The 556101-nt window shown below is 47.9% G+C and overlaps 1 protein-coding gene across 3 annotated transcripts; it reads right to left on the reverse strand.

Moving 5' to 3' along the window:
- Positions 1-101850: 101850 nt before the first annotated feature.
- Positions 101851-412596, reverse strand: GRM7 (glutamate metabotropic receptor 7). Of its 3 annotated transcripts, none has more exons than XM_075432727.1 (11): positions 412013-412596; positions 305785-306001; positions 248849-248990; positions 247825-247979; positions 221460-221600; positions 205667-205867; positions 199465-199604; positions 173825-174760; positions 135919-136165; positions 130377-130469; positions 101851-104164 (listed from the first exon to the last, which is right to left on the reverse strand). In XM_075432727.1, exons 1-10 carry the CDS (start codon positions 412520-412522, stop codon positions 130399-130401), a joined length of 2760 nt encoding a protein of 919 aa, XP_075288842.1. In that variant the 5' UTR covers positions 412523-412596; the 3' UTR covers positions 101851-104164; positions 130377-130398. The 3 variants fall into 3 exon arrangements, with proteins under 3 accessions (XP_075288842.1, XP_075288844.1, XP_075288843.1); XM_075432728.1 differs by lacking the exon at positions 101851-104164 and adding an exon at positions 119821-121055; XM_075432729.1 differs by lacking the exon at positions 130377-130469.
- Between the last annotated feature and the right edge of the window lie 143505 nt (positions 412597-556101).

Genomic DNA, 556101 nt, shown 5'->3' on the forward strand with positions numbered 1-556101 from the left:
CGTTCAGAGCCCTGAGTTTGGGAGGTGAACGTCTGTTTGGGAGGGGATTTGTGGGACTCGGAAAAGAAACGGACTGCTTGTAATTCAGAATCAGTACCTGAAAGCTTCAAGTTCTCTTTATTGATTGCCGTTGTTGTTCTCAGCATTCTGGCAGAGGGGGAAGGAGCAGAAATATTTACTGGCATCTAACCCGAAGGAGAACCTCCAGGCTATGAAGGGCGTTGAAGTACCTGCCTGTCATTGACCTTTAACAGGAAATAAATGCTGTGCCACTCTTTGGGGCTTTCAGAACTTCCCCGCATACATTTGTCTCGTTTTCCCCTTTCCGCACACATTGGATTGATTCTAGAAGCTGCGGGACGCCCTTGCCTGGAGTGTTTAATCATGGGGCTTTATGCACCGAAGGGCCTGAGGCTGGTGGCCAGGGGGGACCTGAGCAGCTCTGGAGCCAGGGACACAGCCGTGCCGTGGAGCTCATGCAGGAGATGTGTGCCGTGGCCCCTGTGAGCTACCTGGTGCATCGCTTGTGGCCGGTGCGGAGGCCAGGAGGGCTGTGCAGAAGGACCTGCTGCTTTCTGCTACAGAGACAAGGTTCGAGGGGACCAAACAACCCTGCCATCATTGACAGAGCAGTTTAACTGCTCTGTGCCTGGGTGCCACCTTCTGTCCCTGCCACCTACGAGTGCGAAGGGCTTGCACGGTGGGGAAGAACACCCCGGCTGCTCCCTGCCTGGGCCTGGCTGACAGGCACCTCGCCACGGAGAGGTGAGAGGCTCGGTCCTCAGCGTGGGTCTGCGTTGCCGGGGAAGGATCTGCTGGGGAAGACTTGGTGGAGAGCTGAAGGCAGACGGGAAATTTTGGAGAGACTGACGGACAGAGGCTGCTCCTGTGGGAGAGGAGGAGGCGTGGGCAGCAGCCGAAGCGTGATGGGCTCTGGAGGAGGTGACCGCAGCAGATGCCGGAGCTGGGAGGTGGGATCCCGTGGCATGGTGGTCTGGGCGATGAGAAGGGCAGGTGTGGAGAGAGGAGCAATAAACACCCAGCAGCCGAGCATCCTCCTGCACAGGGGTGGTAGGAACACAGTAAAAACTGCTCGAGCAGAATCAGGAGCTGCTTCAGGATTTGAGAATCTGAAGAAGTGGTACAAAAGCAGAGACACTTGACAAGAAATGAAGGTGAAGGCATAGCACAGGCATATAATGGTAAAATGAAAAGCCTAAGGCAAAAAATGTGCTTCATTTAGCAAATGAGATAAAAAGCAGGAGGAATTAGTGCTATAAATACATTAGACGGAAGGAGATGGGGAGGAAATGTAGGTCTCCCAGTTGACAGAGAAGTGGCTGCTTACAGAAGTGTCTAAAACGCCCCAATAACCTGGTTAATTGTGACCAGAGTTAAGGGGCCGGAACAGAGAACAAGCAGGCAAGAGCTTGTTTGGATCTGCTGGATAGGTCAGGATGCAAGATCTGAGGAAATTCTCCTTCGAATTAGGAAGAATTAATCAAAACTATCTTTGAACCAGGAGCATTCATTTTTAACAGCTTGTGCGAGCTCAGAGGAGGTCTCGGAACTGTCAAAATGCAAATACAAATCTTAAATATAAAAGGAAAAAATACAGTCATTGACTATAAAGCTTAATGAGTTTTTGGAAAGGCTCTGAAATTAATTAATGAAAAAAACCGATCCGTAACACTTGGAAGAGGTGACTAAAATCGAAACAAAACAACCATTATGGATTTGTCAAAAGCGTATCAGATTAGTCTAATTAGCTGAGCCGGCGGGAAAAGGGGAACAAAGAGCTGTGGTGTACTTTGGCTTTTGTATTTCCAGGTAAGCCAGAGAGACAGGTCGAGGTGTGAGACGCACCTCTAGCTGTTGGAGAAATTTGTTTTAAGTAGTAGCTGTCGTTACTTGCCTGCAAATCTGGGCGAGCCTTTGAAGTGAGAGTCCCAAAGGGACCTGTCCTGCTCTCAAGCCTGTTCTCTGTTTTAATTAGTGATTTGTGTGGTGGAGAACTTGTAACAGTTGCAGACGACATGGAGCAGACAGAGATCACAGGAACTCGGGGGGACACAACTGAAATAAAAAAAGGATTTGAAGAACTGAGGAGATGGTGCTGGAAACCCCGAGCTGAAGTGCGGTGAACTGAAGTCTGAAGCAGTGCGGAGAGCGGGGGGAGCGAGTGGGAAGGATGGAAAAGGACTTGGGGGTTCGGAGTGGTCGACAAATTAGGCAGGAGTAAACAGTGGGAAGCTCTTGCCAAGGAGGGAGATTGCGTCTGGAGTGCAGCAGCAGAAGGGTCCTGGGAAGCAGAAGGGACCCGGGAGCTGCCCTGCCCTGCGCTGGGCTGGCTGCGCGCTCCGGCCGGGAGCCAGCTGGCGCAGGGAGCTGTCTGCTGCTCTGCTGCGGCTGGGATGGACTTCCCAGAAGGATGCACAAGGAGAGATTTATTTCCCGCCATTGGGAGGGTTTGTGACGAAGGTTCGTTCTACAAAATGATAACTAAATCAGCTTCGGGAGGATCTGCTGCTGTGTGCGCTGTGCGGCATCGAAGCATGGGCAAGTGTCCCCAGGCAAAACCAGCAAGCTGCAAGCAAAAGCGAGGGATCAAAGTAAAGCTGGTTAGTAAAATCTCTTAATGAACTTTAACCCGCTATAACTAGTAATTCATTACAACTTTAACCTGCCTGTGACTGCAGTTTTGCTCCGTTTCAAAGCAGATCTGGTCTTCATCACTGGGAACACAGCGCACAATGACTAGCAACGAGAATCGGCGTCTTGGCAGGGCGACATGAATTCATCCCGAAAACAAAAGGGGTGTCATTGGCACCATCTGCTGCGCGTGGATCGGGAGAGAGGGGAGCAGCTGAGACCTGGAGACGTCACTATTGAAGTGCTGCTGGGAGGCGGAACGGCGGCCGAGTAAACAGAGGGGCTGCCCGGCCAGGGGCTGGCAGCGCGAGGGGACGTGAGCGGGAGCGCTCCCCGAACGCCCACCTCACGCCTTTCCTCCTGCCGCATCGCCGCGCTCAGCTGATGGCGCAGACGGCTCCGGCCTCGCTCCCTAAAGCTTCCCCAAGCCAGGCTGGTTGGAAATCTCGGTGCTGCCAGCCCAAACCTCCTGAAGGCCAGTTTATATTTACCCGTTCTTAGCCAATATTGTCTCAGGATTCTTCTCCCGTCCCAGGGCTCATCCCTGGCGTGTTTGCGAAGAACAAACATTTCCCCCCGTGCCGCCTTTGCTCGGCTGAACGAGCCAAGTCGTGCTACGCTGCTGGGTTGTCTTTCAGGCGCCGGGCTAGATTCTGTCAATCTTAGTTACATGAAATAAAACTTTACTGCACAGTTGGCTCTTTTAATGTCAACGTGACATTCCCAGGGAGAAGCAACTGATCGATGGGTCTGCTCCGAAGCCCCCAAAGTCAATGGGAATTTCATTTTTACATCATTGCATTCTGGACTGAACCCGGCCGGGCTGGTGCTGGGAGGAGCTGGGTCTGACAGTTTGCAAATGCGGCTCTCACAGACGCTGAATTCCTGGGGTGAAACCGAGCTTGGAGGGAAACAGATGAAGCTCTGGCATTTTAAAATGTAATGCCATTTTCCAGTAGTAAGTGGCAAGCCGAGTTTTGGGCACGGTGTGGAAGAAGACGTGCTGTAATAGTCATTCCCGGAGGGGCGAATAGCCAGCTGCACGGCCCCGCGGCCCTGGAGCAGCCCCTCTCCCCAGAAACTCGCGTGGAGTTGGGGCTGACGCCCGCTTCTCGCTCGAGCTTCTGCCAGCGCCAGCTGTGGTGAGAGGCGGTGGGCTGGCAACCGCTGCTCTTCCTCTGCAAGCCCCAGGAACTGCAGAAAATGGGGTGGAAGCCAGGGAGATGTTTCTCCAGCTCAGAGGGGAGGCTCTGAAGGCGAGAGGAACCCCCTGCGAGCGCTGCGTCCCCGGGATCGGCGTCTGCAGCAGCCGGGGGGCCGTCGGGGCAGCCCTGGCCGCTCGCAGCTCGTCGCCCGGTCCGGCTCGCCGCGGCGCCTGCCACAGAATCACAGAATCACAGAATAGTAGGGGTTGGAAGGGACCTCTGTGGGTCATCTAGTCCAACCCCCCCTGCCGAAGCAGGGTCACCTACAGCAGGCTGCACAGGACCTTGTCCAGGCGGGGCTTGAATATCTCCAGAGAAGGAGACTCCACAACCTCCCTGGGCAGCCTGGGCCAGGGCTCCGTCACCCTCAGAGGGAAGAAGTTCTTCCTCGGGTTCAGACGGAACTTCCTGTGCCTCAGTTTGTGCCCTCGACACGCGCTGGAGCCCGAGCGGATTTTCCCGTCGTGGCCTGCGTGACCCTCGGGAGAGCCGTCTGCCCCGCCAGCCGTGGGAGCAGGGGGGGTGAAACGGGGCGAAACTGCGAGAAATGGAATTGCAGTCAGAAGACTGATGGAAATGGTTTTTATAAAATGTTAAACCCTCGGTGCTGACATTTGCAGCAGGGAACGCTGTGCCTTGGTGCTGTGAAGCAGCGCTTTTTTTCCTAACTATTGCCTTATATTTTTACAGTGGGAGCGTGGTGACAGTTAACTGACCCAAAAATGAAGGAGGAAAAAAGTGCTCTCATGTGGAATTAAATGCTTTATTTGTTTGAAACTCCGTGTTCATTTTGTGATGAAGAGACACAGGATTTCGTTTTGTGCTGGGCACGAACCAAAAGCAGCTTCAGACGCTGAACCCTCCGCGTGCCCCCCCAGGGACCGGCGCCCAGCCCCTCGCACACGCGGACCGTGCCTTGCTGCACCCCAGCAGCGGTCCTTCGGTGCTGCAGCAGCGTTTGGGTGTGCCGGAGGGAAGGGGACACGCGTGTCACCCTCGGTGGGAGCAGCGTGCTGTGTGCCCGCCGGCCGAGCAGCCCCGGGTCCGCTCCCCGATGGACGGGGGGTCAGCGGGGGGGGACGGGCAGACTTTGCACCTCTGCAATGAAACGTGGGCTGCACGAACACTCGTGTGTTTCATTTTCAAATAATTACCTCTTACACAGACCAAACTGCCTCCGACTGAAGGCTCGCAAGACGAACGGTAACTGGAAGTCGGTGTAATTTTTTACCAGTTCACTGAACCGTTTAAAAGAGATATTGACTTTTGCATTATCATAAATTGCTATATACAGTGAAAGAGCCTGGCTGTGGGGCTGAATGATTAATGGTGAAAACTGGGACTGCCTCAGACTGAAGCTTGATATCACAGAATCACAGAATGGTAGGGGTTGGAAGGGACCTCTGTGGGTCATCTAGTCCAACCCTCCTGCCAGAGCAGGGTCACCTACAGTAGGCTGCACAGGACCTTGTCCAGGCGGGTCTTGAATATCTCCAGAGAAGGAGACTCCACAGCCTCCCTGGGCAGCCTGTTCCAGTGCTCCGTCACCCTCAGAGGGAAGAAGTTCTTCCTTCCGGTAGAATATTTATTTATATTCAGTGCTGTTGGTAGTGATATGGTTGTTCCTGTTCTTGGCTTCTTCCTGAGGAAAACCGTAGCACGAGGAGGTGCACGCCATGAGGGCTGGCTTTGTTTGGTGCTGCCACTGGGAGCAGGGCCGGCGACACGCTGGAGCTGGCTGCCTCTTCCCAGGCGAGTCCTCCTCAGCTGGAGACACGCTGGAGCTGGCTGCCTCTTCCCAGGCGAGTCCTCCTCAGCTGGAGACACGCTGGAGCTGGCTGCCTCTTCCCAGGTGAGTCCTCCTCAGCTGGAGACACGCTGGAGCTGGCTGCCTCTTCCCAGGCGAGTCCTCCTCAAAGCGCTTTAGGGCAGCCTGTGGGCTTACAGACGTTTGGTAGCCTAGGAGGTTGAGCTTCATCTCCCTTGGCGTGTGCGTCCAGAAGGTCGGCATTTCGTCTTCGGGTGGGACCTTGCTCCCCCTGTGATCGTGGCAGGAGATGGTGAATCCCCAGGTGTTCGTCCAGAGGTGCACCCGTCCTTGGGCTTGCCCTGCCCACCGCGATGCCTGCTCGTGGGCTTGGCTGCGGTGACGGGGAAGGGTCGCTCTGCGGCTCCCTGCCATGCTGGAGCGACTGGGACGAGTTTCACAAGCCACCGCTGTGATTTTCTCCGGTGATGCATTCCCGTGGGAGAGGCGAGGGTGGGAAGAGCCGAGCTGAGCCCCTGTGCTCCGGCCCCGCAGACGGGGCTGTGCCGGACCCGCGGCACCGGGGAGGTCTCTGAGCAGTGCGGGCGTCTGCTGGTAGCTCACACCCCGGGAAAGCTCTGCTCAAAAGAGCTCCCCGTGCCTGGGTTTAAGCTGTTCCCCCTGCACCCCTTCCTCTTGCTCAGGGATTTGAGAACAGGCAGAACCACGGCCGGTCCGGGGGCTGTAAAATCCAGGTTATTTTCACAGATAATTAAAACACTCGTTTACAAATAAGATTTTACCTCTTCTTTTGTGTCTTTGCTTAAACATAGATTTTTACCCCAATTCTAGACCTCTAGACCTAGACCTTGTTGTAATATTTGGCATGTATTTTAATAAACATGTGAAATATAGAGAAGGGGAAGAGGAAAGGAAGATGCCAACATGGCCTCTGTCAGTGACTGACAGTGGGAACATCACTCGTTTGTGTCTTTTGAAGCGTCTTAGGTTAAGCTAGGAAGTGCTTAGATGTATTTCTGTGGATTTCATTATTAAATGCTTTCACTTGGAAAGTGTTACTTTTAATTTGTTATTATTTTCTGTGAAACTCACTTTCTTCATATTTCCCGTATTTTGAAGGCTGACTGCTTGCTCAAGAAAAAAGCACCCCTATGTCATGGAAACAATGAATGCTCTAAACCCCCTGTATGAAGAGACTTTTGAAAACTTTAGATTTTGTTCTTGAAATGGGTGATATCATTATTTATTTTTCTTCATTCCTTTTTCACTGCTGATGGAAGTACGAAAGGAAAGAAAGGGGAGAGCGAAGAATACCCTGTGAATCAAAACTAAAATATGGGAATTAATCTATCTCTTTTCTAAAAATGAGTGAGAACCCCAGAAATAATTCTGTGAAATGAGGAGGAGAAACCCCACAGGCCTGTCCCACTCCCAGTCCCAGACCCAGTCCCAGTCCCAGTCCCAGTCCCAGTCCCAGTCCCAGTCCCAGTCCCAGCCCCTGCTCGGCTCCGTGGGGCATCCCAGCCCTGGCTCCCAGTGGAAGGCTGAACTGGGGTTCTGCGCGGGGGTCTCTGGAAGTGGGGAAGGACTGGGCAGGAGGACAAGGTCACGTCTCTGAGGGGGGGAGTGAGGAGAAGCGCCGGGCAGCTCGGTCTCTGCTCCTGCCCAGCCCCGGCCGTCAGGACTTGCCGAGGGTTGGAGATGGCTACGCACAGGAGGAAAGCGTGCAAACGTGATGGAAGTCGGGACGGCTCCGTTTCTCCTGTGGAAAGGAGAACGGAATTCCTCAGGCAGGTGGCAAGGCAATGCTGGCGAACTAGAAAACAACGGGATCAAAGTGACCTCATGAAAAGCAGCTGCTGGACAAAACGCCGGTGTCCTGAGATTTCCACACGGGAGCCGGCCCCGCTGCGGCCAGGGCTGAGCTCTGCTCCCCGCTCCCCGCTCTGGGCACCACGACCCTGCCTGCCGGGCGCTGGGATAGACTCGCCAGGGAAAGGTGGAATCCAGCAAGCACTGTGAATGTCAGCCTTGCAGCCGCAGCTGGTACCAGCAGTCGGGTGCATTGACTTCGGTGACCATTTATTCCAGAGGAATGAACCTGGCTTTAAACCTCTCTGTGCGCTGGAGAAGGTGAAAGGCGCGTGGAGGGAGGGTTGTGTGTTTTCCAGGCCCCCCAGTGAGAGCGTTTCCTGCCCTGCGGAAGGAGGTCCTGACACCGGCTGGCTGGAAATCACAGCCCGGGTTTTGCTGTGCTCTCTCCGTTTCCCCACTGCTCTGCGGCGGGTTCCAGGGGCTCCGGAGGGCAGCGGCAGCTCTGCTGCCTGCAGAGAGGTCGGATTCTGCACACCTCGGACACGCCGGGCGTGCGGCCCGTTCCTGGCGACCAGGGCGTCCGGCGGGCGCTGGTCCCGCTGTCGGAATCCGGGGCATGGGGACTAATCCTGCTTCCCAAAACTCCCCAGACGTTCCCGAGCTGCCGGTGCTGGGGCTGGCGCCGTCCTCAGGGGTGTCAGACCCTCTGCTTCCGCGGGTCTGGCAGCCGTCCGTGCGCCTTGAGTCGTTAATTACAGTAAGAGAGTAATGAGCTCATGTGGTTGCTAATAGGGGCACCGTAATATTTACCCTCTTTAGCAGCAGATATATTGCAAAGGCCTCAGCCGTGCTAATTTTTCACAGGGAGAATATTACATTATGCAGGTTCTGGAATCCGCACTGAATACATTTCAATTCATTACTTACGCACAATCCCCACCAGCCCACCAACTTGATTATTGCCATTATTGTGACGCTAATGTTTCTGTCAAATTTCGGTTTACTCAGTTTCAAAACCCAATTTAGGACTCGCAGAGATGTTTCCTTGCCTTTGATTGAAAGCGACAACTCATGTGAAAATGGCTTTTCAGAATTCTGGCGCTGTGAGGTTGTCTTGCCGCGCTTTGGAAAGGCCACCGCTACCACTGCCGGCGCCGAGAAACCCGCACACCTCTGGCAGACAGGGAAGGGCTGGTGGAGAAAACGGGAGGTGGTTCAGGTGCCCGTCAGGGTCACCCAGGCACTTCACCCTGTCACAACGCGACGGTGGTCAGCCACTCTTTAGCGCTAAATAGTGATGTTCTTCCACAAGGTTTGGTTTGATGTTACTCCAGAACATTTGCCTTCTGCTTCCATCGTTCCTTGCGTCCCCATGTTCAGGAGGTTCTCCAGTGGGGACAGCTTCGGGCCACGGGCAGGCTTGATGTGACAGGCGAAGGCCGGCTTCGCTGGTCTGCGGTCAAGCAGTGAAGAAGGCGAGAGTTGTTGCAGAGGGGGGAACCGCGAGGACGTCGGTGCTGGCGGGACGGGGACGGCGGGGTGCCCCCACAGCCATTGCTCCGGCTCCGTTTTCCCCATCCTTCGCCGGGCACAGCCGCGGCATCGGTGCGGTCCCGGGCGCGATGTGGGGACCGCCCCGGCGTCACCCCCACCGCTGCCACGACCGGCTCCAGGCAGGGCTGTGCCCGTGCCCAGGCGCTGTCTGCTGCAGCTGGAGGCTCGAGCAACGCGCTCCCTTCTCAGCAGCCCGAGGGGCTCCGGGCCCACGTGCTCTCGGGCTCTGCAGCAGCCGGGTTCTCCCATCCTCTGCTGTGTTCCCCAGACGTCTTTCCTGCCAGTTCTTTCCCAGTGTTCCCTGGCTTCTTTGTTTCTTCCTTTCAGACTTGGATTTAGTTTCCATGCAGTGGTAGATCACTGAAGCTTTCTCTGGCTGAATTCTGGCAACCTTGAAATTTGGCTGAACCTTTGCTTGACTTCGGCTTCTCGTTCCGGATCCCATCTGTAAGGTCAGTTCTTCCCAGCACAGCAAAAATTGCTTTCCTTAATAGGTTTAATTGCCCACATTTATTTTTTGTTCCGGTACTTTTTACTCAAGCTGGACTCGTTTGCAGCGTTGTGGCAGTGTCTCTCCGCGTGTAGGTTTGATGGACAGGATGACAAAGCCCAATAGGCGGTGACGTCCCCTCGGAAGCCAGGACACGTACGGTTCCCGCAGTAACTCTGTCTCGCGGGGAGCGTGTTCCCTTGCAGCAGACGCCCAGCCGATGGTTGGAGCTGTAAAGCAGACAGCGTCCAGCCCAGATCCCAGATGACCCTGGGGAATGGTCTCGCCCGTCTCCAGCGGAGCAGGGGTCAGCGGAATCCCTGCTCCTGGGGGAGCCGCTTCCTTCCCGGCTAACCCGCGCTGCCCTGGCGGAAAAGCCGAGCCCCAGGGAAGAGGTGGGGACGGGCGGGAGAGCACAGCAGGACTGAGCTGGGACGGGCGTGGAAGTTCTGCTGCAGGTGCAGCTTGAAGGTTGCCTGAAAAACAGGAATTCCTAACCTGCCCACCCCCCCAAAAAAAAAAGAAGATAACTTTGCACAGTGAAGCTTTTGATGAGATTTTAAATTATTCTCGTGGACCAGAAAACAATGCAAGCGCAGTTTTGTTGTGGTCAGTTGTCACCGCCGTCCCCAGTCACTAGTCAAACGGGATTTGTAATTAGGGATTTCTGGAGCTGTTAGCCTCCTTTGGAAGGACCGGCAGCGTTTGTCACCGGAGATCTTCGCTGCTGGCGAGAGGCACGTGCGGGAGGCACGCGTGGGAAGGCTTGCGGGACTGACTGCGGCGAGTTAGCGAGCGCTGTGCTCGGCTGGGCTTTCAGGACTACGACAAGGATGCTTCTCTTACTCCCCACCATGAGCTGCCCTGGGTTCTGACTGCCTTCAGCGTGCCGCTGCTGCGCTTTGGTGTTACTGATACAAACCTAGTGACGAGTGCAGGGTTTGTGTAGGAGAATAATCCCCGTCCCTTCCTCTGTGTTGGACTCAGCGTTGCGATGCCGCAGTGACCGGCCGTTAACCCGCCGAGGCAGAGGCTGCAGAATCACAGAATCACAGAATCACAGAATAGTAGGGGTTGGAAGGGACCTCTGTGGGTCATCTAGTCCAACCCTCCTGCCGAAGCAGGGTCACCTACAGCAGGCTGTACAGGACCTTGTCCAGGTGAGTCTTGAATATCTCCAGAGAAGGAGACTCCACAACCTCCCTGGGCAGCCTGGGCCAGTGCTCCGTCACCCTCACAGGGAAGAAGTTCTTCCTCATGTTCAGACGGAACTTCCTGTGCCTCAGTTTGTGCCCATTGCCCCTTGTCCTGTCGCTGGGCACCACTGAGAAGAGCTTGGCCCCATCCTCCTGACCCCCACCCTTCAGATATTTGTAAGCATTTATAAGGTCCCCTCTCAGCCTTCTCTTCTCCAGGCTGAACAAGCCCAGCTCCCTCAGCCTCTCCTCGTAGGGGAGATGTTCCAGTCCCCTCACCATCCTTGTAGCCCTCCGCTGGACTCTCTCCAGTAGCTCTTCATCTTTCTTGAATGGGGAGCCCAGAACTGCACACAGCACTCCAGATGAGGCCTCACCAGGGCAGTGTAGAGGGGAAGGAGAACCTCCCTCGTCCTGCTGGCCACACTCTTCTTGATGCACCCCAGGATCCCATTGGCTTTCTTGGCAGCCAGGGCAGAAGCGGAGAACCGACCCGCATCGGCAGCAACAAGCGGGTGGAGGCGGGGGGGAGAGCCAGGGGCCGGGGCAGTGCGGGTTTTATAAGGACTGTACAAATGCAGACAGCTGATAGTGGTTTCTTTGCCTGTTTTTCAGTGGCTTGCGTTCGGGAAGGGCTTTGCACGGAGTCGCTGGATTTTACTTGCACAGCGGGAGCGACGGGGAGAGCGGTTGGATGTTTGTACGTGGGGAAAGGAAAAGCCACCGAGATACCTGAATTCAGAGGTGGGAAGCGGGGCGTTAAAACTAAAGTGGTGTCTTGTTTCCTAAGGCTCGAGTTGACATTTCCAGGCGTTCAGAGTCATCTGGCAAGCTCAGCGGGCCCCGCCACGGGCTGCGTGTGACACATCGGTTCCATTCCGCGGGATGCCCGAGCTGCATTTCTGCAGGCTTTGTGTCTGCCGGTCAATTTGGCTTGTCAAAAGTCATCAATAAAAAATTCAGGCTGGTGTGAGCAAAGTTAAAATGTTTGTGCTGCCTGAGCTGACAAACATGGGGTTTCGTTACCTACGCGGCGTGCGGGGAACAGCAGGGCCTGCAGACAGCTGGGGCGGGTGATGCCCGGGGGGCCAGACTGCAGCTGGCCACTGCGCTGGGCGGGTACCGAGAAGCAGTCGGGTTTTTCAAAAAGGATGAAAAAAAGCATTTTTCATTGGGATGATCTACGAGCATTTGTACTGGCAGAGCTTTTTCCAAGCCGTTTTCGAGAACCATATGTTCTCGGCGTTTCTGCTGTCGACATCGCCCGAGGCTGGTGCTTGGGCTCCAGCTCCGCTGGCAGGCTGTGCGCCGGCACCGCACCGGCACCCGCGGGGAGGCTGAAGGTCACTTTTCGAGACGTCTCTCTGAGCGCTCTACGATTGTTACTGATAATCTCATCTTATTTTGTGATGGAGTGTCACAGGGGACGGGCAAGGAGTACTGGATAGCAACACTGCTAATCAGCTACAACACTTTTTAGTGTGCAAGTAAGTCAGGCCAGGAGTCAGAGGCTTGGCGCAGTGACCTGTGTGATTGCAATTAGCGCTTGATCTGGCCGATTGATTCAGCCGAAATTCTGGCGTCGGTGTTTGGACGCTCTTTAACTCGCAGGCAGATGCCTCCCCCAGCTGCCTGCCCTGTGCAGATGCCTCCACCTCGGAGTCGCGGGAGCGCTGGGCTGCCCGGGTGAATTCGAGGGCCCTGCCCGGCACCATCGCAGAGGGGCTGCTAAAGCTGGGGAGCTTCACGACTGGCGGCTGGAGTCGGGGTGGAGGACAGGTCTGTGAGCCAGTAAAACCTCTTTCCATCACTGGTGTTAAGTTCTGATGTCCTGGTTTGGTGGTGCACTAGTGGGATGCATTTTTAAGAATTCTCTTGCTCTTCAGGCTTGGTTTTAGGTTAGTTTCGGTGAAATGAGGACTTAAATTAGTAATTTCTTTCTGCCTTACTGATACATTTCCTTGTTTAAATTTACTTACATGTAACGAGACGTCGTATTTGCATCTGATGGATTTTCTGACTGGTTGTTTTTTCTCTGAAGTCAAACCGTTAGGTTTTTATTGTCCAAATACAGCCATAAGCAGGTCTTCACAACCTGAACTGTCTCTGGTTAGTGACACTTCTATTTACAGATTAAAATCTCACTTCAGATATAAACACATCTGCCTTGTAAAACCATCCCACTGATGCTTGCTAAGCATCATTTTCATCTTCTGTAGCTACAACCGTGTGGCACTGAATTCCTTCCAGATCCTTCCAAGGAGACAGCTGTACAACAGTAGTGAGGATGCAGTTTTGCGTGCTGTGAAATTACCACTATTTTTGCCCACCTCTCTGCAAGGTTTTCTTTTGCAGTCACTATGAATAATCTCTGAAGTCTGTGCTTTAAATAAAAGAGGTCATTCGGCTTTCCTGCCAGCATAAACAGGAGTATGATTTGCATCTCTAAATAAACAAATCTGTTGCGCATAACAACTCCTGTCAGACAAAGCCTTGCCTGCTCCTGTTCTCAGCTGGCCGTTGCGGGATCAGTTTATGATGGACTGAGAGCGCGGTGCTGGAGGCTGCTGGGGTTTGCAGTCTCCGCTGGGTTTTGCTGGAGATCTGCAGAGCTGAAAGCTGATGAGAAGTGGATTTCCGTGCTGGGCGTAGCAGCCGGCCCTGGGAGTCCCCGTGGCACCCTCCTGCCCGGGCGAAGGCCGGCGAGCCGCGGAGCGGCCGGCAGCCCAGGGCAGGGCGGCCGTGGGGTGCTCACCCCGCGGGGTCCCACCCGCACCGGGACGGCGAGGCTACGCGAGCCTGTCGTGCCGCTCCCGGTGCCGCCGGCCGCGGCATCGCTGGTGGCTCCGTCGGAAGCGATGCTGAAGCCCTGGAGCTCCGCCGGAGACAGGCGGAGGAGGCGAGTGGGAGCGATGACGGCGCGCTTCGGCACGGCACGGAGCTCCTCTGCTGCAGGGCTGGTCTTGTCCATTGCAACGTTTCTTTATTGAAAGGAATAGAAGTAAAAATAAAAATCCCTGCAAAGTCAAGGGCGCATTCAGCCGTTGCTTTCACCAGCTGAACGTTGCCTTAGGCCAGGGCAAGTCTGGTGACGAAGGCTCCGTATCTTCTGTGGAATAACCCTGGAGGAGGAAGAAGGTGTGGTACACGGCTCTTCCCCTGCGCCTTTCCAGACACTCCGGAATATTCACACCGTTTTGTTGTTTATCAGCCTTGAAACTGTGTGTTCATTTAAAGTAAACTAGGAAACTGCTGCTGCTGTGTTTTCACACCCAGATGGGAATTTTGTAGGCTTCATTGTCATGCAGTGTATGGTACTGCAAGGGAAGAAAAGGAGTATGAAGAAATTACCCAGTGAAACAGAAGAAACCCTTCTATTCCCATCAGTTTTGATGGAAGGTGGGAGGTGGTGGAAGCAACACGGTAGAAGCTAATTCAAAATATTGCTACAGATGATAACTCCCAGCATCATTTTTCTGCAGAGGTAATACATCCCCTTAAAATAAAGATTTCTAAAATCTTTGCCCAGTTTATAGGCAGACAAGACACGACTCGGAGCGGAGGTCTGACTGAGCTGAACAGGCAGGAGAAAGCCACAGCGGCTGGGAGCCTGCCTTTGCCAAGGAGCTGCAGTTGGTTGGAACTTTCGTGTTTGAAAAATATCTTTCTGCTGGGCAAAAATCTGTCAGAAGGCAAATGTTCACATTTATTCTGCAAATGTTGACTTTGGAGGACGTTGCCCAAACGGCGGGCTTGGCAGAAGGGGCTGTGGGTCGGCGCGCGCCAGGCGCCGTGTCTGGACCGACCTCCTCGGGGCAGAACTTCCGCGGAGGCAAAGACAGAAATCTGATGGTGTTCCCTGAGAAGACGTTCGGTACCTAATGGAGACCCAGCGCCTTTTCCCTGTTTCCCTGGCTGATACGTGGGATTCGGCTGCAGCTCCCGTCTCAGGGAAACAACGGATTTCTGGGCAACGGAGTCGCAAATGGACAAAGAACGTCCCTTTTTGTCTCCTGCATCCTTCCTCCAGTCTGCCCTTGCCGGGATGGCCTGGTGTAACCCATAGCTGCTCTGTCCTGGCAATCCCTTGGGAGTGCTCGGTGGAGTTAAATGTAACCAGGCTGCATGCGTGTTTTGTACTGAAGGACAGCTTTGGGGAAGTTTCCTCAGAATTTCATGTAACAGGGGAAAGAAAAAGGGGATCAGGAAGGGGTCCAGGCAGGCGGCTCGGTGGAGCCGTCCCGGGGGCGCGGGGACCCACGGCAGAGCTGGGCTGCGCTGCCTGCTCGCTGCTGCTCGCTCCTGCCCCGGCAGCCGGGAGCTGCGGAGAGGCTGGGGACGTCCCGGGGGGCTCGCGGCTCTGCTGGCCCCCAGCCCCAGCCAGGGACGAGGCCGAGGACGGACGGGAGAGAGAGGAAGATTACTGTTCTCGTTTCGTAGGTGGGATGCAGGGAGTCGGGTACAGAGCTTCAGGTCCAGTAAAGTGCAGCACTTACGCCTCTGCTTAGAATTAGTCGGCGCAGTGCTCCCACCCGGTGTGAAGCAGGTAGCAGAGACCATTCCTTGCCTGACTCCAGTCTCAGGACTCTCTTACTGGGGGCGAGAAGCAGAGCCAGCCCAGCCGACCGTGCCGCTGTGCTGAGCCGAAGCGGCCGGGTGGCGAGGGCTGCTTGGGACTGAGGGAGGAGACCCACACGGAAGGTGTGTGGGCTTGGGATCGTTTTCCGCGCCGTCATCAGCTGGAACAGGCTTCGCTTTGACATCTCGCACGTGGCCTGGCCGTGAGAGGGGAGAAGCCCTCGTCAGGAGCTCGGCGCTGGCTGTGCTGGAAGCGCTGCCCGGCGTGGCTGCAGCCTGGGGACTCGCCCTGCAGAAGCCACGGCGGCTGCTGCCAGGTCCGGCCTCAGGACGAGCAAGTCCCCAGCTTTGGGGACTGCTCGCGAGTCGTCCCGCTGCCTGCTTTCAGCACTTTGCTTGGTCGTGGTCTGAATAATTTAAGGGCTAGCAGTAATAACAATAATTTAAAGTTCAGCAATAATGATACTCCATGTGTGCTGTTGCTATTTCAATTGTAGCTACCTGAAACTTTTTTTTTTTTTTGCAAAACCCATAGGCATTTGGCTTTGTTGTGTTGATTTTTTAGTAAAAGAGTGTGTGAAAGATGTACATTGTGCGAGTCTTCTACGTAAAAAGACTATACTTGCTCTGTGAGCTATTCCTGGGGATGAATACATTTTTCTGAAGATTTGTTTTTCTGCAAGCACTTTAAGACTTCCAAGAACATTAAAGCGAGAAGAGGCCATTAAGGTTATCTGCTGGCGTTCGCTGCTCCAGCAGTAACCAGATGGGAAGAGGTTAAAACACACTGCGGACTTTAAGCTCTAGCCCAGTATGGCAAGCATGGCCCCAGCGTGGTGGCTGGGCTGGCAGGGCGGCCGCGGGCTCGCACCGGTCACCTGCTGCCACACCAGCCCAGAGGCACCGTGGCAGCGCTGGCACCGGGAAAAAAGCGTGGCTTTGTTACAAAAAACCACACACAAAGTGTGGCACTGCTAAAAATCAGCACTGCTCAGTAGTGTTTTAATCAAAAGTCGGAGCCAGGAGGAGCACAGCCTTTGAAACGGGGCAGCAGCGCGGGGTACCCGGGGAAGCCTGAGCCCCCCGTGCCCCAGGACGGTGGGGCTGGAGCTAAGGGCATGGTTGCTGTACCGACCAGCCTAGCGTGCCTCTGGCGTGCTCTGCGGCACGGCACGTGTGGCTGATCTGGCCAGGAGCCTGGCACAGAAACCCATGCCTCCTCCATCGTATTTTGTCTTTCTTCTTGCTGTTCAAAATTATGATGGCTTGTTGGTTACCTGCGGCACAGAATAGGTGTGTTTTTTAAAATTTATTTCAGATTGGATGACATAGGGGATAAATGAGTAAGTTAGGGAATAAATCAGACATTATGAGCTAGAAGTAAATGAATAATAAAGTAGAGAATAAATCAGACATGAAGACATCAGCCGTGTTCTGTCGTCTTTGTATGAAAAAATGTGGAATGAGTGTTGTTGGATTCTTTAGTTTGAGTAATAGTCCAAAGAAAAAACCCCATTTGCAAATACCAAATCCTGTTGCGCTTTGCACATAATTTGAAGATCTGAAAATGAAAGAATCCTTTGATTTTCGGAAAAGAGAGGGAAAATTACGGACAATAGCGAACCTAATTTGAGTTACAAGCTAGGCTGCGGTGAAGCTTTCCTTGGGCTTGCTGTTCTGTGAAATTCAGGTTTTACCTGTCACTGAAACCACCAGGAACATTTTCAAAGGAAAAATCCCCAAACCAAACAGCAGTTACTCATCGAATTAGTCACCAAGGGCACCGTGCTGGCCGTATTGACGTGAGTTCTCAACATATGAATAATTTGGAGATTCTTCCAGGCTGTCGTAGAGTGAATTCATCGTCATCCGCATTGTTTGTTCCGGAACTTTGTTTATCGCTGGCTCAGATTTCTCTGGATTGGATTCGCACCCACCATGAGGTGTTTGTAAAAGTACTGCCAGATCACGGACGTCTTTCCAGTCTGAGTGCTGATCGCGCAGCCAAGTGCTGATGCTTTGGCATTGGCTCTTTCACTGCTTGAAAGTTTTTGTTCTCCAGTCTGTATGGGATGACTCGGGCAGCCGGTAGTGCGCGAGGAGTACCGAGCAGCAAGCAGAGACGGAGAAGGGCTGATGGCTCTGCCGGGAGCCTGGTGCTGCGTGGGCATGGACGTGAGCGTGGACGTGAGCATGGACGTGAACATGGGCATGGACATGGGCATGGATGTGAAGATGGGCATGGATGTGGGTGTGGACATGGGCATGGAGGCATGGACATGGGCATGGGCATGAAGGTGAGCGTGGATGTGAAGATGGGCATGGATGTGGGCATGGACGTGGGCATGGACATGAGTGTGAGCATGGATGTTTCAGCCAACACCAGTGAGGAGTGAGGGCTTGGGTAGGGTTCAGGAGACATTCGTACATGTGATGTGAATGAAAATGGGGCCAGCTCTGCGGTGAGTGTCATCAGTTGGTAGCTCATGTGCTGTGGCTCCATCCGTGCCAGGTGCTCGTGGCTGCCTGCGAGGGTGTGCACAATTATCTCATCTCCAGCTCCTTTCTAGTTGACTTGAAACACTGGCCACCGTTCCACCTGTAAGGGTTGGACCTTGCCCACAGTCAGATGTCTGAAGTCTCATCCAAGCTTTGAAAAGCCTTTAGCAGCATCTAGGAAAATGGGTTTTTTTCCTCTCTTCCCAGATGCCAGAAATCACTCCTTGGGGACAGAAGTTCCTTTGTCTTGTACAAATGACTTTGTGTTGAGGAAAAGCCACACTCTGACAGAGCGGTGACGATGGTCACAGCCTCTGCCCTAACACAGCTCTGACCTTTTGCTAAATTAGTGGTTGTCAATATTTCCAAAGTTACCTGCCTGTACTTTGGGGCTCTGTGATTTGCTGCCCGTGTTGATACAGGCACTGGCAGGGCATTTCTGCTTATCTCAGCGTGGAAACACGTGATACAGTCTGAGAATTTAACCTTAAAATCCTGGAGGAAAAAATTGCTCAAAGCAAATCCTCTCCTTCAGAGGTTTCAGCTAAGTTGATATTAGCTTTAGAAATAGTAATAGCTATTTATTTACTTATTTATTTATTTATTTAGTAATAGCTGAAGATTATTTATTTATTTATTTATTTATTTATTTATTTATTTAGTAATAGCTGAAGAAATAACATGACGTTAATGATCTTAAGAGGAGATAACGTTAGGCCAAACGTGTGGGTTGCTCTCCTCCTTTTTCTGTTTTTCCCCTTAATTAGGCATGATTAAATACTGTGATTTTCTAAACAGGCTCATTATTTTTCCTCCATCCCTCCGTGTTGGTAGTGGTCCTGTCCACGCTCGCTCTTGGAAGGACGTGGAAGTGCAGACCCCTTTCCTGGAAGCGGCCGCCGTGTCGGGCCAGAGCCGGGTGCCGGCGTGGCTGCGGGTGTCAGCCCCGGGCTCTCCGTCCCTGGCGCCGAGCCTGCGCTCAGAGCCTGCTGCCTGCGCCGTGCTCTGCTGCTGCCGCAGTCCCCGGCGGGGTGAGTCGGGGCGGGCCGGTTTGGTGGCCTCTTCTCGGCTTTGCCATGCGGCTTCGGCGGGGCGAGACATGGGAGAGCCAACCTGCGAGGGAGGAGGCTGTCGTCGTGTGCAGACCCTGCCATGACCCACCACCTGCACACGATCTCTCTGGGCTTCAGCACAGAGCACTTCTTCAAAAAAGCCAAGCTTCAGGCAGCTTGGAGACGGAATGCTGTTTCAGCAGCCGTGTCGCGGCCGTCTCGGGATGGCACATCAAGCAGTGGGAGTCTGTACCTGCGATAGGTGCGGTACAACTGAGCAGCTTGTTAATGCCTGAAACTCACAGAATCACAGGCATGAGGAGGAGTGTGGGCAGCAGGGCGAGGGAGGGTCTCCTCCCCCTCTGCTCTGCCCTGGGGAGGCCCCATCTGCAGTGCTGGGTCCAGTGCTGGGCTCCCCAGTTCAAGAAAGATGAGGAGCTACTGGAGAGAGTCCAGCGGAGGGCTGCGAGGATGATGAGGGGACTGGAGCATCTCTCCTGCAAGGAGAGGCTGAGGGAGCTGGGCTTGTTCAGCCTGGAGAAGAGAAGGCTGAGAGGGGACCTCAGAAATGCCTCTAAATATCTGCAGGGTGGGTGTCAGGAGGATGGGGCCAGACTCTTTCCAGTGGTGCCCAGCGACAGGACAAGGGGCAACGGGCACAAACTGAAGCAGAGGAAGCTCCAGCTGAACCCGAGGAAGAACTTCTTCCCTCTGAGGGTGCCGGAGCCCTGGCCCAGGCTGCCCAGGGAGGCTGTGGAGTCTCCTTCTCTGGAGATATTCCAGCCCCGCCTGGCCGCGGTGCTGTGCAGCCTGCTCTGGGTGACCCTGCTTGGGCAGGGCGTTGGGCTGGGTGACCCCAGAGGTCCCTGCCAACCCCTGCCATGCTGGGATTCTGGGATTCTATGAGATTAACAACTCCGTTTGTACCCCGTATTGGGGTGTTGGGCTTCTTGCATGAGCAACCTCAAGGTCCTGGCCCATCCTCTCCAAAGACCAAGACGTACCACCAATGCCCACCAAGAGGAGTGCATGTGTACGAACCCCACCACGTTACCTACACCGTTACTCCTCTGACGATTGCCTGCGTCGCCCTGGGGCAGCCCGGGCACTGGCACATGGTAGGAGGCGCAAAGCAAACCCTTTTTGTGCCGACAGCGCATGAAGTTGGAAGGGTGGGAAGCCAGATAGGTTTGCCAGTGGGATCCGTGAAGATGGGTGCCATGCCTGTGCGCCGGGCTCTTCTGGGGTGGGCGACGTGCAGCCCAGCTCTGGCAGGGCGGCGGAGGCGGGGGGAGCGTCCTCCCCAGCTGCCCCCAGCAACAGGCTGAGCCCTCCCGGCGTGACTGCCATTTCGGCAACTGCCAAAAGGGAACTGCAGAAAGAAGCGTGCAAACCACGTCCGCCTCACGGCTGCTTCCGCATCGCTGGTCGCCAGCAGGGTGGCTGTTCGTGTGTCTGTGTGTCCGTCCGCAGCTGCTCGCCCGCAGGGGTGGGGAGCTCGCCTCCGCCCGCCCGGGCGTTCGCATCGTCGGCCCCTGCGCAGACGGGCGCCTGCAGACATCACTGTTTGCTTCGCACGGGGGGCTTCTCATACGCCTGTTCTGAGCCTTTAATAATAATAAAAACCAACTTCAGTAAGCTGAACAGTGATATTTTCAACTGTTTCGCTTACCGTTTTTGATTGCCAGCCCACAAATATCCAGATGGCCGCAGAGCTGAACTGAACCAACTGGAGCAATTAGAAGCCCCCGACACCCTGCGGACTGCTGCTCGGAATAAATAGCAGCCCTGCGAGTGGAAAGCAGGTGGCTCTCTTCCTTCTCATCATTTTTCATTTTTGTTTACCTCCATATTCTCAGGTACAGGCCAGGAGTGGCTCTGGAAGAGCTGGGACGATCAGGAAACAAAAGGAGCGTTAAGACTCGTCCTCTCCTCGCACAACCCTCGCTGGTGATTCGCATGTCGAAATAATAACGAACACAGAAACATTTAACAAGCTGACTCTGACGAGTAAGTTACCCGTGGAAACGCGCAAATGCTGGCTCGTGCCTGCTCCGAGGCGGTGCGTGCCTTGGGGTCTGGGCCCGGCACCTGGGGTTTGCCCCGCTGGGCTCCCGCCCGCGGTGTGCGTCGGACGGGAGCGTGGCCTCGCGTCTGCCGGCGCTGCCCGGGGACGTCAGCGCCTGGCCTCCGCGGCGTGACGCTCCTTCTTGTAGCAAAGTCTGTGAATATGAACAAAAGTTCTTGCAGCGGTTAACTCTGAGCAAACAGCGCTTCGGGCAAACGCGGGATGATTCAGTGGAGCCCATAAGGGCAGAAACCTGCTCGTAGTTTACGGAAATCAGTTCCCTGTCAGTTGTTTTCTTTTAAATCTGCATTCACAGATCCTGTGTTCTAAAACTGCGATGCAGATGCTGGAGGAATTAAATGAGCTGGGATTTTGTACGGTAGCACAGCAGCCAGTGGAGAAGTCTCCTGTTGGGCTAAATTAGCATAGCAAGGGCGAGGTTTTTTCCAAGTTATCATCCCTTAAATGCAGATGGCCCAGTGTATACAATCGTTTCTGGTTTTCACTAAAAGCTTTTCCTTGCTCTCCCGGGTACGGAGGGAGATAATCTCCACATTGCTGTTAATTGCAACCTTGCTGTAATGAGTATGGGTGTCATGAAATCCCAGCGTGTACCTGTCCCTGTGCATGTATTTGTGCACACGCATGTCTGCACGGGCGGCCACTGTCATCCTCTCCGTGTCGCAGGTGCCCGCATCTCCCCGCAGATCGCCAAGGAGAAGCGGTACGAATCTGCAGTTAGGTGAACGTACCCACCTTTCCCTGGCTTTGGAAATTCCTTGCCGTTTCTCGGTGCTGAAGCAGTGGGCTGTGGCACTCAGGAGCAGCAGCAGCAGTTGGTGCCGGACACAGAGCCGTTCCTTGCCGGTGGAGGTCACACGTGGGGACCCGATGCCAAGGAGCCACGGCTGGCACTGCGCAATGGCAAACGCGTGGTGGGGTCTGGAGATAAGCCGTGGAGATAAGCGAAGCCAAAAGGGGCAAAGGGACTCAAAATCAAGGCGGTTGCTTTGTGGTGCATCACGCCTCTCGCCCCTGGACACCAGAGGGAACGAGTCCCAGAGCAGCGGCCAGTCTGGCAGTGACCTGATGCTGTCGGTGCGATTTCAGGCAGCGAAGCCGAGGGGAAATGGCTCTGGGTGGGTTGCCAGTCTGCTAAAGACTAAACTGCTCCACCTCTGCTGAGGCCAGCATACCAAAAATTATCCAAATGGCACTGAAGCAGTTAAAACTGGATGGGATCTGACTAGATCCTTGAGGCAGTATCGTACGCCTGCCCGGCTGGGAAGTGCTGCGCGTTCGCACCGTGCTCCCTCAGCTCGGTTCCCGGGGGAGCAGGGGCAGGCAGATCTCGCAGCCTGGTGTCCAGCCAGGATCTGCTGTTGGCAGCGTGGTCAGAGAGTCTTAATTTATACAGCTGGTTCTGGCTGGGACTGTAGCTGTGTGTGTGCATCGTGCAGACTCGCTGTCACGGTGCCTCTGCGGGGCAGGCGCAGGGCCCCGTCCCCTCTGTTCTGCGTGGGACGTGCAGCCGCAGGGCTGCTCCTGCCGTCACGCAGCCTGCAGAAAAGCAGCACCGTGTCCAGAATCTGCAGCGGGTCACGCCAGCGTTTCCCAGGGGTGTCTTGCCCGGGAGATGGGCAGGGGTGAAGGATACCTCTGTCCGGTCCTCTCCTTCTCTTCCTTCCATTTTAGGCCAGGAAGAGTTTACCTGGGTGAATCTTCCTCGCTTAAAAATCTCGAATGCTTTCTGTATTCCTGTATATTTCCCTATACCTTGCTATTTTTCTCTGCGCAGTCACACAGCCAGGGCTGATGTGTACGTGGCGTCAGTGAGGGCTGGTGGGGAGCAGACGCGGGGTGTGAGGTCCTGCACCTCCTGGCACTGTCTGTGCCCGTCCGTCTGTCCGTCCGCCTGCCGACGTGCCGTGCCCCACCAGCACCCAGCGGCAGCAGGTTGGGAAGACACGGGCACATCTCTCTTCCCTCTGGCTGAATAAACGCAGCGCTGGTGCGGGGCTCGGGGCCCCAGCGTGTCTCTGGGGAGGGCCATCGGGGTGCCCCTCAGCCCCCCGGGCAGACCCTGCCCGCAGGCACCCGGCTCCGGCTTCGTGCCCCCCCCCCAGGGCTGTTCACTGCCGTGCTCGCGGGGGGGGCCCTCCAGAAAGTACAAGATCATTTGAAACAGAATTTCTTTCTTCTCTCGTGTGTATCAGTGCACCTTTCCAAACGCATTTTCGCTGATAACGGGACAAAACCATCCGTTTGATTTTCCTCAGGTTTCTGCAGGACCCTCTCATCCCAGAACTGCTCTTTCCTCAGCCTGGAGCAGCCCGTGCACTGGCCACGCCACGTTTTTCACACAAAGTCTTGGCAGAATCACTTTGCTTAAAAATATTTCTGTGTGTTTGCATTTATTAAAGCAAGCAAGTACTGTGAAAGCTTTGTTTAGTTAGGTTGTGAGTTATTTGCTTATTTTGTTCCGTATTTGTGCAGCTGCCGACATTACATATTCGTAGCCGAGGCTCAGAGCAGCTTGTGTCATTCAAATAAGTAATGCTGGTAAATTTAATTAAAGAAGCTAATATTTTTTTTTTTTTTTGTCGTGATCTGACGCAGTTACTCCGCCTACGCTGCAAGGGGAAGCGGGCGTCCATCCGGGGGGAGCACGGCCGCGCCGCACGCCCCGCGCTGACGAGTGGCAGGGCCTTTCATCGCCTTGGCGTGGGAGAGGCGGGTAAATACTACCCCGGTGTGCGTCCACAGAATGACTCCTTCGAGCAGTTTGCTGACAAGGTGGGAGAAATGGGCTGTGGGAGTAGGACAAATTACCGAGCAGCGTGATCTCCAGTCCCGGTTTGCGAGCTGTGGACAAGCTGCAGCCACCTTTAGCGTCTCATCGGATGCGTTTCCTTTCTGAGGGCTGTAACAGCGGGAAATGATTTGTTGGATTGATGCAGGTCAGCCTGTGTTCAGGGGAGAGAAAAGGAGAAGGTAGGGAGCCCAGCCTGTGGCCGTTGGCTTTGTTTGGTTGGATCGCAAAGTCACTGGCTCGGGGTGGATGGTCAAGACCCGCCTGGACAAGGTCCTGTGCAGCCTGCTCTGGGTGACTCTGCTTGGGCAGGGGGTTGGACTGGGTGACCCACAGAGATCCCTTCCAACCCCTACCATTCTGTGATTCTGTGATTTCCCTTGGACATGGTTTCTTTTTCAAAATTGAGTATAGTGGTTTAGCAGGAATAAAAGTAACCCAAAGTCAGGTTGAACAAATTCACAAGCAAAAAAAAACCCCACCTCAAAGGCTTAAAATATAACTACAAAAGACCTCCTGGCTTTATAGCGGGATAATTGAGAGCGTGTAATAATCCAGTGACAGCGTGACCAAAACAATACACGTTTAGAACAAAGGAGAGAGAATGAGCGAAAAGAAAGAAAAAATTATGAGATAAGAGACTTTACAATCATTGCCTGTTGTTTTTGTTGCCGTGGTTGTTTTCCTCCTAGTACCATCAAATTATGTTTATACTGGATTATCGTAAGGAAAAAGGTATCATAAAGTTTTATGATGAGAGTCTTTGAGAGGATAAGCATTTGCAGGAGGCTGCTGTTGACTGTCTGAGCAATTCATTTCGTGGTGGTTGTCTGAGAGGACCTGCTGATAGAATTGCTGCTTGTAGGAGGATGCCGGGGAAGATATTTCGGAGAGGACGGGCAAGGTGATAGCGCCAGGAGTGGCAACCTCTCGTTCTGGGTGAGAACATAATTCCTGTGCACCTTACGACTTGACCTCATCAAAGTGATGTAGCTTTAAATTACAAGGAAGATTGATCTGCCTGTGAGCTTTAGTGATCACTGGCCCAGGAGATGTGGGCACTGTCACAATGAGGCCCCACAACGCTTCTGTGAGCCGTCGTAAAAGCTGTTGTAAAAAGTAACTGGCAGTTCTCCATCAGTCATCCATGGCCAATGACAAGTTTCTTATCACAGGGCTCTATTTACTGGTCAGCTCAGGCCTCCTTTTGAATGAGCAAAGATCCCTGCAAGGTCGCAGTGGGGTAATGGAGAATTACTGCTCAACAAAGACCTACCCTCTGCTGTGCCTCACAGGTGGATATTGCTCTTTAAACCGTGCATCATCATGATCAATCATATGATAAAATTCATGACACTCAGCTTCCTGATACCCTTGAGATTATCAGCAATTGAAGATTGATTTGGCTGCCCTTGTCCTAATGGCTCTCCTCCTTCCCGTCTCGCTGCAGAGGACAGAGATGCACCTCCAAGAATGCTTCCAGTGCTGCAGCTTGGTGGGGATGTGAAATGCCGATTTTAGGGGCCGTTTCTCTGCACCACTTGGAAGAGCTGAAAATTAAAGACTTCAGAAACCACAAGAGTTTTTGTCTTGAACTTGGCTACCTGTGATTGTTCTGCCCGGGAGCAAATGGGGAGGGCAAGACGGCCGTTCTGCAGAGGGCCGCACGCCAGCAAGGATGCTCCACGGGCACAGGAGCCCCTTCCCGTGGTACGCTGAGCATTAACTGCAGCGGCTGTTTGCCTCCCGGGACCCCACCACGCTCCCAGCAGCTAGCACGTGAGACTGAGAGCATCGAATGGGACAGTCTCTGTTTCTTTGAAGAGTGGGGGTGCAGCAGGAGATGTTGACTGGCGGATACATTATCCATCCCGGGTTTTGTACTCGCTGTTTGTTCTTTGAGAGTCGGTGAGAACAAACCAGATTTTTGTCACAAAGGTGGATCCCCAAGGTAGGAACAGCCGCTTTTGAGGAGAGAGGAAGGAGTGGCCTCTTCAATAATAAATGCCATCTGAAGGCAATAGTGAGTGCTGAAAGGTTGAACAAATTTGGGAGTATTTTTGTAGGCAGCATCTGTCATCCAAAGGTGCAGTCAGACCAAATTATGTAAATCAACGTGTTTAATGGTAGTTTTCTGTGATGATCTGGAAAAGAAATGCTACATCAAGTGAACTTTGAACAGTACAACTGTTTGTCACGTTCTGGGTTTCATAATTGCAGACTAAGCACATCTATGAGAAGAAACAGGAGTGGCATGACCTGGTCATACCTTGGAGTTTCAGAGGTAGCATGTATTTTCCTTTCCTTAGCTGGAGATTTTCTGCATTTCATAAACAGCAGTTAAAAATCTCTTGTTGTTAGTTATTCTTCTTGCTCCCTTCATTCTCCATTGGGCTGGGACAATCACGCAACGAGTGTTGAGGTTAAAAAGTTATTTCCATTAGTAGCACACGGCCAACAGTTGAACCATGCACCCAACACGCAGTGCTGGGCACCGCGCACGCCCAGAGCAAGACGACAGCCCTCGAATCGGTGAGATTATGGTTAATCCTGACAAAAGAGCATAGATAAAAAGAATTGAGGTTGATTGGCACCGTATGGACTGGGCTTATCCCACCCAAATAGTGTTAGGATTCTGTAGCCGGCACGGCCGGGGAGGGTTTGAGGAGGGCGGGAGGAAGGCCGTGCGGGGTGGCTGACAGCACGGCTCTGCGCAGGGGCTCCCCTGCTCCGCTCCGTGGTTCGGCACAGCCCACGTGTTACACGCACGAGGTGTCTTCAGCAGCCCCCAAAGTGGCCAAGAGGATGGTTCAGCTTCCACTCAAGCAGGTCTTTGGGCCTGGTCCTTACCCCACAGGAGCTGCGCTGCAGTCGGTGCATCTTTACTGGTGTCACTGGCAAAAGAGCAGGGCCTCCATACTGGAAAGACAAGAGAGCAGACTGGGTCTGCTTAAATTTCAGAGAAATCGCAGAGTTTAAAAGGCGAGACCTGAAAGAGAATCTTCTAATAACCTGGTTGTCAGATTCCCCTGCGGGGCAGCGGGCAGGTAGCGGAGGCCGAGAGCAGCATCACACGTCCCACAGAGAAAGCCATCGTTTGGAGTTGTCCCATGGCTTCCAGATTTTCCGCATGAGAACCGTTTCCATGGACACAAAACTTTTTCTCCTGAGTCCTTTACAGTGATGAGCTCCCCAAAATACCACGCGTTTAACTTGCAAGAATGATGCCTGGAAAAAAAAAATAAAATTAAAAATCCCCCTACAATTGCAACGACTGTGAACTTACCGAGGAAAACAAGAGAAGCCTGCCAGGTTGCCAACACAGTTCTCTAATGTGTTGACACAGAGATCACAGGCAACGTTTCATTTCGCTCCGTACATCTGCGCTTGTTTGCCGTCTGATCCGCTCTGTAATCCAGCCCTTCCGCGTCGGGAGGACGGCTCGGTGCCCTGCCCGGCTCTCTGGCACCGGGCTGCAGCTGGCAGATTTCACCTTCGGATTTCGAAGCTAATGGACCTTTTCCGCCTGCTCTTCCCCTTCCCTCTGGCCGTGCCCGTCCTCCTGTCGCTGGCCAGGCCCCACGCTGCCCCGCGCTGACCGTGCCCCCGGAGATCTCCGCCAGCGTGGCCGTGCGAGGGGGAGCGGAGCAGAGCGGTCGCGCAGTCTCCTGCCCGTTGCCCAGGCGAGTTCGCCTTCCAGAGCCGGTTTATCAGAACTCCTTTCGCCGGTGCCCAGCTGACACACGGGGCTGGATGTGGTTGTTCCGTCTCAGGAATAATCTCATTTGGCGTGAAAACATTCTGATCTTAAGTTTTGTCTCCTGACCTATGAGTAATTTGTGTGTCACAGTGGTATTTTGTTCTTTTCCGGATTCTCTCTCATACATATCCTTTTGGTGACCTCTTTAAAATCAGCGCTCACCTACGCCACACCACATTTACTCCTTTTAATCTTCCTTCACGAGACGATATCCCCAGTCACTTAATCATCTTGTTGCTTGTCTCTGAATTTCTCCAATTTGTCGGAATGAATTGGCGATGAGGAGAGGAGGGAGGGTGTACTTCATGTGACAGTTATTTACTCCGCTGAGAAAACAGCTTTGTTTGCCTTTTCAGAGGAACAGGGCTCTACGTTGTCCTGGCGTCGGGGGCACAGCTACCGTGTGTGCTTGCAGACGTTGCACAGAAGTGCTTTCTCCTGCCGTTGCTTATTCCTTGTTCTTCTGTCGCACCCGCCCGGTGCCTGGCGGCGGGGAATATGTGAACTGTGGGCATGGATTTTAACGGTGTGGAAGGTTTGTTTCTCCACAGCTAAAGTTTGGGATCACTATTTGATATTTTGCTAAAAATTATCAGTGTATCATCACCTTTCACTGCTGGATAAGTATCTATTGGAAGCATCTGCCAAGTAAATCTCAAATTTAAAAAATATCTCGTTGACTGTCAAAATCTGAACGTAACATAAATGTGTGTCCAGAGAAGGACCCTCACTGTGTGTGCACTCAGAAAGGCGAAGAAAAATGTTTTCAATTAGAAACACAGCTTGAAGGTGTTCCAGCGTGTGGTTGCTTTCACCGGCACAAAGCTGCCTTGTCTGTGCGCAGGGGCAGCTCTGGATCAGAGCTTCCTCACCGAGCAGGGCCTCGCTTTCAGGAGTACCCTGTAAGAAAAACCGAGGGAACAAATCTGGGAGACTTCCTCCTGCTGACCTGTGCCCGGGGTTGGTTGGGTCTCCAGACCCTCTGCAGCTGGGAGTGAAACCATTTCCCACCGCCGGCACACAAACAGCTCTTGGCGTCTGGGCGTATCCACACCGTTGTCATCTGGGTGGAAAAAACCTTGAAAAATGATGAACTTCATTAATAGGATAAGGTGTTTTCTGAAGCAGTCAGTTCACTAAGGGCCAGGTTCAATTAACGCAACATACATCTGTCCAAACATTTTTGGGTTTTTTGATCGCTTCCTAAGGACATTCCACTTCATTGACCTCAGTTTGTTATTCAATCTGTGGGGGCAGAATAAATAATCTGACTGCCACAAAGAGCTGTCTCGCTTTACATTAATAAACTGGAATAACTCCAACTTTTAAAAAATGGAGGATGATGTTATTTAGAACTCTAAAGATTTGTAAATAGCCCTTGCCCAGCGTGAATGGCACAGCCTCCAACAGCCAGCAAGGAAAATGAGCGTGGAAGTCTGGGATCTGAGATCTGTCGGCAAGTAACCGAAGCTCACCTAAATATTCACCTGCCTGGAAGCAGTAGGCAGGAGGGATGTCACAGAACCATGGAATGCTTTGGGCTGGAAGGGACCTTCAGAGGCCAGCCAGCCCAACCCCCTGCAGTGAGCAGGGACATCTCCAACTGGATCAGGCTGCCCTGTCCAGCCTGGCCTTGGAGGTTTCCAGGGATGGGGCATCTCCCACCTCGCTGGGCAACCCATTCCAGGGTTTCACCACCCTCAGTGTAAAAAATGCCGTTCAGAGCTGCTTCGTGTGAGCGGTGCGGGAGGTGCCATGGAGGCGAGGGGCTCCGTGTCTCCTGCCAGCCGTGCCGCAGCCCCGACCCCGTAACCGACCCGATGGAGTTTCGGCTTCCCAGTGCGATACGGTGCGTTCAGCAACTCTTTCTCTGGTGGCGTGAACCCCAGCAGGGTGCTGTGAAGAGTCTTAGGGCTTCTTTATGGTCCTTACTCATAAATGACCTCAAATGCTTCCTCCTGGTACCCGAGCAGTGTCCCTGAGTGACCTCTGCCTAGGATGTCTCTTCCCTCCTAGGGTTCACCAGAAGCTTCCCAGCACTGGGGAGCTGCATCTTACTGGTAGATATTAGTTCAGGTTGTGGAGTGACTGTTCATATGAAGAGCTGCAGTAATAGCTCGGGTTTTTACAAAATGAAAACAGACTTTAACACTGTTTTTGTGTTAAATGTTTGATAAATGGAGTCTTATGTCTGTACCATATTTTGTGTTTGAAAGGCAATGTTTGTTTGGACTTCCTAAAGCAGGGGATTCATTTTAACGGCTCATTTCATAGCACTGAAATATTATTACTACTACGACTACTATTATTACTACTACTACTGACAATAATGTCACTTAATTGTTAAAGTGCCTCTCATCTTCCACAATATCAAACCGTTACACAAACTCCTCCACCCTGGACAGCTTCCAGAGTCCCTCCCCACCGCTGCGGTGTCTTCTGGGGTGGAGACGAGAGCTGTCCTTGCCGGAGAACATCGCGTGGGAGTTCCGCGCCGGAGGGTTGAAACCGCACCCGCAAGCGCCTGCGAGAGAGTGGTTTAGGAGATGTGGTTTCAGAGTTTTGCAGACATTTGCCGTGCTTCCCTTGGAGTTGTTTGTGTGGCAGCTGTGAGGTTTACTGCCCCGTACCCTCTTCTTGCTGTGCTGCAGGGGTACGTCTGATGGAGCTGCTCGCCGTTCTCCCGCGGCCCCTGCGCTACGCTCGGTCCCCTGCGCTCTGCTGCACGCCAGGACAGGTGACGCCGTCGGGGCAGGTCTTGGGCGCCGGTGCCACTCTGCTCGTCATTACTGGGCTGGGGAATCTGCCCTGGCTCGAGGCCTGCTTCTGGGGCTTTCTCTTCATGGCTCAGTGAAGCAGCGTCCATTCGTTTCGTGGATGCCGAGGTTGGACCTCGGCGATGTTCCAGACATCTGTGAAAATACAGCCAGTGCCTTCCTTGTCCAGAAAACCTCAGTTTTGCTGTCTGATTGGAAGGATGATGTCAGACCAGAGTATTTAGGATTTCCAGATTCCCTGCCACAAAATAGCAGTGAGCTAATCAGAGGGACAGACAGGCTAATTACAGCAGAGAGAGCGCTTCTATTTATTCCCAAGTATCTTGTTAATCAGCAATAAAGGAAAAGGAAATAGCAAGAAATTACATGGCAGTTAAGTGAGTTTTTGGTAAAATATATATTCTTAAATTAACCAAAGTGTCTTTGAATCATGAGAATGTAATTTAATTTAATCCATGAACAATATGAAACGTCAAGCCTACTTCCAATCATATTTTGAAGACTGGAAGTAATGAAATTTTTAGCGGCAAGTAGGTGGTGGTATTATTAGACACCTAGGTGCTCAGAGGTGGAATAACGTCCACCCAAATATTTTATTTTGGGGGGTATAGTCTTTTTTAAAGTCACAGTTGAAAAAGGATGGGAAGGCAGTGCTGGGCAGTTTGTAGTGAAGTGTGATGACGTAGGTCACGGTCCGACGTGTGAGCTGCAGTGAGGGTTCTTGGGGTAGGAATGGGAGCAGAACCTGTCCGGCAGAAATAAATGTACAGGGCTGCTTGTTCCTGATCTGCGTGGTTGTGCCATGAGAACATTTACACAGACTTCAGAGAAAGCAATTCCATTTCAGCCAACATCTGATCCTTCCACAGAAAGGGATCTGGGAGCAGCAAGAATATTAATACCCAGGATAGGTGGCAAGAGTGCGTCGGGCAGTGCAGTTGCTCTGCCCAGCTCTGCGCATCGCCAGGACCGGCAGTCGCATCGTCGCTGGTGTTTTATGAAGCGGTGAGTTTTGTGACGTTCAGTCCTGCTGCTCCGAACCGTCCCCGTCGCCCTGCCTGGCCCTGCTGCCCGCTGCTGGCTTCCTCCTGGGGAGGGAGGGAGCAGACGGCGCGGGCTGTTGGCACTGCAAACAGCAAACACCTCTTCTGGGATGGATCTTGTAACACCCGATGCTGCGATGACCTCCCTTGTGGGAAAACTCCCTTTTGGGATCAAGACTTCAGTCTTCAGTACGGGGCAGGAAGGAGTAGGATTTGATCTTCATTCTGAGTCTGTTTAGGGAGGTTTATGTTGATAAGCATCTATGGTTTCCTGATTGGGGAAGGAAAAACAGCACTGTTAAAAAATCAAACTTTGATCCCCTTGAGTCACATAGAGACAGGCACTAACAAGCATCTTGTGAGCTGAAAATTGAATCTTTATAGCACTTCAACTGAGCGGTCTTGGAAAATTAAGATTAGGGCTAGAAATAGGAGAAATCAATATTAAAGCTTACGTATGTATGTCTATATGTCTATATGTGTATATATTATGTATCAGCCATGGTGACCAAAACCCCTGGGTTTTTTCAAACTGCAGATAAATGTAGTTTTAACTGTAGGGGGCTGGCCTCGACCCACCACAGAGAGGGCAGGCACTGAGGGGGGGAAGCGGGGAGCCGGGGCTTGGGGCCGGTGTCAGGGCGGCCAGGCGGGCACGTCGCGGGGCTGGCACCCACCTCTGGCTTTCACTGGGCCAGGGGGGTTGTGTTTGCATCTTGTGTTCGCATCCCTCTGGCTCTTCTTCCCTTTTCTGAGGGGCAGAAGGGTGGGTTGTTTGTTAGCATCCAGGCAACAAATTATTTTTCTGCAGTTTTCTTGGATTTTTGCTGTCATCCCCACTTCCTTCGGTGTGTGTTTGTTTTACAAAATGTGGCAGATTCCACTTGACCTGCTGTGATTTCTGAAGAGCAGTGTGGCGTGTTACCTGGCTAATTATGGTCTGATGTTTATGTGGAGCTTCTTTCAAAGCTGGTACAAGGAGAAGGTGCTGTGGGTTTTCCCGCTGCAGCCAGAGCGGTGCTGTGCATTTGCCTTGACCCGTGGGTACGATGGAAGAGGGCCCACGAGGCTGTGATGCCCTCCTCTCCCCAGCCACACAGACATCTCCAGAAAATAGTTCTTCAAATATTCATGACTTCATCTTTCCCCTTTCATTTCTGACGGTGCGATGCTGTTTGGAATAACATCTTTTACGAGGGTAACCTTTAAAGTGCAGTAGAGAAAGAAGAAGAAAGAAGAATGATGCTTACAGAGGTCCTGAAAGAAAAACTAGCGCAGGCTCTTATTTATTTCTAACAGGTTGGACTTTTAAATACCCTACACATGTTTTCTAAATACGCATGCCTAAATGTCCCGATGCTGAAAAACGGGCTCGTCTGCCCCGGACGCGGAGCGAGACGTAACTCTGGCATTTCGGTGCTTGCGTCTGCAGTCCTGTGTTTGGGAAAGGGCAGGAAATCAAAGTCCCACCAACAGACACCCCAGGCAGGGCTGCTGGGGGCTCCAGAGCTGACGAGCTGCTGCCTCTCTCCCTTCTGCGATTCCTGTCCTGCTTTTGCCTGTGCAAGTATGTCTGGTAGCATGCTTTCCTCGTAACCCTTGTCCAAGTCATGAAATATTGTTTATATCGTTAATTCAGGTAGAGAGCCAAGAAATGTGCCCAACACAGTCCTGCCTTTGCAGCCCAGTAAGCAGCAGTGAAAGCTCCTTGTAATAACGGAGCCTTGCCCGTTATCGTCACCCGATGTACGACACAGGGTGATTATAACTCTCTGAATCACAGGCACGCCAGGGACTGGAGGGTTAGAAAATGTATTTAATCACTGGTCCCTTTAGGATTAATAGAGGAGGCGAGGGATAACAGTTGTAGTACATTATATCTTTCTGAGAGCAGAATCCAGGCAGATTAAGTACTGTATTCCTCAGTTATTTTTGTTCTCAGGACATATATTTGGGTCAGAAAGCTCCTTAATGCTGTAATGGAAATGCATTACATGGTAGCGAGAGCTGTAGTCCTCGCTGGTAAAATCAGAAGGCAAGTCCCCTCGCTCTGTTCCCGTTAGGTACCTGGAGTTGAATTCCATCACTGCTCAGAGCGAGTCGACGTGGGTGGGCCGTTAAACCGGAGGAACACAGGTCGGGAATTTCATGCTTCCCAGGTGTTCGGGGCTGTTCAGCTCTGTCTCCCTCCGGACAGCCTTCTCCCGTCCCCGGGAGCTCCGCCGCAGGAGCCAGCCCCTTGCAGAGCCCTCGCTGCGGGCCGGGCGCTGCACGGGGCTCCGGAGCGGTTGTTTTGCAGGGTGGTAGGGACGATTGGAAGCGCTCCGTCTTCGGGGCCTGCTCACAGTGTCGTGGGCTGCTTTTTAATGTGTGTCTGCAGCTGTCCATGCTGGCTGGAAAATTTGCTGCCGGGGGGAGGAAGGGGAAGGGGCCCGACAGCAGACGTGTCCAGCAGCAATCCTGAAAATGCTGCCTTCACAGAATCACAGAATCACAGAATAGTAGGGGTTGGAAGGGACCTCTGTGGGTCATCTAGTCCAACCCCCCTGCCGAAGCAGGGTCACCTACAGCAGGCTGCATAGGACCTTGTCCAGGCGGGTCTTGAATATCTCCAGAGTATCTTCAGCAAGGTCACGGAGAGGAGCTACTCCACGGCTTGAGACTTTTAACTACTGAGCTCTGATTTCGTTCCTACTGCATGAATTTCTTTCATGTTATGTATAAAGTAGCACAATTCTTGTACTGAAAAGCTCCAGGAGAATCACAGAAAATTGGTCGAGCACAGCTGGCCGCACAGAGCTGGAGGAAGCTCCTTCCCAAGCAGAGGAGCGGTGCCCGGCGCCCAGCCCTGCCGCAGGTCACCGTGTCCCTCGGCTCGCCAGGCACGGCCCTGCTCTCCTGCGTGCCCAGGGGATGCTGCAGTGCAGAGCAGCCGGTGTGATACGGAGAGGGGCTGAACCGTGAAACTCGGGGTCGTGGTAACACTGGTGACAACTCGCGCCCAGCAGCAGCGGAGCTGGAGATGCCCCTGTTCGTCACTGCACCGGGGCTGGGGGCTTGCAGGCAACGCCGAGAAACACCATGGGCTCTGCGCTCCAGAAACATCCGCGTCCCGCGGGAGCAGCTGCTAGCACAGCCCCGATTCATTCCCTCTGTGGAGGGGTTTGCTGCAGGCTTTCTCTGGAGTTAGGGACTCCGAAAGGAAAGACTTGCCTTCCTGCATCCCCGCCGGTGGTTGCTTCCGTTAAGGTGCGGTGGTGTTCTCCCGAGCTCTCAGCATGCCCCAGCTCTGCAGGAGGCTCAGGAGGCGGGCAGAGAGAGCAGGCACCTGGATCTTGAGGGTGTCTGAAGCAGCAAAACACGCCGATCCAGGTGTGAGCCTAAGGGGCAAATCCTGTTTTCCCTCCAGGGCCCCTATAGGGATGAGCTTGCAGGGCTTGGAAACTCTGCCAATGGCTCGCCGCAGCCCCAGGAGACATCCACTTCTGTCATCGCGACACGGTGTCAGTGTTTGCTTGCCACCGTGTTTTCTTTGCCGTGCCTGTGGGTGCTTGTGGAGGGGCCTGCCAGGGGCCGAGAGGTGTTTCAGAGCCCGTCCCTGGCGCAGGATTAGCCCTCGGCACATCAGCTGGCGCTGGTCTCGCCCCCCGAGTTAAACAAAGCGGCGTTTCTTACCCCGTAAGCAGCTGTCCCCACGCCTGGCTGGGATTCAGCCGCTCACCAGCAGCAGCCTGAATCACAGAATCACAGAATCACAGAATAGTAGGGGTTGGAAGGGACCTCTGTGGGTCATCTAGTCCAACCGCCTGCCGAAGCAGGGTCACCCACAGCAGGCTGCACAGGACCTTGTCCAGGCGGGGCTGGAATATCTCCAGAGAAGGAGACTCCACAACCTCCCTGGGCAGCCTGGGCCAGTGCTCCGTCACCCTCAGAGGGAAGAAGTTCTTCCTCAAGGAATGCCGGGTGGCGTGCGCTGCGCCCGAGTGCCAGACTTGTTGTGTTTGCAAGGCAAAGTCCCGAGCCCTGGCCCGTGGCCGCAGCCAGCAGATGCCCAGCTGCCCTGCGCCCGCCTGGAGGAGCAGCGCGCGGAGGAGACGCATGGGTTTTCTGTAAGTGGAACGGAACAGCGGGATTCAGCTCTCCTAAACCAGCTGTTTGTAAAGGCTGGTGTGGTTAACTCGCATACTCGTGATTGAGTCCTCTTTCCCCTCCCCTACAGAATCACAGAATCACAGAATAGTAGGGGTTGGAAGAGACCTCTGTGGGTCACCCAGTCCAACCCTCTGCCGAAGCAGGGTCACCTACAGCACAGGACCTTACACCTCTTCCCTGTACTCCCGGTGTCTACTGAACGTCTAAATGAAGTAATTGTCCTGATTTAGACAGCAAGAAGTTCTCAGCTGTCTGAGGCCCCGCTTGGGCATCAGGATTCCTGGGAAGGGATGAAAACTCCTGCAGCCACAGCACACAAAGCACCGAGTTGGGAAGAAGCTCTCCCCAAGAGTTTCAACGCGCTGATTAGCTTCGTGCCAGCCAGCCCTGTGCCAGGCCAAGCCTCATGTTCAGGGCTGTGATTCTGTGACCCAGCAATTTCCTGGCTGGGCGTTAGGATAAAGCACGCGGGGCTCCTCGAGCGAAGGTGCTCACGTGCGGGACTGCCGTAATCCGGGCTCTGCCAGCGGAGGGTGACCGCCGGGCAGCAGGCGGGCTGCAGCGGGACGCGCCGGGCGCTGGAGGGCTGCTGTACGGGAGAGCTGGGGGACAAATCGAACCGGAGTAATTCGCAGGAGGGAAGGGAGAGGCGTCAGGCTTTGCTCAGAGCTGAGCTCTGCCTGCAGGAGTTGAGGACGACTGCGGATGAACGGCGTGGAGGTGGCTGACGGGCAGCGTAGACAGAGCCACTGCGTGGGCTCTGCAGTGTGTCCAGGCAAACCAGTCTCCATCCGGAGCTGGAGGGCTGGGATGAGGCCGAAATGCCTGAGGTTTGGGAGATTTCCAACTGATGCTTCAGCTTTCTGGTGCTCGTGGAGGAGCAATGTGGCGTGAAGCTCTGCTTCGGGACAAAAGCAGGTAGTTTCCGTGACTCTTGGTGCGGGATAGAGCAGATTCCTTCAGGTCCTCAGGAGCTAGGAACTGGGCAGCTCCTGGATCCCCTGAGCACATGGTCCGTGTAGCTGCGCTCCCGGGGAAACGGAGGGGTGCCTGGGGCAGGCAGAGAGTAATTCTGCAACGGTGAGACCTGCAAGGGGATTTTCCTCCAGGCATGGCCTAGGTCTGACATTTCACCAGGTGACCCACAGAGGTCCCTTCCAACCCCTGCCGTGCTGGGGTTCTGTGATTCTGTAATACCTGTTCAATATTTGCTGACTCTGCGTTTGAAGCACTTAGAGGAGCATCAGGCAGCCTCACCCGTCCCACAGCAGCGTGGGGAGCCCGAGGCCAGGAGAAACAGCAAGGGGTCCAGCTGGAGCACCTCCCCTGGGCAGAAGACGTGGATGCATTTCCTGGGCCAGCACTGGCCCTGTTTGTTGTTACTGAAGCGAAAGAGCTTGGTTTGCAGCAGTTGCGTCAAGAAGGGGTTGGCGGGGGATCTGCTCCTCACCATCATCCCGGTACCAACACCACTGTGATATTTATTGATTTTTTCTGCAGTCGCAGCTGTCACCTCACGCACCCACAGCCTTTATTACTCTTCCGTGGAAAGATTTTCTGCCAGCTCTCACCGTTGTCAACTTCACGTCAGTAACAGTAATATCTGCCTGTGCCGTCCAGGGACAGGAGAGCTCTGCAGGGTCCCTTGGGAAGCTCTGCGGAGACCTTGCTGTCGCTGCGGGAGGGCACGGGCGGTGCGGTGTCGCCGGGGGGAGAGCCACGGCTGTGGGCCGTGCCTGGTTGCTCTCTCTGGATCGATTCCAGGTTTGTGTCGGATGGTGCAGGGGAGACGCTCGCTGCGGTGAGCGGGGATGAATCACAGAATCACAGAACGGCAGGGGTTGGCAGGGACCTCTGTGGGTCACCCAGCCCAACCCCCTGCCCAAGCAGGGTCACCTACAGCAGGCTGCACAGCACCGCGTCCAGGCGGGGCTGGAATATCTCCAGAGAAGGAGACTCCACAGCCTCCCTGGGCAGCCTGGGCCAGGGCTCCGTCACCCTCAGAGGGAAGAAGTTCTTCCTCGGGTTCAGCTGGAGCTTCCTCTGCTTCAGTTTGTGCCCGTTGCCCCTTGTCCTGTCGCTGGGCACCACTGGAAAGAGTCTGGCCCCATCCTCCTGACACCCACCCTGCAGATATTTATAAGCATTTATTAGGTCCCCTCTCAGCCTTCTCTTCTCCAGGCTGAACAAGCCCAGCTAAGATCCCGGGCTCCAGCCCTGCAGCTGCACCAGCAGTCTGCCCTGCGTTCAGCTCTCTCAGCTGCCCGCATTAACTCTGTTTCCAACCTAGCCCGTGCTGCGGGGGCCGTCAGGATGAAAAATATTTCCTAAAATGAACACAGAAAGGAAATTTCTGTCTCTCCGTTGCTGTAATTTGCAGGCAAAAAAAATAATCCAGGAATTGTGGATGGCTATTATTTAGGCCAAAATGATTCATCCAGCTTGCGTACTCCTTTCTGCACCACATTTGCAATCAAAAATCCGTAAATAATTAATCCAACACACATGAAAATCCACAGGACAATGAACACTTCTGCAAAGCTCCTGCCCCTGTGCTGGCAGAGTGGTGACTCCAGAGCCGGATTTCTAAGCTGGCTCGGACACGGCCCCGCTGAATGCCGGGGGCTCATCTGGCCGGCATGCTGGTGGGAGCCGTGCCGGGGCTCATCGTGTCGGTGGGAGCTGTGCCGGGGCTCATCGTGTCGGTGGGAGCCGTGCTGGGGCTCATCGTGTCGGTGGGAGCCGTGCCGGGGCTCATCGTGTCGGTGGGAGCCGTGCTGGGGCTCATTGTGTCGGTGGGAGCCGTGCTGGGGCTCATCGTGCCGGTGGGAGCCGTGCTGGGGCTCATCGTGCCGGTGGGAGCCGTGCTGGGGCTCATCGTGCCGGTGGGAGCCGTGCTGGGGCTCATCGTGTCGGTGGGAGCCGTGCTGGGGCTCATCGTGTCGGTGGGAGCCGTGCTGGGGCTCATCGTGCCGGTGGGAGCCGTGCTGGGGCTCATCGTGCCGGTGGGAGCCGTGCTGGGGCTCATCGTGTCGGTGGGAGCCGTGCTGGGGCTCATCGTGTCGGTGGGAGCTGTGCCGGGGCTCATCGTGTCGGTGGGAGCCGTGCTGGGGCTCATTGTGTCGGTGGGAGCCGTGCTGGGGCTCATCGTGTCGGTGGGAGCTGTGCCGGGGCTCATCGTGTCGGTGGGAGCCGTGCTGGGACATCTCTGGCCGGTGGGAGCCGTGCCGGGGCTCCTCGTGCCAGCGTGCCGGTGGGGCCGTGCTGGCACAGCCGGTGTGGCACACGGGGACCCCCTGCCCGCACAGCCCAGGGCTGGCACCCTCCTCTGCCCGGCGGGTGCCAGCCTTCCTCAGCAGCATCCGCAGGGCCACCCAGAAGTGGAGGCGGGAGGGATGGGGGCAGAACGTGGCTTTGCTGAAGCCACTCCAGATGAGGCAACCAGGGGGTGTTTTTAGAGCAAGAAGTTACCTGGGTTTAAGAACAGGCTGCGGCGGGGCGTGCGGCTCCGCCTCGGGAGCAGGAGGAAGCCCACGCCCGTCTCTCAGGTTGGTTCCTCTCGTGTCCCGTGTGCACAAGGATTTCTTATGATGGGATTTCAGGACAACGTCCGCTCTCCCAAGAGCAAACAGTTAAGCACCGCCGTGTAACGGCAACATGAAGTTGTTTCTGCAGCCTGTGTAGACGCGGCGACAGCCGGTATTACTCACCGGCAGCTGAGTCCCCGAGAGCACTTTGTTAAATTGCCTCTAAGACTCAGGAGCGGGGTTAATTATTTAGGTACCTTAATTTTCAATACATCTCTGTCTTTTGCCTGCATTACCAGAGATATAAAACTCTGGTTCCAGAGACAGAAACAGAAGAAACCGTGCACGGTATTTATTGAAGTGCAATCACTGCCCTGCGAAGGAGGTGTGATTTACGGTGGTTTTCGATGCCTAGAATGCAAAAATGAATATTTAAACAATATGGATAAGTTCTGCTGGATGTACAGGACCTCGGATTCTCACCAGCTGCGTTTGCCTCTGTTACTGAAGTGTGACTACGCATCCCGGCTGCTGCCATGCGTTCTGTCCCGCGCTGTCGTCGCGGCGCAGCCGGGAGGGATTGCGCCGGGGCTGGGCTGTGCCGCGGCTGGCGGGGCGGGGGGCCGAGGGGCTGCCATGCCTGGGCGGTAGCTGATGAGCGGGCACCTCCGGGTGGGCATCCCGGGCACCTCCGGGTGGGCACCCCACCCGCCGGCCGCCCCGTCCTCCAGCCGCGGCCCTCGGGCTGTCCCCGGGCAGCAGCGTCACTGCCACGCGGCGCGGTGTCATCCCGGGAGTTGGCTGGAGCAATACAACCCAGCTCACAGGCGCCGGGCCCTGCGCTAAGCGGCTGTCGTCTGGGGCTGGCGAGCGTAGGGAGCGGCGTTTTGCTATAAACATACGCTCTGGCAAAGTGACAGGAGTGATTTTCTATTTTGGTTTTGTTTAATAAATAATCCCAGCGACGGAAGAATTCGCCTGACTCCGTCTACCAGCATGAATTAAAACATTCAGTTACACCAGTGGGGAAAGTTTAAATATTTACTTATTCTTTAGAGGGTTTTAAATTAACCCTAAGGACCTCCGTAAACCTTAGTCAAGACGTTGACAAAAAGCTTGAATTCAGACCTTAATTAATCCGGGGAAAACGGAGCGGAAGCCCCGAGAGCTGTTGGATGGGGGAGAGCCCCAGGGGCCGTGCTTGCTCGTCAGCTGTGTAGAAACAGGCACACCCAGCTCTAAATAATTCAGATTTAGTGAAAACCTGTTGTGGGAATAATTAAAACCCACTGTACCTGCCACTTGACGATCCCTGAAGTGGGTGCCTCGGCTGTCGCTGTATAAATCCAGTGCCTTGTGGGCTCGTTACCATCTCACGACTGGGAGCTGAAGCCCTTCCCCGCGGTGGGACGCGTGCCGGGGACGCGCTCGTGCTGCCGCCGCGGGCAGGCGATGCTCCGGCACCGCCCGCCACGTCGTTCCCTTCCGCCGGGAAGGGGCTCGCTGCCCAGCAGAGCCGTGACCTCCACGGAGCTGGCGTTTCCCTTCCCGAAGGAAAAACAGGGATTGAAACTGGCTTAGCCCATGTATTCGTTGCTGTTCTCTCAGGAATTAGGCTGGTGCCGTCAGAGTGTAAGAAACGAACGCGGGAGAGCTTTGCTGAGCACAGCAGTGCGGGGAATCCCAGAATCCCAGCATGGTTGGGGTTGGAAGGGACCTCTGGGGTCCCCCAGCCCAGCCCCCTGCCCAAGCAGGGTCACCCAGAGCAGGGGGCACAGCACCGCGGCCAGGCGGGGCTGGAATATCTCCAGAGAAGGAGACTCCACAACCTCCCTGGGCAGCCTGGGCCAGGGCTCCAGCACCCTCAGAGGGCAGAAGTTCTTCCTCGTGTTCTCCGGACTCCCCCTCACTCACCGCCCTCGGTCCAGACAGCAGCGTTGAGGTCCCCTGGACACCCGGCAGCCTGCAAGCTCGGCCGAATCCGGCCCTGCAAGCGATGTGTTTGTGGCTCAGCCTTGCAAAGAACCCCACACCCCGCTGCCTGGCCAGGGGTCACAGCTTTCAGCTCCTGGCGCTCTAGGGAGAGTTTTGTTGCTGTCAGGTGCAAGCAGACATTTATTAATTGAGCAATTTCTCCTGACCTTGATGGAAACCATCACTAACAGTCAAATAAATAGATTAGCATCATAATTTTTCAAGGCTAGGCTTAGAAATTAATTGCATTTATCTGATTTCAGCTGTTTTGCCGTGGCAGTGCTTTAAATTTTTTTCACGTTTTCTTTCCAATTTGCACAGATGCATATATCATACTGAGGACAATGCTACACCTAATTTACTTCAGCAAATGAGACCAATTAAAAATAACTCAGTAAAAATGATTCTGAATCTTCAATTACTTGGGGAAGATGAGGAGCGGGGCATTCTGTAATTGACTTGTTCATCTTCTCATCCTCTAAAACTCCGGCCGGAACGTTAGCCAGGGTGGTCCCCTAGCTGGGTGCCATTAGGGCTGACTCCTGCGCTCTGACCAATATAAATCACATACCACTGTTTTCGTTTTCTGGTTGGATGGAGGTTATTATCTGTATCTATGGGAGAGGTGGAAGATGGGGCATTTTTTTTCATCAGAGCTGCTGTTTGCTTCCAGCTCCGCGGTGTATGGTGCATTCTGACAGCTCCTGCTGACACCGGCACACGTAGCTCCGGATGGGTTGTTATGATAAAGAAAAAACTAGTCAATATAAATGAAGCATTGTGCTTTCATGTCAGGGCTGGGAACTGCGGATGTGCTGTACATTACACCTGCTTTGCATGATTTGTAGGTCATACCGTGTTTCAAGAAGCAGCAAAAATAAAATGCCATGAAAATGATCAAAACTCCTGCCTTTTGCAGATACCTGCCTCTAAAATAAGATGCTACCACACTTGCTGTGGTCAGTTCATTCCTACCAGAGAAATCGGCAGCTCTGGTGTCACTAATTACAAGGATTTTACAGAGAAGGCGCCTCTCTAATTAAGGCCGTGTTACACATGCTGCTCATTCACAGCTAAGCTCCTGCTGATGAATAGTGCCCAGCTGGTGCTGATGATGCCAGGCACCATTCTTCTTCCTTCCCCTTTGGAGAGGCAGCCTCAGCTGGGCTGCTGGAGGGCGTCTGTGTTAAGATGGAGAATTCCTGGCCAGGCTGGCGAAGTTTCCAGAGATAAGTGATGGAGGGGAGAGCTGGGCTGCGGTCCCGCTCTGCGGCAGGTGAGCCGGGGCTTTTGGAGCGATGGGTCTCTTCTCGGCTCTGGAAATCTGCTGGCCAGGTTTGCTTTTGAGAGCTGCTGGTCCTAGAATGGGCTGTGGCCAGCTGGTTGGCACCGCTGCTTTTTTATTCCACCATTTTCCTTTTATGCTTCGCCTGCCCTCTGAGAGATGTAAATAAGTTTAATTGATGAGTGGGTCTGAAGATCTTTGAAGTCCCTGGATGAAAGGCGTTATACGTGCTGATGTTCTGCGGTTGCTTGTTTGGATGAGCATATTTACATCTTCTTTTTCTGTTAATAAATTCACGTCCCTTTGTTTGCTTCTAAGGCAGTGTTTCAAACTTTGCAGAAAAATGAAAAAAAATTTGCTTTCATTTTTAATGCGTAATAAGATCATGTGATTAGAAGTGAGCCTTCATCGTGGTACATGAGCGTTGTCAGCACAGTCTCCGAGGAGGACTCTGCTCTCTTTTCTCATAGCAGCCAGTATAATCTTAAGGCCACTGTATGTATTTGCTTCCTTTGATCAATAATTTAGGGTAATCATTTTGTTCTGTAAAATTTCCAAAGTCCATATATATTGCATAAAATGCAGAATAGCACATCCCAGATTGGATTTTAAAAAGCTTTTCATGAAAGGTTTGGGGTTTTTTCAGCTCAGGGGGGGCAAGAAGTGGGTCTAGAGATGTGAATAAATCTGTTTGTTGGGGACTTTGATTCCTGAAGATTTATTTTCTTAATACTGTTGAGTAGCGTTTAGACTGTCTCCAGCTCCTGTGAGCTTACAGAAAAGCTATTTTTCTGTTTTATTTTAGCCTCTAGCCTCCCAGCCTCAGTCGGGAGAGGAGCAGTGGGACTTGCACATGGCTCTGCTGTGAGAAACGGCAGCGCGAGCTCCGCTTCGTCGGGTGGCTTTGCCGTGCGGTACAGCGAGAGTCGTGCTGCAAACGGCCGTCGGCACGCGTTGGGCACCTCGCGTGGCGTTAGGGGCAGAGCAGAATATTTAACTTAAATGATTGTCTGGTGGCCAGGGATACGGGTGTCTGGAAAATAGCTGAGATGGCTCGAACCAGTGTTGTCTTCTGTTTGGAGCAGTGGAGATCTGCTAAAGGAGAAAGCTGGGTGGAAGGAGGAAAAATGTCTGTTAAAGGTGGGAATTTCTGTGATGAACATCAGGCAGAGGTGAACAAGGGAAGGAAGAGAACAATGTTAGAGTGTTTTTTCAGGGGAGGGGGGCTGATTGATTTGCAGCTTTGACTAAAGTCAGAGGAAATAGATGGGGAGCTGTATTCATGCTTTGAGAAGCCTCTGCAGCAAAGGCAGTCCTGGGATCCTGCTTTCTCTATGTATTAATTTATTTTTAAAAAAGAAGAAAAAAAAAAATCACTAAACAGCATTGGGAAAGTACTCACATGTGGTATTTCTGTCTCTGCAAATAATGAGGCATAGAGTTATAAAAGGTGGGGAGCAAAACCTTATTCAAGTCTAATATTTGGGAATTTCAGATTTTGCATCCAAGAATGAACAATGAAAACGGCTCAGGCAGCGTGAGTGGATGTGTTATTCCCTCGGGAAATGGAGTGCAAAATCACGTCTGTTGCTGCTGGCCGGAGAACTGAGGCTTTCTCTGCCCGAGTGTTTCTGTCCCCAGAGGGGACGGGGCACCAGGGCGTGGGTTAACCTCCGTGTGCCCGTCTGAAACGGGAGGTCGTGCCGCAGAACGTCTGCCTGTGGGTCGTTGCCGAGAAGCCGTGCCATGGGGATTCATGTGGTCACAGGATGGTAGGGGTTGGCAGGGACCTCTGGGGTCACCCAGCCCAACCCCCTGCCCAAGCAGGGTCACCCAGAGCAGGGGGCACAGCACCGCGTCCAGGCGGGGCTGGAATATCTCCAGAGAAGGAGACTCCACAGCCTCCCTGGGCAGCCTGGGCCAGGGCTCCGTCACCCTCAGAGGGAAGAAGTTCTTCTTCGGGTTCAGCTGGAGCCTCCTCTGCTCCAGTTTGTGCCTGTTGCCCCTTGTCCTGTCGCTGGGCACCACTGGAAAGAGTCTGGCCCCGTCCTCCTGACCCCCACCCTGCAGATATTTATGGGCATTTCTAAGGTCCCCTCTCAGCCTTCTCTTTTTCCAGGCTGAACAAGCCCAGCTCCCTCAGCCTCTCCTCGTAGGAGAGATGCTCCAGTCCCCTCCTCATCCTCGTAGCCCTCCACTGGACTCTCTCCAGTAGCTCCTCATCTTTCTTGAACTGGGGAGCCCAGCACTGGACACAGGACTCCAGATGTGGCCTCACCAGGGCAGAGCAGAGGGGGAGGAGAACCTCCCCCGACCTGCTGGCCACACTCCTCGTGATGCACCCCAGGATCCCGCTGGCCGCCTTAGCAGCCAGGGCACGCTGCTGGCTCATGGTCAAGCTATCATCCACCAGTCGCTTTGGGCTATGGCGCACAAGTCCGGTTTTCGTGGATGCTGCGGTCTCGGCGGCTTGGCAGGGTTTGCTGGTGGCTGGCTGGCGCATGGGGAACGACTCGTGTCGTGGTGTGATGGAGGTCTTTGGCCTCCGAGCCGTCCAGCTGCCCGCCCTGGCAGGGTGTGAGGGATGTGTCAGGGCTGGGTGGCACCGGGAACGCTGCATCGTGGCGTGCAGTACCCTGAAGGCGTGGGGAGTTTGAGAGTGGCTGCCAGCAGGGAAGACGGACCTGCTCTGGGGCCAGCAGATACCTTTTGCCGAGTGCTAAAGGCTCGTCCTTGTCTGCCTGCCCTTGCTGCTCCTTCAAATCCAAATTTCCGTTTAGTTGTAACTGCTTTTGTAGTTGTTCCGTGAGCGAAGGGCAGCGAGCAGCGGAAAGGATTTTGCTGGCAGATGATGAGCGTTGCACAAGCCTTCTGCTGCGCTGGGACGTGCAACTGGTGCTTCTTACTGGAAATCACTCTTGTTGCGAGGAATTACTGGTATCCAGGGCCTTCCCTTCTGCACTTCTCATCCCAGCCAGCGCACTGCAACTCGGGGCTCTGTAGGTGGCAAGAGCACCCTAAGAGACTCATCTGTCACCTGGACGTGAGGCAGCTGCTCGCCACCGGGCTGGGCTCCTTCGGGTAATTTGTGGGTGAGTGTGCGTCGGCCTGGATTTTGCCATCTGTATAATGCTGTTATTGAGTGTCTCAAACAAGCTAAACAAAACAATGAAAAATCGTTCCCCAAGATAATTTAATGCTGGAATATATTTATGAGGTGTTATAATTAAAACCAAAACATTTATATGACAGAAAACTTTATATTGCTTTGCTTTTTAATTAAATTGTGTTCAGACGGCCACGTGTCATCTCTGGGATATAACTGGTTGCTAACAGAGTGTTTTCAGCTCTCTGAGGAGCAGAGCTGTTTTACAACTGGAGCACTAGGAAAAAATTTCTTTACTGGCAGAGTGGTCAGGCATTGGCCCAGGCTGCCCAGGGAGGTGGTGGAGTCCCCATCCGTGGAGGGGTTCGAAACACATGTAGATGTGGCACTTTGGGACATGGTTCAGCAGGCATGGTGGTGATGGGGTGGCGGTTGGACTTGATGATCTTAGAGGTCTTTTCCAACTTTAATGAATCTATGACTCTTGCCATCAAAACGAGTGTTGCACTAGAAAACCTCTGTGCGAATTTATCCGATAATGAGCGCTTATTAGGCAGCAGGCAGGTCTGCTGAGCCTGGGGCTCGCGTGCCGTAGCTGCTGTCCTGGCGTGTGTTCCTGGGATGCTCCACGCTCCTGGGATGAGACGAATGCAACCCTTGGGAAGGAGAGGGTGAGAGCAGCGGGGAGGAGGGGCAGGGAGACAGGGCAGGCGTTTTCTGTCGCTGACGTTAGAGCTTAGTATGCGTGGGCCAAAAAGTAAGGAGTTTAACTGCGATTTTTTTCAGTGTACCACAGCGCAGAAAATCATTTGTCACTGGGGGTACCGCAGCCTACAGATGTTATGATTCCTGCCGTGTTCAGCAGTAAAGGAAAAAACTCGATGTGATTGTATATGAGGGCAGCTGAGCTTTTGCCTGGCGATGCTCCTGCCGCAGCGCGGTCCGTGCTCGCGGGGGCCGGCGAGTTCCGACAGCGCTGCTGACCCACAGAAAGCTTGAGCTTTCAGAGGCGTTTTCCCTCATCTGTGTGTTTGATTCTGGAACCGAGGAGGGAAAATAATTGGATGTATGGAGAAAAATCAGAGTCTTCAAGTGCGACGTCACCGTAACGTGCTCCGGCAGTTCGGGCAGCGGGTTCGCCGTTCCATCCCGGAGCGCCTGAGTAAGGCGCAGCAGCGCAGCGCGTGGCACCGCTCGCATCTGCCGCAGGCGGAGACGGTCTCTGGGCAGAGAGCACCTCGGAGGGGTGGCTGTGAAGGCGGTCCCCAGTCTTAGCTTCTGCAGCGTTGGGTGATAACCTTCAGTCGCTTCTAAAAGGGGAGGGGACTGGAGCATCTCCCCTACGAGGAGAGGCTGAGGGAGCTGGGCTTGTTCAGCCTGGAGAAGAGAAGGCTGAGAGGGGACCTTCGAAATGCCTCTAAATATCTGCAGGGTGGGTGTCAGGAGGACGGGGCCAAGCTCTTTCCAGTGGTGCCCAGCGACAGGACAAGGGGCAACGGGCACAAACTGAAGCAGAGGATGCTCCAGCTGAACCCGAGGAAGAACTTCTTCCCTCTGAGGGTGACGGAGCACTGGCCCAGGCTGCCCAGGGAGGCTGTGGAGTCTCCTTCTCTGGAGAAATTCCAGCCCCGCCTGGCCGCAGTGCTGTGCAGCCTGCTCTGGGTGACCCTGCTTGGGCAGGGGGTTGGGCTGGGTGACCCACAGAGGTGCCTTCCAACCCCTGCCACGCTGGGATTCTGTGAAAAGCGTCTGGTGCTTCTGGTGAACGCAGTGTTGTCTGCCTGGTGTTCGTTCCTTGTCAAGGATCGGTTGGGTGCTGGAGCTGACAGGGATATCTGGTTTGGCTGCCTGTTTGCAGGGACCGGTGTACCAAGCAGCTTGCGGGGAGGGGCTGAGGATGTTTGCGGGGAGGTGCTGGCACCCTGCTCCCGTGCCTGCCCTTGGGCACAGGAGGGGAAGGGCACGTCCCGGTCCGACGGCTCGGCCGTGCGTCCAGCCTGGCCATCGGGGCTTGCTGCTGCCGCTCCGCTGCACGGGTGCTGTTTCTGTATTTTATATAGCTATGTGTATGTATACAGACACGTATGTAGAGAGAGAGCACTATTTGGTCTCTATTGCAAATCAGACTCAAGGGATTTACATTAATTAAATTCAGATGAACATAACTAATTTTTAGTCCTGTTTTTCCGCCACTTCTCTAGTCGCTACACAGAAGCACTGAGATGACAAAAATGACTTGGCTAATAAGCTGCAGTAAGTAAGCGATGTTGTATTGATCTAAGCATTGGGAGCAAACTAAGCAACAAATACGGTCATTACATTTCTGCCAGGCCACTTCCCAATACCGCTCACTATTAAATATGAAATGTGCATCTCTGGTACTGGAGCAGCTATTAAATTATGCTCATGGATATTGATAAAAAAGGGCCCAAGGCTTGTCTGCATGCAGGCAGAAGAAGAGCACCAGTTAAGTGGTAAATGGGATGAAGAATGTGTTCTTATGGTACACTTAAAATTTATTCCATTTTAAGATATGTAGCCGTTTAAGAAAGGAGAATTGTTAAGTTCTGACCTTTCCATGCATGCGCAGGCATCCTTGGTTTTTTCTTTCTTTCCTTTCCGCTAAGAATCCCGACTGTTGGCTCTTGTTTCCGCTCAGAGTTTCCAGCAGATTGATGGCTTCCACTCGTGGAACGGGTATGAGGAGATCTCGGGGGGCTGGGGGAGCAGCCTGAGGAGCGCAGCGGTGCCAGCCAGCCGCGGGCAGAGACGACGCTGCCGAGCTGGGGCTGCGCTGCTTGTCCATGGCCACCGCGGGGGATGGAGGTGGAGGAAGAGGCCCACGGCTCTCGCCTTTGCCCTCTAGACAGGTAGCGGAATGAGATATTCATAGCTGAAATTATTCAGAACTGAGCAAGAACATCAGCCCTTGCAGGCTCCGTCTAAATGTCTGTGCTGAGGAGAGAAGCGTTGTGCAAAACGACAAGCAGGAGAGGTCCTTGCGGGTTGGAAGGACGGGTGTGAGATGTCGTATGGCTTGGGCCAAGGCTGCTGCTGCTTCTCCCCCTCTGTCCGAAAGGAGAGGTGACGCGGTCAAAAAGATTCGTTTTCACCTGGTGCAGAATAAGACGTTTCATCGCGTTGTCTGTGCAAGAATTGTGGAATTTCAGCTGAAGTTGTGAAAGAAACCTCTTAGGGTATGTGAAGAGAGGTGACACTTGAGGAAAGACTGTAGAGCGTTAGATCTTTCAGACAATGCATTCTTTCACACTTAGAACAACAGTTTGGCTGTATTCGTGCCCCTCCCTGGCCAGGCCCCGTGGTGTTTCCGTGGGCTGTGGGGTGTCCCAGGTGGTGGCACCTCCGTCCCGGTGCCGACGGTGCTTCAGCCCCTGCCTGCGTTGAGGGGTTCCTTCTGCCCTGCTCTCCTCCCAGTGCCGCTCAGCAAAAAATGACTTGGGCTTCAGGCAGATTTAGCCCAAGGCTGAGGATTATTTGGGATAATTACAGGATGATGCATTTTAAATACTGTTTAAGTACTGAGCAGCGTTCAGTAGTGACCGAAACCAATCAAAGGCAGCAGGAACCTGAAGGAGCTCAAGGTCGCCTTTAAAGTGTTTTCCAGCCTTTAATTCCGGTGGGAAGGAAGTAAGGATTTGACCCTCTGTTCTGGAGGCACATCTGAAAAGTTTTATTCAAAATGCGCTCAGCTTCAGATACGTTATTTTAGCAGCCAGTGGGATGTAGCTGTGTATGTGAAAGTCAAGGTTAATTATAGCCCATTTTCACTGTTTCTGAAGTTCCTGGGAATCTTGTGATAGACTCAAACGCCATCTACGATCAAGAAAATCGTATTTACAGGTAGAAACAAAACTCCTGTTGTTTTTCAGTCTGCAGAGGAGCTAACCTGACTTTCTTTCTCCGAGCAGGTTCCCTGAAATTGCTGTAGAAACTCAGCCAACGCACTCATGAAACTGTAATTGCAGTAATAGGCTTTAGGACATAACTTACGGTGCAGTCCCTCACGCTCAGGTGTTCTGCAGCCAGTGTTTCTGCTTTGTTTAGTACATCAGCCATGGTCATGTCGCATGATGACAGTTTGCTTGGGAGAATGTCGTGAGAGCGACAGAAGCCTTGCTAAAGCCAGCGCTTTGCTCCAAGTCTTGGCTGAAGTTTGCTTCAAGATGAAAGACGAGGTACACAAAGCCGTGGCTGACCTGATCTGGTGTTGGTGGTAGGTGTGAAAAATGAAGCTTTTGTACAAACAGCAGAGAAAAAAAAAAAATCTATATTATTTTCCATACTTCTTTTGTATCCCTCGGTGTTCGTTAAGGAGAGGTGCAAGCACGGGACGGTTCTGGTGGCAATAAGGCTCTTGTGCTGCTGCTGATCAATGAATGGGCGAGCGCAGCGTGGCGGGGCTTGGAGGCTCGCTGCTGGAGAAATAGCTGTCTGGCCGAGATACAAATCTACCGGGAAACAAGCAGAAAAATGGCACTGAGAGAAGATCGATACTGAAGCAAGAAACTTTCCAAACTCTTACCTAAGTGTTAAGGTTTGTGCAGAGACAGCAAAGCGAGGGCTGGAGCCGGAGCCTGGTAGCACCGAGGGCTCTCGGAGGGGCAGGAAAGCTTTCGCCCTGCCAAAGGCTGCCCGCAGAGACGCAGGAGCAGGACAGCAGCAGGTCTGACCGACGGGCGATGCCGGTGAGCTCTGTCCTGGGACGAAGCAGAGAGGCAGCAGCCACGGTGTCCTGCAGCCAGCGCCGGCTGAGCGTCCCTGCTCCGGCCCTGGGCGCAGGGCAGCGTCGAGCTGCTGTGCTCCGCAAAATCGGAAAGCTACAGAAGTTTTGGCTTCGCATTTTCTTTGTGGGTCTGCATTAAACAAAACTGAGGCAACACCGGGAAGCCGGCTCGAAAGCTCTATCGTGGCGATGTGTGATCAGCCTGAACTTTGGTAAATCAGGAGTCAGTGAAGACAGAGGCGTGAATTCAAAGTGAGGACAGAGTCGGAGCATCCCGACTGTCGGAAGGCGATAAGGATCAAGCATTCTGCGTTTCACTTAGCTTTCCATTTATCACTGCATCTACTTTTCTTTTAGTAGTGCATTAAAATGTTGTGTTGAAAATGCACCGTTCAGCATTACAGTAAGGTTTCTGGTGTTTCTTGTTTTGGATGCAATGAATAGTAAATTGGATGAAAATAGAGGAAGGGGGAGCACTGGTATTTATAGCATTTACATGCTAGCTTCTGTCTGGTATGAACATTGCATTTCCGTTTCCACTAACATTGGAGGAATATTCTGGGTTTTATTTTAAGCCTTTACTACCAAAGATTTTAGCGTCAAGCAGATTGAGCTGGTGCTGCCTTGAGCTTCAAGCCCGGTATTTTTCCCCCTGTGCGATACCCTGCCAATGCTGCTTCATCACAGCGATGTGTGACAGTTGTTGGGCTGCGTTTTTTTAGCAGACGAACCTTTCCACTGCCGTACCATCAGTACAGTGCACGGCAGAATCTAGCTGTTGTGTACAGCCCATCGCTGGGCAGGGCTGCCACTGCAACGCCAGTGTTTGTGTAACCACCTGGCGCCTCTGAAAAGGCAGTTTTGGTTTCTGTTGGGTTTTTTACCTCTTTATTTTCTGTTAAAGAAATGACTGGCGGCCGTGTTTCACCCAACCTTTGTTTTGCTGAAACATGGCAGCAACATGACAGAAAGACCTCTTACCTGCAGACTGTACACCTGTGAGCACTTGGGGGTCACTCTGCTCTCGCTGCGCTGCCTTGCACCCAGGCGGACGGGCTCGGCTGCCTGTGTGGCGTTAACTCTCAGGTACGGCCTCTGCATTAGCGGGGGAATCACAGAATCACAGAATAGTAGGGGTTGGAAGGGACCTCTGTGGGTCACCCAGTCCAGCCCTCCTGCTGAAGCAGGGTCACCTACAGCAGGCTGCACAGGACCTTGTCCAGGTGGGTCTTGAATATCTCCAGAGAAGGAGACTCCACAGCCTCCCTGGGCAGCCTGGGCCAGGGCTCCGTCACCCTCAGAGGGAAGAAGTTCTTCCTCGGGTTCAGCTGGAGCTTCCTCTGCTTCAGTTTGTGCCCGTTGCCCCTTGTCCTGTCACTGGGCACCACTGGAAAGAGTCTGGCCCCGTCCTCCTGACCCCCACCCTGCAGATATTTATAAGCATTTATTAGGTCCCCTCGCAGCCTTCTCTTCTCCAGGCTGAACAAGCCCAGCTCCCTCAGCCTCTCCTCGTAGGGGAGATGCTCCAGTCCCCTCACCATCCTCGTAGCCCTCCGCTGGACTCTCTCCAGTAGCTCTTCATCTTTCTTGAACTGGGGAGCCCAGAACTGGACACAGTACTCCAGATGAGGCCTCACCAGGGTAGAAAGCGCGAGCTGAGACATCAATATGATCTGAGGAACGTCGATACCTGTCGGGGAGGAGGGCTCCAAATGCTTTGGAGCTGTCTTTGGGCATTACAGTTATCCATCGCCAGAGCTTTTCAGTGACCTTCGTTGTTCCTAGCCTTCATTAAATATTAAAAGGTTAAAAGAAAGCAGGCAGCAGGTTTGAACAAGTTCCTGGTGCCTCCCTGCTCCCACGGAAATAAATGGGAGTCCTGCTGGTTTAGTGCGTGTTTCGTGGTGCACAGAACCAGCCAAAGGCTTAGCTTGGGTGCGATGACTGGGACGGCCACGAGCTGCGTGACGCCTGTGGCGAGGGTGCTCGAGGCTCTCTCCTCCGTCCCCCCGCCTCGGCCCCGCTCAGCCGCGGGCAGCGACTCTTCCACGGCTGGGAGCGGTGCCCTGGGTAGGGCCGTGCGTTTCCCACCCCGCTCCTGGAAGTCTGCATTGCCTCGGGCTGCCACGGCCAGCGCGGGGCCCAGAGACACGAGGGGCTGCCACGGACACCGGGGAGAGGCCATCAGCCGCCCTTCCCTCTGCGGAGCCCGTCTGGAGTGCAGGGCAGAGACGAAGCCGTTATTAAATAATGCCCTGTGGTGATGATAATGACAGAAGCTGTACTTGCCGTCTCTAGGTGGATCTGATCATCAGTCATCTCCAGTTATTAAGTTGCTAAGAGAGATGAGAGTAAGGGCGCATTTAGTTCTTTCCATTTATAAGCCCAATTACAAAACTGTTTCTGCCCAAGCACGGTGCGTGTCCAGCTGAAGTGAGAATGAACACTGCAGGGAGAAACAGAGGATGGCGGACACCCAGCAGCATCCTCCGGTCCAGGGGGCCGGGGGCCTCCTCGGCAGCCAGGAGGGCACCCAACCCCCCTCCTTTCTGCCCCTTCACCTGCTCCGAGGGCATTCGGTGAACGCAGCTCAATGCCCATCACCGGGCTTCTGAGTGTATTCAGGTGTCTCTTTGTCCCTCTTCCAGAGGAAAGCCAGTCCAGGTCCAGAGGACCCAAGACATCCCCTAAGGCATCCAGATGAGCACTGCAGCTCTCAGTCCTTTTTCCCTGGTTTTTGTTTGTTGGCTTTTTTAACCATGGCTTGCCATTTATTTACATTTTCTAGAAGTATGTTGTGCTTTGGCAGTAATGCTCTGAGTGGTGCAGAGAAAAGTAAGAAACGAGAGGATGAAATGAGTAACGTTTTAGTTAATCACCATTTCTGATGAAGTGCTCGAGCAGGCTGGCTGGCAGAGGCGGGTGGGTCCAGGCCGGGTCTGTGTGGGAAGGTGGGATTCGGCAGCCGCAGCAGGCGGTGAAGGTTTACGCACGGCGCGAGCCGCTGCACTAACGAGAGGGCAGCGCGCTTCCACCGCCCCGGCACCTCCGTGCTTGGCACCGCGAGCGTGGTCTGGGGGGCTGCAGCCCCATCATTCCAGCGCCGGCGCGCGATGTGGAGCGGGTGAGGTGCGGACGGATGGCTGCGGAGCAAACCCTGGAGCCCGGCATCGGGGATGGCTGCGGAGCAAACCCCGGAGCCCGGCGTCGGGGATGGCTGCGGAGCAAACCCCGGAGCCCGGCGTCGGGGATGGCTGCGGAGCAAACCCCGGAGCCCGGCGTCGGGGGCCGCGGCGTTCCCGCTCCGCGTCTCGGTGTGGAACCGCGCGAGGGTGGGCAGCGGCTCCAGCCCTGCCCTCGGCTCCCGGCACATCGCTGGGCTCTCCCCGGTGTGCGCTGGCGCTGGAGCAGTACCGGTGTGGTTCCTTGTGATATTTGCTGACTGCAAGCACCCAGCTGCTTGAATGCACTGGGAAAATCGGCCATTAACAATAGTGCTAATTATTCAGGAAAATACGTTGTGTATTTAGACGTGGCTTGTTCCACTCGCCTTTCCTGTGTGGGATTTGGGGAGAGGTGAGGCCGTTATGATTACCCATGTTATGTCTGTTCTTATTTATCTCCAGAGGTAAAACCACACCCAGATGGACTAGAAAATAATTCCCAATTTTCTTTGTCCTTGTTCTGCCCAGAACATTACTGTGGGAAAATCTGAGTTAAAGGTAGTTTGTACTTCAGCTGCACCCTTACCTTTCCTGCAGGAGCCTGTGGCCGAGATTCCCGGGGTGCGCTTCCCGCTGTGCACAGCGCCTGCGGACGGAGATGCTGGATCTTTGCTTTGGGGCTATTGTCTGAATTTCTCTGCAAGTCCCCGAGCTTGCAGGGACACCAGAGGACCAAGGCGAAGAACCAGCGCTCAGCGTAGCCTCGCAGACCGCAGCGGCAGGGGGAGAGGGAGGGCCACCGCAGCAGAGAGGGAATGCTTCTGTGAAAAGCGCTGCGAGGCCGTGCCCAGCCCCGTCTGCTCGGGCGGACGCTTGCAGGCACTGGGAGACGTGCTCCCCGCTGTTCCTGGCGGTGGATTGATGGTGCCTGCAGTGGGGAACGCTGCCTTTGCTGCGAGAGGCAGATCTGAACGCCGCCCATGCCAGTGTGGGAAGGCGAGCTGATCCGCAGGCACCAGACGTGGACTGGTCAACGTGTGCGGTGTTCGGGTTTCAGCTCCTTACATTTCACTGTCTTCCACCAATAAACACAACGGCAGCCATCACACCCCGAATTCCCCCGGGGTATGTCGTACCGGGAATTAGGATCGGCTTCTGCTTGTGTGACACCCCAGTCAGCGTAATGACTCGGCAGAGCCAAGACTGATGGGAACGGCAGCGGAGATGTGCTCGGAAAGAAACCCTCTTTTGTGTTTGGAGGGGAGCTTGGCTCGGGCTCTGCGGGCAGTGTCCTGCTCCCCGGATTTCCCTGCGTGGGTCTGCGGCGTCGCTGGGAGAAACCTGCCCGCGGGCCTGGGGAAGCTGCTGCGTGCTGCTGCCCCGGGGTCTCTGCCGCTTTGCAGATGGACCCCTGCTAGCGGGGGGGCTTACGGCTTTTTGTAAACTTCTGGAGTGTGTAGAGGTTTGTGTGAGTGGGTGAGGATTTGAAGGGGGGGGGGGAGCTGCTGAGTGTGGGCACTGGCAGAGCCCCTTCCCCTGCCCCTTCCCCACGAGCCGTGAACAGGGCGATTCCCAGCTCCCGGAGCTCTGCCCGGGGACGGACGGGGCTGGGGGGAACAGGGCTGGAACCGGTGCCCCGAGGACGTGGCTCAGCCCGGCTTTCACACGTCACTGCTGCCAGGCAGGTTCTGGGCAGCCGCAGTCCCGCGCGGTGCAGTCGGGGAAGCTCTGTCAGGGTTTCATCCAGACCCCTGCGCTGGGTCCGTGTCCTGAGGCGAGCGTAGGAGAGGTGGCTTTTAAATTCGTTCAGCTTGGCCTGAAAGAATCAGAAGTATTCAGTTACCTTTATTTCTTTTAAAACACCTTTAATTTGTCATACAAATAGTGCTTTAGCTTCAAATCAATGTATTTTTAAGAAGTGAGACTTCATCTCCCTTTCAATGTATGTTATAAATATTCATGCGCATATCAAATATCAAAACCTGCAGTTTGAGTAAAGTGATGCACTGAAGTGGTTAAAACAATTACCAGGGTAGAATTTAAGGCCGCTTCTTAATTTGCTGTCATGAATCTACCTAACTGGATCAAATAACTGCCGTTATGAAATGTTTATTTGCTTGGGTTGCAGGTAGCTGAGAGTGCCTGCAGGTCCTGGTGTCGTTGCTGTCGCGGGTACAACACGTCTGCGGGGCTGCGTGTGCGGGTGAACAGCAGGGACTGAGGACAGGTTCGTGGAAATGGCCCTCGTCAGAGGTCACAGGTGGAGAAGGAGCTAATCGCCTCCCTTCTGTCCACCACATCTCTGACTTCCCCTGCTTCTACAGAGTTACTAGCGAACTAAGCTTTTTTTTTTTGTCCATGTTTATACAAGAAATACTCCAAGTAAGAACAGTGAATGGAGTAGAACAGAAAAATACCACAGGTTTATTTGTATGCCCATAAGAAGCCGAGCAAAGCAAAGCAGTAGGCAGGGAAACATCAGGAGCGGGAGAGGCAGAGGCGCAGTAAATATCCCAAACTTCTCCGCGGTTCCGCAGCTGGTGCTGTGGTATTAGTCCCAGCCCTTCTGTATTTTCTCTCTCTCCCTCTCTCCCCCTGGTGCCGTAGGAACAAAAGCAACTGTTATTGCCTTTTTATGAGGGAGTCCAACTCTCTGCAAAGAGTAAACAGTTTTCCATCACCGGTGTTCACAGCTGATGACGTCCCGTGGCAGTAAGTGGCTGTTCTGGTAACCGGATGGGTTGCTTCCCGGCCTCCGTGCCTTCCCGTGCCGTTGCTCTCCGATATTCCGCCCGGGAGCGGTGCCGTGCCCGGCTGCGTGCCACGGCGGTGCCGGACACGGCTTGGGCACACGTGGCCCGCGGTCTGCTGGCTGGCAGCCGTGCTGGTAACCCGGTGACATCTGCCTGGCGGGGACCGACCCGCGGCTGCCCGGCTGCTGCTGGGCACTGCTTGCTGCTCCGCAGGGCATCGCTCCTCCACAGGGCATGGCTCCTCCACGGGGCATCGCTCCTCCACAGGGCATGGCTCCTCGGCAGGGCATCGCTCCTCGGCAGGGCATCGCTCCTCGGCAGGGCATCGCTCCTCCACAGGGCATCGCTCCTCCGCAGGGCATCGCTCCTCCGCGGGGCATCGCTCCTCCACAGGGCATGGCTCCTCCACGGGGCATCGCTCCTCGGCAGGGCATTGCTCCTCCGCAGGGCATCGCTCCTCCACAGGGCATCGCTCCTCCACAGGGCATCGCTCCTCCGCGGGGCATCGCTCCTCCACGGGGCATCGCTCCTCCGCGGGGCATCGCTCCTCCACAGGGCATCGCTCCTCCACGGGGCATCGCTCCTCCACGGGGCATCGCTCCTCCACAGGGCATCGCTCCTCCGCAGGGCATCGCTCCGCAGGGCAGGGCCACCTGTTAAAGATTTTATCCTCACACGAGCGGGTTACACCAGGTATCGCTTTGTTCACAACTCGGAGTTGGGCCATCACCCGAGTGAGTGGGCAAGCTGAACTCACTGGACCAGTTTATAGACATTTATTAAACCGATGACATCAAGTCTAGAATCTTCAGAAGTTTCTAAGCAACCGTTCCGTTCCTTGAAGTACATCATTTATGAAGTTCTTTCCATTCTTCTGTCTTCGTAGAATTCTCCATCGCTGGTTTCAGGCCTTGCTTGGTTCCAGGGTCGTCTCGGAGTCGTCGTCTGTCCTTCATCTTCTTTTGTGGATTCTGTTTGATCCAATCCATCCAATTGATTTCTATCCCAATTGCACACATACACATTGTATGGTTTCTTAACACAGCTGTGTTTACACAACTGAATCTACGTTCTAGTTCTATGATTTTATTCTATTCTATAATCAATCTTTATAATTAATCTCCAACACTACCGAGTCGTAGCAACGCTAACACCTCCCCGGTGTTTCAGGGCTTTGGAAGTATGGGTGATGATGAGAAATACAGATGGGGAGCCACCCGTGTGTCGCAGGAGTAGTGTCAGGAAAACAGCAGCACCTTTGCGGGTTCGTTTCTCGAGGTGCTTGCCTGCCGCGACCTTCACAGAGTGGTCGGGGCTGGCAGGGCCCTCTGTGGGTCACCCAGCCCAACCCCCTGCCCAAGCAGGGTCACCCAGAGCAGGCTGCACAGCACCGCGGCCAGGCGGGGCTGGAATATCTCCAGAGAAGGAGACTCCACAGCCTCCCTGGGCAGCCTGGGCCAGGGCTCCGTCACCCTCAGAGGGAAGAAGTTCTTCCTCGGGTTCAGCTGGAGCGTCCTCTGCTTCCGTTTGTGCCTGTTGCCACTTGTCCTGTTGCTGGGCACCACTGAAGTTGGCATTGAACATTAAAGATGTCTCACATACCGAAGATTCACAGAGCTATAAAGGGAGGAATATTAATAGAAAGTAAGGTACTTTTATCCACATCGCAGAGGAAGCCTCACTGTTCAATTTAACATTTTGGGTCGGTCTGTGAGTGGAAGGAGGGAGTGTGGAAGAAGGAACCGTGAATGAACGAGCAGGTCGCCCCGGGAGGGCTCGGCCTCGGGGCGGCGGGGGGCTGCTGCCCTCGGGCTCCCGGGTGACGGCCCCCCACCCGCTCCACGCGGGACGGAGGGAGACTGAGCAGTGGTAACAGAGGGCAGCGCCCGGCCCGGGTCCTGCGGCCTCATGAGTGGCTTTTCCCAGGGGGACGAGGTGGGAGCTCAGTGGCACTGAAGGCGCAGGGCTGGCGGGGATCTCGCCACGCGGGTCGGAGACACCACATGACAGCGTGGGAAAATTGGTCGTCAGAGAGAGTATTATTTTTTTAGTGGATTAAAGAAAAGTTTCAGCTATTTTAACAGGTTTTCAGGAGTCTTGGAGAAAAAGGAGACAAATTTTCAGGGCAAAATGCAGCATCTTTTTTCTTCTCCGCCTGCTAGTAGAAGGAAACATTAAATGAATTGCTTGTATAATTACTTATTTATTATTTATTGGTCCTACAGAATGAAAAATCTGCTGGTGGCTCAGTTCTTTCTGGAGGTTTCTCTCTTTGGCAAAAACACAACTTGCAATCACCTGGTTGAAACAACCCTTCCCATACTCAGGGGCTGCTCGCTCCTAATCAAAGCTTTTTCGGTACGTTTTATTTGTGTAGGAGGAGTCCGTACAAGGAGCTGAGAAGTTCTGTTGTACGCCCTCCAGTGTGGACGTCCAGTGCCACTTCTGAAGCCCCTTGGGGAAACCCTGTGCATGAAATCCCGGGTGTTCCTGGAGTCAATGCGTCCCTTGAACCCGGTGGAGAGGCAGCAGGGGACGTTCAGATTGCAGGCAGAAGATGGGAACATAAAACAGTCCTGTAGCTGCTGCTGTGGCACGTTTGAGGAGCTCTGCAGAAAATCAAAGAGCATACTCTGCAGATAGAGATACTGACCCCTTTCATAGAATCACAGAATGGTTTGGGCTGGAAGGGACCTTACAGATGATCCTGTTCCACCCCCCTGCCATGAGCAGGGACCCCTTCCACCAGCCCAGGCTGCTCCCAGCCCCGTCCAACCTGGCCTTGAACCCTGCCAGGGAGGGGGCAGCCACCGCTTCTCTGGGCAGCCTGGGCCAGGGCCTTACCGCCCTCATGGTGAAGAATTTCTTACTTAGATCCCATCTAGATCTCCCCTCTTTCAGTTTAAAGCCATCACCCCTTGTCTCATCACCCCCTGCCCTTGTCCCAGCCCCTCTCCAGCTCTCTCACAGCCCCTCCAGGCCCTGGCAGCTGCTCTCAGGTCTCCCCGCAGCCTTCTCCTCCCCAGGCTGAGCAGTCCCAGCTCTCCCAGCCTTTGCTCCCAGCAGAGGGGTTCCAGCCCTTGGATCATCTTTACCTCCCTTTTCCTTGGAGGATCATTCACGTCCTTCCCCGTGCCCCAGGATCTCGTCCCTTTCCCCTCTCCATTGCCATCGCCCGTCGGTGCCACCACCTTCGCTCCCCGGGGAGGTCTGCAAACAGAGGGGCATTAAACGACCCCGAGCAGCTTCCCCGCTGCCCCAGAACTAACCTGTCGTTGAGTTCCCAGCGTGGTCTGGGCCAGCTCTGGACATTTTGCAAGGGAAATGGTATTAAAACACCCATTCTTAGGGAATGCACACGCTAACACTGCGCCTCTGCGATTCTGAATCCCTTTGGCTTTCAGCCAAGCTCTCGAGATCAAGGAGGTCTTCGTTTTAAAGGGGGTCGTTTGTCCGGCGCTGCGGTATTGATTGCTGCCCCGCGGCTACGTGTGAGGAATTTCTTTGGGTTTGAGAATCGATTGCATGTAACTGGACTGCGTTTATGAATCCCCCTTCTGCCAGAGAACACGTGCCTCAATTGCTGCTTTTTTTTTTTCCCCCTTCTGTCAATTTGTACGTAAAGGTCATCGTTATTTTAAGATCTCTTGGTGTTTCAGGCATAAGACCAGGTGTTGGGCCAGGCTCGACCCGTGGATTGGCGACCCAAATGCTCGGTAGGAGTTGTGTCAGTCGTGGCACTGGCGTCTCCCTTGGTGCTGGAGATGCTCGCTGGCTGCAACAGGCGGTGGTTGTGCCTGGCTGTGTTGATAGCAGAAGTAAGTTCTCTTTGGTCTAGAAACTTTCATCTGAATGATGATGCCTGAACCCACAAAAAGGAGACAGCCTGTCCCTCAGGTTCCCTGCCCTGGTTGCACCTACCTCGGGGTGCAGAATTACCCGTGTCCGCAGGTACGGGACGAGCAGATGGCAAGGCACGTTCGGGGTGACCTGGGGACACGGGTAACTGTGCCCAGCTCACCCCGAACGTGCTTTCCCGTCGTCCCCTCCCTTACCAAAAAAACAACTGTCAAGAGCTTCGATTTTTATTTCATTTGCTGAAGTGCGCTTTGCAGGCTTTATTAGAAAACAACAAATTTTCCCTTTTTGTTCCCATATAAGCTGTCTGAGCAGCCCAGCTGGGTCTCTTTGGCAGTGATGAAAGCTCCCATTTTTCCTGTGAGACTCTTCTTTCTGTTTCAATATTGTCACCTTTGTTTTCTTGGGAGATAACTTCTGTGGGAAAACAAACCGAACCGCAGCAGCACACTGAAATGGGAGCAGGGGGACACTGGGACCTGGGAAGCAGAATGGGTTGGGTTGGAAGGGACCTTAAAGCTCATCCGGTTCCAACCCCCCTGCCATGAGCAGGGACATCTTCCACCAGCCCAGGGTGCTCAGAGCCCCATCCAACCTGGCCTTGAACCCTGCCAGGGAGGGGGCAGCCACAGCTTCTCTGGGCAGCCTGGGCCAGTGTTTCAGCCCCTCATGGGGAAGAATTTCTTCCTAATATCTCATCTAAATCTGCCCTCTTTTAGCTTAGAGCCATTCCCCCTTGTCCTATCACTGCACACCCTTGTGCAAAGCCCCTCTCCATCCTTCCTGCAGCCCCTCCAGGCACTGGCAGGCTGTCCATGTTTTGCATTGACACCCCATCACCCGAAATGAGCCTCAGCCTTTCGGTGGCTGGTGGCAACCGTCCCCAGCCCCCATGGTCAACCTCCGGGAGAAGAAAAACCCGTCGCTGAGAGGGAGACGGAGCACGGCCTCGGCTGAACTCGTCAGGGGAGCAGTCGGAGCCGTGCTGCGTGACGGCGTCCGGGACCCCCGGCCCCAGGCTCTGCCGCCGGGTTGGGCTGGGGTCAGGCGCGTCTCCCCCCGCAGCCTCCCCAGGCAGGACAGGGCTGGTCTGCGAGGGACGGCGCCGCGTCCACTCGCTCGCGAGGGGAGAGAAACCGGACAGCGTGGCGTCTGCTGAGGGCGGCCGCAGCGACGGCGTTAGAGCTGCTGTGCAGCGATTTGCAAGGAGAGGGTGATACGTGAGTACGAGTCAGAGCTCCCCACGCTGCGGAGGTATTTCTCCATGATATTGTATCTGGCGTGCTAACAGGTGATTATGTTCTCTTCCTTTGCTCCAGGAAGAAATGAAGGTTTTGGGGTTTTTTTTTAAATATATCTACTGAAACTCTCTCTTTCCCATAGAGAACTTTGAGGCAAGGACTGCAGATGCAGGCGTGAGCAGATCGAGACAGACACTTTGGAGATGTGTGAGGAAAGGAAGCGGCAGCCAGGTTTATTGTTGGGTGACTCCGGTTTTATCTCGTGTAATTCTCCTTGATGAAGTTACACCAAAATAACACGCTGCTGGCCCTGGACGCAGCGGCTGATAGGATGGGCGTCTGCACCAGCGCGCAACTCTGTGCCTGGGTGTGCGGAGGGTCCTAACATGGAGTAAAGGACTTGCTGAGGAGGTGAGCAGTCCAGGTCCCCGTGAGATGCTGGTGCCGTCCTTTCTTGCCCTGAGCTTCCTTGTCTTTTCCTTTTTTCTTTTTTTCTTTTTCTTTTTTTCTTTTTCTTTTTTCTTTTTCTTTTTCCTTTTCCTTTTTCTTTTTTTCTTTTTCTTTTTTCTTTTTCTTTTTTCTTTTTCCTTTTCCTTTTTCTTTTTTTCTTTTTTCTTTTTCTTTTTTCTTTTTCTTTTTCTTTTTTCTTTTTCTTCTTTCTTTTTCTTTTTTCTTTTCCTTTTTCCTTTTTCTTTTTCTTTTTCTTTTTCTTTTTCTTTTTTCTTTTTCTTTTTTCTTTTTCTTTTTTAATTCTTTTTCTTTTCTCTTTTTCTTTTCTCCTTTTCCTTTTCCTTTTCCTTTTCTTTTTCCCTTTTCCTTTTCCTTTTCCCTTTTCCCTTTTCCCTTTTCCCTTTTCCCTTTTCCCTTTTCCCTTTCCCTTTTTCCTTTTTCCTTTTCCTTTTCTCCTTTTTCCTTTTCCTTTTCTCCTTTTTCCTTTTCCCTTTTTCTTTTCCCCTTTCCTTTTTTTCTTATTTTTCTCTTTTTTCTTCTTTTGTTTTTCTTTTTCTCTTTTACTCTCTTTCTCTCTTTCTCTCTCTTTCTCTCTTTTTTTTTTGTCCCCGCTTAATAAACCAAGCCATGTGCCTGCTCAGCAGTACATATTTGGTCTTCCCTGTCTCAGTTCTGTAGTAGCCCACGTTGTGTCACCGCGTGGGGCAGGATGAGGGACGAGCAGCAGCCCCCATCCCCGGGCGAGTGCTCGCGGAGGCGAGTGCTTTCTGATTCTTTTGTCGTCAGCTCTGAGAAAAGCCTTTACTGTTTTAATATCCCATTAAATTCTTAAACCTCAGCAACAGCAGTGCCAGTGAACTTCAGAAGTAATGAAACTGCCATGGGAATCGTGGAGTTATTAAAAAAAAGCACAAGTAGTGAATAAATTTATCCGTCCTTCCATAAAATGCAAAGTAAGGGGTAATAAATACAGGTTCTAGTGAAGATGCTGGTGTGAGGTGCCTGGTCCGGCTCCTTCCTCCCCCTGCCCGCGTGGCTGGTGGCACCGGGGCTTGCGTGTCTTTGCTGCCTGGGTGGGCAGGGGACGGGGTGGGCAGGGGGACGGGGACCCGCGGCTGCGTGGGGAGGTCCTCGCTCACCGCGGACATGGCAGGCGTGCCCGGGCCCTGTGAACAGGTTACTTTGCCTCTCAGCCTTCAACAGCTAAAAGAAAAATAACAAGAAATTGTTAACAGTATGGAAACCATTGAAGTACTTCAGGTAATTAGAAAATGCGTTGGCGCTTTCAAATAAGTTAAATTAAATGTGTGTTAAAGAAGTACCAAAAGAAAAGCAAGTGCCAGGCATTAAAAGAGCTATGAGTAAAACATTTTTGCAACGTTACCCAGGAGTTTGGGTAACTTTACTCCGTGCATAGGTGGGAAGTGGTTTCGACCCAGCGCGATGCACCGCTCGCCGCGGGGCACCCACGGGACGCAGGGCGAGAAGAGCCCGGGGGGAATTGCAACCGGAGCCCCTGGCTTGCAAACCAGCGCTTGGAAAGCAGTGAAGTATTTCGATATTATTCTAAATATTTAAATGCGTTAAATGAAAGCGTGCGTGGGTGTTGGTTCGTTGAGCATCTTTGAAATGGAAATAATGAAACGAATGACCTCTGCTGAATAAAATAGCTTTGCAGTGCATGGTTCAGCTGCGGAGCCTGCGGAGAGCTAACGCCGAGCGAAGGAGCGAGCCCCAGGGTCAGGGCTGGACCTCGGGAGCACAGAGCCCTGGCGTTTGAGAGTGCGTTTGGTTGCTTCGAAGGTAGCTTTTGAAATAAAAAACAGAGCCCTCCTGCACCCCCTCCTCTGTCTTTAAATGCATTTTTCAGAGTTGCTGCTGGAGTTGGTGCCCCCAGCAACTCTGCTGCAGCCCGGGGCAGACGCACGGAGGTGCCCGAGGAGGGAGGGATGGAGAGAGGGGTGCCCCTGCGACCCCTCCCAACCCAAAGCAGTGCGACAGGTCCCGAGGTTTTCATAGCTTTTAGTCATTTCTTGGGCAAAATCACCACTACCGCCTGCTCCTGTAGTGCACAGCATGATCTGGATTTGTGCCTCCGTAGCTGGGGTCTGTCCCAGCATCCCCAGGCCCGGGCTCCCCACTTGCCCGACCGAGGGGGCTGCGGGGGGCACCAGGAGCTGCTCCAACGGCCTCGGCTCCGCTGTCGCTGCTGGGTTCGCCTCTGGCCGTGGAGCTCGTGTGGGTTCAAGCTTGCTTCATCTCAGCTGTCTTCCCCTAACCCAATTACATGCGATATGTAACTGGTACCATTTTCAAATTACCTCTATGTCCTCCGCAGACTTAACTAACCAGTAATGACTCATAATTTTATTGTACTTTGGGCCATAAAAGTGTGTTGTATCTTGCCATGAAATATCTTTATAAGCCTCAGCAGCTGTTTCATATCCCCGTTTTGCTGTGTTTTATTCCATTTCGGCAGCAATCCGTACAGAACGGGCACACCGAGGACGCAGCACGAACCTGTATTATCTGTCACTGGTTAATATTTCTCACCTAATAATTTGATTCCTCCTAGAATTGTAAAGCAGTAACAGAAATTAACACAAAAGCTGATTAATTAGAGGACAAGTGGCCACATGCTCCCATGCAGAGCCATGAGCAGGAGCAGTGGTACCGGCCAGCCCGGTGGCTGCCCTGGCAGCAGCAGCAGGAGGAGGAGGAAGAGGAGGAGAGGGCTGCTGGCAGCCTGCACGCAACAGGGCAGTTCAGGCAATGTGGGCCCTGGAGCCCCTGCTTTTTTCCTTAAGTGTGCCTGCAAACTATTCTTCAGCCTTCCCCTTTCCCTAACTTGCTGCAGGGTGTATCATCTCCTCTGTTCCTCATTTAAGGTGATCTTCCCAAACAGAAATTTCTAGATTTATATGTAAATGCACTGTAGATCAATTAAAAGATAAACCCAACTTTTATGTGGGAATATAGAACGAATAAGCTCAATAAAACGTAATTCTCACATCCCGACCTTTGTATACAGTGATCAGAAAGCAATTAATCGGATTATTTTTTTTATCCCCCAATAATAATTTTCCATTTTGTGGTCATTTTTTTGTCTGTAATTTCTAGCTATAAAATATTTTTATATCAGAAAAGATAAGCTCTGTGTAGAGGATCTGGTTTGATCAAAGAGACAGGCTTGCGACTCGTGCTAGGAAATACAACCCCGGGTGACCCTTGGGTGCAAAACACCGTCGTCAGCACGATGGTTTCTAGCTATTTTGTAGAAGATTCCTGCTTGGAGGGGCCGTGGTTTGGGGGGCTGGCGGCAGAGCACAGCGCTGCGGGGCCGGGGAGCGGCGGGGGGCTGCCCGGCTGCGGGGGGCTGCCCGGCTGCGGGGGGCTGCCCGGCTGCGGGGGGCTGCGGGCGCCCGGGGACCGCGGCTTCGTCCGTGCTGGGGGCTGAGCCGGTGTCGGCGCCCGGTGGGTGCCCGCGGTGGGGGTCAGAGGCGCGGAGCCGGGGGTGCTTGGCCGGAGGTGGGGTGGTCAGCGTTCGTACAGCAGCGCAGTGCTGCTGGGTGCGACCCCCCCAGATTTATGGTCTCTTACCATAAATCTGATCTTGGTTCCTCATCTTGCCGTAGTTCTGGTGTGCGCTAGGCGCTGAGCGCGGGGTTTCGTTGGCAGGTGTCAGGCTGGCAGGTTGCAGCCAGGAAAGTGCCTTTGCTTTTCGGGGGTGGTGTTGGTTGTGCTGTCCTGCGAGGAGAGGCTGAGGGAGCTGGGCTTGTTCAGCCTGGAGAAGAGAAGGCTGTGAGGGGACCTAATAAATGCTTATAAATATCTGCAGGGTGGGGGTCAGGAGGATGGGGCCAGACTCTTTGCAGTGGTGCCCAGTGACAGGACAAGGGGCACCGGGCACAAACTGAAGCAGAGGAAGCTCCAGCTGAACCCGAGGAAGAACTTCTTCCCTCTGAGGGTGACGGAGCCCTGGCCCAGGCTGCCCAGGGAGGCTGTGGAGTCTCCTTCTCTGGAGATATTCCAGACCCGCCTGGACGCGGTGCTGTGCAGCCTGCTCTGGGTGACCCTGCTTGGGCAGGGGGTTTGGCTGGGTGACCCACAGAGGGCCCTGCCAACCCCGAACATTCTGTGATTCTGTGATACTGAAATAACATTGGAAATCAGAATTTAAAAAAAAAAATCCATATCTCAGCACGGTATAATCACACAAGCTACCTTTTCTTCTGAGGAACTGTCCTACAGACAAGGTAAAGTTTTCGGTATCCTTGAACTTTACGTGTCCTACACGTTTCAGAATTTAACTCGGGTTGCACGTGCGACCTCATCTTGGCATTTTGTGAGTGCCAGAGATTTAATACCGTAGCACCAAGGGTCTCTCTGTCCGTACATCTCAGCAGCGTTGAATGAAGGGCTCCCAGGATGACTCCTGCTGGGAAGCCAACGTACTTTAAAAATAACATAGGCGTAAGCACCTGCCATGCTTGAAAATGAGATGCTGGCTCTCCAGGTAATTAGCAGACCTGACAAAAAGAGTGCCTGGGTCTGCTCCCAGGTGGCTGCGTACCCGGCTGCGGGGAGCGGGTGGGGAGGGTCAGGGCCACGGCTGGAACTTGCCTCGTCATGTAGGGAATCGATGGAGAAGAGACGGACACGGTGTAGAAATTAAAAATCATCAGCAGCGGCGAAGCAGAGGCTGGTAAGGCTGCCTTTCCCGGGAGGACAGAGAGGAAAAGAGGAACTCATTTGGCCAGTACTTAATTTAGATGTGCTTAGGGACTGCTCTCATACACGTTTAGATTTTGGTGACCGTTTGCTGGAGGATTTGTAAGAGGGTCTGGCCGAGTTGCCATGGCAACGACTGAGTTGCAGACGCTGCATCCGCTGCCCGGACGGCGCAGCCGCCTTCCCGCAGAAACAGAGATACGCTCGGATATTTTATTTTTTTTAATTTTATTTTGTAGCTTTAAGGGTTGGAAATATTTGAGAACTGTACCTCTCAGCCCAGTGTGGTGTCTGGGCTCCTCTCCACCAGTGCCAATGAGCAGTGAGCTGCCGGAGAGGGAGGAGGGCTCGCTCCGTACCCCGCACCCGAAGGGAGGAGAATAACAGCGACCTGTTAAAGGAAATGTTGAGTGTGAAAGCTGAAATAGCGTTCATTTTGTAAACCCTAATGGCAGGCATTTGGGGGGAACCAAAGGATTAGGTAGACTTTTTCTGTTGCCTCTTTAAGGTGGGGGGCGCAGGGATGCTGAGTGGTTTTTCCCATGCTCCGCAGAGGTGCCGAGATGCCCAGCCAGGTGCTGCTGCTCCGCACCCGCTGCTCAGCGGCGTTGCAGGGCTGCTCCTGGGCCTGAGCGAAGCGTGGCGTGGGCACAGCACGCGAGGCTGCAACCCGGGACGTCCCGAGAAGCCGGGTGTCCCCGGGAGGAGCCCGGCGCGGGATCCCGCAGCCGGCCTTTGCCTGCTGCGCAGTCTGGCTGTCTGGTCTGGAGCTCCCCGCTGCTGGCCGGGGTCGAGGGGAGGAATGCGGCGGCAGGGTTCTGGGTCGGTCTCGGCCCCCCAGCCCAGGAGCGCCGGTGACGGACGCAGAGCCCTGGGGCGGCGGCGTCTCTGCCAGACGCCCTCGTGTCCTTTGCAGAGCCACTGAGGCTGCTGGCAGGACTCTGGCCGATGCCGTTGGCGTTTGGGTAAGGCTCTGCATTACTGAGTCGTCACAGTTTTCCTTCCCTTCCTCTGTAAAACAGCCAAACGCACCAGGAGGGGGACGTCCAAGATGTCCAAATTCGCGTTGAGTAGTCGCTGCGGAAACAACCCCACAAGGTCCCCAAAGCTGCTGCTCTTTAGCTGTTGGCTGTGAGGGGCAGACGCGCTGTGTCTGCTGCAGCGTCCGGTTCTGCAGCCCCCTGGCACGGCTGGAGATGTTCCTCCTGGCTTCAAAGGGCTTGAATGGAGCTTTTTGATCCCCACTCTTGATTTTTATGTCAATTTTCAGGAAAGTCCACTTCAGCTATTTATTTTAATGCAGAGAAAATTGAGAAGTGTTCATTTTTAATTTCTTTTTATCTACTTCAGAAGGAATTTTTTAGTACTTTATTTTTAAAATGTGCGGTTTGTGGAAGTTGTAAATAGTTTTTTCATGGTGGTCTTTAAATATAGTTTTTTGCTTTATTTTTTCCAATCACCACATACATATCTTGTATTGGTGTGCAAAAAAAAACCCCAAAACCCTATTTCTGTGGAGTTGTTTTGGAACTTGATAGAACCACATACATCAAACAACTACATACAGATGGTGGCTCATTTGCTTTACTTTTATTCCATATCAATCAAACCCACCAAAGTGTCTTGGGTATTAGGAACACAGCATGTTCAACTGTAGAAACACATTTCCCATTATATCATGGCTATTGATCAAAACTCAGTAATCTGTATCTCAGAAGAGATGAAGAGTTCAATCTGAAGATCAGTCGGTTTCCTTAATCTCAGTTGCTCGCTGTGGCAGAGGGGTTCACTTTGAGCAAACCACGAACGCTGGTCAAAGCCTGGCAGAATCATAGAATCGTAGAACTGTTAAGGTTGGAAAAGACCTCTAAGATCATCAAGTCCAACCGTCAACCCAACACCCCCACGCCTGCTAAACCATGTCCCCAAGCGCCACATCCACACGGTTTGTGAACCCCTCCAGGGATGGGGACTCTGCGACCTCCCTGGGCAGCCTGGGCCAAGGCCTGACCAAGGGGCAAGCAGTACTGCGGCCTGGGGTGTGGAGGGAGACAAGCTGAGGAGAGCGTGTGTGCCGGAAGACTGCTGTTGCCCAGTTCCCTGGGTTGGCCACCTCGCAGAAGATACCCCTCAATGTGAGCAGTCTCCTTCAAAGGGAGCCAGGCGGGCGCTGCCGTGGGCGAGGAGCTGCGGGAGGCTTAGCACGGGCAGCTGAGCCATCCCTTGGGCTGCGCCCCGACCTTACCGGGCTCTGGACGGGCTCGCTTCTGTTGGGAACTGCAGCGACGTGTTCATCACGGACCTGCTGGCAAGGAGCGCGTCCTCTGAAGATGCTTATGAAAGCAAGTGTAGCTCCGGAGATGCTCCGGATCGCCTAAGACTTGTGCTAATGCGTATCAACATTTTTATGTCACTCTTTACTCGGGCGTTAGGGGATAGCTTAGAAACCCGAGTCACAACTTGCATCTTTATTTTAAGCGTGAAGCATCTAGAAGGGTACTTGAAGCATTGTTTCTCCTCGAATTGTCTTCAGAGGGCACTGTGTATTCAAAGCTCTGAAGGTACGAATGTGCTGTGGGATGGGTTGCTGGCCCCATCCCACCACGCGTCTTTGCCAGGCTCCCTGGGTGCTGCTGCGTGCTTTGCGGTGGATAAAGCCGTTAAAACTGAGCGTTGGAGACGTCTCTTTGTAGAAGTGAAATTCGCAGTGTTCAGGGGAAGCGCACGTTGTCGGTCTTTTGGGATCAGAAGGGTTTCGCTGGGGACCTCGTGGGCCATGGCGTAGTTTTCTGGGCAGCCATAGCAGGCGAGGGGCCGGAGGGCAGCCGCCGTTGGCCAAAGGCCTCCGTGCTGGAGCACCTACACAAGGTGTGGGTCCGCAGGCGCCGGCCGCTCCCACAGCAACGTTCTGCAGCGGCGCGGGGGCATCGCTGCGCTCCCCTCTCGGGCGGTTTGATTTAGAGCTCATTGGTATTCCCAGGGACGGCAGCAGGAAAACTTTCATTTATCATGAGCTGTGCCTCTAATGAAATATCCATTTCCCAAATCAACTGCTCAAATTTCCTGTCACTTGAATGACTTGATATAGCATTGGCAGTATTGCTTTCGAGTGCTAACAACCGCTGAGCGCTAATGCACAGAGGAAAAGCTCTGAGCCTCTAAAAGCTGAATTTTCTTGCCAAACAAAGTATACGACTGGCAGGAAGAGTTTTTCTAAAATCTATGCACTCTTAATGGTGTCACCTCTACGACTGTGCTTCTGCATTAGTACTCTCCTGCCATAATTTTTGCTTAAAGGAGCTCTAAGTATGGAAACTGCGACTGGAGTTCGTGCTGTTGATGAAAGGAGTCCTTTCCACCGTCTCTCCCGGCTTGTCCACCCCTGGGCTGCCTGTCCCTGCCCTTTCCCCTGTGCTGACGTTAATCTTCTTTTGCTCTGCTTGTTTGTCCTCTCTGGTGTCCCCTCCACCTGCTCTCTTCCGTGCTACCAAAGCCAGAGCCTTCCAAGGAGACCTATATATTAGGGGACCTAATATATACTTACAGATATCTGCAGGGTGGGTGTCAGGAGGACGGGGCCAGGCTCTTTCCAGTGGTGCCCAGCGACAGGACAAGGGGCAACGGGCACAAACTGGAGCAGAGGAAGCTCCAGCTGAAGATGAGGAAGAACTTCTTCCCTCTGAGGGTGCCGGAGCCCTGGCCCAGGCTGCCCAGGGAGGCTGTGGAGTCTCCTTCTCTGGAGATATTCCAGCCCCGCCTGGCCGCGGTGCTGTGCAGCCTGCTCTGGGTGACCCTGCTTGGGCAGGGGGCTGGGCTGGGTGACCCACAGAGGTCCCTGCCAACCCCGACCATCCTGTGATTCTGTGAAGGAGCGAGCAGCAGCATTAACCCCTCCAGCGGTCGCGGGATGTTGCGCCGACCTCGCCGAGCTGTCGTGCTGGCAGTGTTCTCACAAACCCTGTGAGATGATGCGTCATCCTGCTGGCTTCATGCTGAAATGCGATATTTTCAGAATTTTCTTTAAAATGCGGGGTGTTATGCAAACACCCCATCTATTTGGCAGTTGATGACATCTGAGCTCACCTTGGGCGGTGTTTGCAGGTTCTGCTGTCGTGGGCAGAGCTGGGCTGGCCACGCTGGTGCTGCACTGGGAACAGCGATGGGGCATCAGCTGGGGTCCGGGAAAGCCACCAGCAGCTGATATTAAAGAAGATATTTTGTAAGAGCCATATCGGTCCACGATGAGGATGCAAAGCCTAACAAAGCACGCCAGGCGAGCTACGGAAACTGAAAGTCGTGCAGGATGCTTTCGCTTTGGAGGCTTTGGAGAAAATGGGAGAGATCCTTGCAAAGGGTGCTTCTGAAATGAGGGAGGAGGAGAGGGAGAATAGAAAGCTTTACCTCTGAGAGACACCCAAGAGAAACAGGGGAGGAACTGGCATGCAACATGTTTCCTTTGCGGTTCCTTGCGGTGAAAATATTGCTAAGAATATGAAAAAATAATTAATAATTCCTTTGGTGTGGAGAAGGGCAAAAATTGAAGACATTTTTTCTGTGAGGTTGTGTTCTGTATCCTGTTTAGCCTAAAAATAAATAATTTACTAGTTGTGATTTATGTTGTTAATTTAAATTACATTTTTCTTGAGTACGAGACTGCAGTAGATCACGGTGTTTGCGGTGCCGAAGGCTGCGTTATGTCTTTTGTAGAAGACAGAGCCCCGGCCGCCGCGTTTTGCGATTCAAGTTTCAAATGACATTATTCACCTCTGCCTCTCTGCTTTTGTACCGTATTCAAGTTATGTGCTAGCAGCGCGTTCTTGTCTGCCAAGAAGATGTTTCTGTTTTTCATCCTTACGAATGGCCACATTATTTATTTGGAACACACCGAACGCCAACGAGTACTCATGCAAGCAGCAAGCGAAACCTCGCAGCAAACAATGTGACACTAATCTGTTGTTTGTGCTAAAACACAGAAAGGAAATTACTGCTTGGCTGTCACCAGGCTCATAAAGGGAAACAAGAAAAATGCCACCGAGAAAGAATAAGCTTCAAAAGAAAGTTCCATTATCGGTTTGTTCCGTGCCTTCAGCTGCGAGCGGTCCCTTCCGCGCACCCGCCCTGCAGACAAACGCAGCGCAGTGCTGGGGGTGTCGGGGGGAGAGCACCGCAAGGCTGCTCCGTTCGGGGGGGGAGGGTCTGCCGAGACTCCTGCTTGATTTTGCTACATCTCGTCACCATCTTGGGGGAGAAAATGAATATGTGTCGTCTGTTATCTTGTCATTTTTGAGCCAAACATCTTAAAATACATTTTCTGTGAAATAACCCTAGGGATTTCAAGACCAGAATAAATTATTAGAGCGATTTGAGCTTGGAGTCCCTGTACTTGCTTTAAGCATGGCAAAAGCTCTTCCTAGTGTAAGAGGCTTGCTTTCGCTCAGTAACCAAAGAACAGAGAAAAAAAAGAACCCAGAGCACGCTTGGCCTAGGTGATCCGGCCAAACCAGGTAACTGCTTAAACTTCAAGCGCCCAAGCCGATGAAGGCGTTCGGCGCAGCTCTCCGAGGGCTGGAACAGCAGATTGAGGAGGTGTGGGGCGGGCAGAGCGGGTGCCGAACGCCCGCTCACACCGCAGCACTGATCTGCTCTTTAATAGCCTGTGCTGGAAGGTGTCAACGCTTACTCTGGTTTGTGTTTGCATTAGGCTCAGCGACAGCTTCACACGAGCGTGTCTCCCTGGGAGCGCCCAGGAGAGGCAGCCGATGCCCTTGCCCTGCTGAAGGCTCCCCGGGCTGCCTTCCGCAAGGGGTGCTGGGTGCGACCCCGCGCAGCGGAGCTGCACCGGTTGTGCCACCCCACGCAGCAGCAGAGCTCCACAAGTTGTACAACCCCACGGTGCAGAGCTCCACGAGTTGTACAACCCCATGCAGCAGAGCTCCACGAGTTGTACAACCCCACGGAGCAGAGCTCCACAAGTTGTACAACCCCACGCAGCAGCAGAGCTCCACAAGTTGTACAACCCCACGGAGCATCAGAGCTCCACGAGTTGTGCAACCCCATGCAGCAGAGCTCCACGAGTTGTACAACCCCACGGAGCAGAGCTCCACGAGTTGTACAACCCCATGCAGCAGAGCATCACGGGCTGTGCAACCCCACGGAGCAGAGCTCCATGAGTTGTACAGCCCCACAGAGCAGCAGAGCTCCACGAGTTGTGCAATGCTATGCAGCAGAGCTCTACAAGTTGTACAACCCCATGGAGCAGAAGGCTCCACGAGTTGCAGAGGCCCACGCAGCAGAGCTCCACGAGTTGCACAGCCCCACAGAGCAGAGCTCCATGAGTTGTACAGCCCCACAGAGCGGAGCTCCATGAGTTGTACAACCCCACGCAGCAGAGCTCCACGAGTTGTACAGTCCCACAGAGCGGAGCTCCATGAGTTGTACAACCCCACGGAGCAGCAGAGCTCCATGAGTTGTACAGCCCCACAGAGCAGAGGTCCAGGAGTTGTACAGCCCCACAGACCGGAGCTCCATGAGTTGTACAACCCCACGGAGCAGAGCTCCACGGGCTGTGCAGCCGCCCGTCCCCAGCCTGCCCTGCCCCGGAGAAGTCCAGACCCCCCTTGATCTGGCCGAGTGCCCTTCCCAGCCCAGGGCCCCCAGCAGACAGCCAGGTCTCTGCTCTGGTAGCTCTTGTGAACAGACAAGAACAATCTGACTTCTGCAAGATCCCCACACTGCTCCTGGAGTCGGTTCACTCCAAAATGGCTCTATGGCACTCAAAGTGACCACAGATTGATGGCTTGTCCCAGTGGAGATGCCACTGTGCAGTGTGTGCAGTGGTGTAACCCAAGCCCATGACAGTAGGGTTGGTGACCTCAGCAGCCTGACCCCGCTCCCCTGCCTGGAGCTGTTGTAGGGGCAGCCCCGGGGATGCTGCCAGCAGCTCCACAGGGTCTGCTCCAGCACCGGCAGCCAGCCCGAGCCTGCCTCACGCTGCGGAGTGCTGCCGCGGGCAGGAGGGCACGGGGTGGGCATGGAAGGAGCTGGGATCCTCGTACGCTTGCTGCCCGTCTCCCCTCTGCGGTGCAAGGGCTTGCGCTGGGAGCTGCGTCACCCTGCTGATGATAAACCCCCAGTTTGAAGAGAGCTGACCCCATCGTGTCTCCTCCCGGTGAGATGGTTTCCCATCTGAAAGCACTTAATGAGATAATTTGCAGTGAGCTTTAACGAGCTTCAGTCATTTGTTGGCTGGCTCCCACCATCAGGGTGGGGACTCCCTGCAGCCACTTTCACAGGTGGAGTCTGGTCCTGAAAATTGGGTGGTTTTTAAAAGCAGTGCAGCCTGAATGGTGTCATATTCTCAGTGAAACATTCGGAGAGCAAATGTAGAGTCCTGGAGAGAAAAATGGCATTCCTGATTTTCACATAATGGAGCTGTGGTGTAAAAATGCCCTGTGCTGACTAATTCTAAAAGTAGAGCCAAAAATAAAACCCTGGAATTTTCCTCAAAGTGAATTTCAATCTCCCGCATCCACGGTAAGAAGGAAAGTTTAATTTCTGTGAGTACAAAAGGACTGCATCTTGGATTTGCTTAGATTATCGTTCTGCTGGGTTACACCAGCTGAAGGCTCTGGGTCCTGTCTCGGTGCAGGTCAGCCTGGGCAGTGAGCTGTTACAGCAGGGAATGGTAAAATCTGAAAACCCACTCTTTTCTCATGTGTTTTGTCCTCGCTGATGTGTATGTTTACTATCGTTTTAGGTAGAAATTACAGATTTAACAAATTATTTCTTTTTCTTCCAGTGGCAGCGAAGGAGCTCAGTGCTAGCCCGGAGCTGCTACCAGGAGCTCCCGCCGCGCAGCCTGGCTGGGAGATGCCTCATCCGTCCGAGCCCTGGCCCCGCGGAGCCGCGCTCACCGTTGGCGGGTACGTCACAGGCCGCAGGGTGGGCCGGCTCGCTCGGTGCACACACGCTCTGCAAGGAGTATGGATAATACAGGATGGGAGATGCGAATGGTGCCAGGTCCTGTGTGCGGGATCTGTCCGTGGCAGCGCAGCCGAAGACCGCTTCTGCGGTGCGTCGCCGAGACGAGCGATGCCCCGCGCGCTTGGGTCGGCTGGGGGGAAGTCTGACCTGCAAACACAGGTCGCTGTAGTTTTCCTGCTTGCAGTGCAGGGAATCCCACGTGAATGTAAGGAAAAGCCTTGTCCCGCGAGGGCGGCTGAGCGTGGGCGTGAGCGGCCGGGGGTCGCGGGGTCCGGGCCAGGGTATGACCCAGCGTCAGCCGGGGCGGCTGCAATCCCTGTCCGAGGAAGTTTTGAGCCAGCAGCGTGCCCTGGGTGCCAAGAAAGCCAATGGGATCCTGGGGCGCATCAAGTGTGGCCAGTAGATCGAAGGAGGTTCTCCTCCCCCTCTACACTGCCCTGGTGAGGCCCCATCTGCAGTGCTGTGTCCAGTGCTGGGCTCCCCAGTTCAAGAAAGATGAGGAGCTACTGGAGAGAGTCCAGCGGAGGGCTCCCAGGATGATGAGGGGACGGGAGCATCTCTCCTGCGAGGAGAGGCTGAGGGAGCTGGGCTTGTTCAGGCTGGAGAAGAGAAGGCTGAGAGGGGACCTTAGAAATGCCCATAAATATCTGCAGGGTGAGGGTCAGGAGGACGGGGCCAGACTCTTTCCAGTGGTGCCCAGTGACAGGACAAGGGGCAATGGGCACAAACTGGAGCAGAGGAGGCTCCAGCTGAACCCGAGGAAGAACTTCTTCCCTCTGAGGGTGCCGGAGCCCTGGCCCAGGCTGCCCAGGGAGGCTGGGGAGTCTCCTTCTCTGGAGATATTCCAGCCCCGCCTGGCCGCGGTGCTGTGCAGCCTGCTGTGGGTGACCCTGCTTGGGCAGGGGGTTGGGCTGGGTGACCCCAGAGGTCCCTGCCAGCCCCAAACATTCTGTGATTCTGTGATTTCGAGATGTTTTTCAGATGTGCCTGAGTGGGTGGTGTTTGTCTGTCTCCCCAGCTGCAAACGGACTGGATGGTCTCAGAGGTCCTTTCCAACCTTACTGATTCTGTGATGCCACAAAATGTTCTCTGAACGGCGGTTGAATGGTAGCCATAAACCGTACGTCGCCGAGGCTCGCGGTTCAAGGGTCTGACAGTAACGGGCGGCACGGAGATTTATTTGGAAAAAAATTTCCTTGTCTCTAGGAATGTTCTTGAAGTCTGAGGCAGCTGTGGTTGCTAGGACGTAAAGTGGCGTTTTTTGGTGTGTGTAGGTTACCGTCTTTTAGGAACAGAGAAACAAAATGAGGTCTGAAGGCCAATGGTGTCTGTTCTGGAGGGCATTCAGGGATGTTTGCTGTGAATGGCTGGGGCAGGGACAGGAGAGGGGCTGGAGAAGAATTAAAATTCGTTTATCCTGAAGTGTCTCGGTGCTGCTCAGTCGGTGGCTCTGTGCCTGCCGCCTCCGCAGCATCGCTCTCTGCCCTCCGACCAGTCACCCTGAGGGACCATGACCCCGCTCCTCCCCGGAGACATGTCTCACCCCTCTGCTTTGGAATGACTGTTCTGAACCAGTTAGTACATTGGAAATCTTTGTTCTGTACCTCCAGACTGATGTGGAAATTTGTCTCAAACTTGAAGGCTATCTGAAATCAATAATATCATCAACTTCACCTGCGTTTACAAAGATAATATTTCCATAATACTGCCTGATTTCAAAGGGAAGAAGAAAGGCTGTGCGATAGAAAAAGTCGTAAAAAGTATCACAGTGAAGCAGCATGAAATTTTAGAAAACTTTTCCAACACCATTAATTGAACTTTGTTGCAAGATTTAAATGAGATATCGAAAATCAAACACTGTGGCCTAGTTTTAATTGCCCGTTCTCCGACAGTGCATACTCTTAGAGATGTGGTTTCTATATCGTATCTGTGAAGGAAGATTCAGCAGCCCCCCGCAGAACTGGTGTCATCTGTTGGCTCCTTCAGAGATCGACGGAACGTTTAAAATTATTTGCCTTGTGTGTGCGCTGGTTTCCCAGCCGAGCTGCCGTGTGCTTGTCGGTGGTTAGACCTTGTTCCGTGGTGCTGCTGAAGGCGAGTCCTAATGGAAGTCTCATTAGCAGGGTCTGGAAGCGACCGCTTGTGACGGCTGCGCTACCCCCTCCCTCCCAGCAGCTTCCAGTGCCCCGAGCGGACGTGGCACTTCGGGGCTCCGACTGGTAACGGAGGATACACCTTGGAGATATATTATAGATAATATATCTGAAGCCACTGAAACTGTGCTTTTATATGGTGAAAGAGTAGCAGGAAAGTGGTAGACACAGCCATAACTTCTTTTTAACGAGAGTTAGTGGCTGGCAAGAGGCGGGAAAAGCAACTTCAGCGCCTGCGGAACGGCCTCGCCGCCTTCTCCGGGGCTGCTCGGCCCGGCGGGGTCTGCCCACGGGCGCCGTGCATGGTGCAGCAGTATTCCCACCGTCGTTCTTCTGTTTGAAATTTTCATAAACTGCTGAATATTTGATGAGAACAAAACCAGTTCTTACTGTGCTTCCTGTCCGTGTCGGTGAACGGCTTGCTCTGGGGTCTTGGGGTTTCCTTATAGGTGTGCACTGAGTGTTTATTTGAAAATGAATGCACCTGCAGGATGCACCTAATACTATTTATGAAGTGTTATAGAAGAAAATCCCAATATTTGGAACATGTGGCTCATGGTAGAGAAGCTTTAATGCAGCTTGGTAGAAGTGAATTTTTGATACAGTAACAGTCCAATAATAGCCGTAATGTCTCACTTAACGGGCAAGTAAACAACTCGGGAGAAATTAAAATAATTCACTGCATTAATACTGCAGGCTGAGCAGTAAACAGGACACATATTCATGAAAAAGAGACCAATTTAAATCCAAAGGGTGTTAATTCTGTCCTTTCGAGAAGGCACCCAGCTATCTTCTGCCGCCGGTGGCAGGGGTCCTCCGCGCCGGCACAGCAGAGTGGGCACGGTTCCCAGCAGAAGCAGGGCTGCTGATTTCTCACCCGGCGCCGGTTACGCGCCGCGGCAGCACCCGTTGCCTGCGCTGCGGCTCGGTGTCGGCACCGCAGCAGAGCGGGCTGCTGCGTGGCCCAGCTGCTGTCGAGCCCTGGAACGCAGCCCGCGGAGACTTCGCGCTCGATTTATGGGGCACGCGCGCGGGGCTGCGTGTCGGCGTGCCTAAACCTGTTCTCTCTGCATCAGTCACATCCATACGGAAATGGGGACTTCTGGCCCACACTTAAACACCCGCTTAAAAGCCCCAAGCAGATGAGAGCAGTAAATTGGGTGGCTGAGCGCTGTGTGTGTTGGAAATGGCAGCCGCGCAGATGGCAGGAGAGGCAAAACGTGTATAAATCTGACAGTTTGCAGAACTGTGTTATTTACACCTGGTGAATGCTCAGAGAGAGTGGCTGTAGTGATGTATCTCTGTTCCTAACTGCTGATCCTTTTCTTTTTCTTTTTTTTTTTTTTTAAAAATTTTTGGTGGAAGAACGCGTTTACAGAAAATTGATAACCCTGAATTGCTTCCCATTCATTGTGGAGAGCTGCAGCTTCAGTTCCACAGAGAAGGCTGAGAGGGGACCTTCTAAATGCTTATAAATATCTGCAGGGTGGGGGTCAGGAGGACGGGGCCAGACTCTTTCCAGTGGTGCCCAGCAACAGGACAAGGGGCAACGGGCACAAACTGAAGCAGAGGAAGCTCCAGCTGAACCCGAGGAAGAACTTCTTCCCTCTGAGGGTGACGGAGCCCTGGCCCAGGCTGCCCAGGGAGGCTGTGGAGTCTCCTTCTCTGGAGATATTCCAGCCCCGCCTGGACGCGGTGCTGTGCCCCCTGCTCTGGGTGACCCTGCTTGGGCAGGGGGTTGGGCTGGGGGACCCACAGAGGTCCCTGCCAACCCCTGCCATGCTGGGATTCTGTGATTCTGAGGGGGTTGCTCTGCCTGCCTCACTGGTTTTAAACCACTTCCCAGTCATTCAGGCTCCCCTCCGTGTCCGGTCTGGACGTTTCCATCAGCCAGCGGTCTCAGAGCCAAGCTGGAGGCCGGGTTGCGGAGCCGCTCTGGGAGGGATGCCTGCAAACCAGCTCTGGTGCGGTCGGCAGCGGTTTGGACACTGATTTAAAGCAAAAAGGATTGCACCAGCGTGCTTCTATTTCCCCAGAGCAGCACAGACAACAGCGCAGCGGTCAGGGTGCCCGGCCCCTTCTGCGTGGTGTCCCAGGTGGGAGACTGGGCAGATGCGGTCCCCTCCGTCTCCAGCGCTCGGGTTTGATGGGGAGGGGGCAGAAACAGCCGCGACGGCGAGCGCTGGCGATGCGTACGGAGCCCGCTCCCCTCCCGGAGCAGCTGCAAACCTTGCAGGAGCGGCGAGGTGCAATGCAGACGCACGGTCAGACCCGTTAACTGCAGTCTCTACATGGCCAAGAATATAATTTTCTTTTTGGGATGTCTTGGGGTTTTTTGAGATGTAGAATTTTGTTTGTACTGGCATTGCTGTTACGTCACGCTGTTTTTTGGTCCAGCTCTGCTGGTTTGAAGGGCAGCAGCTCGCTGGGGTGGCACTGGGGCTGCTGCTCACAGACCCCAGCGGTGGTGACTTCCATGGCCGGTGTCACTGCGGGCAGCCGGGACCAATACACAAAACCAGTTTCAGAGGTGGCATTGCCTGTAATAAAATTCATCCTGGTTTATGTTATAGAGGTGAGAGTTGTGACTCCATAGTTACAACTGAGTTGAACTTCACTTTTGAATGCATTTGTTTTTCTTCTGAGTTTAACCTTGATGCAACTGACCACGTTCAGCCCGAGGATGGATGAGTATTTCGTGTCTGTACATGGCGTTTCACCCCGGACAGTGTTCCCTCTGTATCTTATCTTCAGCCTGCTGTAATTTGTGTCTTACCATCTGCACGTGTTTTTTTGATGTACTAGAACGTGTGTGCTTATGTTTGAATTTCTTCACTTCATAGAGGCTGGAAAAGGTATTGCATAGTCATAAAGACCGGTGAAAACTCAAAACACGGTGCTTACTTGTGCCTGAAGGAATGAGAAGTCTGCTGTGCAGCAGTGCCCGGGCGCGTACGCCCGCTCTCTGCTGTGGGTGCGCGGTGTCGGTGGCGCGGCGGCACGCCTGGCTGCCGGGGCTGGAGACGCCGTGCTAACGGGGCAGGCTCTGAATCACCCCCCGGAATCTGCAGACTGCAGTTCGGGGACGGGTGTCCAGTTATGCCTACACAGGAAATAATTGTATTACCAGCAGATGCTGTAGGTAACTATGAATAATTACAATTATCCGGCCCATTGCTGTAGATCCATGGCTGTCAGAGAAGGGTCCATCTCCAGCGTGAGCTCTCCCAAAAGCTGTGTGTGATCTATCTTCCCCCCCACTGCAAGCTGCGACTCCTGTGCAGGATGAGCTCCTCTGGCATAGCCACGAGCCCCTTGTTCAGTCCGTGTCCAGTGAAATCACCGCTTAGTGTCAGTAACTGCGCTTCCCCGTTGGAAATCTTGGAGTGACCAAAGCGATCTGGTCTCGGAGAGCGGTTTCACTGGTGGCAAAACATTCTGCTGTGAAATTGCATCAGGTGTGTGAAGGATCAGGGCCTTTATCAGTGGCTGTAAGTTATCTCTCCTGCTGTACACCAAACCTGAGAAGCTACAAACAGTTCTTTTACAGACTTTTAATGGCCTCTGGGTTTTTACTACATTAAAAACATTGAAAAAAAAACCTAATGGGAGTTTTGATGTGCGCTCTGCAACTGGCAACCCCGTATTCGTAGCCTGACAGTCATACACAAAAACATGAGGCCAGCGCTGCGTGCAGAGCGGCAGCATCCTCAACAGTTTTGATGCTTAGTTAGCCTTTTCTTCTGATTAATTAAGTGGTTGTTTGAATACTAATCCCTATTCATTACTTACCAGTATTGCCATAATTTTGTCTCCTGGGTATGGAAGATTAAAATGCCCAGGAAGCAGCCTGAACCATCAAAGATGCCAGTGGGAACTGCGTTACTTTGTAGGCATAATATGATTGAAAACATTTGTCTTCCCCCGTGATTAACAATAAATCAGGCCTCTTACGAGTCTTTCTTTAGGTTTTAATTTTAAACAAGCTGTTGAAATACAGACTGTATGCAAGAAAGGATTCATAACAGACTTTGTTTGGATTGAAAACAGAAGTTTTGTACTGTCTTAGAAATTAAAAAAAATAGAGCTATATGAAATTTCAGCCTCATGTAATAACATACAGTCGCTTTCTGGATTTGTTGAAGAAGGAAAATTTACGTCTGCAATCACACTACAAATCTCAACAACTGTGCAGAGATGGAAATCATTCTGGATGTGTATGAGAAACGCCCGAGCTGACGGTGTTCGACAGGGTCAGCTCTGGGTTTTCCGATGGGAAAGTCTGGTCCCGTCACACCAGGGGTGGGACGAGTCTGTCCGAGGGGATGCGGGGTGAAGGGTGTAAAGATCCGAGAAACGTGTGTCAGCAGCGAAGCCTTATTGCCACACACTGAGGCACCGCGTGACGGTCGTGTGTCAGGAGGTGAAGGAAGCATCTTGGTATGTGGCTGGTGCGAACAGTGCACGAAAGGAAAATTGAGAATTTTGCCTTTCGCCAAGCGGGTGGGCGAGCAGAATGTCAGCCTAGCCAAAAAGCACTGACAGGCTTGTGGATTTTTGCTTGAATGGAACAGTGTTTTACCTTCTGTGGAAAAAAAAAAAAAATTTTCAGGCTGTTGGTCAAGATGTTTCTATGGTAACTGATATAATTTCATTTTAGTGATGGATTACAGAGGAAGACTCCAGGGAGGTTTGAGATGGCGGAGTTCCATCTGACAGAGCCTGGCAGGCTGTCTCTGGAGTTTCTGGGCAGTTCTGGTGGTGCTTTGTATTTGCTGGACATCGCTGGGGATGGCTGTGCACAGCGTCGGGGGAAAAATACGGGTAGAGCTGCTCTGCCCTGGCAAGGAGAGACGCCGGAGTTTGTTCACCACCGGAGTGATGGCTTCGTAGTAGTCAGCAACCGAATTCAGTCAATCCGACCCAAATGCCCCCATACTTTCCTTCCTCGCCCCCCCGAAGTCCCCAGGGTGTGTGTTGCTGCTGAACTGTTCGCTGTTCCTGTCTTCAACCGGCGTGGTGGGAGCCGCAGTGAAAAGGGGTTTGTGCAGCCCGGCTTCGCTGCCCGCCGCGGTGAGGGCAGGGCGGGCAGAGCCCGGCGCCGGGGGGTGCTCGGGTGGGGGGTCGGAGCCTGCGGTACCCCCACGCTCACCACCAGGACCGGCATGGCTTGCTTCTCTGCCAGCCGGCGTTGGGTGCACCCCCCATTACAGATTTTAAATCGAAAACCAGCTTCTCTGTGGGTGTTGTGTTGGTCCCAGCGGTCTCAGGACGGGAGAGCCATCCCAGTTCGCTGGGTAGGTGGGTGCTGAGGCTCCATGCCGGTGCGGGGCGGATGATGTCCCGGGCACCCGGGGAGCCCTCGGCCGATGGGAACAAGGCTGCGGACCCACCCTCCGGGAGACCTCAGCACCCGTCCACGTTGCTTCCTAATGGTTTGTGGCCCAGGCATCGTGGACTTGATGAGATCAGAGGTCTTCTCCAACCCGAATGATTCGGTGATTCTGTGATAAAGTGTGTGCAAGGTGATTTTTGAGTTTTGAGCCATTTTGCCGCAGCCGTGCAGCGTAGGACTGATTGCATTGGTGTTGTGAAGAATCAGCAAGAGACGGAATTTGAGATCCTGGTCTTTAAAAGTTAGCTGTTCCTACTGCCGGTGTAAGATACGGGTACAGATACAGCAGACAGAAGAAAACTAATTTTCTTTTTTTTTGAGGGGATCAATATTCCATGGTAGGGAAAGATATCTATTCCCAGCTATAGTTTTATAAACAACATTTCATTATGCCTATTATCATAACAGCCCTTCTTATCTCCTCTGTCAATATTTGGCTCTATAGGCAATGCCTTATCTTTAAAGTGAAAAATCCATCATCGTTGCAAAAGGGAAAAAATACATTAACAGCCCACCTGCTAATTCATGTTTGAGGCTTGAGGCTCAGAAGTGTTTTAAAGGACTCCTGTCGCGAGCCAGCGGGTTTCGTATTAATTGCACGTTAGAGCGGTTCCAGTGAGCTCCCACGCCTGCCGCCGGTGCGGTTTGGCAGGAGAAGCAACGTTTGCCGCGTGTCTTTGCAGACGACAAGATGTCTCGAGAGAGGGCAGATCCCGTGGCCGACACCGTCTCCCGGGACCCCTCGTGGGAACGCAGGGAAGCGGGGGGTCCGCAGGCGCTCGGGACCGCGCCGTGGGCAGCGGCAGCCGCTGGCTCTCCAGCCGAGCTGGCAGCGAGTCCCAAATTCCTCTGATTTTACCTCCGGAAGATTACAGGTGACCTTCCCTTCAGTCGGGTTCGAAATCCCCTTTGTCACTTTGTGGGCTGGCTCTAGTCCAGGCCAGGCTTGCCTTTACTCCAGAGATGCTGGGCTATCAGTGGTGAGGTCTCTTGGCCGTGATTTCGGAGGTCCCGTGGGCTCACGCAGCCTCACTGAAGTGAAAAAATGAAATATACACTTGAGAGACTCTTAATAATTAAACCAGTGTTGAAATTACAATAACATTTCTGATTGGAAGGGTGCTTCTGACGCCACACCAGTGCCAAGCGAAAGCGGCCGGGCGTGCGGTGGGGCTGGTGGCCCCCGTCGATCCTGGGGGCTTTGCTCCAGCAGGTGCCTGCGCTGCTAAACCCCGCGGTGGGCTGTGTGCTTAGCGCTGTTGAGACTAATCCGTCCTTTATCCCGACATGTCACTGGTTTTAGCTTTATGAAATCGCTATCCTTGGAAAAACATCATGTATCTGCTTAGTGAGGGGAGAAGGCTTTATTGTTCATTTTAACCATTTCTGTTGAGAGAAACACATGAGCTGTTTCAGATACAGACCATTTCCATGCTAATTCATCTTCAGCTCTATGGAAAAAATGTGGTATATTTTTATTCCATTTTGAAATTATACACACACTGACATACTGCAGACTGCGGTGGTAACTGAGCCTCCAAAATTGTGTATAATGTGTGTAACACCTGGTGTTAGAAGGGAAATAATTATAGTGTTTAAACTCTGTGGCAGGTGTTGGGAATGAAAAATGTTTCTTCCTCCTCCTCGCTGAAACGTTCAGGGGACATTCTGCGCAGGACAGAGCAAGTGCCAGCGCGCCAGCCGGTATTTGGCAGAGGAGAGCCTCAGAACCGGGTTTCTGACCGCTCGCCGCCGGGGCGGACACGAGGAGGCATTTCCATATTCAGTGCAATTCTGAAGAGATTTCAGAGTGAGTTACCTGGATGTGATTTGAGTTGCTTGAGGGCAGGGAAGGTGCTTCTGCAGACTTCAGGTATTGGGCCTGTATCCGTCCTCCTGTATCCATCTGGGGCCGCTGTGGCTGGGCTGGGGGGGTGTCCCGGGCTGGTGGCCAGCGGTGCGGGCGGTGGTGGTGCCGGCAGCTCCGGGTGGGCGGCCGGGAAGGGGCCGCTCCTCTTCCTCGCTGCGAAGCCCATGGACTTGCTGGTCGTTCCGTCTGTCCGCTCTTGGTGCGCTTGCTCTCAGCCTGTGGTAGCTGCTCCGTGGTGGAGCAGGGTGGTGGAGATGACAGCCTCCATCACCGCGGCGAGGAATGGAGAGGGTTAATGTGACATCTGCAGCGGGATGAGGAAAGGGAAGGGAAAAAATAAACTGAGATCAAGAAAATGTCTTTAAAACAATTAATACGTGTCGGTACGTAGCTCATCAAATGCAGCGCTTAGGCAAACCGTGTCATTTGAAAAAGGTTAACACCTTGGCAGAGTTAATTGCTGTTCTTCCTCTAAAATTCCAGTGTAATTTCCAATTTTTTACTTGGTTGTTTATCTTTCAGCTAAGTGGATTTTAAATAAAACAAATATTTGTGCCAGTAAAGCATCATAGCATAAATATTTAGGGAAAGTAAACAAACAAAACAGCGTAACTATTTGAGGAAGGCAAAGCAAACAAAACCAGAAACTGACACAGCTGAAGGAAACGGCTTGAAAAATCGGAGGGCGAGAAGACCATAACCAAAGATTGTCAGTTAATCACGTTATCACCAAATTGAGTGATTTTGCGTGTTAAACAGTTTTCCTTCGGATGTCGGGGTTCTCTGTCCCCGCTGTATGCCTTGGTCTGCATTTTCCTCCTTTCCCTGCACAGAGCGGACTCTGCAGCCTGTGATTTTCCCTAGGGCGTGAGAGATATTCATACATCTTTGCAAAGTAGTGGGTGCCTCTGACGTTTATGATACACGATCCATCCAATACGTGATCCGTAAGCGGGTACGTGGTATTTATTACCGTAGCAGATACGTTGTCCTCCTCCATCAGGCGCAAAAATGCGTTCCTATGCCAAGGCTCCAGGGCAGGAATGGCAGTTTACATACACGGTGCAATAAAGCTGTAGATTAAACAGGTTGGAGCAGCCCAGGTGCTGGGTATTTAGCAGTTAAAGTACAAACCAGTTTTTACTGTAGTCGGTGCTCCCGTGGGACAGTACGTACTTCAGAGAGACGCGGTGATTTGCGGATTTCAGTGCTCCTCTGCTCCCGCTTGTGGAGAGGAGGCTGCAAATGCGCAGGGCCGTGAACACGCAGACCTTCCTGTCTCAATGCTTTATTCTTACTCCATTTGCATTTTCTTCTGCTGGGCAGAATCATGAAAGCAAGCTCAAACACTTTGAAGGAGCATACTTGGGCAAAAATTACCTGCCTTTTCATCTTGCCGCGTTGCTCCCTGAGCCTTGAGAGCCTTTAAAGCCCTGGGCTTCAGGCGATTCCTTGTGGCACATCTTCCTCCCAGCACATCTTCCCCGTGTGAATGGGAGCCGAGGTTTTCCGTTGTAAATAAAAACAACCTCTGTAGAATCTGAAGTGCAGTTGGCTTTGAAGTTATAATTGTGTTAAGCAGGGTCATGCGGTGGAAACGCTCTGTCAAATTACTTTCGTGGTGGTGGGAACACGTGCCTGAGTATCTCCTTCTGCAGTTGGAGTGATTCTTAGAGAAACGTGGCAGTAATCAGTTTGGGAAATGGAAGGGATGCTGTCTTTTTTCTAAAACCACTCTAATCAGAGAAAAAACTACTGGGGAAGGTGGGTGTCACCCAAAGTCCCTCGGCAGCCTTGGCTTCCCGGCAGCGGGGTTGCGCACCGGGTGATCCCGCATCCCTGGGGCACCCGCGATCGTTACCGCTCGGGCTGGAGGAGCAGGGTTTGCACAGAGTCCTGGGATGCCCAGGCTGCTCCCGGTGAGCCCCGTCCGTGCGCTGTGCCGACCGTGGCTGGGTGCAGAGCTGTGGCTCGCCACCGGTCCATGCGTCTGCGAGCCTTGATGCTTCCCACAGCCTGTTGGTCAGCTCGTCCCCCAGCTCAGGCTGACGTGGCTGGGGCAGATGGCATTTCGTTCCCTTTAGAGAATCATAGAATCGTGGAATGGTTTGGTTTGGAAGGGAGCTTACAGATCATCCAGTTCCAGCCCCTCTGCCATGGGCAGGGACGTCTTCCACCAGCCCCGTCCAACCTGGCCTTGCATGGTCAGTGCCTCACCACCCTCAGGGTAAAGAATTTCTTCCCTAGATCTCATCTAAATTTCCCCTCTTTCAGTCCAAAGCCATCACCCCTTGTCCCATCACTCCCTGCCCTTGTCCCAGCCCCTCTCCAGCTCTCTCGCAGCCCCTCCAGGCACTGGCAGCTGCTCTAAGGTCTCCCCTTGTCCTTCTCCTCCCCAGGCTGAGCAGCCCCAGCTCTCCCAGCCTCTCCTCCCAGCAGAGGGGTTCCAGCCCTCGGGTCATTGCTGGGGCCTCCTCTGGCCCCGCTCCCACGGCTCCGGGTCTGTCCCGTGCTGGCTGTCCTTCAGTGCAGGGACTGCCCCAAGCGTGGGTGTTGACCCGTTGCGACGTTCTGAGTAGTTACACACGTTAGAGCCTCCCACACTCACTACTTTGCATTTTTGTTAACAAAACAAACCTTTGTTTTTCCAGAGTTGGTGGTTTTAATATTTATAATATTTATTTGTAATGCTTATAAGTGATGATTGTAATCAGTTCTGTTCCATGCTGGAAGTCTTTTTATTTATTAAACAAAGGTGATGTTTACTTGCTCCAAGGCTGGTGCTGATTTCTGCTCTTAGAGAAGTACACCGTATCCTGCGTTATGAGCCTGTGTAACAAACAGAGCACCGCTCCCATTCTCATTATTCACTGTTTGTTGTACTAGAAAATTAAGAGGGAGAATTCTTATTTATTTTATTAATTAGCTGTTTTACTCATGATTTGTGTCGTACAGCTTTTGGATGGCAATGAAAGTTCATTTAAAAAACAGATCGGCAGCCTCTTATAACTCCTTTCCTACTGAAGCAAAACTACTTCATAGATATTGAATGCATCAGAAAAGTTCCTGACAAAATATGTTTTTAATTTTAAAATCTTTTCTGTACTAAATAACAGAAATCCAAGCTAAAGTCCATGAATAGAATCGCTGGCTATTGAATCATTTCCAGACGTTACAGCTCATTGCTGTGAAGCTCTTTTGCACAGTTTTATTCTGTTTGGAAGTGGGAAACTGGTTTTCCTGTCCTTTCAACTCCTGCTTGGTTTCTGCACGTTGAGTGAGGGAGCTCGGGAGGAGAACGCAACTGAACCAACGGAAATTAGGCAAAGATTCTCCCTGCATCTGCAGAAAGGCTACAGCTGATTGATAATTTCACAAGCTGCTTGTAGGTGTGGGACTGGGAATTTCTCCCAGTTCAGCGGTCTACTTACCACTGAAACTCCTGGTGCAGGTGCTGCTTGCTTATTCATTTGTTTAACTGAAATAACTTCAGAAAATGTGTAAAGTTTGGCCTGATGTGTTCTGTCACATTTCAGTTTACTTTTCAGAAAGAAGGCTTGGTTACAGCTAAATACAAGATCTCAAGTTTTTGCTTTCTTAAACCCCCAGTTGGACAGACCTTTCTGTAGGTGTGGATCGCAGCCTGCTGTGAGGGAAGGGTACTCATACAGCTGTGAATTGCCCCATAAATCCCACATGCAAGGGGGTAACAATTTTGGCATCCCTAATGGATCATAAAATGAGATATAAGATAAGCATAATGTGGCCGCTGTGCTGAATCTTCTTCAGGCAAGCAGGAATTCAGCCGCTTTGCCTCCTGTCCTCCTTTCCACCCGCGACAGCAGAGTGCAAGCACTCAGTGCCCGCAGCTTCTGCTGTCGTGGTGGAGCAGTATCTGATCTGTCTCTGGCCTTAGATTCTGCGCTTTAGTTCCAAGATGACTTTTTTGGAAATTCTCCTTAGGTTTTTTTATCCTCCTGTATGTAGTATTTATCTTTTATCAGCCAGATAGAAGCAATTCATCAGCTTCAGTTACTTTATCTTTGTGAGAGACATTTTTTTGATTTTTTTTTTTTTTTTTTTAAATGGATTTACTTTATAGCTCTCCCCTGGTCATCTTGTGCCTACCGCAGCTTCTTTGATCTCTCCCGATTCCTTCTCCTGGGCAGGTGTGGAAAGGCACCGGCTGGGAAAATTGTTACCGTCGGCTTTGCAGACGGCAGATTCCCGCGCGCTGTTCTGCCGGTGCCTGCGCCCGCGTTGCAGCCAGGGGTTTGCTCGGGGGGGACGGAGAGGAGGGGGATGCCCCAGCTGGCTCACAGCTCTGGAGTTCTTGCCGATCGCACCCAGGGCTCCCTGGGAGACTTTCGGGAAAAGCAAAGCAACGTTTGTCATCTGGATGCTGCCGTGCTGCCTGAGACCAGGCTGTCGCGACACCTTCCACCCCCTTAAAACCCCCAGCACTGTCACACGTGTGCACGTGGGGAAAAAGGGTCTTTGCTGTCTGCTCCTCTGTTACAGGAGGCTGGTTTGTCCTGTGGGGCGAGGGGCAGCTTTCTCCGGGCAAAGAAGCTTTCCGGGTGCCCTCTGTGGCAGCCAGGACCCAGCCCTTGCAGAAAGCCGCAGGACAGAAGTGTTCAGATGGACATGGACCTCCCTCCCTCCCTCCTAACCCTGGTTTACAGCTTTGGCTAGCTTCCAGGCACTGATCCCTGGGTTTTTAGCTATACATCGGCTTTTAGGAATATGACCTCTCTATTCTTCTTGCTCTGTTCGTGGTAGCGTGGGTGGGAAGTTGTTTCTTTTCAGTGGTGCCCAGTGACAGGACAAGGGGCAATGGGCACAAACTGAGGCACAGGAAGTTCCGTCTGAACATGAGGAAGAACTTCTTCCCTCTGAGGGTGACGGAGCACTGGAACAGGCTGCCCAGGGAGGTTGTGGAGTCTCCTTCTCTGGAGATATTCAAGACCCGCCTGGACAAGATCCTGTGCAGCCTGCTCTGGGTGACCCTGCTTCGGCAGGGGGGTTGGACTAGATGAGGTCCCTTCCAACCCCTACTATTCTGTGATTCTGTGATTCTCCGGGCGTAGGTGCTGGCACCCACCAGAGAAGGTGGCAGCCCCTCCCATGACACGTAGCTGGGCAGGCAGAGCCCTGTGCCCTGGGACTGAGCTTTAGGTGGACCCTCGTCAAGTACTCCTGAAATTCCTGAAATAAAGCTTGTTTGCTAATTTGGTCTTCAAAGAGTGAGCTCTAGTGAGAAGGCGAAGGGCTGCCATGGAAATACGCTTGCTGTGGTCTGCTTTTCCGAAGCGTTGAGAGGAGCCCAGGACATCCAGGGTGTGAAGGGTCAGTAACACCACCTTGCACCAGAGGAAGCCTCTGGAAAAACCCCGCTGACCTGTGTGTAGAACACTCAAACGAGAACAAAGAACGTCACTGAAATGCTTGAAGAGGAAGTTCATTTTATATGAGTTATGTGGTCGTGTTAGGCGGTGTGTTGTATTACATGGATAGTTATGTTCAGAGAAGGTTTCGTGCAGGTCACAGCAAATCAGGCCTGGGGCTCATGCTGAATGATGTGACTCAAATGAAATGTGGGAAGGTTGCTGATTAAGTAATACTACCTTGCTGGAGTCTCTGGGGAAAAAAAGAGTGTGCTAACATCGAATTGAAATTAAAGGATGTCCAATACCGTAGTAAGGGGCCAAAGTAAGGGGCCACAGCCAAGCTTTGGCCACTTCCAAAGCTCAGAGTGATTTCTCCACAGTGTTCGCGTCCTTCCGTGCAGCTCGCTGTGTAACGCGTGGCGTTTAGTGCGACAGCAAACGTGCCATGCCCTGGGGCTCGCAAACACAGATCTGTCTGTGGGCACAGATCAAAGCTGAGGAAACTGTCAAGGGAGAGAAAAATCCAACTACCCGGGTAGTGGTGAAGGGGGACTTCAGTAAATGGCGGGCGTCATGAGTGCGTGCGGGTAGCTCACGGGGGCAAGGACCGATGGATCGGGGGGTAAGGCTGGTGTTCCGCCGTGTCCCAGGGACTGTGCCCGACGTCTTGTGCCCTCCTCAGTCACTTCGTAGGCATCCTTGCCCTCTAGTGTCTGCGTTCTGTATGTCACCCTCGCTTCGTCGGAGTAAACGCTCCCATCTTTGCGTGGGTGGGTGGGCAAGGACGGACAGTTCTGGGTTATTTCGTTACTCAGCGTGCTTCTCGTTTCCAGACAAGAAGATAAGGACCACACAGTGGTACAGTGATGAAAAGTAATTGAGAAAACTCTAAGAAATTCTCCTTTCTAAATTTATTCCTGAATTATGCTTTGTTTTGCTTTCTTAATCTCCCATACTTTACCTTTTGGTTTCTGTGTGTCACTACGGGCAGATATTGCTGGATCGGTGACGCCATGCACAGTTCCTCCAAGAAAGTGCACTTGGTGTTGTCGTTTTTAGAGGCAGATGGCACTGCTGATGACCTCTGAGCCCTGAAAAATGTCACAACTTGAAGCTTAAAGACTGCAGTCCTCTTCCTTACCAGCTGTGCTCTAATTGCCATTGGTCCACAGGTGGACATGGAAGACCTTGTCGTTGGCATGGTGCCTGTGAATTTAACTCCAGATGTGGTACAGATCCGTGTCCGGGGGATGGCTGGCAGCGCCCAGTGCTGTCACCTTGACACGGCGTGAACGAGAAAGGAGGAACGATACCTTTCAGGTTGCAATTAATGCTTTGAAAAGGCTGCAGAATGCTTCCAACATCCAAGCTTTGCTGCAGAGAAGAAAAGTGGGGCTTTCCAAAACCAGACCTCCATAGTCTCCATTAGACTGAACGCAGGGGTGGGCTGCGGTATGTTACTGTACTCCAGATCTGTTAAAAAACTTGGTGAATCTGAAGCTTTCGTTACCAAAGTACTGCTGATTACCATGTTTTCCTCCCCATTCCTACCCATTGCTCAGTTTTTCTGAAGTTCTGCTGCTGCTCCAGTTTCCTACCAGAAGGTCCCAAAGCGTGAGGCCGAAGGCCCTTTGCTGATCCCCCAATAACAATTCTTTCTGTACCTGTTGAGGTGATCGCAGCCTTGGAAGCCAGGGCTGAGCAGCGTGTGGCAGCCAGGGACCTCAGAATCACAGAATCACAGAATAGTAGGGGTTGGAAGGGACCTCTGTGGGTCATCCAGTCCAACCCCCCTGCCGAAGCAGGGTCACCTACAGCAGGCTGCACAGGACCTTGTCCAGGCGGGTCTTGAATATCTCCAGAGAAGGAGACTCCACAACCTCCCTGGGCAGCCTGTTCCAGGGCTCCGTCACCCTCAGAGGGAAGAAGTTCTTCCTCATGTTCAGACGGAACTTCCTGTGCCTCAGTTTGTGCCCATTGCCCCTTGTCCTGTCGCTGGGCACCACTGAAAAGAGCTTGGCCCCATCCTCCTGACCCCCACCCTGCAGATATTTAGAGGCATTTCTAAGGTCCCCTCGCAACCTTCTCTTCTCCAGGCTGAACAAGCCTAGTTCCCTCAACCTCTCCTCGTAGGGGAGATGTTCCAGTCCCCTCACCATCCTTGTAGCCCTCTGCTGGACTCTCTCCAATAGCTCTTCAACCCAGACCTGTGATGTGCTGCTTTGTTTCGGGGTAAGCTGCAGCTCTGCACGGAGGCAAACGGTGCGTGCATGGCTGCCGTATACAGAAACGACACAACAGTGGGCCTTACAAAATCCAGTGGCTTGATGAAAAGGGAGAGGGAAACTCAAGGAAAACATAATAAAAACAGGTCTTAGAGAGTTGTAATATTGCCTCCAAAATTTCCCTCCTTGTCAGCTGTATCTACTTAATTTCATCTTCTGATCTAAAGGGGTAGATATGTTTGTAGATGAGAAGGGAGTAAAAATGAGAAGACAGAGATGAGTCAGTCTAGGTGGAGAAGCTGCAAAGCTGTGTGCATAGAAAGTGGGTTTTGTTCCAGGTTAGATCTGGCTTTCTCTAAGCCAATGCTTTCATTGTTAAGGAATTTAGAGTGTTCATGAATAATAAGAACAACAAAGTAAAGGTAAAAAAAAAAAAATCCTTGCAGCTGTCCCGTGTGGGTTATTCTGTAAACAGATTGATCAACCCATTTTCCTCCAATGACATAAATCAAACAAATTTGTTTACCATTACAGAGCTTCCTGTTGGTTTTACTTCCTCATCTGTGAAAGGTCCTAAGAGAAGCAGAAGTGCTTTCCAGTGGCTTCTAACGTGAGAGGGTACCAGCCCAAGCAAGCCCTCCCGTGGACGTCTCGTCCTTTCTCCATCTGCTGAGCTGTGCTCCACGGGCGTCTGCGGCATGGCCAGCCGTGCCCAGCCGGGGGTGAAGGCAGGGGTTCCCTGGAAGGTCCGTGTGCGTTCTCAGTATCTGCATCCTCGCTCTGTGAGCTTAAGAGCCCACAGGTGCTGGCTGGTGGGTGTCATATTTCTTTTAGATTCCTTCTGTCAAGCCCTCCAGGCTTTGCAAGTGTAGCGGATGTCATTCATCCTCTGCCCAAAGTACACTTGGTGTCTGAGTTTTGTGGCTGTGGATCCGTATGAGCCGTACAGCCCACACACAGACGTTTCCCTGTCATTCAGCTTTTCCTCCTTTACCGTGTGAATATTGTAGAATTCTTTTTTTTTTTTTTGCTGCAGTTTCGAATCATATTTGCTTGATGGCACATCATCATTTGCTTAATCGGCAGACACCGTCTTCCAGCCTTCACACAAGAGATGAAACTGAGAAGTATTTTTAGGACAAGGAATGCTTCTGAAGTAGCAATTAGAATGTTGGGATCAACTCCACGGAATAAACGGATAAGCAGATGTATATGAAGGCAAATATACTTCTGAGGAAATGTATTTTGTGTTTCACATCCTTCTGTATCTCAGAGTCATTCTTTGTCTGCAATGAGATTCAACATGCGACACAAATCTCCATCATAAGAAGCGAGACGTGATAAGGACGTAGCAGGAACACCAATGGCTCTGCTCATCCTCCTGTGCCAGCATGAAGCTTTGGCCTCTATGAAATCCAAGTAATTCACTGTATTGTTCATAGCCATTTTCGGTTTCTTTTTCTTAAATGTATGTCTTTACGGTTTTCCCAGGTAAAAAATGTCTTGACCTTATGCATGGCTGAGAAGAATTGGCCCAGCTGTGGGCAATTCTGGCCACTCATGCTTGTGTGATGGGAACCCAAAAAAGAGTATGGAAGCACCAACCAGAAGAGATGAAGCGGCCAGAAAGACTCCCCTGATCCTTTGCAGTGCTCTGCTGCCTGGCTTTTAATGTCTGGTAAGCTCTACCGATTCACTAACCCCCTGCTCCAGCCACTGGGAAAGGCGTGTGTGATATAATTTGTCTGCTCAAATGCCACATGTGAAAGAGCAGATACAGGATCATACCAACTGAAAAGTTAGAGCAAGCTTCTCTTATCTTATGATTTAATATAGTACGAGACAGTCATTTTTATAAGTCAAAAAGCAATAAATTGAGATATATTCATCACAGATTAACTGCATTTCTTCCTTGAAGGGGCTCATTGAAATGTATGTGGTGTTCATTGTTGTGTGAGACGCTGTTTAAAACTTTTAACAACAAGATAAAAGCTTGTGACACGGAGGAAGAACTGCTGTCTTTGCTGGATTTAATAAGTCTTTGGCTAGGACAATAAGGCTGTGATAAAACCAGACAGAGCCTATTGCTTAAAAGTGATTTTGGCAGGGGGAAAGGGAAGACGTTCTGTCATTGTGGTTCGAGGCCATGCACATCGCTGAGCATGCTAAAACCTTCCTGGGCTCCGCAGAGAGGAGGTGGAAGCGTTCGTTGGCTTTCCCCGACGGTAATCATGGGCTCGCAGAACGGGTTGGAAAGGACCGCTGGAGCCTGCCTCGTCCCACGCGCAGAGCAGGGCTGGCTAGAGCCAGGCGCTCACGGTCTGGTCCACTTGGGGTCTGAGTGTCATCTCCAAGGACGGAGACTCCAGCCAGCACAGCCAGCTCATCCCCATCCTCCCGGGGCTCCCTCGTGTGCTGGCGCAGGTCCCCAACAAGCGCACAGGTCCAGCAGTCACGGACCCCATCAGAAGGCCAAAAACATGGACCAAAAAAAGCCTGGAGCTGTGAAAAATGAAGTAGTCACCTGGTTTTTTATTTTTCCCATGCCCAGGAAATCTGCGCATTCTTCGAAAGAGAAATTGTATATTTCTTATAAATAGACTGGGATTCTTTAGACACCATCTTACCAGTTTATCCTCTAATGCTGACAATCTAGCCACATACACCAAAAAGTTGTAACAATATTTATCCACCTAATAAACTAGCAGCTGACAGATGATGCAATTTAAAGGTGAAAGAACCTTAAGTTTTTGGAATCTAAGCATTTACGTAGAGCATTTCCTGATTAGGTAAAATGCTTAAAAAAACTTTTAAATTCCATCCAAAATCTCCCATTTGCTTTGAGACTACTCAATACAAAGAATTAAGAGTTAAGAGCAGATATTAAATTGAGATGATGAATTCTTCAGGAACATTTCAGATTTGTCCCAGTGCAGCTCTGAGATGGACCTGTGCAAGAGGACAGCTCAGTTCGCATCAGTTACATTGCTGCTTGTGTCACATCCACCAGAAATTAATTAGCCAGTGCTTAAAAGAGAGTTCTACAGTTATCAAAATAGAAGTAGTATGTATACATACTGTGTATATATGTATAAAAAATATGTATATATGTTTATGTTCATGTCTATATGTTAAGACCGAGAGCAGTATCAGGCAGGATAAAATAGCCCTGTGGCTTTGGGACACTGGAAAGCTGTTTCCTCTGGCTCCGTGCCTTGATCCCCTGGTGCCTAGGGGAGGAATCTGGAAGCTTTTCCTGTAGCTGAGTCCTCTTCAGAGCAGCATCTCTCCTCACCCACCGCTGCCCTCATCCTTTCCTCAGCAGAGAGGCTAAAGCTGCTCCGTCAGCCACCTGTACTCGTGAGCCCCGTACCCGTGGTAAAACCTTTGTAGATGTGGCTTTGATGTTGTTTTAAGCTTGCAGGCTCCGTTGCTCTGTGCAGCTAAGCAGCCAGGAGCGTCGAGCTATCCTTACTGAACCCCTTTGAGTAGCGGTAGCAGTGCTAGGAGGTCAGGACACATTGTTGGGCCTGATTTTAAGACTTTTCCCATCCTGATTAATACTTCACAAATCACACAGAATCACACACAGAATTTTCGGGGTTGGCAGGGCCCTCTGTGGGTCACCCAGCCCAACCCCCTGCTGAAGCAGGGTCACCCAGAGCAGGCTGCACAGCACCGCGTCCAGGCGGGGCTGGAATATCTCCAGAGAAGGAGACTCCACAGCCTCCCTGGGCAGCCTGGGCCAGGGCTCCATCTGTTATCAATTTTGTAGGATTTCCTATCGGTCAGAGATGTCGAGATTTACCCTTTCCAAATAGTTAAGAATTGGGGAAGAAAATCGGTGTTTGGCAGAACACACATACCTGCGTGTGAGTTGTGCAGAGGCCAGCGAGGGCCAGCCCTAACCACTGTCCGTGCAGCAAGTGCCGAGGGAATTAAAAATGGGGTAAACCTTTCTGCTGGTGAGGGCTGGAAGTGGGAACTAGGACCTGGGGAAGATCATGGGACAGAGGGGTCACACTTTGACGGATGGAGTCATAAGATTAGCTTAACTAAAGATTTTCATAGCAGCTAATGGGTTCAGAAAAATAGCTAAAGCTACTCAAATACATTTTGCACAGACCATTAGGCTGCCAAGAAAACCCATTTTCTTGCTGAATAGCATCAACAGTCCACGTGTTATCCACATTGTATAAGTACCATGAGATGACTTATGTATAAAATTAATTTCACTGCTCGAGGAGGAACTGGGACAAGAAGTCACATTTTGGTAAGTAGTTTCAGTAAGTTGTTTCTTTTCCGTATATTTGTAAATGAAAGACAACGGAGAAATACATTTTCTGCTGTACATGAAATAGTGCTTAAGAGAAGTTCGCCTCTAATAAAAGCAGCTTGGCTAGATGAAAAGTTCTAGCTGATTGGAAAGCAATTAGCCAAGACATCAGTAGAGTGCTATTTTGGAGGAGTTTTATGTTTTGCACCGAAGTGTTTGAGTGGCAAGTTCTGCTAAAGCTTAGGCGTGGTGAACAGGGGAGATTATTCCATTTGCCTTCTGTACTTTCTACTGTTCTGGTTGATTCTATTAACGGGAATTAGTTGGTGAGCTTCCTCAGGATCCTCCCATCTTAAAATTTTCATAAACAGAATAAAAGTTAGCACTGAGTCACTTACCCATGAGCAAAAGGAGTGTTTATGCTGTTCCATATGGTGTTGCAGTGCATAAATTCGTACCTCACTAAGCACTGCCCACGTGCACCCCAAAGGGCTCCTGCTTTCCTCTTGCACCAACGCATGTTCAGCGGCCTGAGTCAACGTGTGAAAAATTTGTAAAAGGAACTGTGGTGTAAAACACCTCGGTTTTTAATGCTAGACCTTTAATTTATTGTTGATTAATTTGGGGACAACATAGCATGTTTTATCTCTGCCTCCCAGAGGAGATGTGCGTTGGAGGCAGGTTTTATGTATACATATTTTATATATATACACCTATAAATACACCCTTTTTTTTTTCTCCTTTGTCCCTGCGATCAAGGAAGATTTTTACCCAAGTTTGGAGGACATCAGCAGCATCAGGCAAGATGAAGGGGGGATGTCCTTGCAGACTCTGGACCGTCCTGCAGACAGCAGAGCTGAGCCCAGCTTTCCAAACAGCCGACCAGTGGTCTCCTCGTCCAGGTTCCTCTGAACTACTTCAGCGTGGTGAACCGGGGCCTGGTGGAAGCTCTTAGCTCGACGTCGCCGTCGCACCTCTGGACCAGTGCGCGGCGGAGCAGCGCTCTTTGCCTCTCCATCTCCACGCCAGGGAGGAGCAAGGCTTTGGTGTGCAGGGCGCTGGCACGCGTCGCCTCGCTTGCCTCGTTCCCTTGCCCCAAATTCACGTGTGACACAGTCCCTCAGCAGCCTGAGATAAGTGACCCATACTTAGAAGAATTCCTGCTGACTGTAAGTAAACATTTACCTTTTTAGCTTTAAATACTGCCAAAGTGAAATCACAGTCTTTAATATTCACTATATGATTTTGCTGTCTACAAAATGAATGAAACGAGTGTACTAATCCAGGCAAAAAAAGGGGTATGGATCATTTTTAATGAATTATTTTGAAAAGGCAGTCTTTTATATCAGCAGCTTGTTGAACAAAGAGGGGGGGTGTGCATGGGAGCGTGTAATCCTTTATGTCACGCACTTAGCGGCGAAGGTATGGGCAAGAGGTTGGCAGAATTTAAGACATCCTAGCATGCAGGGAAGAACAGACCAGGCTGCTGAAGTCTTACAGCTGAAGACCATGGCTCCCAAGATAGGAAGATTACTCTCAGACAGATTTTGCACCCTTTTGTAGGCAGAGTCTTCCGTGCTGTCCCCTCTGCGCCTTGGAGGAGCCTGCTGAGGCCAGAGGACCCCTCATGTCTGCAGCACGGATGTTGGCTGGCTGTGCTGACTTCACGCTCCGTCTTTACCCATGGTACCCACTACGGAGACCCTGAAAGAGGACAGTGTTAATGCAGGTTTACAGACCAGATGTTTGTCTCCGTGGGCAGAAGGGAGCAGAACCCGCTGCCCTCCTCGGTTGCAGGGTTTGGATGTTCTCCTGCAACTGCCACTGGAGGATTTTGGGTCTGCTGTGAACTCCTTCCAGCAGGGTGTTGTCTTGACCTGCAGTTGCGATGATACTTTCCTTTCTCTTCTTTCTTTTGCAGTTGTAACAGTTCTTAACTACATGACCAGGCTCTGATGCACCTTGTAATTCACATATTTTTCTCTCCTATTTTTGTGGCGCGTGCCTGGGGCAGTGCCCTCGGCTGCTGCACGAGGTAGCCCCAGGGTCGAACCCAGGGTTGTAAAGCTGCTGTCTGATGATGTGGCGGCAGCGGAGGAGCAGTGAGACCCACGTCAAGCCAGGGGCTCTGGAAGAGCTGGTGCTGCCGTGATTGCACACGCTGAGAGCAGAGCAGGGCAGTCCTGCCGTGCTCCACCTGCAGCTCTTGGCCGGCTTCCGGAACCCAGCAAGGCTCTACAGGGAACAGTTGCTTCATCTCAAGGTGGCTTAAAGTATTACCCATGGAGTAAAGCTAAGATCTGCTCAAGATTTGGTCAAGAACAGGAGATGTAAAATATAAATGAATAAACAGAAACAGACAAGCGACCACAGAAAACCTTGGGGGTTATGGCCCGGTGCTTTAACAGTTCAGTGCCTCTGTACTGCAGAGCCTGGGTTGACCTGGCACTGATTGGTCTGCAGACTGGAAAGCTGCTGGGGAGGTGGGGTGGAAGCTGGTTTTCCCCAGCTCACACAGCTGATTTACCCATTGTATGTGAGGAAGCTGTTGGCACTTGAGTGAGGAAAAGAAACGCTTTGGTCACCACCTCTCTGTGCCTGTGTCTGGCTTCTCAGCAGCTCTGGGCAGGGACCGTGGGCAGAGCCAGCCCCCGGGCAGCATCCCGTGGCCGCGCAGGGAGCACCTCGGGGGGCTCAGCCTCCTGCCACGAGTGGGTATTTCTGTCTGGCCAGGCCCCTGAACGGCTGCTGCCTGGGGCATTCCAAGCACTGCGTTTGCATCCTCGCTGAAAATGGCTAATTTTTAATTTCATTATGTTACGTCATCATCTTTAGAGTCTAGCAAACATGATGTATGCAGGCAGTGTCGTACGTAGATTATTGTCCTTTTCAGCCCTCTGTCCACAGATGTATGAAACTCTGGTCTTTTCTACCACTTACCTCACTGCATCGCTTGTGTACGTCCAGACTGAAAAAATAATGTTTTTTTAATTACCTGCTGCTGTTGGCCAAGTTCTTTTATACCCACATTGCATGGTTCAAAACTGATTGTGGGAACAGGTACTTGCTCTCTCCTCACCCCAAGATGCAGAACTGGGCCTTTTGTCTCATGGATTGCAGGGACTGTGTGAGCCTGGGGCTGGTAAAGTGATGGGGAGGGAGACAGGGAAGGCAAAGAGAGATGTCATAGGCTGGAGACCAAGTACTCACCAACAGCAAAGCATTAATAAATGCTCCCCTCTCCCCCGCCACTCCCTGCCCGCAGCGGCATCGCCTGGTCCGGCACCCATCAGGGCGGCTGCTCTGCGTTTGAAGCCTGGTGCCTTCGGTCACCTAACACTGTCACTTGGGACTTTTTTCCATGGTCCTGATGCCCAAGAGAGCATTAAAGGCGTTGCTGTGCTGCTCACCAGCTCTTCTGCTAAGCAGTGGAAAATGCAGCCCAGCTCTTCGAAGTGAGTGCCAGCAGGAGCTGGAAGGGAAAGTGGATACTGTTCCCTGTAGGTCCATTTCTGTACAGGGTCTATTTTTGGTCTTGCACATTATATGCAGCCAAGTATACTACAGGCATCAAAAAAACTGGAGGAAAAAATAAAGTTGAGATCATTCTTCAGAGAAGAAAAGAAAGAGCACTCTTCTTGGGCAGTAAAAAATAAAAGCAGTTGCTGAAAATAAAACAGTTACTGAAAATAAATGTGTGATACAAAAACAAAGCTCGGTGGCTATACTGAGAGAGCGAACAGCAAGCGGGCATCTCGGGAAGTAAAGGCACTCCTACGCACAAGTCGTTCAGGACAGGAGTTGAGCCCACCCATTTTGCCACCTAATTCTTAACATTTTGGTGACTTGCTCAGTGACGAGGAGGTGGGCACATGGCTGGGCTGTCCCGAGCTGCTGGCAGGGCCAAACGCGCTCCTTGGCCGCCGCTGCCCGGGACGCGGGGAAGCAGCGCGTGCCCCACGCTGCGTGCGAGGGACGGGCACAGCCCCCCCATAACCCTTCTGTTCACGTCCCTCAGTAGCTATTAAATAAAGCTGTGATGACTGGCAAGCTTGCAATAAAACAGGGATTCAAAGCTGGCAGCCCCAGGTGCGGGAGGTGCAAGTTCAAACCTGGTTCTCCAGGTGAAGGTGAAGAACGGATCGAAAGAAGCCCCTGGGGCACAGCCCAGACCTTGGTGGGCTCCAGCTTTGTGACTTCGGGCACACAGCCACCCTCAGCATAGTCAAAATTTGTCTTTTTGAAGTAGTTTTGGGAAAGGCTGGGGACACTGGGGGCTGCTGATGTAAGGCTGACTCCGTGGGCGTCAGAGGCAAAGCATCCGCTGAGCTGGGTGGAAGCAACATCTCACCCCTCAGCTTTTATTAATTTGTTAGAAATAATATTAATTATGCCTATAGCACAAAAAAGCAATTATCAAAATATTTTGCTAAACATCTTCTCAGAAAGACTGTTTACCAAAAAACACTCGACTGTATCAAAGCCTTTACAAAAAGCTCTCTTAGAAATTAATAAATGTGTTTGATTAGCACTTTCATGGATGCACAGATTCTGTATATGGAAGCATTATAGTGCATTTAATTATATATAAAGGCAATTAATGTCACAAATGAAGACTAAGCTCTGACTCAGCCTAAATAAATGTCATTATCTATCATACAGCATGCCCAGAAAGCTTAACTCAGCAATGATATTTATGAACAATAAACTTGGCGTTAACATACCAAACCAATTTGGGTATAATTCAGGCTAAATAATAAATGGCAACAAAAAAAAATCATTCCCATTCTTCAAGATTTTTTTCCTAGCATAATCACACAGGCGTTTTTCACAGTGTGTTCATCATGATGAGAAGCGAACAAACTGCTTCTCTTGAGCGGGTGCTACGGGTTGCACGCCAGAGACCGGGTGTGTGTGCATGTGCAAGTAGCTGCTCTGCCTCCCTGCGCTGAGCCCACCGCCTCCTCTTCCTCCACGTGCACTCACCTCAGGGGATGTCTCTGCCCTGGGCAGCCTGAGGGCTCCGTGCCAGAGCCAGCTTGAGTTCTGCGTCTTCTGCAGCACCTGCTGCCACAAGCTGATGGTTTGTGAGGGGGGAATCCCACCAGCTTTCCTTGTCCAAACTCAGGCCTCCTCACTCATGAACTGTCCCATCATTGACAGCTGCCGTTTACATGATTTAAAACTTGTTGTCTTCTGTGCAAAGGGCCAGCGACCTTGGCTGCATAGCTATAATTAATAACACACTGACAGGGACCAAAGCCAGGACCCTAATACCAGTGTGTCGTCAAGGGGCGATAAGATGAAGATGTTATGAAAACAACGGTGACGGTAACTAAAGCTAAGTACATCCAATGTAAAATAAAGGACTCTAAATGGAGCTAAGGGCTCTTTTTTTTTGTTGTTTGAAAATGTGCAATGTGGGTGTAATAGCATGGTGTACCTTTTGGTATGAAAAAAAAATATGATGAACAGTCTACGATGCAACATCTTCACCTTGCATGAGCTGTTAAAGCAGTGCCTTGCTGGGCTCCTCAGTGACTCACGTCAGAGTTTTAATACACAGATACAGAGAGGTAGAGGTGATTAAAAATTTAACTATTCATTTATAATGTTAAATATAAAAATTAATCCATAAATATTTTACTACAACAAGCATGATGGTGTATTGATTATAAATTATATATGTCTGTAACATAAAGTGCTTATCTATATCTGGAGGTACATACGTCTACAGAAGGAGCTATTAATGTACTCTGTCATATAGTTGGGTGTAACACAATGTGTGAGGCTAGGTCTGACGTCTTTAATTCTGCACCCCGTGCACGGAGAAGTCAGTCAAGTTGCACTTTCAGTTGTCCCAGTAAGGGAGCCGTAACCATATGACCTTGCCTGCACCAGCTTCACCAGTGATCTGGTCGTAGGAGACACCGGTGAATGACACAAATCAAAGCGGTCACATTCCATGTAGTTCTTTGATATATGAAAATATTTCCAGGCTTTTCATGCCTCCTCGATTCACTTAGTTTTTCAGGCAGTGATCAAACTAGAAAGCCATTCAGGAAGGATAAATCATTTAAGACTGATTCTGTGTTAACCTAAAGCAAGTGAGTAGAGAGCTTTGATGCTGAGTCTGTGCACGTTCGGAGGAAATTCAGCCCTGGCTGCTGTCAGATGTATAAAACAGCAGCCAGCTAACCTGTACCGCGCAACGCACGCCGTGCACAGCGGCTGGGGGCTGCCATGCACGCTCTGTGTGTGTGTGTGCACCTCCACACCTATAGAAATAAAATAAGCAGGAAAATGAAAGGCTCAGGTTTTATTCTCTGTTGGATCTAACGCAACATGAGGTGGGAGAAGAAATTGAAAAACAATCCCAAGCCCACATCACTCCCTCCCAGCACCCTTTCCGTCTTCCACCGCATTCTCCCCGTCCTCAAAAAAAGTGAAAAACAAACAAACCAACAAACCATTTCTTTGTCCATTTAGAAAAAAAAAATAGGTTCTTTGAGCAAGACTCACTGCTGGATGCTCACACACTCATTTAGCTCAGTGCTGGCTCCTTCGTGTTTATGGTCGGTGTAGAGAAAAAGGACAACGTTGCAGAGCCTCTGCCTTCGTTGTTTGTTGGGCTGATAATTCGTTTCTTGCTAACAAAGCCTTCACTTGGTTGGAATTTCATCTTTTGGCTGCTATATCTATGAATATTGAAACAACGACGAGAAGGCCGTGCAAACATCTCTCCAGCCCCCATGCTCGCTCGCATAACGAGTCAATCAAGGTCTGGCAGGGAGGTCTTCATCACTATGCGCTGTGGCCCACGTTGCAGCTGTCAGATTTTCTTTTGATGCTGATTAACTTCATCAGTCTAATTGATCAAGTTGTCTGGAGAAAATGGGAGGCTAAATACTTTACAAAGTAATCGTCACATTGCACCCAAAATGCTGTTCCTGTGCCGCAGGCGGCACGCAGGTGCTGTGCTGCAACGGGAAGGAGTTTCCTCTCACCTCTTGCCTAAACTTCTCCCTCTCCCCCCAGCTCACTCATCAGACTTTGATTAGGTGTTCGTTTAATTGCGTTCTGGTGCGCTGTTGAACATAATATCCTTCAAAGTCATAAAGAAGACTCAAGAGTTGAAGACGGCTTTGGAGACCATCCAAGACAGGCAGGAGGGCTTTCTCTGCGTGACAGTAACTCGGCTTTTGGGGGGGGTTATAGATTCCCAGTCCTTAAAAAGGGTTTGTTTTTGGTTTTTTTTTTTTTTTTTTTTTTTTTTTTTTGTCCTTAGCTGCCAGCTCCGCTGAGACCGTTTCCAGCCCTGCTCTTTGTGCACAAAGCCTGAAGTACCCCTGCGTCGGGTGTCTGGATGCCCACCTCTGACAACGTCACAAAATAAACTTTAGTCACAAGGGGGGAGGGGGAGGGAACAACTGAAAAAATATATTTATTGGAGTAAATAAAAAAAAGTTAACCAAAATCCTTTATTGATACATTCTTGGATAATATCACAGGATTGAGAGAATGGAAAGGAAGGGAGGAGTTTGCGGCAAAGATTGGTTTCACTAAATTGGCACATAAGCAGCAAGATTAACGAAATTACTTATTACAAACAGTATAAAACATACATGCTTTTTTAAGTCCTTATCACACTGGTCAATCATGGTGGGGCGTCAACAAAGAAAAAAACCTCAAGACATGTAAAAGCCATATTCTTTCCTCCAAATACCATAAGAATTATTGAAATTATTGCAAAATAGTCATATACCTTAAATAAAATAACAAAATAGAACACAAATACAAATATCAAACATAAATTATTAACATGTACCATAAAATACATTACTGGCATGCATTCCAAATATCAAGACCTCGACTAAAACTCAGCAAAAATCCTTTCTGCTTCCTCTGCAGCCCATCAGAGTTGGGAAGGGGGGGGGACTAACTTCGCCAGCACAGTTTTTGGTCTTTAAATTCTTTTTTGTTTGCTTGTTTGGTTAAAAAAAAAATAATGTGTATATGGATTGCAGTGATACAATAGTAATCATACAAGTCATGTACACAGGTCTTTTAAATCCTTAGTTGCTGGGGTGTTTTTTTAGGTGTGCTGAGAGAACAGGGCCTCAATGAAACTGTGCATTCGAAAAACAAACAGTGAACTCGAAACAACATGGATGGCCATATGCAAAAAATCCTCACAAACTGTACAGAAAGTTCAAAAACTTGCAGTCTGGAAGTACATAGAAAGACAGAATTAGCCCCTTCAAGTCCTTGCAGCTGAACGCAGCCCGCCCCGGGGAGCCCGTCCTCCCGTCCCGCCGCCGGGCACGGCAGCTCCCGCGGCCGGAGCGGGTCCAAGGCCACGGCCGACGGCAGCGACGTCCGAAGCCGAGAGCGATGAAGGACGTTCCGGGGAGCAGCCATGGGAGCGCGGGGCTCCTCGCGCGCTCCCCCGCAGCGTCGCCGTGCCCTCGCCCCCCCCGAGGCTCCCAGCCCTCGGCTCGGGAGGAGCTCTGCACCAGCGCCGGATGAAAATCCTCACCCGTCCTCCGCCCCACGCGGCAAAACGGACTAGATAACCAGGTTGTTATAACTGACGTACTTCTTTTTTGCAGCAGGGCCTGAAATAAAACCGGAGAAGGGTCAGAATCCCGTCAGCCCAGAGCCCCTCGGAAAGGGCTGGCTGCTGGTCCCGGGGCCGTCCCCGCGAGCACCGTCCCTCTTCCCGAGCCGACCCCCGGCCAGCGCGGTGCCTCTCGCTCTAGCTATTACTCGGCACAAAATCACCGCTGATTGATTTTGCTATACTCTCGCAGTCTCTGTGACTTCACCTCTGAAGCACCGTAACTAGATCCGATTAAGATTTCTTTTTCTTTTAAAAAAAACAAAACAGTGATGTTCTCTCCAACTTCTTAAATATCCTGGGCTAAGCTTGGTTTTTCTCATTGATAAAGTGATTCTTATTCAAGTTTTATGACTTCTGAGAATTTTTCAGTGTGGGGATTAAGGTGCCAGCCTTCCTAATTATGACCTTTACACTAAATCTGCAAACAGAAATAAATAAAACCAGTCAGTAAGTGCTTTGTGAGCGATGCTGGACACTTCTGTCAGTAAAAACTGCAAGTATTTGCAGCTGAATACAAAATATTCTGCCACACTTCGGCAACGCTCAGAGATTAGGGACATATCAACGCATAACATGTCCTCCATCAGGCACATTAACCAATACTTCGCCAGTGATATGCAAATTCTGGCACTAGGATGTAACTACACGTACTGGGCTTAGGAGGTTTTGTATGGAACTGTGCTCCAAGCAATATGGAAAAGGCCTTTCCCCCTTATTCATTTTTCAAAGAAAAGAAAAAGTATGAAGTATGTATGCCCGTGTAGTAAAGCCAACAATCCGGTATTTGACTGAGGTATCACGAGACCGGTTTACGCTAATGGATCTTCGCAACAGGTTAAAATTACCAGGCACTGCTGCTGTTCTCAACCACTCTTATTCAGCATTTGTGGTTCGTGGAGTAACTTGGAGTCAACGACATACACCAACGCGAATCACAATCAACCGTGCACAGAAAACCTGACTGCACAAACCAGCCCGAGCGCCAGCGCAGCCCCCAGTAACACGCACGTTTGGAGGTCAGTGACGAAGGGGACAGGGCTGGTTTTCGGGGGCTGCTGAAAGCCTCCTGCTCTTTCGCTGCCCTGCCCGGGGGGGAGGTCTGCCAGCCCCCGGAGCATCCCCCCGCCTCGGAGACCCAACGCAGCGCCCGTGCGGATTTTCCCTTGGTGTGTCCGACAGCCAGAAAGCATTATTCATCAGAGACCACTATTAATTTTTCAGGTGGCTTGCTTTTCAGAAGCATTTGCTTAAATAAGGACAGGCTCTGCATCATCAGTTCAGAATATTTTGAGTCTAACACATGAGGGTGCAGTCTGATGTAAACGTTTTTCAGGGTGTTCGCTACCTTTTCTACTGACGAAGAAATGATTTTACTCCGGGGTATTCTCAAGGCTGTAATTTAAGAACCTCCTGTGTAACGCCAGCGCTTCGCAGTGATGTTCAGAAGCCCTGTTCAGCTGTTTCACCGTGTTCCACACAAGGGCCAGAGCTGTCTGTTCAATCAAGGACTGATCCTAAAAAATGCTGATCATCTTCAGTTCCCATTAACTTCTCTTGGACACGAAGGTGTTCAGCACATGGCAGGATAAAACTCATTATCCTTCAAGGCTAGACTGCAAATATTCAATAAACTGTGGTATGCTATTAAATGCTGAAGAGAGGTAAAATGCAGCTGGAAAAAAAAATATCATCACGAAACAGGTTGCAAAGTAATTACACAGTAATCACAGTATTATTTTGCGATATACTTCAGCTTGATCCATTACATGCTCCAATTTCAAACAGCAGCAGAGCTCCTATGACAGCGGAAGAGATTTTGATAGTCTCCAGTGCTGGTTCATATCATGTCAACCCCTCTCATGCTTACAGGGCTTTTACTCAAGCTTTCACAGCAAACCTGATATCTTGCTTGATGAGTTTTCTCACCAATTCAACCGCAGTAGCTTATTTCTCATTTTCAATATGACAATGAACCAGCAGCGCCAAGTGAAATCGGCCAGGAAATGCTGTTGATAGTGTGTGCTTGGTAACCTCTCTCTGCAAAGACGGGCTCCACACACCTGAGCCTGAGATGGTAACGTCATCTTTGGCACTGCTCTGCTTCACAAGAATAATGTGGTTGACAAAAGCATCATCCATAATTTAGATAAAACGATCAATAAAAGCTTCATGGTTAATTTAGGAGAGGAGGGACAATCTTCCCCGGTTCTAAAGGCTGCTAGGCCAGAGGACATCATGCCTGTTGTCACGTCGCGGGGCACTTCACAGCTCTGTTCCTGTGCCAGCTCCAGCAACCTGGAGCCCCGCTGATGTCTAACTCCCAGAGAAGCTCCACTCTTGATCTGAAGACTTCAGGAGAGAGACAGTCTGCCTCGATAACGAATCTCTGCTGAGGTTCAGCTCTTCATTATCATTGGCAATTAGCACCAGGTATGGATTTGATTTTTCTCAAAGAAATTAATTTACATGAAAATGGAGAATGCTAATGAAACATCAGTGTTACCAGAATTCACCATGCTTTAATCCAGGATACATAAGCATCCCCTGTTCTTTAAACGGAAAATAGATACAGTTCTCATACGCTGCGTTGCTGTTGGTGTTAATGGGTGACGGCTTTCCAACAGCGAAAACAGCTTGTCCTCTTGCAAATAACATATACATGTTAATTAATACACAGATAATTATGTCAACCTCAGCTGGCCATTGACTTAGACGTATTGGAGGCGAGCCAGCAGCAGTGGTACAGAGCATCTGAGGTGCGGGACTGTGCCTTCCGTACAGAGCGGTGGAGCCCAGCGGCATCCCCCTCTCCTGAGGTCAGCACGGAGGACCACGCGAACCGACCCTGGGATAAATGTGGGCTGCTGGCTATTTTTAAATACAGAATGCCGTGGAGAAAGGAAACATCCTACATATCGACTGCCCGCATCTTTGCAAACAAATGTGCTCTTGAAGCATTTGCATCGCATAACTTGTTTGGAAAAAAGGGGGCCTCTCTATTTAAAAAGAGGCTACATGGCACTATTAGTGACGAGCACCCTTCTCTGCTAATTAGTGGTGAATAGCGACAACGTTAATAGGAGAAGAATTTAGAATGAGGAATACCTGAAGAACAGAATCTCGTCTACACAGACAGGGCCACTGTACCGGACACGATCTCCAGGCTCAGTCCAGACACAGGCAAGCACATCCCGTGGACTTGTTGAGTGGAGCGCAGCACCAGATTCTTCAGCTCACATTATAGTTTTGCCTTAACTTTGCTTGAAAGGAAAACTATTTTGTCTGCGTTATGGTGGAACCTGTCCGAGGCTGTCACCCTTCAAAGAGGTTCGGCAGATCTCCTGCCGGGGTGCCCGGCGCGATGGCAGCATCACACCACGTCACTGCTAACACACGGTGCGGGACAGCAGGAAGGGCGGCGATCACATCTCCCTCCTGCTGCTGACGCTGCTGCGAGCCTGCTGGGTTTGTGAGCATCCCACCCACGCTCACTTTGAAAATAATCAGGAACTCTGAAAAACCAAGAGCACAAGAGCAACGCCTTCCAAGCAGAGCCGAGGCAGGACAGGCGTTCGGTTTCTTGGCAGCCGGACTGACGGACGCACGAAGGCAGCACCTTGGTCACCACAAACCCCAGAGACTTCACGGCACGGCATGAATTTTAAGGATGTGACTGCGTACAAGATGCTGACAACCACACGAGCGATGAGTTGTCCCCTTACTTATGTGCTGTGCCTTTTCCCGTTCTCCACGATGGGATCCCAGCCTCCTCCCCTGCAAGCCCGAACACAGCCTACAGCAGCGCAACCCAGATGAAGAGAACCCGTACATCTGCACGTGGGAAATAAACAACATTTCTTTAAAGCACAACAATTAATTAAACCCCTTTCCTTCTCAGCTGCGACCCGGCCTGCCCGACGGGCGGTGGGGGCAGTGACAGTCTACTCCCGTCCCCTCCCAGAAGTAGCAGGATTGGAAATAACGGCATCTCTGTGCCAACAACATATTAAAAACAAACACACAGAAGCAAAAATCCTCCTTGGATATAGAAGTTTCATCACTTGACTGGTTTTCATTATCTTGAGCATGGGCCACAAAGAAAGCAGCTCCCACGGCACCCAAAGCAAGGCGGATCCGTCAATACTTGCTCAGAGTGAGATTTAATCACTTTCGCTTCAATTTTATGCACATTTGTAACCTCTTCCATGCTTAAAGAGAAAAGATTTACAGTGCAAAAAATGAATTTTATTACAGCCCACAGGCATCTCAAGCTATCGAATGCATGAAACACGATCTCGGCATTCCCAGCACTGAGCAAGAACCGACGTGGTGAGGGCTGCGAGTCCGCACAGCCACACATCACCTTCTGCTCTGGTTTCCTTCGCAGTCACCGTGGCAGGTTGCGCTCACCTCCCCTTTCCACTTTCTTAATTCTTGCTTAGAAACCTGTGTCACTCATGGCAGGCTAAGTGGAGGCTGATCACTAAATCCTGCTTCCACTCCATCTAAAAGGGAACTGGCGGCACGCGGCTCCTCCTCCGGCTTTGTGCCTCAAAGACAGAGCTACCCACATGCTCTGTTGCCTTTAAATTGGGGAATATATCTATGAGAAAGAGATGAAAGCCACAGTCCTAAATGATTCTATGTGCTTGCCCAAAATGCAACAAAATGGAATGAACCTTGGAGAAAATAATATAATTGTAAATTTGGTATCTAAATGTAAATAGATTGTTATATCGCATTTTCACATCTCTCCTGTTGTGCTCCCTACCATGGTGTATTGGCAACTTTTCTAGTATATAAATGCCTACGGATGCATAAAACATATTGAATTTTATTGCATCTGTCAGTGGGTAGTTGCTTGTCTCCGAGCTGCAGCCTGAACTGCACGACTTCTATACAGATTAGCACACAGAACCTCATGTTTTAATAACAGAATGCGAATATATTAAATTACAAATATAACGTGAGTAAAGAGTGTGTTCCTCCATAATTGCTTTACAGGCTTCTCTCCTCATAAATTGTCTCATCTTTACCTGTCACATCTCCCCGTCACTCTCAGGAAAGCAGCAACAATTAGTGCCTCCGCGCCGAGGACAGCCATAAATAGCAGCGGTGTCCCAGTCGCCCAGAGGTTTGTCAGCAGATCACAAGTGACAGCAGGGAGGGAGAAGTTGCTAAAGAGATTGCTCCTGTTTCCTGACTACTAATTTATCTCCTACAGACGTGGCCTGATGGCAACCGGGTGACAAGCTCAGAGGGGACGGTTCCTGTTTCAGTGCTATTGCCCGAGCGATCGCCGCATCGCCCCAGCTCTCCAGCCCCCGACAGGACACACATCACCCATCCATACTCTGTGGGGACACACATCACCCATCCACATGCTGTAGGGACACACATCACCCATCCACACCCTGCAGGGACACCCATCACCCATCCACATGCTGTAGGGACACACATCACCCATCCACACATCACCCATCCACACCCTGCGGGACACACATCACCCATCCACACGCTGCAGGGACACACATCACCCATCCACAGGCCATAGGGACACACATCACCCATCCACACATCACCATCCACACCCTCCAGGGACACACATCACCCATCCACATGCTGTAGGGACACACATCACCCATCCACACATCACCATCCACACGCTGCAGGGACACACATCACCCATCCACAGGCCGTAGGGACACACATCACCCATCCACACATCACCCATCCACACGCTCAGGCATGGTCGTATTTGACGTGCCAGCCACAAGACACTGCTCAGCTCCTAAACGCTGTAGGGGTAGTTTCTTTCTATTTGTGTAGCCTTATCAAAGCTGAGTCAACAAAAAGACAGCAGTGAGTACAATTTAACGTCCAGGATGAAAAATGCTCGTGTTGAAGCACTGACAAATGAACAACCTGAATAAACTTCTCTGACCATCGCTGCGTCGCTTCTGACGGGCATGGCCCTCTAGATTCTCCAGGTGGGATATCTGGACTGATGGTCCTTAGGAGTTACTGAAACACCCGGCGGAGGGAGAAACGGAAATAAATAGCACATTATGCAGAATGCCATAAGGAGAGGCAAGGCCTGCTCACAAAGAGTAAATGCACTTTGGAAATTAGTAGAAAAGCAATTATTAAATAGATTTGTATAGATTTATACAGTCATCGCTCAGACTCCTTTCGCTACTCTTGTGACACCCTGTGTGCTATGGCTGGTATTACTAATATGCTGCTTGTAATCTCCATGACATGCTAGAAAATCAAAACCAGAGAGTGGGTGGTGTCAGTTATATTTTAAGTTTGTCTTTTCCTTACCTTTCTTTTCCATATGTTTCAAATTCCTTAATAAGATTTCATCCCTCTGCTGTGCTTTTGTACATCACTTTTCTTTCTTATTTTTGTCCCGTATCGAGAGTGATGTCACCATAGAATCCCGATAGGCACTACGGGCAATAACTTTATTTCCAGACGAACGCTAGACCATGGCAAGGATCTTCTCTGATGGGGGGGGTCATCCAGAGGAAACTCAGGACACCTGGAAACCCCACCCTGTCACAGTCTCTTTGTGAGAGATGCAAATCTTTATAAAAAATAACTTTTATCTAATTTGGTTGGGTATCGTACGTTGTTAGTGCTACTGATTTCATATCCCCCCTTTTGCGGTTGCCTCAGCCCTCCCACACTGCTCTGCCCCATCCATCGTTTCACCCAACCAACACTTGGGAAATGCGGGTTCGGATTTTGGAGAAGGATGCTCTGCATGTGACAACAGCAGCAAAAACACACGGAGGGAGAGAGAAAGGCCTGAGGCTGGTTAATTCTCTAGAAAAGCCAGAATCTCTCAACAGCTTAATTAGTTCGTTAAATGCCCTCAAAGAGCGCTACAAGAGGACGGCGGGCGCAGGGGGGGGATAACGGCGTTAGGGTGGTACAGCACGAGCTTGGGAACGCCTCTCCGGCAGAAAACAAACCCAGGTTTCCACTGGATTTTTGCCAGCTCCAAAATCAAGTGTGTTTTTCACGTGTGAGGATGGGTACATTTTGTGTGAATTGGTACCCGAGGCACAAGATGGTAAATTGTCACCAAGCGGGATCAAACTAAGCAGCCCCAGACATGGAACATCAAGCTGAGAAAGAAGTCAAATGGCATAAAAAGAGAACGGGGCCGCGTCGCTTAGCAACCGCCACCTTTCCGGGTGGATTATGCGAGTCCGGACACATTTGCACCGTCGACAGTCGTTGCTTGCAATGTAAAGGAGCTTTTCCGTGTCTCTGTGTGACAAGTTCAGTTAGGTGCCGCGGCGGTGAGGACCATGGGACTGTGTCAGGCGAGCACCGGCCCGAGCGTGACTAGCATCCCGGTTCGGGCAGGGATGACCTGCTGTGGCGCGGATCTGCTCCAGAGCTGGGTTTGCAAGAGGTCTGAGGCTGCTTCGTTGAGATTTCTGATTCATTCTCCTCGAACGAGCGCAGCTTGCACCATTAAGGTTATTCCTTCTGGAGAAAAGTCACAAGAAACGCTGAAGGCTTAGTCATCATCCTCTTCATCCATCACCAATTCTTTCTCCAACAGGTTTAGGTAACACCAGACCAAAACCTCCGTGCACATCGTATTGGTTCTTCCAAAACCTGAGTCTGGCCTTGCAGGGTCGTTCCTGAAGGAACCAAGTCAGGTTTGCTTATCTCTGTCCTCATCTATGGTGGAGGAGTTCAGTTTAAAAGCTCATCAGCTTTTCACAGAGACTATATTTTCTTAATTTACTTAGCTAATGAATAGACACTTTCATGGGTGGAAGTGCCAGCAATTCTCCACATTCCCCCCATGACACTGTGACCATTTTCCTGTCACAGATCCCTGCCAGGAGCTCTCGGCAAGTCTGAGACATCACCCCCGTGACTGGGGTGAGCTTGACCAGGTCTGCAGAGGCACCAGTGTGTCAGGGAAGTCACACGATCCACAATTGCCCTGTGGCCTTCACTTCAACCAAGCTCACTGCTGGAGTGGAGTGATGACCATGAATGTCCAAACTGTAGCTTTGCTCCAGTGGCCTTTGGTGGAGCCTTTGGTGGAGCGGCTTCTTGTCTGCCGCGTGTCTGTCCCGTCCTCGGAGCACTGGCCCAGGCTGCCCAGGGAGGTTGTGGAGTCTCCTTCTCTGGAGATATTCAAGACCCGCCTGGACAAGGTCCTGTGCAGCCTGCTGTAGGTGACCCTGCCTCGGCAGGAGGGTTGGACTAGATGACCCACAGAGGTCCCTGCCAACCCCTACTATTCTGTGATTCTGTGATTCTGTCCCTGTGCACACGACGGCACAGAGACGGCACATCTCCCTCGGTATGCTGGAGCTCTCATAGCAAAAGCCTTCTCCTGGGGAGGAGGGAGGCATTCACAACTGTGTTGCTTGCCTCTGAGAAAAAAAAAGATCTGTTGCCAGAAGAAAAAATAATTGTAAAAGCTGTGGCTTGCCCAGAGTACCAGCAAGGCAGACCTCACTTCCAGCAGCTCTTCCCCAGCACGGTCTTTCCTTTCCTGCTGCTCATGGCCCACTTCCTTACACCCATCTGTGATCCTTCTGTAGAGATAACATCTGCTCACACGCTGAACCGATGCTTGGCTTCGCAGCCGAGGTGACAGCGACGGACTCCAGCCCTGGGGAGAGGACGATGTTCTCCTCTCGCTCCGTCCCTGGAGGAGCTGCTCTCATTGGGCGTTTGGCCTTTTTTAAGAACTTCTTCAGTGATTGTCTCTTCTTGAGTTTTATTAAACTGAAGTGCTGTAGGTTGCGAGGCAATGACCCTTCTGTGATTCTGTGACTGCCAAAATAATAAGATGCACCATGTATTAGGAATAACTTAAAAGTCTGCCAAAGGCGATTTGAGTATTTCCTTCAGATGTTCCTTGAAAGGCGAGTTTGCTATCAAAGAATTTCCAGTGCCATTCTGACAGTTGTTTTCGCTTTGCTGGGATTCATCGGGCTGGCCGAGGCATCCAAAGGATAGCGCTGAAAGATGCTTGCAGACGGCAGCCTGAAGAATTGCCCCCCTCAGCCGTGCCTGTGCCCCCCGCCACGGAGCAGGCACGGCGTGCGGATGAGCTGGTCCTGCTGCTCAGCCCAGAACGTGTGATCTGGGAGGTTCCTGCTAGCAGGGACGAAGCAAGACAACCGTGTAGTCAGGAAGATGGAAGTCTTGCAAATATATATATATAAAGCAAACAGCTCACAAAAATAATCATGGAGTAAGGTTTCTGAAGCCAAACTCTTCAGGCTGGTTAAGGCCAGCTGATAGGTGAATATGAATAAGGCATAGTGTGGCGGGCCTTGGTCTGGTCTCCCCAGTACCCAGCGACAGGACAAGAGGCAATGGCCTCAAGCGGCGTCAGGGGAGGTTTAGATTGGATATTGGAAAAATTTCTTCACTGGAAGAGTGCTCAGGCCTTGGCCCAGGCTGCCCAGGGCAGTGAGGGAGTCCCCATCCCTGGAGGGGTTCAAAAACTGTGTGGATGTGGCACTTGGGGACATGGTTTAGCAGGCGTGGGAGTGTTTGGGTGACGGCTGGACTTGATGGTCTGAGAGGTCTTTTCCAACCTTCATGATTCTGTGATTCTATGACTAATAAAGAAGTCCTGCAGATTTTAACTGGAAAAAAAACCCCAAACTAGGTTCATTGGACAAATGCAGAACAAGTAACTTGCTTGGCTTTAGAAATTATAAAAATATATTCACGTATTCACATATTCAGAAGTTTGCTTCAGAATTTTCACAATACGACTGTCTCATTTTCTGCTTCTATGCATTCAGAAATTTTGCCACAAAATGCAACTCCATTTGCAGAACTTGATCTGCTGCAGGGGCCGTACTGACCCATGCAACGCAGAGAGAGGAAACCCAAGCTCATCGTCCCCCTGCGACCACGTGTCAGGCAGGAGCAGCTCTGCAGCATGGCAGCATCCTTAGCTGACTCTCTCAGGCTCCGGCTGGGTCAACAGCGGGACATTGTGGTCAACACGTTGATCCAGGGAAACTGCTGTACCTGACAGCACTCCAAGCATTCAGCAGAGATACCCCTGTATCGTGCTGTATGTCCTCCCAGAGACTCGTCTCTGCATGCCACCTCCAAATGGCAGGCTGTGCCTCCCCTGCCAGCTACGCCGAGCCTACAGGGACGCGCCAGAATCTGCTGGCAAGTCCACGCCAAGCACAGCTCCCGCTGCCAGCCCAGGAGAACCCGTCTGACTGCGTTCGTCTGTACGCCGAGATGGATGGGGAACACGCAGAATGACCCCACCATTACTTGGAAAGCAAAAGCAGCTTGGTGGCAGTGGCTTTTAAAGCATTGCACAGTTGTTATTCACCCGTCGCTGCCAGGAAGACCCACACGCATGGGATTTAACATGCAGAGTTTGTCTGATGGAATGGGGAGTGGTGAAGAAAATCCCAAAGCTGGCTGAGATCATCACAGCTCAGGCTGGGCCATGTGGACAAATTTTTACCTAGCGTAGACACATAACATAGTGCTTAAGGTTAGCAGTCTAATGAGCCGTCACAAAATGTCAAATGCTGCCAAAGAAAAACCAGAACTGCCTCCCCGGCACCTGCGGGCTTGTTCAGCCTGGAGAAGGCTGCGAGGGGACCTAATAAATGCTTACAAATATCTGCAGGGTGGGTGTCAGGAGGACGGGGCCAGACTCTTTTCAGTGGTGCCCAGCGACAGGACAAGGGGCAACGGGCACAAACTGAAGCAGAGGAAGCTCCAGCTGAACCCGAGGAAGAACTTCTTCCCTCTGAGGGTGCCGGAGCCCTGGCCCAGGCTGCCCAGGGAGGCTGTGGAGTCTCCTTCTCTGGAGATATTCCAGCCCCGCCTGGCCGCGGTGCTGTGCAGCCTGCTCTGGGTGACCCTGCTTGGGCAGGGGGTTGGGCTGGGTGACCCACAGAGGGTCCTTCCAACCCTGAACTTTCTGTGATTCTGTGTGCATAGACTGGTTCAGGACGGCACGGCCAGGGTCTCTGCCAGCTCCTCTCTGCCAACATGAACAGGGTGGCTGGCAGCCAGACGTCCCACCAGTCTGCCCAGTCACATCACCGAATGCCACCCGGGTGGCTCTGCTGCCCGTCTGCACAGCGCCGATAACGCCTGTAAGCTGCCACCTCGGAGGGAGAGCGTGAGGCGAACACCCGCGCCCAGAGAGCCTGGGAAGCGATTAATGCCAGGAGAGCCCACCGGAAAACAGCCGGCACAATCCCCACGTCAGTGCTGCTCTCTGTGCACGCGACAGCCTGGATTCACCTGGTTCACCTTTGCTGTGTTCAGAATGCAATTAATAACACAATCATTTACTTCAAATTACTAGAATAATTATGTTTATGCATATGAATGCAAATGCATTGGTCAGCTCAGCGCTGGGCAACTGCTGCAAGTGTATTTCTATCTAAAGAGCGCTGACACGTCTGTCACAGCCTCCAATTCCAAATTCCTCATATTCTAACCAGGGCTACATTTTACCTTTAGGGCTTTCTTCTTATTATCCCTTTTAGAAAGGGGTATTTACCCTGTCTGTCACGCAGCTCCGAAGCCAACTCTGACAGCACAGCTAGTGAAGTGAATGCTGTAACTCCGCCCGGAGCGAGCCGTGCACCCAGGGGACTGGCAAAATGTCCTGCAGAGTAGTGCCAGGCCTTCAGTAACAACGACAAATATCCAATACAATGGGTTCTTTTAACGAGGATTGCTTTGAAGTTCCCAGAAGGATTTAACAGGAAGCAAGAATAGGACCTTGCCGGTTCCCCAGGGGACACTGGGATTTGAAGCAGGTTTTTCTTTAAACAAAAGTCCATTTTAGCTGATAATGCCTTCAAGTAGTAGCTGCTATCAGAGGCGCATGGTTTTAATTCATCTGCTTTTCTTATGATGCACTTTTTGTGAGAACAGAGAATGTATCCAATAAGAAGAAGAATAAAAGCAGTTCTTGGGTTAGATAAAGGCGTAATGATAGAAACCAGTTCAGGTCAAAGTGGCAAGAGCAGGACATTCTTACACCCTAAGACAGCTGCTTCGGGTTTGAGTATGTGAAGTATGTGTTTGCTTTGTCATTCTGCAAATGTATTCGGCTGAGACCAATCTGCTGTTGAACTTTTATCTCGGCAGGGATGAAGAAACTCTAAGCCTGGGCAATGCAGGGAAAGCAATTGTATTAGACAGATGTTTGCACTCCAGTACAAAGCTAGAAAAATCTGACTTCATTTCGAGTAGAATAATACCCATTAATTTCCGTGAAGCAGGCTTTCCCACAATGAATCCAGAAAGATGGGAAGCTTATCATCCTGATCACCCTGAAACCCACAAAATCACGTAAAGATTATTCTGCAGAGTCAGTACGCACCACTGCCCGTGGCACGCACCCCTTCAGAACACGAAAAGAAGAATGAATCGCTTAGCTGAAGGCTGGGCACATTTTCATACAGCCAGACAAATAATGAACTCTAGCTCACGCACTGACTTCAAAGCCACACTTCTCTAGTGCAAGAGGAAACACACACAGCTGCCATGTGGTCGGAAATTTTGCCTAATGGCGCAGGGTAACCGCTACACTTCTCTAACGTTGCTCCATGGACAGCAAATTTAAGCTGTCTTTGTGAAGACAAGTAACGAAAAACCCTGCAGCACGCAGCACCAAACATAGGCTTTCCATTTTCCAGGCTGTGCAACGGTGAACTCCCCAGCTCAGCTCCAGCTCTGCAGGCAGGAGCGGCACTGGACGCTGCGGCTGAAACCCCACTCCCGCTCCAGTCGAGGGCAAAGCACCTGCTGGCTTCAGCGGAGCCTGTATTGCTTGCCATAAAAATTTACAGTATGGTATAAAATAACGGGGAAAGCTCTTGGTTTCTTACGACGCTTCTACGGCAGTTTTCCACTGGGGCACCGGGAGCGCTTTTGTGTTTCTTGCGGTTTTCAAGCACCCTGCGGCACGCAACCGCGCGCCCCACGGCCCCTCTCCCCGCCGGGACCGGGGACCCCACGCCATCCCGGGGCAAACCACGGCACTGAGGACCATCGCCAAAATAAAGCAGCCGCTGATGGGAGACGGTAAGGGCAAAACTGAGGGTCCGAGGAAATTCCTCCTCTGAAGAATGTGATGAGGAGCTGCACCTGTATGAATTCTTACAAGCTCCAGAAATAGGCCACGAGCGGGCTATGCCATGCGTGTTCCTCCTCTGCCATGGCAAGACATGGCATTTGCCATTGATGAATATTTACCAGTGAAAGCCATAGTGCTCTGCAAACAAACAAAAAGCGTGTCATTTATTTCTCTGCCTCTGAACTGCTGACACTGATAACTCTGTCAGCATCAATGAACTCCTTGCGTTAAGCTGGAAAGACGACCCAAGCTGCCTGCGGTGACAGACCCTGCGGTGACAGACCCTGCTTTCAGCCTCCACAGGACTGGGCTAACAGATGAGTTCTATCAGCCACGCCTTTGACTACTTTGCAAGGTGTTATTAAGGCAGATGCCTTCAGAGACAAACCCAGAGGTTGTTGTCAGTATTAATTTTCCCATCTGAGACATTAAAAGAAAATGTGATTTTGAGTCAAAGAACGGAGCCAGACACATACTGTTTACAGCCTGAAAAATCATCCTGTTTTTGCCGGAAAGATAACTGTAAGATTGAGATTTTTGAGCCAGGTAATAAGACTGCAGTAGAAAAGGATTACTTTTACCCTTCTAAATAAAAGCTAAAATCAACAAAGCGTTATGCCACTGAAGAACATCAGTCTTGAGCACGTTTGGCTGCATCTTCCTCCCATCTCCTACTTGTCTGAAGATAAAAACTTCTGGGCCAGGTGAAGTTTGAAAGTATCTGCAACACTGGGACCAAAGAACGACCAGCGGCCAGCCTGGTCAGCGCTCCCAGCGAACGGCCGGCTGCAGAGGGCCTGGAGGAAGACCTGGCGCGAGGAAGGGCCGCGCCGCTGGCCGGTGCGTTGGCGCTCGGGGCTGCGATGCCGCCGGGGACCCGGCCGGGGAGCAGAAATCACCGCTCGGAGCCGAGAGGCTCCGGTGGCACCGGGGAGAGCCGATGCCCGGCACGCGGCAGGGTCACCGCACCAACCTCCGCACCCACCGCGCGGGCAGCAGCCGGCTGGGGAAGCGCACGGGGTCTTAGGAAAGGTGTTTCCAAATCTTTACGAGATTAGGGCAGAGAAGGAACAAAACCGATTCATATCACGCCTTAATTGGAGCCGACAGGACAGAAAACATACTAATTTAAACTACATTTAAAATGTTCCTGTTTGAATGCGGTGGACTGGAAAGATAACAAATAGTAGCAAATTATTTTCGCTTGCTTGAAACAAAGCAATTAATAGTACTTTGGTTATCTTACCTGGAAAGCCAGGCTCTGCTGAGAGCTGTTAAAGCCAAGTATGAAAACAGTTTGCATGAAACATAATTAAAATTATGACCTGAGTGATCTTCTAAAACATCCCAACGGAGTCCTGAAGCCAGAGCTATACAAAAATGATTCCTTTTTACCTCTTAACGTTGTTCCTGAACTGGCTGCTAAAGGTCCTCCACCGCCCCGCGGCCCCTTCCCTGCCCTCGGCACGGCCAGGGCTCTGCAGCCGCCCTCCTGCCCCGCGCACAAGGACACTTTCCGTCCCTCCATCATTTTTCCTGGCACCCTGCACTGTGCTATTCCCTTCTCTCCAGCTACCGATGGCCAACACAGACCCCCCCCTCACACCCACACTTCTGACACTCTGCCTGACCAGGGCTCCTCCTCGGGCAGTCCCTACCCCAGCGATACCCCGATACCCCGGCACCGCTCCATGCAGATCCCCAGGTCCTGACCCAGGCAGGTGTACAGGTAAATGGGCAGTCATAAAATAATCACGCAAAAAATCCTTTTGCTGCTTACACCTACATTCAGTAAATACAGCTCTACACATCTAGCTGGTTTATCCATTCAGTGATCAAAGAATCGAAAATGTTTTTCTAATTAATAATTGTACTTAATAAAAAAAAAATCAAGAAAACTAAAATTCTGTGCAGTTGCCAAACAACAGGAACATAGGATTTTTTTCCTTTTTTTTTTTCCCCCCAACAGTATTCATTTATGGGTTTCATACTGAGTTAGAGTACAGAAGGTATTTTCTGTGTCCTCTTTTCATGAATTACAAGCAATTCCATTATTTACTCTGTTTATTTCTGGCTCTTTTTCCTACAGCCCAGCCCACGACCCTCCAGGCAGCCCCTGTATCTCCGTACAACGCCAGCCCAAAAGCCTCGCCGGGCCTGGGCTCAAACCAGCCAGCCCGTTTCAAGGGAAGGACCAAAACACAGCGTCAGAACCAGATTCTGTTTTCTCAGTTTAGAAACACGTACTGATTTCCAATAGCAAACCGAAACCGAGATGACACTTGGACAAAAAGCTTCTGCCGAATTTGGACTTTGTCTCAGTCCGTCTGCCCGTCCGCCCGCTGCCCTCCCGAGCGAAGCTCAGCTCTGCTTCGGCCGGGCAGGAGCAGGGAGCCAGGCGTCGGGCAGGAGTGGCGAGGCTACACTGAATGCACCTCCCTGTGCTAGAGAAACGGGTCGTAGCTTTACTTTAAATAGGTGTCATATTTACTCCTTCATTTGCTCTTTCCAGGAAACATAACTACGGAAAAGACTGAACCGACGCTTCGGCATCGCTGGGTGGCCGGTTCTCACCTGGTACATCCTCTCCTCTGCAGAGATGAGTTTCCCTCGAGAAGCACCAGTAGAAAGCTGTACTTTGTACAGTTTGTTACGGAGACTTTTCACATACCCAAGCACCCGGCGATGGCTCGGGGCGGTGGCCGTGTCCTCTGTGAAGCACACCGCACACCGGGACCCAGCCCATGACGGGACTGCTCCTGGCTCGCACCTGCACTGCACCAGAACCTCCTTCCTGGGGCATCTCCGTGCCTCGGGGCCAGCGTAAGCCCAGAAGAAACTGGTGCCAGACCTTTTCTCGGGTCGTTTCCTCAGGAAGGCACATTTCATCCTGCCGCCACGCACGTGGAGCCCCGTGGGGACTTCGGTCGGTTCCTCTGCTCTTCAGGCGCGCCGGTAGCCGAGGGGATGCCCCGTTGGTGGCATGGGACCTGGCTCAGCTGGGACAGGGGGGCTTTGCTTCCGAGACCGCTGCCTCTGGAGAGGGGGTCTGTAGAGCTCCAGCCCTGCGGCGCTACTGGCAACATGAGCGCCATGTAAACGGGCATCTGGGCAGTACAGGCGTGCTCGGCTGCAGGCCATCGCAGGGAGGGTGACACTGCCGTGCTGCCCCAGCGGCGATGAAGCTCGTATGAGAACGTCCAGAAGGTGGAGGTGACCGCTCAAGGGTCGTCAGAGAGCAGTACAGACAGTCTTTCACCATTAGGCTCTGCTGCACGTGTAAAAAACCATTTCAGACAGCGTTCCCCTAACGCTTCACAATTCGGCCCGCCGGCTCCAACCAGCAGAACCACACCACGTTCATCTGCAGGCCTCTGGCGTTAAAAGGACACGCACGCTTCTGCGAACACGTGTGTGCGTGTGTTGGTCTGCATGGATATCTGGGGCACGTCGTGCTGGAGAGCGGACGAGGACTCCTGCATGTGCAGAGCAGCCACAGCCTCCATCTGCCTCACGTAGGAACTCTGAGTTACTTCAGTGCGGAGCCAGACAACGGCACAGCGCTGCCCGGGTGCAGTTCCTCACCCGAAAGGAGCTCCCCAGGTTGGGCTGCTAGAGTTAGCTGGCAAAGAGTTGCAAGTAAAAAACATCTTCACAGAAAAATCAAGAATGTTCATGAAGTGCAAAGAGGCGAAATTGGCTGGCAAATTTCTTCGTGGTATAGAACTCTGTAAAACAGTGGCTAACAAAAGGACACTCTGAGCTGCATGGTTACACAGTACAATTTTGCTGCAATCAACAGTTAATTTTTTTGCAGAAAGTCTTGATTTCAAATATCCTGGAAATGTTTAACAGCTGATACTAATAAGAGTACAGATTTAATATAAGTCTTTCTATTCCACGGACAAGTGGTGTAACTATGGCAACTACATTTTTTTTTTTCTTTCTTTTTCCACTGAACAGCAAGAACAGACATCTCACTCGATGCAGTGCCAGGCTCTTCTCCCAGGTAAGACTCAGAGCTCTGAGTTACAGAGGAAGAACGAAGCCAGACATGAAAGCCCAAGGCTGGAATGCCTTTCTTTCCTATTATGTGCTTCTGTTGTGTTTCGTGGGCGTCTACATGTGTTTAGCCATTAACCTAATTCCCTTTCTTCTTTGCTGCACTATGGCTAGAAGAGAAAAACATGCCTTTGTTCCTTGCTGCCAGACCGAGTTCAAAACCAACAATCTCACCCCAAAGTCAAAATACCTATGTTCCTGAACAAAAGGATGCTCTCCTCTTTAATATATCACCTTACATCACTGAAAGAGATGCACGCTTTTCCTTTCTTTAAGCCAACAAAGAGAAAAAAACCCTGTGATGTTTTCCAGCGATGCTGGGTGTGAAAGTGGTGCCCATCTGCAGTAAGAGAGAGATGCTGAGACAGACCAGCTTCTTGTGCGCTGTTTTTTGAACTGCTGCTGCGTAGTGGCCCCAAAAAACCAAACAAACCCAGGCCCCTGCTGCACAAATGCATTCTCTGTTTGCCATCTGTGTCGACATAAAATAATATCTGCCTCATTTTACAGTATTATTTCATGTCAGTGAGAAATGAGCGCTCAGCTGTGCCTCGCGCTCGTTTTGCTCACTTGCTCACTCCTTCGGTCCATCAGCACTGTCATTTCCAAGCACCGCGCTGAAATCTTCTACGGGTTTGTTTTTCACAAGGTGACAAAACACATCGAGGCTTGGGTGAAGTCCCCAGAGACGCAGACCCGCAGGCAGACGCGGGCTCGTAGAACGCTGTGCGACCCGTGCCTGTGCCCGGCAGACGCCAACCAGCGCCTGCGACCAGGGCCAGGAGAAGGTGGCTGCGACCGCTGGGCAGTCCCTGGGGCGTGTTTGACCCTGGGACAGCCACCCTTTCTTTTCCAGTCCTGTGGGACTGCAGCTCACCTCAGCACGCTGTGATTTTGTACCACTGAGGGTTTTTTCCTATTCTTATCTATACAACCTTGGAACAGCTTCATGCTTGTAATCAGGCACCCAAAAAACTGCATGGATTCACGCCTTTATGTTGAGAACTTCATCTACCTACGATATTGCTCATGTTCAGTATTCCTGTCCCTTTTACTCCGTTATTACTATGATTAGCTTTACTAGCTCACTTACTAAATTTTCAATAGGCTTGTGAACAAATACTCTCTCAGCTAACCCACTACCACTGGCTCTGCCTACTCGTGGAAACCCCTTTGTAGCCGCTTGCCTGGGAGCTGTTCCACTAAAGACCGGACTCCAACAACTTCAAATATCATTACTCTCAGAAAAATACACAATAGAAAAGGAAAAAAAAAAAAAAGATCTTTTGTTCTGAGTCAAACTGCAGCAGCAGTCACCAGGTCTAACACAGAACTGAGATCCCAAGGGATGAAGCCAAGAGGAACAGGCTCCGCTTGCTCCCAGCCAGCCACGGACCCTCTTTCTGCAGGGAAAGAGAGCAAGGGAGCGTCCCCCCATCAGATCTGCTGGCGGGGTTTTGCTGCTGGCTGAATTTCACTGCCACATCTGTTCAACCCTGTTCCTGCAGCGGCAGCTACGAACAGACCCCCTTTAGACCCAGGGGGAAGAAAAATGAAGTCACTCACTGAATGCAGGTTTTGCACCTAACCTTATCGTCTGTACGGATGTCATCACAAACATAAGCCACTCGCTTCCAAACCAGATGTTAGCTGTCCTGAAAATAACTGATTTCGCTGTCCTTTGCTCCCAAGGGATGCGCCAGCTGCTGTGGGGCTGGTGTTGGTTTTACAGCAAAACCACTGCAGGGGAACTGAACCAGAGCTGCTTCACAGATGCTTTAACTCCGCACAGAAATTTTAATTATTTTTTTTTAAATTAAAAAAAAAGTAAAATTATGCTTTGCTTTGATGAACAGGAAAATAAAATGAGTATCTTGAGGCACGTGTTACTGGCGGCTGCTGGGCAGAGCTGGGCAGGACGAGGTGTGTAAGCGACCAAATCCCTCCCCGCTATCCCTGAGCTGAAGGTGACTGAATGACCCCAGGGAACGGCCACCGAGCATCAAATCTGAGCACAACCACTGCACTTCACAGTCAGTCAGAAACATTTTCTTTCCCAGAACACAGCATCTCAGGCATGCACTGCAGGCCTTTCCCTTCTGTCCTGTCTGCTTAGCAAGCCTCAATATTTAATGGCTCTGGGGCTTTTCGGTGGAGGTCGTATAGCGAGGTGGGGACTACGCAGGCTTATACCACGTGCACCGCCTCAGAAACAGCTCGGCAGTGTCAGCTGGTGACGGCTGCTTGTCTAACGGTTAATACAAATAATTTAATAAATTCAATTAACTGATGGTAATAACCAGAGGCAAGCTAAAATGGCTCCAAAACAATTATCTGGCAGTCCAAAAATCACCAACTGCGAGCAAGATCAAGAAAATCTGTAAAGACTCTTAATCGCAAAACCTCAGATCCAGCTTCCGTGCTGCCTCCGAGGCCAAAACGCAGTGCAAAGCTTGGCATGCGCTTCCTTCAGTCCTGGACTTACAGGTTGTTAGTTGTTCTCTCCTAAAATCCCTTTTCTAGCTACTTCCAGCCAAGCTACCCCCACCTTCCTCTTCAGCGGCCAGGCAACATTTTGTGTCGGAGTCTGCAAATCTTTCCCGGGCTTGGAGGATTCCTGATTATACGGAGTCAAGTTTTGCACCTGAGCTTCCAGATTATGGCTGCTCTCAGGGACACTTTTGTTATAACTATCATAGCAATAACAATTAAAAGAGTACACGGCCCGAAAGGTGCAAAACGCAACTGTAATGCTTCCTGTCGCTTGGGGAGGGGAGGAAAGAGATACGACTCCCAGTATTGCGATGTCCTAGCCTGGGGCGATGCCAGTGATCTCAGGGAAGTTCAGCTGAGAGTGTCCAGTCTGATTTCCTAATCCTACGACTCTTTACTAGAGCCACCTCATTAGCACAGAGAGAGTGTCCAGTCTGATTTCCTAATCCTACAACTCTTTACCTGAGCCACCTCATTAGCACGGAGAGAGTGTCCAGTCTGATTTCCTAATCCTGTGACTCTTTACTGGAGCCACCTCGTTAGCACAGCGGAGGGGGCGAGCGCCCGGAAGCGACCGCGCCAGAACAGCGTCGGCGAGTCCTGGCAGGGTGACATTTACCCTGCTCGGGGGGAAGAGAGTCATTACAAATACATGGAAGACAAGAGAGCCAGAATTGCATCGTCTTTTTCCTGATATTACATTTTATGAATTTGACAAATTCTCCCTGAGAGGATGTAAGGACTGATAAATTAGTCAAAGGGAGAACGCAGCGCTGCTACGAGTTTATTAGGCAAAAAAGCGAGAGAGGGACTGGTCCATGATGTATAACAATATATGCAAAATTTACTGCGCACTCTTCCAAATTTCCTAGGAAAAAAGACCACATAAAAAGAGAAACAATGGAACAAAAGAGGAATACTAATACTAATATAGTGATTAATACTCATTTGGGTCTCAAAGACATCTATCTAGCTACCTGGCTTTCAATATCTGAAGCACTTTTATTCATGAATAATGAGTTTTACCTAGCATAGTTCAAACAGCAAACTACAAGGTGATTGCTTAAGTGCATAAAGAATTCTAGTTTTTAAAAAAAGGAAACAGTCTGACACTTTCCTGCTTATTTACAAGTCTTGTACCATGTAAGTCACGAGAGGTGTGAGACAGTCTGCAAAGTAATTAAGACGGGAGCATGCAATCATGTGAACATATGAAAGTGCACCATCAAAAGCAGTTATCTGGAGATGTAAAAAGAAAGTAACCCAATCCGCAAATGTTCCGACAGGAGGGGACCTGGCACAGGCCCCAGGAGGCACCGTGCTGCGCCCGGAGGCTGCAAATGCCCAGCCTCGCGGGGCATCTGCGGGACTGTTACCGGCATGCTGGAGTTTTTCCAGCAAAATTTTCTGGCCATATAATAATAGTTAAAAAAAAAAATAATCTCATAAGTAGCTGGAGTCCAGCTATGCTTAACAAAGTCAAAAGGATGAAGAGTTGGCTTCCCCTGACCTACCTTTAGGGCTCATTCCAGCAACAGTTGCAAAAGATTTATTTCCGAGAGGTTTTAAATGAAACCTTTAAACAACACATACTGCTCTCAGCTATACAATTTGCTGTCAGGGCTTAAAAAATATATATCCGTTGTGAGGGATACCCTTCACAGCTTGAAATGTCACGAGAAGAGCCGAACCTCACATTGCCAAGCAGGATAACTGCAACACCCTTGTATTGCTCACAAGATGGTTGGGGAGAAAATCATTTCTGGCACCAGTCTGGCTGCCGGGCAACAGGACGCTGTCATGGATATATAAAACCCGAAGGAACACATGGATCCAAATGGATATCGAGACCCTGAGATACTGGTAAAAATTAAAGTGCAAATTGAATGTGCAAATGCAAATGGAGAGGTGAGGAATTATGTTCTCAGGACAAAAGTCCTGTTTTTCCCTTTTCGTGAAGGAGAACTCTGGAGCGAGCAGCTGCTGTGACCCCACGCCGGTCGCTGCGGGGATGGGGTGCTGCTCCGCTGCCCCGCGGGGAGGGCTCGGCTCTGTCCCGCAGCCCCGACCACGCCGGTGGCGAAGGGTCTGGGGACAGCATGGGAAAGGGAACCCCCCAAAACCAATGAACGCGTCAAAACCATCAGGCAGCACATTTACGTTTCGCTCCTCGCTCTTCAGAGCGAAATACCAAACTGTATTTTCTTCCCAGCATTTTGGTCTTCAGGCCCTTTAGGTCTCCATGTCTTCATCTCTTTAAAGGTTCTATCTATCTGTGTTAATCTTTTGGCTTAGAAAGTAAATAAGACAATACCAAACCAGCAAAATTGTACCGGTGGAAAACAGGCCTCATTATGGATACCCCTCGGTGTGCACAAAAGCACATAATTGATAGAAGTAATTTATGATACATGTTTAGTTTTTCAATAAGCCATTCTAGAATAAAAATAGATGCAGTGAAGACCTGTCAAAGTCTTTTGCTTATCAGTTTTGACTGCAAATTCTCATTTCTTAGCAGTCTCCACCGAACAGAAAATCCTTCAAGTGGGGTTAAACACAGAGCACTTTCTCAGGATGAAACTAGCCAGATTTAAAATGAAAATTACGCTTCAATCCAGAAAAGAATTATTCTATACCACATACTCTAAGGCATGATAAGCTACAGAACATGACAGAATTCAGACCCAAAGCCTTCAAAGAGTCGCTCAGTCCCCAGAGATGCCACTGCTGGATGGCGTAGGTGGCCCCAGGGGTGCCCCGGGGTGCTGGGACTGTGCGCAGGAGGAGGAGCAGCATGGAAAATCCTTGGCACTAGAGGGGAACTCGAACTATTTACCTCTTTCAACACGAGCCCAAGATCAGTCTGAGACCATGTCATGACTCACATCACAACAGCTTCATTACAGCATAATCTAAGTAATTGCATATGCATTCCAGGAGAGATACGACCAAGAACCGTAATGACTTCACACACCTTACAAATGATCTCAACGCTTTGCAATCACCATGGAAATTCCTCTGCATACAGACCAAGAAAAAACTGGCTTGTAAAGCAACCGCAAACCTTTTGGAAGCAGCACACTGTGCCCAGGCTCTGGGAGGAGAGCCCCTGCCTCGGGCTGTTGCTGAGCTACCCTCACTCCCAGTACGCTCCCAGTACGACCACAGTTGTTTAACAGGCTCAGAGGTGTCAATGGCCTGCTCTGCATAAAAGCCAACCCTCCCAGCTCTGCCCTTGAAGGCAGATACAATGATTGGCATTTTCAAATTAATTCAGTTAGTACTGGAGATCTACTCATTGCCCAAAGCAGCATGCAGGACCAGCTCAGGGGAAACCCACTGTGAATTCAAGAAGAATGCAAAGTTCAAAGATCTGCCAGCTGCAGTACAAAGTTCAGAAAACATTTCTGCTGAGCAGGTAGCTGCTCCTCTTTGTGCCCTTAACCCTCACAGCGAGCACCGCGGCACGCAGCTAAGGGGAAAGGTTAGCTGCTGTTTGAAAATCTGAGGCCAGAGCCTCAGCTAGTATCAATTGACATTTCTTCTTCAAAGCAATGGGACCACTGTGCTTTACACACGCTCAACATCTGGCCCAGATCGAGCCAAAGTTCAGCAGAAAAGACCGACAAATGATGAAAGGCTGCTGATGAGTTGCAGTGTTTCACCATCATCCCTGCTAAAACAGCATTCAGTGCTGAAGGACTACCAGTACCATCCCGTTGCCGAAAGCAACCGAAACAACAGTGCTCCGTGACAGCAATCCAACCGGGAAAGCAGGGGACACCCTCCGTTTCGTCTCTCCTTGACTGCATTTATAAATGTTGTGATAAGACTTCAGAGCACAGCAAGCTCGTGGACACCACTCAGGTCCTTCCTGGAGCTAAAAAGGACCCTGTGCCATGGTTTCCTTTGTCCTTCCGACACGGAAGCGAATCCCTGTTAAGCAGTACGTATTGTATCCACAGCAAAGTGCTGAGCACCTCCAGAGCGCTGAAGGGACCAGCTTAGAAGAACTCACTGACCTTGGCAAATCGTCAGGCTGCTGCCCTCAAAACAGTATGGTCCTCACTCATCAAGTCCAGAAGGCAGCAGGAGAGAGGAGCTGTCTTTCTGGGACTTACACGATCCCATCTGCGACGCATGAGCACCTCACAGTTGTCGCCAGTGGGAGGTAGCCCAAGGGTAAGGGACCACGGCACCACTCGCCAGCCTCGCACTGGGAGGCTCTGAAAGCCCAAGGAATGGATCCAGGTCTTTCAGATATCACAAGAACTTTAGTCACTGGACTGCCTTTTCCTCCTGACCTGTAAGCATACTGCTTGGAGATGGATCAGGAGAACAGTGCTGCAGGTATTTCTGCCGTACCGGGTGGGACTCTACAGCTCTACCACAGCATTCGGTCTACAGCTCTGCAAGAGCATTCGGTGTTTCTTTGCCTTGTCCAGGTGATGGACAATTTTTTTCCCTAACCCAGATACCATGTAGAGTGTTTCAAGCCTTGTGTTTTCATCAGTCTCAACAGTAAATAAGTCCTATGTGTCACTCATCACAGGAAGCAATTTAAAAGCACTAGAACTGCATCTCTCCGTGCATCACACAGCAGAAACTGGTACAGTCAAGTAACAGCTGAAGCACTGTGTTCATACTGACACACAAATATGTTACTAGCAAAACAAGTGTTAATTTACAACTAAGCTGATGTTTTCCCGATATCATTGCCTTGCTTTTAATACAGTATATTATTTTTTGCCGTTTTTTATTTTGTGTTCCTGGAAGAACAAATCAAAACACAGCAACCAGAGCTACAGCAATCAGCCCAGCTGGCACAGAAACACTCCTGGGTGAGAAATGGCAAACAGTACCTGCTGCAGGAGAGCACTGGTATGGGCAAGGCTGTCACAAGCCCAAACCATCCTCAGCGGCTGCATCTCTCATTGCTTGGTGTGGCCCAAATTTTAAAATCTGCTTAAAGAATCTGAATGGCTAATCACTTTTTATAGGACTTGGATGAGAAAATCATTTGTGTGCCTTTGCAGAGAGCAATTCCCTACATTATACAATAATGTTACATGGAAAAAAAAAATTTTTACAAATCTGTGCGAGCTTCTAATTCTTTAGATTTTAAATGGGTTTTAAATTTTGTTAAAAAAGTGATTTCTCCTGAGATTTTGGGTGTCTTCTATCTCTCTCCTATTCTTCTCATCTCCTTCCTTTAGCAATTTCATCTTCACCCAGTCGCCCTTTACTCTTTCCCATTTGATTTGCCATAGTACTTTGGCCCCGTCTGCTCCCCGACTACTTTGTGACAATTCCCTCGACGCCAGCCACCGTCCACCCTTCCGATCTGGCCCTCCGCTGAGGCAGGCCATCCTGATGCTCCTAAAGAGCTTCGCACCTTAAATGAGGCTTTCTGCCTGCGCTGTGCAGGTTAGAATAACGAGCAGGATTCAAATACAATAAAAAGCAATTTGAACACTTCACAAGAACTCGAGCTGAATTGAAACTGGAGCTGTGGTAATTTGCACCAGCTACAGTTATCAGTAATTTTTTTCCTGTGGCTCAGAGACTCGATTCAAGCAGCATTCCTACCTTTGCTGACACAAGTTCTCCCCTATCAGACACCAGCTAACATTCTGCAGGCTGTACGCAGCGCTTTCTTCTAGCACCGACCGCACAGCACCGCAGGAACCAGGCCAGCGCCCAGGCAAAACCTCAGAGGGGTGGGCAAAGCCGCCTGAGCACACACGTGGAATTGCAGAGGTCAGAAGTGTTTGTTAAGGGTTGTCAGTTCTTTGTCTCCAATATCAAGTGCTTTTTCATTCCCCTAATTTCACTCGAAAAGCAGTAGCTCCTGGCTGATGAGGTCACGAATACGAAATCAGCTCACAAGATCACCACGCAGGCAGTCACAACACTCTGAAAAAGCCAGCCCTCAAAAATTGTTCACTTGTGGTTATATTCAGGAGCGGTCACTGGGATCACCCATGGGGAAAAAAAGCACTTTGCAAACTTTTTTTCAGCCATTTATAATTTTAGAGTAAAGAAGATTGCTCACACATTAGCAAACATTATTTTTACGCTGCCAGGCAACCCTGCTGGTAAAGCTGCTAGAAATGACTCAGAAAACATTTTGTTAGCTGCTAGATCTGATGGCCATAATTAACTTCTGATGATTTGTTTGTTCCTTTTTTAAATTGTTATCCGATATCTACATCTCCAAAGGCGTTACTGGGATCCACCCCCACTGGTGGGCAGCAGAAGACCACCAGTCCCTCGTTTCGCTGGGGCACAGCATGGGCATCAAGATCACCCAAGACCTGGGTGTCCCCAGCCCGAAGCCAGCCCTGCGCGTGGGAGCTTTTGGGAATGGCTGCGTGAACAATTTTTAAGTGAGATACTTGCTTTAACATAGCTGCACTAATGCACATTCCTCATTTATTTATGTATATAATAATCATCATCATCATCATTTGAGAATGAAGTAGTAAGAAGCTAGATTTTTCCTTACCTTTTTGGAAAGCAGCCAAGAGCTATACAGTAGGTGGAAGAGTGTACCAAGTAACAGATTTTTGAACACTCTTTCTTACTGGTGGTATGCAGTCTACAGGAAAAGTAAATACATTGGTATGTATAATACGTCTGTTCACAATAAACTCTTCAAATTTGGCCCTGTCGTGGAGGCCATGACATTAATCCGACTGAAGAGCTCAGATTAGAGCAGCGACAGTGGAAGGCTGAGAGGCGCCACTATACGAAATGAACTCTGGGCTAGAAATAAATGAACCAGGTCACAGAAGTTCAGGTACCTCTGAACATGGGAGCAGCTGCTTGGAAAAGAGTGGCTCTGGTTGAGGTTTTTTTTTTTTTTTCTCTCCCCCGAACAAACTTTGGAACATTTTAGCTTTAATTTAAGACTCCCCAGTCCTTCCTCACCCATGCAGTCACTCTCCAGCTCCTTGGCATCACCGACAACCATGCTAGGTTTTTTCCTCGGAAGGATGGGATATGCGACGTCGTGGCAGTGGTGTTAAGGACGAACAAGGGACGAACAACAAACACACCAGGGCACAGCACGGCAGCGTTTGCACAGCGGTGTCTGGACGTCTGCCCAAGGCAGGAGATGATGTGTTCCCCACACACTACCCACAGCGTTCTGAGGGAACCCACACACTCAGTGTCCATTCCCAGCGCATGGAGAAAGGCGAGGATGGACACACGCTGCTCTCGCTGCCGCGGCGAGAGAGGAGCTGATAGCCACAGGAAAGCACTGCTTTGGTATGGAAGCATGCAGACGATGTCTGGTCTGTTTGGGGACAACGGGCCCTGACTGCACTTTGCTACTGAAAACTGAATCGACTGCCAAGTAAGGGCTACATAGTGCTAAGTAAAGGAGAAAGAGAAAAAACATCATCTTGAGTACGTTTGCACGGGTACTGAGCCCTCAAAGCACCTGCTAACTTCAAAGTCCACAAACCTATCACCCTGCTGAACACCAGACTCTTCGAAGCTTCTCAACCTTGAAGTTTTCTGCCTGGTCCAGGGTGACCCACCTTTCCCTCACCACTCCTCAACAAGTCTCAACTAAACTCCTCGGGGAACGCGGTCTCCTCTGTCTTTCCAGCAGTTGTTTGTCACCTTGATGCACTCAGTCTTTGCCACAGAGATGCTGCACGCCTCCTGCTCCATACTGCGCACCGCTGGGCTACTCTGCGCTGCTCGTCTTGGCCTCAGAGCTTTAGCAGTAGAGCAGAGAAAAGTGGGGGGAGAAAATAAAAGGGTGAACTTGACCACAGTCATTCTCACAGACTGTGAGATTTTTCCCGTGAGTCTGGAAATGGGGATGCTGGAAGACGAACGCTCCCTGGGCTGCCAGATCCCGAAAGACCCCAATCCCTGCAAGAAAGCGTCTTCCCAGAGGAGCCACTCCCAGGAAGCTGGGCAGCTTGGCTTCCTTCTCACCGCTGCTTCCAGACGGACGTGCACGAAAGCAAATGCCGTCCCAGTAAGCTCTGCTCGCCCAGCCAGTGAGAAGCACAACCTCCTCATTACCAAACAGCCGAGGTGCTGATTTCCCTGTCACTGTGTTTGGTAAAGCCACGAATTAAAACCAGTTGCTGAAGAAAAGGAGCAATTACATGGAAATCTCAATATAAGTTGAGTATGGGTTGGAGGTTCACATGCTTTTCTCGTAGTCTGACACCCTGCTCTTGCAGCAGAACCACAAGCACACGACCGAGCAGGAGCCCTCACTGCTCAACTTCAGACTCGATGAGAAGCACCTTCTCCAAAAGGGTGAAATTTGACCGGACACATGAGAGCAGAATGAACTCGTTACATGGATGGAAGCTGCTGTGCACCAAACTCTGCTCATCCGAATCTGCTGCGAAACATTTCCGATGCAAACATGCATTAGCAGGAGAATCTGCTGAATGAGTAAGGCATGCACATGCCAGATGGCAAACTGGAATGATTAAGAGCGTTTTACACAAGGAACGCAGTTTCAGATTGAAAAGCTTGGCCTTAATATATCCCATTCAGCGTGAAAGCCCTCCCAGGACACGGCTGGGGAGCTCAACTTGTGAAATTTCTTGCTTCCCAGATAAAAAGCTGCAACATAGTGAGTCCCTATTCCTCCTGACGGGTGGGATCTGGGATCACTGCGCTTCAGGTGATTTTCCTCCCACATTCATGCAGTTTCTTCTCTTACGCTCACACTAAAACCCTGGTGCTTGAGCCCAGCTCTCCTAAGGGCTCTGCACATTTTCTCCCAGCTCAGACTCCTGCAGGTCACCCGAGAGTTGGGTGCCGCGATTCCACACGATGCTCAGCCCCGCTGCTGAGGACCACGTGCTCTTAGAAGCCACTCAGGTTATTCACAGGCCTTCCAGTTTTACAGGCACATCTTCAGTTCGTGAGGCATTCTTTTCAGGTTCCTACTCAAACATGGAGGTTTTGGTCAAGGCTGTCTTTCTGTAAACCCATCCACATTTTGCTTTTGGTTTTGACTCTGGACATGGGGCATATAAGTAGGAGAAGCCACAAACGTGGGCTTAGTCACCAAATTCCCCAATGTTTGGAGGTACATGAATCCCATGCTGGTGGCTCAGTGTTCATAATTTCTTAGGAGATATGAAATATTTGTCTATTTTCAATAGAAATGGCAACTCCAGTCTCCAGTACCTGAGCAAGCCATGAACAGCAGCATCACCAGGAAATACAATAGAAAATCAAATTGGAAAACCCAACTGTACTTTTGCACTTAGGACAAAACACTTGGTAGCTAAGCCAGGTCTGCACCTAAGTTAGCTTTGCAGAATGCTGGTGAGTCTCGGACTCATCCTTTAATCCCCTTCAATTAATCTACTTGCAGGCTCACAGAGCGAGTTTCAGAGGAGCCCAGTGCAGAACTAGCAACAAGGACCTCCCATCCCTGTGCTCCTGAGCTAAATCGCTATGAAAACATCAAAACCTTATTTATTTATAGAGACCATTTTCAAAATTTCATTGAAAATGTGGAGAGTTATGCTCAGATAACACTGCTTATTTTTGAGGTCATTATTAATGTTTTCAAATTTTCCACCTAAAAGTGGAACTGTAAACATTTTTTTAAACAAAATATGTTTTTTTTAAAAAAAAGAGACTCAATTCAGGTATTCAGTGAATTACTTGTATAGAAAAACATGCTGAATGTTGCCTGGTTAGAGGGCTGATTGCCAACCTATTGAACGCTGTAAGAGAGCTCCCATTAACTGCAGTAGTAGCCTACGCTGGGACTAAATGTACCCAAATACTTCAAGTACAGCAGTAGTTTATTTCATTTGATTTTCTAACAATTTTTATTAACACACATATCTAGGGAATTAAATTGTAGTAATAGGTGCAGCTAATAATATGAACAGATGGTACTACATATATAAATAATTAAAAGATTTAAAACAAAATTTATTTTCCAAATCATAAAAAATTTAAAAGCCCAGTACTTGCAGAAAGACGTACAAATTAATACTATTGCACATTTCCTGACTGGCTAGCTTCGACAAACAAATTGATATGCTTTCGAATCCTACAGGTAAGCAAAAGAGTTCACAGAAAGCATCCTCCCTTCACGCACCCAAATTTCGAAGGTGTGAGGGTTTTCTTCCCCGCTTTAAAGCAGCGTTAACGAAAGTGGGACTGAAGCCTGGATGCTTAAGGCAGGAACTGGTAGGTCTTGGTGAGCGGGGGGATTCTGTCTCTTACTGCCTCTCCTGCCTCTTAAAAACATATTCTAGAATATGGTCCTGGATGAAAAAGAATGTATTTTGCCAGGAATATTGCGGGTTAAGTAAGCAATATTTCTTTTTAATAAATATATCCCATTCCCAGGGAAAAATCTGACTGTTCCTTGGCAGGGGGAAATATTCTCAGAAGTCTGAAAACAGCAATAAGATGCAGCACAGGAGAATGAGACCAGGAGGGGAAACCCAGCGCAGGAAACCCCCAGGCTGCAGTTCCCACAGCGGTCTACCGCCGTTTCTGCACTCAACATTTCATCACCAGAGCTTCTATATTTTTCTTGCCGTTCAAGTCTTTGAGTGGAAATTTTTAAATTTTGTTTTTTCTGGAGGAGAAACTGATGCCAACCCATCTGACCAGAACAGCAGCTGCTGGCACGCAGCTCAGCGACCCGCACTCACCTGCCCTTTCCCGATCCCTTTCCCTCCTCCTCTTCCTCCTCCTCCTGTCTCTCCCTCCATCCTCAAAGGCCGTCTCCGACCCGGCCGCCTTGGGTACCCACGCTCCCCGAACACCTCCCGGAGTCGGCACAGGGGAGGGCTGGACCTCAGCGGCGAGGAGGAGATTCAGAGACGAGAGACGGGCAGGGTTCCCTCACCGTGGCCGGCACTACCTAACGGGAACCGGACTCGGCAGCGGGCTCTGCAGCTCTCGCTCTTGCTGGGCAGTACCCTGACGTGGGAAATCATACATTTACCTCCTCTTGCAGTGAGGGCTCTGTTCAGTATAACTGGAGGAGGCATAGTATGGTCATTAATTAGTTAGAAGCATTTCCTTACTGTCTTATAATTCTGTCAGAGTTTCCAAAGACAAATTTTGTTTTTCCAGTTAGAAGACGTGTTGTATACCTGCATGGTAAGACATCAGAGAAAAATACTCCAGGGGTGCACAAAGGGAGGAGAAGCGCCGTGTCCATAATCTGCTGGCTGCTCCCACTCTGCTGTGCCAGCAGAGTTTCTGCTTCGAGGCGGGCAGCCAGGCAGCAGTTAGCAGACAAGAAGTGGCAGGGAATTCAGCAGCAAATGGACGAACGGGTCGTGGGCAGGGAAAGGGCATCTCTCCACACTCAGATCTGGTTTTCATAAACACTGCAGACATGCCTGAACCTATCCAACAGGCTACAACGCTGCGCAGCTGCCGCCTTCCTCAGCTCCTTCCAGATTCAAATGCAAATCAAATTTGATGGCCTCAGTATGTAATTTTGTGCTACAGTATACCATGCAGTGCATATTAAGGAAACTGGAAGCATCTTTTCGATCTATTTTCCTTTTAAATCTGTGACAAGATTTGCATTCACTTTTATAGGACCGGATAAAATCCTTAAGTGGGAATCTTCAAGGATGTGAGATTTTTGTAAAGAAACTTGGCAAGAAACAAAATTATAACTCAGCTTAGCAGAGTTATCAATGAGTTTGATGCTTGTCCCTCCACTCATCCTGGACACTGTACCTGCCAGGGTTAGGAAGGTTTGAGTTTGACACAGGCTGCAGGGTCTGGTACTCAAGGATGCTGCTCATCTCTGACTCACGGAGGAGGGAAAGGAGGAGGAGTTACTCACAGCTACCAAACATTTTGCAAGGAGTTGCTACCAACTGGCACAACTCAAAAAAGCAAGGAGAAAATAGAGAATTTAAAAAAAAAATATATAGATATGTGAGACATCAAAAATCTTTAACCGAGAAGACCAAATAGCAGGAAGAGCCTGAAACTCAGATATTGGTCAGCATCTCCAAACCCCGCAGGCAGCCAACGAGCAGAAGGACAGCGGTACTTACTGTTTGGGTCTACGTTCTCACACAGCTCCGTTTTGGCTTCGCCGTTGGGTCTGTCGCTGGGTTTGTGCGAGAGCCGTGACGACATGGTGGCTGCTGTGACCACAGCCTTGAAGCTGCGTTTCCGTTTCTGGACGTTTAGCTCGGGGTGGAAGATGATGATGTACACCTTCGGCATGTAAAGCATCCCCAGGGCCACTGAAGCACTTAAGTTCATGGATATTGTAAGTGTGGTAGTTTGTATGTAGAGCTAGGAGACACAACACATGAGACACTATTACAAATAAGATGCCTGGGAAGCAGGCTGTAGCACTTCAAACACTTTAACAATTTAAAAGCATGTTTTAATCAGTTTGCAACCAAAGATGCATGAGCTGAGACCTTTGCGCTGCAAACCCCCGTGAGGTCCAACACGTTACCAGCTGTCTGCGGTATCAGCAGCCCCTTCCGAAGCTCAGTGCTGGAAACTTTCAGAGTCCTTAACAGTACAATTCCTGCTGTATGCGTATGGTGCAGTTTCCTGTTGTTTACTTAAAGAGTGAAGATCAGATCTGGATTTCAATAATGCTGGTATAAATCTAAATTTAGGTCTACTGTAAGTCATAGAAGAGGAAATATAGTAACATGGGTTAGTAAATAAATCTTACTTTTTAAAAAAATTTGAAGGCGGCAAATTTTTTTTTTTTTACTATAATTCTTTACAATTCCTTGAAATAACTTTGCAGAGAATAAGTAATGATTTGTGTTCTCTTGATATGCAGCTATGCTTATTATGGAAAAATAGTACATATGCACTCAGAGAACAGGTACTGCATGAGATGAATATTCAGAGAAACCACAAGGATTTAAAAGCATACTCTGCAAATATACAGGGGTGGAAAAGCCTTTTTTTTTTCTTTTTTAAATTTTTAATTATCTTTCCAGAGGATACACTAGGATAAACTAGAACAATTCTTGCGACTTAAGAAGATGAGGCACAGTTAAAAATTAAAAGCCACAGACAGCACAGTACAGGTGTGAGGGAGCTGAAAAGGGAGGAAAGTCTCTGTGGATCCTCTTCAAAAATTAAATATACTGTAAAGCCATATGGATGGGAAAATCATTACACATTGAGGGTGATTCTTCAGAACACCATTTCCTCTTCTCCTGCTATTCAGTGCTAATCAGTCTGAGTTTCTGGTGGAAAAACTCCATGAATACATATAATGGCAGAGTAAAACGCTGACTCTGCCCAGGTATTTCCAAATTCCCATATTTAGAAAAATATGAATGTCTCCAGACTTGCTTGTTATATCTACACAACAGTTGCTACTACAGTGATTAAGACGACCACTGGAAGCACTAAAATGCCTTACAGAAGACATAAAAGAGTGCTGTGCACAGATGCGTCTCCATACCGACGCAGACAAGCAAAAACTAAAGTGCTTTCTCAGTTTCTGTTTACTCATTATCAGAAGGAAATGACACTGATGGCTTCAGAAATTTTTCCAGAGTCAGGACACTGGGACATAACCTATCTCATCTTCTGAAAAGGTGCCCTAGGCCAAGCTGCATCGTTCATGGCTGGGAGGGAGGGAGCCCAAGGGCTCACCTCATCTAAACCCCTGCCCCAGGAGAAAGCCACTTACACCAGAACTACGTCTGACCCATCCCTCTGTCTACCCATCTCCAAAAGCCATCCTCTAACGGGGGTTTCACAGCTTCCTAACCCAACTCTTGCAAAGTGCTGAGGTCTCCAAAGCATTCGGTCTGTACCTGAACGAAGCTGCTAATTGTCCTCTCCTGGTGGCACGGCGAGCAAGCAACCACCACGCCCTCTCTTACCTTCTGTGATATATTTAAATCGCTACCGTCTTTTGGAGAACTTCTGAAGATCAGTATGTTGCCCCTTGGTCTTTGACAGATAACGAGGTCATTTCTCCCAGCTTCAGCCGCTGGGAAGACCTCAGGCCCCCCGTCTGCCCCTGATCCGGACGCCGCCATGGAGCTGCTGCTTTGCTGAGACGCGGTGCCCCAAAGCGAGCGGGGTGCTCTCCCGAAGCCGCCCCGCCGGAGGATTATTCGCTGAATTTATCTCACAGCCTTGCCGTGACACACGATGTTTGTTTTTCGCAGTCAGGTCGTGTTGCTGCCTGCTGCTCCTCGCGGCAGAATTACTACCTGGCTGGTTACTCCTCACCTCACACCTTGCAGCTGAATGTTGTTACACTACAGATATATACTCTGCACCTTTATTTCTATGTACATAAGCACTATGTCTATTTATCTTATAAGAACTTTTAAAAGAGAAGACAATTTGCAATGCATTTGCTTCCTTGGAGCTGATCCTCCTTTCGGTTATGTTCATAAATCAGCTGTAACTCGAGCGGGGTCGAGTGCATTGCTTTGACATAAATAATGCAGACTTCAATATTTATTAAATAAATTTAATAGCTATTAGCAAAATATATAAAATATAACATGTAAGGGCTGAAGGTTAAACAGGAAGATACTCTCCTTATCTTCAAAGTGTTTGCAGCTTGCTACCAGCTTTGATCCTTGCTAAGAGAGGTAACTATTCTTTCTGTCTGACAGCAAGCTCCTGGCTCCGTCCTAGGAGCTGCAGACATCAGTGCAGGGTGTCACACCCAGGGAGGGCCTGGTTCCCACCTCGGCACGCAGACCACGCATCTCTGCTAACACCTGGGGAGAAAGCTCGCTCCAGCACCATCTGCGGTCCCTCTGGTTTAGCCTGCAAAGGATGCGGCTCCGCAACGCGCGCTTCGTAAGAATTATCCACCTACAAGATACGTAACTACACCTGGCAGGCACTGACTGTCTCCTGAGTAGCACTGAAAGAAAGATGAGGAGCTGCTGGAGAGAGTCCAGCGGAGGGCTACGAGGATGAGGAGGGGACTGGAGCATCTCACCTACGAGGAGAGGCTGAGGGAGCTGGGCTTGTTCAGCCTGGAGAAGAGAAGGCTGCGAGGGGACCTTAGAAATGCCTCTAAATATCTGCAGGGTGGGGGTCAGGAGGACGGGGCCAGACTCTTTCCAGTGGTGCCCAGCGACAGGACAAGGGGCAATGGGCACAAACTGAAGCAGAGGAAGCTCCAGCTGAAGATGAGGAAGAACTTCTTCCCTCTGAGGGTGACGGAGCACTGGCTTCGGCAGGAGGGTTGGACTGGGTGACCCACAGAGGTCCCTTCCAACCCCTACCATTCTGTGACTGCTGAATGAGACCTACGTTTCTACAGGGTTGGGAAAGATCTCGGTCAGCGAGGAGCTCTGTCCCGAGCACGGGAGCTGTATTGGTGCTTCAGAGCAGCGTTCTGCCCAGCAGCTGTCTCCAGCGACTTGGACTCGCAGCAAGTCTCTTCAAGTAGCCACATGGTGAAAAAGGCACAGCGATACTGTGCCACTAACTCTTGATTCACTTTCTGAGAGAACATAAAAACGTTCCTAAAGAAAGCAGGAATTTGGACCACAGGGGGGGAAAAAATAGAAAGGAAAAAAAAAGCTTATGGCACAGCATTGCCAGCATGACACCCATAATTAGTTGTTTATGTTCCACAGACAGAATTAGCATATTTATGTTTGATTACAGATTTCTCCACCCAAACCCCACTTTTTCTTCGGTGTGGAAAACAACAGCTCCCCATAGGAATTCTGATGAACTTGTCAGTTAAGCAAAACAACTTTATATCACTGCACTTACTGACACACACGTCATAGACACGCTGTGTGTGACAGCAGCTAAAAACCCTACAGAAGCAGAAGGAAAGATGCATTTTGGGTAAGAAATACCTTTAAACGCACTATGTAGCAAGAAGGCTTCAAACAGGTCCTCAACAGAAGTATGTGTTACCTTCACGGGGTATTTTCTGAATTTTGGAACAGCTGATGAGTTCCCAACGCAATACTAACGCTTCTTTTCCGAAAGAGAAGGTAAGAACACGCAAAGATCGTACGCTCCAAGAGGAGCAGGGGACCCTCCTTGCACGCTCCTTTGGAACTGAATGCAGAGCCCCTGCTGAGGCCACCTCCTCCTGCGCAGGACCCCGATGACGGCCTTCCATGGGCTCGTGGTTTTGTACGACCATCTACCTGCAAAAACCCACCGCTGGAGCCATCCGCTGTCCTCTGAGCCGCCGCTGCCGACACGGGCGCTTGGGACGGGTGGGCACAAGGCTCCTGGGACACGGCAGGAGGCTGCTCCCAACACAAGGTTCCCGGGACATGGCAGGAGGCTGCTCCCACCACAAGGCTCCTGGGACATCGCAGGAGGCTGCTCCCAGCACAAGGTTCCTGGGACATGGCAGGAGGCTGCTCCCAACACAAGGTTCCTGGGACATGGCAGGAGGCTGCTCCCAACACAAGGTTCCCGGGACACGGCAGGAGGCTGCTCCCAACACAAGGTTCCTGGGACATGGCAGGAGGCTGCTCCCAACACAAGGTTCCTGGGACATGGCAGGAGGCTGCTCCCAACACAAGGTTCCCGGGACATGGCAGGAGGTTGCTCCCAGCACAAGGCTCCCGGGACATGGCAGGAGGCTGCTCCCACCACAAGGCTCCTGGGACATGGCAGGAGGCTGCTCCCAGCACAAGGTTCCCGGGACACGGCAGGAGGCTGCTCCCAACACAAGGCTCCTGGGACACGGCAGGAGGCTGCTCCCAACACAAGGCTCCTGGGACACGGCAGGAGGCTGCTCCCAGCACAAGGCTCCTGGGACATGGCAGGAGGCTGCTCCCAGCACAAGGCTCCTGGGACACGGCAGGAGGCTGCTCCCAGCACAAGGCTCCTGGGACACGGCAGGAGGCTGCTCCCAGCACAAGGCTCCTGGGACACGGCAGGAGGCTGCTCCCAACACAAGGCTCCTGTGACATCGCAGGAGGCTGCTCCCACCACAAGGCTCCTGGGACATGGCAGGAGGCTGCTCCCACCACAAGGTTCCTGGGACATGGCAGGAGGCTGCTCCCAGCACAAGGCTCCTGGGACAAGGCAGGAGGCTGCTCCCACCACAAGGTTCCAGAGACATGGCAGGAGGCTGCTCCCAGCACAAGGCTCCTGGGACATCGCAGGAGGCTGCTCCCACCACAAGGCTCCTGGGACATCGCAGGAGGCTGCTCTCAACACAAGGCTCCCGGGACATGGCAGGAGGCTGCTCCCACCAGAAGGCTCCTGGGACATGGCAGGAGGCTGCTCCCACCACAAGGCTCCTGGGACATGGCAGGAGGCTGCTCCCAGCACAAGGTTCCTGGGACACGGCAGGAGGCTGCTCCCACCACAAGGTTCCTGGGACATGGCAGGAGGCTGCTCCCACCACAAGGCTCCTGGGACATGGCAGGAGGCTGCTCCCACCACAAGGCTCCTGGGACATGGCAGGAGGCTGCTCCCACCACAAGGCTCCTGGGACATGGCAGGAGGCTGCTCCCACCACAAGGCTCCTGGGACATGGCAGGAGGCTGCTCCCAGCACAAGGCTCCGGGGACATCGCAGGAGGCTGCTCCCAGCACAAGGCTCCGGGGACATGGCAGGAGGCTGCTCCCAGCACAAGGTTCCTGGGACATGGCAGGAGATTGCTCCCACGAGTGGAGAGCAGATTTCTGCTCCAGCGCTCCACACCTCCACAGCCAGGCGCTACGGCCAGCGACCTCCCTCCGTGGTTGTCCCTGGGCTGTGCCAGCGGGTCCTGCCCAAGCCCGGAGGTGTCTGACCCTGGGGATGGTTGGACCCAGTGTCTTCCCCTCAACGCAGGGCTCCCGCAGCTGCAAAAGCTGCGACCAGCAGAGCGCCAGCAACTTGCTTACCTAGGGGCACACAGGCATGAATTTGTATTTCCTTCTGCTATCAAGGGGTGGAAGGTTAAACGGTTACTGAGTCGACGCGGTCTTTCGCAGAGCGACGCCGGTGAAGTTTCCTACCTCGCAAACGCCGATGGGAGATAAAAGCAAAGGGAGAAAAGAGCTTTTGTAGAACAAGGCAAGCTGAGTGACACACAATGCTTCTCATGACAAACGGGAGCTTTATGAAGATAAGGGAAACTAATAGATATGCTTATTATGCAGAGCCTTAGTTTTATGTATTTTATCTCTGCTTTTGGTTTTACCAGTCAAACATAAAAATGCAGTTTACATGAAACTATTTCATTTCTTATTTCACTCCTCCTGATAAACTCTCTGAAAGCATTTTAGATGAATGCAAATGGGTGACTTAAAATACAAAGGATCAGATTTAACCGACATTGGGAGCCTAATAATTCACGCAGGCCTTTTACAGCTGGCTGGTGAAACCTGGTAGTTTCCAAACCTGGGATCAAATTAAGAAATTAAGATGCAGATTTTGCGAGAGATGCTTGAACTTGCCACGAATGATAACTGAGATGGAGCTAAGCATTCGTGGTGGAAATCAAAGCTTTCTGAAACCAATGCCGTGCTGCTCGCTGCAAGCCCGCTTACCCACGGAGGGTTTGCAGCCACCCGTGCTACGACACAAGGACAAAGTCATTCTGGAGGGTCATCCTCACACACATCTCTCTCTTTCTTCCTCTCAAGCAGACTCTGAATTCTCACAAATTTTAACTTAATGTTAAACTTAACACACTGCCGTTACAAATGCATCAGACTTTGAAGCAGTGCACTGGAGAGAACTCAGCCCTAAGGACATCATTCACATGCAAAGGCGCCTAGATTTCATCATTTATTTTACATAAAGGGTTTCCATTTGAATTTTAGATTTCTGTGTTTTCCAGATTCTTGCTTTATTCATGCAAATGACGAAAATTACCTTCAAAACCTTGAGAGAAAATTAGACTGGCCTTGACTACACACATCTAATAACCAGCAATTTTTATAGAACAAATTATATCAATGGACAATTTTGCATGAGCTAGGATTGCTCTCGGAGGGAAACCACTGCAGGATCAGGCCTGTCGGGCTTCACTAACCCAGTGGACAGGTTTCCAGCTGCTGGGCCATAACAACTGAATTTATAGCTGCAGATCTTAGAAAAGTCTCCTTAGGAGTCAGAAACACTTTTTGTAGGCTAAAGCTTTGTATTCACAGTCTAATCAGGAGCAACTGTTCCTTTTATCTAATTCAGTTTTCTAATTATGCAGTGAATTGTGTTATTTTGTAATATGTAAATAAAGCAGTAACTTGAGATATTTTTGGACTTGTGTTATCACAAACCAATTTATCTCACTTTATATGGGAATTAAAACAAATGTTCCTACATAGGAAGTAGACAGTTTACAAATCTCCCAGAAGACTCTTACAGGTCATCTGAAGATTTCGTCTCATTCTCTACATTATGTTGTGCAAATATGAGAACGAGAAGCATTTTTTAATAAAAATTAAAATTAGCTCCCACTGCGTTATATGTTTGCAAAAATATGGAAAGTAAAAGACTTGAATATAAATGTTTTCTCAGACATTTTAGTCTCATGCCTCTACGCACCAAAGTTACCACGTCATTTTAGAGGCAAACTGGAAAAGGAAAATACCTGTTTTCCAGTGAAACCTGTGCTTCTTGTACTTTGACTTTCAACAGACCTTGCCTAGGAAGAACCACTGCCTTCTGCCTCCAGCAGAGGTGCTGGCCGTTTGCCACCCAAACCGCTGCAGCACGCCACGCCACATTTCTCGCAGGGCAACACCAGCAGCTACTACAGTGGCCTGTGGCCAGGACCCGGGTCAGATGTCCCTGTCCAAACATCTCCAGTCACGAAGCATCCCTAAAACTGCGCTAATTCAAGAACGACCGAAGAGCCAGCAGCTGCCTGTGCCCTTTTCGGGGGCCTTTCGCCCCCTCCACCCACGGCTCCGTGCAGCCGGGAGCATGGTGTTAGAGATTGAGGATAAAATCTTTAACAACGGGCTGTGGCCACAGCCCTGCGTGGGCTATGGGGGGGAAAGGTCCGCCAGGGCCAACCCCTCCTTTCGACAGCACCATACCTTCAACTGGGAAAAAAAAAAAAAAAGAAACAAAACCCCAGCCATTCTCATTTCCTTAGACAGCTTGATTTATGGAAGGTTCAGGCAACAGCAGCTTTATCCAGGCAACCGTGTCTTTCCACAAGGATTGTACACTTGTGTTGTCGGAGAAATGTAAAATGCTATGTGTGAAGCAGTCCTGTCAGCTCTCTTTACCGACCTGGCTCAGTAATCCTCCTTCCATGCCTCGCTGAGGCTTCCCGGCAGCCCATGCACATCCCGGGCTCCTGCCGACACAGACACACACTCGCTTTCTTCACTTGGATGGGACCAGTTCAAGTGCAGATAATACCACGCCGCCCTGAAGCTTATCTACTGACGGCTTCCAGGACCCCTGCCTCCATCCCCAGCCTTTCCAGCATCCTAATCTGCTCAAGCTGTCATTTGGCAGTGCCCTTTGGAGAATAGAACCGTTTGAAAAAAACCCCAAACTCTTTTTCTAGATTAGAAGGTTTTAGCAGCGCTTAGGGAAAGCATTTCCCCTCTCTTTTAAGCTGACGTTACTTCGGGGGGGCTATCACAAACCCCCCCTGTGGACACCAGGCTCTAGCATTTTGGACTGAAGGGCAAACATCTGGCAAACAACGCAGCAGACAGGGATCTCCAGCGGCAGGAGGTCACTTCACAGATGAGAGGCAGCGACTACGCCACTCACCCGCTGTTCTAACCTACTGCTCCTAATGGTATTAATATAATCCACACTGCACCAGTAGCTCATCATTCTTTTATGGCATTTAAATATTTTATAGGCAAAAAATACACGCGCATGCCAGCACGCAGGCTCACGACAAACACGAACGGTTGCAACATCAAGGAGCCAAGTGCCATAATGTCAAACCAGGGTTCCCTGCGCTACTGAACTTGGTCTCCTGGTACACGGGCACTACGATACAGCCATCAACGGCACGATCACACGCGCTTGCTCCTCAAGACTCCCTTCATTCGTGGATGCTTGTCCAATACGCTCTTTCCTCCTCATTTTTTAACCTCTTAATTGCATTGCTCAATAAGTACACCCTTTGATGCCTGCTGTGAAAAAACAACGCCTGCTTTCTGTGTAGGATTCTTACAGAGCTCTGCCCCGCTGTGCCGTCGTGCTGTTCGGGCTGTGCTGCTCCCAGCGCGTGGAAGACACCCGCGTCCCTCTGCAGCGGTGAGCGGCAGCGGCGCTTCAGCAACCCGGCTCCGCCGGGCAGGTAACGGCATGCAAATCATGCTGCTCACCAAGTTGTACAAATGACAACAGATGCTACCCCAGGGACGTCTGACAAACAAATCATAGTAGTTATGCTGATTGCAGTTATTACTGTACAAAATAGCACGGCGCACAAATAGCCTTTGTGAAACGGCTATGGGGATGTCACAGAATCCGTCCTACCATCTAATTACAAATTCTGTGCTTGGTAATTACACGAAAGGTGACACTGAAGGAAATTATGGGATTTTAGTTTCAGAAAATTTCCCGCTAATGGCTGGGTGTTCTGCAGGCTGCCAGCCCTTGGGTGGGCAATCCCCCACCCCCTGCTCAGGGACCCCCCGAGCTGCTCCCAGCGCAGGGGCCAGGCTGTGCGTCCCCGGCAGGTGGGGTACACGGCAGGTGGGACACGCAGGCTGCAGGGCACGCACGCAGCCCCACGGCATTTGCTTTTTTAATTTTTTTTCCCCCAAGCTGATTTTCAAGCTAAAACCCGCATTTGTTCTGCAGCTCAACAAGGAGCTTTGTGTGCCCGACAGGAATCATTTTCCTGGCTGGCTGCAGCAGACCCGAGGTTGGATGGCTTTCATCAGTGAAAATAGTTGGTCTATTAAGTTAGCGTCCTGCGGAAATTCGCACAATATTACATCTGGTAGATCAGAAGAAAATGCAGGTTAACTTTGTGGATGTATTTCAGTGTAACGGGAAAACAAAAATAGTTCCACAGGAACAGCAAGTACCTGCAGAGTAACTCCACAGTTCCCTCAAAGGTATGAAAGTAAGGAAGATCAAAGTTTGGAAAGTAGCTCCCCAAATGACTTCTCTTTTACACCTAGTACCAGCAATCACGTCTCACTCTTTCAGAGGCCAGCAGCTATCTGCTGGCCCTCACTAAGCGAGAGCAGATGTCTGCAGAGCGCTGAATCCCAGGGACGGGAGCAGAACCGTTTACCTTGTGGTGGCAGCTCCGCAGCAGCGAGAGGGGCCAGGGAACCCGAGCCCCCGGCCAGGCACCCTGACACCGGCCTGCCGCGGCAGAAGCAGGAGGGTGGAGAGTTCGGTAAGCCCGGAGGAAAACCTTCTCACAGAGGCAGGGAGAAACATTTTGGATTTAAAGTTAATTTTTTTGTCAAGGCAGTTAAAGACAACTCTTTCTTCCAACAGGTTCATATGCCTTTGAAGGCTTTTTTTTTTCTTGGCTAATAATAAAATTACTAAATATCACAGACTGCTTTGGGCTTTTTTAAAGATGTGATCTCTGTGTTTATCCTTACTAAACAGAAAGTTAGAGTTCCAAGTAAATGGCAGAAGCTATAAGTAATAATTCTACAACTCTATGATCTAAAAGACCGACTTGCTGAGGGCAAAATCAAAGTCAAACCAGGGAGCTGCATCCTCCTGGAGATGCCACCATCGTAGCTCCAACCCCCCCTCGCCTCAGGACCCGTATGAAGTTTCTACGAACAGCATTTCCAAACAGAAGTGCCACCCACCCCGCCGTTACCTCAATTACTCTGCTGTGAAACGCCCGTGCTCCCACCCAGCGCCCCGCACGTGCGTGCCCCTTGGCCCCGTGCAGCCCACCGCCCGCCCTCCGTCCCGCGTTGCCGCGGAGGAGGGATGGCTCTGGGCCCGGCGCTCAGCGGCGAGGACGGCTGCTCCCCACGGCATGGAACCAGCAGCGTCGCTCGCCGGACGCCAGACCCGCTGCGAACAGCAAAGGAGTCCTGCAGAGTGACCATGGCTGCTTTGGAAACGGGGTTCTGCCCTGCCCAGAGAAACCACCAATGGGTAGCAAACGCTGCAGAAGGCTTTGACGTCAGATCTGATATTTCTGGCCACCTGATGAAGCCTGTGATGCTCTGGAAAGTTGCTCCAAGTCACATCATCAAGCACAGAGGTCTGGAGTCTCCTTCTCTGGAGATATTCCAGACCCTCCTGGACGCGGTGCTGTGCAGCCTGCTCTGGGTGACCCTGCTTGGGCAGGGGGTTGGGCTGGGTGACCCACAGAGGTCCCTGCCAACCCTGAACATGCTGGGATTCTGTGGGAGAAGAACATGCCCAGCGCCGTGAAGTCCCCCTCGTCACATGCATGCCAGATGGGATCGCGCTCCCTCCTTCCAGCGCGGCGAAGCCCGACAGACACCGACGCGCAGGTACCACGCTGGGCGAAGCAGCGAGAGCGTGCTAACGCCGACAAACCCCCAGACTGCTCACAAACGCCGTCACGCTCGCTGCCCCGGCGGGTTACCAGCTTGGCGATGGCAACATGACACACCAGAGTTATGCAGGTAATGCGGGCGATGAATTATGTTCCAATATGCTTCTAGCAGTGGGAGGCTTAGCATACCGACGGGAAAATTGGGGTCACATTCTGAAAGATCACCACCTGCAGAGGCCAGATGCAACGGCAGGCAGTGCAGCAGCAAACACATCTAACAGCACTAGCTTCCAGGTCCCTCCGCCTGCACCGTGAAACTCTTCCTCCTAACGTCACACTGCCAAAGCCAGCGTAAATTTTCATGTCCTACGAGCACCCGACACATCTAGCTTTTCAGCTTGCATTTCACAAGCAGAGTAAAGTTGAAGTAAATGTATGTGTTTTAAATATATTTTAGCTGTTTGAGCCAAATATTTTATACAGCTTGTTCCCTTACAATAGGAACGTCCTTATGCAAGAAATCTGCATACAGCAGAAAAAATAAATATTTATGGCTTATATCCGTAACTTGTATTGTAAGTCAAAATACCGAATGTTAAAGCACTTGCTCTGAGGGTTATCATGCAGATGCAGAGGGAGGAGGCATTTTGTCTCTCCAGCCTGTGAGAGAAACTCTAGCAGCCTATCTAGAAGGAAATTAAATTACTGAGATAATTGGACAGAGCAGCGATGGAGAAGGATGTTGCTGCTTTCAAAAGGCATCACATGGCTAAAGGAGAAATTGCAGCAGTATCAAAGACAATCCCACAAGTCAAATGGTTTATACAGGCTATATTCGGCAGAGACTCCACTTCTGCTGGAAGAAAGAGACGTCTTTACCTTCTGTGTCAGTTACAGAGACAATAAAGATGCCCGTGAACTACTCCGAACCGTCTGGGAGTTGCTCAGCCAAGAAATGAACAGTGATGGCCACGGCTTAAGTCAACAAAAGATTAAAGTTATTTCGAATTTGTGGCTCCCTGGAACTGACTGCATCCTCTGACTTTATGAGGATTTCTCTTTGAAGTAGAAATTTGGCACAGAAGCCAGCAAAGCAGTCTTCCTGCAAGGACAGCAACACCTGAAGTGAGGTCCCTGCATCTCCACCACCGAAAATAAAGGAAGTCCTTTCTCCTTTGGGGTCCCCCTCTTGATTGTTGCTTCTGGACATACAGCACATGGTGCTGTCCCCGGCGTGGTGATGAGAAACGTGTGTCCTACTGCGGACCTAAGGGTGGTGGGTGGGCAGCCAGAGATGGTGGCCAGGCTGCGACGCACGTTCCAGGCGACAGCGAGGAGGAGCCCCCCGGTCCTGTACCTGTTAACTCAGGGAAGAGTGACCGAGAGCCAGGGCACAGCCGCACGCACCTCTCCTATTTTTCTTCTACGCGAATTACACGTTCGTAAGCTGCTGGAAGAACTGATGCAACCGGGGAAGTTTTCCCCCCGGGATCTCAGCTGATGAGATCCTGTCCACAAGAGGAGCATCCTGAGAGCCCCCAGCTCATTCCATGTGGGTCACTCAAGGGCCTTCAGGCGAGAAGAAATTCCAGTCACAGCTGAGTCTGGCTGTATTTCAAGCACAGACAGCAGAGAATAGCTCAAGAAATCCCATTATCAATCCTCCCAACTGTCTAATGCTTGACACTCACGTTTGTTATAACCACTATAAAGTAAGTTACACATCACTAAGAGAGACAAACACAAAGTGCAACAGAAGTAATGTACATCCCCAACTTCTATTATTAAAATAATGGTTTGTCCCTCTCTCACTGGCTGCGCACTTAGCTTTTTTGAGCCAGGAATAATTCTTAATCTGTCATTTTTCCCAAAGACTACATCATCAGAGAAAGCCTTCGTTTCATTCTTCACCTTCACCGCCACAACGCTAAATTGACTGACATACAATCTTGGCATTTTAGGGTATTCAGTGCCAGACTTCAGCTGCTGTTATAAATCATATTTCTTCACACTTCTTGCATTTTATTCATTTTATACATGACCAGAGATTAGAGTTCAAATGAAACAGATTCTGCTATCCTTCTTGTATTCCAAACGTCGCTAGTCTAGAAATCTTTAATTTTACTCACTTGAACTACTGAATAATTCAATGTAAAAGGAGAAAAAAGCCACCCTGCAATGCTCAGTTTGAGATTTTGAGCAAAACAGAGCGAGGCTCCTCGAACTGCCACGGCTGTGTCTCTGCTGGGCACCGTCTCAGCAGCCGGGATGTCTCCCGGTGGGTACGGCACCACGGCCCCTGGAAGAGGACACGCAGGCTGATGCCAAGAGCCGGGAGTGCTCAAACCCCCACCCTGAATCTGGGGGTTTGAGAAGGTGCGATCATGCACTGACTCTTTTCAGGCAATATAATACCTGCAGTTACCCAAATCGCTATCTCCTAGCCCCAGTTTTCAAGAGAAAATGGCACTGCGTCAGAGAAACGCTGGCGACCCGGTGGGAAGCCAGCGCAGCAAAGGCCATTGCCAGGCCCTACCCTTCCCAGAAAGAGCCTGGAGATCGGATATTGCTCGTACCGGTGGAGACCAGACAGCCTTACCACACTTAGAATTTTCCCCCACCGAATAGCTGCTGAGTGAACACACGGCAAAGCTATCATCTCACAAGTTTTCCTAAATTATTAACATATTCTAGAATAAAAAATAAACTTACATCAAACAATTTCAATGTTAGATGGAGGAATAAGCCAGAGTCAATATCCAGTGGAAGGTATTGATCACAGAAAGACAAACAAACTGCAAACTAATGTGTGTATCAGTAAACATATAAATGAGCAAGAAGGTGGGGAACTAAAAATATTATGGGTCTCACAGATAGTCACACATAATAAAATAATTTTAAAGAAACTTTCACTCAGAGAAGCCGCCTAGCCTTCTCAAAATTTACTTTGCAGTCATTTAGGATACACGGTGCTAATTAATAGCTCAAGAAAAAAAAAAGTGTTCTTTTTTAAAAAACAACTTCAGATGCTTACTCTTATGCTGACAGCACGTTGAGGCAAACCTCCCTGATCACCAGGCGAAGAAGTTAGATGTTCTTAGAAGAGGTCTCTGTCACACCAAAAGAGGTGCTGGCACTTCTTCCTCACGACAGGAAAACCTGTAGTAACGTTTAGGTTTAGCTGTCTTCCCACACTAGAGATGCCTTTCCCTGGAGTAAAAGACCCAAAGTCTGGAGAAGATGAAGAGAAAGCATCCAAGCATGGCCACAGCGGGGACTGTCCTACACTACCAGTGAAGGTCTGTCCAGCGTCTGTCACTGCAGCTCGAACGCTTCAACGCGGAGAAAACCTCTTAAGAAGAGGGCACCACAAACTGGTGCTTGCGTACCCCCAAATACAGATGTGCCGAGCATCAGCTGCCCGAGGCCGCGCAGCGTCCTGCGGCCGGAGTGCGTTGGACAGAGCTGAAGCCCGCTCTGTGACGATGGCACAGCCCACGAGCGACAGCTTCCACGTACGGCCGGAGGCTCAGGGGAACACAAAATGACTGCAATGAGAAACTACCTGAAATAACCACTGAAGCATGCTAACAACACATGCTCATTTCTCAAATTCTAGAAAGTTAAGCTGCAGAATAACAATTAGCAAGTAAATCTCATTTTCATTTCTTTTTAAATGTTGCTTTTTTCTGGGGAAGCAAAAAAGTTTACGTCCGTAGAACACTGGCTTGGGTTAAGGTTACACAGATGCCATCTCAGCAGAGCAACAAATAAAAGAAACCTATTCTAGCACTGCCGTAACAGCACGGCCCTTAGGAGCAAGTTACAAGCTGTTGGTTACGTGTGACCAGAATAGAGATGCAAGGTGCTGCACACCTCTCCTGCCTAGGGTCAGAGAAGCATCAACACTCCCAGTTTCTCCCTGTAGTGGAGGAGCTAGCTAACTTGATTTGCCTCCACAGATCATCTTCTTGCACCATTTCTTTCTCTATGTGGAAGGCACAAATAAATGCGGAAAAGTAATGGAATGACCTTTCTATTTATCTAGAAGCAGGTCTTCTCAGCTGGGAGTACACTTTCTATCAGCACTGAAGCATGCATTTTTCAGCAAAACTTCTATTGACCTTCTCCAGCCAATTCAAACACACGACTTACAGCATCACAAAAGTGATTAGCGATCTTGTGGTTTTGGGTATGCAGCTTAACCTCCCCTCCCCACGGGCCACCTGGCTCCCAGGTCACAGCCTTGGGGCTTTCGGCGAGTCACGGTCCTTCAGAGGTGCTGCACGTTGTGCACTCAGAAGCACAGAAGGACCAAAAAGGTCCATGCACACCACGGTGTGCATGTTCCCATGGATGTCTCTGCTCAGGGTGAAACCAGACCTGACAAGGTAAACACATATCGACCTCATTGGAAGGACTTATTGGGATACACGTGCCAGAAGGATCAAACATTTCTCTTGCATCCTTTGCATGGAGCTACGTGGAGCCTTCTGGAAGCTGCATGAGCAAGGCAAGGTACGAAGCATCTCAAAACAGGAAGAATCATCCTCTAAGGAAAAGCAGGATGGAAATCCAGAGACAGCAGAAGCTTCTGAAACTCCCTCTAGGTCACAGGTTGGCTCTTTACACTTAGTACACTTTTATCTGTTTGGGCAAATGAGCTACCACAGTACGTATTATGCAGGTAGGCTCCTTTGTCAAGCTGCAGGTCACCACTGACGACGGGCTCGACACTCGACAGCAGCCCATGTATCTGCACGAGGTTGTCATGGCAATGAAATGTCTGCGAATGCAGCTGATACGAACTGCTGCTTTGCCTTGACAGCGCTGAAAAATATTGCCAAAATTATTCATAGCCTGGAAATAAGAGAGGCGCAAATGCCCTGATGGCTTTCTCCCCACTATATGCTGTTAACCATTTTGGGTTTTGCAATTCTCTTTATTTTTATTGCGCAGTAAATCAGTCAGCCTTACGTCACGATGGCAAGCAGCCCTTTCATTTAATGTATTCAGGTCTTGCAAAATTAAATTTATAATCTAAAATAAATATAAGCACTTTTATAGTTTGATAACCACACAGTAGCCTGGTAAGCTAATACAGAAAAAAAAAAGCAAAAGACAAAAGTCCAGCCCCAAAGCACCTTTAGAAGAGGGGCCACCCTGTGCCAGCACTGCAGAGCAGCTCTCCACGAGGGTTTCTCCAGCTTTGACTGGGGGCTCAGATGGAGCTGGAAAGGACAACGCGCCCGCGCCGATCCTGCTCGGCGGAGGCTAGGCTTGCCTGAGCTGTCAATTTGGAGTCCTAACAAGGAAACAAAAGAAGGATGTCAGCCCATGCTCTGCTCCTAATGAAAAGCAGGGCTCCATGCAGAAGATTCATTTTACAGTGCAAGCTTCAAAATTTTTTTCTGTCCTTTCACCTTCAATTTTGTCTCCCCCGATGAGGCCATATGAATGTTATATTTATATCCAGTCACTTTCGCCCAGTTGGAAGGCATTCTCTGAAATAAAATTGCTCTTTTTCTGAGCCACTCCAGTTATTAGATTCCCTTCGCATCCACTCTCTTCAGCAACTGAAGCTCCTTGATCTACCAACACCAGGCTCACAAAAACCTCCCACCCTCAAACAAAAAACCTCTGGCCCTCCCAGCAGAACAAGATTTATTCTCCTCCACATCTGGGTGTAATATCTTTAATAATTAATTACATAATTCTGAACATACACGTTGGTGATGCTCTCTTTTGATTTCTCAAAGAGATTTCTACAGGGTTGCACCCGAGGAAGACTGAAGTAACATGCTGCCACGCTGCACAACCACTGGGTAGTTATTTCATCTGCATCACCAGGTCTGGGAACGTGTTCTGGATAATTTATTCAATTTCCTCTTAATTCTGTGAGCTTCTTGCCTATTAACTCCTCTGCCAGGGTATTAGTCTCTGGGAGCACCTATTCCATGCACACGCTCGTTCTGTCCCCGCTTCACCCTCTGTCTCAGAGCAGACCCCGCCGGGCTGGCAGGGAAGGAGGTCTCCACCTAGGGCTGTCACCTAAGGTGCTGAAGCCATCAAGTATTCCCCTACACGAGAACAACCGGTGTGATAAACCTCAAACCATTCCCAGAAAAAGCACCTTGCTCATCTAACCCACCGACGAACCGAGCTCTGCCGACCGCCCGGCCATTCCCACGCGAGCTGCGGCCAGCTCGCTGCCTTCCTCACTGCGGCCCTGCTACAAACCCCAGAGCAGTCAGTGGCAATCTTTTGACGTCAGGGAAGTTCGACCCAGGCCTATATTGAGAATATGTTCCATATATTTGCATACAAAGCAAGATTTAATTCTGCTTGGAGACCTTCAGGGGAATTCAGAGAGCAAGCTGGTGTCAGTGGAGAAGTGGGGAGGAAAAAGGCTGATCCTACCCATACTGCTCCTCTTTAAAGACCTTTACAGTAGAACATTGGTTATTAAAAAGCACTGACAAATATATATATACATAAAGCAAGCCAGCTTTTGAATGACTTTTAAAATTAGAATGTAATTATTATTTAAGACAGAAGATTTACATACTGCTTTTGCCACTCTGAAACAAACTTGCCATTGCTGGAAGTGTCCTTTCTGCCTAACCACGCCGTCGCAGTGCTGCGTAGAGAGCGTATGTGACTGCGAGGTCTGAACGGGTTTGGGGATCTAAAGGTTGCACTCCAGTACAAAGAGCAGGCTGCAATTTTAGCCGACCAGTTACTTATACTGGGTTCTGATTTCTTTATTAGCATGAAAATTATCTTATGTTCTAAGGTGTGAAAGTGACCATAGAGTGCTTCAGAGCTGCATAAAAGCGTGGCTGGATTCACATGAGGACATGCCACGGCAGCAAAACCTTCACTCCTGACCAGCCAGCATTTTAAATTTAAACCCTGGCAAAATAAAGAAAAAATAATTCCTTATATTAAAAAAAAGTTCAAAATTTTCTTTTTCTGTGAGCTACCTGAGGGTACATCACTATTTTGACAGAGCCTGATTTCTCAAAAGCATCTCCAGGCAGAGCAGAGGCCGGCAGCAGCGCAGGGCTCCGGAGAGCATCCCAGGGAGCCGCCCTGGGGCTGTTCCCGTGGGGACCCCCTGCAGCAGCCCCCCACCAGCGGGCTGCTCCCCCCACCCCGCGTCCACACTCCATGAGGAGCAGAGCGCCCGTGGATCCCGAGGACGCCAGCCCCCGTCCCGCCGTGCAGCCCCGCCAGAGATGCTCCGGGGCTGAAAACCACGCGGGCAAACCCGAAGCTCCTTGCCTTCCCTGGCCGTAACGCAGCGGCTCTCACCGCGCTGCCTTTGGCTTTCCAAAGCAGCCGTGGAGCGGGCGGAGTGAAAAGTGTGTTAACAGTGGCACCAGTGTGCTGAAACCTTCTCATCATCCCCCAACACCCCCTCTTCCTCTCCCTCCCCAAAGAAGAAAACTACCAAAAAACCAGGATTTTGGATACGGGATGTGGGCAGCAGCCAAAGCCCCACGCAGGCTTCGTCCATGACAACCGCTCAAGCCAGCTGTGCCCGCGAGAACAATGAACCTGAACAGTTCACCCTCAAATTCTGCCGGCAAACCCCAGCATCCTCCTTCCTGACCACGAGCCTGGGCTTTCTCCGACGCCCAAACACGCACAGAACTCCACCACAAACCTGCCAAGCGCTGCCCTGAGCCAGGCGAGAGTCTTCCCGCGCCCCTCGCCCCGGCAAGCACCCCAAAACACAGCACCCCTCTGCAACCCCCCCGGCAAAGGCGCCAGGCCGGGAGAGACGCAGCACGAACACAGAAACACTTCGTGATTTTTTTTTTTTCAGACGAGCTGTTCACGTTTTACAGGTGTGCGCTAGTAGGTGTTAATTTTCCTCTATTATTCCTTCAGAGCTGTCCAAGTTTGCATTTAATTAACTAAATGACTTGAGCCATCCAATTCTTGTTGCTACTAATGTATCACAATTAGAACAAACGGTTGCCATGGCAACTGCTCAATCTATCATAATTCATAAACTGGAGGGAGCTTGCTCTGTGGCTTACGCAATCCTTGGGTTTCTGTGGCACGCAGATGAGCATTTATTGTTACGCTAAATTGGGAATGGGTTATCCCAGAGTACAAGATGATTTAGGTGCTCATTTAAATGAGATTTAATTACAAAAAGTCTGTCATTTTAGGACCTGCCAAATCCCAGTCATTCCACGATCCCCGTACTGTCAGGAGGTATCCATGCAGACCAGCGCTAATCCAGAGCAGGAGGAAAGACCTTCCCCTCTTAATTATCAAACACTGCGTTTATTTTACTGTAAGAATAAACTGCATCTCTGTCTCAAGCTTGATGCTGCAATGACAATTTACAGCAATATCCAAACCATTTTCCAACATAGTCCAGTGAGGTCAGACCGAGTCACACCCTACAACTACGGGGTCACAGGGTCCTGCATCACCCTGCTACAGCTCACGATTCCTCGTTACCAGCTCCAAGTTAACTTGGGAATTAATTCCTACGCATCATACTTCAGAGATAACATTACAAGTCGCTATGAATTATTCAGAGCTCTTTATCAGCAGTTTCACTTGGGGTACTTACACAGAAAGCAATCTGGAATATTACAGAATACGAAAAACCCGAGTTTTAAGCCAAATCGGCTCACGTGTTTAACTAATCCATGACCTGGCAAGCGTTAATGGCCCTCAGACCCTATTCCGCATCCACACCTCATTAAATATATTTTTGACAGGATAAAAACCCAAACACTATTGCTGCCTTCACAGTTGCACAGCGTACCTGCTTTTCTACTCAGTAACTGAGATTTATTTACTGTCTTCCATCCCTTCTTATGTATCAAGCCATAAACGTTGAGTACCTAGCAGTTCCCTTATCTCTGTGTGAGGAAGCCACGAGGAAGCTTGTAAACACAAGGCTGAATTGGTGAAAAGCTGTACCTTCTGTCAGCGAATGCAAGCCCCAGGCCTCAGGGGAGAAAAAGCATCCAAAGGAGGAATTTTTCTGTGTGTACGACTGCAATCGAATCAAGCCAGCCCTGCTCCCACGGGGAAGGCTGCTTCCATAAAGGTTGTGTCACGCATTGCCCGGCCGAGCCCGGTGCCACGGCACGGGGTGCAGAAGCAGCCCCCGCGCTCTGCAGGCGCTCCCAGAAGATGATGCATTTGGTGTCACCCCAGCAAGCCCTCGCTCGGGTCCCAGTCAGGCTAAAGAGGGTGCTGGCACTGGGCTCTGGTGCTGGCACTGGGCTCTGCCCAACGCCCGGCCCACGGAGCAGCCATCGACAGAGGGACCCAGGGGCCCTGACCTGCCTTGTTTCTCTTCAGTCACCAGCAGATTTCATCTTCCAGTCAATAAAATACACTCAAACTACATTGATTCTGGAGAACCAAACCACCTAATCTTTCTGCTTAAACTTCCCTGGTCCTCCAGTTAAGGTACCAGAATAAATCTTAACCAGTATCAGTTTTCACAAGACTTTTTCTCCAGCTGTAATCATGTTTTAAGGACCCTGGCTAAACTAATTGATTTTCATTCCTTTTTGTTAGCATCACCTCACACAACCCAGTGCTAAGCTTTTAAATGCATTTTAGTCTTCAACTTACTGGTGAATTATTGTTGCTAGTTAAGTTTGTTAGCAGGATCTGTTCCACTACTAAAAACAGCCATCTTTTCTTCAAATTATATTTAATTATCTCCATTAAACACTGCAGGTTGCTCTGATGTTGAAAATGTAAATCACACAGAACAGGAGGAAGATGATAGCATATTGTTCACCACAGATCTTGTCCTCCTACTCCTTCTGCATTCTTTTAAATACGTATCTGTCCTCTAACCGTGAGTCCAGTGCAGATCTTGTGAGCGCTCAAGGTATTCAATTTACAATACATACATTATTTTGTGGTGGTTATAAATGCAACACGAACATTGCTTAATCAGTGAAGCCATTGGACTCAGGGGCATGGGCAGGGTTAAACCTCAGGTTCCCCTGCCCTGCCAGAGGCCCTTAATGGCTGGATGGATGGCATTTAATGGGCAATTAGCAGTGCAAGAGAAGTGCTTATTGCCGAGTGACATGTTCTTTGTAAATATGAGTGCCACCTCATTCAGCCCCTCTGGGTTTTTGTCACCCCAGATACTGCAGCCATTTAAAGGCCAAACGCCACCATGGATCGGATCATCTCTTGGTGAAGGCCTGTCATCAACTGAAAAGTGCTAAACCTGAAAACCCCTTCATAAAGCCTTGACAATTAACGAGCTCAACAAGGCTCTCCTGCCCACCTCAGCTGACCCCAGGAACAGAGATTTGCCTGGGAGATGTCCACCAGGTAAGGGAACGCGTGTTGTGAAACACTGTTGGGTACCACTGCAGCTCGGCCAGCACATCTCCAGCTGCTGCCTACCCCCTTCCCACCCCTACGGCTCGGTTTGGGACGGAAAACACGGATCTTCAGCCTCTGCTGCTGAGAGGACATGGAGATGGGCACATCAGCGATAGCAAAGACAAGGTTTAAGATGGAAGCGATGTCAAACCACCAAACTGCAGAAGGAAAAGGCTTTCCTTGTTTTTCTTCTCCCCTACCCGACAGGGCACTGCACTCACCTGGGAACCAGCCATAGGGCAGAGGCCAGACCTGGCTCCGGCACCCCCAGACCCTCTGCCACAGGGTCACGGCGCGGGCTTCAGCACAGCTCAGCTTGGCTTTGTTACTGCACCCATCGAAGCTGCGCCCATGTGTGCCGAGCAGAGCATCCCCCCAGCGAGACCCCTGCTTTAACAGGAGGGAAAAACAGGAAAAAAAATAATCTCTCTCTGATCTCTTCCCCCGGGTTCCCTTTCCCTCTCCCATTTGTCTCCTCGCCCATGCATCAGAGCAGCTCCTCTTGCACATGCTTGTGGGCATCTTCCTTTTGGCCGTCGCAGACTACCTCCTTCTCTTTGAGAGGCTTGTCACTTGTCATAAGGTATCAATCCTCCAACAACAGTTCTCAGCTGCCTTCTGCCATACGAACCACATCACGGGTTTCTAAAGCTGCCTGGGATGTTAGGGCAGAGCGGGAACTGGTGACATCTCCACCCCAGGCACTGGAGGGGGGATGGTTCGTGCTCACTGTTGAACAGGGACTCCTCGCTCCCTCCACAACCAGCTTAGATGGTGTCAGGGCAGCTCAGCTGCTGTGGGGTGAGCTGGCTGGGGACCACGGGACATGTCCTGCTGGTGGCTGGGACCTGGGGTCCATCCCCAGCACCCAATACCCCACACCCCACGGAGTGACAGACGTATGACAGCCAGGTCTGCAGGAGCCTCCCAGCTCTGGTCGGTGTGAGGAAGGAGCCTCACTGGCTCGGTGTGCTGGATTGTTTTTGATGAATACGAACAGAGGTTTAAAAAAAGCCATTATTTGAAAATGCAGAAGTATAAACATGCCTCAGATCACTTTTGATGGGGACATCACACTTGGGACACACAATTTTTGCTTCAGTCTACATGAATTCATTGTTCTTTCCTTTTAATGTTCTGCTAAGCTTAAGCCTCAAAGACAAAATACAAGGCAATTTCTTTGACTGAGTATGATGGTTTCTACTTTTATTATTATTACATGCCTGCTTAAACCATTTAAAACAACAAATAAATCCTTCAGGTCAATATTTTTGCATTCAATCTCTTATGAATAGTGAAACCTGTTTTTTGCTTTGCATTAAATTGGCCTTGCTGGACTGAAAATGCACTTTCAAGAATAGCTGTTTTCTTCCTCTGCAAATCCAGCTATATTTAGCTCACTTGTATGCACAGAGGACCTGACATTTTTGTGTTACAGGATCTTACTCAGAGCAAGCTGCAACCACCTCCATGATCAACAGAGGTTTAGCTGTGCGATGGGGGGGAGGTATCCTCACCAATCCTTGCAACTTTGGATTTTTTACTGATTTTGTAGAAAAGTCAGTTCTGCCTTACTCTCTTGGGTAAAACATCAGCTGAATTGCCAGCGCTAAAGCTGCGCATCCTCTCTGCTTTCCCCACTGGTTTGGTGCAGGGCAACACAATTGTCCTACGAGTAGTAAATCACTGCTCTGCGACGCAAGCTCACTCGACCGAATCGACGGCAATCACTTGACTGACTCTCTCCTAGCGGGTTTGTTTTCTGCTTCCATTTTCTTTCTGTTTATTCTAAAATGAACAGAAGAAGAATTCAGCTCTGGATGCGTGACCGAAGTGCGGGCAATAAAGGATGCTCCTTCCGTGTCAGCCTGCCAAGGGTACTCGATCCGGTGCCCTCCACAGGGTGCTTTCACGAGCCGTTCACGCAGCGACAGAAGTGCTGAAGGACCCATTCTTTCTGCTGAAATGGTTTGATCAAATGAAACCCTGACTCTGGCATACAAGTTCAGCAAGAAAATTGAGAAACATCTGCATAACTTGCATTGTATTGAATGAGCCCTTCATGCTTCTCTTTTTGTTCCCGGATCAGCTTAGAATCAGCAGCCATTATTTCTTACTCAAAATAACATTATTATGTTTCTACAATACCCGCGGGGTTCAGAAACTGGTTATGATCTGCTCTCACAAAATGCTACTTCAGTTCCTCGCATTTGGCTTACAATGTTAGCCACGATCTACAAGATTTTTCTGAAAAGATGATTAACTCTTGTTCAAACACAGGAGCATTAATGGGAACTGAGGTTTTCTGCGGCAAAACTCCAACTGCACTGTACAGGGCACAGACCTCGCCGAGCTCACCACCCTCTGGCCACCCGCATTGGGAAAATCCTAGCGAGTTTAGCACGGGGAATGACCTTTCAATATAGCCCCAAATCATCCCACCTGAATCCCTGAAATAGGGCTCTCCCAAGAAATGCACGCTAGAAGAGCATCGGGGTTGCAGGGATGTGTCAGTACCTCTGGGAAACCACATCATATCAGTCATGTACTTGCCTCAAGCCTCACATACAGAGGAAATTCAAAGTAACCATTAAAATAGATTATCTCAAATTGGAACTATCTGCAAAGACGTTCAAATAAACTTACCCTCCCCTGTTCTGAGCAAATGAGATAATGTTATGATGACTTCCTCGTAAACTAACTTTGAAGAGCTATTTTATAATTCTACAGCTACCCCTGGCTCGTATACGTGGCTACCTTGAGGAACGCGTGCCTGCTGGCACTCTCCAGAAGCACTACTCACGAAACAGGGCTTGCAAGGCTGAGTTCTTGCCGTTGCTACCACAGGAACACAGCAAGCTCGGAAAAATCCCCCCCTAACGCCCCGCGGCAGCTGCATGGTCAATGCAGCAGCTCTGCCGGGGAAATTATGCTGTCAGCTCAAGCGAGTTTGACATTGCAAAGATATCAAAACGCAAGCAAAGAGAAAAGTTTCATCAACAAAGTAATTACTCCTCTGGACTCAATGGAGCCGCAATTATTTCACGGTGTTGTCAGTTTATGCTGCGGATAAAAACTGTTGCGTAAGGCAACAGGGGCCTATGCAGAGCTTGCTTTTCATATGTAAAACTCTCCTGGCAGTTCTACATTTCCTAAAAAAAATAAGGAACCAAAAAAGTACATGTCAACACTCTGCACTGAACACCTACACGTTTCTCCTTTTAAAAATTACGATGCTTCTCAGCCAGAGGCAGTTAAATATGCCCTAGAAATCGCAGAGCAGAAAGACACCCTTCTTCCACGCTTCCCCTCGGCGGTGTTTCGAAACGGGCTCGGCGCTCGCGGGGCTGCAGCAGTTGCGCAGCAAACAAGGCTGCGCAGAGGCGGGGTGCCCGGGGAGCTGGGGGTCAGAACAGGCAATGGGAATGGGCACAAAAAGCATTCTCAAGTCTGCTGTCCCAGGCAATCTGAGACGTTCCATACCTTGTGGCTCTTGGTTAACTGGGCAAACTGGAAATACAGAAGGCTGGGGGGGGGGCTGACTCCCCGCTTTGGCTGCTCCAGGCTGCACCAGCGGCGTGGCAGAACGGTTCTCCCCAAATGCCAATGAAAAATCATTAATTCCCGGGTTTGCCGCAGAGCATGCCCAAGGTGGTGCCCGCAGCGGCATGCCCTGCCGTGGCAGGTCCTCAGCCACCTGCGGTTTCTTGTCAAGGGATGGGTGTTCCCAATTCTCCATCTTCGTCTGCTTAAGTGGTCCGGAGAGGGAGACTGCAGAACGCAGGGCATTTGGCAGCCCTGTCCCACCGTGCCCCGGGTCACAGAACTGGTGACCCTCCCCAGATCTGGGTGGGGGTGTTTTCCCCTCTATAATTCACACTCCTCTCTGGGTTCCGTTTATTTTCCCATCTTCCAAATCCGGTTTTTCTTCTCTCTCCTCAAGACAGAAGGGAATGGAAAAGGCTGGAATTATCACAGCAAAGAGATCCCTCGCTTTCTACACCAGACATCAAAGCAGCATGCTCGCAGGCTTCAAAGAGTCCCTCGGTGACTGCAGAACTACCGCGGGGTTGCTAACTTCAAGTAATTTCTGCTTAAATGAATACATCTCTGTTACGAGACAGCCACACGCAAATTTAAATGTAGTATTATTACTCCATTATGATGATACCTGTTTCAATAATTGAAAATCTCACAAAATGAATTGATTGTTAATTATCTTTTAGCTTTCACCTATACATTCCTGTAAGGCTATTACTGTGTAAGCAGGAACACAACGACTGCGCCGCTTATACCTGGCTAACGGTTGGTGGCATCCCTTCATTGGAAATGCACACCCTCCTCCTGAGGTAATTATGTGGAACATGATTGTGGCCTTGGGCACTGCCTGCTCCGTGTTTTCAATTAGATTTTACTACAAAAGTACATATTAACATTAAAGGAGCATTACAATGCAGCAAATGCGATACAACAGATCGAAGTTAGGTGTACCTTATGCTTCTGTTGTTTCAAGAATCATAATCACCATTAATTTATGGTCTTCCGAGGAGGATCTAATGACTCTAATCATTTCTTATTTCACCCAGAGTATGCGCTTTTTCCTGTTACCTAGCTTTAAATACCTGCCTTGACAACACAGACGCCACAGGCCTCCAATTTTAGCGGTCCTACAGCCTGCTACTGGCTTGGCTGAGCTTAGCAGGTGCTGAGCACACTCCAAGGCTTGGGTGGGAGACCTCCCAGGCAGGACCAAGCACAGGCAGAAATCCCTCTTCTGCGAGAGTCTTGCCTTGGGAATCTGATGCAGCATTGTGGGTAACATCACCAAAATTTGTTCATTCTTCCAGTCATTAAAGACACCTCTTTGAAGAGCACAGGAGTCAACTCCCACATCCTGGCCAAATCCTGGGTGATGATTTTCTGCCCAGTTCCAATTGCCCAATCATTCCCACTTGATGATGCCGCTATTAATGTGGTTAATGCAGTCCTGGAGGGCACCCAGCAGATGATGAGTACAGCCTGAGAACATACACAGAATTACACACACCTGCTTCCCTTAAACTGTATTTCTGAGCACTGCTAGAATTGCCACACGCCAGCTGACACAACGCTTCCAACGTGTCGTTTTTAAATCCGTCCATAAAACGCTTTAGGTTTCTTCCGCATGCAAGGAACTGTTATTACTATTATTATTGTATTCATTTCTGAAACACTCCAACCTTTGCCTGGCTGAACATTATACAAATTAGTGGTGGGTAAAAACCCAGAATCATTATATAGTTCCAGAAATAAGTGAAAATTAAAGCTTTTAAAACACATTTAAATATACAGAGATATTTTCCTGCCACTCATTGTTTTCTACCTAGCGCAGAAATGCAATTACAAGAAATTTCATGGCAACATGTATTAATATACTATTTTAGTCTCACTTCAGAGAGAAGCAAAACTTCAGGAAATATTTAATACTTCACATAAGTGACTCAAAGTGCTTCTGGAATACCGAGTGTCAAACCTGGTGTATAGAAACGCAGCTCCATCGGTGTAAACGAGATAGCAGTTGGATGTCCCAGAGTCCGGTTCCGTTTCTTACACAACTGCTGGGTTTTTTGTGTTGCTTTCTGCAAGGACCCCAGCAGCCCCGCTTCACTCGTGCCGTGCCTCGTGGCATTGCTGCGTGGTCTAAGCAGAAAGAGCGATTGCCTCCCGGGCCGAGCGCTGCAGCACAGCTCTCCCGTGGCAAGCAGGAAGGTCCAGCCAACGCCCGAGATGAGGCAATGGAATTAAAAGACGTCCTGTCTTTTCTAGAGATGTCGCCTCAGGCACATCCTGCATAGCTGCAAAGTAAACCAGCTTCATTTTCCTAAAAACACAGCCACCACCCAGAAGCAAAGCTATCTTCCATCACGCATCTCCCCACGAACCTCGGCGTTGAACAGCCTTCGCCCGACCCACGTCCTGCTAACGAGAGTCCCGCTCGCCCTCCCCTGGAGCGGGCACAGCGCCGTGGCACGGCAGCCGCTGGACCACCAGCCCGCACTCCGTCAGCCCCGGCCTCGACCGCAGAGGGGACAGCAGGGCACCGGCAGGATCAATGTCCCATCCTTTTCCATCAACCAGTCTAACCACTGCTTCTACCTAAGCCACAGTTTGGCCTTCTCTTTGGGAGTCCATAGCCATTTCCCACCACGTCAAGCAGAAGTGACAGGTAACCATACCTCTCTCCGCTGTACCGAAGGGTTAGTGTATGGTACATCCAGAAATCCCAGGTGCCCGAGTTTAGGCCATGATCATTTTGCTTCATTTTTGTCTTTCATTTTTTTTTTTTAAATTTTTTTTTTACAGCAGAGCAGCCTACTAAGCAGATGGCAATGGGGCAGGTATTCCTGATGCAGCCATCTACTCCCCGAAGCGACTAGCAGACACCGTGAAGCGCTCCGGTCAGTGATGTTGTACTTCTGAGCTGCAGTCTCCTGGTGGAGATGTTGGCAGCAGCTGCTGAAGGCCACACGCCAGCCAGATGCAGTAAGCGGCCGGTCTACGAGTGTCCGTTTGTTGGGGGAAGCAACCTCCCACCAAAGCACCAGGGACAGGGAAACAAGTGTGCGGCCACACATCGACGACTCCATATTCCTGCAGCTCTTACTGCTTCAATGACACGTAGGTGAACCCCGACTTCTCCTTTCAGGGTTAAGTCATTAGTAGCAGTGACACCTTATGAGCCATTTGGGCTATATTTTGACTACCAGCAGCATCCCTTTCTACTTCAAAGACAAAATGAATGCAGAAGGTAATAAAACAAATCTTATCAAGGACTTTACTGTGAAGTTGTATGTTGAAGATTTTTGATTAGTTCTACAGAAATTAACTTGGAAACTCTATAAACACTTATGGTATTTGCAAGGTTTTTAATATACTTTTACAGTGGTGCTCTTATATATCCTGACAAAAATACAGGCCACCAGGATCATTTCTGTAATAAAGGTTGTCACCAAAAAAAAAGCGCCACTGTTTATTTAATGTCTAGATTTCACAGAACATTTAATTTTCTCTCAATTAAAATGAAACACCACGTACTCACTGTTAATAGCCCAACACTCCACAAAAGTAGACACTATTGTATTCTTTTCTTGGATCTCCAGACCTTACAGCTCCAGCCTGGAGGGCCTTCACCGAAATTCAGCGAAGCTGCCCTTCCCTTCAGGCTTGTCTCGGGACAGATCATTACACCCCGTAGCTTTCTCAGGGATACAACCTCGAGGCTGGATAAAATCAAGAACTTCAGCATCTGAACATGAAGATCCCTAAGATAACGAAGTGATGGGTGAACTGAAAGCATATCAATGAGACAAATTAATATTTGTGGCCAATGAGTTTTGTGTAGGTACTACTACTAGAATGCTTCTCTAAATGCAAGCTACAGTTCACAGCTGTTCTTGCATGAGCCCCAGATCCCTGATTTTCTCCACCATCCAACAGTATAAAGCTCCAACAAATGTTGCATTAAAATCCTCATAACTCCAAAATCCACATATGTAGAGTTGCTATAGCAACTGTCATCTCCAGCCTTCCCAGGGGAGAAAATAAATGTGTGTCCTACCTGGATAATCAGTATTTGTGTTACACAGAATTGAAGGGTAACTTAGTTTCACCAAAAAACAGAACATATACTGAACTGTTACTGTGTTAATGTGACATTATTTAATCTGAATAAGAATCCATTTTGCGTGTGCCTTCAAATTATAGTATTTATGTAACATTCAACACAATAACTAAAAATGTGGCTGCCAAACATACCTGACTTGCCCTGCTTATTGATTTGAATAAAATGGGCACTAAAAAAGACAGAAATGGGAAGGAAGGTGGAGGAGTAGATGGGATTAAAGACTGCAGATTTCATAGTGGTTGTATTACAATTAAAAAAAACCCATAACCAAAGGTTCGTGCAATCTGGGTGGAGAAATAAGGCGACGGAAACAACGACTGCAGGGTCAACATTTCCCCCCTGCTCTTCATTCCAGGACAAAGCTCCCAAGCAGGAAGACCACACTGGCTGAGAAACCACCATTACTCACTCAAAGACATGATTATAACTTTTTTAACTTGAAAAAAGTCCTGAAAATACTTCAAGAAAAAGAATCCCATTTGAAGAATATATCCGGGAGCATGTTGACAGTTATTACTGGCTTGTAGGCATATCCAGAAATGTATTATTTTAATCTTAGCAATTACTAAATAAAAGTAATCACAGCTACAAGGCAATAACATCTCTGTGAAACATAAAAATATAACGATGACATATCCCTCTATATCAGTTCAATGACATAATTTGAGAAAATAAGATCTTAAGGGAATATTGAACATACACAACTACATCCGTACATAGTTACAGAGCGCAGATACAGACTTCAGACTTGCGGAGACAACGATTTCTTTTAATCTAACGGTTGTAGCTCTGGCAAGTTTCCAAATTGCATTCCTCCTTCCAAATCTGACGAGCACCCTCGCAGGAAGCCACTCGCCTGTCCGTGCTGCGAAGGGATGCCGTCAGCCCGAGGGCAATGCCGAACGCGCCCGTACCGTCACGCAAAGCAGCGTTCGGTCTCGGGCGGGCGGAACGCCCCCGTGGGTTCTGGCATGCCTGCCACATCAAGCAGATCGATGGCCAGGTTTGCCATTGAAGGGATCTAATTTTTCACTATTACATTCTAGGGATTCAGGAAATTTAATTTAAGCAGCAGTGTGTGTGCCTCTATATATATATATCACACACAGTAATATTAAATAACCACAGGAGAAGAAAATAGCTTGTGATCTCATAGACCTTCATCATCAGAGCTGAACACTGTTAGAAGGAAGGCAGAACATAGTGGCAAGAAAACCCCACCCTACCCAAGGCTATCTAACACACACCCCCAGGCAATTCCTCCTGCCCTGTCATCTCCACAGAGCACCAACAACACACCCAGACCCAGCGTTTCCAGAGTCTCCTCTCGCATCCTTCCCCTGCAACTTCTTTATAAAAATAGATGATTTCCTGAAATGTACATTAAATTTGGGACGTGCTTTCTGTCTCAGCTACCTTCTTAGGAGATTCTCCTGCAGACAAGGAGAAGGAGAGGGACGAAGCCTCTCTGGGATGGCTACTGCTTCTTCTGGCTTTGTGGCCAGGCTGTGATGGGGCTGCGCCGCTTGCCACCAAGAGCTGGTGAGCAGAGACCCCGGGGCCGCGCTGCAGGACAGCCAGCCCCACGGACGGACGGATGGCCAGCCCCACGGACAGATGCACGGCCAGCCCCACGGACCGATGGACAGACAGCCCCACGGACCGACGGACAGATGGCCAGCCCCACGGACCGACGGACAGATGGCCAGCCCCACGGACCGACGGACAGATGGCCAGCCCCACGGACGGATGGAAGGCCAGCCCCACGGACCGACGGACGGATGGCCAGCCCCACGGACCGACGGACGGAAGGCCAGCCCCACGGACCGACGGACGGATGGCCAGCCCCACGGACCGACGGACGGATGGCCAGCCCCACGGACCGACGGACGGATGGCCAGCCCCACGGACCGACGGACGGATGGCCAGCCCCACGGACCGACGGACGGATGGCCAGCCCCACGGACCGACGGACGGATGGCCAGCCCCACGGACCGACGGACGGATGGCCAGCCCCACGGACCGACGGACGGATGGCCAGCCCCACGGACCGACGGACGGATGGCCAGCCCCACGGACCGACGGACGGATGGCCAGCCCCACGGACCGACGGACGGATGGCCAGCCCCACGGACCGACGGACGGATGGCCAGCCCCACGGACCGACGGACGGATGGCCAGCCCCACGGACCGACGGACGGATGGCCAGCCCCACGGACCGACGGACGGATGGCCAGCCCCACGGACCGACGGACGGATGGCCAGCCCCACGGACCGACGGACGGATGGCCAGCCCCACGGACCGACGGACGGATGGCCAGCCCCACGGACCGACGGACGGATGGCCAGCCCCACGGACCGACGGACGGATGGCCAGCCCCACGGACCGACGGACGGATGGCCAGCCCCACGGACCGACGGACGGCGCCGCTGCATGTCGCTCCGTCCGAGGCCGGCGCAGGGGAGTTTCTGCCCGCGGCCGCTGAACGTGCTGCCCGAGGATGCCAGGCAGGGGTCTGCAAGGCGGGCTTCTAGCTGCCTGCCTCAGCTGTCTTTTCACATTCACTTAATCACAAACACAACTATGCTACATGACAAAGGCTAAAAAAAAGATAATAAGAAGTGGTGAAAAGTATTATTTTTCCTAACAATAAATTGACTTTTACATGCAGAAGAAGCAAGCCAGTGTTTTCAGAACTCTACATATCACATTGATTTAGCCACAGATGCTTTTTTCCCCCCTTCACTTGGCTTTCACCAATGAAGCATTGCTTTTGGAAATCCGCAATGGTGTAAGTTTTAAAAATATTTACATTAGGAGAGAGACTAATAATAAAAAAGCAAACTATTACTGCCACCTATGAAGTGACGTTTCCAAGCTGCGTTACAGCCTACCACACGCTCTGTCGCGCTGCATACAACAACATCCAGAAAAAGAAAAGTTAAAGAAGAAAAGTGACTTTGTGAAACCAATTTCCGATGCATCTCCCGAAACGTGGCGCGAGCAGGGACGTGCTGCCAGGGAACAGCCTTCCCGCGGAAGCAGCAACCAGGGCATCGCCGCAGCGTCCCGAGGCACCGCGCGAGGTGAAGCACGGCAGAGCTCCCCGTGCCGCACGCAGGGACTTGGCCCCAAGCTGCTGGCCCCGATCCGCCCCGGCAATTTCCCCCTGCAGTCCCTGGAAATGAGTTTAAAACCAGACACGGAGGATCACCGCGGATGAACCACCACTGCAGGGACCAGTCAGCCTCCGGCGCGGGGCTGCGCGAGGCACGGCCACGGGACGCGTGCCCGCCCCACCCGCACCCCTTGCCACCCTTTCACGCTCGTACTCTAAAATTTTGACTCAATTTGGCTTATTGATTTAGCCGCGCTTTCCTGACCTCACAGAGCAATCTGTGCTCCTTTCGAGTGTGCTTTGTATCGACTCTGCCGCGGAGCTCCGACTCCTATAATTGGTTCAACAGCTCTTTGAGGCCACTTCGTTGCTGATAAGATACCCACACATCCGCAGAGAATTTAAAATAGTTTTGTTGTCAAAAACAATTACACCAGGAGCATAAAAGCTGCGGTTCATCCCTACAGTCCCTCTCCAAACGTGCGGGTTAACGAGCTGAGCAGCTCCCGGGCAGGAGCTGGGCAGCGGGCGGGGATGGACACCGACCCTGTCCTCAACCCCCCAAACCCACCGACCCCTCAGCTAGCGATGGTTTTGATCCTTAGGAGCTGCTCAGAGCTGAACTGTCAGTGACCCCTTCTCTGTAGGGACTCCTCTCTGTACTTAGTGGCTTTCTAGGATCTTTCTCCACAAAGACCTGGCGTGATTCCAGTCCCCAGAACTGTCTCCTTGTCCTCAAAGGTTACGTCAGCATTTTTGAATATATACTAGTAGTACTAGGAAAGCACCCAAAAAACCCCATGCCGAAACACAAGCCCCAGAACCCAGCCAGCAGCAGCAACTCCCAGGGGTGAAGCAGTGGCTGTGACCATCGCATCAAAGCCGAAAAATGTCAGATAACAGTGAAACCTGGTAAGGACAGCCCCACCCCACACCCGCTAGGAATCAGCATGCTGCATTACCAAACTACACCTATAAATTACAAGCAACCATGTGTTTTCTGAATTTTTAGATAACGGGCAAAGAAACTGGCTGAGTAAATGCAAGCTGTAACGAGGGCAGAAATCTGCTTTGTCCACGTGCCACCTCCCAGACATTGGATGTTTTATCTCCATCCTTTGGCACAAACTCCGATTCCCGGCCTTCCTCAGACCACACCGCCTTCCCCCAGCCTGCTGCAAATGCTACTGCTTCAATTATTTGCCTTTCTTGAATCACTTGCTGCACACCTTCCAGCTCTTTTTTCTTGTTATTTTCTGCACTGAACAAGGTGGGTACTTTCAATATGCTTTCTACCAAACAACATTGTGCTTGTATTTATTGATAAAATAAAATAAATCCATACAATGAAAATCACAACATTATATATAACACCATTTCTCAGTCTAAAAGATTGTGTTGCATGAGATTTTCAGCAGGTGCAATTTCCATTTCAGCAAAGAGCCGTGTGGCTAAGCTTAAGCACAATATTTTCCAGAGCAAGTATCTGACAGGAAATCACTAGCAAACACAAAAAAAAAGTGCAATCCCCCCACCCCCACTCGAAAAAAGAGAGACAGAAACGAAAGCAAAGCAGCAAAGCTGCTGCAGAGTGATCTCTGTGTAGGGCAGAAGGGGGGAAAAGCCCCAACAGCAAAGCCACAGGTCGAGCACTCAGATTTGGCACGGCATACTGGTCAGACTGGTCAAACGCTCTACAGGCAACGTCTGCCAACACCTACAGGCTGAGGGAGCCGGACGGACCGTCTGCAGGGACTACAGGGAAGTGCACTTCAAGGCCAGGCTGGATGGAGCTCTGAGCACCTTGGGCTGGTGGAAGATGCCCCTGCTCATGGCAGGGGGGTTGGAACCAGATGAGGTTTCAGGTCCCTTCCAACCCAACCCCTTCTATGATTCCATGATTCTATGCTGCATGCGTGCCCCTTGCCCAGGTATGATCACACCGGGCGGTTTGTTGGACAGAACACAGCAGCTTCAAGCCCGAGGTGCTGCAGTCAGCCCCAGCAGCACACGGGGGGTCTGGGCGGTGACAGCCAGCAGATACCAAAGTCCCCTGTCCCCAGTGCCGCGGCTGGAGCCAGCTCCACACAGCAGCGTGGGACGGTCCCCTCGGCTGGAGCACACCAAAGCGCAGGGCTGTGCGCTTTGCCCCCGTACCCTTCTCTGTGTGAAACCAAGTGAACCATCACCTCTCCTGCTGTCCTGCATGAACTGGCACGAGGATCTCACGCTTCCAAAGAAGCACGGGGTAATTCAGCTCTGTGACTACACGGACACCTAAAGCTTTTGCCGCTGCGTGATTTTCAATGCTGGCAGCAGGGTTTGAAATTCTCGGGGTCTTTCTATCGCCTGGTTAAATCTTTGCAGACAACAAGGTGAAGCACTTCACCCCGCTCGCCTGCAGGCACAGAGCATTCCCTGGCAGGAGCCCGCGGGCTGCTCCGTGCTCCCCGCGCCAGACCGCAGCCACTGCCGGGCCCCGCTGCGTCTAAAGCCGCTTACGCTGTTTCTTATCTCTCCCTCGACAGGGCGAGCAGAGGTGTCTGCAGCGTTTGTGAGGCTTGGCAGACCTCCTTTCCTGTTGAAATGCATTCCCTTCAGGGATGCGATGGCTGCCTGTAAAGCCCAGCGCAGCGGTGAGGTGGTACATGAGCACCCCCACAACCTCCGCTTCCTCCTGGGCGATCCCCCGACCACCCGCAAACCGAGCTCTGCGCACTCACACGTCTCTGCAGAGCCAAACGCTCCAACTGCAGAGGACAAGGCTCTGGCGTGGGCACCTTCCCACGGAGGACACTGGCAGCTGATGGATGAGCACCATGCTGCCTTCCCGCAGTTCCACTCCAGCAACCTGCATGGTCAACAGCGGCGGACTGGGAGATGATGCCCTCAGCACACAGGGACACGTGTCAGCTGGGAATACCCCCAGCACACAGGGAGATCACAGAATCCCAGCATGGCAGGGGTTGGCAGGGACCTCTGTGGTCACCCAGCCCAACCCCCTGCCCAAGCAGGGTCACCCAGAGCAGGCTGCACAGCACCGCGTCCAGGTGGGGCTGGAATATCTGCAGAGAAGGAGACTCCCCAGCCTCCCTGGGCAGCCTGGGCCAGGGCTCCGTCACCCTCAGAGGGAAGAAGTTCTTCCTCATCTTCAGCTGGAGCTTCCTCTGCTCCAGTTTGTGCCCGTTGTCCCTTGTGCTGTTGCTGGGCACCACTGGAAAGAGTCTGGCCCCGTCCTCCTGACCCCCACCCTGCAGATATTTATAAGCTTTTCTAAGGTCCCCTCTCAGCCTTCTCTTCTCCAGGCTGAACAAGCCCAGCTCCCTCAGTCTCTCCTTGTAGGAGAGATGCTCCAGTCCCCTCATCATCCTCGTAGCCCTAATGCATCAGCTGGGGGTCTCAATCTGCTCACTCATTTAAAAGATGCAATAATTTTACCCACAGCCACTAGCTTGCCTGAGTCTTGTGTCAAAGAAAAAATGTTAAATGAAGATAGAAGGGGGAAAGAAAAAAACTATCAAGAAGCCAAAGCTCTTCCCTGCCCAGGGAAGTCTGGGTTCAGCAGGTGGGGGTAACTGACAGCACGCGACTAAATCCACACAAGATCTGTGGGAGAAGATTTGAGGTGAGGGCAAGGATGCCCAGACTCGGCTGGAGCACGCGGCGGGTAAGGGGACATGGCAATGCTCTCCTCCGGGCTGGGGAAGGAGACGGGCCCAGGGCTGGGGAGGGTAAAACAGCCTGACAGCAGCTCAGGACAGCCTAGTACTCTCATTTCTCTCTAGAGACTCGAGCACAGGTGTTTGCCAAGTCACTCTGAAATGACAGCTATCTCCAAACAAGACCCCAAGAGCGGTAAAACCAGGTCTCCATCACCAAGCATTGGCTGGAGCCTCCTCGGAGGCACCGGGCAGGCGCAGCAGGGGCCCGGGACGCAGGGGCGGCTGCAGGCGCGATGCTCGGTCACTCTCCCTCCGGTTCTGCCCCACGCACTGCAACCGTAGATTGATTTTTCACCTCCTGAGTACTGCTTACTCAAAACGCCCAGACCAACTAAGGTTCTCGCTTTTTAAATACTTCAAAAAAAAAAATCTGAAAAGCTGAAAAGGTTTTTTTTCTAGCCCATAGACCTTTCAACAATGTTTTGGAAAAAAAAAATCATATTATCCTCTGGCTGTTTACTATCACCTGCTTTCTCCAAGGCCACCGTCCCCACCAGCAAATAGAACAGGCAGAAGAGAGTGACTTTCTCCTCGTTCCTTTTTGTGAGACGAACGAGAGGCTGTTGTGTTTGCACCTAACCCTTCACAGCATCGGCTGCAGCGCGCTGGGTTGGGATCCCAGCTGGCTGCACAGCCGACTCGATCTATTTACAGAGCACTGTAAACCTGATTTGTGTTGGCAGCAAAGCCCGAACCTGGACAGGTTTTGCACCCCCTCCCATGCACGCCTGCTCTGACTGCCGGGGCGTGCTCCCCAAGCTGCCCGGCTCCTCTCGGCAGCCGCCAGCGCCCAAGCAGCTGGGAGCAGGGGACAGCAGGGACGCGGACGTGAGCCCTGGGACAGACACACTGCGGAGCGCTCCACAGCACCTGAAACCTCTCAAAGCCAAAAAGAATCTTTAAATGGAGTCTGGCGGCACTTTGCAATAACTCCGTTTCATAACAGTCCAACTAATGGATTAGATCCTAATATTTGGATGCTTTTTCTTAAGTCGCGTAAGGGTAACATTTTGGACTGGCTTTTGGTGAACCAACTCCACGGGTTTAATCAGACCTCACTTCTGAAGAGAAGCCACCTGGCATTCACTCCAGGACTCTGGCTATACCCTTGCCATGCGCTACAGGGTAAGTCTACCTGGGCTAGTTTTAATATAACCAATACAGATAGCAGTGCTCGTCTCGCCTCAGCAGCTGCAGCTCAAGACGGACTACTTACCCTGCGGTGTAAATGTGCCCTGAGGCTGCCATTTGTGAAGCACAGCACTCATTTAGACTAAGCACTGCCCTCAGTGCCGACCTCTGGAAACGCAGGACTCGACTATTTTTTGACAGTTTTTTTGCTTACATCTTGTATTCAAACTCACTTCGTTAAGAGCTGCCTCTTTCTGGACAATATGACAGCTAATTCCCACTTACCCTACTGAAAAGATACAACTGAAATGGATGCAGCGATAAAACTAATGGCTAATATGATTGCTATTGATCATTTGCCAGTTTACCAAATGAATAGCCCACCAGCTAAATGGAGAAGGAAAATAGAGCTATATATTGCACATGTCTCAGTAACGAGCTAACTGGTCCGTTTTAAAAGCCTGTGTAAAGCTAAGTATCAGTATGTAATTTGTAACTGCAATCAACCTTGGTACATCAGATGCACGTTTGTCCATTTTCACCTACCTTTTCAGCTGACTGGGCAGTGCCAAAAAATATGGGAATGAAGGCAAGCCATACTATACAGGTAGTGTACATAGTGAATCCAATGGGTTTAGCTTCATTAAAATTCTCTGGGACACCCCGAGTCTTGATGGCGTACACAGTACACGTAACCATTAGAAGAATGCTATAACCCAAGGAACAAATGATTTGTAGATCCGTAATGTCACATTTGAGAACTCCTCTGGCTTGATCAGGGTTCATAGTTTTCTGCTCATCATAATCTATGATGATGTTGGGTGGGTCAACCGCAAACCAAATAAAGACACCTAGAAGCTGAACAGATATCAAGCTCGACGTGATCGCCAGCTGCGATGTAGGGCTTATGAGCCTAGGTGCTGTCACTGACTTTTTGCCCTGTTCAAATATGCGGTAGATGCGGTTTGTTTTAGTTAACAGGGCTGCGTAGCTGATGCACATCCCCAAGCCCAAGAAGATACGCCGGAAGGAGCACACTGCAACGTTTGGTTTGGCGATCATCAGAAACGTGATTATGTAGCACAGAAATATCCCTGTTAACAGGACGTAGCTGAGTTCCCTCCCGGAAGCCCGGACAATGGGAGTGTCGTTGTATCTGATGAACGTTGCCATGACAAAGATGGTGGCAATAATTCCCAGCATAGCCAAGAAGACGGGTATCACAGCCCAGGGCGAGTGCCACTCCAGCTTGACGATGGGGATCGAACGGCATCCCGTTCGGTTCTCGTTGGGCCGCTCGTTGTACGAGCAGAGCAGACAAGTCACCTCGTCGGCCTGGTACTGATAGCCGTCGCAGAGCTCGCAGTGCCAGCAGCACGGCATCCCCTTCACCATCTTCTTCCTCTCTCCTGGCTTGCAAGGCAGGCTGCAGACCGAGGACGGGACTTCACGCACTCCTTTGCCCCACTGCATTTCATCCATCTACAAGACACACGAAATAGAAAGAGGCTGGTTAATTAGATGTTGCTGTTAGACAACCAGGGTGGGAGTGGAAGGGAAGAGGACCGAGAGGGAACCTGCAACAGAGAAAAGCCAAATGGATAAACCTTCTATGCGGCAGACTCCTGGAGAAGCACCAGGAACCACACACGCTAGTGTCTTTGCATGGGAGACTACTGCATGCCTGTATTTACTGCCTTCATTCTTCATTTTTATGAGCAGTTCATTCTGGTGGAATGACACACAGCATCAGATAAAACAGTAGGGTGCAAACCTCTTCCTTGTTTCCTGAAAATCAGAAAGAACACCGCAATGGCTTGAGGGAAGGCAGGAGTTACGCTCGCAAAACCACCTTCTATGCATCTAGAGCTTGGGGCTTCTTACCACGACCAGAACAAGTTCCTTCCTAGAACTACCACTGCCTAGGTTAATATTTAAAATGAGGTGGAAATGTGTCTCACGGAGGGCATGGAATCAGTGAGAACGTGGCAAGATCTGCAAGAGGAGCCATGTAAGAAATATGAAGGACAAGAAAATAGTCAGCAATGAAAAATGCAATAATTAGATAATCTTTCAGTTCAAAGTCACATTCTGCTTTTTAGATACCATACATGCTTCTGGGAATGCAAGCTATAAATGATTATATTACATAAATGGAAAGTCGCCTTTTGTCTGCAGTCTTAAGAAACCCAAACTCCCAAGTACGTGCACAAAGGCCCCTAAGTACTGCCGAAAATTAGACTCACAAATCATTTCAAAATATCCCAGACCAAATCCACTAAACAGTTTCTAAGAACAAGGGAGGTTTAGCATCGATGTCCCCCTGAAATAGTCCAGACTGGAACCACTGGGAAGGTCCTGACATTCCCAGCACCAATTCATTACACCAATTACCAACTCAGCTGCCCAGCAAAATTTCAGTGGGTCCAATGGCTGCCGTGTGTGCGTGTGTATGTATGGCTTTTGCAAATATAAACCCCAATCTTCTGGGATAGAGTAAGTGTTATTAAAAAGAAAATTTCAGCTATTTTTTAGGTTACTTTAATGCTTACAAGTTCCACTATTTTTCCTACACATAGAAAATTCTAAGATGACTTTCTTGACTCAGCTGCCTTGATTATTAATGTATCCAGGAAGATTGGGGTTTTCAAGTCTTAAATTGAAGGATTAAGTTGCACTTTCCTAATTTAATCCAAAATAGATCCTGTATCATCTTCATTTCACATATTTGAAAAAAAGCCCTAAAGTCACACACTGCTCAAATACTGCACTACCAAGAGTCTCTGCTGTGAATGTTATAAAAATAATCCCTCAATAACAGATATTCTAGAGGTCTGCCACTGCTTGAGAAACTTCATTAACCTTCAATATTCACAACTTACTCTGGAAAAATAAAAAAATCCATGAACTCTTCTCTCATACTGTGCTGAGCTGAAGGTATGTAGCTTACAGAAGCCAAAGGAATACTGATGATAAAGGAGAAGACAAAGACTCCTTTAATTGCACTGGTAAATGGTAGTTTGGTCTTACTGGAAGCTCTTATAAGGAGCCAGGAAATCCATTTCTATGCCCGACTCCGTCACTGCTCCAACCAGTAGTAAAGGCTAGCCAGCCCTTTACAAACCTGGAGTTGAATTCCTAGGTTGTGCATATGCCTCGCAAGAGGGCTGGAGTAAGCTGGCACATTTGAGCTTAACTTGCTGCAGAGGCACAACAAAAGATGTCAGCAGGAAAGAGAACTGCAGAGATGGTGAATAAAGAGAACCAGGGCTGAGATTTCTGACCCATAAAGCAGGTGTGAAAAATTTCGTGACAATTCCTTAAGAAACCAACCGACCAACAGTTTACATCTTCTTTTACTCTTCTTCATCACTGATTTGTATCTTGCCCTTTTAGAAAGCAGACTGAGACAGGGTAACTATAACTTACCTGTACACCTAGAAAGTGAGACACATCGATCCAGTCTGGAGCCTCCAATTTCTGTGGTAACTGCTGAACATGGAAGTTACTTGATGTCCTTTCTACAGCATGGTTCTATACGAAATGGGGAAGGCATCCTGACCGCATGGGTTTTGACTCAGTGGTGAAAGGATTCCCATCAATTTTCTCCACGCTCATATCTCACAGAACCACAGAACTATTAATGTCTTATCTTATCCCCTGACTACCAATGGATGAATTTCCATATTCTCACATGTATTCCTTGGCATTGCTGGATGCTTGGGACAGCCTAAAGGTACTTTATTCCGCACAGATACTGCGTATAAAGAGATAAATAGAAGATCAGGCAAAATTATGGAAAGCCCTCTTTCTGGTCTCCCGGGACGACACCGTGATAACTCTGTATCACCGGCCTCCAAAAAATTTGCAGCGTTCTGCTGCTTCTGACAAGAAAAACAATGATGAAAATCGCATGCAAGCCACCTGGCACCAGAGCCTGGCGTCGGCAGATGAGCATCTGAGTCAAGCCAGCGATGCTTTCCTCACTCAGAAAAGAGTATTTTCGAAACATTTTTTGTCTTTGTCATTAATTATTGTTTCATAACTCCTTTCAGAAATGCAAACAAAAGCAATGGAATGTTCATCTGCGTATTGGCTGCTTCAGGGTCTAATAATTGTGCCTGACGCACTTTTTTTCTGTCCCCCTTTTCCCCTCCCTCCTCCTTCCAGCTTTTACTGCTGCTTCCTTGAAATAATTACGTTTTTGAAAACCTGGATCTAAAAAAGACTTCTTTTGTGGCAAGTAATTTTTATATTCAGCCATTTCTTGCATTTACTTAAATCTAAACCTGCTTATGTCCAATGACTTCTTCCCCAACACTTCTAGTCACTGTGAAGTGGAAGCGGCTCACTTAAAGGTTCTGCCCAGTTCAGAGTTTCAGGATCATAAAACCCTGATAAATCAGCAGGGATAACTTTGTCCACAATTACTGTCGGAGGACCTCCCACAAAAACGAAACAGCAGAGCATTTCATTTGGGGGCAGGAACCGCAGCGCGTGTTGGGTCTCTTCTCGGCCAACGGGTCTGTGGGATGTGGCCGCGGCACAGCCCACCGCTGGGTCCTGCCCACGCTCCCACCAAGGGCCAAGCAGCAGCGGGAACGCCCGAGCAGCGCCCAGAGACACAAACCACAGCGAACAGAGCCACAGGCCGCCGCCGCAAGTCGAAGCTTCTCACACAATACATCCTAGTTTTAAAGGAGAGATGTGATGGAAGTAAAAGTGGTTTTGAGGATGATGATTTCCAAGACGGTTGTTTCAACGCCCAACTAACCTTACCTGTCAAGATTCAAAACTAAACCACATCTATTCAAAACACAGATGACAAGACTAACGAGAGAAATGGCAGATCCAGGACTTGGGAGGTTCATGCTCTGTTGCTGATCCTGCTCCCAGGCCAGTTTGATCAACCTGGGCAAGGTACTTCATGTATTTTTCTTCCTCCATTTCCCCATCAATAAGCTGGAGGTCCTGTCAATTATATTTATAACAAAGACCTACAAAATCTTTGAGATCCATGGAGGGAAGGGTGCTATATACATACAAATCCTACGTTTCTGGAAGAAAACATAATAAATTCTTAACCCATAATCAAAAAGTGATTATCTGAAAATGCTAATCATAATCTAGAAAGCAGTAAGTAAACAATTTCATAAATCATGAGAAAATACTCTTGCAATTAATACAAATGTTGCTTTTTCATGTAGAACATTCCATTTCAGTATAGAAATAGCACATGGAATTAGGAAATTTATTTTTTCAAAACCAGTACCACTTACAGATGTAGCCAGACACACCATACTCACAGCTATCCAACAGCTTTGCATCTCACACCTAGCACTTGACCAAGTCGGTACTGAGGGACACAGTGAACTCCTCCATTTCAGTTCTGCCAGATTTGGGAAGGATGCAAAACCTAGCCTGCACTAGATGCTGCAGGCACGGGTCTAACGTCTTGAAAAATCACACATCTACCCAGCATCCACTTCTCATCTTAAGTGGCACATCTTCAACAGCATAATGTACAGACTAATGCTGTTATAGCTCATCCACTGAGGAACTGACCTGATAAATGAGAAAACCAACCCACAACTGGTTCATTGTACGACGTTCGAAAGGACTGATGAACAAACGTCAAAGCTGGCCCTGCTCCACGGCACTTGGGGCCAGCAGAGCCACTGCATTACAGTGGGACGCTATGTTTTGCCCTACCACCACAGTACAGGGAAAAAAACAAAAACGCCCAAAACCCACCAACAAAAAAAAGAAAAAAAAAAACTAGGAAAAAAAAAAAAAGAAAAAGCTCCCTCCCAGCTCCTGGGCCTTTCCCACAACCACAGGGCAATGCAGCTTCCATCTCGGTTAGGGGTTAACTCTTTCTCCAGGGTCTCCCAACTCCTACATATCACCCAGTTCATAAATGCCTCGAGCTAGAGGGATGGGCTCCATTTCCAATAGAAACTCTCATTATGTTCACTACAGAACAAACATGAACAAGAAATGCTTAGTCTGTCTCATAAGGCCTAACATAACTGTTCATTTTAATGAAGAAAGTAACTCAATATGTGTGTATTATTTAAACTTTGCTGCTTTTTTTCTCACCACCACAAACATTTCTGTAATAAGCTATTTGTTCTGAACTAAATTGTTTCATGCAATGTTTGATTAAAACAAAAATCAGTACAAAAATAATTACATTAGTGATAATTAACCTACTTGGGGAAAAAAAATAGCCACGTTGCCTGATACAACTTTCATAACAACTGTGTCATTAATTTCAGGGATACATTAGAAAACAATTGTGGAGGATTGTGCTTAGATTTATTGCCACCTTACAGATTGCTTTTAGACTCCAGGTACTAAGTCAGCAGTTCAAACAGTTTTTGCATATTCAACTTCACAGATAGCAATATTTGCAGGACTTAGCTCTCAGGGCTTAGCTATTGATGTCTTGTAATTAGTTTCCAAATCCAAGGCTTTAACATGATAATGGTTTTAAGCTAAGAATATGTCAATAACACATAGTCAACAGAGCCTTCTGCAAAATATCAGCTAAAACCCCTTCAGCAGATCACAGCGACGATAAGCCAGACTACCAGAGAAGGGCGCGAGGCTGCTCCAAGGACTTGCCCAGACATCGCAAATCAGGTGTTTCACCTCTTACTGTAACTCATTTTAATTTCACTGCCTTCAGGGGACTGACAGAGAAATCTGAAGAGGAGCATGGAGCCTGCAAGGTGATGGAGGCAAAAAATTCCGATTGTTTTTGCTGGTGACAAAGAAATCACTGTATTATGAGTGATGCAAGCTCAATGCATTAAGACAGCACAAAAAAGCCCCCACAAGAGCATCTCTGCTGGGATGGGGGGGGCCGCGGTCTTGGCAGAGCCCGAGCAGCCCTGCTCCCCACAGAGCATCCGAAATCTGGTCCTGAGCTCTGCAGCTCACCCCTGCCTCAAAACAGCTCTTTTTCCCCCCTGCTTTCAGTGCCATTCCATAGGAACACTTCATCACCAAGCTGGAGCACCAGCCCGGCGCTGCCTTCCTCCCGATGCCACAGTTTGTGCTCGTTAAATTAATTATGATTTAAAATTCAATTAAAACCACCACTTTTGTTCCTACTCTGTAGCTCCTTTTGGTGATCTCATAATAAGCAGCTCTTAACCTACAAATAAGCCTCATTTATTTTTCTTGTTCCTTTTCTGATCTTACTTTTTCTTTCATTTAATATTTGTCATCATCTTCTGGCAATCTTACCTGCTTTGAGGACACCAGAAGCAAGTGACACTGAGCACTTGTAATAACATCTTTAATGAGATCCAAAGGCTATTTGTTCTACATTAAACCAAGGACATTTTTAGCACACCACCGATGTGGAAAAAAAATGCTTCATCTACAATTTTTGAAAAAATGCTTATTATCATACATTTCTGTTGACACACAATAAAACTAAAAATTAATTATTATTATAATACTTTTATATCTGACTGCAGCTTTGTGTTGTCTTCTCACTAATGGAAGAGGATGGACCATGCATCTTCAGCATTCATCTTGCATCCTCTGCATAATTTTTTTTAATTCAAAAAGAGCACGTACTTCCAAATGTGCATTTGTAATACACAATTCTTATCGATTCAAGTCGATAGGTTAGAGGAAATCCATCTTCTGGAAGCAAATTTTTCATCCTTAAGTAAGTGGCTTAAATGAGAGTATCCGTAAGCAGCCCCAAGGCAAGACCGGAGCGGCAGGGCGTCCGGGGGTCAGCACCGCCGCGCTGTGCCCAGCGCTTCGTCCCCAGCACGTCTCACTGTCAAACTGGTCAAAGGACAACCCAGTCTCATAGTCGCCTTCAAATTTCATGAAATAGGTTAAGCTCACAATGCTCTTTATATTTTACATGTAGAAAATAACATCTCCCGCATGGGGAGCAACACTGCCATTCTTATGCGCTGGGCTTAATTTCAGAATATCATGTATTCATTTGAAAATTAATAAAGCCAGCCCTTGTCTATCTCTGTTCATTCTGCTGCAGTCATTTCCCATCTCCCCAGCCAACAACTGCTATTTTTAGGGGAAAGTGTGGTCTCCAAGCACTTTCCTTCAATTCCTGCTACAACCTGGCACCGTGCAAACCTGACCAGCCTTACCCAAGCGACACTCCCACCAACTTCAGCTGGAGCTTTCCTTCAACAAGGAGTAACAGATCCATGCTTAATTATATTGTAGATCACCCTGCAATCACCAGCAGCTTACTGAAGAGACACAGCTATGAGGGCGAATTTACCTGAAAAAGTGCTAGCACTCTTAAAGCTTTCTTTGGGGGGAAGACCTAACTAACGTGGTGCAGGGATTAGGAAAAGTAATAACTTCTTTTTAGTTCAGCTGCTGGTTCACACTGCGAGGACCACAGACAAGCAATGTGCCAGTGCTTAAGTCTGCCAGCGTCGGAAGCCGCGCAAATCCACTGAGCAGGTGCCTCTCCCCACTCCCAGGAAGCTTCAGCTCCTTCCCGACTCAATTCCCACATTTCTGGCATCCCGCTGGGCCAGGACCACGCTCACTAGGATGCTCTGTGACACTTTCCAGAAGGAACTCTCTGCCAAATACATGGAAAACGGGATTTTTCAAAGTCCTCTAGCTCAGCCCAGTGAAGACGGATTTTAGTGGCCACAACCAAAGGCAGCTCCTTGCCATGAAGGTCTGCGCCCATGCTTGCTTCAGACCAGCGCTCTCACATTACTCAAAAAATGCATTTTTTTTCTAGATTGAATCTGAGAAGCAAGTAGTCATTTTAGAAAACATTTTTTGCAGATGTTTCCAACAATATTCCTCTTGGAGGTATCTGTAGAGAGGACACTTCAGTGATTTACGACTGGCAGTGACAGACAGAACTGAAAGCATCAGACTTTTTTTACTAATCAGCGCCACAACAGCCTTCACTCACAGCAGTGTCTGGAAGCTGGTTATACAAGCAAGACGATAAGCACTGCACCTCAGCAGCCGTAAGGCGTAAGCACACGCCGCACTCCAAACAAGGGCTACGCAGAAACACCTTCCACACACCCTGTTACAGCTCACCTTTACCAGCAAACCTGCTAAGTCAGGACTCTTTCCTCGATTCAGTCTACAGAGCTAAATATTCTAGAAGATCACCCTCCTTCATCATTTGATATTTATATTAGTTTAAATACATCATTTAACTAACAGGCCAAATGAGAATCCACGAACAAAATCAAAATTAACTAAGCCATGTTGAGCAGAGAGCAAGATAGGTATGAGCTTTAATCAGGAGAACACAAAAACCTTCAACCTTGAGGCGGAGAAGACTCCGGCAATTGCCCTCATCTGCCATATTCTATCCAAAGAATGCCCCTGAGCGCGAGCTGCAGCGTCACTCCAACCCTCAGCATCTGCATCTTCAGAAAAGACACCGGGAGAACTGTGCCGCAGGCGCACGCTTCCCAGCTTGCACCCCAGCACGCTGTCCTCGCTGTGAGCCACGCTCCCAGAAACCTCCATCCATCACGAAAAGAAAAGAGCAAAACACCACAAAACGCTCAGACTTCTTCAAACTTCTGCAAAGGGACATCCAAGACTGTCACATTTCAGGCTGTGAATCCAGTCCCAGTGGCTGAATCAAGCTCAGCCACTCACCAAACTGGTCTGAATGTCATTGCCATCAGCCTTCTTACAGAGCAGCACTGAACTTCATCTGTGTCAGCCTCGTTAGTGGGTCATGTCACACGGGGTCTACAGCACGAAGGAGATGCGAGCAACACCCTCTGCACGCTAATGGCAAGAGCTCATCTTAATACTTTAAAACGATTCATCTGGCAGCTATGGATTTCTTAGAAGAACTAATTGTAGGATGTGGGTCAAGAAAAGTGATGTCTTGACACAGATTATATTCCTGAGGAAAAGTGGGTACTTTTCTTCCAGGCTAACGGCCGCACGAACTCTGAGTAGGAATTAGGATTTGGACTCAGAGGTATTTAGAGCAGACATGCCTACATATACTCATATATTAGGGGACCTAATTTATGCTTGCAAATATATCAAGGGTGGGTGTCAGGAGGACAAGGCCAGACTCTTTCCAGTGGTGCCCAGCAACAGGACAAGGGCCAATGGGCACAAAGTGAAGCAGAGGAAGCTCCAGCTGAACCTGAGGAAGAACTTCTTCCCTCTGAGGGTGACGGAGCCCTGGCCCAGGCTGCCCAGGGAGGCTGTGGAGTCTCCTTCTCTGGAGATATTCCAGCCCCGCCTGGCCGCGGTGCTGTGCAGCCTGCTCTGGGTGACCCTGCTTGGGCAGGGGGACCCACAGAGGTCCCTGCCAACCCCGACCACGCTGTGATTCTGTGATTCACAGGAAATTATGTAAAGCAGTCCACCAAACAATCTGAAGCCCTTTTAAAAGCTGCGTGCTCTTAGACAGGACCAGGAGGAGGATGGTCGTGCCCCTTGGCAGAGCTCAGCGGACGTGTCGCTGGCGGAACTCATAAGCCGCAATTTCAGTCTGAAAAAACGTCCACTCATCACCTGCACTTCTGCCAGCTCCTGATGTTTCTTTTGTCATATATAAGGAGATAAAATTGTGCTTAATTAAAGGAGCAATTTACAGCCTGTCTGGCTACTAGCTGGGACAAGGAAAGCAGACCTACAGAAATGGTAGCCCGGACACCTCTCTCCAACATCTAATGCCTTTTGGCATCAGCTGGCTTGTCCTGGAGCGTCAGTGGAACCCAGCTGCAAGCGAAGCCTGGCACCTCCGGCGAACACGAGCAGTCTGCAGTGAGGAACACGCTCCTTCCCACCACCACCAGGTCCCCGTGCCCAAACGACCATGGCAGTGCCGCTTCGCCCGCCTCCGGGGCTGCCCAGCGCTCAGCATCTGCTACGAGAGAGACGGAGCACGGGGGTGCGTTCTGACCCCCCATCCCGCGCACATCAAACACCGCGCTCTCAGCAGGAGCGGTCTGATGGCAACAGGCTTCATTTACACTGCGATGCAGAACAAAAAGGGAAGAGATGAAAGATTTCATTTCAAAGTCAGATGGCCCAGTCACACACTTCTGTAAGAAAAACTGCTCAATACTTCACTATTCTGGTGAAACGAGCCGTAACAAAGTTCCCTTCAATCAAAGGTATTTCGTATCTTTAGTTTCTTCTGCTGTTTAGGATAGTTGGACATGTTTGCATGCCTCTTATTTCAAATATACCCATGTTGCAGCTAGAATACAAATAAGAAACTTAAATGTCATGAGGTATACAGTAAATAATTAGATAAGGGTACCTTTTCTATGACTCCTAACAGAGAAGGCTAAAAAAGCCGAGCTGGCTCCCACTCTGTTTTCCATCTGAAGATCTCAGGGCGGTACACGAAGGCAGAAGCACACACTAAACAGGACGAAGGAGACTACCAGGTGTAGTAAAGCCACAGCACGGCGAGATGTGAGGCTGAAGCCAGCAGCATGCAGCTCTCAGCGTGTGCCCCCTGACTCTACCAGAACTCCTCATGTATCTGGAGTTCTGCTCTTGCCCAGCGCCTGTCCTGAAAGATGTTGTGCAGGATGACAAGAAACCTGCAATCCAAAGTACCAAAGCACCTGAAATATAGCTCAACGTTAGGGCAAAGCAACTGCTTACCATTGAAGCAGCAGAAATCAAATGTTCAAATGCTTGTTTCTAACACGTTCATTACGCTCAGCCACTGGCAAGTTTAAGTCCTAAATAACAAGCCTGGATGACAAAGGCACATCTAGAAGCAAATACAGGAATTCTGATTTTTCTCCTGAAAACTCCTTTTCTGAGTTCTTTTTCACAGTATAGCCACGAGTTGACCTTACCCAAATTTGGAGAAAAGGATTAGCCCTTTCTGTTTGTTTATCTCTGCTTACGGGCTAATAACTTCTCTTTTTTTTCCCTATTATTTATGATTGTGAAAAAGGAATACATCTGATAAACTACTTTCAAAATGGAAGGGGTAATAACTAGAGATGTACCAAATGGCATGTGTGTAATTTGGACAGTATTTATCTTGAAGTGCCTGCCAACTCAAAATGCTTTAGTTTATTTATCCTACTAATTTCTAAGCTGATTCAAAAACCAGTATTTGCTAGTCAAATTATTTGGTCCCAGTTTTCCCTTTTTAAAGCATCAGTATCAATGGTACAGTAATTTTCTCATCATGTCTAGCGTGCATGGCATCAGGACACACAGGCCGGGGAAGCAAGATGAAAGAAATACAAAATTCTGAGTGAGACTCAGTACCTAACTCATTTAGGCCCTAATTGGATTGCTGTAGCGTTATTAACTCTATTAAATTACCTTGCTCAGGTTATACTCGGTCAGTCGCTCCCTGAAAGAACTGAAGACGGTAGACAGAAAATTCGGGCTGGCTGAGGGGACTCTGCTTCCACTGTGCTTGGGGCCACTCTTCCCTCCCCGCCGGGGCCACGTCTCGCCGAAACCGAGCGGGGAGAGGAAGAGGCGAGCGATGCGGCTGGGGCGGGCGGCTGCCGCGGGCGAAGGCGGCCAAGGGCTGATGCTGGCAGCCGCTTCTGCTCCGAAAGCGGCGCGGGGCGCCGGGCTGGTCTGCGCAGAACTGGCACGTCGCAGCAGGCAGACAGACAAAATGGAAAAACCCAGCGGCACAGGGGGAAATTGAAGATCGTTCCATGGATTTAATATCTAAATTAATATTGGCCCTCCAATCACACCCTGCCTAGAATGATAACGGTATCGGTCTAGTTGAAATTCCACTAAAATTTTGCCAAGAAATTCAGAGATGTTTTTTTTTTTTTTTCCTAAAATTAACCTCTCGAAGCTAAGGAACTTTGTGCCTCATCACATTTTCACATACTAAAGCAGTAACACTGCAAGACTTTGCCTTTCCCCCCCAACTATCCCTTTCCATCTCTTTGAAAAGCAAAAGGAGGGCTGAAACTGGTACCTTCCTCCCTCCAGTTGAGCACCCTAAATATTTAAGTGTAAGACACACTCCTAGTTGTGCACCTTCCTCCCAGTACAGTGAATTTTCCTTCTCATAAATAGGGCAGCACGTTCATTGAAATCGTGGAGAGCATCCTAGCGCGCTCCCCTCTCCCAGGGAACAGCGGCAGCGGGGCGATGGGATTCGCCCCCAGGTGAGGGGGGGCCACGCATAAAGCTCCCGCGTCCCACGTGAACTCAAACCTCGCAGAACGGTGATCGAGGAGAAAAGCCTGTACCACCTTTCCCAGTTGTGTTTTTGAGAGGAAAAGGGTTCCAAGCTCTGGTTTTGCAAAGGGAAGTTGAAGTCTGTCCTACCCTTCACCAGCCAGTCTAAAGGACAGGCATTGCAAAAAATGGAATAAAATACCTAATTATAGACACCATTGGGAGCCAGATGCTCAGATGCTACTTTTAATGGTCAGATACATATCCTCCACATCATGAGAAGGTGCAATTAACAAGTAAACAAGGTTGTTTCATGGGAATCATTTAACCCAGCATTTTCATATAAAATGTACATTTTCAGATTAGTGGAAGAAGCAACCAATAAAAAAGCAAAACAAAGCAAATAAAGGTTTCCCCTGAAGTTTTAAGACCAGGCTAAAGACCCTTTTCAGCTGTTTATTTGAGGCCATTATTGCCTATCATGTGAACGATTAGCTTGAGACACATTAAAATGCATGCTATATATCCGATATTACCGTCTTGCTGCAAACCACGTCAATTTTCTACAGAAATCAGTAATCAGGGACATTTCAAAAGTGATTATTTTTGACCCATTCAATATATGTTCTCAGTCAGGAACCTTTATGCTTTGCTTAAACGCTGGAAACTCTAAAGACTGTTCACATGGTCCTGATGTGTGAACAGCTTTTTAAATACCCTTTATAGGACTCCTTTCTCCCCTCTCAAGCAAACAAGAGCAGTATTATGTGATCATCATATTTTCTACTCCACTATCCCCAGCACTTGCATCTGTATGGTAGCAAAATTTCATTTTACAAACCAGCTGGATTATGTTTTAGACCTACAAAAATAGCTTTAAGCCAACAGTTCCCATATCTGTTAATACAACACACTAAAAAAATTTTACATGCAGATTCGATGAATAAAAATGGAGACGAACGTGCAAGCCTTTGGCTGCTGTTGGCAGTCCCAGGACTGCTGGCGTGACGGGAGGATGCCAGCCCACGCCTGCTGAGGATCTGCCGAACTAAAATCGCAGGCAGTAAAAGTCCAAAAGCCCCCAATTTCCGCTCACTACTTTGACTTCCAGGCTTCATGCACCGAAAGCGTGCCTCAGTTCTCCAAACATGACCTCCTCAACAGAAACCACTGCGTATTGCCTTCTTCCTCTGCATACAAGCAAACAATAAAACTCGCTTTTTGCTCTTTGTGTCGATTTGCACCTGCCTGGAAGATGTTGCTGGACTTGCCCGAGCTCCAGCCCCCCACGCGCCTGGTGGGCACAGCACGGGCTCTGCCCGCAGCCTGTCCCCGCGGGTCCCCGCCGGGCCCCAGCCACAGCCCGGCCTCCGGAAGGGGAACGCCGGGCACTCCCGACTCACAGACAGGGACATGAAAGAGAAACCTTCTACTGCACCAGACAAACTGCAAGATGAAGTGGGTGAGAGAGATGTCAAATTCGGAGACGTGGCAAGCGCCTCGGTGGCTGCCCAGCTGAGCTCGCTGGAGATGAACCTCCACACTGTGTCCACGACCTCCAGGACAAAAGATTACACTTCTTTTGCAATGGGAAAAACAAAACTTCAAGGCATTTGATCTAGAAGCAGAAATTCAACCGCTGTTTCCCTGATACTTCTCCTTTTCCAGGCACAGGCGTTGCCCACCGTGCCAGTCACGCGTCTTGGTGCGCCTTCCGCCTGCAATCCTAGGACTTCAAAGAGAATCTTTTCCGTCAGACTTCCTCTGCCAGGGCAAGGATGAGATGCCAGCATAAAAGCTGCTACGGCACCACTGTGCCGCTGGAGCTTACCCACCACAGCAAGCAGTGGTGAGATGCTTGGACTCCACAGCCTCGGAGGTCTTTTCCAGCCTTAACGAGCCAATGGTTCCACAGTCAGAGCCAACCGATGCTGCAGTGACAGCAGGACTCACGGGGGCTCCTGCCCACCTCAAGGCAGGAGAAGGATGGAGAAGTTTGGTGAGACCACAGCTGAAGGCCACAGTGGATCTAACCAGAAAGCTCAGCATCCTACCAGAACACCTGGCGGGTGTTTGCAGAACGCCGAGCACTCGTGTGCTGCTGGACGAGTTGCTGGACCCTGCTCTCTGCTCCCAGAGCTCGGCGAGCAGCAAGCCAGCTTCGTTGCACATAGGCAGAGTTCTTCTCTGCAGAGCCGGGTGAACTTCTCCAAATGCACCAAAGCACATCTGTCAGTGAAAAGTAACTTTCCATTTTCAGGTATCAAAAAAAGAATATTATGCCCTTGATAATACACAAACTGACACTATTACTCCTGCTGAAAGCAACCAAACCTGTTAATTGTCCATAAAATACCCCAGCAAAGCATTTGCTCTTGAATATATTTGCCAACAAGAATAAATTGGCCTTGTAAAAAAGGATTTAAGAAGTGACATGTAGGAGCAAAAACATCGCCTATTTTAAAAACACAGTGATTTATTCTTTGACCTTCTATTTCTTATGTTACTCATTCTCAGAGCAGAAGTCTGCCTGCCTGCGGGCTCACGGACATTTAAGAGAACAACACAAGACAAAGAAAATTCTGAACTTGCCAAGTCTTCTGCTACATAATTTTTTTCCATTACAGCTTTTATGAGCTCCTCACGTTTCTGTTTTTTCCCTATCTTTGAAAAGATATGCAATACATCTTAGATATTCTCTCAGCCTGGTTTCTCTCAGCATTTATCTCCCTACAAACATTTTACCTTGTGGCATTCTCAGACCTGGAGAAAAATTATACCAATGCTCAGGGTTGCCAAAAGCCGATGTAGCTTCATTCACTTTGCTGTGCCTAAGGCAGCACAGCTCACGCGGCATACATCACCACCTGGGCAAAATGGGTCAATAGCAAAGAGGAAATGACATTTCACGTCTTTAATTCCAAGTCTGAGCTGGTTTTCAGAACGAGGTGTATGATTTAACTATTGCCTTCCTGTGTTCAGATAGCAAAAATCCATGTAGAAAGCTCAACCCGCTGTATAACCTTCCCTTTTTAAAAAAAAAAAATTATATTTTTTGTGACTTTGAGGTGTGGCAAGCAACAGACAGGGTTACTGTCAGACAGGGTCTACACTGGTCTGGCTCTTCTCTTTGTGGGTCATTTTCTAACTCTGCAGACGCAGGGACTGATGCTGCGGGTACCTGTTCTCCTGGATGGTTCTGTCACGCTGCTCAGACCCAACCTTTTCAAAGCCTCCCAACGTTCAAATTCTCGAAGCTAATTCCCCCACACCACAGAATGTCACCCTGGTGGGATTTCGGATTCACTGCAGACGAGGCCTTGCTGCGAGACAACGCCTGCAAACTATCTGCCAATGTTTGACACCCCTCAGCTTCCTATCGCACGTGCGCAGATGTTAACGCCGCCACCATCGCGCTGCTCCCACGATTTGCTGGTGTCACTCTGCATTCCGTGTAAACATTTGGCACAAGTGTTTTGGAGGACAGTAGGATACACCCTGAGATTCCCGGGATTACAATATGCACCACCGGAGACTCTTTCCAAAGAAAGCCCAGGTACAAACAGAACTGCCTGCATTTACCGATGGTTTGCAACGACTCGTTCAGCTCTCTCCTGCGGTACGGAAGCGCCGCTTGATCCACACGGTTCCTATCATGCATTTTGAGGTTGTGCCCTTACCTAAATGAAGTCATTTACAGCAGCCGTTTCCAAACCTAATGTGTCAAAACCATCTGCGGTACGACAAACCACATCGGTTTTATTCCAAGAGCGCTTACCAAGTCAGGCTGTAATCACAGCTTGTGCGCAGGACCTCTGTGATTTCAGCCCTGCTGCCTGGTCGCCTGCGTTTTGGAGACCCGACGAAGGACTGAGGAACCAGCATATGGTCATTCAGCGGGCCAGTGGGTTGAAAAACCTCCCTTCCAGCTGGCTGAAAGTTAATTCTGCAAGTTGAGGCAATCAAAGGTATTCATGCCGGTCATGGCCGACATGAGCAATGAAACATTACAGAATCTAACGACAGAACAAAATAAACAACGTCTATTGTGATGGTACACATTATAGCTATTGACATGTCGGGCATGGCAACTGGCTAGCCAAAACATGTCATTGTTTTGGAATGAAGAGAAGGCTGCGAGGGGACCTTATAAATGCCTACAAATATCTGAAGGGTGGGTGTCAGGAGGATGGGGCCAAGCTCTTTTCAGTGGTGCCCAGTGACAGGACAAGGGGCAATGGGCACAAACTGAGGCACAGGAAGTTCCGTCTGAACAGGACGAAGAACTTCTTCCCTCTGAGGGTGACGGAGCCCTGGCCCAGGCTGCCCAGGGAGGCTGCGGAGTCCCCTTCTCTGGAGATATTCAAGACCCGCCTGGACAAGATCCTGTGCAGCCTGCTGTAGGTGACCCTGCTTCGGCAGGAGGGTTGGACTAGATGACCCACAGAGGTCCCTTCCAACCCCTACTATTCTGTGATTCTGTGATTGGATGGGTTTTAGTAACACTGATGTAATTGCTCACCTTTCCCTTTCTAACTGGAGCGCGTCCAGTCTGGCTGACGGCGTAATGCAGGCTGAGCGCAGAAATGCCCAGCTACGGCCAAGAGCTTTGCAAACGGGCTGCAGACCTCTCGGGGAGGACTCTGCGTTTAGCGGTGTCAGTGCTGTGGGATAACTCCCAGAGCGCCAGGCGCCCGCGGCCCCACGGGTGCGACTGTCCCCGCGTGTCACCTGGTGACGGTTCGACGAGGCACTGCAAGCGGCAAAGGGACAGGACCAAGGACGGGGAGCGGGAGCAGCAGCACGCCAGTAACGGTGCCACCGGGGACAGGCTGCAGGTAGGTTTACCTCATCTCCATGGGGTGTAAATGCCTAAAAAAGCAGCCCAGACCCTTTTATGCACCATAAAACTGGTAATTTTTTGGCAGAATAACATTTCCAAAGAGCACCTTGAGAAGATAAGGAACACCACCACACGTGGCCGTGCCCCAGCTGAGGACCAGAGCCAGCAGCAACCGCAGCTCACCAGGAGCAGCACCGGCTCCGCAGTGTTTCCATGGGAAAGACCAGCCCAGACTAAGTCACTTTCCAAAAATGTCAATAAAGCAACAGTGGCTAAAATAATCATATTTTTTCAGCTATTGGAAACCCAGTTACTTCAGGATACAAGTATGTCTCCATGTACGCCAATACGCTGTAACATACAGCTAATTAAATCCTCCAGTTTAGCCAATGTCATTGAAAATGGAAATGATGGTAATTTTCAACAAGTGGCTGCATCAGCTGAGAGCTCAAGGTTCAGCACTGACACATGAAAACAAAACATACTAATCATGCCTAATACTTAAAATCTTAATTTCAAATAGCAGTCTGACCTCATTTCCTGAATTTAATGAGACCGTCTGACACCTGAGTAATGCACACCTCCTGTCAGCCCACCAGCTCCCAAGATCTCAGCTCCAGGTTGCAATACAGACGTATTATCTTTGTCCCAGCTACTCATTACAGTCTGTAACAGGAATGGGAAATGACAATACAAGGGCAAATTTATGTGACAATAACTGAAATGAGGAAGGAAATTGATACCAATTTTTATATATCTTGACGTAATCTTTGAGCCATGATTTTGAGTTTACTCAGATGTTGTAAACCAACAGAAATCTTACGGATTTTGTATTGGAAAGGTCTGTGCACATCTATCCATCCATCCATCCATCTTTGCACATACAAAGGCATGGAAGCACACACATTTTTTCATATAAATTTGAAAGTAGGGGTTTTGCAATTGTGCGTTACACACATATAGGAGCTAGAACTGATAAAGTTTCCAGTAACTATACCTCCAGTTACACACAACTTCACTAAGGTGAAATTGTTTAAGCTGAAATTTTCTAGGCTGGGAAATGTCAAGTTGCTATTTTTAAATTTCAGATGAAATACTTTCAAATGCTAGGTCAAATATGTTCTTTTAGAAGCATCTAAAAATCCCCCAAACAACCCTACGGGCATTGCAGTGAAATTCTCTCACACCTTGCTATCTGAAGCAAACACTTCTAACTGGCGAGACACACGCCCTGTGCTCTGCTTCCAGCAGAAGCTGGGGAAAACCCAGACTTTCCAGAAGCTGAAATTTCCCTGTGCTCCAGCAAGAGTTACCTTTTCCTGCAGAATACTCGTGGGGCAGGGGGGGAATGCATCATTTCTGAACATGCTCTACTCCCAAGAAAAAAAAAAAATCCAACAACAAAACCAAAAAAAAAAAATGACCAGAAGAAATAAATTTGAACATGTTATTTTAGAAAAATACCATCTGTTGGTAGAATATTCCTGAGCATCAAACTTCGCTGAGTAGTTGCCTGGATGTAATTGCCATTCTGGATATTCTACCAAAGAAAGTCAGGTACACATAGGTCTCTTGCCAGAAGGTTAGACATTTAATTACTCTTTTCATTAGCTTGCTATTCATAACATTTATTTCCAAATTCTACAACAGAGATGTTTATGGCATTTCAATAGCTGACTCGGAGCCCAAACCGATTCAATAGGTGTTGAAGTCTGCAGGATCTGCATAAATTGCACGGACGATTATGAAGTTATTTAATGTATTTCTATTTGTTGGGAAGGAAAAAAAAAAAGCCAAAACAAAACCGAACTGCAGCGTGGAAGTTGGATGATTCTTTTTAGCAGTGACTTGCTCTGGCACTGTCCCTGCCTGCTGTCGGGGTCCCCGAAGGCTCCCCATCCCCGTGGGGTGGAAGCTGACCCCCGAGCCATACGCCTGCTCGCTTTGCTCTAACTCCAGAGACTCTGAGGCACAGGAATGTTGCCTTTTTTAAGCAAGACTTCTTTCCATTCTTCATACCCCTCTAAAATACCGGCCCGAACCTACAGTGAAGAAAACAGCTTAATACAGCCATTTCCCCAAGGAGGAGGGAGTTGTTAATGAGTGCACAGCGATTTCCTTCGCACCTTAGAGCCTGAGCCAGGATTTATAAGCAGAGTTAGAGCTACATAACATATGTGCTTGTGGAACTGTATTGATAATTATCAATACTATTAATCTTCTAAGTGCTTGTTGAGAAAGACCGCAGCCCCACGTCACTTACTGCTGGAGGAAATGAATAAAAGCGTGCGGCAGCGCTCAGCAGCCAGCCTTCCCGACGCCGCAGCCGAAAGGCTCCACTCAACCGGCAGGCGTGTTCCACGCTGTAGACTGCTACACCCAGCTAAACCATTTACAATTCAAGGGCACATCTATAAAACAATACAGATTATTTTGTTTATCTCTGCACACAGTATTTTTAGGCATCTTTCATATGTATGTGTTTCTGTTCGCAAACAAATTAATTAGAGAAATGCTTCAATTTTATCTGGAGCTTACAGTTAACCCTGTCTGATGCTTTGGAAGTGAAACACGTTTTGAGTGAGAGCTACCTGAAATCTCTGCAGTGCAATAACGGACAGGACCTCATGTTTGCCACCATTGCTCTTCATCAGTCGAGGATACACCTTCTCCAGCCATCCTGAAAATGTGCTGCCGCATCTGATCAGCACCCAAGTGCCCAGTGGCACCTTTACGAGCCATAACACCAAGCTGGAAAAGTGCACTTGACAAGCTGGGGATGCCAATGCAATTAAAACAACATGATGCACCCTATGCAGACACTACTAGGCTAGAAGTACAGCACTAATTAGACAACCAAACTGAAAAAAATGCCCGCATTAGCTTGCTCTAGGAAGATATCGCTCTCCGATGGCAAATAAATAGGTCTCCCATAACCACTTCACTACTCACAAAGACGCGGGTGAAGGTGAAACGGGGCATCATGTCCGCCACTGCGCTGCGAGCTGTGCAAGGACGGAACGAGATGAACACCACATCTCAGCTGGGTGCTCCACCACCCAACGGAGGCGAGAGCACTGCCCCCATGGAGAGCTTCCTTCTGGGCATTCAGTCGAGACCTCTGCTCCACCACACTGGTTCCCGATACCCCATCAGCTCCTTTGTTGCTGGACCACAGAAGGCAGCTCGGGTCCACACGCAGGAGCCCGGGCAGGTCTCTCCAGCCTGCTCACGGCTCAGCCTCAACAGTGCTGACACGTCCAAACTGGGACTAAGCCACTCAAACTGGAAACTTCAGACGAGCTCAGCCTTTTAATGACCCCCACAAGCTCGTCAGTACGAAATAGGAAAATAGGGCAGAGATGGAAGGAAGCAAAGGCCAAAACTCTGGGTTTTGGGTCAAATGCAAGTCTGCCGCTCGCTTCAGCGATACAGGTGATTGAACTGGTACGCCTGCTTGCCCAAATCCAACAGCAGTCTACTTGCCAGGCAACACTTTTGTGTAAACCACACTTTTTAACTAACATTATTAATAGCAAGACTAGCTTTGCTTTACTTTTCATTCTGCATAACTGTTGGAAACGTCTAGATCTTGCTATCATTCCAGAGGAAAATTTGAAGGAAGTGGAACATACGCACGCTCTGCTCATCCATCTGTCCACACCAACTTGCTCCCTAATAATTTTCGAACTTGCTGGCCAGTTTGAAGTGCATTTGCTACAAGCAGAGATTTCTGAAGAATACTTCTGCAGGATTAGTAAAACTCGGTGGATAGCTAGAAGAAAGATCCAACACCGAGCATCTCGCTCACCCTTTCAGCTCGGCCAGCCAGCCCACCGGCTGGCGTACGTGCAATTCAAAGGCAGCCATGATACAAGCTGTCGCTTGCACAGCAAATGATACAGGGGTGTGGGAGGGAGATCAGGCACTGCGGGGAAATTGTGGAGGTAACTACGGCAAGGAGTCAGAGGGAGCATGATGGAGAGTGCTGCTGCGATACAGCATGCAGAAGACAAATCCTTGGAAAAATAACACTCAGAAATTTCACAGGGATTGTTTTTTCTATTTTTGGATTTTGACAGTTCAGGGATGCTTGCAGAGGTTTGGATGTGAAAACATAATAAGCCTGGGACCTGCTGAGCTAACTCTCTCTATATAGAGAAAGAGAAGCAATATCCCAAATTTCCCATGAGAACCTGCAGTTCCTCTAGGAGTGATCCATTTCTTCCTCCTTGAGGCACATCAGTCCCCCCAGGAGAGCTGCCTTTCTGTTTTTGTCAGGCACGTCAAAGCGTTACAAGTTGCATTCATAGGAGCCAGCCAGGTATCAGAGCTGGTCAGCCAGTTCCCTCCATTCCTACAGTGCCTCCCATCGAGCAACCTCAAAGCGCTTTACAGGGACCAATAAAGGCTCACATGTCAAGAAGACATCTGTTGTTATTGGATCTATGGTACAACATGGGATAAAGCCGAGATGGACAGTTAACCACTCTTCTAGAATTCAAAGTGGAAGATCAGGCATGGAAGCAGAACTCGGGTCTCCAGACCACTTTGTGCTTAACCCACCGAGTCATCCTCACCACTTTTCGTTGCTGGAACAGCATAAGCGTTAGAGATCCAGTTACTGCTAAAGCAATAAAGAAGTTCCCATCTGAAAAGCAAAACAACCCAAAACCAGCTGGTACGTGACACTCCTCCTCTCTCCCACAGTAGATTTCCTCCATTCACCACTAGCACTTTTCAGCTTTGAAACACATCATTACAGCTAAATAGAGTCAAAATAGTTCTCGTAAAGATGCAACTGCCTTGCAATACATGAGTCTATCCTCAACACTAGCATAGTAAAATAGAATCCTGGCTTCAGATGCTAATATTACTGTGGTCAACAGTTTTATGGTCTAATTGCATTGGCTGTATCTCTGCTATTCAACAGGGTCACGATGCTGGGTTTCAGCAGGGATGCAGCTGGCCAAATTTCTGATCCTAAAACTCAGGGCAAAGCATTTCAAACTGCAGGAGGACACGAACTATAAATATTGCATACTAAATCTGCATGCAGGGGGCCGAAAAGGGGTTGACAGAGCTTGACATAATCTTCATAAAAGAGAGGCAGGCAGGAGGTGGTCTTCCATGACCTCCCATAAGAGGTGGGTGGGCATCTTGTAATCAGAACTTCACTGCAGGGAGAACAAAGCACTGCAACAGTTTTTCATGGAATACTGGCCAAGCCATTGAAAATTAGACATCTGCTCATTTTATCCTTGTGTAGATATCTGTGAAATACAGCCAAAATCGTTACTAAATCATGCATTGGGTACTAGGCAAAGCTGTGCTAGGTTGCTTGACATCAAGCGAGCAAAAGAAAGTTTGGCGATTATACTGTCCTTATGTAAAAACAACATTACATCCCAAGTTTAATGCAGTGGAAGGTTATAAAATATTTTCTTGGTTATCAATCAAATTCTGACCTCAGGTACGGAAATGCAAATGCAGGGCGAGTCAGCTGCCCTCAGAGGAGACGCTCCCCATGCAAACCCGCTGAAGGGAGAGCAGCGCCTGGCCCCTACGCGTGGAGGGAGCTGGCAGCGGCCTTCACTGAACATCTCTGCCAGACAAAAAAGCAAAGGCGGTAACAAAGACATGAAGCAGCAATCAGGACTGAAAGAAATATATGGACGGTCTCAAACATTTTGTAAAACCAGGTTTATAAACTCTTGACAACAAAAAGCAAAAACCTGATACAGCATATTTTAAGACTTGCAAACTCGTTGTTAAAGATATCTTCCGTCTATCTACTGTCTTACATGATAGAAAGAGAAATGTAAGAAGTTATTCTGTAATTTTAATTGAAAAAATATGGTACAGCTATCAGGATTAATGACCCCTGTGCTCCCATACTTCTCTCTCTCACTCCAAAATACTGTGAAGGGGAAGATCAGAAGGACGACAGACTGAGCAGTAGCACTACCTCCAGTGACATAAACTAGCAAAATGTTCTTGCTCCTTCTTCGAAAGGGGACAACGATAGCAGAAGAAAATATTTACTCACCTATAATGGTCTTTGGCACTTATTTACCTACCGCCTTTGAGACCTGGCGCGTCCTTATGATTGTGGCCTGCATAACAGGGCAGCAGAACAACTTCTCTTTCGTAGCTGAGGAAATGCAGACGCAGAGAACTAAACCAGACTGCCCAAGATGACAAGTCTCTTGGAAAACAAAGCATTGCTTCAGCATTTTCTAAATTAAAATTAGCACTCTCACCAAACACCCTTTCTTCTGTTTCCCCTCTTGTGTTGGTATTAAAGAAAAAAGAACTGGGAAAAATATATCCTGAAGTGTTAACTCCACAATAATTACTGAAGACAAATTGTAGCCCTTGGCAGTTTTTCCTGGGATGTACTTAATAGTAGCTATTATTTTGGCTGGTTATTTTTGGGTATCCTTGATTTCTCTAAACTCCACAATTTTATTATTGTCAGAAAATACAAACGGGAACTATCACAGCAATGCTAATCCTAAGGCCCACGAGCGAGCAGAAGGAAAGTTACTGCAGGAATCTGAACTACTGAAACCACCCTGTAGCCATGAGGATATGAGGGTGAGGAAAGTGTGCTTTATATGGAAACATTTAACACAACAACAGGAATAAAAATCAAGCTCCATTAATTTAGCTTTAAATTTTAATGAATCAGGATGTGCAGTTTATATAAAGAAGGACTTAATAAAATATTAATATTTTTGCTAAAAGAACTGCAATTGCAAGTTAATATAATTTTCCTTAAATAGAACATCAAAAGTTGAAAAACTCTGATATAGCACACAGCAAATCAAAATGAGCCAAAATTCAAGAAGAGCAAAATATTGTGGTCAGTCTCAAAGACTGGACCTTGGCAACCCACATTAATTACTTCATTTAACAAAAGACATGAAGACATTAAAAATAAAAACAGAAAGGGTCCTGCATTGGGTTATACTCCAAACGACGGTGTTTTGATCTACCAAGGTAGCCCCTGGTTTGCGTCCCCGCTGACGACCTGCATCACTGGGGTGGCAGCTCAGGTCTCCCCACAATTAACGGGTCTCGTCCCCCGAGTGCAGCGAGCCTTACGCCAGGTCCACACGCGGAGGCCCAAGGCACCCTTGTTGTGACCATACGCTGCGTGCCAGCCATGTCCTGGCCACCTCTTGAGCGTGTGTCAAGGATGGGACCACGCTCACCCAGCCTTCCCTTGCACCCTGCACCCTGCTTTCAATGGAAATCCAGCAGAGAAGGGGCCATAACACAGCAAGGATGGGCGACGCGAGGAGAGGGAGCTGGTACAACCTCATGCAGGAACTTTGACTGAAAGAGGAAAACCCTTTTGTAGCAACCCGCATTTCACTTCAGGAATACCTTGATTTCATCCAGGCTCTGTAGCAGAAGAGCAGTCAAACTGCACTGAAAACACTGTCTTTGTGCTATAATAACAATCTACAAGGAGTCAAATGACTTAAGGTTAAACTGGCACCACGGCTCCGTGTACTTGAGGCTCAAGCAACTCGCACAAAGTCAAGCAGGAAGCCTGAACCCTGATCTCCAGAGACCCGTCACAGACCACCCTTGTACGGCTGAAGCTGACACAAGAGTCTCCAAGCTTTCTCAGCCACCAGTCGTGGCTTTTTCATCTGGGAAACATCAAAGTATCCTGGGGGTCTTTGATCACCCGCTCTTACGTGCCTGTTTTTCTTTGGGCGTCATCACAAAAATGCCATCTCATTCATATGGATATCTTTGCTACGTGCTTAAAAGTAACACCGGAAAACTGAGTCACTGTAGAAAATATTTAGTTTCAGTCTTCCTAAAACTGGAAAAACTGAAGAGCATCTGCAAATGAAAGCCCATTGGTTTCAACTACAACACATTACTGCTTCATTTTACAAGTTTGCAACTAAGGACTGCAGAGACACCAAAGTAATAAAATTTGCATGATCGCCTAACGCCTCTATTAGTCTGAGGAGCCTTGGTACTCAGGGTACAGAGAAAAGGTTACAGGACAGAGTAAAAGAAGATAAGATGCAAAAAAATCCTGTTATGTAGCCGCAAAGAAATAGTAAAGAAACCGATTAATTTTTGTGGGATGAAAAAAAAAACATTTAATGACTCTACCTGACAAAAAAGAAGCAGGAAAAGAATAATATAGACTCACGTTGAGCTGGAGGTCATCTGTCCACTGGCCAACCAGACGGTAGCCCGGGGTGCTGGTGTTGGTGGTGTGGTACTGGAAGATGTCGTAACGCCCTGGGGCATCACCGTTTTTATTGAACATCACTGGAGTGCCAGCACTGCCTGGGGAAGGAAACAAGACAAAATCCAACCAACGCCAAATCTTTACAATATCTATTTTATTTAGTCACGGCTGAGAGCCTTCAGACAGGCAACGCGTTTCAAAGGTCATCTATCACCCCAGCCATCTAAAATGGACACCTCAGCACACAGTGGCATCATCCTAGCCCTTTTCCAGAGATTAATTATCACCATCCAAAGCTGCTGACTACAAATAAAACAAAGCAAAACTGGATCAGCCTTACTTCATTCCAGCTTTGCACAAAGCAAGAAATATCAGCAGGCTTTTCTTCCTGCCCTCCAGCCTCCCTCCCATCTCTCTTTCCTCGGGGAGTTCTTTAGTGAAAATCACTCCTGTGAATGGAGCCTCTAAATGACTTTTTTTCCCCCAGAAAATGTTCCATCTGCTTCTGAGAGATACTGCTGTCAGAAGTCAGCCCAGGTCTAGTGAATCTTGACTAGCATCCAGAAATAGCTTCCTCCTCCACAATATGTTCTTATTCTCGTAATCAGCATGCAGTGGGGATGGAAAAGAACAGACCAGGCTACAGGCAGGCTGTTCCTTGTGTGCTCCCTTACTCAGGCTCTGGGATTCTGACACAGGCTGAGGACTATCTCAGTCAGGAACAGCACAGGATCAGGACCCCAAATTAACTTTATTTGCCACGGACTAAGGTGACTAACAGGGGTAAGGAACAAGGCAGGGATACCCCACAACCCCTCCTTTGCGCCTGGTGCGGAGCAAAGCCAGCCAGCAGCCTGGAGGTGCACCAGGAGCTGAGCGATGGGCCAGGCGGTTCCGGATCCTCAGGTGAGATCTCCCCAGAACATCTGCATTTGAATTACCACAGCGTTAGATGCGAACCCTTTCTGAGATGGGAATTCACAGAAGCGTTGCATTTCCTCAGATCTCTAGGTGAAAACTTCAAGGGTGACATTTATTTCAAGACATATTAAAATAGGTTTCAGTAGGGTAGAGTAATATTGTGTCAAGATTGAAGATTATGACAATGCTCCAGCATATCTATATTCAAAGCTTCCTCCTCCTGTGTAACTTTTTTTTCCCCAAAGCAATGAAAAATCTCTCCTGTTGTAGCATTGAACTTTAAGATTATGGTTTTCTTCATGATTCCCATTCTTCACTGAACTCCAGTGAGTGAAAAAAGATTTGAAGGAGTGAATTAGCATAGTTTCCATTCTAGCTCTGGCAAATTGTTTCCTGTCTATCCTACAATCCTCCGAGATCAGCTACAGCTTCAGTTCAAAGGCTGGTACAGAAAATCTTTCACTGAAATCTCCCCTCACCCATTCCTTACGAGCACTAGGCAGATATTTAATTGTCGTTACAGATTAACATAGCCAGAATATATTTACAGTGAAAACACTTAAAGTGAATAAGAAGAAATGGCTGTAATTCCTCGGCTCCTTTGGAAAGTCAGCACAAATGGTAAATGGATTTAGCTAATCATGACTCTTAAAAGCCTGTATATTATTAGTTAAGCTCAGTTTTGTAAGAGCTGACAAAAAAGTACAATTCAAGTGTAGGAGCTCAAGTGAAGCTCCCAAAATGCAACACAGACATTTGTGGATTCCTCACATCCTGACAAAACCCCAGAGCGGACATGAAGAAGCGTCCACGTCTGTATGTCAGGAGACAGACCAAAAGCAGATGCCATTGTCATGGCCATACCAAAGTCAACGGTGCCGAGAAAAACTCTGCTGCCTCAAAGCCTTCCACAGGCTGAGGGGAAGCAGCCAAACGCATGTCTATAGTCACCTTCATGGACCATTGGGAACACCGCTCAGAACCCTCTTGGCTAAGCCACGGCCACGCCAAAATGGTGCCTCAGGTAGAGCCAAGCCTCTCCATCCCCCAGGTTGTCCATCTGCCTGCAGATGGTGCTGGCAGGACCCCTGTTCCCTACTCAAGGGGCAGGCAGTAGACAAGATGGTTGACAAGCAGAAGGCCAACGTGAAGGATAGGTGCTGTTACGGACCTAAAAGGTCCTAAAGTGAGAACGTATCCGGAACTGTCACTCCCAAATTGCCACTTCTGTGTTTTGCAGGAGAAAGAAAACTTCTTGTAGGTTGCTGCTAATTGTTGCTTTGCGTAGCTGCATGCAGACAGCTTTTAAACACTGACATTTAAAGCAATCCTTTAGATCAGTGGATGCACTCGGATGCTGCAGGACTACAGACTCCACAGCAACATGGCACGATACGGCATTGTCTGCTGGGTCACCGAGAGGCCCCTGAAGGCACAGCCCCTTGGGACGTGGATACGGATACCTGACAGTCAGCAGTAGACACCTGCTGCTGTTTTCAGGTACGTCACCATTTGCGCGTTGAAATTCTACAGACGAAAGCCGTGAGAAGTCTGGGATCTGTAAGGCAGACGAATATCTACAGAAACGCAAGGAACTGATAATCTCAGGTCATAAGTCAAGCAGAAGCGACCTGTTTCCTGACTTTGAAGTTGGAGTAATTGGACTCCCGGCCCAGGATCTGCTTAGTAAGCGCCAGCCTTCTTTAACCTCTGCGGGGGCCCTGGCGCACGCTTTGCTGCTCTTTTTGTACCATCGGTCCGTAGGGACCCGTTAGTCCTGTTCTAAATTGCTACAGCGTTTCAGTCTCCACTTGCAATTCAAGTTCCTTTGTGCATTTATGAAAATAATAAAAGATAACGTATGAAAACCTCATTACAAAAAAGAAACGATGCATTTTCAAAAATGATCCTATGTGTTGTTTGACTTCTTGATCTTCTAATTATTAAAACCTATGGTTTAGTTGTTTTTTTTGAAGATTTAGGATTTATTTTCCTTCTACTAAGCTTTAGGTAAATTTTGCTCAGCCCCAACAAGCACTTCAGAAACTGAGCATCAGCCTCTAGAGTGCAGCTTCTTGCTCGTTCGGAGGATGTGGCAATTTAATTCATCCTCTGTTCCCAGCAAACAAGCTGCCTTCTCCCTACACAGACACAGAGCACGCGACAGCCGCTCACCTGCAGGATGCATTAAAAAGTAAAAGGGCCATCAGCTGACTGAATCCGTAGGATTTCAATCTCTTAATCACCACAAGACAAGAAATGAATTAATAGGAGGAGGACAGGGTGCCAGACAGGTGTAACCAGCTAAGGGGTTTCTTTATTATTCAGTTCACGTTTCCTGCAGTTTGAGGACCTGAGGGGCTCGTGTGAACAGAATCTTTAGCTATTTCACCGGCAAAAATGCAACCACTTTGCCTTTGAGATTTTCAGAATCACACTGCAGAAGCACCCGAGGTTTTAAGTTTTTCATATTTGGGGCCTTTTTGTTCTCAAGGCAGCGTGACGATATCAAAATTCATACTGAGCTCCCAGTACAAATCCAGCCTCTCTTCATTAAAGCATCGCTTGAGCTCTTTCTGCATGAACGTCGTTACCTTTGCAAGGAAGAAAAGACTCCAAAGGCAGGTACAGACAGGATGATTTCAACTGCACGGTGACAAGGAGATTATTACATCCAAAGAGGATCTCAAGCTCATGGGCTCAGGATACTTGAAAATGGGCTACATTTTTGCTCCCTAGCATACAGTTAGGACAAAGCACTCCCACTGCTCTACTGTCTCTTTTTACCACGAATTTAGGCAGAAGACTGTGCGAGCAGGATTTTAAGCATAGACTGAATCTTGCTTCTCAAGTCCTAACATTCACGAGGTGGGGCTGCAGGGCTGCACTGGTGACTCAGAGAAGGGCAGGCTAAGACCAACGCTAAGACCAAGAGAGCCGACACAAGGCCAGTAGCACACTCCTGTCCCTGCCCTTCCAGCCATGACACGATGGCCAAGGAACACGCTGGCACCAGCACCCATGGCCCAGGAGCTCCCAGGCTTTATCTACAGCAACACAGCACCCAGACCAGCCAAAGCTTCTCTCCTCGCTTCTTCCGTTCCCTCTTCCCTCTGCATTTTTCAGGCTGGCCTCGCCTGTTCAGCAAGTTATATGATGGTTGTTTATCCTGTGCCATAGGGAGGACTGAGCCAATCCACAGCAGTTCTGGGAATTTACTTTTATCTAATACCGAGAGGAAACTGGCTTCAGAGCATCTCTCCATAGCCCGAGGAACGAGCCCCAGGAGGGCTGCAGCTGAATTGGGAGCCCAGGCACACAGACACACGTGCAGTTATGCACTACGAATATGACAAGAAAAAGCTAAACTCTGCCCTTGGATAATGAACCTTAGAAGGAATTGGTTCTTTTCCCACCAGAAATGCCTACACCCAGATAGCCAAGTGAAATTAAAAAGGCTTAAAGCTATCTCAATTTCACCACCCTCCTCCTTCCCCTGCTAAAAAACAACCCACAGCTTCAGTCCCTGTGCTGGACACAGCTCCATGTACACAAGCAAAGAAAAACACCATACAGTCATGTAAATCAACCAAACGGAAGGAAAAAAAGTCACCTTTTAAAAGCTTGACCAAGGAAGTCAAGGTTGGTGCGAACCAGTGCTCAGAGCTGGACAGCAGACAACGTTAGCTGGACACCCCATTTCTCATAAATTATTTCTCAGCTCTATTATAATGATTAGATTACCGTGCAGCATCTTTCTACGCAAGATGTCTAGAGATGACAACATACGAGCTGCTCTCCGGTGCCGAAATGGCCCAGGTGCAATACTGTACACGAACGCTGTGCTACTTCTACAGGAGCTTTGTCCTTTGCAATTAACCTTCCAAAATGAAGAAAGTAGAACTCTCCAGACCTTCCCAGATCATTCATCTCAGAATGTGCTCCTGGCTGTAGTTAACACCACTTAATCCAAAGAAAGAAATTAAAACGTCCTCATATTCACCTTGCTGTTTGTAAGATGATTTATACAGGAAGGAAAAATATCCTTGGCAAAATGACCAAGCTTGACCATGAAATACCATCTGTGTTCCTACCTTTAAATCTCTCAGGTCCTACTGACTACGGATTTTGTTAAGTTTGCTAATAAAAATGTTTATTAGTAGCTCACAGCAGGGAACGCCTCCCCATGCTGCCCAACGAGAACACCAAGCTCCTCTGCCCAGGCAGCGACCGCCCTGGCTGCCTCACACATGTCACAGGATATTTTTTCAGTACTTCCCTAAGTCTGTTCTAAAAATGGGTTTGGAGGTCCAACGCCTGGCTCCCGGTTAAATCTCCGCTCTGTCTCACACAGAGCTAGGGCAGAGCAGCAGGACCTCCCGGCGAGTGCCGCAGCAAGGTTCACCAGGGGAAGCAACACCAGGTTGTAATGTTACCTTTGTCAGCAATCTGCTCTGGTGCCTCTGGGCTGCTTGCAGGTGAATGTTTGCTAACGAAACTAATAAAATTACAGTAAAAATACAGAGGCGAGGAAATGCTGCTGATATTCACACACTGGGGAAAAATGCATGAAAGGTCACTGTACTGTATGAAACGGAGGGCTGGTATTGCAGCCATCATTGCCACACCTGGGAAGCAGAGGTGGATAAACAACACGCAGATGAAGAAATAAAATTCTCCCATATTCTCAGGATGTTTTGTCTCCTCTGAAGTCTTGCTAGAGGAATAAAGATTGGAGTAACTGCTCTAAACCACGTAGTTCTGGCTCTGCCAGCGGACCTGGCCCTTTAGTGTCCTCTCCCTTCTCGCGAGCATGTGGCTGCGCTGGGTTCAGGGTACCAGAATTTCATCCAGTTAGTGTTCTCCAAGCACAGGAAACAAAATAAAGACAAAACCTGATGTGTTATGCTAACAGACCTCTGGGCTTTCAGCAGGCCTATTTAGTCAGAGACGAGCTTAGGCTTTTACCCAGCTATTTCTCCCATAGGAAATCAGTCTTCTGGAAGCTATCCTAACACAGCAGCAGCGGTTCTGTCTTTGGACAGTAGTAGCCTATTTGCCTTGGCTAAAACACGATGTTCTCAAACAGATGCTAAATAAACATGGTCTTCTGCCACAAACTCTAGCGAGACAATAAAAAAAGTCTTCATCTGCATTGAATAAAAAAAATAATAAACTGAAATTAAACGGAAAAAAGTCGCGTGGGTCAATACGCTGCTGAGGAAGCGTCTCAGCTCACCGTTGAAGTTCACGCTGCGGATGTACTTGAGCAGCTTTTTGCCCCCCGCGTGCTCCATCTCGGGGCAGACCCCCGGGTAGTCGGCGCAGAGGTCCTTGTTCATGTGGTGGAGCGCGTGGGCCATGGCGTACACAGCATCGATCACGAACTGCACCTTCCCCTCCTGCTCGTAGTGGGAGTCTTTGCCAATCCTCTCCTGTCCTGCACATCAAACACACACACACAGGAGGACAGTAAGGAGAAGCATGTTCCTGATACCAAACACAAACGAGTCCTCTCAGCACAGTTAAAGAACTGCATGTTTTGGTCAATACGATAAAACATTTTAATTTATGGTTTTACTAATTAAACCAAACCTTCTTTCTTGATAGTAGAATCATCAACACTTCTTCTTGCAAGTTATTCTACCATAATCCAGAGAAACAAATCCTCCCATAACCACCAACCTGAAACTCTAACCCACAGGGACCACCTTAGAGAGAAAACACCAGACTCTGCGGGCTCCAAAGGATGTCTTAGAAGGAAGCATTTAAAATAAAGCACAGCTGGCATTTTAAAGTCTGATGTTTTGTTCTGCTGCAAATCCCAGTCTCTAATGGAAAGACAGAGCCAGACTGAGGGAAGAAACAATCACTTCAGAGACGCAACCGAAGGGTTGCTCCAGCGAATTGAGGGAACGCGCCTGCTATTAATGCCACCTCGGGAAGCTCGCTGTGCTTGCATTAACGATGCACCCCCCTGCTCCCCGACCTGCAGAGACTGAAAAGTCCTTCAGAAGCCACTGATTGCCTTTAAAATATTTTAGCAGGCTAGAACTTCAGGAATCCCAAGGCTTAATGCCCTCCCGGCTGCAAGAGGGGGAAAGCAGCGCTTTGAAAGTCACTACCATGGAGCCTCGGAGAGCTCTCATCCGAGAGGCCGAGGAGGTCTGAGAGAAGGGATGCACTTCGCAGACAAACTGTAACACAGAACTTAATCCACCAAGAGCCAAAAGAAGTTAATAATAGTGACAAAGTGAAGCTAAATATTTTATACAGTAGGCTCATGCCTTAACCATTCTCTCCCTCTCTGACTTGAGATGAACAAGTAACCTGGCGATGTGACTCTAAAACCAGGCAACAAGGTGGCCTTCTTGCTTTTATGGCTGCCTGAACTGCCCTGTGCGTGCCTCTGCAACGAAGTAGCAAATCAAACCGTATTTTCAGAGCTTAAAGCAAGTCACAACAGGTAAAGAATCAGAAATCTGTGGTTTTTTCTTTTTTTTTTCCTGAATTTGTCCACTAACTTCTTGCTTTACCTTAGCCAAGTAACACCCACACGATTCAATCTGTCCAGCTGCAAAATGTGTGATTATACTTACCCATGTCACCAAGTTCTCATGAAACGTAATTACCGCTTGTGAAGCGTCCCGAGCTGCGTTGATGAAAGCAGCAGAAGTGCAATCTATTCTCTTCCAGGGGTGGCAACACCACATCCCACTCTTTCCACCTGCAGTATCACACTTCCTTCTACCCTCACAGCCGCCTCAACCACCTTCCCGCAGTGCCTGCGGCTCTGGGTCCTGCCAGGAGCCCCAGGAAACCAGCCCTCGGGGTCATCTCTTGCAAATATTTTAGAGACCTTCAATGAAAGTAAGCACTCGGTTGGAGGATGCAAGTGGGGAAAATTCCTTTGTTAACAACCTTAATTAGAAATAGGGGTGAGGGAATTTAAATTAGCTGGTTGATAGCAATAAGGAAAAGAAATCAGGTTGCTAATGACTGTGAGAACTAATGATTTTTAACGGAGGCAAGAAGCCCATTCTCCTGCTGCTGCTCACCTCCCGTGCCTGGGTCCGTCCGTCCTGCGCTAACGAACAGGAGCTTTGCGGGCACCAGACCCCGCTGTCCTGAGCCAGCCCGAGCCTCCTCCCAACCCGGCAGCACCGGGCTCGTAGAACACAAGGCTGAATCGGCTTCTAGCCAGGTGGGGAGCAAAGATTTTCCAAGTTTTTTTTCGGCTTGTGAAAGAAAGGCACAGTGGAGCTGCAGTCCCCTCCTGCAAGTCACACTCAAAGAGATCCACACAGTTTGCGATAAATTCTGCTCATACATCTCGTCCCTTCTCCTGCCCTCAAGGTGGCTTCCTCTGGACAGTCTGCACAGTGCTGGTGCTGGCAGCTCTTTCTATAAATACGTGTTCATCACGCTCTCTCAATAGCTGTATGATGGGACGAGACGCAATGGCCTCAAGTTGCATCAGAGGAGGTTTAGATTGGATATTGGGAAAAATTCTTTACTGAAAGAGTTGTGAAGCATTAGAACAGGCTGCCCAGAGTGGTGGCGGGGTCCCCAGCCCTGGAGGGGTTCAAAAAACGTGTAGATGTGGCAGTTCAGGACATGGTTTAGCAGGCATGGGGGTGTTGGGGTACAGCTGGACTTGATGATTTTAGAGGTCTTTCCGAACCTTCATGATTCTATGATTATACAGAAATATTTAAATATTAAATGTATAGGTAAAGTATAATTATTACATACATTATAGTCAATATATTCATATACATATAGGATTTATTTATAAACATATATAAAATATATACACATTTTTGTGTACATAAACACCGTGTGTATATACACACACACACTGTATACAGTCCAACAACACAGCTCCCAATCCAGCAGTGAGGGCGTAGTTAACACCCAGTGACTTCAATTAACTTGTTACAAGTCAACAAGGTCTCGGACAAATCCCACTTTCTATGACTTCTGCACTACAGCAGCATATTTTCTATATTTGATTCATGGAAAGATTAGACACCCAAAACGAGAATCGACCTGCACCACCGAATACCCATCGGTCCCAAACCACCCTTTGGCTTCTTTGAGCGGAGAGGTGGTGGACGCGAATTACGAGTACGCACAGAGGGATCACCACCTTCTTCCAGAAACTCTACAAGCACAAAGTGATTTGCTTGAAGATAAGATGCTCCCTATATGAGCATATTTAATTATCTACATTTTTTCACCCTTTTTTGTTTCTCTCCCTAATTACCAAACTGCACCACTGGGTCCACTCAACCTATGAATCATGTTTGAGATACCGTCTGCAAAAGCCCCTCAATTTTAAAAGCCCCTCAATTTTAAATCTCAGCTACAGTGGAAACATTGAAATCCTGCAAAGAATTCAGCAGGGTGAGAGAGCTTCCAGAGCGTGAAGCTCCACGTACTGTCCTTTTCGCTGTTTCACTCCCCTCCCATTGATTGCAGACCTTATCACGCTTCCAGGCCCTGACAAGGAAAATGCTTTGAAGTGGTTTCAGCTCAGCTACGTAACCAAATTAGCAATGCAACAGAAACGTGTGCCAAGGGAAGCGGATCTGGGATTGAAATGCTGCACACAAACAATACTGATTAGGCATATTAAGTTCCAGAAGCATGGCTGGCCAAACGCACAGCGGAAAGAAAACCTTTAGCAGTGAAGACATCTGTGAAAGGAACCCGAGCAAAATCCACTTCAAAATCCAAGAGCAATGTTGACAGTGTCCAAGTACGAAAATAATAAAGATATGAAAAACTTAATAGAATTTCCAGTGGCAAGAATGCTTTCCTCTCCTGAAAACAGCCATTTAGTTGAGTATTAAACATCGAGAACTTGTGTGCAGTAAAGTCTAGGTGTGAAGTCTAACGCAACTCGCCACCCACAAAACATGCATGATTTTATACAATTGGAACCAGAGTGTTCTAGAAATTAGAACAAGCTTCACATAAACATAGCTTGAGTTACCTTTTAAAGACACTATTACAACTAGAGGTTTAGCCCAAATTTGACCTAGCAAAGAACCTGTAAAGGAATTGCCGTATTTTACATATGTCAAGTAGTCTTCAGACTAATAATAAAATACATCCAAATTAATGGGCCTGACTGAACAGAGCGTTCCCTCTAACTTACATCATACTACTATGGTAGTAACCCAGTGAGCAGCAAATCAGGCCCAAAGTCCTTTTTCAGACAGGGTAAACCTAAGTGATAGGCACAATTTTAAGTCCAGCTTCAGCATTGGTGTGGCAAATATTGTGCCCTCTTAGGTTTAGCTGAAGAAGCCAAGCAGAAAGTTTCACCACATGCTTCACGAATAGCTCCTCCATATATGGGTGTATACAAATTCAATGATTAATTATTCCTGGAAGAGAAGGAAACCCACAGAAGTCCTCAGCTTCTCACAGATAAAAGCAGCGATGCCAGCACTGTGAGCACCTCCTGGCTAAGGCATCCTGAAGCCCCAGCCCAGCCCTCTTTGGGCATCATGGGGGTCTTGGGGGAGCCATGCTTGGTGCAAGAGAAAGAACCAACAAGTGAACTCGGCTGCTGGGTGCAGCAAGAACCCTCCATGCTGTCAGAGGACACCGAAAAGCACAGAAGGTAAACACAAACCCCGTTTGCATTGTGATGTGAGAGTCTTCTGCTCTTCTCACATGCCCCTGCTCTTTGAAGGTTTGTGTTTGTTGTTTGTTTTTTTTTTTTAACTTGGTGATCTTCAGGAGCCATGCAACAACATCATTTTCTTCAGCAGTGAAGTAGCTGACACGCGAGACATGCACACAAAGTGATTTCAAGAGAATGAACTTTTGTACCATGGATTTGAAATGGAGTACCTTGGGATGGCAGGAGGAGGATGAAACACAAAAGCAATTTATTGACATGAGCATTTTTTGCTTCCAAAAGATCTATTTGAAGGTGATGACAAATCATTTAACCTCACTTCCTACTAGAGTCTCAAGTGCTCATCATCCTGATTCCTAAGAGACTGAGCAGCTTGGTCTCTTGCTGCAGGCAAATCTTCACAAGAGAAAAACACTGCAGCAGAGAGAGGGAGAAAAAGACCCAAACCCAGAGTAGTGAGAATACAGAGAAAGAAGTCCTCTTGCACAGTCTCCTTCAGATGACACAGAAATGAAACACAACTTGAAGAACTCCTGGTCACACTTTTTGCGTCTCCCTAAAGGCGAGGCTCAACTCCCCCTTGTATGGAAAACGAGCTGACACCATCACTTTTCACATGACATTTGCTCAACTCCTCTCCTTCGGTTGATTTTTCTGGACTCGCTGATCATCACATAATGTAGGGGATATGTTACGATGTGTAGTGCTGGAAGGACAATTTTCATGGCATATAATTCAGACAGACATCAAAATCCCACTTCATTGGTGCTTACCTCAGATGAATTCAGACATTGGTTCAGTTTCTGAAGGATTAAACACATTTTCAAAGGAACTTGCATAACAGTGCTGCTGAGAACCCGGTGATCGTCATCATTAACAAGCGATTTAATTTAAAGATTGCAGAATGCTCACAGTATCGAACAAGCAGCTATTATTTGTACGAGTTAGAATTCAGCAGCTGGTTAAGTGCTGACAGAAAAATATACACTCTCCATCCATCTCCAGCATATTGAGCATCATTAGCAACCTGACGCCAGTGAGCAAAGAGACATCCATGACGCAGCAGCTACAATTACCAGTCCATAACTGTGTAAGTGCCCATATATGCTATTTCTTAACGACACCGAAGCTTCCTTCAGCTACACACCGTGCCGAGAGCTCAGCTTGTGCAGCTGCAATGGCTGTGCTCATGGCACTCCAGAAACCTGCACAACAGCATGAACCAAACGGATCCGTCTTTACTAGACAAGTACACCCGTGCAGGGCTCTCCAAGTCAGAGCAGAGCTATCGCTCCTCGGATATCCACTCATGGTACGGACACTACGGTACACACAGGAGGTGTAAAGTCTGAAGGCTTCTCCAAAGAAGTTCTTTATTTGGTAGTAGATAAGTACTAGAGCTTGAGAAAAACTAACAATATGCTAGAGTAAATAATGTAATTTAAACAAGCAGAGTATGCCAATCAGGCCGCTTTGCAATATAATCCCTGTATTGTCATTTTACAAAGCAATACAAGCTCCAGTAACACAGCTATGTAGTTACAGCCATCTACCCAGCCCATCCTAATTCAGAAGATCTCATTATAGACAAAAGCCTTTATCTCAAGACCATCAGTCCAATCCCCACGGATTTTCTTGGGGAAAGCAGATGAACTTCCAAGCTTTTACTGCTAACCACACAAGACCATCCATCCATGTCGGGACAGAACTTCAGCCTGACCACCACCTCCCTCAGGCCACTGGGAGCTGGCAGGGCAGGGCACCCACCTCCCAGTGCCGGCGCCCACCATTTCTGCCTGCTTCCCAACAGCAAAACAAACCTCTCCCTCACCTTCTCTGCAACCTTCAGCATCTGCAGAGCTCTCCAGGCTCCTGCAACGCCAGTGAAGAGAGAACTCCATGTTGCACAATGAATTCGGAAATCAGACTGACTGTTCTATGCCAATAGCAAGCAGGGAAGCCTTTTGTAACTAGAAATGCTGTTTTTCTTCCGTTGGTATACACTTGATCCACAGTCAGACATCTGCAACTGCAGATATACAGAGACACAGCTGCACTGAGTGACTCTAGTAGTGCCAGCAAAGCCCATAGAAAACAACTCCGCTTTAACTATGCCTGACTGGCTAATAATCTTTAACCAAACCTTGGAAATCAGGCTCTCACAATGCCTTACAATGTGTTCCTCGTCTAGGAGAGCAAGAAAAATCCCTGTGCTGTAACTAGTCTTCACTCCTAAGTATTAAAGCAAAAACCAAAAGCAGCATAGTGCAACAGAAAGTCCTACTTACAACTTGCTATTCCAATACCACAACTAACAATGTTACATAGTAAGGATCATAATAATAATAATAATTCAGGAGTTTACGGAAAAGCCTTGATGCAATGAGTTTTGTGAAGCTACATCCACTTCCATCTGTCAATGACTTTTTTCCTCAATTACACTGATTCCACCCACCGTAACTGAGTTTCTGTTCTCAAGTGTGTGTATCTAAGGGAATAGATTTTTAGATTAGCAAACTCACCTAATTTTACCTGAGATGTTTTCTTTGCATTCAACACTCCTATTAAAACACATGTAATAGGTCTCGTTTATATTCCAATGCTGAAACACCACAGGCATAACAAAAATCGACACCAGGCGAGCCGAGGCTGGTGTAAATCACAGACACTTGACAGCTTTACACTGCTAAGGTGCAAATGAAGAAAGCTTCCTGTAGCAGTAATAGCCAGTGAAGCCAGTGATCAAACCAACCTACAGAAGCAGCACTTTTTAAGAACTAGAAGACTTAAATTGGAGCCATCCTTCTATCTGAGCACTGGGGTAAAAATGCAGTTTGCCGTTTACATACGTATTGCCCTATCTGCCAGAAGACAGCCACTGAATCATGGGGCTTTGTTGGCAAATCACCTTGGCAATCTACACATGTATGAGATTCTAAGAAATGTATTTCTGTGAGTTAATAGAGTTTAGAAAGCCATAAAACTGGTTTACCTTAAAAATAAACTCCTCAAGATTGGTTTAATGTAGGTTAAATCAAGCATTGCAGGGTTCTTTCAGGAATTTCAGGTATATATATTTTGAAATATTACGACACTAAATGACATTAACTTTTTAAAAAGAAAGCACAGAGGTCATTAAGCTACAATGCATACTTGGGCAATTTGATATAATATGGAAAATACGTTGTTTAGAAAGAGTTGCACATAGCCAGTCAACTTGCAAGCCAGTGCATAACGAGGTTCATTTGCTCCTGAGCTTGTGCACATCACATGTTTCAGAAAAAAAATGTCAACTTTTCTTTCTCATGGGTGTTAGCATTGGTGTGTTTAAGCAGTCTGAAGATTGTTGAAGTATTTACAAAATAAGATGCAATGAAATCAAGCAAAAGAACCGAGAACTGAAATCCTGGGTTTCAAATTCCAGTCAAATGTAGGCTAACCATGCATCCTCCAGCCTGTCTGGTGTCTCTGAGCTACAGCTACAGCTGCGTCGGCCCAGAGGAGTCCGAGGAGTCACCCAGAGACGAGCAGGTTATTGGAGAGCACATTGTTTCATTCATGAGACAAGTCTTGGATTTTTTTTTTCCCCCTTGAACATTGCAGTCTGAGAGGGAGCCTATAGCCAGGACCACAGACAACCTGAAAGACAGTCGCCATCCAAAAGAAAAGAAAAAGCAGAAGTTGAGGGAACTGGGCTTGTTCAGCCTGGAGAAGAGAAGGCTGCGAGGGGACCTTAGAAATGCTTACAAATATCTGCAGGGTGCGTGTCAGGAGGATGGGGCCAAGCTCTTTTCAGTGGTGCCCAGTGACAGGACGAGGGGCAATGGGCACAAACTGAGGCACAGGAAGTTCCGTCTCAAGATGAGGAAGAACTTCTTCCCTCTGAGGGTGATGGAGCCCTGGCCCAGGCTGCCCAGAGAGGTTGTGGAGTCTCCTTCTCTGGAGATATTCAAGACCCGCCTGGACAAGGTCCTGTGCAGCTTGCTGTAGGTGACCCTGCTTCGGCAGGAGGGTTGGACTAGATGACCCACAGAGGTCCCTTCCAACCCCTACTATTCTGTGATTCTGTGAAGTTGTCAATGGAAGCACGTTACAAAAATACAGATCAGCCACTCGCCAGCCCTCGCTGGGAAACCTTACGTAGGTGTCCCAGGAAGGGAGGCAGAGGCAGGCCATACGAGCAAAGCAAGAGAACAACTCCCTAGGCCACTTCTTTGCCTGCATCAGAGCATGGGATGTCATTGAGAAGGTAAATTTCCCACCCTGGTCTGCCCTTCAACCTCATTCGTAGCTTGCAGGGCAAGCAAAAGAAGATGAGTTTTAGTCTTTACCCTTTCTGCACTGAAGTATTATCTACCTTCACACACATGCATTAACACACATTTCATACCTTGGAGCCTGGAGGAGAAAACACACAGAGCAACCTCTGCAACAAGAGCTAACCAAAAGCTTTTTTGCTCCTGCCTGGGCCATCAATCACACACCACAAAATCCTGGGTGAAAATCCACCCCGAGCCACGGGCAGGTCCATCCTGCTGCACCCAGCGGCAGCTGGGATGGGACATCCGAGCCGAGTATTTCACCTAAACTGTTCTGCAGTTTGTACACAGGATTCACGACAGCCAGCCACACGTGGAGTATTTCGGTACGTCAGCACCGTGACTGATCACTGCCTAGGACCACAGTTTAGGACCACTGCCTAGGCAGGACTTCTGACAGATGATGAGAGTGGGCATTAACAGAGGGACTTGGTTGGGCAGAAAGATCTAATTGGCCAAGATTTGGAAAAAAAACCAACTAGAAAACCCCAACTTTTTAAAAAAAAATTGTTCTGAAAAAAAAACAAACTAGCAAGAGGGATAGCAACAAAGCCTGGACCTCCACAGTCTTCGCTGCTCAACCACAGAGCTTACAAGCCAGTCAACTCGTCTTCGCGTTACGCACAGAGATAACAACCCAGCTTTAGGAAGCACAGCTGCAGGGAAAAAGTAAAATCTTGTTGCACAGAAAACTGGCTCACTACTAAACGGAGCCAAGTGCACTGTGCAGCCCCTGTGTAGCTTTAGAAAGGTATTTCAAAGTACGCTCCTGCTGAGCACCCTGCAAGGAGGGAAGGTTTCCAAGCTGCGGATTCCTGGACAAAGGAAAGATGTGTTGTGGACGGTTCAGGTTCTCCTGAACCTGCTTTTGCTGAGGAACTCTTGGTATCCGCTGTGGGACCCAGATGCAGGGATATCCACGAGCCTTACCATGAATGGGAAGGGGCTGCTGAGCAGGGCTGGGACCAGCCGAGGGTGCGAACACCGCGCAGCCTTCCCGGGGCTTCGGGTCCCCCTGGCATCGCCCGGCTGAACCTGCCACCCCGGACCGTGAGCAGCGCCGGAGATGGAGCAGCTCCTGCACTCACAGCCCTCCCGTCAGTTAAAACTCAGCCCCTCTTCCTGACATGACACATACGGCACTGTGAACAGCAAAGGTCTTCTGACACCCTCAAGTCCCATAGATATTCATCCTAATTAATACCATAAAGCTGTTCTCATAAAAAGTGAATCACGCACACCATGGCTCTTGGCACTTGTTTAGAAAAACGCTTTAGATGTTGGCCATCTGCCATCGAGTGGCTCGAAACATCTCAGACAATCTATTTTTTCCTGAGATGAGGATTTTTGATAGCATTTTTAAAACTATTTTTCTTTCCATACTAAATTGCACTTTGCTAATCTATTAATGCACTAGATAACTTTTTGTAGTCAAATTATAAATAATATTCCGATATCCGCAGGCTCTGCTATTTGCTGCATCTTTTGTTTCTCATTATTTTTCTTTCCCTAACATATGGCTTCATGGTACAAGCCATCTTGACTGCTGGTAAAAAAAAGATGGGATATTGCTATCAGCTTCCTCATCCTCTACATAAAGAAATAAAAGAAAACTTCCAGCTACTAGTATCATTTGAAACCAAACCACAGATAGTTAAGTGGTTTGCAAAAATGATCCGGGCTGTCTTCTCCCACCTCTCCTTTTCCACGGTCACAAAACCCCGTGTGGTGGCACCTCTGGGGTGCCGTGCCGAATCCCGGCTGTCCCGACTCGGCTTCCAGCACTGGGGTTCAGGAGCGATTTCTCAGAAGCTCCGCTTGCTTCGAGACAGCCCAGACCAAGCGCAGCTCTCGGCACCCCGCATCGCTTCTTTCCTTTCCAAGCCCACATCCCCTCCTCAAAGGGAAGCGGTCACAGGAAACTCTGACAGAGGTGCAGCACATGCAGCACAACGTTATTCTCCTAGATGTTTGCATTTTACAACTGTTCCTTTGCTGCTTTAACTTTCTCCTTGACTAACTCCATGGAAATCCAACCTTTTCTTCCCTCCCCAAACACCGGTTGCACCCAAAGCACACTGAGATGCCAGGCAGGACTTTCACCAACCCGGTATCAAGTCTCTGATGCACACCAGAGCACGAAGCGTCCTCTCCCCAGCTTCAGAGGCCAGGCTGTGTACGCACACACACGCCGACTGCCTTTTAATTATTCTTTTTACCCAAGACACCCCTGTCCTTCGCTGACTTTTAATGCTACCTTTGAACATTTTCAGATGAGAGGAACTCCGTCCTTAGAACAGCCTTTCCCGATGGATGCTCCTTACATTTTGAAAAGGATTTGGCCCCTCTGAGCCACCAACCCTCTGCCCAGTGAAACCCTGCTGACAGGACAAACCCCCCCGCAGCATCGTCCCCGCAGGATGGGGACTCAGGGCAGTCCTGACACCGCTCCTGCCTCCACACCGCCCGGGAAGGTGAAACTGGGTCCCTCTGAGGTATTTTCTCTTGTTCCAACTTAAATTCTAAGCACAACCATCCCTCTTTCACAAACCCTTTTGCTGGATTTCTGTCACTTCAGCTAGCAGGGAGCTTTCTCCAGGCATTTTCTTCCGAGCAAGTCATTGTCTGAGCCATCATCTGGGCTGTGCCTTCAGACTGATTACACTTGCAGATAATTAGAAAAGCTCTCCCAGTAATCTACATTCTGATAAATGACATCCAAGGTGACATCACCCTTATATCACTTCGTTAAGTCTCCATGGGTGTAAAGCTATCTGAATTAAAAGCTATGTTTAATAAGGGAAGACAGTCACAGAATCACAGAATCACAGAATAGTAGGGGCTGGAAGGGACCTCTGTGGGTCACCCAGCCCAACCCCCTGCCCAAGCAGGGTCACCCAGAGCAGGCTGCACAGCACTGCGGCCAGGCGGGGCTGGAATATCTCCAGAGAAGGAGACTCCACAGCCTCCCTGGGCAGCCTGGGCCAGGGCTCCGGCACCCTCAGAGGGAAGAAGTTCTTCCTCATGTTCAGACGGAACTTCCTGTGCCTCAGTTTGTGACCATTGCCCCTTGTCCTGTCACTGGGCACCACTGAAAAGAGCTTGGCCCCATCCTCCTGACACCCACCCTGCAGATATTTGTAAGCATTTCTAAGGTCCCCTCTCAGCCTTCTCTTCTCCAGGCTGAACAAGCCCAGTTCCCTCAATCTCTCCTCGTAGGGGAGATGTTCCAGTCCCCTCATCATCCTCGTAGCCCTCCGCTGGACTCTCTCCAGTAGCTCTTCATCTTTCTTGAACTGGGGAGCCCAGAACTGGACACAGGACTCCAGATGAGGCCTCACCAGGGCAGTGTAGAGGGGAAGGAGAACCTCCCTCGTCCTGCTGGCCACACTCTTCTTGATGCACCCCAGGATTGGAGCGTGAGGAGGCAGGTCCTTACCAACGCCGGGGCTCTCGGCCGGCGGATGCCTCCGTCCACCCGCAGGACCCGCATCTCTCCAGCACCCAGCCCTTGCACCCACGCCGACGCTCGCCCTGCGCAGAGCGACCCGCAGCCCCCGCGCTGTCTGCGCGCCGGCCAAACATTCCGCACTGCGAATTTCATTTCAAGGATCACTTTGAAACTCATGAACAACCTGGTTCATGACAACAGACACAGAAAACTTGTTTTATCATCTGTTAATTCTAATTTATGCAATATTAGCACAGCGTGGTTTCGTACAGGGACACCTCTTCGGCTGGGCTAACAACCGAAGCCCGGACCTGACCTCTGCACGTACCACGGTGCCAGCAGAGCGTGCAGCACGGCTCCCTTCGCAGAACCACAGCTATGAGCTACAGCACTACCCTCTTCCACAAAGGCAGTGGTTTTCTTCTGTTAATCCTTTCCTATAAAAGCACATTTTTACCATAACGCACAGTACAGCAAACTCCTTTTTTCCAAAAAATTTCTCCATTACCCTGACGTGGCCTGTTATGACTGCACTGGGGACCATGTAAATGCCTCTCAATATCTGCAGGGTGGGGGTCAGGAGAACAGGGCCAGACTCTTTCCAGCGGTGCCCAGCGACAGGACAAGGGGCAACGGGCACAAACTGAAGCAGAGGAAGCTCCAGCTGAACCCGAGGAAGAACTTCTTCCCTCTGAGGGTGCCGGAGCACTGGCCCAGGCTGCCCAGGGAGGCTGTGGAGTCTCCTTCTCTGGAGATATTCCAGCCCCGCCTGGACAAGGTCCTGTGCAGCCTGCTCTGGGTGACCCTGCTTGGGCAGGGGGTTGGGCTGGGTGACCCACAAAGGGCCCTGCCAACCCCGACCATGCTGGGATTCTGGGAAGTGCATCTCTCTAATATTCTTAAATGTAAGCAGCAAGAAGGAAAACAACGACCTGCCCAAAGCCAGCGCCTGCGACTGCCATGCTGCTGCAGCGATCCCATCACACTCCCCGCACACTCTGACCAAGTGTCCTCCGAAGCAAACTGCAGCATCCCTCAAGGGGCAAGGCAGCAGCTCCAGGGCCCGGGCAAGCACAGAAGGCAGCAGCTGAATGAAGTTCCACCACTTCTGCATAACGAACCAACCCTCCTCTTCTCTGGGGAAAAGCAAGGGACTCGGCTCTTTCTGCCATATGTGTGCAGACTGCTTTGAAACGGCCTCCATCCTGGCAGAAACGATCTGCCCAACCACACAGCGTCCCTGGCAGCGGCACAGCTTAGCAGCACTGGACCATGCCAGATGAAGTCAGCCGCCAGAAACAGCATTATTAATTACAGCGGTGTGTTGTATTTAATCTGAGCTAGAAGGAAGGTGGGGCGGGCTAAACCTATTCTCATTTGCTCATTCTACATCTTCTCCATCCTAAATGGGGAAAATGTTCCATGCTTAAATAGGCATAAACAGCATTAATATAGAAGTTCTGCATACAGAAATACTTCAGCAAGTTGTGATATGGAAAGGGCAGTTGCCCACAGGGTGCCTTCTTGGAGAAGCTTTTCTCTTCGACCGCGGGCTTTGACCGGGAGCAGGAGCCTCCCACACCTCGCGCCGGAGCTCAGGAGCACGAACGCCGCTAGCAACCGGTGCCCTGGAGCCTGGTACCTCGCCGCATTACACATTGCCAATCACATCTTAAAACAATGATGATGATCGCTCACAACGTTATTACATCCGCGGGACATCAGGACTCTCCTACTAGCAGTATAACTCAAAGCTAATGCTTTTTCTGATGCCCAATTTACTTCAGTTTGTAGAAGAGGGAAGGAAGATGTCAGGGCATGTCATTTGGTACAATATCGAGCTATAATGCGGTATTTCAGTTCGATAGGGTAAGTTAGCCATCGAAAATAAATGTTTCTGCTGAACGCCTGCCGAGGGAAGGCAGAACAGCAGTTTTATGTTCACATCAGAAAGCGCAGGCTGTGAGCAACTGTAATAACATAACGCCATAAACAATAAGGGTGATAAGACGCTCTTAGAAATGATCCCAAAGATCTTCTAGCAATTTTTAGTCAAATGCCAGCCTCCAGGGGAGATTCCAAATGCCAGACTGAACAGCACAGTATTCCCAGTGGTACCTGCGCTGTTTCCATGCACCATGCTCCCACTGCCACCCACGAATCGAAACCAGAAGCAGACGATATGAAATATGGAGAGTTTCCATCAATTTTCAAAGTAAAACATGTCCTCCTATGAACTAATTTCCTTTGATCAAAATTCAAGGCAATTATTCAACACAGCACATTCAAACTGCTGCTGTGAAAGACTACACGGAGAGGGAGGGCAAGGCAACGGGGGGCCAGGGCAAGGCAGCCACCAGCGGCCACCCCGGCTGTGCCAGCCGCGTGGCAGCAGAGACGCTCCGGCTGCTGCTTCTCCTCTGCATTTCCAGCCCTGAGCAAACACCCCGGCCCCACACTACTGAGGGTCACGCCAAAACACAGGCTCACCAGGGACCTAGCAGTTTCTTGGCAAACTCCCTACATTTTCTGAGTTTTTAAAATATTTCTTCTAGACAAGTACCTTCAATCTCATACCTCGACCCAGCAGCAGATCCCCAGGCTGGCGATGCCACCACTGTCCCTACGGATCACCTGGCAGCACTTGGTCGGGCTCATGTCCGAGTGACTCCATGAACACGCATCTCGCCCACCGTTTCCTTCCAAAATAAACTCTTGGAGTTCAACAAACTGTGTCACCAGGATGACGGTTGTGCTGGGAAGTGCTAAAGTCAGCTAAAAACGAAATCACCCCCAGCATTACCTGGGCATCTCTCTAAGTAAAAGTAATTCCTTGAATCTCCATGTGACTAGAAACAGGAATTCCTGGAAAATACGCTACTTGCAATGGTGGGCAGTACCTCATAAGAGGAAAAGAGGAGTGAAAACAGCCACCAGAAAGTAACAGAGGACAAAAAAGGTCATGAACCTCAGTCAGAAATGCAGACAGCGCCCATTCTACGTTACTGAGTTGAGGCTGCAAAAATATATTTAACCCCAACTTTTTAAACAACATTGGTACGAACAAAATTCTGATCAACAATTTTATGCTACCTAAAATGAAAACATTTCACACTGTGCTAATACCTAACAAGCAAAAGTTAAATTCAGACATCTATGGTTAGTATATGGCCATGCCTCTGACTTGTGTCCTCTGGCTTGAGGGGATGCTTTGACATAGCAGGTGGCCAAGGCGTGATTTGCAGATGGCTGTCAAGGCACAAGTGGTGCAAATGTTCTCCATCTAAAACAAACTAACAAAACCCCCTCAAGCCACCCTGCACTCAAACAGATGTACTTCTGGGTCACCTTGAAAAATATTGATTCTCCTGCTGGATGGACATCCAGAAAAGGGAAGAAGCAGAAGAATCTATTTTTTGACTCTTTCCATCTACTTCTCTTGTTCTGCAAGGCTGATGCTGCTGTTCCATTTTCTGTACAACCTACAAAAATTCAATTTATTTTTTCAATCTGTCTCCAGCCAAGCTTCCTTCCATCAGCTGTGCAGCCATTCCACCGCAGCCCATGCCCAGCAGCACGAGGAGCGTGAAGTGAATGAAGTTACCTGTGCATTTACGGTCCGTGTCCTCCTTCTTCGACCCACTGATGGTGAGCTTGCAGTTGAAGTTCTCCTCCCAGTACTCGGCAAACCACACGTTCCTTCGGTTGTTCTCCAGGGTGCGGGAGGTAAAATAGGTATCGAACCCTGGAGAAGGAGACAGGCAGAAAGCTGAAGTCTAGCTCATACTGCACGGGAAGTACAGCAGCCTGAGAAACAAACCCTCTGTTTATATCTTCTCCAACATCCAGCACACGTTCACGTCCCTGTCCGCACGAGACGACCGTGGAGCGAAAGGAAGCCCCTTGCATGTTTTATCTAATCAGCTGCATCCTGCAAGTAAATTACTCTGCTACTAACTGCAAGGTATAAAGCTGGGTAAGGTATATGTAACACAGAGACTACTATAGAAATAAGAGTTATAAGCAAAAAGGATGGATTAGATATTCACCAATAAGGAATGAAAACAAAAGATACAGCGCGGCTGCTATTAGGCTGAGCTCAATGCCGCTAATTTTGTAACTAACCTCTCCAGACCTCCGGAGCAGGCAGCTTCAGCTAAACTGGCCATTACCAGTGCACCCTATTGTTTCCATGGCATGCTTTTTTCCCCATAATTTCCTTTCCCAAAGGTACAGATAGATTCAGAGAGCAAAACTACTACGAGGTACCCGAGCCACCTCAATGTACCAGACCTGTCAGACCGTCACCGCAGCCAGAGCCACAAACAGCTTGCAGCGATGCAAGAGTAAAACTGACACACAACTCCAGGATTAAAATAACGGGGGAAAAAATTTGTAATTTAAAAAATTTATAATTTTAAACAGCTGAGTTGAAGGGCAGTAAAGTCTTTATTTGAAAACACACCATCCTCTATTCACTGAAAGAAACCACACAATAGCTATTGAGTAGCTGTGCGGCAGCAACTGGTGCAAAGCCTTCACACAGCTCTTAATCACATTCTATCTCTCTTCAGCACCTCACCAGCTTGCCAGAAAAGAAACATATTTTGCTTTGTTTTATTTATTTTTTTACAGAAACGTATACCACTGTATATATGCACATCTATATATGTACACAAATGGGTGTCTATATACACACACCTATTTTTGTATGTAAAGTGAGGAAAGGTGTATCTAAAGGCTTACAAACCAGGAGGGGCAGTAACAAGAATTAAAACTACTACAAAATTATAGGGTTTATTATATTCTGATAAGAAGTTAGACCCACCATAGTATAGGGACTTTCTCTATCAAGTTTTCAAATCCTATAGCTTAAACACCAGCCCAATACCCTTTAACAGCCCAGACAATACCCTTTCAAAGATCATGCTCATTTTAATGGATTTTTCGCACAACACAACACAGAACTCTGAAACAAATACTTGCTCTCCCAGTAAGCGATGGTAACTCTGGACCAAGAAGAACATCACGTTACCAACAACTCCGTGCACCCCTGCTCCACTTCACCATATTTAAGCCCTATTCTCCTTCAAAGCTGAGGTAACTCCCTAGAGCCTACTGAACCTTCGTGCCCACAAATAACTGCAGATCAACGGCCAGCCGGTCCCAGGACTGGTAGGACGGCAGAAACCCAACGTTGTCATCGCCATGCCTGAAGCTCCCCCAAAGCCAGGCAAAACTGCTCACCACGGACACCGGTGGGTCCTTGGGAGCACGAGAGCAGGGGCGAGTGGAGACCACCACCCTCCCACAGCAACACTTTAATTTTACTACTATCCCAGTACGCCGTTGTGTTTGTCCTTGTGCAAACCTTTGGTTTGCCAAGCAAAACCTGTCAGTGCACATCTACGTCCTCGCACTTGAAGTCTTTTGGCTTTTCTTCTCGTCTCTTTTTGCAGCCGATGGAAGCTGTGTTCCCCCCCTGCTCGGAAGGCAGGGCACACGGAGCGACGCGGCCACGCGTTGGTGCCACGCCACAGGGAGAGGGCTGCTCACCTCCGCACCAGTGCTGCCAGGGAAACAGGCGCCGTCGGTCCCCACCTCTCGCCGGGTCACAGACTCCCGGCAGCCGTAATCCCCGCTGGGCTTCACAGGCTGGCCCAAACCCCACAGTCCCTCCGATGGAAGGGACTTCATGTTTTCATTCCTTTCATGCTACGAGTCTATGAAGTAAGGAGGCTGTGCCCATTCTCTTCAGAGAGTTCCATCAGCCTTACAACAAGCATATCGCAGCAGCAGGATGCTCACCACAGTTACCAGTGCTGAGCAGCTTTCCTAGGTCCTTCCAGCTACCTGTCTTCAGCCTGCAGTGAGCAACATCACAGCTTTTGCTTATGGAGAGCATCCAGCTTCAGTATTTTTCATTGAACTTTCCAGAACTGCAATCCTGAGTTCAAGCTCAGGTTACAAAAAAGTTTTTCCTTTTACTAAGCAGGTTGTTGAGGTATTCAAACCATGCAAATCTGAAACCTGGAGAAAGCAGATCAATCATAAAGAGGACCTGAAAATGTTGGCTGCCCACTGAGAAGATGAGAGGTAAATTATCTGCTATCCTAAAAGTGCAAATCCATTGAAGATGCAAATCCCAGAATATCTATTTTGTCCCTTTCTGTGGCTTTCCAGCCCGGACTAGCATGGCAGAAGAGGGTGGGAGCACAGCAGCAGCCAGCCCTTACAGACACCAACCCATCGCACCACACTGCACGATCACATCGTTCCTTTTGATTGTTCAGTCAGAAATGACAGTAAATACATTTTCCATTGAAAGAGCGAAAAAAGTTCCTTGCACCTCAGCCAACAATTTTTCTCACTGAAATAGGTGGTAAATTGATTCAATCTGGCACTCCACACAAAGAAATTGAGTCACAGGAAAAACATATGGCATCGTTAAATTAGCAGAGCCATCCATCCACTACGGGATAAAAATAGACAGCATCAGTAAACAGATGTTTCCAGATAAGAAAGCAGATTAGGAGTGGGTCAATCTACTAGCTTGGTGTACTATTGACCCAACTATAATGTGTATTTTCCTCACCCTGAGCCTACTGCCCACAACTTGCACCCAAAGCCCACACTGCTCACAAGACCCAACATACACCATGTCCAAAAATCAAACCAGACACATAAGTACTGCGGTCTTCCCGAAATGGGCTGAAAGCAGATCAAAATGTCACCTGCAGCCCCACTAGATAATACCTGCAGGCTCTCCTGCAATGAGGTGCTCCGGGACAACAGCAACTCCGCGCCGTGCCACCTCGCCGGCAGCCAGCCCCGAAGGACAGCGCCCAACCCGCGGGCGAAGCACCCGAACAGAGAGGACCTCCGTGGTGTCTCTCAGCACCACCAAACAGCCGAGCCAATGCCATCGACCCCGCTCAGCTTCTCCAGCTTTTTGCAGCTTGAAATGAAAGCTCCCCAGAACGAAACTGCACGAAGGCGCAGGGAAAGAGCTGACCTGCGAGGGCAGAGACCCCATCTCCTCCTGCCGTCTCGCTGCTAAGGCACGGACTTCACCTGGGTTTCCCACGTTTTAGGGAATTCATTCAGTGGAAGGCTCCTACCACAGCTGCTCTACTTCATTAATGACAAATTAGGGACTTAGGAAGGTTTTTGTGCATGGTAAGGGATAGCACCATTTCTCCACTTCTGGGATGAAATTTCCTAAGGAAAATATTCGTGTGGATGGGTCAGAAGAAAATTTAGAAACTACTCTTAGATTTTAGGCACGTACAAGCTAAACCTGTTTTCCTGTAAACCTGTGTGTATTAGTTTTACTCATAATTAAAAGACCCTTTCAAAGGGGATACCCAGTCATAAGACCCACAATATATACATGGCTCTGAAAGAGTATCTTACCAATGTGCCAAACCAACTGACCTCTGGGAAAAGTGCTCTATAACTTAATAAGATAAAATCAATAAGTCTTGATAGAACTGTAACAGAATTCCATAACAATTACTCTAAACCTTTACAGATTTAATAACAAATAATATCATTCTCATTGATTTTTTTTAATGATCCCTCTGCATTCTCAAGAAGGAATACAGATCCCTATTAAAGAGAGTACATTTTTTTTTAATCATCATTTTTTATTGATCAAAACAAGCAGGTGAGTGCCTGACTGACCGAGGGACGGAGCTGAGCAGCAGGTCCAGGCACCGGGCACCCACTGGCTGCACTGCAGGTCACAGCACTGCCGCTCCCACCGCCACCAAGTCCTGGAGAAGATCTCTAGAAGGCGTCACCTCTGCAAACTGCCCTCCACCCCAGCACCAAGAAACATCCCCACAGCCAGGACCGAGCAGAAAGATTCCTACCTCGCTCCACAAAAGTGTGCTCACTGGCACCATTTTTTATCCAATAAATATTTACAGCTTTCACCCAAAGCGCTGGCACGCGTGCACAGCTCGGGTACGATGAGCCAGAGGAGAAAACCTCGGGCATTTCTTGTTGCCTGGTGCAAACCCCTGCACCTCCACCAACTGAGCTGGGCCAGCTCACTGCAGATGAGATTTTCATCTGACTTAACAGTTAGTAAAGAATGCTCAGTGGAATTCTACTGCTCCTAGAATGGGTTGCGGTTTTTTCCTGTTTTTTTCCCCATATCATTCCTGAGAACACTGTCAGAGAAGTGATGACGACTGTCCGAAACACAGCGGCTGAGGTGAGTACAGACCACGCTTGTCGCTCTGCGATCTGAGCCAACAAATCTCTACCGTTTCACTTTTTCCCACCATTACTTTCAGAAGGGTAATTGTGCTAGGTGTGCTTCGAAAAAAAGAAACCTAGAGGAAAAATACATTTTTCATTTAGGAGTAAACAGGCTCAATGTAACGATCTTACTATTTTTAAACTTCACATCAGATGCTCAGCTAATAAGTAAAGCAAACCCCAAATATTTAATTGTCAGCAAATGCTGACCTTTCATGAGTGTGACTGCTACCGCGCAGCCAGCCTTGCCAGTGGACTTGAACTAAACATTTGGGATCCCATGACGAGTTTCACGATTTAAATTCCTACCAAGGAACAGTTTCTAAAGTAGATACACATCTATACTATAATATTCTGAAAGCTCGTCATAAGGCTGTGATGGATCTATGCAAAGATCAGCGCCACGCAAACCTTGTCAGCTAATGGCTAAGGATTGATGGCACACGAGTTTAGTTGACAGCCACGACTACAGCAGTTCTCGACTCTGCCAAGCTCCTCCCGAGGGCTGCGCACAACCGAGTCCAGCACGAGCACCCGCTTCAGAGGACGCTGGTGCAAACGCCCACAGAGCTGGGCAGGTTTGCCAGCCCCTGGGCAGTGGCGTGTGGCGATGGGCAGCTCCTTTTCTGCAGGGGCAAACGGGAGACGGTCGGTGAACGGGAGCTGCGGCAGCACCCCTCGTTCCCCTGGGGAGGGGTGACAGAAACCCCCGGTCACACACTGCAAACACAGTGTGTCACCTCAGCAGGCCGGCGTGGAGGGAAGGAGCTCCTGAGCCCACGGCAGCATCAACATCAGCAACATCAGGGAACTTCTCAGCAGACTCAGAGCGATCTGTAATTCATTAACCCTTAGAAAAAGACACTGCTTGCAAGTGTCTTAAAAATACACAAACCATCCGCTCCATCTCCAGTCTGCTACCGGCCAGGACTGGTTCTACGCTTCCATGTGACACCACGCTGTCCCGCAAACACAAGCAGCCCTACCCATGTCAGCGGGCTTGAGCCAGAGGGACATCTTCAATGTATACCTAATTTCAGATGCTTTTTTTAAATTAATACAATTCATAAACATTGAAGTTGAGACACAGGCAAACATGCTCTCTGTAATATAAACAGACTTAAGCCTGTGCTTAAGCTTAATCTTTTTAAGCTTAAGACATTAAGACAACTCCCACGCATAGCACTAAACACAGGAATAAGAGTTTGGGGTTCAGGGGCTCAGGGAATTAACATGACCCAACCAAAAAAGCTGGATGCTTAAACATAAAGTAGGAATAAGCACTTCTTACTCTTGTACGTGGCCAAGTACTACCCTTGTGTGACAAGAGAGCGATAGAGCGATTGTGTGATAGAGCGATTTCCCAGTGTTCCTCATATATCATACTTAAGAAAATTACTTTTTTCAGCAAATACCTCTAAGAGATATAGATAGTTATTTTATGAGATTTTACAAATTAAAATAAATCTCTTATTACTTTAAATCACTGCGATTTGATTAAATCATTATTCTTACACAGAGAGATGATCCTGCCTAATGGGTTCATTTATTTTCCACTCCAGGATTAATATATAAATCAAACTACATAGCAACAAAACAGACCTAAAAAAAAGGAGGGAGGGAAGCAGGGGAAAGGCACCCGATCCCAAGCCCTGCAGAGGGCTGGTAGAGCCCACGCGAAGGAGGGACGAGCGTCACGTGGCTGTGGTGCCACCAAAACCTGGGCACTTTCGGTTGTGTCCTTGCTTAGCTCCATGGGCTGCTCGCAGCGCCAGCCCAAGCACCCTCTGGTCAGGATGGGGGCCAGCAGCAGAGCTGAAGTGACTGAAAGCAGAAACTACTGGAGGAAGATGGGAGCATCTCCTCTCCAGCTGGCTGGACTCCGGCTCTGCACCTCAGATTTTACCTGGGTGTTTCACTCGGCGCCATTTGGGGTCACTCATCGGGACAGGGAGCACCATTGCTGCACCCAGCCCTGCCCCCTCCGCCCTTGGAAACCCCTCTCCGGTCCTCCCGGACCCGGCATCCCTAAGGAAGCAGGATGCCACAGCGCTGCGCAGCCGGGAACGCCTGGAAGAGCAGCTCCATTCTCCACCAGAAAACGCAGCTTGCGGCTGCTTTTTACACCCAAAGAAATAAATCATTTGGGGGGTTTTTTAACATTAATCTCGCATCTCTCCTTCCATTTGATGTTACGTGTTGCCCATTTTCTGCCTGAGAGCATAATGCTCAGCTTCCCCGGCAGAGATGGCCGAGGGAATTCTACGTGCTTTGGAGGATAAACCAGGCTCCAAGACTAACGATGCGGTTTGCCGCGGTCAGCTGCATCACGGAGAGGGGAGGGGGAGGAAGGCAGGTTCACAGAGGAGGCATTTATCATGGGGAAGGCATCAGGCACACGCCGACAGGGAAAAGACGGGCTGCAGAGGAGAGACGGTGCACGGGAGGGCAGGGAGGTGCCCAGAAAAGAGCAGTCCCCTGGGAAAAGAAAATTCCAATAGGGGATCCAATACTGAACCGGCTGCAGTGCCTCCAGCAGCAGCCAAGCGAGCATCCCAGTATCCCAGCGGGTGAACAGCGGGCGGGCGGCTCGTGAGGATCCGCAACGGGAACGGGCTGCTGGCGGGAAGGAACCAGATAGTTCTCTAAGAGAGACCTCTGTCACTTCTTGTTTCCCAAACCACTCGCGCTGTGAAGCATCTATTTCATGTGTCAGCAGTGACTTCCAGGGCTCTGGGGTTATTTAATGAGGAAAACAATTAAGCCTAATTAAAACACAAAGTTGTTGACCTACTGCATTTCTCCTGTGTCTAAAGCATTGTCATTCTCAGCCCACGTGGCTTGTGAGTAAATACAACATATTGACCTAATTTAATAAGTGTAGTGATTTTATCAGTTTACGATATTTTTATTTTTCCCTATTTTGTCCCAAGTACTTCCACACTAACGATTGCTAGTTGTACAAATATTACTTACCCAGCTAGTAAATCATCACCTACTAGAAAACAGCTACTGAAATAATTTTCTGATTTTCCTAGCATTCTAGCCAAAATAGTTTAATCTGCTGACATAAATCTGGGATAAAAGCATTTGATATGGAATGATAAGATCAATTTTAAGACATTTGGGCAACAGAATAAAATCTGAAAAAAGACTAAGCCACACACTACATCGCATTATGGAGCTGTTAAGACAGTCTATAGATTTTTCTTGACCTTCTTACTCAATAAAAAGGCCATAATATTAAGCGATTTTATCAACTTACTTCACACCATAAAAATGCTTTGCAGTTGTTTTCTTTTTTAACAGATGCCAATACGAGCAACGAAAAAGGGTATTTTAGCTGATGTCACATTTGTCTTTTTTAGATACGTGACAAAGCACGGACAAAGGAAATTCAGCTTGCCGTACTTAGGGCAAATCCGGGATTTTAAGCTACAAAGCTTCTATTGTGGAAACAGACATATATTGGCTAAGTGCCATCGTTATCACTTTTATAAAATTACACCGCTGCCATGGCAATGAGGTCGTGACCCAGGTGGTGTCTAGCCAGTGCTGCAATAGAAAGGTTAATATAGAAAGGTTAATATAGAGGTATATTATTATTCATTATTCTACATTTCATTGCCCTCGGGCACTTCTTACTTTCGCAGAGCTCCTGTTTATATCAATATAAACAGTTAGTGGAAAACCCTAAATTTATTCCTCCTATTTGCTACTTTTATTACCCTACCAGCCAGAGGCCTCAGCTGAGGATGAGATTTCCTTGCTGCAGCGGGCGCTGGACACAGACATCGAGGAGCCCATCTCCAGCCCTGCTTCCTCCTGCTGCCAGGGTTTTCTGGAGGACGCTGGCATCACCCTCTCACCCGAGCAGGAGGCTGATGTTCTAACCCAGGGGGACCCACCGTTTTCTTTACAAACAAGAAAACAACCCCATCCATGCCTCAGAGCATCGAGAGAGATACTACAGGGCAGAAGATGAAGAAGGCTCGTGCTCCTCTTCCCCCAAACAACTACAGACTTCATCATGCATAAGAGACTTCTGCATTTCCAGCCACGGAGGGACTTTCCAGGTTGACACCAGTATAAGTCACCCAGGTTGCTTAATGCCTACGGTGCTCTGCTTTCAGCTGAATAACTCCACTTCTTATTCAAACGACTCCTGCAGCGGGAATGAATAATTTTTTATGAATTGCAATATGCAGAGTCCCAGCCATGGCAAAAACGCTGCTGACATAAGCCTACTCTTGCGAGTGAGGATCTGTACCTGCTGTAAAGATTATCACCAGAATCAGGCCAAGCTGAACAGATTTAAACATACATCCAGAAGCAGAATGTCTCTCCCAGTAATTCATCCTTTCCTGCTGCCCTGTTACTGGAAATGGGCTATTTGTCTTGCCAGGACCTTATCCATGAAGCACTCTTTCAACTCTTTTTTTCCCCCTCATACCTGAAGATGAGAGAAAAGCTGTTTTTTTTTTTTAAAAAAAAAAAAAAGAATACATATTGCAATACAACTCAGTCAATGATTTGCTTTCCCTCTTCACTTTCAGAGCCAGGCTCCTTGAGATCACCTGTTGCAGCTTCTGCATCAATCCCACCCAGCAGCAGTGAAACTCGAGCAGAGCTTAACGGTGTCACCCAGGGACACAGAGCAAAGCAGTGGCAAGGCAGCCCACGGTCAGGATGTAGATCACCCTCTCCTATTCATAATACTTTCCCCCAAATTCTGAGTGGTTATTTCACTTTTTCATCTGCAACGAACTCTTTAACTACATCCCTTTGTACGCATTGATGTCTTCTTCCCGTTGGTCTTCTGAGCTCTTCCTGCCCACCCTTTCTGACTGAAGGGGAGAAGCTGCTCCACAGATAGCCTGTTTCATTTTAGTGATGCAGAGCAGTAAAATCAGAGACATACAGAAGGTCTAAATGCAGAACATGAGTGGTTTTCTTCCCTTTGATAGCAGCAGCAGACAAAATGCACGTTGCATATCCTTCAAAGCATTTAAACCCAAGTCATCTGCCTGCACAATTTAAAGTGAGGATAAAAACACACAAATCCCTCTACACTCTAATGCAGCAACTGGAGCAACCCCTAAGGATGTTCAGCAGGTTAAAATTAGCAATGATAAATAAATAAAAATCAGCATACACCATGAACATGCCAAAGTAAAGTGAATGGAAGGTCAGAGGTGCCCATGGCGGCGAGGCTGTGGCCGCTACCCGGCTCTGCTGCCGAGGACGGCCAAGTCGGGCACCGCAGCCCCCCCGGAGCTCCCCACCTGTACCCCCCACCACCGCTGCGCACGCGCTCTCGTTCAGCGGATGAGCCAAGAACAGGACCGACAGCTCTTTTCAGTGGTGCCCAGTGACAGGACAAGGGGCAATGGGCACAAACTGAAGCAGAGGAAGCTCCGTCTGAACATGAGGAAGAACTTCTTCCCTCTGAGGGTGACGGAGCCCTGGCCCAGGCTGCCCAGGGAGGCTGTGGAGTCTCCTTCTCTGGAGATATTCCAGCCCCGCCTGGACAAGGTCCTGTGCAGCCTGCTGTAGGTGACCCTGCTTGGGCAGGAGGGTTGGACTAGGTGACCCACAGAGGTCCCTTCCAACCCCTATTATTCTGTGATTCTGTGACAGCGATGCCACACAAAAGGTAGTTTTCCATCATCCCATGACCTGAATTCCGAGCCGCGGCGTCCTAAACAGCCGCGGCCACGGTCACTGCTCCTCGCCGGCCGCGCTGCTCTGGCACACGGACTTAGAACCGCCTTGCAGACACCAAATCGATGCTCAGGCGCGTCGTTAGACCTCCCCAGCAAACAAAACTGGAAAGGAAATCAAAGCCCGTGCTCCTCCAGCCTGCGGTGGGAGCGGCAGGGGATGCCGGGCCGCGCACCGGCCGAGACGTACCTGGTTCCCCCCGCGCGGGAGGGAGCACGAGGGGCCGCTCCTTCCCGCCAAGCCCGAGCCCAGCCCGCGGAACTCGCTGCGTTTCGAGTTTTATTTCCTTACACCGCATTCAATTCCTTCAATACACGGAGTTCATTTGCTTTCTTTCTCCGGATTTATTTGCCCACGCCTCGCTGAAGTGTTACCATGTCAAAGGGAATAATTACAGCATGTGTAAACATATTTGGGTATCCCACAATTTATATGCACGCTCACAGCCCCGTACTCACACACTCAGCCCCCCCAGCAGACAGCGAGAGCTGCCTTTTTTTTGTTTTTTCGCTGTTGACATGGCTGGCTGGAAGCAGCAAGGTGCTCTCGAAGCGCTGGTTCACACGACGCCTCTTTTCTGCAGAGCCATCATTTACACAGCACGCACGGCACCGGCTCGCGAGCCGGAGCCGGGAGCTGCAGTCACGGGCAGCCGGTCCCCAAACGGGCTCACGAGAGGCCACCCGCGCCCGGCACCGGGGCTTGGACAGCGCTGGCTGCGCCCACAGTCCGGTCGCAGCGTGAACTGCTATACAGGGTGCCAAACTTATTTTCAAATTCCCCTCGAGAGAGCATCCCTAAGAAAATATTACCCAAAAACTCCACTGCATTTTTCCTTTCCCTTTTTCCTTACAGTCATTGAAAAAAAATAAAAAAGACTACTTCCTTGATTTTTGACAACCGACCTCATGATTATAAAGCAGCTTTAACAACGCCAGCCAGCCAGAAAGTGCTAGGATGCAGGAGAGCACGACTTAATTACCCTTCTCTCCCTCCCTCTCTCCAGCCCTCTCGGCTGAAGCTGCCAACACAAAGTTTCAGCTTCCACTCCACACCAAACCACAAGGTCCTGTCCAGAGCAACCGCTCAGACTTGGATAAGAGAGACAAAGCTAAAGATATCGGGGCTGGTTTCTGGGGCTGGGGGATGCGGTGCCACCCCTCGGACTGGCCTCCAGGCCCTGGAGTCCCGCACAGCAACACCCGCATCGCCCCAACCGCTCGTCATTGAAATACCTCCCAGCTTCCAGGGAGAGAAAAAAAGCTTTCCAATTTCATTTAAATACTTCATGAGCAGAATATCCTCCAGGCGCCCATTCCTCATCCTCTCATCACCTCTACTTTTTCCTTGCCACTCCGCAGGGCTACCCCACCCCCGGTTTCAGCATCCCCTTGGGGTCCTGCCCAGCCTTAGGGACCACCCAGCCAGTGCCTGGCTCACATCCTCGCCTCGGTTTTCCGAATTTCTGATGCGTGCTCAAGGATTTCTGACTGCCTGGAGGCTGCAGGGACAGCCCTTGGAGGGACCCGAGCCACATCCCAGCAAGGAGCACGTGGACCCTCCGAGCAGACAAACCCCCAAGAGGATCAACCCCGGCTTCTGTGGGGGCACCGAGCCCCACGCGTCCCAGTGTCACGGTGCTGAGCAGTGGCAAACTGGGCAGCGGGGCCCGGCCAGAGCCAGCACGCCCAAACCCCACCGGGTCGGGGGACCTCTCTCACCAGAGATCCTGTGTGAGAGAGGAGTAAGACAGTCTACACATAAGGAAACTTTAACACGGCTCTCAAGTTGGAAGATAATTTGTATTCCCCTCTCTTCGCACCAACACATTAACCAAATACATTATTTCCATAACGAGGAGATGAACATCTGTGTGGCTTCCCAAAATTTCAAGTGGCAATACTCGAGACAAGTATTCTCTCTTTGGGGATTGACGTATCAGCATTTTAAATAATTGCCAGAGCTAAAAACATAATTTAAATTCTAAGGGGATGTTACAGGAAGTTCAGGTGTGATTTATTTTTTTTTTTTTAAATACAGCAGATCAATTTAATTCCACAAATTGGAGTTGCTGCAGTATTCTGTTAAACTTTGTGTTGGCACCATGTAAGTGAACTGCTCAATGCAAACGTTCACAGAAAAAGAGAAACATGAATAACTCCAGCAGTACCGTGTTACTGGAGGTGACTGCAGGACAGAGCGGGGTCCCTGCAGCACAGCAGAGCCGGCCCCGACGCCCTCTCGCTAGGCAGAAAACCCAGTGCACCAGCCAGGCACAGAGACGCGCTCCCCACTGACCCGACGTGCTCCCCACTGACCTGCCTTTGCTTCTTCCTAGCTTTTGTCCAATAAACCCACTAGATCTCAGAGGGGATGGCACACACACCAAAAAACAAACCCAAAACACCCAAACCAAACAAAAACAAATCCAAACCCCAAAGACCTTTGCAAAAAAAGCTATTTCATGACTTAATTTCTGACTTAAGCGATCACTTCTGGCACCCGGGAAGTCTCTGAAGCCTTTTCCAGCCACGAGCAGAGCAGGTTCAGCAGCACCCATCACCCCCCTGGGCGGGAAGGGGCCACAGCCACTGCCACCCCCCCACAGATTTCATCTCCCACCTTGCCCAATGCCTCAGCTACGCGTTACTGCCCACACCAAGACACAGAGGTATCTTCCACACCTTTCTTTCCACAGCAGCCCCACCACTCTCCTGTTGCCCTGGACTCCTTCACCGGGCAGCAGGCTGCAGCCCTCACAAAGCCATGAACCTTACAGACCAAGGGATGAAGCCAGAGAACAAACGGGCTCTTCCCACGCAAGTCTCTTCAGCAGCAAAGCCTCCCTGGCAGCCCCAGCACACCTATGTAGAACAGCAGGGATGTCAACAACTTCCAGATGTCATTAACAGCACCTTCCATTAGATCCTAAAAGCTTTTACTTTGGAAATTTATGCTACGTGAAGTGGTAATTAAACTCAGAAACACAAAAACTTGAAAATAAAAAGTATTTCCTCATTACAAAGGTAACGGAAGGCTACTTTGAATAGGTCAACCACTACAAGTAACCCAAGAAAGAAACTAAAGAGAGAAACAGAAATAAAAACCTGGTTTTACCTCGTAAACACCTGCGAGAGCTTCCTGCTTCACAGGCACCCATGGACACGCCACGCTGGAGGAAAGCCAGGAGCCCCGTCCGCTCTGCTGGGCGTGGAGAAGCAAAGACGCTGGTGCCCCACCCATCCCTGGAGGATATAGGCAGGCCTAGGCTCTGCAGGTGGCTCTCATCAGCCTAACAGCAAACCACTGACTCCAATTAGGCTTAATCACTATTCACAAGCAATGACACCATTCTCTTTTCAGCAGCAATAAAGGACCCGAGGCCACTCACTTCATTCTTCCAAATTCTCACACAATTACTTTTTGGAAGCTGACATGCACCAGGACCATGCACAAGGAGCTCTCACTTAACCACCAGCAGAGCCGAGTTTGGAGGGGGAGAGAGTGAGGTTTTTTCTTTTTGTTTTTTTTCCTGCATTTTTATATATTGGATTAGTAGAAAAAATTAGTTTCCCGGCCCTTCTTTATTAGCCAGCTTGCATGATTAATCACATTATTAATTCTATCCTCATTTAAGAGGGAGGAAAGACATTTTACCTCCAACTGCACCGAGGGGTGTCCTGACGTGCCAACACCGAGCTCCTCACCGTCCTACCACTGCATTCTAGCTATGGGGCACAGGTTTGTATCATGTGCACTTACCAGGAGACCAAGATCTTTGAGCTGCTGACTCCTGCTTCTCTTTACTAAGGAGCCCGCACACGTGATCACACTGAGGATGTTTTTTCTGAATTCTCTCCTGTTTCCTTTGGTCATCAGAGTGTTGTCATGCAGACAGTCAACAAAATGAAAACACGTTCCCGAAGCAGATCTGCAAACCCAGCAGGAGTGAAGTGGGCACTTTAACATTCATTGTATCATCTTTAAGGAAATTATTTCTATTATTGTGTGTATTATTTCCTAAAGTATTGCTTTCAAAAGCCTATAATCATTCAAGCCTTAACAACACAAACCAAAAGGAAAAAAAACAATCAAACAAAAAACTCCTTTCAAATCTGTGCCCACTTTCTAAAACTAGCACATTTATTTATTTCTTTTCGTGGCTGAGCCCGTCTGGCCCAGCGGAGCTCAGCCCGCTGCAGAAACACGCGATCCACGCGTGCCACGGTGCGTGGAGCCCCGGCAGCGGAGAAGCTGGAGCCTGCCGAGACCTTTCCCGGGACGCTCCGGAACCCCACGGCGAGGACCAGGGGGGTAGGCGATATCTGCCCACGCGGGACAACGCAGACACTAATAAACCTGGAATACTTACAGCGAATACATTTTCAATGTATAATGTCAGCATATTAATTTCCTACTTGCAAACAGGAATGCCATACTTGCATTTTCATCTAATTTTTGCTTTGCTTGAAAGACTGTGAAGCAGTATTTCTTTTCTGGGTTGCTAATACAGAGAAAGAATAAGTAAGTCATAGAGGATTTCAGAGACTAATTTCAACTGGCCTAGAGAAAGAATATTTCTCTAGATTGGTGTTTTCTTTAGGTATTTTCTGTCAATTTTGAGATCAAAATAGCAAAGAAAAAATATCAAAAGGAGTCAAAATACCAAAAGAAAAAAATTTCTTACGAGAATTTAGGAACTTTTGCTTTCAACATCTTTCAAAGACAGAAAAAGCCTGACCCCAAAGAGGAAGAGAAATATTAAACAAATTAATAATTATTACCATTTGTAAAGAGTAATGGAAAAGCTGGTGAGATAAAAAAATGCTGAGATTTAAGCAAATTTAAATTTAAGTGAATTTCAGCAAAGCAGAGCGGAAATAATGCGTTACTGTAAACATATTAGACTCAAAGGTATCCTGGTAGAGGCTTTGGTGGTGTTGGGTTGACGGATGGACTTGATGATCTTAGTGGTCTTTTCCAACCTTAGCGACTCTGTGATTTGACAGACATGAACTAATCACAGGTGAGATTTAATAGCTATTCCTGCTGAAACGCGTGCCGCGGCGGGGAGCGCTGAGCACACGGCCCTGCCCCTCCTCTGCCCGGCAGCCGGGCGCGAGGGCACCAACAGCACGGGCCGCTGGAACGGAACGAGACCCACCACCCACCAACGCAGGGCTCCTGGGTGCCGCGAGGTTCGGCCGGCAGCGCCGCTTTGACGCACCTCAGCCCCTCTTTGCCACCATATAACTGGTATTTTAATTTCTTGCTGCAAAAAATCACCCTCGTAGAGAAGACTGATGACTGAACCTTCTCTTTCTTCCACCACCCCATGGCACAAGCAGATTGTATTTCTGTTGTGTTTCACCGCCCCCAGTTCCAGTGTCTGAAGCTTCCTAACTGAAAACATTCCAATAACTATAAAGGAAAATAAGTGGTCACCTAGTACCCATGGACCTAATCCCAAAGTCCTTACTCAGAGCTCTTTCTTGAGCCCAAATCTGTTGCAAACATGAGCAAACATTAAGAGGGACCATCAGGTAGGTATCACCCCTCACCGCCCATTTGGCGACATCTGCGGGCAGTGCACCAGGCACCGGACTGGAAATGCTACCTACTATATCGAAGTCTTTTTGCTTTGCCAGCGCAGCATATCGGAGATGAAAATCTATCTGTTCCATTAGGAACAACCCGTGGTTCTCAGCGCTCCTGCAGAATGGCATTTCTGAAATTAGGTATCTGGGAACATCCATGGCTATTTTTACCCCAAGCAGGAACAGTTTATTTCAGAAAGCTCCTGCCGTTTCTTTTTCACATGAAAAATACATGAAATATAAATGGCAAAACAAATACTCTGCCAATATACTTCCTGTGAAGTAGAAAAACGCATTATGCATTAACCACTTAAATGATGGTGTAACAAACACCAGGAGAGATGCAACTCTCCAGCAAAGAGGAGAGCGGAGCTCTTCCCTCTCCCTTCCCACCCCGGCAGAAGCAGCCCCAGACCTGGACCCTGCCATGCTGGCAGACGCTGGGTAAGAGGCCTCAGAGGGACTACGGGAACACCTCACCCCCACCCCCCCAGCTCCTTTCTCCTGCACCTTCCTCTCCGCAGCTCAACCTCTCCTGCTCTGCGCTGGGTACCGCAGCGTCCTCTCCGCTCCCTGCGTCGGATGGGCTGGCTTGGGGAGGCAAAGACATCGCGACTGCTGTGCTTGGTGCGATATCTGCGCCAGCACTGCTCTGAGGGAGGGGGAGAAGGGGGTAAAATCTGCTCTTCACTTCTGTTTCTACGCCTAAACAGAATGAGTAATGAAAACATTATTTTTTTATAATTTTCCATGAGCCAGCTCTGCTTCGGCTGCCCAGAAGGGGCTCACTCTTGCGGGGTCCGATGAGGTCCCCTGAGCTTCATCACTCCCCAGATCCTAGAAATCCTGCCAATTTTACTAACAAACAGAAAACAAATTCCCATCAACAAATGAGGCTTGAAACTCTGCACAGGAGCAAGGACTAACAGCACTAGAAAACCCCAGGATTTCCTGATCTGGGGGGGGGCTGTATAGGAAAGAGCTCCTTGCCTTCCTCCTGCGCTTGCTGTGTGCTGCCCACGCGTTGCTGAACACCCCTCGTGTGGACGGAAAATCTGGCTGCCAGCCCGAGCTGCCCTTGGCTCTGCTGCTGTGCAAACTGCTGGAAAGCAGCACACGGCTGGCTGCTGCGTGGAGGAAGGCTCTCGCTCCAGCCACTCCAGCCACGGACACCCACCAGCACCTTCCACAGCGAGCACACCTGCAGAGGAGGGCTCGGAGCTTCCGAGCAGACCACGTGCGGCTCAGGAGCTGGCACGCAGAGACAGCAGGCTTTCTACAAATGGATTTCTTCCTTTCTGGATGGAAACACTCTGCCCAAATGTGTCCAACAGACAGCTCAGACAGCTTCAGTGTTAGATCACCGAGGGGAAAAGTGTTCTTCGGAAGATGCGATCCAGGGTATTCCAAAACAAAGACCACTGATGATATATCTGAACAGCGATCAACAGCTAAATATTATTCTGTGAATTATCTCTTCTTACAGCATCAACCAGTCTAGCTTGTGTGTGTGTGTACACATCTCTCTCTCTCAAACCGCCCACTCACACTATCTCCAGTGTCCTGAAATAACAGTTAAATCTGAACATCAAACAGGAGCTGCCAACACAAGCCCTGGGAGGAACACAGAAAATACAGAAATGCAGAGACACACACATATACCCACGGAGCGAACGACCGCTGGCAGAGCGGCACCTCGAATCTGACCAAGCCAGGTTGGGCGAGCAGTTGATTTCCTTTCGAGGGGCCAAAGAGAAACCTCCCTAAATCTTTCTTTTACAACGGTTCTTCATCGCCCAGTTGGAGCCTTCTACCGAATTTCTTTGCCGTGAAGCAGCGACGCCATTCAGAAAGGCACTGGTTCGAACCCCATTTGAGAGGAAATGTCTTGTTAATGCTGTTGCAGTGCTGAGCTGTCTCTCGCACTGAGCACTGCCAGATAATTCTCTTTAATACTCTAAAAAGACGACACCTTCAAACTGAGAAACCCCAAAAGAACTCCAATAACTGAACACCGCAAAACAGCCGGATGCGTAACTCCCGCAAACTGCTACGCTGAAATGATGTGTTTGCATAAACGATGCATTTTTTGAGTAGAAATCTACGTTTTGAGCTGAAACAGTGTGTGGCTTTTTCGAATGCATCCCCTCGTGGGAGCTCCGGTTTGGAGCGCCCTGGGGCGTTTGCTTGGAGTTGGAGGCAGCACAGAGATTACAGCTGCGGCTGCATCTCGGTGGGAAACGCTTACAGGGAATCTTCAGCAAAAGCAAAAATCCCGGACGCTTCAATGCCTTCATTTAACAGAAAACTACAAAAATCACACTAATTTGAAACCTTATAAAAATCATAGTCCGTCCGTACGCAGGCAAGGGGCGAGGAGATCCAGCACGAAGCCAGGAAGAAGCCAAGCTAATCTGAACTCCCGGGGTGACTTTTCAACGGGCTGGAATCGATACGCAATAAACTTTTCACGGCTGCGAGTGTGTCTTGGATTCCCAGGTAACCACGGTATTAATTTAAATTCAATTAATGGCTTCATCTGCATTGGGAAAGATAGATTCCCAACAAGTGTGCAGGCAGAATGACTTTAAACACTGCGTGATTGATGCAGCAGCACAGAAAGGAAAACTCTTTGCTCCCCGCGCCTGGCCAGCTCGCGGGTTTCCTACGAGGAACACGCGGCGCCATTCGAAAGCACCCGTTTGACAAAAGGACGAAACGCCAAACCTCTCTCAACAGATGATACTTCTCTATATTTACTAACTTAATAACGTGAGCACGCAAGACCCTGAGCATTTTCATTCCAAAGCTGCTAAAGACAATTTACTTACGGGGGAAAAAACGCAACTAAATGTTTATCTATGTTGTCCTTCGTGCAAACTTTGCTTGTGAGTGTCCAAGGCAGAGCTGCTCTGTCGAACTGCTGCCACCCGCCAGCCTTGAAGCGCATCCCCTGATTGCTGTTGCTTGTAATTACACCGTCTTAACCCCCAGAAACCACGCGACGGACACGCTCCTGTGCCCCCTCCGGCGCCGGAGCCGGCTGCTGGCGGCGCTGGGAAGGGAAGATGGCGGAGCTGGTCCCACTGCTCCCCAGCAGCCAGCTTGGGGTGCCGAGGAAGAACGAATCCCCCGCCGCCGGAGCCCTGCCAGCAGCGCAGAAAGGAAACCGGGTCGGATGGGCGGTGGCAGGGAGACAGGAGGAAAATTCAGGGTAGGTAATGGGAAGAGTGAGTAAATTGGGGGAGTGATGGTCCGTGCTACTTCTCTCACATCTTCTCCCTCATGATGGGTGTCCCCTCCAGCTTTCGGCGTCCGTGGGCTCTGCCGCGGCGAGGCTCCAGCCATCCCATTGCTGTGCTCGCAGCAGGACCGGCACGGCAGCTTGGCAGCCCAGCATGAACCAAACCCCCAAACCAGACCTTTCCATCTCACTTCTTCTCTTCAAAGCACAGGCTCGTGCCCCAGGGACACAGCGAAACGCCTGAGAAGAACAGAGCACTGTGAAAGACTCCGAACCAGGCTGTCAACAAAGAGAATCCAAACCTGATTATTTTACAAATATTATTATGAGATATAAGGCTGCTCTGTTCTGTTCAGGGAGGAGGTGGGTAGGTGCTGCATAAAGCACATCTTTCCCAGAGAAACATCCTGGGGTGAACGCAGCCATCGCTCGACACAGCACAGCATGCCCGTATTTATTCATGGTGGATAAAATTCAACACTGTCTCTAACATGGAGGAAAATGAGCCCTGAGCTCCTCTGCTTTGCTAGACTTGGGCTGTGAAGGTAAAATATTTGAGAGCCACTAAATAGTGAGATTTAATTTCATTCTAATTTCTTCTTAAATCGCTATTCTTTCATTGTTTCTTTCTGGGTGTAATACTGCCCAAATAAAAAAGAAGCAAATCAGCTCTTCTTGGAAATAAAAACAAAACATTAAAAACATGATTCACCATCTATCTGGAAGACAAACAATGGAAAAATTCAAGGACAGTTATGTTTGTTTACAGCCCTTGCACCACTTCTATTTTTTCAAATAGCTGCGTACATCCTCGCGCTGAATTGGAGCTGTGCTTTAACCTCACAGCTGAGAGCTTCACCAGACTGCAAACCTCGGCCACATCCACAGCTTGCTGGAGCTGCGTCACTAATCCTAAACGTAGCTGAATCCCACTGTCCAGTGGCGTCAACTTCTGATCTGAGACCATAAAGGATATTTTTTCATCATTAGCAATGCACTTTGCCAGACTTTCAAAATAATTAACATTATATATACATATATATTAGCCTCCGCATTTCTCTTACAGCTGTTCTTCTCCCTGGTTTCCTTTCACTGTGAGCTGGTGTCCATGAAAACAGATGACACAGAGTAAGAAATGGAAGACTTTTTAAAGAAAAAAATTTAGAGGAAGAACTAGATCTCTGAAAGTGCTAAGTCAGTAGCATGGATGCTAACGACACGAACCACAGTGTAACAGCCCAATTGGAAAATCTGTGCACAGAAAAGAGGTGTAGGAACAACGGAAAGCAAGACGTAAGTGAACAGTTTCTCATCTTCTTTTCAGCTGAGGTTAAGAGGAAAACAAATTCTTAGATATCCCGGAATAGAGAGACATTTGTAATCCATGGAAATTACATATATTTATTTCTGAAACTTTCTAAGAGCTACTGGAGGCATTTAGACTCCTTAAAAATATGGCTACGAGTTTCACAAACTACTTCTCTCTGTTCTAGTCCTATCTCTCGGTATTTTGAATGATATATAAAAAAAGAAGGTGTTCAAAATTTTCTACAGATCTGGTGAACCTCAGTGTGTCAGAATGGGTAGATTACAAAGGCAGCGAAAATTACTACCGTCTCTTGAAAATACTAGTTTTCACTACTGCCCATGTGGGGCTTACCAAGATACTACTAGGCATTAACAGGGCTTACCAGGTATTAGTTCTTGCTGTGCTAAGCCTTGAGTGGGAGGTTGGAGGAGAGGCCCAGGGATGCCACCTCCACGGGCAAGCTCCGAGCACCTCCTTCTGGGCCTGCACGGGACCCATGGCAAACAGATAAATCTTGGAGTTGCACAATAGGAATATTTTTGCAGGAATAAAGCTGCTTATTTCCTCATTTCAGCTGTGACACTGCATTTGATGATAAAAATCTATTGCTGGGCTGCCATGCAGAGAGGTCTAGGCACCTCTTGAAGGTCCAGCCCACCTGCTGAATGTCATTGTTCTGCCTACCACGCCTGCTCTCTACTGCTGCACTCCTGAAGGAGGCTGATGAGCCATTTTTAACCTGACTTGATGCTACAGACTGATATCAACAAATCTAAAACCTGAAGTGAGACAGTGCTTAGACTAGAAGAAAAAAATGGGAAAGAAAAAGAAAATAGTGGGAAAGACATTCTGAAACCCAAGACCACCTGCTCAACTCCATTCCTTGGACAAGCATATCTTCTGGACATGCACTGTCCAACAGCTTTTCATGTTGAATTCAGCAAATACGGCACAGACCTTCTGCAAAAAGATCAGGCTTCTCCATCTCCCATGCCACAGGTATCTTCTCATCGCTGGCAGAAAGCTCTGCTTTCCCTTCAGGGAAAGAATTTAGGAACTCCTGACTCTGAATCTGCCTGCTGGGGAGAATTTTAATTGATGTCTGGACCAGTAGTATTATCCCCTTTAATCAGAGGGTCATCCAGGTAACTCTTCCATACATCGATACGGTCTAATAAAGAGAGCTACCCTCGGCAGTTAAAACGTATCATTAGATTTGGGTACAGTAGTAATAACAGGAGGAGGAAATGCTCTGGAGTTCATTAAATCTGCTGAAACATGAAGAGGGAAAGTGGCAGTGGAATACTTAAAGGTCAGCCTGTGATTAAAAAGATTAGTGTGGAAGAAGTTCGTTTCCACCTACAAGGAAATCGGGTTGCAGTTCATCTCAGCCATCGCTCGGGGAAGTCCGCGGCTGGAATGATGGTCCACTCACAACAACTCAGGGCATGTTTCCGCATTTTATTTGTTGCTGGTTTGGATGGTCTACAGAGCTTCTGGGACTTCCAATGGAAAATGAGACAAATGAGCAACTTTCTCTTAGACTGTCACTGCCTACTGAAAAGACAACCACGGACAGTAATTTGCTAGTCTGAAGGCAACTAGCTCAGCTGAACTGCAAGAACAAAACACTTCTTTTTCAAACTCTCAAGCTTTCTTTTCATTTTCCACTGTGATTCCATTTTCTCCCTGGCACCTGACATCTTGGGAACTTATTATACTTGCCTCAACATCTCCCATATTTACCACAATCCTGATTGCATCTCTACTCTGCAACAGTCTGCTTTGCTTGCCTGAAACCCTCCTGTAGCCCACACTTGCTCCCCTTCGTGGCATTTCACCCCCCCCGTCATTAGCTGGGCACCGTTTCTGTTCTTCAGCACCAGCCTGGCAGAGGAGTCTCCCCATGTGCAAAGTTCAGCTTTCTGTTCAGGTGAAGGAAGAAGAATAAGGGTTGCCGGGGAACAAAGCAGCAGTAGGTAAAATCCTACAAACCACATGCATTTTGGAGAAGAATGATTTTCTATGGATTTTTTTCTTTTATGTTGCTGTTTTAATGAATGTCAAATGCATGCAGAGCCACAGATGCTCCTCATTCCTGTATTATTGTAAAATGAATATAATAGTAGTAGTAGTAGTAATAATAATAATACATCCTTTTAAAACTTTAATTACAAAATACATCTTTTGTCTGTTGTTTAAACTGTTCGATTTTTCTCATCTCCCACCACTAACACTCTCTGTGGTTGTATTAGACCTTTCCACAAAAAAATTACAAGTATATACTCGGAGTAACAGACTATTCAGAACAAGGCAGATGACTGCAAACTCTTACATCCTTAAGCACGGGTACCTGCAGCAACACAGGTGCTTGTTCCTCTGGGCATACGCTGAGCTTTAGTAATCCTCAGTGAGCATGAGGACACACCATCACAACCTTCCTTTGGAAGAGTTCAAAGTAACAATAACCAGAATACAATATTCTGCTGCAATACTTGTTCTAAAAATAAACACATTCTGCTCTTTTCCCCTGAAAACATCGTCAGCTTCGTTGATACCTGGTGAAGTTGGCTATGGAGCTTGTTTCAAACACCAGTTTTCATGGAGTTAGTACTATTTAAGTGAGCACTTCCTCTGGCTCACCGTCTACTGCAATTATGCAAATAAGATGCAGCTTTATCCTTTCAGCATAATTACCTCAAACACAATCGGGCTATATTAAGACTGACTCAAGATGAATGAATTCAGTTCATGTAATGATTTCCTAAATCACCCCACGGGACTACGGCAAAGAAAATTTTGTCCCAAGAGCGACATCAAGTACCAAGACAAATAACTGCCTACCTGGGGCCAGGTTCCACCAGAAACCGAGCGCTTCTGACTCTGGGGAGATGGAGGCTGCCGGGATTTTCCCACTGTTACCACAACCAGGAGCTTCACACGGCAGATATGTAGCCAGGCGCAAATACACCAACATGTTTGTATTTTGAATTGAAGAGTCATGGCTGGGGGAGAAGTGTTACTTGAGAAATGTCTTTTTCTGTTTAGTCACTGTTTCAGATTACGAGTTCTGTGACCAGCAGCGTTACAGATGTCAAAAATCTGATAATCCAAAGTGCACCACATACACTTGAACCTGCAGGCACGTTAGTTTTCAGTGCAATTTAACATCTCCTGGCTTATCAGCCTAACATTCCTCCCCGAAGCGTGAGCAGAGGCTAGCAGCATCACGTACTTCAGGTTACGGTACGGGAGCTGCAGTGCTCTCTGTTTCCACTGAAGTTTGTTAGGAGTCGTCTTCTAATATACTACAAACACCAGTTAACACAGTGCTAAAAGGAAAGAAGAAAATGAAGATGGTCTTGAGGAGTAAAGCAATTCTTCATCCCCGCTAAAGCAGCTCTCCCCAAACCCAGCGGGCACTCAGCTGTTGCCTTGCCCCGGAGCCCGGGAGCCGCAGGGGCAGGCGGCAGCTCTGCTGCTCCCACCGCACAGCGCGGAGACTGCTGGGCTGCGGCGCGGCTCGCGGCACGGCCCCGCGGGGCCAGCTGAGCTCCCTTCTGTTCATTCGGCTTGGTTCCATCCATTTATAGGGAAAATCACGGCTTCTTATTTCATTTATTTTATGTATTCATCAAAAGAAAAGCATTATTACATTTTAGGAAGCAGATGTTCATTGCTGGAATGATAAAAGAACAACATTCAAATGTCTCTTTCCAGTCCCCTTGAATTCATCGCCAAAGGAAATCACTACAACAGCAGAAAGGAAAGCAAAACAACACACAGCAGTCGAAATGCAAGAAAGGCAGGCAATCCGTACGGATAACAGCCTCTCTAAGCAGTGAAACGCTAATACCTAAGGATTACTTATTTCTGTAAGTAACAGATTTCACTGGATGCCTCTCTTCGTGGGTGAAACAGAAACGGAATGGGTCTGAAAGGGAGCGGAATGGGTCTGAAAGGGGAAATGTGGAGTTCTGGAAAACTGCTTTGGGAGAACGGGAATCTGCTCTGCGTTCCTCACCGTCCCTTTACTCTCCCTCCGAACAGGATGAAGCAGATGGCAAGTGCAGATGGCAATTAGGGACGGATGAACGGGACTGCAAAAGGTACGAACCAGGCTGCACCTTCCCAGAGCAGCCGGGAAAAGCTCTCCAGAACAGTGCTGCTGCTGTTCTGGGACACCTCGCTCTGCCTCTCCTTTTGTACCAAGCACAGTACCTACTCGTGGCTGAGCATTTTTCCCTTTCCAGAAAGCAAGACGCAACTCACGGCCCTCAAAACAGGTATCTGCTGTAGGGCACCCACTGCTGAAGAACGAGCACAATCACACGGACAGGCAAAACGCAATTCAAGCACCACGGACCAGCAGCCGTGCCATCCACGTGCCTACAAGTGCAAAATGCAACTAGCCAACTTTTAGGTAATGGTCTGATATATTCACTGCATAAGAAGATATTTTCGGGCTCAGTGGACATATATTTTTGCAGATACTCTAAATATGCTGATATTTGTACCTGCTATTTAACCGGCTTTCTATACCCGAACCCTTGCGCTCTGCTATCGTCTCTTACCGTGTCCAAACGCAAACCTCATGTTTCCTCTTATGTCCGATGTGTTTAATGTGTAATACAGTAGGAAAATATTTTAAAATAAACGAACGTGGAGAGTTTTTATTTCTGTTTACTGTTGGCAGACTTTTCGTTTCTGTGTCAGAAACCCTCAGGGACGAACACAGTATGAAAACATTATTAAAATATCCTGGTTTTCAGAAACAAAACACTTCATTGTCTATCAACTGTACGTATTTCTAGAAAAATAACATGCAAAAACGCCTCTAGGGTTTAAAAAATGTAAAAGGATGAAGCATATTATATACCTGAGAAGAATAACTAATGAGGTGGTAGACACAGTAAAAATGAATGCAAATATTTGGTTTTCCATGAGTGAACACACCAGAACCTCTTCTAATCTGGGCAAGGTGTTCAAGGACTCTTTGGAGACCCTGCCCCACACAAAGCTGTGTGCCAGCCCAGGAGTTTGTTCTCTTGACTCAGCACCTCCCTTGTAAAGAACCTTTCTCTTCACATTACAGTGAACACGGGCTCTAAGTGGCAAGTTGGGTTTGCCCAGAGGAAGCTATTTGGCCAGTTAAGCATCTCTACAGACAAAAAGGATAACAAACTGAGGAAAGGTCAGATGTCAGAACACAAAGAAATGTTGAGGAACGACGGGATTATGTACAAAAAGCTTCCCACAATTTTTATATTCACATGCATATGTACAAGTACATATATTTGTGGAGCACGCAAGCAATATGTGTAGATAAATATAGTGCTTGATCTGAACGAAATAAAAGTGAAGCTAAGTTTAAATGGAAACTGCTGACTTAAAAATGAATTTTCACATCTTCAGTAGAAAACTTATCCACTGCTTCAGGGATGATACATAAATTGCAAAAGATTTTCTCTTCCTATGCATACACATGATATGTTAAGATCATTTTGGTTTACTTTCTTTTAAGTGATAACGGCAGTGTCATATCACCACAGCTTAATATAAGCTCTGAAATTGTGCCTTTAATAAATAACTGCTGAGAGCTTCTCAACTGTGGAAATAATATATTGTTCTTGGGTGAGGAACACAGACATTTAGGAAAATTTCAGGAGATGAAGACTTACTCAATGCACTTTATCCTCTTTAAATCATACCATGTCTGTACAAATTTATTCACAAAACACATACGAGAAAAATTTATGGGCAATTCTTTTTGTGCCACCAGTGTTTCAGGAAGCGGGAGAGCCAAGCAGAAGGGAGCTCTTACCCTCTATGGTGGCTCGCTTGGGCAGGATGGTGATGGCTCCCTCGGCGACGTCCTCCTGCTGCAGCAGTGGGCTCACCTTGGAGCCCCACGTGTCCGAGCCCACCCAGAGGAAATGGCCGACTTGGTCTGCCCTCTTCGCCGCCGCAAGGATCTGCCTGCGGAAAAGAACTTTGTGTTCACAAATTGACTTCATTTAAACTCGTAATTGCTTGGGAAAAATGGCGTGTTGCACCTGCAGAATGACCAGAAATAGCCTATTCCTGTACCCAACAGAGCTCAGGAATCTGACAACACACCGTATCACGACCCACACAGCGCAGACTGGACCTCTCTTCATCCACACTGCATCCAAAGACTGAAATCCTGATTCCACTAAATTTTAAGTTTTGCCATTGACTTTACTGAAACTTTATCCTAACTTCCTTGTGTCTTATTGTGTTTCCCTGAGCCTCTCAGCAACTGACAATGCCATCACAATTGTGAACTAATCTGAAATTCTGGAGAGAGAATATGGAACACAGGCAAGTGAGAAATGAGATATATATTCCTTATATTATTTTATGAGCAGGTGACATGTTGAGCACCTGATGTGGTTTAACCTTGAGCATCCAAGCCATTTTAGCACTAGTAACCATCACTTGCCATAAAATTGACTCTGAATTAACGAATACTACATAGCACCATGAGCTTGGCGAGAGGGGCATCTTCTTAACGCCTCTTTCAGAGGTAAGGTCAGGTCTGCCCTTCCAACGCCTGAGTAACCCCATGCCAGGAAAAGCTTCCAGACCTTGCTCAACATTCCCGGCCCCCCACTACAGCGATGCACGATCCGGGGCACCACGCTAGCCAGGGCAGCAACAGCAGCACCTCCGTGCCCAGGGCTGCCCTCTGCAGTGCCAACTCCACATCCCCACACTGCTCTTACCAACAGACATTGCCACTTCATTACGCATATTCTTATTTGCTTTCTCTTTTCTGCATAGCTGTCAAGCACAAATGAATCAATTCCCTCAGTCATCCTTACTTGATGTCCTCATCATTGGCAAAAATAACGATGGCCCTGGCATTGGGAGTTTCTAGGAGCTGCTTGATAATTTTATCAAAGTCGATGGTCTTGTCCTTGCGATCCTGGGGGATCTTCAGGGACTGAGCGATGCAGAGCCCACCTGTTCAAGAAAGAAGAAAAGGACTCTGTCAGAGGAGAGCACAGGAAAGGCAATGAGAAACACACCTGGCTGGAAAGGGAGCCTGGGAGGAAGAGCGACTCTCCCATCGGATCGCTGCCCTCCTGGAGCCCCTAATCCTCGTGTCAAGCTTCCTGAAGGATTCATACAATTATTTTTTTGCATGGAGCTCTCACTGGGATACACACAGTCTGCATGCCTGGGTAGGGTCATGGATTAAACAGATGGGCAAAACCAGTATCACAGAAAGGAAAAAAAAAACAAATAAACCAGTCAGTAGAGGGATTTAAAAAAATCACCAACAATCAAACAACAGCCTGAACAAGCTTGAACTGATTTAAAAAAATACAACATCAGGCTGAAAGGCAAGTGATGTTGACAATGTGTTAGACAAACTTTGTCTCGGTGAAGAGCTGAGATTCTTTTTAATTTTGCAGGTTGAAGGATATTGAGGGAAAACGCTTCCACTGAGACAACTTCTCTGGAAGAGGAACAGCAAAGGAGTTGAGATATTGGCAAAGCAAAGATTACTCAAGAAAATCCTCACTCATTCAAATGTCCATCACCAAATGGGACGGAGCAGCCCCAGCAATTGAGGCCTCAAGATAAAGTACATGGTTGTGAACTGGACTTCTCATAAATACACAGGTAGCACCGCAAAAACTGTATCAACACAGTAACAGTGATAAATACATCCACACCGCAGCGATACTCAGCTTTAGCACAGTTCACACACTGCAGAGTTGTACGGCTCGGGGTGGGGGAAGGAGCACATCTCCAGTGACACTCTGCTTGTCACTGCTGGCAGATGAAAACACATTTTTGCCTTCGTTATTTGTTTCTCGGTGATGAACACTTTCATCTTTTGTTGCATCTTAGATACCAGCTTCCTCAGTATACTGCATAGTGTGTTAATTAATAAAGTATCAGAGATGCATAGTAAGAAACAGCAGTGGGGATCAGTTAATTAAAAGACAGCAGGACAAAGGAGATAGATATTCACAGATATGCACTAAAATACAGATTTAAAAGTACCATTAAATGAAGTAACAGAGAAGGTGTTCCATGGGAAAGCAAACGGAGAAGGAGGCTCAGCCACCATCAGCAGACGCTGCCTGCCCGCCGTCTGCCAAGGACAACGCACCCACCCTAAGCCACGGCAGACCCCCAAACACCCGGAGGAGAACCCCCAAACAGCCATAAAGTCCAAAGGCACAGTTTTAAAATTGCAAAATGTGGCTCTTCTGCAGATCTCTGAGCACTTCACAAAGTAGGTCAGGATCATTTCTCCTGATTTTAGACATAGAGCAGCTGAGCCACAGAGGTTGCCTGAAGTCAGGGCAGGTCTGTGGGTACCGGCTGACCCAAACACTCTGGGGGGAAAAAAGATTGGTTTTGGTGGGAAGAAATAAATAGGAGAAAAGGAAAGGTTGAGAAAGAATAAACCAGAATTAAAACCCCCAAGTTTTCCTCTGACTCACACAGAATGTTTCCTTCTGGTTTACAATTATTACAAGCTGAAATTATTGCAACTTCATTTTTCTTTAAAGAAAACCATACTGGTATTTAAACATAAACTTAATTTTCAAACGAGGAAAGAAAGTGTCCTTGCTAGCAAGTCCAAAAAGTTTAAACATTTCTTAAATGCTCTTTCTTTTCATTTTCCCCAGTCAAAACTAGAGGGAATCAAGTCAAATGAATGAGGGGAGTCATCCAGCTTTCCTGAAACGCCCTGCTTGGCACAGATTACGTGCTGGTTGAAAGCACATCCCCCCAGCCAGCTCCGGCTCTGAGCCCGAGACTCCGGCTCGGCAGCGGGGCCAGGGCATCTCCCAAGCAGAGCCTGGAAATGGCGGGGAAGCCATCCGTATGCCTCTGCCGTGGAAAAACCCCTCCAGCCTGGCATCACGCCCCAGGAGAATCTGCAGTCATTAGCTGCTCCTGGAAAGTACCTGTGCCCTCCCTAGCATGCCACCACGCCAAGCCAAGCTACTTTGAATCTCCCTCAGGAGACTCCAACTTCTCTTTTTAAAGAAGGATGTGGCAACTTCGGAGAATTCACTGAGAGATAAGAAAAAAACCCCGAACCAACCCACCGACTGTCACAAAGCTCCAAGATTTGTCACTTGAAAATTTCTTTATTCCCTCCACGGCGTCCTTTCCAGAGGCTCCCGCCTTGCCACAGCAGAAGAGCAGACGAGGTATTTTCCAGTGTCGAGACCACAGGGCTTGCTGACGCCGGCTGGAGCCATTACTTCGACACATCTGACGCTGCTGCGAAGATCCTTTGCAGTTCCTCACAGCTCTCCATCGCTTTCATTCGGAAAAAGCAGGCTCTCTGATGAGAGGAGCGGAAACACGGCCCCAGAGAACAGGCACAAGCAGCCAGGCACATGGAGCAACATTCCCCAGCGCCTTCCCATTTCTAACTACTGCACCAGCAAGTAGCTGCAAGGACCTTCTAAACCAGGACAGAAGAATGTGGCCAGGACAGGCGCTCATGCCCAGGTACCACGGCTCCAGCACAGGGCAACGACCACCCCGCCAGGCACCCAGAGAGGAGCGGGAGCAACCGGCTCTCGGACCTGGCAGTAAGATTTCCATAGCCGAGTCCATCCACATGAAAGAATTAAAGAAGTCCATCTACATTAAAGAATTCCTTTTTTGTTTTGTTCAGCCTGAAGAAGAGAAGGCTGTGAGGAGACCTAATATATACTTACAAATCTCTGCAGGGTGGGGGTCAGGAGGACGGGGCCAGACTCTTTCCAGTGGTGCCCAGCGACAGGACAAGGGGCAACGGGCACAAACTGAAGCAGAGGAAGCTCCAGCTGAACATGAGGAAGAACTTCTTCCCTCTGAGGGTGACGGAGCCCTGGCCCAGGCTGCCCAGGGAGGCTGTGGAGTCTCCTTCTCTGGAGATATTCAAGCCCGGCCTGGACGCGGTGCTGTGCCCCCTGCTCTGGGTGACCCTGCTTGGGCAGGGGGTTGGGCTGGGTGACCCACAGAGGTCCCTGCCAACCATTGCCATTCTGTGATTCTGTGATTCTGTTTATCCAGGGGAAAAAAAGAAAAAAAAAAACCCTAGATCACGTGCTATGTTGTTGTTGTAAAAGTATTCTTAAAAACCCCAGTATTTAATATTAAGTAATTATGACCTATATGATTTATGTGCCTGAAAGAAAGGCTGAAATGGCTGGGCAGGCTGCTAGCAGAGCAACCCATCCTGACCATAATTACACCTATTGTGTGGGTCATGCAATCTCTATTGCCTGGATGGAGAAGCCAGAAATCTTATTATTATAGTTGATAATGATGACAGCTGAACTGAGCATCTCTGGACAGAGAGGCAGCTGTGGCCAGGCTCTCAATAGTGAGGAAAAAAGCCTCTAATGCAATGTACAGCTTGAAAGTACGTCATTCCCATGGGTTTGCTAAAGAAAAGAGGAGCCAGGGCGGGGAAGAGGAACAGTTGGGAATTTGGGAGGGCAGATTTCAGGTCCTTCTTGCGACACGGAGTTTTCGCCTACCTGTGGGAGGTCAGCTCGCAGTTCCCCGCTGGAATTATGGATAAATGGAAAATATCGATGATTAAATCCAAAATATTTCATTTACGGTATGCTAGCCACGATGCTTTCAATATAACAGCAGCAGAAGAGACCAGCATGAGCAAGCCGGTCTGTTCGGAACAGAAATGGCTAGAGCTGTGCAAGGCAGATGACGGGCGAAGAAGACAGGCAGGGAAGTAAGACGGAAGAAGGCCAAAACCCAGACAACACAATTCAGACACGTTGACGGATGTTCTGATTTTAAGCTGCTAGAGTCTCTTCCAGGAAAGCAACATGTCATTTTTCATTCCTCAGCAATAACAGAGGCCCAAGGAATTGGGTATATATTGTCCAAATGACACATATAGAGTAAGTTTAACTTTCATATTCTCACCCTGTATTCTTCTTACAGTAGGAAACACATGTGCACAGTTATTTAAACTGTCAAGCTAATTCACAGTGCTCCCCAGGTAAAAACCTCCTAGGGAATTAAGCGGTAAGAAGGCAAAAGTTGCAAATTAAGGATTTTGTCATAGGATTTCTTCAGTAATACATTACCCTTGACAGACCAGAGAAGTGACAAATGCTCTAACTAGCTACCGACTGCTACGGCAATTAACGGCAGCGTGGGAGTGGAACCCGTGCTGCACCCTGCGCCTGGGACGGGGCTGCTCCACAGCTCCCCAGCAGCCGCGGTCCGGGGGCTGCCCAGCACTGGGGACCTCCAGCCCGGCACCGGGCTCTCCAGCAGCACCGCGCTTCCAGCCTGCTGCTGCAGGTATTCCTGCCGAATGAGTGAAGAATCACAGCATCATGGAATCATTAAGGTTGGAAAAGACCTCTAAGATCATCAAGTCCAACTGTCGACCCATCACCACCACGCCTGCTAAAGAGAGCAGGTAACTGAGGTGCTGCAACCAAATGCAAAGACTGTTGTGACGAGAATGGATAGTGGAGGTGCATAAAAGAGATGTGAACGGTAGTATATATATATTAAAGATACATCATTCAAGCAATTCTGCAAGCAAACGTCTAACTCCTTCAAGGACGGAGTTCTAGAAACTCACAGGTATCAGTATATGAAGGGTGGTCACCACAACGATGATGAGGCCATCAGTTCTACACCACTCTACTCCTCAAACAAAACCCTTCCTCTTCCAGGCTATGCATAGAAGTCTGACATTGGCATCTTTTCCATCCTGCCCCGCTGCCAGCAAACGTTTTTGTCATAACGTCAAATCTGGGACGGGAACAGCAGGAGCAGACCTGGTAGCTTCAGCCTTTCCAGATGTGCCTTTGTCCAACCAGTAAGCCGTGAAAACGCACAATGATCTATGAAAAGGATAAGACAACAAGGCAAACCATTTCCTCAAACAATAACTCGAAAATTATTTGGTTTTACACATTCTAGTTTTGCCAGTGGTTTGTGCCACTTTGGCAAACCGACCCGATCGTTTGGGATCGTTCCCGGCATCCGAATTCCCCACGCTGGAGCCACTGGCAGCGCTCGCGGGAACGCAGACGTGAACATTTCAGCCAAACTGAACAGCACCTCCAGGTTTTTTTCTGGCAAACAGAAAAACTGCAAAGTGAAGCTGGGCCCTTTCTCCCTGGCTTGCGAAATACAGTTTTTCCCCAAAAAATTTGTTTCTGGTAGAAGAGCCCTCTGAAACACGTTAAGTTACTGACAGGACTCACTGTCGCAGAGGTTCTGCCTCGAGAAATGCCATTTCTAGTTAATCCCTGCACAAAGAGAATCTTCTTCAGTTTCAGTTTGATCCTTTTAACGGCCCCTGCTTTCTCACATGCTCCTGGAGAAGTTTTAATTAAGTGACGCTGGAGATAGAGGATTTATCTTAAGGGGTTGCTGAGGATGCTGGCAATTCAGGGTGTACAAATACCTGATTTTTTGCTTTGTCTGCCAGACTGAAAAAGAGCATTTACAGATGAAACTTTTTTTTTCTTTGTCACTAGATCTTCAGTTTTTCTCATTAAAATAAAAAGTCATACAATTCATTTTGCCTAAAAAAAACAATCTCCATTTAATCTGAATTGGAAGCCATCATTATTAGGGACCCGTAGGAAGAAAGAAACGAGGAGCTACACGGGAGATGCTGGCTTCTCCTTCCCACCCAGGGATTAAACCGGTCAGCCAGAAACGTGCGTCTCCTCCTTCCCCAGAGAGGTGCTGACTTGCTCCTCAGGCTTCCCAGCCTCCCGACGCAGCCGGCCATCACCCGCCGGCACCCCGGGGCAGGGACCAGCACCCGCGGCACAGCGGCAGGCGCAGAGGGTGACAGCGATGCTCGAAGGACAGCCTCAGGGGCGAGCCCAAAGCCACCGCGCGCAGAAGGCCGGCCGCTGGCGGGTGCGGGGGCACGGCTGTCCCCACGCAGCCGAGGGCAGCCGGACGAGGTGGCCATGGCCAGCCCTCCTCACCACCCTCCCCAGCTCGCGCTGGCCAAAGCTGCAGGCTGAATTCAGTCTCAGCTTACAAACAGATTCAGGAAGCAGGAAATCGTATTTCTCCCCAAAGTTAGTGTTCACCAGAATTTTTTCGTCCTTTTTCGCAGACAATTACTATTCAATTAGGAACAGAAGAAACCAGTGCTGCAGCTCAGTGAAGGCAAGAGCAGTAAGAGGGATCAGCAAGAGACCAGCTGGGCAGGTTAGCAAAGGGAGGCTGTGGAGGACTAGCTGTGCCACAAGTGGGATGAGACAACATCTGTTTCTTGGGTTCCTGCTTTTACTTTCAGCGAAATGGCTCACAGGAAGGATTCAGCTTGTTCAGTTACGGTCAGGAACAAGGGACTGCACCCCTTCTTTCCCTGCCTGCACAAGACACCAGCTTTCTTCTTCTCCCCCTTTCCAACAGAGTACATGTATGAGATTCTGCTTCACAAGTATCCTCAAAAAAATGTTTTGCTAGGGAAACTTGAGTTGAGGCATTCAGGGAAGTTGCTTTTGAACCCTGATAATAAAAAACACATCTTGAAAGTACAAAAAAGCAGAAAAAAACAATAAAAGAAAATAACACAAATGGTAATCATTACAAAAGAGAAAACATGAAAAGTTTCTGCTCAGGCTCCTCCTGTCTCCAGCCCCCCGAAGCACATGGCACTGTCACAGCACACGGCACTGTCACAGCACAGCAGCACCCAGGGTTGCATGGAAGGGCAAGCGCAGGCAGCAAGCCCGTCCCCACCGCTCGCCAGGAGCGGAAGCAGAGACCGAAATGCCCACCCGGTGCTGCCTGCTCGGATGCTCGCCCCAAGCAGGTCCTGGAGCCACCGCGGCAAAGTCACGGTTAAAGAACCGTACTCCCGAGGCTCATTATCAAAGCGCTTTTTAAATGCTCATTATCATTCTTCCCTTTTCCACTTTGTTTTCCTAGTATCAACCCCACCAAAGAGAACTGGATCCATACATGCAATGGAAAGGGAAAAGCCAAGCTGGTGGCAGGGGACCCTGCTCAGACCATGTGAGTGCGAGCCCACCGTGCCCCCTCTGTTCTGCCTCCAGGACCCCCATCAGCTTCTGCGCAGAGGAGGCTTTTTCCAGGCTTCCCACTCCTGCTCTGCAAAACAAATGAAGAAGTCACAAGCCCGGTGGAGAAATCGTGGCTTCACCCTCATGACGGGTCCTACGCCGTGAAATAACCAATGCGCTCGTCTCGCGGTGCTGACAGGTCTGGTGCTACAGAGACACACCACCCAGCCCAGGCGTTCGCTGCAGGGCGCATCCCAACAGCACAAGCACTGTAAAACATTAATGTAGGACTTTTTTTCACAGGAATCCCACTCCTCTGCTGCAGGCGTGGGACACGGGCCGGGCCGCATCACGCAGTGCTCCAGTTCACCGGCAGCTCGAGGACAGGCGGGCGAGCCGAGCCATCTGGGCGGCAGCAGTTGCAAAGCACACAGGAACTTGGAAGAAGACAGAGAGTCTTAAAAACATCATAGCCGCCTTCCTTTCGCCTGCTGACAGCTTCTGCGCTGTGCCTCTGCAAGGCAAATCCCAGGGGAATCCTCTGTGCCAGTTCAGGCAGCCGTGCAGTGAATTGTTCGGGGCATTAAACACCTAACTCTGGTATTTAAGGGTAATGGATGTATCTCGTAATCAAAGTGTTGCTTCAGTATCCATGGATACCCATGATTATGCGGTATTTTGATTCTGGTACAATACTAAGTACATTATTCTGCTTGCCTGAAATTCTCCAAGAGCTATTTTTCTTATCACCACTTAATTGGATTATCAGGTAGCAAAAGAGACAATTTAACACTTTTTCAGATGCTTTATCTACAGAGATACTCTTTTTGGGGGAATCACTTTTAGCAATAGCGAAAACATCACTTTGGAAAGTTATGGTTGCTGCTGCTAATTGTTAAAAGGAACTCTCAATTAATTTGATTATTATGTTACTTTAAAATTAGCAGCTGCCGAAAGCTGCCTCCTGGACGTTTATTACAGTTCTGGGAACACACAAAGCCTGGCACGGCTTCCTCCCGAAAGCGAGCAGCTGATGCTTCTGAAGACTTTGCTCCCCCCGCCCCGCGGCTCTGTCTCGCTCACGGGCTGCTTGCGGGGTAAGGACAAGGTGTGACCTTGCTCCGGTTTGGCACCGAAGACAGGCCGAGCCTTCCCGGTGTCACTGGGGAAGGATCGTGGATTCTCCTCCATTCCTTTTCCTCCCAGCCCGTCGGAGGGCAGCCCGTGCCCCACGCCCTGCTGCAGAGAGGCGGTCCGGCACGGCATGGCTCGGCACGGCTCAGCATGGCATGGCACAACATGGCATGGCACAACATGGCTTGGCATGGCACAGCACGGCTCAGCATGGCATGGCACAGCATGGCACAATATGGCTTGGCACAGCACAGCATGGCACAGCTCTCTGCACGGCATGGCACGGCTCAGGATGGCATGGCACAGCATGGCTTGGCTCAGCATGGCACGGCTCAGCATGGCACGGCTCAGCATGGCTTGGCACGGCATGGCATGCCATGGCACAGCTCTCTACATGGCATGGCACGGCTCAGCATGGCATGGCACAGCATGGCATGGCACAGCTCGGCATACCACGGCATGGCACAGCTCAGCATGGCATGGCACAGCATGGCTTGGCACAGCATGGCACAGCTCTCTGCATGGCACGGCACAGCCCTCTGCATGGCATGGCACAGCATGGCTTGGCACAACACGGCACAGCTCAGCATGGCCTGGCACAGCATGGCCTGGCACAGCATGGCTCGGCACAGCATGCCATGGCACAGCTCTGCATGGCATGGCACAGCTCGGCATACCACTGCATGACACAGCTCTCTCCATGGCACGGCACGGCTCAGCATGGCATGGCATGCCACGTCCCGGCATGGCACAGCTCAGCATGGCATCCCACGGCATGGCACGGCTCTGCCTGGCATGGCACCGCTCAGCACAGTTGCCCCTCCGCTGCCAGGGATTTGATGACCTCTCTCACCGCACACCAGCACAGCAAACACCCTAGAACAGGGATTTTATGGAATGTTTATCGGGAAGGGCAAGAACAGCTCAGGTTAAGTACGGACTATAACTAGAGTTTTTAATCTAAACAAGATTTTTTAATCTAAACAACAAAAATCTCAGCTCCCTGCGGAGTTCTGATCCCCCCGACAGGGGAGCCGCTGCGGTCCCGCGCTGTCCCTGCCAAGGGACACGGGCTGCCCCGCACGGCAGCTCTGGGGAACAAATCCCGCGAGCAGGAAACCCCACGTTTCACACGGGGAAAGAAATCAAACCGCTTGGCATAAGTGTGGGATAGCCCAAAGGAGAGGAATTAATTGGGGAAGAAACAAAATAAACATCAAAGGCACATAGGACTTTTCTCCTCTTGTTGTACATTTTATGACACACGTCACTGCTGGGTTTTGGCATATACTTATACACCCTGCATATACAATTTATTAGCTGCAATGAATTTTACTTCTGAACCTCATATATTTTGTAGAAGAAAAAGACACCAGTGGCAGTAACGCTGAAGACTGAGTTTAAAGAAGTCAATATTCTCCTCGTGAAAACTCTGATACCAGAGTTGAGGCTATTTCCCTGGCAAAGCAGAATTACATCCTAAAGGAACGGGAATCATAAAGATTCTGTCATATTCTGGAAGCAGAGCCGGGCCTGCCGCTCGCCTAGCGTCCAGCTCCTCGCCAGTGAAAGAGGTGTTCACACAACGGGCACAAAAGCCACAAGATCTTCAAAGAACCACCACGGGAAAGGCAATGCCCGACTCGCACGTTGGCCAGAGAGAGGAGACCCCGCGTGCCGGGCAGGGGCTTTCAGGGGATTCTTATACGTGGGAATTCACATTGAGTGCTTTAAATAAAAACAGCCCCACCCAGAACAAAGACACATCTAGAAAATGGAAAATTCAGGAGCACGGAGTTATCACTTTCCAAGGAAAAAAAAAAGGGGGGGGGGGGATGCTAAATCAGCACAGAGTGCAGAATCCTCAAGAAAAAAGAACTCCAAGTAAAGAAACCCCAGACTTATAGAGAGATCCAGAAATGACAGCTGGGTCCTTACGTCCAAAACCAAAGTTCTCATGAGGCTTTGGATCAGACTTTCGTTTCTTTACCAGAAGTAGTCAGCATCCTGCTTACCAAGAGGCACGACGTTCTTGCCTATGCCAGTAAAAGAAGTTTACAACTGCACTGGTGTTCAGATCGGCTAGAATTTAAATTACGTCTCCACAGTCTCATAATTCAATTGTGAAAATAAAATGTGCACCAATAATAATATTACATTAAAACATGACGCTGCAAGAATTTATCCAAGGGAAAGCATCCTTGTGGATACGCAACAGCTTTATCTTAGAAACCTTCTACACATTAAGACTCTACTGAATCATTTTAAAATCTGAATTTTTGCTAAGCTTGTTTATTGCCTCATTTTTTCACATTAGACCTAATCACAACCAAAGAACAGAAGACCTAAACTGATACAGAAGACTAATATTTCTAGTATGTTCTTCATTAATGCTTAATTCTATTGTGTCGTAGCTTTGCTGCATACTTAATGACAGTCCTAGTGCATTTTATCACCTCAAAAATTGTCCTTTATTATGGCAGTTAAGCTCCAGCAATATACAAAAAATTCAGACTCTCTCTGGAACACTCAATTAGGTTATAAGAACGGTTTAAGATCATCATTCTCAAAGATTTAGAAAAAAAAGGCAGAAAGCAAAGCACATGAGGAAATTTGGGCTGTGCTGTCAGATCAACAGCTCCCGACCTCACGTCTGCCCACGCCGCGATGCTCCAGGGTGTCGGGGACAGAGCCAGCCTAGGGATTCGCAGTGGAAGGGACCTCAGATTTATTGGCTTCCTAAAATCTGCGCCACACAAAGTACATTAGAGTCATACAGTGTAACCATGTAGAAAAAAGCAATATAAAAGTTCCACCTCTGGTTCAAGCATTTAATACACTTTTGTTGTTACAACTTTATGACAGCGGTGCTTAACCGACCTCGTCTGGGTGAGGGCTGCCCTGTAAAACCCCTGAACGGCGACAGCCGCTGCGCTGCAGAACCAGGAGAAGACCCAGGGCTGGAGTCTGAACGAGCCGATTCCCGGCTAAATAACATTATTTGAGTTTTGAATTTTGCCACATTCCCATTTCTAACAAGAAGTGCCTGCTACCAAACGGAAAAGGGCGACTCCGAATTCAGGCGCCAGCGCTAAGCCGAGAGGATCGCAACCTCCGGTCCGTAAGGAAGCCCCGGGCGCATCTGCGGATCCGCGGGACGGACAACCCCAGGGTGCAGCACGCTCCGGCCGCTCGCCCGCGGCGCAGAGCCAAGAATCACACGCTCCTCCCTCTGTCTTCAGAGAGTCTGATCCAGGCAGACTCAGACCAGCTCCACTGTGTCGAGCACAAAAATAGCAAAGGCAAAGTTCTCAGAAACGGTGTCAGAACACTTTAGAAAACAGCTTCTTTAGGAACAGCCGTAGGCGGTAAAATCTCTGGCTGCGGGTAGAGACAGAAACAAAGCACCCAAAATACCATCTTTAAAAGCAAAGCGTACAGCCAAGCAACGATACAAATCCGAACTCTGCTCAACGCAGAACCCCAGCTCAGCACCTCGGTCTTGCAGCCGGTTCGTAAATCCTCCGGCCCGGCAAGCTCGAAGCCCCAGGCTGCGATTCGCAGGGCGGTCCCCGCGCAGCAGCCCCTGCTGACAGGCACTCGGAGGCTGCGGAGGAAGCCCCCAGCCCCACTGGGCACCGCGGTGGGATGAAGGCTTTTCAGCGTTGCCAGGGGCACATGATGCCGGAGCTGCAGGAGGGGGTAACCCAGCGAGGCCACCTCCTGAAAGGGAAAAGCGACCAGTCGAAAGGAGATTGGACTCCAGGGAGTCAAGAAAGAAAGAAACTGATACAGCACTCCCTGCTCTCCTGTAAATACGAGCCACGATGAAGACACATACGCTGCGTTTCTCCAGCTGAGGCTCTGGGCCACCATGGCGGCTGAAGAGCAAACCTGCTACCTGCCATGGAGACCTTCCGGCTGGCCGCCTCTCACCCCCCAGCACGCAGTCACTGGGGGCAGTGGGCAGCAAGGCTCCCCCCCTCTAATCACCAGTTCTTGGCTTGCTGGATGCAAGGCTGCTCACAACCACCACCTTCGCAGGCTGGCTTGGCTCCCTCGCAGAAAGCAATTTCCTGCAACCTTTACACGCACCAGCGAGTCCTGCGCTCTGTGACACGGTTTTATTTGTCTGAGCTGCCTCTTGGAGCTCCACACTGTAATTTAGGAGACTGCTCGGCGCTGTGCTGTTCTTGCAGGGATATTTCCCCCCCAGTAATAATGATGCCACCTCTGGATAGTGAATCATTATAAACTGCAAGCACAAAACGATCTCTAATGATGAAGCTTTTCTAACCACAATTTGGAGTGTTCCTATGTTCCTAACTCATTTTTTCTTGGAGAGGTAACATAGCATTTTAGCCTTCTCTCAGTTAACGGTATTTTCTTGGTTGCTATGTATCTGTTAGGGCAAGTAAAGACTTGTCAGTTCTTCAAAGAATGAGAAATCCGGAGAACAGCAATGACACAATGACAAATCTCGGTGGGAAGGGAGGGAGGGTTGGAAATCTTTGAAGTATGCTTTTGGAAGGAAACCTGCTTTCTAATTTTTCCACCCAAGAAGCGACAAGCGTTTACAACATGAAAAAAATCTTCCATGAGCCCAGCTGGGCTTGCAAAGCTCTGCAGTAGATAAGGTACATGACAAGAGACTGATGGGAACTCCTGGCTTTTGAGTTAGTGAGGACAAAAAGCGAGGCATGGGGCCAGAGCACAGAACTCCTAAGGTAAGCACCCAAGAGCAAACAGGATTTGGCATTTGCCTACCCTAGCTAGCAAGATCAACTCATGTTTTGGTAGGAAAGCAAAAGAAAACAGGACATCAGGGTGGGGGACATGGAGGGTTAGAGGAGAAGAGGGTGGCTTGCGTAACGTTTTGTTTCAACTTCTCATTGGATGGAAGGCAGAAGAGATCTGCTTGTTACTCCTAAATACTTCTAGCAGGATGAAGGTCTCCTCTCTGTATGCTTCAGCACGCATCCCCAACCTTCTTCTGGGGAACTGGTCTCTAATTAGCACGCGCTGTTCTGCTTGCCGCTTCCCAAGCTTAACTGAAGCTCTAAGTGATGCTTCTCACGCCGTCCTAACCCTCAGCTCTGCAGAACCGCAGGTCCCTTTCCTACAGAGATCGTAACAGGAGCTAACTACACCTGGTCTAATTCCACCAAGGGAAAACTTCCTGAAGCATCACTAGCAAATTGGTATTATATCATGTATGTCCATATTTCACCACATTTTGGTGCAAGCTGAACAAAGCTCCGATTCCCATACGTGCGTGTGAAAAGCATATTGAAGCACAGCATTCTCCAGAGCCTTGAAAGCCAGTCATCCCTAGTGACAGGGCTGGCAGACGGCCGTTGGGGTGACAGAGATCTCCAAATGCAGTTTTTCTGTTACGTCCTGCCTGGGTTTCCAAGTCCTTAGTCTCTCTGCAGCGTATTTTCTCTCAAAAGATTTACGCACAAGGTCATTACTACGTGCATGTATGCTGACCACAGCCTTTTGGGACTCAAAACCCATAAATTCAGCAAAGCTAAGAACCATTTAAACAGAATATGTTTGCAGCCCTTGGATGGGGGAAATAAAAAATAGAAACAATACTCTTTAAATTCCTTGGTCTTTTCTTGTCTTTCTCATAACCTCATCTCCTTCACATTGGGGTAATGTCCTTAATGTACAATACTGTGCTTTAATAACCCTCTCTCAAATGAGTACTAAAAATGCAATATAGTTCAATAAAATCACTATCGCAGCATTGCGGAAACCACCCCCCATACCCTGCCTGTGGGTAATTGGTGCGACTTAATGGAGTTCTGCAACAAAACGCTGTAAAAGGCACAAAAGTCAGGAGCAAGCTCTTGGTTTCACCCAAGCGGTGCCTTATCTCGCGTGAAACAGTGGCTGTTAGATCACAGTCAGAGACCGACGCTCAGGCGGGCGCTCTGGGGACTCCGACCGAGCCAGGGACCTCCAGCAAGGGAGGAGAGCTGGAAGGCAACCACGCGGCCAGTGATGCTCCGGGCCACGTGCGCTGCCTGTGTGGGCCAGCGAGGTGTGGGTGCTGCTGAGAAGCGAACATGAAGGACGCGGCGCAAGGGCCACCCTCCATCTTGGAAAGCAAAGCTGTGCTCCGCAGGCTTTGGGCCGCAGTCACGGTCTAGTTCCCGAGATGTCTCCACACATTCAGAAAAAAGTCCGCCAAAAGTCGTGCACCAGTACAGGCTGGGGAGGACCAACCGGAGAGCAGCTCTGCAGAGAGGGACCTGAATGTGCTGGTGGATGACAAGTTGACCATGAGCCAGCAGCGTGCCCTGGGTGCCCAGAAGGCCAATGGGATCCTGGGATGCATTAGGAGGAGTGTGGGCAGCAGGGCGAGGGAGGTTCTCCTTCCCCTCTACTCTGCCCTAGTGAGGCCCCATCTGCAGTGCTGTGTCCAGTTCTGGGCTCCCCAGTTCAAGAAAGATGAAGAGCTACTGGAGAGAGTCCAGCGGAGGGCTACGAGGATGGTGAGGGGACTGGAGCATCTCTCCAGGAAAGGCTGAGGGAGCTGGGCTTGTTCAGCCTGGAGAAGAGAAGGCTGAGAGGGGACCTTAGAAATGCTTACAAATATCTGAAGGGTGGGTGTCAGGAGGACGGGGCCAGACTCTTTCCAATGGTGCCCAGCGACAGGACAAGGGGCAACGGGCACAAACCGAAGCCTGGGAAGCTCCAGCTGAACATGAGGAAGAACTTCTTCCCTCTGAGGGTGACGGAGCCCTGGCCCAGGCTGCCCAGGGAGGCTGTGGAGTCTCCTTCTCTGGAGATATTCCAGCCCCGCCTGGCCGCGGTGCTGTGCAGCCGGCTCTGGGTGACCCTGCTTGGGCAGGGGGTTGGGCTGGGGGACCCACAGAGGTCCCTGCCAAGCCTGACCATGCTGTGATTCTGTGATATCTCAAACACCGACCTTAACACAATTTGTAACAGACTCGAGACTGGCCTCTGCCCAGCGAGTGCATGTAATCCCATCCGGGCAAGCCACATCTACGGGCGCGCAGGTTTAGGAGCATGAAAAAGTTAACGAGCAAAAAAAGTGCTTGACCCAGCAACTGGGAACCACCACTGCTCTCCAGCCATTGGCATTTGCTTCACATGGGAGCCTCCGAAGATGGAGTGAGTACAGTTGTACCTGAGTTATTTCAGCACAAAGCTCTTCATTGCCTGTTTTCTAAAGAGGCTTTTCAACGAACAGCCCATTAAAGACAATGTGATTCTCTTAATTTGATGCTGAATTCAAGAGGTGTACAAAATATTTGTCAATATTTCGACTACCTAATGTGTCTAACTGAAAGAAAAGTGATTGCTGCAGAAATCGTTCCTCCAGTAAAGCCCATACTGCCCTCAAAAGCATCCAAACCCACCATGAATCTTTAAAGTCTTCATTTTCCTTTCAACAAGTGCAGTTATGGCAAGCGCATGCCTGTGCCTTTGGCAAGCCAGTTTTTAAGAAAACCTACTTTTCCTTCACAGAAGGAAGAGCAAAGGAAAAATAGACTTCTGTTTTCCCTTTTGCTGCATACAATGAAAAGCCCCAAACCAAGCATTCGGATTTACAGGAGTCAAACACATCTCTTCCAGGCTGTGGTGAAGGGATCCCGAGATGCTGGAACTACCTGGCCAAACGGGTCACAGGGGAGAAGGGCAGAGAGGACCTTACAGTGCGCGTTCTTGGATCTGTTACCTGCCAACTCAGAAACATGACTTATTAAAACGAGTGAAACCAAGTGAAAAGGTACACAAAAATAGCAGTAAACACACAAGCGAAAGCTTTCAGGCTTTGGGGGTAACACTTCGTTCCCACAGAACATATCTTAAGCACCAGTGTCAAGCAATGGAAAAAACCTATCTTCCTAAACCGAATGCGTAGGGGAGAACATCCACCACCACCAGTTTGCCCAGATTCACTCCTCACCCTGTACGTGTTAAAACCCCAGCAAGCTTGCACTAATGCAGTGACCATCCCACAGGAGGAGGGCAGGAGCAGTGCAACAGGCGATTAATGCTATTAAGAACTCGTACGCTCTCACAGAGACCGTCTTTGCACCGCTGCAGACCCACAGACTCCAACAGATACGTTTCCACTGCGCGAGCAGAAGGACAGCGTGTCCGTGATCTCCCTCCTAAAGTCCTGATCCAACGAACTGTGCGTCCAGGCCCGTTAGAGCGTGGGACGTGCTGGACCAGTTTACTGTGCTACCCTAAGAGAGGCTAAAAGCAAGGAAATTCACTTTACAGCAAGAACTTTGTAGCGCCAAAATATTTTTATCTTCTGGTCTTTGGTACTTCAGGTAGCAAGAAATGAGGTCATACCCTCAAATCAATACATAAATCAACATTTAAACAATCTTTATGCCGCAGAAAAGTTCTATCACTAGACCTTTTATGGAAACTTGATATGTCAAGGAAACATGAGTAAATCTGGAATTCAGAAGACCAACGAGACACACCAAAAAAAGGATAAGAAAAAATTAACATGCTGAATATGCCCCTTTCCCTTACTGTTGGGTCACTCACCATATTAGTCGAAGTTTAATTAAATTTTCTTATATTATTTGCAGATCAGATTTCACACTCTTCCACCCACACCTCCTGACATGCACCTACAGCTACACTGCTGAGCAGCCCGTTATTTCACTTGTCATTTATCATCTCTCATGGGAATTTAAGAGAGAAAAAGCTCAACTTGATAGCTGCAAATCTACATGTGTAACTAATTAGCACGAAGAGGAATTTTTGCTTGTGTTCTAAATCCCTGTGCTTCAGGACGTGACTACACCACTGAACTCTCCTGTGCAAAGCCACTCCAAGTCTCCCACTCCGCGCGGTCTCACCCGGCCGGAGGACTAGCTGGGACCAGCGAGAAGCTTCAACACCTTCAACCTGCAGTGAGCAACAAGGGGCAATGTATTTTCTCTCGAAATTGTTAGGCCCACTACTTGTATGAAGGAATGTAAATGATGTTCTGAGTACTACATAAATTAAAAATCACTAAATCAATATAACTTCTAAGAAAAGAGACGTTAACCTTTACTTCAAATAAAACAACCACTTGACTTATTTTTAAGTCATTTTGTGACCAGAAAGATGACCAAAGTTACCTATTTGGAGTGAACTACTGCCATATGCGCAGGAGAAATTAACACTGAAAATTAATTTCAGGTACTCCTCTCAGTCTCAAAGGTTTTAAATTAATCATTCTTCCCAATATTTTGGCATATTGGAAGAACTTGATTAGATTGATTCCAAAACAGTGACTGAAGAGACAGCTCACCAATTTTATTAGCTTTCTCTCTGGCATTTCATGCCTACCTACTCACTTCAAGCTTGCGCTAACCCCACAGAAAACTGCTTTACTATCAAACCTGTTTGAACAGAGAGCACTGAATTTTCTATTTAAAATTCTGTTCCTTGAAGCTGACACACACGCCAGTTCATTTCATGGCTCATATCTCCGTGCTATAACATTTACAGATATTTTTCAAGCTTTGTACATCGAGATCGAGGTAAGCCATCACAGCCACGCGCTAACCGTGCCGAACCTCCCCGCCACTGCAGGGAACCCTGTGCAGACGTGGAAGAAGGGCTCTTCCTTCAGCAGCAAGGCAGCTGCTCGCCCGTTCAGGGTCCAGCCCTGCAGAGCACGGCCAGCGTCCTGCTCTCGGTTCCGCAGCCCCGGCGCGGGGTGGCATCTGCCAGGGCAAGCCTGGGACGACCGCAAGGGATAAACTCAACGTAACGGGTGCAGGCTCAGCGAAGCGCAGGTCACTGCTGCATAAATTACATCCGATCGCTTTACAGATAATTTTATCTGTTTCTTGGATAAAATCTAAAAGTAAGGCACTAGGACTTGCAATTATTAGAGGTGCCAGGGCCTCAGTGGCCTCAGGGCTGGGAACGCACTCAGCTGCTCATCGGCAGCACTCCACTGTCTTTCATCCCCATTTATTTTCTATTTCTTTTACAAACTCCCAGAAGCAGTTTATTTAGCTACTCTGGCCCCAGCAAGGACACGATGTGTGCCCCAGCAGCGGGGCCACAGCACCTCTCTGTCCATGCCAGACCGTACCGAGACCGGCACCGGCACCCCATCGTGCCAGAACACTCTGCTTTTTGCACATCCCACTGAGCAATGATCGACCGGCGACAGGGTCTAAACATACTGGCAGGAAAGCATCAGGTTTTGACGTGCGCAGCGCAGCGGGGCTCAAAACTGCAAGGCACGGTCCTTGGAGGACCTTTGGGACCAGCGCAAAGGAACAGAAACAGCCCAGGGCTTCATTTTGCTCCTTCTGCTGCGCGTTGGACGCCAGGAACAGACCCTGAGGCCGGAGGGGGAGCTTCCCCCAAAAGTAGCTCCTTTTAAAAGTCCATAAGCTTCCTTCTGTATGCCTTAGAACACGGCAATTTTCTCTGCATAAAAGAAAGGATAAAAGAAGAATATATACATAATTTCAGCGAGTCTTGTTAAATCTGCTTGGTTTCATTTGTTCTACAGACTTCTTGTATTGGGCAAATAAATGTTTTTAATTAAGTTGACTGCATAGTTTCTTAGGTAATATCTGACTGTGAAATATTTTGAACAGTTCCCCTTTACTCAAGCCGCCGATCCGCACCAATAGCTTTAGTTTATTGTGATAAAGCAATTTGTTGAGTCATGCTCTTTTTCCCTCTCCATCCAATCTTGATTCCCCAGACAGTTTCAGTTCTCCATTTGTTAATCCATATTTAATTTTTAAATCACAAAACACCACGGTTTTAAAGATAAGCTTTTAAAACGCCCTCCTACACAGTCTTTCTTGCTGTCTCCCGGGATATTGCTGATAACAAGCAAAAATCATATGCTTCAAATATTTATGAAGAAGCTGCTACTGAAAACCGGGAACTTGGAGGCCAGGTGTCTATCACGTGGAGATACGATGTGAAATCCAACCTGGAGAGACGCAAGGCTAAGGAAAACAGAGTGCTAGAGGGAAGACGGCAGTTTGCAAGTGTCAGATAAGGATCTACAAAAATAACACTCCAAACCCAGGGCCCAGGGGAAGGGGCTCTGCTCTCACACACGGGGATGGGAGGTCCCCAAATTCCTCCTTTTTTTGGGAGCACAGAAAATGCAAAAATAACCATGAAGCTGTTGGTTTCTCTCGCTTGGGAAGTCCTTGGGACACGCAAGCGATTTACAACACGAGGCAAAGCCTTTCATCTGCGAGCTGCCTCACCGAAATCCAGGCACTTATTGAAAAATCCTTGAAAAATCTCTGCCACGGAGCTATTTGTCTGCCTTTGTTTTCAGTGAAATATCATTTGTATGGTAATTTCCCAACCACCTCGAACCAAGCCTGAAAGCTGCTGTCACCCGGAGTGCGAGCTGCTCGGGGTCTGTGCCGGCAGCTCCTGGTCCCGACTTCTGGCTGGGGATGGGACCTGGCGACGCTGGGGCTGCCCAGTGCCTACAACAGCACCCTAGCACTGTTTTCAGCGCCCAGCGAGTAACACAGTTCTGCACACACAGAAGACGACACTTCTGTATCTTCTCAGCGAGGCCAGAGGCGAGATGGGCACGAACGCTCCACCGCAGGTCTCGTCTCCGCGTAACGCGATGGGAAGCCATTGCCAGGGCGCTGCTGGCAACCCGCCCTCTCTGCCGGTGTGGCCAGCTTCAACTCCCCTTCCTGCAGGCCGTCAGGAACCTTCCCAGAGCTCCAAATCGGCCTGGAAACCCTGCGAGAGAGGCAGGCAGGCGCTGCCCACAGGAGCCCCGTGGGCTGCAGTACCCAGGGAGATCTTCGCGCTGGCTCGGCGACGCGGGCACAGAGGAGCGGAGTCTCTCGGGGAAGCTTTTAAATGCAAACTTGATTTCTGCTACACCAGACGAAGACTTCTGTTAAAACTAAAATTACTTTGACGATAGATTTTAATTAGCAGTACTATTCACAAAATACTAAACTAATCTGATGGATAAGGAGAATTCTAGCTGATGCAGCAGAACGTGTAAATCCTCTGCCTGATTTACAGATCTTGGAAGCAAACCTGGGCTGGTTCCTTCAGCCTTCCAGTCAATACTTTCTATTTTTCTTAAAGAAATTACACTGCCTAGATCCCTTGTAGATCCTTTTTAATTACTGGCGGTTGCTGATTTGCATATGCCTTTTATCGGGGTTAAGGTCGCTGCCACCAGACACCTTTGTCTTCCAAATATCAAAACAGCAATATCTAATTCTGAGCTCCTTTATTAAAAGTTCTATGTTCATTTTCTACACGAAAAAAAGTACGTTGTTTTGTTGTTTTTTCAGCTGCTTATTTCTATGTCTGCTAGGACATTTGTGGTTGTCTATGTCACGTTCTCACCCCGGAGCCATCCCTGCCAGACTGGGGTGCATCTGTACCCCTCCACTTACAGCACCAAGGCAGCGACCGGTAGAAAGGCAGCTCAGCGCTGCCGCGCTCCGCAGCCGGGTCACTGGCACCACCACCACACAGTTCCTCTTACCCCGAGGAGGTCTCTGCTGCCCCTGGCACTCCTGCCCTGGCCAGCCGAGCATCTCCCTGGCACCAGCGTGTGCCTGCATCTCCGCTCGGGCCAGGGAGACGGTCTGGAAGTAACCGCTCCTTTCTTCGAGGGAAGGGAGGAAAATTCAGGCTACTGACACTCCCTGGATGGGTCCCCTGTGGATCTCCAACTGCTGCTGCTTCGGCATCAGAAAAATGATGACTTTGATTTTCCTCTAACAACCACATTCATGGTCACAAATGATGTCCAGGAGCCAAAGCTAATTCAGATCCTCAGTCTAAGGTGACTCGTTATTTACCGTACACATTACAGAAATTTAGCGCCGTATCTGTCTTCCCCGTCTATCGGCCAGGCAGAGCCCGAAGCCATGGGCTGTTCTGCTAATGATTCCTCCCGCCTGCCGCCCTTCAGGCAGGTGTCCCTGAGGACCTTCTCCACCAGGATGCCAGGGCAGCAAGAGAACTGAGCGACAACGGCCAAAGGAAAGGCGGATGGTCCTGCCCCATCCCGCTGCAGAGCTTGGTGGCACTGCCAGATGACAGCCACCACCCACGCCCAACGCAAGACCATCTCCTTGACAAAGTCAAGCAAATAATTCCCCGATACACAATCTTTTAAAAACGCCTTATGATCTCTCAAGATCATCGACATTCTAGCCTTTCGCTCCCCACAGACTCTTAGAAAAAAGGCTGTTTCATCGTATTCTCATGATTTTAACTTTATTCCGTAGTTTAGAAACATGATGTACTGTTTGCTTTATCCAGCAAATGCAGAGTTCAAAGACTTTCATGTCCTCTGACTGGGTTTAGAGAATACTAATGCAATCTCTATGTCAAGGCACTGAGCTTGTGTAGCAGAGGGTGGTGTAGAAAAAGAAAATTCTTTTTGCCACATTTCACCTATATAATGAATGTTCCCACAGTTTTTTTAAAGAAGTAATAAGGGCTGTCTCTTAAGGCAACTCTCGTGAGCTGGGGGCACAGTATGAAATATTTTTAAAACACGCTTTCATTCCTAAAAAAGCACACAGATGCTGCTGAAAGCAGGAGAAGAAAACCCAACGTTCAGAATCCCATTTCTGAACCTGCATGTCATTATCCCCCCATCACACTGCAAAGTGTAAGATACTCTTATAAATTTGATGCAGTGTTGTGTCAGGGTGAGGAAAGGACATGAGGGGTTGAGCCCTCTACATCGGTTTATGTCCCATTCTGCTTTGTCATCAGAGAGATAACTTCTACTCAAGTACGAGTTCCCATCTGCCCTGCAGTAGCAATGTACCTCAAATGTTTACTTCGTTTTAAGTTAATAAATGGAATTCTTAACATGATGGTTCAAATGACTCCCTTCAAGTCAGCAAAATGGAGCATCAGAAAAAGGATATTATGCTGCAGCACTCAATCTCGTATTCCTTAATGTCCCCTGATAAAAAAATGCTTTAAAGCTTCATCAAATCTCACTTATCAGATGTCCTCAATAATTTCATTCAAGTTCATTAAAAAAATATTTCAGTTCACGATAGTATTTGAATTCAAAACACAAGCTACTTAAACCCTCTTACACGTACACTGACAGAATTGGAAATGCACTTTGAGAAGATAAATGAGTGTGTATTCATACACTATTTATAACGCTATTGCTGTTGGCACCGCTATGGCTATGGTGTGTCAGCATCTAAAGCATAAAAACCTTTAAATCTCAGCTACTAACATTCTGCTTCAGATAAAAGGTTTCAGATGGCAGGAGGCTTCTTGTTTTTTCTCATAATTGAAGGAAAAAAAAGCGTAGTGGGAGGCCTTTCTGGTTTTAATAGAAGGCGTGTTGGTGTGTGAGCATGCAGCTCTTGCCTGCAGCCCAAATGGAAGGGATTCAAAGGAAATCATTTGTACACGAGCGTTTTTTAGACCAATAAAGTGATTTTTTGCAGAGAGCTCATGAGCGTGTCTGTCTAGCAATGTCTCAGATAAGAACACCGAGTTTAGTGAAGTCACACCTAGTAAGATTTTCTTCAAAAATTCAGATGAAAACAAAAACCGGACTCCCTGAGTTATTATAACTGCACAAAGCTGCCGACAAAACCCTGTGATAGCAACGAGAGAGAGACGCCAAACGTAGCGTGGTGCAGGGCTTCGAGAGCGCTGGAAAGGGTTTAACGCCAGCCCTTGTGGCACCGGAGGAGAAGGCATTTCCGTGGCACCTTCCTCCCGCCCCTCTCCAGGCGCCGAGCGACGGGCAGGAACGCGCAGGTCGCTCGGATGACGTTACGCCTCCTGGCACAACTGCACTGCTCGAGGTTTCACACAGAATCACAGAATCACAGAATAGTAGGGGTTGGAAGGGACCTCTGTGGGTCATCTAGTCCAACCCCCCTGCCGAAGCAGGGTCACCTACAGTAGGCACACCAGCTGCGACTCCCTGGTCTGTCTGACAGACGACAACCGACACACGAAGGAGGGTACACACGATGTGCCACCTGATCACAGAATCACAGAATAGTAGGGGTTGGAAGGGACCTCTGTGGGTCATCTAGTCCAACCCTCCTGCCGAAACAGGGTCACCTACAGCAGGCTGCACAGGACCTTGTCCAGGCGGGTCTGGAATATCTCCAGAGAAGGAGACTCCACAGCCTCCCTGGGCAGCCTGGGCCAGGGCTCCGTCACCCTCAGAGGGAAGAAGTTCTTCCTCATGTTCAGACGGAACTTCCTGTGCCTCAGTTTGTGCCCGTTGCCACTTGTCCTGTCGCTGGGCACCACTGATCTTGCCTCCACATCGCCAATCCAAGTTTTGCTGAGCACATGGTTACGTCAGGGTGAAAAGATGATTTTTAAAAAATAATTTTCCTATGGAACCTTTTCAAATGCAAGTCGTTTAAAGGGATAATTTCATCTTTGTCCGCCAGGAATATTATTTACTAGGATTATCTTATCAGGGAAATTACCACCGGCAGCTGAACATTTTTATCTCGTGCGGCCTCACCAGGGAGCCGCTCCGGCGGGGCTGCCTGGCTTCCTCCCCCGAGCTCCCCCACCATCGCCTCCCCGCCAGCAGCTTGGCGTCTTCAACCCAGGGTCCTCAAGCCGGCTTTCCCTTCAAAAATCTCTGCTAGAATAAAACATGAGGACACCACGAGGCTAAAACCACAAGGCAATGCTTTTGTGCAGAGCGTGTGGTAAAAGGCCAATCCAAAAGTGAGGGAGGGATGAATTAAAGGAAGAGTTGCAGGAAAATATTTTCAATTATGGAGCAAAATTGTTTGAACATCTTTTTGCTTCTCTGCATACCTGTTTTTTTGCTGCATTTTTTTTTTTTTTCTCCTCTGCTTGTTTACTAGGAAGGGAGCTCAAACGGCTTGAAAAGAGATAAATTAAAAAGAATAATTGGAAACTGAAAGGGAGGGTGAGCGGGGTACGGAAATGTAACCATGAAAGACAGATGTAATTAAAAACCCCACACCAGCTCCGTGCCGTGCCGGGGAAGGTGCAGCTCAGCGTCACAGCACCCGTGGCTCTCGGGCAGAGCGGCCTCGGCGAGCCGCTGCCCTCGGAACCAAAGCTTCGTCCAACACATTCAGGACAAGGGACCAAAGCTTCGTCCGTTCAGGACAAGGGGCAATGGGCACAAACTGAGGCACAGGAAGTTCCGTCTGAACATGAGGAAGAACTTCTTCCCTCTGAGGGTGACGGAGCACTGGAACAGGCTGCCCAGGGAGGCTGTGGAGTCTCCTTCTCTGGAGATATTCAAGACCCACCTGGACAAGGTCCTGTGCAGCCTGCTGTAGGTGATCCTGCTTTGGCAGGGGGGGTTGGACTAGATGACCCACAGAGGTCCCTTCCAACCCCTACTATTCTGTGATTCTGTGATACCGGGCGCCAGGTCTGTGCCCCCAGCACCATCTCCAGTCACCACGGTCCCTGGGCTGTGGCTGGGTCAGTTTTCTCCTGAAGAAACCATCATGCCTTCTGCACACTCTTTAAAAAATAATGATTTTAAATATTCAGTCCCAACTTCCCGGTAATAGAGTTACTCTCTCTGAATAAAACCAGACCTCCTTCCCAGGAAACCTTCGCAGGAAACAGAACGGGAGAGACAATCAAGCCCCTTCATCATGGCCTCCGTGAGACAACTAGAAGTCCGTTTTTGGAATAATGCCGTGTTTTCCTTTCCTGTTATCAATACCCCACCTCACCGCTGACGCCTGACAGCTCTTCTCCTTCAGGAGAATTACATTTTCATGCTAACTAGGCTGAGACGCGCAAGATCTTCGTGCTTCGTGGTCTGAGAGGAGCCTTGGCTGGGGGTGGACGCCTCGCCATGGGGCAGCTCTGAACGGCCACGCTGCTGCCGCGGGACGGGAGCTATTTCTCCTTCCCTCAGACTCGGTGCCCAGCGCGGGGGCAAATTTCTTCCCAATTACTCTGTAATTAATTAACAGATCTAAGTCTAACGTCCAGCTGTGTCATTCAGAATTTATACCTCTCCACTGCATTAACAGAGCAGAACGAGGCCTTGCAATTAGACCTGGTTTGGCTTGCTTTGCCCTGCCCGTGCCGGAAAATGCCAGGCTGCAGCTCCGGGAGAGCCGGGCTCTGCTCCTCCAGCCCCGTCCCTCCTTCCGCACTCAGGGACGCGAGGTCCCCGTCTGCGTCACCAGCTGGGCTGCTGCGTCCGCCGTCCCCCCCAGCTCTGTCCCAGTGCACCGAGCTCCCTGAACGCAACGCTCCCAATCCGCTCCCATTGCTGACCACCCCGACGGGGTGCCTGCAACCCTGGTGCCAGGGTGTACATCACAGGCGTCCTCCCAGCCGCTGCCACCGCAGCTCCTCCCCTGCAGACGAGCTGCCTGCGCAGCCGGTATTAGATAAAATCCATCAAGAGCAAACGGCAACAAGAAAATCTCCACAACAGCGCGTGCCAGACAGACACTGGGAACATGAGCAAGCCCAGAGACCTTTGAATGAATTCATCATGTAGACAATTCATCCACCTAAAAAGAGAAACTTTAAAAAAAACACAAACAAAAAAACCCCCCCAAAACCAACAACATAACGAGTCATAGTTTCTAACCGAGATGGAACAGAATACCTTCTTTTACCTATCAGAGATCTTTTTTTATCCCCCTGTTCCTTTTTTCTTTCAGTTCACAACAGCCAAACAGACCTGATCTACATCCCATAGATGGACAAACTTTGGTTACGTGACTTTAGCATCCAAAACCCGAGTAGCTTTAGGGCAGAACCGGAATCCTACCCCAGCTCAGAGCCAAGCTGAAGACAAAGCCAAGCTGCCCAAATAGGTGCCATTTGCTGCCTGTGTCCTGCCCAGCCGGGGCAGCACCGCGAAACCCCCCTCAGCCCCGGGGAGAGGCTCTGTGGGATGGTTCAGGAGCACGTCCGCACGCCCTCGGTGGATTTTCCCACTTGCCCTTTTAGCACACGCTCCGGGTCTCTTCACGCTGCTGCAGAGCAGCCAGGCAACACACAGACATACAGACAGAAATGCACAGTATGCTGCAATCTTCTTTGAGTTACATCATACGAATATTCATCATATGAATGTGATGGGATTTTTTTTTTAATCTTAATAATAGCGTTTCACCGATGGTGGCAAGAGACATGGAAACACTTTTTACCTACCTACCAAAATATGGAGGTCACTGTTCTGCTTCCCCTGCCACAGCTGAAGACATCGCTAACACCTAGAATAGAGCAAAGAGCTGTGCTTGCATGTAAAATGTCTAATGACAAGATGCAGCAATAAGTGCCTTCTATCTCATCTCTCTCTCATGGGATGTATTCTAAAGGAAGTATGAAACTTAATTCCAAGGAAAATATCACTTTTCCACACCTGCTGTATAACTGTGGAGCAAAGATTGCTTTCTAATATGCATTTACCTGGGAGCAGGGAAAGAATCCCCCCAGGCAGCTGGGCAGCAGGGTTACAGAATCACAGAATGACAGAATGTTCGGGGTTGGCAGGGCCCTCTGTGGGTCACCCAGCCCAACCCCCTGCCCAAGCAGGGTCACCCAGAGCAGGCTGCACAGCACCGCGTCCAGGCGGGGCTGGAATATCTCCAGAGAAGGAGACTCCACAGCCTCCCTGGGCAGCCTGGGCCAGGGCTCCGTCACCCTCAGAGGGAAGAAGTTCTTCCTCATCTTCAGCTGGAGCTTCCTCTGCTTCAGTTTGTGCCCATTGCCCTTGTCCTGTCGCTGGGCACCACTGGAAAGAGCTTGGCCCCATCCTCCCAGTGCTCCAGTTCAAGCACTTTAATGGCCGGTCCATGGAAACCTCTGGTGACTGTGCCACAGAAGACACTGAGAACCTGTGGGCACTCCCTTCGGTGCCAGAAAATCCAGATTTTTACCCAAAGCCCAGACTAAATGAAGGCTATTCAGCGCTCGCTGAGATAGGACCATACATAAAATGGCTTGGCGAGCCTGTGACTCCAGCGGGTGACTCTGCTCCAGACCCGGGTTCTGGAGAAGGGGGGTCCATCGCACCGCACCCCTCTCCTGAGGGATGCCTGGGGGAACGGGCAAGGCGCCTGCTTCCGAAGAAGCCGCCGGCCGGCAGAAGCTGCTGCCACTGACCCTGGGTGCTGCGGTGGGGCTGCGGGAGCCGGGGGGCTCCGGCCGGGCGAGGAACCCAGGCGCGTCGCAGCCCAAGCCATGCCCAGCACACAGTTACCTCTGCAGGAGATTCTTCATCTGTCAGTGAATATATTGGCACAAGCCAAAAGAAAAGACGCAGGGACGAAAACAAACCAGGAGAAATGCAGAAGTGGAAGGAACAAAACAACAAAACTTTTCCATCGGTGCAGATCAGCCGCGAACACCGGCGGCTGCTGGTAACCGGCGAACAACAGTCGCTGCTGCCGAGACGTCTGCTGCTTGCAACTTCAGCAAGCAAGCGGATCACAGCTTGCATGTGTGCTTAGCAATTTTTCTTTCTCAGTTCTACTTTCTGAGTGGGTTTGATATTCGCCTGTATAATCAGATTTCAAAAGCAGATGACACAGTATCTGCTTTAAAACAACAGATTGTTTGGTGCACTTTTTTTTCAACCAGACGCTCGGAATAGCTTGAAATTTCTGTCAACACTTGATAGGGAAACAAATTAACACAGATAGCAATGTTCAGGTGAAAAAAAGTACAAGCAAGGCTTGTTAGTGGCTGTAGCTTCACTCTGAAGTTGGCCAGGCAAAAACATAGAATCACAGAATCACAGAATGGTTTGGGTTGGAAGGGACCTTAAAGATCATCTGGTTCCAACCCCCCTGCCCTCAGCAGGGACATCTTCCACCAGCCCAGGGTGCTCAGAGCTCCATCCAGCCTGGCCTTGAGCACTGCCAGGGAGGAGGTGGCAGCCACAGCTTCTCTGGTCAACCTGTTCCAGTGTTTTGATACTTTCCAAGACAGGTTCCAGCTCATGAGTATCTCCTGGTGCATTTGCTGCTTTTTGCACCATTCCTCCCGACGACTCGCAGTCCTTTGCAGACGAAAGCCGCCTTTGGTAGGAAGAACACCCAGACCACGCTCCTGGGGCATCCAGGGATGCTGCAGCCCGCAGCAAACCGCCGCTTTCCCCGTTGCCCTCGTGGTGTCAGGAGCCCGGCGGTGGTCCCCGCGGATCGCCGGCCGCGTGCCGGGTGGAGAGCAGCGATGCAAGGAGCGCCGCGCTAAAGAAATTCAAAAATAATAACAAACAGACCCATTCCCCTCTGTGGGTGATTTTCATTTAGCTGTACCTGCACATGAAAGAGCTATCAGAGAAAGCTATCTGTTACTTGCCAATTCAAAATGACTTCAGAAAGCAGTCCCCAAGCTTCCAGTGATAGATGTCCAGCAAAACAACCTCCTAATCTCTGCAAATCGTCGGTAAGAGCGACATTAAACCAGCCTGCCATCAATCTTTGTTCTCTTTGTTGTAACTCAACTGGACGTACTACCTCCAAGTACTTCGAAGAAACAACTGCAGCAAGCTGCTATGGTAAAAGCAAAGCTAACAACACAAATGGGAGCTTTACTTTCAGAAATTCAGCACGTGCCTTCTACTGCTGCTGTACCAAGGGGAAATGTAAGGAAAGAAAAGCAGTTAATTCTGACAGTGGTTTCTTCTTATCATCATTTTTAAATTTACTGCTACACAATGTTTTCCATTTCTTACATCCAGCAAAAATAATTTCCTTGGATAAAACTGTAAAGAGCTTATTTTTTTTATTAATGATAAATTAATCAACAGAAGTAAAAGACAAAGACCCACCTACTGTAGCTCTCTGGCTCCAAGCTAGCTCGGTGCCGGAACGAATAGTTTTGAATCACATCCAATTTACCACGTGTTCCTCAAAGGTGAAAAGGCTAAAGAAGTCAGTGGCACTGACCATAACTTCCAAATTCTAGTGAATGCATTTGGATTTTTGCCTGCCAGCTTGAATATGGGCTGAAGTGAAATTATAGCCCTCCTGCTAACAGCTAAAACGACTCCCAGGAGCCAGTCCAGTGATATTGGAATGGTTTTATGGGTTCACATCACTTTGTTTTTACTGGGGATGGCCACTTCTGCCTATTTATTTCATGGGAGGATTTCATCTTTGCTGCACGGCATTTCTACAAATTTTCTGTCTATCTGGCCTTTGCTTTCTTTATTTGGCAGAAACAGAATTCAAAATTAAACAGCAAAATATCCATGATTTTGCATCAAAGTTCTCCAATCATCTTAAAAGTGGTGCTTGATCTGGCCAGTTCAAAGTCTGTCAGCCAGTTTGGTCAGGAGATGCACCAGAGAGACAACTCGGGGATCTCCAGTTTCCATGGTAAATCAGGATGAACAACACTGAAGCCAGGAGAGTTAGATCTATGGAAAAAAAACCTTACAGAGAAAGGAACAGGAACTGCACAGAATTAGGCTCATTAAGCTATGAATGTGTATAAAAATAATCAGATCTAGCTAGCTGGGACTGACTGCCTGGAGGGGCACTGGGAAGGGTGGGCGGGCTGGTCCCGTCCCTTCGGTGCTGCCTGGAAGAGATGCTGGCTCCGAGCAGACGCACGCGCTCCCTGGCGAGCTCTGTGAGCAGGTCTGGGCACATCAGCAATGTCTCTCATTCTCTTCTTATAAATTGCTGAACTGTTGCAACTGTAAACTTCCCGATCCCTCAAACTCATCCCCCAAAGCAGCGTTCCGGCCAGAGGACTCCTCGAGGGGATGAAACGAATGGAGCCCACAGCAAGGGCCTGGACCCGCCTGGACAAGGTCCTCTACAGCCTACTGTAGGTGACCCCGCTTCAGCAGGAGGGTTGGACTGGGTGACCCACAGAGGTCCCTGCCAACCCCTACCATTCTGTGATTCTGTGAGGTACAGCCTGCAAGAGTCTTGCTGCTCATAGAGGTCCAAGCTCAGTTTTCAAGTAGAGACACCTCCTTCACCTCAGACAACTCACGGAGAAGTCTCTCAGACATGGAGAGCAAGAGGAGAAAACCTTCGTGATCAAGGCCATGATGAATTCCTTCGCAGAGGTTTATTCTGCTTGTTCAGACATAGTTATTCAGCTGCCTTGACAGCCACAGTCTTCGCTTGGAGATGATTTTGTGAAGATTCATGAGATGACAGTAATCCAGCTCTGGTCAGTACAGTTAAGTATTTAGAGATGCTGTCAGTGGAGCCAAACCAATGCGCACACAGGAGAAGGTTATGGGATGTTCAGCCAGGGAGCGGTGCCGAGAGCATCGTTCAGACAGCGGAGGCTCTTTCACACGTTATCCCGTTAAAACTCAAGAGGGGACATTTTAAGGAGGATACTGCAAACATCTAGGCTATCATTACATTTGTTAGAAATTCCATAATTACCAGTCATCCCAAAAAGTCAGTTAGCCGGGCTTTCCAGCCGGGCGAGCGCAGCTTCACGAGTCCCCGTGCGCGGAGCTGACGGGACCTGGAGGACCGCGCGCGGAGGCCAGCAGCGGCTCCGGTACCAGCGGCGTAATCACCTCAGCTCCACAGCGCTGGCACCAGCAGGCCCCACAAAAGACCAGTAAAAGGTTTACACCGCTCCTCAGGAGCTTGGTGCTCATTAGCAGCCTCTCCCTTAGGTCTCACCGCACAACGATGACACGTAGTACAACTTTCTAAAGTTAAAAATGAGGAGCTTGTAAAGGAATGTTCTAGTCCTTGCAGGAGAGTCAGAAAGCTCTTCAGATGGGACTGACTCTACCGTGCATGAACAGTTAATACAAACCTACATTTACGATGAGCAGAATGGGTCGTACTGCACAGACAGCTGATGGAAGTTTTAATCTACTCTAAGCACTGTTTTTTCCAATTCTGAAGAGAACGTAAGAGACAATATTCAGAACAAAGGACTATGAGGCCACAGGCAGCTTTCAGATTTGGTTAAATCCAAATGCAAGCAAGTATGTTCATTAACACAAAAGCTGCTTATTGAGAATTTACTGTAGTTGTCCCAACAGTACTTTCCCCCAAAGGAAAAGAAGAATAGGACCATGCACAAGAGAAACATGAAACCAGAGGTTTCTGTTGCTTCACTAAAGATCTATATGCCTGCCTTCTTGAAGTGGTGGCCAGCTCCACCTGGAGCATCTGCCATGTTGAAAAAAAACCCAGAAAATCATTCAGAAATGGTCTGAAACGACAAATCTCAAGGAGGCTCGACCTGTGTCTTTGAAGAAGCTGAGATCTGGCGTTAGCAGGGAATGGGAACCAACAGAAACAGGGAACAGGCTGTGAGGCAAGGCAGGGTGGCACTAACGCATGTGAGCGCTCGCTAGATGCAGAACACGATATCCTGAAAGATCTAAGGACTTTTGGCAGTTCCTTTAATGTTTTAATCATTTTCTTACTTACTTTTTCTTCAAATAAGTCATTTTATTAGACGTTAGCATATCTTATACGGCACACTAGCTGCTCCGTCTTTTCCCGGCGCAACCCTGCGAGCCCTCCTGCTGTCCTCCCCGCATCTCCCAGGACGGCGCACCACCAGCTTTGTCCCTCACTCCGAGGGGAGCAGGTACCAGGTCTTTTCAGAGTTCAATCATCTTAGAAAAGGCAGATCATTTTCCAAAGGCTTCAAAGGACTTCCAAGCCCAACCACTCAGGCAAAATTAGAGATAATCTAAAAAAAAAATCACACTGAATTTCCCGTAAATTATCAGCATTATAGCAGTTATCTATTTTTATACTACTTTAACACATCTATTTGTTTCAGGTGAACGACAATTGGTATTTTTACAACCATTATTTGGTAGCGAGTTTGGAGGTTGGGTGAGGAAAATACAGTGCTGAACAGTGCCTAAAGAATCGTTTTGGGATTAAACACGGAGTCGGTACCTGTGATATTCTTATTCAAAGCTTCTTGTATTTTCTGCTGATTTTCCTTTGGCAATGTCACTTGTGATAACAGATCCAGATCCCAGCTGACCTACATAATAACACTTCTAGTGCGGAAAGCATACACTGCCTTTCACTATTTTTGTAGAACATAAACGTAAATGTATATAGTTTGCTTAGTTCTTGTGCCACTCTTGAGCTATAAAAATCAAATTTGAACAAATGTTCCAGACTTGTCCAATTTGTAAGCCAGCTTCACAAATCTATTCTTTTTTTCAGCAGAAGGACAACAACAAAAAACAGTCTTATTATTTCATACTGAGGCATAAATCTTCCTGCTTTTACACTCACATGGGACTGCAGAACATCAGTCCACAGGGCCAGCCATCGCGGACCTACGGGAAGGAGGAGACAGAGCTGCTCCTTCAGTCCCTGCCAGTGTTTATCAATGTAGCAGAAGAAGCATGGTAAGATAGGAAGATAGATGCATCAATCCAATTTCAAGCTTTTTCCCTATTATTCTGTTACCCTCTAATTGTCATAAATGAATCCTGCAAAATGCCAGACCTCTTGTTTTCCTCTCTGGCTGTCTCACTCTCTCTTTCCCTAAAATTCACCAGCAGCCTCACCTGCCTGCCACTTCCCAAACCGCACACGGCCGTGGCTCCCAGGTCCATGCTTTAAATCAGTGCGTCATAAGCAGAGCAAAAACTCTGGTTATTGGGTTGAATCAAATCTGATTTTTAAAAAGGTACAAAAGATGTAGGTATTACTCAGCCGGCAATCCTCGAACGCGCTATTTGCAAAACGGGCGTTTTCACAGGTTTATTTTGCAACCCCCTTCCCACAGACCCCCATTTCCATAGCGAGACGTAACGTGTGCTGCGTCGCGCTGAGCTGGACACAGGGACGGCGAAGCCCGCGCTGCGGCCGGAGAGGGCCGGACCAACTGAGAAATTATTCCAAACCGCCGGCGTCAGACCAGCGAGAGCCTGGCAACGAGCCTATCCTGTGCAGCTCGGTGCCCACGCTCGTTATTCGTACCCATTTCAAGCCTTGTAACTGTGACCCCAACCATATCATTTCTGAAGCACTGGGCATCATCTCCTGACATCAGCTCAGCGCAGCTTTGTCGGAACAAGCCACCCTCTGACGACCTGTGGATCTGAAGGCGAGCCATGCTCATGGACCAGCCTCAAAACAGTAGCTCTCTTTTAAAAATAGAAAAAAAAGCGGAGAGCTGCAGCAGGACGATGGCAGAGGGGCAATCTGGGGCTCCAAGACTCTCCTGGGAGAGCAGGAGCTGCTTGAAATAACGAGCAGATACACATAAAGAAGGTCATCTCCCCATGGAGGAGCCACAGGGGTGTCCCCTAAAGCCTGTATCCCTTTCCCTGACCACGCTCCCAGAGCAGAAAAGAGATTAAAACGTCACAGGGGATAAAGCTACAGATTTGCAAGCACGAGATCCAGATGACGAGCCTGCAGTTCATTCCTGGCTCCCAGCACTCTGGCTGCATCCAAGTTACTGATCTGCAGTTCACAACTCAACGGACATTTCGTAAGTTCAGAAGTTCACGTGTTTACAGGCATCAAGGAACAGGCTTTTCTCAAATGAACCAAGAATTAAAATCTGGCCATGTAATGAGCTACCTGAGAGGTGAGAGACGACAGCAAAACAAATCTTGAAAAATAAATTACAGAAGAGCTTAAAAACTGGTATTCTGCATATATTCTGATTTGTGAGAAATCTTGAGGCTGTAGCCAAGAAACGTCTTTCATCACCGGGGGAGCAAGCAAAGGTACCCAGTACCGAACTACGGCTGTGCAGAGCCAAAGAATGAAGAGAACAGGAGAAAACTACAGCCTGCTGTCGCCCAGCCACTCTGCTGTTTGGGAGGACAGAAGCCAAAGGGGATAAAACAATTTAGAAGCAAACATCACAAAAGGATCTGCTTGCCAAAATCACATCATCGTACCCATCACAATATAGAAACTTTAATCCATCTTTGTTCATCACTATTTCCTTACCTTGGCATTTCCCAGCCTTCCTTTTAATCCTTACAGAGAGAACATTTCTCCCTCTCAGTAATCTTGTTTATTTTAATAAAGAAGCCACTAACTAAAACAAAACCCTGTGAATCACCTGTTGACTCAAAGCTATAAGAGAAATTCCCATAGGCAAATCTTTTTAGTATTCTGTAAGCATGACTAATTCAATTAACACCAGCCAGAAAAAGATTACGTAAAGCTACAAAATTATACACATATATACATGTACACAATAAATAAAAATTCTGTATTAAGGAACACTCGTTGTTCCAGGTAAGTCTCGTATGTTTTGCATTTTGTATTTCAATTACTGGTATAAAAATCTGACTCTGCCCAGAGATCTTTTCCAAATACATCAAAGTTTCACAAGCCCCAAAACAGGCGTGCTCCTCAGGTACAACTTCAGCTAAAAAAGCAGTTGCTATCTGGAACTCGGCCACTTCCATCAGCCATGAGCCACCACGTCCGCACCGGCTGAGGGCAGCTGTGGGGACGGAGCCTTCAGCAGGAGACAAAAGACTCTTGCTCCAGTTTTCGAGGAAAACCAGCACTTGCGATGTGAAACACTACGAGAGCTTAAGAGAATGAGAAAGGTAATTACCTCGTAATTTTTGCATCTCATCTGCAGATCTGATCGTGTCAAAAATTATCCAGCACCTACAGCCCGGCGCACGGCTGCGGAACGTGAAGCACGTGAGCGCGGCGCACGGATTGATTTCTCCCGGGGCACAGGCAGTGCTTCAGCGAGAGGTGCCAATAACACGGCCCAGGAGGGCAAACCCCCAAAGCCTGCGCTGCGGGAACCAGGCTGGCAGGCCCACCAGAGCTCATGGCACTCTGCGGTGCTTGAACGCTTCATGAGGTCGGGTTAATGAGTCCAGCGTCTCTCAGGACCCCTCCTCAGACTTCCCTGCACTGTCATTTCTATTGCCAGCTGGACTCCAGAACACGTTTACAAACTTAAAGACACACGTGAAAACAAATTTTTAGAATCCTGTGCTTTTAAATACTTTTTCTTTTTTTAAATCATTGTTAGAAGCTGCTACAGCAGATTTATCTTTGTTAATTAGTAACCATATACATGCCAAAAATACAGTGTGAAATGAAAATAAAATTCAGGTCTAATTTTAAAAAATAACACAGCACCCTCCTTTTCCTTTCTTTTTCCTCTGTACTAGTTCAAACTCTTCATAAAGCACATGAAAACACCAGAAAATCAAGGAAGTAGAAAGCAGCTTGTCTTGTGGATCACCCATGCAAGGAGAGAATTCTGGATTGCCCTTGAAAGACTCTTCCAAAGACTTCACAAACCCAGAGCACAATTAAGCCAGCTATGGAGCCTGAAAGTTCTTGTTCCGCAAAATATATTTTTGTGCCTTTTCTTTGGCTCAAAAAATGGAGGTTGAAAAACCCATACAACCAAACAGCACCCTTGGCCATTCAGACATAAATTAGAAGTGGAAAATGTGAATTGAAATGAAATTAATGTGAATTCTTGGGTTAGCTAGTCCAGCTAATCTGGCTGGCTTTGTTGCAGAACCCAAAGAAATCATGGCAACCTGGGTACCAGAGGCGGCATGACTTTACCTAACTGGGTACATCTAAGAATATGGAAAGTTTTCAGAATCAGTCTCATCTTTTTTTTCCTCTAAAAAGCATAAACATTTCCTGCCTTGAATTTTCCTTCAGGCTCGGTTAAAATTCCAGATCAGCCAGAGCAAAGCTAAACTTTTTCATCAGCATGCACTGAGATAAGATGAAGTTCCACATTCACGTCATTTTTGCCTGAAAAATGAACCTACAGTAAAAACGATATACTTTTTATAAATGTGTGAATTAGGGCTAACTAAAACTTGAAACTTGCTAAACAGCCATATGGCCAGATCCTGAAACACAAGGCAAGGCGAGGACCAGCGCATCTCGCAGCGCAGCGACTCTGCACAGACCCGCTATATTTGACCACATCTTGTGTCTAACAGTCCCACCTAACACCACCACCTCTACTGCCCTGCAGCCTCCTCCAAGCTGATCTCAGAGCCACTAACAGAAAACGTTTAGAAGCCTAAACATGAAGTAAACATCCGATGTCACCTTCAGAGAAGCTGAAACAGCGTGGTGAAAAAAAATCACTGAGTTCTTCTGAGCTCAGCCAGCATTGGAACATTTCCCCAAACCCTTGGCCAGAGCCCTGGACCTACGTGGGGCAGAGCTGCAGCTTCAGCCTCCAGCTCTCCCCGGCGGGGACCGCACGCTGTCGCTGGTGGGCTGGAGCAAGCCCAGGGATGTTCTGAACGACACGCAGCATCAGCTCGAAAATAATGAAGTAGAGGTTGGGGGAGCTGCGGCAGGGGGGGTGGTGGTGGTTGTATTTTTAATTATTATTTAAAACATAAGGGCAACATCTGCTCCAGGCAGCCTGCCAGGCAGCAGACTGAACCAACCGGGTGGTCTGCACATGAGCTAGGCCAGCGAGTATATAATTTTGATAAAACAATGGCATATTCTTACTGCTCACGTACATCCTTATCACAGAATCACAGAATAGTAGGGGTTGGAAGGGACCTCTGTGGGTCACCCACCCCAACCCCCTGCCCAAGCTGGGTCACCCAGAGCAGGCTGCACAGGACCTTGTCCAGGTGGGTCTTGAATATCTCCAGAGAAGGAGACTCCACAACCTCCCTGGGCAGCCTGGGCCAGGGCTCCGTCACCCTCAGAGGGAAGAAGTTCTTCCTCATGTTCAGATAGAACTTCCTGTGCCTCAGTTTGTGCCCATTGCCCCTTGTCCTGTCACTGGGCACCACTGGAAAGAGCTTGGCCCCATCCTCCTGACACCCACCCTGCAGATATTTATAAGCATTTCTAAGGTGCCCTCGCAGCCTTCTCTTCTCCAGGCTGAACAAGCCCAGCTCCCTCAGCCTCTCCTCGTAGGGGAGATGTTCCAGTCCCCTCCTCATCCTCGTAGCCCTCTGCTGGACTCTCTCCAGTAGCTCTTCATCTTTCTTGAACTGGGGAGCCCAGAACTGGACACAGTACTCCAGATGGGGCCTCACCAGGGCAGTGTAGAGGGGAAGGAGAACCTCCCTCGTCCTGCTGGCCACACTCTTCTTGATGCACCCCAGGATCCCATTGGCTTTCTTGGCAGCCAGGGCACACTGCTGGCTCATGGTTAACCTGTCGTCCACCAGGACACCCAAGTCCCTCTCCGCAGAGCTGCACTCTAGCAGGTCCGTCCCAAGCCTGTACTGGTGCATGAGGTTTTTCCTCCCCAGGTGCAGGACCCTGCATTTGCTCGTTTCTAAAGATTTCATACGCCAGACAAATCGCAGCAGCAAGAGCAACAAGCATCTACTCCACTTGCTCCCTTTCATGTCCCCAGGCAGTCGGCTGCTCGGCATCCCTCGCCCTAGCTCACCGGCTTCGTGTCAAAGCCCTGTGCTCAGCGAGGGGATGAGCCGGCTGAGCCCGGCCAAAGGCACCGCTTCGGCTCCACACATTGCGTACACAGAAAAACACCGGCTTGGGGGAGTTTGCATGCGCAGCTGCAGGAACGCAACCGCGGCCACTGCTCCTTCCAAAAGAGAAACGTAACAAGGGCCAGACAGCAGCACTTCACGAGACATCACATAACCATAAAGCTTCTCCCAAGGAACTAGTGATAGGACAAGAGGCAACGGCCTCAAGCTGCGTCAGGGGAGGTTCAGATTGGGTATTAGGAAAAATTTCTCTACTGAAAGAGTGATCAGGCGTTGGACCAGGCTGCCCAGGGCAGTGGTTGAGTCATTACCCCTGGAGGTGTTCAAAAACCGTGCAGACGTGGCACTTCAGGACATGGTTTAGCAGGCGTGGGGGTGTTGGGGTGACAGTTGGACCTGGTGATCTTAGAGGTCTTTTCCAACCTATGATTCTATGATTCTACATAAATATATATGGAAATACATAGAAAGAGAGAGATGCTCCTGCGTGCGCACACCATCACAGACGCACAAACGTGGGGGCGAAGCAGAAGACGGCAAGTCGCAGCGCGTCACCGCACCAACCGTCTCTGCAGCGGTTTTAGCCTCGGCCCGTTGCGGAGCCCCGCCGCCCCGATGATGTTGTTTGTGTCTGGGTTCAGCTAGAGCAAAGGTGAATTTCTAGGTTTTTTATTCCCATCCTTGAAAGAATAACGAGTGCATAAATCTGCAGAGGGAACAGCAATCTGTACAGCCTAACGTAAGTGTTAGAGTGCCTTATGCAACAGTCGGGAATAAAAGAGCTTACAGAAAAATAGCATTTTCAGTTCCTCGAGATAAACGTTGCGTTCATCACTGCTGCGCCACTGACTTCCACCACATTCCAGGCAAACACGAGGATTCGCAGGCTCGCCATGCAAAGCTGCTGCAGAGAAAGCTGGAGACCTCACGGCAAGTCTGGGTTTTATCTGGCTCCTTTTCGATCGCTGCTTCCTTCCACCAAGAGGCAATCTGTATGGCCACTCTGTCCCTGGTCTTTCCAATGCCTATTTGATTTCTTTTAGAGTAAATCATTTATGGTAGATTCAATTTCTTGGAACTGATAATGAGTGTAGCTAGATATGGATCCTTTCATTTAAAAGTCTGCTTTGCAATTTAATCAGCTTTCTCAGCCTCACTACTAGCTTGAAAGTAATGTGGGATGGTTGTAACAGCAAATATGGAATAAAAAAAATTAGGCAAAAATGAGATTAATGATTTTATCAGAAATATTGAGCTGCTCTCTATAATCAAGTTTAACTGTAATGCGCTCTCTCAACACACTTGTATTTCTCTGGGGAGGATTACATCTCTCTAACCAACCCTGGGGTTTGTCTGGTGCCAATAATTACATCCCTTCCCTTCCCTCCCCGACCAGGCTTTCCATCAGCAGCACAGGGGCTCCTATCCACGTGCAGAAAATCAAGAGTGAAACACCACTGTTTGCATGGATTTTCCCATTCCTAAGCTTCCCACAGCAACCTTTTTACGAGTGATGTGCCACGACATTCGCAGCCACTCCAACCATCGCCAGAGCCCGCACCCACGCCCCGATGCCCGACAGGCACAACCCGCACCTCCCCGCTCTGCCCGCTCACCTCCGAGCGCAGCCCACCGCCCGCAGCCCAGCCTCCGGGCAACGCCGGAGCCCAAACCCCAACACAACCGTCGTGTTTGGGCAGCTTGGGTTTACACCCAGTGCTCTGCGATGGCCAAGCACCGACGTGTTCCAGCGTAGAACCAATAAACAACCATTCTGTATCAAGAGGAATCACACAGCTATCTTCACCACCAGCACGCTATTCCTGGTGTTGGGATCCTTCTCCCAGTGACTGGGGCTTTTTCACTGGCGCAGCAGATTTGGATCAACGGCGATGGAAGATTCAGTCATGACAAAAGAAAGACTACCTATAGGAACTTTGGAGAAATACCACAGGGGACATGAAAAACCCAAACATCAGATTTCAACCTTGTCCCTTCTCTTGTTAATATATTCCCACATTTGACCAAGTTCCATTTTGCTGCCATTGTATTTCCTTGTTCTGCCTTCGTAGAAAACACGAGTCCTTGAATGTTTACATAAAAATTATTGAAAAGAATGCATCAATGCAAAGGTGAATAGTATAATATTATATTTAAATAATATGGAAATGAATAATGTAAAGTATCTAAAGTGATGACCGAACAGCTGTCCTTCAAACATCTTTGATTTGGGGCTGGAAGCTCCAAAAATGATCTGACAGGATCAAATGGCTTATCTCGCTGAAAGTATGTCATTTTTATAGAAGAGTTAATTTTTCAAGAAAAACATCAGCTGCCCAAGCAATGAGACGTTTACACTTGATAAGAATGTTTAAAGACTCACAAGGAAAACTTTCACCATTCCACTATAATAGGATTAGAAATCTCTCGAACGGCTCCAAGAGCTGGAATTTTGCCCTGAACAAAAAAGGAGATATGTCCCCAGATCAAGTGCCACTGCAGCGCAAAGCCGGCTTCCTCTGCTCTTTAACCTCTCCCAAGGTTTTGCGTTTCTTTCACCGCACATTAATCAGTAAGAGCTTTCTTGTCTTAAACTTACAAGCCATCAGCTTTTCCAGCTCACGCTACTGCAGCTTAGCAAAAATCTGAGGATCGCTAAATTCAAATTCTCTATCAGCCAAATGCTCTTAGTGATACCCTGAGAAAATCATTTAGCTCCTCTCTGTCTTATGTCTCCTTCTCTAACGCAGGTATACTAGTACCCCTTCACAGCACAGAGGAGGAGATGCGTTCCGTCATGACTGAGGTCATACGTACATATGCACACATATATAGATAGGCAGCCACACAGTTTTAGTCCGCGTGATGCTGGAGCCTGAGAAGCAAGACGAGAAACCCCGAGTCTGACATTGCAAATGGTGCACTGCTGACTGAAATGGTGGGGGGAGAAGAATAACTTCAACCTAAACGGTATTAATTCTTTCCTCCTTACACTTGAAAGGATTAAAAAAACCGCATGAGTGACTAGAAGGGGAGAAATCGCTCTTTCTTTCACATGGGTATGTCTGTATCAAAAATAGTAGGAGCTTTCTAACACAGACCTCTGAGTTCGGATGCTGGGTTTTGTCTGCCATAATTCCTCACAATCGTGCAAATAAAATTACTATTCCTGAATGTCACTAATGAGGTTTTAAGAATTGTTTTGCATAATCTCAGCAGTCTTCTTTATTTGAATCTATTCTGAGAAGCATTTGGTCTCCCTTAAGGGTAGTCAGCACATAAGAATACATATTTCTCTTGACCGAAGAAGACCTAACGCTACAATGCAACAAATTATATTCTCAGCAAACAATTCAAATTAAAATGATCATGAGATCAATGACTGTGCAGCAGGTGGTAGTTCAAGCAGGAACAAGAAGAGAAAGAAAACGACAGCGTGGCAAACGCCTGCTAATGATGATCTGGAAACGATGCAGAAGAGGGGCCATTACCGCTGGCGTCAGCATTACTCCCTGCTCAGCCCTCTCCAGTTAAATTGAAAGGCCACCATTAAATAACCTGCCTCACTGACTAAATCAATCTGTTCGGTCGCTTCATTTCCAATTTGCTTTAGCTTCAAGCTCTCTTTCTCTTTAAAGGATCTGGCCCCATCACTTCCCCGATGAAGAAGGGAAGCCCGAAGTCACACCTACCTTCATTCCACAAGCATCTCTGTATTATCCTTGGTTTTGGCAAGAAGGATCCTTTCTGATGACGCTTCCTCTCTTCCTAAAATTCTCTTTAAACTATTTTAAGAAGCTGTGTCTGGCAAGAGCGATGGGAGGTAATACCGTGCACTGCTCTGTGTAAAATCCAATCAGACTCCGAGCTGTCTCCATCGCTATCATCTCCTCCTTCATCCCTCTAGCTAACATACCTCCTTCTTGCCCAGTTTGCCGCCATCAATTGGTGTTCTGGAGTGCTGATGGCATGCCAGATTGCACGCCCATGGGACACAGGCTTATTAACAAGGCAGGATGGATTTACTACTGGTGATCTCCCCAGCAGAGGCTGGCCCTGCTCTGCTGCAGCCAAGCGCTCCCGCGTACCGCCCTACACACGAGCAGGGAGAGATCGTCCCAGGAATACGCACCTTGCTGCAACAACAGCTACGAGCTGGCCTGGAACAGTCTCCCCTCCTGCTCCTCCCCCCCAAAATACTCTTCACCCCAACAAACAGGGCAACAAAACACTTGCCTTGTGCTTCCCTTCAACTGCACGTATGGAACTAGGGGCTCCAGCTCAGTGGGTAGGTGTGACCCCCGCCGGGGTCCTGCTGCAAAGGCCGCCTGCGTTGTCTGCAGGCGTATCATGACCACACCTGAAACCACAGCCCACAACGTTCGCGGAGTTTGCTCTTCTTTCTACATTTTGCACGCTTCTTGGTGAAGTGTTGGGGTTGCAGGTGCGGCTGGGCAGTGTCACATCCTCCCTCTTTCCACGGAAAATGACAAATTTTACAGTCATCTAATTAATTTGCCTCTTAAAGGAAAAGACAGACTAAAAACTTACACGTTTGTAAGAGATGTGCAAGCTACTTTCCTGTTTTCTGTTAATCTTTGAGACATCGTTACACATTACCTTTATTGCCTTGGTGTCGGCTGCTGCAGTTGGCAAACGGAAATAGATTATCTCAAAGACCCACCATATCCTTTATTCATAAAGCTGTCTCTAACAAAGTTCAAAGGTTATTCACGGAACTAAAAGATGTTTTTCCGAAGTATGATATATGCTTTGACAAATGCAGACTTCCTTACGTGCTAGAATGCCAGCGACCACATCTATGAGCACTCACCGCCAATTACTCTTCATGCTTTTCCTCTAATTAATTTAGCCTGGCAACCTTTCCGTCTCCAGCCACAGTGTCCAGCTCTTTACAGTAAGTCATATTGATGCAATGACAGTGCTGATCTTTGTTCTAAAACCATTTCCCCAAGTCCATACACTGGATCACGAGAAGCAGAAGTTGAGAGGGTAATTCATTTTTCTCACTTATGCAGACTTAGCTACCCAGAAAATGTTCTCCCAGGCTGTTCTAAATATGGCTCTTAGTCAAAATAATGTGACTCTTTGTCCAATCGCGTCATTGTCATATACTTTGCCTTTGAATATATAAGATTTTGCACTTTTCTGATCCTGTCTCCAAATTTTTGGTTTCTTTTACATGACCTTATTTGCATATTTGGAGCTGTCAACCAGACTTTTGCTAGATTAATTCCCTAGTAATGCTCTCCCCTTTAATTCAGCACACAATGGAATTCCGTACCACAGTAAACAAACCTACAGATGAAGCACACCCGTTAACCTTGAAAAAGGAATTGGTAACCCTCTGTCTTTCAGTCATAAACATACCTAGGCAAAAGTGCGAATCTTGCCATTTTCCATCTATTCCACGCCACTCGTTTCACAGACAAGGCCGAGATACGCATCATTTGTGAATCACAGCTGTCCTCCCTGTCGCACACAACGAGCACATTGAGGGGTCTCCCGCAGGAACACCAAGCCACAGCTCATACACATTACATAGCAGAGATGCTCCTAAAGCCCCGGATAACGTAATTCATTTCAGAAGATGCCTTTACTTCTGGAGCAGAGAGGAAGAGAAGCTTTAAATCTACATAATCGTACGCTTTCTAGTTAAAACTGAAAGCTAAAGCGGAGGCAAATCCCTTACAGAGACTCCAAAGACCACGGCCAATAGCGCTAAGCCAGCCCCCGACCTACTGGAGCGGCAGAAGTGGAGACCAGTGATTTATACCCGCTGCTGGTGCCCGAGTCCCACGTCCTCGCCGGGGGTCCCCCGGCAGCCCCCCCCTCGGCCGGCTCGGTGACCCCTGTGGTGCAGCCGACACCCGCGGACGCAGCGCTCTGCCCGTGCGCTGCCGACAGCGGGATGCAGACCTCAGCGAGGGGAGGATTTTCTTATCTGGATTTGCCATCGCAAGCAATGTTATGTATGTAGATTGGCTGGTTAAAAAAGAGAGAAAGAGAGCTCCTCTTGGATGGAGCTCAATTCACGACAACTGCTTAGCTGAGCAAAGGACCTATCTGCAAATAAGCTTTCAATACCAGACATTTTCAACCATTTTTGATACAGGATGGGGTAGGAAAAATCCTATATTCAAACCCAGCTGCTAATACACCTGTGTACATTCATGTACTGAAGAGAAAAGCAGCTTAAGTACTAACGACATCCAAATTATATCTTTCCTATCTTTAATGTTTATGATTCTTGGCTCCTTTTTAAGAAAAAGATGTCATTAGAGCTTAATCAATAGCATTCTGCTTTAAGAAAGGCTTTCTGAAGCTGTCAAAACTGCATAGGTTTTGCTTTGAAACCTGCTTGAATTTGAAAAACGATAAAAAGAACGCGGTTTATTTTTCATGCTAGGGAGGCCATTGAAATTTTTCAGGAAAATCAAACAGCAACTACAAAACATGATGCTATCTCACTTTGTTTACACTCAATGAAGGGCTGAAACCGGGGAGGCGAGCTGGATGTGCCGGCCGTGGCTGCAGCTCCCGCGCGCTGCAGGCTGTGCTGCCGAGCTCGGCAATGCTCAGAAGCCAGAGATGAATAAAACATAACCAAATGCATTCCACCCAAATCCGGGAAGCTGATCGTCTCTGGATTCAGTCGCTTGCTTTACTCAGGGCCCCACTCCGCTTCCCCGCGCCGACCTGGGGCAGACACCCTTTAGCATCAAGCGCTGCCCTACTCAGCGTTAATGAAGTGGCAAAACCCGGGTCTGAAGCTCTGGTGGGAAGAGTCTCGTGGTGCCAAGGCCACGTCAGCGGCGGCCTCCGTGCAGGCAGGCGGCTTTGGCGGCCAACAGGTCCCCTGGGCAAGCCATAAATATGAATAAAGCGATTCATAACCCGACTGAGCGCTGCACATGTACTCCAAAGGGTTTATTTTGCTGCTGGTCAGCTCGTGTGACCCTCAGCTCTGGGCGTTTCAGCTCGGCATGGCCAAGGGCCTTGCACAAATAATAAGGCCCTTTAACGGATAATTAGCCCTTGGAGTTAAAACAAAAAAAAGGCAATAAAAAAATAGAAAGTTTGCACTTTTCCAAAGCAGAGTTTCTATAAAAGAGGGGTTTGGCACAGTCCCAACCTACAGCAATCGCACAGTCTCTCTCACTGCGAGCAACTGTTTCTCGCTTGTTTGCTTTCGAAATCCTGGAGTACCAACGATTTTCCCCTCTTTCCCACCGCAGCCTGAGCAAACGGCTATAATGGCCCAGAAGATGTGTTCATTCTCAAGTCAAACGCATGGCTCGCTTGGGCACCACAGTTCCTGCTGCCCTTAATCCGGACTCGCAGAGGCTGCAACCCAAACGCAAGGGAAGGAAGAAGAGGGAGGCAGAGAAAGCCCACGGGGTGGCTCGAAGCAGCGGCGGTGCTTTTAATGAATCTTGGAGTTCTCAAGCAGTGGGACTGGAAATTGCTGGATTGATGGCCCTGTAACTCCAGCTCTGGTGTGGGTTCTTGGAAAAGACTGAGGAAAAAAACCCAACGCATCAAAGAAACTATTTGCCAGAGCCCCAAGGGGCAGAAGACTAATAAACTTTAGCAAAGCACTCGAAAGTGCTAATTGCTTTTTTAGTGCATCTTACAGAGCGGTGGCATTATAGGGCACCAAAGTGTGAAGAACCTAGAGAGGGGCTATACTTTCTGAGAGCTTCTGCAGAGATTGTTCAAAAGATGTTTATTTCAAGGAACAGCTTGTGTACTACAGGCTTTGGTAGCAATATTGTGATGCCGCCTCTCTGTCTTCCCTCCTGATGTTAATAAATAAAAGTTATTTGATTACAGGAATTGGCGGTTTGAGATAAGTTCTGGCTGTAGTGAATATTCTGTGCTTTCCTAAGAACCAAGAACGCAAGAGATGAACTAGTTCAGGGAATTACTAAGAGGTAAAAACTCGAACATGGGAATATCCAAGCTCAAACTCATCCTGGCTCGGGGCAGACAGGACACTGTTCTCATCACTCAGCTTGAGCCGGCGAAAGAAGACGGATTTTAATACACAAGTGTCCAAAGAAAACATGCCTCATCCCAACCTCCAAACAAACGCTCTGCTTGATAAACCAGCCGGCTCAGACCAGAGAGGAGTTCTTTCTCAACGTGATCAGTATAACTTCTGGAAGCGCGACTTCTCCTGGGATTTTCTCTCGGATACGCCACGTCACCGGGTTCCTGCACGACGGCACCAGGGCTGCGTTTTGCGGGGCTGCCAGCCTCCTGCCTCACACGAACGCTGAAGTCACAGCGTCGAGACGCAACTATTTAAGGCTGGATTGATTTCTGTGTGCACAGAGCAATTGCATCTCCAATCAATTTGAACTGAAGCCGCAAATGCTCAGTACTTTGGAAAAAAATCCAGGCACTTGGATTCCTTTATATAGGTTCAGATGTCCAAACATAAGACTTCAAGTGGCATTTGGTTTTGACATTGAAATAGTCAGATATTACAAAAAGCCCTCCCAAGGAACAATAAAGGAAAGCTTGGCAAAAGGCACTTGCTGCAGAAATGAAGGCCATTTCTTAACCAGAGTCCACATGCTCTCCAGCAGCGATATACCCGCAGTATAATCTTAATTAGCCAATAAAGGTTTTTAGACAATCTGTCTAGACTTTCTTTTGCCTGAATATAAAACTGACTTTAAAAGAAATATATAAACAGCAATGAAAAGTCAATGAAAAGCTGTCAAAAAAAGCTTCCTGCTGTTTCACATCTGCACCCTGCACTCTTCTTAAAACACGATCATTTAAGTGAAACCCTTCGTTTTTTAGGCAGAAAAGCTGCTATATTTGGGATCACTGCATTGCAAGCTCACAGTCGGCTTCCCAGCCTGCCGCTGCAGAACTTAACCAGAGGACTTCTCTCCTAGAAAGCTCTGATCAACACAGCTCGACAGGGGCCTTTGTCCTGAGGAAGCCAAGTCACTGGAAACGGTCCGAGCTGAGTATATGCACATCCTGAGAGTGCCCTGAGCTCGGCCCCCCTGCTCTCAGAGGGTCTTTTCCCTGACACAGCAACACCACTGCGGCCACGATGCAGGGGCTTAGGTAGAGAAGATGCCATTTTACAGCAGAGCCAGAATTTCACCAGCTGAAAAAGACTTCTTCTGCCCCACCGCAGAGGCAGTGAGAGCAGACCGGCTTCTCCCGGGGTGGGCGCAGCAGCGGGTACCAGGGGGGCCGATGGGCAGGGGCTGCTCTGCACAGCCCGAGCTGCCGTCCTGCCTCCTTCCTCGCTGGGCAGGACAGGCGTGGGACCAACGCCCAGCGCCGGGGATACTCGGGAAGAAAGAGGACCAAGGGATTTGAGGGGAAAAAAAATATATTAGGCTGGAAAAGGAACAAAATACAGATATAAGATAAGCTGAGAGTTAATTAACGGGTTGATTAGACATGTGGATTAGTGAATTTAAGGAGAGGAAAAAAATACATTCAGGGAATTAAAGTATAATTTATCTTTAACCAATGCTTAAAGAGAGTGTTTTCTCGATCACAGTCTGAGATAGCCACTTCCAGACTTTTCGCGTATGGATAAAGTCTTCCATTGTAAAGCAGCTGGCTGAAACACTTCTACTTTTTATTTTTCCCAGGCAGTGACTTCCCTTACCACAGCCCAGAGCCGGGCCATCGGCAGCGGCGTGCTGGCACCCCGAGCAGTGCCTCCCCGAGCACCAAAGCCCCAGGAGTACTCGCCCTTGCCACGCAGCACCAGGACCCACCGCCACGCCGAAGCTCCGGCACAGAAATGGAGGAATGCTCCATCAGGATGACTCCCAGCCTCAGGAGGCTGAGCAGAGCAGCACGACAAGCCCCGAGTCGCTCCTCCCCGGCTCCATCGAACCCTCCATCGGGCTGCGTTTGCCTGACGGAAGGCGGCAGGCTCGCTGGGGAGGGGAGCGGATCTGTCTCATCTCTGTGTTTACACAATGAAATACATGTGAAGTCCTTTGTTTGATAATAATTGAATATTTTGCCTTTTTACCAACTTTCTGTTATTAACAGGCCAAAAAAATGATATGAACAGGGAGCGCTGAAAGCGTGGTGGCTGGCCCAGGGCGCTTTGCTGCTGGCATGTGAGGTTACACGGGCTGACGCAAGCACCCGCGGCATCGCATGACACGGGACCCGCCGAGGCATCCGCCTGGAAGGAGGGGGGGGTACTGTCAGCATTTGGTTTTGGTTTAAATAATGAACATTGGTAAAGTGTTAAAATAATACTAGTAGTCTCCATCACGAAACCAAGCTAAATGGCCTCCTGACTCCTTCTAGACTGAAAATATATGAACCTTGGAACACCAGAGGGAAAGGAAACAGAACAGTCTGCAACATAAACTGTGTGTGTCTATATATATCTTCCCAACGTCCTGGCTGTATGTGTAAACCACTTAAAATGCCGTATTGCAGTTCATATTTTCTGCTCAGATACCTTGTTGAATATACTAGAGCAAATCGTCTGAGTATTCTGAACACTGCCTGGATAAAGAACTTTTCTAAGCACGTGTAAGAAAAGAGTACAAACTCCATTGATCATCATTTACTACCTGCGATGATTTCGCAAAGCGGGGTACGTGTACCCGGTTAGAGGGACTTTCTCCTCTCATTGATCTTTTTTGCTACACGAGGAAGCTGGTCTGAGGAAGGCTTAGACAGCTTTGGAGACCGACCGGGGAATATTTTTGGCATGCCCAGAAGATCACTAGCAAGGCATGAAAGCCATCTTCCAAGAGTGTGAAGGGTTCAGGACGTTTGTCATCCTCTGTCGTCTGAGGAAGGACAAGGAATGCAGAAGGCAGGGGAGGGCATGTGATGGAAGAGGTATCTTAGAATTATTTATGTGCTGCTACTCCCCCATGGCTACAAAAGCTGTTCTTTGCATTAGCACAAAGCGAAAAGGGACTGTGAAGTATGGAAAGTACAAGATGAGGCAATATTTTGTATTTCCTCCAGGGGTACAGGATTTCAGTGACAGAAACTGGAATAACTTACTGCATTCGATTATGTATTACCCTTCAGATGCAGAAATGCATTTAGAGCTGGTCCCAAATGACGTTCCCACAAATTCATCCTACTTTGCAAAACAGACGTATCCCATAGGAAAATCTCAGTGTAATCACAATATTTCTGTTTTCCATGGGGAAAGTCAAAATGACAGCAGGGGCTTCCTCTGCAGAAGGCTTTTATGAAATTCATTTCATTCCTTCAGGAAAACTGACAGGATGCTTCGCACCACACACTGGAATAGGCACCGTAGGCGGAGGCGAAATGGGAGCCAGGATTCACAGATCTCCCCCTGGGTAGGCTGGGAGGCAGGAAAAAAGAGTAGTGAGGAGCAAAGGCACTCAGATGCCATTGTCTAGGAAGTCTGGTTTCACTGCCCCCAGCAGAAAAAACGGACTTGAGAAACAATTTCTATCTTCTCTCCCAGAAATTTTAAGTTTTCACAATCAAAATCAATTCTGTTTCTGAAATCATTATGTTTTTTGGTGAAACGAATGCGATATTCTAGCCCACTCTCTATGGCAAGTCTTCCTTATCCATAGATGTTTTTTTTTTCCCTGATGTGGCTCAATCTTTTCCATCCCAGCCACTTCTCTCAGCCTTCATTTTATGGCTTTTTGTCTCTTCTCCAAATACTCATTCCTGCCTTGCTGTTTCCAGATTTGTTCCTACCTTTTATTGTTCAGTAAATCTGAACTCCCTCCTTTTCCCCTAGTCCTCCCCAAAACAACATCAGCTTTTGCACTTCACTTGGACCTTCTCCTCAAGCTTCCTAATGCACATTAACACACTTTTTGTCCCTTCCCCTACTCTTTCCATCGCTGGTTTTTAGCAGTTTTCTATTCTTCCCAGCAGAAGATGGATGCAGAACAAACACGAACGCTCTTGCTTCTCCGCTTCCGCTCCATACTGCTCTCTCTACCAAGAGGAGTGTATTACCCCCAAGACACAGAAAACCTTCCAAAGATCAAAAGAACAACCCTGGACTGGGATGAATAACCCACTGAATCTGCGTCCAACCAGCTTCTCCACTTCTGCCTCACGGGCCAGGCACATCGCAAAGAGCAGGACCGTTCCCTGGGGGTGTCCAACTTGACTGGTCAAAACTAAGGCTCAGCAATACACGTTTCTGCTTTGAAGCAACGAGGACCTAACCAGTCACTTGTTTTCCGCCGGTCCACACGATACTTCTCACATAACCACAAAAGCGACGTTTTATTAAATTTGGGGTAATATTTTTAAAGGAGGCTTTACTTTACTTTTAAAGGAGGCAGTTACTTGTTTAGTAACAAGAATTGCCTGCATCTATTTTATTCTGTCCTTGAAACGCAATCTCCAAATGGTCAATAAAGGCCATAAAAAAGCAGATATTTATCATTAAAGTGACTTGTGCTGTAACTGTGACAGCAGCCTGTTACAGCTATCCAGTAACACCTTGCCAAGACCCGGCCGTGTGAGATCATTCCGGAGGACAGAGTGCCAGTTTCTGCAGGTATCAGCAGGGAGCTGCTCTCAGATTTCACATCAGCAGACACGAAGGTAATCGTAACATCATATCTCTGCCTCTTTCCTCCTCCCCAAACTCCGTTTCATTGATTTTTCATGAGTCTTTTTGAGGAGGAGGAATTACTCAGACCCCTGCTAGCTCCATCACAGAGTTACAACCGCGTTGGGGCAACCGGCTTGTGATGCTACGGTGCTACGGGGCAGGGACCACACCGTGCGCTCCTAACGCCCCTCGGCTTTCCTGAACGAGACCGTAAGAACCCGATAAATCTGCACCAGGTATTTATCTTCAAATGATGATGAAAGATAGCAAAATATTTCTACGACATACATGCCAATGACTGGATTTATTTTTTTTTTAATTCAAATTCTTTAATGGCATGCTTATCTTTGGTGTCTAGGCTCCCTGCGGGGCCAAGAGAGAGAAACAGATGTTTCGAAAGGGCAACGCGGAGCTCACCACTCTTCGTTACCGCACAGGGAGCAGAGCCAACTAACTTGGGGCATCTGTTATGTCTTAGGTAGGAAGACGCCTCGCTAAAGAGATGAAGATTGCATTCACAGTGTTCTGGTAGCATAAAAATACAGGCAGGTGCCTAGAGGGTTTCTCGACATCGAAGCCAGGCACCTAAAGAGTTTCACCCAATACCACGGGAAGTCAGAAGTCCAGTCATCACCTTCAGGACATCATCCACTCACTCCTCGCAGCCACATCCCTTCTCACAAGTTCTTAAAAAAAGCCACAGCTGCATAGGCCATGCACACAGAGTAACAGATTTATTTTGTAGAGACGCAGCTTGCTTTTTCTTTTCCGCTATCAGAGTATGCTACTAAACTCTAAATGCAATCCAAAACACCCCTGAGGATCAAGCCCAGTCCATCTTCTACTAGATCAGTTACAATTAAAAGAAAATCCTATTAAAGCTGACAGACTGCAGCACACAACACAAGATGGTACAACTTTAGAAAGCAATTTTTCTTGACTTTTTTCTGGTAACAAAACATTTGTTACTTGACAAAACACAGGAAGGAAAATAATGGATTTCATAACATCATTATTTAACATATCATCACTGAACACCAAAAGGGACAGACGCATGAATATTTGAGAAAAATAGGAAGAGAAATGGAAACCACTTGAAGTGCTTGGATATAAATTACCTGATTTCATTAGTGGTTTATATATTTATTTTTGCTATATTTGATCCAGAAAACAGGCTCTCACGTAAATGAATAAAGGCCATTCCCATCAGGAGGTATAATCATTTAATGCAATCAAAGACGAAGGAACAGCCCCTGCACTGCACTCTCCATCCCTTCCTGCAGACACTGAGCCACCCACCAAGCACAACAGCAGCAAAGGCAGCGGTCTGCAGGACCAGCAATTCACTGGGAAAACTCCGTAAACCTCAAACCGTGCTCTACACCCTCGAATTCCATAAAAGCACCGGGCTCGGCGACCCTCCCGGGAGCTGCTGTTCCCTGAAGTGACAGCACCCGAGACACACGCAAAACACGGCTTGGACAACGTCTGCCTTTCTCAGGCTGGCTTTGGGACTGCTCTTCAAAAGCGTATTTATAGACCAATTCCTCAACAGGTAAGCTCAACGGTTTGCTCTCGCTGAAATGTTGCAGAGGGTTTCCGTCGCTTGGGTTATGGCAGAGGGAGATCCAACGAACAGAGCCTGCAAAGTGCTATTCCTTCAGCTAAATTAATGAACAGGCATCATAGGACAACACCTCAGCCCGTCTTCTTCCAAAACAGTCACTCGTTCAAACGAATATCTGAACAGTGACTCTGTTGGAAGTTGAGTTCTGTTAGCTGCCACACAGAACAGAACCATAGATCATCAGTTTTGGGCATCATTGGACGATGGGTGGTATCACCCTTTGCCATGCTGGGCAAAGCTTCAGTAATAAATCATAAGTAATTGTTATTTGTTAAATCACCAATGCAACCTTTGCCCACCACAGTGCATGACAGTGACGGCACTAACTTTTTTCACCTTTCTTTCTCATTTTTGGGCTTATTTTAAACTTTGATGATGTTGTAAAGTGCCTGCTCCTTGCAACGAGTATTCTAAACCCAGTCAGTAGGGCTGTAACGGGCCAAGAAAAACACACAAGATGCTTCACTAGCATCACAATGTTAAGACAAAAAAAAAAAAAAAAATCAGGATTTTCTGCTTGGCAATAGGAATCAGTACTCTATTTGAGACACGCAGACAGAATAGTTTGCTCTCCCTTCTTACAACACCGGCAGTTGTACAGCTCCCTTGTAGCAATGATGTAACTCTCTCATGTTAACCAGCACTAATTTGTGCTAATGGAATTCCCAACAGACAGCATAAAAATGAAGTCCTCATACGAAAATGCAGATTCACGATCACAGCAGGCAGTCGAGCAGACCTACAGGAGCCTACAAGCACGTTGAGTGAGTCACTGCGGGATGATACAGCAGCTCCTGGCTTTTGACGGTGTCAGCCTCCATAGCAAAGACCTGAATGAGGGCACCATATCAGGATGTGCCATGTGGAGGCTCCCACAGAGAGCGTCGTGAGATGATTCAGATCACCAAAAACCTGAATCCAGAGATTCAGATCTTTTCAGAAACACAAGTCAGCACAGAAAACAGATATCAAGGCTTTAGAAAAAGCTGTCACATTTTCACATTTGGGTGGCTAAAGGCGCTTAAAACAATTTCTGCTTCAGACAACAAATGCATAGGAAGCAATTTCTGTAGGAGGTACTTAATTGTATGTAGCTAATTTGTAAAGAAACCAAAGCATTAGGAGATTATCCTATTTAATGCACAGATTATAACAGCATGCAAAAAAGTGGTTCCTCCGATTTCGGTGGAGGGACCCTTGTCAGACACAAGGGCAATGGGTCTCATGTCGGCATGTATGTGTGTGTACACCTACGGTTTTCACTAGCAAATATAAAGCCAGGAAAAACAAGATTAAAAGGCAATTCAAGTTTAAATGGGGGGATAGAAAAGAAACACTGCTCAGTACCACCGCTGGAAAAACATTCCGCTTATGAAGGTAAGGAAAAGAATTCATAATTTCAGGGGTCTCTTTTTTGCCCTGACAAAGAATGTTTTCGATGTTTCTCCTGTTTCTGAGGAAATTCCGCTCCCGCAGCTCGGGCATCTAGGCCATCCCTGCTGCACCAGATGCTCCCAACCCTACGCAACCGCCGTCTGCGCGGCACTCGAGGATCACGGAGACAGAAGAATGAAAGAAATGAGTATTTCAGAAAAGTCTCCAGCAAAAAAAGGGAGAAAAGAAGGTAAAGAGCCTGCTGCAAGTGTTGTGCTTCCCATGTTAAAGTGGATTAAGGTTTATTCTGCTTTTTTGTTCTGTCAAGGTGATGACAGCCTTTTAACAAATACGACACCGGGACTGAAAGTCTTCAGAAGAAACTGCAGCATCTATAATCATATCAGCACACCGCTACTAGAGCTTTAATCCTTTCTTTTTCCCCCCCATGTCTTTGGCACACAGAGAAAGACAACATGCTTTTCCAGCATTTTTCTTCTCCAGCCCTTCCTAATGGTGGAGACCATCATCATTTAGACTAATTAATCCTTAGTTTAACCTACTCTCTCCCCTGACACGCTGCTCTGCAAATGCAACAGGTCTAGCTGGTGCAAACCAGCAGAGCCGTGCTCAGGCTTCAGCCTTGCTGAGCAGAACTCCTTATTTCTGAGCCGGAGCGGCAGGAGGGAGCTACGGCAAGGCAGGAGGAGGAGGTCATAGCAGCAGACACGCGGGTTGCAGAGCCGGGCATCCCCCTCCTCACCCCCTTCGAGCTGCAGCTGGCGGGGTGAGCACCACTGTCTCCCCAGGCAAAGCAGCCAGTGTACTCATCTGTGAAAACGGGCGATTTTCGGAGAGGAAAAGATGAATGAATGCATACTAGATCTTTCCTTTATCAGTTAGGAGGCAGTCAAGTGGTCTTTTGCTAACGACTTCAATATATATTTCTTACAAATAGCAATTAACCTTCTGGTACAGATTAATCTTTAAAAAAAATCAAAGATGAATTAATCTTTGAAATTCAAGTATTCAGTAGTTTCATTAATAATCTGAAATTGTCCTTTAGATTTTCCATAATTAGACCATTCTCCTAATTTATTAATCCCAGAGACTGCAGAGCATGTTTCAAATCTTCATCTCCTGCCACAATGACATATTCAAACTCGCTTGAAGTACTCATAATAAAAGTCACTACGTGAAGAATTATTAACTCAAAGGATCAAGCAAAGTCTTTATATACTAAAGCATATTTGAAAACTAAGCAAGGATAGCACTTTCTACTCATCCTCACAAGTCCTCAGATCTTGCCTGAATCAGAAACAAGTTTGGATAGAACACTGAATTTGGGATAATTAGCTGGCTACAGATTCGAGGCCAAAGACAATAAACACGCTGGTATCTATGGACTAAATCTTCTTTTCTGCCAAAGCACACCGATTATGAGATACAAGGCAATGGTCTGAGAGCTAATAACGACTGCCTAATGCCGGTGCGTCTCCAGCTTTGGCCCAGGCTGCCCAGGGAGGCTGTGGAGTCTCCTTCTCTGGAGATATTCCAGCCCCGCCTGGCCGCGGTGCTGTGCAGCCTGCTCTGGGTGACCCTGCTTGGGCAGGGGGTTGGGCTGGGTGACCCCCAGAGGTCCCTGCCAACCCTGACCATTCTGTGGTTCTGTAACAGGACCATCTTACGCTTCCCGGGCTTTCAAAAAGCCAGAGAACTTGTTGACAGGTATTAAATCCCCTGAGGACTTCACCTAAGCTTTCCCTGTGTAGCACAAAGAACTTCCACGCAGCCCTGAGCAGGGAAGGCGGCTGCACTGCATCGGAGGCAGCCCTGGGGATCGGATTATTCCAGTCCCCAGACAAGACAGGCTGCGTAGACGAAAGGAAGTTTATGCACCATCCCTGCTAGTGTCAATCTTGTAGGCGTGACCTATCTCAAAGCTGCCTTAAGAAGGGTATTCTTTTGGTCTTATGCTTTATTTTTTATGAAGGACATTGAATTACATGTTGACAACATGAACAGCACTTCTTATTAATTTAATTCTACAGAAGGTCTAGAAAATGATACGGTATTATTCAGCCAGAATTTGTCCTTGACATAGAGAACACATTTCTGGTATGATTTTGCAACAGCGGACATTTGCAAATAAAGTCAATTTTAAATTATAATGAACACTGGCATTTGTCACTTCCTGCAGTATTAAATCCAAACCCATTTTCTTTAATACTCCATAAATATGCATTCAAACGAACAGACAAATCTATGCAGGCATAGGTTCCTCCTGTGATACCAACATAACGAAGCGGTTCCAGACCCCCATCCCTGAAGCCCCTTCTGCCGAGCGCAGCCCCCTCCCCGGCTCCCCGCGGGGCCAACGCCGCCGAGCGAGCCGCCAGCGGCACCGCGGCCGCGCCGCACGGACGTGATGCTGACCCTGCGCGCAGCCAGTTGATTCTGGGAGAACAACAGAGGGGTTCCCGACCAGGATGTATCATTGACGGCTTCTGGAGATGGGCCTTGCATATATCACCAACAACAAATCCCATCTTCTGCTTATTTTTCCTTACCAGCACGGGAATCAACTTTAAATATTTCAATTTCCAAACCTTTATGATTCCAGATTGAAAATCAGCTTGCCGTGCATTTTTACCTCTATTCCCCGAAGTGCCGTCTAAAGTCCTCCTACGTTCTGGCACCTCTGGGGAAATTTAGAACTATTTACCCTGAAGAATAAGTTATCGGGATAAGAGTCTGAGCACAGTGACACAGCAGTCACACCTTCAAGGCAGGTCTGCTCTACGTTTTGTACCCAAACAGGAAAACAAGCTGTGAAACCAGAGACTTCTGTCAACAACATTACGACGGTTCCACTCGACACCACAAGCCTGAGCCAGCGCAAGACACAGCATCTCCCTGTCCTCTTGGAACACCTCTCCCTGACAATGACATTGTCCAGCACAGTTTGGCCTTCCTGGGACACCACTAGATGAAAGCACTGACAAGAAAAACGCGACGCATCACACCAAAGGTCTGATGTGCCTCGTACCACACGGCTCCGTTTGTTGCCTCCGTATCCCAGGCCAGTAATCTTTGAGCCTTCAAGTAGAAGATTATGAGTTTCTCAGCTGAATCAGTCAAGGGAAATGCTAAAGAAAAGCAATACAAGTCAGGCAGCGATCCGAAAGGTGAACAACAATAGTATGACACAAGTCGATGTCTGCTAACAAGCAGTCTTCACAGAATTTCTAGCTGTGGAGAGATAAAAGCTCAGCATTTTAAAATGTCTCCTACCCATGTCAACGCAACACAATGCCATCCAGTGGAACAGCAGGAACTTGATAAGACTCAGGGTTTTCTATTTTCTCCAGAAATGATTGAAAATCACTAAGGTTTCAAACTCCCCGAAACTCCATCAGCAATTCAGGAATGAGAGTATCTAGGAGCCATTACAGAGGCATTGCAAAGAACCGGAGCAACTTTAGAATCAAACATATTTTCTAGAAGAATAATATAACATTTGGCACAAAATAACATTCATTACTTCTATAGCGTTGGCTGGAGGGAGGACGGGCGTTGCCTACCTGCCTCTCTGGAAATTTGCATGAAGGACTCGACTCCTTTTTCTCCATAATTCCCTTCAGATGCCAAAGTGGACACATAATTCCATCCCAAAGCTTTCACAATGTCCACCATTGCTTGTGCTTGGAAGGAATCTGGAGGAACCACACGTGAGAAGAAATCATAGCGCCTGTCATCACTCAACTCTGGTGCGGTTGAGGCATAACTGATTTGTGGGATCTGTAGAAAAAAATAATTTCTGATAAATATACATATTCATATACTCATTGCACTTCTTGCAGCAGTTAGCTAAAGCAGTTAGCTTCAGCTGAGCCTTGGTTCATCTTGCTTTTATCCATCTATATTTCTCCACCACGTTCCTTTACAAGGTACAAGCCAAAGAATCAATCTTTTCATTGACCTCAAGTTACACAAAAAAGTCATTAATCAATTGAAAACAACTGTATACGTGCACATTCGTAATATCTTTCTTTCAGGCAATCTTAATCAAACACAGCACACACAAAGCATTTTTCTCACCATGTCCTCTTTATTGGTGTTCTGGTTTTACTCGCACCAGGTTATTTGGGATCTTGAATCCGACAGAGCTTAAATCAATACCTGTCATCGCTGGCTGAAAGCCAGAAGGACCCTTCATCTGTTTCTGGAGGATGAAGAGGCTCTTAAGTATTAAACCACGACTCTAGATTTAAACTAAAGGATGTTTCTTTTTGATTCTTTCTGATCAAGCACAGCCATGAAAATTGCCGAGCACGGACATCTCTGTCGCACAAAGACAGCCTGGTCACGATCCAGCTCTGTCCCAAAACTCTGCCTGCCCATGACAAACCAGGCATTGCTTTTCCTTCCCAGGGCAGCGTGTGAAGGAGGCTGACAGTTGCTTTTTACAACAGAGAGACCAGAACATTGCTCAGGGCTATTTTCTCCTTGATAGCCAAGGTCCCTAAGCAGTTCTCAAGCTGACAGTATGTTAATCCCCAAACACATTATGCAATTGTTTGAGTAACTGTCTGGGACTGTTCCTTAAATTAAGGAACCTGCCATAATTCTCACTTGAGATGTCAGGGAGGGGAAAAAAAGATTTGCAATATACACAAACATGATCATATATAATGATCTGAGACTTCTAGACTGCTGAAAGGTCAGTATTTCATGCCTCAGTACAAGCATCTTCTGCATTCTCATCTTCTGTCTCTATACAGAGTTCCTACAAGTATTTATTAGCTCTCCTGCCTTCGCAGAAGAATAAACGTTATATCTCCCCAGGCTCAACACTGCAAAGGGCTCGGTGCCTTCGGTTGCCACAGAGGCCAGCAGCAGATGAGAGCAAACGCAGCGTTTCCACAGAACACGCCCTACAGCCGTACATCTGCATGTACACGAACTGCTGCAGCAGGGTAAAAGCAGACCTGTAAAGCAAAATCACTGCTGGAGACCCAGCAGGGAAGTGACTTTCTCCAGACCCTCCAAATTTACTGAATACCCCAACATTTGCTGAGACACGTTCCTGCCTGTAAGGGTAATATCTACTGTTTTCTTACAAACCGTAACAAACCACAGCACACAACATCTCTGAGACCTGTTCAGCTTCACAGAATCACAGAATGGTAGGGGTTGGAAGGGACCACTGTGGGTCATCTAGTCCAACCCTCCTGCCCAAGCAGGGTCACCCAGAGCAGGCTGCACAGCACCGCGTCCAGGCGGGGCTGGAATATCTCCAGAGAAGGAGACTCCACAGCCTCCCTGGGCAGCCTGGGCCAGGGCTCCGGCACCCTCAGAGGGAAGAAGTTCTTCCTCGGGTTCAGCTGGAGCTTCCTCTGCTTCAGTTTGTGCCCGTTGCCCCTTGTCCTGTCGCTGGGCACCACTGAAAAGAGCTTGGCCCCATCCTCCTGACACCCACCCTGCAGATATTTATAAGCATTTATTAGGTCCCCTCGCAGCCTTCTCTTCTTCAGGCTGAACAAGCCCAGTTCCCTCAGCCTCTCCTCGTAGGGGAGATGTTCCAGTCCCCTCATCATCCTCATAGCCCTCCGCTGGACTGTCTCCAGTAGCTCTTCATCTTTCTTGAACTGGGGAGCCCAGAACTGGACACAGTACTCCAGATGGGGCCTCACCAGGGTAGTGTAGAGGGGAAGAAGAACCTCCCTCGTCCTGCTGGCCACACTCTTCTTGATGCACCCCATCTCTAAGACCTGTTCAGCTTCGCCCGGCAGCAGCCCGGAGCGACACCGGGCTCACGGTCCCTGCTCAACGCCCCGCGCCGGCAGGACCCCCAGCGCAGGAGCTGGCGGCAGGCGCAGGGCCGTGCCTCTCGCGATGGGTGGTTAAACCCAAACCAACACTGAGACCTCCAGCGGGTGCTCGGAGAGCTGAGTCCCCCATCGCCCGGCACGCTCTCGCCTTCGGATGCGCCGTGCCACTCCTCTGCACGTCGCCGCTTTTACAGCCAGCGAGGTGGCTAATCAGACTGAAAGCTGGGACGCTGGAGGTTGTTAATGCCAGGCAGCAGTCATCTACAAAGCCCTGCCACATTTATTTTAGGGCTGCGGCTTGTGGACAGCACGTTGCCAGCAAGACCTTCCAGCGCTCCAGTCACTGAAAATTAAAAAAGTTAAAACGGAGGCTGCCGGGAAGAACACAGCGTGGAGCTGACCACGGGTACATGATTTACTCGCTCAGTATTTGCCTAAGGGCCAGCAAAGCTTGGGGGCCACTCTCAAAAGACAAACAGATCGATGACACCAATTTATCAGGGCTCTTTATTTTTAATCTACCTTAGGGATATGACTTTCAGCTACCACCAACGACTGCAGTTGCACAGAAAATGCTGGGCACCCTGGCCATCAAAACTAATCGCAATTCCTAATTTGTCTCTGCCAAACATTGCTGTTGCAATAAATGACTGGTGACATTTTAGGATCACTCTCTTCTCATTTGTACAAAGCAGTTAACGGAGCTTGCTCAGCTACTTATCAGCTTAATTCATCTATTCATTGGATATCAAGTGGAACAGTTAACCAGGCTGACTTTACGGGTGCTGTTTACCTGTTATTAATTAGACAAGCATTCAGTACACAACATACAGCCCCCCACACAGAGCTGCACTGAGATGGCCGAGTGCTGAGTTTTTAATTATAAATAAAAGAAAGGATGAAATACGAATTTTTATCTGCGGCAAGTGTTTGCATTCTAACTTGCCAACAACTGCTTCTGCAACTGAAAACTAAAAGGAGCATATTCCACACCTTTACAAAACGCAAAGCTTCTACAGACTTGACTCCATTGCTTATATTACTTAGGAGACTTTGGGCTTATTGCTCTTTTTCCCATGTCCATAAAATATTAACCACTTCTGGCTGCTTCAATCACTCAGGAGTATAAAAAGCACATACTGGGGTTTTTTACCAACACTTCTTAGAGGATATCTAAAAGCAATATAAAGTTCTACGTATCAGGAGTAGGATTTTCGTAGGAATTGGTCTAAATGCGGGGAGAAAAATACTGAAATGGAGACAACATAGACAGCGGCCATCAGAGTTCACCTTTGCCCAGTCTGTCAGAGGATGTTGCAGACACCTAGAAAAGACATTTTCCCTTCCCACACATCTTCCCGTGCATGGGAGCTGGACTTCTGTTTACATCAGCTAAGATCTAACGAATCAGCATTTCTTGTCTCTTCGGTTTTTTACGTTCCCGTCCTGTTGGATGGGGACAAACCTCCCCCAGACTCAGCTGGAAACCTTTCTCCCATACTTCACACCATATGGTCCTCTGCATTACTGTTTTGTTTTTACTGAGAGACACTTCAGTTTGAAAAACACAACGTCACGTTAACTCCAGTCAAACCTGAACGGCCAGGCAGCCGCTCCTCTCCGAGACCTCTTCACAGGGCCTACACTAAGCAGACCAACATCCCAAAGACAACGTGTGCTGCTGCTACGTGCTGATGGCTGCTCACCAGGTAAGCTCACACACAGCTGCTGTGAACGTTGAAGTTCACTCGAAAATAAGAATGGATTGACCCAATTCATCAAGACCCAACACCAAAGTGGCCAAGCTTCACCGTTCTCTGCTCCCAAAGATGATGCAGACGGTCTCACCGTGCAGAGGGTAGAGGAGGGGCAAGGGAGAATAGCCTGAGCCTCCCGGCTGCCACCACACCAGCAAACCTCCAGCCCAGGGCCAGGAGGGCAGTGGCTGGACGCTCACAGCCTGGACCTCAGGTTCCAAGGTGCAGGAAAACCCATAGCAAAGCTACCTACATAAAACCACAGTTACACAGCTGGACGTTTAATCACCAACTCGTCTCCAACCTGATCGGGTCGTAAAAACATCATGTGTAGAATCACAGAATCATTAAAGTTGGAAAAGACCTCTAAGATCATCAAGTCCAACCATGACCCCAATGCCACCACGCACTGACGAGCAGGGCCAAAATATCAGCCCTGGACCGGGAAGTCTCCTGTTCATGGGCAGCCACAAGATGCAGGAGAGAGACACAGAACAAGCTACGGTACGATGCCAGGGACACCTGAGCAGCAGATGATCTTAATCGTAGTCCTGCTGCTACCTAGTGTGGCCCCCAAACACCTTTGCAGATACACCCATCACTGCCAGTTGTCCTTTTTTGTTCCGAAAGCTGCTGATACGGTTCAGGCTTGCCAACAAAAGCCACCTGATAGCACCAGCTACCCTGCACCACGCTCTAACCACGCAAAAACATGGAAGTTGACCCACTTCACCCAGCTTACACACTAAACAGATAGCACCTAAGTAAAAAGGTTTGCACTCCCCCTTCCCTACAGCTCTCCCCATTTTTGCAAGTTGTTAAACATGTCGCTTAAGCCATATTCATCGTCCTTTTGGTCCTGCAAGGGTCCAGTTGGAGACATCACATCCCGAGCAACTGGGATGACAACAAGCCCAGCAAGCATTATGATGACTTCATGGCAGGATCGCCACGCAGAGTATTTTAAATTAAGGGTCTGGGTTTTTTTTTTATTAATCAGATAAATATTTTCTGTTTCCTAACTGATTTTTTTTTTTCATTTTGGTAAAATCTGCTACTTGTCATTGACATCAAAATTTCAGTTTAAAGCAGCAAGCTTCCTCTTCCATCACATTTCTCTATTTTGTGTTCTGAAACATGTTTGAAACATCAAAAAAGCTCTAAGGAATTACAGTCTGCTTTCCAAATGCCTCTAACATCTTGGCAGAAGAGCTGTGATCCGTAAAGCAGAGGGGATACAAATCCCCCCGGCCCTCCGCAGCACGGCAGAGCAGAGCCTGTGGTCCTCCTGCGTGTCCTGCACAGCAGCACGGGTGTCCCACCCGAGCCGTCACCCCCAGAACAGGACACGGCTGTAGCTGGGGTTTCCGAAGGATGCTCGGGGGCTGGCAGAGGAGCGAGCACACTGCTGATGTGGGAGGCAGATGTTGCTGCAGGCAGCCTTCGTGTTTACAAGACTACGGCAAACATCACACTCAGGAGCTCTACGCAGCGTTTGCCTGGCTGCTGCTCCGATTACAAGAAGAGTGAATGATTAATGCTGAGAACACTGCACTAGTCAGTGATTAATTAATGTTAATTTATTTTTAACATTGACCATTATTCTTCATTTATTTCATTCGTTTCTGCTAATGAAAAGCTCTCTCTGGCTCACATTTGGTTGTCTTGCTTGAAAACCAGGGCCTGTTTGCGAGCAGCTGCACCACGAGCACAGCAGCAACCACACGAAGGACCAACACGTGTCTCTGCTGGTCTCCTAAGCCACCCTGTTCAACCCCCAACATCTTCCAACATCAGGTTTGGAACTGCGTGTTTCAGAGTAAAAAGCAACTGAAACGCAAACTGTTCCAATTCTTCCTTTCAAACTTGCTTTGTATTCTCGCCTCCTCCCCCTCTCACCGTTAGACAGATCCCTCCCGTCAAGCAAAGCCACAGAGTGGTGAGCTCCTTGCCAACAGCCAAGCGTCCCCGCTGGAACCACCAAGCGTCCCCATGCCGGTGGACAAAGCGGCTCTCTCTGAAGCTGCGGTCACCGCCAGCAGCGATGGGCTTGCTGCCCGCAGCCTCATCGCCGCTGCCTGGCTCTGCCTGCAAATGCTCTTTGCACGGCCAAGAACCTCGTCAATCAGTGGAACCATAAAAATAATTATTGCTACTGTGATACTTAAAATGTGATTGAGTTCGGCTACCTCCCCCTCAGTAACTTATTAAAAGATTAATAAAATGGTGCACCTGAACCCAACTCTCCAAGTGACAGGAGTCAGAAAACTTCAGAAAAGGCAATTTCCCTAAGGACCATGTGCAATTAAGATAACGCAGGAGTATACCTGTTGAGATATTAATGAGCTCCCACCAGGGTAATATTAAGTTCACAGTTTGCTGCATTTTTACTTTCAACTTCCTATTAAGTTTTATTGATATGATTTCCTGACAATAGAAAATAAAAAAACCAGCCTACTTTGAGAAAGCCTCTTGAACCCATCTTCTCTGGCTGCGCCATGTCAGTCTACACAAATTGCAAAATCCTGCCAATAACTTCACTTTACAAAAATAAGATGCCTGAAGACTTTTCACTTGGCTGCAAAACTCTTTGGTGTGAACTGATGGGTGACTAACAATCCCGAACCTGTTCAGGTCTCCAATTTCATTCATGTAGAAATTTATCATGTCAGGATCTAATCATCAGTTAGTGCGACCACTCTTTGTTCACCATTTACATCTCAGATTGTGTAACAAACAGCTCCAGCGTCCTCTGAACTGCATACAACTGTTTTCATCGCCTTGAATTAATATTATTTGAAGTTTCTAACTAGCTGTTTTCTCTGGGCTAAACTCCTCTACGCCTTCTGCATTTTCCCCTTCTTCCGAACAGGGAGCGAACATCACCTAAGATCACAGAATCACAGAATAGTAGGGGTTGGAAGGGACCTCTGTGGGTCATCTAGTCCAACCCCCCAAATACAAATGCAGACTGGATCTCGACTCAAAGCTTGCCAGGATAACGGGAACGAATCTTCCTGCCGGCGGGAGGGGGGGACCGGGCTCGCCCCGCTTCGCCGGGAGCTGCCGTCCGCAGGTGCTGCGCGGGCTGGGGCTCTCGCCAGCAGCCGGGGGCCAAGCGACATGAGGGGACCCAGAGCGAACAACTCCTCTGCCTTCTGTCCCCCTCCTAAGCAGCTCTCCCAAAAACCACATGCTGCTTTGGGCAGATGTCCTGGAGGTGTTCACCGAGTAGCACGCGCCCTATTTCTGTCCTGAAAGGTGCACATGAAAACAAATATTACTGCAATTCTTGCTCTAGGGCTCTTAAAAGACATGGGAACAATATTCCCACCAGTCTTAGGTAATGATGAGAGCAAATCTGTCTAAAGTGCTCTGATAATCCCTCCTATTCTGTTTTATGATGAAATTTTAGTAGTAGTGCATTTTAAGCTGGTTTTTATACTCCAGAACCAAATGTTGACAATGAGAAAACGAGGCAAAACAATTAACAAAAAAAAGTTTTCACATAAATCAATTTTAAGAGCAGCAGAAAGTCTTTCCGTACAGCTCCGCCGTAGCCTGTAAGGTGTTTACACATGGCAAACCCGTTGCTGCGTGTAGAAGTTACACCACGAGCAAATTCCTCTGAGCAGTGAGTAAAAGCAGCAGATCTAAGGAAGGGCATTTGCGTAACAGGAAATTTTCAAAACCGTTCACCTATTTACAGTTCACCTCGGTTTCTCTCCCTCTGTTTACCAACTCCTAAAGCTACCGGTGTTCAAACAAGGTCCTGTTTGCTCACATCACCACCTCTCTTCTGTTATCCCACAGTGAATTCCTAATGAGGTATTAGAGATCAACACCGTCACCTACGAGGGAATTGGATAGATATTTCATAAGGTACAGAGACACAAATACAAACATCATCAAATACAAACGAGAAGCTGAGCTCGGAGGAGAAGTACATTTAATACAACAGAAACATCTTTAAGAGCAACAAAAGAAACACTCAGAAAATAAACCAAATAAACGAGTCACGTACATGAATTTTGCCTATACCCACGCTGGCCCATGCCACCAGACCTCACCATGCTGCGGGAGCTCCACCTCACACCACTTGTCCAGTATCATGGCTTCAGCTAAGCGGTGAATGGCTCTTCTCTCAACTTGACCTTCTAGACCACGAGGACTACTAAGATGTCAATTAGAGTAAAACCCACTTTCCAAAACATTTCAAAGGAGAGATTTTCAAAGTGCTTAGCATCTGCAGTTGAGGACCTATACCAGAGCTCCCAAGCCTCACAAAAGTTCTTTTTTTTTGTGGGAGTTTTCAAGTGGGATCGCAAAATTCCACCTTTATGGAGAACTCTAGGTATTCTTGACAAATTGTCACTGGAAAACTGGATGAGGTCACTGCTGTGTGGACCTCTCAGTATCAGGTGATTCAAGAGTGTCAGTGACAGGAGAATAAAGCAGTGTCAGGAAGGGTAATGGGCTGACAGAACACGGGAAACTACAGGGAGAAGTTATCCGTCGTTTCCTTTCACTGAACCGTCTTGCTGTGCAGCACAGGCTTCCATTCCACTGCAGAACGGATAAACGTTAGAAGCTCCACGCAGGCTACGGGGTGGAAATTAGGAGGGAAGGCCAGTCCTACGCCAGGGCTCATGTCACCGAACAGCGCCGTGACAGAGCTTCGCAGGGCGGCTGAGCGTGACGCATCGCTGCTCCGACGGCCCCGCGACACGGAGCAGCGCAGTGACCGGCGGCTCTGCTTAATGAGACCTTTCAAATCTCACCACTCCTTGGTTACCAGTATTCTAATGGATGCAATCCACTCCTGAAGCAAACGCCTCCAATGCTACGACGGTTGCCTCAAATACGAAATATAACAGCCACGGCTTTCTAATTGATGAATTTATTACTTTAATTAATTTCAAATCTGAAAAGAGCATATGAAAGAGTTCGTTTCCAGGCACATAAATCAACCTTGACCCCCAGCACAACTGTCATAGCACTAAAGTGGAAAGACATCCCAAATAATATTGGCAAGCTGGGACTATTTTCCATATCTACGAGGTCTCTCCTGCTTCCTTTCCCAGAATAAGAAAGTACTCGTATGAATTACTCCAGAAAAAATAATTGCAGCAATTATGGCAACAATAATTATAGCAATTAGTACTGTCCACACGGCTCATGGGAGCACTTTATCAAATCAGACAGAAAGCAGGAAGAAAAAAACTATAAACACAGAATAAAATGAGAGATGTCCATAAACAGACAATATCCCTATATTTCATCTTGATGGCCTGTGCCTAGAACCAGGTCTGCTTGCCACAACGACGAGCTTGCGGGACACCTTCGGCTTTTCCAGCTGCAGAACAGGAGCTCTGTCTGAGCTTTCCAATGCTAAAAGATCCTGGGATAGCTGACTTGAAACCAGGATCCACAATTTTAATGAAAATAGTCTTAGCACCGAAAATAAGCATCTTATCTCCTTATAAGGCTGAAAATAATACTGTCCTAATAAATAAGGACATAACACCTGCCTCGACGAGTTCACACACTGAGGATTAAGAATTGTCCATTTATATTTCCATCACTAATGCTTCATTTATCTATCTGCGCATTAGGGTGCTCAGGCACACGAAGACGGATGCCTGCGTCGCGCTGAACGCATTCCAAGCTACAGATTCTCATCCTGAGTCAATTTATAATGAACCTACAGGCTCACTTCCCTTCCCACACAGCCATAAATGAAATTTGAACAAAACTCTCGTCCGTGGCACTGCCTTCCTCTCAGAGCAAGGTTCTCCCACTCCTTGTGCCCGCAGGCACCTTAACCTGCTCCCACCGACCAGAGAGCCAGTCCTGGCTCTTCCACACCGCCAGCAGACAGCAAAACCACTTCAATCAATAAACTGCTGCTCCTTCCAGAGAAACAAAAAGCCCTATCGGTCATGCTTCTCTGCTACCCAGGAGGTACAAGAGTGAAGTGGGCAGCACAAAGCGCGGGCTGCAATTCCAGCTTTTTGTCCCTACGGCAAGGCCACCTACGTGACCTCTGAATGAAGCACGCAGCCACCGAAGACCTGCGCCAAGACCTGCTGCAGACGGAGATGCAAACAAAGGCACGAAGCAGCCATACAGTTATAACCCACTCGGCTGAGTGTCCTGAGACTTCCAGCTCCAGTAAATGCCTTTTCCGCAGTTAACAGTCTAATAACCTTTTCCATGGGCAAAGAGCATTCTTTATAATCAAGCTCCTTTGAGCTGGGTCTATGAACCAATTCAAAGCGTTGCTGATACTTAAAAATAATTCATTCAAACGTTTGGACCAAGCTGTGCCAGAAAGCACAGTTCCCACTGTACAGCTCCTACAGAAATAGAACACCTTTGAGGGAGGCAGAACGGGATCTCAACACCCCTGTCAATACCGCACGCTGCCTTAGAAATTGGTGAGGCCCAAGTGGAACTCCACTGTTCTTTCACTTTGTGTCCTTTAGAGAATCGCTTAAAAATCTCAATCTATGCAGTAGCTTGGACACAAAAGCTGCATACATATCGAAGACAACTCCTTTAAGAGACAAAAATACGTTCCTCTATGTCAAAAGACATCATGTTCTTTCACATCGCTCAGCTGCTGTGTTACAGCACACCCCCAACAACGTAAAAAATAGGCTCTTCTTGTTTGCAGGGATTATTTGGGTTTGCAAGACCAACCATTATCATCTGCATTGTCAATTTTTCCAGTAAACTGTCATACCCTGGGACTTCTTTTGTTTCAAAACATTCCTTGAAAAAAATAGAAAAAAATGACCAGAAGTCAGTATTTGAATTTACACTGCAATGTAAAAAGAGTCTTGAGTACACATTTGCCCGATTTGTGTGTAGAAATTCCTCTTTGGGCATAAAGTTGTGTTTATGCAATCATGAAGACCATCACTTCTAAGGGATCACTTCTCAGGAGTAAAATTAACTTTTCTTTATGTTACCCACATTCTAATTTACCTTGGTTTATCCAGCTTTCAAGTCAATAATATTAAGTTCAATATTTAATTCATACTTTTAAATTATTATTCTTATTTCAAGCCCTAGATATATACAGACCCTTCTTTCTTTCGAGGGCAGGCTGCCTCGCAGCCGCTGGCCCCTCCAGCAGCCGACGAGCCGCGGTGACGCCGCCTGCAGCAGCGACGCACGTGGGCGAGACCTGGCCGACTCCAAACTCTCCCACCCCTTCGCACATCGCCGAGATGCATCTGCACGTCCCCTGACGCAGGCAGGCAGAGGCACAAGCTCCTTCCCCCGCGCAGGACGGGTCCATCACCCTGACACAGAGACGTGTGCGGACAGACAGAAGCCAAATTTCCCATGGCTGACCCATCAAACACATCCAGGTATCGGGAACCTCTGACGGCTCCCATCTGCAAACGGAAATATTTATCCACTGCACCAGAGAGATTATTGATCATAAAGACAGAGGAACATGTACTACTATGAAACTTCAGCACTCAACGCTTTTAAGTGAAATATTTAACTCGAGAATTTTAGCTGGCTTGCTCATAAACCAGCAAGGCGATAAAGCTCGACTGGTTTGCAGCTCTTGTGGATGAAATATGACCAGCACAGCACACTTATACATACTAGTGCATATTCATTGATTTTACAATATTAACTAGAATGTTACTCCTAGGATACATCAGTTAAAATATCAGTGGTGGTTGCCCATCCATTGCAATGCAAGAATGCACAGCTCTTCATATTTTAACTCTGGCCCTGATAGAGTGAAAGCTTGAGAGCAGCATTAAAATAATAGATGGCACTCTGCTAGAGGTAATTTGAAATCTTAACAAAGCATCAAAGGATCTTGTCTATTATGAGCTAATACTTCAAGCCAATTTTTAGCTGAACTCATATAAGGTGATGGGAGTACGGGGACCCTACAACCTTTCTAATGGCCACATTTTTGTAATCGTATGGTACAACAAAGCTGCTTATGCATCAGGAGTCTTTCCAGGCTCATGCTGTGATTCAAATTCAGCCTACAAATAACATATATGGATATTCTGTCACACTTTTATCCCACGACACACCACAATGTCTAAAACCTAATTACAAAGATATTGTATGAAAGAGAGAGAACGGACAAGTTTAAAAGAGGCATATTCTGCATTCTTTGAGTTTGTGCTAAGACTGAATCTACTTTTGGGGGTTGTTTACTTCTCCCACAGCCCAAGAAAGCACAGGTGATATCTCCAGTAACTAAAACAGGCAACGATCTTTCAAAGAAACCAAGGTCTATCCATTCAATGCTGCAGATAACAAAATAACTTGTGGCAAAAACGCAACTGTCTCTGTACCACCTTGCTAAGAATAAGCTGAACGGCTGCCTAACCCGTCGGGCACTCGGGAACGGGAAAGGCCGCTGCCTTAGGTAGGTTCACGTTTTGCAGAGGCTGACATCAGGGCTTTCCAAGTCTTGCGCAATGACATGGAGGGAGACAGGTGACGTGGCTGCCTCTTCCCCGGGCTGAACACACGCTTTGAGATCTTCCAGACGCCAAAAAACAATCCCTCGAGGACTGGAGCCCACTTCCTACAGTGCGTGGGTTTACCTCAAGCCAGGTGTGCTCACAGGGGCCATTTCCACCATGCAGAGCAGTGCCAGGCACAGAACCAGAGTCCGTGTGTGCCCTGCACTCTGTTACGGGACGTGACAGCAGAAGGTAGGTTTGTCTTCTTCTCCTTCTGCGTATACCATTCCCATACACTGTCGGCATTTCCAAAAACTGAGAAGTCAGTCACTGTGGACAGCTGGAGGAGTGATGCCTGCACACCAACTACATCTACAAGCATAAATATCCCTGCAGTGATTGGAGCTCACGCATCCAAATACCGACTCACAAATTCTAATTATTTTGAAAATAAATCCGAACAGAAGATAAACACAGCAAAGCAGCTTTTATGTTTTATTTATGTGTACGCACAGCTCCATTCATCGCAAACATATAATTGAACCTTATATTGTCTATGCATATTTTAAAAGGTTTTTAATCTGCAAGTATAAATCTCATTGATTTTAAAAGTATCCCGATAAAGAGAACAACGGTAAAGACTTCTTCAGCAGACGGTGAAATACAGAAAAGCTCAACAGTATAACATAGTTTTCTGCAAGTAATACACAAACACAGGCACACACAGACCTACCACAGTAGAACCGAACTGCAACGTGGTACGACGTGAAACACTCGTCCTTCAAAGCTTAGTTATTAGACTCCATGAAAGCTGTCGAGTTAGTATTTGAGCATATCTCATAATTGCATTTCTAGACGCGCATCCGTGTTTATGTTGTGGAAAATAAGGCTGTGATTTGAATATTTATTCCTAAATTTTCAATATAGCAAAGTGCCTTACAGTCGAGGAGAATCAAGCCTACGGTCTTCTTGTCTTTACAGAATAACACATCTGAACTCTGTCAGTACAATTTCATCTCTATTAAGTGTTTATTTACAATTTCATCATAAAGTTAAACTTCTGGCAAGCAGCCGAATATCACGATGAGCAAAACTGAGTTCCTGTGAATGACTTTCCCTGATCAAATACTGCAAAATTTAGAATCTATACTCATAAAAATGTCTCCAAGTGGTCTTCAATTTAACGGAGAGTCTCGCGGAGTGAGACCTCCCCCAGCTCCCCTCCCCTAGAGCTGCCACAAAAAACCCACAAGGGTACCAGCTGCATTTCAGGCAGTAAAATGCTGTTTTAAATAGGGCTTCTGGAGCTCACTTCTTTCATCATTTCCTTCCACATAATACTGGAAGTATTTTTGCATTGAAAAATATGTCAGATAATACAGAAAACTATGTTTTTAATGTGCTCACAAACTGCGGTTGCCTGAACAGTTTTGTTAAAGCTGAAATTATTTTGTTTCGGACTGGCACGTTGTTAAAAGGTTGAGGCAACAGCAAAAAGAGAATGTGTGAGCTCCTGTTTGAATCTCTCGCTTCAGTTCTTGTCATTCACACCTACGTGCTTCAACAGGTTTTGTCACTTTTTCCCTCTGTCCTGGCCGTGGCTTTCTCTGCTCTGGCTACAGATGAAGCCCAGGGTAAAACCACGGTTGAGCAGCTACAACTGGAAATGGTGAACACAGAGCTATCAGACTAATCCTAATCGATGAACAAAGCCACCCACCTCCCCACGCCAAAACACCAGCCTGGACTTCTGGGAGCAGCACTGCTCCCGCGAGCCCTCGGGTGACGGCAAGCAGCACCAACTCCCCTGAAGCCACGGGGTCACCTAGCGAGCCCGCGACGCGCCGGCACCCTGCCGGGGACCACAGGAGTGCTGGTACCCATGAACGGCACCGCGCTGGGGTAAGAGGAGTCACGACACACGCCACAGCTACCCATCAACCTCCTGAATACTGCACAGATGTCCAACGCTCAGCGGTAGCAGAATACATAGAGCAGCTTACCCCATGTCTGCATGTACAGTGTTAGCTTTCCTTCCTGTCCTAAATCGACGCCTACAACTGCTAGAGACAAGTTATGGCCTAAATGAACTCCAGGATAAAATCTAACTTGTTCGTTCTTCTCTTTTTTTTTTCCTCCCCAACACAAATTGCCTGCTTTTACACTGTGAAATAGAGCAGAGCATCACAGAGCATCCCAGATGCCCTGAGTTTCAGTGGCAGCCAGCACATACAGCAAAGAACGGTTCCTAATAAATGCCTCTAAATATCTGCAGGGTGGGGGTCAGGAGGACGGGGCCAGACTCTTTCCAGTGGTGCCCAGCGACAGGACAAGGGGCAACGGGCACAAACTGAAGCAGAGGAAGCTCCAGCTGAGCACGAGGAAGAACTTCTTCCCTCTGAGGGTGCCGGAGCCCTGGCCCAGGCTGCCCAGGGAGGCTGTGGAGTCTCCTTCTCTGGAGATATTCCAGCCCCGCCTGGCCGCGGTGCTGTGCAGCCTGCTCTGGGTGACCCTGCTTGGGCAGGGGGCTGGGGTGGGTGACCCACGGAGGTCCCTTCCGACCCCAACCATTCTGTGATTCCTACACTAAGTGAAAGATGCTGTGCATGAGGAAGAACACAACTATGTATTTTTCTCTCCTATGCCTTACAAACAGTGTGGTTGACAGGAAAATCCTGTATAACATTTTAGTAAAGATATGATACAAATGGGTTTCAGGTATCTGGAGCGAAGCCTCCATTGAAGAACAGCACTCACGAGCCTTCTCTTCAGACGTGTTCATTAGTGCTAAAGCAGTAGTCCAGGGTACTAGAGCTTGCCTCTGTAACAGAATCCTTGATAATTTATTTGTATCTCTCTATTAAAAGTTATTGAGCTCTCTGCTTAAAAGTTCTGACCTGCTGCAGCAAAGACAACTCGACCAGAGGGAAAATCTTGCTGTTAACCGGTACATCAAGAAATTCAATGTAAAAAGGTTTGCAGTAAACAGACGAGCTACACAAACTCCCGCCAGGACTAACCCTGAACTACGAACTGCATGAGAACGACGCAAGGACGATGCCGGTCCCCCCACCTCTCACTGAAATGCCACATTTATTTCAGAGCTCTGAAATGCAGTCAGGTGAAAGATGCTGGTTTCCAGCAAGCCTGCTCTTGTTTTCAGTTTTCAGCTTTCGCAGCTTTGGGGTTTTTCAGATGAAACAGCTGGAGGGGCTGGAAGAGGCAGGCGGGGGGGAAGCAGGGAGAAGGTCCCGGTCCCCAGCAGCCCACGCCACGCTCCTGGCCAGCCTTGGGCAGCTCTGCAGTCCCTGCCTTCATCCCCAGCTGCGTCCCCGCTGCTCCGTAACCCGAAAAGCGAAGACAGGAAAACCCCAGCCACCCACAAACTCCAGCCTTTGGCACTAAGCTTCCCGTCACCTGAAATCACTGCAGCTAGGCTGGATGTCGTCCTGAAGGATATTCTCCTGGTGAACTACAGCTCCCCAGCACCAGCTGACGCAGGCTGTATCAGGCAGGAGATCAGACCTGCTCAGGAGGACCACAATCCTGTCCTTGGGAATCGGTTCTCTCTCAGCACCTGCGATCATATCCCCACCTAGCTTTCCTCCTCCCTGTCCCTGAGAGCTTTACCCTTGGCATCCTTGGAGATGCTCACAGGACTGCTCTCTGGGTTGTTTTTCCTTAAACTTCTCATCTCCAATGATGTGATTACATTTAGACTGCCTTTCATTTCACGTTTTCTTTAAGCCAAAATAAACATCATCGTGAGTAAAAAGGCCTGTTGTGTTCTCTGAGCATAAGAAACCAGACAAGGTCCTTCAGGACACGGACTTTCAGCATAAAGGAGAGCGAGGAAATGCGGCACGAAGAGATGTAAGTGAGAATGGATGATAATTATGGGAGAAATCTGCATTTGACATTTCTTTGACTACATATACAAGAATTATAGGGCATAGTGAAGTTTCAATGAATATCTATACCTTTTATTTCCTTGTATTTCATCTCCAGCCTTTTAGAAAGTGCATCATCACCATGTAATTCTACATATATATAAATATTTATGTATTATTACAGAAAAAACACAAGTCAATTGCACTTTTACCTCCACTGGTTTTCTTCACCTCAACATTAAGCTTGCCAGCTAAATAATTACATTTCTTCTTATCTAACTTGTGGGAAAAACAAATTTAATAACAGAAATACGGCCAGAAAGACAAATACTTAGGGGATAATAATTTCCAGACTTAAACTTCACAAGCTCGATAGATTATTCTGGACACCGGATAATTACTCAGCATGTCTTTATCGCAAAAGTGCCCGGACATTCTAATTAATCCAAATTGCTTTCTAAGGGCCATGTTATTAGACACATGCAGAAACAACCAGATATAGAAATATATTATTTTTTTTCAAAGGTCTCTAACAGCTTCAGGCACCCTGATGAAAACCACACCAGAGGGGCCACCGACCCCTGCCCTCACACCGCAGCAAGCCCCGAGCAAAGGGAGGGAAAGGAGCCTACAGCGAACCCGGTGCAACAAGGAACAGTCGGAAGACCACAGAGCCTTTTTTTCAACAGATAAACCACATTGCCAAGAACAGAGAGAGGGGAGGACTGGTTTCATCCCACTCCCTGGTGTGGGAAGCTGCCAGCGGCAGAGCCCGGCGACTGCCAGCCCCGGCAGCAAGGGCGCAAGGTGCCCATCCCACCACAGCCCCCATCCACAGAGACACCAAAACTTCCCTCCCCAGCCCACAGAGACACCAAAACTTCCCCCAGGTCCAGCCGGGCTGGGGGAGAAGCCTCTCGCATCAGCGCAGCTCTTTGCAGCAGCCGTGCTGCAATTCCACTGCTGTAACCCGACAGAATTTTATTCTTCTTCAGTGACCTCTTATTTACTTCACTGACCTCTTACTTCTTTATCTCGTTTTCTATCTATTTCTTTATTTTTGACTTCTTGTCACAGGAAATTATCTATTTCTAGCTCTTGTTTCACCTCCAAGTGAAAATCATTTTGAAATCTTCTCGTACGCGGTGCCGCCCAACACAGGGCTCCCTCGCCCCGACAGCCGCCCGCCAGCACCGGTGCGGCCGGCCGAGCCCCGGCGGAGGGAACGGACGTAACTCTCTTCTCATCTCTAACGGCAACACGTCACGGGCAGGAACTAATCCCTCAAGCCAAAGCAGAGCTGGTCAACTGCGTCGCTTTAAGGATTACGGCAAACTGCAGAAATCTCCTATGTTCTCCATGCAAGTATTTTTATCGACCTTCATCCTCTTTAATAGCCTTGTTAAGTAGGACTTCCCTTGAACCAAACACAAACTTGCCTTTACTTCAAACTTCTCTTCAAGCGAAGGCAATACATACAATTTGGGACAGCAATTTGCCAGAACAGAAACATTTCTCCCCCAAGCAATTTTAGGCATTCCTATAAAATCACACAGATGACAAACATTTATCAGTGCATATACCAACAAAACGGTACAGAAAAGTTCTCATCCTTCAAGACAAAGCTCATCCACATCTATGATGAAACCAAGCCTAAGTAAAACCAACCAACAGCCATTTTCAACAATAAAACAACCTCTCCTGGTCCCCATCTGCCTTCCTCTTACTTTTGCGGAACTGGCCAATGTTAGTCCACCATTAACATGATTTTCAGTCACTAAAAAAGGATCATAATTCTCTACCAAGTGTCCTTTTGAAGTTTCGTGTGTGCAAATTTGGTGTAAGTTGCTGTCAGTATTCAATATTACATGCAATTGTTAATCAGAGGAAATGTCTGTGCCAAGTGCCTGCCCAAAGTAAATCAGGGCCAGGTTTGTTTTCTCTCCCGACAGCAGAATTGTTCCAGCAGACTTGACCTGATTCACGCTGTCACAGTCGCATATAGCTGGGCTTCATACTTCGAAATTAAAGGAGAAGGAAAACAAGTGCAAATAAAGCCACTTTTACCCAGATACTAAAATAGTTTGAAAACCAACTTGACGGTTTTCTTTTCGCAATTCCCTTAGCAGCACAGGAACAGGTACTCTGGAAATCTGACGGTACGTGGAGGACCCAAAGGCCGAAATGTGGAACGTCTTTTTCTTCAACCAACTGCCAAGTTGGACGCTCCCTGGCACTGGATGGGCTTCTTGGCCGGTTCATCGTTGCGCTGGCAAGGTGGCTTTAAGCTGCCAGAGATCAAACCAACAGGCTCCCTGGGCAGTCTTGTACTTTCGTAACCTTTCTTTCCATGTTTGACTCTCTCACAGTTGTGGGGATTTTGCTGGCTGTTCTGTCTTGAAGTTTTGCATAAGATTTTTTAGCTGATCCATGCACAGGGCAAGTGAGCTTCATGAAGATCAAAGAGATCGGTCTGACCCTGAAAAGATAAAAGGTACAGAACCCATTTCTGGAAAACACTACATATTTCACCATCCCTGCTCTACGTAACAGGCTGCGAATGCTGGAAGTCCTTGTGCTCATCATTCTTTAGGGTCTGATCCTGCAAGGTGCTAACGCCCCGAGCCAACGCAGCAGAGAAACCTGTCTGCTTTCAGGAGCTACGTGGAGCGAGCGAACCACGGAGGCAGAGCAGAGGAAAAGCTGCAGGCAAGAAGGAATCATATGACACCACATATTTTCCCTTTTATGAAATAGAAATGGTACTTAGAGCATCACTTCCTCAGCTGGCGCAAATTGCCAGTGGCTTCAATGGAGCTCCACCGCGTTACACCGCTCGACGATCTGAGGCACAGAATTAACGCTGCGATGAATGGCGCTCTGCAAATAACCGTGCATCTGCATTTGCCATATTAAAATGAGCATCATGGCTTTGGAGATCACCTCATGTTTATGCATGTGCAGTTTATCCCACAAATCGCTATTTTATTTTTTTTTTTTTACTTCTCATTGAATAGATCTTTCTAAAGGGAAGTTTATGCAGACTGTCGGGTGCCAGATCATTCTGAACAACCGAATATAACGGGTCGTCTTCAGCCCTCGCCAGAACACATTCCGCAGTGCTGGAAGGTCTGCAGGAAGCAGAGCTCGTTTGGATGGCGGTGATGGGATGTGATTTTCCTCATTAGTCCCTGACGGGCAGGGCAGTGCTCAGCACATTGCCCTCGCTGACAGAAATCAGCCAAGCTCCATGACCCGTGCTTACAGAAGCCGAAAGCCATCGCAGTGGTCGAGCTCCCTGCAAGAACGGCTTGGCCCTTCCAGCCCCATCTCCACCAACTGAGGGGGGGGGAGAGGAGAGTAGAGGGGGAAAAGGAGGGGAAGAGGAGAGGGGAGAGGATGGCGAGGGGAAAGGGGTCTTCACTCTCTACTTGAAAATATTGTGAGAATTTTGAATGAGAAAAGTATCTACATGAACGCTGCATGCCAGCATTCACAACACGAGCGCTCCCAGGCAAGCAGCAAACTGGGACTGTCTTATTTCTGCGGGATAAGCCATAATAAAACATGAGTGACAAATAAAAATCCAGATGTTTGTTTCCAAACGCTCAGCACGTGACTTCTGTTCCCTTGTTGCACCTCCTGCCCTGACTCCATGGCACAACAGCGTTTTTATCAGGATGCCGGCAGCTTTTTAAGCGCCACCTCTTTACGCTTAGCTCTTGCAAGTGTCTGTCAGGCTCCTAGGTGTCAGCTTCTGAAACGAGCACAGGGTTTTTATTTCCTTCTTCTTCATTACTTTTTTCCCCCAATTCCCTTCCCTCCAGTTATTTATTCCTCTGGAGGGTAAAAGCACAGCGCAAAGGAACAAGCCCCTTGTGCATACTTCATCAAGATCTGTAGGCTCGCTACTAATTACCGCAGTCACAGTTATCCCCCTTACAAGCAGCTGCACAGGATCACGCTCAGCAGGTTGTGCTAACCCTGCAGTTTACCGAGGCCCCGCCTCACGCCGCTTTTGCGGAGCCGAGAAGCACGGGAATTTTTGAAGCGCAGCGTTCTGGTATCGCAAGCAGCCAACAGGAAAATTAGCATTGTAAAACGGCAACCCAATTTAGATAAGCACTATGTGAATCCATCTAATTTGTACACAGAGTCATTATATGGTCACAGCTGAGTGACTCCAGCCTCTTTTCTTCCCTAACCCCCCTTCCACCCCCCCACCCCCCCAAAGAGCAGTGTGCTGGGAGTACCCTTCGTTAGCTCTGCGTTGCTGGGAGCTGACAGTTCATTAAATGGCAGGAACGTTCTTGTTACCAGCGCGGGAGTGACAGCTGTCAGTCGGGGGGAGGCAGCAGCTCTGCCCTGCGCCCCGGGACCCCCCGCAGCCAGTCCCCACGGTGCAGCCTCGCACCCCCTGCCCGGGATGCTGCCCACCTCCCCGCGCTCGGGACCACCAGCGAGCGCCCAGAACTCCCCCGGCATCGCTCAGCGAGCTGCTTCCCGGGCTCCTCTGTGATCTTCCGCAGCGGCTCAGCAGCCACTCTCTGCTCATACAGCACCTACTCCTAAGATGCTCTCATTCTCACACACCTGGGCACGGGGCAGGACCTCGTCGCAGCTGGCACGGGTGCCACAGAACCCTCGGCTGCAGGGTTTGCAGGCGGGGGGTTCCCCCTGCATCGCTCCCCAGTGCCCCCCACTCACTGGGGCTGCTGGGCGAGCGCTCGGCAGTCGCCACACGTGGAAATACACGCGTGGAGCTGCTCTATCTGCAGGCTTTGTTTTCCTGAGGACTTTCTCATTGCCAGAAACGCCAGGAGATTTTAACATCCATGCTGACAGCTTGGAAATCACCATGTTTGATAACAGAAAGCTGAAGGGAAACTAGATAAACACAAATACTTTCCACTTGTGTGCTGTCCTGGTCCATTTACGTTACTCCAGACATGGAGGTGATATGTATATACCTAGGTGCTTACACCGGTTCCATCACCACGGCATCCAAGCAGTTTGCAAGTCTTTAAAAATAGAACTAACAGCATTTTCTCCTTATTTCTTTCTTCCAAGCTTTGAAGAGAGATGCTAGATTAATTTATGACTTTGTTTTATATATTCATTTGTTTGGGAAAGAGGTTGAGTGAAGCAGACAGCTTCCCCTTCGTGTCAAAAAAAAAAAAAAAAAAGGAGGAAGAATAAGTATTTAAAAGAATGGTCTATGTAGTCGTACAAGTCCCAGTCCCTGCGGATGCTCGTACATCCCTGGGGGCTCTGCCTCTTCTGCCTGATCCCGACTCCAGCGGGAACCATCACTGCCCACCTTACCCAGTGTGGGAGGGGGAAGTGGGGAGAGAGAGAGCGAGAACGAGCACTGCATAATTATGAACAAACCTATACAGGTCTTTAATTAATCAGCACAGAGATCCAGACTCCAGGAAACAGGGACTGCAGCCTCGGTGCGGCACGTTTTCAGTCCCTGCGAGCTCGGGCAGCGCGTCTGACACCGCTCACGCCCACTGCAGACGAGAGGGCTTCGTGCTACTGCGAGTACCAACTCCCGGGAGGTGGCACACCAAGGTCAGACTCTGAGGAAAGGGGCCTGGCGCAGCACGGCAGGTCACAGCAGAGACAAGAGGTCTCCAGCTCATGTCCATCCCCCACTCCACTGCTACCTTCTGTTTTTCCCAGGTTGGAGAAAGAGATAAGGGTATTATCTGCGTTTGCTCTTCTACCATCCCTCTCAACAATTTTTCTTTTTTCTTATTAAGACGGCAAGAGCCATGCAGATCTCGACGAGCTTCTCTTCGTGCCTACAGGCTCCTGCAGGTCCCCAGCCACGGGGAAGGTGGATCACAGAATCACAGAATGGTCGGGGTTGGAAGGGACCTCTGTGGGTCATCTAGTCCAACCCTCCTGCTGAAGCAGGGTCACCCAGACCAGGCTGCACAGCACCGTGTCCAGGCGAGGCTGGAATATCTCCAGAGAAGGAGACTCCACAGCCTCCCTGGGCAGCCTGGGCCAGGGCTCCGTCACCCTCAGAGGGAAGAAGTTCTTCCTCAGGTTCAGCTGGAGCTTCCTCTGCTTCAGTTTGTGCCCATTGCCCCTTGTCCTGTCGCTGGGCACCACTGAAAAGAGCTTGGCCCCGTCCTCCTGACCCCCACCCTGCAGATATTTATAAGCATTTCTAAGGTCCCCTCTCAGCCTTCTCTTCTCCAGGCTGAACAAGCCCAGCTCCCTCAGCCTCTCCTCAGAGGAGAGATGCTCCAGTCCCCTCCTCATCTTTGTAGCCCTCTGCTGGACTCTCTCCAGTAGCTCCTCATCTTGCTTGAACTGGGGAGCCCAGAACCACGTGTCCCATCCTGTGCTGGGGGTATCAGCACGCGTGAGACTCTCTGGCGTGGGTTCCTCAAGGAGGGGGAGGCTGCATCTGAACCTCCCCTGGGACCTGTAGGCTTTGTGGACAACTTGTAGCTCTTCCCCAGCAACATGTCGCCAAATCCTCTGCTTGGGAGCTCCGTGCCTACGGATACATCCCAAAACACGGCAGAACAGAGCCACAAAACGCTACGCCATGCGGTACGCGAGACAGCGATGACCCTGTCCCCTTTACGCTGTCCCCTGAGAGAAGGAAACAACTTCTCTATGTTCATTTTACAGCTCTCAATAAGAAGAAAAAAAATATATATATATTACAGCCAAACTCATTAAACCAGGCCGGAAAATTTCCATTCTTTCTTTGGGACCTTCTAGGACTATGGAAATTAGAGATGGAAAAAAAGACTCTTTCTGACCACCTATTCCGTATCTAGGCCAATGCGGAGGAGTATTCCCCGCAGATTCCCAGCCGCTCTCTCCTGCTTACTGCGGAATAATTACAGCCAACAACGTGACTCCGTGCTTCCCCAGCAGCAAGCTTCCACACCCCGCTCATACCCACGGAGCTGTAGGGCTCGCGTGGACAACCCGGCTCGGCCCCGGCTGCACCCGTGACTCCCGCTGCCAGCACCCCGCGTCCCGGGCTTGTGACCACGTCCGACACAGAAGTTAACCTCTCAGATTTCTTCTGTCCTATTTCGCCACCATAATGGAGCAGGAAGAGACACTAATTAGCTCAGTGCTGTTGCAGGAATGCATGAATATTAATGCAACCATCCAAACTAATTTCACCAATTACTACTGTTACAGCAGCTCTATTACAATTCATAAACTGAAGATTGATATGAAGATCAGTCTTATTAAGAGAGCAAGAACAACTGGCAGTAGAGCTCTATCATGCCTCAGATGACGCTAACAAGGTTAGAAACTTTTTTTCCCGATGCACAATACTAATCAAAATCTGTAAATATTTCAAGAATAAAAACATCTTCATCATTCCCTAGGAAAAATAATCCCTTCCAGCTTTCAGAGATGTTTCTCCAGCCATTAACCAGAACGGTACGATCCATGACCTGGGATTTCATTCCAGCTCGAACAGCAGCGGTCACTGCCTCTCCGCGGGCGTCGAGCAGCTACGCCGGCTCCTCACCCGCCGCGCTGACGCAGACTGCTGTTCCCTGCACGCAGGGCGTCCTCCGCCGCGGGCTGAGCCCAGGGGACGTTGGCATCTCCTGCTCCTGAATGCTCAGGCACGGAGCATTTAACACCGAGAAAGACAGAGGCCCCCATCAAACCAATGGACTGATTCCCGATTTGGGATCTTTATTCTCTTTCTAGATTTCACATTGATACTCCCCTTTAAAAGGTTCAATCTCAGAAAGACATCAGTGTATGAAAAGGCTGATTGATTATATGACCTGTTAAAGCTTAAATGCACTTTTATTATGCATAGAGCATTACACTTCTGTATTTATTTCTTTTCGTAACCTTTTTTTTTCCCCCTCTCTGCAAACACTGCCAATACTTGGAAATTACACAGCTAAAATCTACTGAAATTACAAAGGAATTAATCCATTTCATGGGGAAAAGAATCATGACGTACATTTAGATTGTGTTATCAAGTTATAACAAAGTATCCCTTCTGTTTCCAAACTGAAGATGACCGTTGCTTTACAACTGCCCACCATGATTTAACTAACCAGTACCTGCACATACACACAACTCCTGAGACTCACAGCACTATGAGACACCACCAAGCACCCGACATACAAATCAGCGTGTCAAAAATTCAACTTTCAACAAAGAAATCAAGCTTACGTGAGAGCAAGAGGGGCTACAAAGATGAATTTCCAGCCCTGTCTGCTCATGCACCACAACCACGACTCAAAGCCCCCATCAGCCCCAGGGACCACCGCTGGGTACCACAGCCCTCCAGGAGCTCCCCACGAGCGGGGCTCTGCTGTGCAGAGCGCTTCGCACGTCCCCGTGAGGCCGAGCAGCCGCCCACGGTGCCTGCATCCCTGCCGAGGGACCCCCCAGACCCCCACCGTGCCTGCATCCCTGCCGAGGGACCCCCCAGACCCCCACCGTGCCTGCATCCCTGCCGAGGGATCCCCCAACCCCCTACCCGCCCTGCCTGCATCCCTGCTGAGGGACCCCCCAGCCCCCCACAGTGCCTGCATCCCTGCTGAGGGACCCCCCAGACCCCCACAGTGCCTGCATTCCTGCCGAGGGACCCCCCCAGCCCCCCACCCGCCCTGCCTGCATCCCTGCCGAGGGACGCCCCCAGACCCCCAATCCACCCTGCCTGCATCCCTGCTGAGGGACCCCCCAGCCCCCCACAGTGCCTGCATCCCTGCTGAGGGACCCCAGCCCGCGGTGACTGCATCCCTGCTGACAGACCCCAGGCCCCCGCCCGCCCTGCCTGCATCCCTGCCGAGGGACCCCCAGCCCCCTGCCCACCCTGCCTGCAAACCTGGAGGCTCCAGGCTCGAGCAGGTCCCTCCGCAAGCCCCCGCACTGCCCCAGGCACCAGCGCGAGCCTCCAGCTTTGCTGTTCATTTCCAGGGGCAGATGGGCAGCAGTGCACAGGGCAAGGCGACAGCACTTTCTACCAGACGAGCATCCATTCACTAGAAACCAGCTTTAAGAGTGGGTCCTAAACAACGAAACCTGGTCTCGATACTCCCAGCTCCTCCACCACAGCAGACTCAGTGTTCAACCCGTGTATTTAACGTTGTGCCAGATGCTTCACAAAGATCTTTTACATCTCAGGGAAACGGCTCCTCAATCTAACAAACAGCAACGCAAAACACAGGGCACAGATTTGCTTTCCCGTTACTTATGTTGCATAAAAGCATGGGAAAATTAAACAAAGAAAAAACCCCACTGGCAACGATCAGCAACAGAGGATGCGACTCTAAAAATCACACAGATCAGGGTATGGGCCAGATGCAAGACTCGCCGAAATTATCCGGTATTTTCTATCTCCTAATGGTTTGCAATTTTAGAAGAAAACAGCCTCCCCGTGAGCAGCATGGGGACATGCAGGAGCCTTGGAGAGGTTTTTTTTCTCTGCTTCCACCTGCTGGTCAGGCCACCATCATTTCTGATCACGATGAGCGTGGCAGATGGAGTTAAAAATGCTCAGATGGAGCTAAAAACGCTCAGATGGAGCTAAAAACGCTCAGATGGAGCTCAAACCCCTCGGGAGCGGGTCCCGGAGGGGTCGTGGCTGTGGCCAGAGCCCAGGAGCTGCAGCGGGGCTTTGCTGGCATCCCCGGCGCGGCACGATGGGGCACCCACTCGCTCTTCACTCTCCATCAAGGCAGCCGCAGTGCCAGGTTGTACAGATGTTGCCTGAATCACAGCACGTTTATTCCCTTGGCGGTACTGACAAATTCATGTGCAAATACTGGACACAGTATTACACGCAATATAAAAGGAAAGTAAAAATGAAAATGTAGTTTCTATGACAGCGCCGTGATTTCTACGGTAATACCAACAAAGAGGAATTTAGCAAATAACAATTATTTGGGTGAAAAATGGTCTCAATATGTTTCAGAAGGAGTTGTTTTTTTTCCAGAAGGGATGCTCACTGAAAATTGGAATAGCCTCATGAAAATTGTTTGTAGAGATAATTACTATTAATGACTTTCATCCAGGATGAATATTGAATTAGAGTCAAATTCTGTTGTGATGTGCACTCAAGTACATAATTTGGGATTTCAATGTAAATCTACTGCACTTGCTAAAACTCAGACTTATCTATTACAGTAACCATCACCATTTCTGTGTAGTATTCTTCTGCTCTTGCACAACTACTCCTGTGGATTCTGCCCAAACCATACGTACGGAAGCACCGCTGAGATGAGACCATCTTGTTCATCTCAAATAAATGAAAACCTTATTTTCAGAGCACACAGTACTATCTCAGATTGCATTTGCTCTATCACTTTGCACTTGGATAAATGTAAAGCATATCCTACAACACATCTGAAGCTCAGCATTTGGAAAGGATGAGGAAAGCTCTGTCGTGCTGGAAACCCAAGAAACCAGCCCCGCAGCCCACAGCAGCTCTCTGCTGGGCCATCTGCCCGGTGGCCACTTTTTGACCCCCTTCTGCCCAGCAGAGAGAAAAGGAAAATTGCTGAAAATCTGCACAGCCTTTCACTGTCTGCCGTACGTGCTGTAGGCGGTCACCAACCCACGCCAAGGTCCATTAGGAGACTGAAAACCCAGGATTCCCACACAGACCTCAACCCTTCCCATTCCGGTGGCTGCTCAGCCACCTCGAGCTCTCGTGTCCAGCACAGGCTCAGACCCAGCAGGGCTCAGCACCAACCACCACCTGAACGTCCCACCACGACAGCTGCTGGCGGCCAGGCAATGCCCAGGTCAGAAACCCCTCTTCTGCGCACGGAGCAAGGGGACCTGTCCCGGCTGGACCCAGCAAGGCTCCCCCAGTGTGGCGGGCGTTCAGCTCTGCCTCGAGACAACCGCCGGGGAAAAACACTCACAACGCCTTGACACCAAGCGACCAACTTCACCGGGAGTCAGCTCTGAGCTATTCATACCGGTCCTTTGCCAAACGCGTTTCTGTGCACGGCTGGAAAGCATCAAACACAAGTAAGCGACGTACTTGAGCTGCTCACACGGGCCCTTCCCATCCTCTGTATTAATAATTTAATGAAATTGTGGCATGCCGCATACACACACAGTCAAAAAGGAGCAAAAAATGCTGCAAAGTGTTATTTCAGAACAGAATGTAAGGGTGGTAATGTGAAAAGACCACTTCAGAACGCGCCTAGTTCCACCCTTCGAGCAGCAGCTCTTCTTTGCTTCCTGCTTTTTATTTTTCATTTTTTGAATAAAGTGCTTCTCACAAACATCGTTTATGCCGCCCCAAACACAAAGGTCATCGGTTCCAGCAGAAATGGCATTACGCAGAGGCATGGTCGGAGGCGGCGTTCGTGGTAGGACAAGGAGGAGATGGAGCTCGGGTTTCTCCCGTTTTCACCAACCCGACCAAACCAGCAGATCTCCAAGAAGCTGCTATTTATAAACACGCGATTACGGGCTGTGCTCATCGCAGGGTGGCAATGCACGTACCCCCAGCTACGACGTGCAGCCGCAGGTCCCATTTACAATTACTAGCGTAAAGAACAACGACAGTCTTTCACAGAAATTGCAATTTTCTTGTCATCCAACAAGACAAAATCATTTGCATCTTCTTGTCAGGAGTTGTATCCAAATACCAGTCTCCCCATGCCAGCTGCCAGCCCAGCGGCTGAAGCGCTAGGTGAAATACCAGAAAGATGCTCAGGTCCCTGCGCTCTCCGGTTCGGAACAGGCAGGGAGGAGCAGCTCTCGGTGCCTGAAAGGCAGAGGACGAGGAGCAGAGCGTCCCAGGCCAGCGCCACGGCTGAGAAGGAAAAATGAATTTGTTTCTCACTCTTCTTACTCAGCAGCAGCAGTACTAATAGGATAAAATATAACAAAAGTGTTCAACAGCAGTAAACCAGCCATATTTAGACCAAAAACCAGTAGTGAAAATGTTTGGACCTGCTCTACAGGTAACTGTCTCCTTTGTCATGGCTCCTTTCATGTCCCTCTTTCCCACCGAGGACCAGGTCTTTGGTTTCCTCCCCTCAAGGCCTGTTGAGCTTTTCTTTTTCTGGGTTTATCTTTAAAAACATTGCCTATATTTCCAAGCCTTTCATATTTCTCTGCTACATATCCCTGCTCCATCTGGCACTTGCAACACCTTCCAATTTAGATTCATCTGGAACGCACCCAGCAACAGCTTCAGAAATACTGAAACAGATGCTTTAAACAATGTCTCTTCCACCTTTCGCACTGACGGAGAAGAAGGGAGCCATCAGACCTCCTGCCCTCCCCTCCGCAAAGCAGCGCTGCGGGGTCCCGAGGCCGTAGCGTAGACCAGGAGTGCTGGAGGAGAGAGCACTGGACCTTCAGGCTGTCGTGGCTGTTTGGGTGGGTCCAGGCATGGGCACCAAGAGAGCCCCATGGGTCCCGGGCAGCTCCTGGTTTCCTCCATGCATCCTCACTCCAAATCCATGCCATATCCTCACTCCTCCATGAACAGAATCCCATCCACTCTCCAATTATCTGCTGCCACCACCTCCCTCTCCATCTCTGCCAGCTGCCCATAGCTGTATTGGCTTCTCCTCTGCCACATCCACTGCCATATGGCCACCAGGCAGGTGGGTCCCCCACCCCTGAGCTACCTCCTGGTGCTCTGCTGCCTTGGGGACAGCAGCGAGGTGCCACAGGGACCCTTCCTGATTTCCAAGGAGCCCTGCTGTGCATTCACAAGCCGTGCCACCCTGGCCCCAGGCAGCCTCAGGGGTGACGATGGCACCGACCCCCCCAAAGAGCTCGGTGAGGACTGTGAAGCTGCACTGGGCAGACCCCAGCCCTGCTCCTGCCCCCGTGCCGGCACGCTCGGCCGCGAGCCGAACCCCATCGCAGGGCAGAGTCCAACCTCCTGCCCAAGAACCTCTGGAGATCCATTCCACCTCTTGCACGGCCTTACCAGAGCCTTTCCAGGTCACTAACACCGGTCTGTTCAGCCAGCAAAGTGAAACACGGCACCTACGCCGAAGCCCTGCCGCAGCCGAGCATCGAGAGGACAGCACGGCCAACCCGGCTGCCGATGCCAGCGCCGGGAACGGCCACCAACGTCCCTGACCCGAGCAGCACCGACACGCCCGAAGGGATGTGGACGCCCATCTTCTAAAACCAGAGGCCGTACGCAGCAGCTAGTTGCAAGAAGTGTGAATGAGGCATGGCACATTTAAATTTGAGAAGAGAAAATCATATTTCGTTTCCAGTAGAAGACAAAGCTGCTGTAAAAACCCTCCTTCACAAAAGTTCTGTCGGCAGATGCCTTACACGTAATTAAATGATACAGTTAATAAAAACCCAAGTATCAAAGGGAAGGGAAAATAAAGGTTTGAAGGCGAGGAAAAAGATGTTTTCAGATCTGATTTCAAAATGATGTCGCATAAATGAGAACGCAAATTTAACAATATTATTGTACTCTAACACTAGGAGAAAATGAGAACAATCTACTTATCACTAAACTGCATTTTTTTTAAACAAAAAGCCCACTTAAACCGAAACACATGGTTGATATGAAGACCGTAAAAGTTGGGTTAGTCACAGCAAACCAGACTGAAGGCAGGTTTCCGCCGGGATGCCCCAACCCGCGGTGCGGGGAGCCCGGGGGAATCCCACCCACGGAAGGGAAGGCAGCGTCTGCGCTCCTGCGCCCAGCGACAGGGCACCCACAGAGACCCCTCCAGGCAGAGGTTCGGTCACAGCAAACCCCTCGGGCAGAGGCGTGAGGGTCCCAGGGGAGCTGAGCGAGCAGCCCCGGGGTTAACCCCGGCCCCAGGTTCTGGGACATCCCCGAGCGGGCGCAGAGCTCGCCCGGCATCGCATGCGCTTCGGGAAGTGGCGATGGAAGTGAGCTGATGCTCGCCGGAAAATTTGACGGTTTCACAGAATCACAGAATAGTAGGGGTTGGAAGGGACCTCTGTGGGTCACCCAGTCCAACCCTCCTACCGAAGCAGGGTCACCTACAGTAGGCTGTAGAGGACCTTGTCCAGGCGGGGCTGGAATATCTCCAGAGAAGGAGACTCCACAGCCTCCCTGGGCAGCCTGGGCCAGGGCTCCGTCACCCTCAGAGGGAAGAAGTTCTTCCTCATGTTCAGACGGAACTTCCTGTGCCTCAGTTTGTGCCCATTGCCCCTTGTCCTGTCACTGGGCACCACTGGAAAGAGCTTGGCCCCATCCTCCTGACACCCACCCTGCAGATATTTGTAGGCATTTATAAGGTCCCCTTGCAGCCTTCTCTTCTTCAGGATGAACAAGCCCAGTTCCCTCAGCCTCTCCTCGTAGGGAAGATGCTCCAGTCCCCTCCTCATCCTCGTAGCACTCCGCTGGACTCTCTCCAGTAGCTCTTCATCTTTCTTGAACTGGGGAGCCCAGAACTGGACACAGTACTCTAGATGAGGCCTCCCCAGGGCAGAGCAGAGGGGAAGGAGAACCTCCCTCGTCCTGCTGGCCACACTCTTCTTGATGCACCCCAGGATCCCATTGGCTTTCTTTGCAGCCAGGGCACACTGCTGGCTCATGGTTAACCTGTCGTCCACCAGGATGCCCAGGTCCCTCTCCGCAGAGCTGTTCTCCAGCAGGTCCACCCCAAGCCTGTACTGGTGCATGAGGTTGTTCCTCCCCAGGTGCAGGACCCTGCATTTGCCCTTGTTGAACCTCATCAGGTTCCTCTCTGCCCAACTCTCCAGCCTATCCAGGTCACGCTGAATGGCAGCAATACAAAGCACGTGCGAGTCAGCTTCTGCTGTCCACGTCGCGACTGCGATCTGTACCATGCTCTACCTGAGGATAACGTCCTGTCGTGGGAACTAAACAAATTGCTCAAGTTAAACAGCGTTTTTCTCCTCAGGCTCTGAATGTCCTTAATCAGACCTGTGGATCGAGGAGAATCTGTCCCCAAGTTCTCATTGCGGGATAAGAAACTGGATCCATTTGCAAACACACGCTTTGCTGTTGTACAAATAAAGGCATGAAAAAAGTTAGCAAGGTGAGTTGCCAAAACCCTCCATTTGGCATCAATTCTCTCTGCTCAATAAATTTAATAATCCAATAAACCTCTTCTATTACAGTTTCACAGTAGACTCTCCCTCCAAACTCCACGAGGTTCCACCAGCCCCCATCAGCACCGCCAGGCGCCCACTTCAGGTTCAGTCGTTTCCAGCCCAGATTTAGATTAAGTAGAAACTGAAAAATAATTCCAACATATAAAAACTATTAAGCTATCAAAGTGATTCTGTTCATGTGGTAGCTACGTTATTCTTTCAAAAATTACCTTCCCCACTGAAGTACCAGAAACCCAGCTAATACCCAGAGTACTTCGGCGCACTTGAAGCGCCTTGAGAAATGAGGGTTTAAACACACAAGAATCACAGTGCAGCTCACTGCAACGAATCACACAAAATCCAACGTGACCGAACCAAACCCAGAGCTACGGTTCCATCGAGGATTTGGTTACTCTGCCCTGCGGGATTTAAAGCAGAGCAGTGGCCATCCCCGAGAGATTCTTCTGTAGGCAGGGGGAAGCCAAGTGAAAACAGAGATGCAGTTTGAAGAACGAACAGCGCACGCAGCCCGGGACGCTCCTGTCCCATTCCTGGGGGAAAATGGGAGAGCAGGGAGCGGGCAGACGGTCTGGGATAGACACGGAGCTCCGTGGGGGGACAGGGGCCGGGATCAGCAGCCGGTCCCCACCTCCACCACCCGCTCTCCCCCGGCTCGTTCCAGGGGCAGAGCCCACGCATCCCACCGGAGCCGGGCTGCGGCTCTCACGGCCAAGTCGCTGCCCACCCGCCCCGTCCCTCACGCCCGTCTGCAGAGCTGAAAAAACGCAGAAGATGCGCTCCCTGCTTCAGAGCATTTATAATGGAACAGACGCAACGCCAGCGACTGCTCGGTTTACAAAACCAGCGGCTTAACTCCGCCAGCTACGCCAGGGAAAGCGGGAACGCTTCACCACACGCGCTTTCAGGTACGTCAGAATAAGAGGAGGCTTTTGATACATATTTAATTGCAAAACTCAAAGAAAATCCAAAAGCAACCTGAGGTGAATAACCGAGATGAGAGCTTCAGCTAGGAGAGCTCAGAGAAATGCAAAGAACTGCACATTTTCCCCCAGCTGAATCCTTCAGACAGCACTTCAAACACGGAACAGAAAATCCAGCAATGGAAGTGGCTGCTCAGCACTCTGACAGTCGCGGGCAAGGTGTGCAGCCTGAAAAATTCAGCGCCTTAACAACTGGGAGAAGGGTATTGTGTATTATCACCTATGTTTTCAAAGCAGACCAAGATGAAAAAAAAAAACCAACAACCAGAAAAAGACACCCAGCCAAGCCTGAAGGAGGTAACGCTTTTCCCAGGTCTAATCGTGGGAATGCTGAAAATCCGTGCTGCCTGATTTCAGCCTCCAACAGACAGGCAGTCTCCAGTCACCACGGCCAGCGGTAGATTAAGCAGTAAAACCACTAAAGAAAAGACTATGGGCTACAGAGGTCTGGCACCGGTGAATGGACTGGGTGGATTCACAGATCTGGGGGGCCTTTCTCACCAACATTTCCCAGAAAATTGTGGCAATGTTATTTTTTTTTTCTCCTTCTGAGCATTTTGGTTTTTTGTTTGTTTTTTTTTTTTTTTTTAATCTATAACTCAATTTTCTGCATCCAGCAAAGGAGAGGTAATTTTTCTCCTCCAACAGGCAAACCTGATACATGTCATTTCTACCTGCATTAGCCCTGCTAGAAAAATACCATCGCGGGTGAGCCCTCTGAAATGGCCGGCTGGCAGCAGGCTCGCCACCTCCACCGCGCACCTGATGGCTGCAGAGCCGTACAACACGCAGTAATTATTTTTCTCCCTTGAAGCAGCAACCCCACCGCGACCTCTCGTTCATCAACCGGGATGCTGCGCAATGGAAAAAAAAAACGAAGGCACTCGTTACGCAGGCGCTTCCGCGATGTTCACACTCGCGTGATGCCTTCTCCACTGACGCTTTTTGGGACAGGCACTGCCTTACTCCTTCGCGGAGCCGCTCGCTCCAGCCCTGCTGCCGTTTTTCATAAATAATGCCTTGCTCCTCTGCCGCGTGCAGGAGGAGCCGTGAGAGACGCTGGAGCTGGGTGCCTGGCGAGGTAAATGGCGAACTGGGAGAAGTTTTGCCTGCTTTGCCTCCCGAGCGGGCGGAGGTGCCGGCGGCAGTGCCCGCAGCCCAGCTCCCGGCCCCGCAGGCAGCCGGTGGATGGCTGGCTCTCCCCAGCGGCTTCCGAAAGCCAAGCTGCTCTCTGGGACCCACACGTTCCCCGCGGTCTGGCGGTTTTGATGACGTGCATCGCCACTGTTTGACTGGCCAGTGTTCAAACCGAAGTCAAACCGCTTCCAACTGGAACATTAGTGCATCCCTGACCGCTCGCTGTTTCTGCACTGGAGCCAGCCCATGGCTCCCCGACATGAGCTGCCCCTCAACAGAGCAAGGTCAGTGCCAAAATAGAAGATCACAGAGTCACAGAATGGTACGGGTTGGAAGGGACCTCCGTGGGTCACCCAGCCCAACCCCCTGCCCAAGCAGGGTCACCCAGAGCAGGCTGCACAGCACCGCGGCCAGGCGGGGCTGGAATATCTCCAGAGAAGGAGACTCCACAGCCTCCCTGGGCAGCCTGGGCCAGGGCTCCGTCACCCTCAGAGGGAAGAAGTTCTTCCTCGGGTTCAGCTGGAACTTCCTCTGCTTCAGTTTGTGCTCATTGCCCCTTGTCCTGTCACTGGGCACCACTGGAAAGAGTCTGGCCCCGTCTTCCTGACACCCACCCTGAAGATATTTATAAGCATTTATTAGGTCCCCTCTCAGCCTTCTCTTCTCCAGGCTGAACAAGCCCAGCTCCCTCAGCCTCTCCTCAGAGGAGAGATGCTCCAGCCCCCTCACCATCCTCGTAGCCCTCCGCTGGACTCTCTCCAGCAGCTCCTCATCTTTCTTGAACTGGGGAGCCCAGAACTGGATGCAGTACTCCAGATGGGGCCTCACTAGGGCAGTGTAGAGGGGAAGGAGAACCTTCCAAGATCAGTATTAAAAGATGGGCACAAGCATGTGTCTTGTCCATTAGCACCCAAGTTGTTTTTAATTTAATCATCTCGAAAGACACCTTGTGTACATAACACTTACCTACGGACAGACTTTCCCCTGGCACTGTCCCTTGCAAGGTTCCCATTACCACGGCATCGCTGCACTTGTCCTTCCCATGCATTTATCCCATATTTCCACCAGCTGGATGGGAAATGGGGACCCAAAGCAAAGGCACCATGAGCCACTTGCCACCAGACCAGGGAATCGCAGCTGAAGAGCATCACTCGCCCCCGCTCCTGTCACCTCACCTCCAGAATCCAGCAGCGCTGGTCTCTGTGGAGTCACACCCAGGCTCCCCCTCGCTTCTCCTCCAGCGTTCAGCAGAGGTTCGTGCCACCCCACCCAAAGGCTTCTCTTCATTAAGAAAACCTATCCAACGGCTTTCAGGGCACAGAGGAACCTGATGAGGTTCAACAAGGACAAGTGCAGGGTCCTGCACCTGGGGAGGAACAACCTCATGCACCAGTACAGGCTCGGGGTGGACCTGCTGGAGAGCAGCTCTGCGGAGAGGGACCTGGGTGTCCTGGTGGACGACAGGGTGACCATGAGCCAGCAGTGTACCCTGGCTGCCAAGAAAGCCAATGGGATCCTGGGGTGCATCAAGAAGAGTGTGGCCAGCAGGACGAGGGAGGTTCTCCTTCCCCTCTACACTGCCCTGGTGAGGCCTCATCTGGAGTACTGTGTCCAGTTTTGGGCTCCCCAGTTCAAGAAAGATGAAGAGCTACTGGAGAGAGTCCAGTGGAGGGCTACGAGGATGGTGAGGGGACTGGAACATCTCCCCTACGAGGAGAGGTTGAGGGAACTGGGCTTGTTCAGCCTGAAGAAGAGAAGGCTGTGAGGGGACCTTATAAATGACTACAAATATCTGAAGGGTGGGTGTCAGGAGGATGGGGCCAAGCTCTTTTCAGTGGTGCCCAGTGACAGGACAAGGGGCAATGGGCACAAACTGAGGCACAGGAAGTTCTGTCTGAACAGGAGGAAGAACTTCTTCCCTCTGAGGGTGACGGAGCCCTGGCCCAGGCTGCCCAGGGAGGCTGTGGAGTCTCCTTCTCTGGAGATATTCAAGACCCGCCTGGACAAGGTCCTGTGCAGCCTACTGGAGGTGACCCTGCTTCGGCAGGGGGGTTGGACTAGATGACCCACAGAGGTCCCTTCCAACCCCTACTATTCTGTGATTCTGTGATCTCCTGCCAAAGGGCTGCCCGGTAGCGACAAATGGAAACGGGGAGGTTTCTACAGCATGCACGGCTCATCTAACTGTGGAACAACGTGCATGTAGGAAAAGAAAACAGAAATAAATAAACAACAAGAAGCCACTTAGAAAGAGGCTCCCGCACTGCATTTTCCAGACACGAAATGTAATTTCGTTTCTGACGGCGGGACTGCAGCTGGTGCCAGGCGAAGATCACAACTAGCAGACTTGGGCGCCCGGAGAACAGAGCTGCTGCGCTGGGTTTCACGCAGGCTGCCGCGCTCCCGAAAGGTAAAACGGTGACAACACACGGGCACATAACGCGGCTGAGATCTTGGCTATCTGCTCACTGAGTCAGAACAAACCCACCCAAATCTCCATCGAAGGATAAATTATGTCACAGTTGAGAACAGATGCTTGATTGTACAGTGACAAAAACTATAAATACATTATGGCTGCATATTATATAAACATGCGTACTTGCGAGCTTTATGCACCCCAGGACACAGCTCAGCCTGAATCACAGAATCACAGACTGGTCGGGGTTGGAAGGGACCTCTGTGGGTCACCCAGCCCAACCCCCTGTCCAAGCAGGGTCACCAGAGCAGGCTGCACAGGAGCTTGTCCAGGCGGGGCTGGAATATCTCCAGAGAAGGAGACTCCACAGCCTCCCTGGGCAGCCTGGGCCAGGGCTCCGTCACCCTCAGAGGGAAGAAGTTCTTCCTCATGTTCAGCTGGAGCTTCCTCTGCTTCAGTTTGTGCCCATTGCCCCTTGTCCTGTCGCTGGGCACCACTGGAAAGAGTCTGGCCCCCTCCTCCTGACCTCCACCCTGCAGATATTTATAAGCATTTATTAGGTCCCCTCTCAGCCTTCTCTTCTCCAGGCTGGACAAGCCCAGCTCCCTCAGCCTCTCCTCGTAGCAGCCACAGAACACAGAGAAAGGAGGGAGGAACGACTCAAAGGGCTCCGAAGAAGAGCCCGGCTCAGCAAGCACCGCAACATCGCGTCCACCCCGTCCCTTGGAGCCCCCTGACTGCGCCCGGCTGACGGGAGGCTCTCACAACAGCATCTCTTGCAGCGCTTTACACTCCCTCCCTTATTGACCTTGCAGCAGTCTGGGATTAGCTGGGATTCTCTGAAAGCCCTCGGGAAGGAGGGACTGAGCAACTCGGTGCTCTACAAGAGAGGGAAACCCATGGCTCTTCCCAGCAGGGCCTGACCTGCTGATGCTCTCCAGCACTTTCCCCCCATGGCTCCAGCACTCGTGAGGCCAAACTGGAGAGCTGCACCGTCCCCGCACCGCGCTCCCGTCCTGGCTGACCCGCACTGTGTGCGCCCAAAAGGAAAAGCTCATAGAATCAGTAAGGTTGGAAAAGACCTCCAAGATCATCAAGTCCAACCCTCAACCCAACACCCCCACACCTGCTAAATCACGTCCTGAAGCACCACATCTACACGTTTTTTAAACCCCTCCAGGGATGGGGACTCCCCCACTGCCCTGGGCAGCCTGGGCCAAGGCCTGACCACGCTTTCAGAAAGGAAATTTTTCCTAATACCCAATCTGAACCTTCCCTGACACAACTTGAGGCCATTTTCATTCTGAAACATTGGGATCTTTGCTTGACAAACCCCGTATTTTACACTAAAAATTTAACTACATCAATGCATGTAGTCTTTTTTTTTTTTTTTTGGGCTAATGAAGCTTTTCCTCTGAAACTTAGACAATAAAATAATTGTGTTGCTGAGCAATGTTTCTCATTGACAGATCTCAAAGCACTGAAGGAATTCATTAGAGCATTCTCCAACAACAAAAAGTGTTTCGAATAAACTCCCACAAACCCAAAACAAGCAGGAGCAAACAAGAACAGGAATTAATGCATGACAGCAAACGACAAAGGAGGGAAAAATTAACAGATTTGAGGGACTGATCATCTCCCCCTCGTCTCGACCCAGGTGTTCCACAGGTGGCAGAGTCTGCCCTGCTGCCATACGACGGTGTCATAGCCACGGTCCTGGCCAGGCTTGACGCCAGGGCTGGTGGGACGTGCTGGGGCTGACGAAGGCCAAGCACAGGCAGCCAGGAGGGAAGATGCCCACGGTGCGGCCGGTCCCCTCGTTGGTACGTGCCACCCCACGCTCACCGCTGAGGAGGAGAAAGCTGGGAACCGTCGAGGAAAGCCCCGGTCCTGCGGCTGAGCCCGACCCTGCTTGAACGCCGGCGGGTGCCGAGCCCCGCAGCAGCAGCGCGGAGCTCTCGTACAACAGATTATTGAGATACACATAGAAATACTTGAAAAATCTGCCCTTTGGGCTCGTGGTGCTTCAGCTCCCTGCCTGCGAAACCCGGCGGAAGAGCCAGCCCTGCGCGGTGCCGCTGCGGGCGGGAGCTCACCGGAGGAGGAGGAGGAGCAAGAGGAGGAGGAGGAGATGCTCTGACGCTGCGGATCCCGGCAAACCCGGGAGGAGGTGGCTGCGGGTGCGTGCGAGAGAAGATGCACACATTGAAATGTGTTTGCCTGAAGAGTCGGGATCGCTGATTCGGGAAAGAAACAGCATAAACCGTCCTCCTGCAGACTCCGTAACGCTCAGGTGGAGAGGAACGCTGCATTCGGGGACAGTCTCCCAACGAAAGCTGCCTCTGCCCTGTTCCCCCTTCCCCCTAAAAAACCATTTTTGGGGCAAGCAAACAGGAGATGCAATCTTCGTTTAAGAGTGAAGCAACTTTATCTTGCCTTCAGGGAATACATATTAAAATTTACTTCTCACAAATATCTTTTACAGCTTACAGAGTTAATTAGATTGAAATCATTTAGCTTCCAAACCATTAAATAAAGTTTTCTATTGATTTACAGATTATAGGTTGATACATCACGGCAAAGCTCCTTCCTCTTTCATTATCCCCCTTGAACCCTTTTTAAAAATATTATTCAGTCTCAAATCAATAGCTACCCTCGCAAAGGGGCGGAGGGGGAAAGATATGAAAAGGGGACCAAATGCAAGTTTTAAGCCCGTGGTGAATCTTACCCAAAGCACCAAGGAAACCTTTTGACAGCACCCAAGCGCGAGGGAGCGATGCTCTGCCCTCCCGAGCCCCCACGACGCAGACCCTGGCGGGAGGGACGGGGAGCTGGAGGGGCCGAGCGCTCCGACACGTCCCCAGCGTCTCACAGCCACGCTCCTCAAAACGGGACAGCTCGATTTCAGAAACCTTTGACCAAAACATCTCTTCAGTTGGCGCTCTCTCCTAATTTCATTTCCCACAACAACTTTTTTCCGGTACAAAAAAAGATGCTAAATGGCTATAGGGCTTTTTCATTTACAAAACCGAATGCACCTACGACTTCTGGTCACTGCTTTCTGTATCCATTCTGATGATGTTTTTATATGGCTTTCCAATAAGATCGGATGAGTTCAGAAAGGCATGGCATTTTCCACAGAAAGCTGAAAATACGTCAAACATGATAATGATGTTGTAAGGAATGCGTTTTACAAAATCACTCCTCGACAAGTACATTTCTTCCGAAAGCTTTAACCAGTTCAGCAGCTGATGAGTCACCAGTCTGCTTGACGACGCTCAAGAATGACTAATTTCAATATTAAAAGTAAAAACACAAGTGTTGCATACTTTGAGATGCAAGCCACATTCATTTCTAACGAGACTTCTCTTAGACGAGAAGCGAGTAAGAACAAAATCCCTGCTACAGCTTAGAGGGAAGGTGGTTTTCCCGGCTGCTGGGATGTTCCACCCCTCCCCTCTCTTCCACGCTCACCCACGCAACAGGAATGAAGCGCGTAACACACAGCAATCCGTAAGCAGACTGCTGAGAAAATGAGAGCGTTTGGGATCGGTGCTTTTACAGGTTAAACCCATGGTGATGGGCAGTCGCAGCTGAGCAGGGCGGCTCAGCAGAGGACCAGCCCTGGCCAACGCGTCCCACAGCCCCGTTGGTGATGCTCGCAGTCCGCGGGCACACGGAGGAGGCGAAGGCACCGTCATGGGGTTGGCACATAAGTTCCGAATCACACATTTTCCTCCATCATCAAGCAAAAAGTTAGTTAATAAAACCAGCAGATCCGTTCTTAGATCCAGCTCCAGCTGCTCTGGCTGTGTCCAGGCAGTGACACTCCTACCAGGAGCACGCAGGGTGGAGGGGACAAAGAAATCGCTAATTTTTTACCCACTTAGCTGCCATACCTGGCAATGTCTGCCTAGCAAGTGAGGGAAGATTGAGACATTTGAGCCTGTGGCAGAGCTTTTTTAACCTTCCCAGAGCTGAGCTCCGGAGATCTGCTCCTCTGGGGGTGACAGAGTCACCGCAGGCAACAAAATGCGACTTCAGTGCTTGCATGGCAGAAAACTTACACAGTATAAAACGTCAGTATTTGCGATATACCCTTTCCTAATCACATTTTTATAGCTGTGAAGAAAGAACTTTTGTGTTATTATTCTAAATCTGAAAGACCGAGACGAGCCATTGGCATAACTGAAGATCCACAGCAGAGGAGGACAGCTTTGCTGGAGCCTCGTGGGTGCCTCCCTCCCTCCCAGCAGGGTCCTGGGCCCTCGCCCGTCCCCTAATAAACCACTTTCCTCAGCCCTTTTATGCTATTTTTAATAACAGCTGCCTCCAACCTTTGTTATAGTATTGTAAGACTGGCCGGAATTGCCTAACCCCATAGGAAGACATCAGTGATGAGGGACCTGGTTCATGAGAAAGATGGCATATAAATATACATTTTAAGATTAAATTGGAAAAAATCTCCCCCCGGGTGAGCTAGTTGTACATGCCCAGTTACCAGAAGCATTTATTTATGGTGTCAGCATGTTGTTCTTCATAACTTGCCTTAACATGGCATTTCATCACCCTGTGCAACGGTACCAGGATTAAGATCGTTATTGCTGGCTTCTCCAGCTTCCACAGCTCTTGCTCCTGTGTAGAACTGCGATTTCGCCCTCCCTTGCCAGACTGGGTGCTCAGTGCACCTCCCTAAATGGGCTATTGCAATGGACTGCATGCTGCATTGACATTCTCCCAAACCAGAGCAACTCCACCGATTCCAGAGCTGTCCCTCGCTGGCCTTGAAGGTCCCATTTACCCACGCACACTTGTCCCACAGGAGCTGAACTCATCCCCGTGGTTTTCTCCGTCTCCTCCCAGTATGACACTTGTCTATCGACGCTGACGCCCAGCGGCTCAGCTGCACCCACCATGTCATGCTCTTGCTCACTGCTTGCACTTCATCATTATCTTTTTTTCCTGTGTTCTACATGGATATTTGCAGGGTTTACATACTGCTTTTATTTCAACAAGCCTAAAATTGTCTGTCGTGCCTCTCCCCTGAATGCAGGCCAGTGAGCCCTTGCTCTCCGCCACGGCAGCTGCCTGTTTCATCTTCTCATTTACCACAGTGCCTTTGCTTTGCTGGTGAAATCCACCTCTAGAGCCCTTCATCGCTCCTCTTCGCCCCGCTCCCAATACATTTCATCTCCTATTTTACTTTCGTTGTCTTCTCAAACACACCCTCTGATCATAAGTTTCTTCTGGCTGATTCTGTTTCGGCAAATGGATGCTCTTTAGAGAAAGCATCTCCAAAAGACCTTTTTTCTCCTACATTTATCTTGCAGCATGGTTTTCTGTCCTGCTTTGCCTCATCAGTGTCAGCGCTTAAAACGCTGCCTCCCAAGCAGCCGTCTCTCCACAGCAGCTGCCGTGGCCTCAAGTAAACAAATCATGGAATCATTTGGGTTGGAAAAGACCTCCAAGATCAAGTCCAACCGTCACCCCGACACCCCCACGCCTGCTAAACCACGTCCTGAAGCACCACATCTACACATATTTTGAACTCCTCCAGGGATGAGGACTCCCCCACTGCCCTGGGCAGCCTGTCTTGGGCATCAGATCTGGATTTCTGATCACGAGCACAAAAGTCCCATCATTACAATTAAAGGGAAAGAAGATTCTCTACTAAGAAAAAAAAAATTTTACTTTTTCCAGTTGCGTGCTCAGCATCGCTGTGGTCGGGATGGGAAACGCACAACCAGCGACAGCCTCTGCGAAAAGGCACGCTGTGGGGTGAAGGATGGAGGGAAGGCTGTGGTTACTGCTGCTCCAGCAGATTATTATCACTATTATTTTAACCTCAGAGCCTTGCTGCATGCAGCAGCTGGACATGAAGCCAAGACCTCGGTTCTCCCAGCTCCCCGCGAGCTCCCCAGGCAGCGCTGCCGGGATGCAGCCAGAACCCTACGGCGTTTGCTACCCGTTCCCGGCACGAAGCAGCCCAGCGCAGGGGAGATGGTGCTCTGTACACCTACAGCCTGCCCTGGGTGACCCTGCTTGGGCAGGGGGTTGGACTGGGTGACCCACAGAGGTCCCTGCCAACCCCGAACATTCTGTGATTCTGTCCGCCTTACTCCTTGCACCACCGCATGAAACGGGTCAGAGCGTTCTCGGTAACGAGCTCGTTTGGAATTACTGACACTTTATTGCACTCTGCAGCTCGCACATAGCAAAATGATAGTATAAATAAGAAAATATCTTATTTCCCCTACCTAGGGAAAATCACTGCCACGTAGCAGTATTATTATACACTCCAGCTCAGCCCAACTTAAAGAGGAAAAGCTCTTGCTAACTCACATGATAATGAAGGTTTTTCTTTACCTGAACCCACTTCAGAAAGAATAGCATCAGAAATGCCACTTTTCATCTAAACAGTCTTTTGCCAGAAAATGTACACCTAAAAACCCTGTAAAAAACAGCTCACTGAAAATTAAATCAATTTGCTTTCTACTGTACTCCTTGCCTGAGGCATTAATTTGTTTAAAAAATGACAGAGAAGGTGATCTCCTTGCCGTGGGTACCACGGGACGCACCAGCTCACGAGGTCTGTGTCGTTCTGACACTCCAAGCTGGCTCCTTTTAGAATCTCTACCGCCGCGGCCCCCGCCGACCCCCCTGCAATCATCCACAGCAGCTCTCAGATTTGCAATGCACCTAACTACCCCAGCTACACGCTTGCGACCCCCTCGAAACGGAAGCCTTTGAGGTCCACACCGTGCTCCAAGGTCTCCTCAGGTGAAGATGAAGCACGGGCAGCTCCTGCGCTCCAGCCAGGGCACACAGAGGGGAGGGCGCAGCCGAAATACGGAGCGAGACCCAGCAGCTTCTCAGCCGCCGGCGCGGGGCTCGCGCTCAGCATCTCGCCGGGCGCAGCTGCCCAGGGGAAGAGCATCTCCTGCACAAGGGACCGGCATTCCACTGCCGCCGTGGGGACCATGCCAGCCGACGCTGCAAAGCTCTAAGGACAACTGGGTTTGGGTTATTTCCATTTGCTTCCGCGGATTATTCCATTCTACTGCAAGGAGCAGCTACACGGTGGGGGCAGGGGGAGAAGAGGAGCCAACCTCATCTCACTGTGGTGGGTTGGATCCTGTCTCTCTGGTTATTCTTTCCACCGCTGAGAAACGTGTTTTAGGAGACTAATAAAGCCTGGTTCCTTGCCTGCACATGCTGCTGGAGGAAGAGACGACTCAGGATGAAAGGCAGTGCCTTTCTAAACCTGTGTGGTTTTAGAACTCACCTTCAACATTTGTAAATATCTGAGTATGTAATACATAAAGAAGCGAGGACACATCCAAGATAAGTCACATTGCCCACACTTACTACAGAAAATACTATGTGTGTGCAAAGACCTGAAAACATCAGTGCAGGTGCAAAGACTTGCGTCCAACCCTACAGTTCTAGCACACAGCAGAGCAATAATAAGGGATGATCTATTACCCAGCTACCTCAACAGCATCCTCGAGGGAAAAAAGTTTAAGCTTCACTATCTAATAGAGTCTTTGAAACTTCCTACTGAATCATTTCCCTCTGAAGTCTCCACAGCTACTATTCCTTTTACTCTGGTGAATATTTCAAAGCAGACATTACGCTTTTATTTCAATTATTCTCTTCCCCCCCCCCCCCAGTTTTTCAGGGAATGTCAGTTTTTCTACTCAGAATGGTTTATTTTATACTTTCAGATAAGCATTTAAGGAGATATTATACGGATGCTAGCCTATAGCAAGCTCGTCACACTCTCTCCAGTGTTTGATGCTGTCCTACTTCAAGGATCCTCCACACGATGCTGTGTTACGTAGAGACTGTATTAAGCACGTACATGCATAAATGCTCTCTGTAATGTCTGGGTGCCTTTGAATTAAACAGGTGGAAAAACAGTGCAAGAGAGGGCACACATTTCGGGCTGATAAAATTATCCACATCAGCTGGGGCAAGAAACCTCAAATTATCTCATTGACTAAAATCATATCCTTCCTCATGTTGATCAAACAGATAATGCACCTTCTTTAAGAAAAACTATTTAAGAAGAACTATGCTAAGTAGTACCTGCTGAAATTGAGGTTTCATGACGAAATTAATGCCATTTGCTGTTTGAAACGGGAGGAAGGTGCGTGTGAAATATCTGCCTGGGGATCCAGAAGACACTTTTAACTTGGAACTCACAAATAACTCCCTGATACAAGTAAGCTCAATAGCAAGCTCCTGTTAAATTCCAGGCGAAGTCCTTCAAAAAAAAACAAGCCAAAACTTTTGGGGTGTTTAGGTACCAGCGCCTAAGACTGCATGCCCGAACCCCCCCTCCCCGGCTGCAGGGGCATTCAGCGTGCCAGCATCACCCGCGCCAGCTTCCAACCCGTGCTGCCCGCACGAAGCAACGGGCGATGCGCTGGTAACAGAAAGCACAGAAGGAAGCAAGGCGTTAAGACTGCAAAAGCACGTTCCCACCTCGCTGGAGAAGCACGAGGTCCTGTTCTCTGCCCGCGAGCCGTGTGCGCGTCGAGCAGTCACCGGACACAGGGAGAAGCCCGGGGTGGGTGCGCGCCGGCAGCGGGAGACCCCTGCTCGGCCCACCAGCATGCCCCGTCCCCCCGCGGGGACCCCAGCCACGGGGGTCCCACCCCAAAGCCTCAGCGTTGGCTGTGGGACGCTGACCTCGTGAACGCTCGCGTCCCTTTTCGGACGGCGTCGAGCGGCCAACGCAGCTCCTGCTGAGCCAACGCCCACCAGAAATAGCAATCACAGTTTTATACACTTTGGTCAGCTGTGAACCAGATTATTTTTTTTCTCGTAAAGAAGTTAGAGTCCACTAAGTAAAACTACAGTCATCATTAGCTTTTTTCATCATCTATAAACTTTGACACCCGCTACCACCACTGGCAAACGCAGGCAATCCAGGAACAGATCCCTGTCTCCTGACGGCCCGAGATCAATATTTCTTCCCTTGAGCAGAGCAGCTTAAATGATGTAAACCAACTTCATTTTCAGAAGAACAAAGAGTTATCCAGACTTGGCTGCTGAAGTAGACCCACACACAATATGGAAGCCAGCCTCCCAAGCTCAAGTGTCAAAGCAGAAAGATTTTCCTCTGTAGCCATTCTAAAAGTCAAGAACCCAGAAAGTTTCTGAGAGAGAAGCAATTCAGTATATCAATTTAATGGAGGAAAGAGCAAAAAAGAAAAAACAAAGATCGGTAGCCATAAAATTCTGTAGATCAAATGTCAAAGAGTAATTAAAAAGAAAGGAGGATTTCTATGGACCTGAATGTATAATTAGGAAGGGAGCAACTGCTGAAGTGACACTGCTTAATAATCTCATTGGAAAAACTGAAAAAAGTTGCATTCAGGGGAATTATTTTTGAATTATTTAGAATTAGTAGTTCGAAAATGAAATGGAAAATGGGTGCTTGTACTGTTAAATGCTGCTAATGTAGAAGCCTTCTGAACTAAAAAGCTTCTCAATTAAAATCCTTGCACCACAGTGCCATTACTCCTCAGCTGCAGTGCGTTCTGGACTGCCACTCTCTTCGGGAACGCAACTGTTCGCTGAACTGGAAATCAACAGCCGAAGCCGGTGAGGTGCTGTGCTCTCCGCTCCCACAAAGCCAGCTCCCAGAGCTTCACCGGGCTTTGCGTAACGCCCCAAACAAAGCCGTGTTTTTCTAATCTGGACCACGATATACATCCTCCACCCCACTCATACTGTCTGAAAAGACTAAACAGTTGGTGGGAAATCCAACGATTGTGTTATTTTTATAGTGTAGAGTTTTCAGAATAGGAATCAAGCGCAACAGTGGACCTCAGCACGCGGCCAGCAAGGCTCTTCCCCGCAGCCAGTCTGGAAGGCAACCACACCACAAGGTAAAGTCGCCCTTCTAAAACCCCCCTGGACTGCAGCGGTGGTGGAGACTGCACTGCTGTCTGCCCTACTTACAGGCAGGGAGACAGGCTTGCGGCGCACGTTGCCACGTCCACGTCTCGGGAGAAAGCAACTTGCTTTAAACACTTCAACCAGCAGCTAGGAGATGCAGAAATGCAGACAGGGAACGGGCCGGGCCGTATCTCGACGGGTGCTAGACCTGCCTGGTGTAGACGCCCGTGGGTGAGCAAGGTTTCCTCAACAGGCCATGGAAAGCACGGGTCAGGTGAGAGGCTCGACTCTAAGGCGCCTAGTTGAGGATGAAATGCCTGCACCCTACAAGGGCCTGGAGACATCCACCCACTACAGATGATAAACGTGGTCATTTTAACCTGAGGCAAATAAACAAGAGGAAGAGTAAGTCCTCGTTCTGTCCTGATCCTTGGCTCTAGAGCATTGGGAAGGAGATGGGCTACGACCTTGTCTTGCCCTGCCACGCTCAGCCGGAGCCTCGGTCCTCAATCCACCCATGAAAGATCAAAGGGGGAAGGACAGAGCTGAACACAAGACGTAGCAAGAGTCTGCCTGATGGCAATGCTGGGATTTTTGCAGAATAAGGGGGGGGAGAGGTACCTTAACCTACACTTCATTTTAAACCCATCTTTAATTCAGTTCACAGAATCTACGCTCAAATTCTGCTGGAGTTAAGCATTGAGTTGGAGCAGCTCCGAGTGGGTTTTTCTTGATCTGGCACCTAAATGCACATCGCAGGCAGACCCACTCTATTTTGCTTAACACCGACGGGCAAAAGGTCAGGTGCAACGCCACGAGTAACCGGGAAAACCTCTCGGCGTCGGTGACTACACCACGGAGCCCAGTCCCTTCAGCTCGCCTCCAGAGAGCTGCTTGCTCGCCACCCAGGGAAGATCAGCTCAACGCCGCATTTTCTCAGCAGACTGCACACCTGAAATCCAGAACTGAGCCTCACCTCACCGTCAGATGTACTTCTTCCCCTTGCACTAAATTATAGATGTTAGACGATTCCGAGATAGGAGCGTTAATTATTAATAGGAATTATCTGAATTGATTTTCAATTACAGAATATTATTTTCTATTCCACTCCAAGAAGACTGCAGGAATTCCATTAAACTCAAAATGAGGATCATCAATTTCCATTAAGACACATGTAAACCAAATACATTATATCTCTGTTGAAGCCAATGATTTCCATTATCCCTTTCCATTAATTTCCATTCATTTGAAGTGACTCCATTCGAAATGGGCTGTAATGACTTGATGGCTTATCAGTATTCTGGGCTCTCTGACTTGACAGGGACACAACCTAGCTGCTGTCACCTGCTCCTGCACGCTCACCAGCTGAACGCCTCGACTGACCGCAGCGGGCAGCCAGCCCCCACCCCGGCGTCGAGCCGCTCCGCCGCAACCCGACACAGCGATGCAGACGAGTTGGGTTTCTTGCTCCTGATTAAAAAGGAGGAGGGGAAAAAAAATGCCCGTTTTTCCCCAATTCTGATTTGTCTTTTGACCATTCCCGGGGCTGAGCTAAACCCACTGATACCAGCGTTATTCCACTGCTTGAGACAATTCCAGCAGGGAGAGGATTTTCCCGAAGTCTGCACACAAAGTACGTTTGTAACACTGCCGGAAGGGAGGCACAACACAGGGCAGCGGTTTGCTGACCAAAAGCCAGCCAAACGATTCCTTACTTCCTAGATAATATGTGGAAAGTGAAAAGCAAAGTCTGCCTTTAACGAGGAGGATATATCTTCTATGCATACAATTTTGAATATACAGTTATTTCTCTACAAAGCGCTCTTGTATCCTTAGCAGAGCATGGGTGCCAGTGTAACGCTGTTCTAACATAAGCATCATTTTAATGTCCAAGCATTCCCCATAAGAACCCACCAGTAACGACATAAGACATCACCCTTGTGCAGCATTCCGGCAGTGACAAGGTTTTGAGTAAACCTTAATCACGCTTCATTAATACCGGAGAAAATCACAGGCAGGACTCCTTCTCAGTGAAGTCCCATCACGGTGGACATACATTCCTGCCAGTTTAAATTAAAATACTTTTGGAATAGGTCAGATAAGGAAGGATATCAAAGCCTGAGAAGATGAAAGTGTGGGGTTTTTTTCTTTTTTTTATAACTTCACTTCAGTTACGTGGTTTTAAATGCAGAGTATGTACCCTGCCTCCTGGCCCGTCCCCAGATTAGAGTACAAATACTGAAGCCTGACATGGGATGCTTTAAATCTCAGCTTCCCCCTTCCTTCCTCGCTCATGAAGAAAAGCATTGTTATTTTTTTTTTTAATTTTATTTCTATTCTATACCTTGATCACCCTTCAAGCTGCAAGAGTGAGGCCAAGCCATGCGGCACAAGAGGTCTGCTGAGCTCCCGGCCACAGCAAGCCTGGGGCCGTGCCTCGGGCAGGCAGGGCTGGCCCGGGTCGGTCCCGGCATCGGGGACTCCTGACACGGCGCGACTCGTGCGCCCGAATGTGTCTGGTTACAGAATCACAGAATCACAGAATAGTAGGGGTTGGAAGGGACCTCTGTGGGTCACCCAGTCCAACCCCCTGCCCAAGCAGGGTCACCCACAGCAGGCTGCACAGGACCTTGTCCAGGCGGGGCTGGAATATCTCCAGAGAAGGAGACTCCACAACCTCCCTATGCAGCCTGGGCCAGTGCTCCGTCACCCTCAGAGGGAAGAAGTTCTTCCTCATGTTCAGACGGAACTTCCTGTGCCTCAGTTTGTGCCCATTGCCCCTTGTCCTGTCACTGGGCACCACTGGAAAGACCTTGGCCCCATCCTCCTGACACCCACCCTGCAGATATTTGTAAGCATTTATAAGGTCCCCTCGCAGCCTTCTCTTCTCCAGGCTGAATAAGCCCAGTTCCCTCAACCTCTCCTCGTAGGGGAGATGTTCCAGTCCCCTCACCATCCTCGTAGCCCTCCGCTGGACTCTCTCCAGTAGCTCTTCATCCTTCTTGAACTGGGGAGCCCAGAACTGGACACAGTACTCTAGATGAGGCCTCACCAGGGCAGTGTAGAGGGGAAGGAGAACCTCCCTCGTCCTGCTGGCCACGCTCCTCTTGATGCACCCCAGGATCCCATTGGCTTTCTTGGCAGCCTGCATCGCGTAGCGGACCACGCCGGGATGACCCATTCGCTCCTTTCTAGTCAAGGGTGAGACGAGTTACAAAATGAGGAAAGCTGGGAGTGCAGCAGGGAGATCCGGAGGTGCTGACGGCTCTCGGTGCCTGCAGGAGCCCGGAGACGCAGAGAGGGATGAGAAGCCAAGCACACCGACAGAGGAACCGCCACGTTGTGCCCATGCCACGCCGCCGGGCAGCAAACAGGTAAGCGCTCCCCGGGGCGGCACGCCTTGGGATGTGCTTTCACACCCGCGCTGGGGAATGAAGGAACACTTTCTTACGACCTAAAGCTGCGAGTTACTACAGTGGGGAAAACACTAGGAAGTCACATTCACAGTATACAACCACAGCAAGGAGAGGAGGGAAAGCGAAGCCCCGCAGTCAGTCCCCCGATGGGTGACATTGCTCCCCAGCCCGCAGCATCCCCCCTTCTCCATCCCCCTGCTCGCGCAGCTCTTCCCAAGCCGCCCCAACCTCAGCTCTCCCCCTGCCCGGGCTCACCTCCTCCTTGGCTTTTCCATACTCTCCGCTGTCTGCTGCTCCAATACTCCTCCTTCACTACCTCAAACCCAGACTAGCATTGCCTCCTCAGCCCTTCTCCCATCTTCCCTTCTCTTGCTCTTCACCACGCAACCAAAGCGCCAAAACATGCACTGAGAATTTTTTTTTTTAATGGAAAACATGACCCGTCCGGTGCATTTCTACACGCTTTTCATCAGAGATGCTCTAGCAGGTGCTCAGTACAACTCAGCCATTCCCCTACACAGATATTGCCCTCTTTGAGATTATAACATATAGAGCATTTTACGCACAAACACAAAATAGTAATTTGTTTCTAAGCTTTGCGCAGTAAGATAAGCATTGGATTTAAACAGGTTTTTCCCATCATCCTGAAGTGGGGAAAGACAGAAGCAGGGTCTTTCTCTAATGAATAGGCCATATAAACCGCACACAGGTGGCAGAGCAGAAACAGCCAGATGGCTATTGTTTTTTGGCAACACTCATCCTTTTTTCTACTGCTTCTGATACTCATTTTTTAAACATTAAAAGGGCTCTTTCAACATCGAATGAATAGAATACACAGGCCAGCATTCAAAAGACAAAGTCGATAGATTATAGCCCAAATAAAGAAAAAATTCTCTCCCAAAAATGTCGTGTAAGTAATCTGCAGTTTGGCTACAGAAGGCAGCTTTGCAATAGACAGACAACATTATTAATGCTGATAAAAATACGATGCTATCTACAGCTCAGTGAGTCCCCACTACCTTAGATACTCTGAAAACACCAATGGAGGTCACAATTCATACAACAGGGGATCTACGAGCTAAGAATAAAATCCCAAACCAATGAAGGCGAAAGATCAGTCGTATTAATTATGTTTGCATCAGAGACAAAAAACCCAAAACTACATTTGCTTACACGATGTGCTACGGACGGTGACTGGAAGGCTCCGACAGCGGTGGGCAAAGCGCACAGGCTGCTAAGGGGCCAGCCCCGGCCGCTATCGCGTTGCCGACGGCGGAACCAGCTCACTTGCCTTCAAGCATCCTTTCGACAGCGATTTTGACAACGCCATGCGAGGAAAGGGCGCGACGAGAGCTGGCACCCGCGGGTTAGCGTATGCTGCGTGTCCCTGCTTTCCTCGGCTGCGGGAAGCGTCGGAGGTGCTGCCTTCCGTCGCTCCAGGCTGGGGGGGGGATTGTTTCATAGTTTTGCTGCCAGTTTCTACAGCTCAATGAGTCCTTCTCTTCATAGAAGCTCAACACATGACCAGCGTGAGAACTTCTCCTCTTCTCCTGGTGCTGTGTCCGCAGGGCAGACGAGCACCCAAGCCTCTGACCCACCTGCAGATCATGCTTGGGGCCTTTTTCCTCCACGAGTCCTTTATCTTTTTTTTCCTTCTCTGTGTGTAGGAGGAAGAGTTTTGTAATGACTTGGAGCAGATGGATAGGATCTGTGTGTCCTATTCCAAGCTCCACTCCCTGGTATTTGTCTGTGCAGACGGGTAGAAAACAGGCGGATATTATAAGAAACAGAAAGCTTTATGCTGACCTGAATGTTACTCCCATGCTCTCATTACTGCCTCTTTATCTCTTCTTAGCACCCCCTTGTCTCATCGGACAAAGCAGGTCCTTGTAAATGCACGTAAACCTGTGATTTAAACACTTTTGATGACTTTTAATAATTCTGGATTGTGGTTTGCTGAACTTTAAAAATCTTGACTTGCATCTCCTTCTATTGGACACTGCTTGGCACAGATCATAGCCAGGGTGGGAGGAGGAGAAACCTGGAGGGAACAGACAGGACTCTCAAGTGGGGCACTGGAGGGAAGAGAGGGAAACGGCAAACTGAACAGAGCCAAGAACAGGCCACAGGTAAATTGAGAAGTACCTTGAAGGCAAAAACCAACGTAAAGATAATATAGGAAATAAGGAAAGGTCATTGCATGGCTTGGAGCAGGGGACAGACGGTCAAGATTTGCTGGAGCAACTGGTTTTGGATGTTTAGTTCTCGTTGTGTTAAAACTGGCAGATGATTCATAACAAAAGCTGATGGGGCAGATGAAGATTGAACACGCATGGAGAGGTCAAGGCTGAACACAGAGTAAAGACTCCTTCCCCAGGAGCAGTTACTAACACTGAGACTTCATTAAATTGCCCAATGATATCCAGAAGTAATAAACCAGGAATGGCCCAAGCACCAAGCATTAGTGCCAGATGCAGAGACTGGAAGGGAAGGAGGAAGACACCAGGAGAGCTGGCCCCAGGAGCAGGATCATCAGTATTAACTGCAAAACCTGAAAATGTTAAAGGGCTGTAGCTGCTAAAAACCCCTTTTATTCTACGTAATATTCTCAACTACTACTCTAAAACCCTACAGATTTAGAATTTGTTAGAGAGAGCAAGTGTTACACATAAGTTCTAAGATTCTCTTACAGATTTAAGATCTCTATTCGATTTTACAGAAATTCATATTTCCCTACAATGCATTAATACAGTAAGTTTTAAAATCCCTTAGAAAAAGATCATTTTCTGCTACAAAAAGTTTAAGTCAAGTCAGGCCTTAATGATCGCCTAACCTTGAGAAATTGCGTCTCTTTTCGGATGGGCTGTAATAACTTCTGAATGACATATCTGATCCACTCAGAAACGCCTGGGAATTAAGCAGGCATCAGCAGGCAGAATCCAATTGATTTTGGAGAAAGCCAGGAAAAGAGGAGAGTAAATGAGCCACATATTACTCTCTTTATCTGGTTAGCAGATTAATTTCCTCCATCATCTGTATAATCATTTATAAATAGTTGATGGCAGCTTTACAAAAAAAAAAAAAGAAGAAAAAAATCAGTTCCAATGGACATCTGAAATGCCTTACTTCCCATGCAGAAGAATAAGAAAATGGGATGAGGAGAAGGGCTAAGAGGATGAGGGGAGGCAGGCTGGAGGTGGGGACACGACGCTGGCACCAGGCTGTTTCGGGGGAACTGGGCTTACTGGGGTGTGCAGGGACAGCTTCCTGGGAAACCCAGGAGCTGCTGCTCTGCTGTTGCAACACAGAAACCCCCAATCCAACCACACTACATTAAAATTGTTATTTGGAAGAACCGCAAGTACAATCTTAAAGACATCTTTAGTGACCACTATCTCTGTTCTACTCCCAAAATCAGCATTGCCCAGTGTGTTTCTACAGTTTGCCTTTCTTCGCTTTGGCGTATTTGTTTTCTGGGAATTTTTATTCCTTGCCAAAAGAAATAGTTATGAAATGTTCTTCTTCGGCTGTTTGATGTGAATTAACCCCTGAGACAAGGCAGTTGCTTTGAGTGAGGAAGTACAAGGAGCCTTCACACTCCACTCTGTCGAAAACCAGGACGCTGATGTGACTCAACGACGTCCTTCTGCCGACAGGACACGCGATTCGCAAGGGGCACTGCCTTGCATGAAAATTCACTAAGTTACAGCAATATCATAAAAGGTGCCACAGTATCACAGAAGTACACTGTTTTTTTCTTTTTGAGATGTCTGGCCATGACTACACCCTTCCTACCCGGCGCTGATCATTAACAACGTTATTTACTTTGTTATTTACTATTTGCCTATATGAAGCCACCATTTTTGAGCAACCTGAAGCTAATCTGGCTGGCTTCTACCGTCAAAAGTATCTCTCCCAGATCCCAGATGTCTCTTAAATACTATGAATGATCTACTAATGGTTTTATGGGGTTAATTAACTGTTTCTTTTTAGAGATAGTAGAATTTGCAATGAGGAACATCGGCATTATCTTTAGTGCTACCTCTGCAAATGGAGAATACAGGATAATTGGTACTGCCGTGTATTGCCTCTTATGCACAAAATTAAGGCAGGGAATTTACACATAATGGTTACCACTGGTATTTTATTACCTTCAATTCTTAGAATAGATTGCAATTCACACAATAGATGTGCAAAAATCTCTCTTTTACTAAAAACTATCTATTCTGCTAGAATGTTCCCATCCTTACCCTTCTAGGTCCCCCCCGTAGGGAACCCACATCTCTCCCAAGCTTGGTGAAAGCGTTTAAATGCATTCTACATCACACCCTAAAGGAACCGTCGTTAGGATGCAGTGATGTCTGTCAGTTTAGGAGATTCACAAGGTTATGAAATGTCTTACACTGCAGCTAAGATAAAACCCTTGCAAGGGACTCTAAGCCCTCAGACGTTCCCAAGCAAGCTGCACCACAACAAACAGAACTGAGTAACTGAGGGGAAACCAGGAACGAAGCCGTTCTCTCGCGAAGCGCAGGCAGTGAGCGCGTGAGCACCTGGATGTCACCGGTGGGCACCTGGCGCTGGGAGCGCAGCTTCGGGTGTCCCTCTGGAGTCCCGGGCCGGCAGGCCGGCACAGATCGGAGCTTCCTCACAGAAAACAGAAGCTTGGATTTTGTTCAGCAAATCCTGAGAATCAAAAACTTCACTAAAAAGTGGTAATTATAAAAAAAACTCACAGCAGTGCTCTAACAGAAGACGGACAGTCTCCAGTTTCACGGTGGGCAGAGCAGCTTTGTGGGAGAATGAGTCACAGAGGCAGAAACCTCAGCGCTTTCCAGGAACGAAAGCTCAGCCACACGCACGCGCTGTTGCAAAACGCCCCTATGCAAACATCTCCCCACCTCACCCTCAGCCTTTCCCCTCCGTAAGAAACCTGGGGTGTCCCCGGGGTCCCCGGCTGTGACCCTGCCGAAGCGCCCTGATGTCCCAGGGGTTTCCGACAGGCTGTCCCCAGCACGGGGGGCATGCAGGGCTGGTTGCCACGTCCCCCCAGGGCTGAGCCCCTCGCCGTGGGCACTGCCGGTGCCCGTGGCCCCTGGGTGAGCAGAGCCGCAGCCGCTGACCTCCGCAAGGCTCTGTTCTTCTGCAGACGGCATCACTTTGCATCAAACCAAACCAAAAGGAGCCTAAGGATGCTGCATTCTCCAGGAGAACATCTAGGCTTATGGACCTCTTTTTCCATCAAAAGCAGTAATATGAAACCAGAGTGTGACTTTTTTTTCCTCCAGCAAGCTGGTTTTCACACTGGGTCTAATCCAACGGCGTTTTGGATCGACAGCCATCACTGGAGTGGAAGGCTCGCCATGGGTATGGCAACCTGCGCCCGGGATCACGGGGTGGTGACAGACACTGCACAGCTACTGCTGCCTCTGAGGTTACACGGCCAGTCTGGCTGTGGCGCTGGACCATCTTAAATCCAAATACCAACCCGGTCCAAGAAAGGCTATCTGGATAACAAGCAAAAGGAGCTGGGTATGAGATTCCTCCGGCCGGACGCCGCAGCAGAGCAGCCGCACACAGCCCTCAGCCCGGCGCGGGCAGCTGCCCCGAACCGAGCGATGCACCACGCTGCCTGCCGGGCCCCTGCCCTGCCTCAGCCAAGAGAACCTCTTTCCCCCACCTAGAAAGCATTTTACTCCGTGGGGGCAAGGCGATTATCATCCCAACATTGTCACACTCAGCTGCAGTTTGGAAAAGGCTTTCTTTTTACCCAAAGTGGCTGCTGCTTTCCAAACTACTCAGACGATGTGGACATCTCCTCTCCTCCCTTCCCTCAAACGTGAACAGTTAGTAGATGCTGCCAGCAAACATCGGATTCACCAGAGAAATCCATGAAAGATGTCCTCCTCCTGTTGTCCGTGCTATCTGGAATGTGAGGAACAAACTTTCCCAGCGTGATGGTGCAAACCCATCTACAGGCAGCTGCCCGCTGCCAGCAGCTCTCACGGACCCTGCGGAAGGAGCTGCACCTCCCAGGTGACTCCCTGGCCTCAGCTCTCCACCCTTTTCATCAACAGAAGGGTTCCCAGCAATTTCGAGGCATGGCCTGTGTCGACACGGATTTTTTTTAGCTACTGGTTTCAGCACACGCGTGTGGTGTCAAGAGCCCAGGTTTGCACCGCCGCTTCTCACTGCCTCGTCAAACAACGTCAAACCGCCCAACACCCGCTTTGCCTCCCACCGACCCTTCCCTTGCAACATGGTGAGGTTCTTCATGACAAAGACACGGATCTCATGTGCAGAGGTGGTTACAGCGCACATTTCACACACGCCCTGGAAGTCTTCAACCTCTGAAGACCCAGAGGACCAGAACAACGGCTCCTCATTGAGCCAGATGCTCACAGAAGGGGCATTAACAGAGCAGAGCAGACAAGTGCCCTCCTCTGGACTTCAAACCCCTGAGCAGATGCCACCACCTCCTCCCGTCACCCTCACAAAGAGAGAGAACGAGCGTGCACGTGTGAGACAGACAGACACGGCGTCGACTTGGAGCAAATGCTGTTCACAGTCGCAACATTCTGGAAAATTATTACAAACAGAGTCAAATATACGCAATTTGTCGCGCTCCTCCCCTCATCTAAAGCTGTATGTATTCTTCTCATCTCTGTCCCCTGACGACAAAGATGGCAATGAAGCGACAAAATAACACTGAGTGCATTGTTACTAAGGCTAAAGGGGCCCAAATTAAATATTAGTGGTGTACAATTTAATCAGGGCTTTTTTTCCTATAACACGTAAAAACTCTACAATTATTCTTCTGCGGCTTAGGACATGAGAAAATTCTCTAATTACTTCACAGCACCATTGTTAATTTATGAAGAGTCTCTCCATCCTGTATGTTCTACATCTGGCTAATTAAATTACTCCTTTACACCAGCGAGGTACGCAGGAACCCCAGCCACACTCCCAGTACAACCAGCCATCCCTGCTGAAGCAGGACCAGGGATTCTAACGAAATCCGGAGGTGCAAGCATCGACCTCCAGCCACACCACATCCCCCCCGGGCGGTTGCACCGGGATGACGCGATGGCACGGCGCGCGTGGATGGAGACATCCCACCCTCGCACGGGTCTCTGCGGCTGCTGCAGAGCTGCTACGCGGGACCTGCATCATCGCTGCTTCCAACTTCCAGCCCGGGCCGTGTCTGTGTCCGGGCAGGGATGGGGAAAGCGCTGCCAGGAGCAGGGATGAGGCTGCTCTCCAGCCCTCCGGGCTCATCCATGGTCCTTGGGCCACCCCAAAACTCGATACGCAGGTCTCGAGACGTCAGCAGAAGTCTCATTGCTGACCACGGTGCAGGAACGAGGGCAATCTGACAGCGATTCCAATAAGTTTCAGCATCTAGAAAACCACATTTTAAACTCAAACTGTACTTCACGCTCTTCTCTGGATATTGGCAAGTGTCCATGGGTGCTGTCACCAATCCAATCCTGCCAGCAGACCGCTTCAAGAGGAGAATCCACTTCAAACCATTTTAAAGATTCTCAGATCATCCACTTTTGCCTTGCTCCAGACAAATCAAATTAACAAGACTGCTGGGAAATTGGTGGGAGTATTAGGAGGATCTTTCCTTGCTGGGAAATACAGGTCATGTGCACATAGCTACGTTCATTTGAAGTTTTGCTTTCAAACTAATAATTTATCACGATTTTTTTCCCCACTCTCTCACCACAAGTCATTCATTTTTAGAAGACTTCCCCGTGCTTTTCACACTCTGCCCCTCTTGCTTGCCCCGATGAGGCTGTTACTGCGCAGTCTCCACCCAGCCTTCATTTGGGCCTCTCCAGATCTTTTTTCTGCCTCTCAGTTGGCTTTGCCTATTTTGGGGACAGGAAATCCATCAAGTCTGTGGATGTTCCCAGAGCTATCTGCTTTGGCTAGCCTCTACTTTTTGATCATTTTTTGTTTCCCTTCTTAGGCATCTGCTAATTTTCTCAAACTCTTTTATGTTTTCAATCATGTATCAAAGTCTCCTTTGATGATCTGTTATTCTTGAAAGATGCGCTCCTTTTGCCAATATGCACAATTAACTTGCTGGTGACAACTGCTTATTGGACAAATTTTTGTATCCTCCTTTGAGTTTGCCTAACAAATAACTACAGTTACAGCTGGCCTCAATACAGTTGGCCTTACTAATTTACTAAAAGATTGCACCATTCTTAAGTATGAATTCCATAATATTAGTATTACTACATCCTTCACATGATTATGATGCAAAAAATGTTGATTAATTTATACAATCTTTATATTTAAACTTCATCTTAGGGAAATATGCACAAATTTAAGTGTATCATTGCAAATTGTTCCAGAAAATTCCTTGCTCAGGTCCTTACAAATCCTCCTCTGTGCTGCCACTTGCAGCAGATTCATTTGGGGTTTGTGCTAATTCACTGGAGAGTCCTGTAATCCCTTGTCATAAATATGAAGGATTTCACCCAGCCTATTAACAAGCAGAATTATAGATTGTCAGGGAGTAAATCATCCACCCTTTCCTAGTCATATCAACAATAGATTGAGAAAAAATACTCATTCACTTTTACAATCCTTTAATTCTTGCAGATGTTCCTTTGAAAATTGATTTAAATCAATGAATCATAGGGCAAGATTGGTGTAAACTTTTCAAGCTGAAGACAATCACAGTACACAGCCCTCTACCTGCCATAACTCTGGAGCCAGCTCCTGAGGCTGTAAGAGCAAAGGGGTTTTAATTAGGTGAAGCCCAGCCTGGTCTGATGCTTTTTTCCCCCCTATTTCTCAGAAGGCAGAGGAGGGCAAGACAGAGTCAGAAATTCACCTCCTTCAGATGTTAGCGACTGACTCATTTAGTGATCTGCTCCCAGAGGACACAAACGAGAGCAGAGCCCTCCCGGGCATCCTGTGCTCCCGGGAACACCTCGTTTAGGGATCCAGGTAAACGTGACCCACGGCCACAGCCTGGAGCTCGGCCGATGGAGTTTGCCCTGTGCCACCCTGCACCCATGAACCATCTCCGGGACAACGGCAGCCATGAGCACCTACACCCAAATTCCCCCATCGCAGAAGCGTCGGGGTCGCAGGTGACCATGCACAGCGTGGGATCGCATGAGCACGCACAACACAACGTCAGCGGAAGGATCCACAGGGCTCAGACCCAGGCTCACGCCAGGATTCCTCATCTGAAAGCATTTGGCATTAGCCACAGAAGTAAAGCACCTCCCGACTCTTTACACAGACTATTCTGTAAAAATAATCACAAGATAGTTTAACCTACTTTGGGTTATTGCTGGTCAGCTGCTTCGGAAGAGATATTTGCCTGATAGAATTTGCACAAGGATAAACTAAACTAAACCCTTGAGTTGATCATAATCACTCTTTTCCTTGGTTTGTGTCTACAGAGGATCTAAATTTCAGAAAAGATGATGCAAAGCTACCAGCTAAGCCTCGAAAATCTTTTTCTTGCAGAACTAGAAGAATGTTAAAAATCATTTCATTGTCAGTACAGCATGGAGTTACTACCCTCTACAGATGAGAACGGACTTACAGTCCACTCAATAATGAAAGCCAACAGGAAAAAACAGAAGCATTTACATTTATCTATAAAAATGAAAGTGCCTCAAACCTCATTTGGCCAAGTTCTAAAATTAAGTTTGGTTGTATGTATGCGGCACCACTAGAGCCTACGATGCCCATGCAGTGGCAACGATGCCCTTTGCATCCCTGAGGAGAGACTGACCAGCAGCAGGAGGTGGTAAATACACTGCCCTACAAGCAATAAGCCAAAGAAAGCGTGGGTTCTGATGTTGCTGGATGGAGGACACTCACCTCCTGCAAGTCTTACTGTTACGTTTGACCACTGCCCATGAAGCATTCGGAGAGACACTCACACCTCGGATGACACCTGACATCGTAACCCTGCAAGTGTCTGACCAGTCCCGGACCAGCACTCCAAGTAATTAGAAAAAGAAAACCACCAGAAATTCTGCCCTCTTTGGAGCTGACCAGAGGATGCCGCTGCTCTTGGTGTGCGTGGCACCAGCAACAGCGTGATACCAAGTAATCATTTTGCAGTGCAATTTGAACAGAGAAAATACGAGCTTGTATCTGGGTAAACAGCAGCCACTGGTCGTAAACAATTATTTAGAAATGGAATTTGCGGATCCTTTCAGAGTAACAATTTAAATTGGTTGGAACAGTGTGGGCGAGATGGCGTCGCTCCGCTGGAAATGTCGTGGTCACATTCAGAAAACTTTTCCCACACAATCCCTTAAATGCGTTAGCTTTCCACCGGAGCACTACGGCTGAGCGAGGAGATCAGGAGGAAGCAACTGGTGCTCTGCCTGACTGATATAATTACCACTGAATTATATTCCAAAATCAGGCAGCTTTCACTCATTTACTTCAATTCAGGGCTGGAAATCATTCCTGTTATTGTTTCAAACATATGTTCACCTTGTATTCACTAATAATGCACAGAAAATTGTTGGGGGGCATCAGGAGGAGAGAGTTTTTATAAATTAATTGTAGAGGAAGAGTGCATGTGTTACCATCTCCACCTTCCCACACGCTTTGGTCTCAGCTCCTGGGACCTTGCCCACAAAACCTTGACAGAAATAACTTCCAAGACAAGAGGGAAAAATCCCTGACCTTGTCTATGTTCGTGTTTTTAAGCAGTCTCTGTGAACACAAATCAGTGCTCAAACCCAAGGCAAGAGACCGGGGTGAGGGGGCTGCCCAAGTGTTTTGACTTCCGTGATGGGAGAGCAGAACGGTCAATGCCCGCACGGTAACGGCAGCGTATTGCTCCCTCAGCCCCAAGTCACTTCTGGATGTGGACTAAGGCTGTATCCAAGAACTTTCTTCTTGAAAGAGAATCATAGAATCAGTAAGGTTGGAAAAGACCTCTAAGACCATCAAGTCCAACCTCCAACCCAACACCACCATGCCTACTAAACCATGTCCCCAAGTGCCACATCCACACGGTTTTTGAAGGTGGCAGCAGGTCTTTGGTTGCAATGCCCATTTAGCCAGTGCCTGCCCGGCTCAGCCCTCACAGTGTGTCTGACACGCGTCTTCGAAGGCATCAGCTACAAACCTCATCACCACTCTGACCTGGCCTGGAAAACAACCCCCAGCTCCTCGAAATTAAAGAGAAACAAAGAGGTTGGAAAAGCTTTGCAGCCCAGACAGAAAGCCAGAGCGGCTCTTCCGAAGCAGGAGGCTCCATTTTTGGGGCAGCCCCGATCTGCCCACACGTGCCAGCACATCCCACTGGGCTGCCAGCCCAGCCTGGCTCCGTCCCACCCCCGACTGGAAGCCCTTGGACTCTCAGCTTCTACAGAAACAACATCCCTGCTGAATTTTAGCTGTGCTTGTTCTGCCGAGGAAGGCCGCCTGGGCTGCCTAAGTGCGTGTGCAGTGTCTGTTCTGCAGTAATTGTTTCTTTTCTGGGGGTCAGAAAAACGACATCATTCTCGCAGATGACAACGCCTTTAGTGTAAGGATGTGCCACGCTTCCCGAACAAGGGGAGCTCTGTCAGAGCAATGAACCATTGCTGTTTGCAGTCCTTTTCTTTCCCTGCAATCGTTTTTTACTAAGTAAAAAGTTCCTAGGGGATTATTTTTTTCTTCTCCCTGCAGAATGCAGGCTATTGCCTTGGAGTATCGGTAACAGAAAAGCTTCTCATCCACCTGAGAAGGACAACATGACATCAAGGGCTCACTCAACAAGGAGGTTTTAACAAACAGATACAGGGAGACTGCATCTGCACCAACAGCAAACTCCAGCGAAAGACGCTCATTCCCGAGGGAGACGAGAGGACAGCGGTTCGAACGGAGAGAACCAGCACCAAAAGCCACTTGCTTTCCTTGGGCTCCTTGCTTTGGAGGAGAGCAAAATGTCTACATTTTCATATAGGACAGCAAGAACAAGCTGCACCTTCACCTTCCCAAAGGACAGGCGAATTACACGATTTATTAGAACCCAGGCAGCCCCCACAGTTTTACCTCTCTATGCCCTTTTTGTCATCAGCATGCCCACTGCTGAGCTGGGGAACAGACAGGGCGTCATCCTGGGAAATCCCAGTCTCTCCACACACACCAGGTTAAATTTCTGTCTGTATGGAAAGCAAGGAAGAGGCTTTCTGGGAAAATCAGGTCATTTCAAACAAAAAAAAGACAACAAGTTGAAACTGGCGCACAAGGGGATTGATAGTTTACATTAATATTACTGAAACTTTTGTTCCAGATGTTGCTTGAACGTTCCAACCACTGGCATTAAGTTCTTTGTAAACAGCTGACGGTGCTTAAGGTTCCTGCTATGTCCGTTGTCCTCTGCACGGGTTCCTGCATCTGCTGCAAAGCCTGCAGGACCACGAGCCAGGCGAAGACCTCCTCCACCACCCGCCCGGCTGCCACCCGAGCAGCCGATCCTCCTGAGCCCCGGAACGGCCCCCCAGCCCCGCAGCATTCCGGGGGGGGACGGTGACATGCATGGCCAACACCTCCAGGCACCGACCGCGACGACTTTCCAGTCAAAACCCTGGGAGCCCTTCAAGTCCAGAGATTAACTCAGGGTTCTTTCCCCGAGTGTACAAAACACTTTTATCAAGCTATGTACTTGGAAACACAGTTCAAACCCCCATTAGCTGAATATACAGCCTATAATTACCCTCAGCAATAACCGGGTTCTGCAAGAGAATCTTCTCTATTTTTATTTTTTTCTTGTGCTGAAGACCAATTCACTATCAGATGGACAAGAGCAGTGAAATTCCAATTAAATATGCAATAAATTTCATTTTATTCTTTCAGCATAATTTTAGTAAAGGGAGCTGCCACAAGTCTTGACAGCCAGAGCAAGCTGTGTTTCAAGGTGGAAGGTCTCTACCAGTCTTTGGAAATTACATTACTAAATCAAATATATGTGAAAGCCTGGGCTATTCTCACTGAAGTCAATAAATAAGTAAAAATCCCACGGTCTTCAAGGGTGTGCATTAAAGTCATGCAGGCTGAGAACTGGCTAGGCAAGTCCTCCTCCATCCCTGTCTGCTCCTGTTCCTCTGCTCATGCAGCAAGCCCTGCAGTAAGATGGTTTTTCACATCACGGCCTCAGACACATCGAAGGATGAGCTTGCTATAGCAGGCTCGCGTAAGCTGCACCTTCCGACACGCAGTTAGACACCCTGCCTTGCCTAGCCCTCTTTCTGGTCGCGGGCTTCTTCACCCAAGGCTGAGTGCAAAGACCGGGAAGGGAGGAATGACAAGGAAAAAGAGATTAAGTAGGACATGAATAGCGTACAAACCCAAGTACGCATCTGAGGAAACACGGAACGCTTTGTCCTTCTGCTCATTCATACAGCCGGGCGCGTGGGGTACCCAGCCCAGGCTCCCCGTCAGTCTGCAGAAGCAGACTTTGGACACCTTGAGCAGTGAGCTGATCACGGTCTGGAAGAGCACATAGTTCATGGTGATGGAGCTCACTCTGAGGCAAAGCAATATGGTAAGACAAAGCACTTACATGAAAACTACAGGACACCAACCCAAACATTAGAGCATCTGACGTGAAAGCCACTGACAGCTTTAGCAGAGGCAGGTTTTAATGCATATCCCAGAATATACTCTTCCCTCCTCCTTCTCCCCTTAACAATGTGGTTTGGAGAGCAATACTTCCAGTTTCCTATCGGGTTTTCTACGCAGCTAGAGCCCCAGCAGACCTGCCTGTCTGCTGCTCATCAGCATGTGGTCCTCATGGCGGAGCACCAGGCTGGCCTCCATCACCCCTCTGCCCCAGGCCAGGTCTGCCTCTGGAATGACCTGCAGCAGCCCCACCACGCATCCAGCTGCAGCTATTCGGTGAAAGACCCCAGCAGGCTGTCGGAGGTAGGGATGGGAGCTGTAGATCAGCCAGATCCCAGCAGACCAGTCCCGCCGGGCCGGAGCGACAGGGGGCTGATGGGGCCCTGGGGCAGCTTTGCAGCCCCTCAACACGTTGAGGTCAGTAAAAGCCACCAAGAACGTGTCCGTTTGCCATTAACCCCGTACAAAACGCAGCCATGGATCCCGATTATCTTTCCTCCCTTGAATGCCTTGCTCACAAGCCTGCACGTTTGGCAAGGTGAGCTCTGACACGTTGAAAGAAACAACCAAGAGAGACTTCAAACCCCAAGTACAGCGCAGAGCTGGCTTGGCAGACACTTTCGTTAGAGGGTTCAAAGGAGTGGGGAGAAGTATTTCATGAAATCTGAAGCACTCTGCATATTAATTCACTGTGGAAACAACAAGCACTGAAAATAAATGGAAGTGACACGCGGACTGGTGACACGCAGGAGATCAGGACATATTACACAACAGCTACTGTCAGCTTTCCTGGAGAATCAACGCTCGTGTCCTGCAAGCTTCACCCTCCCACGCAGTCCCCAGCTGCAGTGGACACGGAATTGCCTGACAGCAAGGGGAAGAAGCAGCCCGACCGTCAGTCCGTTCTGTTGCTTAGGAAATTGGCCAGTCCTCCTCCTAAATTTTCTAGTAATTGACAATAACTAAAACAGTCATGTGCCCTAATATTTTAATAGCTCCTAGCTAACTTCTAGGGGAAAAAGCCAGCCAACACTCTCCGCCGCCCTTTATTTTCTAGTCTTTGATTTCACGTAGAAATAAGAGATATTGCAGAGAATGCAATGCTGGAGTCAATTATCGTGTAAATAAGTCATTCTGGAAACAGAGAAGTCACTTTTTCGAAACACTACTCTAAATCAATAACGCTCTTTTCAGAATTTCTCTCTCAAAACAGGATGGTCTAAGTTAAATCTAATCTGAAATCCCATGAAGGCAATAGAGGAGAGTCTTCTGTGCGCTTCATGTCATGATTCTTAGATGTAAAACCAGCACGCTATGGAAATAATTGTAAAGTTCCTGACTAAAATTAAAATTGCTTTCCTAAAATCCTTCTCGCAATGACTGCCTGGCAGCGTTAGAGCGGAAATCTGATTTTGAAATTGTTCCATGTGGTAAAAACGTTGCTAGGATCTGACAACAGCTGGTAAGACCCAACTGCTCGTCGATGGCTGCCTGCTACCAACAGAGACAGTAATTCCCCTTCGGAAGAGCGAGATGATTTAAGGACACCGATATGAGAGAGAGTGAGCAGGCAAAAGACAGAAGGAGGAGGAGGAACAGCAGAGACCCTCGTGCTGAGTCCCTCTCACCGGAGCTCTGCTCCTCAGGCCAAACTCTCCCCTCCCACCACAGCTTCACCGACACGGTGAACGTCCCGTCGTCTGGAGAACGAAGAGAGCTGACCAAGAGCAGTCGGACGCATTCTGAATGCCTGGTTTTGGATCAATTTGATCCCTGTCTTCAACGACAACAAAACCTTCCTCAAGGGAGCTGCTCACAGCTCCGGAGAGCAGGGGACCTGCTGTCAATCCCAGCCACGAGGAGATGCTTTTGCAGGCCATGCAGAGCCGCTTTGCTCGCAGCCTGTGGCAAGAAGCGTGCCAGCAGGTATCTGGCCTGCTGACTCCAGTGCTAGAATTGACTTACCAGCAAGACACACAACAATTTTCAATAAATCTGGTATTTCAAAATGCTCTGTCTGCCAAAGCAGAACTTCATATTTCTGTCATTTACAGAAGTGAGCAATAAAACATGTTGGATCTAATGGTCTCTTCAGCAGAGGGATTTCAAAGTGCTTTGCCAACACTAAATACCTACAATGCAAGATATAAGGATATTTACACGTAAAGCTTGCTCCCCCCCCAAACTAAAAAAATGTAGCTAACTCCATACTGAAGTCCCAGAGAGAACAATTTACAACACCCACCTTACACACGCACATAGAAAAGTATGTGATTCAGAGGGAAAGTTCTGCAGAAGGCAACTTTAACTCCTTTGAGCTGAGATTTAGCAGGAGACATCCCAGTAAATACATCTGTTCTGCAGGGAGCAGCCAAGGAGCCTTGAATGACTACTGTGATCACATGAAAGATAACAGCAAAAACTTGGGAGTTTAAAATACTTTCTTGCTATATTGGCTTGCTATTGATTGAAACGTGGAGTCACTAAAACTACAACTGTTGGCGTTTAAATACTCCATCCAAAGCCAGAGTGGCTTGGCTCAACAGAGGTGACAAAAATAACAAAAGCTGCATCACTTCAGAGCTGCCCTCTTCTTCCACGGACTATATAAATGTTATGGGATTTGAATGACCTAAAACATGCACTGTTAGCTGTTAACGGAGACAGGCATATACCTCTAGCGTACTAAAATATATCATTATTTGGTTTGTACTCTGTTAATTTCAAGTACACATAATTACTCTTCTTTGAGAAGGAGTTTCAGAGCAAGGCAGCTTGTTGGGCTGCCAGCCAGGTCGGCAAAATGCAGAAACCCTACCCATGCATGGAGGGGATCTGACCATGGATGGAATGAAAATCTGATCCACAAAATGCGAGTGAGGAGCGCCCGTTCAACCTCTTCTGTGCTGGCTATCTGGCTGTGCAGCTTTCTGGACTTCCAGATTACAAAGAATGATGTATTGGATGAATCTACGACTGTTCCCTCAAGCACCTGACAACCGGGAAAGAATTATGTGACAGTTGATCATCGGCGTGGATGTCTACAGTGCAAGGAATTCTGGACAGACAAAAAATAATCTCCAATTCATCAGCGAGCATTTCAAAAACCAGAGCAGCCAGGAAGAATACCATGATTTTTGATGTTCATTGACTCTCATGCAGCTTTTCAGTTAGAAGGAAGAATGGAATCGTATTCTTTTTGATTTCTGGATCAGAAACATCCTTACTTCTCAACTTTTCCTTTTAGAGCTACATCTTTTGCGTTGTCTTCTGCTTTACCTGACTTTCCCCTGATTTTAAAGAATAAAATTTTTTTTCTCCATCTGTAAAAAAGTATTGGCAAAAATATTTGACCAGAAAGCTTGTCTCCTTCTCCTTGCAGAAGCTGCTGTGAGTATCTACCTGACTTACGTGCGCTTGTGCCAAACCAGCTTGTGCCACCGCTGCCTCCTTCCAGAGGAGAGGCCCCCAGCTCCCCGGCTGCTGGACCGACTCTGCAAACACCGACCTCAAAGGCTGCCACAACTTTGTTTTTGGCACGTCACAGAGCATATTTCTATTGCTGTCTGCAAAAATTTAAGGGGGTATATATCCCACATAGTCATGATAACCTAAATGAACGATGTGATTCATAACAATAACTCTCTTACAATGTTAGTTCATGGTTCCCTCTCAGAAATTCCTCAAGCGACTTCCTCTCTGGTACAGAACACAAAACAAACTGACCAAGTGAAATACCAAGTAAAAGAGCCACTTAGGAATGACTCGACTGATCAACAACTGCGTGTAACTGAAACCCAGCTGATAAGGACCGGGAACAAGGGATGAACTCATACCATGTATGTACTGAATGCTCAGAAGCATATGGGCTGCTACAGTCCTTACTCGCAATGTACTCAGATCTAACAAACAAGATACTTCAGATGTAAAAAATGTGAGTCACGATCTTGAAGCCTGCCAGCTCAAAGACCCATGGTGACAGAACACCCACAGCATGGCTGGATTTACTCGCCTGTGGAGGTGGCACTGCCTGCTTAACAGCCATGGGGCAAGACAGGGAGAATGATTTACCTTTGTTCATTTGCAACTCTTGACCTAAAGCTGTGTCTCAGTCCAGAACTTTTCACTGTCCTTCAACTTAGTCAATAGGCTCTAAAGCCTACATTCAATAAATTTTAAAAATTATACATCAGACATCCACACTTTTATGGTATGTTTTGCCTTTATCCAACTTCTTTAAAATAAAAAAAGACTGGAAGTTCAGAATTAGCACAATCCTAGAAGCCAGACCAGAGAGGGGCATTGAAATCAAATACTCTATGAACTGAACCTAAAATAAGACGAGTGTCTGACACAGGGAGGACACCTGCACTTGACTTGACATCCTGCATGCTGGTTCAAGGATTACGTGGAGAGCATCAGTCCTTATTTTTCCAGTCTCTTTAAAGTGTTCCTATCAGTTTCTTCCTTTCGATTGCCCTGAGACATAAAAAGAATCTGAGATTTTTCTACAACACTGAAAACATGGGATGAAAACTAGCTTGGTTAGGAAGGGAAATCTTCAAAGAGAGAAGCCCAATAAAATGGGCTTTGATGAATTTCTGTCAAAAAAAGAGAATTTAACTACCCTTTTTTTCCCCACTGATCTCACATAGATAATTTACATTAGACTTCAGAGTTTTCTTGCTACAGCAGTAAAACATTTCTTCCACAGTGTGTCTTTTTTGCTAATCACCACAGAATAATGATATCTTTTGCAAGAAGTTGGGGCATACATCATTATCCGCTGCATGACAGACCATTTTTGCACTATCTGTTTGGGGTTTTATGTCTTAGGCTAGCAGGTTACAGATCTGCAACGTCTGTGACTGTGTGAAGCTTGGCAACACCGGGACTGACAAACGTCAGCAAGCAGATAACTCATCTTTCGCGTCTCTCACAGGCTCACCTGGCTCCACACCACTACAAGACCCCAACATCAACACCAAGGCAGTGGAAAGCCTCCAGTAGCATGAAGTCCTGCTTAACCTGTCACATACACAAGCATTCGGCCACGCCGACGCCAAGATGTAATTCAGTAAGAAGAGAACGAGGCCACTGATGGATCTTGTTGTCCAGAAGCATTCAAACTGGACTAAAATTTAAGTATTTTAACTAAAATTTAATGATCTATATACATCAGAGAGGTTTTCTTAATGAAAGATATTACAGGCTTTATAGATAAAAGATGCAAAAACAAACAAGTGTGCTCATACCACAAGAGTATCGATAACAACTACATTTATTCCTTTTCTACTACTGTTAACCTTGGAAACGTACTACTCCAACTGGCTGATAACTGCAAAAAAGAAGGAAACAGTTTAAATCTGAATGATTACGCTTGAAAATAGTTCTTTTCTTGCACTATTAAGGTATCGAGATTCCCGCTTGCTTAAAGGAAAGGATAAGTGACAATTTTCATCAGTACTCCAACACAGAAAGGTTGCAGTTACTGGAGAAGGTCTCGATGACCGGAACAGATGTCATGCCCACCTTCAGAATGGGCAAGGCGGAGGGTCTGGGGGTCTACAGGCTGGTCGGTCCCACCTAAGCCCTGGTACGATTACAGAGCAAACCCTCCTGAAGAACATTGCCCGAAGGACAAGCAGCAGAGCAGGAACACCCAGAATGGATTTACCGGAGGGAAACTGGGTTCCCTCCACATTCTGAATGGGCTTCTGAAGGACTGCTGTCAGTTATGGAGCCCTGCAACAGACATTTAAAGAAATGTCCTTAAAAATTCACATTACAGGATGGATCTTCATGTCAAGCACAAGAGAAGTGATCTGGGTTGGGTGCGTGTTTTCAGTCCCTCAAGCACATTCCTGGTTTTTTAGTTTACATCTCCTACCATCTGGGGAAGTCAGGTGCTTTCCACCAGCCCAACTTTCCTATATTGCCTCAAGCAATGGATTTAGGAAGTTTACTGTAATTATTGGATTGTTCGCATCGGCTCCAAGTCAGTTGAAGTGGTGGGAGCACTCCTCTCCGCTCCTTGTTGGCGTACGTTCTGGACACCACCAGACAGCTGCTGTAACTGCATTCAGTGTCAGGAGAACACCCTTCCGCTTGGAGCATCAGCTTTTCAGGACAAGAAAAACATCTAGACAAAATCTGTTCAGCTGATGGGTGTGGGGACGTTAATTAAAATGTCATCTTAAAAATGCATATCCCGCTTTTTGTAACTCCACAGAAATATCATCTACACGAGAAACTCTGTGACTGGGGTGAGGGGAGATCGGTAAATACAGCCCTGGAAGGCTGCGAGCAGCTTTGATCACTGGTTACTGCTATCATCTCTCCATCTGGTATTAAAGGCTAAGCTACTTACACAGCGCTTTTTCACTGCCCTGCATTCTGGAAGAGCTGCCTCAGGTCTTAAAGGAAGGTTTAATCTCCAGACCCGTGAGGAAGGCAGTGCCACTCTCCCTCTCCCCTGCTTCAGAAGGCAGAATCCTAGAGAATAAAATGCCTGCCCTTTTCCGAGCTGCACAGGCGTTATCCTGGGCTCGTCAGGGGAAGCATTCTGCTTTGGAAGCGGTGCAAGTCATTTATTTCCACCACTGCTGTCACAATGGCAGATCTTCCTGTTGTTAATTTAAACCAGCTAGAGTAATTAGTTGCCGAAATCTGCAAACTCTTTCCCCTCAAAAATTAAACGCTTGCATAGAAGCATTTTCCAATCTTCAGACGCGATAGCACGGCTGACAAAGCACAGTTAAAACTAAGAAATGCAGAGACTTATGCTCCATATCCCAAATAGATGGGCGAGTCACACGTACAGACTTCAAGAGAGTCCCTGGTATATTTGTATTAAATCAGTTTACTGCTGAGATAAGCACCGATTTGGGGCTCATTCGAGAGCGGTGCATTTGAGACAGTTAAAGTTTGCAGCGAGTTACACTAATTAGATAATACATTACAGCGGGGTTAATATTTCACTCCTGACACTTTATTTTCAGCTATGAACAGCCCCATTTCCCTCGCTACAGAATACCACTCGCCATTCTGCAGGGCAACTCGATGCCAGGGAAATCAGAAATGTGAGAGGCGTACAGAGCACAAAGGGGTGCACTAGGAGCAGGCAGAGAGTATTTCTTGGAATTCACCCCCCCCTTACCTAACTAATGGCATTAGACTGGACAGACAGAGGGGGACAGAAAACATTTCATCACCAGTTTGGAGCGCCGAAGGCTTTCTTGGCCATGCGTCCAGAGCCTTGTCCTTGATGGCTACAGCAACGCAGACCCAGAATGGCCGACGGCTGTTTTCTGGCACAGCTCAGCGGCCTCAGGAGCAGCACAGCCATTCAGGCACATCATCAGGTGTCTGCCCGTCTTCCCAAGCACCCAGGATTCACCGACCTCTGCTGCTGGGAGCCGAAGTCGGTGTGTCCTTCCACAGCATTTCCGAGGCTCCGGCAGGTGCCTTGTCCATGCAAATGGAATGGGATGCACCTAAATGTCTTACCAATATCGGTCCCATACACATTTTGGAGAACTTCTGATGACTTAGAAATCCTACCTTAGAAGCTGAACAGATATCTCCATTTTTTATTTTATTTATTTTTTTTGTTTTTTAACTGGAGCGTTCAGGGTCCACGTATGCAGGACTCGTTAGAGTGAAGGATCACATAATGAAAAACAATCCAGCCATTAGCTGCCCACGCATGACAGAGAAACTCTTGAAATTACATGGGAAGAGCCTTAGCTGCATTAGTGCTTGAAAAATACTTCTAGAGACATAGTTTACATATAATAGTGGTATTTGCCTTCGGCACCAGTGTCCCACTCTGGTGTTTCGCCGCGGGTCAGAGTCACACCTCCCCAGACGCAGAGCGGATGAAGGGCACAGCGGGGTAGTGCTGAGCAGCACCTGGCGACCAGCACACCCTGGATCAGGCAATCGTAACCAGCAAACGCTTAAAGGTACCACGGTGGCAAAGTCATGCGACAAAGCAACAAGCTTCCGACCGAGGATGCTGACACGAACTTGAAGAAAGGGCAGAACAATTGCACCGCAGCAATTTAATTTACGCTACGAGAGAATTTAGCGTATTCAGAAGGCACAGAAATAGCTGGTAGTTTCATTAAGTTTGTGTTATGTATAGAAATGTCGAGTGCTAGGTCAGACTTTTCTCATTATCTTAATGGGGATCCCACTCTCAGAGAGATGTGATGCCTGTCCAACTGTCACAGCGGCTCCAACAAATTGCTCGAGAAACACAGAGGTGAGGGGGAGGAGGCACAGACTCACACTGCCTAAGCTGAAACTCGTTACAGCAAGATGATGAGAGGAAATGAAATGTCCCTGCAAAGCAAGATTTTATGTCGATACATCAGCGTAAATTCCCCCAAACCTTCGTTTGTGCCCCTGATTGAAGCGGTGGCCCTTCGCACACCCCGACCGACCAGCCCGAGACGTGAGCTGCTAGCTTTCTGCCAAGCCAGCTGAGCTCGGGGGGGCTTTCTGCAGGGTATCTGAGTGACTAAGTACACAAAAGCAGCCGAAATCAAATTATTATCCACTTGGAATCCCGCCAACCTCCAGATGAAGTTGCCAAATTACTTTCCATTAACTTTTATTTTTCCCAAAGCCATTCAGTTTTCCTCTATACTTATGCCCTTTGCCAGTAAGCATTTCAATTGCCAGCTCTCTTTCTTCCAGCTATCTCAGATGGTCTAGTGGCCCTGCAACCCTGTTTGTCCTCTGTATGTTGGCATACAGTCATGGATAGTAAAGAAACTGCCCAATACCTATAGGCTTGGTGGAAAATCCACCGAAGTCTACAAATAACTCTTCCATCAGCTCTCACAACCTTGTGGGGAAAAGCTAAATATAAGACTATGCCACAGAAATGCTGTATGTATGTATATACAGGTATAAAGCTGTATAGAGCCAACATACAGCCGTTCAGGAAACCTCCAGGAGGACAGTCAAGCCATGGAAGGGGCTGCTCGGAGCCTCTGTGCAGGCTCCAGCCTTGGAGGTTTCCAGGACCGGGCTGGACAAACCCTGTGATGTTCAGTTTGGTATACTTTTACACAATGCAGTGCTATTCAGTATCACAGTCACAGAATGTTTGGGGTTAGCAGGGACCTCTGTGGGTCACCCAGCCCAACCCCCTGCCCAAGCAGGGTCACCCACAGCAGGCTGCACAGCACCGCGGCCAGGCAGGGCTGGAATATCTCCAGAGAAGGAGACTTCACAGCCTCCCTGGGCAGCCTGGGCCAGGGCTCCATCACCCTCAGAGGGAAGAAGTTCTTCCTCGGGTTCAGCTGGAGCTTCCTCTGCTTCAGTTTGTGCCCGTTGCCCCTTGTCCTGTCGCTGGGCACCACTGGAAAGAGTCTGGTCCCGTCCTCCTGACCCCCACCCTGCAGATATTTGTAAGCATTTATTAGGTCCCCTCTCAGCCTTCTCTTCTCCAGGCTGAACAAGCCCAGCTCCCTCAGCCTCTCCTCGTAGGTGAGATGCTCCAGTCCCCTCATCATCCTTGTAGCCCTCCGCTGGACTCTCTCCAGTAGCTCCTCAGACTGATTGACAAAAAGAGTGAGGAAGATGGAGGGAGAGTGATGAAAAATGCTAGAGGTTTCCAACCCAGCCACTAAGGAAATTTAAGTGGTCTGATGTCACATCATCACCATTTCCATAAGCAAGAAGCTGTCAGCTGATGGATGAGGACGTACAAGCATCTGTATTTTGCAGGCAGGAGGGGGACTAAGGGTCGAAATATCACCACGTTTAGTGTGACACTCTCACTTTAAGTCACTGGGTTTTTAAATCTGTTACTTGAGGAGGCTTGTCCCACAGAAACCATTTCAGTTACTCAGCCTGGCAACCTGCCTTTCTGTCACTCTGCTGGGACTGATTCATTCTGCTGCTTCTAGTGCAAACATCTGAGAAAAAAACCTCTAGCACCCGACCCGGGCAGCGCGACCCACCCCTCGCTGGCACCCGTGTCTCAGCTAAGAGCTCTCCACTGGGGAGAGAAGAGGGCAGTGCCAGTGACACCGAAAGAAGTGACATCCTGCTGCTGGGCACCGCGGAAACATGGCAAGAAACAAAAGGTTTCACCATGTAATTTCTGTCCCATTAAAGTCAGCTTTTTTTCCCCCGGAGGACATTTCAATCACAGCATTAGTAGCACATTTCCAACACACAGAAAGGGCTACTGAAAAAAACCACACTTCTGTTAATGAATCCTCATTTACCTGCAAATTTTCTGCTTGGTACTTCGTCTGCCCTGTGTTTATCATCGCGGTGGCAGAGGCTTGCAGCGCGCGTGGGACACAGACCGCCACGTTCATTCGGATAATACTTGTGAATTTATAAATACGACTTTGAAATATCCTCTTTGATAACATCAGGTCTGATTTCATAACTTATTTACTCCGAGCAGCAGCTAACTCCACAGATAACCCCGCCGACTGCAGAAGGATTACTTCCACAGTAAACCCAGGCGGACGATGGGTGGCAGAGTCAGGCCTGGGTGATGGTTTAGGGTCAGTACCATGGGACAATTTATCCGGTTCACCGGAGGTTTTTCACAGCATCTTGGGTGAATGTTGTACCTGCAGCGTGGGCACTTCAGGACGAATTAACCTGCCAAGGGCTTTTGGCACTGAGTGGAGGAGCCTCCCTGCATCTCCCACCGCTCTGTTGCTGGAGCCTGGCTGGGCTGATGCTCACCCAAACCAACCGTGACCATCGCACGGGAGAGATGGAGGAACGTCAGCTGTGCGCTACCACACACCTCTGAGAACAGCTTGAAACCCCCACGGGATGAGTGGCTGCTCTTGGGGCTGACACCCATGCCAACGGGCCACGGTCGGGCCCCACCACCCCCACCAGCATCCCCTTTTTCACCTAAACCCACCCTTCCCGCTAGCCTGGCACGCAGGCTGGGGGTCCTGATGTTGCCTCCCCACCGGTGGGTACCCAAGTGCTTACGCCTCTATTGAGTTATTACGAAACGACGTGCTGGCATTAAACTCCGAGGTTGTTCTAGCACAGTGGATGCCAGATCCCCTCCCGAGCGTCAGTCCTCACTAAGGAGGGTCAGGGTGTGCGAAGGAGGCAGACGCTGCTCCCGGTCCCCAGCGCTGAGCTCATCCTCAGCTGAACGCAAGGCACCCGGTGCTGGTCACACCAGCACCAAAGGCACAGCCCCCAGAAGGCCATCCAGAAGAAACACATCTCCTATTCCCACTTTGTAATACCAGGGATCTGCTCCTGAACAACCCAGACTGCCTCCTCCAACAGCGTGCCAATAACCCAGAAGAGCTCCCCTGATGTAGCACCATAGCAATCAAAAAATTTCCAATCCAATTAAAAAAGAAAAACAAACCAACACTGAAACGTACAGTAACCCAGATTTCGATACTCAGGAGCTCTGTAATTTGCAACGTTCACTTTGATTTCATTTACAGCGCGCTCTGCTCCTGCCCAGAATAACAGCTCATCTCCGTTTGTTGGTCATGGAGGAACCTGCCCGGCAAGGGCTTCGGGGCAGGTACAGCGGGGCCCTTCCAGTCACAACAGGACCAACCCCTGCTGCGAAAACCACCACGGCTCCTCTTCAACTCATCGCAGACGCGGTGGTACTCCAAAACGCGGGAGCTGCTGCGGGGAGGAGCCGCTGGCACAGGCACAGACACGCGTGGACACACGTCGGCACACGCACAGACACGCGTGGACACACGCCTCAGCGGGGACCGTGTGCTACACCGCAAAATTCATCCAAGTCCTCTAGGAGCAGAATGCCACCCCCTTCTGTAATGCCACCCCCTTCTGTAATGCCACCCCCTTCTGTAACGCCACCCCCTTCTGTAACGCCACCGACAACTTCTGCTCTTTGATGTTGCTCCTCTTGCAAAAAGAGGAGAAGGTGGAGTTTCATTTTTGTTGTTTGCGCCTGAGAAAGACTCATTAAAATGTGCTCTGGGAGGTAGATGTTTTGGGTTTTTTCAAGTATTTTTCATTATTTTTCAGATTAATTTAGTCGAAGGATCACCAGGGGACCAACCCACACGTACATTTTATGCTATATCATTTGGTTTTCAACCATAAGCAAGATTTTAAATAAAACAGAGTGATTTACACTGTGCTGAGACACGTTAATAGATGCAGCAGGCGAGGGCTGGATCCCGAGTCAACCACAGATCTTCGAGTCAAAGGCTGCACCAATTACTCTTGCAGACACAGAGGCATGATTAAACCCTTTTATCAGAAAAAGAGCTTGGGAGTCGGGTCTGCTCTCCGCAACACCCAAGTCGTAGGGAAGATCAGAGCTAAACTGCAAAGCCCCCGTGTTTCCCTGAGCGCCAAGGCATGGGGGCATGGCTGGTGGCTGCAATCTCCGCGCGCTGGAGAGAAGGGAAGCCCCCGCGCATTCGCAAGTCTGACCGCGGCAGGAGGGGGGAATGCCTGGCAGCCGATACGCTGGAGCAGCAGCCGTCCAAAGAAATTGCTTCCTTCAGCCTGGCGTTTGCTGATGACACCAAACTGGGAGGTGTGGTGGACACACCAGTAGGCTGTGCTGCCATTCAACGTGACCTGGACAGGCTGGAGAGTTGGGCAGAGAGGAACCTGATGAGGTTCAACAAGGGCAAGGGCAGGGTCCTGCACCTGGGGAGGAACAACCCCAGGCACCAGTACAGGCTGGGGTGGCCCTGCTGGAGAGCAGCTCTGCGGAGAGGGACTGGGAGTGCTGGGGGACGACAGGGTGACCCTGAGCCAGCAGCGTGCCCTGGGTGCCAAGAAGGCCAATGGGATCCTGGGGTGCATCACGAGGAGTGTGGCCAGCAGGTCGAGGGAAGTTCTCCTTCCCCTCTGCTCTGCCCTGGGGAGGCCCCATCTGCAGTGCTGTGTCCAGTGCTGGGCTCCCCAGTTCAAGAAAGATGAGGAGCTACTGGAGAGAGTCCAGCAGAGGGCTACGAGGATGAGGAGGGGACTGGAGCATCTCTCTTACGAGGAGAGGCTGAGGGAGCTGGGCTTGTTCAGCCTGGAGAAGAGAAGGCTGAGAGGGGACCTTAGAAGTGCTTACAAATATCTGCAGGGTGGGTGTCAGGAGGGCGGGACCAGGCTCTTTCCAGTGGTGCCCAGTGACAGGACAAGGGGCAACGGGCACAAACTGGAGCAGAGGAAGCTCCAGCTGAACCCGAGGAAGAACTTCTTCCCTCTGAGGGTGCCGGAGCCCTGGCCCAGGCTGCCCAGGGAGGCTGTGGAGTCTCCTTCTCTGGAGATATTCCAGCCCCGCCTGGACACGGTGCTGTGCCCCCTGCTCTGGGTGACCCTGCTTGGGCAGGGGGTTGGGCTGGGTGACCCACAGAGGGCCCTGCCAACCCTGAACATTCTGTGATTCTGTGTTTGCTTCTCCGAGGCGAGCAGGCCTTGCAGGACATTTTGGATAAATACACATTACATTAAGAACATCACTGACCTATTTCTACCATCTCATCAGAGCCATCTCTGGAAGCTCCCGCGTCTCTGCCGCCTGCCCAAGCACAGGGAAACGGCAGCGCATCAGGCACGGTGGTCTCTGGGGCTGCTCGCTCCCGGGGGGAGCGGGAGGGGGCTCCTTGCAGGCTTGGGGAGCTGATTCGCAAGCATTCACACGTCGGGTTTAACGGCTCTTTTATCTTTTGCTCCCTTCTGGTGTTATTTCAAAGTTGATTGGCATAGTCAACATCAAACTCTTTACATATAAACTGCCTGCAAGGATGACACCAGCAATCCCCAGCTCTATTCACAAAATTTATTATTTGTTTCAATTTTAGAGAGATCACTGCCGGATTACACAGTTGCTGATGAGGATTTATATTTACATTTACAGCGAGCAAAATACATGTCCTAATTTTTTTTTAAGTCATCTCCACAAGTGTGAAAGAGGGAACAGAAAATAAAATCAGTGCGTATACACTCATGAATGCTTGCAGATCGTGTTCTGCGACTTGTCTCTCCTTCAGACAATATTGCAAATTAGTCAGCATCTGTGTAACGTCAGTAGTATGAGCCTGATCATAAGAAAGCATTAAAGGATATTATCGAGACAGCTCTTAATCTTATGTGGCTGTGAAACCAAACACTCATCTATGTGAGTTTAAATGAGATGCAAAAAGCACCCGGTTGTGTCCCTGTGACATCGTATCAGGCATCAGAAATCCACACCCCTGCGTATTAAACAAGCGTATTAACTTCCAGAAATGGATTCACCCATATAGAAATGTCAGGTTTCACGAAAAACAGGACCGCAAAGATTAAGGGAAGAAGAAACAGAGTTTCAGGAGATATTACACTTATCTAGCCTGACCTGTTGAGCAGCACAGAGCTTGTAATGCAGCAGATTTCACCAAATAAGTCTTTTGACATAAATCTCACAGGCTGTGGAAAAAAACAGGGACGCATCACAAAAATGGCTGAACTCTGCTTTCCCTTGTAACTCGGGAAAGAAGATAACTCAGCTGTGATACTCTACATCACCACAGAAGTCCATAGAAGTTACGGCTTCTCTGAAAAGAAAGGATCCCTGAGTAGGAAACGACCAAAACAGAAGCTGAGTGGTAAGTCCTGCCTTGGAAAAACTAAAGCAAAATTGTTTTCCAGGACAACGGCAGGAGAATCGCTGTGTCTGCACTGCCCTCCGTTAGCAGATGATGCTCCTCAGAGGGTTGGTGTGGTCGCACCAGGAGTCTCCTGCCCGCCCAGACCTGCCAACACCCTCACGGCCACCTTCCACAGCAACTGCAGGCAACTCCCATCCCTCCCCAAACACCCCAAAGTGAGAGCTGAAACGGTTACTGAAATGAACGTGCCAAGCAGAAGAAGTGCTAACACGCATCAAAGCTGATGAAAGCAGAGCAGCGATCTGCTCACAGACCTCCCAGCTCCAGTCCGGGTATGCCTGAGCCTGAAACAGTGCCATCTTGGGAGCAAGGGTTCATTTTGTTTTCCTGAATGATCACCTCCAGCAGCGAACAGGTACTGGAATGGCTGATCAAGGAGCTAAACAATGGCTTCACCATTGGCAGAGATGAGAGAAGCTTTCCCACTTCAAACCTGCTCAAACCACTGCGAGCACCGGCCTCTCGTTAAAGATCTTTGATAAGTGAAACGCATGCAAATGTGTCCTCCTTTCATTCAGCTGGTTTGCCTGTCAGATTTTTCCACTGTATTTTCTTTTCCAGTCACCTGCAGTTATCAAAAGGGTGTTGCAATCTGCACACAGAAGCAGGCAGCAGCCCAGGAGGATGGGTGCTGATCACCCGAAGCGCAGCGCTGCTCTGCAGGCAGCGTCAGCTCCCGCCGGCCGCATTCTGCTATTCCAGCAGATGAGCCAAGCGCGACCCGCAGCCGAGGCTGCCATTCTGAGGTTTCACCAGCATCTGCACCAGCCCCTTCAGCCTGATAAAAACTCACAGCCTTGAGTCAAGTAGAAATACCACCCTAGACCTCATGCATCAAGCATTGAGCCCTTCCCACCTGTTTTAAAGATTGCGTGGATTGGACACAGTGATACAGATCCCAGCTGAGGAACATCTGACCTCATACTTCTTCTGCAAGGCAGCTTTGCTGCAGAGTAACAGTAAGCTACTAATGCAAAATAAAGACCATAATACTCAGCCAGGCAGAGTAAAATTCAAGCCAAGGAGGTCCAATCCCTTTCTTTTTGTCGCTCAGTTTGAAGGCTGAACCCGCACCCCGCTCGGTGCCAAGGCTGTGCTGTCATCTACACCAAAGTCTGCTGAACAGCACAGCCATGTCTTCCAAATAACACGTGGTACTGCATTATTAATGCATCAATAATAAAAAAGAATGGGGGGCATCTATATATCTATTTGTTGTTGCTTTTTAATCAGAGCAACATTTGTCTTAGAAATTACTTTTAATTGGATGTACATCTGTAATCAAGGAAAGGCAAAAATCCCTGTTGCAGGGCGTGAACAGCACGCGCAATTTCTTAGGTCGATAGCCTGTTTTGCTACAAGCACAGATTTGTTTATATGGACTGTACAAGGGTTTACAATCAATTGAGACTGGCACAAAGTTGTTCACAGATGAGTCAGAAAGAAAAATAGTGCCCAATAGATGAAATCAGCCATTGTGAAACCCAATCTGCTCAGCAACCACCGACACAACTGTCGGAGCAGGCTGCCAACGTGGCAGATGTTGCCGAAGCTTCCACAACACCGCAGCTGGATCGGGCGCTTGTTATTTAAACAGAAAGCCAGCCAGGAAAGCGGAGTGCTCCAAGTGCCCAGGGAAGCGAGCTCAGCCAGCGCCATGCCCGGAGCCTGGCAGCCCCAGGGCACGTTCGCAGGCAGGGGAATGAGCGACCAGGTAATTCCATGGGCTCTGAGCAGACACCAGTACAACTCCAGTGCAAAGTCTGTAGTTTGCCACCAAGTGCCAACACCATCTTAGTTATCAAGATGCATTACATTTTACACCACTTCCTATCGAAACTCTACTGGAAACTGAGCTGCTGGCTTTGAACTTGCTCCACAGGCATCATCTTCTACACTACAGGTGTATGAAAATAATATTAAAAAAATAGTCTCCCTGATCAAAGCACGCCTTTTCATCATGAGATTTCCAAGCACCTGGGATGGGGTGGGGAAGCCAGTCACCATTTTTCCCATTTCACAGAAAGATAAGCAAAAGAATAAATAAAGGAGGAACCATCTGACATATCCCACTTCCCCAGTGACGACATTTGATGGGGAGAGAATGGGCTGTGGCAGTAAGTTTTGCCAACAAACAAGACAGCACTCCTGTGAGGACATGCCTACAGATGCCAGCTCAGCCGCTGTGGGTGCCGGAGCCGGGGAAAGCACCGGCCCCGGGCAGTGCGCCCGAGCACCCAACGGCACAGCACTGTGGCCGCAGCGCTCAGCACAAGCAGGAAAGCCCAGCAAGCCCGGGTCTGCGCCCAGCCTTGCTTCAGGGAAAGCGTAATTCCTGATCTGTGTATCTGTAAAAACAGATTAAATACTGCCTAGTCATTTTCAAAAGCAATTGGAGAAATGACCCAGAAACTAGCTGGAAAGCATCACACGTATTCATCACTGCTGCTGCTACTAGACATGGGTGAAGCAGTCACCAGTGAAGAAAAAAAATGCTTAGTGTCTCCCTCCTTTGCTCTCCTGCACCTCTCGCCGTGAATTTCTTTCACATTTTAAGACATTAGCACTATTTTGCACAGCTTGAAAACACACGCACATCTCCACAATTCTGCTGCTGTGACGTGGAAGTCAGTAAAGCCATCTAGTTAACGCACACAAAAAAACCCCAGAACATGGAATATCCAACTCCTTTCATTTTAACATTTCTTCTCTTGTTTATATTCCCAGACAGAAAGACCCAGTAGGAGCATATTTAATCTGAGCAGCACCTTGTGATGATTTATGATAATTGATATTTAATGGCATACTTTCAGGCTGGTGCAGTTCGCTTTGAAACCTGAGAAACCTGAAAAATCTTGCAGTGGAAGTTCTCTGTATATGAAGAAAACCGCCCTCTCATGAAGCCAGAAAAGCCTGAAGTCTCTAAAAAAACATTTCACCACGGTCTTCTTCAAAGCGGATAAACTGATATCCTTAAGAGACAACATTTTAGCAACCTTTCCTTACTGCAACGGACTGATGGGGAGAAAGGGTGGGGGAAAAAAGGAAAAAGAAGCAGCAGAAGCATGGCTGTGGGATCTGGAAAGCAAGCGTGGGCACCACGGCTGGAGAGGAGACCCATGGAAGGGAGTGAGGACATCCCAGCACAGAGATGGAGTGGGAAGAAGAAAACCAAGCTGTGGAAGGGGGTGAGCTCAGACGCACATCCCAGCATGGGAACCGCAATGCTGAGTAGGTCTCACCATCACCAAAACCTGACATGAAGCTGGGAACACTGACACTGGATTTTTAACTCTTTTCTCCCTTAGAGCAAGGAAAATCAGTAAATCAGATGCTCCAGGTAGCGCAAGCCTGGGAGGCAGAAGCACAGCGGCAGAAGCACAGCTCCGGAGCAGGAGCTTCTCCATGCTCCATGGCTCTTGGCGAGACCCTCTCACCACTGCCTTCCTTGTTAGAGGGCCACCCTGGGCTCATTAGCTTAATTGTGTGTAAGATTTTGTCCTGCCATTCTCCGTAAGTCATGGAATTCCTGATCTGTTTCTTTGACTCAATCTACCCCCTTCATTAAGACCCTTTATTCCTGTGTTCAGCCGCTGGCCTTTGGCTCATTCTCCCTCTCTTCACTCCCACCTCAACGAGGAAGACCAAGCATTTCTCCTCTTCCTCTCTCGCGCATCCGCACACAAGTGTAGCCTGGTACGCACGCTGGCGCGGGGCTGGGGACATCCCAGATGCCCATGGCTGGGGACATCCCCGGTGACCACGCAGCATCCAGCCTGGCTTTGCCCCCACACACGTCCCTTCCTTCCCACTTCGAGTGATGAGAGCGTGTTCCTCCTACACGTGCGTGCACGACGTAGGTGAGACAGTACACAGCTGACCTCCTTTGCCTTCGTTTCCTTGAAGTTTCCAACTTCAAAGCCCAGCCCAGCGAGGCGATGCCTACCATGATGGCAGCATCCATCCCATGCCCGTGCTGCCCTGGTGGGACCGCCTGCCAGCCCCCAAGGCGGAGGGGGATGGTCCCCAGCTCACCGCCTTCCCCTCGGGGAGCACGAGCTCCCCACCACTTCTGGAGAGAAATGACAAACCCATACCCAGCTGAGGAGCTACTGGCTACGAGGATGATGAGGGGACTGGAGCATCTCTCCTATGAGGAGAGGCTGAGGGAGCTGGGCTTGTTCAGCCTGGAGAAGAGAAGGCTGAGAGGGGACCTAATAAATGCTTACAAATATCTGCAGGGTGGGGGTCAGGAGGACGGGGCCAGACTCTTTCCAGTGGTGCCCAGCGACAGGACAAGGGGCAACGGGCACAAACTGAAGCAGAGGAAGCTCCAGCTGAACCCGAGGAAGAACTTCTTCCCTCTGAGGGTGCCGGAGCCCTGGCCCAGGCTGCCCAGGGAGGCTGTGGAGTCTCCTTCTCTGGAGATATTCCAGCCCCGCCTGGACAAGGTCCTGCGCAGCCTGCTGTAGGTGACCCTGCTTGGGCAGGGGGTTGGGCTGGGTGACCCACAGAGGGCCCTGCCAACCCTGAACATTCCGTGAACATTCTGTGAACTGCACTTCAAATTCTCCTGGGTTTTTAAGGATCTCCTGTTACCTTGATAATTATTTCTCTTTCACCCTTTTTCAAAGCAGAGCTTACAGTTCGGTAACCACATCTTGCAGTGTCAACTAAAAGCCTGCTTGAGGCATGTTCTTCTGCTGTGCAGGTAACTGCTCCAGGTCTGGAACAGCCACTAGAAGGGTTTGCTCCTTACTTCGGGAAAGAGAAGTTTACTGTATTCTTTCGCTCCTTCTTTTCCCCTACTGCATGTAAAGATCACCTTGATCTTCTGCGTTGCGTAACGACAAGCCTTTCCCTTCTCATAGCCTCTAACAAGGATGGTTATTTAAAACACTTTTAAGTACATTCCTTTGATTTGTACATTAGTATTCACTAGGCAGGAGAAAAAAAATAGGACAAAAATAGGATTTGCTCTAATGCGGTCTCCTCTTCTTGTTTATTTCTTATTATTTCCACCCTGTGTAACTATGTAGGTCAAACAGATCAAATTAATTTCAGTGCATCTGTCCTAGCACCAGTAACATGTAGGTTAACTGGCACTGATGCTGGGCGCTCTGAATGGGAACATGGCTGCATTAGCTCCCTGAACTGGAATAAGTTTGACCCATTTATCAAACTTCAGTTTCACAGCCAACGTTTCATAATCTGCTTATAACTGCATACCTGATCTCGTCAAATCCCTCCTGATGCTCCTAACTCCAGGCCTCCGGCGCCCTCCGACAACGCAGCAGACAGACGGCCGCAGCAGGGCGCGAAAGCAGGCGACGGAGACAGGGAGGTGGCAACGCGCCCGGCTTTGGCATCACCGCGGCTGCAGCTACCACAGCCCAGCATGGAAATGTGTCCTTTCCATGTGGAACCGATTTCCAACAATATTTAGATAATTTGCTGCTAAAGGCAACGTATCTATAAGTGCTTTCTTACAGAATCATAGAATCATTAGGATCGAAAAGACCTTTAAGATGATTGAGTCCAACTGTAAACCTAAAACTGCCAAGTCCACCACTAAACCATGCTCCTAAGTGCCAGATCTACACATCTTTTAAATACCCCCAGGATATTTCTTGGCATAGTCTAGCCAAAAATACAGCTGGCAGAAAAACCAGGGCACCCCACGGTCGCCTGCCGTCTTTGAAAGTTGCCAGTTCAACACAAACCCAACCCATGCTGGTTGACACGGGCAATCTCAAGCCCATTCTCTACACATCTTGCTAAAATTAAAAAAAAAAAGAAAAATCTGGTGAACAATAACCTGATACTATTTCTTAAGCAAACATAAGTGGTTTTCAACAAGATTTGAATCAAACTGACTTTGAAGATGGAAATCCCCCAAGTCTGCAAGGATGCAAGCCCCTTCCTTCCCCTGCTGCCGCTGGGATGTGCTTGTGCTAGGAACCCCCCGTCGTACTTCCAGCCACACGAGCAGCCCCAGCGGGAGAGCAAGCCATGCCGCAGCCAGCACCCCATCCTCACGCTGCAGCCCAGCACCTTCTCCCTGGGGACGTAGGGAGCTGCTCAGCCCCACCACCACGTCCCAAGAGGTCCCACCACCACGTCCCAAGAGGTCCCACCACCACGTCCCAAGAGGTCCCACCACCACGTCCCAAGAGGTCCCACCACCACGTCCCAAGAGGTCCCACCACCACGTCCCAAGAGGTCCCACCACCACGTCCCAAGAGGTCCCACCACCACGTCCCAAGAGGTCCCACCACCACGTCCCAAGAGGTCCCACCACCACGTCCCAAGAGGTCCCACCACCACGTCCCAAGAGGTCCCACCACCACGTCCCAAGAGGTCCCACCACCAGCCCAGCCACGGCCCGGGAGCCTTGCCGGCAGCACGCACGATGCTAACCCTCTGGGTGGCTGCAAGAGAAAAGCCGGCACGAAGGACAAGGGCATCCCGGATGTTCCTCTCTGGGATCACCTCCGTTCATTTTTAAAGTGCTTGGAAACCTTGTCTACCCTGCCCAGCACCCACCCGACAGGCCCTTCATCAGGGGAAACCAGGAGCCGGCTATCGGACCTGTTTACCTCTTCCCTCTGAACAGGCTGGAAATCCGTTACGCGTCACACACAATTCATTTCTGTTTTTCCTCAATGAGCGCAGATTTATCTGAATTACTGCATCATTTTCCGAAAACAAAGATATTATTATGAAATGCAGTTTTGAAGGAGAAAGGCTTTCTGTGGATGAGTGAGAAATTCACGACCTGACAGAGCTCCGCATTCAATGGCCTCCTTGTAGGGAAAAGCTCAATGCATCATTTTTGATCAATTGTACTTTCAAGTCATTTTCTTATTTATGGGTGACTGAGAAAACGTTTCAGCTAGCAAAATAAATCATGTTTGTTTGCACAGACAAAACCAAATTTAATAATGCAGCCTTTTTTAAAAATAAATAGTCATGCATTACAAAAAGCGCATTTAAAGTCATTCTTTGTAGAAAATTCACAGCATGAACTCCAAAGTGCTCCTTTTCCTCCTCTCAAGTGAAAACCTTCTCTCAGGTGTATGTGATACGCACCGTACTCCACTAAAAAAAAACAACAGCACCCGAATTTCTGTTGCTCCTACTGACTCCGATTCGTTAACGCCAAAGCTTCCACCCCGCTCCCAAGGCCCAGAAGCAGGTCTTGGCACAGCAGTGTGCAAGAAGATGCCCACTGCGTGGAACAGAAGCTTTTTCTGCCCACCCAAGGGCCTGTTTACCATTCAGATTTGTGGGGTCTTCAGAGCCAGAGGATGACAGACAGATGGGGGAGAAATTCAGGTCTCAGATACTTCATGCCAAGCAAGGAACTTTCAAGATCTTGTTTTAAGAGCACTGAAAGATCTCTGGAGAGGAAAGCTAACAGGCCTTTTCCACTGAGAATATCTTCTGATAGTCCTTTAGAAAAACCTATCCTATAAACATAGCATACTACATATTCATCTTTCAACAACTGCAGTTGCACCAGGTCAGTTTGGGTTATCACCCACCCGATAAGAATGTGCTCTTTCCCCCCTTCTGCCCTTCTCCTGCCACCCTCCCTTCCCCAGCGCCAGCTCCTCTCTCATTCATCACCTTCCCGGTTCGCCCCCTGATTGATCCCCTCTGTGTCCCTGTCTCCTTCACCCATCCCCAGGTCCTACCTGCTTTAGCCTGGATCCCTCCTTGCGCACGCTGAGGTGCTCCTCTGGGGCAGCACTTTTTTCCTTTTCCAAAGGGAGAGGCATTAACTTCCTCCTATATCACTGTTTGGATCCTTTCAGTTTTATCAGTAAACAGCAACAGGTGCTTCAGAACTACCCTTCCCACCCACTGCTAGTCTTCATCACCTGGTTGCTGTCATCACATTCACCTGGCGAGAAGAAACCTCTGCAGGCTGGGAGGACAAAGCAGGGCTGTCATCACCACTGTTCCTCCCGCCAGAGGACTTTTGCCTTCGAGGTGCTAGGAGCAGCGTGGAGGCGGTCAAGGAAAACTGGGCGTGAATATTGAGCCCTAGAAGCAAGGAAGAAGGAGCAGAAATCGTTCCCATGGGGGACGGCTCCCTGCTCCCCCATGGTCCGGAGCGGGAAGGACGGGTTTGTGGCCGTGGTCTCACGGGGACTCGCATTATCAAAGTTCAGTGCACAGCGCTCAAAGATTCTTCCCTCTGAGGGTGACGGAGCCCTGGCTGCCCAGGGAGGCTGTGGAGTCTCCTCCTCTGGAGATATTCAAGACCCCCCTGGACAAGGTCCTCTACAGCCTACTGTAGGTGACCCTGCTTCGGCAGGAGGGTTGGACTAGATGACCCACAGAGGTCCCTTCCAACCCCAAACATTCTGTGATGATTGTCCTCAGCCATCAGAGGCAACTCACTCCATCTGCTCTGCCTCTCAGCTTTCCATCTGCAAGAGGGAGATAACGCATCACTCCTCCAACCCCTTTGTTTTCTTCTGCTTAGATGGTAAATTCTTTAGAGCCGGGACTGTCTCATTGTGTCTTTAAACAAAGCCTTGAAGAATGGTTTGGGTTAGGGGCTTTCAAGTCGCTGATAAACCCCCCCAAACACCCCCACCCACAGAAAAATAAACAAACTGGCACCAAACCACAGTTCTGCCTATTCTCAACAGTAAACAGCCTTCAGATGCTTTTGTTTACCCTCCCTATGGTCTTAGAAACTGCTCTAAGAATTATTTTTGTGCTTTCTTATGACTTTAAACAAAAAACAAATAATTACAATGTTAAAATCATATATAATCATATATAGATTTTTTTTTTAATATATTTTATGTGTATCCTGAATTTCATTTTGCCCCCAAATGCTCTTAGGGGATAGGTGTAGTTGTTTTAATAGTCCTAATTTTAAATTCATTTAAATGTATTTATGCTCCTTTAGACCAAACTCATTCAGGCATTTATACCACAGCAATGGATTGTTTGACAGCAATGTATACAGAGAGAAATCCCTTCCTTTTGTAGAGCATATATTAGCACCAATTTATAAGTTCAATAGTTAAGTTCATTGGCATGCATAGAGTCAAGGGACCTCTGTTAAACTAGGCCATTTGATGATAACTATTTGAGAAGATGCACATTGAGAAAGTCTTTCCTATTTTAATGTCAGGAAATTAGAAATATTATAATGAATTCCAATTTTTCACATCTTTCATCAAAGCCTTTGGAAAAGGTCAGTATCTAAACTTGTTATCTTCAAATGCCTATTGCAATTTGCCTTACTGTGGCAATTACAAGGAAAGTCCCCATAGCGTTACACCAAACCAGTCCTGGGCGACTCTTCTGACCCCTGACTGTCAACAAGCCTCAGCATCCGAAGGAAAAAACAATGCATTTCATGGGCATACTGAGTATGCTCGTCGCAGTAACCATTACAGAAAGCATTTACGTTTCATGCTTTCTCTGAACTGGGAGCTCCCTAAAGTCTGGGGTAGCCTGAATATGCTGAAATGAATTCATTATTTTTTTTACATTTTCAAACTATTCCTCTACTTTTTTTTTTTCAGACAAAACTATTTCAAAACTATTTGCTGAATTTGACCCATATTTCAAAAAGGTTACACTCTGCTGCCTCCGCTTTTCTTGCTGCGGTGACTCCCAGCTGCAAGAGCTCGCTCAGATCCAAGCTTTTCATCTCTTTATTGCGTATTCAGATTCCATCCCAGCCCCAAGAAATCGGGAGCTGTTGCCGTCCCGGGGATGTTTGATGGCTATGAACAATACCGAGTTCATGCAGAATAATAATTAGCATCCTGCCTCCAGCAGAGTGATTTTTCCAGCTTCATGACACTCCAGCTGAGCTGCTGGTGCAGAGCCCGCTTCCGCAGAGGTGATGCTAACTTGCGGCAGCATCCCTGAGCCACGGGTGAGGATGCTCCGGCGCCGGCAGCGCTCCCCTATCAACCAGGTAAAGCCAGAGGAAAGCTGTCCACAGTTACTTGGCTCAAATCACCGAGCTACTGCAGTTCAGGAGAGCGAGCAGTGCCAGTAACTTCTGCTCAGCCCGTCCTTGGCAAGGACCATGAACAGGGTGACGGGTCCGACCTGCTCTGCCTGCGGAGCACCTCACTCCCCACCCAGAAGGAAGCGTTTTGTACTTACTATGAAGAAAATCCACCTCCAGGTCTTTCTGAAGCATCTCTTTCCATGCCACAACCAAAAGACTTCATCCCTGCGAGGTTAAGGGAGGGTTTCTCCTGGTCACCAAGAAAGAACAGTCCCTAAAAAGTAACTACCAGGGATTCAATCTACATTTAAAAGTCGGGTTCAATCTTCCCTTCTTACAGTTGCAAAACCCCTTGCTATGTAATTCAGAGAAAGTAACCAAGCTGCACTTCCAATGATGGTAACTAAATGCAGTTAACCTTAAAAAGTCACTTTTACAAACAGAGCAGATTTATCTGGATTTAAATTTTAGTTCTTGCACAAAGACTTAAGAATAGGTTCCTCCCCATTATTCAATTTAACAATAATAATAAAAACCTCCGTGACAACTATATCAAAAAGATTCTGATAAAGCCTGAAACCTTTTTGATAATGAAACATACAATTTCCCTGTTTGAAGCATAATTCCCCAGAGAATATTTTAAAAAAGATATAGAAGAACTGTCATTTTAAAACTGTTAATGTAAAGAACTGCCTGCCGTGTAAAAAATAGACTTTCAGAAAAGCTAGAGAAAAAATAGTGGGTGGGAGAGACTAGACAACTTAAATGCAGTGTCTCATTAGGACAATTACAGGAGTCAATAAAAACTGGCAAAATTGAAAAAGATTCACTGGCTGCTCGGTCCAATTTCCACGTAATTCAGAGACAGAGAGGCCACCTACCGCCAGCAGTCACCTCATGAGGTTCCTGCGGTGCAGATGACTTAGCTATACCGGTAACTACCTTTCTTCTCCTGCCATCCCAGTACACACCTTTTGTTGGACCATGACAGCTACTCACCATCTCATTGCTTTTTTAAATAAGTCTATAATCACATATCTACAACGTACTTTTAACAACATTAATTAAGAGCAGATAAACTGTCACATATGAAACAGTGAGACGCATTAATGAAGGTTAGTCCTACTCTTACTCAATTCAAGCCTTAATCTTCCAAGTTTTCTCATCAATACCTTATCATTGCAACGCCAGAGAGGAATTAATGCGCTGAGAGGATGTCAACTGTTTGAAGAGGATCAAGCACTTGAGATGCCACAAGCACCAGCCGAAGCACTGGATTAGCGAACGGAACCCGAGAGAGGGAGTCGAAAAGGGCAAAACCACCAAAGCGACGGGTCCGCATGGATCCGCGGCTGAGGTCACTGGTGGGACTCCAGCAAGCGTGAATTACCTTTACGCACTCTATTTCATACACCACATGAGTACATTTTTTTATGACCTAAGATTTTAACCAAATTTCAACAGCTTTTATTTTTAACATGTCTACCTTCACTTGTCAAAGCGTCGAAATTACTGAAAACTTAAAAATTGCCTATAAAAACTTTTTCTTTTTTCAAGTTTAGGTTCTTTCCCATACAGGAGAAAGTCTGCAGAAATGTCCTGAGCATCTTACAGCATATTCAGGGCTTTGCAATTTTACTGCCGTTGCAGTTGTGTTTGTGTAACTTTTAATAATCCTGTAGCCTTGAGTTGCTGTGAGAATCTTACACTTACACTTCCATCAAAATAACTGTGTTAAAACTTCACAACGTTTTTGAGTTTTGAGCCTGTCTGGCAGGCTTATGTCTGCAAGTTTTGTACAAAATCTGAAGTTTACGTGTTTTTTCTGACTGTTTTACAAAAAAAATCCCAGTCCCCAAAGTTCCAGGAGTTTGATCACATTTTAAATAAAGCCTACAATCCTATCTCTCCTTTTATCGAAAAAGCTCTGTTGGGTTTTCCAGCTCAGCACTCCTGTCTCACCAGGACCTCATCGACCCCGTTGGTTAGACACAATACCAGCGAAGCTGTGATCGCTGCTCCCCAGAATAATGTTCTTGTCAACAAGGTGTGAATGTACAAACTCATTTGGAGATACATAATGATAAAGTGCAAAGCAGGGGGGGAGGAAATCAGCTAATTAACCTGAGAAGTTCATCTTCACATAAAGAAAAAATCACCACCAGAACAGGCTTGCCTCCTCTTAGGATCCATCCTCACAACACCCAAACTCTGGATGGGCTGGACGCTCACCATGCCTAGCGCTTGGCAGCTCAGACCAACACCATGAACTGTCCTCAGAGAGCTCCGGTGACAACCACCTGCGTTCCTGAAGCTGCAAAAGAAGGTTTTCCTTCTGACACTTCAGGGATAAGTCTTCTCGCTCAGAAGTTAAAGATATCATTGATTCCCTTTGTACTGCCAAGAAAAGGCACTAATCCTCACACAGGCTGGGGTTGAGTCTCTCACAACTCCGTGTCCATCCAAACCACCGCCGGTTTATGCCCAAAGCCACTCTCAGCACAAATATCAGCCAATGCAGGAAGCAGATTTCACTACAACCCTTTCCATCTGCCATTACGTCGAAGCTGTCGACAACCCCAGCACACCCATCTGACCAAAACCAAGATGGTCACGATACTTAACTGCCAAAATAACATGCATCATTCTCCAGACCAACTGGGATTCTCAAGCAACGAAATGTTACGTTGAGAAGTCAGCAATGCTGGCAGTCTGAGATTAATCCGTGTTAAAAGTGGACATGATTTTCTTTTGCACGAGAAGTCCCTTCACTCTATTAGCCTGCTAGACTGCTGGCAGGGTTTCTCTCTTTTCAAAGCTATGAAAGAAAACGTTGAGTTGGTTACTTATGGGTAGATTTTATGTCCATCTCAAAGACAATAAGCAAAATCCTACGGTAAGGGCAATCTCTGCAATTCTGCTGACACATTCACTCCAGCAAAAAAATGGGGTTTTGTTACAAAGCAAAGCAAGTCCTACAGAACGTTTTTGTGGTTGATTCCTCCATCACACCCAGCCTGGACACCAGCGGCCCCTCGCAGCAGCCAAACAAGGAAAAGTTCAACTCTGAGGGAGTTCTTTGTCCAAATTAGGAATAAAAATAAGTTTGATAAGGGGAGACTTATGAGAGCGGTGACTTTTCTCCCACCTGCAGCTAACTGCCCTGGCTGTGCTCACAGCCCTCCATCCCTCGCACAGCTCAGGGCCCATTAGGACCAATTCCCATCTGTCTGAGTGCTATGTACCTTCAAATCCATTTTCTCCCTGGTTTCTATTTTTAAAATTGCTGTAGCTTATAAGAGTATTTTGTTCTGGGAAGTGACAGGCTGTCACTCAGGCTGAATATGCCCCTTCCCTGCGATAAGCATCCCAGGTAAATCACTAAGCACACATAGACCTTCCTTAAAGGCTCGCTCTAAGTCATGCTGTAGGGTTTCAACGGAGTCACCAGGTCCCGTATCACCTGCTGTCCCAGTCTCACCAGTGGAACACCATGCACCCGAAGAAAACGCTCCCAGTACAGGAGCAGCAAAGCATTCCTCCGTTGCCCACTGGTCAACCAAAGGCAACGTGGATTTTGCCACCCCAAAGCAAACTAAGGAACTGATCTGCAATCGCAGACCATGAAAAACAGATCACTCAAAGAGTGTAGGTGCAGGAAGAAGGATGACCACAGACAAAGGAGCTCAGCAACTCATAACTTTAACTCTCACCATTGAAACACTCCCCAGAAGGCTACCACCAGTTAAAAACAAAACAGCTTCTTAAGTTTCATAGTAACAATCAACATAACGATTTGGTTTTCAGACTTTGGCTGGGATAAAATGAAAACGGGAGGAACTGGAAATGTACTTTATTCCCACTTACTGGCCTTGACAATCCCCAGCCGCTCCAAACCCCAGGGAGCATTTCCAGCCTCGCCCAGGTAACGCCGCAGCCCGACCAGTACCGCAGCCCAGACCCCATCTCGCCCCCCAGCAAACCCCAGTACCACCGAGAAACTTTCAGGATACCAGGTACAACGCAAAGCACAAATCTGAGAGGTAAAGCAGCACAAGCCTCAGTGCAATTTAATTTCATTAGATAACTGGCATTTTTAACTTGTCTTCATGGAGCACATTACCAAAAAAAAAAGTCAACAAATATGCCAAAAGGATTAATGAACAGTACAGACACAGTTCAATCCAGATCGTGTTTTCTCCTAGCTGTGCGTTTAAGCTACATCTCATTATTTTTGTTATTTTTAATGTGTGCTATATTTATCATACTTTAAGTGAGAAGATTTAACATGCTCTACAAAAAGTAGGAAAGACAGAACAGTCTGCTAGTTTCGCTACAGCTCAATGATACCTTTATAACGGCACAAGAAAAAAAAAACTTCATTTCATGAACCCAATAGCATCTTATCTAAATTCACCCCGGAGATCAGGATCGACTGTCAGACCAATTTTCCAGACTGCTCGGGAGCTGAGTGAGGAACAGCGGAGGGAGGGGAGAGGGAGAAGCACACGCACATTCATCGCTAAAAAAATCCAATTCAAAAAAGTAGCAAGAGGAAAAACAAAGCAATATGTAAAAATAAACCATTGCAAAGAAATGCATACGAGAATTTGCTGCGTAGGGGTACCACAAATCACCTAGCTCGCCCGGTGGAACAGTTAATATTTTTGATAAACTGTTTCAACTTTTTTTCGTAGTTTAACGCACGCCTGCTACCCCAGGCCCGCGCCGCAGCCCGGCTCCGCGCGACGGCTGCCGGCCCCGCTCCGGTTCTGCGCGGGGCGTTTCCACCGCGGCGGACGCGGGGTTTGGGCCGGGATAGCTGCGGGGTTACGGTCACCAGGAAAGAGTCACCACGCATCGAAGGGCAGGGCTGCAGCGCAGAAACAAATACGGGCTTTACTTCACACACGTGCATTCGGCATAAACGTAGCCCTACAACGCACATCTGAATAAACCATTTTTATTTCACCAGCAGATAGATTTCTTGGAGATAGCAGCAGAAGCTTTGCTTGTCTCAAGCAGGACGTTTTATAGAAGCGTTATCAGCCTCACTCCCCGGTGCTTTTGTGCTTAGAGGTATTTATTTTTCTCAAGCAATGTAAGAAGATTCTTCCCGGGAAAATAAGCACAGAGTTTGGGGGCTTTTTTAATAATGATTCTCTAGGAAAATACGTTTATCACAGGTGGGGAAAAATGTATTTGTGATTTCTGTCGTTTCTTCATGGATTTAATACCCTCCAGAGTTTACCCTATCACAAAAAATTCCTCTCCATGGACTTCGGCCCCTCTGCTGCCCTGCACACCGTCTGCCCGGCCTCACCGGGACGCGGCACAGACCTCGGCGTCTGCAGCTGGCCTGGACATCCTCCACAAAGCCCGACCAAGTGCAGTCATCTCTCCGTTTCCACATACCCAATCTAGCTAACAACGTGAAAACAAGCTGCAAGTCCCCCAGGGCTGATGCCATCGTGGCTGCTGCAGGCAGAGGGAAAATTAATTTTTTTGTGTCAGCTTCCAGAATCCCGCACAGTACGCAAATCGCTTTACCCAGGGCACTGACACTCCGCTACGGGAAATGTTTTCAAGCCCAGGAATGGGCTCCCAGTTGCCACAGACTTGCTGGGGAATCAAGACATCAAAACAGCCTTTCCTAATTTTGAAAATCCTTCAATGTAGTAACGCTATACGCACCATAAAAAGATAATTTCCTTTACATCACTAATACAGTGAGATTTTCCGTGCTGCTGTCAGAGAGAAACTACAAACCCACAAAAAGTCATTTAATTAATTTTGACTGTCAATATCATGCCTGTGCATTCAAGTACTACTGCAAAAGCACCTTCTTTAAAAATCACTAAAAGATCTCTATTAGTGCTGGATTTTATTTCTGTAAAAATAACAACTTCCAGCCAAATTTAAATTGACAGTTTCCCTTTAACTTTTGATTTATTCCTGCTATTTTTTTATTGAATGGGGTTTGGCCTTGATCCTACCTATTAGGACTCCATCTCGATGGGATCAGCACGAGAAACAGCTCTGGGCACTTTGTCTTGTCTCTCTAGTGGCAAGGCACTAGTGCAATTAAAACTGGTGGTGATGCTGTCTAGGCTCTTCTGACCTGTTATTACACTTAAGACAACAGGAGAATTTATTAGCTTTCAGCCATCCATGAGGTTAGCCTGCATCTTGTTTTTTCACATTCATCTCTTCAGCATGAGAGGATATGAGAAATGACCACGCACTAAGGGCATCTCAGCATACCCGACGCCCTAAAGCTCACAGAACTGGGCAATGTACCCATTTCCAAAGGGAATAAATACATAGCAAGGAAAGCCACAGCCCCAGCTGGTCCAAGCTGTCAGAGCTCCACTTACATCTATCAGCGGTGAACTTGGCCCCAACCATACAGAACCGCTTTTTTAAATTGAATAAAGCCAGCTATGCCCTCAGCTCTCATCACCCAGGAACAGGTGGGTGGTCCTCTGGGAAGCCGTGCTCCCACCACATCCCCACGCATGGGCAGGCAGGGTGGGAAGGGTTATCCCTGCGGGCAGGGATAGGAGATGCAAGAGAAACCACAAGCGGGAAAGACAGGGTAAGGAAGGCAACAGTGACAACACTCCCAAGAGGCCTCCATCAACTCCTTTTTCTGTGCAATGGGAAGGACAGGAAGGGGAGAAGGCAACACAGGTTGTTCTGGCTGCATCAGCAGAGACGCAAGGCCTGAACTTTGAAGCTTCATGGGGAGAGCCACAGCAAGTGTTGGACACAGCCAGAACACGTGTTACAGCACAAGAGAGGTGGTTACGGGCCTGAGCGTCAAAACAAATTCAAACACTGAAGGCTGGGGAATCAATGGAGAATGCAACATGGTGAACACTAAACTCTGCGTTGTCCTTGAGATACACAAGACACAGGCTGATACGTGGGATGGGATCAGGTTACCTTTGATTCATTTTTTTTTTAAAAACATGGAAATTAAGGACTGAGATACACGGGATACGCTGACACAACTTAAGATGAGCGTTAGAGATCTACCAGACATCTACGGTCAGTTGGGCTCATCCTGGAAAAAAGATTATCTTTGATTCACTTTTTAGAGAGTATCACTCATAGCTATTTACCGTGTTTAAAGTAAGTATTTTACATAGAGTCTTGCATGACTGGGATCAAACATTAGCGGTCTCTGATGCCATGATTGAAAAGAAAAGTGTTCATTAGGCTGACCAAGCCATGTCTATCAAGTCGAGGTGCTGAGAGTGCAGCAACCAGGCGGCTCTCCCGGGACAACGGGCCATGCTCACAGAGAACAGGGAATTTGCCACCAGGCTTGTGGTCGGTGTACTCAAGCGTTCTTTGGCGACACAACTTTTAACGCTAATTTGCCTGTGTTCCTCTCAAGATGTCTAAAAATAAATCTGTGTTCAAAAGTATAGATTCATCACAAAAAAAATAAATTTCTGAATTCATTTCGGAGGTCAGCACATCAGCCCTGGCAGCCCAGCCCGCGGCGGTGGCTCTCGGTGTGCGCAGAGCGGGCTCAGCACGGTCACATCAGCGGTGGCACAGCTGGCACCTCGACGTCCCCCGGTTCACATTACGTCTGGGATATTGTATCAAGGAGCTCATTTGTTGCTGCTGCTGGAAACAGCAGCCTGCTGCAGTTCTTCAGGCCCAAATCCTCCCCTCATAGAGGAGAATTTCCCCCTGTCCCGATCTTCTTGGTGTACTGAGCATGCCAAGAGCTGGAGATGACAGTCCTGCAGAAATGTAAATTCCTCCCGTGTCGCCAAGTGCTGCGCTACATTTACAAAGCAATCGCACTCCGTTTGTACTGTGTGCAAAAATACCATGCATATAATTATGAGGCTGAATTTAATGACATTGAAACAAATATCCATTCTGATGAATGCATAATTACTGTTATTAAAATATTTATGAAATAATAAATTTATTAGAAAATCTTCTGCACATGAGCTTGCAGAATGTTACTCTCCGCAAATTCTAAAATGGCAGCAGAGAAAAATTTGCAAGGCACCGAACCTGGGCATTTCCATCTCAGACAACGTAGGCACAAAGGTCTCCTGAGATACCAAACCCTCTGTCCTCTCCATGCAAGATACCCAATGAAGAGAATTGGGATTTTATTATTTTCTTCATTTGGAAAATTTTCAGGTTTTTAAACAAAGGCTACTGTGGAAGCAAACTTCTCATGTGATTTTTGATTTTTTTTTTTCTTTTTAAACACAGGTAGCCTAGACTCGAAATGTATCACTGGGATGAGACAGAATTGAAGACAACCACTAGTACCCATCCAGACCACTGGAAATCCAGGCTAACATCTCGAGCCTGAATCGGACAGAGATGGGGTTTCACAAGTTCCAGCTGAGTCAACGTTAATCTTACGGATAAATATCTCCCACTAAAGCATTCAAAAACCTCTACGTTTTGTGCCTAACTCCCAGCACAGAAGGGAGAGCAGAAGTCTTGCTTGAGGACGGTACCTACTGCATCCTGCGCTGCACTTAAGCCTCCCTGCCTGCTGTGAAAGTAGAGTCAAAACAAAACCAGGAAAATTTCCAGCAAAGAGGATAAAAGCTGACTATTAAGACGACAAAAAAAGGTCTTTCAAGGAGGTTGTAGAACATTCTTCGTAAAAGTTTATAAACCAAGTTATCCAAGCACCTGCTAGGACCAGCCTGGCGGTACAGGTCCTATCTGGGATCAGAGATTCACCACAAATACAGAGAACCATGGCCAAAGGCACCGAAAACCTCTGCCCCCCAACAACAGGAGGGCAGGACCCGAGGGGCTGGAGCAGGAGGGCGAGGGGACGCTACCAGGACCAAGGGATGCCTGACCCTGTCCCAGGGAATCGGCCAGACCCCTGTCCAGCTTGCTGCCTTCCCACCGACACCAGCCAGAGCTGGAGCCTCCACGGAAAACGCTGGGAAAATGCGCTGGGATAAGTGTGTGTTTGTGTCCTCTACAAGATTTGGATTTATAGTCCTGTTTCTGTATGGACACTCTTCTAGGGAAAGTTGGGATTAGGGCCTTTGTGTAGGCCAGTCATAGATAGCTGCCAGAAGAACCACATGCAGGCATCTATATTGGCTTTTACACCGTCACTTCTGTAACTGAAATTGGGTTTATGAACAAAAAGGGTGACTGTTCCCACCAGCCCTGGAAAGGCCCTACCACCCCACCCCAGGCCGTTTTCTCACGTTCCCAGTGATGCGGGGCGTTCGAAGGCAGCGCAGAGCTCGGCTCGCCACAAGGCTGCGGCTCGGAAGGGGCCACGCTCGCTCCCCGGGGCTCGCATCGCTGAACCCCACCGGCCGCAGGCACCCTGGGCAGCTTGCTGCACCCCACCACCAGCCACGGAAAGGTGACATCTCCAACGAAGGCAGTGGAGACAGTCTCCTTCTCTGGAGATATTCCAGCCCTGCCTGGATGCGGTGTTGTGCAGCCTGCTCTGGGTGACCCTGCTTGGGCAGGGGGTTGGGCTGGGTGACCCACAGAGGGCCCTGTCAACCCTGACCATGCTGGGATCCTGTGAGACACAGGTTTGTACCAACCCACCTGAGCAGAACCTGGATCAGAGTCTTTTTTCACGACAACTACAGCTTAAGGTTTTGGCTTTGTCAGCAGTTGTTATACCCGCAAGTGAAAAGCCAAAAACAGCTGTAAAACTGTAAGAGCAAGATCTAAGGGCACATCTACAGCAGGCAGCGGAGCGCAGGGACCACACCAAAGCCAGGTCCAGATTATCTGGCTTTTGAACTGGAAGCAGTAAAGCAGCTCCAGCAAGGCATTGCCCTCGGGCTAAGGCGAGCAGCCCTGCCAGCTACCCGCTGTGTGACATGCTGACGGGGCTGGGTCCTCCCTGGGGCTCCTGTGCCACCGCCTTGCACTGATCTGGGCTGTGACGATAGAGACTTGACCTTGACTGCTTCCCCTGTGAGGGCAATGAGCTGCAGGGACTGCTCTCAGCTCCTCCACCTTGACCTCGACCCTCCCTTTGATCCATCAGAGCAGCCCCCAGGCAGAGACCGAGGTGGTGGGCACACAGCAGCCTGCCACAAAGGGAAGAGCCACCACAGCCCCGCCGTCTGTCCCCTCTGCCCGTGTCAGGATCCAGAAAGCCACCCCAGCTGCTGCAGGGAGAAGACCTGCGGCTGGTGGTTGGAGAAGGAAAGCCAGTCCCACAGAGCATCCTCCTTCCAGCACCTCTCACCCTGCACCAGCCGCACGCCAACCTCGCCAGGCTCTTCCCCCTGTCCTCCATCACCGTTTCTGCCCATCCTCCCTTCGCTCACTTCCCGAGTGGGAACAGCCAAGCCCAAACATAGCCCATTGACTGTATTGCTGAAGGCCTCTGAGGTGGCTCTGCTTTACTGAAATGCATCTTTTCTCTATTAATCACACATCATTGATTCTTCCCAGCCCTAACATCATCATAATGTGAGACAGAGAGAATCGAAAAGCCAAACAAGCAGGTGACATGACTGACGGCAGTGGTAGTCAATGAAGGCAGAGGTGGGCTCCATCCCATCCTCACCCACCATGGCCCGGTGCTCGTGGCTGCTCTCCCCTTCCCAACCTTATCCCTGAGCAAGACGTTAAAGACAGGTCATTTATGTTTAGAACATAAATAGCTCCATAAAAAAAAATTATTTTTTTGTATATGTGCAAGTGTAGATGTAGTTATATACACAAACATAGAATCATAGAATGGTTTGGTTTGGAAGGAACCTTAAAGATCATCTGGTTCCAACCCCCCTGCCATGAGCCACATATCCATAGACATTAAATAGAACCATCATCAGCATGAAATCTTGCAACTTAAGGCTGCTCCTACTGTCCCCCCCACCCCCACAGCTCAGGCAAGCCTTTGAACAAAAACAGAGCTCTGATGTGCCCTGCATGTGAAAAGGTTTTCTCCGTGCCACGCCAGGCAGCGCGTGGCATTCAGAAGGGAAGGTCTCCCAGAAGGGAAGGTCTCCCAAGTCTGCCATCTCTTCCCATTTAAACCAGAGGCCAGGTAGTCCGAGAGCTTCGCATGATCTCAGCGCCAGGAGAAAGGCGATCTCCAACCAGGAGCACTTCGCAGGGGCTTGGGCACGCTTGCCAAGTTCATTTAGAAGTGCTTGGAAGGGAGGCACTGGCCTGCATCACCCCGCCAGCCCAGGCAGAAGAGGATCCATACTTTGCAACACCCTCGCACTCATCCATTGTGCTAATGCCTCTCCCAGCACCCCAAGTGACACAGCAAAAGCATCACTGATGACAACGCAGACCAAGCTAGACAGAAGTTGGGCAATTCTGCTGGAGTCATGGTTTCTCCAGACACGTAACACCACTTGTCAAGGCTCATCGAACGGAGGCACTTCGCCCATGGAGAAGGGGCGAGGTGAAGGTCTCAGCAGCCCTTTGGGGTGCCCCCCCTGCACCCTGCCACCGCATCTGCATGGATACAACGAAGAGCTTCGTTACAAAACACAGCGCACGGGAGCCCAGACACCCCACCTCGGTACCTGCTCCACCACGCTCGCCAGCCCCCGAGCTGCACGCCAGCCACGCTGCCACGGGAAGCTCCGCTGTGCTGTCTGTGCAGGCAGGGGGCCAGAAATTAAAGAGCTTTTAGACCATTCCTGTACATTTACTGTGGTCATTCGAACCCTCTCTTCGCGATGTAGTAGAATTGCATGGGAGAACTACGCTGGGTCTGGAGATAGGGGAGTTACTCCAGCAAGGTCACATCCCTGGTGATTGTGCACGAGCGACCGGTGGCCTGGGGCAGGGCAGAGCTACCACACTTTAATGGTCCATAACAGGACCATGCTTCATTCTCAGCTAAATTGGTGATGATTCAGAATACCTCTACTGCCTTCAGCAGAAGGGCTCTATAGGACCTTGTGAATCATCAGTAATCAGGAAGGCTTTAGAAACACTTGTTTTTCTTCAGAGTTGTCTCTGCCTGGATGCCCACTCTACCACACTAATGACCTGACTATATTGGATTCCATGCTCTCCAAACAGCCTTAATTACATGCTTCGTATCTTCCAATATGATGATAAAATTCATCACAGTCCTATGTCTGGGACAGTCGGCATTGTCACTCATTGAGATTAATTTGAATATCACTATAAACAGAAATAACAACTTCTGATATTATGGTGCAGAGTATTGTGGTGGATGGTTTTAATGCCTACAAGCAAAACTTATTTAATAGAATAAAATACAGAATATAGTACATGCAGTTTTACAGTATTAGTGTTATGAGATTCAAAACCAGATCAATATTTCTTTCATAAAAATTAATGCCTTGAAATGATCCCTCCATTTGTCATCCCAAAGAGGTCACCTTACTTTTCACACAGTAAATTGGGAATTGCACAAGTGCACTTGCTGAACATATGCTTTCACCGTCCGAGCCGACACGTCCCGGCATCCCCCTGTGCCACCCCCAGTCATCTGGGAATCCTTCGCTCACACGAGCCCTGTCCTCCCTCTGTCCCTCTCCACGGGTGAGCATCCTTCTCCTGGCAGAGCCAGCCTTCTTCCAGATGGCTCTTTGCAGACCCTTCTACCCAACATCTACAGAGACACACTCGAAAACAGGTTAAGAGCCAAGATTATTGCTAATACGGAATTTTGCCTTGTCACAAAAATAAATATTACCTCCAAAGCATCGTGTTCCAGAAAAATACATTCATAGCACCTCCAACCTCCCATCAGTAACTCCACATGGAAACACGTGGATTCCTGAAGCAAGAGTTTCCCTTTACGTCTGATTTCCACAGGTGAAATAAGCTTCCCCATCTAGTAAACGTAGCCCAATATTTCCACAACAATGCAGTCGAGCTGCAGGGCTCAGCTTGTTGACGTGTGTTAGGCACATCAGTAACAACAAGGACAAATATTCAGAGGCTGATGAAAACGAAAGCTTGCTGAGAAACACAAAAGCTATTCTTTGCAGCGAGGGGAAGCATTAAGTTTACTGTTTCCTGTTTTCAGCTTTTTGTTAAATTCTCTATACGAGTCCAAGCGAAAAATGCAAAGCTCTCCTAAAATCTCTCTTATAAAATGAATCATTGCTCCATTTCCTAAAAACAGTGTTGTCTTGTTAGAAGAGGAAACCACAATAAACTGGTAATGAGTTCAAAATGCATTAGCATCTAGAGAAAAACACCTCTGAAGTGCAGTAGTTTTCTTCCCCAACGCCAGCAACAGCCCAAGAGTCCCCCCGTGGCAGGTACGCTGCGGTCGATTAAACGGGCCATTCACCACCACCTCACCAGGGCACGTTCAGCAGGAGGGAGCTCGGCAGGACCCTTACCCACGGACACCTTCGGGCCTGCATCCCCTATTCCTGCAGGAAACTTCAGCGAGAGGGAGGAGCGGTCAGTTTGCAAACGCTTCTGCCGCAGAGCGCGGGAGTTCAGAGCAACTGATCAGACAAGCAGCACAAAACACATCAGAACCCAAACACTTGAGAAGAACCTCTTGGAATCATGGGATCACACGTTCTGCAAAGCCATTCTCATGCAGCCCTCATCCTCCTCGCCTGTGCCCGTGCTGCCAATCCAGCAGGAAGAGGCACCGCTGCTCGCCGAGAGCCAAATTTCATTCCCTCGAGCCAGCAGCTGGGACAGAACCGCCATCTCCGCCGACGCCAGTCGCAGCACCTCGCACACGGCGCGGCTCAGCCAGCCGCAGCTTGCCGACGCAGGCAGCTACCACCGCTTTGGCGAGGGACACCCAGAGAGCCCAGGAGAAAGCCCTCCCTTTTCTAAGAATAAAAAGCAGCATTCAACTCAGACCTGCACTTTTAAGCCATATTCCCTTCCGAATAATCGAAATTCCGCTGGCTCCCTTGTGTTGAGAGCAGAAAGCAGGATGGCAACTTTCATCTTCCTCATTCAGCACGAAGGTGCCCGCCGAAGCAGATCCAACCAGAAGCCCCCAAGGAATAGCAGGGAAGTTTCAATTTCCACTCCCAATCTCACTGTGCTCCTTCATCCCACGCCGGCTTCTCAAAAGTTCCCTGAAGGTGCTTGGTAACGCAGCCCCACGGGCCACACGAGCCATCACCGGTAAAAGCAAAAAGTTATTCAGAGGAGAAAGAACGATTGTTGGTTGACTATGTGAAATTACATCCACCGAGGACAGAAACCTGAAGCAGTAATTAGTTCATTACTACAGCCTGTAATGAGAAGTCTGTAGTTCTAAGGGAGCCCAAAAATTAGTTTTTCAGTACTAAGAAAGAAATCAGTGTGCCGATATTCCCCATATTGCATGGTTCTACTCTCAGAAAATATGAAACAGATGAAACATTTGGCAACTTTTTTTTCAGCACAGTTATTGAATTTCACAGAGTTAAATTTGTAAGGAAAGCTACGACACTGTCAAGTAACAATCTTTTTAACAATGCAAAACTAGCAGCCGAGAAACATATTGCCTTGAACTCCCTGATGCATTCGGAACCAGCCTTCCAAATTGTTTCTTTTGTATTTTTAGAACAGATATTTAATTTACCATCGGCATACTATTTATTGGCACGCTCTAATAGAATTGTATTTGGAAAAAGTCGCTGTATTTGACGTACTCGAACATGCACGCGCTCACATCTCCACGGTCCACCACACATCATGTCACCCCGTCTGCTGCATCAACCCCAGGCCCTGCAGCACCGACGCGGCCCTGGGGTGCCGGGCAGCACCCCTGGCCACGCAGCCCTGCTCCCCACCTCCACGGCATTGCAGCCCCTCCCCGGCCACGCCGGGATGCGACGCGGTCCCCGGAGGTCTGGTCTACAGCGGGACAGGGTCCAGACGGGCTGTCCGATGTCAACCCCTGCCAGGGCACGCGCAGCCCCGCTTCGGGAGGGGAGGAGGTTAAACAGAGAGATGCAAAAATCAAGCACCCAGCCAGAGGCACCCCCCAGCTCGACCCCTTCCAAGGTACCATGGCCAGTTGGAGAAGATCTGCGTGATCTTCAAAGGCCAGCCAAACCTCCGACCGTGCAGAAGGGTGGGTGTCAGGAGGATGGGGCCAGACTCTTTTCAGTGGTGCTCAGCGACAGGACAAGGGATAACGGGCACAAACTGAAGCAGAGGAAGCTCCAGCTGAAGATGAGGAAGAACTTCTTCCCTCTGAGGGTGACGGAGCCCTGGCCCAGGCTGCCCCGGGAGGCTGTGGAGTCTCCTTCTCTGGAGATATTCAAGACCCTCCTGGACAAGGTCCTCTACAGCCTACTGTAGGTAACCCTGCTTCGGCAGGAGGGTTGGACTGGGTGACCCACAGAGGTCCCTTCCAACCCCTACCATTCTGTGATTCAGTGCATCTCAAGCACAGGGCCTGATCTGCTGCGCAGCCAGGATGCTCTCGGACGTTTTCACTGCAGTGACTCAGGGAAGGTCCCCACAACGCTCATGACAATGACAGGGTGAGAAGCCTCTCCCTTCCTCTGAACCGTGCCCTTGCGAAGGCAGTTGCATCCCTCTTAGTTGTGATTGTGGAAGAGAAATCCCCACGTTCTCGGCCTTGGGAGACACGCTGCCCTCGTTGGCGATTCCTACGCCCATCTCCAAGGCACCGATGTGACTCGGAGCAACGACCTGCTCTGACCACGCCGGAGCCCCAGCAGCCCCGACAGCTCCTCTCCATCAGCACGAGCACGTCCGCCAAGGCAGGCAGAGCTGAGGTGACGGCTTCCCTTCGCTCCGGCAGCAGCTGTGCGCAGCGGGGACTCCGGGCCGTCCCCACGGCTCCGGGGGAAGCCCCCCGCCCTCACCAGTCCCATCGCCTTTCATCGAAGGTGCAATGGTGGGATAAGTGGGGAGAGAGATTATAGAGGCAGGGGGAGGGACTTTTCCTTTCATCACACAGGAAAAAGCCCAAGTCTAACGTAGATCCTTTGCATCATTTTTTACCAAAGGGAAGCCTCCACAACAGTTCAAACAGTAATCAGAGGGATGAACTCGGATCAGAGGACCCGGGTCCAGCCTTGCCCCGCTGATCCACCTGTTGGCGTGAGCTGAAGATGCTCCCCAGCCTCTGCACTAGATGGGGATCAGACAGGCGAGCTGCATGGAGATACCACAACTACGCACACAGAGAGGAAGATGAACAGCCTACATCTCTCCCATCCTGGAGAGCAAGCCCCTTAAGCATCAGTGGCTGGTTGAGGAACCCCCACTGTGCTTTGTATGGGTTATATATATATTTTTTCTCCCTACATCAAGGTAGAGTACAAATACTTCTCTTCCAAGACACTGTCAGAGAATTGTAGACACTACTGAGTAACATTTCTTCACAGAGGCCTCCACAGATGGAGACAGTTTTCATCAACGAGACGTTAGGGAAAAGCCAGCCTGGGTCTGAAAACCAGTGTTGAAGAGCCACTCCCCCACCCGTCACCACTGCCACGGTCAGTAAAACCCACAGCGACCCACAAGCAGCAAGCTGCATGCAACAGCTCGTGAGACTGAGAAAGTATTTAGCTTAACAAGCTTTTTGTGGTCGGTTTTATCTTTGCAATAACTCACAGCTTCTCACCCACCCCCATGCAACAGCACTTGGTTGCTTAACGGGTCCGGTTCTCCTCCTCTCTCTCAAAATAGTTCGTTCTTTCTTCTCTGGCTGGGACATGTTCTGAACTGCATTTTGAAGGAGGAGAGGACAACAGGGAACAGTTCTATTGCATGAAAAAAATCTGCTTAAAGAAGGCAGAACCGAGCCGTAAAATACGTGTTCAGTAAAATCTCTCTCAGTACGTACCAGTTCCTGCTTTCTGGATGATTTGGTTAAAAGGCAATTTTGAACAGATGCTTAGTCACAACACATTAAAATGTTCTGATTTATATGAATACCTCCACATGCAGAAACTGCCCAAATGCCTTATTCTCTGCAAACTCCATTACGCAACGCATCACCAAGGATTTTGCAGGTATTGTGGCACTGTACATTTCCTTCCAAGCGAGATCTCAGCACCCAGTGCCCAGGGTTTGCTCTTGGGTGAGATTCGGAATAAAACAGCTGGCTAACGTCAGCCTCCCGGCTGGTGGACATCTACAGCAGATCAGCGCCTGCTGAACCTGTACTTGAGCAGAACTTCGGCACCACTCGCATCCCTGCCGGCTTCTCGGCTCCAGCTCACGCAGAACATGAGCTCATCCGTTTCGCAGCCGGGGAAGGGGTGTCTGTAACGCCAGGAGTCTCGAACAGAACGAAGTAGGGCGCAGCGAGCGATGCCGGGCTGGCTCGCACACGCGAGCGGGGCTGCCTTCTCCCCGGCAGCGTTTCAGCGCAAAGGGATGCGAGAGCCGCGCAAACCCTTGGCGATTCAGCGCACCGCCGAGCCCGGGAGCGGCACAAGTCGCATTTTAATTTGCCAAGAGAGGGAGGCAAGCAAGAAAAACAAAACCAGATCCTTGATGTTCTTGCAGGGAAACGGAGAGGACCGAGCCCGGCTGGGCAGAGCGAAGGGCAGCGATCGGGCGCATCGCTCCGTCCGTCTCGCACGCGATGGCCAGATGGGAATAAGGAGTGACGGCGACCGCTGACAGCAGAGAGGGGATTTTTGCCGTGAAAACCTCACAAGTTCCCAGCTGGGAAGAGCGGGGGAATCTCTCCACCCGCTGCACAAAAATAAAAATAAACCCCACCACCACCTTCCGCCTGCGAAGGCGTAGGATAGGAAGCGAGAAACTCCGCTGCTCACGATGCATCTGGTGGCGGTTCTGCCGCTGCCACCGCAGCCGCTGCTCTCTGCCGGGGCTTGGGGGACCCCCCACCCCCGGGTGGGGACCCCCCACTGCACCCACCCCACCCCGGGGGGACCAAAGCCTCTGCCGGCCTTGGGGCGCGGGAGCGGGGCAGGAGGATGCAGCCCCGGGGGGGACACACAGGTCTCCGTGCCCCTCGGGGTGGGGGGCTGCGGGGGGGTCTCCGTGCCTCCCCCCGGGGTGGGGGGGGTGCAGCGGAACGGGTAGGCGCTGCAGAGCATCTCCCCGCACACGCATGGGTCTGCGGAGCGGGGGCTCCCGGGGTGCAGCCCCCCCCTCCCCGCCAGCCGGGGGGCTGCGCTGGCCCCGCACCCTCCGGGAGGGCAGAAGGGACCCCCGGCCCGAGCCCGGGAAGCGGTGGGGTGTGTGGAGGTGCCCGGTGCAGCCCCGTCCCCGCCGAATGAAGAGCCCCCCCCATCCCCCGTGTCCGTCCCCCAACCCCCCCCCCCCCCCCCCCCGAGTCCCGGGACGGGGGCGGCTGCGGCGCTGCCAGCCCCCCGCCCGCGCACAGCGCGGAGATTTCATGCGTGAAACCCGTCCCGGCCGTGCCCCCGCGTCTCCGCCGAGCCCTATTTCTCCCTATACGCAAATCCATCTCAATCACCGCCTTTTCTATCCGCCCCCCCCCCCCCCCCCCCCCCATTTTCCCTTCACGGATTGCTTCTTGCAAACGGGGCGATAAATCCAGAAAGTGCCACGCACCGCGGAGAGGGGGGGGGGGATGCTGAGATGCCGAGGCGGGCGGCTGGGAGGGAAGGGCGATGCTCCGAGGGGGGGCAAAGCGAGTACCCGGAGGGGGGGGGTGACACACACACACGCACACGGAGGGAGCTGCCGCCCCCGGCCCCGCGCAGCCCTACCTGGAAGAGCCGGAGGATGTTGGCCACCATGATGGACACCGAACTTCCCGACGCCCCGATCACTCCAACTACTTTCTCCGGCTTGACGAAGACGGGCGGCTCCCCGTTGGTGCACCTCACGTCGGAGGTGTCCTTCTGGATGAGCGCCTGGACGAAGGTGAGCGACTGCTCCAGCGCGTAGGTGTCCCGGGAGCAGGTGTCGAGGATGCGAGCGCCCAGCGTGACGTTGGGCAGCAGGTCCGGGTCGCTGTTGATCTGGTCCAGGGCGTAGAGCATCGCCTCCAGCCTGTGGATGCCGTTCTCCTTCTTGATGTCCCCGCAGGGCACGCCGGGGAGTCCCTTGGCGTGGACGGGGAAGAGCCCCCCCAGGGTGATGTCCCCTTCCAGGCGGATGGAGTGGGGCGCGTACATCTCCTGCCCCCGGGCCGCCCCCGAGAGCAGCAGCTCCAGCAGGCAGCAGGGCAGCTTCAGCAGGGCCAGGAGCCGCAGGAGCCTGCCCAGCCGGGGCATGGTGCCGATGCCCCCGGGATGGGGGGGAGAAGGATGCCGGGGCCGCTCCCGCACTGCCTCCGCCGCGCTCGGCGGCTCCGCGGCACTGGGGAGCGCGGCCCCGCCGCTGCCGCTTTAAACGGAGCCCGGCGCTGCCCGCCCCCCGCCCGCCCCCCGCCCCGCCCGCCGCTGCGCAGGACGCGGCCCAGCCCGGCCGGCCCGGGGCCAGCGGGAAGGGGGCAGCGGCGGCAGCGCCGGGGCCGGCAGCGCCTCGGAACACCCCCCCCCCAGCCCTGCTCCGCGCTCAGCCCCGCTGGAGCATCCCGAGCATCCTCCTCCTTCCTCCTCCTCCTCCTCCTCTCCCCGGGGGGGCAGCGGGCGCCCCTAGGAGCGGCGAGCGGCAGCGCCTGTTCCGGCAAGGCGGATTTCTCTCCGGAGAAGAGATCCTCCTCCTCCTCCTCCTCCTCCCTGGCTCCACTGGTACCCACCTCGGCGGGGAGGAGGGGTTTGGATGGAAGCCCCCCCGAAACCCAAGCGGTGTGGCTGAGCTCGGTCTGGGTTGAGATCTCCAGACCCGTGTTTGTGGGCGCACCGAGAGCTGGAGGATGCCGGAGCATCCTGGTTGCGTTCCCTTCGTCCCAAAGCTCCGATACCCGAGGAGGTGACGCCTGTTGCCGTCCCCTGCGGACCACCAAATCCCTGCCCTGCCCCATCCCCAGTTCATGAGTAATGCAAAATACATCTCTGACACCCGGTCCCTGCCAGACCAAGCACATCTTTTTGGAGACAACCTTTAATTTCTTCTTCATGAAGACCGGATCAAGCCTACCTGCCGTTCACCGCCATGCCCGTGCCCGGCGCTGGACCAGCGGCGCGCGCCGTGTGCCAGGCTCATCCTGCCGTGCCCAGCGACAGCGCCGGACACCGACAGACAGCTACGGGGACGGCTTCATCTCCAGCACGTTGTATATCAGTGAAGTCAGAGAGGCACAACTGTTGCTGTCGTGACATTAGAAAACATCGGTGAAAACTGATGGGTTTTATCTGTTTTGGCCCGGTCAAATTTTCCCTCTCAGCACGCGGCTCGCCTGGCAGACACAAGTGAGGGGCTTTGCTGGTCCTGTCCTGGCTGAGGTGGAGCTGGCTAGGGGCTAGGGACACATCTTCCGATAATTATTAAGGCATTTTAACATCTAAAAATCTCTGTATTATTTCAGTTGTGTCCTTACCATATTTTTCAGCTTTTTTCTCTTTCTCTTGTACGTCGGCACTTGTCTTTGGCTGAGGTCAGCACAACCAAGGTTTCTGACCTGGTGCCCTTCAAATGCCACCGCGACCAGAGAAGGCCCATGTGTGTTCCTTGGCGAAAGGGGACGGCGGGAGAGCCGCCGCGGAACTGGACAGACGTAGCAGGATTTTTCAGTAGGGCCAGAGCATAGCACGCGTGAACAACAATAAAAGCAGCTGGAGGTCTCCACTAGAAATTACAATTTTTGGGCTTGGGACCACAATTTAGTTTTTCTGTGGACTGAAAATATCATGAGATATTATTTCGTTGTGATATGGGTATCATGGTCCAGCTTGTGCCATCACCCAGGCCTTGTTCTTTATCACTTTCATCCCTCACTGGGCGAAACTTTCCTGACGAACCCGCACTCGTCCACCACCATCGTCCCGAGAGCGGGAAGTTCCCGCGCAGGATGGGACACGCGTGCTGGGGGGGGTTTGCAGGTGCTGGTGGCTTGGCTCCTGCCTCCCGCAGCCTCTGCCAGTCGAGCTGCAGCCTCACCGGTCCCCGTTTAGCAGCCCTTGATGCCCACACGCGTCTTAACCCTTTACATCAGTTCCTCGCTGCGCTGGGTACGTGATTTCCTGCTCAGCTGTTCCTCGGCAGCATCAGCTCCATCCCCCTTTGGCATCCGAACGTGCGCAGTTGAAGTGCAAGCTCTTCAGCGTTTATTTACCTCTTGCCCACTTAAAGCTCCTCTTTGAGAATCTTAGCCACATTTATTATTATTTAAAAACCTGACTCTAGTGGTTGTAGAGAAGAGTTTGCAAGCATGACTCAAGTTTGCCTTAAGTGCTCAGGATTCAGAAAGGATGTAAACATAAATCATCTTTTCTCATAAATGTCATTGTTTTGCAGGAAGCTACCTCATGATTTTGGAAGCTTCCTCTCTGGGTTTTTTGTTCCTTTGGGCAAATCTGCAGTGACATTCAACATGTTGGAACTCCAGACCCCACCTGGAGTCCTGCGGCCAGCTCTGGAGCCCCCAGCATAGGAAGGACATGGATGTGTTGGAGCGGGGCCAGAGGAGGCCACGGAGATGATCCGAGGGCTGGAGCACCTCTGCTACGAGCACAGGGTGAGGGAGCTGGGGCTGTTCAGCCTGGAGAAGAGAAGGCTCCGGGGTGACCTTAGAGCAGTTGCCAGTGCCTGGAGGGGCTGACAGGAAGAATGGAGAGGGGCTTTTCACAAGGGGGTGTAGTGATAGGACAAGGGGGAATGGCTCTAAGCTAAAAAAGGGCAGATTTAGATTAGATATGAGGAAGGAATTCTTCCCCATGAGGGTGGTGAAACACTGGCCAGGTTGCCCAGAGAAGCTGTGGCTGCCCCCTCCCTGACAGGGTTCAAGGCCAGGCTGGATGGAGCTCTGAGCAACCTGGGCTGGTGGAAGATGTCCCTGCTCATGGCAGGGGGGTTGGAACCAGATGATCTTTAAGGTCCCTTCCAACCCAACCCATTCTATGATTCTATGTTTATCCTCTCAAAGTTACAGAAAACCCGTCTGCTGTCTACTTCATCCTCCTTTTCCTCATGCCCTGGTTTACCTAAAAAATCAGTCTACATATGTCACATCAGATTCCCTCAAGGAACACAGAAAATGACAGAGTTGATCAAGGTGGATCCAGGGTCCACCCTCACCCAACATCTGGCCTTGAAACAGATGTGTCAGAACACCAGGCAGGAGCTCTGCAGTGTGCAGAAGTCTTCAGTCTGTTCCTACCAGGAGTCTCATCCTGGTCTCTCACATATAGAAATTGCTTTAAGCTCTGAAGCATGAAAAATTATTCTAATTACATTACAAAAATTGATATAGTTAATCATTACTCTGGATATTCTTGATATCCATAAAAGTGGCCCGTCCCTCTTCCACTCTTGCTAAGTACTTGGCTTCAGTGGCCTCCCATGGTAATGAGTCCCACCGTTTAATTGGACATCGCCTGACAAAAACCTGTTTATCACGTCTCAATTTCCTGCTTTTTAAGTTTAACTCTTAAAATAGCCAGTAATCTCCCTTTCATCGCACCTGATCTCCATCCACCATGTGCAGCCAGCTACCTACAGTCAATCTGGCCCTCTCAGACGAGAGACTAAATATAATAGCCTGTGCATCTGTCACCGCCACATTTCGCTCTGAAGGAGCGTTTCGTTTTGGTTTGGATTACCGAGTACCTGGAGGTGAGACAGCGCTGACTAAACCCCACCGTGAGCGTATCGCACCGGCGCTGCGTAACAGCCCGTGTCCCACCGAACCTAAAATACCCTCGCCTCCCTCGCGGCCCACCGGGACAGGCACGCGGAGCGGATTCAGGGAGCGGTGCCTAAGCAAAAATTAGATTCCGTCCACTCAGAACTGAACTCGCCCACGCTTAAAGCCATCAGGGAGAATTTCAAGCTCCGACATACTAAATCGTGTTGAAGTGGTAGCCCTAATCCGGAATGACTCCCCGAAAGCGGCGTTATCGCAGTAAAACAGCATTTGATGTGAGGAAAGGCTGAGGGAGCTGGGCTTGTTTAGCCTGAAAAAACATTCATTATTTAGCCTGAAGAAGAGAAGGCTGAGAGGGAACCTTATAAATGCTTAGAAATATCTGCAGGGTGGGTGTCAGGAAGATGGGGCCAGACTCTTTTCAGTGGTGCCCAGCGACAGGACAAGGGGCAACGGGCACAAACTGAAGCAGAGGAAGCTCCAGCTGAGCATGAGGAAGAACTTCTTCCCTCTGAGGGTGACGGAGCCCTGTCCCAGGCTGCCCAGGGAGGCTGTGGAGTCTCCTTCTCTGGAGATATTCCAGCCCCGCCTGGACGCGGTGCTGTGCAGCCTGCTCTGGGTGACCCTGCTTGGGCAGGGGGTTGGGCTGGGTGACCCACAGAGGGCCCTGCCAACCCCCACCATGCTGGGATTCTGTGATTCTGTGATTCTGTATGTAACGGGAATATTGACAGAAGCATATGGGAATGGTGGGAAAGTCATTCCAGCGTGATGTTTTGTAGTTCACTTCACAATTAGTCACTCTCGTACCAAATCAGATTCCCAGCACGCGTCACTCGCTGCGGTCCCCGAGCCCGGCAAACGCTTGCTGAAGGCCTCGTGGCTCGGCCGCAGGAGCCCTGCCCTGGCGCCGGCGCAGCCTGCAGACCTCCTGTGCTACCAACGAAGCCACTCGCTTTCTCTCACCCGAAGAATGGCGCAGGGGGGTCAGCGCTGGGTTTCGACCCGCAGCCGGGGAGGACCAGGCGCCCAGAAGCCCACCCACGGGCACGCTTCCCCTACCTGCCCACTGTGTGGTGCTGGGGACGCGCTCCCTCTCCCCCAGCGAAAGTCTGCTGCACAAAAAAAAACCCTCACGAAGCAAAACAAAAGAAAACAAAACAAAACAAAAGAAAACAAAACAAAACAAAAGAAAACAAAATAAAATAAAACAAAACTTCACCAGAAAAAAAAAAAACACCGAAACCCAACCCCGATCTTTCTAGCAAAAGAATTTGTTTAGAAGTAAACAGTGGTTAAACACATCCAAAAGCATATTCAAAACATTTCTTAACTTGTCTGTCAACGAAGAGCGTGGATTCAGCCAGATTGCTACTGGATAAGCACAGAGTTTGCCAGAGAGAAGTCGGCGTCATAGCTGGCATCCTTCAGGGGAGCGGCGCGATTCCCATCCCCAGAGGATCCTACCCGCTCTACTCTCGAAGATGCTGCAGAATTAAACACTGCTGTTATGTGGGCAGCTGGCGGGGCGAACACAAAGTCGTGTGACAACCAAGCAGTGGAAGCAAAACAAAGAGCAATGGGCTAGCGGAAAGGAGAAAGAAACCAATATTTCAAATTTTGGTAATGTAGCGTGATGCTGCCGTGCACAGTTGGAGGTCATCTTGAACAACGGTAATGGACGTGGTACAAGCAATTAATTTGTTGGGTGAAGTCACCAGTGGGATAGTAGCCAGAGCTCCGGCTTATCTGGCGCTCGGAAAATAATGAATTTTTGGAGCAGAGGCCAGTGAAAAACTCTGATCCTTAACTCGGTGCCTTGCTGTTGCTGGTCACAAAGAGAAGGTGTCAGTGTGGCTCTGGTTTCCAGGGAGGACAGGGGACAGCAAATTCTCTTCAAGGACACAGCACCTTGGATCTCTTGCTAGATCTTTATTTGTACAAGATAAACATTATCTTTGTATTTATATCTTATTATAAAATATTGCAATATAAATAATTAAAATATAAATGATAAATAAATTGTAATTTGTCATATGTATTCTGTTAGTGAATCTAAAATACATTATGGGTTGTTCCCGAGTCTATGAAGAATAAAACGCAACGAACGCTTTGTGCTAACCCACCGAGTTTCTGGGCCTGATGCTCTGTCGCGACACGCTGGTGCGATCCCACACGAAACCACAGCAGTGCAGCTCTGAGAGCTACCCGCAGCCACCCTACGGAGAGACACACTCCTCCTTCTCTGGTGCTTGCAGAGATCCACAAATTTACGCACATGGAGTCATTTTCCATTTTCAGTCACCGCCTGGCTCCTGCCTCCTGTGCACAGGCTGCTGCTGCTTAAAAAAGAAAAATGCTCCAGGAGGGCAAGAAAAACCTTGGCCGTAAGCCGCAGCCGATCTGCCCGACGTGGTGGCCTGGCCAAGCCCTGGACAGATGGCTTTCCTGGCCGCGTCGGCGGCAGCTCACCGGCCGGGAGGGACCCCACCGCAGACGCAGTGCAGGGGTCCCCTGGGGTGCAGCGTCGCGGGGAGACCCTCCCCAGCACGCAGCGCAGGGCAGCGGATGCTCCGTGACCCACGGCGCAGGCACAGCGCCCGGCCGGAGCCGTCGTGCTGCTCGGACGCGCGGACGGCATCGCGTCCTGGGTCCCCTCCCGACTGCTGGAGTCTCCCATGGCGAGGGAAGTGCCGCGGTGCGGGGACGGAGGAGAGAGCCCCAAGTGCTTGCTACCAAGGTACCAACCTTTCAGCAGTCATCTACCTGGTGGAAGTGGGCTCATTGCAAAAAGAGCAGCAATAACAGAAGGTGCCAGCATGCAGTAACGACTGCTCTTATTTTTATCGTAGCTTGCACTAGATCATACCCTGCCTATTAGGAGCTCAACATACTTGGACAGATAATTTTTGATAATATTGTTTAAAAAAACAATCACACTCTAAGTTTTTCCAAGTGCGGAGATGGTGATTTTTGTGATTTTCATCAATATCAGTTACTTACACAAAATACCACCAGAGTAATGCACGGAACCTGCAGGATAACCAGGGGGAAATATTGTCAGCGGCTCTTGGGCTCTTTGAATTTTTCTGGTTTTTCAGACCGCGATTGTTTCCATCAGTGAGACAGTTTCAGAAAGAACCAAAACTGAAATAAAGGTTTTTTTCTAAATACCGGCACACAGTCAGTTTTAAAGCCAAGCTGGCTGTATTTTGGCAAACACGATGTTATGAAACGACCCCATCTACATAGCACATCTTTAGAAAAAGGAGTTGCGGTGCAGGGGTCGGGTACCACCTGTCCCACTGCCAGGGAAAGACGAAGACAGCGTGGGAGGAAGGCCCTTGCTCCTCCCGAGAAGGAGTTTGGGTCAGTTCTGAGCGATTCCCACCTTCTGAGCAGGAGCTCCCACCAGCTTAGTCACCTCTGCCTTCGGGACAGGAGGAGACTCGAGGCGTTATTCCCACCAGCCTGCGTAAAACCCACAGCCCCCTCGAAGCCCCATCAGTAGCCGTCCCCCGGCTTTGAAAGCCATCCAAGTGCTCGAGAGGAATGGATCCATCAATTACACGGGAGACACTTTAAAACTGTTCCTTGGAGATCACAAATATTTCAAATAGGCAGCTCTATTAGATGGGCACTTCAGCCAAATCATTAAAATCACTGCAACCCACAGAGAACAATAACTTTTTCTTTTCAAACACTTATTATTCTCTTGGTTTCTGATTCACTAAGAATATTTTGATTCACTTAATGCTTGGAACATGTCCTCCAATACTGAATTACAAATGAAAGAACTGCACATTCATGATAATTAAATAATATGTCTTTCTCGAAATAATAGTAGTTTTGCAATTCAGACAATAAACTGATCCAGCCAGCGCAGGCAGGTCCCCTCCTCCCCGGCTGCCTGCGGTGCCTGGAGTTTTCTAAGGGACAAAGCGGTGTTAAAGCTACGAGCTGGGCTGGTGGAATGGCCCAGGGTGCTCGAGAGGCTCTTTGCTCCCGGTCCTGAGCGCCCCGATTCTGTTCTTTACAGCTTTGCCAAATTTTAAGCAAAAATACTTTAAAAATATTTGACTGATTTTTTTTTTTTTTTTCCCTGAAAGAGTTGAGACAGAAAAAGGTCCATCTATTTCTGAAAAATGCCTTTCACTGCTGACATTCGCAGCAGCCCCTTGCTGAGGGCATGGCACTTGGTCCCCTTCGGAGGAGACCAACACGTAACCCATCTGTGCATGGCAAACGTGCTCCTGGTGCCGAGCAGAGCTGAGCGTGCAGCCCCTGTCCGTGAGCCCAGCCGGCCTCACCACCCCCCGGGCATCCCCACAGAGCCGGGAACAACGTTGCGACCCGGCTGCGGGGTCCTCAGTGCCTCCGCCGGCCCAAGAACCGGCTGCTGAGATGCTCCGGGGCCACCAAGACGCGATGTGGAGAGGAGAGGGGATCTTCCTCGCGCTGAAGTCGCAGGCATCCTCCTCCTTTCAGCCTGCTGCTGGAATATTTCCCTAAAAAACCCATCGCGCCTGCTTAAAGAGCAGCACCGAGCGTGCAGAACCCACCGCTGACGACGCCAGAGCCGTGATTGCTGCCTCAGCCCGTCCTGCACGGGTGACGACGTAGCCTTCAGTTCAACGATCGAACATCACCAAACATCTGCTGCCGGGCCCCTGCCTCGTTCGGCTCACGGAACAGGCAGCGTGCTCTCACTCTGCAGTTATTCGTTCGGTTTCTTCGTCCTTCGCCTTCAGCGCGCGTCCCCGAGACTCCTGGAGCGGAGCGCTCGCCGCGTACCGAGTCAGAATTAATAACTTTTTCCTGGGTTTTTCTGTCCTGATCATCACTATAGTGTCCAAGTGTTTCAAAAACAGTGATTTATTTTCACGAGGTAAGTGATATTATTATCCCTGTTTACAGAACGGCTACTGGTCAACAGGCTCAGGGCGATTAAGATAAAAATATCGCTGATTTTCGGTGCTGAGCTTCAGTTTTGTTTGGTTTGGGTTTTTTAGAAGTCTTGCTTCCTGCAATCCCATGTTTACGAGCTGGAAGCTCTCCGCCTGTGCCAGGCAGTGCTCCCAGACGTCCCACTCTGCAGCCGGCTGCAAAGCCAAACGCCTTGGGATGGGCAGAGCCGGAGCCGCCGCGGTGCCACCAGACCCCACCCCGCTCGCACCCCTGTAGAGAAGTCTGTGATCTTCTGCCATTGCTGCCCAGAAATTAATTACTTGTTCATTACTTTTTTTTTTTGTAGTAGGATGTACAGAACTGCGTGTGGATTAGACGATGGATGGCTTTTCCTGTATAAAACAGGGGTCAGAAAGGTTTTGTTTGCAAACTACTCCCAGAGGTTTGCAAGCCCACCGGGCAGCTCACATCAGAATTAAAAACCCGTGCGCAAAGCCATAACCAAATAGAACGTTTGTGCATTCATACCTTCCTGAATTTAAAACTGTGTCCTTTTTCTGAATTTAATTATTTTTACTTAAATAAAGGGAGGTGGCTTACCACAGACAAGAAAATCATGCGTGTAATTTAATAAATTTCACTGTTTGTTTGTTTGTGTTAAGAGAGAGTTACAGACAACTCAATTTCGTGTAAAGAAGCATCTTATCCACGGGGCTGCTAAACACAAACACTTTCACCTTCGTCACAGCCCGGGCCACAGTTAGCAGCAAGCCACTAAATCACTGGTTGCTATTAGCTGATTCTACGCAACGAGCTCTCGCGGTTGAGTCCCCGCTGAGCAAGGTGCCGTGATATCAAATGCTATCACAGCTGGCACTCTTCTTAATTAGTCCTGACAAATCTTGATAATGAATCATTGAGAATATGAGTTAGGCACAAAATAAAGCAAACAGCAAGAACCTTATCTAATTCTTCCTACTTCAATGGCTGCAGAAACTGAGTCATGAGATTGTTTGGGAACATTTTACAACAGAAATCAGGAGCTTAATTTAACTTTGTAAATTAAGGTTTAAATTTTGTTCAAGGTCTCTTCATGCCTGTGCATTTTTTATAAGAGTGCAGATCTTTTCCCTGTCTATTTTATTTATTCCCCGGATGTCTCTCCCCGTTCATTTTGTTGGAAGTCTGGTCGATGCAAGATTTTATGCCCGTGTACAACAAGAAGTAAACTCAGGCAAAACAGGTTGACGATCCGGTCTCCCCAGTCAACAATATCAGATTCTTCTCTGTTGATGTGGGTTTATGTAACAGATTTTTACCTTTATTCATTTGCTTTGATAGACTATTAGACATTCGTGACTTTTCCTCCTTCTCTGGTATTTAATGATGACTTTCTTTCGTGCCCCAGTGTACTCCCTGTTAAAGTGAATCTTGTCCCTAGCTTCACCTCTCTCGATACCCACCCTGTGGGCCACTAGATCTTGATGTTAATCTCCAGGGAAGCCAGCAGCCGGGTTGTGCTTTGCCATGCCGCGTCTCCGCTGGCCCCTATCCCATCCCATCCCATCCCATCCCATCCCATCCCATCCTATCCCGCCCCATCCCGCCCCATCCCATCTCGCCCCATCCCGCGGGAGGCTGCTGTGGTGCAGAGGGAGCTGGCTTCTTGGCATGGGGCAACGGCAGAGCCCCGAGCCTGTGCGCTTGCAGGGCGAAGCCTCTCCGAGGTGTGTCCACGGGTGGGAGTGGGGCCTGGGGCCATGGGGTGCGGATCAGGGTCTCCCCGCTGTGCAGATGCCTTCTTCCCAGTCCTTTCCCCCTCTCTTCCCCTATGTCCTATCGATTGTCCGTGGCAGCCATTGAAAAGCACTTTTAAACAAAATGAAGTTGTACTCCAGGCTGTGCTCATAACAGATCCTCAAACACTGAGATTTCCGCACCCCAGGTGACAGCCTAGCAGCTTCAGAGTGCTCCCTCTTCAAGACTCACTCCGTTTTCCACGGAAAAATAAATTTTACTGTGACTGGAAACGTCTCCATCACCTAGGAGCTGCTCCAATAATATATTTTTGTTTGGGATGCTTTGTTATTGTAATTGTTGAAACAAGATTTTCCAAACCTCATATAAAGATTTGGAAAAATGCAGGTGCTACATTTCCTCTCTCAGGAAATCCTGGGCTAACGAGAGCTTTCTAGAGCAGTTGCTCGAGCTAAATGGGTAGAGAAAGGAACCCAAAATAACTTGGAGTTACTGCAGAACAAAACCAAAAATTTCTTTTTTCAAACCCTTTCCATCCGGAGCAGCAGGACACGTCAGGCTGCTTTAATGAGATCCGAACGCCACGGCTTCAGACGATGAGCTCCAAGGTGCCGGGCCTGCGTCTGAAAGTAGGTGAACTACTTTCAGATGAAGCACTGAGGAGGATGGCCGGGTGGGCTGACAGTCTCGGGGCTGATCCACTTCCACCGAGGTCGATGAAAACTCATTAATTTAAAAGATTGGACCATTAATTTGAAAGCTATTGACAGAGCAGTGGGAGCAGGTCTGCAGAATTAAAGAAGGGGAGGATGGAGGACATCCTCGCAGCCTTGTAACGCGAGTGCTATAGCTGGGTACAAGCAGAACCAGGTTAAAATCCCATAAACGGGAGATTAACTGGGCCACAAGTGACACGAAAAGGCTGTGTGTGCGTATCAATATTTATACACCTAAGAGAAAATTGATTTTATCCTCAATTAGTTCAACTGGATGACTTTGCCGTTACGGGTGGGGCTGAACGGCATGACTATGGCTGAAGATTTGACTCGGTACAAATCGCAGTGCCCCAGGGTTAAATGCGGGCGCTGGCGCAATATTTTCACAGAAGTCGCAGCCAAACTTTGCGTAGCCTGATGACTCACTTTGACAGACGATTACTGTTAACAGGAAACCTAGTGTAAGATGTACAAACAGTCAGAAAAAGGCTCTTGTTTCATACGGCATGGACAGAGGCAGCTGTGTCTGCACGTAGCTGTCATTTCCCAGCTACTGGCAGTTCAGATTTGTTCGGTGCTTCCAGCTCACCAAAACGCTTTGTCTGACCCAAACGTTTTTGAATGAACATTTTAAATATTTTCACTATTTCTTTTACAATTAAATGGAAACAAGTATTATTGTTTCTTGAAATTATTAGGGCATTTTGTTGAAAATTGATGTAAAAAAGTAGATGTTTTAAGTGCAAGCTCTCATCCAGCTGCTGGGCAGCTGCTGGCCTTGTCGAAGCTGTCTGCGAGGACTGCGGCCGCGTTAGCAAGCAGGACCGGATCTGCAGAGTGCAGGTCCTGGCAGAGGACCTGTTGTGTTAAAGGGGGTGTGGGGAGTCTGATAAGTGGCAAAAGGAGCGCCCTCCTGTTGAGTCACGAGGTTCAGAGAAGATTCCCTTGCTCTCCAAACTCTCTCTCAGAGGAGAGCCCAGGTGTGGCTGGATCTGCTCCTAGTCCCAGACGTGGTCAGCGGTTTATGTCTAAAGGGTGAAGTGTGGAGCCACTGCTCAGGTTCACCTTGGCTGCCAGAGCCGCTCCAAGGACTGTCACTGAGACAGCTTGGCAAAGATGAAGCAATAGGTCATTTATTCCAGCGACAGGTATCACAGGTTCGGGATTGCCGCTGAGAAATGCACTGTCTACAAAAGCTGAGCTCAAAGTAATGGTTTAGCGCTTCAGTTAACAGTGTGTTCCTGGGGATACGTCTGACACAGTCACAGGCGCGACTCTGACCAAAAAGGCGTCCCTTCTTGGGGGGGAAGAGAGGTTCAGGCCCGTCGACCCGTCCGTCAGGTGAAGTTCTCGCTTGGCTCCTCCTCCCAAAGAGAGTTTTCAAGTGCCAATTTTTATATGTTTGGAAAATCCTTTAGCGAGGTGGGACGAAGTCAATTATTGTGTATCGATTGGCTCTTGGCATGGAATGTCATGTCCTCAGAAGCGGGACTCAGCAGTGTGACACACCTATGGAGCGGGCATCTTGGTATGCGCTTCTGGGGGCCATCTGGGCTTTATCCGAAGCAATCTCTGAAGCAATCTCTGGCAGATCTCTTGGTTTTACGGTGATGGGCCATCCCCACTTACTGCTGTCTGGTAAGATAAGCACCAGCTAATTGCTCCCTTTGTTAGCTCTTGGGCTCTTCATGCCTCAGTGGAGAGACGCCTCAGTCCCAGCCTGTCTTCCCTCTTGCATTTGACAAGTCCAGCAAGGCCATCGATTACAGGACCCAGCGTCCAGCTGTGCCTGGCTCAGGGGGTTTGCTCTGGGCTGGATGCTGGGGATGCTGCTGGAGGCCATCTCCCATGGCTTGTAACCAAAAAGAATCCACTTTCTTCACTTCCAAACCCCAGTGAAGAGCAGAACATGGTAAGCAGAGAGAGCTGGGAGATGTGCGTACACGATACCTCCCCGAGCTCAGGGAGGCTGCGTCTGCGGGCACCGCTCCCTGGCACCGCCATCACCGTCCTCCACCAAACACATACCCCATCCCGCTCCGAGGCACGGAAACACAGCAGGCGTGCCAACATTTCTTGTGTATAAGTACAATTAAATCTTGAGGTAACAGTGTAAAATACCTAATTTCACACCCTCTCTTTTCCCAGCTTTTACACAGATGAAAAGCATCGCATGCTCTTAGAACAGCTTTGTGCCGAACAACTTCAGCACGTATTCCTTTATTGTCATGTGCACAGCTGAAACCCAAATCTGATACAGATATTGGATCAAACCTTGCACTCTGTGGCAATCTAATTTTATCCTGACATGTTGATTGCTTGCACTTCATCTGCAGTTGCTGTCCCAAAGGGCGCGGAGTGAGAGAAGCTGTATTTTTTTTTTTTTTCTGTGAGATGACATGAAATAAATTCAGAGCACACAGGAACAATGTGGGGTTTGTTAGTCACAAGACAGCTCTGAGAAGGGAAAATTTGGAGCTGAGATTTTTGAGGGCCTCCACATAAACGGGAATGGTACAAAAGACGGTGTAATTTCTGACTAATAAAGCACACAGAGCCACTCCACAACAAGGGAACTGGGGTCTGTAGAGGCTTTTGAAAACCCCTCTGTATGGCCCTGGCTGCTCATCATCAGGTGGGAAACACTGAGCTTCTCCGAAAAGCTGCGCCTTTGACCTGTGCCATCTGGGGACGATGGTACTTAGGCGTCTACAGCTCGTAGACCAACCAAATTCAAACCCAAAATGAGGGTGCAGATTTCACTTGGGGATTTTGAATTCTGTAAAGAAAGAATTTTTAGCAGATGCACATGTAACACATTTAGGAAGGGATGCTGAGCTCTGCTGCAGTGTATAATTATTGACCTGCTTAAACAGTTATTTAAATAAGGGCTTGCAAAGATTAAGAGATTTTTCACAAACCTCCATGCATATAAAATTACAAATATAAAGCTAAGAAATCCCAGCAAGGGACACAGCGTCAGACTCGAGTAGCAGAAGTACCAAGGCCCCTTGCGAGCACGTTGGCACGGAAGCGAAGGCAGACGCAAGCGAAACGAGACCCACGCCAGCCCAGCAGGCGCTGCCAGCTGCACGGTGTCAGGAGGTGCTTTGGGACACTTACCCGCTCGAGGAGAACATCTCTGGCTCAGGCCCGTGGTGTGTTTTGGTAGCAGAGGTCCGCGATGCAACCATTTATTCTCCCACTTGGCTCTATTAGAAACAGACAGCGCAGAGCTGCTGCTCTCCGCAGCGTGAGGATCAGCGCTCCTTTTCAGTGACCAGGTCCCTGGCCAGTCTCTCTGTATCTCCAGCCTGGGGGCCATGGCTTCCATTCAGCAAATATTTATGTGCGTTCATCCTTCTAATGAAAGGTGAAAAACTGATGTCGAGATTTACGGGACCAAAACACAGGGGTTCATTTTCTTGTAAATATTTAAGGAAAAATATCAAACACGGATTCACCATCCCATTGAGAAAATACCATTTGCACCAAAGAACAATTCAGTATTGCTTACTGAACCTCACTCACATGTAATAAATCCAAACTTTGAAGTGTTGCTCAGTTTTAGTAACTTTTTTTTTCTCTTGACCCAAATATAAACAAGCTGTACTACTGGGAAATTAAATGTTCGTGCAGCAGTGCTAGTTTCCCTGTCATTTATTTTTGAATGAAAACAGTAGAGTGTTTCTTCTTTCTCTTTAATTACCTACCTTGATAGTGTTCTGCATTACCTGTAAGTTCAGAAGTTTTCTGATATTCCTACTCTGCTTCCTCCATTAACTTAGGGTATAACTCTGGCTAAATCAAATTGAAAATTTTAAAACGTATAAATGGTGGCTCAGGATTGGCATTAGTAGACAAGAATAAATCCTCTTTTTATAAGGTTTTTAATAAAGGCAATTCAGTTTGGAGAAACAGAAAATGAAATTAAAAGAGCAATGCTGGAGCATATGTTAATTTCAGACAGTTAATTTAATTGGAGGGACAGCTGATGAGTGCGAGGCTGTGCTGGCTGGAGACTCAGCGGGGACTCCAGTTCTAGCTCTGCCGCAAAAATGAAGAAAAATCAGTGTCCTGGATGAAAACCATTGGCTTTTCTGGGTGTTTAATTCATTAGCAACTTCCCTCTTCATGCTTTTTGAGGAACAAAAAGAAAAAATGGGATTTTGGAGAAAAGAGGAACAGGTAGAAGACAGGCAAAACCATGAAAGCACTGAAGGAGGAAAAACCCTTCTTGTGTTTCCTTCTTGACTGTTACAGCTACACTTTCGGTATTTCGGTAGTAAGCATGTTCCGTAAGGACGTCCCGCATCAACCGAGGTAGCTCCCAGCTGCCTGGATTTCCAAAGGGCGAAGCTTTCACCATGGCTGGGAAACCACGTGAGTCTGCAAGAGGTTTTTTTTTTTCTTTTTAACTAAGACATTAATTCTAAACATGAATTCTGATTGAAACCCATAGATCATCAACTTACCATCAAAGGAATGTTTTACAGTCTGCAAGATGAAGATGTGTTGAGCATTAAAGCTATATCGTTTGAAATCACAGGAACTGCTAACAGTCTTTTTGAAATAGAGCAAATTACCTTTACTTTTTATTGCCAGAAAGGAGAATGTCCATTTCCAAAATATGAATTTTTACTATCATTTTGTATTGCGCCCTATTTTTATGAAGCAAAAGTTATGAAGGCATTTCAAATATAAATTACTTGAAACTTCTGCTTAATTCCCACTCGAACTAAGCTCGAATTCTCCAGACCAAAGCATTTTGGAGTTCATTTTGCATTTCTATACCAATGCAATTATGGCATTTTTCACATCTAAGGAACGCAGTCTAAAAACCAGGAGAAGGAAATATGGCCAATAGTACAATTCTGGTGGGAAACAGACCTGTTCCACCTTTGCCTTGGGTGTCCAGGTCCTCCACCTTGGGTTGGTCAGCAGGATCAATGCCATGGCTTGGTCATTTTGCTGTGCACAGCCGACCTCGTGGTGTCTTGGGAGCGCTCCGGAGCTCAGATGCACCGGGCAGTGCGGGGCTGGTGTTTGGAGAGGACTGAATTCCCCCGTGGGCCAGGCTGTGTGTATTTACAAGCAGAGGAAGGAACTGCACCCTCTCACGCTTGCAGAGGAGAGGTTTCGGGGTAGCATGGCTGTGGTGGAGAAACAGGACCGTGAAGAAGTTGATATTACCCAGCAAAAGACCACATGCCAGAAAGCCAATAGCCAAGCCAGGCCTGTTCAGCAGCTGCATTATTGAAAATTATTTAATTGACAATCAGTAGCTGTATAAATTAAATCTTTGATATAAGCAAAAAAATACTTGAATCAAATTGCTATGACAAAATCGTTTGATGACTAATTCCCAAAGTATACTTTTAATGTCAGATCTAAAGACTTCAGGACAACGGTCCTATTTTTACTGTGCTACATCATATTTTTCATTTTACGAGAGCAGTTCTCATTCAAGAACCATAATTTCTTATTTGGTTCACCCTGCAAGAAGTCTTTGCCTTCTCCTGAAATATGTACTTAGAAAAGTGTTCACAGAAAGGTAACAACCAGCAATGAAAACAGCTGCCCTAAAACCACCATCAATTTTGGGCATTTCCATCAATCCAGCTCCTGCTGATGGTCCCGTTGGAGCTCTGGGTGTTAAATGATTTCTCACTTTCATTCCCAATCTGAAACTGCACAAAATTCTCACATTTAGCCACCGCTGGAAGCAACAGAGGGAAAGCTGAAAAGCTCCTCGGTGTCCGTGAGAGGCAGGGAGCGTTTTTCCTGAAAAATGCCTATTTCCATCAGCACACTTCATGCTAATGGGGTTTTAAAACTTGAGTCGAGTTTCCTGTTGGCGGTTCCTGGTCCATAACGCCATACGTTTTGGGGCCATTCTGTGTCTCTTGGGACCTGGGTTCAGTTCCAGGTTTTCCACAGCTTTCCTGTGTAGGACTCTGGGGAACGATCTCATTTCTTGCTAACGCAGTTCATCTTCTGCTCAGTAATAACATATCCACTAATTCACATAGCTCTGAGACATTTAGAACTATAGCAATAAAACTTGCAAACATACAAGAAATAGAAAAGCATGTAAATATGATTCAAAACCAATGTGAAGTTACTAAAATCCAACTGAATTCAAATTTCTCTTCTTTCTCTTCCCCTAGCTGATGTTTCCCCAAAGCTACTCTCTTGAATTACATGTGCATGGTCACCCTTCATCTAGATCGCCTGCATTTCCTTGTCAAAAAACCCCACCGTCTTGTATCGCTTATGGAGAAAATAGATTACGCTATGAAAACGCAGTCCGTGTGTGTTTCATATTCATGAAATGACTGAACTAGGAACATATCTCTGATGCTGAAAAAGGTCTACAGGAATGAAACAAAGAAAATGTCTTACCGCTATTTTCAAAGGATAAGAGTGTTTACAAAAGCGGACCAAAGGGTTTGAACAGCTTAGCAAAAGCAACCACCGTTACCACTGAATAAAAGGGTATAAATTGGGTTTGAACAAGCGTAGGGGAGAGGTTGGAAACTTTCTCACCATCAGAAGACCCAGGCTTTCTGCTGGAGCAACGGCGGCACAGGCAGCTGGTCGAAGGGATGACATCTGGTGCACTGGCCATGCGGTAATGGCACCCGTGGTACTGGATTTAGTGCAAAACTGGTCGTTTCCAGTTCTTCAGCCCTAGGGAACAACAAGGCTGTTGATTAAACTTGGTTGGCATCACCATCGTCTGCTTCTTAATGCCAGGGCAACGAGGATTTATGGAAAACATAGTTTCTCAGATTCATGAGTCTCTTTTCGTGAGATTAGAAAATTGGCTGATAAAGGTGGCGGAGTTGAGCACAGACCTTCCAGTCACCATCTGTAAAACAGTCTCATGTAACAATGACTGAGAAGCTTCCGTGCTCCATGAAGATACCTTAGAAGAGAGCACACAGAATAAACAACTAATGTTTTTCAGACCACCTACCTCTCCCAGGTGTCGTTGGTAGGAGCCCCCTGCCCGGGGGTGATACTTTTGGGGGCGGTGGCTGCAGACACAAGGGGGGTCACCATGCAGCCTCCTGTGTTGTGGCTTCAGCGCTGGGACCTAGTGTTGTTGTGCAATCAGGAGCAGCAGCACAATTAGCTCTTAGCTCTAGCTCCAATGCGAAATCTCATCTGCAATACATCAGACTGTGTGGAGGCCTCTTTCAAAAACAGCCCTAATATTCGAAATTTAGAAACACCATCTGTTAGAGACTTTGTTAAATAAAAATATCTCATTATTGAATGTAGAGCTTGGAGAGGGATCACTTTCTTTCATATTGTCTTTATCTGGACAGTCACGAATAGCTGTTGCCCAGTATTTCTGAACAATTTGCGAAGGTTTCTGGCAGGAAGCATACTCCTAACCTGTAGCAAAAGGAATAACTGTGCTATTAATCTAGAACTGATAATAACTCATCACAACTGAATTATGTTGCTGAAAAACGTCTTTTTACCAGCTTTATACCTGCTGGTAAATAACAATTCCCCTAATTACAGATATAAATCTGTTGAGGTATGAATGCACAGTTGAAAGTGATGAAAATGTTTACTAAAGTGTGTCCCAGAAATGGAGACCGTGATTAGATTTGACATGTTGACCACGGGGTTTTTTGGATATGGTGATAGAAGCACAGCCCCTCGGGATGGCAACCCACTCTTCATCCGAGGGATAAATGCAAAGGGGGGAAACCACTTCGGCTGGTGATTATCATTGTTCCAAGAGATCTGAGCAACCAAAGAGGCATCAAAACCCTTTTCAGCTATACAAGTTCTTACGTCTTCTTGCAACAGGAAAGAGCATACATTAGATGCTGTGCTTATAAACAGCAGACCTTTAATTACTCTGGTTTTCAGGCGGAGTTTTATGAAGACACAGTTACCTTTTGTGGTCTGAATTTGTCACCTCTATGATTCAGACTCCTATCACAGATCTCTATAAACAGAAGTTGGAAACAGTTCAGAACTGTAGTTTATTTTTAACACAAATAAATCTTTAACAAAATAACTGATTTTAAAATTCTGTCCTAAGTCAACTATTTTGCAAAAGCCATGTCATTTTTATCTGAAATGGCTTTTGTCTTGGAGCTTTGGTTTCAGTCTTATATAGCGTTATATTTATTTATTGTAATTTTTTGTTATGTTTTGGCAGGAGATAAAGAGAAATTCCTTTAACTTAGATTGATTATTCTAATTGTAGCCTCACCATGAATCACCAGCACAACTTCTCAAGCTCCCCAGACCTCCACAACTCACCGACACCAATACAAAGACTGAGACTGGGACCAGCACTGTACAAACACCTGGATGGCAGTAGCCTCCGAGCTTGGCCTTAGTGAACACAGGTTGTGGAATGGATAATGACCTTTCTGGCCTTTTAGACAAAATGTATGATAGCTCAATACAGCATACAGGTACAGGTTGGATTTCATAACTCTTAAATCATAATTAGTAGATGCAACTGCAATTTCACCCCCAAATTTCCATCCCGCTTCTAGATCTCTCCTTTCAGCTGAGTCTGGGAGCAAAGCCGACAAACTCAGCCTCTCTGACCTTCTTCAGGGAATAAGCAGCGAAGTTCATTATCAAGCTGCCAGTGTAGTTCCCTTCGCCGGTGCCACACTCGTTAAACAATGGAGCACAACACCAAAATGACTCCTTTTTAATATCTGCAAAGATTTTCATGTCATGCCAATGGTGGTTTCGTCTCATTACTGCTGCTTCTTTATTTTTGTGTTATTGATGTACATGCACTTTCCACAGAATTATTAATTAAGAAACCGCATCCTTTATCCATGTGATCCCTTGAAAGGAAGGAATCTCTGACATTATATCTGCCTATTTGTGTTCAAATTACAAAAACGATTCTGGTTCTGGCATCAATCTTTCTATCATTGAAAGGATTTACCGCTTTTTATTGTTCCAGTCTACACATACAGACAAAACTCGATATTTTCTAGTTTTCTTCTTCAACAAAAGGCTAGAGGACAAATTGCAGCTAATGGCCAGAGTAAGTGCTCAGGGCTGCGAGATCAGAGGCGGAGCAGTGCTATTCAGGCCGAGCTGCCCGCCGGCCTGTCGCATGCCGCATCCCATCCCGCGTCGCAGCGCTGCGCACGAGGTCCAAATCAAATCAAAATCGAAATCAAATTTTTGGGGGGTTGCAGTAGCGGCTGAGGAAGAACGGCACACTTCTCCACTCGACAAAGAGAGGTCCTACAGGTTACATTTTCTTAACAACCAATCTTCCAGTTTGCACCCCGTGAGGAAATCAATCACAGGAATCTTTTTAATTCAGATCTTAACATGAGCCAATATATTATGCAGCGTTGAGGAAGACACTGGTAGATAACAGTATATATATTTATGGTGACTAATGCCAAACCTTCCTCTGCTTCATTACATGTCGAAAATAAACCCCGCCAGCGAGCATTAAAACACAAACAAACCACAAAAATCAAGTACAGGCACTGCCATTTCAAAATCAATTCTCTGGACTGGGTACCACTGAAGATTAAACCAATAAAAGGGTTTTTATGGGGAAACTTGTATGCGAGAGGAACAAATCGGCTGCAGAACCTGGAGCTGGCGTGCAGTCCTGAATTAATAGCTTAATGTAATTCAGTTCTTACTGGTTGCCTGGAAACTAACTTCGAAAAAAAAAGTAAAAGCACAAACCATAATGGGTGTAGAGGGCTTAATAGGGAATTATTGATGCCACCAGACTGCTAGACAGTCTGATGTATTTCTAACAAAATCACTCAAAATGCTCCTTTATTATTATGTGTTATTCTGAATAACAAGGTCCAAGGCCAAGGAAGATAAAATATTACATAATGCTGGCGGTTAATGCAGACAGAAGAGCCTGGCACGCTGGTGTTTGCCATCATACCAGTGATAGACTGTCCGTTATTCTCACTGCGGTTGCTTTTCTCTCTCTCTTTTTCTTTAAACATAACCTTACTAAAGTTCTCTAACAGGAAAAGCAACGAAGCTCTCACGTGTTCCTCACAAAGTCAGCTGGCTTGAATGAGCCCTATAGGTCTGCTCAAAGAAGGAGATGAGTTCCTTAATTTCAGCTTAAAGCCAAACTGTTTTCCAAAGCAAAGACACAGCTGCTTGCCAAACGCTGTTTGGGGGGGAGTTTTAGTGAATGCTCATAGTTCTCTTTGTTGGGGAAAAAACCCACCACCACCTGATCAGTTCACTGCCATTCCAAAGGCTGGCAAGCCCTTGCCTTGAGTAGGTGAATCCCAGCAGAGGTTACAGACGACGCGCGAGCGGTCGCAGGCAACGCGAGTGCCAGCAGGACAAGGGACCGACAGCAGCGCTGGCTCCCAGCAACGCGTTAAAGCAAACGTTTTTTGCGATGGAAAGGCTCCCATTAATTCCAGTAAGGACCTGGTTAATTTGGGAATGCATGAAGTTAGCTGGCTGGCTAAAAACGCATCCTTTTGTTAACGAAGCAAGCAGCATGATGATTCTGGCGTCGCAGGGCGCACACCGTTTCGATACCAGCGGCTGGCGCGGGTGGCAGCCACCCACGCGGCTTGTGGCTGTTCACCCGCTGCAGCCCCGGCACCCTGGCTCTGGCACCCAGTTTTCCACCTTGGAAGAGTTACTTTAGGAGTGTAGTTTTTACCCTAATTATTTTTGACAGGAATTAGGTCAGTTTAATTGGTCTAAAATTCAGATGAACAACCACCTCTCTCCTAATTACTTTTGGATACATAAATAATGCATTTACAACACCGAAAGAGAAAGTGCCATAAAAACTATCATCTTCAGCCTATCGGAGACCATCCACAAACACACAAATAACCCAACTTTGTACTGCAAAGACAAGCCCTGGCAGGTGTTCAGGGGTTAAGAGTGATCATATGTTAGAAACAGGTTTGAAAACAGACTCTCTCTCTTCCTCCTTATCGAACGTGCAAGTGTACAAGGGATGTATAACATGCACCGAAATATAGAACATATTGTGGTATATAACAGTGCAGAAGTAATTTTGAATCTGCTACTGATTTATCTGTTATGTCAAGATACTCAATAGATACCTCGAGAGCATTTTAAATAGTCTCTAAATAAAGCAGGTCATTATTTCATACTAAAAATGGAGTTTTTAAATGATCCAGTTACTGAAAAACCAACAAACCGTAATTTGTTCTTAAATTTCACAGTTCCCTTTCCCATTTCTAAGTTATCTACAGTAATAAAGTGTCAACATAAAGATCAAATGTCACAAAAAAAGTGTTTAACGACTTACAGACGGTACATTAAATCCCTACAACCTAAGACAAACATAACCACAAACCCTTTTTATTGCAATTGCTTAGAAACTGTAGATATAAATAGAATTTAGCACACCAGTTAATTTATTTTTCACTATTATCGCATTATCCACAATTTCTCTTTTCCATGTCTCTCTGTTTAGGGGTCTTTGAACGAGCAACACCAAAAGGTGAAACCATTTCAGAGTCTTCAGTCGTTAGAGGTGTTCATATGTTTTCCAGAAAGAATGGGAGTGAGGACTTAGGTTTCAGGGTGAGCAGCTGAAAAACATTTTGGGAACAGACTGCACACTCTAAACTAGTCTGGTTGTCTAGTGATGTCATCTCTGTGTGAGAGCTCCATGCCCACTCTGTACTGATGTCTGCTCCTGCTAACTTGGCCTCCGAGCACCCAAGGTGTGATGAGCCAGTTAGCTGACACAGACTTCTCACAGTGGGGGACCTTCACTGCACTTTATTAATGGTGATGCTGCAGGCTGTCCGTGGAAACAAGGAGTATATTTTCTCCCATAGGCATTTCTACACAAAAAAACTGTAGATTAAGACCATTGGAAACATCCCCCCCCACCTCCCCAAGCCATTAAACACAGTGACAAGGATGTCCACAACTGGTGGTACCTAACACTGACCACGGAATGCGCAGGACAATGTCTCAATGATATTCTGCAAAAGCTGAAGCATTCAAAAAACTTGGTACCTAAAGCAGCCGTAGGTTTGAAATGATTAACACGCCCCTTACCTGAAGTGGGTTTCCCCGGGAAGAGCAAGTATGGAGAACCTGGACATCAACCATAGCTATCTGAAAAGCATTCATGTATTATCCTACTGACAAGCTAGGCTGCTTACGGACAGCACGGTGAAGTCAGACAGCCAGGGAATGTCAGGGGTTTTATTCTGCTTTGTAGCATTTTTTAAATCTGAAGAAGGGGATGTGAGAAGCAGCAATAATTTGACTTGACATTATTATCTGCAGCCCAGCCCAAAGACTCGCAGTCACCAGGTTCCCACGTGACCTCTATGCTGACCAAAATGAACTGGGAAGTCTTTGAGGTGGGACTGTTGGGAGCAAACTTGGAAGCTCAAATGCTATTTTTGTACATTCATTTCCCTGACTATAACCACACTATAGCTGCTGGAAGGATATGTGATTAGCCTGAAGCTATTATGCCAGCAAACTACAGCTCAAGACAACTCTCATCAGAACCTTTTAATGTAAATTGCTGTCTCCTTGCCATCTGTGGAATAAAAGGGATTTATTTTAGCTGAGGAACTGCCTCTTAGTTTGTAAACTTTTTATGGTGGACGCAATTAAAAGTATTCAGAAGTCTTTTCTTCTGGGAAGAGGAAGATGTCCTCCTTGAAGTTCAAAAAAGTCAAAGTCTTATTTTTTTATAGTTGCTGGAAGAAGTCATTCATAGATTGCTACTCTGCATAATAATTCATAGATTACAAATACTGATATTTCTAGCCAAAGCAGAAACTCCTAGAATCTCATGGGTTTAATGGGAATGTTGGCAGGTCCTTTATTACATCAAGGCGAGCACTGATGTTAAAAATTCAGGTTTCAAACTATCAATGCCTGATAAATTGATGGTGAACTGCTCATGCCACACCACTTATTAAGTTGGTACCATAAATTATTACACTGTAAAGATCAATATTTACTTCAGTCTTTCTCTCTTTCTGTATTGTTACAGATATATTCTAGAATTCATTTAAAAATTAGAGGAAGAAGCAAAAAAGGAAAACTGAAACATCTGAAACAGGAAAATTAATTTTCTTCAACTGAATTGTCCTCTGGTATCTAAACCGAGCAACAGCTGAAGGTGTTCCAATGAATAAAACCCACTAGACAAGAAAGCACTGAGACAGATCAGACCATGGACTTTATATGTTAAATGAAAACTCCAAGAGTTGAATCAAGAAAAACAAAAGGGCGTATGAATTTTTTTTGAGAATTAATCACGGTTTATCATCCAATTTATACTTTCTGTTACCATAGGAGAATTCAAGGAACACAGCTAGTGCAGCCTGAGAGCCCCTTTAATGTCAGGTACAGGGCTCTGCAGCTAATTCTCTTCATTTTTGCACAAGAAGAGAACATCACATACTTTAAAACAACATTAACTCTGGCCACTGCTGCTGCTGGACCCCTCCTTAGCTTCCCCCCTTCCCCTGAGCGGCTGCTTCCAGCTGCCCAAAGCTGGCTCTTTGGCGACAAGCGAAGAACACGCATTGCTGCCCTGTGCTGCCTGGCTCCGAGCGGTGGGTTGCGTGGCCCTTCCACCCCTCCTTGAATGGCTTCAGCCACATCTAGTCCCGCAAACCACTCGCTGTGGTTCCAAGCACGTCTCACAGTTCTTAACTTCTGGTGAAAAAAACCTCAGCAGCAAAGGCAAAACCAGATTTCTGCAGGAAACCAATGCTGTCTCCACGTTTGCTCGCGCAATGAAGTGTGTGATCAGGATCATCCTGCACCCATCACTTGAAAAAGGTATCACATGCACATTTGGGAGCAGCAGAACAGATTCCATTAACAGTTAATCACAACAAGAAAAGTAGGTTTTCCATGTTTTTACACTCACCAGAGAGTGGGTTTTTTGAAAAACCTTTCTACGTGACATGTTTCTGCCAGTGTGATCTCAGCTTGTACTTGGCAGGAGATGCGCACCAGCAGAGATTTCCCTGCCTTGCTTTGGATAGGCTCCGTCTCCTAAAACACGGGATGTTTTGGTTATTCGTCTCCTCGAGCACAGCACCTGGCCACTGCTAGGGCTCTGCTGCATTTCCCGAAACCAAAGGCAGCATTTATCAACTGCCACACACAATCTACAAGCTGGCAAAACCCTCACTCTTTCCAGGATGACCACACCACCGGAATTTATTGCCAACGTGTCAGAGGTTTCACAAACAGCAGCATCAAAAAGCACATTAGCTCTACCTCGGAGTTTGCAGTACGTCTTATCTTCTATGAAGTTTGGTGATAGATGGATTCAAAGGGCCTCAAAACCTTTTACGGCTTTTCTTACCTCATCTGTATTTGCAAAACGTCCTAAGCCGGGCCATGTACTGCCTTTGTTTTTATGTTTGGTTTTACAGCAGAGCACACTGTTGGCCATAAATAATAGAACTGAAGAACAGAAAGTTATCAATAAGCCCTATATGGCTAAAAGTGACAAGACGCATTTTCGACGCTCACACAGCAAGCGGGAGACAATCTGACCCAGGTCAGGCAGGCAGCAGCCGGTGGCTGGGCTGGAGGAGTCCACGGGCGTTGGGTTTTAATCGTGATACTGCCACTGATTTTCTTGACGGCCATCTGCAAAACTCTCTCCTGCTTTTTTGTCATTTTTCTTGCTTACAAAACATGCATGAAATCCATGCTTGCCCAAGAAGGGTGCTGAGCCAATGGAATATCCAAAGCTTTACACAAATACTGTGCTTTATGGTGATAATGTGATGTCACCTTTCGGTTAGACAAGTTCTTCACGAAATAAATCTTTGCTATGTGAAGTTCCTGCATTCCCTGACAAACATAGGAAAATATATCTTAACCTCAAAGAAATACATTAAAAAACCCAATGCCCCCTGAAGGAGAGCAGCAGAATTCCCTGCAAAGAGAGTGCCCAGGGCAGGCAGGGTAGGTGCCTCCTCCCAAGGGCGGCTTCGGAGGCGATTCCCAAGTGCTTTCCCAAACACTCACACAGATCAGCAGCATTTTAAAACACTCCGTGTCTTTGAAACCACACAGGATAATTTACTTACTGATAACCGCTGGCATTTAATCAGCAAGTGCTGTGTGCTCCGATGAGGCTGAAGGAAGGAGCTCGGCCCCAGCCAGCCGCAGCCCGGAGACCCCGGGCTCCCTGCCCGTCCCCCCCAGCTCCCGCTGCTCCCTGCACGTGGCTAACAGGAAAGGTGTTTCAATATGGTACCTCCATTTTGGCTGGTCTTTTTTACCATTCTTGTGTAGAATTGCCATTAGCACGCACACATTTCTATTCCACTGCAAGAAGCCCATGAAGCGATGCCAAGAGAACATATTTTTTTCCCTTCGCTCTGACAACCCTTGACGAACAATGTATCTTCCTAGAAATTACCCTTATGAGGCTCACATGGGGAGAACTCTGCACACTTTGACATCGTAGAAGTTAGGAGAGCTTTACCAACTTATTGCCAGTTAAACTGAACAGCGAGACAATGTCTCTCGCTTTCTTCCCAGTTCCCAAGGATTTTAAGTTTGCCCTACGTTCCAATTCCAAACTACTGGTTTGGGTCCACTTTTGGTAAGGAAATCTGTGCTGGATTGCTTCTGGAGGAACTTCAGGGTGTGAGCATGGGACCAGGAAACCAGACAACCAAAACCACAAGTGTAGGAAAAACCATACTGGATCGCTTTGTGTAGCATGGTGGCCAGCATCACAGGCTTCAGTGGGGACTGGCAGACTTGTCGGGATCTGAGACTAAACACCGAGATACTGGCTCAGAAGAATCACAGAATCACAGAATGTTCGGGGTTGGCAGGGACCTCTGTGGGTCAACCCAGTCCAACCCTCCTGCTGAAGCAGGGTCACCCAGAGCAGGCTGCACAGGACCTTGTCCAGGCAGGTCTTGAATATCTCCAGAGAAGGAGACTCCACATAGAACCATAGAATCATAGAAAGTTTTGGGTTGGAAGGGACCCCTAGAGCTCATCTAGTCCAACCCCCCCGCAGCGAGCAGGGACACCGCTAACTAGATCAGGTTGCTCACAGCCCCGTCCAGCCTGGTCTGGAATGTTTCCAGGGATGGGGCCTCCACTGCCTCTCTGGGCAACCTGTTCCAGTGTTTCACAACCCTCATTGTAAAGAATTTCTTCCTTATACCCAGCCTAAACCTACCCTGTTTTAGTTTAAAACCATTACCCCTGGTCCTGTCACTGCTGTCTCTACTAAAAAGATTGTCCCCATCTTTCCTACAGGCTCCCTTTAAGTACTGAAAGGCTGCAATCAAACCTCCCTGGGCAGCCTGTTCCAGGGAATAAGAAGTCTTATACTGCTGGGGATTATCTGCCATTAGCATGAGAACTTGCAAAGCAGCACCGCAAGAAGAGATGTGTCCACAGCAGACACCCTCAGTTACAGAAAAAAATAGTGTCACTGCGTTGGGGTGAACGGAAGAGAAAGAAGAAGGGAGAACCACCAACGACTTCTCTTGATCTGTGGGCACTAGGTGGCTGTGCCAAAGAAGATGCAAAGATCACCCTGTTCCAAGCATCGCTGCTGGAGCGAGCATGTTTAATTCAGCTCGTTGTGCTCGTCGGCACCACACAGGCGTTCCTGCTCCTGCTGACAGAGCTGCGCCCGAGGAGGTCTGCTGGTGGAGACCCACGGCAGGGCTGCAGCGGGGACACAGCGGGCGGGAGAAAAGAGGAGGCTGTGTCTGGGGAGGCTGAGCGTTCAGCGCATTTGGACTGCTCAAGTCGTGGAAGGATATGGTTTTTCAGAGATACTATCACAATTTTACTTAAAAGATAAGGTCTAAATTTTGAGAGCTACCTAAAAGTTCAAACATTAATCTCCATCTACCTTTAAAAAAGAAAAGACTGAAGAAGACCATGTGTCTGCCTATAATTTTGACAACTTCATCTTCTATTCTATTTATACAGTGGAAAAAGAAAAGGCTATTGTAGGTCTCCCATGCAAGTGTCTCAGATCCCAGGACAAATTCTCCCAGCCTACAAATGAAGAAAGGAACATTTTTTTAGCCCTCTTGTTAGCCATGCTGCAATGCATTATGGGATCCTAAAGGTCACATACCTCTGTGCTTTTTATTGCATGATCCTTGTAACAGCTCTCCCAGTCAAATGTCAGACGAGAATTTTGCAGCAGATGCACGAACAGACTCATTAGTCTCGCAGGTTCAAGGTGCTAAACAGCATCCATAATCTTCTCTCATTCCACATTCCGTATCCTATTACCTCCAATTTGTATCATCTGCCTTGTTGTGCTTAAGAAGCAGTCTGCAGCGTAAATCAGACCCAGCACAACTACTTGCTATGGAGACTTCCTCTTCAGTGCAGAGTTTGTGACGTGAAAAAATATTTTTGCATTAAAATCAAAAGAACAATCTCTGAGGAGTCTCTTCGCAGTGCTCAGACTATCGTAGCAACATGCTAGGAAATGAAAAATCGTGCAATTTCCTTCTCTGTACAGTTGGAAAGGTTTAACTAATTAAACCAATTATTTTGCTATAATAATATGAAATTAAGTTTTCTTTGCTTAAAAATAATAGAAAGCTGCAATCTAATCTTGTGTTTAAGTCTATACGAAGGATATATAGCAGTGCTGCTCTGGGGCAGATGTTTAATGAATTACTGAATGAGATGCTGCATGCATCGCCTGTGCCTTTATTGCATATTCCATCTATTCTTTACACAGTTTTTTGTGAATTATTGCCCATCTCTTGATGTTTACATGTGAAATAGTCAAATCCCTTACCTACATGAGTGTATTTCCTAACAGCCCGAGGAGGCAGGGGAGTTTTAACAATTTCCGTGGCTTCCAGAATTCACGGTCACGCGGCAGGACCACCTCTGCAGATCTCCACAGCCACAGCTACCGCTGCTGCCCTTCGGCTGCCCCTCCCAAGACTGCCGTTCCCTACCAGAGGATGAATCCCTGTCCTGCCAGAGCGATGGAAGCAGCACAGACCCTACAGCCAGCGCAGAGCAGCTTCCCTCCCCCTCCGGAGGGAAACGCGCGCTGGTCCTCACCTGAGCATCTCAAGACTTTTGCCCTTGTCAGGAAAAATGAAGCAAGTTTTGCTTTGTCTTTTGGGAAAAGATGGATGGGCTAAAGAAAAAAGAGGGTCAGACACCAGGCCTTTCCCATCCACTTTTTGTTCAGTGGGGTGAGGACGTCTAAAGGGACGTGCTTACTTGGCCTGGATAAGGCATCCTTTAGAAATGGACAGCATCACAGTGCAAACACGTTAAACACCAGAGTTTCCAACAAGTGTTTTAGATCAGCTCAGGTTTTGCTCGTATACTCTTCCTTCTACTGGTATTCGTCACAGGTTTGAGAGGTCTGCACAAAGAATGACAACAAGGCTGTATCTATACAACTGTCCCCTTTGCTTAAACAAAGACTGGGATTTCTACCTTTAAGCAGTTATTAATGCCCATATGGCAACTAAAGTTAAAAGCAAGTTGGAAAGTTACTGATCTCTTAATGATTCTAACTGATGGGATAACAATAGCAATATTGCTTTTGCTGTCACAGGAGAGCCCAGAGACACACCTGAACTGTGGAAGAGTTCTCCATGTGATGAAGACTCCATCCCAAATCCCTGGGTGTGTATGTATACACACACACAGGTCTGACTGAGCTTCTCTGCACATCCTTCCTAGGCAATTATTATTGAAAACTCTTCTCTTCAAGGTGCTTGCTAAAAATCAGAGCTTACATGCAGGAAGGCAGCTCCTGAGTCCCAGGAATGTTGAAAAAAGGACATTGTTAGCAGGAAGTTTACCATTTAAATGAAGTTTTCGATTTCATTGGCAATTTGAATCCTGCTTCCCCCACTTTCTAGCACTCACCTGGTTGTCCTACAGGTGTTACTGGCAGTTCCTACGCTGCTCGTACCAAAGCGATCAGCTCGCAGAAGTTCTGTGCCTGTGCTGGCTGAAGGACTGTGCTGTAGGGTTGCTCTGTAGTTCCTGAGATACCCCATGGCAGGGGTTGGGAAATTATCTCAGCCACAGCAGCAAAAAGGTGACATGGCCTTACTGGAGGGCCACCACGTAGACCCCCTTGCATCTCCCCATTCCTCCACCCATTGCTGGCTGCAGATCCAGGTCTGGAGGTTTGGGAAAGCACCCCCAGGCAGGGTGTACCTGCTTCTCGAAGTGATGTGCACAGACACCCTCTTCCTCTGCTGTAATTTTACATCTTAACCTTCACTGAGGTCCTCTCCAGCTTGCAAATTGAGTCGGATTAGCACAGCAGTGCATTTATGTGATTACCCGCTCCGACAGCTCCCAGGGCTTTCTTCTCCTCCTCTTTGCTTCGAGTCTTCAGCCGCAGCCACGCGTGCACCGCACGGAGTGTACCGAGAGGATAAATACACCCTCATCCATATAGACGACTTGTCACCGCTTTTGTGTCGGGAATTACATTTTGTTTCTACTGACATCTCATTAAGATACTGCTCAGTGATTCTGTTGTATCCCGTTCGCGCTGCGTCCTCGCAGAGGATGCTCTGCACTGTGTGAGCTCCTTCGGCTGGGGATACCGGGGGGAACCTCAAAAACTCGTTGGCTGCTTGGCATCACCTCTGCTGGCATCGCTTCCCGTGCTGCAGTGTCCGGGAAGGAGTCTGCTCCTACCTGGCAGGTGGTGAACGCGGGTGGGTAGTCCATGGCCTTGCTGGACTTGTCAACACAAGACAAAAGACACAGCGGATTGAGGCGTCAAGAGCCCAAGAGCTAACAAAGGGAGCAATTAGCTGGTGCTTATCTTACCAGACAGCAGTAAGTGGGGATGGCCCATCACCATAAACCAAGTGATCTGTGGGGCACAGCCAGAGATCGCTTCGGATAAAGCCCAGATGGCCCCCGGATGCGCATAGAGATGCCTGCTCCGAAGGCTGCCACACTGCTGAGTCCCGCTTCTGAGGACACGACATTCCATGCCAAGAGCCAACCGACACACAATGATTGACTTCATCCCACCTCGCTAAAGATTTCCAAACATATAAAAATTGGCACTTGAAAACTGTCTTTGGGAGGAGGAACCAAGCGAGAACTTCACCTGACGGACGGGTCGATGGGCCTGAACCTCTCCTCCCCCCCAAGAACGGACGCCTTGTTGGTCAGAGTCACGCCTGTGACTGTGTCAGACGTATCCCCAGGAACACACTGTTAACTGAAGCGCTAAACCATTACTTTGAGCTCAACTTTTGTAGACAGTGCATTTCTCAGCGGCAATCCCGAACCTGTGATACCTGTCGCTGGAATAAATGACCTATTGCTTCAACTTTGCCAAGCTGTCTCAGTGACAGTCCTTGGAGGGGCTCTGGCAGGCAAGGTGAACCTGAGCAGTGGCTCCATACTTCACTCTTTAGACATAAACCGCTGACCACGTCTGGGATTAAGAGCAGATCCAGCCGCACCTGGACTCTCATCTGAGAGAGAGTTTGGAGAGCAAAGGGATCTTCTCTGAACCTCGTGACTCAACGGGAGGGGGCTCCTTTTGCCACTTATCAGACTCCCCTTACCCCCCCTTTTAACGGAACAAAGTAATAATAATTAGAGACAGCAGCAGAATCTCCTGTCCAGTCTCCTGCGAGGGCAGGGTCCCAGGCAGCAGCAGGCGGGGGGACGAGCCTGGGGAGCCGCTGCTCGAGGAGCAGCACAGCGCAGCCAGGACAGACAGCAGGGTGCACGAATGAGCAATTTCACCTACAAAGTCTCTTCCGTAGACATGGACTTTTTTTACTCCACTTACAACTTTCTTACAAAATATACTTACCTTTTTCAATGCACCAGTACAAATTTATATAAGTCTCAGAGTTGCTGATTTACTTATTGCATATTACACATATTACTTCATAACATTTAAAAAATACTGTTTATATTTATATTATTTTAAATTAAGTGCAAAAATTCAGATTTTCTTTTTGTTATTCTGACCTTTACAGAACAGTGAGCTTTGCTAGCAAAGACAATAATTTTCCCATGCTGCACAATGGCAAATCTGACTGCAAAATAATATTTGTTACATCTATTTATAGCAGATGTAAAATCCCCCCAGGAAGCCGGTAAATCCCCTTCTCTGTGTTCAAATATTAGGGGCCACAAGATCACTTTTCCTGTGCAGGGATAGGGCTTCGTTATCTGATACTGGTGATTGAAGCTATTCCCAAGTAATCTTTCAGACAGATAAACGATCCCTCCCCACTCATTTGCATAACTATTTTATCACAGTGTGAATTAGTTCTTCACACTTCTGCATAGTTCTGTCTCAAACATGAAATTTTTTTACTGAGTAATAGAAAAGTCTATCAGATAAGAAAGATCTCTGAACTCGGTAGCAGACAGCTAGTGCTAAGTGTCTCCTAAGACACAGGAATACTGATTCTCTTTAAGCAATTGAAATATACAGGTTTTCCCATCAATTCCTTCACAATGGGAATGCAGGCAAGAAAATCCAAACCACAAAACAAGGACCAAGCAGAAGGTGGGGCACGTTTTCTAGGACACCGCAGAGAAAAGTAGCGAGTGGCTATCGAAATAAAATACAGTACAGATGTAAAATCTGAAGACCTACAAAGCTTCCTTTTCCAGCATCTGCAATAGATTCCTAAAATATATCTGCTGTCTAGCAAATAACTCCAAACTAAATTTAAAAAACTTTCAAAACAGATTTTGAAGAATCTGGAGACAAGAAAAGCCGTTACTTTCAAGGCACTCTGGTTTTGCTTAGATTGCTTCCTTCACCTCTAATCTGAAGAAGGTGTGAAAATGGGCTAAAACCAGGCCGGGATTTCACTGGCCTTGATGGTGTGTCAGAGCGGAGGACAAAACCTCTGGAGGATCAAGTCCAGTTGACTTTCTGTATTTGCTAAGGCTCACTATAAAACCACTTCTTCAAGGGTCTCACATAAAATCTAAACCTACTCTCGCACTGAATGAAGAATATAACTAAAACCATAGCAGGGTTTTTGTTGGCGTGACTGGTTACATTTAGCCACAAAGGTCTCACAATTTGCCAGTGATAGATATTTAAGATCCGTTCTTCAGCAAAATACTTACATTTCTTCAAAAAAAGAAAAGAAAAAAGAATATATGTAAAACCTTTTCTTGAAGAAGGGCACAATATGAGATCTGAGCAAAAACTAGGTGTAAAAAATAATGACAATCATTCAACTGTTGAAATACTGCAAGATTATTTTTGTTTTAAAAGTCATTGTTGCTAAAAAAAGTTTTCACACCCACAAATTGTTGAAATGTGTGCCACATATAAAGAATTTTAGTTCAGAATTATTTAATCGCAAAAAATGTTGATAAATCAGTTTTCAGTGGGTACCTAACATTGAGCTAGCAGTTGTCAGCAGCACAGTATGGAGAAAAGAGCAGCGAGGTTCAAAGTCTAACGCTTAGCAGGAACTTAATTTTCACGTAATTTTTCGTTCCCAAGATTGCCGCCCAGCCCCGCACCCCTGGGATCGGAGAGGCCGGTGATGATCCAGCTTTTCCTCCACGGCAGCCGGGCTTTATCCCAGGGGCCGGGTCAGTGACACACCCAGCGCGCTGCCCCGACTCCGCAGCTCGCTCCAGTCCCGTTCCTACATGTGATGGTGGCCAGGGACGGCCCAGGATGCGGCCCCGGGCTGGGGCACAGCTGGACACAGCTGGGCACGGCTGCAGAAGGACCCAGGGAGGAGCCAGGGCCGGGATCCTATGAGATGTAATTACCCACCGTTAACAACGTCTGATCTGAGGTGTTTTAAATATTTGATGGTGGTGATGAAAGGTAATAGAAGGTTGTGAATAATCATAAATTAGAAGCAAACCCCTACATGCATTTTTTACCTCTCCTCTTTAATGAACAAAGCTCTGCCATTAACTCACCTTCCAAGTGTTAGCTGCCAGAGGAATGTCCTTTTTGTGACCAGAAATGCTGGCATTCAGCCTGGTTTTTGACTGAGGTCACTACAAAGTTGTAAGCAGCACATCCCAGAAGAAAGTGAGGACTGTGATGTTCAGATATTCATATGTGGCGTGCTTTGCCTGGTTACCATGACACCGAGGCGCCCGGCCCTGCCTCCTCTCCCCGTACACTGCAGGCTGGAATTTCATCTCTTCTGCACAAGCACACGCACGGTTCCTTCGTTATCCGATAGAGAGCATTGGCATCACTCCATACTAACTACACATTGACTTGTTTCAAAGTGCTTATGCTCTTAGCACGTATGCTGACATCTCTGGGCTGGGTTGCATAATTTGTATTTCTCCTATCTTATTTATATATATGTATTTTTATATATATATACTATAAAGTAATTCTATGTAGTCTTACATAAAGGCATAGCATTCACTGGGGTGTAAAAAATAGAAAATGTAGCCCCAGAATCATTAGATCCCCAAGCAGACGGCTTTGTTCCTTGCAATAGCAGAAAATTACAGAACTCAGCGAGCAACACGGCGCTTCTTGGCTTGTCTGTGCTGGCAAGCAAGGCTGCGCAGTAAGGAGCTATTCATTTACGCTCCTTTCAAGCTGAAGCCAAATTGTCCTTTTTGTAACTTTTTTTCTTTTAAACTTGGTGAAATTTGCATAAACTATATGAAATTGCCACCCCTTATGAATCAGCATTGATATTGAAATCGAACATCTTTCCCTTTGTATCCTGGAGCCTTGCTCCTGATGTCCTGCGCTTGTTCCTCACCCTTGGGACAACGGTTCAGAGCTGAGTTACTACTGAAACGTCTTTCAAACCTTAGTGCCCCCTCATAAACTTTGATTTCTCTTCAAACACAGAAAATATTGATGTTTAAACAGCAGCGTGGCAGTTACCTGTGGCGTGCTGGCACGCAGGTGCAGCTCAGCCTTTCTGACTCTTCGGGGCTTTGTCTCCTGCAGACCTCCGAGCAAGGACACCACTGCCCGTGCCACGTGGGGAGACGGACCCGGCGGCCGTCAGCATCTTCCTCTTCACCACGAAGGATTCTCTTTCCTTTGGACTGGCCCACGTGAAACTGCACCAAAACAAACAACATTCCATAGCTTCAATTTGTATTTTTTGAACACCAGAAAAAAACATATGCAAAATATACTTGGGTTTATTATTTTAAAAAACTCACACTAGTCGGCTTCTCCTTTGGAGATTAGGAAGAGAAAAATAACAATCTCTCTCTCGAAATAAAACTATTTTTCAGCATCCACAAATGCTGTCCAAGGTGTTTCACTGTTTCTGCCTGTGGCTGGAGAGCACGTGTCCCTCCAGCAGCTGTGTCGAGCCACGGAGGTTAAAAAGGTCTCCAGAGCCCATGGGAAGCTGCCCCAATGGCTTGTCACCCTGTGCACCATCCCCAGGGCTGTGCCCGCGCTGTGGGGTAACTGAGTCTCACCCCAGCCCACCCACTGCCCTCCACAGCTGCGAGTTCTTTCCTGAAGTCTGGATGATCTCATTTACCTATACTTTAAAAAAAATAAATAAATCTGTATTTCGGAGCTAAGAGGACTGTCTGGAGATGGGAGAGGCTTGGATTCAAGGGATTTCTCCTCCTCTGCCCGTTTTGCTGCAGCATTTTACATCCAGATGTCCCAGTGTCACAGCTGAAAAGCATCCGGGGGACAACTGTGAAGCATCCAGGTACGACCGTCTCCAGTTCTGCCCGGAGGTCGTTGCACTGCGTGTTAGCAGTTGACAGCCATTGATCCACAGGCTCAGGCAGTGGGCTTCAAACCAGGAGCCCTTACCTGCCAGGCCCTACACAAACCGACCTTCTCACTCTTTGACCCAAAACCTGCTTATTTACTTCTAAAAAGTAAAACGTTTCCAGTAAAAGCAGTTGGGAGAGATGGACCCCCAGCGACAGTCTGAAGAACAAGACCTCTGAGCAGAAGTAGATTCAGCAACCATGTGGACACTATTTGAACCTCTCGAGTGTGTCCCGGGTGGGGATGTCTGGCCAGGAGAGCCCCGAGCCAGGGGACACAGCACCCCCGAAAAGCCCCTGCCCCCCCAGCTGCACCCATCCGGACAGGAGGGGAGATGCTCTGTGTTGGAGGCTTGGGGCTGAGCCGGGCTTGTGGCAGCGCTGCAGCAATGCAGAATCATCGACAGAAATTGTGTTTGTTTAGTTGTTTAGTACCCAGTGCACCCAGTTTCCCCAGTTTCCCATTGCATTGAAGACTTTGTTCACATCTCACACACAGGAATGGTGGAGCTCCCAGGCTGCCTTACCAGCTCAAAACGGACCAGCAGAAGAGGAAAACCTGCCTCTGGCCCTTGCACGAGAGCACGAGAAGTGCTTAGACATAAATTTAGGCCAACCCTTTCTCCTAAAACCATCAACACAGGCACGGAACAAATGAAGCGGCACCGCTCCACACTGCAAGCTGCTGGACTCTTCTCTCAGCCTTTACACTCAGCCAAGAACTCCCACAGAAACGTTTTTATATCTCAAGACTACTTGAGACTAACCTAAGTACTGCACTTTCTCTGCCAAATTTAATTTCTTCGTGGAGCCTGTTAGCTCAGTTAAAAGCTTGCCAGCCTTTCTGAGGACCGAGCGCTCTTCAGACCACCGCCTGGCCTCTCCCGGAGAGGCACAATTAGCCACGGGGAGGCTGCGCCTGCGTGCCGGTAACGAGCCCCGCACTCAACGCCCCGTCGGGTTTTCCCATTCTTCTGCCGCATTCGCGGAGAGCAATTTGCCATCTGAAGTACGGCTTTTGCAGCGGCGGCGGAACGGCCCCCTCCTGCCAGAAGAGCTCTCCGGGATCGTCCCTGGGCGCGGAGGGTGAGATGCCCTTTTGGTGCTGCCGAGCTGGCAAGGTCGAGAACGCCGCGATTCGGGGGCTGCAGCCACAGCACAAACCTGCGAGGGACAAGCCAGCAAGAAAATATCAGCCAGCACGCTTTGCATATGTGAAGGCGAGAGGGCAGATCCTTAAATATATGTATATATTTATGTGCAGTTTGTCGTGATAAACATCTCAAAAAAAAAAAAAAAAAGAGAGCGAGAGAAAGAAACGGGGATATTACGGTACTCAAAGTAAATTAAAGAAACAAAATTAGAAACAATCTGTGTTTCAAAATGTGGTCAACAGAATGCATCACCATGACAATCCTTGCTAGAAGCAACAAGGGATGCTTCCTGGCAGCGCTGAAGGAGTGCTCTTTCAGTAGTGGAGAATCATCAAAATGCAACTTACAGCACCAAAAAAAACCCAAACACCCCACAAACCTGTGGTGGCATTTTGTTGCCTTTTATTCTTAAAATGTGAGAACGAGACTGGAGAAGCATTGCTGCACTGTGATTTCTATGAAAATCCTGATCTCAGTTTTAATGACAGAAAATCAGAGACATCTTTAGCACTTCCCTTAGTGGTTACATTACAGACAAAGCTAAAATAAGGATCAAAGATTTATGTCGCAGAGATAAACTGAAATCAAATGAGAGTCCCATATTACGGCACACAGAGGTGGGCTTTAAATAATAAAAATGGTTCCAAAAGGAAAAGTAAAGAAAGGATTAAAATACCTAAGCAGTGAAAAACAAGAATGTTAATTCCTTTTAAAGGTCATAATCTAGTCTGAAATATGTAGAGCATGTAGCGACAAATTATGGCATAACTATGCCTACGTAGGAGCTAATGGTGTCACTGGGCGGGCTGGCTCAGCAGCGTGGTCTCTGTTTTACCTTGCGTCAGGTGTGACTGCGGGCAGCAGGGCAGGGGCAACAGGGCTACTCAGGGGCGCATTGTCCCTTGGGGATGCCAAGAAGAAGAAGAGCTCATCTTCCAGCCTGGAGCTTCCCGGGCAAAACGTGCTCAAAGGCTGGCACAGCTCGGCACGGACGAAATCTCCATCCTCCTGCATCTTTCCTTCCAGCTCCTGCTGTGTCCCAGCTCGCGACTGCTAGGTAAGAGCAGAAGCTGATGCAACTCTAATGATGGCTCTTTGGAAACATCGCGTTCACGAGGCTGGACATCCCATCCCCACAGCAGTCCTTGCTTTCACGCTGTGGGAAGATCCACAGCCAACAGAAGTGGATTGTTTGAATTTTGGGCAGCTGAGAGACAATGACAGAGCTCTCATGGTAGATGAAGTCATACAAATGTGTTCATTCTCCTCGTGATGGGGAGAAAGCGCAGCTGAAAAGTGAGAAAATAAGGTTCAAATCTACCTGGAGAGAAACCCCAGGGAGCTTATCGTAAAAAAAAAATAGGAAAGATAGGAATGTTTTGATTTCAAGTGAAAAAAAGAAACACTGCAGCTCTGGGGGAAATAGAATAGTCTGTAGTTTGTTCTTACCACACGCAAACGTAATGAGTGTACTTCTGGGGGGCACCACGGCAGTCACTGTACAGACAGCACAAATCATACAGCTGATGGTTGATGTTCTCCAAGCCCTCCCTGGACACAGCAATCGCGGGTCATACCTGTGGTTCTGCCGTCAGTGGAAATCCCGTCTGGCACCCATGGGGGCTGCACCCAGCGGCTCCGCTTCAAGGGGCGACCAGTTACTGCATTTCAGGGAGTTCAGGCACCAAGGATAAATTTCTTCTCTTGGGAACATAAATCTGTACAAGTCTGACTGAACGTAAAGCATGGTACAAGCGTGTGGCAGGGGCTGACCTTGAGCTGGAGAGAAGTTTGTCTTTTTCTTTTGAAAAAGCACCATTTCAGGCTGATCTAAATGCTTCACAACTATCCATCAAATTCAGCAAGTTGTCTTAATTTTTTAGTGCTTAAGTAACATTCCTTTCTCATCAGAATGCTTTGTGTGAAATATTGCATTTTGAATGTCATTCTATGTTAAAAAATAGTAAATTACTTAGCAACTAAAATGAAATATCTGATGTGGGGTCAAGTTGAATATTTTGTTCATTCTGGGATGAAATTAAAATTTTTAATCATTTTTGTTTTAAACAAGGTTTATGGTGTGTTTTCTTTTCCCCCAGGCAATTTATAATTGCCAGGGAACCAAAGAAATATATTATGCAGAGCTAGGTACCATATAAGTTATATATAATAGAGTTATAATAGAAAACACTGGAAAACTCCATTACATTCCCATTGCTTTGTCAGAGGCAGAACCTCCTGGTTAGAATAGTGCTTGTATATCTAAGTAATACCTAGTTCTCAGAGAAAAACTTACCAGCAATGAAATCAAAGCTATCTGTACACGACCAAGATAATCAAACACTGTTGGAAAACAGACCACTCACCTAACTGGGGGAAAAAAAAAAGGAAGAAATGGGAAAAGAGCCAATGCGGATTCACAGCAAAATGATTTTGACTTTAACGAGAGAGCATCCCTCCTTGTACAATCTGAAATATGGCATGAAAATGAGAGGTCGGGCCACTCTTGCACAGCTCTTTGGGTGATTTCAGTAGGACCAGGCAATCTCACTCCCCACTGGGATTTTTAAGGGGAACACCCCCATGACAGCATCCTTGCTGAGGATCCAGCTCTCTGAGCTCTTTCCTGCACAGTGACTTGCTATTGCACCTGGTAATTGAACGGCAAACTCTTGCCTTCTAAGTGGAAAACCATAATGTGCATGCTGTGTAAAAGCTAGACTATTTGGACGAACACTAAATCCTTCAAAAAGTTATTTTCCCGTAGTATTGCCTCCTAAAATCATTAAATCTTTAAGTAGATCTACGGCACAATACGTACACATATGTAATTAAAACAACTCATCTTGGTCAGACAGGGATTATCGGATGCACGCTAGTCATCTCTGTCACCCACTATTGTTCTGAACAATGCTGCTGAAAGAAAATCAAATTAAGGATGAAAAATAATTGCAAAATATATCAAAGCATAAATCAGACGTTAAGTGCATGGAATAAATAGCTGTAGGGAAAAGCTCTAAAATATTGTAAGAGCTTCAAAGCATAGCTTCTATTTTAAACACATTTTTATCTCTCATTCTTCTCCCACAATTTTTTGGTGTGGAAATAGGCTTAAAACTCAAAGATAAAGAAAAATAAACGTCTTTCATTTTCAAATATGAAATGGGGACCTCACTCTCTGTAAGCTGTAAATACTAGATCATCTTCCTTCAGAGTTCATCCTACCAGAAGTCTGGTTCGTAGAGAAAAAAGAAAGAAATAGTATCAATGTCTAAGCGGTTGAGCATTGCCTTTTATTTCCTCTGGCAATATTTCATCTGGTTTGCTCCTCCTTTACGTAAGCGGCCTGTCAGATACAAGCTGACTGTCAGCATGGCTGGGCCCAGCTTCAGAAATGATGCTCAAGCATCAGGAGTAGCAACACGTCGCTGCACATCACTGGAAAATTAAACCTGCTTCGACCCGGCGCGCCTTGCCGCCGGCAGGATGCTCTCGCTGTGGGGTCAGCGAGCGAGGAGCCGGGTTGTGACCCCGCTGCCGGCTGCTGTACCCGGAGCAATCGGTGCTTTGGCACTAGCTGCCCAATAACGAGACATCGTATGTCTCTACAATGTCTTTCCTACCAAATTACCTGAAACTGCTTTGTGCACTTGATCCTCCGTGCCCTCTGGTCACGATGACGGTGAAAGGAATTGAGGTTTTCAGAGCCACACAGGCTGCAAATTTGCCACTCGTATCATAGAACACTTCTCTAGAGCTCAGAAAGAAAAAGCAAATTGTTCCCATGAGTACCACAAAGACGATGATAGAGTGAGGCTCTGCGAGGAAGGGAAACCAAGCCGGGGTTGCACACCCACCTCCGCAGCTAAACTCCTCTGCACCACCCCAGGGCTGGTGGCCTGGACGGTCTGGGCTGAGCAGAGCTGAGCTTTAATGAAAATGTATGGCTTGGTCGACCATTCATAACCACAACTTTATTCTGGGTGAGTCATTTCATCCAACCGACTAGCACAGGCATTCAAAAAATAAAGACCGTGTTTACTGATGCTCAGCATCCCGCTAAGTTATGCCAGCTATTCCCCCACCCAGGGCTCCTGCTTGCCGCCGTAGGTTGGGATGCCTGACTAACACCCTGTGCTCGCGGGGAGGAGCCTGGGTCTGCATCGATGCGAGCAGTTGGGACCTCTGCATGGTGACTCATGTTGTCAACTGCTGAAGTGACAAAGTGTTGAATTTCCTCCACACCCCGTGTCACGGAGCAGCAGTCAGCGAGGGGGCACAGCTCTCCTCTACGCATCCTTCCAGCTATATTTATTGGTGAAAAGGCAGAAAAACACACTCCAGTCACATTTTAAAATAAAACATATGTGAATTTTATGAAAAGTACCAGATGACGGCACGCAAGGATGAAGAGATATTAATGCAGACAGTGACACCTCCAGTTTCTTTATGCTGCCTGGAGACCGCACCAGCAGAGCTGGCAGGCTCGCCTTCGGGTACCCACTTTCCTTCTTGCTCAGACCTGGCTGGTTTCAGCAGCGGAAGGGAAGGGCAGGTGACACATCGGAAACACGATGAGCACCAAAAAAATCACGGACAGGTCAAATTCTGGTCTAACTTCTAAGACAAGCTGGCAAAGGGTCCTGGGGAAAACAGAAACACTGGGGTATTTCAAAACATTTCAATTGTACAGAAATTTAAATTCTGTGAACGTCACATTGATGCATTTTTAGGTTTTAACTTTCTAGTATTTATTTAAAACAGTCACTTTTCAAAGTATTTTACAAGGATGTATGGTCTTTCAACTGAAACCGTACATCAGCAATTATAAAATGCAAAGGGCAACGCTATTCAGATAAAAGAGACCTTAGACACAGAAAGGTTTTAGCTTCTCTAAACCTCATTTGTAAGCAGGGGTAAAATGGAAGAGTAAATGGAAGAACTTGATAGCTTCATGTCAGAAAAGACATGAACCGTGACACAGCAATGTCAGCAAGACTAAAATGAGCTGTTAAAATACCTGGAGTGAAATAACACACAGTTGCTAAAGTGGCAGATCAAAAAAAAAAAAACCCCAAAAACGGATAATAGGTCAAGAATGATGAAATCTAAGCCTTGGTTCTGCTGCACACTGGGACTTTCGCTTTAAAATTTTCAGTCAGAACACATTACATCGCCTTCAAATTAAAGTGTCAAGGTAAAACTCAGCAAATGTAGTTCAACTGCTCAGTAAAAACATCGGCAGCGAGGAACACAAGAAAACAAACCTCATGCTGGTTTTAGCTGTAGCACCCGCACCCGAAGAACACACCGTTAAACAGAGGCACTCCAGCAGCATAAATCTGATCACAAAGCCAGGCCCTGTAGCAACGGTTTATAAGGAAGCTTAAAGTGCCTGTCAAAAGGTTTTAAATAAGATTTTTGGAGCTAAAACATGATTTAGCTTTTCCAATATCATATAAAACTAATATCAAAGAAAGGTGAGCTTTTTATATTGACCTTCAGGAGAAAAAAAAATTGTGCTAGCTGGTGGCCATTGAGGGTGGCAGAGAACAAGCAGCTCCAGCTCATGTGGTTATTGAGGAAAGTACTTTTTCAACCATTTTTTCCACTATGTCAAGCAATGGCTCAGCACAATTTAACAGTTTGCAATTCCATAACTAGAAACGCTCAGGGGTCTTTACTTTTCAAGGATGAGAAGGGCAAATGACAAGACAGAAGCGTTCCTGCTGTCAGGGTACCACAACATTTGTCTAGCACAGAACGTGTCTCGTCGCAGACTCTGCGGCTGGGTGCCCACCTCGGCATTTTGAAGGGCTTCTGGGATGGAGATGGGAAGATCTGTGCTGCCTTTAAACATCTCCAGTAAAAGACTTCAAGGAGGATGAAAACTAATTTTTCCTCCTGATCCCAAAATGAGTTCCCTCAAAAAAAAAAAAAAATGCAGTCGTGGGCTTGAACCTCAGGAGGTTCAAGCAAGCAGTGAATCGATCCTACCACGAGTACCCCTGGAAAGTTCAATACAGTTTTTTGGAAATCTGATCAGCTGAAACAAGGGATCTTCCTCGGTTCATAAACTCTGAGTGGGATCAGTAGATTCTGCGATTTTATTATACTGACCTTTAGACCGTCCTCTGTCTTTTTACTCTTCAGTTTACATTTCAGAAAACATCACGCTGTATTGAAGCACGCATGCTTGCATAGCAGAGCTGGTCCTTCCCACCACCAAAGGCAGACGTCAGACTTCTTACTCACTGAACTGGAAGTTAGATTTTTTTTGAGTGACTACTTGAAGCAATGGGTAAGAAAGAAAAAAGGTCTTCTTTATAAACGACTTTTAGCTGGTGTCAGCTACCAAGATTTTGTTATGTGTGTACATCATTTACTTTTAAAGGCATATTTTCTCTGTTAACTGCGTTTTGAAAATTCCTTGGCATTTTAGTTGGCTTGATATTTCAATTCTTTTGTCAAAAGCCAGACTTGCTCAAAAATCACAACCTGATTTCTCTGTGGAACCCTCCTTCTCCCAGCCTCCTAGAGGACGCCCACTTTCTGCAGCAGTTCACAGTCCACTGGCTGCAGTTATTACAAAAACTTCCACTTTTGAAACAAGTCTGGGAAATCCAGTCATCTCAAACAGCAATTGACCAGTTAACAATCTCCCTGGGGGTGACTGACTTCAGAGTTAGAGATTCCAGACCAAGCTTTTAATTTCTTCTTTTCAACCAAAAAATCTAGAAAGAGCGAGCCAGGAAAAAGAGAGACCTGCATAGCTAGAAGTAAAGACTTCTTCTGGAAATTGAAGTTTAAAATTGTACCTTTGGCCTCCAGTTCCTCCTTTTTGGCCGTCCTTCTTAGCACAGCTGGGATTGGAAAACTGGGACTGGAAAGTTAGGATTGTGATTCCTTGAAACTGGTCTACCTGGAGAACAACGAGGAGGCATAATGTGATGGGCTACCAGCAGCCAGGAGCACCCAGGTGAGTGCTGCTCACCCTGGACTCGGTCTGCCTGCGGCCTGGCATATGCATACCAACATGCAGCATATGTATTATATTACTAAGAATCGCCTAGAACAAGGGAAATGCTGGCAAGTAGCAGCTATTTCCATTTAATTCAGTAGAAATAGTAACAACGTTAGCCTCTTCCTCTTCTGCTCACTCTGCATTTGCCTTACGACATGCTCACACACCCATTCAGACTGGGAAAACTGGAGGGGATATCTGCCACTTGGATCACCCTGCGAGGTGTTCTCCAGCTCGGCTTTCTGCAAGAAATAGGTCTCTCCAGTCTGACACGGAGAGCAAATTGTGATGCTTCCTGCAGCACCGCGCTTGCTCGGTGCTACCCAGAGCTGCTTCCAGGAGCCAGTTACCTGCGGGCTGGGCTGCGGCTGTCCTACCAGCCCCCCCAAAGGCAGTATCCTGCAGCAAAAGCTCCTGCTTTTCAGTTTCCAAGAATTCAGACAGATTCAAAATTTCTGTGAAATTTCAGTCATTTTGCGTTACAGCAGCAGCAGTGTGCATTTTTGTTTTCTTCGAGTATCTTCTGCAGATTAGATAGAAATATTAGCATCTGATACAGCATATCCAATTTCAGATGCTTCAGGACAAAATGAGCAAGGCTGGGATTTTTTTATACTGGCAAAGAACAGTTTGCTTGCTTCAGTGAGCTATAGGTTAATGGCTCTGCCTGAGAAAACGATGATAATGACCAGTTCTAAGTAAGATGCAGTTCTGAGCTGCTTGAAAACTGAAAAAAGGTCAGCCCGCCCAGTGAAGTTCCTCTGTGCTTTTGTTTTATTTAGCTTTGCAAATAGCGTTTCTCTTCATTTCCCCAGTCTCTAGTGTGAGAGAAAAAATGAAGTTGCAACAGTGAAATTTTACGTTATTATGTCCCCCATCTTATTATCTAAATTGCGATACCACGAGTGAATTCAAACCTCTATAGATCTACCGCTCTGTGACTAGAACTAGTTTTATTTTTTTTTCTTTCCAAACCCCAGTGTGTTTACATACAGCTGGAATAATTTGGAAATCTATTTACAAGCTGTCTGATGTCATTGAGAAGGATTTTTCTTGTGCCTTTGAGGTCACATACTTACAAAGGTGAAACTTGCTGCAGTAGCTATTTTAAAAGGATCAAGGACGGAGAACAATTACTTCTAGACTGGGAACCAAGAAAGGGGAATCCACAGAGATCTCTAAAGACCTAAGGAATAATTTAGGTGATGCACTAAGAATAGAGCAAATCAGGGGAGGAGAACCTGGAAAAAAAGTTAATGCAATTTGAACAAATTGCATATTATTAGATTGAAAAAAAAAATCATATTCTCTACAATTTCACTCGTGGTTTTTTCCTTCTCCTGCCTATCGATTCTGACTGGCCGGGGGCTCAGGTCGGTGTTAGCCCAGGGGCTGCCACCGCCTTGCCTTTCATGTGAGAGGCTCAACCCACAAGTATCACTGGAAGGTGGAAACTGGTTATATATTCTCTCTGGATTCAACATGTAGGAATTTCATTGCCTAGCCTGGAGTCTAGCATTGAAAAAAAATCAGCAAGTGTTTCATGCGGCAGAGAAGTACAGCGACGAAGTCAGAGAGGTCAGGGTACAAAGCATGGGGCAATTAACAAGATATCATTCTGTAAGTACATTAGTAATAAAGGAAGACCAAAAAAGGAACGGGAAAGCCATTAACCAAGTAAGCTGAGTGTTTAATGAGCTTTCTTTGCTTCAGTCTTCTTGAAAAAGGCCAACTGAGAGCAGATGGTCGGCACAATAATACTGTAACAAAGAGGGAAGATTGTAATCTCATAAAAAGGGAATGGTGAGAGTGCCTAGCTAATTTAGATGTTTTCAAATTTGTTATGCTGATGAGCTTTATCTTTGCATACTTAAGGAACTGTCTGAAGCAATATCAGAATCTTAACTGTTACCGTGGAAGATTGAAGAGGGAAAGACGGAGAAGAAGATGTTATGTGTTTAAGAAGGAGGAGAAGGTATTGCTTTATGTACCAGCTCACAAACCATCCAGTCACGAAAAATACTCAATCTTTTTATAAAAGCAAGAAGATACCGAAGGCATGAGCAGCAGTAAACAGCATTTGTTGAGTTGCACCATACCAATTGCACTTCCTTCCCTGGGACATTAAGGAGGCATAGCTTGACTTTAGCCTTAGCTATTAACATGGCATTTGGTGACATATACAGGCTACAAAGCTTGCTAGAAAACCATCCATTTCCAGAAAACAGTTCTATTCAAAATGAAAGGATGAATCAAGTACAGTTTCAGAGATACCTGCCTTCAGCTCAGTGTTATTAATTTTTTCGTTAATGACTTGGATGATGGAAGAAGGAACATGCTTGTTAAATTTACTGATAACACTGTGCAGGGAAGGACTGCAAGCACATTAGAGGACAGGATTAAAATTCAAAAAGGCCTTGACAAATTGCAGAAATAATCTTTAAAGAAAGCATGTTATTCAGGAGAGAAAATACAAGATACTGTACCTGGGCAGAAGTAATCAGCTGTTTAATTACAGGCTGGGGAACAACTGCAGAGCAAGTTGGGGACAGTGAGCTGGAGATGGCTGTTCTGGAAGAGGCAATCATTCTGGGATGGTAGATGGAAATGGTGCTATCAAGATATGGGAAATAATCCTTCCACTAGGTTCAGTCCTAATAAGTTCTCACTGGAGAAATATATTCTGTTTTATACACTATATGTTAGTAAAGTTGTGGACCAAATGGAGGGAATTGAAAAAAGACAAGGAAGGAGACCAGAGGTCTAGAAAACATCACCGAGGGGTGAAACGAAGCTGGGGAATTGAGCCTTATCCAAAAAGAGAGGAGAGAGCTTAGGAACTTAAATATATATTCAAGATAACAGTGAAGAGGAAAGGAATAATCTGTGCTTTGGGATTTGCCCTATCAGCTGTGAACTGCGCGAGGGAGATAAAGGATAAATACAAGCGAAGCCCACCAAGGAATGACCTGTTCTTCTGAGTTTTGCCCAATCAGCCATGAACTGGGAAAGCGAGATGAGGGGTCAACACGAGGGAAGCCCACTGAGGAGTGGATTCCGCAGGGCAGAGCTCTGTGCGGGGCTGTCACCGCTCTCCGGGAGCAGCTCCGGTGCCGCCGCACTGCCCTGCGAGCCCGGCCGACTGCTGACACCAACCACGCAATGGCCCTGCAAACCGTTTACCAAAAAACCTTTTAATATTAAATGAAAAATTCAGGAAGGTCAGTTAAACTGTTCATGGATATTTAATAATAGGGAAGATGCGAAAAATAATCAAATAAATTGCTTGTTCCAAATTATCACTCAATTTTTACCTGCAGTTCATTACTCACTCAGATTAATGAATGCTGAAAAGATATTACTCTGGTATGAATATTCAGACTTTGCCACCTGATTGCAGTTTCAGATGAAAAATGCAGTATATCAATTCTTGATGAATTTTTCAACAGAGTCAAATGCCAAATGCCCTCAGTAGTAGACCTATCATTTGAAGATCACACTGGTACACCAGGCTATGGAGAAGTTCCCTGCTGAAAATACAGGACACCAAGAAGTTGTTAACATGGGGAAATTAACTCAGGAATTGAGCTCGGGCTGCTGCAGGGAAACACATGCATTGCTCTGTGGAGCTCACCACACTTCAGCTGCTTCATGTTATAAATAGTGATAACTGTGAAAAGACCTAACCCTCCCCTCAGTGTTTTGTGGGCTTATTTTATTCATTTTCACCTTCAGTAAAGGAGCATTTGCCAGGGAAAATGCTTTTGTACTTAGCAAAAAATAAAACCTGTGAATCACTAGGGAAGCTGGGTGGGAAAGGTCACCAACTGGCTCCTCTATAGCAGCAGACGTTTATTTTATCGTTGTAGGACCTGAACTCGCTCATGTGATCATCCAGCTTTAGATTTTAATAGACAGGATTTGGTGAAGGTGAGAATCTTATGTTTCTTCAGGGAGAAGTAGAAAGGAGGTGACAAACAGCACGCTGTGCAGTGCCAACACTGATTTACTTACCCAGATCTTGCTAAATCAGTTTATTCCATTCGCTTAGCTCGGGAAGTGGCCCAAACCAGAAACCCCGGGATGAGTGACTGCAGATTAGCACACCTCGGGGAAACTCCTCATTAGCCCAGTAAAGATTAGTTTAGATCCATCACCAGTGGAGTTTAACCCTCGCCAGGTGAGACGAGCTCGCTGCTTGGGAGGGAGTCAGAGCCTTCGCTGGGGACCTGTCTCTGCCCCGGCAAGGAGAAGTCCCTGGCTCGGGCAGCACCTTCCTGACCAAATGCCTGAAGCAGAGCATGCAGAGCCCTCGGAAGGTCCTGGGAGATTCACAGTTCAGAGCAGACACGGAAAGCAGGACAGGTAGCTCCTCCAGAGCAGAAGTGTACTCAACTTTCCGCAGAGCTTCCACCCTTTCACGCAGGGTCACGGCACGTAGAGGCAATACCTTCCCCTCGCCCCAGATTTATTTAGCTAAGGGAAAATAATCTTGGCAAGGCATGCTGTTCATTTGTTTACGTGGAAAGGCAGGTGACTAATTTCCTTGGTTCCTCTGGAAACCTCAGTCTGTTCGGTAACGACAGCCGACATGTTTACGGCTCTGCAACAGCTACACCTTGTAAACCGCGTCCTTCAGCGCCGCGCTCGCGGGTTGGGCTGCTGGAAATAACAGCTCTCAAGAGTTACATAAGGAGCAAAATTTCCTCCTTCAAAGCATTATAAAGAAAGATAAAATGACTTGCTTAAAGCCAACCTTGTCTTCACGATGATTTAAACTAACTCAGTTCCCAACTGGAACTGGCTGTGAATACAACACAGTCCAGTGCCGCAGCGTCAGGGGTGCAAACTCCTTCATTAGGCCTCAGCAACTCGATGGCCTTGGGCCACATGGCCATGGCTTTCTTTGATGGACTGGCCTCAGTAAGAAAAAGATTCAAAGGAAAAAATGCATTTAATAGTGCTGTTTTTCCCTCCATCACCTGAACTGCCTTCAGACTCTGCAAAGCCGGACTGTTCCGCCCTTATTAAGGTTTTTAATAACTTCCATTTGTTAGTGAAATGCTGAGTTAAATGGCAAAGCTATTTAAGCTCAAAGGCATTTTAAACTCGTGACAGTCATCTTAGACCCTTATCAGCCATTTCATAGATCTATAGCATATTCATAGATAATTACACGCAGAAACATCCATAACTTGCACGCGTGTATATATGCACACACACATTATCTACTGAGCAATTAAGTAACTAAATCTCTGCAATAAATATGTTCTGAATGTCTTATCTAATTACTCTGCCACGTAGGTCATTTGTTCATGCAGGGCTTCTTCTTCCTTTGCTACCTTTTACACGAATCCTTCCCCTAGTGAAGAGGAACTCCCTAGAGCTCATCTCACACAAGTTTGGCATCAGGACCAAATCCACAAAACCACCTTCATACACTACTTCATGTTCTCCAACTTGTAGGTTAATAACAAGGAGCCAAGCTCCTTTCCCTCATTATTTGTTCTTATTTTCTTTGCCTTTCTTCTTATTTTACTTGTCTTTGTTCTTATTTCATTCTTTACCTACTAATATTTCTACCACATATGGTCTCTGCTTTTCTCATACCTTTCCAGATGCTCAGAAGATCCTGTCAGGTGCTGCAACACATCAAAGTTTTCCAATTTTCTGTGCAGAAGGGGATATAGGCAAGTGGGCAAAAGAGTGTGGGGCAGCCATGCAGGACCAGGGGGACTGGCCATGCTGCCCGCACCTTGCAAAGGGCTACAGGGAAATGGGGTTTGGAAATGAAGTGAGGCCTTGAAAGAAAATCCCAGCTGGTGGGAACAGGGCAGGAGCACAGCTCTTGTGCCAGCTTATTCCTCTTCACCGTGCTCAGCCCAGGAGGACTCAGCTGAAATCGCTTGAGTGGTTTTAATCACAGATTTTTTTTTTTTTTTCTGGCTCAGTGCAGACTGTTCTTTTCTCAATCAAAACCTCTCACCCCCAGACCTGGCTTTTCCAGTTACTGGTTTAGTGCCTTTCCTACAGGTGAAGGGGTAGCTTGCAGATCTGCAGCTTTCAGAACCACTGAACCCTTTTCTTTACTATACATGTGTCACAGCATCTTCTTGTTCTGTTTGTTAAGATTTTTTTGCATATAGCTGCTCTAGGTTACCTGTTTCTCCCTCTCCCAGGTCGTGCCGTGGTGTCAGATGCCGGGCATCGCTGTGCCTGTATCACTTCTTCTGCAGCCATCTTGCTTTGACCACTATTTCGTTGCTTTCCTCCCCCAGAGAAACCAGTACAACCTTCTGGCATTTGGCTCTAACTCCTCTTTTTCAGACAGAGACACACCAAGTGCACTTTGTTTTTGGCCAGAACTACCTCTTTTAGCATGGAATTGACTGCTATCACCCAGAAATCAAGCGGCACCTCTCACTCAATTCTCTGTCACGTGCCGAGATGTTTCTACCCAGTTCTTTGGTCCATTCCTCTTCCTCCTTTGCTTGTTTTTTTTCCTGTAGAACTGAGTCTGTAACAGGTTTTTCTGTAAGCCCCACGATTAACAAAACCCCACTGCACACGAGTTGTGTGTTATGATGCTGCCTGACGCCCAGATTTCTCCGCCTGCTGTTTTCCTGGCCAGACGCTGCTGCCAAGCAGTTTTTGATCTCCAAGTTCTGCCTGCTTTTCTTTAGGACAGCCCTTTCCTCTACGCAACTTCTTTTTAAAAAGTCTTTTAGAATTTAATTATCTCCGAGTTCTCTCTGCCACTGTAAAATCTAGTTGGTTTTGCAGAGACCAAAATAGATGCAAAAGGCTCAGCATTTCTGTGGGTATCACATGAACCTCACTTTCTTACAAAAAAAAAAACTAGGTCGAAATGAGAGCCGGGGTGGGCGATTCGTGGTTGCACAGGAACCTCGGGAACACAGCGAGCGACGGGGTCAGCTCCCTCATTAGGACGTGTAGGTGGGTGCAGCAAAGCTCGCACCTCGGAGCGCCTTAAATAGGAAACGGGGACATACAGCAAGTTGCATTAGTCCACACCCAGGTTTGGCCTAAGCAAGCAGAAATTGCCAAAATGGGAAAATTATAGGCCAATTCCTTAACAGTTGGGATGAGGTAGAAGTCGGTCTGCCCATTTCTCCCCCACTCTGCTCCACACACCCAGCGACTCCAAGAAATTATACTTGATAAATGACTTGTTTTCCTCATGCTGGTGTTCAGGTGTCACTGAAGTAGGAGAGCGAGGAATTACAGCCCGCACTGCTGCTGTTATTATTATTATTTGGCAGTAATTCCTCTAACTTTCTTCCCTGGAGGAAGACACAACTAGCTGGTGTCCTGCTCCCAAGGTCATCCCACCAGAAAATATTGCTATTTGCTTCTATTAGTTTCAATTATCGAGGTACAGCAAAACAAATAACAGTCAATTTACAATATTTCATGGCTTGCCTTAAGTGCAGGATGGGAGCCCTTACCCCAAAGCACAAGTAAGTACAAGACAAAGCCTTCATGGAACCTGCCGGCAGCAGGAGGAGGACGGGGGGACCCCCCCCCCCGCCATGCCCCACTCTCCAGACTGGCTTGGGCGAGGCTCCAGCCCTTCCATTTTTCTGTCCTTTCTGTAAAATGATGTGGATTAATTGCTAATACAATTACCACTCTTTTGGCCTCCTTTATAGTCCTCAGAAGTTGTGAACTAGGTAATTTTCCACAGTTTTACAGTATACACCCCCCCGATATCTGCTGATGCGTCCCCATGCTACCGCTTCCCTTTCGACTGCATTATTTCAATCCTTTCTGACTCGCGTGGCAATACAACATCTGTCCCCTCTGCCTAGCCACGTAGCAGTGGGCAGGGTGCCACTCGTTTAAAAGACGAGAGATATTTCATTTCAAAGTGCAAGCAGTGAGGACTACATATGCTTCGGTAAATTACCCCACACTCTCGGTAGCGTCTCAGCCCAAACAGACAGCTCTGTGTCACAGCCACACCAAAGGCAGGGTTCGAGTGAAGGACCTGTCCCGCGGACAGCAGACATGGTCTCCAGCTGGGAGCTCCTCCGTGGAAGCCCTGGAGAGGCCGGAGATGAGCGCTACTGACAGCCGAGCTGTGAAAGATGGAGAGAGGGCATCAACGAGGGACTCCGAGTCCTCCCGGTCTCTCGTGGTTTGAGCCTGCTGCCCATTAAGTCAGAGCCTTAAAGCCAGCTCAGAGTATTCGGTCTCAGTCCAGAACTCAGAAAACACAAACCCTTGAGCATCTTGAGATTTTAACATTAAATGGTTTTGACGTTCTTTTTCCTTTCAGCTTTTTCTTTCACAGTGTTTAACCTTGCTGTTCCCATCTCCCACTGCTTGCCTGTGATCCCAAAGGCTGGAAAATATCCTGCAAAGAAAGGGCGAGGGAGGGGAGAAGCCCTCTTCCCCAGGAGCCAGAACTCAGTGAAGAAGGAGCGTGTTAGCGGTCTCAATATTTGCAATAAAATGGTGCAACCCAGCAGTGTCGGCAATTGAGACTCCCTTTACATCTCATATGGGAAAGAAGCAGACGCTAGCTGTTTGATGCCATCATTTTACTGCAAGAAAGACTACACTCACTGCAAATTCTCTCCTGAGAAGAGCAAAGTGAATACAGTCATACAAAAAAGAAACAAGACCTTCTTTGGGAAGAGTTGCCTCCTTTTAGACACAGTTTCTATGAGCACACGGTTGTGAAAAGAAGAAGGTGTCTGGATACATCCCTGAATACACCTTAATAGAAGTATTAAATCAGCTGCAAACTATCTGGAAAATGCTGCTGCCCTGCCCCTCTCCTCCAAGTGGTGATAACCTCATACAGGCAAACATGAAAAGCAGTTTTTCCTGAAAATTCTCAAATGGAAAGGTTTCACCCTTTTCCTTCTTTTCAAAACATTTTTCCTCTGTTTTCTTGCAACAATGTGTAGGGTGCCTCGAGAGTAGCCAGCTGGCTCTCTGGATCACAGACGAGTAGACCAAAGACTTTTCGTCTGTAGTTCAGAGACATCAGGCAAGAGCCTAAACGCCGCCGGGACACCATGACCGTACCTCTGTCCTTTTTCCCCAGCCCTGCACACACACAGCCTGTTCTGCCACTGCCTCCCCACCAGCTGTGTCCCTGCAATACTGCCCTGCTGCCCTCCAGCAGCCTTTTCTTCCTCCTTGTAAGATCACTTCTTTCTTTCCAAGTAAAAATGGCACCAGTAATAAACTCTCTATCTCCCTCCTTACCTCTCAGTTTCCCTCTTGGCCTTTTAGTGAAAACCATTTTGTTTTTAACTAATGGATAACTAAAAACCAATAAAACAACACAAAAAAGCCCCAGAAATATCACAGTCAGAGAGAGCAAGCATCACCTCGTCTTCAACAACTCATCCATGCGAAAGACGGGTTAACGAGCACCGTGTGAGGAGCGCGGCAGAAGTCATGCATGCCCCTCCATTTTGACGGTTGGGTTTTTTTTAATAGATACAAAAATCATGCTTTCAAATGGATTAAATGATATGAAAAGCTCACAATGGGAAACACCTCTTTGCTCTTCATGAAACAAACTTGAACGAGAAGCTGTCGGAAGCCAGGGGACGTTCCCACTTCCAGATGAAGCCCAGCACTGAGCCAGTTCCGCCATGGTTTGGAAGGTCATGGTTCTTTGTGGCTGAAGGGCTGGAGTGTGTTTCTCCCAGCACAGAGGAACGACCGTCTCACCATGTCCAGGCTCTGCTCTTGGGTCCCTGGCAATAGTCCGGCATGGGGGACAGCCTTCGCATCCCACTCCACCTGTGGGAAAGGCCACAGCAAGGTACGGCGGAAACCCTGGGAGAGAGGAAAAAACCAAGAAATCCACTCAACAGAGACAGCAGAAGACATGAGATGCTGATTTGTGTTACAGACACGGTTAGAGCCACCGAGGCATGGTGCTGATGATAAGCTGGCAAAGGTTAGAAATCTCCCAAGTGCAGGGATGTGGTGCCAATGTTTACACGGGCTCTTCTGAGCATTTTCACTGTTGATCTCTGGCATGCTCATGGGCTGCGTTGGGTTCCTGGCAGGAATGAAGAAACCCGTGAAATCGCACCGTCACCTGAACTGCCATCTCTCCAAGCCATACCTCAGGAGGAAAGAAAAAAAAAAAAATTAAAATGCAGATTCCATAGAAAACACCAAGACAGTGTAGGTGGAAGGGAGGTGATGGTGAAGCACTCCCTGTGCTTTGTGGGGTTTTAAAAATTTGACTCCTGAAAAATTAACCGTGCCAACAGTCACCAGAATGCTTTGCTTCTGCAAGGTGAAGAGGAGTAGGGAAAGCTTCACGGAGAAGTCTGAAGATTTCATATCTTGAACGCTTTGGCAATCATTTCTTTCAGACGTCATCTGAAGCATTCTGTCAAAACAGCTTTGAAGCTCAGAATTAATTATATTAAACAGAGGGACAAATAACCATTAATAAAGATAGGTTTGTGCACATAGAGAGAGTGAAGCTGCAGCGGGCAAAAGGAAATTATTCTCAGCTTGTCTGGTTGAATATAAATACTGAGTTGGGGTCACAAATGTACTCAAGATCAGGTAGCTGATAAACTGTTTACCATACAATGAGATTTTCCATTTTAGCACTGAGGTATTTTTACTGGAGAAACAATAAAAATATGCTTTTAGCCTCATCTGTCTTCTCTATGTCTAGACATTTTCAATTTTTTCCCCCTTTTTTTTCATGTTATTGTTGCTTTATTTTCTTTTCTACAAAACACTTAGAAATCCCTGCAGGTTCTGGTGAGCTTTCATGGCCATTTGCACATCTTCTGTTTAAAAAGAGGAATTTTGAGTTGCTACAAAGCTGTAGAGATTATCCTGGCTTTCAGCAATGCCCGCCCTCAAAATAGTTTTCAATTGGCTTTATAACTGTCTGATATTGCCATAGCATTCCCACCATTACCACACTGCTCCTACTGCAAATATCGCTGCCATCATTTGCAAAATTGAGTTTCAACGGCTTCCACAATGTGTAATGTATTCGAGTAGGTAAAACCTTGTAATACACCATGATCATCAGTGGGAGTTTGAGGTAAATTTAAGAAAGGAAACATTTAGACTATACTTCTAGGCAAAAAGGGTGTGCAAGTAGCAAGATCGATTTGCCTACACAAGAATTTAACACAGGCAGTGGAAAAGAGCCCAAACACCCAGCAAACTGAAAATGTGCTGCGGCTAAGGGAGAGGAAAGCAGCAGAGCGAACAATCCCGAGCTGGAGGTGACGAGCTTCAACGCAAAATGCTTGTTTAATTTCTAGACATGTTTATCCTTGCCTCCTTTGCACAATGGAAAAGTGCAATACTGAATGTATTCCTAAAGTGATTTTTCTCTAAATAGTCTTCAAATTATCTGTAGTCTAAAGAACGTGATAGATATGAATTATAGCTCCTTGTATTAAAATACCAAAACAAATTATTAGCATATAAAAACTGATGTGATCTATTCAGATGTGTTACTTCTTTGAAATATGGTACCTAGCACAGTGTACCCATCTTGAATCATAACACTTGTCAAAGGTACCAAAAGTTTATTGCCTTGGAAGATTCATGCAACAACACTGGAACACTTGATTTAGGTCTGAGCAGCCTTTTATAATTCTTGCAGGCATGCAAGCATTTCAGAAGATTTATTTAAATACAGAAAAAGTAATTTAAGAAGACAAAGAAGCCTTTTCTCCTAATCAGATGAGATAGAAATTCTTTCAAACCAGTCTAAGCGCCAAATTTTTCATTTTTCTTCCTATAATTGTATACCACAACACATCTTTCCAGGTAAATTAATTTCTTAAAAGTAACCGTTATTTATTAACAAAACGAAGCATGTTTTCGCGATGGCAGCATACAAGCAACAAGTGCATTACACCCAGACTAGGTGGTGGCACGTAGCTGTTCACCCGCCCACGCAATAGGATGCTGTCCCAGGGCTGATGACTCCTGCAGCCCCGCGCGCCCGTCGCCGGCAGCTGGGGCATCGCCCTCCCAAGACCTACCCCCACCCGCTCTCTGGCAGCAGGGACTGCCCGCGGGAGGTTGGAAAAAAAGCTCAATTTCTTGCACTAATGGAGCTCAGATTGAGTTTTTGTTGCAGGAGCAAGGAAAAAATATTAGAATAGGAAAATTTCTTAATGCAATGGAAATACGGAACAGAGAGAAACAGCAGCCAACAGAATGGGCCTGAACAACAAAGTCTCTGCAATGCGATTTCGATGCAGCTTGCAACATCGTCACGGCTCTTCCCGTAACAGCCCCAGCCTGGGAATTATCTTCCAGTTGCATAACTGTCAGCTGCCTCTCAGACAAACCCAAATTCAGACTGCTGTTCCTAAAATGTGTATTCTCCAGTGCGCTGCTCCGGCTTTTCCTAGAGGCAGACGTGCTGCCAAGCACAGAGAGCCAGTCCGTTTTGAGGCAGATCTGTTCTAGAGTCCTTACCTTGCCTGCAATCATTAAAAAGATTAACTTCAGTTGTCAGTAACTGCGGTGGAAAGCACTGAAGGCTCAACTCCTAATTAGAAAGGGAAACACAAAAATGTAGCAATTAACCTTTATTCATGCTAACAGCAAAAAGGCATGGCTGGAGGCTGCTGTGTTTGTTACTGAGAAAGAAAATCTTTGGTATTTGCAGTGAACTTTTCCCTCGATGCTGACTACACCTAAGAAAGGGACTGGTATGCTGTTGGTTTTACTGCCAGATAAAACGCCATTCACAAAACCAGCAAGTTCAAGGCTACAGACATTGAACATCTTAGTAATACCTTAATTTTATCTGTTTGAGGTACGCAGACACGGAATGCAGAAGAGACAACGTGTCGGAGCCACTCTCAGCTGCGGCGTCAGCTGCCGAACACCGCGTCTGCACCTCGGTGGGAGCGCAGGGACACGTGTGGAAGCCAAGCATGAGCCAGTCGCCAAGTTTCAAAGCACAAACATCTCCTGTGGACCAGTGTTGACACATAGAGATTTATTTACAAGGGCATGGAGTGACAGGACAAGGGGTGATGGCTGTAAACTGAAAGAGGGGAGATTTAGGTTAGATACAAGGAAGAATTTCTTCACTCAGAGGGTGGTGAGGCCCTGGTCCAGGTTGCCCAGAGCAGCTGTGGCTGCCCCCTCCCTAGCAGTGCTCAAGGCCAGGTTGGATGGGGCTTGGAGCACCCTGCTCTGGTGGAAGGGGCAGGGGGATTGGAACTGGATGATCTATAAGGTTCCTCCGAACCCAAACCAGTCTTTGACTCTATTTAGGTGCTTAATAGAGGAAATAATTGCCTTTTCCCCCATTTTGGTAGGGGTAGAATTCAGGTAGGAGAACTTCAAATGGCCAACTGAAGCTCATTTGACAGGTGCGGTATTCATTGCACTCTCGTTTATCTGTTAGGACCAAGCAGGCAGGACTCTGTCTCCAGCAGTGCACCTGGAGCTCTGGCTGCAGAGCATCCCTCACCGCTGGCAACGCCAGCAGCCAGAAATGATTTCTTTTACTAGGAACTGAAGTGTAAATAAAAATGTAAGGGACCTCCAATGTATTCAAGTATTGCTTTTGAGAACGTTACAAGGAAACCAGCTTCCAGGAAGAAATTAAAGCTGTCAGTATTTATCTCAAGTTATTGAAGCCCACGGGCTGGAGGAAGGCTCACAGGGACAGAAGCCCTGAGCAGCCAGCTGTCAAAAGTCACTAAACTCAATCTGTGGAGAAATACTAGACAATGATCTGAAGCTAATTCAAAGGCTTTCACATATGCAAAGTGTATAAGGTAGCAAAAATCTCTTTTTTCTATAGACTGCATAGCTGCAAAGGTCTTTAAAATTACCAGAACTCCATATCATGGTGCAAAATCACATTGCTGTCTTCACATTAGACCTGTAAAATGGGGTACACCATCGCAAAAGGTACGAATTTAAATACTATAAGAACTAAGAAAATCTCGCAATAGTTATTGTTCTGACGTTCTCTTCTAACATTATGGTATTACAAAAACACAGGATATACCTCCTCCAGAGGATACTCACCAGAAATACCTCCAAGGGACCCCAGGCTTTACTTCAGGTGGTTGGGTCCTCAGCTTTTCTAACAGGCCATCAAGCCACTGGGCTCGCTGGAGATGATGGCAACTGATGCCCAGTGCTGCCTCTGTCCTCTTGGGTTTTAACCCGAGAGGAGCTGCCAGAGGAAACGGAGAATTTCCTCAAAGATCAAGACAAGTTTAACCACAGAGCTTTGGTCCGGGGCCAACTCTTTTTCTTTCAGGCAAAAAAACTTTAGCACCAAGCATATGGCAAATGCTGTCTCCCTCCGGATCAATATGTTATCCTATCGTTTACGGGACTGAAACGTATCCAACCTGTCTCCTCGGTTGGTCACAGAGCTTCTCTTCTCTCAGCACACTGCCAGACATCCATGTCTCCATGCTAAAACAAACCCTTCCGTGATGCAACAGCAGTGCGGATGCACAGTTCTTGACAGATTTCAAAGGTTGGTGTAAACTCACAAACATGATTATTTCAAAAACCACTAGAAAACTGCTTGATGCTTGGCTGCAATGCACTTTTCTTCGGTCAGTCTACTATACTGAAAAAGCTGTGTTTTAGAAATGGTTTGATGCCAATTGATGTTTCCGGGAATTGCACCGTGAGGAACTATGTGACCATGTCTCACTCTCCCTTGGGGCTAGGCATGTGAACGTTCCGCACTTTGCAGCAGCGGCAGCCACGGTGCACGTTCGTTGCGCAGCAGTCGTTCCGCCAAGCCTTGTACAAGACAGGAGAACCTTTTCAATCAGCCGGCAAATATTGAATCTTGAGAGAAACAACAGCATCCGTGAGCCTACACAAACTTCCCAAGGTCTTCTGAGAATCCCCATAGAGATCAACATCTAAAAAAGAAAAAAAATAGTGGACATTTTTCTAAAAAATGTTCTATTTCAATTATACTGTTCTGCTTGTTATCTGCTCGGAAGATCATAGAGATGTTCTGATCCTACAGTACATTGGTACGATGCTGTTGCTGGCTACGGAACACACGTACACACCTAAGCCAAGCTGTAGCACAAGACTTTGTGGGCTCTGGGGTGACCTTAGAGCAGCCTTCCAGTGCCTGGAAGGGCCGACAGGAAGAATAGAGAGGGGCTTTTCACAAGGGTGTGTAGTGACAGGACAAAGGGGAATGGCTCTAAACTAAAAGAGGGCAGATTTAGATGAGATATTAGGAAGAAATTCTTCCCCGTGAGGGTGGTGAAACACTGGCCCAGGTTGCCCAGAGAAGCTGTGGCTGCCCCCTCCCTGGCAGGGTTCAAGGCCAGGCTGGATGGAGCTCTGAGCAACTTGGGCTGGTGGAAGATGTCCCTGCTCATGGCAGGGGGGTTGGAACCAGATGAGCTTTAAGGTCCCTTCCAACCCAACCCATTCTATGATTCTATGATGCTATGATTTTATACATGGAGTCACACCTATATTCCTTAATATCTCAGTGCTCATGTTGACTTTAGGACATGAGTGTTCATCACAAAGAGATAACTCATTTATGTAGTACAGCTCTAAGTTTTTTGAGAGCATGGAGCGTGTGCTATATACAGTAAATACACAGCACTGCAGCAATTAATAATAAGTAGGTTTGCCACCATTTTGTCCACCCTTCCCCCCTCCCCTCTCTTCTATTCATCTTTGTGACAATTCCTGAAGAAAATGTAAATTTTCTTCTCTCTTTGCAGCTTAATCTCCATATGTTTATCAGCTATAATTGCAGCTTGGTCACAGTAATTAAAATACACGACACCTACTTGTTAATGTGGGCAAGAAAAGTCATTTTCTCTGTCATAATTTCAAAACATTTGTTCAAATTGTAGCCACAAAGAATACACACATGTTAACGTATTAGGTGCCAAAACCCCCCTCCGTGTGACTCAAGAGAAGCAAGCGCCAGCTCCATCCAGCAACGAATTTGGTGGATAAAACAGAAAATCTGTCACAGGAGAAGCCAACATTTGCTCGTTCCTGATGTACAACGAATTGCAGTGTGGTAAATGTCACCTTTCCCTTGGTGTGAGGAGAGCATCCTTTCCGTCCTCTCGGGCCCCCAGGAGCGGGGCTCCCGAGCCCCCGGCACTGCTGGCCGCAGGGGCAGGGTCGACGCGCGCTGGTGGCAGCCCGGGGCTGCAGGGACTCCACCGCCAGCCGCGGGAAGGCTTTGGGAAGAGTGCTGACTTACCCTTTCACATCTCTCTTGCCCTTACTACCGCCACAAGGTTACCTAATCGACTGGTATTTCCTGGAATGCAAATCAAAATGAAGATGGAAAGTTCAGGGTAAATTAATGGACCAATTAATATAAACTCTTGTCTGCAGGAGGCAGGAAGGCCAAAATAAATCACAGCTTAAACATACTCTGAAAATTGTTCATGTAGCACCAGACCACACTGCAAATAAGGTCAACTTTAAACCAAGTATTTAAAAAATGCAAAATAAAAAGACCTTCATCACTTGGTTGTGCTCAGGAGGCTTTATTTGCTGACACGAACCGTAGCCCGGTGGTTTCGCCACACGCACCGGTCACCGCTCATCTCCTGGGTCACACCGCGTGTCCCATCCTTTCAGGCAGAGCCTTGGGGTTACCGATGCCGCGAATCACAGCGCCCGGGCATCGCTGGGCGGGAGGGAGATGATGGGACCTGCTCTTGGTCTGCTCCTGGGCGACAGGAGGAACCCAGGAAAGGGGGCAATGTCAAGTATTTTTCTAAATAGCTGGCAGGTCGCTTCCAGAGTGCAAGCAATGAAGGCAGTTCTCTATTTTTTTTAGCATTCAACCTGAATGGTGGTGAACTCGAGCCTGAAGATAAGTGAAAGCCCAGCACACTTTGTGTGTGCGTGAGGCGAGTCGTCGTTTAAAATCCCAACAGACCAGAACAAAAGCTTAACAATTATCTGATGGTGCATTTTGTTCTCCATGAGACTCTGAGCTCAAACTGTGCTTATTTTAAACCAAAAAAAAAAGCCGTAATATGAGGCTTAGAAATTAGACTTATTTGGAATAATATATTTTAAGTCATCCGTTAACTTGGTTCTTACAAGTCTGGAGTATATAACCTTATGTAAAAGACTAATTTTTTTTTTTTTCAAATACTCAAGGAAATTTAAGGAGTGGGAATGTAAAAAAAACAAAAAAAAACCCCAAAGAAATCACATGCATTTTTTTTTTTTGGCAGAGAATGGGCTCTACATAGAAAAATTCACATCAACTACAAACTACCCAGGATCTGCGCAGCCCCACAGCTTTACCTAACAAGTCTAATGAGACGCCGTGAGCTAGCGCTGCCAAACGTGGCGTGGCAGCTGTACGCAGCCCGCTGAGGCACCGCACTCCCCCCGAGAGAGCTCCAAACCCCCGACGTGCTGGAGACGCTCCGCACCGCAGCGCAGCAGCGAGTACCCTCTTCCTCCGCACATTTATACCGCTAATGCCGGTTATGAGATGTTTACAGGGCAGGGTGAAAGCCCACCAATTTATTGAGAAAAGCAGAGGTTGTCGCATGCCATCTCTCCGACAAAAAACCTAATCCTTAACAAGAGAGAGAAGCTGCCTTTTGCCGCGGCTTTGATCCGCGAGGACTCATGTATAATGTAACAGCGCTGTGGCTAATAGCAACAAGAAATAATTTACTCCTCTTTTAATGGATACATACTCCTCTCTCTCTCTTTTCTCGGCACATTAGAAGAGCTCCCAGCAAGCGATGGCTCCCGCTCGGCGCACGCGTTGCCCGTACCGCCGAGCCGGGGACGTTTGCTGGGAGGGCCTGGGCAGATGCGCTGGGAGCAGCGGGAGCGACGCGTGGCGCCCGTCGCATGGGAATGCCGAGTGCTGCTGGCACTGCTCCCTCCGGACAGGCTTCCTAGGAGCATTGCACCTCTGCTAAAACAGTCGAAGAAATACCAAACTAGCTCCTAACCCTTCCCACCACCAGCGAGTGATGCACCTGCTCTCTCCTCCCCGAACACTGCGGTAACCAGCGTGGCTCTTGGGAGGATTTTCCTGCGTTATTTTTGTCAGCCTGCAGAAACCTTTCCTGCTTCGAGGTAGAAACAACTGCTGGAATGGCACACGGGGCAGGGACGCACCCCGACGCGCGGAGCCGGTGGCTCTCCTGCGCGCCACGCGATGCGTGCTGGCAGCGAGCTCCAGCAACGCGATGTATTTTGACAGCTCTCGCAGTCTTCTACCTTGAGGAGGCTTTGAGAAAATGGCTGTCTGTTTCTTTACAGCACAAAACATGCTACTTGAGCAGATAAATTCCATTAGGCAATGAAGTGTGCTTCGTTTCAATGGTAAAAACAGACTTCCAGCATATTTTTTTCACTCTTTTTATAGCATCTGGTTTTGGTGGTGAGGTGGCCTTTCTTCATTCTTTGAATACTCCCAAGGACCAAATAAAGGAAATAAATTCTGCAGTTCCCCATATATTAAAGTTAAGCGGGTAAAGCCAGAGACCTAAGTAGGGGGATGGTGCAGTCCTGTGGCGATGATTATACGATACGACGCAGAAAAGCAGAGCGAGTGGAGCAAACGGTGGTGACCGAGGAGAAGCCCGAAGCCCTGCACGCGCTCCCGCCCGCCGTGGCTGACGTTAAGATCACAAGTATATAATCTAAACCCAAAAATGTACCACCACCTGCAATTAATGGCAATTACGTGGGTACGCGCCTGCTGCTTGTGAAGTATCAGTTTGGAGCTTGATCAAAAGCAGTTTCAGGTCAGGGAAAAATGAAGAAGCCCTCTCTTTTACATCGGAGCTCCCGGGGTCCCGCCTCTGTGCGGTGTTCGGGCTGTAACGCACAGGGAGGGGAGGAGAAGATGAAGGATTTCATGCGAGGACGGGCGTTTCTCCACAGGGCCCCCGGGACTCCGCTGCCCCTCAGCCCAGCCTCCGTGGGTCCCCGGGCATCCGAGTTCACCCGACTCACAGAGCATTAGGCAGCTGAGAGGTATCTAGATTCACTGCTCAGGTTTTTTTTTTTTAATTATTTTTTCAGGTTTTTTTTAAAATTACTCTTTTAGAATGAAGTACCCATAGTTAATACACATAAACTTCATGGCTCCTTCCGAGCCGTGTGGTGTTTTAACGTGGTAGCCACTGACAGACAATTCCTGGGCGGCTTTGGGGTCCCGCAGCGTTGAGCGAGGCACAGGGGTTTCTGGCCGTGCCAGACCAGGGTCAGGGGCTCTCTTGCCTCAAAAACAGACTGCAGGCAGCGAGCGCCTGTATAAACAGCAATATCATTATGCCACACTACGGTGGGTATTTCCACTGAGGATACAGGAGTTTTGTTTCCAATTCCACTCGTAATGAGATACAGTCGAGGCTGCCACCAAGCACAAAATCCATTTGAAGTATAGTCTAAGGCTTCTCAATGAAGTTACATTATCTCGAGTTAACATCCCATTAAAAGCACATAATTGACTCTTAACCCTTACAGTCTTCAATGCTATAGGAAAGCCACAGTGTGTTTCTCGCTATTGGAGAGTAAATTCAAGCCACAGAACTCGCTGTGCAACCTATTTTTCAATAAATAGGGTTTTCACGCTGCACTAACACACAGCAGGGTCGGAAAAAATAACCCTCATTTATTTTACCGGGGGGAAAAAGCCACAGACTGAAACTCTCCCTAGCTCTACCATCATTATATGCATTTTAGCAAATGTATTTGAAATGCTATGCAAGTTCTTTGCTCGGGGAACAGCCTGACAGTCTCCATCACTGACGGCTACACAGCATCTCACCATAGACACTGAGCTCCCAACACGAGTTCTCCGACTCCACGAGGCTGTCTCCTTAATTATGTCACTAAAATCTCAATTCAGATTGAAACTCTTGTGCGATGTTTATTGTTTCTCTAAAAACAAAATAAAAGTTATACACCTCTCTTCACATCCTCGACATACAATGTACATCCACGTGCTCCATGAAGGGCGAGACCCACATCAGCTTGGGGAGTAGCAAAGGATTGTCCAGACTAACTCGGAGGGTCTGATGTTCTCAATCTTGGAGTCCATCAGTGTAACCACCACAAACGGCTACAAAAGCACTTTACTTATGGACATTGCTTCTCATTTTCCTGGTTGATAAGGAGGGATGTGTAAATGCTGCTATCGTTTGTCTTTCCAGTGAAATGCGTGGAATTTCTGGAGTGCAGAAAGCAAATCCCGTGCCGACTCTCGGCGGGCTGGGCCAGCCGTACCGCTGAGGTGCGGCAGGGCATCGGCTTTTGCATGGGTGGGATTCAGCTGTGAAAGGAGGGTGAGCGTGACCAGGAGGGACCCCAGAAAGGCCTTAGCAGAATAACCAACAGCTTCAGACACTCTCCAGAAACAGAAACGATTCCTTTTCCTTTCTAAAGAACAACAAAACCTGGCTCTCCCTCTTCCACTCTGCGTATATATGCACACATATGCACAAACCAGACTGCTCCCTGTATTTTCGTGGGAGCTGAAAATAATATCAGACTGACTGACAAAGTGTTTACTACTCATCAGAAACCATTCCCTTGGAGCTGTTACACGGGTCCCACAGTTACTCGCCTCACCCGCGGCAGATGCAATCACAGGCAAAGGCTGATCACACGGACGGGAAGCACATAATTTGCCTCCTATCTGATCCTCAAACTTAGTAATTTTCTCTTTTGTAACATTTTATGAAGAGGAAGGAAGGTAGTGGAAAGAGGAATAGGTAGCAGAGAAGATAATAGTAAAAAAAGTCAGAACAAGGGTGAGCTATAATTTACTACAAACAGCAGCAGCACAAGGACTTCAGGTATTACAGAGACAAAGCATGACCAAAATCTGCATTCTCAATACGGACAGTTTCTTGCATTTTGTGTCCTTTCTTTTCACTTATCTCAGAATGTATTTTTAAGGATCCATTTCAGTAAGAGAAAACTATCTTCCTTTAGCTAAGTACAGCATGTTCCTCCGGATAAAGTGATATTGTCTGGCCATTCAATGTGACAGTTCAACAGTTTTTGGCGATGCAGAAAGGCGTAACACGGTAGAGAAACGAGACAGAAATAAGAAGCGCTTAATAAAAGTTAGCTCATCTTAATTAAAAGTTCTATACACTGTGCTATACTTTGACACGTATATGAAATCATAGCAATGAAAGACTAGTTATTGTTCGTTCCTCTGACATCACCTATGAAGTCTGGCATACAGTTATGTGAATTTACTTAAAATTGATACAGCCCTGTTCCGTAGCCATAGCGTATCAGGAAAAGGACTGCTAGGTGGTCTGCTCTTTCTAAAGGAAATTTTGACTCAGTGCTGTAATTTTCATCAGTTTCAGCCAGTTCTGACCTTCCGCATGTGTTGGGGTGAGCCACAGATTTATCCAGAGACTCTTTCCATCACCAGGTTATTCACAGCCATGTGGGGATTTAGGAGAGTTTATGTACTTTTTCGCTAAAATAAAAATTAAAAAAACCCCTTTTTTGGTAGGAAAACAAATGCAGCAAAAAATATTTCATCTTTCTAACACAATGTGGAACCTAAGTACAGATAAGAAACATGAACTTTGTCTTATTCCATAAATTCTCTTTCCTTACTTTTGTTATGAGTGCATGGGTGAAAGTGATTTCTCTTACCTAATATAACTCCACTTTCTGCTGCTTTTTTACAGCTGAAAACCGTCTCAAAACTGGATGACAGACTCTCTTTAAAGATCTTTAGTCAATCACATCCACTTCTCATCTTCCTTCTTGTGGCTACTGCAAATGAGAGGCAGCGTTATTTCCAACACTGAACTTTCAGAAATAACTGCGTCCCGCGTTTGTCATGTGAATGTCGTGTGTCCCCCCCCCCCCCCAAGAGCTCGCGTGGTACAAACACACACCGTTAAGCAGGCAGGTGCAGAGCCCTTCTGCTCCCCTCTGCCCTTCCTTTGGTGCTCAGGTGGGTTTCTCCCAGTAGAAGACGCAGCTCCTCTCCCCGGCTGACTCCAGGCGAGCGTCCTGCAATGCGTTCATGCGGCAGCAGGGAGTGGGAGGGTTGCAGGCTCTGGCGTGAAAGGATTTTATGTGAAACAAGGAATGACAGCTCGTGATGGGATGCTGGTAAGATCTCATTACCTGTGAGACCTGAGCAAATCTCCTTCAACCTGTCAAGCTCTAATAAAATGTTTATTGTTGAGAGTCTTCTACCGCCGCTCCCCTGGCACCAAGACTTTTGTTATCTGATCACAGCATTCACAGAGTGAAGCAGGAGGAGGAGGAGAGGACTTCCCATCAACTTCATGGTTCCTAAAGGAGCTCTCGTCCTTGTTGATGTCTGCCCTGACAGAAAACTAATTGGGGTTGTGCAGTTAGGGATCTTACCCAAAAAATTCTTGCGCAGTCTGAAAGTTGTAAGAGCTAGATTCCCATCAGAAACCCCTTTAATCACGTAAAAGAAAAGATCACACCATCAGGACAGTTTTCAGAATAGCAGAACAGGGGTCTAGGTTAGCTTCTTTGAATGACTTTCCACTAGATCTTTCCGCTCTGAACTACCCATGGAGCTTACATACATCCAGACCGGCAGTGTGACTGGACCTGGAGCTCTTATCTGCCCGAGGTGCAGGGAATGAAACCCGGAGCTAAATCAACCTCCAACAACGTTATGCACACAATAGCTTGCAAAGAAGCGTAAATAAATATGAATATTCTGATTACTGTTGCTGCGCTCATTTCCAGTCTCCAAAGACACCTACCATGGCCATCCCTTTCTCTCTGAATAGCTGATCAGCAGATTAAAATACTTTCATTAGACTCCTTTTGTTTGCATGTGAACAATTGCAGCAATCTCCAAAGCACTGCAGCTGAGGAACAATATCACAGAACCACGATGCAGATAGTTTCTCATTCTTGCGCAACAGGACCACTTCCAACTGATCTGAATATTTTTTTCCAGTTTCCCTGTTAGTAATATAAAGTAAATAACATTGAGAGCATTTGGTTGGTAAATTCATGTATGCTGACTGGGAAAGGAGCATCTGTGTTGCCTGGAGCAACGGGATATTCTCTGGGGATTGCTGAGGATCATTTTGCTGATTGCCCACTCTGACTTCCCAAAAGGACAAGGGAAATTCTGCAACATTCTAGCACGTGAAAGCCAAGGTATCTATCTATAGTTTCTGTAACTGAAATAACACAGCAAAATACATTATTTCACTGGGCAGTCAAGACAGCGAGTCTTACTCTGAGAAATGAGAGAGGTGGAGCGGATCCGGGACATCCTTTGGCCAGCCATTAGAACAAAGCTTAACGAACAACAAAAGAAACCTCGCACAGATCCCGGTGAGAACATTTACGCAGCTCTGATTCTCACAGTGCAAGCCCACGGAGAAGGGTGCGAGAGTGTGCTGGGCTTGCTTCAAAGAGCCAAAAGCAGCAGTCTTGCTTGCCATCCAGGGATGCAGTGCCCTGCAAGCCGTGGAGATGGAGGACCTCCGGGCATGGAGAACATCGTGCCATGGGGTAAGGGTGAGCACCAGCAGCTGTGCTGCCCCAGCACCCTGAAATGCCGAGAGCTGTCGGGGAGACGTGTCCCCCAAAGGCAAACCTGCTGGCCAAGTTTTCAGACCCCAGTGAAACCAGGCCCAGATTTTGCTACACGAAACCACGTGGCACGAGCCGCCAGCACAGCAGGAACGGCCCTCAGCCTGAAAGAGATGCGAACTCCAGTGGCTGGACACTTGACCTCTGGACGCCAAAGTCCTCTTGACTAAAGCTCTCCAGAACAGCATCCAGACCCACTCACATAATTTGAAATATAAAGTGTTTCCCATTTTTTTCTAGCTATTTGCAACAGAACTGTAGGGAGGCGTACATTCAAAATTCAGATCCACCCTGCCTAAAGTTTTTGTTTCAGGTGTTAGCTGTACAACTTCAAGCCTCATTAAATTAGAGCATGTAGCTTTTCAGTGAACTCGGCTGGTAAATGCTGGGATGTTTCTGTGTCTGCGTGAAAAAAGGACAAGCTGTGGTTGTAAAAAATCCCAACAAAAGGTAAACCCAAACATTTCCCAGAGAAAGCAAGCATGCTCTTTTTTAACGCATGAAAAATTATCACAATCAAACTCCATTGTAAAATGCACTTCAGAATTTGTTTCACCAGCTTTATTACCTAGACAACTGGGATATTTTTATTTTTCCCCGAAGTAGAAGCAAGTATCTAAATGAGACGAAAATTGATGATATACAGCTAACAAGTGTTATGAAAAATAAGGGGCCAAAATTTATCTCTATCATTACTATACAATGAAGCTCATGTGCTATAAACAGATACTATAATGGAATAAATCAGAATGGCACCAATGATCATAATCCTTGTTCTTTATGGTAGAGTCTAGAAATCAGCATCCAGGTTCCCATTTTTCTTGGCACTGTAAGAAACAGAGCGGAGGAGGCAGCTGGTGAGCTAATAACCTGTGTGATGGACAGGATGCTACAGGAGGGAGAACCAGAGAGTGGCAGAGGTTGGGAGACGGGGACAGCGAGCTAACAGGGAGCAGAAGTACAGCTTGCCATCCACCTAAGCGGTGCCAGAGGGGCGAGCTGCGGCCATCAGAGCACAGCGAGACTTCACAAGGGATTTAAAGGTTAACACAACAGCTTACACTAATGATCGGGACTTTTTTCCCTATGCACGAGGGTGGTGTGACACGTAAAGGGAGCTGAGGGAGGCAGGCACAGAGGAGACGGGAAAAGCCGGCGCTGGCAGAGCAAGGCACGATACGGAGACAACATTTCACAAGCGCTTCTGGGGAGGAAGGGGCAGGATGCGTTTGACAGGGCTGTCAGCTTCCAGCAATAAATTTACTGCACTTGAAAGGAAAGGAAATATTTATGGTCTGGATGAAGATCAAAATAGTCTGGAATAATTCCTCTTAGGCAGAGCTGAGGGAGAGTTAAACCGTGCAGGCGAGGTGAGGAGTAAGGTGAAGTGCCAGCAAGAGCATCTGGTGCGTCGCTGTACGGAGTTACCTGGGGCAGTGCAGCTGGATGGAAGTCAACGGAACAGATCAGAGCTCCTAAGGAATGAACAGGCTGGAGCGGGACAGGCCCTGGACGGACATGCAAAGGAGCAAGATTTATATTGGCATCGCTAGGAAGAAAAAGGCTATGATATAAATCCAGACCTCATTATGTGCTGGAGAATCCACACAGGAAGAAATGCTTCTCCTTGGTGCCCTGTTAATGGAACTACTTTAATCAACAGACATTAAAAGGTGAGGAACCCATTCCTTCAAGTGTTATTCATATGTCATTATTCACTCATATACTCAAATATGGGCAACAAAGCTGGTGAAGGGTCTGGAGAACAAGCCTTACAAGGAGCGGCTGAGGGAGCTGGGGCTGTTCAGTCTGGAGAAGAGGAGGCTGAGGGGAGACCTTCTCGCTCTCCACAGCTCCCTGACAGGAGGGTGTAGTGAGGGGGGGGGTTGGTCTCTTCTGCCAAGTAATGACAGGACGAGAGGCAATGGCCTCAAGTTGCATTAGGGGACGTTTAGATTGGATAAGGAAAATTTCGGTACTGAAAGAGTTGTGAAACATTGAACCAGGCTTCTTAGGGCAGTGGTGGAGTCACCATGCCTGGAGGGCTTCAAAAACCATGTGGACGTGGCATTTCAGGACATGGTTTAGCAGGCATGGTGGTGTTGGGTTGACAGTTGGACTTCATGATCTCAGAGATCTTTTCCAACCTTACAAGTTCTATGAAATTGAGATAGAAAATAAGAAAAATTTCAGGATAAACAGTCTCACTGAAAGGCAATATACAATAATTCTTAAATACAGGTCATCTTTAAATGAATTACAGGTATTTTTTTCTTATCTAGACACGCCTTTTGGAAGGGACATAGCTATCGGTGGTGACTGAGTAGTATGAACTGTGTTATCTGCAAAGTACCTGGGGCCAACCCTCACCTCTCACAGCTCCTGGCCAGCCATACCCACCAGCTTCACGTCTTCGTCGGGGCCTCAGGGCTCCTCACCACTTCTGCCTTGGGAAGGCGTCTGCTCAGGGTACAGCTGATGACCAGAGGAGGTGGAGATGTGCTGCTCGCCGAGATGCCTGTGGTTCCAGTACGTTTGACCTCAGGGAACAAGTTACTACGAAAAATAAGCCTAGGAAGAAAGAGCATTGCTTTAATTGCATAAATAAAATAATAATAATACAGTAGATGCTGGCTCGTAAGTCGAGGGCTGCGAGTGCATTGGCGGCAGCATCTGTCACGTTGACGATTTCCAGTGTAGAGCCTGCCAGCAGCTCCAATCCAGGCAGTACTGGAAAGCTCAGGCTCCAACCCTGGTTGTAATTTAGCCTGGCTCAGCCTCAGTGAAAGAACTATTTAATTTTTAATGATTTCACATTATGTATTTTATATATTAAAATTCATGGAAATGTTTACTTATATACTTATATTTCATGGACTATAAAACAATAATAACAAACTCCAAATTAGTCATTTCCTTTCAGATAATAAAGTCACAATGAGAAAAATTTGTAGCTTCCAATTGTTCCAACCAGTGTTTGAAACGACATGAAAATCTCTTCAGCAGTCATTACCGCCTAATTGTTTTGGAAAGCTGCAAGACTATTACCACAGCTTTTTTTTTTTTTAGTTCTTTGCTTTGCTAAAGAAAAGTTAATTTTATTCACATTTATTAACTATTTCTATCTCTTTATTCTTAAAAACAAAACAGACAAGTGAATTGGGAAATGCTGTTGAGTATTCTATCAAAACATTTTTCTACAAACCATACAACTCATTTCTCTTGAACCTTACAGACAGCAACTCAGATCTGCCAAAATATGTTGTCTTAAGTTCATTGCCAATTTATATTTTGTGGTAAACTGAACATCCGTATTTGTAGTCCCAGTTTAGTGCTGGGAGCTGTTAAGCTCATGAATTATGCATTTCATTCTGTAAACACAATGGAAAAAGTACTTACAATGTGATCAGCTTATTTGATATTTTAAAAGATAATCATGTTTTATCTAGTAATGAATAAAGAGACTGCATCTCATTTATATTATGTGGGGGTTACTCCTGTATTCCTGCCTAGGGCTGATCTCACGCAGGACTTGGGATGCCAGGGGAAGGCGCAGGATTTCTCCGGCAGCTTTAAGAAGCCCAGGTACAACAGAAAACCAAGCATGAGGTACTCGAGACAGAAGACAAAGAAACCTGATGTTCAAGTACTAGTCTGAGACTTGGAACATCTTGTTCCTAACCCTGCTACAAATCCCTGTAGCAACTCAAATTACGAGCGAGGCAGGTAGCATCTCTCCTTCCCCTGCCTCTGGGTGTCGGGTGCTCCCAAGCAGGAGTGGGTTGTTCTCTCCTGCCCCAGCACTAACGCTGTGCCCTCGCTGTCCTGCTGGTCCTGCAGGCACAGAAATAATGAAAATAAAAATACTACTTTGCTCTACAGATACAATCTTCCAAGTCTTCTCCTTACACTCTGTTTAATGGAGTCTATTTTCAGGCTTGGCCCTGGACAAATTCCTATACATCAAGTCCTGCATTTTTTCCCTAAACAGATCTGGATCCAATCTGAGCTGAGCACAACGGAGCTGAGTGTTTCAGGATTAAACTATTAATTCTTACGTCTCATCTCAGACTTAGCAGATGTTTAGGAATCTTTAATACCTGAACTTTAATTAGTTTATCATTATCGTACTGTGATGTCTCTTACAGAAGCTAATAGAAGTTTATGAACAGACTCCATAATTAGGGTACATATATCAGGGCCAGGATAGGCTTTCACACTTAGTCTGGCATTGGACCAGGCTGCCCAGGGAGGTGGCTGAGTCCCCATCCCTGGTGGTGTTCAAAAAACGTGTAGATCTGGTGCTTCAGGACATGGTTTAGGAGGCATGGGGGTGTTGGGGTGACAGTTGGACTTGATGATCATAGAGGTCTTTTCCAAACTATGATTCTACGACCTCTGACTGCTGTTGATTTCATCAGTGATTTCACTGCATCTCTTCTAGCAGACTTTAGTTTTTAATGGCGAAGTTCAATAACCATCAACAGTCAGAGAGAATCACATCTGGTTGCATGTTTATTCTAGATTTCAAATCGTACTAATAATTTGTGTGGTGGATAAACTCTAGGCCCATTCTTTAAGTACCATAATCCTGATTACAAGATGAAAATCCAAAGCTCCTAATGCAATGCACACATGTGCCCTCTGGCAGCTAAGGCGGGATTTTTCTGTAGCTCGGTCAAAATCGTTCATTCACCCGAAGAGCTTAGTCTTTTGGCATTCCCAGAACATGGGAGAAAAAGGATGACCAGTGTCTATCTGCTTCTGTCACATCTATGGTAGCACTGTAGATATTCTAGACGTATAATCAACAGTCCTTGCATTGGTGCAAATGGGTGATTCCTATAAACCCTCATCTGCTGAAGGTTACAACCGCATGAGATTGGTCAGACCTGTTCATACTCCTCCCATTGCATGCCAAATCGACCCAGTTAGCAAATAAAATGCCAGAAGTAATATCACTAGCCTCGGGTATTGAGTACAGAATGCCTCTATGGTATGGAGATCTCATTATTCTAAGTAGCGAAGAAGCAAATATATCTGGGTTTTTTTAGTGTTTGTGCATCGTTGCTGTTAGATGCCTTAAACATCATCCAGTACCATAAAAACTGCAAAAAGGTGATGCCCCCGTGCCACTGCTTCTTCCATGTGGAAAAGTACTCCCTCGCTTAAAGAATATTCAGAAAAAAAATGCTCAATATTTAGCCAGCATCCTGGTTTCTACAGAAGTATTTCAGCAGCAGCCAGCACCTAAGTCAGTATGATTCATTGGATCAATAATTCTAAGGTCTGCACCTAAAAGGCTGAAAAATGTGATATAACCTGGCAGAAGAGTAATGTTTGTAATGTTCAGCAAAATGGTTAATGAGCCTTGGAAACAGCAGACTTTGTGGGGGGAGAAATATGTCCAGGCTTAACCTTGCACACTAGCCTCAGCAGAACATCCTGTCTTTTAGGTTAACTCTAAAGTCCCCATAGACATCTTCATTTTCTTGATATTTTCATTCTTTTACTGATTGGTGTTTTCCTTTCCCCATTTTCACGCACTGGTTACGGGAGGAGGACATGGCCTCTTTTCCAGCTCACAATATCCGTAATCGTTACTTGTTGAATGGTTGATTTTGGTAGCACAGTTACAGAAAGGCACACGATGCAAGTTTCTTTTCCTTCTCCCCTAATTGAACAATTTGGTTTTTGATTCCTTCTTTTTTCCCCCCATCACTTACCGACTCCAAATAATAAAACTCTTTCCCAGATCCCTACTTTCTCCTACTTTCCCTTCCCTCAGATGATGAAATACCATCCTATACACAAGTATTTGTGCCCAAAGCCAGCCAAATAATAGTAGTACTGCAGCAGCTGAGGCTGTTGATATTATTTTAGCATTTCATTATTGTAAGAAGAAAAGACATTGGCAACTACAATTTCCTATCGTTCTCTCTCGCTTCTTGGGAAGGACCACCTGGTCCATAAAAGCATTTCACCACAAGCTGGCCCCACCTGGGGACAGGTGCAACTGCATCTGCCTCTGTGCTTTACCTGGGACTGGGGTGAGATACCCATCGTTAGACCAATAGTATCAGGAGATCAGCCTGAGGAAGGAAATGTTAGATAAATGATTTAAAATTGTTTATCCAAATAGTCAAACCCTCACTTTCCTCCTCAGCAAAGTATCCAGCTTGCATTGTTGCCAATACATTTTTGTCTTTAAAAACATAATTTACCATTAATTCATTCATCTTCCAGAAGCTGAGCAACAGAAATTCGCTTTGTAACAGCAGGGAAATATTCTACAATTTGTCCCGTATTTGTCAGTCTGCATTCGGAAGAGATCTGTTAGTAATCTCAGTGCCACCAATAATACTGTAGGCTGCACGCTCCCTCCATCTGTAAGGCATCATGTCCACGGTGAAGACAATTACATATTTCTGATCTCTTTTCTATAATTCACTTTCCTATCTAATCAACAATTATCCATAATTGACTTTCCATTGCTAGCTCAAACTCAGCATTTTCTCTTGCCTAGTGGAAGAAAAAGGAAAAACCGGTCGCAAATGGCGTCTGATGTTTTATGAAGCGATTTCTGAATAATCACACTTTAATTTTAAAGCTGTTTAACAGCCATAGCAAATGGCAGATGCAAGAACTGAAGTGAGCAGTATGACCTATGAAATTGATATAAATTCATTTGGAAAAACCCTTTATTAGAGAAGGGTCTCCTTGTCACAGGTCTATAAATCATGCAGTAAAAATGCAGCTCAACTGTAGAAGCAAGTAGTTTTATAATTCTGTATCTTTGTAGTCATTTGGGTGGTAATAATGGTGCAAGTAAAAAAGAAATATTTTTGTCCTAGGTGAAGCTGCATGGAAAGTTGGAAGAGATTATGAGCTGACCCTGTTATTCGTAATCTCTCCAGACAGAGAAACGACTCTGAGATTGGTTTGCATGGGCACCTGAATTAATCAATATTCCAAGCTCTCAGGTCAAGCTAATCCACCTGCTCCGTCTCACCAGCAGCCCCACTGCTTTCAGACGCTGCAGAAGCCATTGGAGAAGCTCCCAGGGGAGGCTCTGCTGGGCGGGGCTGGCAGCCAGCTGGACAGGAGCAAACGCTGCTGAACTTAGTTGAATTTTCGTGCAAATGCACCCCATCTCACCTCCAAAACTTCACCGACGCTGGTTCTGCTGGAAGCCTGGCACAGGCCGTGCAGGTGGAGTGGAAGCTGCACACCGACGCACGGAGCTCACGGGGGAAGAGACGCAGCCTAAGCTCACCAGGTACCCTGGATCCAAGCTGTTGTAAAATACCTAGCACCGTAGAAAGTTTCCAAAAGTTTTGCTTTTGTGTCTTATGGAGAAAACATATTTGTCTTAAAGGTAAATAAATAAAAATTAAAAAAATCAGAGCAACTGTTACTTAATTCTCTTCAAGAGCTGCAGGCAGTGTGGTGGGGGGGTAGGGTGTCTCTCGTGGTGGTGCCGCATCCCACCCCGGGATTCTGGGGACAAACAATGGCAGGAGGCTTCTGTACACTTCAGAAGAACTCCATCTTTCCAGTGTGGTCCCCTCTTCAGAGGCGTTTAATACACTTGGTCTTACCTGGAGTACGATAAAGCTGAAGGTAACTCAACTCACCACCTCTAATGATCGAATTCTTCACCAGTCCCATTATATTTAAGGTTAAGACACAGTGTGCCCTGTTGAGGAGACTACGTTGTGCCCTTCTCACAATTTGAGCCATACAGGAGTAGTTGTGTTCAAAGACAGCTGCCCATGCACCAGTCACACAGCACCACAGAATGTTAGGGGTTGGAAGGGACTGATCCCCACTTTGTTCCCCTCAGAATATCCAGATGTAACAGAGAAAACAGTGCCATTCCTCGCACAGGGCTGCAGTCAGCCGGCTCTTAAATACCCAGAGTTTCACTCCCATCGCCAGTTAATAACTGCACCACTCAGTGAGGCAGGTGTTTGGCTGGGAAATATCAGGATGGTGACTTAGTGACAACTGATTTAGTCAGCATTGGATTTTCCTGTCACACTGAATAAAAAAGACCCTGCAATGTGACCATCCTCAGGGGAGAACTACACCTGATACCTGGGGAAGGGCTTCTCGAGCTGCTGCATCCCTTCACCAGCTGTTGTCCAAAATTTCTCTACCGAAACAGTCAAGGAAGGCAAAAGCTAAGGAAACCCTTCAAGGAAAGCACGCATTTATCTTCACTAAAACTGAAAAAAACGTCTGCTTCCGCTCTTAAGAATAATTTAAACAGTACAAATGTTTTTAAAGTTGTGGAAAGTGTTCAGACACTAGCTGCAAACCGATTCTTTTATCTGCAACAGAGTTTTCTGAAGGGAAAAAGAGCAGAGCTGGATATTTTCAAAAGAATTACTGGTTGTTGTACTTTCTCAGATACCCCTCCTGGAAACACACACTGTACGCATTATAATGTAATTACCCTTGATTGTAATGCATTAAAAAATGTATTGCCAATATTAAAACATTGTGTAAGTACAGGGAAAAAGATGTAAACTGCTCCTTATATGTATTTGTTTTCCAATACGGCAACCTGCAGTCCTGGATATGTCAGACCAGCTCAGACCTGTGGGTTAGCTGATCAATAGCAAACAAGAATGGAAGTATTTTCAGTTCACTGGAGAAAGTCAAGGAACAGAGAAATAATAACAGAAGCAGAGATTCGATCAGAGGGAGCTGTAGTAGGTGGCACAAAAATGTAGGACAAATGTCAAGCACACAAACAAATAGCACTGCTGAAGTGAAATAACATGAGTTACCAGGGTGTCTTTCAGAAAGGCTCCGTGGATCAGCCTCCTCCTCCTCAAGAAGTGGTCTTGTGGGAAGAAAAAAATTATTCATGGAAGTAAAATCATGCGAGGCTGCAGCATTTTTCAAATTAATGGTCCCAATTTTTAAGCCATGGTCATGCCAACCTCCCTGTCATTTTTAGACTTGAACAAAAAAAGAGGAAAAAACACAGGGCTTAGGAGCATGCAAGAATAACTGTTTTCTAAATCCTGATGTTTGCAAATTCCTCTTTGCTTAACAAAAAGATGTTTTTTCCTGTAAGTTTAAACTAATGAAAAGACAAATGTGTTTTAACTGGTAGGAGCGAGCTGACGGTCCTGTAGGACTGTCAAACATCACGGGAATGGTTCATTCTTTCTATTGTCAGGCAAAAGAAAAGCCAGAAGTAAAAACAGGCTTTTTTTTTTTTTTCCAGTCCCAGATTTATTAAAATATATTCATTTTACCACTCCTAACTAGAGATTAAATTTAGATGACGCCTGTACTGACCTCTACGGCAAACAGCGTTGCTCCCCTCCGGCGGTGGAGCTGCACCTGAGCATGGTGGTACCCAACCGGGTAACTGCTTGCCCCTCTTCTCTGTAAAAGAAAAGCTTTTTTGAGGATGGGCTTCTTGCCCCAGGGCTCAGCCCAGCTGAACTCGCCTTTGCTCAGGGGGAAAAGCCCAGCTCACCCTGCCCGCCCCAGCACCAGGCAGCTCAGCACATCTCCCAGCCAGGGCGAAGCCCCATGTCAAGCGGAGTGAGGAGATGGAAGAGAAAAATGTAATTCGGCTGCAAGAATCATGAAAAGTCTATTGTGGAGAAATGCCTGGAGAGGTGAGGGGTGATAATAAAGTGCAGTAACAAAGAAAAGTGCTACAGCCCAAGAGCAGAAAGTACCAGAATTAATCAGGCAATGGGATCGGCAGAGACCTACCCACGGACGGCACCGGCTGACATGGGGACACAGTCCCAGCGATGCCACAGCTGCCAGAGAGTGCTGGGTGTCGTTCCAGAAAACCCAAACTTCTGTCTCAGCCAGCAGCATCGGCTTTGCAAACATGGCTGTTTCTGTCTCCAGCTTTCATGGCAGCTGACAAGCTATCAAAGCACCAGGAATGAATCAAAGGGTGACTTACCTCCCCAAAACGTCCCTCCACTTCTGTACCACCAATGCTACCGGAGACGGTCACAGACATCTAAATTACACCCACTCTGCTGGTTTTAAAAGATGCTCTGTTGGATAATCATAGACGTGTTTCCTGGATGTGTTGGAGCGGGTCCAGAGGAGGCCACGAAGATGATCCGAGGGCTGGAGCACCTCTCCTACGAGGACAGGCTGAGGGAGCTGGGGCTGTTCAGCCTGGAGAAGAGAAGGCTCCGGGGTGACCTTAGAGCAGCTGCCAGTGCCTGAAGGGGCCTGCAGGAAGGATGGAGAGGGGCTTTCACAAGGGTGTGGAGTGACAGGACAAGGGGGATCGGCTCTAAACTCAAAGAGGGCAGGTTTAGATGAGCTATTAGGAAGAAATTCTTCCCCATGAGGGTGCTGAGGCCCTGGCCCAGGCTGCCCAGAGAAGCTGTGGCTGCCCCCTCCCTGACAGTGTTCAAGGCCAGGCTGGATGGAGCTCTGAGCACCCTGGGCTGGTGGAAGATGTCCCTGCTCATGGCAGGGGGGTTGGAACCAGGTGATCTTTAAGATCCTTTCCAACCCAAATCATTCTATGATAATGATAGGGATGAGTTACCTGTCTCAGGAGCTCATCTAGGACCTTGTTGAACCCGATGGCTCTAGGAAGTGGGGTAGGAACAGACATACAGGTCCTCACCACCTCCTCGTGCCTCTGCCAGGGCTAGCGCAGGCAAAATAAATACCTGGCAAAGCTACATATTGCTGGGGCAGCAGAAGAGTCATGGCTGCTCCTGCCTGCTTCACCAGCAGAGTCCAGGCTGCAGGCACTGAGCAGCGGCTGGGGCAGCTGTCCCCTGCCTGGTGGTGTCCCCATGGGGGGAGCTGCCTGAGCTGATCCCCAGCCCCTCGGCACAGGGACAACATAACTCACACGTGCCCCCCGCTCGCCTTGGCAGCTCTGCAGCAGATGCACAGCTTGCTGCTTCCCAAGGGTGAGGGCAGAATAGGGGTCAGTGCTTAAAAATGGAGTTTGTTGCAGTTCCCTGGGTAGAGTACAGCCTTACAGACAGTTTTGAGATTGAATTGACCCTATTCTGGACACGGAGGGTCCCTCTCCAAACCCTTCCAGCGGCTCCCAATAAGTAGGACTCCAGACCTTTTTTAAAAAATCTATTATTATTGGATGCCTGCATGGGATCATCTGTTTGTTGTGGAGTTCAGGTATCTCCTCACTTCACAGGTGATGAGCAAAGGGGTTTATCTACCCCGCAGAAATCCCCTGCAGGCACGACATCCCAAATGTATCAGACATCAGGGTCTGGGAAGCTGCCACTCAAAAAGTCTAACTGGATGAACGTTTCCAAAATGCTTTACAATTTGTTTTTCTCTGAGTATTTGGGTCTTTCTATACAGTAACAGACACAAGGCCCCTCATTTTATCCACATGTGTTTTGTTTGCTCCTTCACTTTATAATTTTCTTAGTTGGATTAAGAAGTGCTGGTTCATTAGGTATTTTCTTTAAATCAGGCATTGACACGCACTCTACAAAAAAAAATTAAAAATCTCAGTACTGTAAAATTTAAAATCTTCAATGAAATTATCTTCCCAAACACTTATAGAGCCTATATCTGCCCTTCCAGATCATTGCTGATTGTAGTTCTTGCTTTAATCAAATGTTCTCACAGGCGTGATACATACTCTTATCAAAATACCACATTCTCTAGAAATAAGGGTTCTATTTAGCCCTTTCCCAAATGATAAATAGGGAAAAATAATCTGATTCCAACTCTGGGAAGTGCTCCCAGTGAAGGCAGTGGGGTTCTTCTTGAGTGAAGACTGCAGAGTTCAGCTAATTGTTAGTAATTTCCTCCTTTCTTGTACAGCGTGATGAAAATGCTGTGGAAGGGCAGTCAGACTGCTGTGAAATTACACACAGAGAAGAAAATGGAAGATTTAGTTGTGGATATGGGCCACTTTGACAGGCAGCTCTAGTCTTGCACAGATTCATAAGGGAACTTTTTAACATTTCTGCTTGCTTGCCAAGCTATTCTTGGTCAGCACCTTCTTGATTTCTGCCCAGAGCCATGGGAACATGATGGCTCTCACCACAACCTCGAAATACATTCAGAACCTGCCTGAATTTCTCCTTGGGGACTTGGTCACACTGGTAACGTAAATGCATCACACACCAAAAACAAAACAAAAAAAATCAATGCTTTGCCCTCCCCTTCCAGTGCTGCAGTCCCTGAAGACACTTAAAGATTTTTTATTAAATCTTGCGCTATCTGTGTTTTATTCCACGTGGAGGGAACAAAGCACATCTCTTTCAATTAGCAAACCACCAATGCTGCTAACACAGGGAACAGACCGACCGACAGACTGTCTGCAGCATTGTCAGCCACCAAAACCGCGCGGAGCACCAGACTCACAGCACCCTCCAGCCCCGGTCACCACGTCCCTCGCCAGCCCAGGCGAGCCCAACGCTCCGCTTCGTGATATGTCCATACTGCAGCCGGTGAGGTTCCCACGGGGGCTCCACATCCTCATCGTTTCCTGAATTTTGGTCTTCATGACTGCGTGCCACCATTCCTTTGGTTTTGTAGTCACCTTCTGGTGTTTGATCTGGTGTTGCATCTGTAGAAAGCAATTTGACCTCTTCTCCAGCTTTGAGCTGCTGGGCTGGTTGAACTGAGTCCTTCTGGGATCCTGTTGAAACACGGGCCGTGATGCTGGTGGGGAAGGTGGAAAGCCCTTTTCCACACCTGTTCTGATTCACATTCAGCTTGAACAATTGTGTCCAGAATTTTAAACAGTGTCCTATATGCAATGGTTTGTATAGCTGCACCAAGTTTTGGGTTTACAAGAAAAGATCTACTCAAATATTCAAGTCCTTCCCTTCCTCCATCATCTACAAATGTAATTTTCCAGTTATGACAGAAATTTTTCATTTTTAAGTCCCAGAGTGCATAATCTTGTACTTTTTCTTATTATTCATATTATTTTCATTACTGCATCCCTCCCAGCGTCTTTTTCTCCCAATACACCAGGCCTCCTCTGTACTGGCAATACCTTGCCGGCCTTCATGTCGCCAGCAAATTTCATGAGCACGTTACCAAGCGAAGTGCCGGTCTCAGCACTGTTCCTAATGAACTCCAATAACTCCAGTCCTACAGAGCAGTTCTCCTTTTAGCATAAACCATACCTAATTGTCTCGTGCCATCTTCCCCACCCGTCCTACAAGTAGGTGCCAAATACAAACGACTGAATAGAACAACTTATAGGTTCTTTTTATTTTGACCCTGTTTCATTTTGCAGCTCTTACCATAACTGGAAGAGGGAACTAGCTACATGCTGTAGGTGCAGGCTCGCTGCAGGGGTGGCCCGGCAGCTCTCCCTGCTCCATCACCATTACGGTTTCAGTACGAGCAGTAACTCATTCGGTTGGTTCTGTTGCAAACCAGAACTCACAAACTGTTGCAGACTGATTCATTAACATTACTACGATGGTCCTCCTTTGTAAGCAAGCACATTCAGAATTAATTTGTGTACCTTGTTATGTAGACACACTCATAAAAGCATTCAGGGGTGACCTGGCACACTAATGGCACCGTAAAATACCAGTTACAGTTTAAAAATAATCCAGAGAGGATCAGTCAAAAGATCTGGATGATCCTTCAGTGGCACATGGTGAAGTCACTTCAATTAGCTCATTCTCCTAGGAAGCAAAAGGCTGAGACAAATTCTAATTACACAGAATTAGGTGTAGTGGGGTTGCCTCCTTCTGTGACGGGCGCTAAAAGCGAGTTCAGGACTTTGTGCCCCCTGAAACCTGCCCTAAAGGAGAACGTCCTTCTGGCTGCGCATCCTGACACGAGAGGAGCGGGCTGCAGGGATCAGTACCAAATCAAAGGAGCTTCAATACAGCTTTCAGCACGCTTTCCACATGACCTGCACTTACTCTTCCTTGCTGATACCTGTGCCGTATTTTTTAATTATTAAATTTCATCGTGTTGGGTCAGAACGTGACCGTTCTTGCTGTGGAGCAGAGCAAAGTACCACAGCGTGATTCGCACCCTCTGGACACCTTGGGAGCAGAGGAGGTGGTGAGGAGGAAGGGCTTTGCAGAGCAATTCGAGGAGTGCGGGTTTGCCCTGCCTCCAGTACGAACCATCGAACTCAGCCCTGCTTTAACTGGGAAGTTGTGGAGTTGTGTTAACGCACATGCACTGCTTTACCTAAGCTTTTGAAGTGCATATATATATATATATATATATATATACACACATACATATATATATATACACACGCACACACACACACATATAAAAGTAGGACTTAATATTGGCTTCCTTCCTGCATCAGTGAAGCTCCTGCAGTGCTCCCTGCGGAGCACTCTGCTTAACCTACCCCAAACACAAAGTCAGCAAAACATAAAAAAGCCCCATTCTAAGACTTCTCCGTGCAGAGCCCAATCTGCTGCCTTTACTGCAGCTCGGTGCTGGTTTTCCCCCGTGGGCGCCGATTTCCCCGCGAGCGCGGCGGTCTCCGGGCATCCTTTGCAATAGGACAGGGCACACCACGCGTGCACACCTACACACGTGAGACAGCAGCCAGGTCTGCAGTTCACAGCACGGAAAAAAGCCCAAAGAAAACAATGCCAGAAAGCCACAACTGCAGGCTCTGAAGCATTACGTTTTCCCGCAACAGCCTTCAGCAAATTCTAAGCTTGCTATTAAATCAATGGTTAGCTATAATTCAATATATAGTAGTTAGTAATTCACAGAGTAAATTTCAGTATTACCCTTTGGAAATAACCCCACTACGCAGCAACAGCCCCAGCCTCCAACCCCTCTCCGGGGTCCCACCCCCTGCCGGGAGCAGGGCTGCCCAGAGGAGTGCCCCGCAGACTGGAACTCCAGTGCGTTGCTCCTTGCATCCTGAAAGGGTTTAGGGAGCACACAATTTTTCTTTCTGAAGAATTTCCTCTGTTTTGACAAGTAAATAAATGTCTAACTTTCTGCTCCTTTTAGTGCCGGAAAGAAAAAGCAGAAAGGGAAAGGAAGGGCAAGGAATCTGCAACAGGTTTGCTGGATATTAGTTATTCATTTTGTGCAACACGGTAAGAATCCTTTATAAACCTATCCAGCTTTACAGCGCCTGCAATGTCGCCTTCAGTTTTGTGTTATTGGATCATTTGTCAGTTCTGGCATTTTGGCAAATAGTAAAGAAAGGTACCGCTGCTAGAAGCATAAAAAACCCCACCTGAATCTGGTTCTTCTTCATCCTTATTGTATCCTAAATATAAACTTACTTTAAACAAAATGGTGTGGCAGAAACAAAATAACTCTTAGTATTTATGAAAGACACAGCACTAAAATAAGATGCTTGTGTTTAAGGCCTTTTTGATTTTGCTTTTTCCGTCCCTTCCCCCCCCCCCCCCCCCAGTCAGATCACTTTCAGTTAAATGGTTTGAGCTAAAGATGAAATATCCTAATCCCTGCTCAGGTAAATATCCTAATCCCTGCTCAGGTAAATATCCTAATCCCTGCTCAGGTAAAGCTTCAGTTTGCCTAACTGGTAGCTCTGAGGAAGAAGAACATTGCAATGACTTCAGTTCAGGTGTGGACCACCGAGCACAGACGCGTAGATATGGCTGCATCTATTTCCAATGAATTTTCTGGAACCTAAAATTAAAACCATACTTAAAACCCCACGTACCTGCCTTGCCTCACTCCATTTCAGTCTGTTGATGGAAAACGGGTGGACCTTTCCAGTGCAGAGTGTACAGTAGCAAGCTGATGCTCTTGCTGGCTGGCTGGTCCAGAGAATCCCGTCCTCCACAAAAGCCGGAGCCTGGGACACTTCCAGAGCATCCCCTGAGACCCGGAAAGCCTCTGCAGCCCCTGGGAATTAAAGGAATTCACAAACAAATCAGTATTTCCACACATGTAATTTGTACAATGCACCACAGGAGAGAAAAAATAAATTGTATGTCGCACTGCTGCCCTAATTAGATCCAAATTCATTGACGGCTCACATAGCCAAACGCCAGTGGCTGGAGCCAGAGTTTATTTTCTGTTACAGATTGTCCTAGAACTGAAGCCGGCACTTATGAGGTTTTAACCTATTAAATGGTCACGAAAGATTGGGAACTAGTTCCACAAGAACAAGACAACCATCAAACAATAAAAGTTTCCGCATTAGGTACTCATTCCAACCCTCGTGGCTGGTCTGCGTCTCCCTGCGTTGCTGCTAATGAAAAAGAAAACAAAAATACCTAGAACACAGATTCTGAACATATGATTATATTGTGGCAGGTCCTTGATGGAGGAAGCAAATCATTAACTGTCCAAAATATATGGAACTGATGAAGAAACAGATGTTTATGTGTTCTAAGTTTAATTTAATCATTGTATATATTCATTAGCCCTCATCAATACATCACCCTTTAAGACTGTCATTGGCAGTGAGCAGCAGATAGGAATATTTTTCAGTAACGTCTTTGAAATTATAACTTTTTTTAAAAAAATGCAGCCATACCTGTTATTCAGATAAAGCAGCTCATACTTTGGACAAGAACACGAGAAAGTAACTGCCAAAGCAGACAGAGGAGACTCCAGCTCTGATCAATAAGCTGGCTGGATTTGTTTCAGGTGGTTGTTTTACAGATTCCAATGAAAATGATACCAAGCCTGGATTTACTATCAAAACCCCACAGTAGTAGATGGAAATATCAGTAGTAGACGGAAAAGATCTTTCAGGGTATTAAGGCTCTCTCGTTACCCAGAGCCCCAAACTGCCATTCTGACCAGCACTCTGCTGGCCGGAGGGAGCTGGACTATCAACACTGTGGAATAAAAAGCGCTGAAGAGAAGCACACAGCACCTGAGCAGGAAAGAAAGCAAAGCTGGAACATTTGTTATTATCTTATTACTGTCTCTGCGAAGAGACAACATCAGTATATCATTACCTTTTCTTAACTTGTCCCACATACAAATTACATGAGTCTAAGATGGCTTTAGAGAACCTTGTATAATTAACAAGACATTAAGCAAAGGAGATGTTCATGCACTGAAAGACATATATTGCATTTAGCTCAAAGTTTTATCCATTTCTCTTGCTTGTGCATTTCTGATATTCCCAAATGGGAAAAGTGAAAAACGAATGTGTCACACGAACCCCAACTTTCCCTCCATGACCGACTGACAGGCATGCTGGGGATGTGGGGGGTGACAAGTTTAGGCACAAGCAGTTGAACAGACAAAGCCAACTTTAAAAGACTGACTCTGCAGACTGTGTCGCCCTAAATCTTTTCCATTTTTATTTTTTCGGGTACATCCTAAATTATTTTTTAATCATAAGAGTTTTTTCTCCTCTGGAGAGCAGAATTGCTCCAGAGCAAGCCATGCTTTCAGTGGAAATAAGATTTAGACAGATAACTCCCGTGTCCCAGCAGCCATCCTGGCGAACACTGCCCACGGCAGCAGCGAGGTCTGGTGTAAAGCTGTGCTTGATCTCTTCTTCCTTTCCTTCTTGGAAATAAGAACCACTTCTCTGCTTCTCACTTAGGCACAACCCATGATGGCAAAATGGTGGCTTGCACGCCGAGGAGCTGCTCCACGTGCTCCAGGACATCCTCTGGTGTGTCCTGTGCTCCCCCACGTGCGGGTGCTGATGTGCTGGGTGCTGTGTGGAGGCAACACAGCCAGAGCTCTACCTGCACCTGATGATCTCCTGCACACCTGCACGGGAAAGGCTTAATGGCCAGATGGGCAGCTGCCCAGGCGTTAATGGACAGAGGAGCAAGCGCACAGGAGGAGGGAGGAGATCTTTGAAGTCCATTACTTTACAGCATCATTTCATCCCCAGGGGCACGATTTGACTAGTAACGCTTGTTGTGGCTAGAGATTTTACTTTCAGACTCTGCTTATGCAATTTTGCCTTTTAGTGTTCTCTTCCATGTTAATGAGTCCACCTTTGCCACTAATTAAAAAACCCACTCTTTGTCTGATGGTCCATTTTAAAAAATTAGATAATGGATCTCACTTAAAATATTTTTGAGAAGAGCATACAAAATGTATAAATCCAGCAACAGGCTTGTGGTTCCAGAGTTCCGTACAAACAGATGGTTCATGGTTTCCTGGTCATTAAAAGCTACTAGCTGAGAGGCTCAGGAAAGGACCCTATAGCTGCACATGGGCAGCCCAGAAGCCAATTACACACCCAGATACTATACATTGTCAGGAAATGAGATCCACAGCTTGGCACCTGCACCTGCCAAGCAATCTCTACGTGAGCACTGGCCAAGAATGGCAAGGTCACTGCTGATCCATGGGGAGGTGGAAATGGAGTTGAATCATTGCTGCCAGAAATATGACTATGTTCTGACAATTTAGTAATAGAATTGCGTGGAGATGGTGACACCATTTCTTGTTTTCCATTCAAACCCAGTGTAGAGAAAAAAAGTATAGTCCAGAAAGTGTCTCTAGTGCAGCAAGGCAAAAAATGATCACTTTTATATACCTTATCTGAAACTGCCAAAGATCACGTTATAATGCCCTATTTTGTTACAGTTTCCATTTATTATATCTTATTTTAGTTTAGCTTGACAATAATAGTAAAAACCCCACATATCCTTTCCAAATAATCTTCCTAGCCAGAAAAGAGAGAGAAAAAGGAACATTAACTGAATCTTCCTGACAAGTCTGAGGAGCCACAATAAACAAACTGTCAAAGCACAAGCAAGCACGACAATTTGGAGGGAATCGTGTGCTTTGCAATCCCACTTGATATGATTTCCCCCAGAAAATCTGCAGAACATGCCCCACATCCTCTCCACCCCCAACAGCTCCCCATCAGGTCGGCGGTCACCTCCAGACCCAGGAGAGAGCAGAAGACAAACTACATGGCACTGTACTCGGTTTCCAGTAGCCCCAGGGGTCCCCATCCATCCTCAGCTCACCACTGCCCAACCAGCCAGCAACTCCCCATCCCCACACCGGGTCCAGAGGGGCAGCTGGGCACACTGTGTCCAGCTCCACCTTCAGTTCCCTCTTTCCCCTTCAGAAGCCAATGGCTGCACGTGGCTTGGGTTTTACCAAATATGAAATTAGTATTGAGTTCCAATGTAGCAAAATGATCTAATCCTACAGCAAGGGTATCTCAGTACACCGCTCGAAGCGTCTGGCCAGACTGTGGTAATCTACAGGCGCCTGGTGCAATCAAGCTACAAATCAGTCATGATAATTATGAGAAAACATTTTTAATTTTTAATTGTGGGAGGAGGGAAATAGGGCAATATGTCCAACACCTCTGTAAAAACAAACCCATATTCTAATTAAATGAATTTGAACATGAAATGCCATAACGACAAACCTGATTTGTGGTTCCTTCCTGCTGAGGCTGGCTGAAGGCTGCAGGAGATGGAGAGCAACGTGGTCTTGCAGGTTTGAGAAGACAGAAAAACTCGGCAAATAGTTACCCAAACACAAGCAGAGTCTTCTAAAACTTAACGCAATGCTAGTGCAATCAACATCACGTTTCAACACATGTCCCAACAAAGAAAAGAAAGCAAATATTGTCCCTCGAATCTTTAAAATAGCAGAACAAGAAAGTGGACTTTACTGTCCTTGTATCGCCACCTTTACTAAGTACTGACAAGGGAAAGATATGGACTCCTGTGTTCTTCCTTCTTCTTTTACCCTTTCTTTTTTTAAAAAAATTTCTGTACTGTATCTTTTCGGCCTTTGTGCAAGGCAAAAGCTACTTCTGTCAACTGGGGTGAAATCTTCAGCAGCCCTGACCACCCGAAGAGGGGCACTGAGCCGGGCAAGGGGCACAGCTCATTGCTCCAGGACATGGGCACCTCCAGGGAGATGGAGCCCGGACACCACAAGCCTGAGCGCCACAGGGAAACGCTGCCTGGTTGCTCTTTCTTTGCATCTTTTGTCTGTGCTTGTTTAGCAGCAAAAGCAACCACCCCATTGTGGTAATTTCCTTCTTCACAAAAGAAAATGAGAGCTTTGGTTATTTTTAGTGTTGCATAGATGCAGTTCTTGTTGTAAGTTCCACAGACAAGGAGCAACGAGGAACAGAATGACAGAATGGTGGGGGTTGGCAGGGACCTCTGTGGGTCACCCAGCCCAACCCCCTGCCAAAGCAGGGTCACCCAGAGCAGGCTGCACAGGACCGTGTCCAGACGGGTCTGGAATATCTCCAGAGAAGGAACTTTGTTAAAATGAAATCCTTTCTTAATAGTCTACAAGTATTTTACCTATTTTCTATTCTTTTTCTGTATCTTTATATGACCTTTAAAAATACTTTCAAGCACAGCTGTTGCAGCCACTTGCATCCCCAAACCCTAAATGCAAGTACAACCTTTTGCTGTTAAATACAGTTGAGCTGTTCTTCCAGTGCCCCTCTATTGATCGCGGTTACTGCAGAACCGCTCCGAGAGAACACACGGGAAGAAGGGGCCGTGGCTGTGAAGAGACATTTCCTGGCAGGCTGGGAGACTGGAGGAACCCACAAATATTTTATACTCACCCTATTTTGCTTCACCTTGTTTTATTACTACAGACAACTCTTCTTTTAGGAGAGGTGCTGACAGAAAGTAGCTTCCTCAAGGTCTTGCAAGACCCATTTACCCAGTAATTATTACAGCTCTGGTCAAATTAGCCCAAATCAGGATATTTGGCTTACCTAGGTACAGTTTCTAGCTGTGCTGCCTGGCTGCCGGATAACGTAAAGCAAACCGCCCTGTTCCCGAACCGTCTGCAAAACAGGGACAGCGACACCGCGAAGCTCTCTGAAAGCTATTGATTTAAAAGGACACAAACATCCTCCCCCAAAACACCCCCCCAAATCCCTAATGTAAAAGTCTGGCAGGATGATTAATTAATATACTTCTTTCAACCCTGTTTGTTGAATGGGGCTTACCTTCAATGAAGAAAAGAAACAACAGTCTATTATCACTGCTTGCAGGACCCTGTGTAATTTGAATTTAAGAGTTTTAAGATCTAAACGTGGAATAGCCAAAACCTTCAGCATGTTTGGTGCAAAGCAAAGAAACATGCAAATAACTTTAACCAGATAAAGCTACGTCATAACTTCAGGTCCCTTCTGTACCCTGTCCTTGGGAAAAAAAAAAAAAAAACAGATTTGGTGGTGCATGAAAAATTTGCCATTAGCATCAAATTTTCAATAAAAATAAATGTAACATGGATCTTAAAACTTTAATTCTAGTGGCAGCTCCAGCATAGTAACCATAGAAATAATCTAATCCCTTCCTACTAAAATGCTGTTTGTCCTCAATCATTATTTTTCTTAATTGAAATACTTCAGATACTTGGAACAAAATTGCTTTGCAGCACAATATAGTACATAAAAGTTGTTTCACTTTGTAACCTGCTGGTACACTGTGTCCTACATTTTAACAGTTTTCAGGGAAGCTCCTTAAAGGCATCTTTAATGTTTAATAACTCCCTGGGAATCTGAAACGGAAAGAAAGGCAGGTCATAGTTTTGGGCACCCCGTTTTTGGCACAGCTCTTTGAACTATGTAGTTGTGATTGCGTATATATATTGTCTGTGACTTTGATCCTTATCTAATGAAATTTTAAAAGCGATGAGTCTAATTCCAGGAGGAGCAGCTGGTTATTGTGACATTTTCTTAATTATAGTAACCTGTGAAATCTGCAACTTCCTTTCATATAAGGGTGATCAGCACAGCGTACCATATCCCGACACCAGAACAGCCCTTCCTGCAGCCCGGGATTTGGGTCCACCCCATCCTAGACGGGTCTGTGTACCCTTGCACCCACACGAGAGAAACACCTGCAAATACTTTCACTTGCAACCGGGGTGCAAGACTTCTGTGCAAGGCTGCTGCTGCGAAAGAACCACGACGCCCTCAGATCCACGACTAAACATCCGTCTTCGTCTCGGACGCGCGGTGGGAACACCCACAGAGGCTCTTCTCCAAGGCTGCTTCACTTGGAAATCAAACTGGCACAGCAGACCTGCAGTCTACGGCTGAAGTTCATTTCTGGCCCGAGACCCGATTAACGCTCATGGGATGTGTGACAACTGGATTGAGTCCACGGCAGCTCGAGAAGGGGTGATTAAGAGCAGAAACTGCTGAAGAGGAACAGACAGGATGAAAGCTAGATCTGTGTAAGGGCTGTGTGGGATCCTTGGATGCGTGTTATATTAACAGACTTATAGCCCATTTATTTTAATAGGTTCCGTTTACTTATAGACAGCATTCGGAGGTGGCACATTTACTGTCAAATTTCCAGCCTGAAGTCTTACTAATTTGCTAGCACAGATCAAGCCTTTTTCTAAGATTATTCTCTCATCCTTCCCCTGTGTGTGATAAACTCCATCCAAACCCGTGTGTGCATTATCGATAGACACAGCTAAGCTCAGCAGACAACAGGGCATAAAGTGCTAATTTATCCACTTCTGTGATGGGCAGGCTGCTCCAACATTCCCGCAGCAGCTAAAAACGGTCAATGCCTTCCCCTGTAAAATGGCAGAGAGCGAAGGGAGCCGCTGCTGCTTCCCCAGCAGTCCTGGTACAGCAAATTTTCTCTGCTTGTTTGATCCCACAGCACAGGAAGGCATCTGCTGGCGTCGGCAGGTGTTTTCCGAAGCCCCGTTAGCACCGAGCAGGGATGGCTGTGTCCCAGTCCATCACTCACTCTAATTGCTGCCATCTCCGGAGCAGACTTGCAGTCCGTTTTGAGGAGACCAGCGTGCAGTGGCATCTCCCTCGAAGCAGTGACACGATATATCAGAGCTTCTTGATATTGCCCTGAAAACATGCCTTCCTAAACAGCCATCACAGTCTTTTCTGACAACTTCCTTGCTCATTCATTTGGCATTTGATCACAGGTTTTGAGAAATTATAGAAGTCCTCTGAAAGCTATGATCCCCAGAGCAGCTGAAGAGGATTCGCAGACTTTAATCCCCTAACATGTCCTGTAAAAATCATCACTACTTGGAAAATAATCCCTTATGCTATATGCATTGATGCTATGCGTACATCCTCCACGATGCAACTAGACAAAATGCTGGGACCTCGGACAAGACCACTCTCCACATTTCCACCTCTGCTCCGACTTCCTGACTTGCACCACTCCCACAATCTTCCCAGTTCTTGGTACTATTCAGTTCTGCCATTAGTGAGTTTTGTTTTTCATACGTATACAGGGTACATCACAAGTGAAATCCAATTTCACAGTGTGAAAACCTTTCTAAGAAAAAAATCTTTCTATCAGAAGGTGCTTTTCATGGGTTGCCATCACACTATACAGAGGTGCGATTCCTCTCCCTGGATTTAGAAGATATATACTGACGTCGTGGAAAGGAGAGCAAGTTTATACCACGAAGCAAAAGTAAGCGCTTGCACCCTTCGGTGATGAGCGCACGGGATAACCCAGGCTGACAAAGAGTTGAGAAGTGCTGTCTGGTTACTAACATATACACAAACTGAATGCCCGATGAATGATGGCCCGGAGGAAACCTGTGACCTGGCAGAGCAGAAATGGGACTTGGAGGAAAACAACTGGAGCTCTTCCCTTTTTTTTTTTTTGTCGCTTTCAACGTAAAATGTACCTTCAAACCCCTTGAAAACCGTTCAACCTCTATCTGCCACGGTTTTCACAGCTGAAATGGAGACACATGATTTTTTTTTTTTTATTTTTTTTACCATGTTGATGCTTCACCAGCGTAGGATGGTTTATTATTCTCAGTCAGCCATGGGGAATTCACACATGACACCATTTGTGAAAAGAGCACATTGGCATCAATAGGGAATACTGTGTGGAAATTCATCAAATAAATGACATTTTCCATTTTCTCTCTGTACAAAACATGGAACTCTGCTAGCCGTACATGAAGCAGAGTTCGAAATCCTGTTTGTGTCAGCCTTTCCCTGGTCTTCCTGAAGTAATTAAAATCCATTTATTCCTTTCTGTTCTCCCTCTGATACGTGCAGAAAAGCAACATTCACTGCTGAACCTGCCAAGAAAATGCAAACACTTGATGAATTACAAAATTTTGAGTCATGTGTTTCACTATCATCTCCGAGAAAAGGGAGAGGGGCCAAGAACTGCAGTCATGGGTGTGTACTCATCACCTACAAGTTTAATAAAATAAAGATCAAATTGTATTTTATCCCAAGTTATATAAAGCTCAGGACTGCAGCATGACAAAGAAGCTATCACAAAACTTTACCATATTTTAATTGCTTTTAAGGGGCATGCTTGTTAGCATCAGTCCTCAAGAGCCTTGCTCAACCTTGCTTGCTCCGACAAAACTTTTCTCTAAACCACTTCAGAGTTTTTAGTCGCGATCTGGCGCATTAAGCACAAACAGTTTTCAGCAAGCCTCCTGTTGACAGACTCCACTGCCAGCTTGATGCCTCACACCCTTCCGCATCATCACGCCTATGCTGAAACATTGGGGTAAACCAGACCTGGAATGAATATGCAGAAAACATTGCTTTAAGAAAGATGAAATCCTTCTATCCAATTCCTTCTTTCAATAACAGCTTATTAGTACCACAACACCAGGAAAAAGAACAGATATCAAGATGCAAATGAAACTTCCAGGCTTAAAATGAAGCAGAGCGTGAAAAGGCAAAGCTAGAAATCCATGTTTCCACCTAGAAGCCACATGCAAAAAATAATGGCTGCAGTAACCTTAAAGCAAACTAAAGAATGGTTACTCACCAGCCAGCGTCCCTTTGTCCAAGTGGGGGAAAAGGTCTGGTTTTAGAGACATCACATCAGGAAGCACCAGCAGAGAACTTGCAGTCCTCATGGACAGCCAAGGCAGGCTCTGAAATAGCAGATGACCTGGCCACAGAAGGGGCTGTAGGGTTGACCACTGCAAGAAAACCCAGACACTAACCCATTCTTGACCAAAATCAGTGGGATCGCCTGTTGATTTTGGCAGAGAGCAGGCAATATTTGCTAGGGAATGGAAGTCACTCTCATACCTGCAGTCCAGACCAAATGCCTTGTGTGACCTGGGTAACGGGGTAAGCCAGGCAAATAGCTGAAAAACTGCCCTGGCTGCCTATCTGCCGACCAGAATGGTGCCAGCTGAGCAGAGCAGGACACACTCCTGCTTTTTGTCTCTTAACCATCTCATTAGGGATCCCAGATGCAAGATGGTAATAAAAGTTTTGGAAGCCATCATAAAAAGAACAAAGTAGATATGCTGAATATGCAAGAAATTGCCATCAAAAATTGAACGTGCCAGGGACAAGACAGGTACGGTCATTGCTTGAAAAATCTAAACCTGCTGCAAGTCAGTTCAAGGGAGAAAGGTGGGTTTCTCTTTCAGTATACCACCCACCTCCCCGTACACACACAGCGATGATGCCAGCACTTACTACGTGCTACACCCAGTATAGCTATATCCCAGCTCAAGATTTATACATGCAATATTTTCATTGTGTGACTTCTTAATTAATGAATGAATTTCAAATTTTATTTGTATTTACAATATTTTGAATATAGCGAGGCTAAACCCCAGCATTTAATAGCATTTTCATATATTTAACAAGCAACGAGGGGAGTTTTATATCAAAGTAACAACTTCCACTAGAGCCCTCTTCCTCTGTTGAGTGAGAAGTGTATTGGCAAGACCTGTTTAAATATTCAAAGTGATCTGTAGAAGATCCCAGTATCACTAGAGATGACACATGAGTAACAGTGGATAATATGATGTAATTATAGGGATTATCCCACCCATGGGACAAAAAAAAAGTGAAATTCAAGCACTCTTTAATCTCACTGGGGCAGAATGAACTCGATGATCACCATATTTTGTTCAAAAGAATTACTTGTACTAATTAAGAGATGAAGGTGACAGTTCAGAATCTATTCCTGACTGTCATTTCAGATGTCACATCAATCTATTCCACTGAGAAAATAACAATCAAAATGCTCCTGCAGTCCCAGCAAGCCAATTTGTACTATAAAATCACTTTTACACAGCTGATTATTATGGTTTTCCTTTAGGTAGTATAGTGAAACAAGATTGCCAACTATATTGAACAAAGGCAAATGTATTTGTGAGATAAAAATATATCTGTAAATGGACTGTGTACATCTATTAGTCAGACCCCATGTTTAAAATTGCAATACAATGTCCAAGAGCCAGCTTGTGAAATAGTAGTATACATTTCAAAATATTTAAAATACGCAAAGGTACAAATGCAGGGCCTCTTACCTAAGTCCCAACACATATTCATCTGTACTCCTGGGCACCTAAATATCTGTGTGCATCCCCGAGATATTCAAAGCAAGAAACATGTACAACTGCATGAAAGGATCATACTTCTTCCACTGACCTTTGGATGCACTGTTTCCCATAGTGAAATAGAGGTGTATTCTCAAAACAGTTTGTGGAAACAGCCTGATACTTAATTGTGGCTTTATCCCCAGAATTCACAAGGCAGAGCTGCATCCTGTATGCTCACACTTAATTGGGAGTGTGCTGCAAGAGCACAATGCTGAGATGGTCAGACTGAACGTGATTCAACATTTGGCAGCTGTTTTCATCTTGAGTCACGCATGCGATGCCCATTAACAGTAATGGTATTGATCCTTCAAGCGCCACGAGCAGGGAATTACAATAAGTTCCTGGATGAGCTCAGAGATCTGCTGCAGCCCTCTATTTAAAGCCCTTCTGAAGACGACATACGAAAAGGTGCTTATTCAGGCATATCAAATCCTAAACAAAACTGAGAACTATTGACAATCTTTATCTGCATATCTAAAGTATAAAAATAATATAGCAGTAACAATATATTGATGTAAGTGCCCTGCAAGCCAATGAGAGTACCTAGCCAGTACAGTTGACCTTTCTTCTCCAGTCCTTCCATGGCCGTTCTTTACATCCTCTCCAATCTCATGCAAGTCAATCCAGACTGTATATGCATAGTCCTTATTGTGAGAGAACTTACACATCATTCCTCAGCCTTTTGGCATTTCAGCAGAATAAGCAATTAGCAATGATACCAGTTTAGGGAGTTATGACAGCTATTACTCATGGCTGAAGTCCCTATGAGAGAAATAGAATAAAATCATATTACCAGGTAAAGCATCCTGGGGAAGGCAGTGGTGTTGTGCCTAAGAAGCAGATGTTTCTAAGGTGCTGGCAGCTCCTGCAAAGCCATGCACAGACAATTGAATGAATGCTTCTGACTTGCAGAGTTCATAAATTCTGCAAAATCTTGTCTTTCAAACTCTTCATGCCTGGAGAAATGAAAAGACTAAAAATGTGTGCTTTTTAATTGTGTTAGTCGGGTTCAAAGACTGAGTTTCAGGAGTTGCCACCCCTACAATAACATTTAGCAGACAGCCAGATGAGAGGGGGAGGATTGTGAGCTGGCAGATTCTTACAGTGAAGGTAATCAAGCACGAGCAGGCTGCCCATAAAGATTGTGGGGTCTTGGATGTATTCAACACCTGAACGGACAAGGCCCTGTGAAACCATGATTCTAAATAGAAGCCAACCTGATGGACTGGATGAAATTATGAGGCCTGAGTAATGCATCAGCAAAAAAACAAAAAGGATGAACTATAATAAATTTCGTAGTACTAATAATCAAGACTCAATGCCTTACTGTAGACAACAGAAAGGAAATACTAAATTTAAAGGACATTATCATTACTTCTGTAGAGGTCAAAAAAACTACAAGGGACTCTCTATTCACCCAGAGCTAATAAAAATATTGGATAATCTATGACAAGCTTTAGAATTCTGGCCATCCCCAGTGGAGTGGAAGATGGATGCTGTTATTTTTTGCTAAGGGAAAAATGTTGTCTAAAGTTTTGGTTGCTTATCTTTAAAAAGAATTCATCCACCTTGACAGATGTGACAGAAGTCCCATGAGAAGGCTATAAGACATAAGCAAGTCTGGTGGAACATTGATCCTGACTTTGTCAAAAATCAGACAGACAAAATCCTCAAAGCTGTCAAGGAAAAAAACCAAACCACCTCTTCCTGTAAGTTCAATTGTTTGTCAGTGCCAGGGGGCCAGGGTGGACAGAGAAAGGCGTGAGAATTTTTCTGACCAAATGCATCCATTTTATCACCCCTGAAACGCCAAACAACCCAACTCCCAAACGCATCTTTTCTGGCAGCTGTTAAAACAAAACAAACCAACCAAAAAAAAAACCCCACAAAGAAAGTAGCAGCTGCTTGAGTTGTTACCAATCTGCTTTCCCTTTCTTTACTAAAATCTAGAACACTGTCATTTTTCCACCCATCAACTTTCCTCTCTTAAGCCACCATTTGAAGGACCAACAAGAGGTTTTGCTCCTTCTTTGGTCTAATCGCTTTTATCACATTTCAACAGCTTGTTTCTCTGTATCATTTTAAAGAAGCTCCCAAGTGAGCAGGAAATCTATTTGCACTGGGTCAAAATAATTGTTTTAATTGTCACAGACAGTTGGGGTAAACATGGACAGGCAGGGAAGCTGTGAGTGAAATAACTAGTTATTGTTTGAGTGAAATAATAACAAGCAATGAATTTTATTACTATCAGTAGCATGAGCAATCCTTTCCCTCGAGTTCCCCGGGTCATGTAAAAGTTATTAAATATATGATTTACTAGACAGTATCTGCATATAATTACTTATCTACATGAAATGGCCTCTGTGGTTTATGAGCAGTTAAAATGCTGATATTTGTTATCCAATTTAAGAGTGGGGTTCAGTTTTGCTGCACACACAGATGTTTAAGTCACACTGCAATGTTCATGCTATCTTCATTGGTTAAAAAAACCCAAACCACTCCATTGCCTGCTATGTCCACAAATATTCTGCCTGATATATTAGTTGGCTTTGAAAATGACAAATTCAAAAAAAGTGAGAAACGAAATTCTACTTTGTCTATTCCTTTCCCCCCACCCCATATACTCACCCCCAGTCAAGGATACTCACCTCCGACAGTGATATTTTATAATTCATAAACTGCCTGGGGATGTGCTGATTTCATGATGTGGAAAGAGAAAACATCCTGAGGTGCTGAACATATGGAATAGAGTAATTAAACGATTTTATGTTCTAATTCTGACACAATAACACAATAGTTATCAGATAACATGATCTTTAAAGCTGCTTGATCCTTAAAGCTACTTGTAAAGCTTTCATTGAGTACAATAAATCACTCCAAATTAAACCACCTTCTTACACAGACATTGGTTTGGAATATCTCTGTATGATTGATTAGAAAGAAACAATCTTATTGGTAACTGTGGCCAGACCTTCCGAATTTTTGTTATGAACATTTAACTCATAGAAGAGAGTTTCCTGAGAATTAACGTCAACTGCACTGCTAAAAGTACCGGTCAAAGAATGGCGGACAGAGGATACCTCCCGTCCCTACAGGAAGCACAGGATTTTGGGGTGGGTTCATGTGGAATCGTCTCTTTAAGTGAGGAAAAAAAAAAAAAGATAAAAAGAATCCTTTCTACGCATATCATAGCCACGCTGTGGTCTGGGCAAGGTTTTGAAGAGAACAAGGTTGATTTATGTTCACGTCACGTTCCCAGAGGCACAGGCGTTTGGATGCCTCTGTGCTGCTCCATGCCCAGCCTACAGCACGGCCAAGACCCTGCACGATGACTTCTTCCCGGGGAGGGGAGCGAGCACCGCTGCTGTCCCCAGCACCAAGCGCACCTCGCACCCTGCCACTTGCTCCTGCCCGCCTGGAGACCTCACCCGCTCCTCGGGGGCTATTTCCTCCCCGCTAAAGGCAGGCACAAAGGCAGATTTGCTTTTCATTGTCACCTTTTTGTACAGTTATTCTGTGTTCTAGCTTCAGCCTTCTATTTCACTGCTTCACCCTCTGTTAACGTCATGTTGTCTAATTACATTGTCCTCATTAGCACTTTTCTAGACAGTACAGCAAAACAAATCAATTTCAATTAGCATTTTTGTACATTACCATAATTTTTCTTCTCCAACAGAAAGTCTTGACTGCATTTCTAAGTTCAGACAAATCCGTCTGCCCATCTAAAATCTAAGACAGTCACCTTTTCTGGCAATCTATGGTGATCAAGAGGACCTTAGGTAAGCAGATAGCCCTGCCCGTGCATGCTAACAGCGCTTTGGTAAGGTCTCCAAGCCCTTCGTGTACTGGCCAGCCAAAAGGATTAAAAACAGAAGAAAGCATACATCTTTGCTTGTGCATGACAAGTTCCATCTAAAGGGCAGGTGAAGCTCAGAAAAGCTCAAGGAAATGGCAGGAAGCAAAGTAGTGAAGAAGTGAAGCACTCACCACCTTCCCATCCGCGTAAGGGATCCCGCCGGGATGGAGGTCTGCATCGCGCAAAACCTTGCTGTAGCTACAGGGGTTTCAGCAACAAACTCCTTGCCAGCTCCGAGGTCGTGCTGGATGGGGTAGCTGAGATGCCTTGGATTTCTGCAGAGCCTTTGAAGTAGAAAATTCTCTTTAAGAGGAGCCCACAGGGAAGAGTTACCTGGCAGAGGAGCTGGATTAATGTCAGTGCAGAAGCACACAGATGGCAATGATTCCGTGCATCTCTCCCAACCCTCCGAAATAAAGGGTTTAACATGAAATTGCTTGTGATGGACAAGGGTCTTCACAGAGCTAGCTGCCCCTAAGTCCTCTCCCAAGCCTACCTCCATTGTAGGGAATATTCTTTGCTGCTGCTGCTCAATGTAGTAAACTAAATATATGCCTACATGGATCTGGATTAAGACTAAAACTTAAAAGGAAAATACCAGGCAGGTGAATGGCGCACAGATGTTCAAAACTACTTTTGCAGGAAGAACACCTGTCAGTGTTTGACAGAAAAGGAACAAAAATCTCTCCAGCCTAAAAGGCAAGGAAAACCAGAAAGATAAGGCTTACCCCCCTTTCTCCTCCTTTTGAGACCTCCCTGACATGAGCATAGGACAGAGATGCCACAGTAAAGCATTTTAAAGACTGCAGCTGGCAGCAAGTTCGTAGCCTATTTAATTGTCTGAACTAAGCATTAGCTCTGTCTCCACGTTGTTAAAAATGAATAATACCTTTCTGTACTCGTGAAGGATCTTTTGGGATCGTACTTCATAAACAGCTCATCTCAAAATGTTCAGTGATGCTCAGAGGACTGACACAACCTGTAGTGACAAGTAGAAAGAGAACATTAAGACTACTTAAAAGTGAGTGATAATGCTCTGGTCTCGCTGTTGAGAGAGTAAGGACAACTTAGAAAACAGTCATTAGAACAAGCCAGACCTCAGCATAGCCTGAAGCTGAGCACGCACCCACGGGTGTGCTGACAAAGCCTTCTGGCAGCAGGCGTGGTGGTGGGTTATCATCGCCGTCTTTGCCAGAGACTTGAAGTTTATATGCAGAAAACTTCCATATTAATAATGTTTCTCTCTATCTTATTATTTGATTTAATGGACATTATTTTAAGGTGAAAGTTATTTGTTTGTGCAAAACTGTCTCAGCTTCAAGACTATTTTCCCTTGGTGAGTTAAAGCAAATACCAAATTCTAAAAGAAAGTGAGGTAATTACAATATCAAAAGCAAACACAATTATTTATTATTATATCTTTGCCTGTGACAGAACCTCTTTCAGATTTTAATTAACTCCACTTCACATTTAAGCATCCTATATATCTACAAACATGAGTTTAATTCAAAGTTGGTGTTTGTTAGCAAGATAATTGTGCTTAATACTTAAGCATAGTGCCTAGCTGACACTCAGCCCAGCTTGGACTTTTCTCTCCGTTGTGTCTGCAGAAAGGTTTGCACTGATTTCCACAAAAGAAGATGCTTTACCCATTAGGAAGAACGGCACCCAAAACCCAAACCTCCCCTCAGCCTATTACAAGTATTTTGAGATGAAATGACTGTGCACAGAGACCAGGACACGCAAATCACCGCCAGAAATTTTGTGCGTGGACGAGGACAGGTGTGGGTTTGACCGGGGCCAGTGGAGATGCAGAGATTCAGTCCCCGCAGCAAAGGGGCACCTCGGGTATGGAAAGTGCAAAGAACTGATTTTGAGGTGAATAATAACAATAGTGATCTTTTATTTTCATAGGTAAAGAGACAAATATATTTATGAAATTTCACCATAAGCTAAAGGTCAAAGAAATTGCATAGCCAACCTTCAACACATTTGGACAGACTAAAACAGAAAAGTGGAACAAAACTTTTTGTTTTACCAAAGTGGTAATATAGAATTTCAGATAAGCCACTGTACTGGGATTTTGGTGAAATTCATTCATTTGCAACTTGTTTTAACATTGTTCAGAGCAAGTTTCACAGGAAAAGCCAGCTGAACATGCCAGATGACATCATCCCACTTTCCATGTTGCACAGACTCTCAGTGCTCATGACACAGCGTGCAATAATACCAGACTGTACTCCTGTTCTGGTTCACAATAACTTCGATATTCACTTCAGTACAACGCTGCCCTAGAGAAGAAATTAACCTTTGAAAGCTTATGTGGCAGATTATTTTATTCTGAAATTAATTTATTAGTGTTCTAACATCTTTATGTTATCGCGATGTTTTCAGAAGAATGGCCCACAATCTTACGCAGCTACTGCAAACCCCAAAGTTTAATTTTCTGCTTCCTATGATCTTCTAGGCTGCTTTCTGTAGAAACTTTTTATGTATTGCATTAGAAATTGAGTGCATTAATTCCTTGGCTTACTTTCACAGTAAAAGTGGTTTTAAAGCAACTGTTCAAAAGACATCAGTATTTTTTAGAATTAACTGCCTGGTATTTTTATGCATAAGGTGGGATGGGAGGAGGAGGAGGGAAGGAAAGTTCACACGTATCAAGAATGGTTGGTTTGCAAACATGTGAAAGCCCTTAAATCCTTTTTCTGAAAGCATTGGTAGCCAACATGCCAGCTGGTTGGAGCTCTGCCTAGAATGGTTATTTCTTAATGAATTTTTAAGTGAAAGCCCTGAAAGACTCAAAACTCACGTGGAGTGCAGTGAATTTGGGGTTTTATCCAATGCCTATCAAAGTGTATCAGCACAAGCCCTTACAGCAGACAACGAGTAGCATACTTCTCAAATGCCTGGTTATTCCTCACCCCACCCCACCCCAAATATGTTTTCCATAACTAAAGAACTATTAGATCACTATATTCTTTAAAGCCGTATTTCACATATGGTTTGTTATCCTAAATATATTGTCGCCTTGCACAAAACAATTTTTCTTTTTTGCATACTAGCTTGCATTATTCCATTAAATTAAAATCATTTCTACAGGAACAGATGCAACCTGGCCTGTAAATCAGTGAGCCATGAAGACCCAGAAATGAACACCAAAACTTCACCCTCTTTGCTGGCTCGTGAGAAAAGGCCATACTATTCCCTTAGAAAAAAAACCCCACAACTGTTAATATAATTTTCTTTCTTTGATTTATTTTCTTCTGTTACTTGGCTGCATATTGATAAAGGTCTGCGGAGTCGGAGGAAAACTGACTTGCTGCCAGTTTACTGTGAATGTTAAGAGCCATCTGCTCTTGAATCAAATCTTCCTTTCCCACTTTAATTATTAACTTCTAGTGATCAAATAATACATCCTTCAGTCTGGTCGGGGGGGGGGGGGGGGGGGGAGGTATGAGAAAAAAGAGCTCCCATCCATAAAAGAAGAACTAAAACACTGAAAATTTTTCTTTGTAATTCAGTGATCAGACTAGCACAGAGCTGGACCATCGGACAGGGAAAAAACTCCTCATACATGCAATGATTTGAGGCATGGATTAACACGAATCCCAGCCATAAAAATCACTTTCACCCACCAGGTTGGCTTGAATTTATCTCCAAGATAGTCCATGCTCAAGGCTCAATGAAAACCACACCACAGATGAAATCTCTGGATGCGTTTCACAAGGGATTGGCCCCTGCTGAAGAGAGATCTCAAACTGCAGAAACAGCTCCATAAATCTTTATTGGCTCCTCGTTCACCTGTAACCTTTTGATCCTGGAACGTTTCCGACAAGATAGATGTCCGCATTACACAGGCATCTGATTTGCTCCGTCTGCCGTGAGGATGTCAAAGATTAACTGGTCCCTGGAATTTTAAATAATTGTCTTTCTGGGTCAAGATAAAGGTGCATGCATAGGGGAAATAAAACCTGGCTGTTCCGTAGCTACGTGGAGCACTAAAAGGAAGGCTAAAGGCCTGGGAAATCCCAGAGCTGCAAATAGCTGGAGGCTGGGAAAGCCCTGGACTCTGCGGTGATAGGATTTTTTTCTTTTTTTTTTTGTTAATGCCCAGAAGCTCTCATCTGCATCTTCTTGCAAACAGACTTCTCTCCGTTTGCCGGCTCAGACAGGCAGGTGTTCAGTCTTTCCACAAGAGCCAAGCAAGACGATACAGCAAGTAGCTGCAGAGCCAGCGTACCTTGCATGTTGTCTGTTGCAAAGCTGGTCAGTAAGGACTCGGGCTGAGCGGACAGTCCCAAGAGTTGAATGTATCAAATGGTTCCTACGTAAAGCAGCTACCAGTCATCACTGGGTTCTCTACCCTTTCTAATTAGAGAGCTTAATGTATTTTACCATCACCATAAAAAATATACGTGCAGATATTCTATGCTTTTCACGAGACAAACCTAACTAAGTATGCACATGCGTGTACTCAAACATGGGATGCACAAAGTGATCAGAATGTTTAGTTTTAAGGGAAAACTTAAATTTCTGATCAAACCCAAACAACATGAGAACTGAAATCATAAAGTCTCGGGATCAAGCACAAAAATAAGTTTCAGCTGAAACCTTTTTCTTTTGCTTGTTTCAGACAGGGTAAAAAACTTACATTCCAATTTCCAGCGAACACCACAGAAGAAATCACTTGAATTCATCTTCCCATTAAAAACAGTTTTCCCTGCAGAACTGTCGCTTTCCCTGCCAGGCAGTTGCACGGGGCACACACAGATCCCTGATCTTGCTGAGCATCTCTGTGCCCGGCAGGGTGGACCGGGAGGCTCATCGGGAGGGAGCATCTTCCCCAACCCACACAGCTGAACTGCCCAGCTAAGAATGATACCTGAGAAAATGAAAAGCAAAAATTACTCAGGTAGGGAACAGCTTGAAGCTCCTCAACGCTTTGTCTAATGTCACGTTTAGAGCATATTACTCAGAAATGCAAGCTAATTATACAACGAGCAATGAGCCCATATAAAGTATTAAAATGCCAACATATGTTTTTGAAGAACAGACAAATATTTCATGGTACAAGTGAAGCGCAGAGGTGTTAATATTTCTCAGCATTTATAACAATTTGTAATTGTCAAGCTTAATAGTAATGCCAAGGAAAAGAAGTAGTAGTAGTAAAGACAGAAATGAACAATAGTGTTTTGATGAAGTCAAGGCTCACGTGAAGTGTTCACATTTAAAGTCAATCCTCTGCTACTGTACCCCCCCAGGATCAGGCCCTAACCAGCATTTTCCACTCTCCGGCGTTAGAAACACCTGAACGTCAGAGATTAAAGAGTACTTGATCCCATTAAGATGAAGATAGACCATTTCTAAATACTTATCCTATGTTCATTTAAATTAGTATTACTTCGTTCAATGATTAAGAATAATATTAATGATTAATCTCAGAAAGTAGCATAATGGTTAAAACTAAGGATGTCCTTGTGTCCCGTCCCCCCCCGTCCATCCCACCCTCAACATACCTGCAGGAAAGACTAAAAAAATGTTGCTATGAACTTTTTCAGTCAATAACCCTTCCTTACTGTAATCACAGACATCAACAATCAGATTGAACACTTTATTGACCTGTTTAGTTAAATAAACGCATGTCAACAGTAACTTGACAAATTAATTAGTTTACACCAGCCTCCCTCCCCCCACAAGAGAATGATATTTGCATATTAATCGGCAACATATGCAGGTATGTACATACCTCTGATCAATAAAGTCACTGAATGGGAACCAACTTCAACGCCACATGACTTGGAGTTCACTGCAGCCTGCTGCCTACTGCGATGTGCAGGCTTCTGTGAGCACAGCGTACCAGTGGAGCCCAACTTCTGAAATATTCACAGATCACGCACTGGAGAAGACCTACAAGGCAGCTCAAATGAGGATTCATTAACAACTGGCAATAAATAATATCTGAAATCTACCTCTATGACGTACTGTAGTCGCTATTTGCCATTAAAGACATGCTTCCACCCTTATTTAACACTGTTATTCAACACTCTCAGCAGCAATTCAAAGACCTGGTACCAACACGCATTTGTTTGTCATTCAGAGAGTAAAATGTTTCTTCCATTGACAAGACAACCAGAATAATGCATCAAGCTTTAGATACAGCCAAACAGCAACTCAGTTTGAGACAGTTTTGCATTGATACAGAGCTTTGTGCAACATTTTCTCTTGCCCAGTATCTGACCCACTTGAAGAGTGGTGTACCAAGAATTTACAGATAAATTACTTATGCAGTTCAGTACAATGTACCTTTGTTCCACGTAATGTAATTCACAGAACTGATTTCCCACAGTGATTTACAGAGTTATATAATGCAGTTCTAGAGTTAAAATAATGGCAGAATAAAAAAGAAATTAGAACCTATAACCGCTGAAGAAGAAATATGTTTTCAACTGTGATTTGCAAATAGACAATGAACCAGTGAGGCAGAGAGTCTAGAGGATATCTCTATAGGAAAATAAGCCAGGAAAAGAGAAGTGGGCCATTGACAAGGTGCTGTGCTCCTTTGCTGCCGCTTACATAGCATGGCTTCACCAATTAATCTGCAAATTATTTACTGTTGGATCCTCGGTAAATTTATTAGTACCAGACTTTATTTGTGAGTATTTTTCTACTCACTGTAGCTATCTAACCTGATTTACTTACGTTATTCAACAGAATTTCTAGCCTGGGTAGGGCAGGGATGCTTCACAGCACAAGTGACTCCTGCCAACAGCAGTGTGACAGCAGTAGGGTTTACACCTGCCCAGCTTGGCTCAAAACGCATTTCGCCTGCTTGCCATGCCTTCACACCTGCACGCTCAATCTGAGTGCCTCTGCACCTCTGCCTCCCAATGTCTATTTTTCACTTAGGTAATTACTAGAAGTTTTCTTCATGCACAGCAACGCACTTTGAATTACACTTAGACTTTACCTGTACTTCCAAATTCATACTGAGAAATTTGAAATTATGTGTAGTAATTGCATATTAAAGAGAGGTAGACAGACAGTGACAAACACAAATGTTCTAGGTACCAGAGTCTTAATAACGTTGGTAAAAGGACTAACACATATAGTAACACTAATTTCAGTAAATTACATGTATTTTACAGATTAACTTCACTGGTGATGTGGCAAAGGCCAGTCTGACAGAACATGTTTAAATTTCAGGGGAAGTGTACTGAATATCGTTGGACAATAACAGACTAAGTGTACATCTTTATATTGCTGGCTACATTTAACAATAAATATTCATTCATTCACAGAGAGTAGACAGTGCTGGGAATAATCATGCCATTTTCAGAACTGCAAAATACTTCCTAGTCACATCCATCAAGGCTACTTAGAAATCACTTTTATAAGCAGTGGAAAAATTAGTTCCCACACCACTGCTCTATGTGCTTGAAAGCTGTGGGGCCACACTGCTTTTCCAAGCAAATGTGCAAAAGGTGAAATCCCAACCCTACAAAACCAATGGCAAATCTATCATCGTTTTAACCCCTGCTGCATTACAGAACATAGATACAACCATATAACGAAGACGGACCCAAGTCAATCTGACGGACTGGAATGAACTAATCTCAATAATCCTCCTACAGAATAAAAAATATATGTTTTTTTAATATCAATAAATGAAGAAAGATACAGCTTCAGGGCACTGGACATCAACAGTGTTAGGTATTGTGCTTTCCAATGGGCCTGAGAACATGCAGGAGCAGTAGTCTTGGCAGAGGTTTTCAGAATTTTACAGTGGTGTGACCTCTCGTGCGAAAGGTATGAGCTAGTGGAAAGTCAGGGATGCGGTGCCCCAACTCCAAAAATCACAGATGGATAATTTAGTTAATGCATGTATTAAAGCCCTGGATGTCTTCACCAGGATCCCTTTGCTTTGGAGTCAACTTGGTATTGCATTCAAGAGAAATGAAGGGAAAAGCAAATGTTAAACAGGATAGTGCCTATCAGAAATGTATAAAACTTTCCCCTCTGTGTCAAAGACACTGAGCTGTCAGTAGTCTAAAAATAATAAAGACAGTTCTCAGTTTCTGTCAAATCAGACTGACACAAAAAACTTGAATATCAGTGTAAAAGGAAAAAAAAAAAATCAACTTCAATCCATTTCCTCACCCAAAAGCGACAATCTAACAAGACAGATCAAGCTTTAGCACTGAAAATGATTTCTACACATTCTTTAAACGTGTTCTGGAAGAAGCTGAACCAAAGGGATTCTGCTCAAACTACTATTTTCCTAACTGAAGTCCCCTATTATTTCCAAAGACAGCAGGCATAGACCAGCAATGGATCCTCCCACTGAAGTTGCTTTTTTGAGAAAGAAGAAAGCGAGAATGACTGCAATAGATGCAAGTTAGAAAGACTTCTTCACAGGGCAGAATAACTTCTAGGGCCACCTACAATTTCCACCAGTAATATTTTTTTTCTTTTTTTTTTTAAGGCTATGTCCTTTTAGACAGGGAGAGCATTTTTCACCTCAGTGATAGCTGCTGAAGCGTTGTCTGGGTGATATTCCATAACTGACGGAGAAAGATTTGCATCACCAGAGGACGTTTCCTTCATTTATCAGCCAAGAAAGCCAAGGCGAAGTTAGGCTTTAAAGGACGAATCCCATCTTTAAAGAGTCAATAAGATCTTGATGATACCCAAAGTAAGACATGACTCTGCAGCGTCATCAATCTTAAAAATAACAAATATAGTAAGAAAAATAGCAAGAGAAGAATAGCAATTTAATAACATAGTGAGAGTTAAGGACACCAGGAGAAGCCTGTTGATTTCCGGAGTTTTAAAGCAGGTGTTCAGCACAGCACGGGAGGCCTTCAACAGCGACAGCTCCTGATGTCCGCGTGTTTTCCAAGGGATTCAGGATGCTCTTCTGCATTATATTGACCAGACTGGAGTGCAGAAGCTACCCGTTCCACCAAGTAGCCTCAGCTCCTCCTGAAAAAAAAAGCATCAGCGTCGGCCTTGGCTGCTTCTTTTCTCTGAGCAGCGAAGCTCAAGCTTTGGACGGTCTGACCTCTGCATCGCCCGTCGCTTCAAACCACCACCTGCAAACTGGGCTCTTGAGCTCTTGTCTCTACATATCCCACGGCTCCTCTCCCAAAGCGGGCGAGGGATCGCTGGGTACCTGTTGTAACCTTTAAGCTGATGTGCACAGAGGGGAAAATCTCAGGGTTGGCTAACTGTCTTGGGGTGGTGAAACACAGCCAAGCACTGCCACGTGTAACTGGAGCAGGAGATTACAGCTTCAGCAGCCCCCGTGGTGTTAAAAACAAGTTCAGATTGAATAAAGCTTAAAAATGGAAAAAATGATTGGGCAAGCCACGACTTTTCCAAACAGACACACTTCTGCACTTACTGGTTAAAGTTAGCATTAGCTGCTCAGCCCGCCTCTCCAGCCGTCCCGCGGTGGCTCAGCGTGAATCGCACAATATCTCACAGGCTGAGGTGGCCAATCATTCAATTAGCCTGACTGAACCGAAAATTGTATTTTATCTCAGTAACGCAGTATTTTGGACTATAATCATTTCCTTTGGCTGCTGGAAAGGAACTCGTACATAATAACATGATGAGTGGTCAAAACAGAAAAGTGATTTTTAACTGGCTTGTGGAGAAAGCTGTAAAAATATTATAAAATTATTTTAAAAATCCCCAGTGAACTGCATAACTTTGAAAGGTCTTGCTTGGCCAGGACTGTGGTTTTAGCTTTGGCCTTGTGAAAGATTTAATTCAATTTACCTTAGTCACCTCCAAGGGGCAACCGCGTTAAGTGATGACACAGAACCTGGTCTTGAGTCTAAGCCTTTGAAGTTGAACACAAAAGCTACCCTATTGCTTGATTCACAGTCTAGCAAACAAGTTAAAAAACACACAGTATTATTTATATGGCTACACTCCAGTGGAAGAAATGGAAAATTCTGAATAAACTATTCACAGCCACATGCAGTATTACTCCAACTATTGTAAATCCTTTTGTATTCTGACAACAAGCAAGAAGTAAAATGGAAATTACACCAATGCTGCTCTCCACTCGATCAAATAAAGGATATATTTAATTAATTGCCCTACCGCTTGAAGCGGAGATCAGTACAGCAGAGCAGAAAGCTTCGGTGTGCTCCAGGTTGAAAACCCAGCTCCGTTAAAAGGTCAGCTCCTCTACACGCATCATGCCAGCTGAAATACAGTTCAAGGAAAAAAGAAATGAAAAAACATCCTGTCACTGCCTGCCTCTGTCAGATTTTCTTTTGATGGAAAGTAACTTGAATGCTGCATATATATATTTATATCAGTATGTATGGTGAGAAACCTACTTATTTGGTCATTTAATTCTCAAATCTAACTTTTTTGCACTGTAGTATGTTGAGATCTAAAACATTTCACATGGTCAAGTTAGACTGAAATAGTTTTAATCACGTATTTTTCACCATGAAAAGAGCGGATTGCTTGTTTCCAAATGCCCTAGCCAAAACTTTAGGAATGTGAATCCATGAAGCTCGAACAGTGAAATTCGAAGTCCACTGAAGAACTAGTCAAAACATTTTTTTCATCTAAGATAAAAATACTACGTCACCTGAAAAAGGTGATTTAAACATATGTGTGTATATAAAAAATTTAGAAAAATATTTTAAGTTGCTTTAACTTCTATTTTAGAATCCAGTGTGAATCAAACTCAAATCAGATATCAAAACCACTTTGTGCATTCAGACCCAGATTTGACAAGGTGCATAAGTCCATGCTAGAAAAGCAATTTACTTCTTCAGGTACCTTGGACATTACTACTTCACGTGAAATATAGACGTAGCTGGAAATCTTGAAAGAAGTTTAATGTTAAGAATACGTATAAACGTCATGCTGAACTAGGACCCAGCTTACAGTCCATATTCAAAATATGGCAGGGTTTAAATGCAAATAGAAGCCATTATTGAATTCCTATTTCTGACTAAACTCAGTCTCATTGTTTAAGCCATTGGAATCAGCGATGAGCTGTTCAGAGATCTTTTCACACAGCTTTGTTATAAAACAATGCTGGAATCATGAATAAGCAAAACCTGTGGTACTGCGGTGAGCAAACAGAAAAGATAGGATATTGCAGACATATCACTCTTGACAGGGCTAAGCAATAGGTGATACAGATAAGTGGGGTTGGAATAAAATATGATTAAACCAGCCTTTTCCATTCCATTTTGATTTAAGAGTACAAAGTGCAAACTATTCATCTTCTGTCTAGAGGCAGTAAATCAACTGATAAAGAAAAGTGAAAACTAAGTGGGGTGCCAGGAAAATCAAGTCATCACGTGCTGGTAAACTGCTTATGGAAAGAAGGAAAATAGGATTAAACAAGAAGGCAGAAATATTGACCCTAGGCATCATCAGAATTTGTGCAAGGTTAGTACAGGCACAAAAATGAACAACCACCACCAAGCACAAAAGGATGGAAGAAAAAAGTAAATACCAGTAAAGGCTAGGTATCAGGGTGCAGCTCCAGTTCTAAGGCAGGTTTCCTGTTTATTTTCCTTTTGACTCTGCCAGCTGATCATAGCAGGGATGCAGTTTAAGGCACAGCAGGAGAAGAGCTGCGGTGCTGCTGAAGTACCACCACCACGAGAGATGATGACAGTGCTGCTGGGGTGGCTGAGAAGCAAATGCACCCGCAGCTTCTCTCTCCAGTTCTGCGAAGACAGTTATAACTAATGCTTAATTCCACTTGCCACCAGCTTGAAGGTCAGTAATTATCATTCTCAAATGGTGGAGTCCACCACTCTAAGGAGGGCAAGCCCAGGGAGGCATCACCCACAGCAAGACCCGTGAACCCAGCACGCTTCCTGGTTCTCACTGTGTGAAAATAAGGGAGAAAGAGAAAAAACAAACCACACTTGTTCACTTCAGTTGCAATTCCAAAACAAAGGCATAAATAAGACAGCTTAGTTTGGGACTGAAAATATTTCATAATCCAAATACTAAAACCTATTTTCTTTCAAAGATTCTATTTTCTTCCACGGTCAGTTGCACATGGTTTTGCTTTTGTTTGTTGTATGGTAGACAATCTATTCACAAAGAATTTGCCAAATCTGCAGCTACGTAGATTTTTACCAAAACCAAATGGTAACTAAAAGTGTTCCCATCTTCATCAGAAAACATGGCTGAGGAGCATTCCAGGAATAGCTTTCAGATCACCTTAGGAACTGTAGAAAGATCAACACCCACACAGCAGACTTTCTTGCAGCTATAGTGGATCTCCCCAAAAAACCACTCCCAACACTTGTTAAAATCATTTTTTCTCTTCCCAAGCTTCTGGGCTATGGGGTTGTACTTTGCAGCCTGACCACATGCTCGTGGCCCTCACAATGTCCTACCTCCTTCTGCTTTGCCTAAGCGTGCACATCGCTGAGCAGCTGCGGAGAGGTCGGCCACCTCCCGCAGCCCTATCACAGCACAAAGAGCTGGTCCCAGGGCAGGGATCACCAACTGCTTCTGTCACACTCGTTAGAGCACCGTTCCTAGAGCCATGTACCTAACCTGGGGCACAAAGCCTCTTGAATTCAACAAACACCCCTGCCCAGTGCCACTGCCATTCCTGCGCTTACAGAAAGCTGCTCTCCTCTTCCTCCAAGAGTATTGAAGAAAGAGAATTCAGCTGAAAAGTCTGGATGCTGCAAAATGCGTCACTATTGTGTTACCTCCTAAAAATCACAATTACATTAAAACATGCTGCTCCATGCTGCAAATGTTCCTGATTAACTACTGCTTGCGTTGGGCTGCTGAACACAGACAGCACCGCAGGAAAATGTAGCATATTTTAAACTTGTAGGATGAGAAAGTCTTAGTATAGTGATTTCACCTAAAACACTAAGGTTGGAGTATAGTACTGAACTACTGAGGAACACCATACAGAGCCTCCTGAGGAAGGATCAATGTGTCAGCCAAGGAGGGATGGAGTCATGAAACAAAATTGGCATTCTTTAGACAAATAACAAAGCAAAATGAGCTAGAAACAAGCAGAATGGGTGAAATGAAGGGAATAATCCTGCATTTTTCACAAAAGCCTACAAGGAGATTAGTTGCCAACACCGGCTATATTCTTCCAGCATGCTGGTTCAAAGGAATACTTGATGAATAGTTGGTAATTATTTTTCCTTCACCGATATTGTAAATCAGAAATAATAACACAAACCTCTGTACTGCCATCTCCACCGCTGCATGACTAACCACACGTTTTTGCCCTTAGATTTTAACTACACTACAGAAGAATTATTTGAGAGAGCCAGGCTGATGGAGGAGGAGGAGGGACACACAGGCAGGGTCACGCATCGGAAGTGGCAGGTGACTGCCTACCAGCGCTGCTGACTAGGACATGTGGTGTCCCCAGCGCCAAAGGCACAGCCAGCAGAGGAACTTCACTACCTGACAGTTACGTTTCATGGAGCAGCGTGGCAGCAGTGGTCCGTGGCCGCCAAGGAGGCAGAGACGAGTCCTCATCTGCTTCGCTGACATAGCACAGAAAGGGCTGTGATGGCAAGGGCTGATGATACACTTTGGATAATCCCTCAAGGCGGGAGTTTCTTGACCTGCGAGGCCACCTTATTGCTGGAAATAAACGGGGCATAAAGTGATTCCCAGTGCAGGACCCTTCGCTAAGACAAAATACAAAAAGATCCTTAATTGACTGAATTGGACCATAAAGCGTGAAGCTGGAGCGATGTTGCCTTGGGCATTGCTGCTGCCTGACATGAGATCTAATCTGCTCCTACGCCAAGCAGAGGACCCAGACACCGTCAAGAGCCCGCCGATCGCTTCACTGTCCTCTGCGCTCGCTGGAGAATGTAACACATTTCTCTTACAGTCGCATTTTGCAGCTGAGGTGAAATTTTTCTGAGATTGGAAGTCTGAGAAGGCAAGCAAGCCCCCTTCAGGTATATAAATCCAGTATGTCATTTGCACACTAGGTCTGTGAAACAAGCATTACTTCTTGCTGTTTCAACTGATGTCAGCAGTTACAGCGGATGGGAATAGAGAGAAGATAGGAGAAAATATAAGCATATCTGAGCCTTTCTGATTTACCTTAAATCTCTGCTTCTACTGGAGGAACAGGGTTGATACGAAAGTGGTGGCACTGGATCTGAGTTTAGAGGGATTCTCTGCTCCTGACAAAGCCAGTTACACACAGCAAATTGATCAGTTCCAATGAACTATGATCCATGTGAAGAGGCAGGTCCTGGTTCACAGCTGGAGCATTTGCTAAGGACTGGTCATGTGTGAGTTGCCACCCGAGCTCTGTGCATGTAATTTAAGAGCATTAACAACCACAGCATCTTTAAAAACCCAATTCACATTGTATGCATTTATACAGAAGGGCTTCTATGTATTACATTACTTGTCAGCGGTAGTTAGGCTGTAGTGCGTGTCATTTCCAGATTCATTCTGTTACCACATGGTTTCCTTCCACAAATGGGCCAAAACTGAAGCTCTGCATTATGGAAGAGCCACAGAGCTCCTCTTCCTCAAAGTACCTTTCCTGAAAACAAGTAGGCAGCAGCAAGGAGAGCGATAGTCCTACCACTCCACTTTCCCAGCTAATCTCTGCTCAGAAACACCTCCAAAACCCCTTCTAGAAATATCCTCATTACCCTAATAGGCTTGCAGCATCCCCAGGCAACTAGCCCTTACGGCATACACCGTAGTTAATCCTAACCCATCAATCAAATGCTAAACTAGATTTGCAAGCGTGGAGAGAGAACTAAGGTTGTAACGTGGTTACAAAGGGAGGTGGAACCACAGGCACTTCGAAGCTATTGGCAAAGGTGGGTTGCAGAAGCTCAGCTGAGAGTTATCTCTGCTTTTCAAGGGAAAGCAGCGATAGCTCCTGCCGACCGGAGCCCCACGCACCGCACCCAGCGCCCCGCACAGCAGAGGCAGCCCCCGTGCCGACACCAGCCCACGTCCAAACACAAGTGGGTCTGCACAGATAGGTGCGTAATTTTGCACTAGGTGTTACCAAACAGCCACCAAGTAGCAGAGCATTATTTTCAGTGATGAAATTGGGTTTTTGGACAGCAAATAGAGCTTGAAGCACTTTTTTCCCCCTTTGTGTATCGAGAAACTTCTGGCTGAATAATCCTATCCTAGAGCACGGTGTGTGGAGGACTTGGCATTAATTCTGCAGGCTTGTTGCCACGAGCATTCCATCAGGCTGCTCAATTACACAGCAACTGAATGCTGACACCTACTGACACACAAAACCCTCCGACTGGAACAGCACTGCAGAGACCCGACTGATGCACATCGTGCACATGATTCAGCTTTTCCCTCCGCAGCATTAGCAGCAGGGATGGGACCGTGCATCTTTCCAGAGGGATTAGTATATCTGCAGCATTCTAACCACTCAAACAGCAGAGTTTTTATGAAGTTTGTAAAGAAAATACATGCATATGCATTGAAGTCACATAGAAAATTACTCATGTTACTAAGTAGTTGCAAGTCAGTACCGTATCGGGCTGGGAAACCTGAGGAAACACAGTGATTCAGCTACCGCAGTCCTTCAGAGGTGCAGAAGCTTCAAATAACGATGTCATTTAGGCCACTCCAGTTGTGTCACACGGCTGCTTCCAAGCTCCAGGCTGCATTCGAAACAGGTGCCCGTGGCAAACAGAAATGAGCCCAGGGAGATTAGCATCAGAAAGTGAGGAATTTCAGTGAAATATTTACCTTGAAATAAGAACATGATATTGTAGTGTTTCATATGTTCTTTCAGGAATAGCGTACTCTTCCATTATGTATGTACTCAAAGATGACGCTAGGACTTTGAAATTAAAGAGTGAAATACATCAACCTTATTATCATCAGTCACTACCTGAGCAAAACATCTGTTGATCTCAATCCACACTCCAGCAACTACAAGAAAGGTTTTGCTGGATCAAGTCTTAGGAAAAACACCGAAATAAAAATCAAATATTACCGATTTACTGAGTTGGAACTAATTTTCACCATATTGCATTATCTAAAGAAATGCATATTTACACAAAAGCATATATAAAGACAAAGCAAAAATGGTTTAGAATGAAGTTTTTGACTAGACTCAATGACTTGATTTTTCAGAGATCAGTTAGGGAAAAATAAACTCAGAATATATTTTTTATTTTTTCTTAGAATATATTTTTAGCCATTGGTGAGCTAGCAAGCTCTGTTAGCCATTGAAGGAAATACCAATCTTCTGTAAGTATATTCAGAAATGTAGGTATAACTTTGTCATGCCCATGCTTTGAAAGAAGAATTACTCATCACTTTTCTGGTGAGATTTGTGCATGGGACCCCGCTGGTTTCACCAGTGGAGAGTGACCAGAGGCACAACAGGATTGGTGTGCGTGGCCATCAGTGCCGTAAGAAAATGACGAACCGCTTCATTATAATATTTTCTTACATTTGTGAAAGTGCTTCCACAAGAAGCGCTATTAGAAATGGCTGTCATTCCTTTATTTCAACAGTCATCAGCAGCAGGAGGATCAGAGCAATGCAAAATGAACTGTATTAACAGGGTTGCCCTGACCTAAATTATCTTCCATTTTCGATAGGGTGCTGGAGCCTTTATCTCGGCTGCGTGTGAAAAGCAAGTATACCAGAGTCACTGACTGAGTGCTTCCAATTTCCTTTATGTAGTGCCCCAACAATGCCAATTAAAACCAATAATAATAGTAAATTACTAGTATAGGAGCACAGAATTAACTGCTAACTCCTTATTCATTTTGCCTGTAATAGAGTATTGCTCTGGGAGAAAAAAATGCTATTAAAATAACATTGAAAATAATTGACTATAATAATTATTTGACATTTCTGTACAAGTGCACATGAAAGCGTCTTCAGCTGTTACACGGGGTTTTGCTGTTATTACTGCAAGCTGCAAACGCTGACATAGAAACACACACAAATTCCTTTTTTTCCTTTCTTGAAATAGAACGGGGAAGAAGCCCTCCCTGTTCTCGAACACCTCCTTAGCAGATGGCGATGCAGCTAAACACCTCCCACACCCAGCTGGAAGGTATGTTACAGGAGAATTCCTCCCCCGTGTCCAGCTTCAAGAGAAACCCGCAGAGCAAAGCGGGGAGGGGTGATAACCCCCACGGGGATGCCCCCCGCACCGCCACCGCCTCTCCGTTTCTGTTTGAGCCTCCTCCAACTTCAGCGGCTCTGGACCAACCCTGTTCTCTCTTTGCTCGTTTGGGAACTCAAAGCAGCTCTTGGATCCGCTCAGTTTTCCCTTCTCTCCCCGCCTCCATCAGCCCATTTCAGTTCAGCTCTGTCCCAGGCGGTGGACATTGCCCCTTTCCCTCTTCACCTCCATCCAGCTTGATCCTTCATGGAAAGGCTTAAACTTTTCTGCAAGTTCTCAGAATCACAACCTTCTCTACCGTGAGACAATAATTTTCTCCCTATAGAGACCAGAAGATTCAGGGCAGGGAGCAAAGCATCGTTCTGCTCTCTAAACTCCCATTTACATTGGAAGAAAGAAAGAGAAGGTAGGACCGGCTCCTGATGCTGCTGCTGAGGCTGTCGCCCAGAAAGACAACACGACCTAGGGCACAGCCTGGTGAGAAATCCTCTATTGCTGTGGCTTAAATTCCTCTACTACGCATGTTTAATAAGGCAAAACCAAAATACGCTTATCAGCAATTGAGTTTTCAGCCATCAGATCAGGTGAATACACAACCTGTACCCCCCAAAATCAATCCAGGATGAAAAGCAGTGCAGTCTGGGAATGGTGATCCAACCATACTCCAGCAGCAGGAGGAACTGCGCGTGAAGTCATGCACAGAATGAACGACTGGTCCAGACCATTGGCCTGGACATGTTCAAGTCCCACTAAAGCTCAGTAGTCTTTTGCTGGGAGTTTTCCTGTATCTTTCTAAAATGATGTTAAAGCAATAGCTGCTGGCTCTGACCTCCGCATGACAGAGAGAAGACCACATCCAAGCACTTTAAGAATATTCTACATTCTGCACAGCACAAAGGTTTTTAAGTAGATTACAGCACCTGGTTTAGGTAATAATTATCCATGAATATAAATTATCCCTCAACATTTGTTGCTACTATATAAAAGGAATTCTGCCACGATCAATAATTAGAAATCAATTACAGAGCTTTGTGTGCAACAGAAGATTACTCTCCTGACTTGGGTGCCTCTATGCCTCTGTTACCAGCATCTGTAAGGGTGGTAATCTATCTTAATAATTCTTGTATCATGTATGAATAGAAAAGTGCCTATGGCATTATTCAATTCCTATTTAAGTCCAAGGAAAGCTGCTTGTTTAAATTCTACAGAAGTCCTATTTCTCCTGAAATGCACTTTGATGTGATTCTGTACAAATACATGTTAGCCATGAAAAAATCTTGGTTTTGAAGCAGGTAACTTAGTAATGCTGATTATTTACTCAGGCTACGAAACCAATTCTGCTTTTATTCTTCCCAAGATGCGATTTATAATTTTTACGTTTCTTATTAATAAATTTCAAGGAACAGGGACTCTATCAGCAGGCCCCTTTCTCCAGAACGATCACAGGTCTGCAGTGATGGATGCTAATGTGATGGTTTCGTATTTCAACCTTGCTTTCAGCCTGGGACTATTGACCCACTGCTCCTGAGGCACAAATCAATTTTTTCTCACTTCCATGGTCTGCTTCATTCTTAATTTCTCATTAGAGAAGTTTTAGTAGACCAGAAATACTGGAGTATTGAGCAAAGTACATTTGGTTGTAGAGATTTCCCGCCCCCCAGCCCCCCTCTGTTTAGTCAAAAACCACGTCTGAATACAGATCCCTGGTGAAGCCTGCGGCTCGAGCGGTGACAGCCAGCACCGTTAAGCTCTGGATGGTGATGTCCTTTTTCCCCTCATTTTCTGCAACATACATGGGAATTTCTGTGGCCTATTAGGGAAATTTCAGGTCGTCTTTTCCCAATGAATTAATACATTTTCAATGTACTTTAATTTTTCAATATACATTTTCCTATGTCTGTAGGATGACAACCTTACCATACTGGAATTCTAAGATATTGGAGGTAACGCCAACTAGTCCTCAGGCTCCAACAAAAAAAGTGAATACTAGTGTTTGGGTTCACTTTTCAGTAATACATACTATTGTCCAAGTGGTGGTTTTTAATCCAAGTACAACACAATTTCTGAAGAAGTATCTTACAAAACCAAATTTAAATGTAGCATGAACTGGTACAAGCCCAGTAAAGTTTCTGCTTCCCACAAAACAATCAATCACAGAATAAAAGCTGAAGCGTGCAAGTAATACTGCTCACCATTCAGAAACTCGGACTGCGTCACACACCGGGAAGGCACGGAGTGTTTTAGTAAGAAAAAAAGATTACGGGCTGACAAAAAAACTACACAAATATCAGTGAATTTGCTTAAACAAGACACCATGTTTTGGAGGTACCATATTTTCTGCAGAAGAGATAAAAACAACATCAGCAGTGCCTGCTGTGTCCCAGGTGAGAGCGCCCGAGCAGTGTCACCTCCTGAACCATTTAACATTAAGAAAACCTCATCTGCTGTCTTCCCTTGTGCTGTGCAAAATGCAGAAAGCACAGTGAACTCATTGGGACTTCTGTTTAACATGCTTCACAACAATCACCATTTCATAAATGTGTCTCTTCACATTACTAGTTCCCAATAATCAAGCAGACAAATTCGAAAACATCCCAAGAATAAAGTGGTGGTGGTGGGAGGGATCCTAGAGAGTTTTGGAGAAGTCAAATCGTTGTTTTAGTGGCTTTGCACCAAAAATTTTTTGTTGCTTTAAATTAGTTCAAACTCAAATTCAAGATCTATAAAAAAGCCAAAGAAACTGTTTTAAGTCAGTTTAGAGAAAAGATTTAATTTGGTTCAAAGCTGTATTTCTAACAAAACAAAAATAAGAGAGAACCTATTTCCTTGTCCCTTTCCAAACTTCAGAAGCCACAACCTTTTTCTATAAGCATAGAGAAAATGGGAAGCAAGAAATAGTAACTTTCCCAGTTCGGCAGCCGAGACTGGGAGGGTCGGTCCAGGTTCGTGATCAGCAGGTACAGCCCGTGCGATCACAAGGGTCGGTCCAGCGTAATAAAACCCTGCTTTGCTTTTCCTTCGAGACCCACGTTTCAGTGCGGATGAGCGAGCATCCCCTTCGCCGTCACGGAAAGCGAAGGGAGCTTTTGCTTTCCCCGTAGCAGGTTTCCTCAAAGCTTGCAGCAGCTCGGTGACACGAGGTCCTGCGTGACTGGCTGACAAAGCACTAATTCCTTCAGTTCTGCTTTGGAGCAGAGAAGAGATAGAGAATCATCTCACTGAACTACGCAAAGTTGTTTTTAAATACAAGGTTTTTAATGTGCTTTTTCTTATAAAGAATACTGAAAATAAGAATGTCTACCAGGCTGCTTACCTCTCGAAATTACTCTTTGCACCTTCTCAGCCACCTTTGCTTATCTATATTGTTTCTCAGAAAAACCTGTTCGTTTACCGACATCTGTAACTGTGATAAAGTTGATTGAAAGCTTCGTCTGTCACATAGAGAGCGGTTATCGCAGCTTGATTTTGAGCTTGGAATTATATTATATAATATCCTCTGCAAACAACATAGCTTTAAAATGAATTTATGAATGGCCTTCACCAGATCTGAGGATAAACTTCTGGTAATAGAAAAGAGTATATGAGCTGGTGGATGGCCTTATCGTTGATGAGGGTTAGATACATTTCTGCTGCACTGGGAATTTCATGGATCAGGAGAAGTCCCTTTACACTAATTAAATGTCATAGATAAATGTCTTCAATTTCCAAATAATTTATCCTTCCTTCCATTCAATTTGAAACCAGGGGAACTGAACTGATCGAGTCTAGAAGCGCACGAATATTTAGTGTATAATTGCTTATGGGAGTAAGACAAAGCACTAGATACCACTTCTCAGCAGCAATGCCCTCTTCAACCTCCCATCCATACCCTCACCCATGCTCCTACCCAAAGACAACTGGGGGCTGTGCCCTGGAAAGAGCCATCAGCGAGCTGTATCCTGTGATGATGACTTTGCATTACGCTAGCTGTAAATTCACAGTCCATTGTGACTTAACTCAAATAATTACTGAGAATAGAATGAATTTAAAATTTGTTCAATAAGCCAACCAACTGCAAGGCAGGCTCAAAATCTGCATGGTATTTTAGCTAAACCTTGTGGCCATGCCAGGGGGTTTGTTGTGGTTTGCTTTTTGTTGCCTGGTCAGTGCACGCCTCTGAGCCCCTCATAATTTTACAAGCAGCTTGGGTTGTTTTACTATGTTTTTGATTTCACTTTCAATTACACTCAGGTCTCCTGTTATGACATTATACAGAAGCAGGCAGGGGGGAAAAAGAAAAAATGTATACAACACAATTGTAAGCAACAAAGGCATTTCAGTCCATTTAATTTCAGATCTTGGTTTTCCTTAAATACAAGGATTAATTTTTCAATAATTGTCCAAACCTCCAAAGATTTGGGATATCCGTTCTAATCATGTTTTCAATTAATCCATACAAGATTCTGTTTGATACTCTACCTCCATCAACTTGTGCACAATTTCTTGTATTACACTTTACTGATTCTGACTCATGTATTGTCATAAATATTATGTTGAGGTGCTTTTCAAAGTAAATTAACATATAATCAAATATAATACTTTTAAACTTCAGAATGAAGTCTACATTAAACATCAACTGATCAGGAAACCAATTAGAAAGAGCTATGTTCCTGTCTTTCTTTTCAAAAACGCAGTACGTGAGCAAGAGCACCAGGGCCAGGCAGGGACAACGGACCAGCCATGGGTGGGCAGGCGCCTACGCTGCCAGAACAGGCTGCTGTCGCATAAAATTAGGATGCTCTACAGGAACTAAAAACACAGGTAGGAAAGGAGTTTAAACATTCATAGCTAACATATCTGAAAATCAAACTGGCAGGTTGGTGGCCTACCTTGCCTCAGAAGATTCAGGAAAGAATCGTCACTAAAGCAGCTAATTCAAAATGCCAAGCGCAAGAGGAATCGAGCAATTATGCCTATGTAGCATGAAGGAAAAACAAACATACTTCATCTTCTGCAAGTAATGGAAAACTACAATTCTCTCTGTGCTCTTTGTACTGATGACTCAGCCATCGGATTGCATATGCTGATCCCATAATTTGATACAACATCTCCTTTGGAAACAAAGGGAAAGCAGGATTACTTTTTTTTAAAGGGAAAATATAATTTCATAACAACATTAGTTTCTTTACAACCTCATTAGTAACTTAATACACTAAAAGAATACAAAAACATATGGAGTATTGGCACTTTTGCAGCTGTGACAGCCAAAGACACAGTGAGGGGAAGGCTGCAGGAAAAGGCAGTCAGTTTTGCTAGACCAGTTGATGCAGCCAGGTAGGGAGGTAAGTCTTCGAGCACCCTCATTCTGCTTTGCTTCAGAATATACATGTGAAGAAGTGAAATCGAAGCCTTTGGTAGATCACTTGTGCATGACGTACAAAGGCTCCTACAAAATACTGGAGTGATGGAAATTACAGCCTTATTTTAAATAGATACATTCCTCTACACTGAACCATAAACCAGATGTTTAAACTGGAAAACAAAGAGTTAATCTGAGTAAATGATGTCTTAATATAGCACAGCAAATGCATTAAGCTTATCAAAGTATGGAAGAATTCTCAGAATTGAGCTATTGAGGAATCAAGCTGGTATCGAAGAGCTGTACAAATGGATATAAATAGCAGAGGTAACAGTCTTAAGACTTTCTCGTTTTCAAGTTATCTGTGTGCTTCCTGTAATAACTTAAGATTCAAGGGATTTCCAAAAGACATGTTCATCTGCCATATATTCAGACAACTTTCATGCTGTTTTAATCATAAGAACAGAGGTATGCAAAAGCAATTGAGACATCTATTTCAAAGGATTAGGCATTACTTTTTTTAATTGATAGAGAAAAACGTTTCACTATACAAATAATTCATTCCATTTTGGGCAATGTCACCAAGTTTTCATTCTCTGATAAAATAAAGGATTCAGACTTCTCAGCTGCTACATCAGAGGCAATACTTAGCCTACCGCATATTTCCTATCAGTATTTTGAAATATATGTGCAATCACCTAGCTTGCAGGTGGCTCCAGTAGCTGAACTTTTATGCGCCTAATATCATCACAAAAATGCCCATGATACTGGTAGAAGTTCAAACTCTAAACTTCGCATCCAGAGGCCAAACCCACCACTTAGTACCCAGATCCAGAAGTTCAAACTTCTCATTTAAAACTCTGCGACCATCACTGACAACCTGCTCAGAAGATGCCTGAACGCCCCCCTGTCGTGGTTTTTATCCTCCCTTGTGGGCAGCCTGTCTGCGAGGAAGGACGCGCGCCTTCTCCCCGCTCCCCTGGTTCGCCACCCAGGCATCTCTCTTTGTGGTTCACAGAAGAGGATCACAGATGGTGCGTAGGAAAATGCTGCCAAAAAAACAACAAAGGGACTAAACAGCTTTCCATGTCCACAGAGGAAAGAGTAACAACACCACGAGACTACGTACTGTACAAAGTGCTCCAACCGTAGTGCCAGCCAGGCTCTGGAGCAACAAGGGTTACAACCCATCACTGGCAGGGTTTTTTTTGGTTTTGGATGGTTTAAGAAGCAGCTACACACTTATCAGTTCGAAGCAGTTTTAGTGTAATTAGAGCAAAAGGGTAAATTAGAACAAGCTTCTAATAAAATGACCAGCCAACCAGCTTTTTGAAGAGGAAGAAAATCCACAGATCATAGAGTGGGCATAATGAAGTACATCTGTGAAATAAGATATTACTTGTCTAACTGTGCTTTTCCTGCTACGGCTAAACATTCTAATAATGCTGCAGTAACTGCCTAGTGCCATCTTCTACCTGCAGCTCCCCCAAAGCTGACATACAGAATGACCAAATCTACACGAGATTCTTTTCCTCATTTTTCTTAGTACTCTGATTTCTGAGAACTACCAAAAGTCCATAAAATATGAAGCTGAATAAACTAGATAACTTGTAAGGGACCTTGACAATCCTCTTTTGTTTGATGCGGTGATTATGAAATACTTTAATACATTGGCTGATATTTTTCCTGGTTTTCCACACTGCAGTGTTATGTGAATGCAATATTACCCCTGTCTACAAAATCCCATTTTTCTTGAAAGAAGGGAGGAACAAATATCACCCAGCCACAAGCAGGAACAACAGACTTCTTACATGGGTTTAGTCTTTAGATACCTGGAACAGGAGTCAGGCTTGTGCTGGACAGCAAGACACTGATGTAATGGACAGAAATAGTCCGGTTTCCAAATGCCACCAGAGACCCTGCAGCCTTCAAGTCTGGTCCTCTCCGAGGAGGTGGGCAATGCAGCAAAGAGGAAGGACTTGTCTCAGCAGCATCACCAAGAGCACACTCAGACCTGCGTGATGACTGGCTGTACTGGCTTAGGAGAAGATACAGTCTCCATTGCTTTGTGTCTAAGCCCAGCCTTCACCATGCACTGGAATGTCTCTGCCCCACAGCCCGAGTCCCAGTGTCCAGAGCAGACTGACCAATGCATTCCTGAGGGCGTGCATATGCAGAGCTTGAGACCCACAGAATGACCTCTGAGGTTGAAGGAGAAGCTACGTCAGGAATTCAGGCAGCAGCTGAGTGGGATTTTCATAATCACAACTTTGGGCACAGCTGCCTAAGTGCCACCAAATATCCTTTTCTCATCTATTCTTTCTATTCCATCCCTCAGTTTTCCCAGCTGCAAAATGAGGTTAATTTCTCCAGTGCCTTGCAACGGTACTGTGAGGATAGCTATGATACCACAGATATGCTGATGAATTACTTGCTTAATAAGATGCTCAGATACAACATTAATAACATCTGACATCCCATGGAGAAAAACAGTGATGCTCCAGAATTTTAAAAAAGAAGCCATGAAGCCTTGAGCAAACTTAAGACCTCCGTGAAAGCATGACGGCTCTGCTCTTTAAGACTCTGCGTGATGTTCTCCTGGGGCAAATTTGCATACTGCTCCCATACGAGAGCTGAAAGCTCTACCAGGAGGTCATCCAGACCATCTCTTCTGCACTCCAGCAAGAAACAAACCATCTTGAAATTCAACAGTGAAAGATATTTCACAGCTTCTCTACTCAACTAGAAATTCGCTCAACACGTTGAAAGCCGTGAACTCAAAACTTCCGAGAAGTTTTCCTTGGGCCCTAAATAAAACTTATCAGCACAAGTAATACTTTAGGGTTATTTGATAACAGGAGAGTATTTATATTTATACACATAAGAATGAGTTCACACAAGTGGTCATAGCTGACTGAACGAAATAGCCTACAGCTAGGTACGTAATTAATACTCTTATTACTGTGATGAATCAGCTCTCTTATCCAAAGCACAAACACCCTTCACCACCATTTTATTCTGCAGAGCAGGCCACACTGGCACATTCAAACGGAGATCAAGTGTACTCACCTACAACTTTGAAATTACGTCCAAATAATGCAAACACCCCCCCCCCCCCCCAAGTTTCATAAATATCTGTGAAACCTGAATGTTGAGTACTTTTCATTGGCTTGTAGAGGCCAGACTCTCATTTAACACGGGCATTTCCAATATGAGCCATTCTTCAAACTTTTCATTGCTAAGGACAAGTCAAGATGCTTGTAGGCGCAGCTGGAGAAGCAGAGAAACCTGCACAAACACTTCTACTAATGGCTACAGTTAAAACTTTTCTCAGACCAGATGTGAGACTCAGACAGTATTCTAGTCCGTGTCCTAGGAGGAAGGAAAGAGCATACTGGAGACGAGGGGCAGGAGGGACCTGTGAAGCAGAGGCTCGTGAATCAGGAATCAGAAGCCAAGGCACAACAAAGCACAGGGAACACGAGCGAAGGCAGGAGAGCCGTGGAGGAAAAGGAGATACAGCACTGCAGGTAATAAAAGAAGAGCAAGAGAAAAATACAGCATCCCTTCTCCTATTCTCCTACTAAAAGTAGCTAAGAAATACCATGAAAATACCTTCATAAATTTTGCAATAAAATGTTTGCTGTGGTTACTACAGCCATCAGGCATTACTAGGTCAGGTAGGAGAAAGAAAGAGCTGTCGCTTTGCTATGATGTTGTCCAAAGTCTGAAAATATTTTAGAAAAACTATACTACAGTGAATATTTCCAAACACCTTAAACAGTTTTCTTAGGAGGAGCCGTAGTAAACATCACTTCGCTGTCTAACAACCTCCTGTTAAGTTAGATTTATATAGCAAATCTCAAGTGGACACTAGCAACCCGGTGGTTTTCTGCTTGCTCCTTCCCCCAGTCCTGATTTAAGAACCTTCTTCATGGAGAACGAACACTTGCATTTATAGCAAGGTCATTAAAAAAAAAAAAAATGCTTTGAAGTTAGTCCATCTCTGGCTTAGCTAAATGTCTTCACAAATACGTTGCACCGCTGAGCATCTTCTCCGAAGGCGCCCGCAAAGCCTCATCACCAGCACAGCAGGCAGCCCGGTTACAGGGGCAGCTGCACGCAGATGGAGTGGCTGAAGTACCGAGTCCTGACATGTTTTATGAGTTAATTTGGTGTTATTTAGTGCACTGCATAGCAGCACTAAATCTTCACATCCCTTTTACTGCTTTAAGTAATGCTTTAACTTCTTGGTAACCACACAAGCTGGTGTTAAACCTTTTATATTTATTTGTTTAATACACAGGGGAGCTGCAGAGTACATTCTCTGCTAGAGGACGAGTGATCCAATCTAAGTTATGAAGCTCTTTTTCCAGGCACTTTACCCAATCAAGTACAGAGAAGACACAGGAAACAACTGAAAACAACATAAAAATCCCCAAATCCATTAAATGTTCTCTCTTTACAGATGGCTGTTTTATTTGACAACCAGATTAATAGCTCTTCCATGGAGCATGCAGCATCTTGAGTCACCCAACACCAACACAAACTCGGGGAGAGGCAGGGCGACTCCTGGAGCTCCCCCTGCCCCTTCCCTTTTCTGAAAATACCAAGATCATTTCCTCCCAAAATTCTGTAGTCTCCTGAAGCAAAACATATACTTTCAGAGATATGTGAATTAGTATACCATGATCAGTCAGTAAGGAAATAAATTGCCGTAGGTGTTATTTCAGATTGTTTTACCAGAACACTGAATATCGAATGGTACAGCTACATAACATCCCTTAAGTTAGTCATTAAGATATACTCCTAATAAATGATAAAATTCAAGATAACACTTGATGAATCACAGAAAATGTTCTCAAGTGTGAACTAGCAAAATCTATAAATACTATGAAACACCTCTGGCATTTAACTATGCTGTTTGAAGTCTTGAGTTTGAAGTGTTTCCTTAACTAGGGAATATTGGATAGATCAGCTAACAGATGGACACAAAGGTCCATCAAGTACATTATCGGCTGCCGTCCCGTGAATGGCAGGCAGCTAATATAGCGCTCGAGGGAGATTTCCACCCATCTGTTCTTAATAAAAATCACATGATGATGTTCTGAATCTAGGCTTTTTAATTTTCAGCTCCACTGTTCAATAGCATAGCTAAAAAGTTTATCCTGGAAAAACCCGCAGCTTACAGACTGCAAGAAACTCATGACATCACTGGTGTTTTTTTCCATTAGACATACAATGTGCGAATCTTTTACTTTTCCTTTTCTAGTTTATTAGCAGGAGTTATTACGCTTGAAAAATCTTAATAGAACAATCTCATTGTACTATCGCTAGCAATGAAACTAGACCGTTGTTGTTCTGTGGCACTGGTCTGATGTTGAGGAAAATATACACTGAGGAAATTCTGCTTTTGTCCCAGCAGCTGCAGGCTCCTGCATCACCCGCAGCACATCCCGCATTTAACGCTGGGTGGATCTGACACTCTGCAAGAGGTCTGCGTTAGAAGGGAGAAGGGGGTATGCATCTTCTGCTCCATAGGGACAGCAACAACAACAACAAAAAAGGGTAATACAACTACATTTTGCTCCTTTTACCCCCTTGGAGTGCAGGTAGCACTCCTGTACCCCCAGTCCCCTGCGAGAGGTGTATCTTACTCTGCGTTAGCTCAACATTTGTCCCAATTCTGCCTCAGATCCCCATTCCCTGGAGTGGTACAATCACCACAAACATAGGGTACAAAAAAGTCAGTAGTAACTTCAACTAATATTTCAAAAGCTTTTGAAAACACCATTGTCTCTAAAAATTAACTGAAAGCACCAGTTAGTGACAAGAGGAAATTCAGCCTGAACCTGTACAATAACAGTGATTTCCCCAGGAGCTTCTCCTTTTGGTTTTACAATGGTTTGAAATAAACTCATAAAAATCCAAACAAAGAACAGCAGAAAAATGATTTTTTTTGATGAGGCAATTTTAAAAATTAGCTTTGAAATGCAAGTCTTTTATTTTGCACTCATGACTGCTGGTGAAAATGAAAGAAAATGCTGATATCTAAACAACCGATTAATATCATTAAAAAAAATCACCCCGCCCCTCAGAATTACAGGGCAGGTGGCAGAACCCTGGCAAAATTCCGTCTTGTGGCTCCAAGCTATACATTGGGAGCTTTTGGTTTAAGCTCTTCTATGTTTGGTTTCCTTAATCTTTGCAAATTAAAAAAATTTATTTGCAATTAAAAAAAGCAAACGAAACCAAGATTTGCAAGTGACAAAATTTATCTGTCACATCAGATATTAATAGTGTATTTTAACACTTAAAATATGCAAAATCAGAGAAAAATTGGCAAGTATAGTGTCCATTTATGTAAAACATCCTAGAAAAGTCTTCTAAGCAGCTTCATTTGCAGCTGTTAGGCTCTCACAGATACAATATTCTCCCATTCAATTAACCAGCAGCAGCACTGCTGTACCTCAGGTTCTCTCTCCGGGCCCGTCCCACTCAGCTGGAGCCCGGGACCACAGAGGTTTGCCCACGGACGTTAGCGGCCGTGGGAGCACCTCTCCCTGCTCGGCCGGGTTCAGGAGGAGTATTTATCATTTGCTCTTTGATTTGAGATGCAAATCCCATCCAACTCCATTCTCCTACTTTGACTGAGTGAACATTATTTTTATGAGCAGAAAAAAGACCTAGCTAATTTACTGGAGCTCATCCTGTGCTACCAAGAAGACTAAGCCATAAACGCACGCATTAAACGGGTTTATCAGAGCTTAGCAGAAATTAAGCAAACTTCAGAATTTAAGCTACTACTAGACTCCTAGAGAGCATCTAGCAATGAAAGCAGCAACACCAAAAGAGTCTTCTCCACAAAGGCAGGCAGTGACCGGTGCCTGGGAGCAGTTCAGCTGCAGACGTGAACGCCCTGGGAGCTGACGGCCCGTTCCTCGCTCCAGCGCCTCGCCTGCCCTCCCCTGCGCCCGCTGTCAGCCCTGGCACAGGGACATCACCACACATGGGGTGGCTTGCGGTTCGTAGACAACGCTGTCATCAGGCGGCTGCTCTCCCCATGCGGCAAAGCGCACCGTCAGAAGATGACTTCTGTCGTACCTCGCTATACCACTGAGATCGGTCAGTAACATCAGTGCGTACAAACGTTGCTTTAGATCAGGGTCACGCACACCATGAAGAAATATGCATTTATTGAGCATTTCTTTAAGGGATTTAAGAGCCACATAACTTCATTAAAGAAAAAAAAACAATTAAAACATCTTTTAACTGAACAGCTACATGAATTTTTTTGCTTAATAAAGCACAAGACTTAGATTTCCTAGTCAAAGTGCTGTACAGATAGAAGGAACTTTTACCATTCTTTTTATTGTCTTTCATGATTATTTCTATATTACTTTTAAAAGACTGGATGGAAGAACACTAAGTTGGTACCAAACTTGTAAATAGCTACTCAAAATGGGCACAAACTGAAGCAGAGGAAGCTCCAGCTGAACCCGAGGAAGAACTTCTTCCCTCTGAGGGTGACGGAGCCCTGGCCCAGGCTGCCCAGGGAGGCTGTGGAGTCTCCTTCTCTGGAGATATTCCAGCCCCGCCTGGCCGCGGTGCTGTGCAGCCTGCTCTGGGTGACCCTGCTTGGGCAGGGGGTTGGGCTGGGTGACCCACAGAGGTCCCTGCCAACCCCTACTATTCTGTGAAAATACGTACAATCATGAGCAAATTACTTGGGGGACATTCATAGTGCTTGTGACATGTCTACAAAGAAAATACTAAGAAGTATTAAGTCCCAGGAATAGAGAAAACAAGCTGCATCTTTAAAACAAGAGATCTAATCGCTGCTAACACTGCAGTTCTATTAGAAAAGCGGTTTACTCACACACATGCTTTGTGCTGAAGAATTAAAGTCTACTTTGCAGACTCTCAGACCTCACGCAGAGAGCAGTTTCCATCTCCCACAGCCCCCCACATGCTGTAAAGTCCCAGCTGAGCCACCACAACGTCAGCGTGACCAGCCACGCTGCACCGTAATGCGGGGAGAAAGGGGTCAATAGTTTCCCCTGGTAGCTGCAGGGAAAAGGTTGGGAAAGCAGGATTTAAGTGGGTCAGAGCAGGAGTTAAACTCCGCAGGGAGCGTAGATTCACTTAACTGCGTCTCTAGCATTCTTTGAGTAGAGCAAATCGATTTTTTCATTCCCATCCTTTTCTTCATTGTTCTCCTGATTCTCATTTACAAACATTTTCCAGGCTGGCACCTGGGCTGGGGAATGTTGCAGCAGAAGGAAGGAAGGTAGCACGCGTGCCTTTCTGCGGCTGGATGTTCTCATACAATTGTAGAATCGATAAAGTTGGAAAAGACCTCTGAGATCATCAGGTCCAACCGTCACCCCAACACCCCCACGCCTGCTAAACCATGTCCCAAAGAGCCACATCCACATGTTTTTTGGACACTTCCAGGGATGGGGACTCCCCCACTGCCCTGGGCATCCTGGTCCAATGCCTGATCACTCTTTCAGTTAAGAAATTTTTCCTAATATCCAATCTAACCCCCCCCAGTGCAACTTGCCCGTGGCTGGGCAGTACCAAGCAGCAACACCCTGCAAATACAGAGCATGAGCTGGAGACACCAGCCCAAGGCAGTTGCTCCTGCGGGCTGCATATGCCTTTCCCCAGCAGCACCAGCCCGGGGAGGGACCAGTTCATGCTGCCAACCACTGCCATGTGGCAAAGCCACCCTGGCACGGTCCACCCTGCCATCACACAGCAGCGGGACCCAAGCCCTCAGCCCCACATCCCAGCATCTTCCTGTCGTACCACCGCGCTGCTGCCAGGCAGAGCGGCCGCTCGCGCGTCCCCACCAGCTCCAACCACAGCCCCAGCGTGGGGATTACGTATGCAAAGAGATGCAGAAGATGACTGGGTCGCCGAAGCGACAGCCAAGCATGTAAACTGGTATTTGAAATAGGACAAAACGACGCAAACAAACAAGCCTGAAGTGTTGCTTTTACTAATAAAAGTGTGTCAAGATGTACTGCTCAGCAAATTAGCTTGCTTAAGGGAGGTTATTAACTCAACCTAGTTTTAACAAAATAATGTCACAAGAGTAGAATACAAAAATAGATGCTTTGAGTACTGCAGAGGTATCCCAGTGATTCGTGTGAACAGCTTTAAAGACACTAACCTTTAACCAGCTGGAATGCCTTTTTTGATTCAGAGCCCTAAATCAATGTGGAGAACAGAGACTACGTTATTTTTTTTTAAGCTTTACCCAGAGAAAGTTAAAGTGAGTATTTTTAAAATCTACATTAATTACAGGCCAAAAATACACATATAAAAATATCTTATAAAGAATCAGAAACTGTTCAGAGGTAAATCACATGTGATAAAACAGAGTGCTTCAAATTAGTTTTAATTAGAAATCTGCAGTAAATTTCCATGAATTATTTAAATTTATCTTGAAAGATACTCAGTTCTCAGGAAAAAAAACCGATTTCCTCTGCATTCACTCTGGTCTTTCTTCTCAGAAACAAAGCCATCCGATCAAAGGATATTTTCCCTAAATTGCCTCTTGCACAGTGCTGAGGCTCTTCTCAGCTGAGAGCGTAGGGCGTGCACGACAGTGCGCACTCTGCTGAGATTCATGAGATGCAGTGCTGAATAATTTAGTTTAGGAAGATACACATCCAATTCTAGTCTAAAATTAAAAGAAAAATACAAAGTGATGCTACCCGGGCAAACTCAGTCCTACAGCAGTATTTCATTCTGGTGAAGAGCAAAGCCCAGGGTAGATAGGCTCAAACAAGTCCTAAGCTTCAAAGCATCAGTCATTACATTAGCAGCCCCTAAGAGAGAAAAGGTGCTAAGTAAACAATCTTTCTCATCAAGACCTGCAAATAAGAAGACTTAAATCGGCATGGGCTTGGATATCATCTGCAATAACCATGCTAGGGATAGTCACCAGGAGAATCACTGTGTCTGTGTCCCCATAGCCACCACACCGCCGAGACTTATGTTGCACGTGAAGGGTGACAGAGCACACGTGGCAGCGAGTCTCCCAGAGACTTACACTCGCAGGTTGCAAGGAGAAAGATTGAAAAGGAAAGATCCTCCACATGCAGCAGCAACATACACATGCTGGCAAAGCACTAATGAAGACCTATATGATCTCATTTAGGAGCCCACATTTACAAGTGCCTGAAAATCCCACTTGAGAACAGATCACAGAAATTCTTTATATGCTCATTGAGAGAAAGGTTGGCAAGAGCCAATGCAGTGTGTAAACTGGCATCATTGCATAAGCCATTTGCTTAATAACACTAATGTAACTGCACAGGTGCACTTCCTCTGTTAAATCCTTTTCATATTGTAAGATGTCGTATCAAAAACTAGTGTTCTAATTTGTCCATAGGAAATCCCAACCTTTCACCTACCACCACTACAGTATTTTGCCTTGTCTTTCAATAGCAGCATCTCAATGTCAGCTGTAGAGGCTGAATATACATTAGTGTTGTGATTAGAGAGACAGAGTGGATTAGAGACAAATCCTCTAATCAACCCCAATTACCAGATATTAATGCAATTCACAGAAGAGTTTTGGTGAACACCAACTAGACTTCTTTAAGAGGAAATTAAATTAGCTTCACTCCAGAAGTGCTAAAAAATAGATTAGCTCTGACCATATTTAAACATACAGATAAGCTCTAAGTGGACACAATCCCAACCAATTCGTGGTCCTTCTGACAGCTTTGAGCTACACCTGTATCTTGGTCCTGGGAGCAAAATGTGTGCAGTCTGCAGAAAAGGCCTATTCTGCATGCAGTGTGGGTACATACCCCTGGATTTAATCTACTGATCCTCTCCTGTGCGGAGTGACCCACTCATGGAGATGTAGCCAAAGTTCACCAAACAAACAAACAAAAAAAACAAACAACAAAAGAAAAATTCAAATCAATATATCAATATTCAGAACTTCCCAGTGCAGCAGCAATCACCGGTGAGTGGTCTGGGTCTCCCTGAGTCCTGGCTTCTCTGCGTGCTTGTGCTGGGTCTTCAGCCCTACTTTCAGGTACATCATCTTCAAGGAGAAACCCAGGGGAGCAGGTGGCTGCAGGCTGCTGGTCCCCGAGCAGACCCGGCCAACGAGCCATCTGCGTGAAACAACTTCACCAAGACAGCGTGTGCCCAAAGCACCCCGACCGCTTCCCAAGCGGGTATGCGAACACTGGGGTTCATTGCACTCCTACCCTGGAGATGCAGCCGTGCCGGAGCACGGCACCCGTCACAGACCGGCAGCATTTTACAGCTGGCCGATGCGCATTCGTCCTTCCGACCGCGCGCTTCGCTGCGATTCATCCCCGGCGCAACCAGAGCAGGCTGCTGCAGGGAGACCCACGTGGAGCCCAAACAGCAGCAGGCACAGAACGCTCCTCCGGCTCTGTGAGCAGGGCAATGCTGATGCCAACACCCACCTTGTGCAGTTTTGCGGCGGATGCCTGCGCATCTTGGGCTTCCAAGGGTTTAGCGGTTCCTTGGACAGTGTGGGTACAAGGGCCGCTCATCCCACCCCTCCCTGCCACTGGGACCAGCAGACGCCCCAGAAGTCATCTGCTCTGCATTGCCCTGTCGCTTTCAAACGCATATCTTACTGTTTCTCTCCCATCTTTTCTTTCAGATGGTCAAACCCCAAGGAGTAATCACCTCGTGTCGACTCCCGCAGTACGGGGCGAGGGACGGTCAGTGTTACGGTGCCTCGGCTGCATTTCAGAGCGGTTGCTGGGTTTGCATTTTCTTTTAACTATCCAAAGCAGCCATCCTCCAGCAGAGAACTGTTTTAGGAAGTATGACCATGTAAACCTACATAAGCAAGTGGAATACATTAACAGATTCATGCAGAATCTGTTAAAAAATAGCTATTTAAGCCAAAATTTAAGGTTATTTACCTGCCCACCACACCACCCACCAACAGGGAATTAAACTATCTGGGCAGAAAATTGTACATGATTTCCCCAAACCCAAAGGCATTTTCACAGAAGGTTTTGGAGCATCTGCAGATTGAAACCTCCATGTGAGCACTGGTTCGGTGCCAGAAGAACATTAACTCTGCGCCAGGCCCTTCATCGCAATCAGTAGCTTAAAATTATCTCCATCTCACAGAAGGTAATTGAACACGAAAACACAATCTTAAAATCTAAATAGGGCAAAATGTATTCCTGTTGGGCAGGCTGCACTCAGGGTAGTTCTCTGACATTTTCCTGAAGTAAAGTGCCAGTTCCTCCCTCTCACCTCTGCAGTTTAGCTCACAGGCTATGTTAAAACACCAGCAAAATGTGTTGTCCGGCTTCCATGAGCTATCTTTAAAAATAAGAACTCTTGACAATTCTTTATAGCATCCCAAGGGTCCATCACCAATCAATTCTTCTTCGTTACAGTGGATTCTGACCTTTCCTGTCATTTTATAATTTCTATACTTAAATAAATCTAAATATTTTCCTGATTCCTATTTGCAATAAGAATTTTATGATTAGTTGGATAATTGCTTTAAAATATTCAATTAAATTTTCATAATGTATTCATTATTCTTTTAATATGGTAGTCTTGAAACATAACAATTTTCCATTGAGAACATACTTCTATATTCATTTCCATAAGACAGACAATTTTAAGAACTAGATTAATATACTTTCTACTTACTATATAAAAAATTACTTTTCCATTAAATCTGAAGGAGTAATTTGCAATGAATAACTTATTTGATGAGTTTGAATAACTTATTTGATGAGTTTAGGCTTTTCCTCCCCCCCTCTTTGAAATTATCCTTACATGGTAGAAATTATCCTTGTTCATCACTTAAGTTTCACCTGCAAGTTTTGAAAACTAAATTATGAATGGTTCAAAGTATTCAAGATATAATCTAGCTACCTTATAAAATTGCAGCTTTTCCATTCATTACTCTGTTATTAGAAATAGACTTGTACTCAAAACAGTTGAGAAATTAAAACTTTTTCAATGAATGTTGCTAAGCAATTAACAACTCAGAATTAATCTATTTTGCTAGCCTGCTGAAAAAAGAGCTCAGGAGTCGACTTAGAAGATGGCTTTGAAACTTCTTGCCCTATCCCATTTTTTCTGATGTACAGGACACAGCAGAACAAAAAGCAAATATATTGGATTTAAAGTTAAAAGATGGAACTGTGAGATGGGTACCCGTCTGACAAGAAATGACCACCGTTTTCTTGGTTTTGGTTTGTTTCCGAGATAGGAAACCGTGAAATTCGATTATTCTTCGAAATTTTCAGTTTCCCAGTGAGCAATGAAAAAAAACAACAACCACACACCTGGGATTCACAAATCCCATTTGTAAAGAATGTCCACTGGAAAGCAGAACTTCACAAAATTAGTACTTTTTATAAAAACAGCTCACAAAAATGCCATGTTTTTCGTTAAAAAATTAATTGGAAAGGACATTTTAACCTACTTCATTGTCATTAAAAAAAGCAGCATGCTTCAAGCATCGTTAGTCTCCTGCTGATAGGTTGCAGCACCTATAGCGATGGGCATCACTTAACTTCATGCACTGGCCACTACACAGTGGGGAAATTGTCACTGTTGCCTAAAGCGGGGTGAAGGTTTAATATGCCATCCCGAAGATAGTTTTAAAACCTGCATAATACCCAATACTGTAAAACTCTGCACCAAGTCAAAAGCAGCCTGGAGGCAGAGAACGTGCTCTACAGCACAAACGCCAGCCTGCACCCACGTTCGTAACTCACTATGCCATTTCAACACACATCTCATTCAGACAGTGCCAACAACCCGTAAAAAGAAGCCACATAAAAAGGATTCAAGCTAAACAACCAACATATTATAAGGTGATAAAAATCAATCTTAATTTGGGAATCTCTAAGACAAGTAATACTGGAAATATTGTCAGGAAACTTATGTATAAATATATAGGCTTTCGCTCATTAGTGCTAACTATTGCTGGACAGGTTAGTCAACTGGCTTAATATGAGTACAATAACATCAGTGTTGTGATGGAGATGCTATAAATTATCGCCAGAATTTGCCATACATCAAAACTACATTTTTATTGTAGGAAAAAAGTACAAATAGCATTTACATCTCTGCTTCTTTTGAAGCTCCTGTATTAAATCTGGGATATCGCCTTTACCTTAAGTAAAGCGTAAAGTCACATTTTGGTGTTGAGTCTCCTGCCCCATCTAAGTCTGCTGGACTGCTGGAAAAAGAAACTCAGCAGGTGCTGAAACCTATAGCAGGAAAATATATGCTTATGATCAAGCTACATACTTCTGTCATTGGACTGGCTCAAACACTTTGTGATTTCCAGTTCATTTGGAGGTTAAGATCTGAAAATCCATGACCATTTCTGTGCTTTTCAGCTCCCCTTAGAGAACTTCTGTACGAAGCCTGGAGCAGCTGAAGAGCTGTTGCCAGAGACACTTCCAGCCAGCCCATGGCTTTGGTTTCTCCAGTCTGGCCTTCTGAAGATGGCCAAGGAATTAATTAGGCTTTAGCCCTCAGCTCAGTTACCACTATGTGTCTGACCTTCCCAGAAAACCACACAGAAAAACAGTAGCTGTACAAATATGGGAAAGCAAATTAAAAAAAGGGAGAAAACATTTTTCCATACCCTGTAAATACCACAAACACTCATAACTGTACATAAAGTCTCTTTATCAGACCACCTTGTTAAAATATTCTACCTGTAGGGCAAACCCATGAGCTGCCCTGCTCATCCAACCAGCACTGAAGAATGAAGTGACATGGAGCGATGGGAGGAGAAGCAGGAGGATCCGACTGCTCTATCTTAACCAGTCAAAACACGTCAGGGACAAAGCTAACACAGCCACCCTTCGAATTACTGAGGCTCTACATGGGGGCTGCATCTCTGGGGCATCAGGTGTTCAGGAGAGCTACGGCGCGGGGACCTCTCTGCATGCAAGCACGAGTGCTACAGGCACAGTCACCCGCTCCAGTCGCTCATCCCTCCTATGACCGCAGAACCAGGTACTCCTCACCACACCGTATTTTATCATGGTCAACACTGAAGAGTTGCAGATGACGTTTTCTACAGGCTACAGAATTTGCCACAGAGTTCTGGCCACATAATACATAGTGCACGAGATACCAGTGATTCTTTTTTTTTTTGGTCAAAAGCAGTTATTTTATTCAAGTATCACATAACTTGTCAAGAATTTATGGATATCACCACTAGGGAAACATTTCTCCATTGCCTCCTTTTCTTAAAATACAAGATGTCTGATCCAAAAGCTAGTGGTTAAAAAAAATATTATCCTTTGCCACCACCAGTTTTCTGTAGTAATGCTTTTAGATAATTTACGAAAAACTCTTCACAAGCAAAAGCTCTGTTTTTCAGACTGTGGTACTTGGAAGCTACAGTGTTCTGCAATACACAAAATTAACGAATTTTCATACACAATAAATCGATTTGGATTTTTCAAAATGGTCAGATTTAAACTCTTTTGATGACACAATGACTAAAGAAAATCTATACTATTTCTCTTCTTAGTAACCCTATTACATCACTCAACCTCAGAAGTAGCAGAGTATCCGAACGTGAACATGTCAGTTCCCGTGATTTATTAGGAGAAAGCACGCAGAGGAACAGAACAGTGATCGGTTAGCTTTTCTGTAATGTATAATTGAAAACACTTTAACAGAGCTCTGTAATTTAGAAGATTTATTTTGCAGAAAGTCAGAAAAGTTATTGACGAAGCGTTAATAAAGCAGAATCACAAGATAAATAAATGTACTAAGTCTCAAAGATCCAAACATCAAGGCTGACTACAAAGCAGATTTCCAGAGCGCTCAGCTTCTGCCCAGCTCTGCTCCTCACGGAGTCGACAGAGGAATATTCAGTGTCTATAACCCTGAAGCACTCACTCAAATAAATCTGGAGTTCATATTTAGTCCCAAGTGCTTTACCATCATCTTCAATATCAACTTAAGATACTTCCAGCAATAAAAGTACATCTTTCTTTGTGGAAGTCTCCTCACTTACCTTGTTCTATACATCTACATTTGCTATAGGCTCAACTCATTTTTCTTAGTTTTAGAAGCAAACAAAGACTTGTCTAAGCTGCACTTCACAACTAGATTTACCTTTTTGTTTTCCAGTTGACACATGTTGCACTCCAGTAAGTCAAATCAGGTTATATTAGCAATCAAGCTAAATAAACTAGCACTGTAAGGCTGGCTGAGGCAACACGGTATGAAGTGGGTTGATGGGATGGACTTGATAGATTAACTTGAAGAGCGACAGGTAGCATTGCAAGAACCATGCAGGGGAGAAGGGGGAGAGGGGAATACAGAAAGCAGCCATTACTGGCAGATTAAATACAGAAACAGAAATTTTTTCCCTTGTCTCCATAGATTCACCCTTATTTTTCTAAACCTTCTTTCCTTTCCCTCGCCATATCAGCCTAAGCAGACATTTCCTCATATTTCTCCTACAGATCACAATATATTTCTCTAGCTCACCAAGTTACTGTATACATGACAAGCAAATGCAAGATCTCTCTGTTTAGGCATGCCAACAGAGAGACCATATGTACCTATTCACTGTATAAAAGTGAATGTTGAAGGAAAGAATGAACTTGCTAACCTGCTTAAATAGCTATTAAAATTAAATTCTTAAAGTATGCTGCTTATGGCTTTTTTTCAGAGCAGGTACGCAAGTAGAAACTACCTCCAGCTAAGCAGGCAACATGGCTAAACACGCTCAGAAGGCAGTGCACACAGTGCAAGTCAAAGGCTCTTAACAGTATGAAGCCAGAAGTCTTAATTTGCTCATTAATGGAGAAAATCTCCAAGGAGGTAATAAAGAAATAACTACCGCTGACAGCAAATTAAATAGGCTGATGCAGACATGAAATCTATATCTGGTACAGACAAGGAAATGATGTCCATGAGTTAGATAACTCATTTTAACCCTTTCTTTCAGTAAGCTGACAATGACTACCAAACTGGAGACTCAGGTCATCATATCGCAGTGAAGGATGGGATGCGTGTCATATCAATAATATGATCTGAATAATCGTGACAGATTCAGCTTGGTTTTAGAGTATAAAATCTGGTGAGACACACACCCCTATCCCCAGCAAAACTCAACTTTCATCCATAATTCCTTCTGTTTGGGGAATTTGAAAGATATAATATTAAAAATAAGTGCTGTAGAATAAAGCGTCTAAAGCATAGAATTGTTGTTTCTGGTTGTAGTCACACGAGTCAAATCAGAACTTAATTTTGTGAATCTCAAATGCTTCTCTGATCTGGAGACAAGACAGCCTACTTTGGGCCTTTTCCAACTGGATTTAGTCAGTCTAAGCATCAAATGGATAGTTAAGTATTTATGACTATTTTCTAGAGAACTGGTGTCTAAACATTCTCAATTTGTTATACAACTACTCTGCTAATGGTGTGAAAGTCATGGCAATCTGTGGGTTTTGCTGCAGACCAGACTGTTAACAATCACACCTTTGATTATGTCTTAATTTATTCATTATTTCTAGGAATCAGTATTATAATGAACTATAAACGAAACACTTTGGGAAAAACATTCCATTTTTACAAATGGAATGCTTGTAACACTTCCCTGGACGGAAAAAAAAAACAAAACCAAAAACCCCAGAACACAACAATCCCAGAGGCACAAAGTAAGACTTAACATTAAATTCTCAAGATTCTTCCCACAAGGGAAATAACCAATACAACATAGCATTTATTAAAGTGACAATTAAAACTAGGAAGGCAAATAGAGATCCTTTGTAAAAATTAGGAAATCAATGTTAGCTGTACTTTCTCTTGGGCGTGTGTAAATTCTGTAAAAATAGATGTAAATAACACCTTTTGTTATGTTTTTGTATCATTTATGATACACCTGCTCTTGTTGCTTAGAACAGACACATAGAAGTACTGCACAGTAATTTGCTAATTGATTTTCACTTATTGATGAAAACCCAGGTTACAGAATTCCTGAATGACACAACCATCATATCTGATGGTTGGTTTTTTTTTTTTTTTCCTTCTCCATATAAGTACTTCACTGCACTAACTGAAGTCCAAGGCCACCTGTCAAAAGAGCATACACTGATGTCTCTTCTGATTGCAGTTACGTTTGGAGTCTGCACTCCCTCTCCTCCAGGTCTGGGAACACCCCAAACACTGTTAGAGTGATGGGATGTGACAACGTGTCGTCTGCTCCGACTTACTGACTTAGTTGTCACAGGAAGCAGTGCTCAAAACAAGGACACTTAGCAAAACACACTTTTGTTGTCCGACTAGCTAGGCTCTGTATTCAAAATTGGATAAAAATGTCAACTGCTCCAAAATAAAAAGTATTCTAAGAGACAGAGACCTCTTCATCGTTCTCAGGAATAGGCAGAAAGATTTGCAATTTCTTAAAAGTCGAGAACATGATGGAGTAAACTACTAATGAACACAACTTATTCAGTAAATATTAAGAGCACTTGGGAAATGAGGAAAATCTTTAGTTTAACAGAGGAGCAGAGTTTTACCAAATATGCAGGAATCTTTCAGCTTGTATTTGAAGATTGACCACTTTACAAGACATTTGATTCCTCGTGATTTATTTCTAGGAAGAGACAGTTAAAGTAGTTTAAAGATTTAAAAGGGACTGTGCCTTTGCTTCAAAAGCTTTCCAGATTGACATCTGATCTTATAAAGCACAATTCAACTACAGTATTTCATATATATATATATATATATATATGCATTCTCTTTAACAAGGCACACATTTCAGAGGTTCTGTAGATATATGAAGATGGATAAAAATTACTGTTCTGAAAATTCCTCCAGACTTTTCTGTTTAATTTTCAAAGATTTTAAATTTTTAGCATCTTTCTAGTTAGGTAAAGAAGTAACGAACTTTTGAGGAGACAACTCTCCTCAAAATATATTTTGTCTTATCCATACATAAAGGCATTGAAAAAGTAAAGGAGAAGAAAAAATCTGAAAATTTTTAAAGTGTTAAATAAGAAAAACTGAAGGTATTGATCTGAAACAGCTTACGTTAACTTTTAAAATTTTATACATCTTTAAAACTTATCCTTTTGATGTAGAGGTGACAAAACAGGGTAAGAACAGTGACTGGGGACAGCCCCTACATCTGCACACTCGCACACTACTATGAGATTTGAAAGCCTTTACTTGGGTTGTAGCAGCAACTATTGGAGTCAACAGCAGCGTTTCTAAATATGCAATGGCAGAACTAGAGAGAGGCGAGAGGTAACCAGAACTCCAAATTCCAAGAGAGAAAGAGAAATCAAATGCTTTGAGACCATACACTAATCTCCTGAGAAGGCGCACCCTCCACAACTCAGATCACATCTTCTTGCATATGCATTTTAAAAACTCCTAGGTGCGATGATTCAGCCCTTTCACCCCACCTTTAAAATACTGGGGTTTCCAAAATCATCTTCCTCGATAGTTTGAATAAGTCGATATTGAAGGAAAACAGCTGCCAGTTGCCAACCAGCAACTTCCCCACGTCAATGTCTCCTTCTCCCAACCTCTTCATGAGTCAAAAAATCGTATTTAACACATGTTGAGCTCATAACGACCAAAGCTCCTGAAGACAAATTAACCAAAATGTCAGTGCCCCTGTCAATCTTTACCACCTCCCCTAGGCAGGGCAATCACATCTCCAACACAGGGATCAGAGTCAAGTTTCCGTATCTCTGGTTATTTATGCAGTGAACAAAAACATTTGCCCAAAGCAAACCAGGCTCAAGAAGAACATATTTGGATGCACAAACAGGGGTATGTGGGAACAAGCAAATCCAGAAGGAAGCTAAGAGCAAAATAAATTCACTCGCTGGAAAGCAAATGTTCAGGTTGGCCATGGCTCTTTTCTGCAGGAACTGAAATCGTAATACAGGAAGGAAAATGGTAGCTCTCAAAACTTAACCTGCTTCTAGTTCTCAAATACGCAGAAGACAACTGTGATTTTTGCCAAATTATTCAATTTTCACACACTTTTCAGCAATATCTTGTGGATTTTATTAGATTTTGGATTGATCATAACTAACATTTAGGCTCAAAGTATCCTGTTCTCCCCTCCTTTTGATTAAATCACTTGCTGAGTGCATGACTTTGATGAGGACTCTAGAAATTTGCTTACAATTCCTTGAGAGAGTCAGACAGCAAGATTCGTAGGTTGTCTTTGAGAAGGCAGATGGTAAGGGAACCACATGCTTTCTGTAGTATTTCTTCATTGCTTTTACAGATATTGTCAAGACCTGTGCCACTGAGGACACATCAGAGCCATGGCCCCACATGGCAACATGCTGACCACTCTGGGCTGAGCTGCTCAGCGAGTACCAGCGTGCCATGGAGGCTCTGCAGAGGTACATCAGGAACGTGAAATCTTAAACATAGTGAGGTAGGTCATGCCACACAGCATTATGGTGAGCCCGAGGTACTCCAGGTAGGGGCTTCTCCAGAAAAACCTCCACTTAGACTTAGGGATCCTGCAATGGCTTTAAAATCTGGTGGGGCATCTCTTGGGTCTCCTCAAGATAGATAAACATGGGGGTTCTCACAGGGTTTTCAAAAAAGATCCGTGAACAAGGCCGTACAGGTAAGAAATTACACCTCAGGTGCATTCAACCAGTTCAAAACAGCTGCTAGATTTTTCCTTTTCACCATAGCGAGAGTAAAATACCCCTGCCCACTGACTCCGCTTAACTGGGGCTTTCTACCACTGTTTGGCTCCGCAGCGTCCCGCAGGGAAAGCCCCAGATGCCAGCTGATAGCCACAGAAGCTGCAGGACACAAATAGCAGTGGAGGACTCGTGGGGGGGATGCCTCTATGCATGGTAACTGCGTTGCCAAGAATAACACCGTGTCTTGCGAGCAATACCATTAGTAACTCATAAACGATGCTGCAGACTCAGAAAGCAACCTGTGAACTGTGCCAATATGCCTCCTTTACAGCTCTGCTAAGTAATTAGTAACACAACTATATATGCAAATAGCATTGCAGAAGACTGAAAATTAGATGTTAATTCATTATTAAAAATTTCCTTCTAAAATGACACATCAGATGGAGAGCCTAATATAGTTTTTCCTTGATTACTGGGTTGGGTTCAACATGCAGTTGTTATTTAAACAAGTAGGAGAGGAGCAGAGGGGAGCGAGAGCAGGTTGTTGTTAGCAGCTATTTATAGACTCCAGGAGGAGAGCACGGGGACAGAGCGGAATCAAACCACATCACCAGGAGCTGGTGATGCCCGAGCGCAGACAGCTCAGCTGATAATCTGGAGTATCGGTGACAGGAGTTGCAACTCCAGCATTTCATGCATCCATTTGTAATCATCAAAAATAAATTTTAGTCATTTTACAAGTCCTATTACTCGTTAACGTTTACTATCACAGTCTCAGTCTATTTTTGGTGAGATTTCAGTTCTTTCTGTTCTTCTTCCTAAGGCTAAACTGTAAATCTGCATTCTGCAGAGTGTGCCAGTTAAATATTTCCTCTAAACACAAATGTTTTCTACTTCATGGGAATTATCTAAAACCTCAAAGCCAGTTCTCCCACTAACACTTATATGCAAGTATATTATATATATAATTTATATATTATGTATATAAAATATTTTTGCAGATAGTGTCAAATTCTAAACCTTGTAAGAAATCTGTGATGGATCAAAACTGATTAAGTTGGAGACCCTTGTGCAAGCCTATATTTAACATAAAATCTTGAACCTATTTTGATCAGATTTATACACGTTAGTAGAATATGGTGATCTGACCAATTGATAAGCCATGAAACCAAAAGCATTCAACACGAAAAGTCTTAAAAGATTAGACTCCTACAGGAGGACCACAGAGATGCCAGTACCCGCTGCTTGAAATGCTAATTGCTTGGAGGTAACGTTCCACCTGTCAAACAGTATGCCAGCAACATTACAGGCTTCTAATGGCTTTAATTAAAGGTCTTGCGTTTAGCCACCTTAGTTTAGACATAAAATTAAAGTTATACTGACTGCCATTCACATCAGTAAAGTGTTTTACAGCCTCTGACTTTACTGTTCCTTTTATTTAACCTAGTATGTTGCTTTCACATGCAGCCACGCAGTCCTCTATGGCCTTCGCCAATAAATCTTCATTATTGAGACACTTTTATTATATTAAACTACATGCACCTTCCAAGGAGAAAAGAAAGCGTTATTGCCATTGAAAGAAAGGATGGCTGGCAGAGCATGATTTACAGTAATTAGCAAGATTAAGAACCGCAATTAACTGCAATTAGAAAACAGAATATTAAAGGAGAAAAATTACCATGCAGTGTGTCAGTAAATAAATCCATGGACAATGCAGCTTCTTGCAGAGGAAGCAGAGCAGAGCTGGTCAGCCTGAGTCACAGGCCAAAATACTTCTTCATGCCAACAAAAGTGTGTGTCATGGAGGAGCACAGTCTGAGTGAAGTACTGTTCAGTGTTGATATAAGGTAGTCACAACCATACACCTTTGCAAATTAAAGATCCACAGATTTCCACTTCTGAGTAGTGAGTTTATAGCACTGAAAGCTCATGGAATGACTGGGCAGAAAGTTTACAGATAGAGAAATGCAAGATGCTTACAAAACATAAGCGCTTTCCAGATATTCTGCAAGGTCCAAAATACCACCTGGAGAAGGAGTGGGATGAGCAGAACGCTCTGCAGCCAAAGTCAGTGCTGGCAGTGTCATTTAGCAGGGGCTTGTTTCCTTCCTGCAAGCAGCAGTTGCCCCCAACCAGTCTGAGAAAATCTGGCTGAGTACCCGGAGCCACAGAAGTTGAGAGACTTGGGAAAGATGCATAAAAATTTCCTTCTTAGTATCCACAAGCTGATTTTGTCCAACTTGCATCAATTCCATTTAGCAGGGGCAATAAATGCTCTGTCTATAGAAAACCCACAGAAAATCTCTGGAGTGACCCCCAGTCCTCGTGTGGAAACAACAGGCAGTGTTGACAAAGGGCACATCCGCAACGCGGCTCGTTTCATTCCCCCAGCACAGCCAGCTCCTTCCCCGGGCACAGCCTGGACAACCCCTCGCCTTCCCCGGAGGATCCCGCTCGCCCAGCCGGGCACTCAACCATGCAGCACCCAGCAAGCTCCCCCACAACAGGGCAAGAAACTTCGGAGCCTTGCACAGCTTGTCAGCTTGATTTTGCCAATAGGACAAAAAGTTTGTTGGAGTGTTGTGGTGGGTTGTTTTTTTTTTTCCTCCATTCGGACTAATATTAGAAGATCTTTTCTGAAGCAGATCCTCACAGTCAGCAGGTCTAACACAAAGTCAGTGAGCCACATCGATGGCATCAGTCTGCAGGGCAAATAAAGCCAGCGGTGAAGCTGTGCTGCACAGATTTAAGAGCTACTCAAAGGCTGTTACCAGTTTGTGAAGTATCCCTTATTCACTTGTTCACAAGAGTCTGTCCAAATCCAGCACATCTGTCTTCTGACAAATTAAGAAATCAACAGGAAAAAAAAATTTACACCACTACTGCTCATAATTCTCAATAATGTAAATCATAAC

This window comes from Opisthocomus hoazin, chromosome 11 (genome assembly GCF_030867145.1).
Source record: "Opisthocomus hoazin isolate bOpiHoa1 chromosome 11, bOpiHoa1.hap1, whole genome shotgun sequence".
NCBI lineage: Eukaryota > Metazoa > Chordata > Aves > Opisthocomiformes > Opisthocomidae > Opisthocomus > Opisthocomus hoazin.

What these genes read in the sequence shown, in the direction of transcription:
- GRM7 (XM_075432727.1), bottom strand. Translation starts at nt 412,522, where the DNA reads ATGCCCCGGCTGGGCAGGCTCCTGCGGCTCCTGGCCCTGCTGAAGCTG. An exon ending in GCAAATTTCCAGAGAGGCAG is followed by an intron (nt 248,991 to 305,784) that starts GTAGGCAACGCC and finishes TTTCTTGAACAG; the next exon opens with GTGGGCTCTGCATCGCTCAG. An exon ending in TGAGAACGTAGACCCAAACA is followed by an intron (nt 130,470 to 135,918) that starts GTAAGTACCGCT and finishes CTTTTCCTGTAG; the next exon opens with ACTGCATACCACCAGTAAGA.